The sequence below is a fragment of the Pan troglodytes genome, chromosome 20 (genome assembly GCF_028858775.2).
Source record: "Pan troglodytes isolate AG18354 chromosome 20, NHGRI_mPanTro3-v2.0_pri, whole genome shotgun sequence".
Classification (NCBI taxonomy): domain Eukaryota; kingdom Metazoa; phylum Chordata; class Mammalia; order Primates; family Hominidae; genus Pan; species Pan troglodytes.
In genome coordinates, this window is record NC_072418.2 from 24,828,745 (window position 1) to 25,405,460 (window position 576,716).

At 42.2% G+C, this 576,716-nt stretch overlaps 10 protein-coding genes, 4 long non-coding RNA genes, 1 other non-coding gene and 3 pseudogenes across 22 annotated transcripts; 10 read left to right on the forward strand and 8 right to left on the reverse strand.

Annotated features, from left to right (window-relative positions):
• The first annotated feature begins 2,992 nt into the window (after positions 1-2,992).
• LOC100614186 (zinc finger protein 429-like) lies at positions 2,993-57,863 on the forward strand. Its single transcript, XM_016935567.3, is given in 4 exon segments — positions 2,993-3,105; positions 39,832-39,927; positions 46,223-46,320; positions 46,322-57,863. Coding segments are annotated over 3 exon segments (1,770 nt in total). The 5' UTR covers positions 2,993-3,105; positions 39,832-39,893; the 3' UTR covers positions 47,960-57,863.
• Positions 31,468-147,131, reverse strand: LOC134809095 (uncharacterized). The gene is made up of 3 exons (XM_063801455.1): positions 116,291-147,131; positions 107,660-116,012; positions 31,468-31,646 (listed from the first exon to the last, which is right to left on the reverse strand). Exon 1 carries the CDS (start codon positions 146,747-146,749, stop codon positions 146,363-146,365), a length of 387 nt encoding a protein of 128 aa, XP_063657525.1. The 5' UTR covers positions 146,750-147,131; the 3' UTR covers positions 31,468-31,646; positions 107,660-116,012; positions 116,291-146,362.
• Positions 105,362-132,960, forward strand: LOC129137988 (uncharacterized). The gene is made up of 7 exons (XM_063800403.1): positions 105,362-105,581; positions 107,693-107,798; positions 107,874-108,203; positions 116,753-116,892; positions 128,400-128,641; positions 131,813-131,933; positions 132,883-132,960. The coding sequence occupies exons 1-6, from the start codon at positions 105,362-105,364 to the stop codon at positions 131,822-131,824; spliced, it is 1,050 nt and encodes a 349-aa protein (XP_063656473.1). The 3' UTR covers positions 131,825-131,933; positions 132,883-132,960.
• LOC112206466 (U6 spliceosomal RNA) lies at positions 130,285-130,391 on the forward strand. The gene has a single exon (XR_002940830.1). It is a non-coding gene; the product is annotated as a U6 spliceosomal RNA (small nuclear RNA).
• Positions 147,132-153,744: 6,613 nt separating the features above from the next.
• Positions 153,745-175,269, forward strand: LOC129137995 (uncharacterized). The gene is made up of 4 exons (XM_054672919.2): positions 153,745-153,887; positions 155,288-155,355; positions 168,590-169,794; positions 169,915-175,269. The coding sequence occupies exons 1-3, from the start codon at positions 153,745-153,747 to the stop codon at positions 169,387-169,389; spliced, it is 1,011 nt and encodes a 336-aa protein (XP_054528894.2). The 3' UTR covers positions 169,390-169,794; positions 169,915-175,269.
• A 2,692-nt stretch (positions 175,270-177,961) lies between these two features.
• LOC107969707 (uncharacterized) lies at positions 177,962-178,565 on the reverse strand. The gene is made up of 2 exons (XR_001711701.2): positions 178,362-178,565; positions 177,962-178,105 (listed from the first exon to the last, which is right to left on the reverse strand). It is a non-coding gene; the product is annotated as an uncharacterized LOC107969707 (long non-coding RNA).
• A 204-nt stretch (positions 178,566-178,769) lies between these two features.
• On the forward strand, positions 178,770-184,459 carry LOC104001146 (golgin subfamily A member 2-like). Its single transcript, XM_016935577.2, has 6 exons — positions 178,770-178,998; positions 179,863-179,979; positions 182,004-182,111; positions 182,254-182,368; positions 182,742-182,860; positions 183,934-184,459. The coding sequence occupies exons 1-6, from the start codon at positions 178,798-178,800 to the stop codon at positions 183,982-183,984; spliced, it is 711 nt and encodes a 236-aa protein (XP_016791066.2). The 5' UTR covers positions 178,770-178,797; the 3' UTR covers positions 183,985-184,459.
• LOC455902 (golgin subfamily A member 2-like) lies at positions 183,990-191,062 on the forward strand. Its single transcript, XM_016935571.2, has 9 exons — positions 183,990-184,076; positions 184,417-184,611; positions 184,866-185,084; positions 185,174-185,276; positions 185,359-185,468; positions 185,549-186,040; positions 188,418-188,519; positions 188,700-188,918; positions 190,488-191,062. The coding sequence occupies exons 1-6, from the start codon at positions 183,990-183,992 to the stop codon at positions 186,002-186,004; spliced, it is 1,170 nt and encodes a 389-aa protein (XP_016791060.2). The 3' UTR covers positions 186,005-186,040; positions 188,418-188,519; positions 188,700-188,918; positions 190,488-191,062.
• Positions 191,063-205,711: 14,649 nt separating this feature from the next.
• On the reverse strand, positions 205,712-207,849 carry LOC100610963 (uncharacterized). 2 transcript variants are annotated; one of them, XR_008540887.1, is made up of 3 exons: positions 207,657-207,849; positions 206,361-206,482; positions 205,712-205,851 (listed from the first exon to the last, which is right to left on the reverse strand). It is a non-coding gene; the product is annotated as an uncharacterized LOC100610963 (long non-coding RNA). The 2 variants fall into 2 exon arrangements; XR_008540886.1 differs by lacking the exon at positions 206,361-206,482.
• A 10,546-nt stretch (positions 207,850-218,395) lies between these two features.
• On the forward strand, positions 218,396-249,313 carry LOC107972442 (zinc finger protein 98-like). 2 transcript variants are annotated; one of them, XM_016946941.4, is made up of 4 exons: positions 218,396-218,572; positions 236,705-236,831; positions 237,323-237,418; positions 245,848-249,313. In XM_016946941.4, exons 1-4 carry the CDS (start codon positions 218,570-218,572, stop codon positions 247,230-247,232), a joined length of 1,611 nt encoding a protein of 536 aa, XP_016802430.2. In that variant the 5' UTR covers positions 218,396-218,569; the 3' UTR covers positions 247,233-249,313. The 2 variants fall into 2 exon arrangements, with proteins under 2 accessions (XP_016802430.2, XP_016802431.2); XM_016946942.4 differs by lacking the exon at positions 236,705-236,831.
• A 14,393-nt stretch (positions 249,314-263,706) lies between these two features.
• Positions 263,707-264,458, forward strand: LOC129137985 (large ribosomal subunit protein eL34-like; annotated as a pseudogene).
• Positions 264,459-307,176: 42,718 nt separating this feature from the next.
• Positions 307,177-319,428, reverse strand: LOC129137982 (zinc finger protein ENSP00000375192-like; annotated as a pseudogene).
• On the reverse strand, positions 307,177-353,187 carry ZNF99 (zinc finger protein 99). Its single transcript, XM_009435168.4, has 4 exons — positions 353,004-353,187; positions 334,859-334,985; positions 333,967-334,062; positions 307,177-325,368 (listed from the first exon to the last, which is right to left on the reverse strand). Exons 1-4 carry the CDS (start codon positions 353,004-353,006, stop codon positions 320,960-320,962), a joined length of 4,635 nt encoding a protein of 1,544 aa, XP_009433443.3. The 5' UTR covers positions 353,007-353,187; the 3' UTR covers positions 307,177-320,959.
• Positions 308,555-309,043, reverse strand: PANTROV1R-PS270 (vomeronasal 1 receptor panTroV1R-ps270 pseudogene; annotated as a pseudogene).
• A 26,864-nt stretch (positions 353,188-380,051) lies between the features above and the next one.
• On the forward strand, positions 380,052-428,961 carry ZNF723 (zinc finger protein 723). Of its 3 annotated transcripts, XM_054672874.1 has the most exons (6): positions 380,052-380,215; positions 392,104-393,023; positions 393,668-393,789; positions 416,837-416,963; positions 417,761-417,850; positions 425,680-427,474. In XM_054672874.1, the coding sequence occupies exons 3-6, from the start codon at positions 393,787-393,789 to the stop codon at positions 426,993-426,995; spliced, it is 1,536 nt and encodes a 511-aa protein (XP_054528849.1). In that variant the 5' UTR covers positions 380,052-380,215; positions 392,104-393,023; positions 393,668-393,786; the 3' UTR covers positions 426,996-427,474. The 3 variants fall into 3 exon arrangements, with proteins under 3 accessions (XP_054528849.1, XP_016802433.2, XP_016802432.2); XM_016946944.2 differs by lacking the exons at positions 380,052-380,215; positions 392,104-393,023; positions 393,668-393,789 and adding an exon at positions 400,822-400,915 and having other exon boundaries at positions 425,680-426,978; positions 427,368-428,961; XM_016946943.3 differs by lacking the exons at positions 380,052-380,215; positions 392,104-393,023; positions 393,668-393,789 and adding an exon at positions 400,822-400,915.
• Positions 428,962-464,693: 35,732 nt separating this feature from the next.
• Positions 464,694-484,336, forward strand: LOC134809097 (uncharacterized). Its single transcript, XR_010153788.1, has 3 exons — positions 464,694-464,910; positions 482,417-482,663; positions 483,656-484,336. It is a non-coding gene; the product is annotated as an uncharacterized LOC134809097 (long non-coding RNA).
• A 9,671-nt stretch (positions 484,337-494,007) lies between these two features.
• ZNF728 (zinc finger protein 728) lies at positions 494,008-524,466 on the reverse strand. The gene is given in 6 exon segments (XM_016935564.4): positions 494,008-496,638; positions 496,640-496,761; positions 496,763-498,390; positions 508,568-508,663; positions 509,584-509,710; positions 524,282-524,466. Coding segments are annotated over 6 exon segments (2,202 nt in total). The 5' UTR covers positions 524,285-524,466; the 3' UTR covers positions 494,008-496,412.
• An 11,785-nt stretch (positions 524,467-536,251) lies between these two features.
• Positions 536,252-545,470, reverse strand: LOC104003309 (uncharacterized). Of its 4 annotated transcripts, none has more exons than XR_002940674.1 (4): positions 544,543-545,470; positions 538,952-539,143; positions 537,358-537,664; positions 536,252-536,585 (listed from the first exon to the last, which is right to left on the reverse strand). It is a non-coding gene; the product is annotated as an uncharacterized LOC104003309 (long non-coding RNA). The 4 variants fall into 4 exon arrangements; XR_002940675.1 differs by lacking the exon at positions 536,252-536,585 and adding an exon at positions 536,599-536,806; XR_001711689.2 differs by lacking the exon at positions 536,252-536,585 and having other exon boundaries at positions 536,819-537,664; positions 544,543-544,695; positions 545,363-545,470.
• Positions 545,471-576,716: the final 31,246 nt, after the last annotated feature.

Below are 576,716 nucleotides of genomic sequence, written 5' to 3' on the forward strand. Positions count from 1 at the left end.
CTGCTGTAAACCAACACTTTTAGTGACCTAGTTGCAAATTATTTCTCAAATGAATGAAAAAATGTTTGTCCCTAAGTCATGGCCTTTCAGTCTTACCAATATTACCAAATTATTGTTCTTTGCAGAACCAACTTTACTATTGGTTTTGTTCCTGAATCAACCCAGTTCCATACACATTGAATGCACTCTATGTGCAAGGCACTGTGCTAGGTGCCCTGGCATTGGTGATCATTACTGTGGGGGAAGAATTTTCTGGAATAAAGGTTGCATTCCCCCAAAATTAAAAACATGCCATGAACCGAACTGGGGCTAAAATAAAAAGACCTATGGTCTCATTTAAGAGTTAGGGCTTGTTCGGGTGCAGTGGCTCAAGGCTGTAATCCCAGCACTTTGGGAGGCCGAGGCAGGTGGCTCATGAGGTCAGGAGATCGAGACCATCCTGGCTAACACGGCGAACCCCTGTCTCTACTAAAAGTATAAAAAAATTAGCCGGGTGTGGTGGCACGTGCCTGTAGTCCCAGCTACTCAGGAGGCTGAGGCAGGAGAATCGCTTGAACCAGGGAGGTGGAGGCAGCAGTGAGCTGAGATCGCGCCATTGCACTCCAGCCTGGGCAACAAGAGCAAAACTCCGTCTCAAAAAAAAAAGTTGGAATGGGGACTGTCAGAAGTTTGCACCTTATGCAAAGGACACAATGACATACCTAGTCCTGACTGGTTTGTCGCACCTTATGTAAATGAAGCACCTCTCCCGATCAGCTTGTTTATAAAATCTCTTGGGCTTTTCACTTTAAAATGGCAACCCTTTTTCCTGGGAGTCCTCTCTGTGCCGGAGAGCTTTCTTCCTTTCGCTTATTAAAATTCTGCTCTAACCTCACCTTTGGAGTGTCCGCACCCTTGATTTCATTGGCTCTGAGACCAAGAACTTCATGTGACATCCCAGATAATGAGGACAGTTTCAGTGCCTTCTCAATAGTGTCCCACCAGTGACCCTCACAGCCAAAGCACACATGGGGCAGAAACACCAATCACCTGCCTGGGACAGCCAGGTGGGCAGGAGCAAGCAGGGACTCCGTGAGAAAACCAGAATGTGTGTTCAAGGGCAGGGGCCGAGGGTTCAGCTGAGTTGGAAAATTCCGTTTCTCTTTCAGAACGTGCTCCTCTCCTGGTATCTGCTTATCTCCTAGAATCTGAGACACAACATAGAGCAACCCCCAGGCCAGCCATGACTGGAGCCTCCCAAGGTGCAGGGAAGGGCCCTGTGCTAGGCCAAGAACCTATCCTGACCAGTTCACCCACCCTGTCCACCAGGTGCAGGCAGAGGCCAGGGACCCCAACTTCAGACAGAGGTAGGCAGCAGGGTCACCGCCTCCTGCAATCCCATGCCGGGGATTACAGGGTCCCTGGGGAGACCTAGCAGTGGCTGGGTTGAGAGATTCAGGCAGGGGGATCCCAGGCGAAAAAGTAAGGGACTGGGCATGTGTGGGGACTAAGAGAGAAGTGTGTGGCTGTCCCTGGAGAAGTGACAGCAAGGCACAGACAAGCTGAGTACCCAGATGCCACACCCAACTGTCAGGTACACAAGCCCCAGAATCCCCTAAGCAGCCCCAGGAAGGGTTTTATTTAATCAAGAAAAAAGTGGTCCCACCTCCACTCACACAGGTACTGGTCCTTACATACGTTAGAGAACAGAACTTTTGCTCTACTCAAGGTCAGGGAAAGGGGGACAATGTCTCTCTACCCCGTGGGTCATAGACCTTGTCCTGCCAGAACACCCACCCTCAGCCCCAGAAAGGTACAGATGACAACCAGGCTGTACATGCCAACCACTGGTGCAACCCGAAAGGGGCTGAGTCCTGTAGGGACTTTGGGCCTGGGGAGTGCTTCCCAGTCACAGAGTCTTTCTAATTGTTTCACTCACTAGCTTTGCCCTTCAGTTTCCCCCACTGTGGCAAAAAGTCAAAATTCTATCCTGCAGGCTAGGGGACCCTGAGAGGTCACCACAGCCCATTAAATGGCTGCAGCATGTGAAAGTGGGGGGCAGTGAGAGGCCTCCCTGCCCTGGGTCTTTTGCCCTAGGACTGATTTTTATCAGGCCAAGGCCAGGCCAGCCTGCTGAGGAAGGCAATATGCCCTGCCTGGGGAACCTTGCTCCCAATTACAGGTCACTACAGTTAAGGACCTCCAATGCATTAGGGCAGGAAAAGGGTGGAATGGGGGTAGAGCAACACTTCATCATAAGGGGCTTGGGTCAACCAATTGTTTTCTTAATTGAGGAAAACAATTCAGACTCCTGTCTGAAGCTGACCACTCAAAGAGATTTCGATTTTCGGATAAGAAAAGGCCCTTGGGTCAGAAAACAAGATATTCTGGTTCTGGACTCTGCAGCTGTCTTGGGTAGGGGACTTTTGCCAGCTTTGTGCTTTCATTGAGCCTAAGGGGGTGGTGGGGGGGCACGCAGAAGGGACTCTGAAGCCAAGGGTGAGAGTCCTGCCTTCCTGTCTCCCCAGCCCACTTTCCAAAAGCAGACGTTGGGCAGCAAAGTTTCTTAACAAAGTCAGAAAAAATAATATCCAGACCAGGCAGGCTAATAAAGTTTACCAGGATTATCCGGCCTAATCATCAAAACAGCCCTGCCATATTCGTCCTCTGGGACAAGTGAGGAAACTGAGGTTGGAGGAGGACACCGGGAGCCTGGCCGGGCCACTGGCAGCCTGGAGACCCAGAGGTCCGGGCATTCACCGCCCTCCAACACCCCGCCCCCCACCCCCAACCCCCGCCCCTTCTTCCCGGCCTCAGGTGACTTCATTCCCAGCTCATTCACTTGTCAATAATTCAGGCCCGCGGGGCCACCAGCCCTCCCTCAAGCACCACCCCCGCACTCATCAGGTGACAACCTCCCTGTGTGTGGCTGCCAGGCTGGGGGTGGGGGTGTCTGTGCTTCCCTCGCCCAATCTGAGAGTGGCCTGTTCCAGGGGGCGGGCTTCCTCTTTGTTTGGCAGCCAGGAGTCTGGAGCGCAGGTGCCGGGCAGGCAGCACTGGGAGCGCTCGGCGACTTGGCTGGAGGCCGAAGGTGCCGCCCCTGGGGAACCAGAGCGCCTTTGCAAGGTGGGCTCGGCGTACACTCCCCTATCCTTCTGTGGCCCCCGGGCCCCTCCTAGAAGACCGTCCTCATCTCCGAGGACCTTGACCGCCAGCAGCCCCACACCCGCTCCCTCTGCCTGGCGTTGGGTGCGCACTTCTAGGGGCAGACGGATCTAAGGAGCCCAGCGGGCTTGACAGGCAGTGGGGCCTCCAGAGACTGTCACCGCGTTATGCTGGCCACTGCCGGGCAGGGGCTGGTCTTAGCTGACACCCTCACCACCGCCCTCCAGATTCCAGCCTCTGACTCTGGCCAATCTGGCCAGGACCTGGGGTCTGGGGCCGGGACAGTGGACGCCCCTGGGCCGGGCTCCCGGCTGGGGCCTCGCACTTGGATGGGGACCTTAAGGCTCCAGGCGCCACACACACCAGTGCGCCCTCTCTGGCCGTGAATTTCGGGGAGAGGCGGCAGCAGAGCCCGCGGGCTGGCCTGGTGGGGACGATCACCTTTTCCCACCTAGTCGCCCTTGCCAGTCCCCGCGTCGCCTGCAGGGCCGCCCCTCCTCCGCCCGCTGGTCCCTCCCCACCCGCAGCTCTCCAGTCCCGCGCGGCTCGGTGGCCAGGGCTCCAAGGCGGGGCCGCACACGACAGCCACTGGCAGGGATAGCGGGGGCAAATTTCCCAGAGCGGGAAGCCTGCCCCAGCCGGCCCTACGGCAAAGATGGCTCTGAATCCGAGCCCCCGACACCCGGCCCAACCCACCCCTACAGCGCCCTGCGTGGCTGGCTGCCAGCCCGTCGGGTACCTGCTCGGTCCCTCGAGCTGGGGGCCCCGGCAGGGCGGGCGCGATCCAAGGCCGCCGCGCGGGGCCAGAGCCCAAACCCCAATCCCAGACCGCAGGGACCCCGCCCTCCAGGTACCGGGACAGGACGGCCTGGCAGGTGGCTGGGGACCGGGGTGAGTACCTGTGGGGGGGTCAAACAACTGGTCAAAAGTGGCTTTTTGATTTCCCAAAGGTAAAGGCTCCTTCGTAATTATGTTTTTTTTTCTTATTTACTTAAAATGGATATAATCTAGATTTACCCGTAATTCTGTCAGTAAATTCGAGCACACTTTTATTAATTTTTCTCAGTTTAACTAGTTCTTTTGTTTGTTTCTATGTTAAGAATTTTAAATTCTACCTGTAATTAGTAGTGTGAATTCAAAAGTATCTGAGACAGGTCTCAATTTAGAAAGTTTATTTTGCCATGGTTAAGGACACACCTGTGACACAGCCTCAGGAGGTCCTGACAACATGTGACCAAGGTGGTTGGGGCACAGCTTGGTTTTATACATTTTAGGGAGATAGGAGACATCAATCAATATATGTAACATGTACATTGTCCAGAAAGGTGGGACAACGTGAACCTGGGTGGCAGCTTCCAGGTCATAGGTAGCTAAAGGACAAATGGCTGATTTTTGTTTTTTGTTTTTTGTTTTTTTTAGTTTCTGATTAGCCTTTCACTGAATACACAATTTACAGCGATAGTCACTTATGCGTTAGTCTGGCTTAGTGAAACAATAGGGCAAAGAAAGCAATCAGATATGCATTTGTCTCAGGTGAGCAGAGGGGTAATTTTTGAGTTCTGTCTGTCCTTTGTACACAGGGACTTTTTTTGTGGGCAAATTGTGAGGGTTGTCTGTAGCCTTTTTATCTTCATAGTTATCTTATTTGGAAATAGAATGGGAGGCAAGTTCCCAGATTGGCTTTTCCTTTTGGCCTGGTGATTTGGGGGTCCAGAGATTCATTTTCCTTTCATATTTCTTCCCTTTTCTTTTTAAAATCTTTCAGAGAAAGCATTTTAGAAAAAAATAAGTCATTGGTTTCAGATTTTGCCTGATCTCTTATGGCTAGAACAGTTTATTCCGAGAAGGGTAGGTCCCACATTATTAGGAAAGATCATTTTTAGCAGGTTGTGAAGTCTCACATCCTTCAAAGAGAAGCAGGGAAAGGAAGAAAGAAAAACAATAAAAACAAAAAAAGCAAGAATAATTTTGGAAAATCAATATAGGTCATATTACTCTGAAGTCTTTACATCAATAGGCAGGTATAAAGGTAGTTTATGTATTTAAATAAGTTGTTTTCTTTTTTTCGAAGTTTAAGTTTGTCTGGCTTCAGTTTGCAGGGCTTTAAGAAAGCACAACTTAGGTTTTAGTTATTTGAAATCAGAAAAAAAATGAAAAAAGAAATAAAAAAAGGAAAAAAAATATGTTTGAGACTTGTAGCCAGGGACATTGTAGAATTTAGTCCAAACTGTAAAAAGTAATAAAAATTGCAAAAAAATCAGTTAAGACCAGAAACTAACTACAGGTGTACTAGAGTTTATTCTGACACAGAATTTTTCTCTCTTTAGTCCCATTTTCACTAAAGACAAATCATAGGACGAACTCACTTGTAAAATAAGTTTTAGTCTTATTATACTTAGCCAGAGAATTTGAATCAAGTCAGCAAGAATAATCATTTCCCTTATAGGCTCCACTTTTTTTCTTATATTGGCCTTGCTGGAACTTTATTTTATTATGGAAGCTCAGATTCAACTTTAATGTCTTAAGCCCATCGTGTGCCTGCAAATACCTGTATTAGTGGGGTGAATATCTCACCTCATTTAAAGAATTTAAAATTGTATTAGTCTTCTTCAGGCTTCAGAAGCAATGCTAGGCTTCTGACCAATACATAAGCTCATGTGGGCTAAGCACCTACATGGAGAGTAAACACCCATCAGTCATGAGAAACTTCAAATAAGACAGGGCATATGCTATAGAACTTCTCAAAACTTGGGAATCTGACCAATTCTCTGTGTTTCAGAACATCCTGAGACACAAACTAAAAGATTAAGCATTATTGACTAAATCTTGAAGGCTGCACATTTGAATGCTAGCTGACAATGTCAGCCACTGGCCCGATAATGTAAGCTGGCAGCCTCCTACTGCTCTCTTGAAGTCTCACCTGTAGAGTAGATGCACTACCCAGGGATTCTTCTAACTGGAACTCCAGATGGCTGTTTTTTGGAACTTCCCAGCACTGCTTGATCTGGATGTAGGTATCCTCCCGAACTTGGTGAATATATATGTGTATATACGTACATATTTTCCTTTTCTCCCACTTTAGCCTTTGCTAAGTTTACCATTATACTGTTTTACTACATTAATCATTAAACTTTTCTCCTAACTGCATTTGAGTGTAATATTGTGGTTTCTCTTGCTCATGAATCGTCAAACCTATGATGAAAGTAAATCTTTCAGCAAAACACCCCCAGGTTACAAAAAACTTGGGCTCCTTGGCCTGTCAGAAAGTGGAATTCTTTACTTACCACAGGTAAGGAACCTGCACAGGAACTGTGTAGAAGAGGTGTAAGGCCAGCTTGTTCGGAGAGCTTATATTATTTCTATAAGCCAACTATGATACCTTAAAGGGGTCTGTATCTGAAAGCATGCCATTCCAGGCAATACCTTGGTAAAACAACCAGTGTCTCCAATTGTGTTCTGTTACAAAAAAAAAAAAAAAAAAAAAGATTTTTTTTTGAGACAGTGTCTTGCTTTGTCACCATGGCTGGAATGCATTGGTGCAATCTCAGCTCACTGCAACCTCTGGCTCCTGCACTCAGGTGATCCTCCCACCTCAGCTCCCAAGTAGCTGGGACTACAGGTGAGTGCCATCATGCCTGGAAAATTTTTATATATTTTTTGGTAGACAGGGGGCATCTCATAATGTTGCCCGGACTGCTCTTGAACTCCTGGGCTCAAGCAATTCACCCAACTCAGCCTTTCAAAGGGCTGGGATTTACAGTTGTGAGCCACTGCACCCGGTAAGAAAATAGATTTTTATTGCACTTAATGCAAATAACTATATTGTTATAAGTTAAGAATATTCACAACAGGGCACAGTGGCTCATGCCTGTAATTCTAGCACTTTAGGAGGCCGAGGTGGGTGGATCACAAGGTCAGGAGATTGAGACCATCCTGACCAACATGGTGAAACTCTGTCTCTACTAAAAATACAAAAATTAGCTGGGCGTGGTGGCGCATGTCTGTTATCCCAGCTACTCAGGAGGCTGAGGCAGGAGAATCGCTTGAACCAGGGAGTTGGAGGTTACAGCGAGCCAAGATTGCACCACTGCACTCCAGCCTAGTGACAGAGCAAGGCTCCACCTCAAAAAAAAAAAAAAAAAAAAAAAAAAAAGGAATACTCACAACTAGTTTTCAAATTTTGGAGAAATCAGGTGGAGAGAATTATGCTCCAAATTTTGTTTATAATAATATATTTTACTCAATCTAATTCTCTGTTCAAGTTGCCAAGAACCTGGACACCCTCCACTAGTAACACTTCCTCTATGCTGCATAACTTTTGTAGTACAGAGTTGTATATCTTTTAAATAATCTACATTATCTGACTTTTTCCATGATACATTTTGTATTTTGTATCCAGTTTGAAAAGCATTTTTATTATCTGTGCAAATAAATATATTCTCACTTATTTTCAGCTGATAACCTTAGCCACATATTTTTAAAATATTTTTTAATTATCTGTAAGATGACATAATAATCTTACTTTATATGTTCTGAGTGAACATGTAAGTATCTGGACACTATGCAATCAACTAATTTTTATAATACATTTCAAGTGCTTCTTTTATCAGACACTCTACTTATTTTAAATGCATCCTTTTAAAATACATTCTGTGAATGGATAAAGAATGACCAGATGTCATAAATATATGCGAAGGTAAATGTAGATTTTGAAATGTAGATTTCAAAATCACAGAGAATGGCCACTTTTTAACCTTTTATTGTAATTAAATAAAATAACAGATTTTCCATCTTTTTTTTTTTTTTTGAGATAGAGTTTCTCTCTGTCACCCAGGCTGGAGTGCAGTGGTGAGATCTCGGCCCACTGCAACCTCCACCTCTCAGGTTCAAGTGATTCTCCCGCCTCAGCCTCCCAAGTAGTTGGGATTATAGATGCCCACTACCATGCCCGGATAATTTTTGTATTTTTAGTAGAGACGAGGTTTCACCATGTTGGCCAGGCTGGTCTTGAACTCCTGACCTCAGGTGATCTGCCCGCCTCCGTCTCCTGAGTGCCGTGTTTACAAGCGTGAGCCACAGCAACCAGCATGTTTAGGGGTTTTAAAAAGCCCCCCGGGTGATTTTTACATGCTGGCTGGGGTAAAAACAATTGGTTCAGGGTGGGGGATGCTTTCACTGTGTGTGATTTCCATGTGTGCTGCAGAGATTTGTCCCATGGCAGCTTCTGACTTTGGGGTCTTGAAAAGCAGCTCTGGCATTTTAAAAATCAAAAGACAGGATGGGGGTGGTGGTTTATGCCTGTAATCCCAGCACTTTGGGAGGCCGAGGCGGGTGGATCACCTGAGGTTAGGAGTTTGAGATCAGCCTGACCAACATGGTGAAACCCCATCTCTACTTAAAATACAAAAATTAGCTTAGCCTCAGCTACTCGGGAGGCTGAGGTTGGAGAATCACTTGAACCCAGGAGGGGGAGGTTGCAGTGAGCCGAGATCGGGCCACTACACTCCAGCCTGGGTGACAGAGTGAGACCCTGTCTATAGTCACTTGATTTCAAGTTAAGAGGTTGTTTCAGGCAAAGTACTTTTAGTAAGTGTTGAAAATCATAAATAGCCTACAAATATCAAACCTGGTTTAACTTTTTTTTTTTTTTTTTTTTTTTGAGATGAAGTCTCACTCTGTCGCCCAGGCTGGAGTGCAGTGGCGCCATCTCAGCTCACTGCAATCTCCAGCTACTGAGTTCCAGCGATTCTCCCGCCTCAGCATCCCGAGTAGGTGGAATTACAGTCGCCCACCACCATGCCCGGCTAATTTTTTTTATATTTTTGTAGGGACGGGGTTTCACCATGTTTGTTGGTCAGGCTGCTCTGGAACTCCTGACTTCAGGTAATCCAGCCATGGCCTCCCAAAGTGCTGGGATTACAGGTGTGAACCACTGGGCCCAGCCTATTTTGAGATTTTGTTTTTGTTTTTGTTTTTGTTTTTGTTTTTGTTTTGAGACAGAGTCTCTCTCTGTCGCCCAGGCTGGAGTGCAATGGTGCGATCTGGGCTCACTGCAACCTCCGACTCCCTGGTTCAATCGATTCCCCTGCCTCAGCCTCCTAGGTAGCTGGGATTACAGGCACATGCCACCATGCCCAGCTAATTTTTGTATTTTTAGTGGAGACAGGGTTTCACCATGTTGGCCAGGATGGTCTCGATCTCCTGACCTCGTGATCCACCCGCCTCGGCCTCCCAAAGTGCTGGGATCACAGGCATGAGCCACTGCACCCAGCCCTATTTGAGCTTTTGACATAATTGCCAGGCTTCCCGAAATCAAATTTCAGCTTAAAAATTGTCTTCTTTTTGACTCTTAACTTTTGGGTGCTACAGAGCACCAACGCAGCATCTAAAACAATGATAAACAGAATTACTTGATATGTTTAATTACATGGGAAGCATTGTCAAATTAAAAACACTTTTTGGGTCAGGTGTGGTGGCTCATGCCTGTAATCCTAGCACTTTGGGAGGCTCAGGCAGGTGGATCACTTGAGGTCAGGAGTTTGAGATCAGCCTGGCCAATGCGGTGAAACCCTGTCTCTACTAAAAATACCAAAATTAGCTGGGCATGGTGGCCCGCTCCTGTAATCCCAGCTACTCAAAAGGCCGAGGCAGGAGAATCGCTTGAACTCAGTAGCTGGAGGTTGCAGTGAGCTGAGATTTTCCCACTGCACTCCAGCCTGGGTGACAGAGCTAGAGTTCCTCTAAAAAAAAAAAAAAAACCCAAGAATTAAATAAAAATGATGTTTGACCTTCAACTTATATTTTAATAAATATGTGATTATTTATATCAAAATCATATGAAATTTCAAAAATTTTATATATCTGAGTATATTATAGTAGTCATAATTGTGGTGATTTTGATAAATTATTGTAGGCCACAGATATAATCAATTTTTGTTTCTTTATAACCATTTTAAGTTATTTCCACAGTTAATGGTTTAATTCTGACGTAGTTTCTAAAAACCTCAAAAGCTTACAAAATCCTAGAGTATTATGTCTTTAAGGAGGTTCATGAAAAGTTGGAAAAGGCCCACACAAATTGAGTACAGGTTTCTGACCATTTTAGGATCATATTATTTATTCTGCGTAAGGCTTGTGAGAATTCTAATAAACAGACCAATTCTTATAAAACTGCTAACCTAGGCAAATCAAAAGTATTTGAATATTAGGAAAATACTCTGTGTAAAATAATGTGGCAGAGTATTTTAAGATATTATGCTAAAACAGCCTGTACAAAAATTTTTTAGATATACCATTTTAGTAAACTCTGTGGTCTAAGTCAAACTACCTATGATAACCCCTCAGTTATCAGAGCTATGCTCCTAAATTGGAGAAACAAACCTAGTATTTAAGAGGACATAAATTTAATGTTAAGTGTGGACTCATTAAGAACCTAGACAGCCAACAGCCACTTACTCATTCCTGAGTTCTTAAAACTTCCACTATTAACAGCTCCGCATTCCATTACTCATCACAGAAGAGATAAAATAATCTAAATTGAATATAAATTAAGTGTGTGTGTGGTGATTATTCTATAATAAATTACGAAAATAGGTTAAGACCAATGTTTTCTCATCAAACATTTAATCCTGAGAAGACAATCAAAACTTCATGTACGTTTCTGCTACCTGATGGGCCATTTAATCATGGATACAAAAATTTTATTCAATTATCATTTTTAATACATATTTTCTGGTAATATAAAAGCTTTCTTATGCAAGAAAACTGATGTTATAACAGTAGCTAAAAGGATATAAAGAAATACATTTTTCTCATGGAACATTTCTGAAAAAGCCTCCAATGTTAAAGATGTTTATTTCACTAGACAAGTTGTAAAACTGTTACATAAGGAATTACAGATACAATAGTATTGTGCAAAGCTAACTACATTGACTGGATTGCTTTTGTAATTGCAGATTGATGACAATCAGATCCACTGAGAGAGGAAAAAATATGTTGGCCTGGCGGGTGTGGTTGCTCATGACCGCAATCCCGGCACTCTGGGAGGCCAAGGTGCATGGATCAGGTTAGGAGTTCGAGCCCAGCCTGGCCAATATGGTGAAACCCCGTCTATACTAAAAATACAGAAATTAGTCGGGCATGGTGGTACGCACCTGTAGTCCCAGCTATTTGGGAGGCTGAGGCAGAACAATCGCTTGAACCCGGGAGGTGGAGGTTGCAGTGAGCCAAGATCGTGCCACTGCACTCCAGCCTGAGTGACAGAGTGAGACTGCATCTCAAAAAAAAAAAAAAAGTTGGCCCATATAATATACTCATTGGAAGGCCTATGCACCTAATAAAAGCTCATGTATCTTCTGCTACTGAAGTCCAGTGTTTTTTTTTTTTTTTTTAATTTACTTTAAGTTCTGGGATACATGTGCAGAACGTGCAGGTTTGTTACATAGGTATATGTGTGCCATGGTGGTCTGCTGCACCTATTGACCCATCTTCTAAGTTTTGCACCCTTGCCCCCCACCTCCCAACAGGCCTTGGTGTGTGTTGTTCCCTTTCCTGTGTCCATGTGTTCTCATTGTTAAACTCTCACTTATGAATGAGAACATGAGGTGTTTGGTTTTCTCTTCCTGTGTTTGTTTGCTGAGGATGAGACCTTCCAGTTTCATCCATGTCCCTGTAAAGGATATGATCTCATTCTTTTTTATAGCTATGTAGTATTCCATGGTGTATGTGTACTACATTTTCTTTATCCAGTCTATCATTGATGGGCATTTGGGTTTTCCATGAAAGTCTAATATTTCTTTTTTTTTTTTTCAGACAGAGTTTCACTCTTGTTGCCCAGGCTGAAGTGTAATGGCATAATCTCAGCTCCCTGCAACCTTGGCCTCCTGGGTTCGACCGATTCTCCTGCCTCAACCTCTCAAGTAGCTGGGATTACAGACGCCCACCACAATGCCCAGCTAATTTTTTGTATTTTTAGGAGAGATGGGGTTTCACCATGTTGGCCAGGCTGGTCTCAAACTCCTGACCTCAGGTGGTCCACCCACCTCGGCCTCCCAAAGTGCTAGGATTACAGGCGTGAGCCACTGCTCCTGGCCAGAAGTCTAATATAGCATATTTTCACCAAGTGAAGAAAGTCTTGAAGAGTCTATTGACTGAGGATAGTAGAACCCTTTATAATCTAGAATCCAGAGACTGAGTCTTACTGCCATCTACCCTGAAGCAAGACTTCAAGACCTTGAACATTGGGTTCATAGTCTCACAACTTAGAAGGGCCTATCCAAACTCTTTCAATTGTAAACTCATAGGAGGTCTTAAGCAAAGGTAAGCAGGAAAGTTTCTCCTCAAAAGAAGATAGCAATCTTGATCTAGACAGCTTTCTTTATAAGATCAAAAATCAAGGCCGGGCGCAGTGACTTACGCCTGTAATAACAGCACTTTGGGAGGCTGAGGTGGGTGGATTACGAGGTCAGGAGTTGAAGACCAGCCTGGCCAACATGGTGAAACCCTGTCTCTACTAAAAATACAAAAATTAGCAATTAGCCGGGTGTAGTGGTGTGCGCCTGTAATCCCAGCTACTCAGGAGGCTGAGGCAGGAGAATTACTTGAACCTGGGAGGCGGAGGTTGCAGTGAGCCAAGATTGCACCACTGCACTCCAGCCTGGGCAACAGAGCAAGACTCCATCTCAAAAAAAATAAAATAAAATAAAAAGTATAAAAATTAGCTGGGCATTGTGACACGTGCCTATAATCCCAGCTACTCAGGAGGCTGAGGCAGGAGAATTGCTTGAATTGGGATCAGAGAGGCAGAGTTTGCAGTGAGCGGAGATTGCACCACTGCACTCCAGCGTGGGCTACAGAGCGAGACTCCGTCTTGAAAGAAAAAATCAAGACATCTCTGCTATCATAGCAGAGTTTGTTCACAGTTTTCTAATAGCTCTACAAACAACAGAAATAAAAAAGGAATCTCTTGTATGCACTCATGGGGTATACTCATAGGTAGAGAATTTTGCTGACAACATTATATATAACAAAACTTTTGCCTTGATAGGTAAAAGATGAAGGGCTAATGTGGGTGAGAAGTTTTAATGAAACATTTGTTGCCTCATAATTTCAGAAAAAGAATATTGATCCACTGCTTTAAACTTACTTCATAAGTTAAAAATAACTTCTTCAGAATGGGTTAAAGAGCATTGCCAGCAGGCCATTAGTCTTCTGAATGGGCATCATTTGTTAGATCATTTTTTCCATGGCTTAGCATAAATGAAGCAATGGTAAGAAATTTATCCCCGAAAATAGGGCTCTATAGCAGATTCTAATGTAAAGACTATGGTTACGCAACAGGTGTTAAATGTTGTTACTAAAGTTGTGCTAAATAATAGAATTTCTTTTGATTACTTACTGGATAAACAGAGAACTACCTGTGCTGTTGCTGATACTTGTAGTTGCACATGGTAGAATACATTGGGTATTACAAAGATGCAATTGTAGGGGATTAATGAACAGGCTGCTTGGTTGAAATGAGATCATTTATCTAGCTAATTATTTAATCTATTGAATTTTAGTTGGTTGTTCATGGGGACCCTGGCTAAGAAGCATGGTTTCAACTTTTTTTTTTTTTTTTTTTTCTGAGACAAAGTCGCACTCTGTAGTCCAGGCTGGAGTGCAGTGGCATAATCTCGACTCACCGCAACCTCCACTTCCTGGGTTCAAGTGATTCTCCTGCCTCAGCCTCCCGAGTGGCTGGGATTACAGGTGCACACCACTGCACCTGGCTAATTTTTAGTATTTTTAGTAGAGACAGGGTTTCACCATGTTGGCCAGGGTGATCCTGAACTCCTGACCTCAGGTAATCTGCCCTCCTCGGCCTCTCAAATTGCTAATATTACAGGCATGAGCCACTATGCCCGGCCGGTTTCAACTCTTGGTATTATCCTCCTGAAAATCAAAATAGTAGTCTCCCTACTGCACCGTATTCTCTCAAAAGTTATAAAGGTTTGCATGCAGTCATCTCTAGAATGTCAAATGGTGTCTTTTTAATGGGAATGACAGAAACTCAAAGACATATGTGACTATGAAGACACCATAACCTGTGAATAACATTATAAGGACAAAACCCCTAAATAATGGAAATTGAGAGTGGCACTAAGGCCCTGAGTTTTGGTCACACTCTGACCTACGTAAGAACTTTACCAAAAAGGGAGAGTTTTAAAAACAAAGTTGGCTCAGCGCGGTGGCTCACACCTGTAATCCCAGCACTTTGTGGGCCGAGGAGGGCAGATCACAAGGTCAGGAGATCGAGACCATCCTGCCAAGAGGGTGAAACCCTGTCTCTAACAAAAATACAAAAATTAGCTGGGTGTGGTGGTGCGTGCCTGTAATCCCAGCTACTTGGGAGGCTGAGGCAGGAGAATGGCTTGAACCCACAAGGCAGAGGTTTCAATGAGCCGAGATCACACCACTGCACTCCAGCCTGGCGACAGAGCAAGACTCTGTCTCAAAACAAAAAGTTATTGGAGTCCATCATTGTAAACTGAGCTTGTGCACTAGTTCCAAACAGACCAAACCAAACTGAACCAAAACAAGTCACTTGTGCTAAATGTGACATAATCAAACTGAAAATTTAAGAAAATAGGTAGATCCTAAAACAGGCCAGGTTTATATTTTTCTTCTGGAAACAGCAGATTTCAACACAAGGAAGCCCCTTCTAACCTTTTAAAAATAAATAATAGGCCTGGCGCAGTGGCTTATGCCTGTAATCCCAGTACTTTGGGAGGCTGAGGCAGGCGGATCACCTGAGGTCAGGAGTTCGAGACTAGTCTGGCCAACATGGTGAAACTCTGTCTCTACCAAAAATACAAAAATTAGCCAGCAGTGGTGGCAGGCACTTGTAATCACAGCTACTTGGGAGGCCCAGGCAGGAGAATTGCCTGAAGCCAGGAGGTGGAGGTTGCAGTGAGCCGAGATCACACCATTGCACTCCAGCCTGGGTGACAGAGCGAAACTTCATCTCAAAAAATAAAAACACAAATAAAATAAAATAACCTGAATCCATGTTTCCACTTAAAAAAACCCCACAGTTCTTCTTTTTTACAGTAGGATTTGACACTAAATAAGTACATTTTTATTTTTATTTTTTGAAACAGTCTTGCTTTGTCGCCCAGGTTGGACTGCAGTGGTGCGATCTCGGCTCATTATAACCTCCGCCTCCCCAGTTCAAGTGATTCTCCTGCCGCAGCCTCCCAAGTAGCTGGGATTATAGGCACTTACCATCATGCTCGGCTAATTTTTGTATTTTTGTAGAGACAGGGTTTCACCATGTGGGCCAGCCTGGTCTTGAACGCTGACCTTAGGTGATCTGCCTGCCTCGGCCTCCCAAAGTGCTGGGATTACACACGTGAGCCACCATGCCAGGCCAATAAGTACATTTTTGATGGTGACGGAGTGATATTAATATCTAAAGTTGGTTTTTTTTTTTTTTTTTTTGAGATGGAGTTTTGCTCTTATTGCCCAGGCTGGAGTGCAATGGCGCGATCTCAGCTCACGCGCAACCTCTGCCTCCCGAGTTCAAGCAATTCTCCTGCCTCAGCCCCTCTAGTAGCTGAAATTACAGGAATGCACCACCATGCCCAGCTAATTTGTATTTTTAGTAGAGACAGGGTTTCTCCATGTTGGTTAGGCTGGTCTTGAACTCCAGCTCAAAAAAGAAAAAAAAAAAAAAAATTATGGGAGTCACCACAAAAATATTAAAGAATTTAATCAAAGAGAGTTGTTCAAAAATTATAGGGCACCCCTATGGGTTGTAGTTTGTGGTCCATTGCAGGGGCTTTAAGAAAAGACTTTTATAAGGTGCATGATGAAAAAATCCAAATTCAGTAATCAGATATAGTTACGTAGTTTCCTAATTTCCACCTTGAGCCTACAAATTTCCTGGTTATGCAATCAAAGCTTAATTGGCAGATTATAGTTGGTTAAACTTGAATTTTGTTTCCTCTAATGTAGTAATTTATAAAAAATCGAACTCATTTGAGTTCGATTTTTTTTTAAATAGGAATCCTTCTTTTCTCTTCTCTCTTCTCTTCTTTTCTTTGCTTCTCCCTCCCTTCCTTCTTTCTTTCTTTCTTTCTTTTTTTTTTTTTTTTGAGACGGAGTTTCGTATTTTTTTTTTTGTTGCCCAGGCTGGAGTGCAGTGGCGCGATCTCAGCCAACGGCAACTCCGCCCCCCGGGTTCAAGCGATTCTCCTGCCTCAGCCTCCCGAGTAGCTGGGATTACAGGCACCCGCCACCATGCTCGGCTGTTTACATGTTTTTCAAGCAGGGTCTCGAATGTACCCCCCAATAACTTTTTTTTTTTTTTTTTGAGATGGAGTCTCCGTCTGTTGTCCAGGCTGGAGTGCTATGGCTCACCGTAACCTCCGCCTCTCGGGTTCAAGCAATTCTCCTGTCTAGCCTCAGGAGTAGCTGGGATTACAGGCGCCTGCCACCACGACCGGCTAATTTTTTTTTTTTTTTTTCAGATGGAGTCTCGCTCTTGTTGCCCAGGCTGGAGTGCAACGGTGCAATCTTGGCTCACTGCAACCTCCACCTCCCGGGTTCAAGCGATTCTACTGCCTCAGCCTCCTGAGTAGCTGGGATTACAGGCATGCACCACCATGCCCGGCTAATTTTTGTATTTTTAGTAGAGAAGGAGTTTCACCATGTTGGTCAGGCTGGTCTTGAACCCCTGACCTCAGATGATCCACCCACCTCAGCCTCCCAAAGTGTTGGGATTATAGGTGTGAGCCACTGAGCCCAGCCTTTTTTTTTTTTTTTTTTTTTTTTTTGAGATGGAGTCTCTCTCTATTTCCCAGGCTAGAGTGCAGTGGCATAATCTCAGCTTTGCCTCCCGGGGTTCAAGCAATTCTCTTGCCTCAGCCTCCCCAGTAGCTGGGACTACAGGCGGGTGACACCACATCCAGCTAATTTTTTTGTTTTTGTTTTTGTGTTTTTTTTGAGTTGGAGTTTTGCTCTTGTCGCCCAGGCTGGAGTGCAATGGTGCGATCTCAGCTCACCACAACCTTCGAATCCCGGGTTCAAGGGCTTCTCCTGCCTCAGCCTCCTGAGGAGCTGGGATTACAGCCATGCACCCCTACGCCCGGCTAATTTTGTATTTTTAGTAGAGATGGGGTTTCTCCATGTTGGTCAGGCTGGTCTCGATCTCCTGACCTCAAGTAATCTGCCTACCTCGGCCTTCCAAAGTACTGGGATTATAGGCGTGAGCCATCGTGCCTGGCTTTTTTTTTTTTTTTTTTTTTTTTGTATTTTAGTAGCGATGGGTTTTCACCATGTTGGCCAGGCTGGTCTCGAACTTCTGACCTCAGGTGAATTGCCTGCCTCGGCCTCCTGTTTTTAATATTTTCATCATAAAATCTTTGTCAGTTTCTATGTCTAGAATGGTATTTCCTAGGTTATTTTCCAGGGCTTTTCTTCCTTATAATTTTAAATTTTACATTTAAGTCTTAAATTCATCTTGAGTTTATTTTTGTATATGGTGTAAGGATGGGGTGCAGTTTCAATCTTCTACATAGTATTTGCTAGTTATTTCAGCATTATTTATTAAATAGGGAATTATTCCCGCATTCCTCTTGTCAGCCTTGTCAAAAATCAGATGGTTGTAAGTGTGAGGCATTATTTCTGGGCTCTCTGTCCTGTTGCATTGGTCTATGAGTCTGCTTTTGTACTAGTACCATGCTGCTTTGGTGTCTATAGCCCTGTAATATAGTTTGAAGTTGGGTAATGTAATGCCTCTAGCTTTATTCTTTTTGCTTAGGATTACCTTGGCTGTTTGGGCTCTTTTTTGGTTCCATATGAATTTTAAAATAGTGTTTTTTAGTTCTATTAAGAATGTTGCTGGGTGCGGTGGCTCACGCCTGTAATCCCAGCACTTTGGGAGGCCGAGGTGGGTGGATCACAAGGTCAGGAGATTGAGACCGACCTGGCTAACACAGTGAAACCTTGTCTCTACTAAAAATACAAAAAATTAGCTGGGCGTGGTGGCACGCGCCTGTAGTCCCAGCTACTTGTGAGGCTGAGGTGGGAGAATCACTTGAACCCGGGAAGTGGAGGTTGCAGTGAGCCAAGACCACGACATTGTACTTCAGCCTGGGTGACAGAGTAAGATTCTGTCTCAAAAAAAAAAAAAAAGAAAAAGAAAAAAGAAAAGAATGTCTTGGTAGTTTAATAGAAATAGCACTAAATCTGTAAAAAATTTTTAGGCAGTATGGCTTTTTTTTTTTTTTTTTTTTTTGAGACTGGGTCTCACTCTGTGGTCAGGCTGGAATACAGTGGTGCCGCCTTGGCTCACGGCAACCTCTCTCTCCTGGGTTCAAGTGATTCTCCCATCTAAGCCTTCCCAGTACCTGGGACTACAGATGTGTGCCACCACATCATCTAATTTTTGTATTTTTTTGTAGAAACGGGGTTTCACCATGTTGACCAGCCTGGTCTCAAACTCCTGACCTCAGGTGATCCAGCCACCTCAGCCTTCCAGGCTATGAAACAGTTTTCCATTTGTTTGTGTCATCTCTGACTTCTTAGCAGTGCCCTGTAATTTTCGTCTTAGAGATCTTTCACCTCCGTGGTTAGCTATATTCCTAGATATTTTATTCTTTTTGTGGCAATTGTGAATGGGATTATGTTTTTGATTTGGCTTTTGGCTTGGATGTTTTTTATGTACAGGGATGCTACTGATTTCTTTACATTTATTTTTTATCCTGAAACTTTGCTGAAGTTGTCAGTTTAAGAAGATTTTCCAGGCCAGGCACAGTGTCTCACACCTGTAATCCCAGCACCTTGGGAGGCCAAGGCAGGTGGATCACCTGAGGTCAGGAGTTCGAGATCATCCTGACCAACATTGTGAAACCCCTGTCTCTGCTAAAAATACAAAAATTAGCTGGGCATGGTGGCGCATGCCTGTAATTCCAGCTACTCGGGAGGCTGAGGCAGGAGAATCGCTTGAACCCAGGAGGCGGAGGTTGCAGTGAGCTGAGATTATGCCATTGCACTCTAACCTGGGTGACAGAGCAAAACTCTGTCTCAAAAAAAAAAAAAAAAAAAAAAGAAGCTTTTCTGCAAAGATTATAGGGTTTTCTAGATATAGAATCATGCCATCTGAAAACAAGGATAATTTGATTTTTTTTTCTTTTTGGATGCCTTTTATTTCTTTCTCTTGCTTGATTTCTCTGGCCAAGACTTCCAATTCTATGTTGAATACAAGTGGTGAGAGAAGGCATCCTTGTCTTGTGCCAGTTTTCAAGAAGGAATGCTTGCAGCTTGTGTCCATTCTGTATGGTATCTACAGATTTCTCATAAATAACTCATTATTTTGAAATATGTGTTTTTAAGGCTTTTAGTTTTTTGAGGGTTTTAAACATGAAGGATGCCAGATTTTATTGAAATATTTTTCTGCATCTATTGAAATAATCTTGTGATTCTTGTCTTTAGTTCTGTTTATGTGATGAATCAGATTTATTAATTTGTGTGCACTGAACCAACCTTGCATCCCAGGACTAAAGCCTAATTGATCATAGTGCATTAGCTTTTTAATTTGCTGCTGGATTTGCTTTGCCAGTATTTTGTTGAGGATTTTTGAAGCAATGTTCGTCAATGATATTGGCGTGAAGTTTTCTTTTCTGTTTTGTTTCTGTCAGGTTTTGGTGTCAGAATGATGTTGTTCTTACATAATGAGTTAAGGGGGAGTCCCTTCTTTTCAATTTTTTAATAATAGTTATAGAAGGTATAATACCAGCTTTTCTTCGTACATCTGCTTAAATTCAGCTGTGAATCTGTCTGGTCTTTTTTTTCCCCCCTGTTTTTGGTTGGTAGGCTATTTACTACTAATTCAATTTTGGAGCTTGTTATTGGTCTATTCAGGGCTGCAATTTAGTATTTTTTTAGTCTTGGGAGAGTTTACTCGTCCAGGAATTTATTCACTTCTTTCAGATTTTCTAGTTTGTGTGCATAGTGGTGTTCATAGTAGACTTCAATAGTTATTTGTATTTTTGTGGGACTCAATGGTAATGTCCCTTTTGTCATTTCTAATTGTGTTTATTTGGATCTTCTTTCTTCACAATCTTGCTATGGTTCATCTCATTATTTTTTCCAAAAGATTTAACTCCTGGATTTCTTGATACTTTGTATAACTTTTCATGTCTAAATCTCGTTCAGTGCAGATCTGATTTTGGTTATTTCTTGTCTTCTGCTAGCTTAGGGGTTGGTCTTCTCTTGCTTCTCTCATTCTTTTATTTATGATGTTAGGTTTTAAAATTTATTTTTAACTTTTTGATTTGAGTTTTTAGTGCTATAAAGATTTTTCTTAAGACTGCCTTAGCTGTGTTGCAGAGATTCTGGTAGGTTGTATCTTCGTTGTCATTTGTTTCAAAGAACTTCTTGATTTTTGCCTTAATTTCATTATTTTCCCAAAAGTCATCCAGGTTCAGATTGTTTAATTTCCATGTAATTATATGGTTTCAGGTGGTTTCCTATATATTGAATTATATCCTTATCAAGCTGTGGTCTGTTTGTGTTTTTGGTATGATTTTGGGGAGACTGAATTTGCTGAGAATTGTTTTATTTCTGATCGTGTGGTCAATTTTAGAGTATGTGACATGTGGTGATGAGAAAAATGAATACAATGTTGGTTTTAGATGGACACTTCTATAGATGTCTAGTAGGACTATTTGATCAAGTGTTGAGTTTAGGTTTTAAAATCTTTGTTAATTTTCTGCCTAATAATCTGTCTAATAGAGTCTGTGGGGTGTTGTAGTCCCCCACTAATATTTTTTCAGAATCTAACTCTCTTCATAAGTCTCTAAGAAATTCCTTTATTCATATACACCCATGCATTTTTTAGAACACCTTTCTCTCTTCTGCATTTTTGTTTTTGAGATGGAGTCTCACTCTGTCGTCCAGGCTGGAGTGCAGTGGTGCGTTCTCGGCTCACTGCAACCTCTGCCTCCCGGGTTCAAGCGATTCTCCTGCCTTAGCCTCCTGAGTAGCTGGGACTACAGGCATGTGCCACCATGCCCAGCTAATTTTTTGTGTTTTTAGTAGAGACAAGGTATCACCGTGTTAGCTAGGATGGTCTCGATTTCCTGACCCCTTGATCGGCCTGACTCGGCCTCCCAAAGTGCTGGGATTACAGGCGTGAGCCACCACGCCCGGCTATAAGCATTCTTTCAAGTGCACGCACGATATGCCCAAGGCTGCTTCTTAGATGTCTGAATACAGTGTCTAATTAAATTCAGATGTCCAAGAGTTTAAGAACATGTCCAGAGACTTGGCTGTTGTAGGAGAAAATATAAATTAGAAATAAGAAGCTTTATTCTGTTAACTGAAAGTAAGGGAGGATATTATGTTTCTCTCTTTTCTTAAAGCATTTAGATTATATGTACATATTTTTCTCTGCTTTTAAAAAATATTTGTAAATCTTTTTTGTTGTTGTTTGTTTTGTTTTGTTTTTTGAAATGGAGTCTTGCTCTGTCGCCCAGGCTGGGGTGCAGTGGCACAATCTCAGCTCACTGCAGCCAATCTCTGTCTCCCAGGTCCAATCAATTCTCTGCTTCAGCCTCCCAGTACCTGGGATTACAGGCACCCGCCACCACGCCTGGCTAATTGTTTTGTATTTTTAGTAGAGACTGGGTTTCACCATCTTGGCCAGGTTGGTCTTGAACTCCTGACCTTGTGATCCACCAGCCTTGGCCTCCCAAAGTGCTGGGATTACAGGCGTGAGCCACTGCGCCTGGCCAATATTTGTAAATCATATTTACAGCTAGATCAATCTTGTGGGGTTTTTTGTTTGTTTTTTACTCAGAATTGTCTTAATCGAGAACCACAGAACCATTGCTTTGTTTTTGCTTTGGCAAAAGTATATACATATATATATATATATATATATATATATATATATATATATATTAGTCTTTTAAAGTAGACATAGATTTGTTTAGATTAAAGCTCATTTTAAGAGCACACAAAAATTGAACACAAAGATAGGATTACATTTAGCACTACAGAATGATAGAGATTAAAAGATGCTGAGTAAGTTTCTTTGACAGAAAATTGATAATCCAAGGTAATTATCTAATATTTGCAGGCTGAAGTACTTACACTGCAAAATCAAAAACTGTTCAGTGTATAAACTGAACAGTGGAGTCTGTAGTTGTATTTGGTTTTGATTTATTACTTCAGAACAATTAGCATAGTTATTTGTAGTGTTTGTAGACAACTTGCATTCATATAAATTATGCAGTATTTTCTACAATAGTATGAATATAAGACACAATATTTAGTAAATTTTTTTTTTTTTTTTTGAGATGGAGTCTCACTCTGTTGCCCAGGCTGGAGTGCAGTGGTGCCATTTTGGCTCACTACAACCTCTGCCTCCTCGGTTCAAGCAGTTTTCCTGCCTCAGCCTCCTGAGTAGCTGGGATTATAGGAGCAGGCCACCACGCCTGGGTAATTTTTGTATTTTTAGTAGGTACGGGGTTTCACCATGTTGGCCAGGCTGGCCTCAGACTCCTGCCTCCCAAAGTGCTGGGATTTCAGATGTGAGCCACCGTGCCTGGCCACAATATTTACTTTCAATGAGTTTCCTTTTTTTTTTTTTTGTTTTTGAAGCAGAGTCTCGCTCTGTCTCCCAAGCTGGAGTGCAGTGGCACAATCACGGCTCACTGCAACCTCTGCCTCCCAGGTACAAGCGATTCTCCTGCCTCAGCTTCCCCAGTAGCTGGGATTACAGGCGCGCACCACCATGCCCGGCTAGAATTTCTTAAATAGTTATTTTAATATTGTTATTCATACTTTTTAAATATAAAATGTTTTAACTGAATTATGGTTACAAGTAATTTTTAATAATTCTACATTATGACTAGTACATTAAAATTATTTATCCTTAGATATTTATATCTAATATCCAAAGAAAATTCACTACAAAATTGTTGTAGTAGATATGAGTCTGACATGCTTATTAGTTTATCCAATAGGGATAATTATAGGTAAGCATGATTTTAATGTCTATTATGTCACTAAATTTGAATGCTGCTATTACAGGACAAGCAAACATGACAAGTGATGTGGCCATGCCAAAATTGTAATAGCTCTTCAGTTAGCTATGCTGCAAGCTCAAATATATTCCAGTGTGTAAACAAAGCCAGATTCAAATTCTTCATCTAATGTGCTAGTGGAAATTGTCAGATGTGTTTCAGTATAGTTCCCCCATTTAATGGTTAGGAGATGAGACAGCAGCAGAGATGAAAGAGAAATCTTATAAAATTTTGCTGAGAATTTGTACCCCCTGCTTTTTTTTTTGAGACAGAGTTTTGCTCTGTTGCCCAGGCTGGAGGGCAGTGGCACGATCTCGGCTCACTGCAACCTCAGCTTCCCAGGTTCAAGCGATCCTTTTGCCTCAGCCCCCCTAGTAGCTGGGATTACAGGCACGCAACACCAGGCCTAGCCAATTTTTGTATTTTTAGTAGAGACGGGGTTTTGCCATGTTGGCCAGGCAGGTCTTGAATTCCTGTCCTCAGGTGATCCGCCCTCCTCAGCCTCCCAAAGTGCTGGGATTACAGGAGTGAGCCACCACGCCTGGCCCATCCCCTTTTTAAATAATGTTCATGTTTCTCATGCTGAGAATAGTTGTGCACTTTGGGTATTTAAAGAGAAATTTTTAACTTTTTATTTTCTCTCAATATAATCTTGCTCAGATAGAGAGCTGTTTTTTGCTCAAATCCTTTGGGTGTCTGTTTCAGGGGTCCTATTAGTATCCCATGGTGTCTGTGAATAAGGTGGGCTGTCACAGGGAGAATTCTTAGATCTATCTCTATCTGGACTCATGCTGGAAATCCAGCAGTATTTTTTTCATGTCACCATTATAAATAGAAGCTGAGGCTGAAACACTGCTCCCATTCCCATTATCGTGAAGGTGCAATTTCACCCAGGAGGCCTGCAGGCTCTCCTGCAGCTCAGGCTTCATTGATGGGATGCTGGAGTGCTGCTGTGGCAACTGGGGTTCATGTAAGATGTGAGCTGCCAGTGACAAGCTTTATGTTGTGGCCTCTGCGTCAGTGGCAGATGGTAGGCGTCAAGAGAGGACATGGCCATCAGGAGAGGGCAAGCAGGGTGCTCTAGCCCAGTGCTAAAGGAGTAAAGAGCCATTGCTTTAAAATATAAATAGCCAAAAAGATAACACCCTATTCAACCATTTCTGTAGGAGAGTGGGAGCCTACCTTCAGCAGGCACCTGGCTTCAAGTTGCAAAATTACCTCCTGTTATGAAGATGTGAAAAGTTTATTTTGTCATTGAATATAACCAATTAGCATACACGGATGGCCTTGCCAATTACCAGCTGAATTTAGGATGAACTACGTATGACATGGTGCTGTAAATTTTTCTACTTGTGGACTAACTATGGTGACTGTCTTTCTGTCTTTGCAATCTGTTGAGCAGATTGACTGTAATGCGTGTCACATTCAGGTTAAATTGTGTAATAAAACAGTTTTCTTTCTGTTCTCTCATTTTGGAGATTTTCTGGGGCTGGAGAAAATTTTTCTTTTAATTATATTTTCCATACACTGTCTAGAATTAGCAGACATGATATAAACACATGCCAACCAAGCTTTACTCTAGAGAGGATTTTTCCTCTCAGGCTTCCAGTCAGCTCATAGATTTCTACAAACTTCACAGGATGGCAATCAACCATTTCACCTCTTTCAGTGACTCTTGTATCTTCAGACCTGAAACTAATTCAGAGACCAGGGGGACCAGAAACCCAATCAGAGTAACATGTGAGTGTTGAGTAGACATGTAGACATGAGAATCTCCGCTTTCCCCTTCCTCCTATTGCTAAAATACCCACAAATATGCCAGTAACACCTGCTGCAGATCCAAATTCTGAATCTAGGTCTTGAGATTTGGGAAACAAAAAAAAACAAAAAACCTTTCATCTGAGGAATGCAAGTTCTTTTAGTTGTCAAACTCAGAGAGACATTAAAATGACAACACAGTTTTGTCTTTTTCCCATCTTTAAATTATGTGGTTTTTTTTTTTTTTTTGAGACAGAGTCTTGCTCTATGACCAAGGCTAGGGTACAGTGGCGCGATCTCTGCTCACTGCAACCGCCGCCTCCTGGGTTCAAGTGATTCTCCTGCCTCAGCTTCCCAAGTAGCTGGGATTACAGGCCTGTGCCCTGGCTAATTTTTGTATTTTTAGTAGAGACAGGGTTTCACCATGTTGGCCAGGCTGGTCTTGAACTCCTGACCTCAAGTGATCCACCTGCCTCGGCCTCCCAAACTGCTGGAAAATTACAGGCGTGAGCCACTGCGCCCGGCCCTGAATTATGTATTTATCTCTTAAAACTGTTAGCTACTGCCACCAGTAGCTATAAATTAAACTAATAATGCCACACTAGACACTATAACCATACTCTAAATTTTAACGATGTATATCCAATCAATAATCAATGTCATTTCTGTAAATTAATGAAAATTTCTGATAAACAATTTTATATCAGCCATCTCTCTGTCCTTCTCTTTTTGCCTTTTCAGATCGACTTATAACTGCTCCTAATCAAAGTGTAGATGACCTGCAACTTGAAGGTTTGCTCCCAGGTTACAATCCTCAAGCTTTGCCTCAATAAACTGTCTACTTATATTCATGTTGCCTTAGCTTTATTTCTTTTAGGTAGACATATCAGAACATGCTAAAGCAGCCTCTATAAAGGGATCCTTCCTTTGATTGTACTCTGCTTGCTGTAACACCCAAGAATGAAAAGCCAGGTTGATCCCACCTAGAATCTGTAAATAAGGTCTGGTGTGTTCCTGGAATTTATAAGATAAGGCCAGACTTTGAATTGAGAATGTAGAAAAAACCAACAAGAGACATTTTCTGCATTGTCAGATGTCAACATAGATATCTTAAAGTTCCCCTTTGAGAATGTGATTCTTTCAGCTTCTCAGATCTTGTCCGGTGACATGCTACAGTTATGTGAGGGGCATCAGGTATAAATAGAATCTGATGGCAGAATATGTAAGTGTGAACAAGCATCTTCAGAGTGAGAGATCAAGATGATAATGTATCCAGAGCCATAACCAAAACTATACCTACCTATAAAATGTGGGACTGGAGTAGAATATTCCTGTTCTTCCTCTTACCTAAGGGCTAGATAATCAGGACAGGTGATCCAGATTCTCGAGCTTCTCCAGGGCAGTTTAATTTTTTATTTAGAATTAGCCTGAGTCGGCCGAGCACAGTGGCTCACACCTGTAATCCCAGCTCTTTGGGAGGTCGAGGTGGGCAGATCACCTAAGGTCAGGAGACCAGCCTGGACAACATGGTGAAACCCTGTCCCTACTAAAAATACAAAAATTAGCCAGACATGGTGGCATGTGTCTGTAATCCCAGCTACTCAGGAGGCTGAGGCAGGAGAATCGCTTGAACTTGGGAGGTGGAGGTTGCAGTGAGCCGAGATTGTGTCACTGCACTCTAGCCTGGGAGACAGAGCGAGACTCCGTCTCAAAGCAAAAAAAAAAAAAAAAGAATTAGCTAATTAGCTTGAGTCTCTCCTGCCTGGCTTATCACTGGGCCATCAGCCCAGGGTCACTGGGAACTCTCACAATCAGCTGGGTGTCTTTGAGACATTTGAGCACGTCCGGAGCAGAATTGTGCCAGGTTAACAAAAGTGGTTAATTCTGCTTCTGTCTCAGTGTAAAAATTGAGTCATCCTGTGTTTGCTCCTTCCCTCACACAAGAGATGACTTTGGTGGGTACCCAGATGAGAGTTTCTCCAGTTTTCTGGTACTTGGGTGAAAAACAACCAGGATGTCTGGAGACTCAAACGAATAAACTAATTGCTTTTATTTCATATGGCCATTGGAAAAATAGATGAAGCAGTCATAGTTCCTACCATCCAGGAACTTTTAGTCTAGACTAGCACCTGAATAAAGGGTTGAAGTAAGTAAGCATCATATGGTTGATACAATGAACAGATGTGTGCAAAAAACCTTGGGCTTTATCTGGGCCCCTTTCTTTATCTTGTAGTGACTTCTTATGTCATCAACTAAAGGGATATTTATGAAAAGAAGAGTTGTTATTATTACATGCATTTCTATTACCTAAGAATATATATTTATCTTCTAATAATTACCCTAGAAAGCCTTACGACATTTATTTAAATTGCTTATTAGTATGCATTATATAATTGACAGGGCAGTGGCTAAAAAAAAATTATATAAACTCTGAGATATAAGTTTCTCTTAGGCAAGCTTAGGGAAACACAACTGGAAATACCCCAGTGGCACAGAGAACAGAATTCCACATAAGGTCCACTCCCTGCCCCAGTTCTGTTCAGATTCACTCTATTTGGGGGTCTTATTTAGATCTGGCCCCACTCTGGAGTCTTGCCTCACAGAACTGATTGGAAGAGATCAGAGTTTTGGCTGGTGAATCCTGCTGCCTTTCTAAAGCTGGTACTCACAATTTTCTGCACCCCAAAGGAGATAAATGGGAAAAATAAAGTATATATTTTAAGGTCTTCATTTTTAAATTTTCTATTAAATCAGTGCTTGCAGAGACATTCCATTTAGCAACTTGTTTTCTATTCCTGCAGATTCAGTAGTTGCTCCACAAGTCACAAAAAAGCAAATATAAACCACAATAAAAGTTTCTCTAAACTGCATTAAACTTTTCTGTATTCCAGTCATCTGTCTGCATTTAGCTTTTATTGTATATATTTTCTTTAAAAAACCAAGAACAGAAACAGAAGATGAAATACATATGCTGGGCCCTTAACCTAATGCTGGGAATTATTAAACACTTAGTACCAACTCCCAGTGTGTTATGAGGATTAAATCACATAATGCATTATTTCTAGCGCAGTGCTCTGCAACATACTCTTGCTTACGTAGTACCTGCTTAGTAAACATTGCATTAGTCCATGTGTACATGTTGTTTTCCAAATGCAGGCTTATTCAGGCACTGCTACCTTTTGTTGCCTCTGTAAACTTTAAAGAGCCAGCGAAGAATTTGATGCTTTAGGATGGAGATTAGTTGTCTTCATTTGTGCCAGAAGTATTTGTGTTGTGACAACAGTGCCAAGTGTAAGGGACTCTGTGCTGTGCCTGCTTTCTCTAACTAATGCTAATAATGAGCCTGGGGGAGCATCATCCGCATTGACAGGGGACTTATTTAAAACACACATTCATGTACTCTTTGAAAACCTGCAGAATCACATTACACAGAGAGAGATTAATATTACCGAGTGGTTTATAAACTCATTAAAGCTTGAGAGACAATGCTTAGCTAAGTGGTTATAAACCCAGGGTTCTATTAGTTTGGTGCAAAAGTTACTACAGTTTTTGCCATTCTAAGTAATGTGGATTACTTAGATGTGGATACTCAGATTACATGGCCAATTCACAGAAATATCTTTGCTCGTGCCCTTTCCACGGGTTCTTTTTATTGTTGGACACATCCATGTTGTTTTAATTAAGAGCCTCATGTGATTCTAAGGTGAGGCCAGAATCACGTATGAGGGGTTGAAGATACACTCATGAGAGTTCAGTTTCACCTGTTTACTACAGGGTGATCATAGGGCCTGTTCTGTTTGGTTTTGGTATGGACAGGGCAGTGTGGCCCATATTTTCATTACTGTAGCAGAGATTGTTGGTATCTGTGGCAGGGAAGGGCACCTAAGACAGGAAAGGAGAAACACATATTTCTATCATCATGGAGCAACTAATTGTTCCTGAATTTTTCATGTTATAAAGGACAGAAATGGATGGACTTTTTCAGTGGGTCTTGGTCCTTCTGCTTGTGGGTGTGGTGGTAGCAGGTAAACAAGTGGTGCTGACACCTTTAAAGGCATATTCTCAAGATGCAGGTCTAATTTGTCCAGAGAATCTCAACTGAAAAGGAATCCCAGAGAAGGAGGAGATACGGAAAAAATATGCCTTTTTTTAAGCTAAACACGTCTCAGATCAAGAGCTGTGTCCATTCTGCCTCCTGAAATTCCATGCGTTTAGTACTTGCAAACCTTTACTTCTCTTCTTGTGTTTTTCCTCCCTAATGAGTTTAACTATTTTTTAAATTTTTTATTGATAGTCAAGGGTCTCTGAAAAATATTTCTTATTTATTTATTTATTATTTTTATTTATTTATTTATTTTTTGAGACGGAGTCTCGCTCTGACACCCAGGCTGGAGTGCAGTGGCGCGATCTCGACTCACCGCAAGCTCCGCCTCCCGGGTTCACGCCATTCTCTGCCTCAGCCTCCCGAGTAGCTGGGACTACAAGCGCCTGCCACCACGACCGGCTAATTTTTGCATTTTTAGTAGAGATAGGGTTTCACTGTGCTAGCCAGGATGGTCTCGATCTCCTGACCTCGTGATCCGCCCGTCTCGGCCTCCCAAAGTGTTGGGATTACCGTCGTGAGCCACCACGACCGGCCCCTGAGAGAAGGCATTCTTGTCTTGTGCCAGTTTTCAAAAAGAAATGGTTTCAACTTGCATCTATTCGGTATATTGGCTGTGGGTTTTTCATAGATAACTCATTATTTTGAAGAATGTACCTTCAATGCCTAGTCTATTGAGGGTTATAACATAAAGGATGTTAAACTTTATTGAAAGATTTTTCTGCTTCTATTGAGATAATCTTGTGGGTTTTGTCTTTATTTCTGTTTATGCGATGAATCACTTTTATTGATTTGAAGCAACCCTGCATCCAGGGATAAAGCTTACTTGATCATAGTCGACTGACTTTTATTTTATTTATTTATTTTTTGAGATGGAGTCTCATTCTCTCGCCTAGGCTGGAGTGCAGTGGCGTGATATCAGCTCACCGCAACCTCCGCCTCCCGGGTTCATGCCATTCTCCTGCCTCAGCCTTCCAAGTTGCTGGGATTACAGGTGCCTGCCACCACACCTGCCTAATTTTTGTATTTTTAGTAGAAACGAGGTTTCACCATTTTGGCCAGGCTGGTCTCGAACTCCTGACCTCAGGTGATCCACCCACCTCGGCCTCCCAAAGTGCTGGGATTACAGGCGTGAGCCACCACACCCAACCCATAGTCGATTAACTTTTTGATGTGCTTCTGGATTTGGTTTGTCAGTATTTTGTTGGGAATTTTTTATCAATGTTTATTAAGAATATTGGCCTGAGGTTTTCTTTGTTTTGTTTTGTCTCTGCTAGGTTTTGGTATCAGAATGATGCTGTTCTTATATAACGAGTTGGGGAGAAGTTCCTTCTCAATTATTTGGAATAGTTTTAGTAGGAATAATAGCAGTTCTTTGTACATCTGGTAGAATTCAGCTGTAAGTCTGTCTGGTCCTGGGCTTTTTTTGGTTGGTAGGCTGTTTATTACTAATTAAATTTTGGAGCTTTTTATTGTTCTATTAAGGGATTCAGTTGTTGTTGTTGTTGTTGTTCAATCTTGGGAAGATGTATTTGTCCGGGAATTCATTCATTTCTTCTAGATTTTCTAGTTTGTGTGCGTAGAAATGTTCATTGTAGACTTTAATCATTATTTGTATTTTTGTTGGGTATTGTCTCTTTTATCATTTCTAATTGTTTCTTCATTAATCTAGCTAGTGGCTTATTTATTCTTCATTAATCTAGCTAGTGGTTTATATTATTAATTTTTTCAAAAAATTTACTCTTCGATTTCTCCATCTTTCTTGTAGTTTTTTATGTTTAAATCTTCTTCAGTTCAGACGTGATTTTTGTTATATCTTGTCTTCTGCTAGCTTAAGGGTTGATTTGTTCTTGCTTCTCTCATTCTTCTATTTATGACATCAGGTTGTTAAATGGAGATTTTTCTAACTTTTTGAGGTGAGCACTTAGTTTATAGCACTGCCTTAGTTGTGTTGCAGTGATTCTGCTGTGTTGTATTTTTGTTCTCACGTATTTCAAAGAACTTCTCAATTTCATTTTAGTCATTCAAGTGTAGGTTGTTTAATTTTTTATGTGTCTGGTTTCAAGTGCTTTTATTTGTATTGAATTATATTTTTATCAAGCTGCAGTCTGAGTGTGTTGCTGATATGATTTGGGGATTTTTGAATTTGCTGAGGATTGCTTTAGTTTTAAATGTGTGGTCAGTTTTAAAGTATGTGCTCTGTGGTAATGAGAACGATGTATATTATGTTGTCTTTAGATGGAGAGTTCTGTAGGGGTCTGTTAGGACAATTTGGTCAAGTGTTGAGTTCAGGTCCTAATATCTTTGTGGTTTTTTTTCCTCGGTAATCCATTTATTAGTGTCTGTGGGGTGTTGTAGTTTCCTACTATTATTGTGTCAGAGTCTGTCTTCATAAGTCACTAAGAACTTGCTTTATTTATTTGCACCCATAAATTTATATAACACATTTTTCTCTTCTGCTTTTTTCCCCATAAACACAGTGTGCCCAAGGCCATTCCACAGATGTCTGAATTCATTGTCTACTGAAATTCCGACGTCTTGACAGTTCAACATGTTCCAGGACATGGCTGTTGTAGGAAAAAATATGAATTAGAAATAAGAGGATTTATTCACATACCTTAAAATAAAGGAGAATATTTTGCTCATCTCTCTTTTCTTATAGCATTTATATTATATGTAGACAATTTTCTCTGTTTTTTTGAAATATATGTAAGTCATATTAACAGCTAAATAAACCTTTTGGCATTCTTTTTTACTCAGGATTGTCTTTATCTAGGACCTTAGATTCATTGCTTGTTTTTGCTTTGGCAAAAGTTTATGTTTTTTGTTATTAGCCTTCTAAAGTAGACACAGATTTGTTTAGATTAATGTCATTTTAAGTGCACACAAAAGTTTGGCACCAAGATAGGATTAAATTTAGCAATACAGAATGATTAAGGCCAAGAGATACTGAGTAAGTTCCTTTGACAGAAAACTGATTATCTGAGGTAATGATCTAATATTTGCAGGTTGAAGTACTTACACTGCAAAAGCAAGAATAGTTCAGTGTATAAACTGTGGAGTCTGTAGTTGTACTTTGCTTTCTATTATATACTTCAGAATAATTAGCATAGTTATGTGTACTGTTAGTAGACAACCTGCATTTATATAAATTAAACGGTATTTTCTACAATAGTATTCATACAATAGTAGGAATATAAGGGCAAAATATTTACTTTGAATGATTGTTTTAAATAATCATTTTAATATTGTTATTCATACTGTTGAAATGAAGTTTTTTAACTGAATTGTGGCTACAGATACTTTTTAAATATTTTACATACATTATGACTATTACATTAATTTATACTTATTTATATCTAATATCCAAAAAATTGCTACCAAATTGTTACAGTAAATATTTGTCTAACATGCTTATTAATTGATCCCATATGGGTAGTTACAGATAAGCATAATTTCAGTGTCTTTCATTTCACTAAATTGGAATGCTGCTATTACGGGACAAATAAACACCGGTGATGTGGGCACTGAGAAACCATAATAGCTGTTAATTTAGCTGTGTTGCAAGGTCAAATGTATTTCACTATATAAACAAAGTCAGATTTCAATTTTTCACCTACAGGGGCTTATGAAAATTGTCAGATGTATTCCATTGTAGATCTCCCATTCATTGGCTAGGAGATAAGAGAGCAGCAGAGATAAAAGAGAAACCTTATAAAATTCTGCTGAGAATATTTTTTCCTTTTTCATAATGCTCATGTTTCTCATGCTGAGAGTACCTGTGCACTTTGGGTTTTTTTGTTTGTTTGTTTTTTGAGACGGAGTCTCGCTCTGTCACCCAGGCTGGAGTGCAGTGGTGTGATCTTGGCTCACTGCAACCTCCACCTCCCAGGCTCAACTGATTCTCCTGCCTCAGCCTCCTGAGTGGCTGGGATCACAGGCACACGCCACCAAGTCCAGCTGATTTTTGTACTTTTAGTAGAGATGGGGTTTCACCATGTTGGCCAGATTGGTCTTGAACTCCCGGCCACAAGTGATCCGCCTACCTCGGCCTCCCAAAGTGCTGGGATTACAGGCATGAGCCACCACACCCAGCAGCACTTTGGGGTTTTAGAGAGAAATTCCTTTAAGGAGAATATTTTCTGGCTGATTTGATCAAGTTTATGTCTAATCAAAGTGTTGTTCTTAAGATGCCTTTAACTTTTTTTTCTCCATATAATCTTGCTCAGACTGAGAGCTGTTTTTCTCTCCAGTGCTTTGTATGACTGTTTCAGGGATCCTGTTAGTATCCCATGGTGTCTGTGAATAAGGTGGGCTGTCACAGTGAGAATTCTTAGACCTATTTCTATCTGGACTCATGCTGGAAATCCAGCAGTATTTTTTTCATGTCACCATTATAAATAGAAACTGAGGCTGAAACACTGCTTTCATTTCCATTATCATGAAGGTGCAGTTCTACCCAGGAGGCCTGCAGGCTCTCCTCCTGCTGCTCAGGCTTCACCCTCTGATGTGGCACTCAAGTGCTGCTGTGGCAACTGGGGTTCATGTAAGATATGAGCTGCCAGCTGTATGCCCTGTGCTGTAGGCTGTACCTCAGTGGCAGATGGTAGGATTCAAGAGAGGACACTAGCCATCAGGAGAGGGCAAGCAGGATTGCTATAACCCAGTGCTCAGGGAGTAGAGAGCCATTGCTTTAAAATGTAAATAGCCAAAAAGATAGCACCCTAATCAACCGTTTGTGTAGCAGAGTGAGCCGACTTTCAGCAGGCACCTGGCTTCAAGATGCAAAACTACCTCATATCATGAAGATTGGAAAAGTTTATTTTATCACTAAATATAACCAATTAGCATACATGAATGGCCTCTCCAGTTACCAGGTGAGTTCAGGATGAACTATGTATGACATGGTGCTATATATTCTTCTACTTGTGGACTAATTATGGTGACCACTAATTATGGTGACAGACTAATTCTGTCCTTGCAATCTGTTAAGCAGATTGACTGTGATGCATGACACATTCTCAATTAATTGTGTAATAAAACATCATTCTTACTGTTCTGTCATTGTGGTGTTTCTCTGGGGATGGAGAAAATTTTTCTTTTAATTATATTTTCCAAACACTGTCTAGAATTATCAGACATGATAAAAACATATAAGGTGCCAACCAGAATTTACTATAGAGAGGACTTTCCCTCTCAGGCTTCCAGTCAACTAACAAATTTGCTGCAAAGTGCCTGCTTTCTCTTAAATGTACAGGCAGAATTATGTCTCTGCCTGTTAGATACCTGTAGTTTTCTATAGTCACTTCTAGAGAGACTAGACCAGATTTCTACAGACTTGACAAGGCAACAATCAACCATTTTACCTCTTTCTATGACTCTTGTATCTTCAGTTCTGAAACTGATTCACAGACCCTGGACCCCAGGTACCCAATCAGAGTAACGTGTGCACTGAGTAGACATGTGGAAATGAGAGTCTCCACGTTCCCCTTTCTCCTCTTGCTAAAATGCCCACAAATGTGCAGGTATCACCTGCTGCTACTCTATCCATCCAGAGCCTAAATCTGCAGCTCCAAATTCTGAATCTAGGTCTTGAGATTTGGAAAATAAAAAAAAACTTTTCTCTGAGGAATGCAAGTCTTTTTAGTTGTCAAACTCAGAGAGAGATTAAAATGAGAGCACATTTATGTCCTTCTCCCCTTTTTGAATAATGTACTTATCTCTTGAAAGCATTTGCTATTGCCACCAGTAGCTATAACCTAAACTAATAATGCCACTCTGGACACTATAATTCATACTGTAAACCTTAATGATGTACATCGAATCAATAATCAATGTTATTTCTGTAAATAAATTTGTACCAGCCCCATCTCTGTCCATCTTTTTTTGGCTTTACAAATCCACTTGTAACTGTTGCTAAACAAAGTTTAGATTTTAGGCAACTTGAATCTTTGCTCCCAGGTTATAATCCTCAAGCTTGGCCCAAATAAACTGTCTACATATATTCATGTTACCTCAGCTTATTTCTTTTAGGTAGGCATATTATTTAGAATGTACTAGAGCAGCCTCTATGAGGTGATTTCTCTTTTGATTGTACTCCACTTTCTGTCACACCCGAGAATGCAAAGCCAGGTTGATCTGACATAGAATCTGCACGTAAGATCTGACCTCTGCCTGGGATTCACAAAGCAAGGTCAGGCTTTGGATTTAGAATGTACAGAAAACAAACAGGAAACATTTTCTGCATGGTGAGATGTCAACATAGATGTCTTGAAGTTCCCATTTGAGAATGTGGCTCTTTGAGTTTTTCAGGTCTTGTCTAGTGACCTGCTGCAGTTATGTGAGGGGCTCCAGGTGTAAATAGAATCTGATGGCAGAATCTATAAGTGTAAACAAGCATCTTCAGAGTAAGAAATTAAGGCCACAAAGTATCCAGAGCCTCCACCAAACTACACCTATGTGTTAAATGTGATACTGGAGTAGAGTATTCTTGTCCTTTGTTTGTTTGTTTGTTTTTAACCCAAAAGCTAGCTAATCAGGATGGGTGATTAAAGTTCTGGAGCTTCACCAGGGCAGTTCAATTTTTCATTTAGCCTGAGTGTCTCTTCCCTGACATCAATGGGCCATCAGTTCAGAAGCACTGGGAACCTCTCACAATCACCAGGACATCTACTAGAAATTTGAAAATGTCCAAAACAGAATTGTGTCGAGCTGACAAAAGTGTATAATTCTGCTTTTGTTCAGTTTAAGTAAAATAGTTTACTCTGTGTTTTCCTCCCCTCATACATGAGATATTTTTGGTTGGTACCCAGATGAGAGTTTCTCCAGTTTCCTGGTACTTGAGTGAAAAACAAGGAAGATGTCTGGAGACTCAAACAGATAAACTAATAGCTTCCATTTCATATGACCATTAGAAAAATAGATGAAACAGTTATGGCCCCTACCATCCAGGAAATTTTAGTCTAGGCCAGCAACTAGAGAAAATGGCTAATTTGAGCGTCATATGGTGGGTACAATGAATAGATGTGTGCAACGAAACTTGGGCTTTATTTGGGTCACTTTCTTTATATTGTTGCGACTTCTGATGTTATCACCTAAAGGGATATTTATGGAGAGAAGACTTATTATTTCTGTTCTTTTTACCTTGCTAGGAATACATATTTATCTTCAAATAAAATTATCCTAGAAAACTTTAAGAGATTTGTTTAAATTGCTTGTTAGTATGTGTTATAAAATTAACAGGGCAGTGGCTAAAAAAGATCAAAGTTACACAAACTCTGGGATTTAAGTTTCTCTTAGGTAAGTTTACAAAAACAGAACTCAAAATACCCAGTGTCATAGAGAACAGAATTCTACTTAGGATCCTCTCCCTGTCCCAGTTCTGTTTAGATTCACCCTCTATGAAGGCCTTACTAAGGTCTGGCCCAACCCTGGAGTTTTGCCTCACAGAACTGATAAGAAGAGATGAGAGTTTTGAATCCTTTTGCCTTTCTAGAGCTGATGCTCAAAATTTTTTAAAAATCCAAAAGCAGATGAATGGGATAAATAATGTATTTTAGGGTCTTAATTTATTATTATTATTATTATTATTATTATTATTATTATTGAGATGGAATTTCACTCTTGTCACCCAGGCTGGAGTGCAGTGGCGTGATCTTGGCTCACTGCAACCTCCACCTCCAGAGTTCAAGCGATTCTTGTGCCTCAGCCTCCAAAGTAGCTGGGATTACAGGCACCCGCCACCATGCCTGACTAATTTTTCATATTTTTAGTAGAGGTGGGGTTTCATCATGTTGCCCAGGCTGGTGTCCAACTCCTGACCTCAGGTGATCCACCCACCTCAGCCTCCCAAACTGCAGGGATTACAGGTGTGAGCCAATGTGCCTGGCCTTTTTTTATTTTTTTAAACAGTGCTAGCAGAGACAGTCCAAGTACTACTTGTTCTCTATTTCTGCAGATCCAGTAGTTGTTCCACAAGTCACAAAAAAAGTAAATATAAACACAACACAAATTCTGCTAAACTATACAAACTCTTTCTATATCCCTTTCACCTGTCTATATTTAAGTTTTATTCTACACATTTAAAAAAAGTCAATGACAGATAATCAGAAGAAGACATAAAAATGCTAGCCCCCCCTCTCTAAAATCTGGGAATTATTAAAGACAGTACCAGCTCCCAGGGTGTTATGAGGATTAAATCACAAAGTACGTTATACCCAGCACAGTGCTCTGTAACATACTCTTGAGCACATAGTACCTGCTTAATAAACATTGCATTAGTACATGTGCACATGTTGGTTTCCAAATGTAAATTTATTCAAACGTTGCTGCCTTCTGTTTGTTCTGTAAACTTTAAAGAACCAGCAAAGAATAAGGAAATTGGTTGTCTTCATTTGTCCTAGAAGTATGTGTGTTGTGACGAGGGTGTTCAGTGTAAGGGACTCTTTGCTGTGCCTGCTTTCTCTAATTACTGGTAATGATGAGCCCAGGGGAAGCAACATCAGCATTAACAGAGAACTTGTGTAAAATACCCACTCACAGACCCTTTCCAAGCCTGCAGGATTATATCACACAGAGTGGGGCCAAAGTTACCACGTGATTTTAAAGCTTATTAAAGCTTGAGGGGCAATGCTTAGCTAAATGGTTATCAGCCCATGTTTCTAGTTAGGATTACATGGTTAATTTGCCGAAATCTCTTTACTTATGCCTTTTTTATTTTACAGGTTCTATTTATTATTCTGAGTAGAAGCATCCATGTTGTTTAAATTAAGTGCCTCATGTGACTCTTAGGTGAGGCCAGAATCAAGTATGAGAGGTTCGAGATACATTTATGAAAGTTAAGTTCCACCTTCTGTTTGGATTTGGTAGTGACAGGAAAGTGTAGCTCATATTTTCATTACTGTAGCAGAAATTGATGGAGTCTGTTAAAAGGGAGGTCACCTGAGGACAGGAAAGAAGAAGCTTTTACTTTTATTTCCATGGAGCAGCTCATCATTCCTGAGTCTTTATTTTAATATAAAAAACAGAAATGGGTGGACTTTTTTTGCAGCTCTGGGTCCTTCTGCCTGTGGGCGTGGTGGTAGTAGGTGAACATGTGGTGCTGACACCTTTAAAGGCATATTCTCCAGATCCAGGTGTAATTTGTCCAGAGAATCTCATCTGAAGTGAATTTCCAGAGGAGTAGAAAGAGGAAAAAATGACTTTTTTTCAGCTAAACATGCCTCAGATAAAGAGCTGTGTCCACTCTGCCTCCTGGAATGCCATGCTTTCAGTACTTGCAAACCTTAATCTCTCTACTTGTGTTTTTTCTCCCTAATTAGTTTGTTTTAAGTATGTTTTAAATTTTTTATAGTAGTCAAAGTTCTCTGAAAAATATTTCTTTCCTATATACGAGAGCTTTCTCTACATTCTCTACATCATGGCTTCTTATATGCCATGCAAAATTCTCACCAGGAATTTATGGTCTGCAATATGAAAAATGTTCCCCTTGTGGTGTTGAACATGGGAAGGTGTGGATACTGAAGATTCCTATTGGGAAAAGCTGGGGTCCTTAGTAAAGATGAAGAACATCTAATGTTGAGATTCCATCTGAGCTCTCCCTTAGCTCTATGCAGAACACTGTTTAGAAAATGCTGATTTAAACAAGATGGCATTTATTACACAAAAACTTCTGAAAAATTTATTAGGAGATACTTGCTATTAGGGTGTTAAAGACAGACTATTTAAAATCACTACTAAAAATGACAAATTTTCGAGGTAACTTATAACTCAACATATCTTTTACATCTGAAACATATACATAACTGATTCTGTATGATGCAAGTAGAACACTGAAAAGTGTACACATTTGTGTTTATACTTTATCATCCAGAAAAGTATTATAGATACACTGGTGTTGTGGATCTTATGCCATTCTCTTTTCTCAGGATTAGAGACATTAGGAAATATTTCTGTGTAAATAAATATTTTATTGGATAATTTCAGTCACTCCTGTAAGTCAGAACCAGTTCTTTTTACTCTCTCATTTTGCCTTTAGTCAAGTTATAAATTTTGCTGGCTACCTGGTAAGTGTGTGTGTGTGTGTGTATGTGTGTGTATGTGTCTATGTGTGAGTGTTTGTGTTTTTCAGGGACTGTTGACATTTACAGATGTGGCCATAGAATTCTCTCTGATGGAGTGGCAATTCTTGGACACTGCACAGTGGAATTTATATAGGAACGTGATGTTAGAGAACTACAGGAATCTGGTCTTCCCGGGTGATGACAACTTCAACACACAATTCCAAACATACCCTAATGGTTTCATTTCTCTTTTTTGTAGAATGTGTTTTGGTAATTTATGCTTTGCATAAATGATTTTCAGATCTGTGTTTTCAAGAAAATCTTGGGGATTTGTCCATGTATAAAATAACTTTTTCAGGATGTTTCATCTTGACCTGAACTTTCCACATTCTGAGCTGATCTGTGTCCTTTACTCTAGATTAGCAGTAATTTCATTAATTTAGGGACATAAAATATTGTTGTCCATAACTTAAAATCTAATTGCCAACACCAAGTTTTGACTCAGTATTACTTGATAGTGAAATTAATAACCTACAAATTTAAAATATTTAATAAAATTCCCTGTTAGAAATCAGTATTTTGTGATTACTTTATGAAAATATTTTATCACACCCTCTTTTCTGGACACATAAGTAGGTTGGTAACTGGAGAATATGAGCAAAATTTACATTATTCATTTGTAATGAAATAGGTATTGCTGTCTCTAAGCCAGACCTGATCACCTGTCTGGAGCAAGAAAAAGAGCCCTGAAATATGAAGAGACATGAGATGGTGGATGAACACCCAGGTAGGTGAGAGTGAAGGTGAATACAATGTTTGACACAAATGAGAGGTCTAAAAATTAAGGAGTCAGCCAGTTGTTAAAATATGAGTTGGAAAGCTGTGTTTTATAGGAAATAGTTTCTGGGAAGCCTAAGGGTTTTTTGTTTGTTTGTTTTGTTTTGTTTTATCTCAAATTTGGACATCTTCTGTTTTATGCTTTTAAATTTTCTAAGGATTCTGCTTTCTTTGTAGTGGTCTTCTTTCAAGTTTTCAGTGCGAGCCACTACCCTGTTCATGGCATATAAAAAACTGCACAGTCTGACTGCTTTTACATTCTTTTTGGGAACACACAAATCTGCATAATTTTAAGAAACTCTGTGTTAAACAATTTTTTAAGTTTTCTTTTTGTATCATGTGTAAAATGTGAGTTGTAGTTTCTGTTCCTTTTTTTTGGTTCATTTTTCTGCACATTTCATCTTGTTTATATTACTATAGTCTTCAAATATAGTTTGAAGTTAAAAAGTATGATGCCCCTGTGCTTTGTTTTTATTTTTAAGATTGCTTTGACTATTCAAAGTTTATTGCAGTTTCATGGAAATTCTAAAATTGTATTTTCCATTACTTAAAAAAATTGCCACTGAAATTTTGATAGAGAGTTATCGAATCTATAGATCACTTTGGATAACATGGCACTTTAACAGTATTTATTTTTTAAATGCATAGACATGAAATATTTTTAAATTTATTTATGTCTTTTCTAATTTCTATTACTGATGTATCATTATAAAGACTTTTTACCTCCTTTGTTAAATTTGTTCTCAGAAATTTATCATTTTAATGCTATTGTAAATAAGATTGTTTTCTTCCTGTATTTTATCAGAGAGCTTGTCTTAAGTGTATGGAACCCTAACTTGTAAGTTAATTTTATATTTTCCTAATTTACTGATTGTATTTAGTAGTTTAGACAGGTTTTAATGTACTGTTTATGATTTTATATATATAGGATCATATGATCTACAACCAGCAACTTTTTACTTGTTTTCCATTTGAATGGCTCTTTTTTATTTTTCGACTAATTCTTCTGCCACATACTTTCAATGCTATGTTAAAATAGAAACATTGACAATGGGCACAATATAGTTTTGCATTGGTGTATGTGAATTTGAAGGAGCAAAGACCTCTTCAGGTTTTTTAAACTGCTTTCAGGAGGTAAAGATCATCTTTTGTTGGGCCCCCAGGGTGATGGGATGCCCTCTGGGTTGTAGTAAAGAGGGGTTGCAGCTTGGTCACCAGGCTGCTGGGTCTGCACTAGGGTCCACCTTTAGTTGGCTTGTTACAAGGGGATTTGGTAGTTGTAATTCCCATTTTATATTTTGAATAGATTGAATTTCTTCTGGTACTTTGCTCTGTAGGGCAGACACTAGTGCAGGTTTCTGCAGTCCAGTCTGCATAAGGTGGGCCTTATGTCAAAATGTGGATGAGTACAGCTTTCACTGAGTACCAGAAAGAATTTTTCCAGGTCACTGTGTGGGTTCCTAGGTAGGCAGAACTGGCCATTAACTGTGGCTCAGGGAGCTGAAACTGAGTCATTGAACTGCTTCAAGAACCATGGTAAAGGCCAAGGTCTGCAGGCCTGCCTGCGTGGCTATAAATGAATGTCTTCCTCCAGGCCTCTGGAAAGGCAGGACCTCTCTCAGATTGTGGCTGGAAGGAGTTTGAGATGGTTACACCGTAAGTTCAGAATTTTCTGTTGTGCCAAGCTAGGTAGGCCACTTCCTAGTCTGTAGTTAAGTCTGCAGTTAAGAACTTCCTAGTCTGTAGTTTACCACCTAAATAAGGACCTGCCTTCTGAAAAGAAGACTTTTCAATCTTGGGCTTTATCAGATCTTCACAACTCCCTCTCTGGATCTCAAAGCTCTCTTAAAGGCACTTATATTTGAGATGGGGTCTTGCTACACAATCCAGGCTGGTCTTGAAATCCTGGCCTGAAGCAATTCTCTAACCTGAATGTACCATGTAGCTGTCATTACAGGTTTGAGCCATGAGGGCCTGGCTCTCTCATGTAGGTATTTTTGTGAGAGATGGCTGACAAATTCTCTTGCTGTGCAGGGAGTAAGAAAATAGGGTACCCTTCCTTCTTCCATCTTACTGATTTCACTCTCTTTATACATTTTTATTCTTTATTTTCTATTACAAATTTGTAATTTTAGATTCAGAGATTTAGAACAATATTCTAGAATTTACATGTTATGCCTAAAGTAAATTAGATAATTAGTAGACACTCCATATTTACTAAAACAGTTACTTATAAACTTAAGCTTGCTGTAGGCAAAAAGGAATTATAGGATTTGCACCCACTTTTTCAGCCTATATCTAAATAATCACATAATTTTCTCCCATATATTTGTTTTAGGCTTTAACCATATTCTGCTTACATTTAGCAATGTAAGGCTATTCTTTGCTTCTAAAGTTGGGTAAGAGCAGTTTTATTTTGTGTAAGAATAGCATATATTTAAAACATAAAAATTATTTCTAGTTTTAAAAAATGTTTAAAGTTTCTCATGAGAATCTTTTATTTATGACTATACTGCAATTTCTCTGAAATTTTACAGCCATATAGTGCATGTCAATGATTTAAAATACCTGCCTTCCATGAGTACACAGTCAAATACTGTAATTATCTAGACAAATCTTTTCTTCATAGTACATCAATATTGCAAACCAGAATTTATGAATAAACATTTCTCTTATTATTGTTTTCCAGTCTATATTGGTGTTTTATAGTGTTGGTTTCTTAACAGCAGTTTATTGTGGGTTTTGATTTTACTTAGGTACAATAATATTAGACAATTTGCAATTCTATTTGTACACTTTAAGTCAATGTGGGGTTTAATTATAAATCAGCCATATGTCTATCACAATGAGATTATATACGTGTGTGTATCTATAAATATAACCCTAATTTTTGTTATGGCTTATCTTGTATACATTCTCTCTTAGCTGAATGGTTGTTTTTTCTTGTCCAAGTGAATAGTCAAGGAAATAGTCTTATTTTCACCATGTGTTTAATGATGAATATATATTTTCTTTGTGTGAGAGAGACACTTTTGTGATTTGAAGGTAATTTTTGAAAAAAATTATAATTCTGTATTTTTTCAGTTTTTCTTTGAAAAACATTGTTGTAAAAACATAAAATTTACCATCTTAAATCTATTAAAGTGTACATTTCAGGGCCAGGCATGGTGGTGGCTCACATTTGTCATCCCAGGATTTTGGGAGGTGAAGACAGAAGAATTGCTTGAGCCCAAAAGTTTGAGGGCAGCCTGGGAAACATATGGAGATTCTCTCTCTACAAAAAAATTATAAAAATAGCCAGGCATGGTGGTATGCACCTGTAGTTTCAGCTCTTTGGGAGATTGATGGTGGAGGATTACTTGAGCCTGGGAGCTTGAGGCTACAGTGCGCCTCAAGCTTGGGTGACAGTGAGACCCTGTCTCGAAAAAAGAAGCTGTACATTTCAGGATTGTTTAGTATATTCATATTATATAAAAGAATTTTGTAAATTTTTCATTTTGAGAAACTAAAACTCAATACCCATTAAGTAACAACTGCCTATTTTACCCTCTCCCCAGCCCTTGACAAACACCCTTCCATGTTTTGTTTCTATGAGTGTGACTAATTAAGATATCTCATATAAGTGAAATCATATAGTATCCATCATTTTGTTACTGGCTTATTTCAGGTAATATAGTATTATCATAGTTTATCTTAAAATATGACAGGATTTACTTAAGGCTGAGTAACATTCTACTGTGTGTGTACGTGTGTGTGTGTGTGTGTATAATGGTTTTTGATGTGTTTATAAGTCAAGGAATATCTAAGTTGCTTCAGCCTTTTAGCTTTTGTGAGCACTGGCACAAAAAACATGGATGTTCAAACTTGTCTTTCAGGTCCTGTGTTGCATATTTTGGATATAAATTCATAAATGAGATGGCTGTATTTGATGATACTTTTATTTTAATAACTTGAGGAACATTTATACATTTTGAAATAATGACTACATCCTGGTTTTCCACCCACAATCAACATGACTGTCATTTTTATTGAATCATCAACAGATTTGGTATTTCTAAAATATTGATATCTGTCATTCTATTAAGTATAAGGTGATCTTGTTTTTCAATGTAATTTTTATTCATTTCTTTACAAATGGTAATTCTGCATGTTTTTTCAAAGCGTTTTCCCATTTGTGTATTTTTTTGATAAAAATTTAGTTCAATTATTTCTAAATCAAGTTATTAAACTTCATTGTTCAGTTTTAAGAGTTGCTTATATATTTTTAATATTAATTCCTATCATATGTGATTTGCAAATACTTTCACCCACTTTCTGAAAGGCATTGTTACTCTATTGAATGTTTTCATTGACATGCAGAAATTTTGGAGTATAGTGTAGTTAAATTTTTCTTTTTTTTCTTTGTTGCTCATCCATTTAATGTCATATCTAAGAGAATGGTGCCAAGACCAATGTCATGTCTTCTCCCTATATTTTTTTCTAAGAGATTTGTTAGTTTTTTAATGTCTAAGTATTTTATTTAAAATACTTCTCATATTTGGTTCAAGGAACTGATCTAACTTTATTTTATCGGTGTTGATATCTAGTTTTCAACATTATGTTTTGAAGAGATTAGCTTCTCTCTATTGTGTGCTCATGGCAACTTTGTGGAAAATCATTTGATTATATGTGGAAGGGTTTATTTCTGGGCTCTCTATTGTCTTTCACCTGTTTATCTATGTGTTAGTACCATATTGTTTGTCTTATTTAGCTTTTAATACGTTTTGAAATCAGGAAATATAATGCTTCCTTGTTCTTTAATGGGTGTTTGGCTATAGTTTATCATTAAATTAAAAAATTTTAAACAATATGTTTGTAAAAAATTGTGCTATTCAGATTTTTATAGAGATTATAATAAATCTGTTCACCACTCTAGGTTGTATTGACATCTTTGAAGGATTAAATATTTTTACCCTCAAGCCAAGAATATGCTAAAGAGTGTGTTTTATTTTCATATATATTTGGATTTGCCAGTTTTACTTTTGCTCTTAATTTCTTGTGTTATTCAGTTCTGGTCAGAGAACACATATGATTTTGGTCTTCTTAAATTTATGTCTTGTTGTTTGAGGCGGGATCTTACTCTGTCACTCAGGCTGTAGTGCAGTGGAATAATTTTGGCTCACTGCAGCCATAACCTCCCAGGCTCAAGTGATCATTTCAGCTCAATCTCCCAAGTAGCTGACACTATAGCAATGCATTACCCTGCCTCACTAATTTTGTGATTATTTGTAAGGACAAGGTTTCACTGTGTTGCCCAGGCTGGTCTCAAATTTCTGGCTCCACATGTTTCTCCCATCTCAGTCTTCCAAAATGTTGAGATTATAGGCATGAGCCACTGCACCCAGCTGGTATTCTCAAATTTAAAAAGACTTGGTATGTGTCCTAACAGAATATACCAGGCACAAATAAGAATATTGTGTATTCTCTTGCTTTTGATTAAAAAGGTTTGTATATGCCTGTTAAGCCTGATTGGTCTGCAACATTGTTTGGATTTCCATGTTCTCCAAATCTTATGCTGCAATGTAATCCTCAGTGTTTAATGTGGAATAGGTGGGAGGTGTTTGTGTCATGGGGGCAAATTCCTCATGAATGGCTTGGCACTATCTTGTTAATCAAAGTGTTTACACTCTGTTAATTCAAAGATTGGTTCATTAAAGGAACCTGGCTTCATTACCTCACACTTGCTCTTTGTCTTACCGTCTAATATGTCCTGTTACTCTTTGCCTTTCACCTAATTGTAAGCTTCTGAGATTCTCACCAGAAGCAGATGCTGACACACACTTTTTCTACAGTCTGCCAAACTGTGAGCCAAAAAAACCTCTTTGCTTGATGAATTATCCACTCTCAGGTATTCCTCTCTGCAAAACAATTGAAGTTGGCAATTTACTTCTAGAGGCATTATGTTATATTGGGGAGCAGAAAAACCGTGTTGGGTAAATATAACAGACTTTTCTTTTTCTTCTATGAGGTTCTTTATATTGTGCTCACCTGGGACACTGCCCACACTTAACTCATTTATAAATTTTCCACAAAAGTATTTTGGTCAGTATGATTTTGTTAACTTTATATGTCTAGGAAGAAATTATGGTCTGTGGTATTGTGCTATGTCATCTTGCTTATGTAGTTTGTGTAATTTTATAGATTAGACTTAGAAAGTATATTAGAGTCTAGCAATTAAAGTAATGTGTTATTTTTATTTCTTTCAGTAATGTGTTCTCATTTCACCCAAGGCTTTTTGCCAGAGAAGAACATAGAAGAGTCTTTGCACAAAGTAACACTGAGAAGATATGAAAAATGCGGACATTAAGAAATTTCTGTTAAAAGAAGGCTATAAAAGTGTGGATGAGTGTAAGGTGCACAAAGAAGGTTATAATGAACTTAACCAATGTTTCCCAACTACCCAGAGCAAAATATTTCAATGTGATAAATATGTGAAAGTCTTTCATAAATTTTCACATTTAAAAGCACATAAGATAAGACATACTGATAAGAAACCTTTCAAATGTAAAGAATGTGGCAAATCATTTTGCATGCTGTTACACCTAATTCAACATAAAAGAATTCATGCTACAGTGAAGTTTTACAAATGTAAAGAATGTGGAAAAGTCTATAACAGATCCTCAACCTTTACTACACATAAGAGAATTCATACTGGAGAGAAACCTTACAAATGTGAAGAATGTGGCAAAGCTTTTAACCAGTCTACAAACCTTACTAGACATAAGAGAATTCATACTGCAGAGAAACCCTACAAATGTGAAGAATGTGGCAAAGCTTTTAACCATCCCTAAAACCTTACTGAACATAAGAAAATTCATATGCGAGAGAAACCCTACAAATGTGAAGAATGTGGCAAAGCTTTTAACCAGTCCTCAATACTTTCTAAACATAAGAAAACTCATACTGGAGAGAAACCCTACAAATATAAAGAATGTGGCAAAGCTTTTAATCGGTCCTCAAATCTTACTACACATAAGATAATTCATACTGGTGAGAAACCCTACAAATGTGAAGAATGTGGCAAAGCTTTTCACCAATCCTCAAAACTTGCTAAACATAAGAAAATTCATACTGGAGAGAAACCCTACAAATGTGAAGACTGTTGCAGAGCTTTTACAGACTCTGCAACCCTTACTAGACATAAGAGAATTCATACTGGAGAAAAACCATACAAATATGAAGACTGTGCCAAAGCTTTTACATATTCTACAACCCTTACTAGACATAAGATAATTCATACTGGAGAAAAACCATATAAATATAAAGACTGTGGCAAAGCTCTCAACGAATCCTCATTGCTTACTACACACAAGAAAATTCACACTGGAGAGAAACCATACAAATGTGAACAATGTGGCAAAGCTTTTACAGACTCTGCAACCCTTACTAGACGTAAGAGAATTCATACTGGAGAAAAACCATACAAATATGAAGACTGTGGCAAAGCTTTTACCGACTCTGCAATCCTTACTAGATGTAAGAGAATTCATACTGGAGAAAAACCATATAAATATGAAGACTGTGGCAAAGCTTTTACAGACTCTGCAACCCTTCCTAAACATAAGAGAATTCATACTGGAGAAAAACCATACAAATGTGAAGACTGTGGCAAAGCTTTTAACGAATCCTCAACACTTACTGCACATAAGAGAATTCATACTGGAGAGACACCTTACAAATGTGAAGAATGTGGCAAAGCTTTTAACCATTCCTCACACCTTACTACACATAAGAGAATTCATACTGGAGAGAAACCATACAAATGTGAAGAATATGGCAAAGCTTTTAGCCAATCTTCATCACTTACTAAACATAAGATAATTTATACTGGGGAGCAACCTTACAAATGTGAAGAATGTGACAAAGCTTTTAACCTATCTGCAAGCCTTATTAAGAATAAGAAAATTCATACCAGGGAGAAACTCTACAAAACCAGAAAGTGACAATGATTTTGACAACACCTCAAACCTTTTCTAAATATAAAAGAAATTGTACTGGTGACAAATCCTAGAAATGTGAAGAATGTGACAAAACCTTTAAAAGATTGTCCCACTTATTTTTAAGTAAGATAATTTTTACTGGAGAAAACACCTACAAGAGTGAACAACATTGTGAAATTTCTAATTAATAGTCACAAGTTATTGCACAGGAAAGCATTTATACTTGAGAAAAATTGTACAAATACAAATAATGTGAAATAACCATTAATATCTGCTCACATCTTACTCAACGTTAGAGAGTTGGTAAATAATAAAAGCATTATAAATGCAATTACTGTAAAAAAATGTCAGCCTTTAAAGTGAAGAAAAGGCTGGGCACAGTGGCTCATGCCTGTAATCCCAGCACTTTGGGAGTGCTCAGGTGGGTAGATCATGGGGTCAGTAGTTTGAGACCAACATGGCCATAGAAACCCCATCTCTACTAAAAATACAAAAATTTAGCCAGGCATGTTGGTACACACCTGTAATCCTAGCTACTAAAGAGGCTGAGGCAGGAGAATTCCTTGAACCTGGGAGGTGGAGATTGCAGTGAGCCGAGATCACACCACTGCACTCCAGCCTGGGTGACAGAGCAAGACTCCATCTCATAAAAAAAAGTGAGGAAGAGTATTCATCTTGAAGACAAAGATTACGAACATAAAGAGGGTTGTAGTACCCTTACTTGTATCACAGATTTTATTGCACACATTTTGTACTACAAAAATACCCTGAAGCAGTTTCTCAAACTTGGCTCAACATCAGGAAATTTATGTTGGGAAAAAAATCTTGCAAATGGTAATAAATTTGGAGAAATATTGTTTCAATAACTATTTATTAGAAAACACCAGAAGTTTCATACTAAAATATATTTTTGCAGATGCAGTAAATAGGAAACAATGTTTAATCCAAAATGAAATCAATGTAAATATCAGAAAATTCACAGTAGAAATACCTAAGGCACTGAAGCTATAGACATTACACTAAATCAGAGTGCTAAGTATAGAAAATAATCTAGAACTAAGTTGGCAAATAAATTATTTGTATGTCACTTTAAAAGAAGTAGAGAATTTTTAAAATGTTATAATTACATTACAAGTATACTTTGGTCCTTAAAATTAGATATTTTAAACAAGAATAATGATGCAATTCTACTCTCAAATTACTTCATGCTCTATTTTCCTTCCTACTGTATTCACCTGTGAAAGCATGTTACTAATTGCTGCATCAAAAATATAAGAGGTTTTTTTTTATTAGGTGGGCATTATTTATGACCTTTTCTATGGAAGAGAAAAGGCATTATAATGTAAGACGTGATGAAATTGTAAGTGGAGAGACTCTTTTTAGTTAACACGTAGTATTAAGTAATGCATGAGTTAGATGTTCAGAGTAATATTCTACATTATGGTGATAACATTTTTAATTTTAGTTAATTAAAATTTATTAGTAGTATATCATTTTACTAATAGTACTTTTATGTAATAGAATATAGTACATTATTAAATTTTTAGATTAAGTGTGAACTTATTTTTTTTTGAGACAGAGTTTCCCTCTTGTTGCCCAGGCTGGAGTACAGTGGCACGATCTTAGCTCACTGTAACCTATGCCTCCCGGGTTCAAGTAATTCTCCTGCCTCAGCCTCCTGAGTAGCTGGGATTACAGGTGCCCGCCACCATGCTCGGCTAATTTTTTGTATTTTTAGTAGAGGCAGGGTTTCCCCATGTTGGTCAGGCCGGTCTCGAACTCCTCACCTCAGGTGATCTACCTGCCTCAGCCTCCCAAAGTGCTGGGATTACAGGCATAAGCCACCGCGTCCGGCCATGTGAACTTAAATTTTTAAAGTTTGTTAAAACCATTGTGCATTCAATAAAGTGTTATTATGCCACTAACTTTAATCTATTCAACCTTACTCAAGGATGTAGGTAAAAGATGGTAACAATATACTATTTGGTAACATAATGGACTAACATTTCTAGTAATCTCTTCTGCCAGTGACTTTAAAGTGCGAAGAAGTTAAAGAATATTGTTTCCATAGGTTAAATATTTACTCGTTTTTTCTTATTTTAGCTTGTTTGTCTTAATTTTTATGAGTACATAGTATGTGTAGGTATTTATGCTATATGTAGCATATTTGGATACAGGAATAAAATAGGTAATAATCACATCAGGGTAAATTAAGTATCCATCATCTCCAGCATTTATCCTTTGTATTAGAAACCAATTCTACATTTTTCGATATTTTAAAATGTACAATTAAATTGTTATTCACTACAAGGTCATGTTTATGGTCATAATAAAAGTTATGTACAATTATAAATAAAATCCATACATTTCTGAGTCCAGAATAAACATTAAAAATTGTTACATATTTTTCTTTGAATATATGACATCTCTGCCTGCAAACACATACAGACTTTTAGTTTTGATTTACATAGAGTTAAATATACACATACATTACTCTAAAGATAAAACCTAATTTTCTTAGGTTTAAGAAAATTATGGAGTAAGTAAGCATGTTTGAATGAGTTTGTACCTATTTTCAGAAGAAAAAAGCAATATTGGAAGAAAATGAATCATTTTAATAAGGTGACTAGAAGACTAAAAACCTCAAAAATGCTAAAAGCAAATTGATACCCTCTGCTTTTTATTGAATTGATTACTGTAAAATCTTACAGCTAATGGATCAGAATCTCCTTATGCAAATTTTTTGTCTTTATTTGTCTGGTACTCATGCTAGACCCATAATTTTCTTGTTTCTCATAATTTTTCCCTTTTATAGCTTATGAGATTTTCATTATGTGAGCTGGTCAAGGATTGTATGAATGATTTTTATACAATTTAGTAGTGCACAGAAAATAATTTCTAGATGTAATTCCACAATTCGTTTATTAAGTTATATTTTATTGAGTTAGAATATTCCATTTAGTTCTTTTAACTGGAGAACCCTATAGAAGCCTACTTTTTTTTAGTTATTGTTCCTTTCACTTTTTATAATTGACAGAAGTAAAATTGACCTATTGATCCAGCCAGTTTGTTCAGGTAAGTACTAGGGAAGTTTCATAAGTCATGAGGATGTTTATATATATAAATATAGCAAACAAACATGACAGTGTAACTGATGCTCCATAGAAAGGCAGAAATATTCCCCTGAAAGTTAGTTTCAACTTCATGTAAGAAAATATTAATGGTGAACAAATAACTAATTCTTCATGTGAAGAGTCATTTTTTTTTCAGGCTGCAAAGCTGGATCTTGCTGAATTTAAAGAGGAATTTTGCTTCTTTTATATTCGAATTATCTTTAGTTTTCTTTGTCTAATTCTGTGTTTTTCAACTATGTGTGCATCACAGCCCTTCTTTGTCTTTTTCTGTTTCATGGCTACAATTTTCTCATAATCATTTTCATGCCATGTCATTTAGCATGGTAATTTGTTGGTTTTGATAAGAAAGTTGGTATTTTTAATTCACTTTAAAAAATGGTTTTAACTGGAGAGTTTGCTTATGAATATAGCTTTCAAATGAGTTAATTAAGATAAAAGGCACACACTGTTCACAGGTAAGAGAATTAAATCAGTTAGCATCATTTTTCTCTGTACACAGAAAATCTCATTAAATTCTTACAAAGTTTGGCAAGTATAAAATGTGCTAAAATATATATCTTAGAATTTAAATTTTTAAGAGCTAATAAGTGAATTGTAAATTTAATTTTCTATGATATAGAACAATGTACATTTCCATGCAGAATCTTTTATTTTTAAGTGTAATGTTAAACATTTCAAAGTAATAAAGTGACCGCTGTAGATTTGAAATTTGGAATAATATTTTTTTGCATATTGATACTACAATTTGGAGGAATTTCTCACTCTTATATCAGTTTTTTTGGTGGGTGAAGTTTACAGTTTTTATTCTTAATCACCTAATGGTAGACAACTTTTTGGTCATTTTCTCTGGAAAACATTTGGAGATCATGTCAGATTTTGGATTAAAGCTTTTTAAAATTATTTCGTATGCAAACTTGTTTACTGTGTTCTGAGTGGCCAGTCATGAGACCATAAGCAACACCTGCCCTCTTAGTGTCTTTTGTACCATCTGTAATGAATAAATGTAAATTTATTCTGTAAAACATGACATTTTGAAGTATGTATATACATTGTCAAATGCTTAATTCCGGGTAATTAATGCTTTACCTCATACAGTTATTTAACACTTTTGTGGTGAGAGCACATAATATTGTCTTAGAATTTTTTAAAAAATGCAAATACATTATTATTAACTACAGTCACTGTGCAGTAGAAGAAAATTTTTGAACTTATTTCTCCTCTCCAACTATAATTATGTATTCTTTGACAGACATCTTTCCAAACCCCCTTTTCTTCTAAATACTTTGATATCTATTGATCATAATTTTACTACCTACTTCAATGAGATTAAGTTGTTTAGAAGCCATGTATAAGTAAAATGAAATAATTATCTTTTTGTCTCTTATTTCAATTAATATGTACTCTAGGTCAATCCATGTAATTGAAAATAATAAAATTTGCTTTTTTGTGTGTGTGTGTGAGATGGAGTCTCACTCTGTTGCCCAGGCTGGAGTGCAGTGGCATGATCTAGGCTCACTGCAAGCTCCACCTCCTGGGTTCATGCCATTCTCCTGCCTCAGCCTCCCAAGTAGCTAGGACTACAGGTGTCTGCCACCATGCCCAGCTAATTTTTATTGTATTTTTAGTAGAGACGGGGTTTCACCATGTTGGCCAGGATGGTCTAGATCTCCTGACCTCATGATCCGCCCACCTCAGCCTCCCAAAGTGCTGGGATTACAGGCGTGAACCACCGCGCCCGGCCTAAAATTTGCTTTTAAAAAGATGAATAGTATTCTCTTGTGTATATACACCACATTTTTGTTTTGTTTTGTTTTGTTTTGTTTTGAGATGTAGTCTCACTCTGTCAACCAGGCTGGAGTGCAATGGTGCAATTTTGGCTCACTGCAACCTCTGCCTCCCAGGTTCAAGCGATTCTCCTGCCTCAGCCTCCTGAGAAGCTGGGATTACAGGCGTATGCCCCCACGCCTGTCTAATTTTTGTGTTTTTATTAGAAATGGGGTTTCACCAAGTTGGTCAGGTTGGTCTCAAACTCCTGACCTCATGATCTGCTCACCTCAGCCTCCCAAAGTGCTGGGATTATAGGTGAGAACCACTGCACCCAGCCTACCACATTATCTTGATGTACTCATTAGATACTGAACAATTGATTCTATATTTTGACCATTGTGAAGAGTGTTGCAAACAACACAGAAGTACAAATGTTTCCTTATTCTAATTTTATTTGTTTGAGATATATATCCAATATTGCAATTGCTGTATTGTAGTTTGATTTTAAACTTTTTCAGGTATCTGTATTTTGTTTTTCATAACGGTTGTCATTTACGTTCAACCCAGAATGCGGAAGAATTTCCTTTTCTTCCCACCTTTGCTAAGACTTTTTTCTTAATAAGAGTAATTTTAACAGGTGTGAGTTATTTCCTAGGGTTTTTTTTTTTTTTTGCTTTCCTTTCCCTGATAATAATTGATATTGAGTAATTTTTTTTTTGAGACGGAGTCTCACTCTGTCACCCAGGCTGGAGTACAATGGCACGCTTGGCTCACTGCAACCTCTGCCTCCCAGGTTCAAGTGGTTCTCCTGTCTCAGCCTTTGGAGTAGCTGGGATTACAGGCGCCTGCCACCAAGCCTGGCTAATTTTTATATTTTTAGTAGAGACGGGGTTTCACCATGTTGGCCAGGCTGGTCTCGAACTGCTGACCTTGAGATCCACCCGCCTTGGCCTCCCAAAGTGCTGGGAGTACAGGCATGAGCCACTGTGTGCGGCTGATATTGAGCATTTTTTAATATATCTCTTGGCCACATGTATGTCTTTTCTTGAAAATATTTACTTAAGACTTTTGCTCATGTTTATTTGTTTTTGTTGTATAGTCATTTGAGTTTCTTATATATTTTTGACATTAACTCCTTGTTACCTGTGTGACTTGCAAATATTATCTCCCATTTTTCAGTTGTCTAATTTTGGTGATTGTATAAGATTGTGGGCAGCATTTTAAAAATTTCAAGTAATCTAACTCATCAATTTTTGTTTGTTTGCTGGAATTTGAAGATTAAATAAAAACAGTCACTGCCTGTTATGGGGCTTTCACTCAATTTTTTTGTAGTAATTTTAGAGTTTCAAGCCTTACTTTTAAGTATCTAATTTATTTAGGGTTGATTTTTATATGTGGTATGAGATGCAGATCTTGTTTTATTGCTCTAAATGTAGCTATAAAGTTTTCTAAACACCATTTATTGAGGATACTGTCCCTAAGAAATTGTCACCTATTTATATAATCACCTATTTATATATAACTGATATAATCAGTTAGCTGTAAATACATAGATATGTTTTTGCTGTCTCCCTTTTGCTCCATTAATCTATGTGTCCACTTTTATTCAAGTACCATACGTTTTTGTTATTATAGCTGTGTAGTATATTTCAAAGTCAGCTAGGGTGATACCTTCAGCCTATTTTTTCTTGACTGTTTTGACTATTGAAGGTCTTTTTTGGTACTGTATAAATTTTAAATACGTTTTAAAAATTATATTTAGTATGTTGCTGGTATTTTTATAGAGGTTGCATTATATCTGTAGATCATTTTGTGTAATGCAGGTATTTAACATTATTAAAAATACCAATTCATGAATAATAATTTTTCATTTTGTATTAGTTTATTTTAACATTCCTCAATTTATAATGTAAGGTGTTTCAACTTTTTGTTTAAATTTAATTCAAAGTATAGTTACTATACTTTATAACTAATTCCAGGTATAGTTATTATAGATGAGATTGTTTTTTATTTTATTTTGAGATAGTTAACTGTTAGTATATTGAAATTCTACTGACTTTTGTATGTTGATTTTATATACTGACAGTTCAATAAATTGGTTTACTGGTTCTACTGGTTCTCAGTAAAGTGTTAGGCTTTTCTCTACTTAAAATTATGTCATCTGCAAACAGCTATAATTTAACTTTTTTTCCAATCTGGATGCCTTTGATTTTATTTTCTAATTTTTCTGTCTTGGACATTTAGTACCATGCTTAGTAAGACTGAAAAGCTTAAAACATTTCTGTGTTTAGTATGTTGTTAACTGTGTAATTTTTGTTATAAGCAGCATTTATTAACTTGAGGTGCATTTGTCCTATACCTAATTTTTTCAGAGATTTATCATGAGGAAATGTGACTTTTGTCAAATTTTTATTCTGCATGTATCTAAATGTTATAGATATGAAATCACAATTTATCCCACTTAAATACAAAACATCTTCGGAGACTACAATGAACATCTCTATGCATGCAAACTAGAAAATTTAGAGAAAATAAATATACTCTTGATATACAAAACTTCCCAAAATTGAATCAGGAAGAAACAAAAATCTTGGACAGAGCAAAAATGTATAATAATATTGAATTAGTGATATAAAACCCACCAACCATAAACCGCCCTGGATCAGATGAATTTACAGCCAAATTTTACTACATATAATAAAGATGAGCTGGTACTAATCCTACTAAATGTGTTCCAAAAATCAAGGTGGAAATTATTTCTAACTTATTATATGAAACCAGCATCATTCTGATAACAAAATCTAGTAAAGATACAACAAAAAAGACAACTATAGGCCAATATTGTTAGTGAACATAAAACAAAAATTCTCCATTAAATACTAGCAAGCTGAGTTCATAAGCACATCAAAAAGTTATTTTTCCACAATCATGTGAGCTTTACTTCATGACTGCAAGAATGTTTCATCATGTGCAAGTCAATTAAGTGTGATTCACCAGTAAAGATGATTAAAAGCAAAAACTTATTATCACAGTAAATGCAGAAAAAGCATTCAAGAAAATTCAATATTCATTCATAAAAATATTCTTAACAAACCAGAAATTGAAGAAACGTACCTCAAAATGAAAGCCATTTATGACAAAACTTTATTCAACATCATATTGAGCAGGCAAAAGCTGGATGCATTGTCAATAAGAAGAAAAATAAGACAAAAATATCCACTCTAAACCCTTATTTAACATAGTTCTGGAAGTCCTAGCCAGAGCAATCCAACAAAATAGTGAAATAAAAGGCATCCAAATAGGAAAATAAGTCAAATTGTCTTCACAGAAGATATAATTCTCTACCTGGAAAACTTCAAAGATTTCCCCCAAAGATTCTTAAGCCTAAAAAATGACTTCAGCAAATTCTCAAGGTACAAAATCGACATACCCAAACGAGTAACATTTCTGTATAACAGTAACATTGAAATCAAGAACACAGTTCTGTTTACAATAGCCACAATAAAAAAAAATATCTAGGACTACATTAAATCAAGGAGGTAAAATATCTCTACAAGGAGAACTACAATACACTGCTGAAAGATATCAGAAAATACAAATAAATGGAAAAGCATTCCATGCTCATGGATTTTGAAAACTCAATATAATTTAAATGTCCTAAAGCAACCTACAGATTAAATGCTATCTCTATCAAACTATCAATGCCATTTTTTATAAATTCAATAAAACTATTATAAAATTTATATTTATAACAAAAAAGCCTACATAGCTAAAGCAACATTAAAAGGAATAAACCTGGAGGTGTCACATTACCTGACTTCAAACTTTACTACAAGTTACAATAACCAATATAACCTAGTTCTGGTACAAAAATATACATATAGACAGATGAGAGATATCTGAAATAAAGCTACACTCCTGCAACCAACTTATTTTTGACAAAGTTAACAGAAATAAAAAGGAAATAAATCCCCTGGGAAAACTGGTTAGTCATATGCAGAAGAAAACTGGACCCTTACCTCTCATTATATAAAAAAAAAACAAGATAGATTAAAGACTCAACTGTGAGACTTCTAGCTATATAAATGCTGAAAAAACACTTGGTACTCTAGACACTAGAAATAATTTATAACTAACACTATAAAATGAATGCAACAAAAATAAAAATAGAAAATTGGCACCTACTTAAACTAAAGAACTGCATAGCAAAAGAAGCTATTGACAAAGTAAAGAGACATCCTACAGTATAAAATATTTGCAAATTGCAAACAACAAAGAATTAATAAATGCTATCTATCAGAATTTATTAAAAAACAAATAATATGAATAGACCTTTTTAAAAGAAAGACATAAAATCTGCCAATAAACAAGTAAACAATGCTCAACATTCCTAGTCATCAGAGAAATGCAAATCAAAATGACAATGTGATACCATCTCACACCAGTTAGAATGACATATTAAAAGTTAAAAACTGACAAATGTAAAAGTTGTGGAAAAAAGGGAATCTTTATATACCGTTGGTGGAAATGCAAATTAATTCAGCCCCTGTGGAACACAGTTTGGAGATTTCTCAAAGAACTACAAATAGAATTGCCATTTGACCCATCAATACAATTACTGAGTATATATCCAAAATAAATTATTTGACACAAAAGTCCTGCACTCACATGTTTACTGCAGCACTATTCATGATAGCAAAGACACAGAATTAAACCAGGTACCTTTGAATCTTAGATCCATGTTGCTGCAAGGAACATTTTTTTTTTTTGTGGCTGCATAGTATTGCATGGTGTATAAGTACCTCAAATACCACCTGTTCTCACTTATAAGTGGGTGCTAAACATTGGACAAATACAGAAACAAAGATGGAAATAATAAACACTGGAAGTTTTTTTTTTTAAAGGAAAGCATTGAAAAACTACTTATCAGGTATGATGTACACTACTTCGGCAATTTTTAGTAAGTGCCCAAACCTTAACATCTTGCAGTATACGTATGTTACAAATCTTTTCATGTACCCCTTGAATATAAAATAAAAATAATAAAATGTCCTGTGGTATAATGACATGTTACATTTCTCCAGTTCTGGGGTGGTAATTTATATTAGAGGTGAAAGAAACAAAATTATGCTCCCTTTGGGCATTGGGGTGAATGTTTCTCCAGGTCTGTCCACATCCTGAAAGCTAACATATCTGAAAGCTCTTGCCCTTTAACCCAAGAAGTGTTTTATTCCCAAGTGTGCAGCTAAAATAAATGACTATATCTTTATGTTTTATTTTAGGGCTATAGGGTTAACTTGTTAGTCCACTCTTTTTGGGAAAATCATGGTAAGTTATTTAATCACATGTCTTATTTTAGAATAAACCATTTTTGTAAATGTGAGGCTGTGAAAATTATGTTACATTCCTGAATTTAAAAAAAAACATTTTTCTAGTGAAAAAATGCATAAAAATCTTATGGCCATAGCCCAAGAACCATAAAACAGAGAGTGTTGGTTATTTAAGACCACACTCCTGAAACCATTTCATCACAACCATACTGGTGAGTAAAGGAATAATGGATCAGAAGGTTCTTTCAGAATACTTTTCTTATTCTATTGCAGTGCTAAATTTTTACTTGTCTTTATTATTTGCCATATAGAAGTCTGTACTTCTAAAAAAGATGCCATGAATTTCAGGTTAATATGCTCACACATATATGCTCACCAGTGCCTCTAGAAGGATTCTGGTGTGTTTGCAATCGAGGTGTGTCCTTTCTGGCCTTTCTTGTGTTGCTTTGTTTGTGTAAAATATGAAGGCAAGAAGTAAAGCAGAGTCAACCAGGACATTTCTAGTTTCCACAGCAACAGCAGCTACATTTTCATGTTAGGTCAACTAGAAATAATGATAGTATTCCAAAACAAAAAAAAACTGATACTTTATATTTTTGTTTCTTACAATTTATAGCATAAAATTTTTATAGTGTCTGAATTATAGAAGTTAAACAACTTGAACATAAAAGTGTCATCTAGATAATAGTATTATTTCAATAGCTTATTGTGAGTCACAATTGCCCCATTGGGTTTACTGGAAAACACTTTATTTATTTATTTATTTATTTATTTATTTATTTTTTGAGACTGAGTTTCGCTCTTGTTGCCCAGGCTGGAGTGCAATGGTGCGATCTCGGCTCACCGCAAACTCTGCCTCCTGAGTTCAAGCGATTCTCCTGCCTCAGCCTCTGGAGTAGCTGGAATTACAGGCATGTGCCACCACACCTGGCTAATTTTGTATTTTTAGTAGAGACGGGGTTTCTCCATGTTGGTCAAACTGGTCTGGAACTCCCGACCTCAGGTGATCTTCCTGCCTTGGCTTCCCAAAGTGCTGGGATTACAGGTGTGAGCCATCATGCCCGGCCTGGAGAGCACTTATTTATCTTCTAAGTGTAAATAAAGAATAGGTTTTCCATAATCCTAAGCATACAGATCTTTTAGGATTAGCGGCTGAGCACGGTTGCTCATGCTGTTGCAGGAAATTAAGGAACCAGAGATACTGATAGGGATGCAGGAGAGCTTTTATTTTAGGTGTACACCAGCTCAGCAGACAAGTGTCCTGAAAGTCTGATCCCTGAACAAAGAAAGCGAGCAACTTTTAAGCGTTTTGTGGTGGGAAAAACGTAAAGCAGGAAGCAGGTTTACGGAAGTGAGAACAAAAGCGGTTAATCATTCATGCCATGTCTTACAACTTAGGAGAAACATGAGTTGCAACTTTCACTTATCTATCTTGTGACCTTGCAGCTGCACAGCAAGAATAACAGGGACTTACAGAACTTACAAAATATGTGGGAAAGAGGTGTGGTTAATGTTTCACAGACCCTTAGAGGCCTTTAGAGGAGCAGTTAATATTCTTTTTATACCTTTTCTTCAGGGGGTTACTTCACGCCTATTCTAACCTAACCTAAAAGTGTAAATTTAATTTCTTTTTAATTTTCTACTTCATCCCCCCCTTTTGGTGCTCTATATAATAATAATGTTTAATAGACAGCACCACAATTATCTAGTTCTTCTTGGGTTGGTATATATTCTTCTTGGGGTGAAGCCTGATACTTAGCTAATGCCATTATTTGGGTAGTGGTGTGTGGCCATGATTGCCTCTATAGTTGACTGAACACTTCTGATAAGAAAAGGCAGGAGACAAGGGAGAATTAGGCAGGCACCTGTGATAAGGAGGAACCCACCTATTAAGATCTTGAACCCATGAAAGGTAAAAAACCATCCTCTAAACAGAGAATTTGGTGATCATCTTGACCAGGTTTGAACTGGAACATGGGCTAACATCGGCATCCTGGCCGTAATTTCCATGACAGCTCACCTATTATCATCTATTTCTAGACAGCAGTTTGTTGAGTTAAACTTTCCACATACTCCTTCTTCTGAGGCTAGGAAGTAATCTTGTTTTGATATATGGCATTCTTCATTTGTGTAGCTTGTACAGCCAGTAAATGTAAATCTCTTGATGTTTCATTGATTATTATTTTGAGCACAGCTTGGAGCCTTATGATACAGTTGAGCATGTAAACTGGGGTGCGGTACCCCCATGACTCGTCTTGTGCCCAGGTAGCAGGCCCATGGTATTTGATGATTTTTTCAGGAGGTCACTCATTATCTTCCTAGTTCCCTATGTCTACATCCTTTTGATGTTTGTGTCTATTCTTGTGATTATGCTTCCTTTAGTTCTTCCATTTTCATCATAAACTGATTATCTTAAGAGTTCCCCTTGCTTTAGAGGAATTAGAAAGAAGGTGGCTTGATTGTTCCTAATACACATGTCCCTGACCGTTTAGCCAGCAGTTGCTGATATGCCTGCACTCCACAAATCCAATATAGGCCGGAGGGTGCTTTCCAAGCATTTGGAGCCTCTAGTGGATGCCAAGAATGGCTTAGAATAGAGAATCAAGAGAAAAAGTTTGGATCTGGTAAGCAGGAGTCATTCTGGGCATTTCTCCATAGAGTCTTATTTTTAGTCTCAAGATAATACTGCTGCCCTAGGCAGGTAGCCTTATGGAAGGCTGCACCTTTGAACCTTGCTTGACCAATATTAAAGTACAAGGATAAGGTTCCTTTGTAGGTAGATGAGACCCAGGTTTTATTTAGAAGGGCTCCTTCTATTGACCCATCGTGGGTCTCAAATCTCCAGGCACAAGTTCAGGCTCATAGCATATATAAAGCTGGCCATCTCCTGAGTCACAGGATGAGTAGGTGGTTTGGTTGTAAGTACAGAATCCTAAGAGAGTCCTGGTGCATTCATAGTATGTATGGTATAATAAAGTTTTAACTACTGTGTTTCTCTCCATGTGGAATGTATGCAATGTGGATATCTTTCTTTCAATTGTATTTCTTTTTGCTTAGCCTCAAGTACCACTATTAGTAAAACAAGCAAGCAAACAAACAAACAATATTTTTATACTAGACATGGGCAGGTAAGGTTTTTCCCTAGACAGAAAGACTGGCAATAATGATAGCATGGTAACACGGCAATCGACATCACTAAGACAGCAATAAAACTTAAAATTTCTATCCACATTTACTTATCTGATGACAACTCCTTAAGCTTTGGCTGAGTGTAGACTACTCAGCTTCCGGTGTGACTAGAGCGGGGCTTGCTATTTTCTCAAGCTTCCGCTATGTGTAGACTGGTCAGCTTCCGAAGTGACCAGAGCAGGGCTGTTGTCATCTCCACTGACAATGCGATCTCGTCGCAGAATCAGCCAGGTTGGATGGTCTGGGTCCTGTTGGCTGGTCCACTGGTCCTGGGCTGCTGGTTTTAGCCAACTGTGGTGGATTTAAGGCATGATAACCTGCAACTTTAACAGCAGTGGGAGTGGACAAAATTACAGTATGGGGCCCTTCCTATATAGGTCCCAGAGTAGTTGGATTCCACTTCTTAACCTAAACAAAGTCCTCAGGTTTGAAAAAGTGTGCTGGGTCTGCCACATTTATAGGCATTTTTTTTTCTTGCACCTAACAATGAATCTTTTGCATAGCCAGCCCTAAGTCTTGCATCTGCCTTTTTAAAGTTAATTCCCTTAGTTCCTGTAGGTCACCTTTAACCTGATTCATAACTGGGGGTGGCCGACCAAACAAAATCTCATAGGGCTAATACCCAGTTTGTTTTGTGGGGCTGCACCTGACTCAGAGGAGGACCATGGGCAAGACCTGATCCGACCTTAGATGAGTTTCTTGACAAAATTTCTTCAACAGCTGCTTGAGTGTCCAGTTAATGCGCTCCACTTTTCCTGAGCTCTGCAGCTGGTGGGCTATGAGTAACTTCCACTTTATTTTTGATAGTCAAGTTAAGTCCTGAACTATTTCAGCCACAAATGCTGGTCCATTGTCTGATCCTAGAGTTAGAGGCAGTTCAAATCTGGGGATAGTGTCTCTTAACAACAATTTGGTCACCTCTTGTGCTTTCTCCATCTGGGCGGGGAAGGCCTTGACCCATCCTGAAAAGGTGCAAACGAACACCAACATGTACCAATAACCCCCCGCTTGCAGCAATTTGGGGAAGTCCATAAGCAGGTTTTCACAGGGTGTGGCTCTTGTTTCTTCAGTTCTCGGTGGCCGGGTAGGCCCTTGATGATGGTTGTTCTGAGCACAAGTCAAACACTGCTCACAAACAGTTTGAGTGATGGCAGTGAGCTATGGCACACAGAAATGAAGCTCTAATAATGTCTCTAGTGCCATCTTTCTTATGTGAGTTCCTTAGTGGAACTATTTCAAAAATCTGAGGGCTACCATCTCAGGTATGGCTAGTTTTCTATTGGAGAACTTCCACCATCCTCCTTCAATATAATTCCCGTATTCCTGGGCAAACCAATACCTTTTATTAGGAGTGTTGCTTGGGGTCTCTGGGAGGGGGATCTCCGGGAGGAGAAGCATAGCTAAAGCTTCCTCTTTAGAAGGTGGATATGTCATTGCAGCCCACTTTGCCTTTTTGTCTGCCTTTCTGGTGTTTGTTTGTTTGTTTGTTTGTTTTTGGTGTCTAATGTTCCTGCCTTCTGGTGCCCCTTGCAGTGCATTACTGCTACTTGTTTTGGGGCTCATACAGCGTCTAAGAGCTGTAGAATTTTTCCTTATATTTTATGCCTTTACTTTCAGCAGTTAAGAGTCCTCTTTCTTTGTAAATAGCCCCATGAACATTCAAAGTAGCAAAAGCATATTTGGAATCTGTGGAAATATTTGCCTTCTGGTCTTTTGCTAGCCAGAGAGCTCTTGTTAGAGCTATTAGCTTTGCCTTTTGAGCAGAAGTTCCCATAGACAAAGACTGCACCTCTACTACTGAGTCAAAAGTCACCACTGCATACCTTGCTCGGTGGACCCCCTGTAGTATGAAGCTGCTTCCATCAGTGAAATATTTAACGTCCAGGTCCCTGAGGGGCCGATCTGTCAAATTTCTCCGGCCTGAGAACACTTCATTTGTCACATCCACTCTGCAATGAAGGGGGGCCTCCTGGCACTGACTCGACGTGAAGCAAGGTAACCAGGTTTAGGGTATTCACAGTTTCTAAAGTTATGCAGGGACTTTTACATTAGAGCCCTTTGTATTGGGTTATTTTCGGATTTGATAACTAATGGTGCCCCCTTAAGTCCATTAAAATTATAACTCCCATAACCTAGTGTGGTACCCAGTTTGTTAGTTGTTGTCTTAAAGTCAGTTTATTAGCTTCCTGTGCCAGCAGGAAAGTAGTTAATTATTATTTGCAGATGATATCTTCATTTACTTACATAACAAAAGCAACTAAAAGACTGTTTTAAAAGTCTATTGAGACGGGTAGGCAAAATTCTAAGATAATCCCCAGGATTCCCAGTCTGTTGCACACCCACTGTGTAATTCTTTTTATTTGAGTGTAAAAATATGTGTGAATGTGGTAGGAAATGTCTCATAAAATTTGATTACTCGTGTTGACTTTGTGTTTATCAAAAGAGACATTGTCCTGATTGGGCTGAACTTAATCAGAGGCGTTTTTTAGAGAAAGAGACACATCATAGAAAAACGAAAAACACTCCTGCTGACCTGGAAGTGAATTCTAACTGGGCTATGTTGTAAGCTACTTATAGTGGCCACATGACAGAAAATATATTTGTATATTGTCATCATTCCTGCCTCTTGCATATTGCTTCTGGTAGAGAGGGCAGGAGGATCCCATGGCAGAGGAATAAAAGAGGTTCTTATTCATGCAAGAAATAATTACTTCTCATCTGAGATAGCTTAAGATAAACAGAGAAGATGATAACATGACTATATCAATGGCAGGAGAAAGAAAATCTGGCTGAAAGGGCTCACTGGCATTATGGAGCAATATTTAGTAAGCTATAGTGAGTGATCAGCCTCTGAGATACCAACAGTCCCCCAAGAAGGCTGAACTCATTCTTATTCTGATTAAATCAGCATGTGTGCCCTATTCTGGTTGCCCAGTTTTACCACCATTACAGAAATTACACCCATTTTTACACCCAGTTTTACCACCATTACAGAGACCAGTGGGCACCCTCCTAGAATTAACATTATCATGAAAAAGCATACCTAAATATTTGTTTTTACAGTTGAAAAATATTGAAAGCCTAATAAACTTATTAATAATGAACTTATCTTCTGATAATTTTAGAGGAATTCTCCTATACTGTAATACAATACTGAGCTTTAAACACCTATATACATATGTAGATATATTTCTTTTCTTTTCTTTTTTTTTTGGAAGTAGAGTCTCACTCTGTTGCCCAGGCTGGAGTGCAGTTGCATGATTTCAGCTCACTGCAACCTCCACCTTCTAGGTTCAAGTGATTCTCCTGCTTCAGCCTCCAGAGTGGCTGGGACTACAGGTACACACCACCACACCTGGCTAACTTGTGTATTTTTAGTAGAGATGCAGTTTTACTATGTTGGCCAGGCTAGTTTCAAACTTCTGACCTCAAGTGAGCCACCCACCTCCGCCTCCCAAAGTACTGGGATTACAGGTGTGAGCCACTGCACCTGGCTATAATATAAATGTTTCTTAACTGCATGAGCAAATATGTAGATAGTTTCCCTTAGATTAACATGATAAAGTTACAATTAGAGAAAGCATCTGAAATTAGATAAAATTAAAACCACATTTTTTCAGTGGCTTGGAATAACTGCCCTGCTTTATGAAATGGCCAGATTACTAACTAGAAGCAAAGACAAGATTTTGACTTTGCTCAATTATTAAGTCCTTGACCTTTTAAAATCTAAAATCATGACTAATGGATTTGAATGGAGTATTTTTTAGGTGTCTTCCTAGGATTTCCAAGGCAATACAAAAAGAATTTTAATAGGCAAAAAAATGCACTCAACATACACACATTGTTTTTTTCTGATTTACTTTATTATTGAAAAGTTGAAGATTGCAAATCTAGTCTATTAATTTAGAGTTAATAACAAAAGATTTTTCAGTCAAGCAAATAATTGTGTAAAACTAATGGGTAATGGATGCTCTTAGCTGCCAAATAATAGTATGACTAGATTCAGTAAGTATCTAGCCATGCAAATGACAGCCCAATTAAATTAAGACCCTAATAGGTGCATGTGGAAAGCATTGATGTGCAATATGGTGCACCTTCACTCAGCACCTTTATCCGCTTGTTTACAGAAATACCAGTTTCCCCTGAATGACTCAGGGTAAATGCTAAACCATATTGAAAACATGGTTAACACATTTCCTCTATATTATAAAGAAATTTCATGAATTTTACTCTGCCTCAGAAAGGCTTTTAGTAAAAGAGTATTCATTTATAGTACTCTTTGGATGCATTAAAAATTTCAATATTCCAGGTAAGTCAGAGACACTTAAATGTCAACAAAATTCCATAAAACGTATTTCAATGAGATCAAGTCTTCCTAGCTAAAAATTTTATTTTATCAGTAAATTTAGAGAAAAATAGAAAATCAGTACTTTGGGTCAAATAACAGTGTTTGGCATGTGAGTATCACCCAGATAAATGCTCTTAATCATTATTATCAAAGTAGCAATGGCACCACGTACTTTCCTGAGACCCGCCGGTCTGTTTTCCACTGATATAAAGTGAAGAAGGCATTGAAATAGCGAAGGGAGGTGGTATAAATTGAATACTTACATAAAATACAATTTTTAATAAAAAGCATTTAATGTTGTACAAGTATAGATGAGACTATTAGTATGAGGTCATAATATTTTTACTTCTATTGACAGAATAACTTTATTCACAAAATTCTTATTTCAAATAATATTGTTTTTTCTGCTGTATATTTGCAAGCTTTTAGTCAAATGTTATCTGAGCTCAACAGAAATCAACAAAATGAATCTTTATTTTTCCACAAGCATTTTATTCAGGCATATGCTTATTTTTCTTAAAATATGTTAGCTTTTAATGAATGATTTATACTTTTTTTCAGTGTGTTGTTTATCGCTAAGAAGTGGTTGTCCTACCAGGAAACTGCTATTCTCAGCTCTGCCTACATTGACTAATAGTGAGAGGAAGTGATGTGTGGATAAGAAGCAAATGTGTCTTCACTGCATCTCTTTTTTAATTAGTTCACTGAAGAAAGGAGGATGCTAAAAGAAAATGAAAGAAGATATAAGCCCTGAAAGATCATGAAGAAGTCCTCTTAACCAGAAAAAAAACCCACAGGGGATGGTGATGTGAGCAGAAAATATATTATTTTGCTAAGGCTCTGAAATTTCAGTAAAAAACCTGCATTGCTTTAACAAATATATTGTTTCTTCAGTTTTGATTCTTGAGGATATGATTCAATTCACTGGTGAATCAAAATTGACAGAATAACATATTTGTTAAGGTAAGTGATGTATGGAAGACCCGTTACATTAGACCAGCATCTTCTCCACCCCCAGCTGCAGACAATCATCATTCTACTCTCTGTTGCCAGGAGTTTGAAAGTTTTTAACTTTACACAGAAATGAAATCATGTGTGTGTGTGTGTTTCCTGTGCTGGCTTATTTTACTTAGCATAATATCCTTCAGGTTTATCAATGTTGTTTCAAATAACAAGATTTCCTTTTTTTTTAAGGGCTGAATAGCATTCCAATGTGTAAATATACCACATTTTCTAGAAGTGTTTTAATTTTAAACTATAAACTATGACTGTTAAATACTTTTATTTTCATGCCTTCTTTTGATTCATATTTTGGCTGATTGACAAACTATGTTTTAAAAAAATTTCTTGGATCAAGATTATTGATATGGGAGGGGGGCATGGAAGTGTTAGGTAGAGAAGGGTGGGGTCCCTGGTGAGGACTCTGCCCACAGGCCTGTGCCCACGGACCTAAGTGAGAACAGGCACTCTTGTTTTTGCATGCAAATGTTGCATTTTTCAAGACCACTCTGGCCCACCATGCCTCCATTGCTGTGCCCATATAAACCAAGACCTTAGTGGGCACACACACAAACAACTGAATGAGAGGAGTAGAAGAACACAGTGGCAGACAGCAGAAGAAAGTGGCAGAGAAAAAGGAAAGAGGCATCTGAATGTTGAGAGTTCAGCCGAGAATGGCCAAACTCCAGGGGAAGATTATCTCCTCTCCCTCCACCTTCCCACTACAGCTCCCCATCCTGCTGTAAGTCACCTCCACTGCTTAATAAAGTCTCTGCATTTATCACCTTTCAAACAGTATGTGTGACCTGATTCATCCAGAATGCCAGACAAGAATCCAAGGCGGGGTGAACACTCAGCTGTTCCTGGATGGCAAGGCTAAAAGAGCACACTGTAACACACATCCATTGGGCTCCAGCATCTGCCTGTCTGAGTGCTCCTGCTTCCCTCAGGGGTTTGAGCTGTGGGGTGACTGAACAGGTGAGCCACACCCCTGTTGCCCATCCTTCAAGGGGAATCAGGGAACTCTCTTGTTTCAGCCAAAGGCTTGTCTGGGATAATCATCAGAAGAGTGATTTACAAATGTGAAATTGTTGGATGTGCCTCTTTTGTAAGACCCTGTCACCCCTCTCTTTTCTTGGGTAAAAGCCTTTGTTTCCCTTCACAGAGGTCTAATTGGCACACGGGACTGGAGCAGAGACCTGGGGCAACTGAAGCCATCATTTGCTGGAAGACTCCGACACTGAACTTTGTCAGCCAGGACCCCCAGACTTCGCTTGGTGTCTTTTCTTTTCTCACAGTTTACAGTGGCTCTTATCACTTCCTTTATAATGTTAAGGGTTTTGCTACAGGCTGCAGCAGTGATATTAAATAAAATGAGCATTTGGCTCAGCCATCAAAGGTACAAATCAGAGCAATGTGGTTTTCATTTAGAGGTGCCATCCTTACTCTCACCCTGGTAGCCAAAGGTGCACATGGCACAGGACACCTCCTCTCTGTACCGCCTCCCCTCCCAGCTCAGGTGCCTGGTGTGTCCACTGCATGCAAAAGCTGTGCCCAACAACCATGAAGGGTGGAAGAAAACCACAGCTGCTTCTGGGACCCCACAGGGCTGGCTGGCCAGTGCTTCCTGCTCACCACACCAACAGAACTTTTTACCCTGGCCAAGGAATACAAACAGTCTGAACCAACAGAAAGATACAATGATCAAAGGGACCTATTTGCACTGTGCAAGGGCTACCTCCTCTTTTGCCCCTTAAACTCCTTTTTCTTTTCTTTTCTTTCTTTTCAAGTGAAAGCATTTCCCTCCCCAGCACTCTGCTTCTGACAGGGAAGTTAACAGAGGAGTGACCCCTGCTGGCAGATAACTGTAAATTTGGCAGGGCTCATTTGAGACAATCTAAACAGGTAGCTTCAGCCCCTCGAAATATTTTTAGTCCCAAATTTGATTCCAAGCTTCAGGTTGAGTCCCTAGAAAGAAAAATCAGATCTGAGGGACCCAAAGCCAGGCAGCAGGCACAATGTAAATGGGCAGGACAAAATTCTGCTGACTAAACCCCCGCCCCATGGAAGGAGGCCATGCCCCATGGCATAAATGAGGCCCAGGGAACTCAAAGGTTGTCAACAGCAGGGGGAGATGGAGGCATAGGTGAGGACAGATCATTCTTTTTCTTTCTTTCTTTCTTTCTTTCTTTTTTTTTTTTTTTGTGTGTGTTTGTTTGAGAGACAAAGTTTTGCTCTTGTTGTTCAGGCTGGAGTGCAATGGCACAATACTGGCTCACCCCAACCTCTGCCTCTTGGGTTCCAGTGATTCTCCTGCTTTGGCCTTCCGAGTAGCTGGGATTATAGGGATTTGCCAACACACCCAGCTTTTTTTGTATTTTATTAGTAGAGACGGGGTTTCTCCATGTTGGTCAGGCTGGTCTTGAACTCCTGACCTTAGGTAGTCTGCCTGCCTCGGCCTCCCAAAGTGCTGGGATTACAGGTGTAAGCCACTGCGCCTGGCCTCAGATCATTCTTTTTCTATGGGCCTTCCCTGCTTCATAGATGCATGCTACATTGGCATTCATGGGTGGCACCTGCCAAGGTCACCAGGACTTGGTGATAAAAAGATGAAAGAGAAAGGGAAAATGCTTGCTTTCTCTCCCCATCACACCTTGAGTTTTCACTGAAAGAAGGAAGGGAAATGAGGAATGCCTGTATTCCCTGTCTTTCAAAACAAGCAAGTAGCTCTCTTCACCACTCCTAGCTTATACTTCTTTGGAGTGTATCCTGAACCATTGCAACTGCCTTGACCCTCAGAATCTGGAGGAAAAATGCTTCATAGCCCTCTGTACACAGGTTTGGCCAAATTATGACTTACAACAAAGACTAGCTTGGCCTTAGGAATGAACCATTCATTCTGATACCATGTGGCTATTAGATCTTTTCGGCAAACATGAGAACAAGTGGTCTGAGGCCCGATATGTGCAGGCTTTCTATATTTTTCAGGGCAATCCCAACCTTTGCCATCAGCGGGATTGATCCAGCTTTCCTGTATGCCATCTCAGGAGAGGCTGCCAGGAGCAATCTCAGGGAACTAAAGAAACAAACTCCAGAGGTTCCCCCAGCAGAGAAGCCAGTTCCCTCTAGCCCTGCTCATCCAGGCCACCCTGACCTCCCAATTCAGCTTCAGCCTCTCACTTGCCCCCTCCTAGAAATTCTCACCCTAGACAAGCCCTGGTTTCACTCTTGCTCCTTCAACAGATGCCTGGTAAATTTGGCCCCAGTAAGGTCCAGATCTCCTTCTCTCTACAGGGTTTAAAACATATTAAGGGGAATCTTTGAAACTTTTCAGATGACCCTGAAAGACATATAAAGGCTTTCCAGAATTTCATCCAAATATTTGAACTCTCCTGGAGAGATATTATGTTACTTTTGAATTAGATCCTGATGGACAGGTGAGAAGCAAGCCCCTTTGCAGGCAGTAGAGAGATTTGGGGATGAGCTTTGTGTTACCTATGGCATGAGGAAAGGGGGCAACGTTATTCAACTGGAAGAGAAGCAGTACCAGTAAATGACCCTGGATGGTATTCCAATGATGAGATGGGAGACTGGATAGGGAGAGAGTTTCAGGTGTGCATAAGGAGGGCTTATGTAGGGCCAGGACCAAACATCTCAACTATACTACGTTATCCATGATGGACCAGGGATTTGATGAAAATCTCACTGCCTTCTTGCAAAGGCTAAGAGAGGCCTAGGTAAAGCACACCTCTCTATCTCCTGATTCAGCCAAGGGACAACTAATCCTAAAGGATGAATTTATTGCTCAGGCAGCCCCTGATATCAGGAGGAAGCTGCAGGAACAGGCCCTGGGACCAGACAGTATTTTAGAGAACCTCTTGAAAGTGGCCACCTCGGCCTTTTACAATAAGTCACTGGAATAGATTCTTGAATTCATTATACCCAAGTAAAGACCTGGGAATCTGATGGAGCCACCTCTGTCAACCCAGAAGAGTACCCAAAGTACCAGTGTGAAGAGATCAGAGACCTCCAGCTAAAAATCACAAAAGGTAAGTGTTAATAATTAACCTTCCATGGATTTCCTCTTTATAGTCTTGTCTATGCTTGCTGTTCTTACCTTTGTTCTGATCTATAACCACAGGGCACAATAGTGTTTTTAGAATAATTAGTATATTTCACTTTTTATTTCTGAAATCTTTGGCACTAAATTCTTTACTAGTATAATACACGTTTTACCCCTGCGTATCTAACCTTATGGAAGTTTTTTTTCTTTCTCACACCTAGAGGCCATCAAATTCCAAAAAGGCAAGCAACTGAGGTCTCGGACAATGACTCCCCTTTGCCAGGAACCCTTAGGTAGACATCTGGGACGAATCTGACTGCTGTTTTTCTCAAAACAATGCCCCCTATTGGCAGGAAGTAGCTAATACCAGTGGTCATGTATATTCTAACGGCGATTAGATGTGCCTCTTCAGAGGGGAAAATGATATGGGAGGGGACAGGGAAGTGCTTGGTAGAGAATAATAGGGTCCCTTGTTAGGGCTTCATCTTCAGGCCTGTGCTCGCAGATCTAAGTGAGAACAGGCCCTCCTGTTTTTGTACCCAAATGTTGCGTTTTCCAAGACTCCTCTGGCATGCCATGCCCCCAATTATGTGCCCATATAAACCTGAGACCTTAGTGGGCACACACACAAGTGGCTGAATGCCAAGTGGAACAGAGGAACAGAGTGGTGGAGAGTGGCAGAGTACAGCAGGGCGGCACAGCAGAAGATGGAAAGGGTGTCTGAACGTCCAGAGGAGTTCAGCCAAGAATGGCCAAACTTCAGGGGAAGATTATCTCTCCCACCTCCACCTTCCCACTCCAGCTCCACATTCTGATGGAAGCCACCTCCACTGCTCAATAAAGTCTCTGCATTCACCACCTTTCAAACAGTTCGTGTGACCTGATTTATCCAGGACGCTGGACAAGAATCTGGTGGGGTTAACACTCAGCGGTTCCTGAGCAGCAAGGCTAAAAAAGCACAGTAACACACACCCACTTAGGACCTAGCATCTGTCCATCGACATCCTCCCCCTTCTCTCAGGGGTTTGAGTTGTGGGGCGACCAAACAGGCAAGCCACGCACCTTCGCACATCCTGTGAGGGGAATCAGAGAACCATTACTTCATCATCAGCATAATTCAAGACAAAATGGTAATGAAAATCAACCTTGATTAGTGAAACAACAATTATCTAACCCCTGGTAATCATTTTCACTCCCACCCAACATGAAAGGTGCATCTCTGTGTCACCTCTCCCAGTTGTAAAAAAGAGGATTCTGATCAAATTAATCAGCATAAAGTTTTCTGACTTTTTTGGTCTGAAAATTTAACTGATCTCTTACCAAAAAAGTTGATATTTTACATTTATCATTTTACTCTATTCTATTAAATTTTTTAGAAAACCGAATCTGACAAAGCATACATTTAAAAATTAAAAATACTTACGAAACATTCTTATAGAAACTAAAACTAAAAATAATTTTACATTCTTAGAGAGCATCTCTCAAATACTTCAAATTATATGCCTTTAACCATAGATATTTATTTTTTATTTTGCTGTGATACAGTTTGGCTGTCCTTTGTGTCAAACTCCATCATCATTTCTATTCTATTTTGTTGTGTAGTATTTATGTTATGCATTTTATATATTTAAAAGTTGTAGTCCAGGCCAGGTATGGTGACTCAGGCCTGTAATCCCAGGACTTTGGGAGGCTAAGGCAGGCAGATCACTTGAGATCAGGAGTTTGAGACCAGCCTGGCCAACACAGCAAAACCACGTCTCTACTAAAAATACAAGCAAATTAGCTGGGCATGGTGGCACACGCCTGTAATCCTAGCTACTCGGGAGGTTGAGCCACAAGAATCGCTTGAGCCTGAGAGGCAGAGGTTGCAGTAAGCCAAGATTGCATCACTGCACTCCAGCCTGGGTGACAGAGTGAGACTCCATCTCAAAAAAAAGAAAAAGACTAACTTGAAAGTGAAGAAGCTTGGCAGTCACCACCTCAAGCAAGTGATCAAAGTGAGTATCATTAGAAATAGAATAAATCAAATTCTGCCCCATAGAATACAATGAGTAGAAAATGGCATCGCTTCTGTTATTCCTGCCAACGATGCATATCTGAATCTAATGGAAAGGAAACGGACAAATGCAGATCAAGACACACACTACAAAACAACTGGCCTGTCACCTCCAAACATGACATGGGTTTAAGTCACAGAAGCACCAAGGAACTCTTCCAGACTGAAGAAGACAGCAGACGCATGGCAACTAAATGCAACGCATGATTGTCAGCTGGGTTCTTTTGCTAGAAGGGACAATACTGAGACTACTGGTGAAACTTATATAGGACCTGAGGATTGCATGGCAGTAACACAACATCAATCCCCTGATTTAGTGGTTGCATTGTGGCTATGCAGGAGAATGTCCCGTTTGTAAGAACTGTACACCAAAGCTTTAGGGGTGATGGGACATCAGGTTGGCAATTGACCCTCAAATGGGTCAAGAAAAAAGTTCTTTGTACTGTACCTGCAACCATTCTCTAAGTTGATTATTGTTTTGGAATGATTTATTGTAAACATTTATTTTTAAAAATTATTTTTTAAATGACATTTTGAATTTCAAAGGATGAGAAATTCTTGACAAAACTGATGAAATCTTAAAATGCTTCTGCAAATCAGGCCTCAGAAGTCATGCTGTGTCCGGAATGGGTGGGTGTCTTGGTCTCACTGACTTCAAGAATGAAGCCGCGGACCCTCGCGGTGAGTGTTACAGCTCTTAAGATGGCGCGTCTAGAGTTTGTTCCTTCTGATGTTCAGATGTGTTCGGAGTTTCTTCCTTCTCGTGGTCTCGCTGGCTCAGGAGTGAAGCTGCAGACCTTCCCCGTGAGTGTCACAGCTCTTAAGGCGGCGTGTCTGGAGTTGTTGTTCCTCCCGGTGGGCTCGTGGGCTCGCTGGCTTCAGGAGTGAAGCTGCAGACCTTCGCAGTGAGTGTTACAGCCCATAAAAGCAGTGTGGACCCAAAGAGTGAGCAGTAGCAAGATTTATTGCAAAGAGCAAAAGAACAAAGCTTCCACAGTGTGGAAGGGGACCCGAGTGGGTTGCCACTGCTGGCTGAGGCAGCCTGCTTTTATTCTCTTCTCTGGCATCACCCACATCCTGCTGATTGGTAGAGCCCAGTGGTCTGTTCTGACAGGGCGCTGATTGGTGCGTTTACAATCCCTGAGCTAGACACAAAGGTTCTCCACGTCGCCACCAGATTAGCTAGATACAGAGTGTTGACACAAAGGTTCTCCAAGGCCCCACCAGAGTAGCTAGACACAGAGTGTCGATTGGTGCATTCACAAACCCTGAGCCAGACACATGGTGCTGATTGGTGTGTTTACAATCCCTGAGCTAGACATAAAGGTTCTCCACGTCCCACCAGACTCAGGAGCTCAGCTGGCTTCACCCAGTGGATCCCGCACCGGAGCTGCAGATGGAACTGCCTGCCAGTCCGCGCTGTGCGCCCGCACTCCTCAGCCCTTGGGTGGTCGATGGGACTGGGCGCCGTGGAGCAGGGGGTGGCGCTCGTCCAGGAGGCTTGGGCCGCACAGGAGCCCACAGAGGGGGTGGGAGGCTCAGGCATGGCGGGCTGCGGGTCCCGAGCCCTGCCCCACGGGAAGGCAGCTAAGGCTCGGTGAGAAATCGAGCACAGCGCCGATGGGCTGGCACTGCTGGGAGACCCAGTACACCCTCCTCAGCCGTTGGCCCGGGTGCTAAGCCCCTCATTGCCCGGGGCCGGCACGGCCGGCCAGCTGCTCCCAGTGCAAGGCCTGCCAAGCCCATGCCGACCCGGAACTCCAGCTGGCCCGCAAGTGCACGCGCAGCCCCGGTTCCCACTCGCGCCTCTCCCTCCACACCTCCCTGCAAGCTGAGGGAGCGGGCTACGGCCTTGGCCAGCCCAGAAAGGGGCTCCCACAGTGCAGTGGTGGGCTGAAGGGCTCCTCAAGTGCCGCCAAAGTGGGAGCCCAGGCAGAGGAGGCGCTGAGAGCGAGCGAGGGCTGTGAGGACTGCCAGCACGCTGTCACCTCTCAATACTTGATAGAAGTGACATACACTGTGTATAAAAATCTCAAACACTGATTCCTCCTTGGTTTGTTTTACAAATTAGCACTCTTCCAATTAACAACAAACTTGGTTAGCTAAAAACACTAAAAACTGAGTGTCTTGTTCCCTTTTGTGAATAAAATTCCAGCCAGAACATTTCTGCTTTTTACTAGGAAACATTAGTCCCCACTCTAAATTAAAGTACTATACGTGGCCTATGCCCGGGATCAATTATCCTTGGAAAACAAGGACCTCCCATACATACTTGCTACTAGTACTGCCAAGCACAGGCCTGCTATGCTACTGCAGAGGCTCCTGTCCCAGCCCAGATCCAACAGGACTGGCAGGAAGGTGTAGCCAGGGGGGTCACCATGAGAATGACATGATGATACCTACCTGACAAGGATCAATGAGAATTAAATGCAAGTCAGATTTTCACCTTGATACTAGCATTTGTGGAAGCATTACTCGTTTTTGTTTGTTTGTTTTGTTTTGTGTTTGTTTTGTGTTTGTTTGTTTGTTTGCTTGAGACAGAGTCTTGCTCTGTTGCCCAGGCTGGAGTGCAGTGGCACGATCTCGGCTCACTGCAACCTCCGCCTCCTGGGTTCAAGCAATTCTTCTGCCTAAGCCTCCTGATTAGCTGGGATTACAAGTGTGTGCTACCATGCTTGGCTAATTTTTGTATTTTTAGTAGAGACAGGGTTTCACCATATTGGCCAGGCTGGTCTCGAACTCCTGATCTTGTGATTTGCCTGCCTTACCTCCCAAAGTGCTGGGATTACAGGCGGAGCCACCTCGCCCAGCCGAAGCATTACTCTTATTAACTTAAATATCAGGTTTGAGGTCTAGCTCACATCATTTCTTCACTCCTTTTTGTTCTGTTCTCAGTCATTCCATGACAGTTCATGTAGTAGTAACAGGATTTCTGTCTCCTATGGGTTGACTGGCCTGGGAAATCTTTTATCTCAAGTGGTCAGAATGTGAAAATCTAGACTAAGCATATGTACAAATGAATTCTTAGAACACAGTAATCAAATCAGAAACAAAAGCCAAGGCCACCCCCCACCCACCAGCCAGCAGGAAGCCTGCAAGACCTCAAATCAGAGCACAGCATTGGTGAGAGCCGAGTGAGAAAACTCAAAAACTCTGGCTGCAAACAGAGCTGGCATGCCTGTGGCTTATGATTGCTCACTAATCAATGTTGATTGCTCATGAGTCCAGAAAATTTGATGATATCTGTTCAACTGAACATTGACATGACAGGTACTATGCCAGATACTTTGCTGACATGATGTCGCTTGAAGTTAGTTATCTTATATACAGGGTAGGTACAATTATTATACTCATTCTTCAGACAGTAAAACTGAGGACTAGAGAAGTCAGTAGCTCATTCAAGGTCACACAGCTAGCAAGTGCTAAAACCAGGGTTTACACCTCAGCAATTGGTCTCCACAGCCTACCCTCAACTGCTACTCTAAACTGCCTCTCACCAACCATAATTTGTGACTCAACGGCACCCAGTCTCTTATATCACACAGGCGACATGTTTGTCACAGCACACTTGCTTCACATTTCCACACACCTTCCTTATTTCAACAGTAACTGTGTTGCAGGGTAACATAAAGCATGGGGCCTCATTTGTGTAACACTAGTTCACAGCAAAGGCAAAAAGTCCACCTTCTGGACTTGGAGAAGCATGCTGCTACTTCTGGGTTTCTCTTTAGTTGACAAAGTAATAAGAGCTGTTACAATAAACTTCTTTGTTATTTCATTTTAAATGTTGCCTTTTTTTGCCAGGCAAAAAAAAATTTAGTATAATCATGCATGCATGCCTCTTTATGTATGGCAAGCTACTTACTTCTTTTTTCTAGAGATCATAGAGTCCAGAAAACCTGTCGATGGGTTAAATAGGGTCATTTAAAAGAGAAACTTAAGTCTACATTGGGTGGTTCTGGAGGAGTTTCCCCTTCCCTGGAGCTGCTCACCAGTTAATTTAGGAACAAAATAGTCTCCCAACCTAGCAAATCCCACCACCCTACCCAGGGGTTTTCACAAAATTATCTTGTTTTAATCATGTTTTAGCATGGAAAAATGACACAGATCTCAAAGTATACATTTTGAGGTTTTTGATATGTATATGGCTAATTTAGGAAGGAATATTTTACCACACTCCTGGTTTAGGAGATAACTCCAGTCACAGATGTCACACGCTGGTGACAAGTGTGTGCCAGCTCACCACTGCCACCATCTGCCTAGGGCCTTTCCTCTTCATTCTTCAAGCCAAAAGCACAGCTGATTTGTTGGGTAATGTTTCTTGATAGCTCTCTAGCCAAAAATATATGTGGTTCAGAAGTGTTGTTACTATAGCTCTACTCAGCTGGGTCTCATTTCTGGAAACCATATTTAGTTGTCAAACAGTATAATGTGACAGAAAGACTTTGATGACTTAAACCAATAAATTTCAAAGTTTTCAACAGTAAGGTTTCATTTAAGTGACAAGGGCAATGCTTAAGTTATGATGGAGAGAAAAACATTGCTCAATTGACTGTATTTTGTTCTTCTATAATCTTAAAATGTTCCACAACAGGCAACTGCATTAAAAATATTGTAGCATGGAACAGATCCTCTACTTTACAATGAACAAAGCACTTCTGTTACACAATTAACATGCAAGGAAAAACTAAGGTAGCCACCTGCACATGTCCAAACACTGTGACCATACCACAACCCAACCATCCAGTTTGGCCAACAGGAAAATCTACTCCTGCTATTGCAGAATGACATCTGTCTTCTGGTGTCAAGCTTGGAACCCACTTATTTGACCCATACTGCTATTATTTAAGTTTTTCTGCTCCGAGCTCCATCTTGAGCTCCAAGCTCCATCATTCCTGAGCTCCATCTTGCTCTCAGCTTTCTCTTGCTCCAACCTCCATCTCCTTCAAACTCCATCTGGTTCGGAGCTCCATTTGGCTCATAGCTCTATACGCTCTGAGCTGCATCTTGATCTGAGCTCCACCTTGCTCGGATCTCCATTTGCTCTGAGCTCCATCTGCTCTCAACTCCATTTTGATTGGAGCTCCATCATGCGCAGAGTTCCACCCTACTCTGAGCTCCATCTGCTCCAAGCTCCATCTTGTTTTGAGCTCCACCTTCTTTGGAGCTTTATCTTGCTCTGAACTCCATCTGGCTTGGAGTTCCATCTGCTTTGAGCACCATCTTGCCCCAAAATCCTTTTACTCCTTGCTCCATCTTGCTTAAAGCTTGACTTTGCTCAGAGCTCCATCTGCTCCAATCTCCATCTGTTTGAGTTCCATCTGCTCGGAGCTCCATCTTGCTAAGAATTCAGAGCTCCTGCTCTGAGCTGCATCTTGCTCGGAACTCCATCTACTCATCTTGCACAGAGCTCCATCTGCTCAGAGCTCTGACTTGCTGGGAGTTCCATCTTGCTCGGAGCTGCATCTGCTCAGAGATCCAACTTGGTTGAAGCTCCATCTGTTCAGAACTCCATCTTCCTGAGAGTTCCACCTGCTCTGAGCTCCATCTTGCCAGCAGCTCCATCTTGCTCAAAGCTCCATCTTGCCAGAGTGCCATCTGCCCAGAGCTTCATCTTGCTCTGATCCAGCTACTCTGAGCTCCATCTGCTCTGAGCTCCCTCTTGCTCTGACCTCCATCTTGTTCAGAGTTCCATCTTGCTCAGAATTCCATTTGCTCTAAACTGCATCTGCTCAGAGCTCCATCTGCTCTGAGCTCCCTCTTGCTCTGCTCTGAGTACCATCTTGCAGGAGCAGACAAGGAGTTCAAGTCTGTTTGTAGGGTAGTACCATGCTGCCAGGTTACCGCTGGGTAGTTTCCCCTGCCCTGCAGCATGAAAACCAAAAGGACATTTCCAAGGTCCATAAGATGGAATGGGTCAGAAAGAAAAACAAAGTTCTGATGAGCAGGACCTCCCACTAAGGCTGACAAATACAAGATGAACACACAGTGAGGGAGGCACCCATGCCCCCTGGGCTTGGGAGGCCAACAACAGCTGCCCACACACCCATCACAAGTCATCACCCAGCTTAGGGGTGACTTGTTTTTAATCTGAAAGGTCAATGTTCTACAGCAGAGCACAAAGCGCAGATGTTTCCACTGAACTAAGAGACAGTGTGGGGGCAGAACTTAGCACTACGACTGGCACATTGCACTCAAAAATGTTGGCAGACATGGGGGTCCTTCCCCTCTGCTCGCCTCTGTCCTCATGAGCCTTGCCACCTGGCATGGCATGTGTCTGCCTGGTGCAAGCATAGCCCATCTGGCTGGGAACCTCCTGAGGCAGGAGCACACTTTGCACATCTCTGTATTCCTAAGAACCCAAAAGCAAATGCAACAAGAACAAAAATAAGTAAATGGGACCTAATTAAACTAAAAAGCTTCCACACAGCAAAAGAGATAATCATCAGAGTAAAGACAACTCACAGAATGGGAGAAAATATTTGCAAACTTTCATCCATTAAAGTACTAATATCCAAAATCTACAAGGAACTCAAATCAGCAAGAAAAAAAAGGAATGTCATCAAAAAGTGGGCAAATGACATGAATAGGATCTGAGCCCCCTCCCAGCCCTCAGAGGTGTCATCTTTGGGAGCTCCAGGGAGAGGTCTTGGGGAAACCCTGGCCTTTGGGACAGGTGAAGTGCAAGGCCTTCTTGGGCATTGCTAGGTGGGCCTGGCTGGCCAGAGGGGTGCAGAGGACCCAGGACTAGCAGGAACCCTGGCTCGTCACTGTCCTTAATCCTCACCCCACCCTCACCCAGGACCCTCACTCAGGGCCTTTGCCTCCTCATTCACCTCTGGCCTTGCAGAGACAGATTCCTCCTACCATCTGCTGCATCATCCAGGCCTCACAGAACCATGCAGGGAGGCAGGAGAGGGAGGACCGTGCCCTTTTCACAGCATGAACATTGAAGCTCAGGAGATCAAGTGGCTTGCCCAAGGTCACAGTAGCCAGGAGGTGGCAGAGCTGTTGCTTGAAGCCAGGGCTCTAGACTCCAAGTCCAGTGCTCCTCAGTTCCACCCTTGAGCTTCCCTTCCTTTCCTCTCCCCACTGCTACCCAGGCCCCTCTCTACAACCACCTCCACTCTTTCTGTCTTTCCTCTTTTCTCTTTCTGTCTTTTGGTTCCACCAAACCCCTGTGGAGGTGAGGCAAGGAATGCCCCATGAGGAGAAAGGGAGGGGTGAGACTAGAGCAGGGAGCTGGAAAGTGGAGGTCAGGCTGCTGTGCTGCAATCCCAGCAGGTGGCCTCTGCACCATGGTTTATATGAATGGAGTTGTGCAATGCAGGGCCTGGGCAGCTGGATGCTGCAACCCTAGAGATAGGGAATGGTGCTGAGCTTTGGAGTCAGGATGAAGCAAACTCCAGGGCAGTGGGAAACTTAGAATTGAACAGGATGGGTGGGCGAGGTCCTGGCCTTGTGCTTGTTCCAGTCAACTCCTCAGGAGAATCCAAGGCTTGGACAAAGATGGCACTGGGAGAGAGCAGGCAGGCTCAGTGTGGCCAAGGAGTGGGGGAGGATCTGAACTCGGTAGGGGTCTTGTATGCAGCAGGGGCTTGGTCCCTCATAACATGGAGCCCAGGGAATGCTTGGCAGCACCTGGGAGGTGCCAACCCCCAGTGGCAGTAGAGAGGGCTGGCTCCACACTCACACTGTCTTCTGTTCTATCTGTGTCAGCATCCCTCTCTCTCCTTTCCCATGCCTGTGCCATCCTCTCCACCCCTGGATTCCTGTCCCTGCTTGGCTGCCAGCCCCCTTCTCCCCACCCACGACTGCTCCTCCTCCTGTCCCCACCTCCTCCCCAGGTGCAGGATATGCCTCTTCACACCTGACCTCGCTTTTGAAGCCACAGTGAAAAAGCGGATGCAGAAGCTCTAAGAGCCCAGTATCAAGTATGTGGATATTGTAGTCAGTGAGTTCACAGCCACCATCAGAAAGTGCAGTGAAAAGGTAGGACAGACGCCTGGGTGGGGCTGGACTTGACCATCCATCCTCGTGGCCATAGCTTCCCGTGGCCAGAACGATCTGCTGACCAGGCCTCTCAGCCACCCACAGGGACCCAGCCCTAGTGTTTCCTGCCAGCTTCTAACCCTGGGTCTATTTTTACTTGTGACCCTCCAGACCCCCATCCCTGCCCAAGGACTTTACTCCAACCCAAGTTTCCTTGGTGGCATCTTTGCATCAATAAGAATGCCAGTGATTAAGATGATGTTAAGGAGATGGCAGCTGTTTATTGAGCACCTACTATGTGCTGAGTACTGGGCTAAGCACTTGCCCTTACTATCTGACTCAGTCCTCTCAACCACCCTAAGACATGGGTAGTGTTGTTTTTCCCATCCTACAGACAGCAAAACAGAGTCTCAGAAAGGAAAAGCAGAGAGTGATTCATATTTAGGAAGGTCAGAGGAAGGGGTCTGAGGTCTGGACCTCCTGGGCACAGGGAGCTGTCTTGGTTCCTCAAAACCAATTTGCCTAAAGGCATATTAAATTACGTGTTTTACAATAATCCACGTGTGATGGGGCAGCCTCTTTTGAGTTGTCTGTAACTTTTTTTTTTGAGATGGAATCTTGCTCTGTTGCCAGGCTGGAGTGCAGTGGCACGATCTTGGCTCACTGCAACCTCCACTTCCCAGGTTCAAGTGACTCCCCTGCCTCAGCCTCCCAAGTAGCTGGGACTACAGGCACGCACCACCATGCCCAGCTAATTTTTCATCTTTTAGCAGAAACGGGGTTTCACCATGTTGGCCAGGATGGTCTCAATCTCCTGACCTTGTAATCCACCCACCTTGGCCTCCCAAGTGTCTGTGACTTTTTAGATGCCTTTTTCCTATTTGTCTGCTTTTGGGCATTTTGAGGATTTTTAACCAGGTTTTCTAAAGCACTTCTTCCCAGGGGAGTGCAAAAGAATCAACTGCCTGTAGGAGCTTCTCCAGCAGACTGCATCAGAGCTGTTGGGGCAGAGCTCAGCCTCGCCTGTATCTGAAGGAGTTCGCTATGCTGGGGGGTGGAGACACATCCTCCTTAGCTTCAAGTTTCAAGTAAGCATCAATCATCTCCTTTCTTTTTTACTGAGCAGTGTGTTGTGGAATCTTTGTATATTGCTACACAAAGATTGGTCTCATGCCCCCCACCTTTTTTTTTGAGACAGAGTCTCACTGTCTTGCCCAGGCTGGAGTGCAGTGGCATGATCTTGGCTCACTGCAACCTCTGCCTCCTGAGTTCAAGTTATGTAAAGATTGGTCTCATGAACTTGAACTTTACATTCAAGGGATTCTTCTTCCTCAGCCTCCCGTAGCTGGGATTCCAGGCACATGCCACCATGCCCGGCTAATTTTTGTATTTTTTTTTTTTTTGTAGAGATAGGGTTTCACCATGTTGGCCAGGCTGGTCTCAAACTCCTGACCTCAAATGATCCACCCGCCTCAGCATCCCAAAGTGCTAGAATTACAGGCATGAGCTACCACACCAGCTGGTCTCATGCTCATTAACTGCTGAGTTGTATTTCATATGATTCACATGTTCAATGTCCTATTGATGGACATTTAGGTTTCAACTTTTTGCTTTTTTTTTTGCCTTCACAAACAGTGCTACAGTGAACATCTTTACAGATGTATTTGTAGTACTTATCCCATTGTTTCTTTCTTTTTTAGAGACAGGGTTTTGCTGTGTCACCCAGAGTGGAGTGCAATGGCATGATCGTAGCTCACTGCAGTCTCAAACTGGGCTCAAGCAATCCTCCCGCCTCAGCCTCCCAAGGAGCTGGGACTACAAGCGTGCACCACCACACCCAGCTAATTTTTTTGTTGAGATAAGATCTTCATATATTGCCCAGGCTGCTCTGAAACTCCAGGCCTCAAGCAATCCTCCTGCTCAGCCTCCATCAGTCCCTTCTTGATAGATATTTGGGTTGTTTCCAAATTTTACCACAATTACTGCTTTCCTTTTGGAAGGCGAATTAAAGCTTTCCATGGTTTTTAAATGTTTATATCTAGTAATCAATCTTTTAGGAATCTATCCTAAGGAAATAATCCTAGAGAAAGAGAAACAAAACTCTTTATCTACAAAGATATTCATTGTTAGGTTATTTAGAATATTGAAAAATCGGAGATTATCAGAATGTCCACTAATAGGACAATGGTTAAGTAAACTTAAATAAATCTATCCAATGGGATATTATGCACCCATTAAAAGTGTTTATTTAGGCTGGGCACTGTGGCTCACGCCTGTAATCCCAACACTTTGGGAGGCTGAAGCGGGAGGATTGCTTGAGGCCAGAAGTTTGAGATTAGCTTGGGCAACACAGAAAAATCCTGTCTCTACAAAATCTTTTAAAAAAATTAGCTAGGCATGGCTGTGTGCACCTGCAGTCCTAGCTACTCAGGAGGCTGAGACAGGAGGATTACTTGAACTGAAGAGTTCAGTTAAACCACTCCACTCCAGCCTCTGCAACAGAGTGAGAGACCCTGTCTCTAAAATAAATTTTTAAAAAGTTAGAGACCAGCCTGGGCAACACAGGAAGACCCCATCTCTACAAAAAATAAAAAAGTTAGGTGGGCATGGTGGCTCATGCCTGGAGTTCCAGCTACTTGGGTGGCTGAGATGGGAGGATTGGTTGAGCCTGGGAAGTCGAGGCTGCAGTGAGCCATGATTGCGCCATTGCACCCCAGCCTGGAAGACAGAGCAAGACCCTGCTTTTAAAAATAAAACAAAAAAGGGATTCACATGTCCCTTCACAGTGTACTGTGGGAAAAAAGGGGAGTTTCAGAAAAGAATGTATGGTATTTTGGAGAAAAAATAATATTTATGAATGATAAAATCCCAAAGGCATATTCACCACAGGAAAAGTCACAAATTTTAGCCATGCTCTAATCTTTTACAGTGAGTCTGTGTGATTTTTGTGAGCAGAAAAAACTGATCAACAAAATCTTTGAAAAGAAAAGCTTTAGTCTAAAAGGAGGAAAATAATACTTTTGCCTTTTGATTTAAGGATCATAATTATTTTTTCTTTATAGGCAAAACTCACCCATCTTTGTATACACATATTTTTCCTCTCCAAGTTTCTAAGTTTAGCAAGCCACTTCTTCCAGAGGTTTGATAAGTGTTAATAAGTGAATCCTAATTAATCCTAGCCCTGCTGGGATTAGACTTGCCATCTCTGAATAAAATCTAGAGTTTAAGGCCAAGGTGGGTGGGTCACTTGAGGTCAGGAGTTCGAGACCATCCTGACCAACAGGATGAAACCCTGTCTCTACTAAAAATACAAAAATGCACCCTCAACAGAATCCTAACAAGTGAGATCTGGCCAGGCACTCACCACTTTCCCAGCCTCTGCCTTCCAAGCACAAGCTCATTGAATCCAAACAGCCTTCGGTGGTAGGTACTGCTATCAACCCTCTTCCTGAGGCCCACATGACCAAGCCACTCAGCCAAGGCCACACAGCAAGGCAGTGCTGAAGTGAGGATTCGAACCCAAGCAGACCAGCTTCAGAGCTGTGCCACGCAACCCAGAGGCATCTGGGAGTCCAAAACACGGGCCCTGGTGAGAGAGGGCTGCACAATGTGTACCCTGAACTGTGCCTCCTCACACGGCCCAGACAACCCGCAGGAGGCTGGGACTAGGCCAGAGGCAGGGGGGTCCCTAAAAGTACAAAGTCCCAGTGGCACAAGGTCCGCAGGCAGGACTGGATGTCAAGTGATACCCACCTATTAAGGGCTGGGTTTTGGGCTATCTCGTTATCATTTATTCCCCATAAAACAAAAACCCTGAGGTAGGGATTCTTTTATCCCCATGTGACAGATGAGGACACAGACTCAGAAAGGCCAAGTGACTCCCCGAAAGCCACACACTGGTTAGCAGTGGAGCCTTGATTCAAACCCAGAAGGGCAAACCCAAAGCCCCTTCTTCTCACACCTCATCCCTCCTCACCTCAAGGCCAGTTTACTGAGCAGAGGAACTCACGCTTCCAGACTCGCCCCATACATTTAACCTGCTGCGCAGCAAATGCCTGGACTTTGCCTGGCAGAAAATGATCATGAAATCCCTGGGATGGGGGCGGCCTGGGCCCTCAAGAAACATCCCAACCCACATTCCCATTGCCCTTGTTGAGGAGGTCAGTCCTGGGAAATCCTACTCCCTTGTTCCTTCCCAGGTTCCATCTGAGCTAAGTGCCTCCAGGAAGGGCAGGGAGCCCCATCTCCACACACAGCGCGGGAAGAAGGGGTGTGACACAGGCCTACATCAGAACTCACCAGCCTCAGCCCCTGCAGACCCGGTGGGACTGGGCTTTGCTTCTTGTTAGACTAAGGGAAAGGGGGCTTCAACGACAGTCTAGCTCACTAGAGGCAGAACAAACTGCCACCAGTTCCCTGCCCATTTCTTGCCTGGAGAAAACACCCCCTCCTAGGTGGTGGGTGTGAGCAGCAAATTCAGGCCCACGTGGGCCAGGTAAATTGGGCTGGCTGCCACGCCCCTCTCACCTCTCCCAGGCTCCCCGCACAAGCACGCAGGCAGGTTGCTTCAGCCCCAAATACAGCAGCAGAGGTGGTGGTGGCACAGGTGGGGCAGGAGGTGGAGGGTCAGGCTTACAGACGGGACGGACCCTCAGGCACAGTGACAGCAGCCCAGCCACTAGGGCCTGTCCACAAGCCAGGGCTGGCCAGGATCAAGCAAGGCACTCAGGGTCCTCCCAGCTCCTTCCTTCCCTCCAACACTGAAGGCTCTCAGAAGAACCAGCTCCAAAAAGGGAGCTTGAAGCCTCTTTCCAACCTCCCAGTGCCCACCTCAGAAGCAGGGCTGAGGGCAGAGATGTTTTATAAGCCAGGACCCCTCCCCAGCCATGCAAGGGTCGTATGGACCGGTGTGTGTAGGGGCAGACCTGTGACTGACATCCACCTACACCTGACCCTCATCTCTGAACTCACCCCACTTCCTTGCATACATTGAAGAGGAAATGGCCCACACTCCATGAATGCTGGGGTCTGAGGTGGGTGACGGCACCCATGAGCCCCTGCCAGAGTCTGTCCACTTCCCAACAGACTCCTTCCCCATCTTCCCATCCCCAACCATGCCAAGGCCTTCAGGGATGGAGAATGAAATCCTTCCTCCTGCCTCACCCACACCTGCAGCTTCTTTCCATACAGGACTCCGGGACACAGGGCCATCAGCTCCAGCAGCATCTAACATGAGCAGGTCCACAGCAACCTTGCTGGTAGCCTCTCTTCTGCTACTTCCTGGGTCCACACTCAGCCTAGAAGGGACCAGCCTCCCCCCTGCCAAGGTGAGGACAGGAAGAGGCATGGCTAGGGAGCTGTCGGTCATACCTCATGGTGGTAGGCAGCATTTAAAGCCAGGTGGCACCTCTCACCTGGTTACTCGTCACCCCACTCACACAGCCTGACACAGCCTCACTGCCTCCCCATACTCACAGAGAAGCAGATTCAGCTCCTGCTGCTCTGGGCTAGGAAAGGAGCAGTGGGGGTGGGACACTCAGCGGGTCAGCCTCTACCCTCTTTCTCTGAGAACCAGACCATGCCCCAGGCTGCACACTGCTGGCAGAGTCAGCCTAGCGGGTAAAAAGCTTGGGTTCTCAGCCCACTCCAGGACCAGGATGGGGCCTTTCCTCTAGGCATCTGACACCCACACACTGGGAGGTCCTGGTCCCCATGGTACTCCAGTGCCCAGCACAGAGCCTGGCACAGATCAGGTGCTCAAATATGTGTTAAATGAAAACAAAATAGGATGAGATCAGTCCCTTACTCTGACTATATGAAACTGCTTCCCCCTCCATCGTATGGAGTGTGGACCAGGAGGCCTCAGGTCCTTCCAGACCAGACAGTCTGTGACAGCCATGAGCACCTGAAGCCTGGGGTCCATGGTTCCTGAACCTGTTACAATCTCTACCAGGCGGAGAAATCACTGACCAGCTCCCAGAGTGGATAGGGACCCAGGTGTCCCTGAAACATCCCAGGTGCCAGAGCGTGACCTAGCTCTGAATGGAGACACAGGTTTCTTCTGGACTGACCCAGGACTGGCAGGAGCAGGATCAGAAGGGCCACCTTGACCTGCTCACTCCTCCTCTGTACCAGCCAAATGTCCACAGCCAGGCCAAGTGTCTAGATTTGCTCAGCCTGACCTCTCCACACATGTTAGCACAAGTGGTTTCCCACCCGTCTTTGTTGTTGTTTAGCATCTGTTGAGGGCTAAGCGCTGGGGTGAATGCCTCGCCTATATCACTCAACCTTCTCAGCCTATCTATGAAGCAGGGTTTTTGTTTGTTTGTTTGTTTTGTTTTGTTTTTTGTTTTTTTGAGATGGAGTTTTGTTCTTGTCACCCAGGCTGGAGTGCAGTGGTGCAATCTCGGCTCACTGCAACGTCCGCCTCCCAGGTTCAAGCGATTCTCCCGCCTCAGCCTCCCAAGTAGCTGAGATTACAGGCATATGCCACCACACTCAGCTAATTTTTGTATTTTTAGTAGAGATGAGGTTTCACCATGTTGGCCAGGCTGGTCTCAAACTCCTGACCTCAGGTGATCTGCCTGCCTTGGCCTCTCAAAGTGATGGGATTACAAGTGTGAGCCACTGTGCCTGGCCGAAGCAGGTATTTTATCATGACTCTGCAGACAAGGAAATAAAGGCTCAGAAAGATTATGTCATATGCCTAAGATCACACAGCAGGACAGTGATGGGACAGAATCAGAACTCGGGACTGTCAGCCTCAGGGCACACTCCCCCAGACCAGCACCCAAGTCAGACTATGCCCAGCCAACCCTGGACATCCAGGGCTCACCCATGGGGTCCACCACATCTCTGGGAAAGCTGCATGATGGGCTGCCTGGAGGCAGTGGCCAGACCAGAATATCCCATGCCAGCATTCTTCCATCTCACTCTTCCCTAGACCAGCCTCCAGCCCTGACCCTGGGGTACCCTGCTTGCTGCCTTAGCCCTTTCCCATCCTGGAATCAGCACCACCAACCCAAGGGGCAATATGTTGATTCCAGAACAGGCAGATGTGCTGATGAAGAGAGAGGCAGCTGCTAGGACTCTCCTACCTGCCACTGGGCCAGGTGTGGAAGGAGGGGCAGGTGGAAGGAGGGGCAGGAGCCAGGGGAAAGCAGAGAAGCAGGGGATTACACAACAGAGCCTTTGCAGGGGCGAGGGTCACATGTCCGGACTAGGAGCTCCCCAGAGCCCACTGTCTGTCCCATCCACCCAGGCGCTCATGCTCCCAACTTGTTAGTGCCACCTCCTGGCCATGGGACAGCAAAACCTCAGACAACATCTACTCATCCCTCAACCAACCCATGTCACCTCTTGCCTGGGCGCAGCCCAATCTCTTCTATGGCCTCCTGCCTCATCTCCTTCCCTCACCCCCTGCCATTCAGCTAACTTCCTAAAACAAAGGTGGCAATTGTGCCATTCCCTTCCTTCCAACCTACTGTGCCTATCCGTCACCTGGCTGGGCGAACCCTTCCACCTTTCTCCACCCACACGTCCACCACCCACACCTCTCCAGTCACCCCATGTCTCCAGGCTCTTGCTCTTGCAGTTTTCTTAGCCAAGTGACCCTTCCCAACAGAGCAAAATTCTACTTACATGAGAAGGCCCAGCTACCCCTTCCCCGAGGCTCCCCAGCAGACTCATGGCAGCATCCCTGAACCCACAGCTCAAAGTTCTGTGGACATCAAGCACCGTGTCTTGTTGGAGAACCACTTGTGTGGGGTTGACTTCCCAGCCTCACAGAGCTTCCTGAGGGCAGGGCTAGGTCTGATTCATCTCTGGAGTATAGGTGTATAGCAGAACCTGGCACAGAGAGGGAACCAGCACACCCTGTTTTAACTGACTGCCCAGTGAGCCTCGTCAGCAGACATTGGGTAGGCCGTAGGGCTTGTCCACTTGAGCTTTCCAGGCAAAAAAAAACTGTCAGAGCTGGGGATTCGTGCTTAGTTTGGCACGGCTCAGTATTAGAGGCTGAAGAACCCTTGACAGAACTGCCAGCCCATCCAGGTGTGGCAGCGCCACCCCACAGCATAGCAAGAGGCTACATTGGCAAGCCCTGACTCACCATAGGTTGTAAGAACAGCCAGACGCCCATGGGGTGCTAGTGATGCTGTGTTCACCTATGACTGCAGTACTCTGGACATTCTGAGCCGCTCATCTGGTTCCACTAGATCCCCAGGCCCTCTCCCAACTAGGCGGCTTGAGGTCTAAGGAAATGCCATATCCCCTGGGTATGGAGCTTGGAATCTTACCTCTTCAGCCATTCTGCTGACCCCTAACCCTGCCCTTTTAGCCCTCAAGGGCCTACAACTACAGCAGGAGAGCTGAGGGGTGGAAAGCACAGAAACAGCATGACATAAGCCCAAAGAGTGGCCAGAATCTGAATGGCTTGGGCTGACAGCACTGGCCCCAAATGGAGATGGAAAGAGGGATGACAAGAAGAGGAAGCAGCAGACCAAAGTCTGACAGAAGCTGGGAATCATAGTGGTATCATCCACTGTATTTGAAAATCCTTGAGTAGCCGTGGGCAAGGAGAACTAGACACAGACAAGTAGAAAGCCCGCAAATGGATTCCCGGGGCAGAAGTCCAGGCTAAATCTGGAAGGCGCTTCAAGCTCACAGGGGAGGGGTCTGCAGGGCCAGCTGGAGGATTTTCCTACCCTTTCCTCAGCAACCAAAACTACCCTCCCCAAAGAAGCCCTGGCCCACTAGGTCCATCCATGTGGCAGAACCCCATGGAGGCTCCTTACCATGCGGGGTTGTCCTAGTGGACAGCGATGGAGCAGAGTTTGGGGGAGATGCTGCAGCTCTGGTGAAAAGCCACCCAGTCTCACCATAGGGCTCCACATGGAACTTGTAGGGATGGGGGGTGAGCCGGCACTCACTGCCACCCCAGCCCACTGCCCTGAGTACCCGGCAAAGCCCAGCAGCATCAGCAGCAGTAACAGAGTCAGGTCCAGTAGTAACAGTAACAGGTCCGACATGGCTCTGGACCCCTGCACCGCACCCCAAGGCAGCTGCAACAGAGAAAGAAGGGAGAGGAGGCTGGTAGCCATCTCCAACAATGTGCCCACCTGACCACCAACCACTGCTGCCCCCAGCTCCTCAGCCCTGCCTTGGGTGCTTTGACCCAGGAGGTGGAGGGGCCAGAGGTGTCAGCACGTAGTGACATAGAAGAGAGCTATAAAGGATGACTGAAGCCACAAGCCTCTTTATTTCTTAATCACAGGAGGTGAAGATCTCAGAACAGCTTTACTGTCAGCTGGCAGCCCTGGTCACACCTGGGGAAACTGAGTCACAGAGGGGCACAGAAGTGAGTCATCCAGGGACATACTCCTGGCCTGGACAACTCTACCCCAAGATATGCCAGATGCCAGCCAGCCTGCCTTTCTTCCACAATACCATACTCCTGGCCTGGACAAGTCTCCCCCAATATGTGCCAGATGCCAGCCAGCCTGCCTTTCCTCCACAATACCACTTCTTTCCCACAGCAGAGCCACACTGCCAGTCCAGCCTCCTGAAGCCTCAGGGGCTACTGCCAGAGGGAGGGCAGATGAATACCGGGGTCCACACACCTATCAACAAACAGGGAAACCATAAGGAACAAAATCCCCTGGGGGGAAATGTGAGACGGGAAGAGAATTTCATAGGAAACTCTCCTTTGCTAAGTACATCTGGCCTGCAGGGACCTTGCTCTCCAGCAAGCTCACCCATCCAGAACCAGAGGGAAGACCACAGCAAAATGGCCTGAGCAGCTAGAACAGAGTTCAGCATTAAGCTTCCCGGACTTGAACCACCCACGTTAACAAGCTTCATCTCAATTTTCTACCCCGAAGAAACACTGAAGAGTGAGAGGAAAAGGTTGCCAGAAGGGGAGTCTCACAACAGGAAGCAGTAACAGTTACGCATAGAGGAAGGGAAGCTGTTCAAGAGCAGGCCCAGGAACACAACACAGAACCATTGTGTGAGCTATTCCAGGCAGGCTGCCTGGGTTTCCAGGCAGCTCGGGACCAGAGGCCTAACCCTCTTACACAGAGGCCTTGATCTGAGTTGCCTGGAGAGGGGGGAATTGTAGCCCAGAGAAGACTGTTTAAAGAGGAAGGGAAGCATGTGACCCACTGGGGGAACATTCCCACCCCAATTATTTAAAACTAATACTTAACATTTAAAAGGTTTTGAAGCTGAAAAGGCCACACTGCAGCTTTGTGGAAAACTTAGCTCTGTGGAAATATTTGTTCCCTGTAGGTTCTGGGTGTTGATTTTACATTTAAAAAAATTATTTTTGGAGTCAATGAACACACAGTATTTGCTCACAAAGAGGCAAAGTAAATTTCTTTCTCTTTTTTTTCTTTTTTTTTTTGAGATGGAGTTTTGCTCTAGTTGCCCAGGCTGGAGTGCAGTGGTGCGATCTTGGCTCACTGCAACCTCCACCTCCCTGGTTCAAGCAATTCTCATACCTCAGCCTCCTGAGCAGCTGGGACTACAGGCACTTGCCACCACACCCGGCTAATTTTTGTATTTTTCGTAGAGATGGGTTTCACCATGTTGGCCAAACTAGTCTCGAACTCCTGACCTCAGGTGATCTGCCCGCCTCAGCCTCCCAAAGTGCTGGGATTACAGGCGTGAGTCACCGGGCCCGGCAAAGGTAAAGTAAATTTCTAAACTTTTGGTGTCAGGACACGGAGGTGCTGCCCACTGGTGTCAGCCATCTGTGCTCCTACCCATCAGTATCTCTCTCTCTTTTCTGCCTGTCCTACTCATCTTGTCTCCAGTTAGTTTCATTCCTGTTGTCTTTGATGATAATGATGAGAAATCTTCCACCGAGCACTTACTATACGCCAGGCACTAAGTGTTGAAACACAGCTGCTTCATTCATCCTCAAAGCAATCCGACAGGATAGGTATGGCTAAGGGTGCAAGAGGTTAGAGGTTAAGAGACTTGCACAGGGTCACACAGGTATTAAACAGAGCCACGTGGACCAAAATGCAGGCAACATGAACCCAAACACTCAGACTCCAGGCCCCCATTTTCACTTCCTCTCTCCTCTCTGGTGACTGGCTTCCAGAAAGACTCAAGAATTTAATCTTTGTTGGACATCTCTGAGCCCAAAGCTGCAAAACTCTTAGCATCTAGGCCCCCCACTTGCCATGGGAATGACAAGCCCTTACTCTGATCTGCCATCTCAGCTGAGCACTTCCTGTCCCCTGAAGGGAACTTAGTATCCACCTTTCTCTTCTTCTCACCTCCCAAACTGTTCAGAAAGGGGAAAAATGCACCTGCAGGCCCCAGGGCTTTCGTCAGCCCGGGGAGGGGTAATGTAAATTTCCCCTGTATTCAAGAGAAAAGGGGCCGGGCACGGTGGCTCAGGACTGTAATCCCAGCACTTTGGGAGGCCAAGGCGGGCAGATCACCAGAGGTTGGGAGTTCAAAACCAGCTTGGCCAACATGGTGAAACCCGGTCTTTACTAAAAATACAAAAATTAGCCGGGTGTGCTGGCGCGCGCCTGTAATCCCAGCTACTCGGGAGGCTGAGGCAGGAGAATCGCTTGAACCCCCAGAAGGAGGAGGCTGCAGTGAGCCGAGATCTCGCCGCTGCACTCCAGCCTGGGGGACAAAGTGAGACTCCATCTCAAAAAAATAAAAAGAAAAAGAAAAAAGAAAAGGAAGACGGGCTGGGAGCTCGCCTGAAACGCCAGGCTTACGTTAGTAACTCATGGCCTCCAGTGTGGCCGGGGCGAGTGCTTCAACGACGGGAGCTGAAAGGAACAGTCACTCCGGAACAGGAAATAACCTCTGAGCCGAGCACCACGCCCTGACGCCCTTCTTCAGGGAAAGCCCCCCAGGGCCTCTGAAGCACCCTCGCCCCACTCTCAACCCCCTTGGGGGAAATCAGAAGCCAAACCTAGATTCACAGTGTCAGGGATCTTCCCTAGAGTCTGGGTCACGCCCCTCTTCCTGGAGGGCTTCAGGCACACCTGGCGCCCAGGAACTGCCGCCGACCGGCCTGCGCCCTCTCTCAAGCCTGGGTGTCCCCTCCGCTCAGAGGTCGGTGCGGGCGAGCGTCAGGGAAGGCTGTCCCCGCGGGCTTCCTGCTGCCGACCCCGTGCGCGGGGCCCGGGGGCCGGGTCCTTTAGGGTCCCCGCCGCAGGCTGAACTTCAGTGCTGGAGGTGCAGGGGCCACCGCCTCGCGCTGTCGGATTCCAGCCCCTGCTCACCCTGTCCTCGCCTGTTAACTTACAGCCTTTCTTGTCTCCCACCTCCTTGCCGAGTCCCGCACATCTGTAACTTCAGCGACGCTGAAGTTTGCAGCCCGCGTGAGAGGCGCGGCCCTGGGGGACAGGGCAGAGTTAAAACGCGACTCGGGCCTCCCTCCCCAGCTCCACTGCCCCGGGCGTGCCCTGAGCCTGCGGCCTTGGCAGTGGGCCCGGAAGGGTGGGTGCTGCCCCAAGGTCGCATCCAGGCCCTCGGACCCTGCCGGGGCCAGTAGTGGGCGAGACGAGACTCCAAGAGCGGCCGGGCCGCTGGGGTCACTGGGGATAGTCCTGAGGTCTTGCCGGGTAGGATGGGGGTCCCAGATCCACGCTCCAGCGGGGACGCCCCGACTCCAGCCAGGCCCCGGCTCCGGACCGGCCCGGTCTCCGACACCGTCCGCCACGCACGCCGATCCGCCCCCTCTCTGGCAGAACTGGGCCCTGGGTGTGGCCGTGGCCATGGGCGTGGCTCTACCCATGGCCTGAGCGCGCCGGACCCGGAGGGCTGATGCCTCCCCGCCCTGTCTCCACGGCAACGGGCGTGTGCGGGGACCCAGAGCTGGCTGGGGTGGAAACCGCGGCCTACTTTCCCGCCTCCAGCAAACTCTGCAATTGCTGAGGTTGATTTAGCAGCACCCAAGGGATCTGGGTCGGCAAGAGCACCTCAGTGACAGCCTGGCACGGGGGTCCGCAGGAGAAGGCCAGGCTGGGGCCAGGGAGCTGAGGCTGAGGAGGAGTGTTTGCACAGGCTAGGGAGACACGGCACAGCAGTATCCGCCTCAGACATTTGTACCACCGTTAGTCCTGCCACTTTCTCTCAGTGTGGCTTCGCAACAGACTTGGGAACCAAGCAAGGCATGGCTGAGGAAGCTTAAGCCCAGTCTGGGCTCGCGGAAGAAGCTGGTGGATCCAAATATCTGCTTCCTGCCTCCACCCACCCCTCCCCGCTCCGTGAGCACATTCATCCATCCAACATTTATGATCACTCCCTGCCAGGGCAATTCTAGGGGCTGGGGATACAGTGAACAAGACCAAGGCTCCGCCCTCCTGGAGTCCACATCCCAGGGACATGCCCTTCTTCCAGGCTCCTCCCTCAGTGCCCTGGTGGTGGCTGGGGGAGGCTGGTCTGCCTTTCTGTTTAGCGATAGCTTAGGTGACTCCCAGGTCAAGTGTAAGCTCCTTGATGATGGCAGGAAACTGGTGGTGGAAACAGTCAGTAATCATGGGGTGGTTCACCTTGTGGATCCCACTACTGCACTAGCAAAGAGCAGGCTGGGCACACAGGGGCAGTCATCATCCCGCTTCCTTTCTCTCTGCTTCACGTTCTTCCTTCCGCAGGCAGGGGAGATGGAACCTGGTCCACAGGGCCAAGCCTGTCCCAGCCCTCCAGGCGGACTGGCGGAATAGGTAGCTGGCCCCTCACAGGCACTGCGGTCCAGGTCAGTGCAGATCGCGGCAGTTATTTTACCTATGAACGCCCAGCACACGGTCAAACGCTCAGCTCAGGTGCCCCAGGCGGGCAGGCTATTCACTTGGGAGCATTTCCTTTGACACAAAGGGGACCATGGCACTGGCTCAGAGACTAACAGCCTCTGCCTGCAGGGTCTGCTGGTCAGTTCTCCTGCTTCTCAGGAGGTGGTCAACTTTTCCCAGGAAGCCATTGTAAGGAGGCGCCCATTCTTCATCTTGTTCTCTCTGCTCACTTCCTTTAGCGTGGTTGGGGAACTCCAGAGCCCCACATCACAGTTCAGCATGTGCCTCAGGAGCTTCAGCACCTCCTTCGTGAAAGGAGAGTCTGCCGGTGACGGGGGATGCAGGCCATCAGCCTGCCCAGCTTCATCTCAGGCCGCTTCCAACAGCGCCAAGCAAACTCCCTTGGCAAGATCCATGCAAGGTCGTGGCTGACCACCGGGAGGCAGCAGCCTACTCTGCAAGGCACTTTCTTTACCCGACCCCCCACCACCACCTTTTAACAGGTGGCCGGAAACCTGCTGGCCCAGCCATCTGCCGCACCCACCCTTCACTCCCAGTCCCATCTCCCCATAGCACAGATTTCCCTATCATGAGCCCAGACGTGACCTGCGTGTCCTCTTGCCTTCCTCTGCCCAAGGAATCCCTACAGAGATTCTTTCTCTATCTTCCTTTGTACATTTCCACGGAATTGTTTCCCCAGGGTCCCTCCCCTTGAAGAAATTAGACAGGAAGCTGGAGTAGATGGTTCCCTCTTTCCCACTTCTCACACTCCCAAGCTCTGGTTAACTCTCTGTGGGCCAGTGGCTAGATTCCCCAACACAGATGACAACTGAACAATACACATGCAGCATAAGAATGTTGTCGCTGCCAGCAGCCACTTACAGACACACCATTGTTAGGGTCCACCCAACTGAACTGTTTCCCCCTTCCATAGACTAAGCCCCAAAGGCCAAAAAGTAAAACTCCCTACCCCAAACCTGCCTATAACTGTTTGACCAGAGGCCAGCTGTCCCAGGATGCGGTTAAGACGTCTACCTTGCACAACAGAACTGGCAAGAAAAACATCTCCAGGAAGCGTTCAGACACACGGCACAAAGGACTCCTCCCTCCCCGCTTTTCTTTTTCCTTCACCCTGACCCAGTTCTATGCCCTGTAAGACCTTGCTCCAGCCTATAAGTGGGGCTGCCTCCTCTGCTTTTGTCAAGAGGTAGCCCGGCAGGACTGACAATAAATCAGTTTGCCTGAACTTGGGTCTATTGGCCTCATTCCTTTCTTGGCTGTCCTTCCAATTATCCCTTACAACCATCTCCCACCCTCTGAAGGCACTGCATCCAATCCCCAGCCATTCGCAGTCTGGTCGGCTGTCCGTGCAGGACTTGTCATGGCTGAGGCCCACGTAGCCTCAAGCCACTCTGAAGTCAGCTTGCTGTTTCCCCTGGAGCCTGGAAATACATCCCTCTTCAGGTAAACAAAAGCAGAAAAAGCCCAGTGAACCCCACTGTAACAAAGAAACTGCCAGCAATCTTCCCTCTGTTCCTGCCTGTCTCACCACCCAAGGGCTATCGCAGAGCCCACTGTGTTCTAAGATCTATTCCTTTCACTACCACCCAGCCAACCCAGTGTCCAGACCATTCCTCGATCAAATAACACTGCTTCCTGGAGTTTTAATTTTATCTTACAAAAAGTGAAATAAGGAAAACTGATAGGCAATTATACTGACTTACAATTTTTCTGTTTGTTTTTTTTTTTAAGCGACATGAAACGCCAGTAAAAATAAATATGTCACAGAAACAGCCACTTGTCCAGTCTCTGGGGCAAGAACTCCAGCCCTGCTGAGAGGAGGGAAGCCCACGATCACCCCAGCAGCTGGATCGCCAAGCCACAGATGCTCCTCAAAGCCAGGCACAGGTCCCAGGCCTCAGGGGCATCCTGAGGAAAGAAGACAGAAAACCAAAGCCAATTGCCCGGACCCTGGGGCCACCTCATCATCCCCCACTCCTCCTGGCAGCCGTCTGGCCTTAGTGGTTAATCATTTGTGGCATCTCCGCCTTTGCCCACCTGGACCCTCTTCCCCTGACCCTCTCTGAAGAGGGCACAAGGAAAAAACCTGTCTTGGGCAGGCTGGGGGGATTCTTCCAGTGAGTCCCCAGCCCACCCTGAGTAACACAACCAGCTAACAGTCATTTTACACCCAGATGCACATGAGCACAGCACACACATAACTCTCTCTCTCTCACACACACACACACACACACACACACACACACACACACAGCTGGACTGAGCTGTCTTCCAGGAAGGGTCCTGGGTCTGGTCACAGTATGAGGTCCTCTCTCTTCTGAATATCATCTCAATAGTGCTGACAGAGAGAATCCAAACCTCCCCAAGCCCCTGCACTGCAGACTCTGTAGCCGGCCTGGCTACCCCTCCCCAGCGCACTGGATTACTATGTCCAATAGACCTGCAAAAGGGAAAGGAGCACACTCAGGCCCCTGAAGAGCAAAGAAGGTGGACACTGTCTGCTCAGGACACTCTTCGTTGTAAGACTCGGGTATAAATAAAAGGCCCAGGGCCAAGCTAGTGGCACAGAACAGACATTAAGGGGGTCACCACGGAATACACAGGGCAGAAGAGAAGACTTGGCAGCAGGGAAATGGAGTCTGACGGTGACCAATGGAGAGCGCAGCATTCTCAGTGCTTGAGGTGCAGATTCCAGGGAGCAGTCAGCAGAGGGCCAGAACATCTCGTGGGGATCCTTTTGGGGAGGGATGAATTCTCTTAGGAGTTTTGGTGGGGAAGAGCCACTGAGCTCGGTGCACAGAAGGCCACGGTTTACAGGGAGACACTGGTCTTCTGAGAAATCAAAAAAGAAAGTGGGAAGCAGGAAGTTATATCCAGAACACTAGTATAAAGGAATGAAAAGCCCCCAGAGACCTTCCCCCATGGGATGAGGACTCAATTGCAAAGCAATACCAAGCTTGAATTGACTGACACAGAAGGCCTTTCTCTGCTGACAGCTTTGGGAGTGATGGTCCCACCCAGGCCGCTTAAGTTTGGCTAAGTGTTTCAACCAATCTGCACAACTTTAACCCAGCTCTTTGCTGTCTGCTCCTGGATTGGGAAATTTCATATTTAGCAGTGAATCACAAGTATACAGAGTCTCCACACACTAATTCCTAGAGAAGAGAACTCTGAATAAGGGAGGAGAACACCCCTCATATTGTCTTATGCCCAATTTCTGCCTCCAAAGAAAGAAGAAGTAAAAACTAAAAGGCAGAAATGAAATCCACAGGCAGACAGCCCAGCGCCACACCCTGGGCCTGGTAGTTAAAGATCGACCCCTGACCTAATCGGTTACTAGTGGTGCATGCAGCCCCCAGTCATGTACCCCCTCCTTGCTCAATCAATCACGACCATCTCACACGCACCCCCTTAGAGTTGTGAGCCCTTAAAAGGGACAGGAATTGCTCACTCAGGGAGCTCAGCTCTTGAGACAGGAGTCTTGCCGATGCTCCCAGCCAAATAAACCGCTTCCTTCTTTAACTCGGTGTCTGAAGGGTTTTGTCTGCGGCTTGTCCTATTACACAAGCACCAGATAGAATTATCCCTAAATCAAGAGATGATGAGATAGACGCTTAAGAAGCATAACTCAGGGCCAAGTGCAGTGGCTCACACCTGTAATCCCAGACTTTGGGAGGCCAAGGTGGGCAGATCATGAGGTCAAGAGATCAAGACCATCCTGGCCAACATGGTGAAACCCTGTCTCTACTAAAAATACAAAAATTAGCCAGGTGTGGTGGCGGGCGCCTGTAATCCCAGCTACTCAGGAGGCTGAGACAGGAGAATTGCTTGAACCTGTGGAGGTTGCAGTGAGCTGAGATCACACCACTACACTCCAGTCTGGGCGAGAGAGTGAGACTTTGTCTCTAAGAAAAAAAGCCCCAAATTCCATATGCCTGCTCTTAAAGTTATTCCCAAATTACCTCTAACCTTTAAGATATGTCTCACTTTCTCCAAGATAATAAAAGATGTGGGTGAAGGAAAAGAAAAACCCAATCAATCAAATAGGTGAAGAAGCAGACATAAACAGGCAGAAGGGAAATGGCAGCAACATAAAATAAGCCAGAGGCAAAGTATCCCCCAAACCAGAGGAGCCTCAGGGTCATGCACAGCTGGAGAGAGCAAGTCAGAAAGGGGTCTTGGCACTGCCTCACCTTCCACTTGTACAACGTGGGGAGCGCTACCCCATTGGAACGGTTAAGGTCAGACACCAGGACATTCAGAATGTCCTGAATCTACAGGAGATGAAAAGGGTAGAACAAGGGCAGGGGGAGAAAGACAGAAGTGGCTTAGAGAGAGGCAAGAGAGTCAGAGGAGGAGGAAGAGGTAGCTTTAGGGAAACGAAATGCTGAAGAAGAGCAAAGGAGATCAAGACCATGGTCTGGCCTTCAAAATGGCTGCCTGCTGCCTTGCCAGGGGCAGAAACAAATAGATGGAGAAGTCCCCTGAGCGATGCAGTCACACAGGGTGGAGTCACCTGACCGATGCCACTCTGAATACTCTCATTGGACCACTCTCCTCAGGCCCAGGATGTGGGGATGAATCTGGCAGAGCACCAGACCTCCACTTCCATTTTAAAAACCAGACTTTTGAGTAAGGGTTCACTTGAACAAAGGGGACTCCCGCAAAAAAACAAGTTTGAAACACACTGATCTTATCCAATGTCATCTTACAGAGGAGGTAACTGAGGCCCAGGGGAAGAAGTGACTTTTCTGTGGTCACCCAGCACGCTGGCGGCACAGATGAGATTAAAAGTTAGATCTTCTCCTAATCTTAGTGCCTGGGGCTCTCCTCACCACATCCTGGGGCCCTTTCGGTGACTCCAAAAAAGACAGCCTGATGGCAAGTGGCTGTTCTCATTGGCCTGGCTTCCCCTTGAGACTGGGGATGAGGAAAATGAAACAGCAACTGTCATTTCCTGGGTGCCTTGGGTGTTTACAGCAAGCCCTGTACTTGGCATTAACCTAAAAACAACAATAACAAATCTCATTTAAGCTTCACAAGTGTAAGTCAAACAATACCACCCCTATTTTACAGATGTGAAAAGAGAGGCCCAAAGAGACCAAGTAATTTGCCCTACATCATATCCTTAGCAGCTGGAGAGGTAGGATTCAAACACAGAATTCTTAACCAGGACCCAACAGTTCTTCCACAATCTAAACAACTACCCTCTACTGCCCTTGGGCCCCCTGTCCCCAGGAGCCTGGCCAGCCAAGACTCACATCCCCAGGTGAGTGGCAACCACCAGAAGTGGTTGTCTCAGGGTTACTGCCATTTTAAATTTTCTCTTTCGCTCCTCTAGGAACACCAAGGCTGTTCCTCCACTGATAGTTTCTTATCTGTGGAAAAGAAGAGCAGGAATTCTCATGAGAAGTCCCTGCAGTCGCATCTGACTTTACAGTTTTTACTGAGGCAAAAATTTAAAAATAATAATAAGTACTACGTTTATTTACTTCAAGAAAAGTAAAAGCTAAGGCCCAGAATGTGGCAAGGCAAGGGTTAAAAAAAAAAAAAGAACAAGTTTTCCTCTACCTAGCAAGCTCACTTCAAGGACAGTTATAATACTGTCCAAATAGCCAAGGCCAGAGGAATGGGCTCCAGACACCCCATCCCTTCCACAGCAAGGTTAAAAAAAAAAAAAATTATTTTACTGTTACTCTTTTCCCAGGCTTCTTAAGCATTATTATGTTTTACAAATGTCTATATTTATCCAGGTCTTGTTTTTCTTTCAATGCAGCTACAAGGTCACCAACTATACAAGGTCACAACTTATGTTATGCTATAGATTACATGACCTATGACTGTATAATTAACTGCTTTTGTTTTGCTTCTGTAAGGCTGCTTACAAAAACCCCACTCTGACTTTGTTCAATGTTCAGCTTTTTAAATATAAATCCACTGAGCCGGTGCATACCTAAAATAAACAACAATCCTCCTGTACTCCATATTGGTCTCTCCGTTCCTCAGTTTACCACATTTTTGGCAACCATGAAGGGACCGGAGACTGCAGGCTTACTGTCTCCTTTGCCTCTGGGGTCTGGAGCCCTGGGCCAGGGGAAACCTGTGACCCCAGGTGCCACCAGAAAATCTTCAGCCCGGAGGGGAAATCAGCTTTCCCCTGACCTGGTTCCCCCTACGCAGCAGCACGACAAAACCTGAAAAGAACTACAGGACAATTTCAGAAACAGAGCACTTCAGGAACCACAGTAAGGTTTTGGGGGCCCAAGGCAGGACCCGTCCCATAGGGACAGAAAGAAAGCTAATAGCCTCCCGGGGTGTGCCAAATAGTCCGACCCAGAGGGGCTGGGGGCAACAGGAGTGGCTCATCAATTCAGATAAAACTCACACCCCAGCTGACACAGGACACGAAAGTAGCTCACTAAGTCAGCTAGAAAACTGACGAGAGTGGCTTACCACCCCAACTAGAAAACTAGAGGTGGCAAAAGTGGCTCGCCACCCCAACTGCAAAACTAGAGGTAACAAAAGTGGCTTGCCACCCCAGGTACAAACATGAGAACTAAAAGTATATAAAAGTGTGTAGATGGAGGGGCCTAATTAGGCTCATCAGTCGCAAAATAAGAAATCACAAATCTCTTAACGTAAACTGTATGCTCCAAGAAAATTGTGGGGCAAACTGAGACTAATAACAATCCACATATGACTAATAGGAGCTGCCCTACAACTCCAAGTTATAATAAAAATAAAAAACTCTCCAAAGCCAAGCAGCGTCTGAAAACTCCTGTAATAGAAGACAGCATATAGTCGGCCAAAATGAGGAAAAAACTGTATAAAAGTAAATGTGCAGCATCATAACTGGGAGAAAATGGGAAAAAACTCATCAAAACCTAGTCCCTTAAAATATATATTTAAAAACTTAAAAGTTTTACAGAAAATTATAAAGTTAAGTTAACCCCCCAAAAGTTAAAAACTCTCTGTAAATTAAAATAACCCTCTTTTAGTATTAAATAGCCAACCAAAGGAACTGTAAACTAAAAAACAATTAGCCATATATTTAAGGTGGTGACAGGGGTCAGAGGACAGCCAGGGTACCCAGACCAAATTCTTTTAAATTGACTCATGGTTAAATATAATATAAACAAAACCGACATAAATCCAGCCCTGTTTAATGGCTTATTACAAAAAGCCAAAAATAAAAATAAAGACAGCTTCGCCGGCAGACACAGAGTTAAAGGAAAAGTCCCAGAAAAAGCAAAAGAAGCTAGTTTATAGGAGCCACCAGAGGGAACAAAAATTCTCCTTCCATATGTCCCAGCCTACCCTCCTTTACCGGGGCCAACAGCTCCAGCTCTCCAGAAACCAGATTCAGGAGCCAGCATGCTCCAAGTCTCACCCCAAAGGGAAAGACTGGAGCCTCAAGAGGCCAAGGAAGGAAGTCAAAATAGTCAAGCAGGCCGTCCCAAATCTGGTCGTGCTCGAGCTATACAAATGCCTCTCAGGGAGATACGAAGACCCATCTATTATAATGACCAGGGCCACATCCCAGTGTTGGTGGGGGGGGGCAACGGACTTTCTTCTATCAGCCCTTTTCAACCACTCATCTACTAAACTGAAAACACCACACACCCTCCTACACGGAGAAGCCCCAAGCTCTTATAAATCTGATACATTCCATCTTTCTGACACATAATCTAACCTGGCCAAATTGCAGGCAGCTTTTCCTAACGTTGTTTAACATTAAAGAGTGCCAGAGAATGACATAAGCAGCTCTCCGCTAGCTAGAAGCCCATGCACTAGCAGAAGCAGTGAATGCTCAAGCATATGCTCAAGGCCGGTTCCCAGAAGCAGACCCCAATCAGGACCCAGCTTCAGCGCCTGCAGAGGTACAAAGAGGTCGCTTTTACAGGGGTAAAGAGCTGGTAAAAAGAAAACAATTAATATAAGGAAAATTTCAAAAGTGCTTCAGAGAGCTAACGAGAGCCCAAGTTAGTTTTATAAAAGACTCTGTAAAACATTCTGGCTTTACACCCCATTTGACCCTAAGGCTGCCAAAAATCAGCACGTGGTGAACACAGCATTTGTCAGGCAAGCCCAGGGTAACATCAAGCGGAAGCTGCAGACATGAATGCCACCCAACTTATAAAAGTGGCCATCAAGGTATATGTTAACTGTAACCAAGGAACAAAATGGGAAAGAGCAAAAGCAACAAGCTAGGCACGCCAAGGGTTAAGTCCCTCTCCCCAGCCCAGCTCTATCTAGAAAAAGAGGGGGCGGGAACCAGCGCCAGGAGAAGAGCAAAGAAAAGAAAAAAATAAAAGTGTAAAAAAGGAAAGGAAAAAGAAAAAAAAAATTTGAAAAAAATAGAAAAAATAGAAGGCAGTGCGTAGGGGCGGCCCCGTGCTGTTGTCCGGCCCCACCAGCCAGCCGCAGGAGCAGGAGAACTCAAAAAGAAAAAGAAAAATGTAAATTAAAGGCTTAAGAAAAAGGCCAATCTGTTGGTAACAGCTCTTATAAAAGAGAAATTGACAACGTGAGAGGACGTGGACGCGGGCATAGACATGAAAGAGGTCAAGTTAAGCAAGGATTCGAGAGCCGGACAAGGTTAAAAAAAAGATCAATGTGTGAGATGCAAAAAAAAGGACACTAAAAAAAGTAAATGTCCAGAAGGTAATACAGAGAGTAGTAAAGGCTGTGGTATAAAAAAGTCACCAGCTAAAAGCTGTCACACCCTAAAAAAAAAAAAACAAATACTGATCTAATCCGGGCTGGCAGGGGCTAAAAAATATAAAGACTAGAGACAGACTGAGCACCTTCTCATTAGGCTTCCAGAAGCCCACAGTCACATTACAAGTTAAAGGCAGCAGGATTCTGCCATATCTGGATTCCAATTTCTCACTGATGGCTAAGTCACTATATGAAGTTACAAAGTGGGGGGAACCCCTCCTCTGAGAAACTAAACAGGAGAAAGAGCCATGCTTTATGAAAACTTGCTTATAAACTTCATAAAATTGCCCCATGCCAGAGGCTATCGGTACATGCTAGTGCTTATTTACACCTTTTCAGGGTGGGTTGAGGCTTTCCCCACCAGGACAAAAAAAGCACAAGAGGTGACTGAAGTACTGCTAAAAGACTTTATCCCCAAGTTTGAACTCCCTCTAACTTTAAAGTCAGACAATGGCCAGCATTTATAGCTAAAATAGTGCAAAGTTTAACAAAACTGTTAAAAATAAAATAGAAGTTACACACAGCCTATCGGCCACAAAGTTCAGGAAAAGTGGAACGCATGAACCAGACACTCAAGCAGCTACTAAAAAATTATTGCCAGGAAATTAATCTATAATAAAATCAGGTTTTACCTATGATCCTCCTCTGAGTCAGGTACACCCCCACCGAACAAACTGGGTATTTGCCCTATAAAATTTTGTTCGGTCGGCCACCCCCAAATCATAAATCAAATTAAAGGTAATCTCCAAGAACTAGGGGAATTAACCTTCAAAAAACAATTCAGGCTTTAAAAATAGCCATGCAAGAAGTCCATGACTGGGTATGGGAAAAAGTGCCTATAAGTCTAACAGCCCCAGCACACCCCTTTAAACCTAGTAACTCTGTTTCAGTTAAAAAGTAAAACCCAACTTCTCTAAGACCCATGTGGGATGGGCCCCATACAGTAATCTTGTCCACTGCCACTGCTGTTAAAGTTACAGGAATCATGCCTTGAATCCATCACAGGCAGCTAAAACCGGCAGCTCAGGACAAGTAAACCAACCAGCAGGACCCAGAACATTCAACCCGGCTAATCCTGAGACGAGACCAAGCTGCTGCTGAGGACAACAGCCCTGCTCTGGTCACTCCGGAGGCTGACCAGTCTACACACGGCTGAAGCTTGAGGAAACAAGCCCTGTTCTAATCACACACCGGAAGCTGACTAGTCTACGCACGGCCAAAGCTTGAGGACTCGTCAAGCAAGTAAATGTAATTAAAAATCTTAAAACTAATAGTTTTTCTGTAATACCATTTTCCTATCGTTCTGTCACTGTGCTCAACCTCCTCCCCCAAGTAAAGACCTCCTTTGTCCTTACTAAATATAAGTATGCTGTACATTGTTTTGCTGTTGTTACCCCCCCTTAACCATACTAAAAAAAACACCTATAGAAGGGTGTCCCCACTGTACACATACTACTTGGTCAGGGAACAGTACAACTAAAACCCTGTTATACTATATGTATTATAAATGTACAGAGACTCGCTTAGAAACTTGTACTTACAATCAGACCACCTATTCAATTAATAACCCTGGAAATGGCCAGCCTTATATATGCTATAACCCTAAGTCTTTACCTGGGACTTGGTTTAAAATTCATACCAAGTCAAAGGAAGGAAGTCTTATAAGTCAAACCCAAGCCTCTCTTCCCCAGTGGCGGGGGGGCTATATCCATATACTTTAATATTTGTCAGTTCACATCCATGAACCCAACCTATTTCACAGTCTCTGGTCCTACAGGATACTATACAAACTGCCAGTACAAAATTATATATACACCCCCTGTTTGTCCCTCCGAGGCCCTAGCAATAGTTTGCTGGAACTGCACAACGCAGTTCACTGACGGATCATCACCGAGGCCAAAGCCAATCTTGCTCATCAAAATACCAGCAAAACCAAATTGTAAGACAAGCACTTACAGTCCTATAAATCTTACTATCTTAAAGCCAGATATACCTATATGGACTACAGGTTACTCCATGACATTACGAAGCTACAGTCAAAAAGCTAAAATAGCTTTATACATTATAAAGAGGACTCAAACCAAGCAGTCAGCCCAGCAGCAATTCCGAGTCTTTACGTCATTCTTTGAACATATAAACCAGAAGTTACCAGAGCCTCCTCCTTTAACCAAAAACCTATTTGCTCAGCTGGCTGAAAACATTGCCAGCAGCCTAGGCATTTCCTCATGTTATGTTTGTAAAGGGACTAACATGGGAAACCAATGGCCTTGGGAAGCAAGAGTTAATGCCTCAAGATAACTTTAACTGACTCTTTCCCCAAACTGATGCCCACAAGTTCAAGCGTCTGGCTCTTAAAAACTTCTATTATTAAAAGATACTGTATTGCTCATTGGGGAAAAGTTTTTACAGACCCAGTAGGAGAACTAACCTGCTTAAAACAGCAATATTATAATAAAACATTAAACAAAACTTTGTAGCAGGGCAGAGATAACTACAAAACACCCCATACAAACCCATTCTCGCGCTTCTCTTCTCTAAACCACACTTAATATCCAAATACTTAGCAAGTATTTGGAAGTATTTGCAAGTATTTGGAAGCTCCAAATACTTGGCAAGCATCTGGAAGCTCCAAATACTTGGCAAGCATCCCCTGGTCTTTATTAGATCTGTGGGCCATGGGCATATCAACAGTTGCTAGCTAAATGAACAGGGGCCTGTGTGCTTGGAACAATTAGACTGTCTTTCTTCCTACTCCCACTGCAACAGAGAGAAACTTTAGGGTATCTTATCTATAATAAAGTTGAAAAAATACAGATATAAAAAGAAATATAAAAATTAAAAATTTAAAAGGCACAAATTGGCACCCTAAAAAAATAATTCAATACTATAGGCCAGCTACCTGGACACAAAATAAGTCATAAGCATACCGCAGTCCTATTTACATGCTTAACCACATCATAAGGTTGCAGGCAGTACTTAAAATCATCACTAATAAGACAGAAAATGCATTAAGTTTACTAACCCAGCAAACCACAAAAATAAAAAATGCTATCAGAACAGATTAACTTTAGACTGCCCCCTAGCCCACGAAGGAGGAGTATGTAAAAAATTCAGTCTAACTAATTGTTGCCTGAAAATCAAAAACAATAAAAAAGCAATTATAAAAATAACTACAAAAATAAAAAAATTAGCCCACGTTCCAGTTCAAACTTGGAAAGAGTAGTCTCCAGATTCTCTCTTTGGAGGCTAGTTTTCATTTTTTGGAGGGTTCAAAACTTTAATAGGAGTGGTTTTAGCCACACTGAAAAGTTTCCTAATACTCCCTTGTCTCTTACCTCTCATTGTTAGAAGTATTCAATCAACTATAGAGGCAATAGTAGCTAGACAAATCAACACTCAGCTAATAGCTCTGCGTAAATATCAACCTTTGTGTTAAAAAAAAAAAACAAAACTTGTCTCTTCAGGCAAAACTAAGTAATAGTAATGCTTTCTATTAAACTTCTTTCATAAAAATCATCAAACGGGGGAAACTGAGGCAAAAATTTAAAAATAATAATAAGTACTACATGTATTCACTCCAAGAAAAGTAAAAGCTAAGGCCCAGAATGTGGCAAGGCAGGGGTTTTAAAAAAACAAAGAAAAGAACAAGTTTTCCTCTACCTAGCAAGCCCATTTCAAGGACAGTTATAAAATAACGCTGTCCAAATAGCCAAGGCCAAAGGAATGGGCTCCAAACACCCCATCCCTTCCAGAGCAAGGTTAAAAAAACAAAAACAAACAAACAAAAAAAAACAAAAAAAAAAACCAGATTGTTTTACTGTTACTCTTTTCCCATGCGTCCTCACGGCAGAAGGCAGCCTTTCTGTTACATCTAGGAATTGAACAGAAAGAGGACAGCCCAAGCCTCATTTCAGAGAGGTCTGGTATGCTCTTAGAAATCTATGAGACGGTCATCCCTAAATCCATTAATGTTTTTTCTCTCTGAAGAGAATCAAGGGAAACTGATGCTTCAGAAAGATGCCCCATATTACCCTGTGACACTCAAAGTCCCCCAGATTGAGACATGAGGAATATTCAAGCTGTCAAGTTCAGTTTCCCAAGATCTCTTTCATGGTAAATAAGCAAATCTCACTCCAGGCAGGGTCTGGGCTGTTGAGGGGAGGGGCTGACTGACAAGACTTTGATGGGGGGAGCCCAGTGGCACTTGGGGGCCCAGCCCAGTAAGCCTCGGGAGTGGCATGAGCTCTGGCCGCAGTCCTGCCATCAGAGGGATTCTGGCGCTGGGTGGGGGAGGCCATCACCTGGCGATAGTACCTTTCTCTTTGCAGCCGCCAATTTGCTCTGTAGGGTTTCTTCAGACATTGCAGGGCGGGAAGGAATGTGGGGTTGGGGCCACATCAGCTAGATTGCGGCCTACCACTGGGGAACACGTCCTGTCGGCCACCGCGCAACTGTGCGACTGACCAGAGGCGGCGTAACCAGGGCCTACTACAGCGCAGAATAGGGGGCGTGGCCGCCATCCTCCAAGCCCATTGGTCGACGAGAAAGATGACAGACAAAGGAGGCGTGGCCAGGCAGCAGCGCGTCCAGGTGGGTGTGAGGCATCACAAGGAAAGCTGAGCAGGCAATTGCTGCCCCGCCCACTCTGGGAAGAGGGGCGGGGCCGCCGGCTCCAGGGACAATGGGGTGGGGCGGGCTTTCCCTGGGTGGGCGCAGCGGCTTCCTGGGCCCCCCTCACGCTCTGGGTCAGAGTTCCTTTACAGGCGGACCTGAGAGGCAACTCACCGACTCCTGCCCTGGACCCTCCTGCGCCACTGAACCCCCTGACCTGGGAGCCTCGGAACCTAGGGCTCAGGAGGTGGGTGAGGAACGGACTCCACAGTTTCTTTCCTGACTCCTCACAGCCCTGCCCCAGACCTTCCCTTCCCAGAAATCACCTCCAAGGACCCCTAGCCAATGTTCCAGACGCCTACCTCTCGGAACGCCCCATTCCTAGAGGGTCCCTACCCTGATTCCGGGAGCACATTTGCCCCCCTTTCCAGCTGGATCCAGTCCCGGGACTCTCCTGCTTCCCAGCTCCTCCTCCCGCACCCCACAGCACCCCTTTCCTCTCAGAGCGGCCGTGGGTCCCATCAGGCTTTCCCCTCGGATCCTCTGCAGATGAACCAGGACTTACCCGAAAGTACCAAGTGAACTTCTAGGAAAAGTCCAATTCTCAGATGCTGGATGTCTTCCAAAAATGAAGCAAATTAGTAACTTAGTAGCTGAGTCAACTAATCCTGTTAGATGGTCAACATTGATTTTTTTATTTTAATATTTTTAAGTGGCAGCTCTAGTGTGTGAGAAAATTAATGTGGCCGCTGAATTTGTAGAAAACCGCTTTGACTCTCTTGGGCCCCTTCATAAATAAGCCCTGGAACTAAATAAAAGTCTAGTGAATACAGGTAAGCTCCCTTCTTTTTCTCCATATTTACCCCTCACTTCAACCATAATTTCACAGGTCCCTTTTTCCACATTCAAGGTGGTTAATAATAAAGTGGGAATGTACAGGATTCTCTTTAATCCTGAATTAGCAATCCAAAAATTAGAATTTGTTGCATTCTTAGAACTAAGGTCAGGGTTCCTGAGCAGGTACTCAAGCAGACACAAAGACAAAACTTCCATTTTATTTCAGAAGAACCTCCATAATCCCTTGCATTAATTCCCATCATAAATCATCTCATCTCATCCATCTATCTTTCATCTATCTCTCATCTATCTGTCATCTGCTATCTATCATATAACGATAATTCATCTATCATCTATCATTCATCTGTCTATAATCCATCTATTTATCATCTATGTATCATATATCGATCATTCATCTATCATCTATCATGTATTGATCATTCATCTATCTGTCATCTATCATTCATCTATCATCTATCATTCATCTATCACCTATCATCTATCTATCATCTATCGATAATTCATCTATCATCTATCATATATCAATCATTCAGCTATCATCTATTATTCATCTGTCGATCATCTATCATTCATCTATTTATCATCTATCATATATTGATAATCTATCATCTATCATGTATCAATCATTCATCTATCATTTATTATCTATCATCTATCTCATCTATCATATATTGATCATCTATCTATCACCTATCTATCTCTATATCATCCATCTATTTATTATCTCTGTCTCTCTCTCCTCTATTAGTACTGTTTCTTTGGAGAACCCCTAGTACATATACTCTTTTTCCTGGCTCTTTGAGTATAAGGTGATTTGCTAGGATTAAGAATGTAGCCTCCTGGTAGGCTGCAGTGAGTTGAGATTGCACCACTGCACTCCAGCATGGGTGAAAGAGCGAGACTTCATAAAAAAAAAAACAAACAAAAAAAGAATGTAGCCTCCTGTAACCACTAGCTCATTCCTTATTTAAATGGATCCCCCCCCACCCTCCCAGAGCGCCACACTTTTTGTCCATTGATCATTTGTCTTGATATACTTGCCAAATGTCATTGTCATGCATGAAACACCTCCGTAGCCAATAGTATGTGTATTAAAAATAACGCTTCTTCCTCTTCCACTCAAAAGAGAATTCTAATATGATGGTTATATATAAGGAAAATTTTAAATCTGAGTTTACTTTTTAAATTATATTAAAACATTCACAAAGTGCAACACTTTATTTTTTATAACAGATTATTTGCAAGTTACCCTTACCACAAAATAGGACAGTCCATTGTGTCCTATCTAATGCAAAGATTAAAATAAAAGAAATATACTTCAGCAAAAAGAACTATAGTCAATGAATGCTGTTTGTCAGGAAGATATAAGTTCATATAAGTAAGTTTGTTTCGAATTATTTTACTCTAGGGTGTAAAAACTCCTCAACCAAAATCAGTTTGTACTGGAATACAGTCTGTCATGTTTAAGTCATAGCAGCTGAGCCAGGACTATATTCTTCACTACATCAAGTAGGATGAAGGAGCTCCAGAAATACTTTTGAAGCAGGAATTTAAAGTGCGGATAGGATGGCTACCATTTAAGTGATATTTAAGTATCTCCCTTATGAGGCTTGCAAGGCCCTTTGGAATCTGACTTCTACATCCTTCCTTTCCAACATCATTTCTCATCATTTCCCCTTTTCCCTCCTCTAACAGCCTCCATTCATCCACATCATGCACTTCAGCTATTCTGAACTTCCCTCCTGAAACCAGCCACTCACAGAGCAACACTTTTCAAATCCTGGCTCTACCTGTGTAACCTGAGGCAGGTTTCCAAATTCTGTGTGTCCCAGTTTCCTCATCCTCATTCCTAAATTTGGAACAATAACACTCAAGTCATAGGGTCACTGTAAAGATCAAATGAGATTACAACTACTCATGTGAAATTCTTAGCATAGTACCTCTCATTTAGGATATGCCCCCAAAATACTGGTTGTCGTTAACAGTGTTGATGTGTCTGCTCATAACACTCATTCCTCTCCTCACCTCCTTTTGTATACTTAGTTCCTACACATCTTTCAAACATCAGCTTAAATAGGAAACCTTCCCCAAATAACTCCTCCCTACCTAGGTGAATATTCCTCCTGTTTGTATGACCGTAATCCCTGCACATCCCATATCAAAGGACTTAATGTCACTTTCTGTCATCTCTTGTATGTTGTTCATATTTTTTCATTATACTGAAAGCTCCTTGAAGACAAGTGCTACATGTATTGGGATCCGCATTTCATCTCTATCCCCTGTCATAACACTTGCTACGTATTATGCCTTCTATGTTTGTTGAAAAAAAATGAATGAATGAAACTCAGCTGGCAAGGGAAAGTTACTTTGGCTTTCATTTAGATTTGGGGTTTTTTGTTTTATTTTCAACATAGTCATGAGCTCTTCTGCTAAAAGATAAAATCTAGACATATTCAATTTTACAGAGTTTAATTAAGCAAAGAACAATTCACTAATGGTGCAGTCCCTGAAACAGAATAGATTCAGAGAGAGTCCAGCACTAGATGGTCAAAGATTATGGACAGAAAAAAGGAAAATATGCAGAAAACAGAAGTGAAGTACAGAAACAGTAGGATTGGTTCCAGCTTGGCGTTTGCCTTACTTAAACATGGTTTTCAAAGTTGGCTGCCTTGGATTGGCTGAAACTCAGTGATTGGTACAAGAGTAGGTGACAGCCTGTTTACATGTCTACTTAACTTACATTTCACTATGTACAAAGAAACCTTTAGGCTGAACTTAAAATTGTAAAATTGTTTAGCTGTGGGCTAAACTTAATGTCACATTTCTAGATCGTGTTCAATTAGCTAACCATAGGCGTCACTTCTCTTCTACCCTCCAAAACCACTAATGCTGCTGCAAAAGAGAACTTCCAGCAGCTGTTTACCTGGGAACAAGTTGAAAATTTATTTGAAATGGAAGCCACTAGAATTGTAAACACTTCTGTCATCTTTCTCCTTTGTGTGCCTCTGCAGATAAGGCTGCTCCAGTGCCCCCACATTTGGACCTTATGCTCTGTAGTTTCCTGTTATAACCAATTTGCTATTTGCGTTACCAAAGTATATTTAGTAGATTTTATTTGAAAAAAGAAATAAAGTTAGAAAATATTGACAGTATTACATAACATAAGTTCTTTGTTTAAATTTGTCATATTTAATTTTTGAAAGCTAAATAACTAAAATCTCATTTCTACTAAATTATTCTTTTTTTCATGCTAAGGCTAAATGTGAGAGCTAACATTTTACAAAATTTTGTGTTTTTCTTTCAAAACACATGACAAAGCACAAAAGCATTTTTATCAGGATTAAAGTAATTTATGGTAATTCTAACTCTACGACTATGTAAGTGATGATCTAGTTATATTACAATATTATGTTGTTTTAATATCCATTATTATTGTGTGTTAAGTGCTTTCCTTGTCTCTATCGTACAGTTACATACATAGTAAGCAATTATAGGTATAATGCTTACAACTGTAATGATGAATAATAAATAATGACATTTGTTAAACCCCAGATATTCTTTTATTTATTCAGGCAATATTTATTATGTATCAGATACTGTGCTAAGCAATGAGTATATCATGATGAACAAAGAAATGGGACTGGACTCTTGGAATAAGATGAAAACATTACAGGAATAAGCCTAAAACACATTTATATATTTATAAATCACAATAAAACCTACAAAGAAAAAAAAGACACTAAAGGAGATCATAGCAGAGGGAATCTAATTTAGATTGGAATGCCAGGAAAGTCTTTCCAAGGATATGGTTTTGTAAATTAAGCTAAAAAGAATGAAAACCAATTCTACACAAACTATTCCAGAAAATACAAGAGGAGGGAACACTGCATGAAAATCATTCAGTAAGGCCAGCACTCTACTGACACCCAAACCAGACAAAGATACTACAAGAAAGAAAGCAAGGAAAGGAAACTCCCAATAATATTCCTCATAAAATAGGGGACATAGTATTGAAATTGATGTGAAAATCCTCAAGAAAATACGAGCAAGTTGAATTCAGGAATAAAAAGAAGATAACATGCTATGATTAAATATATCAGGAAATGTAAATCTGGTTGAACATTTTAAAATCAATAGATGTAATTTATCGTATTAACAGGTGAAAGCAGAAAACCAGATAATCATCCCACAGGATGTAGAAAAACTATTTGACAAAATTTAATATCCACTCATGATAAAATCTCTCAGCATAGAGGGATAGTGGAGAACTTCCTCAACTGGATAGTGAGCATCTCTGAAATACTTCTAGCTAACTTCTCAGTTAGTGAGGAAAGACTGGATGCTTTCTCTCTGAATGCGAGAACAAAGCAAGGATGTCCTCTCTCACAACTTATATTCAAGATTTTGCTTGAGGTCCTTGTCAGTGCAATAAAAGGAAAAAAAATTACAATAAAGGCATCCAGATTGGAATAAATGAAATAAAAACAAAATTGCTTTTATTTTTAGTTAGCATGATTGCTTGTGGAGAAAAATCTCAAAGAACTTAACAAAAACTTAGTAGAACTAATAAGCAATACTATCTAGAATGAAAGAAACAAGGTCAAGTTTATTTTGTACCCTGTATTTCTGTATTTCTATTTTATTTCTGTATGGCAGCAATGAACAGTTGGAAATTAAAATTTTAAAACAGCATCAAAAACATAAAATGCTTAGCTATAAATCTAACAAAACATATCCAGATTCTGTGCCAAAAACTGTAAATCTCTATTTAAAAAATCAAAGAAGAGCTGAATAGAGAGCTACATCATGTCTGTTGTTGGAAAATTCAATAGAATTAAGATAGAAATTTCCTCAAAGTGATCTGGATGCAACACAATTCCATTCAAATCCAAGCAGACATTTTCTTTTAAAATCCACAAGCTGTTTCTAAATTCACACGAAAATTCATAAGAATAAAAAAGCCAAAATACTTCTGAAAGACAACAAATTTAGAAGACTCCTACTATCTGACTTCAGGATTTATTATAACAGAGTGTAATTCTGGTGAAAAGACAGACATGTAGATTAATGAAATAGAATAAATAGTAGAAATACAGTAACTATACACAGGCAATTTTTCACAAAAATGCAAAATGCAATTCAATAGAGAAAGTATAGGTTTTTAACAAATGGTGCTGGAACAATTGGACATCTGTATGTAAAAAGAAGAGTTTTAATTCATACCTTGTATCATATACCAAAACTAAAATAGATCGTATTCATAAATATAAAACTATAAAACACATACAGGAGAACCTACAATAAAAATCTTTGTGACCTTAACTTAGACAAAAATTTCTTGGACATGACACCAAAAATATGATCCATAAAATTATGATAAATTAGACATTATCATAATTTAAAAGTTTTTCTCCAAAAGATACTGTTAGAATAAAAACACAAACCAGAAACTTGGAGAAAACATTTGCAAAACACAAATCTAATAAAGGGCTTGTATCCAGGTTATGTAAAGACCTCTTGAGCTCAATAATAAGGAAACAATTTCATAAAAATACATAGGCAACAGATTTGAATATAGAGTTCAACAAAGAAGATATAAGGATGGCAAAAAAGCTCATAATAAGATGTTGAACATCAGGTGTCATTGGAGAAATTAAAGCCACAATGATATACCATTACATTCTATTAAAAGAGCCTAAATTTAAAAAAAAAATTTTTTTTAATGAGAGCACTGGCCAGGCGCAGTGGCTCACACCTGTAATCCCAGCACTTTGGGAGTCCAAGGCAGGTGGATCACCTGAGGTCAGGAGTTTGAGACCAGCCTGGCCAACATGGTGAAACCCTGTCTCTACTAAAAATATAAAAATTAGCCAGGTGGGGTGGAAGACATCTGTAATCCCAGCTACTCAGGAGGCTGAGGCAGAAGAATCGCTTGAACCTGGGAGGCGGAGGTTGCAGTGAGTGGAGATTACACCACTGCACTCCAGCCTGGGCGACAAAGTGAGACTCCATCTCGAAAAAAAAAAAAAAAAAAAAAATGATGACAGCACCAAGTTCTGACCAGGATATAGTGCACCTGGAACACTCATACATTGCTGGTGGAATACAAAATGGAACAGCCATTTTGAAAAACATTTTAGCAGTTTCTTATAAAATTGTTTAGTAGTAGTAGTAGTAGTATTGGGATAGGGTCTTGCTCTGTCACACAGGCTGGAGTACAGCGGTGCGATCACAGTTGAATCCAGCCTTGACCTCCCAGGCTCAAGCTTCCTCATGCCTCAGCCTCTAGAGTAGCTGAGACTACAGGCACATGCCACCACACCCAGCTAAGTTTCTTAAAAATTAAACACACTTTAGCATAAGACACAGCAATTTTACTGCTAGGTATTTATCCCAGAGAAATGAACATATTATGTCCATATACAAACCTATAAGCAAATATATACATAATGAGTTTATTCATAATATCAAAAACTGGAAACAACTCAAATGCCTTTCAACTGGTAAACAGATAAACAAATTGTGGTGGATCTGTGCAATGAAATTATACTCAGAAATAAAAAGAACTACCAATACCCACAACAATCTGGATGAATCTCAAATGTATAATACTTAGTGAAAGAAACCAGATTCAAAAATTTATATACTTGTTTAATCACATTTACGTGTCACTCTGGAAGAGATCATTGTTTGGCAAGGGCTGGGAATGGAGTGAGGAGTTAATTAGAAATACACGGAAAGTGGCCCGGTGCGATGGCTTACGCCTGTAATCCAGCACTTTGGGAGGTCGAGGCCGGCAGATCGCTTGAGGTTAGGTGTTCAAGACAGCCTGGTTAACATGGGGAAAGCCCATCTCTACTAAAAGTACAAATAATTAGCCGGGTGTGATGGCGCACGCCTGTAGTCCCAGCTACTCGGGAGGCTGAGGCAGGAGAATCACTTGAACCCTGGAGGCGGAGGTTGCAGTGAGCCGAGATCACGCCACTGCACTCCAGCCTGGGCAACAGAGCGAGACTCTGGCTCAAAAAAAAAAATTAAAATAAAAAAATAAAAAAATTAGCCAGGTGCAATGGTGCACACCTGTGGTCCCAACTACTTGGAAGGCTGAGGTGAGAAGATCACATGAGCCCAGGATGTCGACGCTGCAGTGAGCTCTGATTGTTCCACTGCACTCTAGCCTGGGCTATAGAGCAAGACCCTGTCTTAAAGAAAAAGAGAGAGAAAGAAAGAAAGAAAGAAAAAAGATAGAAGAAAAAGAGGGAAGGAAGGGAGGGAAGGAGGGCGGGGAGGGGGAAGAGGAGAGGAGGAGGAGAGGGGAGAGGGAGCGGAGGGGAGGGGCGGAAGGAAGGGAAGGAAATGAGGCTTGGAACCAGAGCCATGGAACCCTGTTCTTGATGGCGGCATCTCCCTCAAGTCGGGGCGTCCATCCCCCTGCTGGCTTAGGAGGCTCCCACCCCAATGGAGGGCAGGACTCACCTCTGGCTTCAGTGTCAGGAACATGGTTGGCTGCGAGTAGACGGTGGGAAGATGGATAGATATTTGCTGGCCCAATGAAGGAGTGGGGGTTGTGACTAAACACGATGCCTGATCCTCTTCTGGGGCTCCAGCTGGCACCCGGAGCTGAAGAGAAAGGCTTTATGATGAAACTTCCCTTCTGCCAAAAATAACCAGTGCAAGCTGGGCATGGTGGCACAAGTCTATAGTCCCAACTACTCAGGAGGCTGAGGCAGGAGGACTGTTTAAGCCTGGGAGCTTGAAGCCAGTCTAGGCAACATAGCAAGACTCTGTCTCTAAAAAAACAATCAATTAAAAACTATTGCAGCTTCCTGAATCTTCCCCGGCAGCCTGGGGTGGGGCGCTCTGCTTTTCAGAGCTGCCGCCAGACCTTCATCCTTCCTCCTTCCCTCCTCCACCCTCCTCTTCTTGTTTCCATCACAGCCCCGCCACCCTCAAGCCACACCCCATTGATCATTTGCTGAAGATTTTAGTACCTGGCTCTGGCCTGCTTTCCACCGTCAACACTCACATCAAGGCACCTGGATCTCTTCTCCGCCGGCAATCCTGCCTTCCGCCTTCAGGTATGGATGCTGTCAGGAGAGATCTCCATCTGCTCCCAAGGCCAAGTTTCCCAACACCCTGCAGCAAGGTCTGCCCTCCCTCCTAGCATTGTAGATGGGCCTGCCAGGGCCAGGACTAGGATGAAACAGGCCAGCAAGGCACCCAGGGCATAAAGGTTAAAGAGGCACTCATCCCCAGGGTCATACCAGTAGAGAGTCGGCACCTGAGAATGAGTGCCTCCTAAATTTTACACTTGCTTGCCTTGCTGTAGTCCCAGCTCTGGGACCTACCTATGAACACAAGGCTCTGGTCCCCTCCCACTTCCTCAGGGCTGTCTCTTTTGTGGCATCCCTCCCATCAGCTGCAAACAGATCCTGTGTAAATACCACCATACAAAGCCGGCCTTGACCCACTTTGCCCTCCAGCTATTGCTCCATTCTTCTGTTCTTTTTTCTTTCTTTCTTTCCTTTTTTTTTTTTAGGGTTTTTTTTTTTTTTTTTTTTTTTTTTTTTTTAGTTTTTGACCAGGTCTTGCTCTGTCACCCGGGCTTCAGTGCAGTGGCATGATCTTGGCTCACTGCCGCCTTGACCTCCTGGGTCCAAGTGATCCTCCCACCTCAGCCTCCCAAGTAGCTGGGACTACAGGTGTGTGCCATCATGACTGGCTAATTTTTTATGTTTTGTATTTTTTTTTTTTTTTGTAGAGACGGGGGTCTCCCCATTTTGCCCAGGATGGTCCGAACTCCTGGGCTCAAGCAATCCTCCTGCCTCCACCTCCCAAAGTGCTAGGATTATAGGTGTGAACCACCATGACTGGCCCTTCTGTTCTTATTTCTAGCAAAGCTAAAGTCATCCACCTTTGACGTCCCTACTTTCTCTCTTTCCAGTCTCCCCAAGAAGTTGCTCTTGACCTCCACCCAACAGCACAGCCTGTTGTTGATTCAGTGTCTCCCATCCAACATGGCTGTGGCCCCAGCCATCCTCCCAGCTTCCTGCCTTGGTAGATACTATCTCTGCCCTTAGTTCTCATGCCCTAATTAATACCCGGGCTGTGGGTGCTAAGAGGTACCCAGCTCCTCCCAGCTCAGAATCCAGTAACAAATCTCCTTTATGTTAACAGGGCAACTTCTTCCAAATCCCTGGGCTGCTGTGTATGACTGCTGGGGTGAACGTCGCCATGTACTCCACCCCTTACTGTGCTATCGTTCAGAGGTCTTGTCATTGATGATGATTAAGGGAATCATAAAAATGTTAAACGAAGGCCAGGCATTGTGGCTCACGCCTGTAATCCCAGCACTTTGGGAGGCTGAGGCAGAAGGATCACTTGAGCCCAGAGCTCAAGATCAGCATGGGTAACATAGTGAGAACCTGTCTCTACAGATTTTTTTTCTTTTCTTTTTTTTTTTCAGCTGGGCTGGTGGTGCATGCCTGTAATTCCAGCTACTCAGGAGTCTGAGGTGGGAGGATTACCTGAGCCCAGGAAGTCAAGGCTGCAGTGAGCCATGATCCTGCCACTGCACTCCAGCCTGGGTAATAAAAACCAGCCTGTTTCAAAAACCCAAACAAATAACAAACAAAAAAAATGCAAAATGAAGAAAGAGTCATCTCAGGAGCACGTTCCTCTGTGTGTGTGAGGAAATGTTACATATATAGTATATGTAGAGCGACAGAGACTCACAGAGAGAGAGAACGAGTCTAAAGCAGAGGCTAAAAGCCCAAGGAACCAATTGCAATGAGATGCCACTAAATACCCATTAAAAATAAATCAGTCAGTCATGATGGCTCGCACCTGTAATCCTAGCAATTTGGGAGGCTCAGGCAAGAGGATCACTTGAGCCCAGGAGTTCAAGACTAGCCTGGGCAACATAATGAGATCCCATCTCTACAAAATTTTTTAAAGTGCCTGCAGTCCTAGCTACTCAGGAGGCTGAGGTGGAAGGATTCCTTTGAGCCCAGAAGTTTAAGGTTACAGTGAGCTCTGATCGTGCCACTGCACTCTAGCCTTGGCGACAGAGCCAGACCCCGATTCTAGAAAAAAACGAAAACTGAAAAAGTCAGATTTAAGGCCCACAAGAGCAAATGTTGGTGAGGATAGGAAGCATCTGGAACCCTCATAGGTGGCTGATGGGGATGCAAAAATCATACAGTCATTTTGGAAAATAGTTAGACTTTTTTTTTTTTAATTCTACTTATTTATTGACTAGTGTAGATCTTTATTTATTTGTTTGTTTTGAGACAGAGTCTGCTCTGTAGCCCAGGCTGGAGTGCAGTGGCACCATCTTGGCTCACTCCAACCTCCGCCTCCCAGGTTCAAGCAATTCTTGTGCCTCAGCCTCCCAAGAAGCTGAGATTACAGGCATGTGCCACCATCCCCAGCTAATTTTTGTATTTTTAGTAGAGACAGGGTTTTGCCATGTTGGCCAGGCTGGTCTCAAACTCCTGGTCTCAAGCTGGCTGCCTACCTCGGCCTCTCAAAGTGCTGGGACTACAGGCGTGAGCCACCCTACCTGGCCTAGTGTAGATCTTTAAATACGAGGTATTTTCTTTAAAAGTTAAACACACACTCGCCACATCACCCACCAATGGTGTCATGTGGTGAATGTCCATTCAGGTATCTAGGTATCTGCACCAAAGAAACGAAAGACTGTCTGAAAATGTTCAAGGCAGCTTTATAAAAATACCCAAAGAATGGAAATCACTCAAATGTGCATCAACTGATGGATGGAAAAAATGGGGGTATATTGGCCAGGTACAGTGGCTTACATCTATAATCCCAGAATTCTGGGAGGCTGAGGCAGGAGGATTGTTTAAGCCCAGGAGTTCAAGACCAGCCTCAGCAACATAGCAAGACCCTGTCTCTAAAGAAAAGGAAAGATGGTCTGGAATACCACTCAGCAATAAAAGAAAAGAACTACTGGGCTGAGCACGGTGGCTCATGCCTGTAATCCCAGCAATTTGGGAGGCCAGGGGGTGCGGATCACCTGAGGTCAGGAGTTCGAAACCAGCCTGGCCAACATGGCGAAACTCCATCTCTACTAAAAATACAAAAATTAGCCAGTGCGCTGGTGGGTGCCTGGAATCCCAGCTACTCTGGAGGCTAAGGCAGGAGAACTGCTTGAACCTGGGAGGTGGAGGTGGAGGTTGCAGTGAGCTGAGATCATGCCATTGCACTCCAGCCTGAGTGACAGAGTAAGAGTACACCTCAAAAAAAAAAAAAAAAGAAAGAAAAAAAGAACTGAACTACTGGTTGAATCTCAATAACATGATTGACAGAGCCAATCACAAATTATTTTATTTATATAATTAGTATTATTATATTAATTTATAATTTATATTATTTCATTTATATTCTAGAAAAGGGAAACTATAGCAACGAAAAGCAATTTGGTGGTTGCCTAGAAGTGTGGGTCAGGACAATGACTCACTGCAAAAGGGTGTGCGGGAACTTTTGGAGTGATAGAAACATTCTAAAACTTCTCGTGATGGTGTTTGCATGTCTTATACATTTACTCAAAGTGATCAAACTGTACACTTAAAATGGGTGAGTTTAGGCTGAGCATGGTGGTTCACGCCTGCCTGTAATCCCACCAGTTTGGGAGGCCAAGATGGGAGGATCGATTGATTCCAGAAGTTGGAGACCAGCTGGGCAACATAGTGAGTCTTCGTCCCTACAAAAGAAAAATTTTTTAAAGTTAGCCAGCCATGGTGGTGTGCGCCTGTGGTCCCAGCTAGTTGGGAGGCTGAAGTGAGGGATGACTTGAGTCCAGGAGGTGGAGGCTGAAGTGAGCTGTGATCGTGCCACTGCATTCCAGCCTGGGTGACAGAATAAGACTTTGTCTCAAAAAAAAGGGGGGGGTAGGGGGTAAATTTAATTGTAAGTTATTTTACCATAAAGCTGTTAAAAAATAACTATTAAGTCTAAACAGTAATCCTGGAAACCCACTTTGGGAACAGAGACATGCATGCAGCCTGTGCTCAAAAAATGCTTTCAGACTGTCGGGGAAACATTGTGCACCAGTCAGTGTCCGCTAAAAGGAAAGCCTCTTCCCTACCTCAAGTTCGAGTCAGCCCAGGCTTAATGTTATCCTTGTCTGCCACCTGGTGGCCAAAATGGGCCATGTCGGTGTCCTGGTCTTTCACCCCAAACTCCATGAGGCTCTGTGGTTGGGCTGAAAAGCCATGGATGGAAAGAAGGGGAAATTTACCCCTGGAAAACTGGTTCCCTGAGAGGCCAGTTGGTCAGAGGTACGGGCATAAGGGGATTACTAGGGGTCTATGGGACAGGAATACAGCCTCTTAATGACAGAGAAAATACTTTGGTGCAACCAAGAGGCCGATTGAACACAACTCACCACCTTTGCACACTGAGATAAAATATGGGAAGGTTTTTTGCAAAGAGGGGAAGGAGAAAAGTTTAGGGACAACAATGAGCTAAGTAGGAAAGGTAGTCATGTGGACACCGATGGTGAGTTCGGGGATGCTCAGAAGATTGACAGGTTAGCAGGGGATTCTGAAAGGCATGGATGGGACACTTCAAGATATGTTGTTTCAATTGATAAAGATGCATAAACCTAACATTGTGCTTATTGGCTACTTAAATATTGGTAACATACTGCTTCCTCAATAATAAGGATTATAGCAAACTTATAGTTTCCTAAAACCTTTTATCTGGTGGAAATTTCTATTAATTATCAAAAGGCCTTAAAATAAACTTCAATAAGCATAAACCCTTGTATTCATTTTAAATCTATCCAACCTACAAAAACAGAAGAGCATATTGGCCACAATTCAAGGCCATGTTACATTGGAAAAACATTCTCTATCATGTGGCCTGGCACAAGGGTTGGCAGCAACAGAACAGATAGAACCGAAGGAAGAAGGGCCTGAAAAACCCGCTAGTGCATTTGGGCTGGCATTTTGTTACAGGAGGTTCTGATCCAATTTTAAATTCTGTAATGCAGTCTAGTGAGGTAGCGAGAGTTCATTATCCCAACCACAACCTACAGTCTACCAGGAGGCATGCGACCCACCAGCTGGTATTTGAAACAATATAGTTTAGTGCCTAACTGCTCAAAGTGTGGTCCCTGGCTGGGTAGCATCAGCATCTCCTGGGAGGTTGCTAGAAATGCAGAATTTCAAGCCTTTCGTGGATGTTATTTGTTAGCTAGCCTACAAAACATATGATAATAATTCATAAACATGCACTAAAGTGAAAAATAAACACTCACTTACACACAGGCACATACACAAACATAGGGCTTGCTAATACTAACTGCAAAATGTTTTATCCAATAAATGATGATAACCAATTTGTTTTCAAAATAAGAATGTAGGATTTGGGTACCCATTTCTGTGTAACTAAAAATAACAAAATTCGATGGCTTAAAATAATTATTTAACATGAATCATTTCTACAGGTTAAAAATATGGAAAGGGCTTGGCTCAGTGATTCTGCATGCAGTCAAATAGTATCTGGGACTGGAATCACCTGCAGTCTCACTCACTGACATGGCCGAAGTGGCACCTGCAGCCTCTCTCTCTATCCTTATGTGATTTTTCCATATGGGCTTTCCAGCATGGAGTCCTCAGGGTAGCCAGACTTTTTATACGGCAGGGAAGGTGGTCTTCTCATTCTATCAGAAATGAAAGTGATATTTTGGGCCTCTCTCATTTCTCTTCTATTTTTCAACTTGTTTAGGACCTGGGCAGGAAATACAGCTGCTATTTGCTAGACTAGTGCCTTATAGTCTCAACACTTTACAATGACTTTTCTTTCATTCCCATGGCATCTTCCTACTTGGGGCCCTGCCTTGCTTGGTGCCCTAGTACACCCATACCCTTATCTCCCCAGCCCCTTTGGGGCGTCAGTCTGCCTACTGATTCCACCTGCCCCCCACTCCACTAGAGGACCCAACAGCAACCCTGTGGCTTCTGTCACGCCCTTGGCTATCTGCTCATCTCCTGCTAACACTCCAAATCCTGAGTATTAGGCAGCACTAGGAGATTGCTTCATTGCCTAGGACTCCAAAAGGGGAAGTCCTGGATTGATGTGGAGCAGCCTATAAAGTTTCCCAGGGGATGTGAGGTGAGAGAATCAACAAGGAGTGGTTGAGACGTAAGTATAATGAGGAGAGAAGAGCATGCCCCTCCTCATCCCCACCCACCTGCAGTTCCAAAAGAAGGAAACCTTTTTTCTTTATCTCTTGAAAGAAGACAAAGTTGTCCAATTTAATGACATCACGTATATAACAGTGAAATGTCACAATATTCTTTGTGCTGCAACAGTATCAATAACTAGTGAAGCCATATGACCAACCACCATCACATGAAGCCATCAGTGCCTTTCAAACAATGTTTTCATGCTATGCTTGAGGCCAAAGAGCAGGAACCTCGGGGAGAGATAGAGGGAGTGAAATGTATCCAAACCTGTGAAGATACTACAGCCAACCTCAGCCTAAAAACACACAGGTGATACTCTGCCTGCCAGATACCAGGTTTCTCAGAGCTGGGAGAGTAGGTGAGGGCTGTGAGACCCTTAACTCTTTGACTCAGGAGCAGAGGAATACATCTCTGGTTTTCACAGCATCAGTGACAATTTCCTGAGCAGTGGTGGGCCTGGCTGCAGAAAACGGGAGCCGCACACCTCACGCACACACAACAGTGCACAACAGTCTGCCCGGGGCAGAAGAATGCAGCGACCTGTGCTCCCAGCCACACAAATCCCTGAAGGTACTGCTGGTGCCCAGCTGTCATTCAAGGCAATAGACACACTAGCAGGGACAGAGGCAGCAAAATGAGTTTCCTAGGTGATGGTAGGGCAGGCAGCCTGAGGCATATCTCAGCCAGCTAGGCACAGAAGGAAAAAGCTGAATGACTCTAAAGAGAAATCACCCCTTTTGTACTAAAGGGAGGGAATTAGAAGGGTTACAGCTCAGAATGAATCCCATTTACAATCGCATCAAAAAGAATAAAATACTTATGAATATATTTAACCAAGTAAGTAAAAGAACTGTACGGTGAAAACTATAAAATATTAATTTTAAAAGATTTAAGAAGACAAATGGAAAGATACACTGTGTTTATGACAAAATCATGACCTTTACAGCAACATGGATGCAGTTGGGAGCCATTATCCTACATGAGTTAACACAGAAACAGAAAACCAAATATCCCACATTCTCACTTATAAGTGGGAGCTAAACATTGAGTACACATGGACATAAACATGAAAACAATAGACAATGGAGACTCCAAAAGGCTTAAGTGAGTGGGATCAAGGGTTGAAAAACTACCTGCTGGGTACTATGTTCACTATTTGAGTGATGGGATACCAAGCCCAAACCTCAACATTATACAATATATTCATGTAACAAACCTGCACATGTACCCCCTGAATCTAAACAAGCAAACAAAAACAAAACCAATAAATGGTTTATGTTAAAGAGTAAGAGAAATTCTGAGGTACAAAAAAAGAAAGGATATACTGAGTTCATGGATTGGAAGAATTAATATTGTTAAATACTAACCAAAGTGATCTACAGAGTCAATGCAATCCCTATCAAAGTTCTAATTACATTTTTCTCAGAAATGTAAAAAAATCCTAAAATTCATATGGAACCACAAAGACCCTGAATAGCTAAAACAATATTGAAAAGGAAGAACAAAGCTGGAGGCATCACACTTCCTGATTTCAAATTATAATTCAAAGCTATAGTAATCAAAACAGTGTGGCACTAGCATAAATGTAGACATATAGACCAATAGAACAAAATAGAGAGCCTGGAAATAATCCCACCTATAGTAACAAATTTTTGGCAAAGGCACCAAAAATGCCCAATAAGGAAAGGATAGTCTTTTCAATAAAAGGTGGGACAACTGGATATCCATATTCAAAGAAATGATATTGGACCTTTATGTTACGCCATACACAAAAACCAATTCAAAATGGATTAAAGACAAGTGTAAGACCTGAAACCATAAAACTTCTTGAAGAAAACATGGGAAAAACTCCATGACATTGGTCTTGGCAATGACTTGTTGGTTATCATACCAAAATCACAGGCAACAAAAGCAAAAATAAACAAATAGAACTGCATCAAACTAAAAAGTTTCTACACAGCAAAGAAAACAATCAACAAAATGAAAAGACATATGGAATGCAAGAAATATGTGCACATCCTCTATCTGATAAGTAGTTAATATCTAAACTATCTTAGGAATACAGCTCTATGGCAATAGAACAACCCAATTCAAAAATGAGCAAAGGACCTGAGTAGACATATTCCCAAAGAAGACATACAAATGGCAAACAGGTATATGAAATGATGATCAATATCACTAATCATCAGAGAAATGAAAGTCAAAACCACAATGAGATATTACCTCACACACGTTAGGTTGGCTATTACCAAAAAGTCAAAAGATAAGTGTTGGGAAGGATATGGAGAAAGGGGAGCCCTTCCACACCGTCAGTGGCAATGTAAATTGGTGTAGCCATTACAGAAAACAGCGTGAAGAAAACAGTAGTTTTCTCAGAAAACTAAAAATAGAAATACCGTAGGATCCAGCAATTCCACTATTGGGTATATATCCAAAGGAAATTAAATCAGTGTGTTGAAGAAATGTCTGCACTCCCGTGCTCATTGTAGCATTATACACAATAACCAAGATATGGAATCAACCTAAGTGTCTGGTGACAGATGAATAGGATGGTATGTATGTATACAATGGAATATTATTCCACCTTAAAAAGAAGGAGATCCTGCCAGCTGAGACAACATGGATGAACCTGAAGGACATTATGCTAAGTGAAATAGCCAGATGCAGTAAGACATGTACTGCATGAACTCACTTACGTGTGGTAAAAACAGATATTAGAATGATGGTTATTAGGGACTAGGGGTGTGGGAAATGAGAAGATGTTAGCCTAAGGGCATAAATTTTCAGTTATAAGATAAATAAGTTCTAGAGACCTAATGTACAGCATGGTTAATAGTAATGCATACTTGAAATTTGCTAAGATAGTAGATCTTAAGTATTATCAACACAAAAAGGAAGGCAAAGTTAGAATGGCGGTCATTAAAAAGTCAGAAAACAACAGATGCTGGAGAGGATGTGGAGAAATAGGAACATTTTTACACTGTTGGTGGGAGTGTAAATTAGTTCAACCATTGTGGAAGACAGTGTGGTGATTCCTCAAGGATCTAGAACTAGAAATACCATTTGACCCAGCAATCCCATTACTGGGTATATACCCGAAAGATTATAAATCATTCAACTGTAAAGACACATGCACACATATGTTTATTGCGGCACTATTCACAATAGCAAAGACTTGGAACCAACCCAAATGTCCAGCAATAATAGACTGGATAAAGAAAATGTGGCACATATACACCATGGAATACTATGCAGCCATTAAAAAAGGATAAGTTAATGTCCTTTGCAGGGACATGGATGAAGCTGGAAACCATCATTCTTAGCAAACTATCACAAGAACAGAAAACCAAACACCGCATGTTCTTACTCATAAATGGGAGTTTAACAGTGAAAACACACGGACACAGGGAGGGGAACATCACACACCAGGGCCTGTCAGGGGGTGGGGAGCTGGGGGTGGGATACCATTAGGAGAAATACCTAATGGATGTGACAGGTTGGTGGGGTTGATGGGTACAGCAAACCACCATGGCACGTGTATACCTATGTAACAAAACTGCACGTTCTGCACGTGTACCCCAGAACTTAAAGTATAATAAAAAAGGGGGGGGGACAAATATATGAGGTAATAGATATATGAATTAGCTTGATTGTGATGATTATTTCATGATGCATATGTGTATCAAACCATCACACTGTATACCATAAACATATACAATTTTTGTTTGTCAATTATTCTTCAATAGCACCTAGGGAAAAATTAAACTTTGATGCTATCAATTTTTTTCCATCTGTACCCATCAGTGGTCTTCTTGGAGAGAAAGAAGAAAACTTGGGAACATTGCCATTTTCTAACTTCTGACATAAAATGCTTTCTTCTTCTCCAAGTATTTTGGTGGATTGAGTTGCCTTAGTCTGGGTTCCACCAGAAGGCAACTCTGAGACAAGATTTATGTGCCAATAGTTTACTTGGGAGGTGCTACAGGAAAACCCTGGTAGGGTACAGAGAAAAGAGGCAAGGAAGGGAATGAAGCCAATTAAGAGGGCATGATCATGCCAGTTTCCACCATAGGCAATTGGAGCACCAGGAATTGGTATAGAACACTCACCTCAGAGTTATCACTCAAAAGGTGAGGTAGGTGGGCATTTTTCCACCAATCCACATCAGTGACTGGTTGAGAAAAATAATTTCCCTTTCCTGGAAGCAGTAATTTCCCTTTACTTTCAGCCTCCCGAGCAATCAAAGAGAATTCAGACGAAAAAAAAAAAAAAAAAAAACGAAAGGTGTAAACAGTTTGCCATCGACCTGGGTGCATAGAAATGTAACTTGTTTACTACCAAAGTCAATTTCTGTCTTTTCAGGTGACTCAGTCTTTTAACAATGCAAAGGCTCTTCCCCTAATTCCTGCAGTTCTAAATTACTGAGTGCCCCATTCTAGAATAGTGTGAGACTCAACTTGATCTTTCAGGCAAGCTTACCTGCACTGCTGCTTAGGCCTGGCCAGTCCCTCTACAGTCCTTTCCTACCCCTATTGGACTCCCTGGGGGAAATATTAATCAATGAAACAAGATAGGTCCACCAGGGAAAGAAACTATTGATGCCTTTTCAATATCATAAAGGCATAAAACATCTATTGTTTCAGTCTGACATGTTAAGGAGAGAGAGGAATAAAACTGAAAAATAAACAAAAAACAACTCTAGCATCTTTGAAGGAGAAAATAATTTCCAGTTTAGTGACACAGCCTCAAAGACCTAAGCACAAACATTAATGGAAGTACTTACCTGGAAATCACTGAAAGGGTTTTGTGGTTGTTTTTGTTATGTTTTTTCAAAGTACTCTGTAGAAAAAATCTTGAAAAGAAAGCGCTCTGAGATGTCTACATCTTAAAAGAATAGAATTTTTATAATGCTTGTGACAGCTACTTATAAAGTACATCAGCTAAAAAAAAATCTCATTGTGTTTTGCTGTAATAACCTAAAGGCTGCTTCTGAAAGTGCCCACCAGCCCAGGAAGCAGTTTGTACACTCAGAGATCACAACTAACCTGAGAAGGAGCATTGCTGTCCTCAGAGAAGGCCTGGGGATGGGGGCAGGAGGAACGCAACATAAAGGCAGGTGTTTTCTTTTTCCTGACCCAAATGTCAGGAAGTGAAAAAGTCTACAAAACAATGTTAACTCATCTGTTCCTCATAATTTGATTTGGAAAATAATTAAGTTGTTATTATTAACTCCAATAAAGCACACAGGGAGCCTCTGTGACATAACTATTATGAGATTCATTGTACTCAAACTTTGTAGGACTTTTTAACTTTGAAGTTGTAAGCTTGAGGTTGAACCAATGTAGTATTTCTCACTTTATTTTTTATAGACTTTAAAGCCGGAAAATGTACTGACCTTGGGAATAGCAAGAGAAAGTACTTCCTTTCCCTCTCCCGACACCAAGTGATCCCATCCCTGTGTTTAGGCCTAGTTCAACCTTCTAAGCTGTGCGTCGCTTCCATGCTTTGGAGCATTTTACATATATCTACCCACTTCATCCTCATGACAATACCATTAAGTATGCACGATCGTCAACTCCATTCTACAAATGAAGAAACCGGCACAGTGAAGGTAAGTAGTTTTCCCTGGTCTCATAGTTAGTAAGGGTAGAGCAAGAATTTGATTCCAGGCAGCCCTGGAGTTCATGGCTCCTAGAGATTGTCCTTACCTGGCTTGACCAACAGTCCCAGGAAACAAGTTGTGAAGGAGACGCAGTGGATTTTATTTTGTTGTGTTTTGTTTGGAGGGTTTGTTTGTTGTTTGATAACATTGATCTTCATGTCTCCTTACCCTTTCTAGAACTTCCTTAAAATCATCTAAAGTCTCCTGGCCTGTTGTCATAGGCCTGAACATTTTCTAACCAATGTTATTTAAACATTTACATGCCGTCTTCTCCAGGACACTGTCTTATTTGTCTTTGTAGCTCTCATAGGATTTAGTATCCTTGTTTATACATAGTAGGTTATATATATTTTTATGTGTGTGTAGATTTATATTTATATGTATATGTATAGTTGTATGTGCATATGGATGTATATGTGTGTATGTATACATTTAGTATATACCATGTCTTAATCAATTACACAATGTTTTGACTCTACCATTCTGCATGAGAAAACCAAGCCATTTCTCACACTCAAATTTGACCATGCAACCTCATGAATATGACAGCACTCGACATATCAGACACATTGGAAAACATTCTGACTTTCCCAAGGTCTCAGGCTATTTATCAAGCTCAATACAAAAAAGCATTTCATGTATATGTGTTTTGAAACATTTCAGCTGTTTCATATCACATGCTACTTAGAAGTAGGAAATGATTGCAGTATGGTTTTAAAAATATGGTACGCAGGTATTTCTTGTATTTCTATAAGTTTCAAAAGAAAATGACAATTCACCAATTTCTTGCTGAAGACATGCGCATAGGCACACATGGTTTTCTCACCTGCGCTTATCATGGTACCTGGTTAGTAAGAGTAAACTCTTTAGGGATAGTGAGAGAAGGAAGTAACATTTCACAAATTCGAGAAAGAAATGTAAAGCAAAATAGTTAAAATAGAGGAATGGAACTAGTAAAGAAAACTTAAGATACTCTTCCAGGAAAATTATTATTATTATTATTATTTTTTGAGATGGAGTCTCGCTCTGTCGCCTAGGCTGGAGTGCAGTAGCACAATCCTGGCTCACTGCAACCTCTGCCTCCCAGGTTAAAGCGATTCTCTTGCCTTAGCCTCCCGAGTAGCTGGGATTACAGGTGCATGCCACCATGCTGGCTAATTTTTGGTATTTTTAGTAGAGACAGGGTTTCACCATGTTGGCCAGGATGGTCTTGATCTCCTGACCTCGGGATCCACCCACCTTGGCCTCCCAAAGTGCTGGGATTGCAGGCATGAGCCACCACACCCTGCCGAAAATTCTTTACACTAAAAAATGATAACTCTTGTTACTGTAAGTTTCTTAAAATTTCAATATAGCAATTTTTAGCATTGTGCCTACATAGTTCTTAGGACAAGGAAGGCTACTTCTGATATTCTTTGAAGAATCCTTCTATGGATTTTTAGATCCTTTTTGTCAAGAAATACCTCAGGTAATCCTTGCTTAGCAATGTTTTATTAGGTAGAGAGCATGGCAGTATATTTTGGATATAATCCAAATCTACAGTGGGGTGGTACATGTGAGAAGTTTGATACAACTTAAAAAGACCTAGTCTGGTGCTCGCTTTGGCAGCACATATACTAAAATTGGAACAATACAGTGAAGATCAGCATGGCCTCTGCACAAGGATGACAAGCAAATTTGTGAACTGTTCCATATGTTTTTGAACAATGATAACACGTGGAAACAGGGAGGGGAACATCACACATTGGTGCCTGTCAGGGGATGGGAGACAAGGGGAGGGAGAGCATTAGTACAAATTCCTAATGCATACAGGACTTAAAACCTAAATGACGGGTTGATAGGTGCAGCAAACCACCATGGCACATGAATACCTAGGTAACAAACCTGCATGTTCTGTACATGTATCCCAGAACTCAAAGTAAAATTTAAAACAATGAAAAAAAATACTTTAAATTTTAAAATAAACTTAAAATTTACTTAGAAAACAAAAGGCTTAGTCTCAAATTCTAGTCCAGACTCTGCTAGGCATGACCTCCTACATTCCTATTGTCCCTCTAGAGTAATGACTTTAATCACCAAAAAGGGGTTGAGCCCGAAGCTTCTGTAGTTTCTTCCTTTTCTAGAATGCTATCAAAAGCATCTGATTTTGGCAGCTCATATTCCAAATGTGCCATTAAAGTCACAATTTATGTGTCTGACTCAAGTAGATTAATAAAGAGTACGGTCATTACCACATGTATTGGATCAAAAAAACTGTTTACTCTTATTTTCCCTCTTATTGTATTGGCAACCTACTTCCCTAAATTGACTAAAACTAATCTGTTGTTTAGAAAGTCATGTAGACATAAATTAGGTGAGGTAAAGATGGTTTTAGTTTAGATCCCTAAATAGGGATCAACAATACTCTTTTTCCTCCTAACATTCCTGGCTTAGTGACCTGACTTTATTTTGACTATATTATAAAGCAAAGGATATGGTAGTTTTAGTTAAATTGTTACTATAAGCTAGTTTGGAATAGTAGTATCATATAATGTGTGTTCAATAAAGGAAATTAGTAGACTTGAAAACAATTCTTTCTATCCTAGAGCTCGTAGTAGAATAGATTTAACTTATTATTTTAAGCACCTTCTAAATTGTTAATAAGATTTGCTGATGACACCCTACACAGTAGCAGTCAGTCCCCCACGGCTAATTTTAAACATCTGCCTTCATAATTAAATTTATTGTTTATTTCATCTTAAAATGAGAATAATACAGCACACAGCTATTCCAGAAATAGATCTATCACTCCTAAATAATTACTAGTCAGAGCATTATCCTACAGATAAAGAAAATTTATATCAATAATTCAATAAATAGATCCCAGTTTCAAGACAAATCACAATACAGACCCTGCCATAGACTAAATTGTGCTTCTTCTCCCCCCACCCCCTCACCACCACCAAATTCATAGATTGAATCCCTGATCCCCGTTGTGACTTTATTTGGAGATACAGCTGTTACTGAAGTAATGAAAGATAAATGAGGTTATAGGGTGGAGCCCTGATCAGACAGTCTTAGAGTCCTTATAAGTAGAGAGAATGAGACCAGAGCTTTCTCCTTTGCTCTCCACTCCAACAGACCAAGGAATGATCACATGAGAACACAGCAAGAAGGCATCCACCTGCACTCCAGGAAGAGAGCCCTCACCTGCAACTGAATTGGCTGACCCCTTGATCTTGGACTTCCAGCCTCCAGAACTGTAAGAAATAGATTTTGTTCTTTTCTAGTTCCTGACCTCATCTTCCATCAGCCTCACCTAGCTCCCTCTGCTCCAGCTGTAGAGCCTCCTTGCTGTTTGTTGAATATGCCAAGTAGTTCTTTGCCTTAAGATCTTTGCAGGGGCTGTTCCCTCTACTTGGATTTTTTTGTCCCTCAGGGTATCTCCCTCATCCTCTTCAGCCTTTGTTCAAAACTCAATTTCTCAATGGTGATTACCTTATTTAAAACTGTCATCTACTTCCTATAACCACCCCTCCAGCATGACTGATTTACCTGTCCTGTTCTACTTTTGTTTCCATAGCATTTAATTTACTTATTTATTACAGTTATGGTTTATTTTATTTTCCCCTAATAGAATGTAACCTTCTACATCACAAAGATTTGTGTCTGTTTTGTTAATGGTTTTGTTCATAGGACTAAAAGAGTATCTGACAAATAGTAGGTATTCAAAAATTGCTGAATGAATAATCTAATATACCATGAAGATATTAATATGTTACTAATCATCTGAATATACTAAAAATCACTTATGTCTAATCTTCTAATATAGTAATATGGTAATCTAATATAAGTTGGTAAGCATTTGAAGTGTCACAGGTTTCCATGGAAGAGACACATCCTTTTGAGTGTGCTGACTGAGCATTATTGCTAGAGGTAGGCCTCTCGCAGGCCTGGTTAGAACAGTCAGGTATTGCTAGACAAAAAAGCAATAAAAAGGAAAGAATCTTACTGGGCTTCACTGCGGAGATGACCAGCAAACCCATTTGGGGATGCAGTGGTAATAGCTTAATGATCAAATTGAGGCTGTGAATCAGAATTTTAGGTGAATAACTTAAATCAGGATCATCCAGCAAGTCTTTTGAAAAATAAATCCATTGGCCTGATAGATTATGTGATGGATCATTAATCTCTGGATGTAAAATTTCCAGAAACTGAAGCATGAGTACACAGAGGAAACTGCACTTGTCATGCTCCCCAAAAAGAAGAGTTCATAAAGTCAACATATTCATCATCATGTATGTCAATAAACATCTTTAGAGGGAGACTTTTGCTCTGACCCTGGGTGCTGCTGTACCCCTGATAACAGATGAATTTCTTTCCTTCTGCACCACCCCCAAGGCCCGCAATCTGTATGGCATGGACATATTCATATGGAAGCAACAAAATTTCTCCCACTTCTTCCCCGGACACATTGTTTATCATTTTCAACTTCTACCTAAAGTGTGGAATATATATTTTCCTTTTACCAAGACAAGGTCCTGTTCTCAACAATTTGTTTCAATGGCCCACAGGGGAGAATAGGTGTTTTTTCACATAACCACATGTGAAATGTGGATTTTTCTTTCAGCAATTTCTGACATATATTTTCTCTTTCTCTTTTCTTTGCTTTCGTGTCTTTCAAATCTCTTATGGTGACACAAAATTTTGTGAGCAAAATAAAATGTCTAGAACTCGTCAATGAAATTTATTTGAGGATAACTTTTTTCTAAACTGTAATATATATTTTCATTTCAATTAAAATGTGAATTCCCTTTGGTTTTCTTCACTTAGAGAAGTGAAGGAATTTTAATTTAAATATGGGAAAGTTCTACATTTTTTAACTATATACTGTAGTAAGTACTACATGAATGCAAATTGGAAAGGGCTATTTCCTTAAAAGTAGAAATCATGCCTGGAAAAAAAATTTTTTAAAAACTTCCAAATTCCAAGCAATAACAAAGCATATGTTAACACTTTCTCTGTTAAAAGTTTTATGTTAGTGTAGGTGGCTTATTACAAAGGACTTTCTATTGGTTTCAGTTGCTAATGACTATAAGCATTGTCACCTGGTTTTGTTATTTCAGAATGATGTTGCAGCATGTTCCCTTACATTACAACAATCTCTGGCCTTTTTTCTGAGTCAAGGTCAAGGTAGGAAACATCAAGTTTGAAAGGAAAAGGGTTACTGCCTACTCTTTTAAGCAAGAACCATCTTTATAAGGACTTAAAGAGTCTCAAAATCATCTCAAATATTATTAAAATGATAGGATATGAATAAAAATAAAGGTTGTAATCAAAAACATCAGGCAAGATGGCCTAGCTATCTAATGAAACACCAGGCTCTTCCATGAGAGCTAGTGACTAGGAAGAGCCAAGAAGAGGTTAATGGTACCTCTTTAGATCATTCAGCATGGGCTGTGTGACGTGATTCCATAGTGTCTTGCAATGGCCATCAACCTCTATAGGAAATGGCTAAGTCACACAAGAAAGATGCATAGCTTCACATGGTGTCAGGGAGCCCCATACATGACTTCAGCTGACAATGTATTTTAGTTCAGTGGTTTTCATCACTGAGCTCTAAGATATAGCTAGGCATGCCAAGAGGAACAAACTTTCAATAACTTGAAAAAAAAAGTTTTTGTGTCTTACCTTGTTGAAGGCTATGCTCAGTAGCAATCTTCTAATACCCACAGGTGTTAGAACCACTGAATCCTGAATTTGTTTGGATACTGTGTGCTCTATAGATTTTTTTTAACTTCTAACAATCTCTGAAATGCATCTAATAATAGATCTTCTGTTACTGACTCTAGAGTCAAGGAAAATTAAGCATTTCTTCCAGATTTGGTCTAGGGCAACTTCTTTTAATAAGAGGTGAAGTCAGTGAGGTTTCAATTTGACTTTCAGAGTAATTCAGGTTAATTTATTTTTAAAGAGCACACATTTGGTTGCTATGTAGGGATTTGCACACTTGCCGTTATGGGTAGGATGAAAGGAAATGGGAATCATTTCTCCCAGAATGCTTGCTTTCATGAGTTAGACTCAGAGTGATTCATTTCACCCTATTGGTAGTATTCAGCAGAGAAACAGTCATTGTACTGTTCAGTTCATCATTGATATGAATTTGGCTTTAGTTACAGAGAAAAAGATGCCCACTTAGGTATATGAAGGGATTGTGTCAGTCTCCTAAGAGACTCAGAAGGGTTAAGCACAGCTTGAGGAAAACCCCCACCATGGCATTTAGGATCTGAAAGTCCTTAGAGGTGTTGCTATGCCAAGTTCAAGTCCATAAAGCTCACAGCACTTTCCACCTGCTTGAGTCCATTCACCCTTAGTTTTCGACCACACCCAAAGGCCTCAGGAAGATGTATTTTTAACTCCTACTACACCAAGAAACTGATCTGGCTGGCTGTCATCCATTCCCAAAACTCTTTCTGCCTCCACCATTTCTCTGGCAGGAAATCCTCCAACGCTGCCTTGCTTTACCATTTAATTGTGAACTATTCATGCATGGCCCTCCCCAGTGAGTCTGAGGGCCTGTCAAGTATAAAGTCAGACCTCAGCTTATGTTGGTGGTTTTTCCCCTCCTTCCCTTCACCCCTCCCATAGTGCTTTATCCTGTGTACATTTTAAGTAAATTGCTTTACTGAATAGGACTATAATATTTTTTTAAATTATTATTATACTTTAAGTCCTGGGGTACCTGTGCAGAACGGTGAGGTTTGTTGCATAGGTACACATGTGCCGTGGTGGTTTGCTGCACCCAACAACCTGTCATCTACATTAGGTATTTCTCCTAATGCTATCCCTTCCCTAGCCTCCCACCACTCGGCAGGCCCCGGTGTGTGATGTTCCCCTCCCTGTGTCCATGTGTTCTCATTGTTCAACTCCCACTTATGAGTGAGAATATGTGGTGTTTGTTTTTCTCTTCTTGTGACAGTTTGCTGAGAATGATGGTTCCCAGCTTCATCCATGTCCCTGCCAAGGTCATGAACTCATCCTTTTTTATGGCTGTATAGTGTTCCATGGTGTATATGTGCCACACTTTCTTTATCCAGTCTATCATTGATGGGTATTTGGGTTGGTTCCAAGTCTTTGCTATTGTGAACAGTGCTGTAATAAACATATGTGTGCATGTGTCTTTATACTTGAATGATTTATAAGCTTTTGGGTATATAGCCAGTAATGGGATTGCTGGGTCAAATGGTATTTCTAGTTCTAGATCCTTAAGGAATCACTACACTGTCTTCCACAACGGTTGAACGAATTTATACTCTTAAACTAACAGTATAAAAGTGCTTCTATTTCTCCATATCCTCTCCAGCATCTGTTGTTTCCTGACTTGTTAATGATCGCCATTATAACTGACATGAGATGGTATCTCATTGTGGTTTTGATTTGCATTTCTCTAATGACCAGTGATGATAAGCATTTTTTCATATGTTTGTTGGCTGCATAAATGTCTTCTTTTGAGAAGTGTCTGTTCACATCCTTTGCCCACTTTTTGATGGGGTGGTTTATTTTTTCTTGTAAATTTGTGTAAGTTCTCCGTAGATTCTGGATATTAGCCCTTTGTCAGATGGATAGATTGCAAAAATTTTCTCCCATTCTGTAGGTTGCCTGTTCAATCTGATGATAGTTTCTTTTGCTGTTCAGAAGCTCTTCAGATTAATTAGATTCCATTTGTCTATTTTGGCTTTGGTTGCCATTGCTCTTGGTGTTTTAGTCAGGAAGTCTTCGCCCATGCCTATGTCCTGAATGGTATTGCCTATGTTTTCTTCTAGGGTTTTTATGGTTTTAGGTCTTATGTTTAAGTTCTTAATCCATCTTGAGTTAATTTTTCTATAAGGTGTAAGGAAAGGATCCAGTTTCAGCTTTCTGCATATGGCTAGCCAGTTTTTATGACACCATTTATTAAATAGGGAATCTTTTCCCCATTGCTTGTTTTTGTCAGGTTTGTCAAAGATCAGATGGTTGTAGATGGGTGGTGTTGTTTCTGAGGCCTCTATTCTGTTCCATTGGTCTATATATCTGCTTTGGTACCAGTACCATGCTGTTTTTATTACTATAGCCTTGTAGTATAGTTTGAAGTCAAGTAACATGATGCCTCCAGCTTTTTTCTTTTTGCTTAGGGTTGTCTTGGCTACGTGGGCTCTTTTTTGGTTCCATATGAAATTTAAAGTAGTTTTTTCCAATTCTGTGAAGAAAGTCAATGGTAACTTGATGGGGATAGCATTGAATCTATGAATTACTTTGGGCAGTATGGCCATTTTCACAATACTGATTCTTCCTATCCATGAGCATAGAATGTTTTTCCATTTGTTTGTGTCCTCTCTTATTTCCTTGAGCAGTGGTTTGTAGTTCTCCTTGAAGAGGTCCTTCATATCCCTTTTAAGTTGTATTCCTAGGTATTTTATTCTCTTTGTAGCAATAGTGAATGGGAGTTCACTCATGATTTGGCTCTCTGTTTGTCAGTTATTAGTGTATAGGAATGCTTGTGATTTTTGCACTTTGATTTTGTAACCTGAAACTTTGCTGAAGTTGCTTATCAGCTTAAGGAGATTTGAGGCTGAGATGATGGGGTTTCCTAAATATACAATCATGCCACCTGCCAACAGAGACCATTTGACTTCCTCTTTTACTAATTGAATACTCTTTATTTCTTTTTCTTGCCTGATTGCCCTGGCCAGAACTTCCAATACTATGTTGAATAGGAGTGGTGAGAGAGGGCACCTTGTCTTCTGCCAGTTTTCAAAGGGAATGCTTCCAATTTTTGCTAGTTCAGTGTGATATTGGCTGTGGGTTTGTCATCAATAGCTCTTAATATTTTGAGGTATGTTCCATCAATACCTAGTTTATTGAGAGTTTTTAGCATGAAGGGCTGTTGAATTTTGTCGAAGGCCTTTTCTGCATCTATTGAGATAATCATGTGGTTTTTGTCATTGGTTCTGTTTATGTGATGGATTACATTTATTGATTTGCATATGTTGAACCAGCCTTGCATCCCAGATATGAAGCCGACTTGATCGTGGTGGATAAGCTTTTTGATGTGCTGCTGGATTCAGTTTGCCAGTATTTTGCTGAGGATTTTTGCATTGATGTTCATCAGGGATATTGGTCTAAAATTTACTTTTTTTGTTGTGTCTCTGCCAGGTTTTGGTATCAGGAAAATGCTGGCCTCATAAAATGAGTTAGGGAAGATTCCCTCTTTTTCTATTGATTGGAACAGTTTCAGAAGGAATGGTACCAGCTCCTCTTTGTACCTCTGGTAGAATTCGGCTGTGAATCCATCTGGTCCTGGACTTTTTTGGTTGGTAGGCTATTAATTACTGCCTCAATTTCAGAACTTATTATTGGTCTATTCAGGGATCTGACTTCTTCCTGATTTAGACTTGGAAGGGTGCATGTGTCCAGGAATTTATCCATTTCTTCTAGATTTTCTAGTTTATTTGCATAGAGGTGTTCATAGTATTCTCTGATGGTAGTTTGTATTTCTGTGGGATCAGTGGTGATATCCCCTTTATCATTTTTTTATTGTGTCTACTTGATTCTTCTCTTTTTCTTGTTTATTAGTTTGCTAGTGGTCTATTTTGTCAATCTGTTTTAAAAAATGGGTCCTGGATTCATTGATTTTTTTGAAGGATTTTTGCCTATCTCCTTCAGTTAATCTCTGATGGTAGTTATTTCTTGTCTTCTGCTAGCTTTTGAATTTGTTTGCTCTTACTTCTCTAATGCTTTTAATTGTGATGTTTGGGTGTTGATTTTAGATCTTTCCTGCTTTCTCTTGTGGACACTTAGTGCTATAAATTTCCCTCTAAACACTGCTTTAGCTGCACCCCAGAGATTCTGCTACATTGTGTCTTTGTTCTCACTGGTTTCAAAGAAAATCTTTCTTTATGCCTTCATTTCATTATTTACCCAGTAGTCATTCAGGATCAGGTTGTTCAGTTTCCACGTAGTTGTGTGGTTTTGAGTGAGTTTCTTAATCTGAGTTCTAATTCGATTGCACTGTGGTCTGAGAGACTGTTTGTTATGATTTCTTTTCTTTCACATTTGCTGAGGATTGTTTTACTTCCAATTATGTGGTCAATTTTACAATAAGTGTGATGTGGTGCTGAGAAGAATGCATATTCTGTTGATTTGGGATGGAGAGTTCTGTAGATGTCTATTAGGTGTGCTTGGTCCAGAGCTGAGTACAAGTCCTGGATATCCTTGTTAATTTTCTGTCTCGTTGATATGTCTAGTGTTGAGAGTGGGGTGTTAAAGTCTCCCACTATTATTGTATGGGAGTCTAAGTCTCTTTGTAGGTCTCTAAGAACTTGCTTTATGAATTTGGGTGCTCCTGTATTGGGTGCATATATATTTAGGATAGTTAGCTTTTCTTGTTCCATTGATCCCTTTACCATTACACAATGGCCTTCTTTGTCTCTTTTCATCTTTGTTTGGTTAAAGTCTGTTTTATCAGAGACTAGGATTGCAACCCCTGCTTTTTTTTGCTTTCTGTTTGCTTGGTAAATATTCCTTCATGCCTTTATTTTGAGCCCATATATGTCTTTTCATGTGAGATATGTCTCCTGAATACAGCACACCGATGGGTCTTGACTCTTTATCCAATTTGCCAGTCTGTGTCTTTTAATTGGGGCATTTAGCCCATTTACCTTTATGGTTAATATTATTATGTGTGAATCTGATCCTGTCATTATGATGCTAGCTGGTTATTTTGCCCATTGGTTGATGCAGTTTCTTCATAGCGTCAATGGTCTTTACAGTTTGGTATGTTTTTTCAGTGGCTGGTACCAGTTGTTCCTTTCCACGTTTAGTGCTTCCTTCAGGGCCTCCTGTAAGGCAGGCCTGGTGGTGACAAAATCTCTCAGCATTTGCTTGTCTGTAAAGAATTTTATTTCTCCTTCGCTTATGAAGCTTAGTTTGGCTGGATATGAAATTCTGGGTTGAACATTGTTTTCTTTAAGAATGTTGAATATTGGCCCCCACTCTCTTCTGGCTTGCAGGGTTCCTGCTGAGACATCCACTGTTAGTCTGATGGGCTTCCCTTTGTGAATAACCTGACCTTTCTCTCTGGCTGCCCTTAACATTTTTTCCTTCATTTCAACCTTGATGAATCTGATGATTATGTGTCTTGGCATTGCTCTTCTCAAGGAATATCTCTGTGGTGCTCTCTGTATTTCCTGAATTTGAATGTTGGCCAGCCTTATTAGGTTGGGGAAGTTCTGCTGGATAATATCCTGAAGAGTGTTTTCCAACTTAGTTCCATTCTCCCCGTAACTTTCAGGTACACCAATCACACGTAGATTTGGCCTTTTCACATAGTCCTGTATTTCTTGGAAGCTTTCTTCATGACTTTTCACTCTTTTTTTTCTCTAATCTTGTCTTCTCGCTTTATTTCATTGAGTTGATCTTCAATCTCTGATATCCTTTATTCTTCTTGATTCATTTGGCTATTGATACTTGTGTGTGCTTCATGACATTCTCATGCTGTGTTTTTCAGCTCCATCAGGTCATTTATGTTCTTCTCTAAACAGGTTATTCTAGTTAGCAATTCATCTAACCTTTTTTCAAGGTTCTTAACTTCCTTGCATTGTGTTAGAACATGCTCCTTTAGCTCACAGGAGTTTGTTATTACCCACCTTCTGAAGCCTACTTCTGTCAATTTGTCAAACTCATTCTCTGTCCAGTTTTGTTCCCATGCTGGCAAGGAGTTGTGATCCTTTGGAGGAGAAGAGGCATTCTGGTTTTTGGAGTTTTCAGCCTTTTTACACTGGTTTCTCCCCATCTTCATGGATTTGTCTACCTTTGGTCTTTGATGTTGGTAATCTTCGGATGGGGGTCTCTGAGTGGAAGTCTTTTTTGTTGATGTTGCTACTACTCCTTTCTGTTTGTTAGTTTTCCTTCTAACAGTCAGGCCCCTCTTCTGCAGGTCTGCTGGAATTTGCTGGAGGTCCATTCCAGACCCTGTTTGCCTGAGTATCACCAGTGGAGGCTGCAGAACAGTAAGATTGCTGCCTGTTCCTTCCTCTGGAAGCTTTGTCCCAGAGCGGCACCTGCCAGATGCGAGCAAGAGTTCTCCTGTATGAGGTGTCTGTTGGCCCCTACTGGGAGGCGTCTGCCAGTCAGGACACATGAGTGTCTGGGACCCACTTGAGGAAGCAGCCTGTCCCTTATCAGAGCTTGAATGCTGTGCTGGGAGATCCACTGCTCTCTTAAGAGCTGTGAGGCAGGGATGTTTAAGTCTGCTGAAGTTGTTACCACAGTCACCCCCAGGGAGATGGGGTTTTTATCTATAAGTCCCTGGCTGGGGCTGGTGCCTTTTTAATCAGAGATGACCTGCCTAGAGAGGCAGACTGGCCTCAGCAGCCATGCTGGGCTGTGGTGGGCTCCATCCAGTTCAAACTTCCCTGCAGCTTTGTTTATACTGTGAAGGTAAAACTGCCTACTCAAACCTCAGCAATGGCATACGCCCTGCCCCCACCAAGCTTGAGCATCCCAGGTGGACCTCAGACTGCTGTGCTGGCAGTGAGAATTTCAAGCCAGTGGATCTTAGCTTGCTGGGCTCCATGGGGGTGGGACCCACCAAGCCAGGCACTGGAGGGAATCTCCTGGTCTGCTGGTTGTAAAGACCATGGGAAAATTGCTGTATCTGGGCAGGAGTTCACTGTTCCTCCCAGTACAGTCTCTCATGGCTTCCCTTGGCTCGGAACAGGAAATCCCCTGACCCCTTGTGCTTCCTGGGTGAGGTAATGCCCCACCCTGCTTCAGCTCACTCTCCGTGGGCTGGACCCACTGTCCAATCAGTCCCAATGAGATGAACTGGGTACCTCAGTTGGAAATGCAGAAATCACCTACCTTCTGCACTGATCTCACTGGGAGCTGCAGACTGGAGCTGTTCCTATTCACCCATCTTGCCAACAAGTTCCTAGGACTGTCATCTTTTATAGAAAAAATGCCTTCAGACAGATTGGTTCTGTGACTGTTTATAAGTTTATATTCTAGCCCCATAGGCAAATTTTTCAAGAAAGATCACAACTGTAATAACATTTCTCCCAAGGAGTGATTAAAAACCAAATCTGAATGGACACTACTGTCTTACTAATGGGCTGTGGAAAATGCAATAACGATGCTTGTGAAATTATTAGATTCAGGAATAATGTATTCTAGAATTGTGCTAATTCATTTCCCACTTCTGATCATTTGAAGTTTACTTCTCTCATTGAAAAGGATTAATGATATGTTTAATAAATAAAGACTAATTTTATTTTATGTTGTTTTTTTTTTTTTTGAGATGGAGTCTCGCTGTCGCCCAGGCTAGAGTGCAGTGGCGCGATCTTGGCTCACTGCAGGATCCGCCCCACGGGGTTCAAGCCATTCTCCTGCCTCAGCCTCCCGCATAGCTGGGACTACAGATGCCCGCCACCTCGCCTGGCTAATTTTTTGTATTTTAGTAGAGACGGGGTTTCACCGTGTTAGCCAGGATGGTCTCGATCTCCTGATCTCATGATCCACCTGCCTCCACCTCCCAAAGTGCTAGATTACAGGCGTGAGCCACTGTGCTCGGCCCAAAAAAGACTAATTTTAAAAGAGCTTTGCTGGCTCGACTTTATGTAAAAATAGCATGAAAGAAAAGGAGATAATACCATATTTTATGAAATACCCTCTGAGACTCTTCTTTATTAAAGAAACAATTTGTAAACTGTCCTGATGTTATAAACTCTTTGTCTTCTTAGTCTGACATGAGGGTGCCAAGCTTAGTGATTTGTAGCATGGAAAGATGAGTGCTGTAGCTGGACAGTCGTAGTCACACAAAGGTTCTGTTGGTTTGGAAGGTGAGCGTTTCATATTCTTGCCCCACAAGTAAGCCAATGTTCCACCCCAGGGACAAGTATATTTCCTGAATTATGAGAAGGAGCAAGAGAGCATGTCCATCCCATGTTCTTGAGAAGTCCTGGCTCGAGCCAATAAGGCTCATCGTTGTCTGCAAAAATGGAGATCAATTTCAGTCTGCTGTCACACAGACTCTGGCAGCCAGAGATCAACAGGATCTCATAACAGTAAACCTGGTGCTTTCCAGGGCAGAGCCCCAAGTTGCTAACAGCCTCTCAGACTTAAAAAAGTAAGTTCACACAGAACAATTGTATTCTCACAGTCAGCATTGTGATCTTCCTCTGGTTCTTCATATATTTAATAAACCTTTAAAACCAGAATCCTGAGAAATGTCCCATCCCTTCCCACACAAACACATCAGCCTCTTCTACTATGTACTCATACACACTGACCAGCATTTTCTTTTTTATCTTAGGAACTAACAGAATCAAAGATATGGAGTTTTAAGGTTATCTTTTGAAGCAGACCTTTACTTTCTGAAGATAATTATTAAAGTATATTGATACTCTGTTGAGGCATATTGCTCCAGGGGTCTTGGCATTTTGTTGGTATAATTAATTATCTGCAGCAAATACGGTATCCAAAGTTCCCAGTGTGGGGAAAAGAAAGAGAGATCAGATTGTTACTGTGTCTGTGTAGAAAGAAGTAGACATAGGAGACTCCATTTTGTTCTGTACTAAGTGTCAGGCCTCTGAGCCCAAGCCAAGCCATCGCATCCCCTGTGACTTGCACGTATACACCCAGATGGCCTGAAACAACTAAAGAATCACAAAAGAAGTAAATATGCCCTGCCCCACCTTAACTGATGACATTCCACCACAAAAGAAGTGTAAATGGCCGGTCCTTGCCTTAACTGATGACATTACCTTGTGAAAGTCCTTTTCCTGGCTCATCCTGGCTCAAAAAGCACCCCCACTGAGCACCTTGCAACTCCCACTCCTGCCCACTGAGCACCTTGCAACCCCCACTCCTACCCGCGAGAGAACAAACCCCCTTTGACTGTAATTTTCCTTTACCTCCCCAAATCCTATAAAATGGCCCCACCCTTATCTCCCTTCGCTGACTCTCTTTTCGGACTCAGCCCGCCTGCACCCAGGTGAAATAAACAACCATGTTGCTCACACAAAGCCTGTTTGGTGGTCTCTTCACATGGACGCGCATGAAATTTGGTGCTGTGACTCGGATTGGGGGACCTCCCTTGGGAGATCAATCCCCTGTCCTCCTGCTCTTTGCTCCATGAGAAACATCCACCTACGACCTCAGGTCCTCAGACCGACCAGCCCAAGAAACATCTCACCAATTTCAAATCCGGTAAGCAGCCTCTTTTTACTCTCTTCTCCAACCTCCCTCACTATCCCTCAAACTCTTTCTCCTTTCAATCTCGGCGCCACACTTCAATCTCTCCCTTCTCTTAATTTCAATTCCTTTCATTTTCTGGTAGAGACAAAAGAGACATGTTTTATCTGTGAACCCAAAACTCCGGCGCCGGTCACAGACTGGGAAGGCAGCCTTCCCTTGGTGTTTAATCATTGCAGGGACACCTCTCTGATTATACACTCACATTTCAAGGGTGTCAGACCACGCAGGGATGCCTGCCTTGGTCCTTCACCCTTAGTGGCAAGTCCCACTTTCCTGGGGCAGGGGCAAGTACCCCTCAACCCCTTCTCCTTCACCCTTAGTGGCAAGTCCCGCTTTCCTAGGGGGCAAGAAGCCCCCAATTGCTTATTTCTGCACCCCAACCTCTTATCTCTGTGCCCCAATCCCTTATTTCCGCACCCTGACCTCTTATCTCTGTGCCCCAATCCCTTATTTCCGTGCCCCAACCCCTTCTCTGCTTTTCTGGAGGGCAAGAACCCCCCGCCCCTTCTCCGTGTCTCTACTCTTTTCTCTGGGCTTGCCTCCTTCAGTATGGGTAAGCTTCCACCTTCCATTCCTCCTTCTTCTCCCTTAGCCTGTGTTCTCAAAAACTTAAAACCTCTTCAGCTCACACCTGACCTAAAACCTAAATGCCTTATTTTCTTCTGCAATGCCACTTGACCCCAATACAAACTCGACAGTAGTTCCAAATAGCCAGAAAATGGCACTTTGAATTTTTCCATCCTGCAAGATCTAAATAATTATTGTCATAAAATAGGCAAACGGTCTGAGGTGCCTGACGTCCAGGCATTCTTTTACACACTCAGTCCCTTCCTAGTCCCTGTGCCCAGTGCAACTCGTCCCAAATCTTCCTTCTTTCCCTCCCACCTGTCCCCTCAGTACCAACCCCAAGCGTCGCTGAGTCTTTCTAATCTTCCTTTTCTACAGACCCATCTGACCTCTCCCTTCCTCCCCAGGCTGCTCCTCGCCAGGCCGAGCTAGGTCCCAATTCTCCCTCAGCCTCTGCTCCTCCACCCTATAATCTTTTTATCACCTCCCCTCCTCACACCTGGTCCGGCTTACAGTTTCGTTCCGTGACTAGCCCTCCCCCACCTGCCCAGCAATTTACTCTTAAAAAGGTGGCTGGAGCCAAAGGCATAGTCAAGGTTAATGCTCCTTTTTCTTTATCCCAAATCAGATAGCGTTTAGGTTCTTTTTCATCAAATATAAAAATCCAGCCCAGTTCATGACTTGTTTGGCAGCAACCCTGAGACACTTTACAGCCCTAGACCCTAAAAGGTCAAAAGGCCGTCTTATTCTCAAAATACATTTTATTACCCAATCTGCTCCCGACATTAAATAAAACTCCAAAAATTAAATTCTGACCCTCAAACCCCATAACAGGATTTAATTAACCTCGCCTTCAAGGTGTACGATAGTAGAAAAAAGTTTCAATTCCTTGCCTCCACTGTGAGACAAACCCCAGCCACATCTCCACCACACAAGAACTTCCAAACACCTGAACTGCAGCGGCCAGGCGTTCCTCCAGAACCTCCTCCCACAGGTGCTTGCTACACGTGCCGGAAATCTGGCCACTGGGCCAAGGAATGCCCGCTGCCCGGGATTCCTCCTAAGCCGCGTCCCATCTCTGTGGGACCCCACTGAAAACTGGACTGTTCAACTCACCTGTCAGCCACTCCCAGAGCCCCTGGAACTCTGGCCCAAGGCTCTCTGACTGACTACTTCCCAGATCTTCTCAGCTTAGCGGCTGAAGACTGACACTGCCCGATCGCCTCGGAAGCCCCCTAGACCATCATGGATGCTGAGCTTCGGGTAACTCTCACAGTGGAAGGTAAGCCCGTCCCCTTCTTAATCAATACAGAGGCTACCCACTCCACATTACCTTCTTTTCAAGGGCATGTTTCCCTTGCCTCCATAACTGTTGTGGGTATTGATGGCTAGGCTTCTAAACCTCTTAAAACTCCCCAACTCTGGTGCCAACTCAGACAATACTCTTTTAAGCACTCCTTTTATTTATCCCCACCTGCCCAGTTCCCTTATTAGGCTGAGACACTTTAACTAAATTATCTGCTTCCCTGACTATTCCTGGACTACAGCTATATCTCATTGCCACCCTTCTTCCCAATCCAAAGCCTCCTTTGCGTCCTCCTCTTGTATCCTGAAAGGAGCCGGGCACATTCCTCAGCCCCGGGCTCAAAACAAACAAGCCCAGTACAAACACATCCCATCCTCCCATCCCACCACATATCGCCATATATCTCTCAAACTTCCTGAGCCCAGTACAAACACCACCAAGAAAGTCTCCGATAAGGGGACAGCCATTCAAAGTTTTACTGAAAGAGTGGGAACCAAAAGAATTCCTTTGTTCCCCTGTAACTTTCAGGCTATAAAAAGCAAACACTCGCATTTTTCAGGGCCCTCTTGTATGCTGTGGAATGGAGGGACCAGGTTCGAACTTGTAGTAAAGATCCTTGCCGCTTGGCTTTGACTCTGGACTCTGGTGGTCTTCTTTGGGGAACTAATGATCTGGGCATAACATCTGGGGGCCCGTCCGGGATTCCCCAAGCCCACCAGACCCCTGGTCAATGGATCTCCTAGGATCGATCTACTGATAGGTGAGCTGGCTCGTCTCCGTTTGTCTGTCTGTGTCTGTTCTGAATCCGAATCTGTGACTCGCGAGGTCTGAAACTGGAGCTGGCACAGTCCTGGCAGACGCGCTATAGGACGGCCAGCGGAGACCGGTGGGAGACGTCCCCTGGCTCTCATCTGATCTATATTGCAATCTGAGCTGCCCCGGTTTGGCGGGCAGCAGCTGTCTCTGATCTGAGCTGCCCCGGTTTGGCGGGCAGCAGCTGTCTCTGATCTGGGCTGCCCCAGCGCGATCGCGATCCAGGCAGCTAACTCTGACCCGGGCTTCCGGTGCGCACTTGCGATCTGAACTGCCCCGGTTTGGCAGGCAGCAGCTGTCTCTGATCTGGGCTGCCCCAGCGCGACCGCGATCCAGGCAGCTAACTCTGACCCGGGCTTCTGGTGTGCGCTTGCAATCTGAACTGCCCTGGTTTGGCGGGCAGCAGCTGTCTCTGATCTGGGCTGCCCCAGCGCGACCGCGATCCAGGCAGCTAACTCTGACCAGGGCTGCCAAAGTGCGCCTGTGATTAGATATCATTAATAAGTCAGATCAGATTTCCTTTGCAGGGATTCAAACCCACATTCCTTTACAGGAAGAGACTACAAATTATTTCAGGATGGGTAATACCCAGAGCACTCCTCTATCTCTCCTTACGAGTAATTTCAAAGTAGTTAGAGCAAGGGGCCATGATCTTGGTATAGAAATCAGGAAAGGAAAGCTAATTACTCTGTGTCGCTCCGAATGGCCTGCCTTTGATGTGGGGTGGCCGCCCGAAGGGACCTTCCGAATTGCTGTCATCACCAGGGTAAAGTCCAAGATTTTCCTACCTGGGCGTGCGGGCCACTTAGATCAAATCCCATATATGCTCATATGGCAGGACCTTGTTGAGAACCCGCCTCCTTGGCTGTCCCCTTTCCAATTAGCCTCTGAACCCTGTAAGGCACTGGTTGCTCGACCACTAAAATCCAAGCAACCAACTGCCCCCCCCCATCCTGTTCTACCTGACAGCGGGGACCCACTGTTCACAGAACCCCCTCCGTATCCCTCCGGGCCCCAGGCCCCAGCCCCCCTGGCTGAGCTGCGGGAGGGAGCAGGCGGACGGGAGGCGGCCGGCACACACGGGCCCGCTGAAAGGGAAAGTAACTTTGAAGGGCTGGCGGGGCGGATGCAAGGGCGCACTTCGCAGACTAGCCCCCCTCAGCCGCCTGACTCCACGGTGGCTTTACCCCTTCAGGAAATAGGACCCCCAGATGACACAGGAATCCCCAGGCTCCAGTACTGGCCATTCTCCACCAGTGATCTGTATAACTGGAAGACTCAGAGTGCTCGGTTTTCAGACAACCCCAAAGATTTACTGGCTTTACTGGATAGTGTCATGTTCACCCACCAGCGCACTTGGGATGATTGTCAGCAGCTCCTCCAAATCTTGTTCACCACGGAAAAGCGAGAGAGAATACACATAGAAGCTAGAAAGCTGGTCCCGGGGGACGACGGTCAACCGACTGCCAACCCCGACCTCATAAACGCAACCTTTCCTCTGACCAGGCTGGCGTGGGACTACAACACGGCAGAAGGTAGGGGACGGCTACACCTTTATCGCCAGACTCTAATGGCAGGTCTCCGGGCAGCTGCTCGCAAGCCCACTAATTTGGCTAAAGTATATTCTATTCTGCAGGGAATGACAGAGAGCCCAGCTACCTACTTAGAAAGATTAATGGAAGCTTTTAGACAGTACACCCCCATAGATCCAGAGGCTCCAGGAAGTCAGGCAGCTGTTGTAATGTCTTTCGTAAATCAGGCAGCCCCAGATATTAAGAGAAAACTCCAGAAATTAGAAGACTTGGAGGGAAAGCAGATTCAGGACCTCCTTCAGATAGCCCAGCGGGTTTACAATAACAGAGATACTCCAGAGGAAAAGCAATTTAAGGCCACTGAAAAAATGACCAAGGTCCTGGCAGCAGTGGTACAGAAAGAGCATCTACAGCCAGAATACACCCAACCTAGGCGGCTCCCCCCGGCATGATAACCTGAGCAAAGACCAATGTGCTTACTGTAAGGGGGCTGGCCACTGGGTAAGAGACTGCCCCCTTGTCTCCGAATGATTGTGGCCACGGCTCTGATGGTGCAAGATGCTGATAAACTTGTCATGGGGCAAGAATTGCGGGTCGTTACTCCACATGCCATCGAAGGTGTACTCAAACAGCCACCTAATCGATGGATGAGTAACGCCCGGCTCACCCACTACCAAGGACTACTACTAAATCCTCTCAGGATAATTTTCCTGCCCCCAATGACCTTAAACCCTGCCTCGCTGCTGCCCAACCCGGACCTGGACGCCCCACTCCATGACTGCACCGAGATACTAGCTCAGGCGCACGGAGTTCGAGAAGACCTGCAGGACCGCCCACTTCCTGACGCCGACCTCATCTGGTTCACTGATGGGAGCAGCTTCATGCATCAAGGCCAGAGGTACGCTGGGGCGGCAGTAACTTCAGAGACTGAGGTAATCTGGGCGGAACCCCTGCCCCCGGGGACCTCGGCCCAGAAGGCCGAACTGATAGCGCTCACCCAAGCTCTTACCTTAGGGGCGGGGAAAAAGCTGACAGTATATACAGACAGCCGATATGCTTTTGCAACAGCGCATATACATGGGGCCATTTACAGGGAGCGAGGGTTACTGACGGCTGAAGGAAAAGAGATAAAAAACAAGCAAGAGATCCTAGCCCTGCTAACAGCCCTATGGAGGCCAGAAAAATTAGCCATTGTACATTGCCCACGGCATCAGAAACTAACTACTCCAACTGCTCAAGGCAACTTTCTGGCAGACCAAACTGCAAGAAATGTGGCGAAGGCTCCCAGCCAACTCCTTGCACTCCAGCTCCCTGACCCGGGCCCCCGGGACTTGCCATATTTCCCTGAATATTCAGAACAAGATCTCCAGTGGATTGACAAACTTCCCCTGAAAAAAATCCAGAATGGGTGGTGGACTGATACTAATGACCAAACCATCCTACCAGGAAAATTAGGACAACAGGTGTTAGAACACATCCACCGAACCACCCACCTGGGGGCCCGGCAGATGATAGACCTGATCAGATGCTCCAAGCTCAAAATCAGACATATAGCTGAGACGGCCAGCAGTATCATGACAAGTTGCAAAGTCTGCCAGCTTAACAACGCATACCCCCAATCTCAAGCTGCAGCAGGAACAAGGCTCAGGGGAACCAGGCCCAGTATCTACTGGGAAGTAGATTTTACTGAAATAAAGCCAGGAAAGTACGGGTACCGGTACTTACTTGTCTTTGTAGATACTTTTTCAGGGTGGACTGAAGCATTCCCAACCAAAAGAGAAACTGCTCAGGTCGTAGCAAAGAAAATTCTGGAAGATATCCTCCCCAGGTATGGCTTCCCCATCCAGATAGGGTCAGATAATGGGCCCGCTTTCGTCGCTAAGGTAAGTCAGGACTTGGCTTCCATCCTTGGGGCAAATTGGAAACTACATTGCGCTTACAGGCCCCAGAGTTCAGGACAGGTAGAAAGGATGAATCGGACCTTAAAAGAGACCTTAACTAAATTGACTATAGAGACTGGCGCTAATTGGGTAGTCCTTCTCCCCTATGCTCTGTTCCAGGCCCGTAATACTCCTTACAAACTAGGCCTTACCCCTTACGAAATCATGTATGGCAGACCTCCACCCCTGGTTCCTAGCTTAAAAGATGACCTGCTTAAGTCTGAAACAGAAAATGTCTCTGAATTCTTATTTTCCTTACAAGCCTTACAGGAAATTCACCAAGAAATCTGGCCCAAGCTGAGAGAGCTATATGAGACCAGTCCCCCACCGACACCCCATCCGTACCAGCCGGGAGACTGGGTCCTGGTTAAGCGACACCGACAAAAGACCCTAAAGCCCAGGTGGAAAGGACCACTCCAAGTACTCCTGACCACACCCACCACCCTGAAGGTAGAAGGCATTGCGTGGTGGATCCACTACACCCACGTCAAGCCAGTGGACCCAACCTCCGACCTTCTGGGGCCAATCATGGCGGCGGCGGCTGAAGCACCGGACACGTGGACTGTGGACAGAGCTAAGAACAACCCCTTAAAACTCACCCTGCGCCGGCAGCATAACTCACTGCAAACATGCAGTTAGGTAGTCTAACTCTAACATTAGTCGCCCTAGTGGCCGCTGGGGAAAACATAAAGCCAGCTCCTAATCCCTTTGTCTGGAGATTCTGGCTTTATGAAAACCAAACCCACCCTGGGCAACCTCATAAGCCCAGGAAATTAGTGGCCAGTGCAGATTGCCCCTCCTCAGGGTGCAATAGCCCAATTTTACTAAATTTTACCGATTTCCCAGTAGCCAAACCAGTGGCACCAATAATATGCTTCGAGTATGATCAGACTGAATACAATTGTAAGCACTATTGGTGGCACCAAAGTGCCGGCTGCCCTTATAACTATTGTAACATCCATAAATACCAATGGTGGGGTGGAGAAGAACAGATAGATCCCAGATGGCCCTTCCATCGCAGACGAGATAGAGACCTTTCATATACATGGATAGTTAGAGACCCCTGGAACTCCCGCTGGACCACGCCTCAACACGGGGCTGTATACTACTCCTCCGCCTCCACATGGCCTAGCAGTCACCTCTATCTGTGGCGGGGTCTAGTGCAGGTACGGCCCCTGGTCCATGGAAATATCCAGCGACAAGAAAACCGCCTGACACAAGATTTACGTCCTTTTTCCTGGTTAAAATTATTGCAAGAAGGATTAGAACTTGCCAACCTTACAGGACTTCACAGCCTGTCTGGCTGCTTTCTATGTGCCACTCTAGGGCATCCACCGCTAACCGCTGTCCCCCTGCCATGGGGATCATCCACCTCTGCCCAAGCTAACAACCACCAAAACCTCTCATATGCCCCTATCCCTAACGTGCCACTATACCTAAACCCCAGTCAAGAGAAGTTTCCCTACTGTTTCTCAGGAACTAATTCCAGCCTCTGCAGCATCACTGCAATGCCCCCTAACATCACCTTAAAGGCTCCGTCAGGCATATTCTTCTGGTGTAATGGAACATTATCTAAAAACCTATCAAGCCCCTCTGTTACCAACCTACTGTGTCTTCCTGTCACATTAGTTCCCCGGTTAACTCTACTTACTGCCGGCGAGTTCCTAGGGTATACCGGTAACTGGACTAGTGCTGTTATTCACCCAGACCCTAGACCGAGACCTGCACGAGCCATATTTCTTCCCCTCATTGCAGGAATCTCCCTCACCGCATCCTTCATGGCGGCCGGACTGGCTGGGGGAGCCCTAGGTCACACCCTTATAGAAAGTAACAAGCTGTACCAACAATTTGCCGTTGCTATGGAGGAGTCAGCTGAGTCCCTTGCCTCCCTCCAGCGGCAGCTCACGTCCCTAGCACAGGTAACCTTGCAGAACCGGAAGGCCTTAGACCTACTCACTGCTGAAAAAGGGGGAACGTGTATGTTTCTAAAGGAAGACCGTTGTTTCTACATAAATGAATCAGGACTCGTGGAAGACCGAGTCCAACAGTTACGCAAGTTAAGCACAGAAGTAAGAACACGGCAGTTTGCTTCAGCTGCAGACCAATGGTGGAACTCATCTATGTTTTCTCTGTTAGCCCCCTTCCTTGGACCCCTGCTGAGTCTACTATTTCTGCTTACCGTAGGACCTTGTGTTGTTAACAGAATTTTGCGGTTCGTTAAAGAAAGGTTTAACACTGTACAACTCATAGTCCTCAGAGCCCAATACCAACCTGTAAACGCTGAAACAGAATCAGACTTATAAGACCCAAGATTGGCTCTAAAAAATACCTGAAAAGAAAGGGGGGGAATGAAGAGAGCCGTGCACATTCCTCAGCCCCGGGCTCAAAACAAACAAGCCCAGTACAAACACATCCCATCCTCCCATCCCACCACATATCACCATATATCTCTTAAACTTCCCCCGGGCTCAAAACAAACAAGCCCAGTACAAACACCACCAGGAAAGTCTCCAATAAGGGGACAGATGAGGGGACAGCCGTTCAAAGTTTTACTGAAAGAGCAGGAACCAAAAGAATTCCTTTGTTCCCCTGTAACTTTCAGGCTATAAAAAAGCAAACACTCGCATTGTTCGGGGCCCTCTTGTATGCGGTGAAATGGAGGGACCAGGTTTGAACTTGTAGTAAAGATCCTTGCCACTTGGCTTTGACTCTGGACTCTGGTGGTCTTCTTTGGGGAACAAACGGTCTGGGCATAACACTTACATTAAGGTTGGAAATAGTGAGATAAAAAGAACAGGAGGGTTTGGAAGCACGGATCTGACAGGAAAGGCTGCATATTGGGCAAGTCAGGTCTCAGAGAACAGACCTGTGTGTAAGGCCATCATTCAAGGAAAACAGTTTGAAGGATTAGTAGACACTGGACCAGATGTCCCTATCATTGCTTTAAATCAGTGGCCAAAAAATTGGCCTAAACAAAAGGTTGTTATGGGGCTTGTCAGCATAGGCACAGCCTCAGAAGTGTATCAAAGTACTAGGATTTTACGTTGTTTAGGGCCAGATAATCAAGAAAGTACTTCCCATGTTAAAAAACATTTATTATCTTGTTTTGCTGTAATGGGAGTTCCAGAAAAAATTAAAACTGACAATGGACAAGGATATTGTAGTAAAGCTTTCCAAAAATTCTTAAATCAGTGGAAAATTTCACATACAACAGGAATTCCCTATAATTCCCAAGGACAGGTCATAGTTGAAAGAACTAATAGAACACTCAAAACTCAATTAGTTAAACAAAAAGAAGGGGGAGACAGTAAGGAGTGTACCACTCCTCAGAGGCAACTTAATCTAGCACTCTATACTTTAAATTTTTTAAACATTTATAGAAATCAGACTACTACTTCTGCAGAACAACATCTTACTGGTAAAAAGAACAGCCCACATGAAGGAAAACTGATTTGGTGGAAAGATAATAAAAATAAGACATGGGAAATAGGGAAGGTGATAACGTGGGGGAGAGGTTTTGCTTGTGTTTCACGAGGAGAAAATCAGCTTCCTGTTTGGATACCCACTAGACATTTGAAGTTCTACAATGAACCCATCGGAGATGAAAAGAAAAGCGCCTCCATGGAGATGGAAACACCACTCACATGGATGGATAATCCTATTGAAGTATATGGTAATGATAGTGTATGGGTACATGGCCCCACAGATGATCGCTGCCCTGCCAAACCTGAGGAAGAAGGGATGATGATAAATATTTCCACTGGGTATCATTATCCTCCTATTTGCCTAGGGACAGCACCAGGATGCTTAATGCCTGCAGTCCAAAATTGGTTGGTAGAAGTACCTACTGTCAGTCCCATCAGTAGATTCACTTATCACACGGTAAGCGGGATGTCACTCAGGCCACGGGTAAATTATTTACAAGACTTTTCTTATCAAAGATCATTAAAATTTAGACCTAAAGGGCAACCTTGCCCTGAGGAAATTCCCAAAGGATCAAAAAATACAGAAGTTTTAGTTTGGGAAGAATGTGTGGCCAATAGTTCAGTAATATTACAAAACAATGAATTCAGAACTATTATAGATTGGACATCTGGAGGTCAATTCTACCACAATTGCTCAGGGCAAACTCAGTCGTGTCCCAGTGCACAAGTGAGTCCAGCTGTTGATAGCGACTTAACAGAAAGTTTAAACATTTCTGGTCATGAACATCCAAAATTATGGAGGCTTACTGTAGCCTCATACCACATTAGGATTTGATCTGGAAATCAAACTTTAGAAACAAGAGATCATAAGCCATTTTATACTATCGACCTAAATTCCGGTCTAATGGTTCCTTTACAAAGTTTCATAAAGCCCCCTTATATGCTAGTTGTAGGAAATATAGTTATTAAACCAGACTTTCAAACTATAACCTGTGAAAACTGTAGATTGATTACTTGCATTGATTCAACTTTTAATTGGCAGCACCGTATTCTGCTGGTGAGAGCAAGAGAAGTCGTGTGGATCCCTGTGTCCATGGACCGACCATGGGAGGCCTTGCCATCCATCCATATTTTGACTGAAGTATTAAAAGTCATTTTAAATAGATCCAAAAGATTCATTTTTACTTTAATTGCAGTGATTATGAGATTAATTGCAGTCACAGCTACGGCTGCTGTGGCAGGAGTTGCGTTGCACTCTTCTGTTCAGTCAGTAAACTTTGTTAATGATTGGCAAAAGAATTCCACAAGATTGTGGAATTCACAATCTAGTATTGATCAAAAATTGGCAAATCAAATTAGTGATTTTAGACAAACTGTCATTTGGATGGGAGACAGACTCATGAGCTTAGAACATCATTTCCAGTTATGATGTGACTGGAATATCTCAGATTTTTGTATTACACCCCAAATTTATAATGAGTCTGAGCATCACTGGGACATGGTTAGATGCCATCTACAGGGAGGAGAAGATAATCTCACTTTAGACATTTCCAAATTAAAAGAACAAATTTTCAAAACATCAAAAGCCCATTTAAATTTGGTGCCGGGAATTGAGGCAATTGCAGGAGTTGCTGCTGGCCTCGCAAATCTTAACCCTGTCACTTGGGTTAAGACCATCGGAAGTACTACGATTATAAATTTCATATTAATCCTTGTGTGGCTGTTTTGTCTGTTGTTAGTCTGCAGGTGTACCCAACAGCTCCGAAGAGACAGCGACCATCCAGAACGGGCCATGATGATGATGGCGGTTTTGTCAAAAAGAAAAGGGGGAAATGTAGGGAAAAGAAAGAGAGATCAGATTGCTACTCTGTCTGTGTAGAAAGAAGTAGACTTAGGAGACTCCATTTTGTTCTGTACTAAGAAAAATTCTTCTGCCTTGAGATGCTATTAATCTGTAACCCTACCCCCAACCCTGTGCTCCCTGAGACATGTGCTGTGTCAACTCAGGGTTAAATGGATTAAGGGCTGTGCAGGATGTGCTTTGTTAAACAGATGCTTGAAGGCAGCATGCTCCTTAAGAGTCATCACCACTCCCTAATCTCAAGTATCCAGGGACACAAACACTGCGGAAGGCCCCAGGGACCTCTGCCTAGGAAAGCCAGGTATTGTCCAAGGTTTCTCCCCATGTGATAGTCTGAAATATGGCCTCGTGGGAAGGGAAAGACCTGACCGTCCCCCAGGTCCCCCAGCCCGACACCCGTAAAGGGTCTGTGCTGAGGAGGATTAGTATAAGAGGAAGGCATGCCTCTTTGCAGTTGAGACAAGAGGAAGGCATCTGTCTCCTGCCTGTCCCTGGGCAATGGAATGTCTCAGTATAAAACCCGATTGTATGTTCCATCTACTGAGATAGGGGAAAACAGCCTTAGGGCTAGAGGTGGGACATGCGGGCAGGAATACTGCTCTTTAAGGCATTGAGATGTTTATGTATATATATATATCTAAAGCACAGCACTTAATTCTTTACCTTGTCTATGATGCAGAGACCTTTGTTCACGTGTTTACCCGCTGACCTTCTCTCCACTATTATCCTATGACCCTGCCACATCCCCCTCTCCGAGAAACACCCAATAATGATGAATAAATACTAAGGGAACTCAGAGGCTGGTGGGATCCTCCGTATGCTGAACGCTGGTCCCCTGGGCCCCCTTATTTCTTTCTCTATACTTTGTCTCTGTGTCTTTTTCTTTTCCAAGTCTCTCGTTCCACCTAACGAGAAACACCCACAGGTGTGGAGGGGCAACCCACCCCTTCATGTAATGTCCATTTAAATCCATAATAAATGGTATGCCCAGCCTGGCACGGGCTATTGATGAGTCTTTTGAGGGCTGGCATACATGCAACCCACTCACCTTACCCTTACCTCCTTTCCAACTTCCCTGTATTGCCTTATTACTCAGTCAGACTACACCCAGTCTCAGGAAAACAAGGAAAAGTGAAGGAAACATTGTCGACGACTGAGTCAGGGGTTAATTGGTCTCTTCTCATTTAAACATGAAGGAAGGAATGTGAAAGAAGAAAATGACAGACAAGTAAAATTCTCTAGACCAATCCTGGAGATAATTGTGTAGAACTTTGCCAAGTATTTACCTAGTTACAAGTGCTAATCACTTTCACGTAAAAAGCCTTAATAAACTCTACACAGCACATTATTTTGAATCCACTAAAATCTAAATCTGAACTGTGTTAGATCTCTTCTTTCTAAAAAGTTTGATATACAGACCTGTATTACATTTAATGAACACTGTGAGAAATTCAGAAATACTGAGACATTGATGAGCTGGGAACTTGGCTCAGGCTCCTATGAGACTTACGATTTCAAATTTGCTCCATCAGGCTAATTAAAGGGAGCCTGAAAAAAAAGCAAAATAGGACTAAATTGGGAAGTCTTAGGATCTATTTTAAGCTGTGTTATTTAACCATCTCTTGTTTGAAAGAAATCTAGTAATAAGAATGAAAATTGTGTAATGGATATTTTTTGGTTTTTTTTTGTAGGCATCTTGTTTTTATTGAACAGATAGACTCTATTGATTTTGATCATAAAATACATTTCTATAAGGGAAAGACTATTTTCCCTCACTGACCTCTATTATAAATCGGAGAAGTAGTCCCAGAGAAAAATAATAATACGATGGTAAGTGAGAATAGCATCTCCTTTCAAAAAAATATAACTCAAGAAGGGCCTACAACTACCTTTCTCCTAGATCATAATGTTACAGCCTAAGAGGTAGGGTTTTCTAATGTATTTCCACCATATATTACACAAGTAAAATTTAATTTGGAGCAATAGGTTCTATTCTCTGGATGAGGTAATCCTACCATTGATTTATTCAGTTAATATTTTTATAATGTCTAATAACACCGTGTACTTTAGGAAATTAAATAAATTCGGTTCCTGACAGTCTCTATATAGCAAACACACGGTGGAATGTCAAATAAACAATATTTATTAAATATATACAATATAAATTCAGTATTATTCCAAGACTGTAGGGTTGGTGGAAGAAGTACGGAGAAATAAAAGAAGATTGAGTTCTTAGATTATGAAATTAACAAACTTGAATATCATGCAGTATTTTTCGGAGGCATCATGTGCAGATTGAAGAATCCCATCAAGTGTTTAGCAAAATGAATGAAAAGTAAAGAGCATAATATAAACTAAAAGGTCAAATTTAATTATCCATATATATTATATTAATAAATAAATAGTACAGAAATCACCTATTATAACACAAAGACTCTCAGAGTGGACATAGAGTAAAATATAAGTAAATGTAGCATATGAGTCATTTACAACAAAGTGACTTATAAAGCCCTTTAGAAATTTTAAAATATGGTTCCTGAAATTAAAAAATAATAATAATACCATGGTTGGAAGATAAAGTCAAGGTACCATGATAAAATTAAAGGAAAATGAAAATGCTCAATAAATGTCCAGGCCATTGAATTAAAACACACACACACACACACAAAAGTAGGTCAAATTCAAAGGTACCAGACAACAGATATTCTAATAACAACATGGGCTGCTAAAATACAAAGAAGTGCTTTCAAAATTCCAGGAGAAAATAATTTCAATTTCAATTTCTGGAATCAAATGTGGTAGAATGAAGTATTTTGATGTCTCATAAAATCTATCTCCTATGTACCCTTTCTTAGAAAACTACTGGTAGATGTAATACAGTAAAGCAATGGCTTAAACTAAGAAAGAGGAAGACATGTTTTCCAAACATAATAGCTCCAACTACAAAGCCTAAATATGTCCTAGGATGACACCAGTGCAGCAAGGCTAGAGAGAAACCAGCACAAATTGGAGAAGGGTGGAAGATTTCAGGAAGGAGGACTTCAGGAATTGTTAAAATAGATGATATGATAAAACATTCTGATACAATTAAGGATATATGGAAAACAATAAGAGAATCAACAACAGTGATAACGGTTAATGTATATTGAACTAATTGTTAAAATAGATGATATGATTAAACATTCCAATATAATCAAGGAAATATGGAAAACAAGAGAAACAACAACAGTGATAATGGCTAACATACATTGGTAGAGAGAATTATGCAACTACAAACATTATACAAGGACTCAATTATTAAATTTAGGGAAAAAATGCTTTATAAAATGGAAAAATGATTTGGCATACACTAGTTGCACCTACCATTACCAAAATACATATAGTGATAATAAGATGAGCAATGATAGATTTAACTAAAAATACTGAGGTCACTGACTTTAGGAAGATGGTATGAAGAAAAGAATGGAATTTGAAAGAGCAATGTTTTCATTTATTGTAATAGGAAATTAATATATAATGTCCAGAATCGGTAATTCAAATAAAAGCAATGTAAGAATATTGTTTCTAAATGTTAAAACAACTACCAGAAGAAACAGTTAAGAGTTAAAGGGATTGCCACACAGAGTATGACTGTGTATCAGACTGGGTTTTTGTAAAAATTATAAAACCACCAGAGATAATTTACTTTTTAAAATTATTAAATGTACTTGGTTTATTTAAAATGTTTAGTAAAGTAAAAGGTATGCATTACAAAATAAATAAAGAACTAAGTGGTACTTTCAAAGATCTCCATTACTTAAAACACTTGCTCCAGCTGTTTTTACTCTATGACATACACTGAAGTGTGTTTCCTAATTCCTGAGGTATAAATAGTCCCATTACAGTTTATTTCAAGCTACTAAAATGACATCACAGAATGTGGAGTTGAGAAGAGATGCAAAGTAACACACCATTATTATAGTAACTTCATCATACAGATACAGTAAATGTGAATAACCTTAAGAGCACAGATAATACCAAAATATAGTAAAATTATTAGTAAATGATGAGTTTTGTGTATCTATTAACTTTATTTTTAATATAATTTATTTAAGTTTATAAAATTTAGTTTTTTAATGGTTGTATGGAAAGCATGTAAAGTTTTCAGAAATTTAACAATCGTCCCTCACAAGCCTATATGAGCCAGCTTCAGCTTACAGCTAATATTAAGATGCCCACCATATTCCTGTGGAGTGGGATGGGATATTAGCTGGCTGGCTGGCTGGATGGATGGATAAATGGATGGATGGATGGATAGATGGATGGATGGATGGATGGATGGATGGATGGATGGATGGATGGATAAATGGATGGATGGATGGAGGGAGGGAGGGAGGGAGGGATGGATGGATGGATGGATGGATGGATGATTAGTCAAAATGTAACTAACAGAAATGATTAACCACCCAATAGGCAATTCTCAGGACTGAGTTTCCTCTTCTGTGATTAATACCTTAAAATTCAAAGACAACCTACCCATAATGAGAGTCACTTTGTGTGGTGGCTTTAGTCAAGCGTTGTTCATTGTTGTTTTATAAAAAGCACAATTGGTTATTTTCTGACACTTTTGGCCACATTTACATAAAGTAAAATTTGGATGTTTCATCAAGTAGAATATCAACAAATCTAAAGAAATTATCAATAATTATCAGTTACCATAAATCTGGGCCTAGAGTGAATATTTACCTGAATTACCTGATGAAACTGTGTTAGAATTAAGTTCTTCAAGTAAATTACAAGCACTTGTGGGCAGATTTTGTGTCTGGTTTGTTTTTCTAACTTCCTTAGCACCAATACAATGTTTAAAACTAGGTTGGAATATACCACTCAATATTACAGTTATTTATATGTTTTTCTCTTCTGATAACTGTGGGATCTACTTGAAGGTGAAATTCTCATCTTGTCAAATCTATACACCAATGCCTAGTTTATATTAACCTCTCACTAAATATGAGTTCAGTTAGATTGAAGAGTGTCCAATACATATATATTGAATTAAATTAATTAGACTAGATCAGAATTTAATTTGATGTCATCTTAGCATAATCCTAAAAAAGCTATCAAACAGGCTAAGTTTTGTGTCATTAGGTAGTATAATGTGTACAAGGGTGGATTCAAATTCCAGCTCATTTCTTATGAGCTTCCAGATCTTCATCAAGTATGTAATCTCTATAAACTTCATTTTCCCCACGCTAACAAGTAGATAATATGGTTGTTATGATTAAATCCATACAAAGTACTTAGCATACCTGGCACACAGTAAGCTCTTAATAAATGTTTGCTGTTATATTGCTATGCTTTATGCTCTAGATAAATCTGAAATGTGCTTATAATATATGATTTGCCTGAAGGGTGACCTAGGTCTTTAAAACAGTGACACATTTGCAATTGACCATCACAGGGCTTCTCACAAAATTGAACTTTACAATGCCATCGGATTGTCATAGTTTCCCTTCTAGAAAGGGAACCTATGATTCACTAAGCTAAATCAAGACTAAGTATCAAGTGACTATTGCCTTTTGATTTGTTTTCTTGCCTTAGGTTTGCCTTGATGATCTGGCATGTTAATAGAAGCCACGTATTGGTCTCTGTGTTATCTCATTGGATTTCCTGCCGACCATGGAGATTGACAGGTTTTATTAGCCCTCACAGGAAAACTGATTCTCAAAGTCAAAAATCTCAAGCATAGAATACAAGATATGGACCCATCAATCCCCACTACAAAAAGCCTTTCCTAGTACAGACTACTGCCTCTCAAAGATTGCGTTTCTCATCTCACTTTTCTTACCAAGATTTCTCCCTTGAAAAATCCAGGGAAATCAATTACGTGTGTTCATTCCTGATCTTCAGTTGTTAACATAAAGTTGTATACTGAAGCAAATTTAAAACATAGCTGAAAATCCTTTGACATTGATACGGTTTGACTCTGTGTCCCCAAACAAATCTCACCTCGAATTGTAATTCCCATAATCCCACATGTCAAGGGTGGGACCAGGTGGAGGTAATTGGATCATGCGGGTGGTTTCTCCCATGCTGTTCTTGTGATAATGAGTGAGTTCTCACAAGATCTGATGGTTTTATGGGCATCTGGCATTTCCCCTGCTTGCACTCACTGACTCTGTCCTGCCACTCTGTGAAGAAGGTGCCTTGCTTCCCCTTCACCTTCTGCTATGATTGTAAGCTTCCTGAGGCCTCCCCAGCCATGCTGAACTGTGAGTCAATTATACCTTTTTCCTTTATAAATTACTCACCCCCACCTACCACCTTTTAGATAATGCTGTGGGACATAAAGACTTAGAATTCTCTCTTCAAAGGGCTTGGATATGGCTTCCAGGGTTCATGTTTCTCTCCTCCATTTCTGTCTTTCATGGTGAGCCATGTATAGAGAGTGCACAACTAGAGGCCCCGTGGGCCAATGCAAAGCTGTTTACCAGAGGTACAGTGGTAGACTGAGCTTGGACATATCCACAGAGGTACCCAAAATGTGTACACACAAGGCCTGTCATGGTGTGAGACCACATTGGGGGACCAGCTCTCCCCATGCCCTTATATTCTGGTACTGGACTTTGAGGGCCCAAGAATTCCAGCTCTAAACTTGAATTTCATTAGGAAGCTACATGTGTCAAAGTGGGAGAACAAAGCATACTTAACAGTTTGTTAACATGATTTATAACTTTTAAATATTTAAACATGTACTATATAGGTTTTTATTATTATTCTTGCCCTATGCCTTAAGAATGTTAAGTGTAAGACAATTAAATACTTTATTAGATATAAGAATACAAGCACAGATACTCAGAAACTTAAATATAAATCTCAAACTAGTCCTTACTTTTAAAATATAATGATATATTCCATTTAACATCATATTTAGAGTGGATCCATTATGGCATCATGACATCTTTGCTGGTTCAGTTACAATTGAACAAAGTATTGGGCCTGACGTCAACACTATTTCTCAAAATGCTAAAGATATAAAAGTGTGGGACAGATATGTCTTATGCTTATTTTGTAACATAACTATTCATTGCATATATCCAAACATCACTACATACTCCATAAGATTTAGTCTTATTCACAATTATTTAGTTGTTTACCTAATATTTGCTACGTAATACACACACACAGGCACACACCTACACATATGTGCACACATACACACGTGCACACATACATATTTCAAATACAAACCATAAGAAGCAGCCAGGATGAATCCAGAGGACATTATGTTAAGCAAAATAAGCTAAGAACAGAAAGTTAAATAGTGCATGTTCTCACCGTATGTGGATGCTAAAAAATAGAAGATCTCATGGAAGGAAAAAGTAGAACAGAGGATACTAGAGGCTGGAGAGGTGGGTGAGAGATGGATAAGGAGAGATTTGTTAAAAAATGCAAAATTACAGCTAGACAGGAGAAATAAGTTCTAGTGTTCTATAGCACTGTGAGATGACTGCAGTTGACAATAATATATAGCTTCAAATTGCTAGAAGTATATTGAATGTTCCCATCACAAAGAAATGATAAATGTTTGACATGATGCATATGCTAATCTCTTAACTATTCATTGTATGTATCCAAACATCACTACATACCCCATAAATATGTACAATTATTATATGTCAATTTAAAAAATAAAATAATAATTAAGAAAAAATTGCAAAAGATTAAATAACTGTAACAGTAGATTTGTGCTCTCAAATATTAAAACATTCTATTAATTTACATAGAATGGGGGTAGATATATAAAAATTAAAAATAATTGAAATGGAATCTGGGTGATAGATTGACAATACTACTCTTAATATTAAGAATAGTATAGCTGAACCAAAGTTTAACATGTTCAAATCTTTACATAAATGTATCCTCTCTAAACGATTTGAACCTGCTTCTGGATAATTAAGGTTGTAATGTTTTGGACATAAACGCCTGTTTACTTATACCAGAATATATCAGCAATTATAATTAAAATGATCTTACATATTATTTGTCATATCAGGACTTATACTATTTTTATTATGCTGAAGGTATATGGTGAATTTTTTTTTTTTTTTTTTTTTTTTTTTTTTTTTTTTTTGAGATGGAGTCTCACTTTGTTGCCAGGCTGGGGTGCAATGGCGCAATCTCGGCTCACTGCAACCTCTGCCTCTCAGGTTCAAGCAATTTTTCCTGCCTCAGCCTCCCGAGTAGCTGGGACTACAGGCGCATACCACCATGCCCAGCTAATTTTTTTGTATTTTTTTTAGTAGAGATGGGGTTTCACCATGTTGGCCAGCATGGTCTTGATCTCTTGACCTCGTGATCCGCCCACCTTGGCCTCCCAAAGTGCTGGGATTACAGGCGTGAGCCACTGCACCCGGCTGGTATATGGTGAATTTTAAGAAGTGACTGATGGATGTTTAGGTTTGGGGAAGCAAAGGTTAGAGAAAGAGCTTAAGGGTGTCTCTGATATCTTCCTTTCTCTCTGGATATGGGCTCCATAACTGCTACAGTCAAATTTAATCTAGAATACCCAAGGTCCTTTCTTCACAATCTTCCACAAGGGACTGAGAATCATAATGAGACACGTTAATGAAGCCCAGTTATCATCTGATAATACTGTCATTAACACTTATTATCACATGATTAGACTGTACATAAGCCATTTCTCAGAGCCAATGTAAAAGAAAAAATATGAGGACACATATGAGAACAAACACTGTAAGGAGTGCCTGACTAGTGACAGAGTTTCCAAGTGAATGAGACATTTTATCACCTGGCATATTAACAGTGTGAAAGGCCAGGGATCATACCAACCTCGCCCCTTCTTTTCCCTGCCCTTTACATATTAGTTACTTGTTAAGTCTTCTACCTTCTCTAACTGGAGCGATTATCTTAGCAATGACAGTTTTAGTGATGGGAGGAAATCATAATAGCTGTGGGTAACTGTTAGAATCAACACAGCTCTGAAATTTATAGGTCATGATGTCTCCGTAGCTTGTGGGTAGAGCTTCATTTTGAAATAGATAACTGTGTCTCCCTTAGCATCTACCTTTTTCCTATTTTTTTCTTGTAAGTTTACAAAGATCAGATGCCAGCATGATTGAGAATAAGAGCTTTTGTGGCTGACTTTGAAAGGTTACTTCAGAGAAAAAATCTCATGAAGCAGCAGTACCCTAAAGTGCTGTGCGGAATGTGGCTAAAATCTTATTACATCCTAATAGAGCTTGTAACCCATTGTACATACAGAGCATTGGATTCCAGAATGTGTCTGAGAGATTTAGACTCTAGTTACTAAAAGGAAATGGGCTGGGCACAGTGGCTCAGGCCTATAATCCCAGCACTTTGGGAGGCCGAGGCAGACGGATCACAAAGTCATGAGTTTGAGACCAGCCTGACCAACATGGTGAAACCCTGTCTCTACTAAAATACAAAAATTAGCCAGGTGTGGTGGTGCGCACCTGTAATCCCAGCTACTCAGGAGGCTGAGGCAGAAGAATCGCTTGGACTTGGAAGGTGGAGGTTGCAGTGAGCCAAGATTGTGCCACTGCACTCCAGCCTGGGCAACAGAGTGAGACTCCATCTCAAAAAAAAAAAAAGAAAGGAAATGAAGAGACATCTCAAAGTTAGAGCTACACTGATGAGGGATGAGGTCATGTTCATGGGCCAGCAAAGCAATGTGAAAATCAATTCTACCATCACAGCAAAACCTAAAGCACCTGTTTAATGATTTATTACAATAATAATTAAAATGCAACATAATTATGATACAGAAGGAAACGCCAGGGGCTTATTTTCTCTATTGACTACAATATCATAGTGTGTTGGGCCTTCCAAAATCTGGAAACTTTTTATTGGCTATTTGTTTCATGAAAGCAGAAATACCCTGGCATGTGTTTCTAGTAATTAAGGTAATCTTTATAATATATATTTTTTCTTTAATGCAGCTGACTATCTAAATGAGTGACTGTTTGGCAACTAATGTAAGTATCTTTATGAATGAATTCCAGATATTTTTGTGGTGAATGACTTGATGATAATTATAATTGAAACAATATGAGTCTTCCTCATTTGAGTGTAACCTAATAACACCATATCATCATTTAGAAAATATTTATTTCTTAGTGTAGCATGAACTGGTTCTAATTCTGAGGCATGCTCACACCTTAGACTACTAACATTAGAGAGTTATTAAAATTGATGACTGACTTTCTATTTTGTTAGAGTCAATTAGCATTTTTCTTTTTACTAAATTCTCCTCTGCAAGGCATTTCTGAGGTCTCCTTTCAAACTATTTGCACAAGGATTTTTGAGCAATCAAGTTTGATTTGCTTTGATTTGGACAGACAGTTCTCCAGCATTTTAAACAAATTCGGGTACATTGATTCCTCAAATATTACCTCGTTGAGGTTGAGTTCAGAAACAATATAATCCCAGTAGTCAAAATCTGTAGGAAATGGAGTTTTCTTTTTAGATAAAATAAAAAATAATTTTGAAATAGAAAAAAACACACCGAGATATCAACATTGGTTACTCTCTCTACCACGCCTGCCTGTTCCTAGGATTTGTTTCAGTCAGCTGACCTCAATTTGCTGTTAACTAGCTAAGTAATTCAGCGAATCATTTAGCATCTCATGACTGAAAGTTCATGTATGAAATAAAGGTTTAGATAAATAGAGTGGATAGGATATAACCATTTTTCTTTAAATTTATATGTGTACACAAAACACACACACAATTATAAGGACCGTGCATCAAAAATCTACTTGTGATTATCCTAGATTACTGGTGATTTTTTTTTCTTTCTTGACTACTTGCTTCTGCGTGCTTTCTAATTTTGTTTTACAGAAAACATGCATTACTTCTGGAATAAAAATCATTATAACTTCTTTTTTGGACTAAGAGGCTGTTACTTTTTAACTGTAGGAATATATGTATTGTAAAATAAAAATTTTTGCTATTGTTCTTAAATGAGTCCATGAGCTTGAAGAGTTATATTAAAGATCCATCAAATTTGTGTCTTTTTTAAAAAAGTCTTTACTGGAGTGACCTGTAGATCTCAATTTTAACTTTAACTTCTTTGATTGAAAATTGTGCACGGAAGATCATTGAGGTTCATGAGGATATTTATAACTGGCTGAGATGATTTTCTTAGCCAAGCAAAACAAACGAATCCTAGGGCAATAAAATTAGATTGGCCCAAAGGAAAAGCTCTGCATTTGGTCACCTGCCCCTCAACCCTACCACTTGGCAGGACGCCACCCCACACACAGTCACACGCCCTGTGGCTCCCTAAGACTGTTCCACCTCAGCACCTATTGTGCTTTCCTCTCCACTTCATGTATTCGCTTAGGTCATTTTTTTTTTTTTTTTTTTTGGAAGACGGAGTCTCGCTCTTGTCACCCAGGTGGGAGTGCAGTGGCACAATCTCAGCTCACTGCAACCTCCACCTCCCAGGTTCAAGCGATTCTTCTGCCTCAGCCTCCCGAGTAGCTGGGATTACAGGCACCCGCCACCACGCCCGGCTAATTTTTGTATTTTTAGTAGAGATGGGGTTTCACCACGTTGGGCGGGGTGGTCTTGAACTCCCAACCTCAAGTGTTCCACCCGCCTCGGCACTTAGGTCATTTATAAACATGTTACAACTAAATGAAAGAAATGCATTCCAAAGAATAAGGACTCCATGTTCAATGTGTATTGAAGATAGGGACTTTTAGAGTTCTGGCCTATAAATCAGGTGATCAACCACATCACCTGGAGAGGAGGAAAACACGAAATGCTTGGGCAATTTATCTATGCTCTTACAGTCTTTGGTGGCAGAGCAGTGTGTTCACTTAGAAACTGCTGTTTAAAATAGCCAGTGACAGCCGGGCGCAGTGGCTCACACCTCTAATCCCAGCACTTTGGGAGGTCGAGGTGGGCGGATCATGAGGTCAGCAGTTCAAGACCAGCCTGGCCAAGATGGTGAAACCCCGTCTCTACTAAAAATACAAAAATTAGCCGGGCGCAGTGGTGGCACCTGTAATCCCGGCTACTCAGGAGGCGGAGGCAGGAGAATTGCTAGAATACAGGAGGCGGAGGTTGCAGTGAGCCAAGATTGCATCACTGCACTCCAGCCTGGCGACAGAGTGAGACTCCATCTCAAAATAAAATGAAATAAAATAGGCAGTGACAGCAAGTCCAGCACTGCTGCTGTTCAACAGTTTCCTTCTCACACTAAAAATGAATAATGGGTGTATCCACGACTGAAATCCTACTGAGTAATAAACATGAACACACTGATTTAAGCAATAACATAAAAGGAGCTCAAAAACATTAGGCTGCTGAAACAGGAATTAAAATAAATTAAAGAATGTGTAAGTAAAAACTCAGTTGTATGTAAGAAAACCCAATTCCCCCTGAGGAAGAAAAAGAGGTGGAGTCCTTTAAAAATTAACTGTCTGTTTTTCAGCTTGTGGCTAGTGAGCCTTATCTCTCCCTTTCCCAGACATTGTGAAGACCCTGTTTCTCTAGCTGTGCAGCTGCAAGGTCACTAGGCAGATAAACTCAAGTCGTAAAACATGTTTTTCCTTGAAAAGTAAGAAATAATGTAATGCATGTCTCAGTTGAAGAACTTTGTTTCTCGCTTCTGTAATATGCTTCCCCCTGCACAGATCTTCCCCGACCCCACAAAATGCTTAAAAGGTAACCTGACTCTTTGTTTGGGGCTCAGTCTTTTTAGATGTTAATCTGACTGGGCTGATGCACCTAAATAATAATAATAATAATAATAATAATAATAATAATAAATCCTCCTCAACCCCTCGGTCTCTCTGATTCCTAAATTATCCCGCTGCATTTCGAGAAAGAAGTCAGATACAAAAGACTACCTACCGTATGATTGCAGTTACCAAAAGGCGACACGAACTTGGAGTGGTAAAAATCAGATGAGCAGCTCCCTGGGGTCAGCGGAGACTGAGGAACAGACGCATGTGGGTGCGTGGGAATTCGGGGGAAGGGGTGATGTTGATTCCAGGGACAAATACATTCGCTAAAATACACAGAACTGTGTTCCTCACAATCACGTAAGATAAGGAACTTCATCCCACAGAGCCTACTGGCACCAGACTAGAGAGATAGCCCTAGGGTATTGTACTTTTGCTGCTTTTGTTTCTATCATGGACAGGAGATGTTAGGAAATTTGGAAAGGAGTGTCCTCAGATGGATTTTGTGGCACCCTCTACATGGAGGAAGGGAGGAGGTCGCAGGCCCGCCAACCCCATAGACCGAGGGCACAGACCTTTGGGGGGAGAGGGCGGGCAGCGGGGACACTCACCCCTTAGCAGCTCCCTGGGTGACAGCCACGGCCCAGCAAATCTGAAACACTGGCTGGGTCCTTACTGCGCCAACTGCCAGTTGCAACCACGGTCAACGGCTCTGTGTCCCTCGCAGGGCGAAACGGCCTTTCCTGGGCGCTGGAAAGAGGAGGCCAGAAGGGACGGATTTGTAAAGCAGGGTCGTGCAGAGGCTCCTAAAATGCCAGCGTCGGGAGCGAACGAGGGGAGGAGCTCCTTTTCCAAAGGGGAGGCATCGGCCTCTGCAGCGCAAGTTGACAAACCCTGGGAGCGGCGCCTCCAGCTGCAGCCACAACCTGAAACTCTCTCCACAGGTCGCAAACTGGGAAGCCACTGGCCCCGCGGAGCTGCCCTGGCCGCGCTGCCCCCGCCGAGGCCGCAGCTTCGCTCACCTGCCGGGAGCCCGCGGGGCCGAGCGCCCGCTGCAAGGACACACGGGCAGGTCCCTCAGGATCCCCTCTCCTGGGGCTCGGGGACCTGCAGACCCCGCAGCCAGCGGCCCCTGCTCACTCCGCCCACCAGCGCCGGCTCTACGTTGCAGCAGGTCTCCCGGGGGGCAGCGAGAACTTTCAAGGTCCAGCTCCCTCTCCCCGCCCTGCGCCGCCCTCCCCTCCCCTCCCCTCTGGAGTAGGGACCCTTTCAACCCCGACACTTCCAGCGGTCCCGAGGCTGCCCTGGGTGTTGAGGATGAGCCTGCCGTAGGGCAGACACCTGCTGTTTCCAGGGTAGGCCCCGATCACTGTGACCGCAATTGCGGGGCCCGACTGGCCCAAGCCTGACCCTGATGCTCCAGTGCCACCCGACCCTCCCCGAGCGCGCGCTTGCACACCCAGGCTGCCCCCGGCAGGCAGCGGGAAGCTTCCAGCGATGTGTGTGTGTTTCCATAACCCGAGGCTCTGCTGTGTCGTCGTGAACACGTGGCTTCAATCTGTTGCAGCGTTCACTGGGCATCATTGATGCACTTATTCCAGCCTCTAACCTGGTCAACTCTACTCCGCCTCACAGGGTTTCTGGGTCCTCCTCTCCTGTACGCCAGGTCAGGTCTAGCTTTCCTTTCCGCATCGAAGGACTCCCAGCGTTTATTCACCCCTTGCACTCCCTTGCTCCCCGCATCCTTCCTGCTCTTCCGTGTGTGACTAAAGCGTTTTCTCCGCAGGGAGGGCGAGTCTGGCGCTCTTCTCAGTAGACCTTGCCCCAGAGTGTGGGGAGCTTGAATTGAGCGGGAGTTGGCCAAGAAGCGAAGCAAAACCGTGAGTGGGACCTTAGTACTTCTTCCATCCGTGCATCATTGGGAGCCATTGCCATTTCTGGAGGCAGAAGTTTCTGGCGAGCCCTGTGGGGAGGATCTTGGATTTGGGATGTTTTGAAGAGGTTTCAGAGAAGGAAGATAAAGAGCGTTGTATTCTGCTGGAGACAATCCCTGTGAGGACTCCCGCGTGGTCCCGCGCAGGAACACTCGGAGGCACAGAGGAGTTCTGGAAAGAGGCAACGTGCCCGCACAACCCATGAGCAAGAAGCCAAATCTTATTTCTTCCAAAGTGACTAAACCACGGTTTTCCTGCTGCGGTTTGCCAATAGGACACGGTCTGTTCAGAGTGGGAATTCCCAGTGAGCTTGGGGTGGGTTAGGGATGCCTGGAGGGGAGGTTGTGCCTAGCGTAGAGATTCTGGTGCTGGCTCCCAGGTCCTCTAGGATCACCTGTAGAAGGACCTGCAGGTTACAGTCTTGAAAGGCAGTTTCAGCTGTCCTGGCATAAAACTCTTATTAAAGAAACAACAGCAGAGGGGTATGAAAGGTGTGAGAAGCAGATCAGTGGGAGGACATTTGCAGGCAGAGCAAGAGAAATTAAAGCCAGCTTGACAGTCCATTTTTAACTCAGTTCGGGTAGCTGCACTGCCTGAAGGTCAGGTGAGCCAAGGAAGGAGATGCTGAGAGGCTGGTCTTTGAAGGTCGATTTCCACTTCTACTTCAATAAACAGAATAATGGAAAATAAACAAGCCCATTTAAGCCAATTAAACAGCGGTGTCAGTGGCTAGTGTGTTCAGGACCAATGCATGGGCCTCTGGTCAGGTGTCAGATGCCAGCTGCCTGGCAGTCAGTCCCCGCGCAGGCAGCAGAGCCTCTTGCCCTTGTCTGGGCAGTATTACTAATGAGGCTGCCTCTTCCCTGCCTCCAGGGAGAATTATTACAATTAACATAATGAGTGATCTGAACCAATACTAGTGAAATAAATAAATTACTCATTTCCATTTCCTTGGGGTATTTAGGCCTAACTCATAAATTAAATGCTCCCATAGGGCCAGAAAGATTATTGGAACTTACAAAAAGTAGTAGTTACTCTTGGCTCACCTGACTAGCTGAAATCTTGCAAAGCTCTTTGGGATTTGACTGCAGAAAACAATTTACCTATGTACAAAAGACTTCAAATAATATCTTTTTGGCTGAATGGGCCTTACTAGCAGGGCTTATAGGGTATGAGGAATGATTGAGGTAAAACATACACCTGGAATAGTTAAACGTGTCTGTTTTTATCTACTTAAAAGCCTAGAAAATCCATTCTATCCCCAGTCTGCCTCTTCACAGGGTTAAACAGAACTGACTACTTTTTTTTAAACTGAAGCCTGGAGAAGAATTAGGAAAAACTAAGTGCCATAATAGTCTAAGTGTGAGGTGACACAGTCTATCAGCTATTTTGAAAATGCTGTGGATACAGTGAACCATTTATCACTGAAAGCTCCTCACATTGGGGCACTTCAGGTGTTTAGTAAGTGCAGTGATAAGTTTATTTTATTGCTCTTTCACTATATCCTCTCACTAATACTGTATAAACAGTTTGTGGGGGTGCTTACTGGAAATAGTCATGACAAATAGAAAATCTAGTCAGTTAAATAATTTGATTTCCTTTCATACACCAATGCATTATATTATAACAAACTATCCAAATCATAAGCAAAGCCTTTAATTTTTTTTTTTTTTTTTTTTTTTTTGGAGACAGAGTCTTGCTCTGTCACCCAGGCTGGAGTGCAATGGCGCGATCTTGGCTCACTGCAACCTCTGCCTCCCAGGTTCAAGCAATTCTCCTTCCTCAGCCTCCCAAGTAGCTGGAATTACAGGCACATGCCATCACACTCAGCTAATTTTTGTATTTTTAGTAGAGATGAGGTTTCACCATGTTGGCCAGGCTGGTCTCAAACTCCTGACGTTGTGATCCACCCGCCTTGGCCTCCCAAAGTGCTGGGATTACAGGTGTGAGCCACTGCGCCTGGCCGCTTTTTTATCACTATGATTTACTCATCTACCTTTTTACAAAAAGAAAATGAGATCTCAGTAACAACTGGCAGCACTATGTTCCTCTGATGTATATGAAATATTTAAGTTCTAGGCTTCCTCAGGTATAAGCAGAGTATTCATAATGTCATCGTTTACATAAAGTATAAATGCACAACACCAGGAATACTTCAAAGACAAAAAGCAGAAATTATGCTTTAATGTATTATTACAGGAAATGTTGGTATCTTGTGCATTTGTGATTTGGAGCATTGAATGTTTATGACGTTTCACTTGCCAATTTTCTGTCTTTATTTGGTAGCAGCCATTTATTCTTGAATCTTATTAATACATTTACATTCAGTGTATTGTTTATTTCATTTCATAAACTATGACACCTGAGCGAAAATGACTGGGTATCTTAATCTGTACAAATCAGGGAGGACTTACAGGACATGGAAGCTGATTTGTACAGTATCCAAAGTATCCATTAGCAAGCAAGCTCATAGGGTTGTTGTAAGGATTAAAAGAGAAACCCTTATAGTCAATGCTACATATTATTATTATTATTATTTTTACTTTTTTTTTTTTTAGACAGAGTCTTGCTCGGTCACCAGGCTGGAGTGCAGTGGCATGCTCTCAGCTCACTGCAACCTCTGCCTCCCGGGTTCAAGCGATTCTCCTGCCTCAGCCTCCCGAGTAGCTGGGACTACAGGTGAGCGCCACCATGCCCAGCTAATTTTTGTATTTTTAGTAGAGATGGGGTTTCACCATGTTGGCCAGGATGGTCTCGATCTCTTGACCTCGTGATCCCCCCGCCTTGGCCTCCCAAAGTGCTGGGATTACAGGCATGAGCCACCGCACCCCGTCTTATCTCTTTTTTATAAACAAATATGAGCTCTTTAAACGCATACTGTCTCTAGATTCCCTTGGTTGTGCTAAGTTTGTATATTTGGTGTCCCATGTGAAGTGCTTAGAACCAGACCTGATACTAAGCAAGAGCTTAATGGGTGATATTATTATTACTGCTGTTATTATGGTTCTGAAATTGTAGTTCTCTGGGTCAGTGGCTAAAAGTGGTTGGAGGAAGTATTGTTAAAGTATAACAAAATTTACTCTCTTTCCTGTTTGCAGGAAATCTGGAAAGTATTTGCCACTGATTAGGAAAGCTTTTTTAGTATAATACTTCCATCACTGAATGGGAAAGCAGGAAGGGGATCTGCCAATGATATGTAAGAAAATACTGTGGGTTAAAAAATTATCTAGGTGTGAAATACAGAGTTTTATGCGTTAACTTTTCTCTATTAATTTAGGAAATTGTTTTCTGGAAATAAATAACATTTACAGACAATTGAAAGTATTGATAGAACCACACAGTTGTTTCAAGCTATGTATGACCATCTATTAACATTCTGGGTGATAAATTTGGTCATAATTTTTATTTGTCATTGAGGATGCACCACCCAATGAGATTACCATTTAATGATTAAATATCCAATATGACTTATTTTATGAAATGATATAGCATTTCCTATTTAGTAAGGTAACACGGAAACTTATCTAGTATAAGACAAAAATCAGGCCCAATATATAAAATAATACATAATACTTGCTGTTAAAAGCTGAGAGAATCTTTCAGTAGTGGAAGGCATTGCCTCTCTAAATTTAAGCCGAGAAATTGTTACCACAGCAACTCGCTTCTTATGTAGTTGTATTATTTTGTTCCCTTCATAAAAATTGCTATGTATTATCACTCTGTAAATAGAGACGATATGTTTAAATGCATATAATATCTACTTTTCCTTAGTTGTGGAAAAGTTTATAATTCAGGTGAGTGACCATAGCAGAGAATGTCACCCAGGAACAGGAACATAGAGTGGGTTCTTGACATTTGTCTGGGGTACATCTGACAACCTTTACAAATTCCAAATTTGAGAATACTACTGTGGCACACCATTTTTCTGGAATTTCAATGTGCACCAAGAGGGGAGGAACATAAAGCTACATGCTCATGGAGATGTTGGGTTCCTCATTGGTTGCCCTTCCTGTACCAGCCAGCATCCTATTCTGGTGGACCAGCCTTGCACAGAGTTTGTCAATCAAATTTGTATCCCAGCAACATTACACGTTACTTCGTGACATAAACCTGTGGGGTTGCTCAAGAAGAGAACTGAATCTGAGAATGCCTGAGTGACGACTAGATATGGAATTTGGCAGGGTACTGTTTAGAATGGGATCTAATCTCTGTTCTGCAGATTTAAAGTGCATTAAGGTTAAAGAATTTGACTAAGTCACAGAGTGACTCAGTTTTTTCGTCTTCATGGTGTAGACGTTAGCTGAATGGACTGTGGAGCCTGACTCCTAGCAGTGGCATTTACTAGCTATGTCAACTTGGATAAGATACTTGGCATTTCTGTGCCTCTATTTCCACCTTTAAAATGGGAATTATGGGGAAGGAAGCGAGAGGGAGAGATATGTTAAAGCAGCGATCCTCAACCTTTTTGGCACCAGGGACTGGTTTTGTGGAAGACAAATTTTCCTTGGATGGGGATGGGGATGGTTTTGGGATGAAACTGTTTCACTTCAACTCATCAGGCGTTAGTTAGATTCTCATAAAGAGCACATAACCTGGACCCCTCCTATGTGCAGTTCACAATAGGGTTCACACTCCTACAAGAATCTAAAGTTGCAGCTGATCCGACAGGAGGTAGAGCTCAGGTGGGAATGCGGGCAATGGGGAGCAGCTGTGAACATAGATGAAGCTTCACTCACTCGCCTGCCCCCTGCTCACCTCCTGCTGTGTGGCCGGTTCCTAATAGGCCATAGACAGGGACTGGTCCATGGCCAGGAGGTTGGGGATCCCTGTGTTAAAGGATACAAAATTATAGCTAGATAGGGGAAATCAGTGCTAGGGTTCTATACCACAGTAGGGTGTCTACAGTTAACAATAATATGTGTTTCAAATAGCTAGAAGGAGGATATTAAATGCTCCCAACACAGAGAAATGATGGCTGTTGGAGATGCTGGATATCCTAATTTCCCCAATCTGATCTCTATACATTGTATGTAATAAAACATTACTATGTACCCCATGAATATGTACAATTATTATTTGTCAACTTAAAAAATGTCAAAAACCATACTAAATAAATAAAATGGGAATTATAATTTTACCTTATATGGCTGTAGTGCGAACTCAACGAGTGAATGCATAATGTACTCAATAAATGTTAGCCATGATCATAATGATAAATTTTACTCTGACCTTGAAAAATTCCCAAAGCTATGGTGACATTTTTATGAACAGGTAGCAGGGGAGTGTTTGCATGTGATCAAGGGTGAGTATAAAAGTATGTCTTTGGTATATATTCATTCATTTGGTCAGTTGACATTCAAGAAGTATTTATTGAGTGTTAATTATCTGTTAGGCACTGAGAATACAACAGGAAACCAGGTATATTTAGTGCCTGTCACCAGAGAGATTATAGTTTAGAAAGGTATATCGAAAAATAAATACAAGATTATAAATAGTATGGTTAAGTTAGGGAAGGTACAGGGTGCTCCAGGAGGACAATGATATAAACACTAATGTGTTTTGAAATAAGATTTATAACTTTGCTACTCATCGTGTGTATCATGGACCAAGAGTACAGACATCACTTAGGAGCTTGTAAGGAATGCAGAATCTCAGGCTACGCCCTGCACCACTGAAATAGAATCTGCTTTTTAGCAAGATTTTTAGGTGATGTATACTGTATGCAATTAAAGTTTGAGAAGCACAGATTTTAAACAGAATGAGCAAAACCATAAGACAATTGAAGCATTTGTAAAATTACCTCAGGGCTAATTAAGAAAAAATATTTCATGAGTACCTACTATGTGCAAGGCCTTGATGCAATGTGGATAGAGTCTCAGCTGGGCAAGTGTTTGTGGATTCTCCATGGCTCAAGGCAGATATAACAGCCCTAAGGAAAATAATCCATCCTGTGTGGTTCTTAGCTCCTGGGCCTGGCTCACTGACCACACACAGCTATTTGAAAACAGTCTGGTTTTCAGAGAAGACTGTATTATGTAAAAATTAAGTCCTGTTTTAATAAACTTGAGACACTATCAAACCCTGAATTATATTCAACCTTCATGGAACGGGAGCATATAATATAACACAAGGAAGAGGCTTATATAATGAAATGTATTTAAAGTAATTGGTCTGTGGAAAGTTGCATTTGGAAACCACAAATTTAGAAGGAAGAAAGTAATACAGAAAGATATATCTTATTACTTCCAAATGGCCCTATGACTTGGATGTTATTGTTCCAAATTTAGGAATGAGGATGAGGAAACTGGGACATAGAGAGTTTGGAAACCTGCCTTGGGTTACACAAGTTGGGCCAGGATTTGAATAGTGTTGCTCTGTGAGTGGCTGGTTTCACGAGGGAAGTTCAGAATAGCTGAAGTGCATGATGTGGATGGATGAAGGTTGTCAGAGGAGGGAAGTGGGGAACTGATGAGGAATGAGGTTGGGGAACTGATGAGGAATGAGGTTGGAAAGGAAGGATGTAGAAGTCAGATTCCAAAGGGCCTTGCAAGTCTCATAAAGGAGCAGCTTGAATATGACTTAAACGGTAGCCATCCTACCCAAACTTCAAATTCCTGCTTTAAAGTATTTCTGGAGCTCCTTCATCTTGCTTGATGTAGTGAAGAATATAGTCCTGGCTCAGCTGCCATGACTTAAACATGACAAACTGTATTCCAGTAGAAACTGATTTTGGTTGAGGAAATTATTTTACCCTAGAGTAAAATAATCAGGAAAAAAAAACTTCCTTATATGAACTTGTATCTTCCTGACAAACAGCATTCATTGTCTACAGTTCTTTTTGCTGAGATATATTTATTTTATTTTAATCTTTGGGTTAGATAGGACACAATGGACTGTCCTATTTTGTGGTAAGGGTGCCTCACCAATAATCTGTTATAAAAAATAAAGTATTGCACTTTGTGAATGTTTAATATAATTTAAAAGTAAACTCAGATTCAAAATGTTCCTTATATATAACCACTATATTAGAATTCTTCTTTTTTGAGTGGAAGAGGAAGAAGAGTTATTTTTAGTATACATACTATTGTATATGGAGGTGTTTCATGCATGACAATGACATTTCTCAAGTATATCAAGGCAAATGATCAATTGACAAAAAGTGTGGTGCTCTGGGAGGGTGGGGGGACTCATTAAAGAAGGAATGAGCTAGTGGCTACAGGAGGCTACATTCTTTTTTTTTTTTTTTTTTTTTTTTTTGACAGAGTCTCCTCTTTCACCCAGGCTGGAGTGCAGTGGCGCTATCTCAGCTCGCTGCTACCTCCCAGGAGGCTACATTCTTAATCCTGGCCAATCATCTTATACTCAAAGAGCCAGGAAAAAAGAGTGTGTGTATTAGGGTTCTCCAAAGAAACAGTACCAATAGGAGACAGATAGATAGACAAGATAATTTACTAAGGGAACTGACTCACGGGATTATGGAGGTTCTTCTGAAATAAAATGGAAGTTTTGACTTTGTGTCTGCTTGAGTACCTGCTCAGGAACCCTGACCTTAGTTCTAGGAATGCAACAAATTCTAATTTTTGGATTGCTAATTCAGGGTTAAAAAGAATCCTGTACATTCCCACTTTATTATCAACCACCTTAAATGTGGTTAATTATGTGAAATTATGGTTAACGTGAGGGGTAAATATGGAGAAAAAGAAGGGGGCTTCCCTGTATTCACTAGACTTTTATTTCGTTCCAGGGCTTATGACAGAGCCCAAGAGAGTCAGAGAAGCTTTCTACAAATTCAGCTGTCGCATTCATTTTCTTACACACTAGAGTTGCCACTTAAAAATACTAAAATAAAATAAAAAATTAATGTTGACCATCTAACAGGAATACTTGACTCAGCTACTAAGTTACAAATTTGCTTCATTTTTGGAAGACATCTAGCATCTGAGAATTGGACTTTTCCCAGAAGTTCACTTGGTAACCTCGGATAAGTCCTGGTTCATCCTGGAGAGGATCCGAGGGGAAAGCCTGATGGGACCCACGGCCGCCCTGAGAAGAAAGGGATGCTGTGGGGTGCGGGAGGAGGAGGAGCTGGGAAGCAGGAGCGCCCGGGACTGGATCTAGCTGGAAAGGGGGCAGATGCTCTCCCGGAATCAGGGTAGGTACCCTCTAGGAATGGGACGTTCCGAGACGGGGGTGTGTCTGGAACATTGGCTAGGGGTCCTTAGAGGTGATTTCTGGGAAGGGAAGGTCTGGGGCAGGGCTGTGAGGAGTCAGGAAAGAAACTGTGGAGTCCGTTCCTCACCCACTTCCTGAGCCCTAGGTTCCGAGGCCCCCAGGTCAGGGGGTTCAGTGGCGCAGGAGGGTCCAGGGCAGGAGTTGGTGAGTCACCTCTCAGGTCCACCTGTAAAGGAACTCTGACTCAGAGCATGAGGGTAGCCCAAGAAGCTTCGACTTCACCCAGAGAAAGTCCGCCCACCGTTCTGCCCCTGGAGCAGGAGGCACCGCCCCTCTCTCACCCTTAGAGCCGGCGGCCCCGCCCCTTTCCTCCCACTGGAGCCTGCGGCCCCGCCCCTCGCCCGCTCCCGGAGTCAGCGGCCCCGCCCCTCTCCCCAGAGTGGGCGGGGCCGCAATTGCCTGCTCAGCTTTCCTTGTGACGCCTCACATCCCCCCGGGTGCGCTGTTGCCTGGCTGCGCTTCCTTTTTCTGTCATCTTTCGCATCGACCAATGGGCTTGGAGCATGGAGGCCACGCCCCCCCTCTGCCCTAGTTGGCCCTGGTTAAACCTCCTCTGGTCAGTCTCACAGCTGCGCGGTGGCAGACAGGACTTGTTCCACAGTGGTAACTGGGATGGAGCTGATGTGGCCCCAACCCCACCTCCCTTCCCGCCCTGCCATGTCGGAAGAAACCCGACGAGTAAATTGGCAGCAGCAAAGAAAAAGGTACAAGCGCCTGGTGGCAGCCCAGCGACCCAGCCCCAGGTGCCGTCTGATGGCAGGACCGCGGCCAGAGCTCATGCCACTCCCGAGGCTCACTGGGCTGGGCCCCCAGCTGCCTCTGGGCTCCCTCTACCAAAGTCTTGTCAGTGAGCCCCTCCCCTCAACAGCCCAGACCCTGCCTGGAGTGAGATTTGCTTATTTACCATGAAACAGATCTTGGGAAACTGAACTTGACACTTGAATCTTCCTCATATCTCAACCTAGGTGACTTTGAGTGCCACAGGGTAATATGGGGCATCTTTCTGAAGCATCAGTTTCCCTTGATTCTCTTGAGAGAGAAAAAACGTTCATGGACTTAGGGATGACAGCCCCATAGATTTCTAAGAGTATACCAAAATTCACTCTGAAAAGAGGCTTGGGTTGTCCTCTTTCTGTTCAATTCCCAGATGTAACAGAAAGGCTGCCTTCTGCCATGAGGACTCATTGATGTAAGAGTTTGAGAGGGGCTGCTGCACTTCCTACACTAACAGACATGTGATGATGTGTGACTCTAAACCACACAGTACCCAGTTCCTGCCTACTTAGTGTCTGTTTTTCTACCTCTGCCTCTGGTATTGGGCCCTGGCAGCTGCTGATCTGTGGCAAAACCCCAGAGCTTGGAGTCAGAAGACAGAGTTCAAGTTCAATTATTGCCTTTTTTAAGCCGTGGTATCAATCCCTCTCAGTCATTAAGTCATTAAGACAACACCTTGTACAGTTGTTTGTGGCAATAAATCAGATGGCATAAAAGAAAGTTCTGTAAAAACTGTAAAGGCAGATGTGACTGCAGGGACTTCTCATGAGAATTCCTGCTTTTCTTTTCCACAGTTGAGAGACTATCAGTGGAGGAACAGCCCTGGTGTTCCTACAGGAGTGAAAAAGAAAATTAAAAATTGCAGTAACCCCGAGACAACCACTTCTGGTGGTTGCCACTCACCTGGAGATGTGAGTCTTGGCTGGCCAGGCTCCTGGGGACAGGGGGCCCAAGGAAAGTAGAGGGTACTTGTTAAGATTGTGGAAGAACTGTTGGGTCCTGGTTAAGAATTCTGGGTTTGAATCCTATCTCTCCATCTGCTAGGGATATGATGTAGGGCAAATTGCTTGAGCTCTTTGGGCCTCTCTTTTCACATCTGTAAAATAAGGGTGGTATTGTTTGACTTACACTTGTGAAGCTTAAATGAGATTTGTTATTATTTTTATGTTAATGCCAAGTACAGGGTCTGCCGTAAACACCCAGGACACCCAGGAAATGGTAGTTGCTGTTTCATTTTCCTCATCCCCAGTCTCAAGGGAAAGCCAGGCTAATGGGAACAGCCACTTGCCATCAGGCTGTCTCTTTTGGAGTGACTGAAAGGGCCCAAGGGTGCGATGAGGAGAGCCCCAAGCACTAAGATTGGGAGATCTAACTTTTGAGCTCATCTTTGCCTCCAGCGTGCTGGGTGACCACAGAAAAATCACTTCTTCCCCTTGGCCTCTTTAACTCCTCTGTAAGATGACACTGGATAAGATCAGTGTCTTTCAGACTTGTTTTTTAGCTGGAGCCTCCTATGTTGAAGCGAACCCTTACTCAAAAGTCTGGTTTTTAAAATGGAGGTGGAGGTCTAGTGCTCTACCAGATTCATCCCCACATCCTGGGCCTGAGGAGAGGGGTCCAATGAGAGTATTCAGAGCAGCATTCTCAGGTGACTCCACCCTGTGTGACTGCACCATTTAGGGGACTTTTCCATCTATTTGTTTCTGCCCCTGGCAAGGCAGCAGGCAGCCGTTTGGAAGGCACAGGCCCTGGTCTTGATCTCCTCCGCTCTTCTTCAACATTTCACTTCCCTGAAGCCACCTCTTGTCCTCCCCTGAATCTCTTGCCTCTCTCTAAGCCTCTTCTGTCTTTGTCCACCTGCCCTTGTTCTACCCTTTTGGCCTCCTGTGGGTTCTCCTTCCTCCCTCTGCCAAGCATAGCCTGACACCCACAGTGCCAACTCAGAGAGGGAAGCGCCTCCTCACCCAAGCCCCTGGAGTCCAGAAGACAGGAGCTCCAGGAGGGCCCCACCCTCACACCCTACCTTTCCAGATGCTCCCTCCAGGTGTGCATGCCCCTGAGGCTCCTCTGGTTTGGGGGATACTTTGCCTCTGGCTTATTTTATGTTGCTGCCATTTCCCTTCTGCCTGTTTATGTCTGCTTCTTCACCTATTTGATTGATTGGGTTTTTTTCCTTCACCCACATCTTTTATTATCTTGGAGAAAGTGAGACATATCTTAAAGGTTAGAGGTAATTTGGGAATAACTTTAAGAGCAGGCATATGGAATTTGGGGCTTTTTTTCTTAGAGACAAAGTCTCACTCTCTCGCCCAGACTGGAGTGTAGTGGTGTGATCTCAGCTCACTGCAACATCCACTTCACAAGTTCAAGCAATTCTCCTGTCTCAGCCTCCTGAGTAGCTGGGATTACAGGTGCCCGCCACCACACCTGGCTAATTTTTGTATTTTTAGTAGAGACAGGGTTTCACCATTTTGGCCAGTCTGATCTTGAACTCCTGAACTCAGGTGGTCCACCCGCCTCAGCTTCCCAAAATGTTAACGTTACAGGCATGAGCCACCATACCCAGCCTGAGATCTTTTTAAAATTATTTAAGTTTTTATTTCTAAAGCAAAGTAACTTGACAGTAGAGATCTTTATTGACCGAGTTGTACATTGAGTCTAGCCCTAGCCCTTTTAAGGGGTACTGTGTGGAACAGCCCGGGGTCCCCAGACCTAAACTTCTCACTCTTCACCATCCAGTTTTCAAGCCAGTGTGAAGCCCCTGATGCTAACCAGCAGTTATGACAGGCCGTGGAGGAGCAGGCACAGCTGGAAGCACACCTGGGGCAGTGAGGCTTTGCAGAGGGAGGGATGTGGAAGGAAGATGACCCCAGGTGGCTAGGAGCAGGTGAGGACCAGTGACAGTCCTTCCTAACTTCTGCACCCATTCTTGCAGGTAATGGAGGCATGTAGACAAATACAACTGGAGAGAGATACATTTGCTGAGATTCTTAAAGGAGAGAGGGCCACACGGCAGCAGAGGATGAATCAGATGTCGGAGCAGGTGAGACCTGACACTTCAGCCCCCACTTTAGATCTTTCTGGGCATCTGTAAAATGGGAGGGGTGGTCATGAGTCTGGGCTTTGTGGAGGAGGGGGCAGAGAGGGAGGTGGTAGCCTGTCCAGCCAGCAGCCCCCCTCTCCAGGGCCCTTTCCCCCCGTGCTTTGTGCGGATGCACACACTGGGGGAGGAGAAGGAGTGTATTATGAATCGGTTACAGGAGCTGGAGACAAGCTTGGTGGAATTGAGAAAACAGATGAGTAAGCTGAGGCTGGGGTGACCTGGGAGGAGGGCTAACATCAGAGGGCCATGGGGGGTGGGTTAGAATGTCCTAGGGAGGTGGGTGGATGGAAGGACTTTGAGGCAGAGGAAAAGAGGTATGTGCCAGGAGATGACAAGTCTGGTAATCTCCATGAGCCTCAGTTTCCCAGTCAGCAAAGAGGGAGGAGTGCCCATTGTCAGCCACCCACACATGTCTGTATCTGCAAGTGGCTTAGAAGATTGGCTACCATCCAGGTGTGGGGAATCATTAGCAGGGAGGCCAAGTTTGTGGAGCCTGAGAGGAGCTGTGGACCAAGAGGAAGATTTTTTTTAAGATTCCAGAGGCCCTTATTGTCTGCTTTTTTTCCTCAGCTGAACTCCCAGCCCTGGCACCCCGAGCAAGGCCCTCCGAGGTGGAGCAGCAGCTACAAGAGGAGGCTGAGCACCTGAGGGAGGAGCTGGAGAGTCTGGCAGGACAGTTCCAAGCCCAGGTACAGGACAATGAGAGCTTGAGTTGCCTGAACCGGGAGCAGGAGGAGAGGCTGCTGGAGCTGGAGCGGGCAGCTGAGCTCTGGGGGAAGCAAGTGGAGGCACAGAGACAAATCCTGTAGACCATGGAGACCACACCGCTGTCAGCCGCGTGCTCTCCCAGACCTGTGAGGTCAAGGAACAGCTGGCCGAGCTACAGAGTGGCTTCATAAAGCTGGTGCACGGCCCCACCTGGGGAGCCAGCCCTCCTCCCTAGCCCTTTGGGCCTTTGTTTTCCCACCTGTCAAATGGGGCCATGTAGCCCTCATGTGAAATGGCACTTCTGAGGGCACCTGTGAGCCAGAGCCCTGCTCCAATGGCTGTGGGGAGGTGGGGATGATTTTTCTAACCTGACTTCACCCTTCCCGGTGCCATGGGAGGCAGACACCAAGTTCTGGGCTCTCCAGCTGCAATGAAGTTAGCATCTTCTTCGCAGAGGTGCCAAGGATTAAATGAGATAATACGTGGAGAGAATTAGGCATGTTGGACACTTAGCAGATGATGGCTGGCTTCTGCTTTTCCACCATTCCGTGGCCTACAGTTTAAGTGGTGGGAAGAAGAGTGTGAGATTTCATGCAGGGAAGGAGGCATGGGGCTCTAGGCAGTCACTCAGGCCTGGAGCAAGGGGCCACGGGCCTGGGCAGGAGACAGAGCCCTGCAGTGCCCTAGGTACCCTATTCATAGGCCCAGAATCTGAAAGCAGGCCACCACCTGCAGGTCTTCCTGCAGGTAGAGATGAAGAGCCAAGAGGCTCAGAGTCTGCAGCCGCAGCAAGACCAGTCCCTGGGTCCCCTGCAGCAGTACATGGCCGCTTGTCAGCAGCTGAGCTCTGAGATGGAGGCGCTGCACAGGCAGTTACTGCTGCAGACCCAGCTCATGGACCAGCTGCAGCAGCAGGAAGCTTAGGGCAAAGCGATGGCCGAGATGGCCCACCAAGAGTTGTGGGAGACCCAGGTGTGGGAGTTGCTGAGGGCAGGTCCCAAGGGGGACGACCTGGCAGCCTCTGTGCCTTCAACTCTCTTTCCCCACCCCTTAGGAGCACCTGGAAGCTGCCAGCCAGAGAACCAGCAGCTACAGGCCCAGCTGAGCCTCATGGCTCTCCCTGAGGAAGGTACGGGAGACCACTCAGAGGAAGAGGAGGGAGCCCAGGAGGAAGGGGGGACTGTTAGCAGCATAGGAGTGAGGAGTTTAGAACAGCTGGTCACTATGCCGACCGGGTTTCTGCGTTAAGTTCGGCATCAAAACGGTGACCTGGGAGTAGAGGGGCCACCAGGTTGCCTAAGGATGGGTGAACTGGCCCAAGTCAGAAATGAAGCAGGTCAGAACTCCCCTGCCGGGCAGTAGTGGAACTGAGCTTAGGCAACATAGTGCGACTTTGGTTCTCAAAAAAAAAATAAAAATAAATTACAGCTGCTCATTCCCCTCTGGGGAGGGACTGGCCCAGGGTTATACAGTGACGGTTGAGGCAGAGGTAGGCCCACCCTACTTCCCTTGTTGGGTCGCGTGAGGACCCCTCTAGCTCTGCGCCCTAGGAGGTAGACTGGATGGGGGGTGGGGGAGAAGGAGGGGAGGGGGGGAGGAGGAGGAGGAGGATGAGGAGGAGAAGGAGAAGGAGAAGAAGAAGAACAAGAAGAAGGAGGAGAAGGAGAAGGAGGAGGAGGCACCTCGGCCCATGCCGAGCATCCTGCAGGACCTGGAAAGCCAGGAGTCCATGGTGAGCCTACTCCCCCTGCCCCACCTTTGCCCCCTCCCTCTGTGGTCCCTCCCAGACCCTCTTATGCTTTTGGTTTCCTGCTTTCTTATTTCTCTGGATCCTCACCCCTTTCCTGGGAGCCAGTGGTCAGATACCATTTGACCTGTGACCAACAGGTGCACACTCTGAGGCGCCAAGCGAAGGGCTCCTCTCCACCTCCCTGCCCTGTTGGTCCTGTATATCCCCCAAGAAGAATGCACACCTCTTGCCTGCAGGTGGCATTTTTAACATCAGCTGTAGCCAGTGCAGACGGGGAGCAGGCTCGGCTCCGTGGGCAGCTGAAGGAGCAAAGGCTGCGCTGCCGGTGCCTGGCTCACCTGCTGGCCTGGGCCCAGAAGCAGCCAGAGGCAGCAGCCCCAGCCCCAGGGACTGGGATGGATTCTGTGTGTGGGGGGACCCACCAGGCCCTGCAGGGGGCCATGGAGAAACTGCAGGTGAGTGAGTCTCTCCCCTGGCATGGGCCAAGAAGGGTGCGAGCGAGGCAGTTCACTGCCGAGATGTGACCCCATTCTTTTGGCTCCAGAGCTGCTTTATGCAGCTGATGCAGGAAAAGGTGGACCTGAAAGAGCGGGTGGAGGAGCTGGAACATCGCTGCATCCAGCTGTCTGGAGAGACAGACACCATCAGTGAGGCGGAGGCCAGGGCACGGCAGGGGGAGCTGCCCAGTGGGTGAAGGGAACCCAGCGTCTGAGCCCTGTCCTCTCGCAGGAGTCTACACCGCCCTCTCTCAGCCAGGGGGCAGCGCTGAAGGAGCAGCACCGACAGGAGGAGGAGCACACCCACAGGCTAGCCCAGGACAAGGAGGAGACGAAGGCCGGGTGTGGAGCTTCTCTGCCCGGGGGGGAGCTGCGGGGAGGGTGCAGGTTCAGGCATGGCAGCTGAACACCCTCTCCTCCAGGTGAAGCTGCTGGAGCTGCAGGAGCTGGTGTTGCGGCTTGTGGGCGACAGGACCGAGGGCCATGGCAGATTCCTGGCAGCTGCCCAGAGCCCTGCTCATGAGCCAGCTCCAGGGGCCCCAGCCCCCCGGAGCTCAGGGCTGCCGACAAGCAGGGTGATGAGTAGTGCCCTCAGGCGGGTTGGGCAGGCAAGAGCAAGGGAGGCTGGCAGTGTGCTCAGAGCCCTCCTCCCTCTCTGCAAAGATCTTTGCCAGGTGACCCTCACCAGCAGCGTGGAGCCTGCACAAGGAGAGGTCGGGGAGGGTTCTCCCCTCGACAACCCCAGTGCACAGCAGATCATGCAGCTGTTTGGTGAGATGCAGAACCCTCAGGAGCGCCCAGGCTTGGGCAGCATCCCCTGCATTCTGTTTTCCTACCAGGCTGACAAAAACCACCAAGTGAAGATCACCCTCATCTGAAAGCCAGTTGCCTTCAGCAAAGCCAGGAGAAGGGGGGTAGGAGGCTCCGCCCCCCCCATGTCCCTCCCACCCCTTTGCAGTCACCCCTTTACCCTTAAAGTAAATGGATTTAGCCATACTGCTTGGCCTGGCGTATCCTGTTTCCCTCACTGGGGGTCCTGGGGTTTGTGCCACTGAATGGGGGCCCCAGAATGTCTGAGCATGTCGAGCTGGGCTGCTGGGGACCTTCCAGGCCTGTTACCTGCATACTGCCTGATGACACCTGGGGGATTCCACAGGTGGAATGGCACCCATGGGGGACAGTCCGGCCCTAATGGCCAACAGGCTCAGAAGCCTGATCTCTCGGTGGCTGGGAAGGCAGGGTGCCAGCACCGAAGGGCACTGACTTTCATCCAGCCCAGGCAACTTCAGTCCCATCCCCCTGCCTGCCTCACCTGCCTGTGCCTGGTAGCCTGTTCTGTGCCTTCCGTCCAGCCCAGGCAACTTCAGTCCCATCCCCCTGTCTACCTCACCTGCCTGTGCCTGGTGGCCTGTTGCAGCCCTCCCTCCAGAGTGCAGGTGCCCCACAGGCTCCCTCCAGGCTGAGCTCATGGCCCTGCTCCTAGTGGCCAGAGCTGGCTTCCAGGATGAGCCAGCTAAGCTCCAGGGTCTTTCCGGGAAAAGAGTTCCTTGGAAAGCATGTGAACTTTTCACCGCTTCCGACAACCATGAAAGCTCTGAGCCAGGTTTGGATGCCGTAGGATTCAAGGGGGCAGCAAGGGGTCCAGAGCTGCACACAGCTGAGGGTGACCATTGGGGTCTGCTCAGGCAAGATCCTGGAGTAGGTGACCATGTCCAAGGCAAACTGTGACTAAAAGAAAGTGCTGGGTTGGCCAGAATAGAGGAGGCTGAGTGCTGAGAATCCCCAGGGGATCTCGGAGGGGGTGTGGAAAGGGCCATAATGGGAGGGCAGAGGTGAGAACAGGGAATGATGATGTCACAGCGCTGAGCAGGGGGGCTGCGGAGGGAGTAAGTGGAGGTGGAGGGAGTAGCCTGTCTAAACCTGGAGCTCATCCCTATGAACATGAACTACTGGCAAAAAAATTTTTTTTAAAAGAAAAACTTAATAAACTTAGGGGTGAGTAGGCCCTTGATAGGGGAGAAACAAGCCTTTAAAGTGAGCGAAACCCAGGATTGAGGGTACGAGGTCTGTGCTGAATCTCCTGGATTCAGGATTATATCCCCTGAGGGCCCAGCCGGAAGGCTGGAACAGACCTGGGCACCTGGAAAGCTGACATGGGAAACAGGTAGCAGGTGAGACAAAGTGGGTCCTTGATGCCAGGAGGAGAAGTGAGTGCTGGGCCTTGCGGTCTTGGGTCCATCCTAGGAAGTGCTGGAGGTTCACACAAGAGCCCTGCCTGGCTGGGGTTTCTGGGAGCCAGAGGAGGGAAGTTAGGTCGGGAGGGAGCAGAGTGGGAAGCACAGGTACTAGCAGCCTAGAGACTTGGAGGGAGCCAGCAGTCTCGGCTTTTAGCCAGGAAGGGACTTAGGAAGTGGATAGTTTCCTGGGTGGGTCATGGTTTGGAGAAGTCTAGAGACTCGAGATGGTCGCTGACCTCCCTGAGGGATGGGGAGGGTGATCTCTTCACAGAAATTCATCAGCAGCCCTGAGGTCAGCGATCCCCATCCCATGTCCTGACAGGTGCCTCCTGCAGCCCCTCCACCGCCACTTGCCAGGTTCTGACCCTGCAAGCACATGTGTAAACACACACATATGTTCCTGCTTTCCTCTGGCAGCACCTTGCAGGGTTCTGAGCTCTTTATTCCCACTCCTCCATTTTGCTCCCTTTCCTGCCATAATTTCTCTGCCCGTGAAGCCTGCTCTTCTTCAGGAGATAGGAGGAACATGAGCTAATAGGGATATGCTGGGCCCAGGCTGCAGGATCAGTCCCCCTGCAGTCCTGCCCTGGGGAGTGGGGCTGACAGAAGGTCTCATCGGGAGATGGAAGCGCCTACTCAGCAGTGCCGTCAGTGGACATGTGGAGGGTGATGGTTCACAGGTCCTCTCTGTCCTTCCTACTCCTGGCCTCCTGGAGGGCAAAGAATGAGTCTAACCCCTCACTAGAATCCCTGGTTCTCCAGAGGGTGTGGCATGTTTGTGGAAGGAATAAATAAAGGAATGGCCGAGAGTCCTGCAGTAGGATGCCACGGGTGGGGGCACGGGTGGGTTCCAGTAGGAAAACGGCCAGCTGTGTCCTGGTCTCAGGGCCTCCTTCCTTTGATCAGCTCTCATGCACATGCTTTCCTTTCCCCGGTTCCTCTTGACAAGTGCTGTTGTGTCCTGGGCAGCCTCCTGAGTGAAGGTGAGGAATCTCCCTCCCCTGAGCTCATCCACGTCTACCAGAAATTTGACTTCAAGGCGTTCTCCTTCCAGGCACCCAGCCACGTGGTGACAGCCACCTTCCCCTACACCACCATGCTGTCCATCTGGGTGGCTGCCTGCCATATCCATTCTGCCTTGGACACCTACATCAAGGTGATGCACAGGCCTGGAGTGTGTGTGTTGGGGACAGCCAAGTCCCTTGGGTGGAGCTGAGTAGGATTGCCCAGAGTGGGAGGAAGAGGTGGTTTGGGGAGAGCAGCACTCTGGGGCCTTCATGGAACAGGTACCTGTGTAGCCAGGAAGATGGGCCGAGGTTGTTGACATCTCTTTCAGATGCCCAAGACCTTGTGGGAGCCAGAGCATCTCCCAAGAGCATGGAGAGCTTGTTCATGAACCTGGTCTGGTTGGTTTGGCTCTGGCTTTGACCAAAGACATGCTTAGTGCTAATCCCACACTCCTGGCTCAGATGGAAGGACAGTCCACTTTTCTCTTCCACTGCTAGAGGCCTGCAAAGCAAGGACCTGAGGCTCCCCATGGCTGGGCAGGCCCCAGGTAATCACGTGTTGCCCTTGGCCCTGCCTCTGCTATGCACCTGCTCCCTGAGCCCAGGGCTGGGGCAGCAATGGCAGGCCCTTCTCCTTTACTTCCTAACCTGGTCACTGGCCATGCTGGCAGCACAACCTTCCTGGAGGAAGGAGAGCCAGCCACCAGGTTGTCTGACAGAGGTCTGTGTGTCTACAGAGATTTTTTTAAAACTTGCCCTTTTATGCATCCCTCCGCCTCTAAATGTTTTGTAAACCTGGAAACCAGGGAAATGACCCATTGGGGCTTGGAAGTGACTGTTGATTCATTCATTTAACTTGTTTATTTTCTGTGTGCCAGATGCTATAATGGGCACAATGTGAATGAAACTTTGGTGCATGAAACAGGCATTTACAATGAGGTGGTGAAGACAGGTAATCAATGTCAGACAAAAATGGGACATGTGCTAGAGAAGGAGAGGGTGAGAAAAGTCAGGGAACCGACTTGAACAGAATGATCAGGGACAACCTCTCAGGGGAGATCACCTCAAGGCAGAGTCCTAGAGGAGCCTTTGGAGAAGAGGTAAGAACATTCTAGGCAGAGCTTTGGTCTAAATGCAGCAGGAAGTCACTGCAGTGTTCCAACCAGGAAAATAACACAGTTGGAGCAGCGTGTGTGCAAGGTGGGCTGTCCCATTCCCAGGCAGGAAGGGGCTGGACCACAGAACTGGGGCGAGGTAGAGGTGCTTAGGAGGCTGTCATGAATCCCTGTGTGAGTGGCAGCGGCTTGGGCAGGCCCAGTGGCCGTAGAGACGCAGACAAGGGCGGAGATTTACAGGCACTTTTGGAACAGAACTCATGGACTTCAGGTGGATTGGCTGTTGTGGGGAGAGGCAGTGAGGGAGTCACAGTGGGCTCCACTTCTCTCTGGCCTTGGCAGGTGGGCAAGCATGTAGTGATGCTTTTCACTGATGTGTGGGGAACTGAGGGAGGCCCTGGTTTTGGGGGGAAGCCAGGTTATTGGGCTATCTCAGGGGAGCTGCCTGAGAGACATCCAAGTTAGGGGTGTGGAGTGGGCAATGGGATGTGTGGTCTGGAGTTCAGAAAGGGCTGGGCTGGTGGATATGTTTGGGGACATCAGCCTGCTGGCAGTATTTGACCAGCTGCCCTGTGCCCCCTGCCTCGGTGGGGCCAGGTAGGCCATGGACAGCCTGGGGCAGCAAGGGCTGGGCAGAGGGCATGGTCAGTGCGGCTGGGGTCAGGGAACAGGACAGGAGAGTCTGTGGGAGTGGGAGCTTGGAACACTTGGAGGATCCTTGCAACTTTGTTCACCAGAGCAGGCTGGGAAAAGGGACAGGGCGATGGGAATGGAAATGGAAGCTCTCCCAAAGTGCTGGGATTACAGGCGTGAATCAGCTTGCCTGGGCTTCCCTCTGTCTTTTTCCCACTGCCCCATCAGGGCAGAAGGCAGCTGCAGTGAGCGCCCTGGGACTGGGTGGCTGCATTCTTCATGACTGTGCTGTGTGTGCTGAGCTGCCTTTTCCTGGAGGAGAAGGCGGAGTGGACCTGGCTAACCTGGGCTCCCTTTTCCTGGCCATAGGAACTGACATGATGAGTGACACGAGTTCTGGAAGCTTGGAGGTGAGCCCTGGTAGCCAGGAGACTTCATTTGCTACCGTGTCACCTGGGGAGAGCGGCCGCGGCTGGGAGGTTGGTGACACCTGCAGTGAGTGCGGCTACAGAGAGGCGCCAGCGGCTCCTCTTTTGAGGAGCTGGACCTGGAGGGTGAGGGGCCCTTGGAGGAACCACGGCTGGACCCTGAGACTGAGCCCCTGGGGGCTACCAAGTGGCCCTGAGAGCCCAGTACCCTGAGAAGGGCAAGGAGTAATCCATGACCAGCCCCCTCCTGCGGGGCAGTGCTGCGGAACCGAGCAGACTCTGCAGCCATCTTCCTCCTTCTCCTGGGGGCGAGGGGTTCCCAGGGGACCTGACTCCCCCTGCTCTAGGCCTCTTGTGAAGCCTTCTCCTCACTGTCCTTTAGGCTCCCAGGGCCAAAGCAGCCAAAGACTATATCCTGCACCAGCCCTGTGGGCCACCACTCCTGTTGTATCTCTTTTTGAGACTGTCACTGGAGCTTCCAGGACCCAGAATAAAGCCAATGACTTACTTGTTTCACCTGGATTTGGGCTGCGTATTTGTTTGACAGTTTCACCTTTGTGGGGACCCCTGTATAGACAGGCCAGGTGTAGGAAGGAGCCTCCCCTCCCCAGGACAAGGAAAGGAGGGACCATGCCAAGTACTGGGGTCGGGGAGGAGGGGTGGTGGAGATCCTCCACGTCCTGCTCTGTGACCCCCAGCGGCCAGCCGCCCTCCACTGCAGCACTTTTTCACAGAGGTGGTTATATCTCTAGGATATGTTCCTTAAAGTGGGATTGCCAGGTCTAAGGGTGTATGTGTGGCCATGAACAGGGTTAAGAACTCTCGCCAAGCTCCCCTCAGTGGAAGTGGTTCTCATGTATCCTCCCAGCACTGAGACATGAGAGCTGCAATGCTCTCGTTCCTAGCTTTGTATTATAGAAATTTTAAATTTTCATACATAGAGAGAAGTTGAAAAACAGCACCATGAGCACCCATGTACCCTGCACCTAGATTTAATGATTCAGTTTTCATAAGCCTTCTTCTTTCTCTCCCTCCCTTTCTATTATTTGAGTCATTTGTAAGTCGAAGACATCATGTCATTTTATCTCTAAGTACTTCAACATGCCTCCTTTAAAATTAAGAATATTCTGTTCTAGCCGCAATATCATTATTACACTTAGAAAAAGCTAACAATTCCATAGAATTACCTAGTATTCAGGCTGAAATTCAGACTTCCTGTTTGTCTCAGCTGTCTTTCATAGCTGTGGATTTTGTTTTGTTTTTAAATCAGAAGGAACTGCTTTTTAGCTTTATTTTCCTCTCTCTCCCACCCAGATCACTGTCTCTTACTGCAAGAAAAAGTCTGACCAGTTTTAAGAATGATGTCTTAGCGTTTTATATTCCTTATCTCATAGGATTCACTTTGGTATCATTTTACACATTGGGGGACTGCCTTGTCATGGATAGACATTTCAAATAATTTTTTTCTTTGTGACTGGAAAAGGTTGACTGGGAGATGTTGTTAGACATCAAACTAACAGAATTTCAGGGACCACAGGTCAGGAATTTTTTAATGGAATTTTCTCCTCTACCCTCCGCTCCTTGGACGTTCTGGTTCTCTGTTACCTACATTTTGTCTCCATGTTCCCAGGTATCTTCTCGTCAGTCCACAAGCAACGTCAGACAAGTTCTTCATCACCCAAAGACCCCAACCCTGCAGGGCTGCCCAGGCCCATCTCTCCCGACAGCCTGGAGATCATCAGTGAGCTTCAGCAGTGGGCAGATGTGGCTGCTGCCTGGGAATCCCATCAGAGTTCCCCAAGTACCAATGCTGCCCTGCCTGGCCCCCGGCCCACCTTGTGGACTGCACTGCTGTTCCCGGGACAGCTCTCAGAGCTGAGCCTGGACTCGGTGGTCATTGCCTCCATAGTTCCCTCTGGGTGACTGGCAGTTCTGTGGTCATAGGCACCCAGTGCTGGACTGAAGGGGCCACAAGTGGAAGTTGACCATACCATCTTCTGCCCAGGAGTCAGCCTGCTGGTGGTCCAGCAAGGGCCATCTGCCAGCCCCTGTGCAGCTGCATGAACACAGGTGTCCAGTCTCTGGAGGGTTTGCCAAGCCACCTGTCTCCTTACATCATAACCTCACCACCCCTTCACCTCCTAAGCTGGGGACAACACTCTGTTTATGGGCAGTGCCCCCTCTTACTGCCAGCTACCCAATTTGCTGGCAGGTGCCCACCTGGTGTTTCCAGTGACTACTGACCCTCTGGTGCCAGCCAGCAGGCCCTGTCCATTCCTCTTCTAAGCTACTTCGTCACTGCCAGCAGCCCCTCCTTCATGCTCAGCCCTTCTGTGCCAGGGAAACCACCCAGCTCTCCACTTCCATTCTCACAGTGACTTCTGACTGAGCTGAGGATGTTTGCACCTTTTCCTTCCCCTGTCGTGCCAAGCAACCTTTCATGGGGCATGTCTATCTACCCAGGCTACATGTCCCCATGGGCAGGCTACCCAGCTGGTGGCCTCCTTCCATTCCAGGTGCCTCTATTTCACTCTCATGAGGTTGCTGAAGTGGGGTTCAGCTCCAGTGATGATGAGAATAGGGACGATGATGTGATAGAGGTCGCCGGGAAATAGCTGGGGAGCTCCTCTGCTCTTCAATTGGGGTCCCCAGGAGGTTGCCCACCAAGCTGGAAGGCAATGATTTGGACTTCTCCAGAATAGGAAACTTGGCAGGAGAGAAAACAAAGGGGACAAAGGAGGGTGGTTGGCTATGGTGGCAGAGCTGTGTTGCTGTTTAACAAAAGAGGCAAAAAAAAAAAAAAAAAAAAAAAAGCCCAACAGGGCAGCAACAGCGGGAAATCGGAGACCCAAAGCAGGGCTGGAGAACTGCGCAGCCTCTCCCACTCCCTGCCTTGCTCATGCTGTCTGCTTGCTTGCTCGCCCATCAAAGTGCAAAAGCTCACATCCCATTTCTGTCTCTAGGATCATTCTTTCCAAAGAGACCTGCCTTACTGAGTGATTTAGCTTGGCCTGGGGAGGGGAGGGAAGGGAGGAAGAAGGAAGAGCGAGTGAGAGAAGGAGGGTGGGCAGGGGAGCAAACTGTGATCCCAGGTGAAGTTGCGTCTTTTTAGGGGGTGGAAGGAAGCTGACCAGGCTTGTGTGTTTGTGAGTCTGTGTGTGTTGATGTATGTATGTAACAGAGCAGGAGTAAAGGTGGGAGGGGAGGGAGGGAGGAACAAAGGGGGAAACTGAAATAAATTTATCTTTCTTCTAATGGAAATCAGAGTTTGGTGGTTCATGGCACCTATTAGTGTGAACATCAGGGTGAGCCCAGGTGAAGAACCATGGAAATTACAAGTTTCCTTCTGGTTGGAGGAAGAGAAGGCCCAGCTAACTCAAGTCCCTGGTTTTAAGAGCCACATTTGTTTGAGAATTTGGGGGAAATCATGAGAGAAAATGGGCATTACCAATCTGTGTCTCTTAACCCCCGTGGCTCTCTGTGAGCAGCGTGGAACGGTTGTCTGTGTGCAGAGGCTGGGAGGGGGAGGCCCTGGAGCTGTGGCTGGAAAAGACGTTTTTCACCGGTGGGACCTGAGCCCCCAGCTGCCTATCCTGGTGTCTTTCCTGTTCCTTTCCTTCCCCTTTAGAGAGCTCCATGTTAATTTATTTCTTATGGGCAATTACTTCTTACTTGGGCTTTTCATGTGTCTTGTTTGTTTGTGGGTGGGGTGCGGGGAGGTTAGGGGAAAAGAGAGTAGGAGATAGAGATGTTTTCAGATATCCCAGACTCCATAGCTACTGGTGAAAAACAATCCTGGGTGGATGGATATTGATGAGGGAAAGAGTTTGTTTGACCAAGGTTTGGATTAAACAACTATATTTTTGAGAGATTGCTTTTCAGAAAGATCGAGGAATCCTGAGACTGGATAGTTAGTGGGAGGTGAGACTCATTCCACAGAAATTGAAAGTTGGGATGAGAGTTTATAATTGGGAAGTCAGGAAGCCCAGATTTGGAGCTGTGTCCTCCTGGGATGATCTTAGAGGCTGGCTGTCTATGCTGAAGAGTGAAGCTGTGGATAGGTGGTTGCTGGGTTGAGGGACTTTTGATTTCTTGTTAGGAAATGTCTTCGGATGACCCACATGGGCCTGGTGTCTGCTGTCTCCATCTTCAAAGGACCATGGAGAAGCCCTTTCTCTGTAGGAGTCATAAGTTTGGGTTTTTTCTTAAAAGAACACATTAGTCATTCTGGGTCTCCCCTTATTGCCAATGCCAGGGAAGAGGCATCTAGTCCTTAAGTACAAACACTGGCTGTCTTCCTATTCCTATTAGCGTCCCCACCCCCTCTGTATCCCCCACTCCCCATACCCCAAGGCTTTACCAGATGGTTCTTTATGATGAAGAAAGTTAGTCTGACTTTAGAGCTTTACCACCTCACCTTGGCTCCCTCCTTACTGGGCAGATGCTGGACTTGCCTCTTCCTAGCCCAGAAAGCAGCTTAGTCAGGTCATCCCTATACTAGCTCCTGCAGCCCTCTGACCAGCCTGGTTCCATCATTGGAGGGCCATAGCAGACTCTGGGTTAAGAATCCAGAAAACCTTCTCAGCAGGGAACTGAAACCAGTCACTGGAGGCATAGACTTGTGAAATTGCCAGAGAGCAAATGGGTATTCTGAGAGGCAGCACATGGCTACTCGCTACCCATGTTCCAGAGACTGGGTCTTACTTCTCCTCAGCAGAGGCCATCATTCTGGGAGGCTCACCTGACTAGAGAAAGCTTTCTCTTATATGTGCAGTTTCTATTGTGTAGAGGGGTGGAGGTGGGATCATGGGAAATTGGAGTGCTACCAGGTCCCTGGTTTTTGCTTTTATTAAAAAAAACACTCACACACACACACACAAAAAACAAAAAATGTGGGGCCAGGTGTGGGAATGCAGAGGATCTGACTGAGGAATTTCCCCTTGCTATTGCCTTCCATGGAATTTTTTCAAGGGCCTCTCAAGCCCCATCCATCTGGTTTAGCCAAGTTCTCAGCCTGGGGAACGCAGTACTACTTAATGATTCAGGTTTGCCATTTGTAGTGATGCTTGATTTCCTTTTCTTAATATATTTGTAGATAAAAACTGAACAGGGACAAAGTAGCTATTTAAGAAAGGCAATGAACCATGGTGGGTCTTATCATTTTCTTTAGATTGGATATCTGTGAAGTCCTCACCCCTCTGAGTTATGCTTTTTTTCTTTTCTTTTCTTTCTTTCTTTTTTTTTTTTTTTTAAGAGGGAGTCTTGCTCTGTCACCAGGCTGGAGTATAGTGACAAAATCTAGGCTCACTGCAACCTCTGATTCAGGGGTTCAAGCGATTCTCCCGCCTCAGCCTCCTGAGTAACTGGTACTACAGGTGTGCCCCAGCACGCCCAGCTAATTTTTGTATTTTTTAGTAGAGACAGGGTTTCACCATGTCGGCCAGGATGGTCTTGATCTCTTGACCTCATGATCTGCACATCTCGGCCTCCCAAAGTCTGGGATTACAAGCGTAAACCACCGCACCCGGCCCTGAGTTATGCTTCTTAAGCGTCTATCTCATCATCTCTTGATTTAGGGATAATTCTGTCTGGTGCTTGGAGCCCTCTTCCCTAGGAATTAGTGGGTGGAGTCTCTATATACTTGTGATTCACAGCTAAATATGAAATTTTGCAATCCAGGAGGAGACAGCAAAGAGCTGGGGTAAAGATGTGCAGACTGGTTGAAACACTTAGCCAAACTTAAGCGGCCTGGGTGGGACCATCACTCCCAAAGCTGTCAGCAGAGAAAGGCCCTCTGTGTCAATCAATTCAAGCCTGGTATTGCTCTGAAATTGAGTCTTCATCCCATGGGGGAAGGTCTCTGGGGGCTTTTCATTCCTTTATACTAGTGTTCTGGATATAACTTCCTGCTTCCCACTTTCTTTTTTGATTTCTCAGAAGACCAGTGTCTCCCTCTGAACCGTGGCCTTCTGTGCACCGAGCTCAGTGGCTCTTTCCCCACCAAAACTCCTAAGAGAAGTCATCCCTCCCCAAAAGGATCCCCATGAGATGTTCTGGCCCTCTGCTGACTGCTCCCTCGAATCAGCACCTCAAGGACTGTTTGAGAATGCTGTGCTCTCCATTGGTCACCTTCAGACTCTGTTTCTCTGCTGCCATGTGTATTCTTCTCTTCTGCCCTGTGTATTCCATGGTTTCCCCCTTAATGTCTGTTCTGTGCCACTAGCTTGGCCCTGGGCCTTTTATGAATACCCGAGTCTTACAACGAAGAGTGTCCTGAGCAGACAGTGTCCACCTTCTTTGCTCTTCCGGGTCCTGAGTGTGCTCCTTTCCCTTTTGCAGGTCTATTGGACATAGTAATCCGGTGTGCTGGGGAGGGGTAGCCAGGCCGGCTACAGAGTCTGCAATGCAGGGGCCTGGGGAGGTTTGGGTTCTCTCTGCCACCACTACTGGGATGATATTCAGAAGAGAGAGGACCTCATACTGTGACCAGACCCAGGACCCTCCTTGGAAGAGAGCTCAGTCCAGCTGTGTGTGTGTGTGTGTGGTATGTGTGCGTGTGTGTGTGTGTGGTGTGTGTGTGTAAGAGAGAGAGAGAGAGTTATGTGTGTGCTGTGCTCATGTGCACCTGGGTGTAAAATGACTGTTAGCTGGTTGTGTTACTCAGGGTGGGCTGGGGACTCACTGGAAGAATCCCCCCAGTCTGCCCAAGACAGGTTTTTTCCTTGTGCCCTCTTCAGAGAGGTCAGGGAAAGAGGGTCCAGGTGGGCAAAGGCGGGGGTGCCACAAATGATTAATCACTAAGGCCAGACAGCTACCAGGAGGAGTGGGGGATGATAAGGTAGCCCGAGGGTCCAGGCAACTGGCTTTGGTTTTCCGTCTTCTTTCCTCAGGATGCCCCTGAGGACTGGGACCTGTGCCTGGCTTTGAGGAGCATCTGTGGCTTGGCGATCCAGCTGCTGGGGTGATCATGGGCTTCCCTCCTCTCAGCAGGGCCGGAGTTCCTGGTCCAGAGACTGAACAACTGGCTCTTTCTGTGACATATTTATTTTTACTTGTGTTTCATGTCACTTTTTTGAAAAAAAGCAAGCAGAACAATTGTTAAGTCAGTATAGCTGCCTATCGGTTTTCCTTATTTCTCTTTTTGTAAAATAAAATTAAAACTCCAGAAGGCAGTGTTGTTTGATTGAGGAATGGTCTGGACACTGGGTTGGCTGGGTGCTAGTGAAAGGAATAGATCTTAGAACACAGTGGGCTCTGCGATAGCCCTTGGGTGGTGAGACAGGCCGGAACAGAAGGAAGACTGCTGGCAGTTTCTTTGTTACAGTGGGGTTCACTGGGCTTTTTCTGCTTTTGTTTACCTGAAGAGGGATGTATTTCCAGGCTCCAGGGGAAACAACAAGCTGACTTCAGAGTGACTTGAGGCTAGCTGGTCCTCAGCCATGACAAGTCCTGCACGGACAGCCCTGACCAGACTGTGAATGGCAGGGTATTGGGTGCAGTGCCTTCAGAGGGTGGGAGATGGTTGTAAGGGATAATTGGAAGGACAGCCAAGAAAGGAATGAGGCCAATAGACCCAAGTTCAGGCAAACTGATTTATTGTCAGTCCTGCCTGGCTGCCTCTTGACAAAAGCAGAGAAGGCAGCCCCACTTATAGGCTAGAGCAAGGTTTTACAGGACATAGAACTGGGTCAGGGTGAAGGAAAAAGAAAAGGAGGGGGGTCCTTTGTGCCATGTGTCTGACCGCTTCCTGGAGATGTTTTTCTTGCCAGTTCTGTTGTGCAAAGTAGACGTCTTAACCGCATCCTGGGACAGCTGGCCTCTGGTCAAACAGTTACAGGCAGGTTTGGGGTAGCGGGTTTTACTTTTTGGCCTTTGGGGCTTAGTCTATGGGAGGGGGAAACAGTCCAGTTGGGTGGACCCTAACAATGGTGTGTCTGTAAGTGGCTGGTGGCAGCGACAACTTTCTTACGCTGCATGTGTATTGTTCAGTTGTCATCTGTGTTGGGGAATCTAGCCACTGGCCCACAAAGAGTTAACCAGAGCTTGGGAGTGTGAGAGGTGGGAAAGAGGGAACCATCTACTCCAGCTTCCTGTCTAATTTCTTCAAGGGGAGGGACCCTGGGCAAACAATTCCTTGGAAATGTACAAAGGAGGATAGAGAAAGAATCTCTGTAGGAATTCCTTGGGCAGAGGAAGGCAAGAGGACACGCAGGTCACGTCTGGGCTCATGATAGGGAAATCTGTGCTATGGGGAGATGGGACTGGGAGTGAAGGGTGGGTGCAGCAGATGGCTGGCTCAGCAGGTTTCCTGCCACCTGTTAAAAGGGGGTGGGGGTCGGGTAAAGAAAGTGCCTTGCAGAGTAGGCTGCTGCCTCCCGGTGGTCAGCTGCAGCCTTGCATGGATCTTGCCAAGGGAGTTTGCTTGGCGCTGTTGGAAGCGGCCTGAGATGAAGCTGGGCAGGCTGATGGCCTGCATCCCCCGTCACCGGCAGACTCTCCTTTCACGAAGGAGGTGCTGAAGCTCCTGAGGCACATGCTGAACTGTGATGTGGGGCTCTGGAGTTCCCCAACCACGCTAAAGGAAGTGAGCAGAGAGGACAAGATGAAGAATGGGCGCCTCCTTACAATGGCTTCCTGGGAAAAGCTCACCACTTGATGAGAAGCAGAACTGACCAGCAGGCCCTGCAGGCAGAGGCTGTCAGTCTCTGAGCCAGTGCCATGGCCCTCTTTGTGTCAAAGGAAATGCTTCCAAGTGAATAGCCTGCCTGCCTAGGGCACCTGAGCTGAGCGTTTGACCGTGTGCTGGGCATTCATAGGTAAAATAACTGCCGCGACCTGCACTGACCCGGACCGGAGTGCCTGTAAGGGGCCAGCTGCCTATTCCGCCAGTCCGCCTGGAGGGCAGGCTTGGTCCTGTGGACGAGGTTCCATCTCCCCTGCCTGCGGAAGGAAGAACGTGAAGCAGAGAGAAAGGAAGCGGGATGATGACTGCCCCTGTGTGCCCAGCCTGCTTTTTGCTAGCGCAGTAGTGGGATCCACAAGGTGAACCACCCCATGATTGCTGACTGTTTCCACCACCAGTTTCCTGGTGTTCCCATCTGCGGGATCCTCTCCCATCAGTACTGGTCAGAATACCGAAGTAGCTCTTAGCCTCGACGGTCTTGTAGCCAAGCTTATGAGCATCGTTGTCACCTTCCCCACCTCCCACCAAAAGTCTAGGACTGTCGCGAGGGGAGGGTTTTATCTCTGGGCCCCTGGCAGAGTGCTTTGTGGTTTATATGTCCTCAGAAATTTGAAGGGAAGAGTGAAGCGATCATCAAGGAGCTTACACTTGACCTGGGAGTCACCTAAGCTATCGCTAACCAGAAAGGTAGACCAGCCTCCCCCAGCCACCACCAGGGCACTGAGGGAGGAGCCTGGAAGGGGGCATGCCCCTGGGATGTGGACTCCAGGAGGGCGGAGCCTTGGTCTTATTCACTGTATCCCCAGCCCCTAGAATTGTCCTGGCAGGGAGTGATCATAAATGTTGGATGGATAAATGTGCTCACGGAGCGGGGAGGGGTGGGTGGAGGCACGAAGCAGATATTTGGATCCACCAGCTTCTTCCGTGAGCCCAGACTGGGCTTAAGCTTCCTCAGCTATGCCTTGCTTGGTTCCCAAGTCTTTTGCGAAGCCATAATGAGAGAAAGTGGCAGGACTAACGGTGGTACAAATGCCAGAGGCGGATACTGCTGTGCCGTGTCTCCCTAGCCTGTGCAAACGCTCCTCCTCAGCCTCAGCTCCCTGGCCCCAGCCTGGCCCTCTCCTGTGGACCCCTGGGCTGGGCTGTCACTGAGGTGCTCCGGCTGACCCAGATCCCCTGGGTGTTGCTAAATCAACCTCGGCAACTGTAGAGTTTGCTGAAGGCGGGAAGGTAGTCCGAGGGTTCCGCCCCAGCCGGCTCCAGGGTCAGGCGCACGCCCGTGGCCATGGAGACGGGGAGAGGAGGCCTCGGCCCTCCTGGTCCAGCGCATTCAGCCAAGGCTACGGCCACAGCCACGTCTAGCCAGAGAGGGGGCGGCGGATCCGTGTGCGCTGCGGGCAGTGGTGGAGGCGGGGCCGGGCCGGAGGCAGGGCGTCCCCACTGCAGCGTGGGTCTGGGACACCAGTCCACCCCTGCGCGACCTCAGGGCCCCCACATCCCCTCCGTGACTGCCGCGGACCGGCTGCTCTTGGCCTCTCGCCTCGCCCATCGCTGGCCCCGGCCGCGTCCCAGGGCCTGGATGCGAACTTGGGGCAGCCCTCACCCTTCTGGGCGGAGCAGGGCACGCCTGGGGCGGTGGAGCTGGGGAGGAAACCACGAGTCGCGTTTTAACTCCGCCGCGTCCACTAGGGCCGCGCCTCGCATGAGGGCTGCAAATTTCAGCGTCGCTTAAATTACAGATATGCGGGGCTCCGCCAGGAGGTGGGGGACAAGAAAGGCTGTGAGGAAACAGGCGAGGCCAGGGTGAGCAGGGGCTGGAATCCGAGAGCGCGAGGCGGTGGCCCCCGCATCCCCAGCACTGAAGTTCAGCCCGTGGCGGGGACCCTAAAGGACCCGGACACCCGGCCCTGCGCACGGGGGTGGCAGCAGGAATCCCGCGGGGACAGCCTTCCCCGACGCTCCCCCACATCGACCTCTGAGCGGAGGGGACACCCAGGCTTGTGCTAGGGTGCAGCCCAGTCAGCGGCAGTTCCTGGGCCCCAGGTGTGCCTGAAGCCCTCCAGGAAGAGGGGCGTGACCCGGGCTCTAGGGAAGATCCTTGACACGGAAGCTAGGTTTGGGTTCTGATTTCCCCATGGGGGTTGAGAGTGGGACGAGGGTGCTTCAGAGCCTCCGGGGGCCTCCCCTGAAGAGGGAAGTCAGGGCGTGGTGCTCGACTCAGAGGTTATTTCCTGGGCCGGAGTGACTGTTCCTCTCAGCTCCCGGCATTGGAGCACTCGGCCCGGGCCACACTGGAGGCCATGAGTTAACAAAGTGAGCCTGGCATTTCAGGAGAGCTCCCAGCCCTTCTTCCTTTTCTTTCTTTTTTTTTTTTTTTTTTTCTTTGAGATGGAGTCTCTGTCGCCCAGGCTGGAGTGCAGTGGTGCAATCTCAGCTCACTGCAGCCTCCGCCTTCCGGGGGTTCAAGCGATTCTCCTGCCTCAGCCTCCCAAGTAGCTGGGATTACAGGCGCGCACCAGCATGCCCGGCTAATTTTTGTATTTTCAGTAGAGACCGGGTTTCACCATGTTGGCCAGGCTGGTTTTGAACTCCTGACCTCAGGTGATCTGCCCGCCTTGGCCTCCCAAAGTGCTGGGATTACAGGCCTGAACCACCGCACCCGGCCCCTTTTCTCTTGAATATAGGGGAAATTCATGTTACCCCTCCCAGTGCTGACCAAAGCCCTGGGGCCTGCAGGTGCATTTTTTCCCCTTTCTGTGCAGTTTGGAAGGTGAGAGGAAGAGAGAGGTGGATACTAAATTCCCTTCAGGGGACAGGAAGTGCTCAGCTGAGATGGCAGATCAGAGTGAGGGCTGGTCATTCCCAAGGCAAGTGGGGGGCCTAGATGCTAAGTGTTTTGCAGCTTTGGGCTCAGAGACGTCCAACAAAGATTAAATTCTTGAGTCTTTCTGGAAGCCAGTCACTAGAGAGGAGAGAGAAAGTGGAAATGGGGTCCTGGAGTCCGAGTGTCTGGGTTCATGTTGCCTGCATTTTGGTCCACGTGGCTCTGTTTAATACCTGTGTGACCCTGTGCAAGTCTCTTAACCTCTAACCACTTGCACCCTTAGCCATACCTATCCTGTCGGATTGCTTTGAGGATGAATGAAGCAGCTGTGTTTCAACACTTAGTGCCTGGTGTATAGTAAGTGCTCGGTAGAAGATTTCTCATCATTATCATCAAAGACAACAGGAATGAAACTAACTGGAGACAAGATGAGTAGGACAGGCAGAAAAGAGAGAGAGATACTGATGGGTAGGAGCATAGGTGGCTGACACCAGTGGGCAGCACCTCCATGTCCTGACACTAAAAGTTTAGAAATTTACTTTGCCTCTGCCGGGTGCGATGGCTCACGCCTGTAATCCCAGCACTTTGGGAAGCTGAGGCGGGTGGATCACCTGAGGTCAGGAGTTCAAGACCAGCTTGGCCAACATGGTGAAACTCGTCTCTACTAAAAATACAAAAATTAGCCAGGCGTGGTGGCGGGTGCCTGTAGTCCCAGCTACTCAGGAGACTGAGGCAGGAGAATCGCTTCAACCTGGGAGGTGGAGGTTGCAGTGAGCCAAGATCGTGCCACTGCACTCCAGCCTTAGCAACTAGAGCAAAACTCCATCTCAAAAAAAAAAAAAAAAAGGCAGAAAGAAAAGAAATTTACTTTGCCTCTTTGTGAGCAAATACTGTGTGTTCATCGACTCCAAAAATAATTTTTTTAGTGTAAAATCAACACCCAGAACCCACAGGGAACAAATAATTCCACAGAGCTAAGTTTTCCACAAAGCTGCAGTGTGGCCTTTTCAGCTTCAAAACCTTTTAAATGTTAAATATTACTTTTAAATAATTGGGGTGGGAATGTTCCCCCAGTGGGTCACATGCTTCCCTTCCTCTTTAAACAGTGTTCTCTGTGCTATAATTCCCCCCTCTCCAGGCAACTCAGGTCAAGGCCTCTGTGTAAGAGGGTTAGGCCTCTGGTCCCGAGCTGCCTGGAGACCTAGGCAGTCTGCCCGGAATAGCTCACACAATGGTTCTGTGTTGTGTTCCTGGGCCCGCTCTTGAACAGCTTCCCTTCCTCTATGCGTAGCTGTTACTTCTTCCTGCTGTGAGACTCCCCTTCTGGCAACCTTTTCCTCTTACTCTTCACTGTTTCTTCTATGGGCTGGAAAATTGAGATGAAGCTTGTTAACATGGGTGGTTCAAGTCTGGGAAGCTTAATGGTGAACTTTGTTCTAGCTGCTCAGGCCATTTTGCTGTGGTCTTCCCTCTGGTTCTGGATGGGTGAGCTTGCTGGAGAGCAAGGTCCCTGCAGGTCAGATGTACTTAGCAAAGGAGAGTTTCCTAAGAAATTCTCTTTCCTACACACATTTCCCCCTGGGGGGATTTTTTTCCCTCTGGGTTCCCTGTTTGTTGATAGGTGTTTGGACCCTGGTATTCGTCTGTCCTCCCTCTGGCAGTAGTCCCTAAGGTTTCGGGAGGCTGGGCTGGCAGTGTGGCTCTGCTGTGGGAAGGAAGAGGTATTGTGGAGGAAAGGCAGGCTGGCTGGCATCTGGCACATCTTGGGGGAGACTTGTCCTGGCCAGGAGTATGGTATTGTGGAAGAAAGGCAGGCTGGCTGGCATCTGGTATATCTTGGGGGAGACTTGTCCAGGCCAGGAGTATGTCCCTGGATGACTCACTCCTGTGCCCCTCTGTGACTCAGTTTCCCCCGGTGTGACCAGGGCTGCCAGCTGACAGGTAGAGCTGTTCTGAGATCCTCACCTACTGTGTTTAAGAAATAAAGAGGCTTGTGGCTTCAGTCATCCTTTATGGCTCTCTTCTAGGTCACTGCGTGCTCTGGCCCCTCCACCTCCTGGGTCAAAGCACCCAAGGCAGGGCTGAGGAGGTTGGGCCAGAACTGGTTGGCGGGCAGGTGGGCACATTGTTGGAGATGGCTACCAGCCTCCTCTCCCTTCTTTCTCTGTTGCAGCTGCCTTGGGGTGCGGTGCAGGGGTCCAGAGCCATTTCGGACCTGTTACTACTGGGCCTCACAGGTGGCCTGACTCTGTTACTGCTCCTGACACTGCTGGCCTTTGCCGGGTACTCAGGGCTGTTGGCTGGGGTGGCAGTGAGTGCTGGCTCACCCCCCATCCCTTCAAGTTCCATGTGGAGCCTTATGGTGAGGCTGGGTGGCTTTTCACCAGAGCTGCAGCATCTCCCCCAAGCTCTGCTCCATCGCTGTCCACTAGGACAACCCCACATGGTAAGGAGCCTCCATGGGGTTCTGCCCCACGGATGGACCTAGTGGGCCAGGGCTTCTTTGGGGAGGGTAGTTTTGGTTGCTGAGGAAAGGGTGGAAAAATCCTCAAGCTGGCCCTGCAGGCCCCTCCCCTGTGAGCTTGAAGCGCCTTCCAGATTTAGCCTGGACTTCTTCTCCAGGAATCCATTTGCAGGCTTTCTACTTGCCTGGGTCTGGTTCCCCTTGACCATGGCTACTCATGGATTTTCAAATGCAGTGGATGATACCACTATGAGTCCCTAGCTTCTGCCAGGACTTCAGTCCCCTGCTGCCTCTTCTTGTCATCCCTCTTTCCGTCTCCATTTAGGGCCAGTCCTGTCAGCCCAAGCCATTCAGATTCTGGCCACTCTCTGGGGTTATGTCATGCTGTTTCTGTGCTTTCCACCCCTCAGCTCTCCTGCTGTAGTTGTGGGCTCTTGAGGGCTAAGACAGCAGGGTTGGGGGGCACCAGAATGGCTGAAGAGGTAAGATTCCAAGCCCCATACCCAAGGTATATGGCATTTCCTTAGACCTCAAGCTGCCTAGTTGGGAGAGGGCCTGGGGGTCTAGTGGAACCAGATGAGCAGGTCAGAATGTCCAGAACACTGGAGTCATAGATGAACCCAGCATCATTAGCACCCTATGGGCATCAAGCTGTTCTTACAACCTATGGTGAGTAAAGCTTGCCAATGTAGCCTCCTGCTATGTTATAGGGTAGCGTTGCCACAGCTGGATGGGGCTGGCAGTTCTGCCAAGGGTTCTTCAGCCTCTAATACTGAGCCATGCCAAACTAAGCACTAGGAATCCCCACTTCTGACTTTTTTTGCCTGGAAAGCTCAAGTGGACAAGCCCTACGGCCTACCCAATGTCTGCTGACCTGGCTCACTGGGCACTTAGTTGAAACAGGGTGTGCTGGTTCCCTCTCTGCCCCAGGTTCTGCTCTACACCTACACTTTGGAGAAGAATCAGACCTAGCCCTGCCCTCATATAATGGGATAATTTAGGAATCAGAGAGACCGAGGAGTTGAGGAGGATTTATTATTATTATTATTATTATTATTATTATTATTTAGGTGAACCGGCCCAGTCAGATTAACATCCAAAAAAGACTGAGCCCCAAACAAAGAGTCAGGTTACCTTTTAAGCATTTTGTGGGGCAGGGGGAGATCTGTGCAGAAGGAAGCATATTACAGAAGCGAGAAACAAAAACAGTTCTTTAATTGAGACATGCATTACATCATTTCTTACTTTTCAAGGAAAACATGTTTTACGACTTGAGTTGATCTGTCTAGTGACCTTGCAGCTGCACAGCTAGAGAAACAGGGTCTTCACAATGCCTGGGAAAGGGAGAGATAAGGCTCACTAGCCACAGACTGAAAAACAGACAGTTGATTTTTAAAGGAGTCCACCTCTTTCTCTTCCTCAGGGGGAATTGGGTTTTCTAACATACAACTGAGTTTTTGCTGACACATTCTTTAATTTCTTTTAATTCCTGTTCTGGTATAAGACCTAGCTGTGCCCCCAACCTCCTTGGTCACGTGTTGTCAGGACCTCCTGAGGCTGTGTCACAGGTGTGTCCTCAACTTTGGCAAAATAAACTTTCTAAATTGAGACCTGTCTCAGATACTTTTGAATTCACACTACTAATTTCAGGTAGAATTTTAAATTCTTAACATAGAAACAAATAAGGCCAGGCGTGGTGGCTCACGCCTGTAGTCCCAGCACTTTGGGAGGCCGAGGGGGGTGGATCATGAGGTCAGGAGTTTGAGATCAGCCTGGCCAACATGGTGAAACCCTGTCTCTACTAAAGATAAAAAAAAAATTAGCCGGGCGTGGTGGCACATACCTGTAATCCCAGCTACTCAGGAGACTGAGGCAGGAGAATCTCTTGAACCCGGGAGGCGGAGGTTACAGTGAGCTGAGATCGCACCATTGCACTCCAACCTGTGCGACAGGGCGATACTCCGCCTCAAAAAAAAAAAAGAAAAGAAAAAGAAAAAGAAAAAAGAAAAAAAAGCGAACTAGTTAAACTGAGAAAAATTAATAAAAGTATGCTCAAATTTACTGACAGAATTATGGGTAAATCTAATTAGATTCTATCCATTTTAAGTAAATAAGAAAAAAAATTACGAAGGAGCCTTTACCTTTGGGAAATGAAAAAACCGCTTTTGACCAGTTGTTCCCCACAGGTACACACCCCAGTTCCCAGCCAAGCCAGGACGGCCTGTCCCGGTGCCTGGAGGGCGGGGCCCCTGCGGTCTGGGGTTGGGGTTTGGGTTCTAGCTCCGCGCGGTGGTCTGGACCGCGCCCGCCCTGCCTGGGCTCCCAGCCGGAAGGACGGAGCGGGTGCGGGGCGGGCTGGCTGCGAGCCACACAGGGTGCGGGCGGGGCGGGTGGGGCTGGGGTATCGGGGGCTCGGATTCGGAGCCAGCTCTGCCGTGGGGCGGGCTGGGGCAGGCTTCCCGCTCTGGGAAATTTGCCCCTGCTCTCCCTGCCAGTTGCGGTCGTGGGCGGCCCCGCCTTGGAGCCCTGGCCACGGAGCCGCACGGGGCGGTAGAGAGGCTGGTGGGGAGGGACCAGCGGGCGGTGGAAGGGCGGCCCTGCAGGCGACGCGGGGACTGGAAAGGGCGCCTGGGTGGGAAGAGGCGCTGGCGGGTGATCGTCCCCACCGGGCCAGTCCCCGGGATCTGCTGCCGCCCCTCTCCGAAATTCACAGCCAGAGCGGGCGCACTGGTGTGTGTGGCGCCTGGAGCGCTAGGGTCCCCACCCAAGTGCGAGGCCCCCGCGGGGAGCCCGGCCCAGGGGCGCCCACAGTCCAGGCCCCAGACCCCAGGTCCTGGCCAGATTCGCCAAAGTCAGAGGCTGGAATCTGGAGGGCGGATGTGAGGGTGCCAGCTAAGCCCAGCCCCTGCCCGGCGGTGGCCAGCATAACGCGGTGACACTCTGGAGCCCCCACTGCCACCACTCTGCTGTCAAGCCCGCTGGGCTAAGGGATCCGTCTGCCCCTAGAGGTGCGCACCCAACGCCAGGCAGAGGGAGCTGGCGTGGGGCTGCTGGCGGTCAATGTCACCCGAGATGAGGAGGATCTTCTAGGAGGGGCCCCGGGGCCACAGAACGAGAGGGGAGTGTGCGCTGAGCCCACCTTGCAAAGACGCTCTGGTCCCCGAGGGGCGGCACCTTCGGCCTCCAGCCAAGTCGCCGAGCGCTCCCAGTGCTGCCTGCCCGGCACCTGCACTCCAGACTCCAGGCTGCCAACCAAAGAGGAAGCCCGCCCCCTGGGAACAGGCCACTCTCAGCTTGGGCGAGGGAAGCACAGACACCCCCATCCCTAGCCTGGCAGCCACACACAGGGAGGCCGTCACCTGACGATTGCGGGGGGCCTGAGTTATTGACAGGTGAATATGCTGGGAATGAAGCCTCCTGGGCCTGGGAGGGAGGGGCGGTGGTGTGGAGGGCGGTGAATGCCTGGACCTCTGGGTCTCCAGGCTGCCAGCGGCCTGACCAGGCTCCCGGTGTCCTCCTCCGACCTCAGTTTCCTTACCTGTCCCAGAGGAGAAATATGGCAGGGCTGTTTCGGTGATTAGGCCGGATAATCCTGGTAAAATTTATTAGCCTGCCTGGTCTGGATATTATTTTTTCTGACTTTGTTAAGAAACTTTGCTGCCCAATGTCTACTCTTGGAAAGTGAGTTGGGGAGGCAGGAAGGCAGGACTCTCACCCTTGGCTTCAGAGTCCCTTCTGCGTGCCCCCTCCCTTTAGGCTCAATGAAAGCACAGAGCTGGCAAAATTCCCTTACCCAAGACAGCTGTAGAGTCCAGAATCAGAAGATCTTGTTTTCTGACCCAAGGACCTTTTCTTACCCCAAAATCGAAATCTCTTTGAGTGGTCAGCTTCAGACAGGAGTCTGAATTTGATTGTTTTTCTCTAGGGTTAACCCAAGGCCCTTATGGTAAGCGTTGCTTCATCCCCATTCCACCCCTTTTCCTGCCCTAATGCATTGGGGGTCCTTAACCGTAGTGACCTGGAATTGGGAGCAAGTTTCCCCAGGCGGGGCATATTGGCCTCCTCAACAGGCTGGCCTGGCCTTGGCCTGATAAACATCAGTCCTGGGGCAAAAGACTCAGGACAGGGAGATCTCCCCCCCACCCCCACTTTCACATGCTGCAGTCATTTAATGGGCTGTGGTGACCTATCAGGGTCCCCTAGCCTGCAGGATGGAATTTAACTTTTTGCCATAGAGGGGGAAACTGAGGCACAAAGCTAGCGAGTGAAAAAATCAGAAAGACTCTGTGACTGGGAAACACTCCCCAGGACCAAGGTCCCTACAGGACTCAGCCCCTTTTGGGTTGTGCCAGTGGTTGGCATGTGCACCCTGGTTGTCGTCTGTACCTTTCTGGGGCTGAGGGTGGGTGTTCTGGCAGGACAAGGTCTGTGACCCACAGAATAGAGAGACATTGCCCTCTTTCCCTGGCCTTGGGCAGAGCAAGAGTTCTGTTCTCTAATGTATGTAAGGACCAGTGCCTGTGTGAGTGGAGGTGGGACTCCTTTTCTCTTGATTAAATAAAACCCTTCCTGGGGCTGCTTAGGGGATTCTGGGGCTTGTGTACCTGACAGTTGGGTGTGGCATCTGGGTACTCAGCTTGTCTGTGCCTTGCTGTCACTTCTCCAGGGACAGCCACACACTTCTCTCTTAGTCCCCACACATGCCCAGTCCCTTACTTTTTCGCCTGGGATCCCCCTGCCTGAATCTCTCAACCCAGCCACTGCTAGGTCTCCCCAGGGACCCTGTAATCCCCGGGATGGGTTTGCAGGAGGCGGTGACCCTGCTGCCTACCTCTGTCTGAAGTTAGGGTCCCTGGCCTCTGCCTGCACCTAGTGGACAGGGAGGGTGAACTGGTCAAGGATAGGCTCTTGGCCTAGCACAGGGCCTTTCTCTGCACCTCACCATATAGTGGTGGAGGCTCCAGTCATGGCTGGCCTGGGAATTGCTCTGCATTGTGTCTCAGATTGCAGGAGATAAGCAGATCCGAGGAGAGGAGCACATCCTGAAAGAGAATCTGAATTTTCCAACTCAGCTGAACCCTCGGCCCCTGCCCTTGAACACACATTCTGGTATTCTTACCGAGTCCCTGCTTGCTCCTGCCCACCTGGCCATCCCAGGCAGGTGATTGGTGTTTCTGCCCCATGTGTGCTTTGGCTGGGAGGGTCACTGGTGGGCCACCGTTCAGAAGGCAATTAAATCGGCCTCATTCTCTGGGGTGTCACACGAAGTTCTTGGTCTCACAGCCAATGAAATCAAGGGTGCAGACACTCCAAAGGTGAGGTTAGAGAAGAATTTAATAAGTGAAAGGCAGAAAGCTTTCTGGCACAGAGAGGACCCCCAGGAAAAAGAGTTGCAGTTTTAAAGTGAAAAGCCCAAGGGATTTTATAAACAAGCTGGTCGGGAGAGGTGGTTCATTTACATAACGTGTGAAAAACCAGTCAGGACTAGGTGTGTCATTGCGTCCTTTGCATAAGGTGCAAACTTCTGACAGTCCCCACTCCACACTCCAACCTTTTTTTTGTTTTGAGACGGAGTCTTGCTCTGTTGCCAAGCTGGAGTGCAGTGGTGTGATCTCAGCTTACTGCAACCTCTGCCTCCCGGGTTCAAGAGATTCTCCTGCCTTAGCCTCCCAAGTAGCTGGGACTACAGGCATGCTCCTGAGTGGCTGGGACTACAGGAGTGCTCCCGAGTAGCTGGGACTATAGGCGTGCACCACCACGCCCAGCTAATTTTTGTATTTTTAGTAGAGATGGGGTTTCACCATGTTGGCCACAGTGGTCTCGATCTCTTGACCTCGTGATCCACTGCTTTGGCCTCCCAAAGTGCTGGGATTACAGGCATGAGCCACTGCGCCCGGCCCCACTCCAACCTTTCTAGTGTGCCTGCAGGCTCCTTAGCGTGAGTTACTCCATGTTGCTTATCTCTTCCTACCGTGCGTGTGTAAGTGTGTGTGTAAAAAGAAGTGGGTGGCAGAACCCTCCAAGGTAAACGTGCCTGATTCAGAGTAGCTCTTTTTTATCAGTGCTGTTGCAGGCACTCCCCTTGTGCAAGCCTCCTTGTCTGAATATTTTCAAAAAGAGAGAAATTTGCTCACTGGGGTCCTCCGTAGGTCAGTGAAACTTGCTGATCACATAGCAGTTCCTTTCTGTGTTAGAGCTTGCCTCCATTATCTGCGTTTCCAGCCTGATCTTTTGAGCTCTCTTTGATAAAACAGAAATGACCCCTGGGATTGCTTTTCCTTATAAGAGAAGCTGCTTTTTGTTAGAAGGGAATTCTACCAAGGACTCTCACCCTATCTGTCTAGTTGATTTCTTTCTCTCCCCTCTCTAAGTACCATCTGGTGGTGGGCAGCACTGAGTCATTGTGGTCTCTCCACAGCCTGCTGGGCTCTCTGCATCTCCCCAAGGGTCACCATTATCCACTCTTGGAGGGCAGCGCAGAGCTCTGGGAGGCGCCTCTTTCTAGGTTCCGTCCATACTCTCATGTGTGTGTCAGGGTTCTCCTCTGAGAGATTGGGGTATCTCTGCAGGCAGATGGCAGTGAGGTCACCATGGGGGGGGCTACCTCCCCCCTGTCTTGGGCCCAGGTCTTGGGCCCTTCTGAGAGACGCTGGCCCAGCCACCCCATGAATCCTCATGGGGAGGAAGGCAGCTCCCATCGCAGCCTTCAGGAGGAGGAAAAACTAGTTGGGCTGTGAGGGAGGGGTGGCAGCAGTGCTAAACACCAGGAAGAAGAGGAGGCCGGGCCTGCAAAACTTCATTCTTAGTAGGTGCCCACCAGGTCCTACTAAGGTCCACTGCACAGTGGCAAAACGTCTCAGAATCTCATAAATGGACACCACCCAACTGCCTTCTAGGCTCTTGGCACTGTGGACATCTGATTTCTCCCTTCTGGTAAACTGATCCCAAGGCCTGTTCTGGCTCCTTCAACCAGCTGGGATGCCCACTGGGTCCTCCCTGCTGGGCTTGCCTTGTTGTGCCTCCTTGAGAGGGTGAGAACTTCCCTGGAAGATTCCCTCATTCCCTGAAGTCCCCCAGGCCAGGTCGAAGCACCTGGACTTCTCAGCAGCAGCAGCAGCTTGGAGGAAGCAGACAGAGGGGAGGAGACACACAGCCCAGCTCTGACAATAACCAGGATGTTGGGGGCATGGTGTTGATGCTCCTGGGAGCCTTCTTCAGCCCAGGAAAGAGACCTCAAAAGGCCAGCACTCTCCCTACACAGGAGAAGAAACTGAGGCTTGCAGGTAGACAGAAGGAGCCTTTGAAATGGGGTTGACCCAGATAGGCCTCCATCTCCCACTTCTCTTATGGCCTTCACATGCCAGGCCCCTGACTGGACTCAGACCCAGTAGATAAGAAGCTGCTGGCCAAGCCAACCACCCAACTCATTCACTTCAACTGTCCAGACACCAGCCATCCTACTTCCTCCATTTCCTGGATGAAAAACTACAAGAGGTTTCATAAAAAGCATCACATCAGGACATCAAGGTTGGCCTGGTGGCAAGGGTGTGACCCTTGGACTTGTGAGCAAGTGGTGGTGGGGTCTAAGGTAGGGGGCTCTGCAGGGCAGGACCTGTGATCCAGTCCTCTCACCTGAGCATCCACCCACAGTTGCGACATTAGCCGTGGAGCCTGGTTATGGAGAGCGTGGTGGAGAATAAGTTCGGCAGCATCCTGCAGATGGACATGATGGACATGCTGGGTGAGGGCTGCAGGCAGGCTCAGGCAGTGAAGAAGCCGGCCAGCCCTCATGTGCCCCTGCAGAGTGCTCTCCTCACTGGCCATTCTGCATACATGGCTGCTGGTCAACCAGACTGTGGTGCTGGGCGGTGAGGTGAAGCTCCGCTGTGAGGTGTGCAGGGACTTAGCATTTGGAGGCGAACAGCAGCAAGGTGGGCACCAATGTCATGCCCTCCTCACCATGCTCAAGGTGGGTGCTGCTGCCAGCTGGGTGCAAGTGGTAGGCAGGCTGTGGGGGGGCTCCACTTCACTGAAATCTACTACCATTATAGAAGTTTTAGAGTAGCCTGCAAAAGATAAATTTATGGCACACCCAGAAGACAAAATCATCTGCTGTGAGCAGTTCTGGATATGAACTTGCTGCTGGTTCATACCATCTTCTACGAACCATAGTCTAAACTTAGATGCAGTTTTTTTTTTTTTTTTTCCGAGATAGGGTCTTGATCTGTAGCCAGGCTTGTGTGCAATGGGGTGATCTTGGCTCACTGCAACCTCTGCCTCCCAGGTTCAAGCGATTCTCCTGCCTCAGCCTCCTGAGTAGCTGAGATTACAGGCACACGCTACTATGCCCGGCTAATTTTTGTATTTTCAATATAGATGGGGTTTCAGCATGTTGACCAGGCTGGTCTTGAACTCCTGACCTCAGGTGATCTACCCACCTCGGCCTCCCAAAATGCTGGGATTACAGGCGTGAGCCACCACGCCCAACCGAAGCAGTTTCTCTTAAAGTAACAATATACGTGTCAGTCAATAACAGTGGGAATGACTCCTGTGACTACTGTCTCTCATAATCCTTTCAAAAACATTTGCTTCTCCCTTTGCAACTTTATGCTCTATGAATTCACACACTGAGTAAAGAACTCTTTGGTGAGCTTATCATGAATCTCACATACTAAACAAACATAATACTGTATTAAGATCTCCTATAAAATTTGAACAAAGTCTATTTGAATAATAGTAGATCAGAAATGAAAGAATTATGTTGAGCTTTCTGGAAGATGTAGAATTAGTTATTTTGTGTTTATGAGTTCTCTATTAACCTACACTTGTTACTTAGGAATATATATATTTTATAGAATTGGGTGCGGTGGCTCATGCCTGTAATCTCAGCAATTTGGAAGGCCGAGGCAGATGGATCACTTGAGGTCAGAAGTTTGTGATCAGCATGGGCAACATGATAAAACCCCATCTCGACTAAAAATACAAACATTAGCTGAGCGTGGTGGCACATGCCTTTAATCCCAGCTATTCAGGAGGCTGAGATGTGAGAATCACTTGAACCTAAGAGGCAGAGGTTGCCCTGAGCTGAGATGCACCACTGCAGTTCAGCCTGGGCAACAGAAAGAGACTCTGTCTAAAAAGAAGAAGAAGAAAACAAAAGGTTAGGAATATATATGTTTCTTATTCTGTGACGTTTAAACTGATGCACTTGCTCAAAAAATGAATAAATTTTACTCCAAATTTTTGCATTCTTCAATGCATCTTGTCTACAGTAATTATTATTGTCATGTCCTAGTGGTGATTTTCTATTTTGCATTATCTATCTACATTGATTAGTACTTGGAATTTTTTAAAGAAGTCTCTTTTCTCCTATGTTTTTTCTTTTTAAAATTATTATTATTTTTTTGAGACAGAGTCTCACTCTGTCGCCCAGGCTGCAGTGCAGTGGCGCGATTTTCAAGCAATTCTTCTGTCTCAGCCTGACCTCCTGTTGGCCAGGCTGGTCTTGAACGCCTGACCTCAAGTGATCCACCTGCCTTGGCCTCCCAAAGTGCTGGGATTACAGGTGTGAGCCACCACGCCCGGCCATTTTGGGTAAAATTTAAAGGAGAAACAATGTATTTATGCAGACTCAAAGGATCTGCCTCCAAATATTTATAAATACCATTTTATCTTAATTTTTTATGACTGTTTAAAAAAATTATAACAGTACTGTGAGATATATAATGTACAGATGTAAAATTTATGAATAACATAAAGAATTAAAAAAGTAATTAAAACTCTCCAACAGCAAGTTCTTCACATTTTACCTTTATTAAAATAGTACAGTGTTAACTTTAAGTAGATTGTAATATGTTAAAGATGTATATGGTAATCCCTGAAGAAACCACTAAATAATGTAAAGAGGTGTCACTTAAATGTTGATAAATGAATTAAATTAAATTTCAAAAAGTATTTGTACAAGGATGTTTATAGACCTTTTAGTCATAATAGCTTAAAGCAGAAAACAACCCAAATGTCCGTATCTTGGAAGATGAATAAACAAATTGTAACTCATTCATGCAAGAGAAGACTACTCAGCCACAGAAAGAAACAAACTACTGAAGCACACACCCTGGATGAATCTCATAAACCTGCTGAGACAATCTTGAAATAAAATAATACATATTGAATGATGTCAGGCAAAATGAACCAATGGTTTTAAAAAAAAAACACACCAACAAATAGCCTTCATTGACAATAAAATCATCTGGGAAAAAAAGCATGAGGAAATTATTTGAGAATAATAATAATATTCTATCATTCTATTCTAGATTCCATCAATAGAATAAAAAAATTCTATCCATTCTTAAAAAATACGAAGACTATATATGAGTATATTTACATGTCAAAAATTTTTAGGATTTGTGCCTTTCAATGTTTGTATATTTGACCTCACAACAAACAAAAGTGAAAAAAATAATGGAGGGTGGACAATGTGTTGACCAGAAATGACTGAAGTAGAGAGCTATAGGTGAAACAAGAATGAGACATGATTATAGTTCTTGAGGCTTCATGGCAGGTCTATTGAATTTTTGTTGTTGTTGTTTTGCATATGTTTAAATTTTTATATAATAAAACACTTAAGTAAAACAAAATTGATCCACAATGTTAACTCTTAAGATTATGGTTATTGTCGGAGAAGAAAAAAGAAAGTGATTGTTGGGGCATGAATGAGGTTAGTTTTATTTTATTTTATTTTATTTATTTTGAGATAGGTTCTTGCTCTGTCAGCCAGGCTAGAGTCCAGGGGTGCAATCTCGGCTTACTGCAACCTCCACCCACACCAGGACTCAAGTAATTGTCCCACCTCAGCCTCTGCAGAGGCTGGGACCACAGGTTTGCACCACCATGCCTGGTTCTTTTTTTTTGTTTTTTTTTTTTTGGAGGGAGAATCTCACCATGTTTCCCAGGCTGATCTCCAACTCCTGAGCTCAAGCAATCCACCCACATTGGCATCCCAAAGTGCTAGAATTACAGACATGAGCCACAGCACCCAACCTAGTTTCATTTTCTGATTACAGAAGTGTATTTCTTTTTAACAATGCATTCAGCTTTACATAAATGAATGCTTTGTGCATACATTTCTGTATAAATGTTATATATCAATAAAAAATTATATAGTACTTTTTTTGTTGTTGTTTGTTTTTTGGGTTTTTTTTTTTTTTTTTTGAGACAGAGTTTTGCTCTTGTTGCCCAGGCTGGAGTACAATGGCGTGATTTCAGCTCAACGCAACCTCCGCCTCCCATGTTCAAACGATTCTCCTTGCCTCAGCCTCCCAAGTACCTGGGATTACAGGCATGCACCACCACGCCTAATTTTGTATTTTTAGCGGAGACAGGGTTTCTCCATGTTAGTCAGGGTGGTCTCGAACTCCCGACTTCAGGTGATCCGCCTGCCTCGGCCTCCCAAAGTGCTGGAATTACAGGCATGAGCCATCGCGCCTGGCCCATAGTAGATATTTGAACAAAATGCTAACTTAGTATCTCAGAATAATGGCAACATTTTTTTGTTTGTTTTATGGTGGAACACACACACTCAGGGCATAATTATACAGCTTCTAGTATTCCAAAAAGAGTATTCAAGCCCTTTTTGTTTGTTTGTTTGAGACAGAATCTCGCTCTGCTCTGTCGCCCAGGCTGGAGTGCAGTGGCACGATCTTGGCTCACTGCAACCTCCGCCTCCCGGGTTCAAGCGATTCTCCTGCCTCAGCTTCCCGAGCAGCTGGGACTACAGGTACGTGCCACCATGCCCGGCTAACTTTTTTTGTATTTTTAGTAGAGACGGGGGTTCATCGTGTTAGCCAGGATGGTCTCAATCTCCTGATCTCATGATCCGCCTGCCTTGGCCTCCCAAAGCGCTGGTATTACAGGCGTTAGGCACCGTGCCCAGCCAAGCCCTAACTCTTGAATGAGACCATATGTCTTTTTATTTTAGCCCCAATTCGGTACATGGCATGTTTTTAATTTTAGGGGAATGCAACCTTTATTCTAGAAAATTTTTCCCTCACAGTAACGATCACCAATGTCAGGGCACCTACATTGGCCAATGTCAGGGCCTTGTGTGCACTCAGTATATATACAACTGGGTTGGTTCAGGAACAAAACCAATAGCGACGTTGGTTGTGCATAGAACAATAATTTGGTAATATTGGTAAGACAAAGCCATGACTTAGCGGCAAACATTTTTTCATTCATTTGAGAAAAAATTTGCAACTAGTCACCTAAAAGTACTGGTTTACAGCACTGGCATTTGACCTTGGCTGCGCTCTGTCATCACCTAGAGATATTTACACTATTGCCCAGGTTCCATTGCAGGAATTCTGATTTAATTGGTATGTGGCAACTTGTGTTTGGGGGATTTTAAAAGACCTCCGAAGTGATTTTTACATGCAGACTCGGGTGAAAACAATTGGTTCAGGGTGAGGGATGCATTCACTGTGTGTGATTTCCAGGTGTGCTTCTGGAGCTTTGCCCCATGGCTGCTTCTGACTTTGAAATCTTCAACAGCAGCTCTGCCATTTTAAAAATCAAAATGCAGGCCAGGCAGGGTGGCTCACACCTATAATCTCAGCACTTTGGGAGGCCGAGGCGAGTGGATCACCTGAGGTTAGGAGTTTGAGACCAGCCTGGCAAACATGGCAAAACCCCGTCTCTACTAAAAATTGAAAAATCAGCCGGGCATGGTGGTGCACGCCTGTATTCTCAGCTACTGGAGAGGCTGAGACACCAGAATCGCTTGAAGCCAGGATGCTGAGGTTGCAGTGAGCTGAGATCACACCACTGCATTTCAGCGTGGGAAACAAAGTGAGACCATGTCTTAAAAAAAAAAAAAAAAATCAAAAGACAACTTCGAGATGTACTCAAATATTTTGCTAAATTGCAGCAGAATGAAATGTCTTCCGGCTGGGTGCTGTGGCTCAGGCCTGTAATCCCAGCACTTTGCGAGGCCGAAGCGGGTGGATCACCTGAAGTCAGGAGTTCGAGACCAGCCTGGCCAACATGGTGAAACCCCGTCTCTACTAAAAATACAAAAAAATTAGCCGGGCGTGGTGGCGCGTGCCTGTAATCCCAGCTATTCGGGAGGCTGAGGCAGGAGAATCGCTGGAACCCGGGAGGCAGAGGTTGCAGTGAGCCGAGATCGCGCCATTGCAATGCACTCCAGCCTGGGCGACAGAGCAAGTCTCTATCTCAACAAAAAACAAAACAAAACAAAACAAAACAAAACATAACAAAACAATCTCAGGCTGCCTGCTCAAAGGACCAGAAGTCAGGAAGGTTATAAAAGCCGAAACTTAGGCTGGGGTCGGTGGCTCACGCCTGTAATCCCAGCACTTTAGGAGGCTAAGGAGGATGGATCACCTGAGGTCAGGAGTTCAAGACCAGCCTGGGCAAAATGGCGAAACCCCGCTTCTACTAAAAATACAAAAAAATTAGCCGGGCGCGGTGGTCGCAGCGAGCTGAGATCGCGCCACCGCGCTCCAGCCTGGGCGACAGAGTTAGACTCTGTCTCACACACAAAAAAGCCTAAATTTAAAAATAATTGTTATCCTATTCTTTTCATGTGTGAGCAGCCATATAGTATATTATTTACAAATATATGAGACCTTATACACAACGTTTAAGGCAAACACCTTCTGCGGTGTGCTTGGCTCGGCTCAGGCAGGAAGCCCTGCCTCAAAAGGCTGCACCTTCGGCTGTCACTCTGTCCTCATTCAGCCCAGCGTTTGGTTACATCTTCTGTCACTCAGGGCCTGAGGGCGGGGGTGTCTTAAACGTTATCCATTCAGCGACGCTGGCCTGGGAACTGTCCAATCAGGCACGCAGCTGGAGCGGAAAGGGCGGCTTCCGGGATGTGGCGGGGTCTTTGTCTCTCGCTGCAGTCGGAGTACCTGGTCTAGTGTTCGCTGTTCTGCGTCCTCTGCTCCTAGAGGCCCATCCTCTGTGGCCCTGTGACCTGCAGGTATTGGGAGATCCACAGCTAAGACGCTAGGACCCCCTGGAAGCCTAGAAATGGTGAGAGTGCCGGGTCCGACAACCCGAGAGAGGGGAAGGGGCTGGTTGGAACCGGTGGCAAGAGGCTGTGGCGGGACTCAGGCCTCCCCGCAGTCGGCTCCACAATTTGCGCCCCAAGTTCGCCTTGCCCAGCCCAGCCTCAGTCCCCTTCAGCCATCAGATTGGCGGCTGCGCTGGCAGCCGGACCCCCGGGCGTCCTGTCTCTTCCCTGCGCAGTGACGGTGCCCTGGCCTGGAGCCCTCTCTGGGCAGCTCTGTACCCGCAGCGCCGCGTCTCTCCCAGATTGTGCAGGGACCACGGGAGGGTGGTCAGGGGAGAATCCTGACTCGGGGTGCGGGTTCACGAATGGGAAGAGCTTTGGTTTGGTTTATGGGGTTCCTAGTTCCTCTTTTCTTCTATTAAAAATTTATGGGAGTTATCGCGAAAATACTTAAAAATTTAAGCAAGGAGTGGTTCAAAAGTTATAGAGCACCCAGCTATGGGTTGTAGTTTGTGGTCGCTCCATGGGAGGATCTTGAAGGAAAGATGCAGATGAAAATACCCAAATTCAATAATCGGTTAGGTATATTTACGTAGTTTCTTAATTTTCACCTTGAGCCTACAAATTTCCTGGTTGTGTAATCAGAGCTTACTTGGCAGTTTATCGTTGGTTAAGCCTGAATTTTGTTTCCCCCAATGTAGTAATTTCTAAAGAAAAAAAATGCATTTGAGTTTGATTTTTTAAAATTAGGAATCCAAAGATTAGAGCCACGTCAGTCTATTTGCCGCCACGTGGGACTGATTTTCCCTTGCATGTTTCACATGGGTCCCAAGCAGGTTCTCAAGTCAACCCCCCACACCCCATTTCTCCAGCTTAACTCTGGCTTGCAGTAAAATACTGAATTTTCAGTTCCTTCTGAAAATCTCAAATGCCAACTTCTTTTCCCTAATTTACATTATTATTTGTCCTTTAGTGTACATTTTTCATACTGTATTTTAATTAATCACTTTTTGACAAAGCATTAGATGGCATATTTAAAAAGATATGTTTTCTGTTTGTAAATATTTCCCATGAGAAGAAAGCAAGGAATATCCCGATAGTGAATTGTAAAAAATCTCTGTGCCTCTTTTTCTTTTGTCTTCCCTAGGCATAAAGATCTTATGAGAATGTTTTGGTGTCAAGATGTTTTTATTTTGCAAACATTATGGGGTGATTTGTGCTTAGCAACCCTGTCGTTTATTCTTGGTCCTGGCTTTCAGTACTGTCTCTGAATCAACCAAGATAACCGCTATGGCTATGTCTGCTAGAGTATCTAGTGAATATCAGCTCCTAAGTCATTTTCTTTCGTAGGAAAACCTGAGGTATGGAGTGTAGCCTCTCAAGTGGATACCCTGGGGAAAAGATGAATCTCTTTTAACTTTTATTTTTGGTTCAGGGGTACACATGCAGGTTTGTTATACAGCTAAAATTGTGTCATGGGGGTTTGGTGTGCAGATTATTTTGTCACTGAGGTAATAAGCATAGCACCAAACAGGTACTTTTTCTGATCCTCTTTGTCCTCCCATTCTCCAACCTCAACTAGGCCTCAGTGTCTGTTGTTCCCTCTTTGTGTTTACGTGTTCTTATTATTCAGCTCTTACTTAAATTTTTTTTTTTTTTTGAGATGAAGTTTCGCTCTTGTTGCCCAGGCTGGAGTGCAATGGCGCGATCTTGGCTCACGGCAACCTCCGCCTCCCAGGTTCAAGTGATTCTCCTGCCTCACCCTCCCAAGTAGCTGGGATTACAGGCATGCACCACCACTTCCAGCTAATTTTGTATTTTTAGTAGAGATGGGGTTTCTCCATGTTGGTCAGGCTGGTCTTGAACTCCCAACCTCAGGTGATCTGCCTGCCTCGGCCTCCCAAAGTGCTGGGATTACAGGTGTGAGCCACCATGCCCGGGCAATTTTTTTTTTTTTTTTTTTTTGAGACGGAGTTTTGCTCTTGTTGCCCAGGCTGGAGTGCAATAGTGCCATTTCGGCTCACTGCAACCTCCGTCTCCCAGGTTCAAGGGATTCTCCTGCCTCAGCCTCCCGAGTAGCTGGGATTACAGGCATGCGCCACCTCTCCTAGCTAATTTTGTACTTTTAGTAGAGACAGTGTTTCTCCATGTTGGTCAGGCTCGTCTTGACCTCCCGACCTCAGGTGAATCCACTCACCTCAGCCTCCCAAAGTGCTGGGATTACAGGTGTGAGCCACCACACCCTGACCCCATGTTTTATTTTTATTAAACCTTTTTTTTTTTTTGAGACGGAGTCTAGCTCTGTTGCCCAGGCTGAAGTGAAGTGGTGCGGTTTGACACACTGCAATCTCTGCCTCCTGGGTTCAAGCAATTCTCCTGCCTCAGCCTCCCAAGTAGCTGGGATTACAGGCTCTTGCCACCACGCCCGGGTAATTTTTTGTGTTTTTATTTATTTATTTTTATTTTTTTAGTAGAGATGGGGTTTCACCATGTTGGTCAGGCTGGTCTCGAATTCCTGACCTTGTGATCTGCCTGTCTTGGTCTCCCAAAGTGCTGGGATTACAGGCGTGAGCCATTGCACCCGGCCTAAACCTTTTATTTTATTTTATTTTATTTTCTTTTTGAAGACAGGGTCTCACTCTGTTGTCCAGACTGGAGTGCAGTGGCATGATCTCAGCTCACTGCAGCCTCAACCTCCCAGGCTCAAGCAATGTTATTCTACTTTAGCCCCCCAAGTAGCTGGGACTACAGGCACACACCACCAGGCCTGGCTAATTTTTTTGGTATTTTTTGTAGAGACAGGGTCTTGACATGTTGCCCTGGGTGGCCTCAAACTTTTGAGCTCAGGCAATTTACCTGCCTCAGCCTCCCAAAATGCTGAGATTACAGATGTGAGCCACCATGCCCAGCCATACCATATTTTCTTTATCCAGTATACAATTGATAAGCATTTAGGTTGATTCCATGTCTTTGCTTTCATGAATGACAGGGACTGCAGTGAACATGCGTATGTCTTTATAATAGAATAATTTATATTTTACTGGTTATATGCCCAATTATGAGGTTGCTGGGTCAAAAGGTAATTCTGTTTTTAGTTCTGTGAGGAATCGTCACACTACTTTTTATAGTGGTTGAACTAATTTACACTCCCATGGGTAGTGTATAAGCATTCCCGTTTCTCTGTAACCTTGCCAGCATCTGTTATCTTTTGACTTTCTAATACTAGCCATTCTCACTGGATGAGATGATATTTCATTGTGGTTTTTCTTTGAATTTCCCTAATGATTAGTGATGAGCATTTTTTTTATGCTTGTTAACCACATGTATGTCTTTGAAAAAAACACCCTTTTCATGTTTTTTGTCTACTTTTTAGGGCTTTTTTTTTCCTGTAACTTGTTTAAGTTTCTTATAAATTATGGGTATTGGACCTTTGTCAAAAGCATAGTTTGCAAATATTTTCTTTTATTCTGTGTGTTTTTTGTTTACTGTATTGATGGTTTCCTTTGCTGTGAAGAAGCTTTTTAGCTTAATTAGCTTCAATTTGTCAATTACTGCTTTTGTTGCAATTGCTTTTGGTATCTTTATTTTAAAATTTTTGCCGGCTTCTATTTCTAGAATGGTAATTCCTAAGTTATCTCATGCATTTTTTAAAATAATTTGAAATTTTACATTTAAATCTGTAATTTATCTTGAGTTGATTTTTGTATGTGGTGTAATGAAAGGGTCCATTTTCAATCTTCTACATAGTCCTAGCTAGTTATTCCAGTACCATTTATTAAATAGGGATTTCTTTCCAGATTCCTGTTGTTAGCTTTGCCAAAGACCAGATAGTTGTAGGTGTGTTGTATTATGGGCTCTCTATTCTGTTGTATTGGTCTATGAGTTTGTTTTTGTACCAGTACCATGTTGCTTTGTTTACTGTAGCCCTGTAGTATAGTTTGAATTCAGGTAATGTAATGACTTCAGCTTTGTTCTTTTTGCTTATGATTGCCTTGGCTATTTGGGCCCTTTTTTGGTTCCATATAAGTTTTAAAATTTTTTTGTTTTGTTTTTTAGTTCTGTTAAGAAATATTTTTGGTAGTTTGATAAAAATAGCATTAAATCTGTAATGTCTTTGGCAGTATGACTATTTTAATAATATTGATCTTTTTTTGTTTGTTTGTTTGTTTGTTTGAGACGGAGTCTTGCTCTGTCGCCCAAGCTGGAGTGCAGTGGTGCGATTTCGGCTCACTGCAATCTCTGCCTCCCGGGTTCAAGCAATTCTCTCCCTCAGCCTCCCGAGTAGCTGAGATTACAGATGCCTGCCACCACGCCTGGCTAATTTTTGTATTTTTAGTAGAGATGGGGTTTCACTGTGTTGGCCAGGCTGGTCTTCAACTCCTGACCTCGTGATCCACCTGCCTCAGCCTCCCAAAGTGCTGGGACTACAGGCGTGAGCCACTGCGCCTGGCCAATATTGATCTTCTTTATCCATGAGCACAAAATGGTTTTCCATTTGTTTGTGTCATCTCTGACTTCAAGCAGTGTTTTCACAGTGTTGTCATAAAGATCTTTCACCTCCCTAGTTAGCTGTATTTCTAGATATTTTATTCTCTTTGTAGTGATTGTGAAGGGGTTCTGTTTTTGATTTGGCTTTTGGCATGCATGTTTTTGATTTACAGGGATGCTACTAATTTTTGTACATTTATTTTGTATTCTGAAATTTTACTGAAGTTTTTTGTCAGTTTGAAAAGCTTTCCTAGGCCTGGCGCGGTGGCTCACACCTGTAATCCCAGCACTTTGGGAGGCCAAGGCGGGCAGATCATCTGAGGTTGGAAGTTCGAGACCAGCCTGACCAACATGGAGAAACCCCGTCTCTACTAAAAAAACAAAATTAGCCGGGCGTGGTGGTGCATACCTTTAATCCCAGCTACTCAGGAAGGCTGAGGCAGGAGAATTGCTTGAACCTGGGAGGCGGAGGTTGCAGTGAGCCAAGATCGCGCCACCGCACCCCAGCCTGGGCAACAAGAGCAAAACTTGGTCTCAAAAAAAAAAAAAGAAAAAGAAAAGAAAAGAAAAGCTTTTCTGTGATGATTATAGGGTTTTTCAGATACAGCATTATGTCATCTGTAAAAAGAAATAAGTTTGACTTCCTTTCTTCCTGTTTGTATGCCTTTTTTTTTTTTATCTTGCCTAATTGCTCTAGCCAGGACTTCCAATTTTATGTTGAATAGGAGTGTTGAGAGGAGGCATGCTTGTCTTGTGCCTGTTTTCAAAGAAAAATGATTCCAGGTTATGTATATTCAGTATGTTGGCTGTGGGTTTGTGATAGATAACTCATTATTTTGAAGTATGCACCTTCCATCCCTAGTTTGTTGAGGCTTTTTAACATAAAAATGTTAAATTTTATTGAAAGCCTTTTCTGCATCTATTGACATACTTTTGTGCTTTCTGTCTTTAGTTCTTATTATGTGATGAATCACATTTATTAATTCACGTGTGATTTTTTTTTTTCTTTGAGATGGAGTCTCACTCTCTTGCCTAGGCTGGAGTGCAATGGCGCGATCTCAGCTCACTGCAACGTCTGCCTCCCGGGTTCAAGCGATTCTCCTGCCTCAGCCTCCCAAGCAGCTGAATTACAGGTGCTTGCTACCACGCCCGGCTAATTTTTGTATTTTTAGTAGAGACAGGGTTTCACCATGTTGGCCAGGCTGGTCTCGAACTCCTGACCTTGGGTGATCTGCCTGCTTTGGCTTGCCAAAGTGCTGGGATTACAGGCGTGAGCCACCACGCCCCACCTCATATATGTTGAATTAGCCTTGCATCCCCAAAATAAACTCTACTTGATCATAGTTGGTTAGATTTTTGATGTCCTGCTCAATTTGGTTTGCCAATATTTTGTTGAGAATTTTTGCATCAATGTTCATCAAGAATATTGGTCTAAAGTTTTCTTCTTTTGTTTTATCTCTGTCAGGTTTTGGTATCAGAATGGTGCTGTTTTTAGTTGTTTGGAATAGTTTCAGTAGAAGTGGTACCAGCTGTCCTTTGTCCATCTACTAGAATTCAGCTGTGAATCTATCTGGTCCTAGCCTATTTTGGTTGGTAGGCTATTTATTACTAATTCAGTTTTCAAGCTTGTTATTTATCTATTAAGGGCTTTGATTTATTTTTTGTTCAGTCTTGAGAGGATATATTTATTCAAGAATTTTTCCATTCTAGATTTTCAAGTTTGTGTGCATAGAGGTGTTCATAGTAGACTTCAATATATTTTTGTGGGGTCAGTGGTAATGTCTCTTTTGTCATATTTAATTGTGTTTATTTGGATCTTTTCCTTTTTCTTCATTAATCTTAATGGTGGTTGGTTTTATTTTTATGTTTTTAAAAATTTTACTCTTGTATTTGTTGATCTTTTGTATAGTTTTTCATGTCAAAATCTTCTTCCATTCAGAAATGATTTTGGTTATTTCTTCTGCTAGCTTAGGGGTTGATTTGCTCTTGCTTCTGTCAGTGTTTTATTTATGATGTCAGGTTGTTAAACTGAAGTCTTTCTAACTTTTCAATGTAAGCATTTAATGCTATAATTTTTTTCTCCTAACACTGCCTTAGCTGTGTTGCAAAAATTCAGGTATGTTGTATCTTTGTTCTCATTTTTTTCAGAGAACTTCTTGGTTCCTGCCTTAATTTCATTATTTACCCAAAAGTAATTCAAGTGCAGGTTGTTTAATTTGCATGTACTTGTATGATTCAAGTGATTTTCTTTGTATTGAATTACATTTTTATCAAGCTGTGGCCTCTGTGTGTGGTTCATATAATTTTGGAATTTTTAAATTTGCTGAGGATTGTTTTGCTTCTGACTGTGTGGTCAATTTTAGAGTATGTGCCACGTGATGATGAGAAGACTGTATACTATGTTGTTTTTAGATGGAGAGTTCTGTAGAAATCTATTAGGACTGTTTAGTCAAGTGTTGAGTTTAGGTCTTAATATCTTTGTTAATTTTCTGCCTCAATAATGTGACTATTAGTGCCCACAGGTGTTATAGTCTCCCACTATTATTGTGTCAGTATCTCATTCTCTTCATAGGTCTCTAACAACTTGATTTATTTATGTGCCCCCATCAATTTATTTATTTATTTATTTTTTATTTTTTGAGACGGAGTCTTGCTCTGTTGCCCAGGCTGGAGTGCAGTGGGGCGATCTCGGCTCACTGCAAGCTCTGCCTCCCGGGTTCACGCCATTCTCCTGCCTCAGCCTCCCGAGTAGCTAGGACTACAGGCGCCTGCCACCATGCCCGGCTAATTTTTTGTGTTTTTAGTACAGACGGGGTTTCACCGTGTTAGCCAGGATGGTCTCGATCTCCTGACCTCGTGATCCACCCGCCTCAGCCTGCCAAAGTGCTGGGATTACAGGCGTGAGCCAGCGTGCCCGGCCACGCCCCCATCAGTTTATTATAACATCTTTCTCTCTTCTGCTTTTTTACCATAAACATTCTTTCAAATTCACAATCCAGATGTCCCAGAGTTCAAGAACGTGTCCAGTGACCTGGTTGTTTTAGGAGAAAATGTAAATTAAAAATAAGAGGCTTTATTTACATACGTGAAAATAAGGGAGGATATTTTGTTCATCTCTGTTTTATTAAAGCATTTAGATTATATGTAGGTATTTTTCTCTGCTTTTTTGAAATATACATAAATTATATTAACAGCTAAATAAACCTTTTGTCTTTTTTTTTTTTTGAGATGGAGTCTCGCACTGTTGCCCAGGCTGGAGTGCAATGGCATGATCTTGGCTCACTGCAAGCTCTGCCTCCCGGGTTCACGCCATTCTGCTGCCTCAGCCTCCTGCGTAGCTGGGACTATAGGCACCCACCACCACGCCTGGCTAATTTTTTATACTTTTAGTAGAGACGGGGTTTCACCATGTTAGCCAGGATGGTCTCCATCTCCTGACCTCGTGATCCACCTGCCTTGGCCTCCTAAAGTGCTGGGAGTACAGGTGTAAGCAACCGCGCACGGCCTTTTCATTCTTTTTGACTCAGGATTGTCTCTATTTGTAACCTGAGATTCATTGCTTTGTGTTTGCTTTGGCAGAGGTTTATTTTTTTTAATTTTCAGTCATTAAAAGTACACACAGATTTATTCAGAGTAAAGCTCATTTTAAGAGCACTTGAAAGTTGGACACAAAGGTAGAATTAAATTTAGCAATACAGAATGATAAAGACTAAAAGATACAGAGTTAAGTTCCTTTGACAGAAACTTGATTATCCAAGGTACTTATTTGCAGGCTGAAGTACTTACAGTGCAAAAGCAAGGTCCGGCCGTGGTGGCTCACGCCTGTAATCCCAGTGCTTTGGGAGGCCGAGGCGGGCTGATCATTTGAGGTCAGGAGTTTGAGACCAGCCTGACCAACATAGTGAAATCTGTCTCTACTAAAAATACAACAACAACAACAAAATTAGCCAGGCATGGTGGCGCATGCCTGTAGTTCCAGCTACTCAGGAGGCTGAGGCTGGAGAATCGCTTGAACCTGGGAGGCAGAGGTTGCAGTAAGCGCACATCTCGCCACTGCACTCCAGCCTGGGCAACAGAGTGAGACTCTATCCTCAAAAAAAAAATAAATAAATAAATAAATAAGTGCAGACTCAGTCGGATATTGCTGCTTTCTGTTTTCTGTGTAAACTTTAAAAAGCCAACAAAGATTATGATACTTTAAGATGGAGATTAGTTGTCTTCAATTTGTTCCAGAAGTAATTGTGTTGTGACAAGAGTGCCAAGTATAAGGGACTCTGTGCTGTGCCTGCTTTCTCTAACTAATGCTAATAATGAGCCTAGGGGGAGCATCATCAGCATTGACAGGGGACTTATTTAAAACACCCATTCATGGACCTTTCCATACCTGCAGAATCACATTACATAGATTGAGACCAACATTACCAAGTGATTTATAAGCTCAATAAAACTTGAGAGGCAATGCTTAGTTCAGTGATTGTAAGCCCAGGCTGCTAATTACAATCACATGGCCAGTTTGCAGAACTCCCTTTACTGGTGCCCTTCCCACAGGTTCTGTTTAATGTTCTGGGTGGAAGCATTCATGTTATTTTAATTAACTGCCTCATGTGACTCTAAGTTGTGGCCAGAATCAAGTATAGGGGGTTCAAGATACGTTTATGAGAGTTAAGTTTCATCTGTGCACTAAAGGGTAGTCCTAGAGCCTCTTTTCTTTGGGTTTCATAGGGACAGGGCAGTGTGGCTCATATTTTTGTTACTGTAGCAGAAATTGCTGGCAGGGGAGGGCACCTGAAGACAGGAAAGGAGAAACTTGTATTTTTATATCTGTAGAGCAGCTCATTGTTGCTGAATCTCTTCTGTTATAAAGTACAGAAATGGGTGGAGTTTTTTCTGTTTTGGGTCTTCTGCCTGTGGGTGTGGTGGTAGCAGGTAAACATGTGGTGCTGACACTTTTCAAGGCATAGTGTCAAGATGCGGTGTAATTTGTCCAGAGAATCTTATCTGAGAAGGAATCCTAGAAAAGAAGGAGAAAGAGAAAAAATGGCATTCTTAATGATGAAATATTGAATACTTATTTTATTTTTATTTTACTTTAAGTTCCAGGATACATGTGCAGAATGTGCAGGTTTATTACATAGGTATATGTGTGCCACAGTGGTTTGCTGCACGTATTGACCCATCTTCTAGGTGCCCTCCCCTTGCCCCCCACTCCACAACAGGCCCTGGTGTGTGTTATTCCCCTCCCTGTGTCCATGTGTTCTCATTGTTCACCTACGACTTATGAGTGAGAACATGCGGTTTTTGGTTTTCTATCCCTGTGTTAGTTTGCTGAGGATGATGACTTCCAGCTTAATCCATGTTCCTACAAAGGACATGATCTCATTTCTTTGTACGGCTGCATAGTATTCCATGGTGTGTATGTACCACATTTTATCTATCCATTCTGTCATTGATGGGCATTTGGGTTGTTTCCATGTCTTTGCTGTTGTAAATAGTGCTGCAATAAACATACGTGTGCATGTGTCTTTATAATAGAATGATTTATATTCCTTTGAGTATATAATCAGTAATGGGATTGCTAGGTCAAATGGTATTTCTGGTTCTAGATCCTTGAGGAATCACCACACTGTCTTCAACGATGGTTGAACTAATACACATTCTCACCAACAGTGTAAAAGCATTCCTATTTCTTCACAGCCTCACCAGCATCTATTGTTTCTGACTTTTTAATAATCACCATTCTGACTGGTGTGAGATGGTATCTCATTGTGGTTTTGATTTGTATTTCTCTAATGATCAGTGATGTTGAGATTCTTTTCATGTGTGTTGGCTGCATAAATGCCTTCTGAGAAGTGTTTGTTCATCTTTTGCCCACTTTTTTTTTTTTGAGATGGAGTCTTGCTCTGTCTCCCAGGCTGGAGTACAGTGGCACGATCTCTGCTCACTACAGCCTACACCTCCTGGGTTCAAGTGATTCTCCTGCCCCAGCCTCCCGAGAACCTGGGACTACAGATACCCACCACCACGCCCAGCTAATTTTTGTATTTTTAGTAGAGATGGGGTTTCACCATATTGGCCAGGCTGGTCTCGAACTCCATACCTCAAACGATCCACCCACCTTGGCCTCCCAAAGTGCTGGGAGTACAGGCATGAGCCACCATACCCGGCCTTTGCTCACTTTTTGATGGAATTGTTTTTTTTCTTGTAAATTTTTAAAAGTTTCTTGTAAATTCTGAATATTAGATCTTTGTCAGATGGGTAGATTGTAAAATTTTTCTCCCATTCTGTAGGTTGCCTGTTCACTCTGCTGATAGTTTCCTTTTCTGTGCAGAAGCTCTTTAGTTTAATTAGCTCTTATTTGTCAATTTTGGGTTTAGTTGCAATTACTTTTGGCATTTTTGTCATGAAGTCTTTGCCGATGCCTATGTCCTGAATGGTATTGCCTAGATTTTCTTCTAGGGTTTTTATGGTTTTGAGTTTTACATTTAAGTCTTTAATCCATCTTGAGTAAATTTTTGTATAAGGTGTAAGGAAGAGGTCCAGTTTCAGTTTTCTGCATATGGCTAGCCAGTTTTCTCAGGACCATTTATTGAATAGAAAATCCTTTCCCCATTGCTTGTTTTTGTCACGTTTGTTGAATATCAGATGGTTGTAGACGTGTGGTGTTATTTCTGAGGTTTCTTTTCTGTTCCATTGGTCTATATGTCTGTTTTTGGACCAGTACCATGTTGTTTTGCTTACTGTAGTCTTGTAGTATAGCTTGAAGTCAGGTAGTGTGATGCCTCTATCTTTGTTCTTTTTGCTTAGGATTGTCTTGGCTATATGGGCTCTTTTTTGGTTCCATATGAAATTTAAAGTCTTTTTTTCTAATTCTGTGAAGAATGTGAATGGTAGTTTGATGGGAATAACATTGAGCCCATAAATTACTTTGAGCAGTATGGCCATTTTCATGATGTTGATTCCTTCTATCCATAAGGATGGGATGTTTTTCCATTTGATTGTGTGCTCTCTTACTTCCTTGAGGAGTGGTTTGTAGTTCTCCTTGAAGAGGTCCTTCACATTCCTTGTTAGCTGTATTTTTAGATATTTTATTCTTTTTGTAGCAGTTGTGATGTTTATTTATGATTTGGCTCTCTGATTGTCTGTTGTTGGCTTATAGGAATGCCTGTGATTTTTGCACATTGATTTTGTATCCTGAGACTTTGCTGAAGTTACTTATCAGCTTAAGGAGTTTTTGGGCTGAGATGATGGAATTTTCTAAATATAGAATAACGTCATGTGAAAACAGAGAGAATTTGACTTCCTCTTACTCTATTTGAATACTCTTTATTTCTTTCTCTTTCCTGATTGCCCTGGCCATAACTTCTAATACTATATTCAATAGGAATGGTGAGAAAGGACATCCTTGTCTTGTACTGGTTTTCAAAGAGAATGCTTCCAGCTTTTTCCCATTCAATATGATATGGGCTGTGGGTTTGTCATAAACAGCTCCTATTATTTTGAGATATGTTCCATTAACACCTAATTTATTGAGAGTTCTTAACATGAAAGAAAGTTGAATTTTACCAAAGGCCGTTTCTGCATCTATTGAGATAATCATGTGATTTTTGTCTTTAGTTCTGTTTATGTCATGAATTATGTTTATTGATTTGCATATGTTGAACCAGCCCTGAATCCCAGGGATGAAGCTGACTTGATCATGGTGAATAAGTTTTTGTTTTTGTTTTTGCTTTTTTGAGACAGAGTTTCTCTCTTGTTGCCCAGTGCAATGGTGTAATCTCGGCTCACCGCAACCTCCGCCTCCTGGGTTCAAGTGATTCTCCTGCCTCAGCCTCTTAAGTAGCTGAGATTACAGGTATGCACCACCACGCCTGGCTAATTTTTTGTACTTTTAGTAGAGACGAAGTTTCTCCATGTTGGTCAGGCTGGGCTCGAACTCCTGACCTCAGGTGATCTGCCTGCCTCGGCCTCCCAAAGTGGTGGGATTTCAGGTGTGAGCCACTGCCTCCGGCCTGGTGGATGTTTTTTGATGTGCTGCTGGATTCGGTTTGCCAGTTTTTTTTTGTTGGTTTTTTTTTTTTGGTTTTTTTTTTTTTTTTTTTTTAGACAGAGTTTCGTTCTTGTTGCCCAGGCTGGAGTGTAATGGTGCAGTCCTGGCTTACTGCAACCTCCGCCTCCTGGGTTCAAGTGATTGTCCTGCCCCAGCATCCCAAGTAGCCTAGATTACAGGTGCCCGCCACTACACCCAGCTAATTTTTTTTTTTTAATTTTTATTAGAGATGGGATTTCACCATGTTGGCCAGGCTGGTCTCGAACTCCTAACCTCAGGTGATCCCCCCCAATCTCAGCCTCCCAAAGTGCTGGGATTACAGGGGTGAGCCACCACGCCTGGCCCTATTTTGTTAATTTTTTCAAAAAACAGCTCCTGGATTCATTGATTTTTTTTTTTTTTTTTTTGAGGGTTTTTCATGTCTATCTCCTTCAGTTCTGCTCTCATCTTAGGTATATCTCGTCCTCTGCTAGCTTTTGGAATTGGATTTGTTTGCTCTTGCTTTCTGGCTCTTTTAGTTTTTTTTTTTTTTTTTTTTTTTGAGATGGAGACTCACTCTGTCACCCAGGCTGGAGTCCAGTGGCATGATCTTGGCTTACTGCAACCTCCGCCTCCTGGGTTCAAGCAATTCTCCCTGCCTCAACCTCCTGAGTAGCTGGGATTATAGGTGCCCACCACCACACCTGGCTAATTTTGCTATTTTTTAGTAGAGATGGGGTTTTGACATATTGGCCAGAGGCTGGTCTTGCTCTCCTGATTTCGGGTGATTTGCCTGCCTCGGCCTCCCAAAATGCTGGGATTACAGGCATGAGTCACCGTTCCCCGACTTAGCTCTTTTAATTGTGATGTTAGGGTGTCGATTTGAGATTTTTCTAGCTTTCTTATGTGGGCATTTGGTGCTATAAATTCCCCTTTTAACTCTGTCCCAGAGATTCTAGTATGTTGTGATTTTGTTGTCACTGGTTTCAAAGAACTTTTGATTTCTGCCTTATTATTTACCCAGGAGTCATTCAGGAGCAGGTTGTTCATTTTTTATGTAAATGTGTGCTTTTGAGTAAGTTTCCTAATCCTGAGTTCTAATTTGACTGTGTTGTGGTCTGAGAGACTGTTTGTTACCATTTCAGTCCTGTTGCATTGGCTGAGGAGAGTTTTACTTCCAATTATGTGGTTGATTTTAGAAAAGTGCCATGTGGCACTGAGAAGAATGTATATTCTGTTGATTTGGGGTGGTGAGTTCTGTAGATGCCTATTAGGTCCACTTGATCCAGAGCTGAGTTCAAGTCCTGAATATCCTAGTTAATTTTTTGTCTTGTTATCTGTCTAATATTGACAGTGAGGTGTTAAAGTCTCCCACTGTGATTGTGTGGGTGTCTAAGTCTCTTTGTAGGTCTCTAAGAACTTGCTTTATGAGTCTGAGTTCTCCTGCATTGGGTGCTTATGTATTTAGGAGAGTTAGCTCTTCTTGTTGAATTGACTCCTTTACCATTAAATAATGCCCTTCTTTGTCTTTTTTAAATCTTTGTTGGTTTAAAGTCTGTTTTGTCAGAGACTAGGATTCCATCCCCTGCTTATTTCTGCTTTCCATTTGCTTGGTAAATTTTGCTTCATCCCTATGTGTGTCTTTACACATGAGATGGGTCTCCTGAATACAGCACACTGATGGGTCTTGACTCTTTATCCGATTTGCCAGTCTGTGTCTTTTAATTGGGGCATTTAGCCCATTTACATTTAAGGTTAGTATTGTTCTGGGTGAAGTTGATCCTGTCATCATGATGGCATCTGGTTATTTTGCACACTAGTTGATGCTGTTTCTTTATAGTGTCATTGGTCTTCATGGTGTGTTTTTGCAGTGGCTGGTACCAGTTTTTCTTTTCCATATTTAGTGCTTTCTTCAGGAGCTCTTGCAAGCCAGGCCTGGTGGAGACAAAATCCCTCAGCATTTGCTTGTCTGGAAAGGATTTTATTTCTTTTTCTACTCATGCAGCTTAGTTTGGCTTGATATAAAAATCTGGGTTCAAAATTCTTTTCTTTAAGAATGTTGAATATTGGCCTCCATTGTCTTCTGGCTTGTAGGATTTCTGCTGAGAGGTCCACTGTTAGTCTGATGGACTTATTTTGTAGGTGACCTGGCCTTTCTGTCTGACTACCCTTAACATTTTTTTGTCATTTCAACCTTGGAGAATCTGATGATTATGTTTCTTGGGGTTGATCTTCTTGTGGAATATCTTAGTGGTGTTCTTGGTATTTCCTGAATTTGAATGTTAGCTTGTCTTGCTAAATTGGGGAAGTTCTCCTGGATGATATCCTGAAGTGTGTTTTCCAGCTTGTTTCCATTCTCCCCCTTTCCTTCAGGTATTCCAGTCAATTGTAGGTTTGGCCTTTTTATGTAGTCCCATATTTCTCAGAGGCTTTGTTCATTCTTGTTCAGTCTTTTTTTCTCTAATCTTGTCTGCATGCCTTATTTCAGCAAGGTGGTCTTCAAACTCTGATATTTTTTCTTCTACTTTGTCAATTTGGCTGTTGATACTTGTGTATGCTTCATGAAGTTCTCATGCTGTGTTTCTTAGCTCCGTCAGGTCATTTATGTTCCTCTCTAAACTGGTTATTCTAGTTAGCGGCTCCTCTCTCTAACTTTTTATCAAGGTTCTTAGGTTTTTTGCATTCGGTTAGAACATGCTCCTTTAGCTCAGTGGAGTTTGTTATTGCCCATCTTCTGAAGCCTGCATCTGTCAATTTGTCTATCTCGTTCTCTATCCAGTTCTGCACCCTTGCTGGAGAGGTATTGCAATCATTTGGAGAAGAAGAGGCACCCTTGCCTTTTCGGTTCTCAGTGTTTTTGTCATTGATTCTCATCTTCATGAGTTTGTCTAGTTTCGATCTTTGATGGGGTTCTTGTGGGGACTTTTTTGTTGCTGTTGTTCATTTCTGTTTGTTTTTCTTTCAATGGTCAGATCCCTCTTCTGTATGGTTGCTGTGGTTTGCTGGGGGTTCACTTCAGGCCCTATTTATCTGGTTCACTCCTGAACCTGGAGATATTAAGGAGATTGGAGAACAGCAAAGATGGGTGCCTGCTCCTTCCTCTGAGATCTCTGACCTTAAGGAACACCAATCTGATGCCAGTAGGAACACAGCTGTATAGGGTGTCTGACAACCCCAGTTGGAGTATCTCACCCAGTTGGGTGGCACGAGGAACAGAACGCATTTAATGAAGCACTTTTATTGTCCCTTGGTGGAGGGGGTATGCTTCACTGGGGTTAAACTCACTCCTCTGGGCTGCTTGGATTCCTCAGAACTGGCGGGGGGAAAAGCTAAGTCCACTGGTCCACAGAAACTGCAGTCATCTCTCCCCCTAGGGACTCAGGCCCAGGGAGATCAGAGTTCTGTCCCTGAGCCCCTGGCTGGAGTTGTTGGAGTTCCTGCAGAGTGGCCCCACACAGTGAGGAGGGATGTGTCAGGGTCAGGCCTGAAGAGGTGCTGTAGCTGCAGTCTGGCACAGCCAGTGTGTTAGGCTGTGGGGGACACCTCTTGGGACCAAGCCGTCCAGCATCCCTGGCTTCAGCAGGGGAAAAGGATGGCCAGGAGCTATAGAGATGACTGCCACCCTTCCCCTGCCCAGGGAGCCTAGTGTGTTAGGCAGCTGTCAGTCCCAGTGCTGGTTGCTGCCCCTCCCCCAGGGAGCTCAAATGGCTTAGACAGCAGGCAGCTATAGCTGTGGTGCTGGTCACCCCTCCCCTGGGAACTCAGCAGGCTTAAGCAGATTTTAGCTGAGAGGCTGTTGAGAATCTGCACAGCTCTGGGGTTGGGATCCTAGGCCCCAGTGGCATGGGTTCACGAGTGAAATCTTTCAGTCTATGGGTTGCACAGTTCCATGGAAAAGGCATGGTTTTGTCGGCTAAGTAGCACATTCATTCACCGCCTCCCTTGGCTGGGGGGTGGGGGCTCCCCTGCCCCATGTGGCTCTCAGGTGGGTTGCTGCACCACACTGCTCTTTCTTCCTCTCCGTGGGTCATGCCAGCTGCCTAGTCAGTTCTGATGAGAGAACCTGGATACCTCAGGTGCAAGTGCAGGATTCACAGGCCATTATGGTTCTTTTCGGTGGGAGTCTCTGATCGCAGCTGCTTCTAGTTGGCCATCTTTGCCCTGCCCCTAAAAAATGGCTTTTTTTTTTTTTAAGCTAAACATGTCTCAGATGAAGAACTGTGTCCACTCTGCCTCCTGGAATGCCATGTGTTCAGTACTTGCAAAGCTTTACTTTTCTACCTGTGCTTTTTCTTCCTAATGAGTTTAACTACTTTTTAGTTCTTATAATAGTCAAAGGTCTCTGAAAAATATTTCTTTCCTGCATACCAGAGTCTTCTCTACATTCTCAACATCATGGCTTCTTACATGTCATCAAGAATTCTCACCATGAATTTATGAACTGCAATATTAAGAATGTTTCCTTCGTGGCTATGGAACATGGGAAGGTGTGGATACTCAAGATTCCTATTGGGGAAAAGCTGGGGTCCTTAGTAAAGATGGAGAGCATGTAATTTTGAGGTTCCATCTCTGTTCTCCATTAGCTGTATGCAAATAAGATTAAGAAAATGCTTATTTAAATGGGATGGCATTTATTACGCAGAAAGTTTAAAAATAATAATAATAATTAGGAGATACTTGCTCTTTAGGGTGTGAAAGAAAGACTACTTAAAATCACTATTAAAATTTACAGAACATGGCAGATATTGGTATCTGGAACTTTACATAAAACCAGTGTTTCTTTATGATTAAATTCAGACTATAATTTACTTTTGGCTGGGCAATATCATAGCAGTGATGCCGTGTCCTTCTGTGTGCATCAGCACATTTGTCTTCTTGCAGTTGATGTTAATAACTCACTTGATTAATGAACTCTGTGACAGATTTTTTTTCTATAGAGTTAATTATTTTTCTCTTCATTACTGAATATCCTTATTCAGCAGATGTGCATAAACAATCACATTTAATCTGGCAGCTGACCTTTCTTAGGCTTTCTTTGCATTTATCTGTCTTTGGAAAATGAAAGCTCTCATCTTTGTTTACAGGCCAGAAAAACTGAAAAACACACAGGCTTTTCCACTTACTGGATGTTTGACAAAATAGTTTTCTTGGGCCAAAAACATTGGCATTACTGGTGAGCTTGTTAGAGATTCAGAAACTCAGATTTTTTTCCAGATTTTCTGAGAAAATAATCTGCATTAACAAGATCTCCAGCTTATTGTACACATTAATATTTGAGCAGTATTTTCTAACTGAATATGTCTTTTCCATCTGAAAAATTTACACAACTTATTCTGTATGACGTAAATATAGCACTCAAAAATGTACATGTTAGTGTTTATGCCCTCAGTTTTATACTTCATCATCCAGAAAAGTATCATCTATATATTGATGTTGTGGCTCTTACGCCACTCTTTTTTCTCAGAGTTAGAGAATACATTAGAGAATATTTCTGTGTTGAAAGTTATTTATTAAATATTTTCAGTCACTCCTCTAAGTAAGAACCAGTTCTCTTTACTCTTGTTTTACCTTGAGTCAAATTAAAAATTCTGTTCATGGCCACTTGGTAAATATGTGTATGTGTTTGTATGTTTTTCAGGGAGTGTTGACATTTAGGGATGTGGCCATAGAATTCTCTCTGGAGGAGTGGCATTGTCTGGACACTGCACAGCAGAATTTATATAGGAATGTGATGTTAGAGAACTACAGAAACCTGGTCTTCCTGGGTGAGGATAACTTCAGTACACAATTCCCTAATATACCCTGTAAAGTTTATTTCTCTTTTTTATAGAATGATTTTTGGTAATTTATGCTTTCAGATCTCTGTTTAAAAAAAAAAAAAAAACTTCAAGATTTGTCTATGTAGAAAAGAATTTCAAGATGTTTCATTTTGACCTGAACTTTCCACACTCCTGAGCTGATCTGTGTTCTTCACTCTAGATTAGTGTTAATTTTAGAAATTTAGTGGCATAACATACTGTTGCCCACATCTTAAAATCTAATTGCCACTACCAGTTTTTGATTTAGTAGTATCAGGTAGTAAAATTAAGAACTTACAAAATTAAAATATTTCCTAAATATTTAAAATTTTTTGTTGTATATTAGTATTTTGGGATTAATTTACTAGAATATTCTATTACATCCTTTTTACTGAACACACTACTAAATTGGTAATTGGAGAATATGAGCAAGATTCATGTTATTTGTAATAAAACAGGTATTGCTGCCTCTAAGCCAGACCTGATCACCTGTCTGGAGCAAGGAAAAGAACCCTGGAATGTGAAGAGACATGAGATGGTAGCTGAACCCCCAGGTAGGTGAGAGTGAAAGTGAATACAACAGATGACACAGATGAGAGCTGCAAGGTAGAAAAAAGAAAGCCAGTCCTTAAAATGATTTGAAATCTGTGTTCCAAAGAAAATAGTTTCTGGGAAGCCTGAATTTTTTAAATTTTGCTTTCACATAGAAGCATCTTCTGTCTTATATTTTTAAAATCTCTAAAGATTTTACTTTCCCTTTGGTGATCTTCAAGTTTACAGTGACAGCCAAGACAGCCCTCTTCATGGCACATAAGAGACTGTAAAATCTGACTGCTTTTTCATTGTTTTTGAAAACACATAGATAATCTGCATAATTTTGAGAAACTCTATGTTAAACTGTTTTTTAAGTTCTCTTTTAACATCATGTCTGAAATGTGTGAGAGTAGTGGTTTCTGTTCCATTGGTTTCTTTATTGCTAATTTTTCTGCACAATTATTCTGTCTTATTACAGCTTTGAAGTATAGTTTGAAATTATAAATTATGATGTTCTTCTGCTTTGTCCTTTTTTTTCAAGATTGCTTTGGCTATTCAAAGTTTATTGTAGTTTTATGTGAATTTTAGAATTATATTTTCTATTCTGTAAAAAAAACTGGAATTTTGATAGGGAGTTTATTTAATCTAGAGATCACTGTAGATAATATGGCACTTTAATAATGTTCTTTCAATCAATAGACATGAAATGTTTTTAAATTTATTTTTGTTGTCTCCAGTTTTTTGTTTGTTTGTTTGTTTTTGAGATGGAGTCTTGCTGCTCTGCCGCCCAGGCTGGAGTGCAGTGGCACGATCTTGGCTCACTGCAAGCTCTGCCTCGTGGGTTCACGCCATTCTCCTGCCTCAGCCTCCCGATTAGCTGGGACTACAGGCGCCTGCCACCATGCCTGGCTAATTTTTTGTATTTTTAGTAGGGACGGGGTTTCACCGTGTTACCCAGGATGGTCTCGATCTCCTGACCTCGTGATCCACCCACCTCGGCCTCCCAAAGTGCTGGAATTACAGGCATGAGCCACCGCGCCCGGCCCAATTTTTTTAATTGATATATATTTGATTTGAAAGATATTTAAGCTCCTTGGTTAAATTTGTTCTCAGAAATTTATTATTTTAGTGCTATTGTAAATAAGATTGCTTTCTTTCTCTGTTTTATCAGATAGTTTGTTTAAAGTGTGTGGAACCATAACTTATACTTGTATGTGAATTTTCTATTTTGCTAATTTATTGAGTATAATTATTACTTTAATTAGGTTTTAATGTACTGTTTATGGTTTTTTATATATGAGATCAAATGATCTACGAAAAGCAACTTTTTACTTGTCTTCAATTTCAATGACTTAAAAAATTTTTTTGCTAATTTTTAATTCCACATACTTCAGTGCTATGTTAAAATAGAAGCATTGAGAATGGGCATAATGTACTTTTGCATTGGTGTCTGTGAATTTGAAGGAGCAAACACCTCTTCAAGTTTTTATAAATTGGTTTCAGAAAGTAAAGATCTTTAGTTGAGACCCCAGGGTCCTGGGATGCTCTATGGGTTTGTAGTGGAGAGGGGGTGTAGCTTGGTCACAAGGCTGCTGGGTCTGCGCTAGGGTCCACCTTTAGTTGGCTTGTTACAAGGGGCTTGAGTAGTTGTAATTCCCATTTTAGTTTTGGACAGAGTGAATATACTTCAGGACTTTTCTCTGTAGGGCGGACACTAGGGCAGGTTTCTGCCCTTGGATCTGCATATGGTAGGCTTTATATTAGGATGTAAATGAGTTTGGCTTTCACTGAAAACCAGAGAGGATTTCCCAAGGTCACTGTGTGGGTTTCTACATAGGCAGAACTTGCCATGAACTGTGGCTCAGGGTGATAAAACTGAGTCATGGAACTGCTTCAGGGACCACAGTAAGGGCCAAGGTCTGCAGGCCTGCTGCGTGGCTATAAATGGGTCTTCCTCCAGGCCTCTGGAAGGGCAGGCCCTCTCCCAGACTGTGGCTGGGAGGAGTTTGGGATGATTACAGGGTAATTTCAGAATTCTCAGTGGGACTAAGTTCAGTGGGCCAGTTTCTGGTCTGTAGCCAAGAACAGAGGTCCTGTAGTTTGCCACCTGATGAAAGCCTGCCTTCTGGAAAGACAATTCCTCAATCTTGGGCATTAGCAGAGTTTCACAGCTCCCTCCCTGGATCTCAAAGTTCTTTTAAGGGCACTTATTTTGGAGATGGGGTCTTGCTACCTAACCCAGGTTGGTCTTGAAATTCTGTCCTAAAGCGGGCCGGGCGCGGTGGCTCACGCCTGTAATCCCAGCACTTTGGGAGGCCGAGGTGGGCGGATCATGAGGTCAGGAGATCGAGACCATCCTGGCTAACACGGTGAAACCCTGTCTCTACTAAAAATACAAAAAATCAGCCGGGTGCGGTGGCAGGCACTTGTAGTCCCAGCTACTCGGGAGACTGAGGCAGGAGAATGGCGTGAACCTGGGAGGCGGAGCTTGCAGTGAGCCGAGATCGTGCCACTGCCCTCCAGCCTGGGCAAAAGAGTGAGACTCCGTCTCAAAAAAAAAAAAAAAAAAGAAAGAAATTCTGTCCTAAAGCATTCTCTGACTTAAGGTACTATATAGCTGTCATTACAGGTTTGAGCCATGATTCCTGTTTCTCTCATAAAGGCATTTTTGTCAGGGATGGCTGACGAATTTTCTTGCTGTGAGAAAGTAAACAAATAGAGCACCTTTTATTTTTCCATCTTAATGATGTCACTCTCCCTGTACATTTTTACTTTCTATTTTGTCTGTAATTTTAGATTTAGACATTTAGGACAATATACTAAAATTTACATGTTATGCCTGAAGTGAATTAGATAATTAGTAGGCAGGCAAAAAGGAAATATAGGCAGGCAAAAAAAGATTACAGGATTTTTACTCACTTTCGTCACCCTATATCTAAAATATGACATAATTTGTTCCCAAATATTTGTTTTATGTATCAGAGGCTCTGACCATATTCTGCAAAATAGATAATTTTTTTCTTTATTTAGCAATGTAAGGCTATTCTTTGCTTCTAAATTTGGATTACAGCAGTTTTTTTGTGTAAGAATAGCATATATTTACAACTTAAAAATGATCTTATTTATTAAAATGCTTATTTATCAGTTTGTCATTAGAATCTTGTTTATGATTATACTACATTTTATCTGAAATTATACTGCATTACAATGGATGCCAGTGATTCAAAATAGCCACCTTCAATGAGTACACAGTTACAGTAAAATATTACAGCTATCTACACGAATTCTTTATTAATGCTACATCAATGTTGCATACCAGATTTTATGAGTAAACATTTCTTTCATTATTATTTTGTAGTTCCATTTCAGTGTGTTTTTTTCAGTGTTAGTTTCTTAATATAAGTTTATTGTGTTTTTTGGTTTTATAATTTTAGACAATTTGCAATTCTGTTTGTATACCTAAGTCAGTGTGGAGTTTAAGAGATAAATCAGCCATATTGTCTGTTAAAATCTGATTATATGTGTATGTGTTTTTAATCTATAAATATGACCCCAATTTTGGTTATGGCTAATCTTGTATATATTTTTTCTTAGCTGATTTTTAATGGTGTCTTTATCTTGTCTAAATGAGTAGTCATGGAAATAGTCTTATTTTCACCTTGTTATAATAAACATATATTTCCTTTGTGTGAGAGAAGCACTTTTGTGACTTGAAGGTAATTTTTGGAGAGATTTATAATTCTGTATCTTCTTCAGTTATTCTTTTAAAAAATAATTGTACAAACACATAACCTAAAATTTACCATCTTAAATCTATTTAAGTGTACATTTCATGGCTAGTCGTGGTGGTTCACATTTGTAATCCCCAGATTTTGGGAGGCCAAGGCAGGAAGACTACTTGAGCCCAAAAGCTTGAGAACATCCTGGGAGATATGTGGAGACCTCATCTCTATAAAACATTTTTAAAAATAGCCAGACATGGTGGTGTGGTCCTATCTACTTGGGAGATTGAGGAGGGAGGATTACTTGAACATGGAAGTTTGAGGCTGCAGTGAGCCATAATTGTGCCATGCACCCCAGCTTGGGTCACAGAGTAGGACCCTGACTCAAAAACACTGTACGTTTCAGACATGTTAAGTATATTTACATTGTTTTAGAAAAGACTTCTAGAAATTTTACAATACACATTAGACAACTACCAGTTTTTCCCATTTCCTGGCACTTTTGAAACACCATTCTGTTTTCTGTTTCTAAGAGTATAACTGCTTTATAGATCTCATACAATTTCTGTTAGTTGTTAGAATATGTCCTGCTTTTTTGCAAATTGAGTAATTCTTTGGTATTTTTATATTTCAAATTATATCTATTGAACGATTTGGTGACAGAAATTTGCATTGCTTTTACCTATTGGCTTTTAGTAACAATGCTAAAATAATTGTGGGTATGCAAATGACTCTTCATGTGACCATATATGTGAGAGTTTATATATGTGCTGCATTCTATTTTATTAGTCTACTTTTTCACCTTTATACTCATACCAAATTGTTTTAATTCTGTAGGTTTGTAATGTGTTTTGAAATCAGGAACTGTAATGCCTCCAACATTGTTTTATTTTGTTTTTAATATTTTTGGGCACTTTGTAGAGATTCTATATACTTGAGGGATTGCTGTTTTTCTTTCATCAAAAATGCAGTGAGAAATTTGAAAAACATTGCGTTAAATCTGTAGATTGCATTGAGCAGGATGGACATCTTTACAATGTTGCCTTTTTCAGCCTTTCACAAGAGCACGCTCAAGAGTATATTGTTTAATTTCCATATATGTGTTAATTTTTCAGGTTTTTTATTTTCTTAATTGTTGTATACTCATTTCATTTTGGTGATAGAAAGTAATTTATAAAATTTCAGTTTTAAAAAATTTGGTAAGATGACTTTTTTTGGCATAAGAAGTGATCTATCAAGGAAAGTGTTGTGTTAGCTATTGAGAACCATGTGTGTCCTGATGTTGAGGAGTGTTTTTTATACCTCTGTTAGGAATAATTGTTGCCTGCAAGTCCTCTATTCCCTTACTAATATTCTTATTTTATTTTTATTACAGAAAGTGCAGTATTGAAATATCCTACTATAATTATGTTGCTCTCTCTGTGTCTCTGTTATTCTGTCAATATTTGCTTTATATTTGAAGCCCTAATGTGAGATACACACACACACACACACACACGTACATATATACAAATTTGTTATAGGTTCCCAGTGAATAAATCTATTTTTTTTTTTTTTTTTTTTTTTTGAGACAGAGTCTCATTCTGTGTCCCAGGCTGGAGTGCAGTGGTATGATCTCGGCTCACTGCAACCTTTGCCTCCTGGGTTCAAGTGATTCTCCTGCCTTAGCCTCCCAAGTAGCTAGTATTATAGGTGCCCACCACCATGCCCATATAATTTTTGTATTTTTAGTAGAGATGGGGTTTCACTATGTTGGCCAGGCCAGTCTCGAACTCCTGACCTCAAGTGATCCACCTGCCTCGGCCTCCCAAAGTGCTGGGATTACAGGTGTGAGCCACCGTGCCCAGCCTAAATCTATAAGTTTTATGTCCTTTTTTGTCTCCTTGGAGTTTTGACTTCAAATACATTTTATAAAATATGACAGTTTTTGACTAAGATGTAGGTTGCATAATATTATTTTGATTTCTTCTGCTCTCATTTGATTAATACTTGCATGAAATGTATTCTTGCATTGTCCCCCTTTCAGTGGTTTTTTATCATTAGATCTCAACTGACTTTTGTAGAAAAAAAAGTTGGATCTTGGTTTTTAAAATTTTAAATCTATTTATTGAAAGTATGTCTCTTGATTTGAAAGTTAATTTTATATATATTTAAATAATTTTCTGAAAGAGACTTACTGTTTTAATTATTTTATTTGATTCTTGCATCTTTGTTTCTCATTTTCTCTGTGTCTTTTTGATTTTTGTATTGATATGCTTTTACTTATTTCTAATTCACTGTTGTGTATCTATACAGATTTTTTGTGTGTGTGTGGTGCCTTGGGGGTTACATATAACCTCTATAAGAAACAACAGTATATTTTTAATTTGGTATAAAATAAACTTCAGTTGAATAAAAAATTCTTCCTCATTACATCTGCCCTGAAATTTGTCATTGATGTTGCCAATTATGTTTTTACATTGTATATTCATTAACAGATGTTTAATTTCTGTGCTTTTATTTTTCAAATTTTAGAGAATAGATTAAAATGTTTTCTGCACCATTATGATAATGCCACAAGATTCTATTTTTGTGTATGTGCATATCTTTCCCAGAAAATAATGTATTTTTATTTGATTATGTGGTGTTTTCTCGAATTCTTTTACTTTCAGTTTAAAGAACTGCTTTCAGTGTCTTTTATATGTAGGGCATATGCAGTGCTAATAATATACTTTTTCATAATTTGGTTTTTTTTGGAAGGTTTTTTCTTTTTATTTGGTAGGGCAGATTTGTTGATGGTATTATTCTCACTTGGTAGATTTTTTTTTTTTTTTTTTTCAGGACTTAGACTGTGTCACACAGTTTCTTTCTGGCCTGCAAAATTCTTGTTGATAATTTACTGGTTATAAGACTATGTTTGTAAATGACACATTGCTTTTATCTTGCAGCTTCCAAGACTTTCTTCTTGTCTGTGATTTTTGAAAATGTGCTTATAAATGTATTTGTCATAAATATCTTTGTGTGTATCCTAATTTGTTTGTTGAACTTCCTCATTTTTACATCATTTTTTTCCTACTTTTAGGATTTTCCAGTTATTTATTTTTCTGTTTTTTTTTACCTCCAAATTAAAAAAAAAAATTGTAGATACTTTCGTTTTTATTCTCATTTTTCTGATTTTCTTTCTTTTTTTTTTTTTTTTTTTTTCGTTTGAGACAGAGTCTCGCTGTGTTGCCTAGGCTGGAGTGCAGTGGCGCGATCTTGGCTCACTGCAAGCCCCGCCTCCCAGGTTCATGCAGTTCTCCTGCCTCAGCCTCCCGAGTAGCTGGGACTACAGGCGCCTGCCACCACGCCTGGCTAATTTTTTTGTATTTTTTTTTTTTTTAATAGAGACGGGTTTTCACCGTGTTGGCCAGGATGGTCTCGATCTCCTGACCTCGTGATCCACCCACCTCAGCCTCCCAAAATGCTGGGATTACAGGTGTGAGCCACCACGCCCAGCCCATTTTTGTGATTTTCTACACTGGGCCGTGTTCCTGTTTCACTCATTGAATATTATTCAATTTATTATCAGTGTTTAAAATTAATGTGTACATCTTTTTTATGGTTTCTTTCTGAAATTTATATAATATTTTTGATGAGACTATATTGCCTTGTTTTGTATACATTGTAATCTTTGATTGAGATTTGGACATTAAAAAAAGCTACCTGTCACAGTCTTTAAAATGTAGTTTTTTCTGACATAGTCTGAAAATAATTATCTTGGCTAGAGATTCTGAGAGTCTCTCAAACATGTTCTTAGGATGTGCCTTGTCTAAAATTTTGTGTTTAGTTTTTAGTTAAAGCAGTTTATTATTCATGTTTCTTTCTTCTTCTTCTTTTTTTTTTTTTTCTGAGACACAGTTTTGCTCCTGTCACCCAGGCTGGAGGGCAGTGGCATGGTCTCAGCTCACTGCAGTCTCCACCTCCCGAGTTCAAGTGGTCCTCTTGTCTCAGCCTCCCACGTAGCTGGGATTACAGGCATTTGACCCCATGCTCAGCTAATTTTGTATTTTTAGTAGAGACAGTGTTTCACCATGTTGGCCAGGCTGGTCTCGAACTCCTGACCTCAGGTGATCCACCCACCTCGGCCTCCCAAAGTGCTAGGATTACAGGTGTGAGCCACCACGCTCAGCCTATTCATAGTTCTTCTTAATAACCAATAATCACTTGCTATAATTGTTTCCTGTCTATGATATCACAGTCTTTCTGCTGCTGTAAAACTTATCTTTCATTTCAGCAGACTCAAACTGTCATTTGAAAGAATACCTCTATTTCTTTCAGAACTTTATGTAATGAGGGACAGGAACCAGTGTCTGTAAAAGCCCCTACCATTCAGAAATAAAGATGTATAAGCCAGTATTTTACTTGTCTTTTAAAAAGGAAACCAGGAATTGGCAATTTATTTCTAAAGTCACTATGTTTTATTGGGAAACAAGAACATCTGTGTTGGGTAAATGGAACTGACTTTTCTTCTATGTGGCTGTTTGCATTGGGCTCACCTGGGGCACTGCACACTTAACTTACTTTAATTTTTCACAAATGTAATTTGGTCTGTATGTTTTTGTTACATTATATGTCTGTGAAAAAGTTAGAGCCTGTAATATTTTGCTACTTGTGATGTAGTTTGTATAATTTTATAGGTTAGATTTGTAAAGTATATTCATCTGTATCTAGTAAGTGGAGTAATTGATTATTTTTATTTCTTGCAGTTGTATGTTCTTATTTTGCCCAAGACTTTTGGCCAAAGCAGGGCATAAAAAATTGTTTCCAAAAAGTGACACTGAAAAGATATAAAAAATGTGGACATGAAAATTTACAGTTAGGAAAATACCATAAAAGCATGGATGAGTGTAAGGTGCACGAAGAATGTTACAATGGACTTAACCAGTGTTTGAGAACTACCCAGAGCAAAATATTACAATGTGACAAATATGTGAAAGTCTTTCATAAATTTTCAAATTCAAACAGATATAAGATAAGACATACTGGAAAGAAACCTTTCAAATGTAAAGAATGTGAAAAGTCATTTTGCATGCTTTCACACTTAGCTCAACATAAAAGAATTCATAGTGGAGAGAAACCCTACAAATGTAAAGAATGTGGGAAGGCGTATAATGAGGCCTCAAACCTTTCTACACATAAGAGAATTCATACTGGAAAGAAACCTTACAAATGCGAACAGTGTGGAAAATCCTTTAACCGGCTTTCACACCTTACTACACATAAGATAATTCATACTGGAAAGAAACCCTACATATGTGAGGACTGTGGCAAAGCTTTTAACCAATCTGCAAACCTTACTACACATAAGAGAATTCATACTGGAGAGAAACCGTACAAATGTGAAGAATGTGGCAAAGCTTTTAGCCAGTCCTCAACCCTTACTGCACATAAGATAATTCATGCTGGAGAGAAACCTTACAAATGTGAAGAATGTGGCAAATCTTTTAACCAATCCTCAACCCTTACTACACATAAGATAATTCATACTGGAGAGAAATTCTACAAATGTGAAGAATGTGGCAAGGCCTTTAGCCGGTTCTCACACCTTACTACACATAAGAGAATTCATTCTGGAGAGAAACCCTACAAATGTGAAGAATGTGGCAAAGCTTTTAAACAATCCTCAACCCTTACTACACATAAGAGGATTCATTCTGGAGACAAATTCTACAAATGTGAAGTATGTAGCAAAGCCTTTAGCTGGTTCTCACACCTTACTACACATAAGAGAATTCATACTGGAGAGAAACCCTACAAATGTGAAGAATGTGGCAAAGCTTTTAACCAGTCCTCAACTCTTTCTAAACATAAGGTAATTCATACTGGAGAGAAACCCTACAAATGTGGAGAATGTGGCAAAGGCTTTAACCAGTCCTCACACCTTACTACACATAAGATAATTCATACTGGAGAGAAACCCTACAAGTGTGAAGAATGTGGCAAAGCCTTTAACAACTCCTCTATTCTTAACAGACATAAGATGATTCATACTGGAGAGAAATTCTACAAACCTGAAAGTTGTGACAATGCTTGTGACAACATCTCAAACATTTCCAAACGTAAAAGAAATTGTGCTGGTGAGAAAACATAGAAATATGAATAATGTGACAAAGCCTTTAAATGGTTATCACACTTGTTTGTAGGTAAGGTAATTCATACTGGAGAAAACATCACAAGTGTGAACAGTGTGGCAAGACTTAAACAATGCTCACACCTTATTGCATAGGAAAGCCTTTATACTTGAGAACAAATGTACAAATATACAGAAAGTAAAAAAGTGATTAATATCTGCTCACATCTTAACATCAGAGAATTTATACTTAATAGCATTAAAAGTGCAATTACTGTCAAAAGACTCTTGAGAAAATGTAAGCCTTTAAAGTGCTGAAGAGGATTTATTTTGAAGACAAACATTACAAATATAAAGAGAGTTGTAGTAACTTTACTTGTAACACAGATCTTGTTGTATTCATTTTGTATTAGAGGCAAACCCTGAAGCAATTACTCAAACTTTGTTCAACATCAGTGAATTTATATTGAATAAAAACCCTGTAAATGTAATAAATTTAGAAAAAAACATTTATTCAAAAACTACAGGTTAGAAAACTCCAGAGAGTTCTTAGTAAAATATATTTTTGCAGATGCAGTAAATAGGAAAAAAAAATTTAATCCAAAATTAAGTCTATGTAAATATCAGAGAATTTACATTAGAAATATATAAGGCACTGACACTTCAGATTTTACACTAAATCAGAGTTCTGAGTTTAGAAAATAATCCAAAACTAAAGTTGGGAGAAAAATTATTTGTATATAACTTTAAAAGAGTAGAAGATTTTTTGGAGAGTTATAATTACAAGTATACTTTTTTTGGAAAGCTTACAGATTTTTTAAAAAGTAATTAACTCAAATTACTTCATGTAAATAATGTTGTAATTAACTCAAATTACTTCATGCTAAATAAATTAATTTCTTTCTTTTTTTTTTTTTCTTTTAAGACAGAGCCCCACTCTGTCACCCAGGCTGGAGTGCAGTGGCGCTTTCTCGGCTCACTGCAACCTCCGTCTCCAGCGTTCAAGTGATTCTCCTGCCTCAGCCTTCTGAGTAGCTGGGATTACAGGCACACACCACCACGCCCAGCTAAGTTTTATATTTTTAGTAGAGCCGGGGTTTTGCCATGTTGGCCAGGCTGGTCTCAAACTCGTGACCTCAGGTGGTCCGCCCAGCTTGGCCTCCCAAAGTGCTGGGATTATAGGTGTTAGCCACTGGGCCCAGCCCATGCTGTTTCTCTTTCCCTATTGTATTCATCTGTGAAAGTGTATGACCAATTGTTGCTGCATCAAAGATATGAGAGATATTTTTTTTTAGGTGAGCATTTATGACCTCTTCAATGAAAGAGTAAGGACATTAAAATGTAAGATGCATGATGAAAATCTTAAGTAAAGAGGTTCTTTGTGGTTCACTTACAGTATTGAGTGATGCATGAGGTAGGTGTTCAGAGTAATATTCTGCATTATATTGAGAGACAAATATTTTTAGTTTTAGTTAAAATTAAAATAATATATTATTTTACTAATTGTACTTTTATGAAACAAAATGCAATACATGTTAAAAATTTTATATTATGTGTGAAAATTTCTTAATTGAACATTTTTAACATTAAATATTGTGCATTCAATCAAGTCACATTATTCCACTTAATTTAACCTAGTCCACCTTACTCAAGGGTGTAGGTAAAAGATCGTAACAATACACTATTTGGTAAAATAATGGACTAACATCTCTAGTAATCTTTTTTGCCAGTGGCTTTAAACTGCAAATAAGTTAAGGAATATTGTTTCTGTAGGTAAAATTTTTATTTTTTTCCCATTTAAATTTACTTTTGTTAATTTTTGTGGGCACATAATATTTATGTTATATATGGCATATTCTGATAGGCATACAATATATAATTTATATTAATAATCACATTAGGATAAATGACGTATCCACCACCTCTAGAATTTATTTTTTGTATTACGAACAATTCAGTTCTACAGTTTTAGATAATTTCAAATGTATAATTAAATTGTTATTGACTACAGGTTTATTTTTATAATAATAAAAATTATATACAAGTATAAACAAAATTTACACATTTTTGAGTCCTGAATAAATACTTTTAAAAATTTCTTATATATTTTTCTTTGAATATGTGGCCTCTCTGCTTGCAAACACATACAGACTTTTAGTTTTGATTTACATAGAGTTAAATTTACACATCTGTTAGTCTAAATATAAACCTTAGGTGTAAGAAAATTATTTTAATAAGGTGTCTAATTTTCTTTTTGATTTTTTTTTTTGACAGAGTTTTGCCCTGTTGCCTAGGCTGGAGTGCAGTGGTGTGATATCGGCTCGCTGCAACCTCTGCTTCGCAGGGTCAAGCAATTTTCCTGTCTCAGTCTCCTGAGTAGCTAGGACTACAGGCGCAGGCCACCACACCTGGATAATTTTTGTATTTTTAGTACAGACAGGGTTTCATCATATTGGTCAGGCTAGTCTTGAACTCCTGACCTCAGGTGATCCACCCACCTCAGCCTCCGAAAGTACTAGGATTACAGGCGTGAGCCACCATGCCCGGCCAAGTGTCCAATTTTCTAGAAAACAAAAATCTTCAAAAATGTGAATGCAAATTTCTGCTCTCTGCTTTGTTCTGAATTTATTACTGTACAATCTTATGGCTTATGATTCAGAATCTTGCCATGCAAATTCTCTGTTTTTACTTGCCTGGTACTCATGCTAGACCCATAATATCTTGTTTCTTATATAAATTTTTTGTTTTATGGTTTATGAAGTTTTCATTATGTGAGCTGCTCTGTGATTATATGAATGATTTTAATGCAATTGAGTCATGGACCGGGCGCGGTGGCTCACGCCTATAATCCCAACACTTTGGGAGGCCAAGGTGGGTGGATCACTTGAGGTCAGGAGTTCAAGATCAACTTGGCCAACATGGTGAACCCTCCTCTCTACTAAAAATACAAAAATTAGCTGGGCATGGTGGCGTGCACCTGTAATCCCAGCTACTGGGAGGCTGAGGCAGGAGAATAGCTTTAACCCGGGAGACAGGTTGTAGTGAGCTGAGATTGCACCTCTGCACTCCAGCCTGGGCGACAGAGGAAGACTCCATCTCAAAAAAAAAAAAAGAAAGAACAAGAAATTTAGTCATGCACACAAAATAATTTTTACCTGTAATTCTAAAATTAGTTTGTTAAATTATATTTTATTTAGTTGGAACATTCCATTTTGTTCTTTTAATTGGAGAACCCTATATAAGCCTACTTTTCTTAAGTTACTGTTTTTTTCACTTTTTATAATGGATATAAGTAAATTTATTCATTGACTGGGCCAATTTGTTCAGGTAAGTACTAGGGAAGCTTCTTAAGTCATGAAAATGTTTTTATACCTAAATGTAGCAAACAAACATGACGGTGCTTGCTGTATAACAGATGCTCCATAATAAGGCATAAATACTCCTGTGAAACTTGCAACTTCATGTTCAGAGGTAGAAAATATCAAAGGTAAACAATTGATTCTTCATGTGGCGAGTACTTTTTTTTCAGGCTGCAAAGCTGAATTTTGCTGAATTTAAAAAGAAGTTCTGCTTCATTTATTTTCTAATTATCTTAAGTTTTGTTTGTCTTTTTATGTGTATTCCACCCATGTATGCATCATAGCCCTTCTTCTTCTGTGTTATGGCTACAGTTTTCCCACTGTTTTCTTCATGCCATGTCATTTCATACGGTGTTTTGTGGGTTTTGATGAGAACTGTGATATTTTTTAATGCACTGAAAAATTGGTTTCAACTGGAGAGTTTGCTTATCAATATAACTTTCAGATCAGTTAATTAAGGTAAAAGGCATACACTGTCCACAGGAGAGAGGATTAAATCGGTTAGCATGGTGCTTCTTTCTTTGTAAAAAGAAAAAGTATTGTTTGTAAAAAGAAAATCTTACTAGATTTTTACCCAAAGTGTGACAAATATAAAATTTGCTAGAAAATATATCATAGAAATTAAAATTTTAAGAGAGTTTATGGTAAGTAAACCATATTAAATTTAATTTTTTCTTTTTTTTTTTTTTTTAAGACAGTCTCACTCTGTCACCCAGGCTGGAGTGCGGTGGCACAATCTGGGCTCACTGCAACCTACATCTTCCAGATTCAAGCGATTCTTCCGCCTCAGCCTCCCTAGTAGCTGCCCCAAGCTTAAAATAAAGCACTAAAGTACACTGGCTCCTCCCATGCACTGTGCTGGGTTTAAAACATGCTGTCAAGCCTGGGCGCGGTGGCTCACACTTGTAATCCGAGCACTTTGGGAGGCCGAGGAGGGTGGATCACCTGAGGTCAGGAGTTCAAGACCAGCCTGGCCAAACATGGCAAAAACGCATCTCCAATGAAAATACAAAAATTAGCTGGGTGTAACGGCACACTCCTGTAATCCCAGCTACACGGGAAGCTGGGGCAGGAGAATCGCTTGCACCTGAGAGGTGGAGATTGCAGTGAGCAGAGATGGTGCCATTGTATTCCAGCCTGGGCTACAAGAGCAAAACTCTGTCTCAAAACAAACAAAAAAACCCCACAAAAACCATGCTGTCAAGTATCAAAATTCCTGTGGTTATGACTGACACATGATAAAACAGCACAAAAACTATTTTTTATACTATTCAGCCAAGTTTATGACAAAGACACAGACATTATTTGAAATACTGTTATCTTTCTATAAGGTTTTAGAAATGTATTCTCTAACTTGAAAGAGAAAATGTGTATTTATTCTGTAAAACAGCATTTTGAAGTATATACAGGTGGTCAGATGCTTATTAGCTTTATGTAATTAATGCTTTATCTCAAATAGTTAACATTTTGATGGTGAGATTATATAACATTGTCTTAGCATTTTTTCAAACATAACAAATGCAATATTATAAACTATAGTCGCAATGCCGAACAATCTTGAACTTATTCCTCCTATCCAACTATATGTATTATTTGGCAGATATCTTTCGAATTCCTCCATTTTTTAAAATACCTTGGCATCTAGTGGTCACCGTTTTGTTCTCCACATCAATGAGATTAAGTTTTTTTGAATCCATGTGTAAGTGAAATGAGATACTAATCATTTTGTAACTGGCTTATTTCAACTAATATAATGTCCTTCAGGTTAATCCATGTGATTGAAAATAGAATTTTCTTTTAAATATAAATAGTATTCCATTGTGTATATATGCCATATTGTCTTTATTTACTTATTAGATGTTGAACTGTTGATTGCATAATTTGGCTGTTGGGAAGAGTGCTGAAAGCAACATAGAAGTGTGAATATTTCTTCATTCTGATTTTGTTTTGAATACATACCCAACAGTGCAATTGCTGTATTATATAGTAGTTTGATTTTAAGTTTTTTTGAGTAATCTCTATTTTGTTATGCATAATGGCTGTCCTCATTTACATTCAAACCAACAGTGTGTAAGCATTTTCTTTTGTTGACATCCTTACCAACTAACACTTTTTTCTTTTATTTATTTATTTATTTATTTATTTTTGAGACCGTTTCACTGTGTCACCCAGGCTGGAGTGCAGTGGTGCGATCTTGGCTCACTTACAACCTCCGCTTCCCGGGTTCAAGCAATTCTCCTGCCTCAGCCTCCCAAGCAGCTGGGATTACAGGTCCCTGCCATCATGCCCGGCTAATTTTGTATTTTTAGTAGAGATGGGGTTTTGCCATGTTGGCCAGGTTGGTCTCGAACTCTTGATCTCAGGTGATCCACCTGCCTTGGCCTCCCAAAATGCTGGGATTACAGGCATGAGCCATTGCATCCGGCCCTTTTTTTTTCATTTTTAGTAAGCGTCATTCTAATGAGTGAGTTGATATCTCATAGTCTTTTTTGGCTTGCTTTCCCTAATAAGAATTGATATTCGGCTGGGCGCAGTGGCTTACACCTGTAATCTCAGCACTTTGCGAGGCCAAAGCGGGCGGATCACCTGAGGTCAGGAATTCGAGACCAGCCTGGCCAACATGGTGAAACCCTGTCTCTACTAAAAATACAACAATTAGCTGGGTATGGTGACGCACGTCTGTAATCCCAGCTACTCAGTAGGCTGAGGCAGGAGAATCGCTTGAACCCATGAGGTGGAGGTTGCAGTGAGACGAGATCGTGCCACTACACTCCAGCCTGGGTGACAGAATGAGACTCCATCTCAAAAAAAAAAAAAAAAAGACATTCAGCATTTTTAAATATATCTATTTGCTATATGTATGTATTTTCTTGAAAAATATGCTTTTTGCTTTTTTTTTTTTTTTTTTTTTTTTTTGAGATGGAGTCTTGCTCTGTTACCCAGGCTGGAGTGTAGTGGCGTGATCCCTCAGCCTCCCGAGTAGCTGGGAGTACAGGCACCTGCCACCACGCCTGGCTAATTTTTTGTTTTTTAGTAGAGATGAGGTTTCACCATGTTGGCCAGGCTGTTCTCGAACTCCTGACCTTGTGATCTGCCCGCCTGAGCCTCCCGAAGTGCTGGGATTACAGGCGTGAGCCACTGTGCCTGGCCAGCTCATTTTCAATAGTTATTTGTTTTATGTTGTATAGTCATTTAATTTTCTTATATATTTTTGATATTAATGCCTTGTCCCATTTTTTAGTTATTCTGTTGATTGTATTCTATGCAGCAGCATTTTAATTTGAAGTATTCTGACTCATTTATTTTTTTCCTTTTGTTCCCTGGGATTTTGAGTTTAAATGTTAATGGGGCCTTCTCTCTGGTTTTTTTTGTTGTTGTTGTTGTTGTTTTTTGTTTGTTTGTTTTTGTAGTAGTAATGGTAGTTTCAGAGTTTCAGGCCTTACATTTAAATATCTAATTTATTTTGAGTGGATTTTTATATGTGGTGTGAGTTAGGGCCTCCTTTTATTGCTCTGCATTTGGCCATAAAGTATTCTCAACATAATTTTCTGTCTTTTTCCTACGAAATTGTCACCTTTATTTAAAATCAGTTAGCTGTAAGTACATGGCTATATTTCTGGAATCTTTTTTTTGCTCCGTTGGCCTAGTGTCTGTTTTTATTCAAGCACCATACTGTTTTTGTTACTGTACTTTTGTAGTATATTTCAAAGTCAGGTAGGGTGATAGATTCACTTTTTTCTGTTAGATTGCTTTGGCTATTGAGGGTCTTTTGTGGTACAATATACATTGTAGATGTATTTTTTAAGAATTTTTATTAAGTATGTCACTGATATTTTCATTGAGGTTGCATTATATCTTTAGGTTATTTTGTGTAATACAAATATTTAACAATATTAATAATGGCAATTCATTAATGATTAACTTTTTAATTCATGTATTAATTTCTTGAATGTTTTTAGAGTATAATGTAAAGTGCTTCAAAATTTTGATTAAATTTATTTCAAAGTATAGTTAGTACAGTTACTGTAGATGGAATTGTTTTTTAAATTTATTTTGAGATAGTTCATAGAAATGCTACTGACATTTGGATATTGGTTTTGTGTTCCACATGTTTAATAAATTTATTAGTTTTAATAGTTTTTGGTAAAGTCTTAGGCTTTTCTTAGGATTATGTATAGGGATAAAAGATTATTTTTTATTATTTATTATTATTTTTTGAGATGGAGTTTTGCTCTTGTCACGTAGGCTAGAGTGCAATGGTGCAATCTCGGCTCACTGCAACCTCTGCCTGCCGCATTCAAGCAATTCTCCTGCCTCAGCCTCCTGTGTAGCTGGGATTACACGCATGCGCCACCACACCCAGCTAATTTTTGCATTTTCAGTAGAGATGGGTTTCACCATGTTGGCCAGGTTGGTCTCGAACTCCTGACCTTAGGTGATGCACCTGCCTCGGCCTCCCAAAGTGCTGGAATTACAGGTGTGAGCCACAGCACCCAGCCTGAGATAAAAGATTATCATACAATGATAATTTAACTCCTTTTTTTCCAATCTGGATGCCTTTGATTTTATTCTTTAATTTCTCTGTCTTGGACATTTAGTACTATGTTTAGTAAGACTGAAGAAAGTGCACATCCTTGACTTGTTTTAGCTCTTAGAGTAAAATCTTACAGCATTTCCCTATTCAGTATGTTAATACCTGTGCATTTTTTGTTATATTTGACATTTATTGCCTTGAGGTGCCTTTGTCCTGTACCTAAATTTTTCAGAGATTTATCATGAGGGAATGTTGAATTTTGTCAAGCTTTTATTCTCCATGTATTTAAACGCTAGAGATGTAAGAATCACAACTAATTCTACATAAATACAAAATATCTTCAGAGACCACTATGAACATCTCTATGCATGCAGACTAGAAAATTTAGAGAAAATAGGTAACTCCTGGATACACACAACTTTCCAAGATCAAACCATGAAGAAACAGAAGTTTTGAACAGACCAAACATGTATAAAATGTATAATAATATGAAAATTAATTTTAAAAACCTTACCAACCATAAAGAGCCCTATATCATATAAAATCATAGCCAAATTTTACCACATATAAAAAGATGATCTGGTACTAGTCTTACTGAACGTATTCCAAAATATCAAGGTGGGGTTCTGCCCTAACTCATTATATGAAACCGGTGTCATTTTGTTACCAAAATCTAGTAAAGACCCAACAAAAGAGAAAACTAGAAACCAGTATTCCTGGTGAACCACTGAAGCAAAAATCCTTCATGAAATACAAGTAAACTGAGTTTATAAGCAAATCCAAAGGTTATTTTGGCACAGTCATGTGAGGTTCATTTCATGTGTGCAAAGATGTTTTGTCATATGCAAGTAATTAAGTGCAATTCACCATGTAAAGATACTTAAAAGCAAAAAATTACATGATTAACACAACAGATGCAGAAAAAGCATTAAAGAAAATTTAACGTTAAAATATGAAAATATTCTTAACAAATGACATTGATGAAACATACCTCAAATTAATAAGAGCCATCTGTGACAAATCTTCATCCAACATACTGAACAGGCAAAAGTTGGATTTATTCTTCATAAGAATAAAAATTAGACAAGAATATAGACTTAAACAGTCTTATTCAACATAGTTCTGAACGTTTTAGCCAGAGCAGTGCAACAAGATAAAGAAATAAAAGGCATCCAAATAGGAAAAGAGGAAGTCAAATTATCTTCACTGATGATATAATTCTCTATGTAGAAAACTTTAAAGATTTCACCAAATGTCTGCTAAGCCTAAAAAATGGCTTCAGCAAAATTTCAGGATACAAAATCAAACACAAATAAGTAGCATTTCTGTCCACCAATAATATTCAAACTGAGAACAAAATCAAGAACACAGTCCTATTTACAATAGCCACATACACACAAAAATAATAGAAATACATTCAATCAAGGAAGTAAAATATTTCTACAAGAAGCGTAAAACAATGCTGAAAGAAATTAGAGACAATGCAAATAAAAAAGCATTGTGTACTCATGGACTTCAAAAAACAATATAATTAAAATGTCCATGCTACCAAAAGTAACCTACAGATTAAGTGCTATTTCTATCAAACTCTCAGTGCCATTTTTTATAGAATTAGAAAAAACTAATTTATTCTTCTTTTTTTGAGATGGAGTTTCACTCTTGTCGCCAGGCTGGAGTGCAATGGCGCAATCTCAAGCTCACTGCAACCTCCGCCTCCCGGGTTCAAGTGATTCTCCTGCCTCAGCCTCCTGAGGAGCTGGGATTACAGGTGCCCACCACTGGGCCCTGCTAATTTTGTATTTTTAGTGGAGACAGGGTTTCACCATGTTGGTCAGGCTGGTCTCGAACTCCTGACTTCAGGTGATCCACCCACCGCAGCCTCCCAAAGTGCTGGGGTTACAGGCATGAGCCACTGTGCCCAGCCCATTATTTTTCATATAGAAATCTGTATGTCAACAAAAGATGCCATGAATTTCAAGTTAACATGCTCACACATATATTCTCCCTAGAAAGGTACTCCTGTGTTTACAGTAAAGGTGTAACATTTCTGATCTTTGGGCTGCTGTGTTTGTGTGAAATAAGAAGGCAGCAAGTAAAGCAGAGTCAACCATGACTTTCTAGTTTCAACAGCCACAGCTCTGAAATTTAATGTTATGTCAACTGGAAATAATGACAGTATTTCAAAACTGAAAAAAAATTGAGAATTTTATATTTTTAGTTAATTATTTATAATTTATAAAAAGTAGTTTCTGAATTGTTATGTTAAACAACTTGAACATGCAGATACCTAGAAGTTTCATCTGGATGATAGTATTAATATTTTAATAGCTTTTAGTTGTGGATCAAATTTGCTTCTTTGTGTTTACTGGAAAGCAATTCTTTATCTTCTACATGTAAATAAAGGAAAGGCTTTCCATAATCCTAATCATACAGATCTCCTAAAATTAGCACTATGTTTAGATTTGAATAAAATTCATAGCCCCATAAGTAATGTAAATGTTAATATTTCTTTCTAATAAAAGTGAAATAGCAATAGAAATAAGTTGTTAAAATGAGTTTTAAAAAACTTCACGTTTTATTAAATAGCATTTAATGCCACTTTATAAGTGACTAAATCAGTAATTTCAATCTATTCACTGAGAGGACTTAATATTCTTATTCAATCAAAAAAAGCTATTACACTCTTTCTGAAACTTTCAGAAACTGTAGACCACTCAATATATAATAAGGTACATGGATACCACAAATATTCTATATAATAATAGGCTCATCCTTTTAATATAAAAAATTCAATATATTTCAAAAGTAAAATTGGTGGCTCTTAGAAATCATGAGAGGAAAACCATTGTTAGTATCCATTTACCAAAGTGTGTTAAGCTTAGTAATGAGTTCTTTCTTTCTTTCTTTCTTTCTTTCTTTCTTTCTTTCTTTCTTTCCTTTCTTTTCTTTCTTTCTTTCTTTTCGATGATGGAGTCTCATTTTGTTGCCCAGGCTGGAGTGCAGTGGCACAATCTCGGCTCACTGCAACCTCTGCCTCCTGGGTTCAAGTAATTCTCCTGCCTCAGCCTCCCAAGTAGCTGGGATTACAGGTGCCTGCCAACACGCTTGGCTAATTTTTGTGTTTTTAATAGAGACAGGGTTTCACCATGTTGGCCAGGCTGGTCTCGAACTCCTGACCTCAGGCTATCCACCTGCCTCGGCCTCTCAAAGTGCTGGGATTACAGGCATGAGCCACTGCACTCAGCCTAAATGTATTTTAAATAGCTTTTAGGCTTAAATATTTAGATAGCTTTTTTTCTCTAACAAGTGACAGAAATGTATTTACAAATTTAGAGAGGTTTTACTCCAAACAGTTGTTTAGAGTCTGTCTTTTAAGGTATTATATTATTTTGAACATTAAAAATCAACGTACTTTATTTCTGAGTGTTGGTTCAGACTATTCATAAAAGTTTACTAGCTTACATCACTAACTGAGCAAGCCATTAGAAATAAAATATGTATATGTTTTCTGAAATTTTAAGATGAATGTACACTTTTTTCTCCGGCCCAATTTCTTGAAGTTTCTGTCATTAATAAAAACCAGTATTAATAGTATTTTTGATTGGCAAATCAGAGTTGTATAATTCATGGGGTACAATGTGATGTTTCAATATACGCATATAATATGATTAAGTCTAGTTTAATAACATCTATCAACTTGCTTACCATTTTTTTGTGGTGATACATTTGAAATTTACTCTTAGTTATTTTTGAAATACAGTACTTGGCCAGGCGCCGTGCTGTGGCTCACGCCTATAATCCCAGCACTTTGGAAGGCCAAGGTGGGCGGGCAGATCACCTGAGGTCGGGAGTTCGAGACTCAGCCTGACCAACGTGGAGAAACCCTATCCCTACTAAAAATAAAAAATTAGCCTGGCGTGGTGTGATGGCGCATGCCTGTAATCCCAGCTACTCAGGAGGCCCAGGCAGGAGAATCGCTTGAACCCGGTAGGCGGAGGTTGCAGAGAACCGAGATCACGCCATTGCACTCCAGTCTGGGCAACAAGAGTGAAAGTCCATCTCAAAAAAAAAAAAAAAAGAAAGAAAAAAAGAAATATACAGTACTTTATAGTCGACTGTCGTCATCCTGCTATGCAATAGATCTCGAAGTCTACTTATCCTTTCTATTTAAAACCTTGTACCCTTTGATCAACAACTTCCTATTTCCTTCCCACCACACCCAGCCTCCGGTAACCATTATTCCACTTCCTACTCTTTTGAGTTAGAATTTATTAGATTCTACATATAAATGAGATCATGCAGTGTTTGTCTTCTTGTGTCAGTCTTATTTCACCTAGCATAATGTCTTCCAAATTTATCTATATTGTTTTAAAGGACTGGATTTATCGCTTTTTAAGGCTGAATAGTATTCCATTGTGTATTTATACCAATTTTTTAATTTTTAATTTTTTTTTATTTTTTGAGACGGAGTCTCACTCTGTCACCCAGGCTGTAGTGCAGTGACGCAATCTCAACTCACTGCAACCTCCGCCTCCTGGGTTCAAGCGATTCTCCTGCCTCCTCATCCCAAGTAGCTGGGACTACAGGTGCCTGCCACCTTCCCTGGCTAATTTTTGTATTTTTTAGTAGAGACGAGGTTACGCCATTTTGGCCAGGCTGGTCCCGAACTCCTGACCTCAGGTGATCCACCCGCCTTGGCCTCCCAAAGTGCCCAAAGTGCTGGCATTACAGGCGTGAGCCACTGCACCCAGCCTAACAATCATTTTTAATAAAAATTAACACATTGAATAATTGAATAATTTTCATTGTTGTATATGTGTGTAAATGTATAAAATGATACTTGAAAAAAATAAGCCAGAAAAAGTATGTTAATATTTGTAATAAAATGGGAAGGTAGTTAATTATTATTTGCAAATGATATCTTTTGTTTACTTAGATAAAAAAAAGAAACTATAAGACTATTTTAACAGTCTATTCAGGTGGGTAGACAAAATTCTAAGATGATCGCCAGGATTCCCAATCTGTTGCACACCTGCTGTGTAATCCTCTCCTTTGGCGTGTAAAGAAAACATGACTTACTGTCGTGGAAAATCACTCATGAAATTAGGTTGCTGATGTATTGACTTTGTGTTCATCAGAAGGGAGATTATCCTGAAAGGGCTAAACTTAATCAGAGGTGCTTTTAAGAGAAAGACACGGGCCGGGCATGGTGGTTCACGCCTGTAATCCCAGCACTTTGGGAGGCCGAGACGGGTGGATCACTTGAGGTCAGGAGTTCGAGACCAGCCTGATCAACGTGGTGAAACCCATCTCTACTAAAAATACAAAAATTAACCAGTTAGCCGGGCGTTGTGGCATGCGCCTGTAATCCCAGCTCCTCAGGAGGCTGAGATGGGAGAATCACTTGAACCTGGGAGGCAGAGGTTGTAGTGAGCCAAGATCACACCACTGTACTCCAGCCTGGGCGACAGAGCGAGACTCTATCCTCCCCAAAAAATAAAAAGACACATTGTAGAAAAACACCCTTGCTGGCCTGGAAGTAAGTGACTTCTAGGTGGAACAGGTTGTAAGCTGCTCTTGGTGGCCACATGGCAGGAAACACGTTTGTATATTGTCATCATTCCTGCCTTCCACATGTTGCTTCCAATAGGGAGGATCCCATGACAGAGATAAAAAGGGGGTCTTCTTCATGCAAAAATAATCACCTCTCATCTGGGATAGCTTAAGATAAAGAGAGGAGACCACAACATGAGCAAATCAATGGGAGGAAAAGGGCAACCTGGTTGAAAGGGCTCACTGGCATGATGGAGCAGCATTTACTAAGTTGTAGTGAATGATCAGCCTCTGGGATAGCAATAGTCAGCCAAGGAGGCTGAACTCATTTTTATTCTCATTAAATCAGCATATCTGCACCATTCTGGTGGCCCAGTGTTACACTACCCATTACAAAAATAACACGGAGACCAGTGGGTAACTTCCTAGAATTGAGCTTATCATGAAAAAGCATATCTCATTATTTGTTTTCACAATTGAAAAATCTCGAAAACATAATGAATTTATTAATAATGAACTTCTGCTCATTTTAGAGGATTCTGTGTTGTCATGTATTAAACTTTAAACACTTTAATAATATGTCTTGAATGCATAAACTATGCAGATAGTTTAACACGATAAAAGTAACAATTGGAAAAAAACATTTGAAATGGGATAGAATTTATCAAAATCACATCTTTTCAATGGTTTGGCATAATTGCCATGCTTTCTGAAGTGGCTAGATTATTAACAAGTAGCAAAGACAATTTTGGTTTTGTTCAATCATTAAGTTCTTGACCATTTAAAATCTAAAATTCTGGCTAAAGGATTTAAAGGCCGTATTCTTTAGTGGCTTCTTAGGGTTTCACAAGCAATACAAAAAGAATTTTGATAGGCAGAAAAATGCATTCTACATATATACACAGTGCTCTTCTCTAGTTTGCATTAACATTAAAAGATTGAAGATTTCAAATCTAGTCTGTCAGAGTAAATTGATAAAAGTTGTATTTTTCAGCTAAGCAAATAATTGAACAAAATAGGTAACAATTTGTCATTAGCTGCCAAAAAATAGTATGACCAGATTCACTAAGTATCTAGCCACGCAAACGACAGCCCAATTAAGTCAAGATCCTAACAGGTGCGTGTGGAAAGCATTTATGGGCAATGTGGTGCCCCTCCACTCAGCACCTTCTTCTGCCCCTTTACAGAGATACAATTTCCCGAGTGACTCAGGGTGAATACTAGGAGCTGAGAATGCTGTATTCAGTTTATTACCGGGAACATAATCAACAAATTTATTTCATATTATAAAAATTTTATGAATCAGTTTGGTGTGGTGGCTCACGCCTGTAATCCTAGCACTTTGGGAGTCCTAGGTGGGCGGCTCACAAGGTCAAGAGATGGAGACCATACTAGACAACAAGGTGAAACCCCGCCTCTACTAAAAATACAAAAATTAGCTGGGTATGGTGACACGTGCCCGTATTCCCAGCTACTTGGGAGACTGAGGCAAGAGAATCGGTTGAACCCGGGAGGCAGAAGTTGCAGTGAGCCGAGATCGCGCTGCTTCACTCCAGCCTGGCGACAGAGTGAGACTCTGTCCCCCCCCGCCCAAAAAAAGAAATGAATACTACTCTGCCTCACAAAGGCTTTTAGTAAAAGATTGCATGTAATACTCAATTTGGATTCATAAAAATTTCAATATTCCAGGTAAATCAGCAGCACTTAAATGTCAACCAAATTTCATAAAACATATTTCAATGAGATGAGTCTTTTTAGCTAAGAATTTTATTTTATTTGTAAATTTAGAGAAAAATAGAAAACCAGTACTTTGAGCTAAATAACAGTGTTTGGCATGAGAGCACCATCCAAACAAGTGCTCTTCATCATCGTCATTAACATAGCAATGGCACCACGTGCTCTCCTTGAGCAGGCCGGCCTGTTTCCACTGATATAAAGTGGAGACGGCATTGAAATAGTGAACGAGGGTGATATAAATGGAATATTGATATGAAATACAGTTTTTAATAAAAAGCATTTGATGTTGTACAGCTACAGATGAAATTATTAGTATGAGGCCGTAATATTTTTACTTCTACTGACAGGATAACTTGATTCACAATATTCTTATTTCAAACAATATTCCTTTTTTTGCTGTATATTTGCTAGCTATTGGTCCAAATATTACCGGAACTCAATAGAAATCAACAAAATTCATCTTTATTTTACCACAAGCATTTTATTATTGATGCATATGCTTATTTTGCTTAAAATCCATTAGCTTTTGATGAAAGATTTGTACTTTTCTTTCAGTGTGTTGTTTATTGCTGACAAGTGGCTGTCCTGCCAGGAAACTGCTATTCTCAGCTCTATCCACACTGACTAATAGTGAGTGGAAGTGAAGTGCAAGTAAGAACCAAATGTGTCTTCTCTTCATCTGTTTTTTCATCCATTGGCTGAAGAAAGAGAAAGATGCAGAAAGATGAAAGAAGATATGATCCCTGAAAGATCACATAGAAGTCCTCTTAATGAGAAAAAAATGGTTGTGTGACCATAAAATACATTATTTTGCTAAGCCTCTGAAATTTTAGTATACAACTTGCATTGCTTTCAGTCCTTCAGTTTTGATGCTTCAGGATATGACACAATTCCCTGGTGAATCAAAACTGAAAAGAATAATTTATTAAAGTAAGAGATACAGGAAAGACCTATTACCTTTGACCAATATCTCCACCCCCAGCCTTTTTTTTTTTTTTTTTTTTTTGTTGTTGTTGTTGAGAAAGAGTTTCGTTCTTGTCACCCAGGCTGGCGTACAATGGGGCGATCTCAGCCCATGGCAACTTCTGCTTCCTGGGTTCAAGCGATTCCCCTGCCTCAGCCTCCCAAGTAGCTGAAATTATAGTCACGTGCCACCACACCCGGCTAATTTTGTATTTTTAGTAGAGACTGGGTTTCTCCATGTTGGTCAGGCTGGTCTTGAACTCCCAGCCTCAGGTGATCCACCCACTTAGCCTCCCAAAGTGCTGGGATTACAGGCTTGAGCCACTGTGCCTTTTTTTTTTTTTTTTTTTTTTTTTTTTGAGACGGAGTCTCACTCTTGTCCAGGCTGGAGTGCAGTAGTGCAATCTTGGCTCACTGCAACCTCTACCTCCCAGGTTCAAGTGATTCTCCTGCCTCAGTCTCCCAAGTAGCTGGGATTACAGGCGCCCACCACCCCGCCCAGCTAATTTTTGTATTTTTAGTAGAGATGGGGTTTCACCATGTTGCCCAGGCTGTTCTCAAACTCCTGATCTCAGGTGATCCACCTGCCTCAGCCTCCCAAAGTGCTGGGATTACAGGTGAGTCACCACACCCGGCCGAGTTAGAATTTTTTTCTACTCTACCTAGACATGAGATCATGTGGCTCTTCCGAGACATTGTCTGCAGGCACTCAGAATGGTCCAGCGTTTGACATACCAATGTAGGCTTTCCTACAATACAGCCTCTAACAAAAGTAGGCTGTTCCGAACCCCTGGTAATAGAATACCTTTATACCAAGAAGGTTGGAAAAGCATCAAAATCTGCTTGTGGCGTGTGCCCAGGCAGACTTCGAGGGGTTCGTGCTGTAAGACTTAAAGTTCTTATGAAATTGTCCAAAACAAAGAAACATGTCAGCAGGGCCTATGGTGGTTCCATGCTAAATGTGTTCGTGGCAGGATCAAGCGTGCTTTCCTTATCGAGGAGCAGAAAATCGTTGTGAAAGTGTTGAAGGCACAAGCAGAGTCTTCTCACTCATTTTATTTAGCTTTGCAGCTAAATAAAAAGTGAAACTTTTTTGAGAAAGAAAAAAATGAGATCATGTGGTATGTTTTTATTTTCTTTTTTCTTTGTGCTGGCTTTTTTTTTTTTTTTTAGTATTTATTGATCATTCTTGGGTGTTTCTCACAGAGGGGGATTTGGCAGGGTCATAGGACAATAGTGGAGGGAAGGTCAGCAGATAAACAAGTGAACAAGGGTCTCTGGTTTTCCTAGGCAGAGGGCCCTGCCGCCTTCCGCAGTGTTTGTGTCCCTGGGTACTTGAGATTAGGGAGTGGTGATGACTCTTAACGAGCATGCTGCCTTCAAGCATCTGTTTAACAAAGCACATCTTGCACCGCCCTTAATCCATTTAACCCTGAGTGGACACAGCACGTGTTTCAGAGAGCACAGGGTGGGGGTAAGGTTATAGATTAACAGCATCCCAAGGCAGAAGAATTTTTCTTAGTACAGAACAAAATGGAGTCTCCTATGTCTACTTCTTTCTACACAGACACAGCAACAATCTGATTTCTCTATCTTTTCCCCACCTTTCCCCCTTTTCTATTCGACAAAACCGCCATCGTCATCATGGCCCGTTCTCAATGAGCTGTTGGGTACACCTCCCAGACGGGGTGGCAGCCAGGCAGAGGGGCTCCTCACTTCCCAGAAGGGGCGGCCGGGCAGAGGCGCCCCCCACCTCCCGGATGGGGCAGCTGGCCGGGCGGAGGCGCCCCCACCTCCCTCCTGGATGGGGCGGCTGGCCGGGTGGGGACTGGCCCCCACCTCCCTCCCGGACGGGGCGGCTGGCTGGGTGGGGGCTGCCCCCCACCTCCCGGATGGGGCGGCTGCCGGGCAGAGACGCTCCTCACTTCCCAGATGGGGTGGCTGCTGGGCGGAGGGGCTCCTCACTTCTCAGATGGGGCGGCCGGGCAGAGATGCTCCTCACCTCCCAGATGGGGTCGCGGCTAGGCAGAGGCGCTCCATACATCCCAGATGGGGCGGCGGGGCAGAGGCGCTCCCCACATCTCAGACAATGGGCGGCCGGGCGGGGACGCTCCTCACTTCCTAGATGGGATGGCGGCTGGGAAGAGGCGCTCCTCACTTCCCAGACTGGGCAGCCGGGCAGAGGGGCTCCTCACATCCCAGACGATGGGCGGCCAGGTAGAGACGCTCCTCAGTTCCCAGACGGGGTGGCGGCCGGGCAGAGGCTGCAATCTCAGCACTTTGGGAGTCCAAGGCAGGCGGCTGGGAGGTGGAGGTTGTAGCGAGCCGAGATCACGCCACTGCACTCCAGCCTGGGCAACATTGAGCACTGAGTGAGCGAGACTCCGTCTGCAATCCCGGCACCTCGGGAGGCCGAGGCTGGCAGATCACTTGAGGTTAGGTGCTGGAAACCAGCCCGGCCAACACAGTGAACCCCCGTCTCCACCAAAAAAATACGAAAACCAGTCAGGCGTGGCGGCGCGCGCCTGCAATCCCAGGCAGTCTGCAGGCTGAGGCAGGAGAATCAGGCAGGGAGGTTGCAGTGAGCTGAGATGGCGGCAGTACAGTCCAGCTTCCACTCGGCATCAGAGGAAAACCGTGGAGAGGGAGGGAGAGGGAGACCGTGGGGAGAGGGAGACCGTGGGGAGAAGGAAATGAGGGAGAGGGAGATGGAGAGCTGTGTTGGCTCTTTTTACTTAGGCTAATGTCCTACAGGTTCATCAGTATCGTTGCAGATAACAAGATTTCTTTATTTTTAAGGGCTGAATAGCATTCCATTGTGTAAATACACGAAATTTTCTTCATCCATTCACCTGTTGACACTTAGGTTAACACTTAGGTTGATTCTCTATCTTAGCTATTGTGAGTAACCTACTTCCTTCTTCATTTGTTTTCATATCTTTTTTTTTCTTTCTAAAAGTATTTTAATTTAAAATACAAATTTTGACTGTTAAATGCCTTTGTTTTTCTGCCTTCTTTTGGATAATATTTTGGCTAATTTTAAAAATAAATTTTTTAAAAAGCTCTTGGGGGCCAGGCACCGTGGCTCACGCCTGTAATCCCAGCACTTTGGGAGGCCGAGGCAGGCGGATCACGAGGTCAGGAGGTAGAGACCATCCTGGCTAACATGGTGCAACCATGTCTCTACTAAAAATACAAAAAATTAGCCAAGCGTGGTAGCACGCGCCTGTAGTCCCAGTTACTAGGGAGGCTGAGGCAGGAGAATCGCTTGAACCCGGGAGGCAGAGGTTGCAGTGAGCTGAGATCGCACCACTGCACTCCAGCCTGGGTGACAGAGTGAGACTCCATCTCAAAAAAAAAAAAAAAAAAGAAAAAGAAAAAATTTCTTGGATCAAGGTTATTACTTCATTATTAACATAATTTGAGACAAAATAGCGATAAAAATAAACATTGATTAGTGAAACAACAATTGTCTAGCCCCTGGTAATCATTTCCTCTCTCGCCCAACATGAAAGCTGTATCTTTGTGTCATCTCTCCCAGTTGTGAGAAAGACGTTTCTGATTAAATTGTTTGGCATAAAATTTTGTAAAATTTTACTCTTTTGGTGTGAAAATCAAACTGCTCTATTACTAGAAAAGTTTACCTTTTGATAAGTATAATTTTACTCTATTCTATTTAAATTCTTCAGAAAATCCTGACATAGAATGCACTTAAATTTTTTTGAAAATTAAAAGTGCTTAAACATTTTTTATACAAACTAAAAATAGTTTTAGATTCTTAGAAAACATCTTTCAAATACTTTAAGTTACCTTCCTCTGACAGTACTTTTTTTATATTGCTATAACACAGCTTTTCTGTCCTTTGTGGCCAACTCTGTCATTTCTATCCTATTTAGTTGTGCAGTATTTATGTTTTGCATTTTACATTTTTTTTTAAGGTTATAGATTAACAGCATCCCAAGGCAGAAGAATTTTTCTTAGTACAGAACAAAATGGAATCTCCCATGTCTACTTCTTTCTACACAGACACAGTAACAATCTGATCTCTCTTTCTTTTCCCCACATTTCCCCCTTTTCTATTTGACAAAACCGCCATCGTCATCATGGCCCATTCCCAATGAGCTGTCGGGTACACCTCCCAGACGGGGTGGCGGCCGGGCAGAGGGGCTCCTCACTTCCCAGATGGGGCGGCTGGGCAGAGGTGCCCCCCACCTCCCTCCGGGATGGGGCAGCTGGCTGGGTGGGGGGTGCCCCCCACCTCCCTCTGGGGCGGGGCGGCTGGCCGGGCGGGGGCTGCCCCCCACCTCCCGGACTGGGCGGCTGCCAGGCAGAGACGCTCCTCACTTCCCAGATGGGGCAGCTGCCGGGTGGAGGGGCTCCTCACTTTCCAGACAGGGCGGCTGCCGGGCGGAGGGGCTCCTTACTTCCCAGATGGGGCGGCTGCCAGGCGGAGGGGCTCCTCACTTCTCAGACAGGGCGGCCGGGCAGAGACGCTCCTCACCTCCCAGACTGGGTGGCGGTCGGGCAGAGACACTCCTCAGTTCCCAGATGGGGTCGCGGCCGGACAGAGGCGCTCCTCACATCCCAGACGGGGTGACGGGGCAGAGGCGCTCCCCACATCTCAGACGATGGGTGGCCGGGCAGAGAGGCTCCTCACTTCCCAGACGGGATGGCGGCCGAGAAGAGGCGCTCCTCACTTCCCAGACTGGGCAGCCGGGCAGAGGGGCTCCTCACATCCCAGACGATGGGCGGCCAGGCAGAGACGCTCCTCACTTCCCAGACGGGGTGGCGGCCGGGCAGAGGCTACAATCTCGGCACTTTGGGAGGCCAAGGCAGGTGGCTGGGAGGTGGAGGTTGTAGCGAGCCGAGATCACGCCACTGCACTCCAGCCTGGGCAACATTGAGCACTGAGTGAGCGAGACTCCGTCTGCAATCCCGGCACCTCGGGAGGCCGAGGCAGGCAGATCACTCGCGGTCAGGAGCTGGAGACCAGCCCGGCCAACACGGCGAAACCCAGTCTCCACCAAAAAATGCAAAAACCAGTCAGGCGTGGCGGCGCGCGCCTGCAATCCCAGGCAGTCTGCAGGCTGAGGCAGGAGAATCAGGCAGGGAGGTTGCAGTGAGCCGAGATGGCGGCAGCACAGTCCAGCCTCGGCTTTCACAACTTTGGTGGCATCAGAGGGAGACCATGGAGAGGGAAAGGGAGAGGACATTTTACATTTTAAAAGTTGTAATTCATGCAATGTAATTTTCAAACCGTTGACCAACCTTTTTTCATGTGAAACTCTGCTTAATCAGCAGTCACTTTATTTTTACTCTTCAAGGGCATTTTCATTCCCTGAAAAGCAGAGCGAAAGTTCAAGTGAGTGTGCTGAGCTGGTCCTCGCCAGTGTCAGTTTATTCACATTCACACAGGTGACCTTCTGGGGAAAGAGGGTTCACTTCAACAGCCTTATTACAGGAATGTGGAACAGATTTAATAGAGTAAAATGTAAATCACTGACTTTCAAGAAAAAAAGAAATTTTTTTTTTTATTCTTTGTATGTGAGTATGTGGTGGTCGTAAAGTTTACAATAAAGACTAAAGTTAGAGAGCACACTTTACATGAGGGGTACAGTGCAGGTCCTATGCAACCTTCTTTTTGCCAAACATGCCCTTAATGCTTTTTTCAAGTAGTATGTTGCTGTATCCATCACTTATCAGGCTCTGATGATCATTTTCTAATTTATCAATTTAAATATGCAGTCAATATCATCCAGAGTTCTGTCCTTGAGGTTTAACTGCTCAGACATAAAACTATTTAAATATTCTTCATAAAAGATGAGGTTTTATTTATTTTACTACAGAGCATTTCATGCCAGTAAGCTTAAGTTTCATGAAACTTGAAAACATGCTTTAGTTTTACCTTCGTTTGGAAAGCCAAATTTGGCCAAAAATGAATACAACAATAAACTTGAATATAAATCATTTTGAAATTGAATTCAAATTATTAAAATATTAAAATTGATAAATGTATTTGACTATGTGTCAAATTATTAAAAATTTTTGAATAAAAAGTGTAATAAAGTTGGAACTTGAGAAATATGCATGCTTTTATGATAAATCATTTTGTGATTAAAGTTTCAATTTAGCAGTTTTGACTGTTGAAAATGTGAATACTGACATATCAGAGAAGAAAATATTGATAACAAAGAATACAAAACAAAGCACAATAGTGTTGATAGCTGTGGTGAGTCCTCGGCTCTTGTCTTAGTTTCAAAAAATTTAAACAAGACAAACCACAAAGAAGATGCAGCATAATTTATTGCAAAGGAGAAAGACTATTTTAAAAGTTAGATGCAGAATACCCAGTACACCCTGAGCGAGAAGGGATTCAGGGCGGGCAGCTTACAGGAATGAGACGAAAAGACTAGAACTAGGAGCACTCCATTTATGGGAATCTTACATAATTATTCATAAGGAGGTGGGAAGAGGTGTTAACTGGTAAGCATGTTCTGGGTGGTCGTCTTGGTGCACATACACAGTGGCTGTACACGCTTGTTTATATGTCACGTGTTAGCATCTTAAATCTCAACCACGGTGTGTTTTTTACTATTTATAATAGTAATAATGAGTAAAAGGTCACTTTACGGACAGGTAAAATCAAAATGTGCATGCTCTCTACAAGGGTATTTCCCTACATGAGAGAGCTTTGCTTGAATGAGTTGAAATACGATGCAAATGCTGGGGCTTACTGGGTTGACAATATGCAATCGCCATGCATTCACCGTGGTTGCTGCATCCCGAGGACATTATCAGTATGCCAACGTGGTATACTGTAGTAGTCACTTTCTTGAATACCCATCCTGCCTCAATAGTACTTGTACTGATTTATTCCCAACGACTGACTCCAAGACTTAAGATTTAGCTATTATGTCAACATTGTCAACAGTAGGAAAATCAAAATTTTAAAATCAAATGTATTTGAGTTTGATTTGGGTACTTAGCTGTGTGCCCAGGAAAAATTATTTTACATTTCTGAAGCTTCAATCTTCATTATTAATTAAAAATATTATCTCCCTCAGGGCTGTTTTAACACATGGTAGCTATAAGTATTTTTAACTGAAAGTCTTGTGTAAATATTATAGTAAATATTTAAGAATAAATATATTTCAAAGATTATGTGAGTTGGTATATTTTGTCATGTTTAATGTATTTATCCTTTCCAGAAAATGCCACAGTAAGAATTTTTTATTTTCTCTGGAATAAAAGACTAAGGTTTTCTACATTGTGACTGTGCTGATATTTGCATAGGGTTTTTGACTGTTACTGTTGAATTTAAGTTGAATTTCAAATCCACTGTTGTTTAGCTTGTGTGGCTTCTGGTTCATTTGGGGAACCAAATATATTAGACGTGAACAGTTTGGGGTAACTTGGCATCATTTCTGCTGTCCTTCTGTTATTACATCTGGGGCTTTAGAAATGACTAGGATTCAAATAAGGTTGGTTTGGAATCAAGCAATAGAAAATCCCCCCAAATACTCAGGAAAATAGCTACTGAATAATGCCTTTCAGTGAGATTTATACATGAAACAGAGTTCAATGAAATTCAAAAATTATTGCAAGTTTTCTAAATTTAGAAACTGACTGCAAACAACATATTAGGCACTTGTAGCTTGTCTATAGCACCTGTAGCCTGGGGAAGCTGACATTACAGAAAAGCATATTGCTACTGTAATAAGATTTGGAACAAAAACTTACGTGCATGTAAACATTCCCCCTTAGTAATCCTTAAATACTTGTCATTCTGGCTCAATCTTTTTGGTGCAACTGTTTATGATTTCAGAGATTCTATCTCACCAATTTCAAGCTATGGTGTTTTCAGCTCTTAATGTTTACTTGTACCCAGTAAGCTTCATGGTTACATCATTATATTGGGGTCCCCCAGGCAATCCCTGAGCCTTAGAGCTGACCATCCTACCTCATCCTTTTTGCTTCACATGCTGTTATTGAGTCCCTTTCACTCCATATTTGAGCCTTAATGAGGCTTCCATTTAAGGAAACCAGAAGAATGGGTTGCCCATATATGTTGAGTTGAAAATCAGGATTCTCTTGAGTATAAAGACTTTATGGCCGGGCGCGGTGGCTCACACCTGTAATCCCAGCACTTTGGGAGACCAAGGCGGGTGGATCAGGAGGTCAGGAGTTTGACACCAGCCTGACCAATATGGTGAAACCCTGTCTCTACTAAAAATACTAAAATTAGCCAGGTGTGGTGGTGTGTGCCTGTAGTCCCAGCTGCTTGGGAGGCTGAGGCAGGGGAATCGCTTGAACCTGGGAGGCGGAGATTTCAGTGAGCCAAGATTGCCGCCACTGCACTCCAGCCTGGGCAACGGAGCAAGATTCCGTCAATAAATAAATAAAATAAATAGACTTTACATTTATTATTCATAGTACAAAGCAGTATTTTTTTTTTTTTTAATATGGAGTCTCACTCTGTTGCACAGGCTGGAGTGCAGTGTCATGATCTTGGCTCACTGCAACCTCCGCCTCCTGGGTTCAAGCGATTCTCCTGACTCAGCCTCCCGAGTAGCGTGGACTACAGGCGCATGCCAACACGCCTAATTTTTGCATTTTTATTAGAGACGGGTTTCACTATGTTGGCCAGGCTGGTCTTGAACTCCTGACCTCGTGATCTGCCGGCCTCAGCCTCCCAAAGTGCTGGGATTACAGGTGTGAGCCACCACACCCGGCCACAAAGCAGTGTTTTTAAGATGTGAACATGTTTTACTCAAATTAAATATAAATGATTTTATCAGTATTCCAATGTGGTGAAAATAACTGCATGAAGTTCACCAAATGTTCTGCTTCAGACTTTTTCGAAACAAAGATCAATATGTGTGCACTAGTGGATGTTAGTTATTTGGTGTTGGTTTTCATTTTTAAAGATTTTTTTCCTACTTTATGCTGATGTTAAGCTACACAAAGTGTACCAAAAGCTATAATTTACCACACTTTTTACCAAAATTTCAAATACTTAAATATTGAAAGTGACATTCTTGATTACCATTTTTTTATGTGATGTAGTCTGCATTTATTAGTACTACATTGCATTTTTTTATGTGGTGCAAGGTTATAAAAATGCCTTCCAGCTGATTTCTTAGGTAACAGTAGAATCTGTTTTCTTAGACAGTAACATGAGAATTCTTTGTATACTACCTTTGGAGGTACTAAAAGCAGCTGGTTAAATGTACTGAAATCTGTCCTTATTAATGGAAATTTAATTCAAAGACTATGCAAAGAAAAGTCATTCAGGCACCCTGAAACTAAATTGGAATCTGGTTCCTGACACTGATTAACAGATTGAGCAGATTAGAGTAGACCTACGTCCCTTTAAACAATATTGAAACACATTTTTTTTTGAGACAGCGTCTCGCTCTGTCACCCAGGCTGGAGTGCAGTGGTGCAGTCTCAGCTCACTGCAACCTCCACCTCCTGAGTTCAAGCAATTCTCTTCCTCAGACTCCTGAGTAGCTGGGATTATAGGTGCCTGCCACCATGGCCAGCTAATTTTTGTGTTTTTAGTAGAGACAGGGTTTCACCATGTTGGCCAGGCTGGTCTCGAACTCCTGACCTCAAGTGATCTGCCTGCCTCGGCCTCCCAAAGTGCTGGGATCACAGGCGTGAGCCACCGCGCCCAGCCAGATTTGATTTTTTAAATGTTTGTGAATGTGTATCACTGTAGTGAAAAATCAAATTATTTAAATCTACTTTCTAAATAATTTTGATTAAAGTATTCTGTATTTTGAGTGCCAGTATTCATATAGTATGCCAAACCACCCATTTGTTTACTATTTTGCCATTTTATAAAATAAGCCTGAATTTGTGGAGACATTTTTAAAGAAACCGATCTTTTCTACAAAAAGATTTAGACATCGAAAATGGAGAATTTAGTTTCACATTATATAGTTTGCTGAACCCTACAGTAATTTGTAAAGTTTGTTTGTGTACGCCAATCTTAGATTTTCTAAAACAAAATGAAGGGTTTTTGTCTTATGTTACATTTAATATACAAAGTCCAAAATATGCTCAGACAGACAACTTCATCAGACTCCTTCATCAACTCCGTTTCCATCGTGGCGTGAACTGTTTCTCACTGCTTTAGCATCTGCCTTTGATTTCTACTAATTTTCTTTGACTTTGATTTTTCTTGTCCATCTCTGGTGGTTGCTTTGCTGCTCCACTTTGAGGAGTTCGGGCAGCTTCACCCTCAGCCGCTCCAACAGTCCGTCCATTTGGCTCAAGCTCTAGGCAGTTTCTCCTGGTTCTTCTGTTCCTGGCGTCTGAGATTTGTCAGCAGGGCCTGATTTTCAGGAACCATGCCTGGCTATCGCCTCCTTCCGCCTGGAGGGCTGCTCCTGCGCCTCTGACCGGCGCTGGTTCCAGCCGCGGCCCAGCTGAGCACAGCAGGAACCGCAGTAGCAGCCGGAGCGCCCACGCCCGGGGTCGCCTAGCCCAGGAACGCCTTAGCTGCAACCCTGCGTCGAGGCCCAGCTCCGTGCGCAGAAAGCGGAGGCCAACCAGAGCATTTCCTGGACGAGACCTCTCGGCCTGCGGGGCCAGTTCCTCCTACCAGCTTCCTGCTGCCACCTCGGCTTCCATCAGAGGGACGCTCAGGATGGCGCAGGGGCCTGGAGACACTGTGAAGAGTCCAGGGGAATGAGGAGGGGCTGGGCCGGGCAGCCTCAGGCCCAGCGCAGGTTAGCGCTTCTCACGCTTGAGCAGAGATCAGCTACTGCCACTGCGGGGAGGACAGAAGGACCCAGGCTCCCCAGCCTCCCTCTGCACCAGGAGTGTAGGAAACTATTTTAAAATAATAATAATAATAATGATAAGTATGGAATAGAACTTGCAGATCTAACCCAACCAAGTTTTCATTCTTTTTCCTTTTCCTTTTCTTTTTTTTAATGTCTTTTTCTCTTATATTATGCTCGCCTGGCGGAAGATTTTATGTTCCATCCTCACATGGAAATTTAAATGTAATCATAATGGTCACAAATTTAGAAACTGTATTTACTATTTTGCCTAAGAATGCTGGGGTAACATTAATTTTTCAATGGTGCCTTCTGAATCTTAACGTTGATTACCTTTTATTTGAGTCTATTAACTAAACTGTAGTAAGTAATAATAATAAATTATTGATTTGCATAGGGCTTAACAGTTTACAAAGGGCATGTATTCATTCGTTTAACCGATAAATGTGCGTTGAGCTACACGTTGTGCTATATTTTTTGCTAGCCTTGGGAGATAAAATTAATAAAAGAAAGCATTGGCCGGGTGCTGTGGCTCACGCCTGTAATCCCAGCACTTTGGGAGGCCGAGGCGGGCGGATCACGAGGTCAGAAGTTCGAGACCAGCCTGGCCAACATAGTGAAACCCTGTCTCTACTAAAAATACAGAAATTAGCCGGGCATGGTGGCACGCGCCTGTAGTCCTGGCTACTCAGGAGGCTGAGTAAGGAGAATCACTTGAACTTGGGAGGCGGAGGTTGTGGTGGTGAGCCGAGATCTCACCACTGCACTCCAGCCTGGGCAACAGAGCGAGACTAAAAAAAACAACAAGAAAAAAAGAAAGTGTTGATCTCTTCTCTCAGGAAACTTTCAGTCTGGCTTCATAAAATCCTCACACACTCTCATAAAGTATATACCTCTTAAGTCTTCTATAAGCCTGCTACCCCAAAGTGACCACTATCTGAATTTTGTGTTATTCACTTTATGCAATTTTATGAACAATATACATTTTAGTGTTGCCTGTTTCTTTTTTTTGTATATATATGGTAGCATAAGTTTTCATCTGTGCCTTGCTTTTTAATTTATATGTATATTTTCCTATTTTTCCATGTTGCTTTGTATAGCAATAGTGATTTTATGTACCTTTAGAAGTAGTATTGTATGTATGTTTCCTGGGTTAGACCAGTGTCTTCCGCGGTTAGAAGAGCAGGCTCAGACTACCTGTGTAACGTTGGGCAAGTATCTTAACCTCTCTGATTCCTCTGTTACTTAGAGATAATAACATGGCAGTTAAATCCGTGTTGTTCTTTGAATGTAATAATAAAGTAGGTAAAGTTATATTGAGAACAATAAAAACATTACAAAAGACAAAAGAGAGTATTTATAGATACATTCAAGACTTAAACATAAGATAATATTTTAAACAATTTTATGTTATTAAATTTGAAAATTTAGATAAAACTACCTTTTTTTTTTCCCCAGAAAACTATGTGACAAAAACTCATTAAGGAAGAACTAAAAAAGATAAATAGAAAAATAGGCCGGGCACAGTGGCTCACACATGTAATCCCAGCACTTTGGGAAGCCAAGGGAGGTGGATCACGAGGTCAAGAAATCGAGACCATCCTGGCCAACATGGTGAAACCCTGTCTCTACTAAAAAAAATAAAAATTTAAAAAAATTAGCCGGGTTGGTGGCAGGCGCCTGTAGTCCCAGCTACTCAGGAGGCTGAAGCAGGAAAATCACTTGAACCTGGGAGGCGGAGGTTGCAGTGAGCCAAGATTGCACCACTGCACTCCAGCCTAGTGACAGAGCGAGACTCCATCTCAAAAAAAAAAGAAAAAGAAAAAGAAAAAATGTTGTTTTTAATTTTACACACCTAAAAAGTACATGTATTATAAAAGAACAGCTTGATAAATGTTTACAAAAGATATATACCATGAACCCAGCACCCAGCGGTGGAAGAGTATGAACAACCTGGACACTCCCCCTCCTTTATTCTCCTTTTTTTTTCTTTTCTTTTCTTTCTTTTTTTTTGAGACGAATTCTCGCTCTGTTGCCCCAGGCTGGAGTGCAGTGGTGTGATCTTGGCTCACTGCGACCTCTGCCTCCTAGGATCAAGCAATTCTGCCTCAGCCTCCTGAGTAGCTGGGATTACAGGTGCACACCACAACACCTGGCTAGTTTTTGTATTTTTAGTAGAGACGGGGTTTCACCATGTTGGTCAGGCTGGTCTCGAACTCCTGACCTCATGATCTGCCCGCCTCGGCCTCCCAAAGTGGTGGGATTACAGGCGTGAGCCACCACACCCAGCTATTCTCCTTTTCAATCACTGTTCTGCCAAGAGAAACTTATATCCTGGCTTTTTATACAATAAATAATATTTGTCTGTTTTTGAACTTTAAATAAATAGATTAATACAATAAGTTCTCATTTTTGGCCAGCTTCTTTTGTTCAACATTGTGAGATTAATCTCTGTTGCTGTCTGTGGTTTGCATATTTATTGATCTACCATGTGACATCAATAAATACACTACAATTTATTTATTCAACTGTTCATGAACACTTTGTTAATTTTCCAGATTTTTCAGTGCGTCTATAGACCATCTTGTGCATTTTTTTTTTTTTTTTTTTTTTTTTGGGTGGAGTTTCCCTCTTGTCGCCCAGGCTGGGGTGCAGTGGCACGATCTTGGATCACTCCAACCTCCGCCTCCCGGGTTCAAGCAATTCTCCTGCCTCAGCCTCCCGAGTAGCTGGGATTACAGGCATGTGCCACCACGCCTGGCTAATTTTGTATTTTTAGTAGAGACGGGGTTTCTCCATATTGGTCAGGCTGGTCTCGACCTCCCGATCTCAGGTAATCTGCCACCTCGGCCTCCCAAAGTGCTGGCATTACAAGCATGACCCACCACGCCCGCTTGTGTGCATTTTTAAAGATAAATTTCTGCAATTATGTAGATATTTTACCACAAATATAATTAAAATATATTTATATCTTCAGCTTGTGTAGGCATTGGCAAGCCCTCTTCCAGAATGTAGTACCAACTTATACTACCAGCACTACAGGATGGATTATATATTATCTAATTGTCTTTATTTTCTAAACCCTACAGTGTAAACTTTGTGAAGTCAAAGGCCTTTAATTTCATTCACCATAATATTTGCAATTTTTAATTAAATGAATTTTATTTGACTTTGAAGCATTTTCTTTTTTCTTTCTTTTTTTTTTTTTTTCTTTTTTGAGACAGAGTCTTGCTCTGTCACCCAGGCTGGAGTGCAGTGGCGTGATCTCGGCTCACTGCAACCTCTGCCTCCCTGGTTCAAGCAATTCTCCTGCCTCAGCCTCCTGAGTAGCTGGGATTACAGGCGCCCGCCACCATGCTTGGCTAATTTTTTGTATATTTAGTCTGGTCTCATATTCCTGACCTGGTGATCCGCTGCCTTGGCCTCCGAAAGTGCTGAGATTACAGGCATGAGCTACCACGCCTAGCTTGAAGCATTTATTTTCTTAAAAATAACTGGGGTAGGTCGGGCTCGGTGGCTCATGCCTGTAATCCCAGCACTTTGGGAGGCTGAGGCAGGCAGATCACCTGAGGTCAGGAGTTCGAGACCAGCCTGACCAACATGGTCTCTACTAAAAATACAACATTAGCCGGGTGTTGGCGGTGCATGCCTGTAATCCCAGCTACTCAGGAGACTGAGACAGGAGAATTGCTTGAACCCAGGAGGCAGAGGTTGCAGTGAGCCAAGATTGCACCGTTGCACTCCAGCCTGGGCAACAAGAGTGAAATTCTGTCTCAAATAAATAAATAAATAATACAAAATAACTGGGGCAAAATTGATTTATTTATGCTTTTCTGAACATTTTTTTCCACATCTCTGTTTCTTTACACATAAGATTTATCTGCCAAAATTTTTTTTCTTATTTTGACCATTCTCAGGGAGGGTCATTCCACCCCAGGAGATACTGTAACCAAGCAGGTGCAATTTCAGCATGGTCTTGAAGAAGGCAGGCCTTGGCTGACCAGGTGAGCTCTAAGCAATTGTAAATAACTACCTTCAAAATATGTATATTTTTTATTTATATACCATAAACGTTTATTAAGCTGTAATATTTACAATATTATTTTCTGTTCTGAGATCTACAAATATATCTACATAACACCAATGACAATATTTTAATAAACAGGAGGAATATATATATATATAGCTTTACAAAAAAAAGCCTGATGCATTTGCATCTGTATAAGATACTGTAGAATCAATTTCCAAAGCTCAAAGAACTAAAACACACACACACAGACACACACACACAAACATCCTAATACAAGATTCAACATTTCTCCTCTTTGCTGGGTCCAGGTATGAGAGTCATCACTGTGTCTGTGACCTGAGTCCAGAAATAAGACACCCACCTGTGGCAAGATCCACATATAAAAGTCACAATGCAAACTGTGAGCTATATCCACAAGTGAGACTCAGAACCTCAGCAGTGGGCTCCGTCCATGTGTGAGGGTGATAATCCTGTCACCTGGGTGTACATAGAAGAGTCACAATCTCAACTTTGTACTGGGACCTAATATGAAACTCTTGGTGAAACTAAGGGCTTTATATTATGTGCATGAGTGTAGTAATCTTCTGAGAACTTTCTGCAAGTAGAAGACTCAGGACCTTACCCATTGCCCTAAGCCCAGCTACAAGAATCAACACCTCTTCTATTGGCTAAATCCAAGTATATGAGAGTCATCATTGCATCTGTGAGCTTGATCCAGAAATAAATCATCATCTCACACATTGCTAAATTTACATATGACAGTCACAACTCTAACTGTGGACCATGTCCACATGTGAGATTCAGGACCTCACCAGTGGGTTCTGTCCATGTGTGAGAGTGACAATTCTAATTGTCCGCTGGGCGTGCCTATGGGATGCACAATCTCACCTGTGTGCTGAGTCCTGTTAGGACACTCTGTGTCACTCAAGGATGTTATAGGATATGCATGAGTGTCATCAACTTCTGTGACATTACCACAAGTAGGAAACAGAAGACCTTACCTATTCCCCTAATTCTAGCCATGAGAGTCAAAATCTTTTCTATTGGTTGGGTCCACATATGAGAGTCATCATCACGCCCGTGAACTAAGCCTAGGTATGTCATAATCCCACCTGTGGGAAGACCAGACAGGAGAGTCACATTGCTTGAATGTTGGTCTAGGAATATTTCAATAACCCCCTGTGTTCAGGGCCCTGGCAAGAAAGTTACATTATTTGAGTGCTGAGCTTAGCAATATGCCACAATGCCTCTGTGGGCAGGGCTTAGCCTAGAGAACCACATCACCCGGGTCCTGTGCAAAGCAATATTTCACAATTAACTCTGTTTACAGGGCTCAGGAAGGAGAGGAAAGTCACGTCATGTAGGTTCTGGCCTATTGGATAGATCACAATCCCTCCTTTGACAGAACTCAGGCAGCAGAGTCACATCATTTGTGTGTAGGGCCCAGTAATATGTCAAAATCCTCACTGCAGTCAGGGGCCATGATGGAAGAAAGAGTCATGTCACCTAGGTTCTGGGCAAGGAATATGTCACAATCCACCTGTGGACTCAGCTCTGGCCCCAGAGTCACATCTCCTGAGCACTAAATTCAGGAATATGTCACAGTGCCCTTTGTGGTACAGGCCAGAGCAGATGTATCACATCACCTAGGTGCTATGCCCAGCAATATGTCACTATTTATTTTATGGGCAAGGCCCAAGCAAAAGAAGAATTACATCATCTAGGTGATGAGCCCCATGATATATCACAGTGCCCCCTTTGTGTAGGGTCCAAGCAGAAGTGAAAAGTCACATCATCATTGTGTCTTGGGCCTAGGAATACATCACAATGGCTTGTGTAAGCAGTGCTTCGGCAGAAGAGTCCCATTACCTAGGTGCCGGGCCCAGAGATACGTGGAAATCTTCCTGTGGGCAGAGCACAAGCAGGTGAGGAAGGTCACATCACCTAGGTGGTAGGCCCAGAGATATGTCACAATTTCCCCTTTAGGCCAGGCCAATGCAGAAGAGTCACATCACCTGGGAGATAGTCCCCACACTATGTCACCTTGCCCCTTGTAGACAGGGCCCTGGTGGGAGCTGAAAATCGTATGACCTAAGGGCTAGTCTCAGCGATATCTTACAATTCTCTTTTAGGACAGAGTCCAGACAGGAGAGGAGAGCCACATCACCTAGGTACTGAGCCCAGTGACATGTCACCATTCTCTTTTACGGCAGGGACCAGGAGAGTCACATCACCAAGGTGCTGGGTTCAGTGATATGTCAAAATCTCCCCTATGGACAGGGGCCAGGCAGGAGAAAACACTGATATGGTTTGGCTGTGTCCCCACCCAAATCATGTTAAGAGCAAGGACAGGTAAATATAATTGAATTATGGAGGTGGTTTTATACTGTTCTTGGGGTAGTGAATAAGTCTCGTGGGATCTAATGGTTTTATAAAAGGGAGTTCCCCTGCCCTTATGCCTGCCACCAGGTAAGATGCCTTTTTGCTCTTCCTTTGTCTTTTACTATGATTGTGGGCCTCCTCAGCCATGTGGAACTGTGAGTCCATTAAACCTATTTCTTCTATAAATTACCCAGTCTTGAGGATGACTTTATTCGCAGTATGAGAACAGACTAATGTAGAAAGTCATATTTTTAGTTGATGGGCCCATACATATATCACAATGCCCTCTGTGGGCAGGGCCCATGTAGCAGAGTCAAACCACTTGAGTGCTGGGCCCAGCATTTTGTAACAATCACAGCTGTGGGTGGCACATATTCAGAAGAGGATAGCCACTTCACCCAGGTGATGGGGCCAGAGATATGTCACGATGCCCCTTTTGGGCAAAGCCCAGGTAGTAGAGGAGAGTCACCTCACCTAGGTCTGGGGCCCAGTGATATTTTCTATTTTTTTGTATGTAAGGCACAGGAAAAAAGTCACATCACATAGGTTCTGGGTTCAGTGATATGTCACAATTCTTCCTATGGGCAACACAGAGGCAGAAGAGTCACCTCACCTACATGCTGGATACAGTAATATGTCACAATTTTCCCTGAAAACAGGGCTCTGGCAGGTAAAAAGAATCCCATTACTTGGGTGATGAGCAGAAAGATGTGTCACAATGCCTTTTGTAGGTGGTCAAGGCCAGGCAGGAGAGTAACATCACCTGGGTCCTGGGCTCAGCAACATGTCACAATCTCCCCTTGGGCATTGCCGAGGCATGAAAAGAGAGTTACATCATCTAGGTGATACATCCAAATACATGTCACACACACAAAAAAACAGGGCCTAGAAAAAAATAGAGACAGATTACCTAGGTGCTGGATCCAGAGATATGTTACATTCCCTTCTGTGAGCCAGAACCAGGCAGGAGAGGAGAGTCACATCACCTAGATGATGGGTGCAGAGGTATGTCACAGTGTTCTCCATAGGTGAAGCCCAGATAGGAGAGTTAAATCATCTGGGTTCAAGGCTTATGAGTAGGGCTCACTCAGGAGAAAAGAGTCACATCATTTAGCTGTTGAACATGGTAATATGTCACAATACCCACTGTGGGTGGGTCAATAAAGGGAAGAAGCATTACATCATCTAGGTGATAAGCCCAGTGACATCTCACATTTCCCACTGTTGGGAGGGCCCAAACAGGAGAGAGTCACATTACCTACGTGCTGGGCCCAGCGATATGCAACTCTCCCCCGCTGAGCAGATTCCAGGCAGGAGAGGAAAGTGACATCATCTGCTTGCTGGGCTCAGCAATATGTTACCATTTATACTGTGGATGGGGTCCAGGTAGTAGAGGCGAAAAAAATCACCTAGCTTCTGGGTTCAGTGATATGTCATAATCCCCCCGAGGGAATGACCCAGGGATGAGAGGGGAGTCCCTTAATCTAGTTAATGTTCCCAGGGATATGTCACAATGTCCCTGTAGGAACAGGGAGGAATGTCACAATGTCCCATATTCCAGGGAGGAATGTCCTGGAGGAAAAAATCTAAATGCTGGGCTTAGCAATATGTCACAATCTTTTCCGTTTGCAGATCCCAGGCAAAAGAAGAAAGTCACAGCATTTAGGTGTTTGGCCCAGGTATATGTCACAATTCCAGTTTTGGCCTGGGCCAAGGCAGGAAAGTCAAATTACTAAGGGCCTGGGCAAAGGCATATGTCATAATCACATTTGTGGGAAGGTACAGGGATGAGATTGACAATCCTGTATATGTCCCAGCTCTAGGTATGAGATTCAACATCTGTGTGTTGGGTCCTCGTACATGAGTCACAAACTCAATGGTGGACTGGGCATGTGCATGAGACCTCAATCTCACCAGCAGACTATATCCCAGTAGGGAACTCACAGCCTCACAGGGGTGCTAAACCCAGGTCAGAGAGTCATTATCTCACTTGTGGACTGGATTCTTGTCTGAGACACAATTCCAAATTTTGACTGCCTCCAGCTATGAGATTTAGGACTTCAACAGTGTGCTGTATTCAAGTGGCAGGGTGACAATTCTTACATCACCTGGGTGCACATACAAGAGTCACAATCTCATCAGTGTGCTGGGCCCTATTATGACACACTGTACAACTTGAGGGCTTTAAAATATACACCTGAGAGCCGCAATCTGCTCTGAGACCTTCATGCTTGTATGGATCTGTGATCTTACTCATTGCCCTAGAATCAGGTATGAGATTGAACATCTCTTATTGGCTGGATCCAGGTATGAGAGTTACCACCATTCCTGTGATCTGAGTCCATAAATGAGTCACCATTGGAACTGTGGCCATATTCACATATGAATCACAATTCCAACTGTGGACTGTGTTTGCAATTCAGGCTTAGAATTTTACCAACAGGCTCTGTCCATGTGAGAGAGTGACAGTTATAACTGTGGCCTGGGTGTGCATATGAGAGTCACAATCTCTACTGTGTGCTGAGTCCTGTTATGATACTCTCTGTACCACTCAAGTGCTTTATATAGTATGTGTGAGTGATGTGATGCTTTGTGATCTTTATACAATTTAGAAACTAAGGACCTTACTGGTTGCCCTAATCTTAGCTATGAAAGTTACCATCTCTCCTATTATCTGAGTCCAGGTACAAGAGTCATCCTCATCCCTGTTAGCTGGGAGCAGGGATAAGGCGGGATCATCACATCCCGTGGGTGCTGGACCAGGAATATGTCACAGTTTCCTCTATGGGCAGGACCCAGGCAAGAGAGTCACATCGCCTCAGTGAAATGTCACAATGCCCCTGTGGGCAAGGCCCAGGAAAGAGAGTCACATTATCTGGGTGCTCAGCCCAGTGATATGGTCCAGGCTTTTCCTGTGGACAAAGCACAGGCAGAAGAAGTCACTTCATCTAGGTGATGAACCCAAAGTTATGTCAAAATGCCCCCTGTGAGCAGGGCTTAGGCAGAAGAGTCACATCACCCAGGTGCTAGACTCAGCAATATGTCATAATTCCCCCTATATGCAGGGCCCAGGCAGGAGGGAGTCACATCATCTAGGTGCTGGGTCCAGAGATATGTCACAATGCTCCCTGTGGATATTGCCCATGAAGTAAAGTCACATCACCTTAATGATGGGCACTGCATTATATTATCATGCCCCCGGTATGCAGAATCCAAACAGAAAAGGATATTTACTTCATCTGGGTGCTAGGCCCAGTGCTATGTCACAATCCCTAAAATGGGCAGGGCACAGACATGAGAAGAGAGTCATATTACCTAGGTGTTGGGTGCAGTGATATGTTATAATGCTCCCAGTGTGCAGGAACCAGGCGGAAGTAAAGAATCCCATTACTTATGTGCTGGGCCCAGAAATATTTCAAAATCTCCCTTGAGGGCAGTGCCCAGGAAGGAGAGTATGTCACCTAGATGCTTGATTTAATTAATGTCCCTGTAGGCTTGGCCTACCCAGGCAAGTGGAATTCCTCAAGCGCTCGGCAAATGTATACATAAAAATCACACCTGCAAGAAGGTCCAGTGGTTAGATTTACAATTCTGCACATGTCCCAGCTTTAAGTATGAGAGTCAACACCTCCTGTGAGTTACGCGCAAGTACAGGACTCATGATCTCAATAGTAAATTGGATCCATGCATGAGAGTCCCAGCCCCACCTAGGGGCTGTGTTCTGGTGTGAGAGTAACAGGCTCATGGGTGTGCTGAATTCTGGTCCAAGCGTCACCACCCCACCTGTGGACGGGATCTATGTATGAGAGTCACAATTTTAACTGTCAACTGTCTCTGGATGTCAGATTCAGAACCTCAAAGGTGAGCTGCGTCCATGTGGGAGAGTGGCAACTCTTATTTTTGGGTGGGTGTGCATTTAAGGATCACAATCTCCCCTGTGTGATTGGCACCATTATGACATTTTCTGTATCACCCAAAGGTTTTATATGATATGCATGAGAGTCACAATCTGCTCTGTGAGTTTTGTGCTGGTATAACCCATGATTTTACCTGTTGCCCTAAGCCCAGATATGAGAGTCAACCTCTCACTAATTTGCTGCATCCAGGAATGACAGTCATCACTGTGCCTGTCAGTTGGATTCAGAAGTGAGTCACCATCCTACCTGTGGCTGGATCCACGTATAAGTCACAATTTTAACTGCAAACTGCATTTACATGTGAGATTTGAGATCTTAACATGTGTAAGTTAATATCCTAACTGTCGGCTGGGTGTGCATGTGAGAGTCACAGTCTCATCTATGTGCTGAGCCCTGTTATGACACTCTCTGCACCAACTGAAAGCCTTATACAATATGCATGAGTATTGTAATTTTCTCTGACCTTCGTACAAGAAACACACCCAAACCTTACTCACTGCCTGAAGCCTAGCAAAGAGAATCAATATCTCTCCTATTTGCTGGGTTCAGGTATGATTGTCATCATTGCACCAGTGAGCTGAGCCCAGATGTATGTCACAATCCCGCCCATAGACAGGGACCAGGCAGAAGAGTCACATCACCTGGATGCTAGGACAGGAATATGTCAATCCTCATTATGAGCAGGATGAGGGAAGAAGAGTCATTGCTGGGTTCTGGGCCTAGTGATATGCCACAGTCCTTCATGTGGGCAGGTCCCAAGCAGACGAGAACAATAACATTACTTAGGTGATGAGCCTAGCAATATGTAACAATGCCCAATGTGGGCAGGGCCCAGGGAAGAGAGGAGAGTCACATCACCTAGTTGCTGGTTCCCATAATATGTTGCAATTCCCACTGTTCGCAGGACTTAGCAAAAGAAGTGAGTCACAAAATTTAGGTGCTGGGCCAGGCGTGGTGGCTCATGCCTGTAATCCCAGCACTTTGGGAGGCCAAGGCAGGCAGGTCACCTGAGGTCGGGAGCTCGAGACCAGCCTGACCAACATGGAGAAACCCCGTCTCTACTAAAAAAAAAATCCAAACATAGCCAGGCGTGGTGGCACATGCCTATAATTGCAGCTACTCAGGAGGCTGAGGCAGGAGAATCCCTTGAACCTGGGAGGTGGAGGTTGGAGTGAGCCGAGATTGCGCCATTGCACGCTAGCCTGGGCAACAAGAGTGAAACTCTGTCTCAAAAAAAAAAAAAAAAAATTAGGTGCTGGGTTAAGCAATAGTTCAAATAGTTCACAATCCCCACTGTTGGCAAAGATCAGGCAGCAGAGAAGACTCAAATCACCTAGGTGCTGGGTGCAGCAATATGTTACATGTTCTTCTGAAGCTGAGACCCAGGCAGGAGAGAAGAGTGTCTTCACCTAGGTGTTTGACTAAGAAATATGTCATAATGTCCCATGTGGGGAGAATTAAGTCAGAACAAGCACATCACCTAGGTGCTGGGCCCAGTGGTATGTCACAATCTTCTCTGTGATCAAAGCCTTGGCACAAGGGGAGGGTCACATTACCTAGGTGTTGAATTCAGAAATATGTAACAATCACTTCTAAGTAATGGGTTCAGGCAGATGAGGAGAGTCATGTTACCTTGGTCCTTGGCCTTGATATATGTCACAATTTCATTTGTGGGCTGAGCCCACGAAGAAAACTAAAATCACTCAGGGTATGGGCAAAAGCATACATCACAATCACACCTGCAGAAAAGTCCAGGGATGAGATACACAATCCCAAACATGTCCAGCTCTAGGGAGGACAGTCCACACCTCCTGTGTGTTCAGTCCGAGTATGCAAGTCAGAATCTAGATATCGGACTGGATTTGTGCCTGAGAGTCTCAATTCAACCTTCAGATTGTGTCCTGGTAGTAGAGTCACAGCCTCAGAGGTGTGATAAATCTTGGTCTGGAGTCATTATCTCATCTGTGGACCTGATCCATGTATGAGACTCACAATTCCAACTTTTAGCTACCTCTGAGTGTGAGATTCATGACTTCAACAGTGGGCTGTGGCTATTTAAGAGGGTGAAAATTCTTACTGTGAACTGGACGTGCATATGAGGGTCATTATCTCACCTGTGCACTGGGCCCTGTTACCACACTCTTGGTGCCACTCGAGGGCTTTCTATGGTATGCCTCAAAGTCACAATCCACAATTAGATCTACATGCTGGTATGAACTCATGATCTTACCCATTGTCCTAAGCCCAGGAATGAGAGCTAACATCTCTCTTATTGGCTAGGGTCAGATGTGAGAGTTCTCACTGTGCCTGTGAGTTGGGTGCAGAAAGAAGTCATCATCCCACCTGTGGCCAGATCCATGTATGACAATCAAAATTTCTTTTTTTTTTTTTTTTTTTTTTTGAGATGGAGTCTCGCCCGGTTGCCCAGGCTGGAGCACAGTGGCATGATCTCAGCTCACCACAACCTCCCCCTGCTGGGTTCAAGTGATTCTCCTGCCTCAGCCTCCCGAGCAGCTGGGACTACAGGTGCATGCCACCATGCCCAGCCAATTTTTGTATTTTTAGTAGAGATGGGGTTTCACTGTGTTGGCCAGGCTGGTCTCGAACTCCTGACCTCGTGATCCACCCGCCTCAGCCTCCCAAAGTGCTGGGCCACTGTGCCCGGCTGACAGTTACAATTTCAACTGTGGACGGCATCCACATGTGATACTCAGGACCTCACCGTGGTCTCTGTCCATGTGTGGGAGTGACAATCCCCACTGTTTGCTGGGTATGCCTATGAGAATCACAATTTTAACTTTGTGCTGGAATCTGTTATGACACTCTGTATCGTCGGAAGGGATCATACAATATGCATGAGTTTTGTAATCTTCTGTGACCTTCATACAAGTAGAAAGCCCAGGACCTTGCCCATTGCTTGAAGGCTACCTATGAGCATCAACATATCTCCTATTGGCTAGATCCAGGTATGCAGCTAATCACTGTGTCTCTGAGCTGGGTCCAGAAATCAGTCACTGTTCAACTTGTTTCCAGATGTACACATGACAGTCAGACTTTTCACTGTGGACTGCATCTGCGTGTGAGGTTCAGAAGCTCACCAGTGTGCTTCTTTCATGTTTGGAAGTGACAATCCCAATTGTTGGCTTGGTATGCCTGTGAGAGTCACAGTCTCACCTGTGTGCTGAGTCCTATTATTACATTCTCTGTAGCACACAAAGTATTTATAAGATATGCATAAATTTTATACATCTCTGTGACCCTTCTAAAGTAGGAAACCCAGGACTTTACCTATTGCCTAAAGTCTAACTAAGAGCGTCAAAATCATTCCTATTGTCTGGGTTCTCATATGAGTGTAATCGTAATGCCTGTGAGCTGGAAAAACTATATGTCAAAACTTAGCCTGTGTGAATAAACCAGAAAAGAGAATCGTGTCACCTGAATGCTGGACTAAAAACATGTCGCTATCCACTCTGTGGGGAGGGCCACGGCAGAGAAGTCCCATAACCTAGGTACTGGTCCCAGCAGTATGTCGCAATGCCTTCTGTGGCCAAGGTTCATGCAGGAAAGACACATTATCTTCATGCAGGGCACAGCAATATGTCACCCTGTGTACAGGGCTCAGGTAAGAGAGGAGAGTCACCATACCCAGTTGTTGGGCCTATTGATAGGTCACAATGCCTCCTTTTGGAGGAGCCAAGGCAGGAGAGTCATATCATATATGCCTACGGCTCAGTGATATATCACAACCCACACTGCGGCAAAGCCCATGCAAAAGAGTAAAGTCATATCACTTAGGTGATTGGCCCAGTTATAAGCTACAACTATCTGTGTTGGCAGGGCCCAAGCAGGAGAGGACAATTACATAACCTGGGTTATGGGCCCAAAGATATGTCACAATTTCCCCTGAGGACAAGGCCTGTGTAGGAAAGGAAAATAACTTAAATGCTTGGCTCAGGTATACATCACAATTTTATTTTTGGGCTTTACCCAGGCAGGAGAGTCAAATCACTCAGGTGCTGGGCAAATGTATATATCACAATCACACTAGCAAGAAGGTCGAGAAATGAGATTCAAAATTCCACACATTTTCTGACTTCAGGTATGAGAGTCAAGAGACCTCATTTGAGTTGGGTCCAAGTACATAAGTCACAATCTTAATGGTGGACTCAATCCCTGCAAGAGAGCCCCAATCTCAAATGCAACTATTTCTGAATCTAAGAGTCACAGCCTCACAGGTGTTCTGAATCCTAGTCTTTGAGTCACCATTCTACCTGTTAAGCAGATCCAAGTATGAGAGTCATAATTCCAACATTTGACTGCCTCCATGTGTGAGATCCACAGCCTCAACAGTGGACGGTTTCCATGTGTGACAGTGACAATGTTTACTGTTGGCTGAGTGTGCATAGGAGAGTCACAATTTCACCTGTGTTCTTGGTTGTGTTATGATACTATCTGTATTACCCATGGGCTTTATATGGTATAAGTGGCAGTTGAAATCTGCTTTGAGACCTTCATGCTGGTATGAACCAATGATTGTACCCATTGCCCTATGCCCAGGTATGAGAGTCACATCTCTCTTATTGGCCAGATACAGGTATGACAGTCATCAAAGTGTCTGTAAGCTGGCTCCAAAAATAGGTCAGCATACCAACTGTCCCAGGACCCACATATGACTGTCACAAATCTAATTTTGGAGTGTGCCCATGAGATTAAGAACCTCACCAGTGGGCTCTTCTTATGTGTGAGGGTGACAATCCTAACTGTCAGCTGGGCATGCCTATGAGAGTAACAATCTCACTTGTGTAGTGGATCCTGTTACTATACTCTCAATATTACACAAAAGCTTTATAGGATAAGCTTGAGTGTCATAATCTTTTGTGACCTTTCCTCACGTAAGAGACACATTACTTTATCCATTGCACTAAGCCTAAAATAAAAAAGGCAAAAACGCCCTTATTGGAGGGTCTGTATATCAAATTAGCCAGTAAAAAAGATACTCTCTGTCCTAGCCAGGCTGAGAGAAACAGGTCTTCTGGGTCTTCTCTTTGTACAAAGATCATAAAAAATTACCACTTCCTTCCATATTGTATAAAGAGCTTGGGTGATGCAGAGAGTGTAAAATGCAGGTGATACAGAGAGTGTATCCAGCACACAATAGAAATTTTTCTTATTTTATGTACACCCAGCCAACCATTAGCCTTGTCACCCTCACACATAAACAGAGCCCACTGGTAAGGTCCTGAATCTAACTCGTGGATGCAGTTCACAGTTGAAATTGGGACTGCATATGTGAACACCTGGCTACAGCTGGAATAGTGACTCATTTCTAAACCCACCTCATAGGCAGATGAAGACCCTCGTATCTAAACTCAGCCATTCTTAAAGATGTTCACTCTCATATCTGGGCTTAGACTCACAGGTAAAATTGTGGGTTCACACAAGCACAAAAGTTTCAGAATGGATTGCAACTCTCATGCATACTGCATAATGCCCTCAGTAAGACAGAGAGGGTCCTTACAGGGCCGGGCACACAAATGAGATTGTGACACTCATATGCACACCCAGCCAACGGTAAAGACTGTCATCCAACCACATGAACGCAGCCAGTGTTAAAGTCCTGAATCTCAGCCGGGTGCGGTGGCTCACTCCTGTAATCCCAGCACTTTGGGAGGCCAAGGTGGGCGGATCACGAGGTCAGGAGATCGAAACCATCCTGGCTAACACGGCGAAACCCTGTCTCTACTAAAAATACAAAAAATTAGCCGGGTGTGGTGGTGGGCTCCTGTAGTCCCAGCTACTCGGGAGGCTGAGGCAGGAGAATGGCATGAACCCGGGAGGCGGAGCTTGCAGTGAGCCGAGATCATGCCACTGCACTCCAGCCTGGGCAACGGAGTGAGACTCCGTCTCCAAAAAAAAAAAGTCCTGAATCTCATGCCAGGAGGCAGTCGAAAGTTGGAAAACTGATTCTCATATGTGGAGAGTCAGCAACCCACCTGACCAAGATTCAGCACACCTGTGAGGCTGTGACCCTTTGAAAATAATACAGTGCATGGGAGGGATTGTGGCTGTCATGCAAGGATCCTGTCCACTGTTGAGATTGTAACTCATGTACTGAGACCCAACGTACAGAATGTATTGACTCTTATACCTAGAACTGGGCCATGTGCGTGATTGTTCATTTTATCCCTGGACTTTTCTGCAGGTGTGATCGTGACATATTTCTTTGCCCAGTACCTGAGTGATTTGATTCTCTTGCCTGGGCCCTCTCCTTATAGGGTGTTGTGACATATTTCTGAACCCAGGACTAAGTGATTTGACTTTCTTCTGCCACTTGGGCTCTGACCAAGAAGGGATTGTGATGTATTACTGGACCCAGAACCAAGGTGATGTGACTCTTCTCTTTCATCAGGGCACTGCCAAAAAAAAATTGTGACATATCACTGGACCCTGATTCTAGATGATGTAACTGTCCTCTTTTTGCTTTGCCCCACATATTTTGGGTACCATGACACATCGCTAGGCCCAGAACCTAGGGGATGTGAGGCTCCTGCCTAAGCCCGCCCTGCAGTGAGCCTTGTGACATATGTCTGCATCCATGACCTAAGAATTGTGACTCTTTCTGCCTGAACTTTGCCAACAAGGAAAATTGTGACATATTTCTGCACCCACCAACCAGTTGATGTGTCTCTCCTGCCTGGGATTTTCCCAGAGAGAGCACTGTGACATATTGCTGGGTCCAGCAGCCAGGTGAGGTGGTTCTGTTCCTGTTGCATTGCTTTCAGGAGAAGATTTTTAAATATTCTTGGCTAAGCATGCTAATGATGTGACTCTCCAGCCTGGTCCCTGTTTTCAGAAAAGACTGTGACATATCCATGGCCTAGTGCCTAGGTGATGTGGCTCTCCTGTTCGCTCCCTACCAAGAGGTAGCATTGTGACATATATCTTGGTTCAGCTCACAGGTGCAATAATGACTATCATACCTTGTGAGTTGAACCAGGCAATAGAAGAGATACTGACTCTCACATTTAGGCTTAGAAAAATGAGTAAGACCCTGTGTCTCCTCTTTGTATGAAAGTTATAGAAAGTTACCACTCACATATCACATAAAGCATTTGGGTACTACAATGTCATCATAAATCCCAGAACATGAGTGAGATTGTGTTCTCGTGTGCACAGTTCACCAACCATTAGAATTTCCACCCTCTCACATTGACAGAGACTACAGGTGATGTTTTGAATCACACACAAATGCAGTCAGTCCACAGTTTAAACTGTGACTTTTATATCTGAACATCAAGCCACAATTAGAATGGTTACTGATTTTTAAACCCAGCTTATAGGCAGGTGAAGACTCTCCTATCTGGACACAGTCAATAAGAAAGATGTTGACTCTCACACCTGTGCTTAGGGCCATAGGTACGATCAAAGGTCTCTTCTAACATGAAGATTTCAGAGCAAATTTTGACTCTCATGCATATTGTATAAAGCCCTCGAGTGGTACAGAGAGTGTTCTAACAGGGTCCAGCATGCAAGTGCAATTGTAACTCTCATCTGCACACCCAGGCGAGAGTAAAGATTGTCATTGTCCCACATGAACACAGCTCACTGTTGAGGTTCTGAATCTCACAGCCTGAGGTGGCTAAAAGTTGCAAACTTGACTCTCATACATGAATCTGTTCCACAAGTGGGTTCATGACACTCAGATTAAGATTCAGCAAACCCGTGAGGCTGTGACTCTACTTACAAAACACAATCCCCAGAAGGAATAGGGCTGTCAAACACAGATCCTGTTGGCCAATGGGATTGTGACTTGTGTACTTAGAATGACCATACAGAAATTGACTCATACCTAGAACCAGGACATGTGTGAGATTGTTAATCTCAACCCTGGGCCTTCCTGTAGGTGTTATTGTTACATATGCCGCAGTCCAGCACCTGAGTGATTTGACTCTACTGCCTGGACCCAGCTCACATATGAGATTATAACATATAACTGGGCGCTGGGACATTTTGACAACACTGGGCCTTGCACTCGGGTGATGTCTTCTCTCATGCCTTGACGCTGCCCACGGGAGGCATTGTAACATACCACTGGGTCCTATGCCCATTTGATTTAACTCTCCTGTATAAGCCCTGCCTATACAGAAAATTGTTTCATATCCCGGGCCTGTCACCAAGTGATGTGACTATCTTCATTTGCCTGATCCTAGCTCTCAGGGGAGAATGGAACATATCACTTTGTTCAGTACTGAGCCGATGTGACTTCTCTTGCCTTCTGAGTTTTCCTCACAGGGGAGATTGTGACATAAAGCTGGGCCCAACACCGTGGTGATGTTACTCTTTTGCCTTGGCACTGTCTTCAGAAGGCCTTATGACATATTGCTGTTACCAGCACCAAGGTGAAGTGTGTCTTGTGTTTGGACCCTGCCCATAGAGTGCATTGTGACATATCTTTGGGCCCATCAACTATTTGATTTGACTATCCCCCCTTACCACATCTTTGCCCATAAGGGATATGGTGACATATATCTGGGCCTGGCACCTTGGAAATGCGATGCTCCTCTCTTGCCTGAGGTATGTTCAGAAAAGAAAGGGCGATGTATTGTTGTTTATCACCTAGGTGATATGACCTAGTACATTACTGAATGCAAATGTGGTGTGATACTTCTGCCTGGTCCTTGCCAATAGAGGTAACTGGAATATATCTCTGAGAGCATAACTTAGATGATGTGGGTCTCCTTTTGTTTCTTGAGTCTGTCCACAGTGGAAATTATGATATATTGCCAGGCCTTGCACCCAGTTTTTGTGACTCTCCTGCTTGTGTCCTTTCCACATGGGGCATTGTGATATATTTCTGAATCCAACACCAAGGTGATGTTACTCTCTTGCCTGGAATATTGTTACATCTCTCTGCACTCATCACTCAGGTGATTTGACTTCTTCCTCCTGCCTGGTCCCTGCTCACAGAGGGCATTGTGACATATCACTTGGCTCAGCACCTACATCATGTGACTCTCCACTCATGCCTCAACCATGGCTTACTAGGGTGATTGTGAAATATAACTTGGTCTATCTCATAGGCTTTGTGACTTTCTTCTTCCTGAGCCCTAACACAGAAAGCATTGGGATATACCTCTGGGCCTCTTGCCTAGGTGAGGAGACTTTTCTGCCTAGGCCCTCTTCTTAGGGGGTATTGTGACATATTGCTGGACCCAGCAACTAGATGATGATGATGTGATTCTCTTCTACTGCTTGGACTTTGCCCAAGAAGGAATTGTGATGTATCACGGAGCCAAGAACCTAGGTGTTGTGACTCTCCTCTTCTGCCGGGGCCCTGCATACATTCTATGTTGTGACATATGGCTGGGATAAAAACCTAGGTGATGCAACTCTTCAACCTGGGCCCTGCCAGCGGGGTATTATGACATCTTTTTGTTCATCACCTAGGTGTTGTGACTCTCTCCTTCTGCCTGGGTTCCGACAAAAAAGGGGATTGGGGCATGTCCCTTGACCGAGCACCTAGGTGATGTGACTGTCTTATTTGCCTGGGCCTTGCATATTTGGGGTATTGAGACATATGGCTGGGCCCTACATCAATGGGATTTAAGGCTCCTTCCTTGGTCCTGCTAACAGAAAACTTTTTACATATCCCTGAATCCATCACCTAGGATATGTGACTCTCCTCTTCTGCCGGCATTCTGCCCACAGGAAAGACTGGGACATATTGCTGGGCCCACCATTGAGATGATGTGGCATTCCTGCCTGGGTACTGCCCACAGGGAGCATTGTGACATATCACTGGGCCCAGCACCTAGGTGATGTGAGTATGCATCGTGTTCTCTGCTTTCAGGAAGGCATTGTAAAATATCCCTGACTGAGCATCCAGGGATGTGACTCTTCTAGCTGGTCTTTGTCCTCAGGGAAGAGTGTGATATATGCCTTGCCCAGCTCCCAGGTGATATGACTCTCCTGCTCACTCTCTACCTATAGGTGGGATTATGACATATCTTGGCCCAGCTCACAGGTAAGATGCTGACCCTCTTTCCTCGAACCAGTCAATATAAGAGATACTTTCATAGCTAGACTTAGTGAAATGGGTAAGATCCTGGGTCTCCTCTTTGTATTAAAGTCATAGAGAATTACCACTTTCTTGTATCTTATATAAAGTCCTCCAGTGGTAGAGAGGATGTCATCACAGGGCCCAGGACACAAGTGAGATTGTGTTTCTCATACACACATCCAGCCAACTGTTAGGATTGTCACCCTCACATCTAAACAGAGCCTACTGGTGAAATGCTGAATCTCACATGCAGACGCAGTCTGCAGTTAAAATTCTGACTGTCATATGTGAACACCTGGCCACAGTTGCGATGGTGACTCATTCCTAAACCCAGCTCATAGAGAGGTCAGGATTCTCCCATCTAGACTCAGCCAATAGGAGAGATGTTGAGTCTCATACGTGGACTTAGCGGCACAGGTACAATCATGGGTGCATAACAGCATGAAGGTCTCAGAGCAGATGTTGACTCTCATACATAACATATGCAGCCCCTGAATGGTAGAGAGACTGTCCTCACAGAGCCCAGCAAACACGTGAAGTTGTGACACTCCTTTGCATAGGTGGCCAATAGTAAAGATTGTCATCCTTCCACATGAACACAGCCCACCGTTGAGGTTCTGAATCTCCCACCCGGAGGCAGTGGAAAGTTGGAGAATTAACTCTCATACATGGATCTTGTCCCTAGGTTGGTTGGTGAATCTCAGACCAAGATTCTCCACATCTGTGAGGCTGTGACTGCACTAAGGGGAAACAGTCTTCAGAAGGAGTTAAGTCTCTTTTGTACAGATCCAGTTTATTTTTGAGATTGTGACTCATGTACTTAAACCAAACCTACAACTGGGACATGTGTGGGACTGTTAATCCTATCCCTGGACCTTCCTGTAGGTGTGATTCTGATGTATGCCCCTCCCTGGGTCTACCCTCCAATAGAGATTATGACATGTCATTTTGCCCCATACTTAGCTGATGTGATCTATTCTCCTGTCTTGGCTGTCTCCATAGAAGATATTATGATGTATTTACAGGCCCTGCACCCAGTTTACGTGATTTCTGCCTGTGGCCTGCCCACATTGGCTATTTTGACATATTGCACAGTCCAACACCCAGGTGATTTTACTCTTCTGCCTGGGCCCTTCCTACGGGGGACATTAGGAAATATTTCTGTGCCCATTGTGCGTGTGTGTGTGTGTGTGTGTGTGTGTGTGTGTTTTGAGACAGAGACTCACTCTGTCACTGAGGCTGGAGTGCAGTGGCATGATCTTGGCTCACTGCAACCTCCACCTCCCAGGTTCAAGTGATTCTTGTGCCTCAGCCTCCCAAGTAGCTGGGATTACAGGCGCCCGCCATCACGCCTGGCTAAGTTTTGCATTTTTAGTAGAGATGGGGTTTCACTATGTTGACCAGGCTGGTCTCAAACTCCTGACCTCTGGTGATCCACCTGCCTTGGCCTCCCAAAGTTCTGGGATTAAAGGCATGAGCGACCGCACCCGGCCACATCCATGTGTTTTGACTCTTCTCCCGCATGATTTCTGTTGAGGGGGGGATTGAGACATATCTCTGGTCTCAGCACCCAGCTGATGTGACTCATCTTTTTCCTATGTTTTGCTCACACAAAAGATGGTGACATATCGCTAGGCCAAACAAAGTGGCATTACTCTCTTGATTTGGTCCTCCTCTCAAAAGGCATCGTGACATATTGATGGGCCCAGCACGAAAGTGATTTAAGTCTCATGCCTAGACTCTGCTTATAGGGGCATTGTGACATATCTCTGGGCCAATCTACTATTTGATGTGACTCTCCTTTTGTACCTGGGCTTTGCCTATAGAAGACATTGTGACATATCTCTCGGCTCTGCACCCAGATGACTTGACTTGCCTCTTCTGCTTGGGCCATACCTACAGGGAACATTGATACATATCTGTGGCCCCAACATGTAGATGATGTAACTATTTTCTTTTTTCTTGGACCCGTCCACAGTGGGAATTGTGACATATCACTTGGCTTAGCATTTGTGTAGTGTGACTCTCCTCTCATACCTAGGCCTTGTCCACTGGGGTGATATATATCTGGGCGTAGCCCCTAGGTTATTTGAAGCTCCTCTTTTCCATGATCCCTACTTATAGCATGCATTGTGAAATCTCTGGTCTACTCACCTTGGTTATGTGACTTTCTTTTATTTTTATTTTTATTTATTTATTTTTGAGATGGAGTTTGGCTCTTGTTGTCCAGGCTCAAGTGCAATTGTACGATCTTGGCTAACTGCAACCTCCGCCTCCCAGTTTCAAGCGATTCTCCTGCCTCAGCCTCCTGAGTAGCTCGGATTACAGGCACACGCTACTATGCCCAGCTAATTTTTGTATTTTCAATATAGATGGGGTTTCACCATGTTGACCAGGCTGGTATTGAACTCCCAACCTCAGGTGATCTGCCTACCTCAACCTCCCAAAGTGCTGGGATTTCAGGCGTGAGCCACTGTGCCTGGCCATAACTTTCTTTTATTTGCCCTTCCATCAGGGGACATTTTGACATATTGCTGGGCCTATTATCTGGATCATGTGACTCTCCTCACCTGCCTGCATACTACCAGAAAGGGACATTGTGACATATCTCTGAACCAATTTTCTACATAATGTGCCTCTTCTCTGCTGCCCAAAACATGCATAAAGAAAATATTCTTTAGGCCCCTGTGACCTATCTCTGGACCCGGCACCCAAATGTCATGACTATCCAGTCTGGGCTCTGCCTAGAGGAAATGTTATGATATGTCACTGGGCCCTGAACACAAGTGATGTGACTCTCCTGCCTGGGCCTTGCCCATAGAGGGGATTGAGACATTCCAGGTGAAGAATCAAGGTGGTGTTACTCTTATTTCTCAGCCTTTTCCTAAGGTAAAATTGTGACATATAACTCGGCCCAGCACACAGATGAGATTTTTACTCTTGTATGCAAACTGAGCCAAAAGTTACTATTGTCACTATAACACAGGAACAAAGACCACTGTTGAGGTCCTGAGTCTTATATGTGAACACAGCCAACAGTTGGAATTGGGACTGTCATATGTTTATCTTGCCAGAAGTGAGATGGTGACTTACTCTGGATTCAGTTCACAGGAATGGTGATGACTCTCATACCTGAACCCAGCTAATAAGAGAGATGTTGACTCTGGTAGCTAGGCTTTGGGGTCTGGGTCCTTTACTTGGAGGAAGGCAACAGAAGATTATGACATCCACGTATGTTGTATAAAGCTCTTGGGAAATACTGAGTGTCATTACAGGGCCCAGTACACAGGTGTGATTGTGAGTCTCCTATACATACCTAGCCAACAGTTTGAATTGCCATGCTCATACATAGACCGAGCCTACTGGTGAGGTCCTAAATCTTACACATGAACCTATTCCACGATTGAAATTGTGGCTGTCATATGTGGATCCAGCCATAGGTTGGATGATGACAAATTTCTGAACCCAACTCACTTGCACAATAAACCCAGCCAATAGAAGATATTTTGACTCTTGTACCTAGGCTTAGGGCAACAGGTAAAGTTTTGGGTTTTCTACTTGTATAAATGTCACAGAGGATTACTGCACTCACTTATATTGTATAATGCCCCCAAGGTTGTAAAGAAAGTGTCATTACATAACTCAGCACAAAGTTGAGATTGTGAATCTCAAATGCACACTCAGCCAACAGTAAGAATTGTCATTCACACACATGGACAGAACCCACTGGTGAGGTCCTGAATTTTAGTCACAGATGCAATCCACAGTTGAAATTTTTAATGTCATGTGTGCATCTAGCCACAGGAGGGATGGTGACACATATCTGAACCCAACTAAGAGGCAGAGCAATGACTTTTATACCTGGAACCAGCCAATACGAGAGATGTTGACTCTCATACCTGGGCATGGGGCAACAGGTAAGCTCATGCGTTTATACAGCACTAATGTCTCACAGGGGATTATGAGTCTCACCCAAACAATGTACAGCCCTCTGGTGGTACAGAGAGTGTCATAAGAGGACCCAGAACACAGCTGAGTTTGTGATTCTCATATACACTTCCAGCCCACAGTAAAAATTGTCATCCTCCCACGTGAATACAGACAACTGTTAAGAGTCACATCACCTAGGTGCTGGTCCTAGAGATATGCCACAATCTATTCTGTGGGCACAGTTCAGGTAAGAGAAGAGAAGAGGAAAGTCACATTAACTAGGTGATTGGCTCAGAGCTATGTCACAATGCTCCTACAAGGCAGGGTCCAGGCAGGAGACTCAAATCACCTTGGTGCTGAGTCCAACAATATGTCACAATCTCCCCTGTAGGCAGAACCTGAGAAAAAGAGTTACAAGAATTACATGTGGGCCTATTGATAGATCATAATCTTTCCTGTGAGCAGAAACCAGGCAGTAGAAAAGGTTCATATCACCTGCGTGATTGGCACATAGATATGTGAAAATGCTCCCTACAGGCAGACCCCAGGCAGGAGGCTTACATAACGTGAATGTCAGCCCCAAAAATATGTCACAATGAACCCACACGGGCTGGGCACAGGCAGAAGAGACATATAACCTGAGTGCTAAGTGCAGGGCCTAGAAACATGTGACAATGCTCCATGTAGGCAGGGCCAAGGCAGAATAGAATAACATCACCTACGTTCTGGGTCCAGTGATATGTCACAATTTCATCTCTGGGCTGAGACTCAAATCATGCTGGGTGCTGGGCACATGACATGTCAGTCACACCTGCAGGTAGGTCCAGGGACGAGATTAACAATCCTGCACATGTCCCAGTTTTAGGTATGAGAGCCAACACTGTTGCGGGAAGTCAGGGACCCCAAACGGAGGGACCGGCTGAAGCCATGACAGAAGAACGTGGATTGCAAATATTTCATGGACACTTATCACTTCCCCAATCAATACCCTTGTGATTTCCTATGCTTGTCTTTACTTTAATCTCTTAATCCTGTTAGCCGAGAAGGATGTATATCGTCTCAGGACCCTGTAATAATTGCGTTAACTATACAAATTGTACAGCGTGTGTGTTTGAGGAATATGAAATGTGGGCACCCTGAAAAAAGAACAGGATAACAGCAATTGTTCAGGGAATAAGAGATAACCTTAAACTCTGACCGCCAGTGAGCCGGGCAGAACAGAGCCATATGTCTCTTCTTTCAAAAGCAAATGGGAGAAATATCGCTGAATTCTTTTTCTCAGCATGGGATATCGCTGAGAAAGAGAATGCACACCTAGGGGTAGGTCTCTGAACTGGCTCCCCCGGGGCATACCTGTCTCTTATGGTTGAGACTGCAGGGGTGAAATAAATTCCAGCCTCCCATAGCGCTCCCAGGCTTATTAGGAAGAGGAAATTCCCATCTAATAAATTTTGGTCAGACCGGTTGATCTCAAAACCCTGTCTCCTGATAAGATGTTATCAATGACAATGGTGCCCGAAACTTCATTAGCAATTTTAATTTCTCCTCGGTCCTGTGGCCCTCTGATCTCGCCCTGCCTCCACTTGCCTTGTGATATTCTATTACCCTGTTAAGTACTTGATGTCTGTCACCCACACCTATTTCGCACACTCCCTCCCCTTTTGAAAATCCCTAATAAAAACTTGCTGGTTTTTGTGGCTTGTGGGGCATCAGGGATCCCACCAACGTGTGATGTCTCCCCCAGATGCCCAGCTTAAAAATTTCTCTCTTTTGTACTCTGTCCCTTTATTTCTTAAGCCAGCCGACGCTTAGGAAAATAGAAAAGAACCTACGTGATTTTTGGGGCAGGTCCCCCGAAACAACACATCCTGAATGTTGGGTCCAACTACATGAGGCACATCTCATCAGTGAACCGGATCTATGCATCATAGCCTCAATTCCTATTGCAGATTGTGTTGACTTAGTGGACTCCCAGCCTCCTTGGTTGCTGAATCCTTGTCTGAGAGTCACCAAGCCACCTGTGGACCACAATTATGCACAAGAGCCTTCTTTTTTTTTTTTTAATCTTCTGACTGCCTCTGGGTGTGAGATTTAGAACTTCAACAGTGCACTGTGTTGATGTATGACTTACATCTTTACTTGACCATCCTTACTTTCAGCTGGGTTTTCATATGAGGGTCACAATCCCACCTGTCTTCTGGGCCCTGTGAAAACATTCTCTGTACCAACTGATGGCATTATACAGTGTGCATTAGTGTCACCATTCACTCTGAGACATTCATGCTGGTATGGACCAATGATTGTACCTGTGGCCCTAAGCCAAGATATGACAGTCAACATCACTCTAGTTGGCTCGGTCCAGATAGGAGAGTCCCACCTATGAGTGGATTTAGAAATGAGTTACCATTCCAAGTGTGGCCAAATCTTCACGTATGAAAGTTGTAATTCCAAGTGTAAGCTGCATTCCTGTGTGAGATTTAAAACTTCATCAGTGGGCTTTGTCATGTATGAATGTGATTAATGAAATGGTTGGCAGGGTGTGTGTATGTAACACACGATTTCACCTGTGTGCCGGGCTTTGTGTTGACACTCTCTGTACCACCCAAGGTCTTTATATGATATGCAACAAAGTGGTAACCCATTACCTTTGAACAAAGGGAAGGCCCACAATATTACCCATATTGGCTGGTTCGAGGTATAAAAGTCATCACACCTGTAAACTAAGCAAAGATAAATGTCACAACCCTACTTGTGGGTAGGGAGCAAGCAGAAGAATCACATCATCTGGGTCCTTCTCCAGGGATATGTCACAATCATTTCTGAGGGCAGGGAATTGGCAGGAAAGTCACATTATCTGTGTGCTGGGCTCAGTGATAAGTCACTCTCTATTTTGTGCAGATGGTCCAGGACAAAGCTCATAGGAGAGAACAGTTCCCATCAAAGAGTTGATGGGTCTAAAGATATGTCAAATTACCCCTTGTGGGCAGGATCCAGGCAGGAGACTCACATCACCTTGGCGCTGGGCCCAGAAATATGTCACAATGTCTTGTGATTGCAGTGTGAAGGCAAGAGTAACGTCAACATAGTGCTGGGACAAGGGACATGTTATAATCTCCTCGGTGGGCAGAAGCTAGGGAAAAGAGAAAAGCCACATCAGCTAGGTGCTAGTCTCAGAGATAAGTCACAATTTTTCCTGTAGACTGAGACCAGGCCGGAGAAGAGAGTCACATCACCTGGATAAAAGGCACAGAGATAGGTCAAATGCCCCTTGTAGAAAGGTCCCAAGCAGGAGAGTTACATCATGTGGGTGATGGGACTCAGCAATACACCTCAATGGCCTATGTGGGCAGGGAACAGGCAGGAGAGCCAAATATCCTGGGGGCAGGGCCCAGTGATATGTCACAATGCCTTCTGGGGCATCGCCAAGACAAGAGAGGAGATTCATAGCACCTGGGTACAAGGCCCAGAAATATGTCACAATGTCCTTGTGGTTAGAGACAAAGCAAAATAGTTACATCAATTAGATACTGAGTCCAATGATATCTCACAATTTACCTTTGAGCCCAGGCAGAAAACTCAAATCACTCATGTGGTGGGCAGGGGCATATGTCACACTCTCACCTGCTGGAAGGTCTAGTGATGAGATTAAGAATTTAGTTGCCGGGCGCAGTGGCTCATGCCTGTAATCCCAGCACTTTTGGAGGCCGAGGCAGGCAGATCACCTGAGGTCAGGAGTTCGAGACCAGCCTGACCAACATGACAAAACCCTGTCTCCACTAAAAATTCAAAAAATTAGCTGGTCATTGTGGCAGGTACCTATAATCCCAGCTACTCAGGAGGCTGAGGCAGGAGGATCGCTTGAACCTGGGAGGCAGAGGCTGCAGTGAGCAGAGATCATTACACTGCACTCCAGCCTGAGCAAGAGTGAGATTCTGTCTCAAAAACAAAAAAAAGAAGGAAGGAAGGAAGGAAGGAAGGAAGGAAAGAAAGAAACAAAAAGAAAGAAAGAAAGAAAAAGAGAGAGAAAGAATGAAAAGTATTTAGCGTGTGTCTTGGTTCTAGGTACAACACCTCTTGTATGTTGAGTCTAAATACAGGAGTCACAATCTCAATGGTGGACTGGAATCAATTACTTTTGTGGACTGTGTGAGCCTCAATCACTTTTGTGGACTGTGTCTCCTTAGTCACAGCCTTACAGGTGTGCTGAGTCATGGTCCAAAATTTGCCAGCCCTCCTTTTGACTGGATCCACATGTGAAAGTCCACACTTTGACTGCCTCCAGTTGTGAGATTTAGTTCCTCAACTGTGGGCTGTGTTCATGTGGAAAGATGACATCTTGACTGTTGGGTGAGTGTGCATATGAGTGTCATATTCTCATCTGCGTTCTCGGTTTTGTTAGGACACTCTGTACCACCTGAGGGCTTTACACATTATGTATGAGAGTCACAATCTGCTCTGACATATTTGTACTGATATGGACCCATGATTGTACCCATGGCCCTAAGTCCAGGTATGAGAGTCAACATCTCTTCAATTAGGAGAGTCCAGATTGGAAAGTTTTTACCTGCTTATAGGCTGGGTTTATTAAAGAGTCACTAACCCAACAATGGCCAGATGTTCACATATGACAGTCACAATTTTAACTTCGGACTGTGTCTACTTGTGAGTTTCAGGACCTCAAAATTGGACCCTGTCCATGTGTGAGGGTGACAACTTTAAAGGTTGGCAGGTTGCGCATACAAAAAACAATCTCATATTTGTGCTGTGTCCTGCGATGACTGTTTGTACCACTTGACGGCTTTATACCGTATGTGAGGGAGTGGTAATTCTCTATGACATTTATACAAAGAAAAGACGCATTATTTTACCCATTTCCCTAAGCCTAGCTATTAGAGACAGTATATCTTTTATTAACTTTTTTGGGGGGTATAAATGTCATCATCATATCAGTAATCTCCACAAATATATATATCAACATCCCTCCCATGTGTAGGGAATGAGGAGAGTTATGTCACCTTGGCACTGGCCCAGGAATATGTCACACTCTTTTCGGAGGGCAAAGACCAGGCAGGAAAGTCACATCACCTTGAGGCTTAGCGAGGAATATGTTACAATCCCCTCCTGAAAGTAGGGCACAGGTGGCAGGGTAACATCACCTGGGTGCAGGGCCTAGTGTTATATCCCAATACTTTTTGTGGGCAAGGCCCAGGCAGGAGAGGCATGTCACCTGTTTTTTGGGCCCAGTAATAGGTTACAGTCTTCCCAGTAGACAGAAGAAGAGTCACTACTTTTTGCTGATGAATGCAAAGATATGTCACAATTTCCTTGTAGGTAGGGTCCAGACATAAGCCTCTAATCTAATTCCACTAATCCACACTAATTCCAACTCTGGCTCTGCCAGCTTCTTATGACTTATTGTATACTTTTCATTTCTGTTATGCTCCAGGAATGAGTTTCTCAGTGACTTTTGAAGTAGTTTGTCCACTGCTTTGGATAAACATTGCCCTCTTGAATCCAAGGGCTGTTTTGTTGAGCATATGAAGGCTTCCCTTGAGTATTCCTCTCGCTTCCGTTCACTTTCTTCTGTAGCCTCCATTTTTCTAATTGCTTTCCTACCCTTCTCAATATGCATCAAGACCTTCAAGGTCATATATGAAAGGAGTGGGGAGGGAAGTCTAGCCTCTTTTTGGCAGTTAGCTGAAAAACGGGCTTCACAGCTACTAAAAGCATATGGGAAGTGGAAATCTGAGAAGAGAAATACTTATTTTGTTGCTAGAATGCTCTTACCGAGAGTCACTAGAGGTCAATGGAGTCGACGACATAGGCCGGACCAAGGCCACAGGTGCAAGAGACACATAAAGCAGAGATCAAAATTTGGGTGTACATAGTAAGACTTGCCCATTCCAGAACCCCAAGGATGAAGAGGGGGCCACAGTTCAATCCCATATCTCCTCCGTTCTCAAGTGGGTAACTAGTGAATCACCTACAAATAGTGATCAGCAGCTTCCCAACAATATCTCAAGAGTTGGGCAAGTGGGGGGAAGTAATGCAAGACCCCTGAAGTATGACAACATACAAAACCCCAAGTTAAAAGGTCACACCGTGCACTTGCCTTTTAAGTCACCCACTTGGCCCTCTTCTAAGTGTACTTTCCTTCCTTTTGTTTCTGTTCTGTAGCTTTCTAATAAACTTTTACTGCTACTCTAAATCTTGCCTGCTTTATGTCTCTCCTGCTTTATGCCCCTCAGTTGAGTTGTTTCTTCTGAGGAGGCAAGAATCGAGGTTCCTGATGACTCATACCCATATGAATTCACTTCCAGTAACAGGTAACAGGTAGGAGAAAAGAGTAACATCACCTAGGTGCTGGTTGAGGAATATGTCACAATACCATATTAGGGGAAGATCCAGGAAAAGAGTCATATTACCTAGGTGAAGTGCTTAGAGATGTGTCACAATGCCCCCTATGGGTAGGACTCAGGAAGAAGAGAAGAGTTAAATTACCTAGAAGCTGTGCCCAGCTATATGTCACAATCAGCCCAGTGGGAAAAGCCAAGGCATGAGGCACATCATGTAGGTGCTGGGTCAAGTGATATGTCACAACCTCCTCTGTGGACAGGTCCCAGGAAGAAAAGGAGGCACACATCATCTAGCAGAAAAGCCCAAAGTATGTAATGATGATTCCTGTGGGCAAGGATCAAGGCAGTGGAATCACATCACCTGTGTGCTGGGCCCAGTCATAAGTCACTCTTTCTTCTGTAGGCATAGCCCAGGCAGGAGAGCAGAGTTACATCAACTAAGTGCTGGACCCAGAGATATGTCACATTCTCTCCTATGGGCAAAGAGCAGGTATAATATGGTAACCACTTCAAATACTTGAGCTTCCAGAGACCATGTCACAATGGTCTCTATGGTTAGGGTTCAAGCAGGAGACTCACGTCACGTTGATTGTGGCCCCAACAATATGTCACAATGTTTTCTGAGAAGAGGGTCAAGGTAAAAAAGCAATGTCACTTTGGTATTGGGCCCAGCAATATGTCACTGTCTCCCATGTGAGCAGATATCAGGCAAGAGAAGAGAATCACATCACCTTAGTTATGAGCACAGACATGTCACAAAGCCCCAAGTAGGTAGTGCCAAGGCAGGAGAATAATGTCACATCACCTAGGTGCTGGGTCCAGTGATATGCCACAATCCCATCTGTCAGCTAGGCCCCCCCAAAGAGTCAAATCACTCAGGTGCTAGGAGAGGTGTATGTCACAATAACATCTACAGGAAGATCCAGGGGTGAGATTAACAATTCCGTACTTGTCCCAGTTTTAGGTATAAGAGTCAACATCTCCTGAATGTTGAGTCTAAGTACGTGAGTCACAATCTCAAGAGTGGACTGCATGAAAGCCTCTATTCCTCCTGTAAACTTTGTATTCTTAGTAAAGTCGCCATTTCATGGGTGTGCTGAATCATAGTGTGGGAGTCACCAACCTACCTGTGGACCAGATCTATGTTTGCAAGTCAATTTTCCAACTTTTGACTGCCTTCGGGTGTAGGATTCAGAAACTCCACAGTGGGCTGTGTGATGTCACCAGCTAAAGGCCTATTCATGCACAGAAGGGTTGTTATTGTAATCATCATGGTTTCTGTTGTTTTTATCTTGTTAAGAATACATGCGTGGCTCATAATTGTGCTAGAAAACCCTAAGGGTTTTGGTTAAATTACCTGTTGTTGTATGTTATAAAGTAGACATAAAATTGGCCAAAATAGATTAAAATTCTACAAATGTGGAGTCAAGTTTCTCTTGACTCCAAGAGAAACTTGGAGGCTTAGGAAAGACAGACCTGGAAAAAACCCAATAAAAGGCTAATCAGAAGCTCAGAAAAACTGCAACCAGCTGTCCTTTATCTACCTATGGCCTGGAAGCTCCCGCCCCACTTCATGTTGTCCCACCTTTCTGGACAATGTACATCTTACATATAGTGATGGATGTCTCCTGTCTCCCTAAAATGTATAAAACTAACACATGCCCCAACAACCTTGGGCATGCATTGTCACAGCCTCCTGACACTGTGTCACCGGTGTGTTCTTAACCTTGGCAAAATGAACTTTCTAAATTGAGACCTGTCTCAGATACTTTGGGTTCAAATTAGTAATTTCAGGTAGAAGTTAAAATTCTTCTTAAAATAGAAACAAACAAAAGGACTAAACAGAGAAAAACTAATAAAAGTGTGCTCCAGGCCGGGCATGTGCTCACACCTGTAATCCCAGCACTTTGAGAGGCTGAGGTGGATCACTCGAGGTCAGGAGTTCAAGACCAGCCTCGCCAACATGGTAAAACCCCGTCTCTACTAAAAATGCAAAAATTAGCAAAGCACAGTGGTGCATGCCTGTAATCCCAGCTACTCAGGAGGGTGAGGCAGGAGAACCACTTGCACCTGAGGGCAGGGGTTGCAATGAGCCGTGATTGCACAACTGCACTTCAGCCTGGGTGACAAGAGTGAAACTCCATCTAAAAAAAAAAAATCTAAAATTTATATGGTATGACAAAAAACTCTGAATAGCGGAAGGATTCAAGCAAAAAAGAAAGGCTAAAAGTATCATCCTACTTGACTTTGAAATATACAGCAAAGCTATAGTAATGAAAACAGTATGGTACTTGAACAAAAACAGTCACATTGGCCAATGGAGAATAAAAGAGAGACCAGAAATATATCCATGTATTTAAGGCTAACCGATTTTTTATATAGATGACAATTTCTTAGGAAAATGACAGTATCTTCAATAAATGATGTTGAGAAGACTATAGCCACACACAGAGCAATGAGTCCCTCATCTTACTCCATATATATAAATCAACTCAAAATATATTAAATACCTAAATGTAAAGCCTGAAGCTCTGAAACTACTAAAAAATATATAGACTGAAAGCTCTATAACATTGGTTTGGGCAGTGATTTTTTTTTTATTTAACCTCACAATCCCAGGGAACTAAAGGAAAAATAGATGAGTCAGATTAGTTCAAATTAAAAAGTTGCTGCACAGAATCTGATATAATCAACAAGACAACTAATAAATGGGAGAACATTTTTGCAAATCATACATGTGACAAGGGGTGAATATCAAGATTATGTAAGAAAGTAAAAAACAAATAACTACTAAAAATGAGCAAAAGGCTTAAATATTTTTCAAAAAAAGACATACATATGGCCAACAGATATTTAAAAATGCTCAATGTCACTTATTATCAGAGAAAGGCAAGCCAAAAAATCTATGAGATATAAAGTCACTCATATTAGAATGACTCTTATTAAAAAGAAAAAAAAGCATTGGTAAAGATGTGAAGAAAAGGGAATGCTTGCACACTGCTGGTTTGAGTGTAAATGAGGAAAACCATTATGAAAACTGAAATAGAGATTTCTTAATAAATTTAAAATCAAACTACCATATAATACAGCAATTTCACTATTGGATATATATATTTAAAAACAAATGAAATCAGAATGAGAAACATTTGCACTTCTATGTTGTTTGCAACACTCTTCACAATAGCCAAAATATAGAATCAACAGTTCAACATCTAATGAGTAAATATTGACAATGTAGTATATATACACAATGGAATACTATTTCTCTTTTAGAAAGAAAACTCTATTATGTTCAATCACATGGATTAACCTGGAGGACATTATATTAGTTTAAATAAGCCAGGAACAGAAACATTAAAATTTTATGATTTCACCTACACACGAATGATATAAAACTTAAATTAACTTAAGTAGAGAGTAAAATTGTAACCATCAGACACCAAGGTATTTAGAAGAAAGAGGGCTTTAGAAAGATGTTTGTCAAAGAATACATAATTATAATAGCATACAAGTAACACATTCAAAAGACTGATTGTACAGCATGGTATCTACAGTTAATAGTAATGTATTTTTGAAAAATGCTAGGATAATGTCATGTGCTCTCACCACACAAATGTTAACTGTGTGAGGTAAAGCATTAATTACCTAAAATTAAGCATTTGACAATGTATATATATACTTCAAAACATGTTTTATAGAATACATGTTTTATCTATCAAGTTGAAAAATATATATTTGAAACATTATAGAAGGATACCGATTTTTTCAAATAGTCTCTGTCTTTGTCATTAACTTGGCTAAATAGTATCCAAAATATATTTTTGTGCTGTTTTTGTCATTTAATTTTTCAGTCATAACCATAGGAGCTCTGACATTTAACAGCATGTTCTGAATGCAGTACCGTGCATAGGAGGAGCCAATGTACATTAGGGTTTTTATTTTAAGCTTGGGACAGCAGGAGTTTCTGGTGCTAATTGCAATGGTATGAAAGACATTAAAAGGGCAGGTGTTGTTTATGTTCTCAAGACTGGTCACTGTTTGAACACAGTAAACAAGTTTGCATGCAAAATAATAGGAAATGTTTTAATCTGAAAGCCATCATAACCTCATCTCCAAGATTTTTCCAGAGAAAATGACCAAAGAGTTGCCTACAGTGAGGTGACTAAAAATAAAAACTGTAGACTGAACTTCACCCACTTCAAAAATTATACAACAGTAAAAATTTTCTCCAAATTGTAATATCAGTATGAAAAATAAACACTTCAAATGTCTAATCAACAGAGTACATTTTATTATTTTTCAACATTTAACATTTACACTTAAAAATAGGAGTCTGTATAAAAATGTAACTTGTGCTGTATCATAGAAAATTAAATTTAGAATCCTTACTTAACTACTAACTCTCTTTTAAATATAACTTATAAGATATATTTTGTAACAAATTTTATGCCTGCCACACTTTGTGTAAGAATCCGATAAGATTCTTCTATTACAAACAAAGAAAAACAATGTTAACTGATTTAATTATTTCACGTGTGGACAGTGTATGTCTCTTATTTTAATTAACTAATCTGAAAGTTATATTGGCAAGCAAATTCTCCACTTAAAATCCATTTTTTAGCACATTAAAAATAGCAACTTTTGGCCAGGGGTGATGGCTCATGCCTGTAATCCCAGCACTTTGGGAGGCTTAGGAGGTGGGGATCATGCGGTCAGGAGTTCGAGACCAGTATGGCCAATATGGTGAAACCCCGTCTCTACTAAAAATACAAAAATTAGCTGGGCATGGAGGCGCATGCCTGTAGTCCCAGCTACTTGGGAGGCTGAGGCAGAAGAATCAGTTGAACCCGGGAGGCAAAGGTTGGAGTGAGCCAAGATCACACCACTGCACTCCAGCCTGGGTGACAGAATGAGACTCCATCTCAGAAAAAACAAAACAAAACAAAACAAAACAAAACCAACCAACTTTCTCATCAGAACCTACAAAATACCATGTAAAATAACATGGTAGGAAGACAACTGAGACAACTGTAGCTGTAACACAGAAAAAGAAGTAGAAGAACCGTGATGCGTACATACTTGAAATGAATATATGACAAACAAAACTGAACATAATTAAAAAATAAAGAAGCAGAATTTCTCTTTAAATTCAGCAAGAGTAAACTTTGCATCCTGGGGAAAATGTCCTCTCAACATGAGGAATCAATGTAATTTCTTCTCCATTGATATTTTCCATTCTGACTTAAAGTTACAAACTAACTCCAGGAGGAATACTTATGGCTTATTATGAAGCATCTGCTACACAGCAAGCACTGCCATGTTTGTTTGCTGCATTTATATACAAAAACATCCTCTTGACTTATGGAAGCCTTCCTAGTACTTACCTGAACAAACTTGCTCAGTAAATAAATTAACTTATGACAATTTTAAAAATAGAGAAGAACAATAACTAAGTAAAAGTGAGCTTATATAGGGTTCTCCAAGTAAAAGAAATAAATGAAATCTTCTAACAAAATATAACTTAATACACTAATTGTGGAATTACATCTAAAAATCATTTCGTGTACACTACTAAATTTCATAAAAATTATTCTTATAATCCATGACCAGCTCACATAATGTATACTTCATAAACTACAAAACAATATATATGATAAATATGATATATATGAGATATATATATGATATATATGATATCGTATATATGATATATAGAGCTATAACACTCACTGCATGGCTCAAGATTCCATTCCTTGGAATCTGTGAGGCCAAGAACCCCAGGTCAGAGAACACGAGGCTTGCTGCCATCTTGGAAGCAGCCCACCACCACCTTGGGAGCTCCAGGAGCAAAGACCCCTGGGTAACATTTTGGCAACCACCAAGGGACCTCTAAAGCAGTGAGTAATATTGGACCACTTTCACCTTGGTATTCTGTCCTGCCCTTCCTTAGAATTGGAGGAAAATACTGGGCACCTGTCAGCCAGTTAAAAACGATTAGCATGGCCGCCGGACTTAAGACTCAGGTGTGAGGCTGTCTGAGAAAGGGCTTTCCAACAACCCCCAACCCTTCTGGATTGGGAGCGTTGGTCTGCCTGGAACCAGCTTCCACTTTCAATTTTCCTGAGGAAGCCGAAGGCTGACTAGAGGCAGAAAGCTGTCGTCCTGAACTCCCAGCGTTAGCCAATTGAGATCATGGTGCAGCCAGAAGTCTCTACTCAACAGTCTCCCATGCGTGCACCCCTACCTTTCCTTCTGACCCATATCTCCTGGGTCCTGACTATGACTTTCTTGAAAGTGTAGCCCCAAAATTCTCCTTATCTCTGAATCTACTCCTCTGATCCCTGCCTCCTAGGTACTAATGGTTCAGATTTTCATTTACTCTAGCAAGTTGTATCTCCAAAGGGATGTAAGGAAGCTCTACACTGTGTCCTTAGGCCCCTAGGCTATGAACCCACAAAGTCTTGTCCCTGGTGTCCCTCCCAATTTAGACATACAGCTCTCAGCATGGGCAGTTACACAGGACCCGTTCCCCACCACCCTTGCCAGGGCCCCAAGTTTGTAAAGAGCTAGGAGAAAAGAGAAAAAGAGAGAGACAGAGGGGAGAGAAAGAGAGAGAGACAAAGAGGGAGACAGAGAGAGAGAGACAAAGAGAAAGATAGAAGTAGTAAAGAAAAAACAGTGTGCCCTATTCCTTTAGAAGCCAGGGTAAATTTAAAACCTATAATTGTTCATTGAAAGTCTTCTCTGTGACCTTATAACACTCCAATACCACTTGGCTGTCAGTGTAAACAAGGGCGTAGCCCGAAAGCACTGAGGCCACTGACAACCCATAGCCTTCCTATCAAAAATTCTTAACCCAGTAACCCATGGATGGGACAAATGCATTCAGTCAGTAGCGGCACTGCTTTGCTATAAGTAGAAAAACTTTAGAGGAAACCTCATTGTGAGCACACCTCGCCAGTTCAGAGCTATCCTAAGTCAAAAAAAAAAAAAGCAAAAAGGTAGCTTACTAACTCAAATCTTAAAGTATGGGACTATTCTGTTAGAAAAAGGTGATTTAACATTGACCACTGAAAATTCCCTTAACCCAGCAGATTTCCTAACAGGGGATTTAAATTTTAATTACCATACAAAGGTCCAACCAGACCTAGGAGGAACTCCCTCATGACAGGACCATAGATGGTTCCTCCCAGGTGATTGAGGAAAAAAAAACAAAACACAATGGGTATTCAGTAATTGAGGTAAACTCTTGTAGAAGCAGAGTTAGGAAAATTGCCTAATAACTAGTCTGCTCAAACGTGTGAGCTGTTTGCACTCAGCCAAGCCTTAAAGTACTTACAGAATCAAAAAACTCTATCTCGGTCCTGACTCAAAAGGTTACCCACACCCTCTCTGAAGTGAATTTGCATATGAACTGTTGTTTGTAGGAATGCATCTTGATGGGGCAGCTGGGTTGTTATGAAATATTCAGGAACCCAGCCTAGCTCTAGAACTCACCTATGAGCACAAAGTCAATGCTGGGCATGCTGGTAAAGGACCACTAGAATCCAGCAGCCCAGACCCCTTTCTTTGTGGTCAAGAAAGGTGGGAAAACAGGTGCAGAACTGCTACATCAGTAAACATAACTAATCCAATAAGCAGAAGTCCATGGGGTTACACACTCTGGAAAGGAATAAGCATTAGGACCATAGAGGATGCTGTAGGACTAATGCTCATCAGAAAATGACTAAGGGTACTAGAATCCTTATGGTTTTTTTTTCAGATGGGAAACATTCCCTCCAAGGCAAAAATGCCCCTAAGATGTATTCTGGAGAATTCAGCCCAGTCAGAGTATATGTACCTTTTTCCCTGTCAGACTTGAGGCAAACTGAAATAGCCCTAGGTAAATTATCAGATAACCCTGATGGCTATACTGATGTTTTACAAGGGTTAGGACAATCCTTTGATCTGACATGGAGAGATAAAATGTTACTGTTAGATCAGACACTAACCCCAAATGAGAGAAGTGCCACCATAACTGCAGCCTGAGAGTTTGGTGATCTCTGGTATGTCAGTCAGGTCAATGATAGTATGACAACAGAGGAAAGAGAACGATTCCCCACAGGCCAGCAGGTAATTCCCAGTGTAGACCCTCATTGGGACGCAGAACCAGAACGTGTAGATTGATGCTGCAGACATTTGCTAACTTGCATGCTAGAAAGACTAAGGAAAACTAGGAAGAAGCCTATTAATTATTCAATGATGTCCACTATAACACAGGAAAAGGAAGAAAATCCTACTGCCTTTCTGGAGAGACTAAGGGACGCATTAAGGAAGCATACCGCTCTGTCACCTGACTCTATTAAAGGCCAACTAATCTTAAAGGTTAAGTTTATCACTCAGTCAGTTGCAGACATTAGAAAAAAACTTCAAAAGTCTGCCTTAGGCCTGGAGCAAAACTTAGAAACCCTATTGAACTTGGCAACCTCGGTTTTTTATAATAGAGATCAGGAGGAACAGGCAGAATGAGACAAATGAGATTTAAAAAAAAAAAAAGGCTTTAGTCATGGCCCTCAGGCAAACAGACTTTGGAGGCTCTGGAACACGGAAAGCCTGGGCAAATCAAATGCCTAATAGGGCTTCCTTCCAGTGTGGTCTACAAGGACACTTTAAAAAAGATTGTCCAAATAGAAATAAGCCGCCCCCTCATCCATGCCCCTTATGTCAAGGGAATCACTGGAAGGCCCACTGCCCCAGGGGATGAAGGTCCTCTGAGTCAGAAGCCACTAACCAGATGATCCAGCAGCAGGACTGAGGGTGCCTGGGGCAAGCGCCAGCCCATGCCATCACCCTCACAGAGCCCCGGGTATGCTTAACCATTGAAGGCCAGGTGGTTAACCACCTCCTGGACACTGGCGTGTCAGTCTTACTCTCCTGTCCCGGACAACTGTCCTCCAGATCTGTCACTATCTGAGGGTTCCTAGGACAGCCAGTCACTAGATACTTCTTCCAGCCACTAAGTTGTGACTGGGGAACTTTACTCTTTTCACATGCTTTTCTAATTATGCCTGAAAGCCCCACTCGCTTTTTAGGGAGAGACATTCTAGCAAAAGCAGGGGCCATTATACACCTGAACATAGGAGAAGGAACACCTGTTTGTTGTCCCCTGCTTAAGGAATTAATCCTGAAGTCTGGACAACAGAAGGACAATATAGGCAAGCAAAGAATGCCTGTCCTGTTCAATAAAGGAGTCCACCTCCTTTCCCTACCAAAGGCAGTACCCCTTTAGACCCAAGGCCCAACAAGGACTCCAAAAGATTAAGGACCTAAAAGCCCAAGGCCTAGTAAAACCCTGCAATAGCCCCTGCAATCCTCCAATTTTAGGAGTACAGGAACCTAACAGACAGTGCAGGTTAGTGCAAGATCTCAGGATTATCAGTGAGGCCGTTGTCCCTCTATACCCAGCTGTATCTAACCCTTATACTCTACTCTGCTTTCCCAAATACCAGAGGAAGCAGAGTGTTTTACAGTCCTGGACCTTAAGGATGCCTATTTCTGCATCCCTGTACATCCTGACTCTCAATTCTTGTTTTTCTTTGAAGATCCTTCGAACCCAACATCTCAATTCACCTGGACTGTTCTACCCCAAGGGTTCAGGGGTAGCCCCCATCTATTTGGCCAGGCATTAGCCCAAGACTTGAGCCAGTTCTCATACCTGGACACTCCTGCCCTTCGGTATGTGAATAATTTACTTCTAGACGCCCATTCGGAAACCTTGTGCCATCAAGCCACCAAAGCTCTTTTAAACTTCCTCACCACTTGTGGCTACAAGGATTCCAAACCAAAGGCTCAGCTCTGCTTACAGCAGGTTAAATACTTAGGGCTAAAATTATTTAAAGGCACTAGGGCCCTCAGTGAGGAAAGTATCCAGCCTATACTGGCTTATCCTCATCCCAAAACCCTAAAAGCAACTAAGAGGGTTCCTTGGCATAACAGGCTTCTGCCAAATATGGTTTCCCAGGTACGGTGAAACAGTCAGGCCAGTATATACACTAAGTAAACTCAGAAAGCCAATACCCATTTAGTAAGATGGACACCTGAAGCAAAAGAGGCTTTCCAGGCCCTAAAGAAGGCCCTAACCCAAGCCCCAATGTTAAGTTTGCCAACAGGGCAAGGCTTCTCTTTATATGTCACAGAAAAAACAGGAATAGCTCTAGGAGTCCTTACACAGGGTTCAAGGGACCAGCTTGCAACCTGTGGCATACTTGAGTAAGAAAATTGATGTAGTGGCAAAGGGTTGGCCTCATTGTTTACAGGTAGTGACGGCAGTAGCAGTCTTAGTATCTGAAGCAGTTAAAATAATACAGGGAAGAGATCTTACTGTGTGGACATCTCATGATGTAAACGGTATACTCACTGCTAAAGGAAACTTGTGGCTGTCAGACAACCATTTGCTTAAAAATCAGGCTCTATTAATTGAAGGACTAATGCTGCGACTGCACACTTGTGCAACTCTTAACCCAGCCACATTTCTTCCAGACAATGAAGAAAAGATAGAACGTAACTGTCAACAGGTGATTGCTCAAACCTATGTCACTCAAAGGGACCTTCTAGAGATTCCCTTGACTGATCCCTACCTCAACTTGTATACTGATGAAAGTTCCTTTGTAGAAAAAGGACTTTGAAAAGCGGGGTATGCAGTGGTCAGTGATAATGGAATACTTGAAAGTAATCCCCTCACTGCAGGAACTAGCGCTCAGTTGGCAGAACTAATAGCCCTCACTCGGGCACTAGAATTAAGAAAAGGAAAAAGGGTAAATATATATACAGAATCTAAGTATGCTTACCTAGTCCTCCAAGCCCACACAGCAATATGGAGAGAAATGGAATTCCTAACTTCTGAGGGAACACCTATCAAACATCAGGAAGCCATTAGATTATTATTGGCTATACAGAAACCTAAAGAGGTGGCAGTCTTACACTGCTGGGGTCATCAAAAAGGAAAGGAAAGGGAAATAGAAGGGAACCGCCAAGCGGATATTGAAGCCAAAAGAGATGCAAGGCAGGACCCTCCATTAGAAATGCTTATAGAAGGACCCCTAGTATGGGGTAATCCCCTCCAGGAAACCAAGCCCCAGTACTCAGCAGAAGAAACAATGGGGAACCTCACGACAACATAGTTTCCTCCCCTCAGGATGGCTAGCCACTGAAGAAGGAAAAATACTTTTGCCTGCAGCTAACCAATGGAAATTACTTAAAACCCTTCACCAAACCTTTCCCTTAGGCATTAATAGCACCTATCAGATGGCCAAATTATTATTTAATGGACAAGGCCTTTTTAAAACCATCAAGCAGATAGTCAGGGCCTGTGAAGCGTGCCAAAGAAATAATCTCCTGCACTGCAGGCCATACATTTCAATTCCTGTATCTTTAACCTCCTTGTTAAGTTTGTCTCTTCCAGAATCCAAGCTGTAAAGCCACAAATCGTTCTTCAAATGGAGCCCCAGATGCAGTCCATGACTAAGATCTACCGTGGACCCCTGGACTGGCCTGCAAGCCCATGCTCTGATGTTGATGACATCAAAGGCACCCCTCCTGAGGAAATCTCAACTGCACAACCCCTACTATGCCCCAATTCAGCAGAAAGCAGTTAGAGCGGTCATCAGCCAACCTCTCCAACAGGACTTGGGTTTTCCTGTTGAGAACGGGGACTGAGAGATAGGACTAGCTGGATTTCCTAGGCCGACTAAGAATCCCTAAGCCTAGCTGGGAAGGTGACCGCATCCACCTTTAAACACAGGGCTTGCAACTTGGCTTACACCCAACCAATCAGGTAGTAAAGAGAGCTCACTAAAATGCTAATTAGGCAAAAATGGGAGGTAAAGAAATAGCCAATCATCTATCCCCTGAGAGCACAGGGGGAGGGACAATGATCAGGATATAAACCCAGGCATTTGAGCTGGCACCGGCTACCCTCTTTGGGTCCCCTCCTTTTGTATGAGAGCTCTGTTTTCATTCTATTAAATCTTGCAACTGCAAAAAAAAAAAAAAAGTCTGTAGGTATGTGTTTGCAGGCATAGTGGCCACATGTTCAAAGAAAAATAGACGACAAATTAAAAAAAATATTTACTCAGGACCCAGATATGTATAGATTTTATTTACATTCCTATATGATTTTTATTATGACCACAAAAATGATGCTATAATAAATAACAATTTCGTTTTATATTTCAAAGTAACTAAAAGTGTAGATTTGGATTGCTTGTAATTCAAGGAATAAATGTTGAAGGTGAAGAATCCCTCATTTACCCTGACGTGATTATTACATATTTTATGCTGGTATCAAAATATGCTATATATGGCAGAAATATATCTACACACTATGTACGCACAAAAGTTAAGAAAAATAAGATTAAATTTGTCAAGGCGAAAAAAAAAGAAGTTTAAATAAGATTAAAAGTATAAAAATGTAACCTACGAGAACAATATTCTTTAATTTATTTGCAGGTTAAAGCCACTGAAAAAAAGAGATTACTAGAGATGTTATTCCACTCTTACCAAATAGTAAACTGTTGCCATCTCTTACCTATACCCTTGAGTAAGGTGGGATAGGTTAAAGTGAGTGGCATAATAAGACTTCATTGAATGTACAACAGACTTAACATGTCAAAAAATGTTTAAAAAATTAAGTTTACATATAATCTAAAAATTTATGAATGTACTATATTATATAAAAGCACAATTAATACATCACTAATTTAATTTTAATTTTAACTAAAATTTTAAAATGTTTTTCTCACTATAATGCACAAAAATATATTACTCAGAACACCTACCTCATACATCACTCAATATTTTAAGTTAACCACAAAAAGCCTCTCCATTTAGATTTTTATGCATTTTATATTTTAATATCCTTTCTCTTTTATGAAAAAGGTCATAAATAATGCCCACCTAATAAAAAAGAATCTTTCATATCTCTGATGCAGCAACAATTGATCGCATGCTTTCACATGTAAATAAAGTAGGAATGAAGAGCATGAAGTAATTTGAGAGTTGAATTACATCCTTATTTGCTTTTCAAAGAGTCTGTAATTTTTTTCAATATTGCGATGTTAATTTTTTTGATATTTGAAGTATACAAAAAGTATACTTCAAATGTAATTATAATTCTCCAAAAAATCACCTCCTCTTTTTTAAGTTATATGCAAATAACTTATCTAAATTTTAGATTGAAATTATTTTTTATACTCAACACTCTGATTTAGTGTAGTCTGAAGTGCCAGTGCCTTATCATTTCTACTGTGAATTCTCTGACATTTACAGAGTTAATTTTGGATTGAATATTTTTCATATTTACTGCATCTACAAAAAAAACTTAACTCTGTTTTGTAAGCTGTAGTTTCTAAACTTTTTTTCCAAATTTATTACATTTGCAGGTTTTTTTCTCTATTATACATTTCCTGATATCGAACAAAGTTTGAGCAACTTTAGGGTTTTTCTCTAGCACAAAATATGCACAATAAGATCTGTGATACAAATATAGTACTACAACCGTCTTTATATTTGTAATGTTTGTCATCAAAAGAAATACTCTTCACCATTCTAAGGTTTATATTTTCTAAAAGATATTCTGACAGTAATTGCATTTTTAATATTTGTATTAAGTATAAACTCTGTGATGTTAAGATGTGAGCAGATATCAATGGCTTTTCCACATTCTTCATAGGTGTACATTTTTTTTCAAGTATAAATGCTTTCCTATGCGATAAGGTGTGAGTATTGGTTAAATATTTTGCCACATTCTTCATAGTTTTCTCTAGGATAAATTAGCTTATACTCAAGTGTGACAACCATTTAAAGGCTTTGTGACATGACTCACATCTAGGGCTTCTTGACACTATGATTTCTTTTATGTTTAGAAAAGTTTAAGGTGTTCTCAAGAGCACTGTCATGTCTTTTAGGTTTGTAGAGTTTCTCTCCAGTATGATTTGATAACTTATTAAAAACTTTGCCACATTCAACTGGGGGCAATGGCTCATGCTTGTAATCCCAGCACTTTGGGGCACTTTGGGAGGCCAAGGCGGGTGGATCACTTGAGGTCAGGAGTTCAAAACCAGCCTAGTCAAAATGGTGAAACCCCGTCTCTACTAAAAATACAAAAATTAGCTGGGCGTGGTGGCAGGCGCCTGTAATCCCAGCTGCTTGGGAGGTTGAGGCCAGAGAATCGCTTGAACCCAGGAGGCGGAGGTTGCAATGAGCTGAGATTGCGCCATTGCACTCCAATTTGGGCGACAGACTGAGACTCCATTTCAAAAAAAAAAAAAAAAAACTTTGCCACATTCTTCACATTTGTAGAATTTCTCTACAACATAAATTATCTTATGTGTAATAAGGGTTGAAATGTTTTTAAAGCTTTTGTCACATTCTTCATATTTATAAAATTTATCTTCTGTATGAATTATCTTATATTTATTATGAGTTGAAGACCAGTTAAAGACTTTGTTACATTCTTCACATTTGTCGGGTTTCTCTTCAGTATGAATTATCTTAATGTGTGGTAAGATGTGAGAAATGGTTACAGTCTTTGCCACGTTCTTCATATTTGTAGGGCTAGTTTCCATTATGAATTATCTTACATTCAGTAAGGTTTGAGGACGTTAAAAGCTTTGCAACATTCTTCACGTTTGTAGGGTTTCTCTTCAGTATAAATTGTTTATTAAGAATTGAAGAATTAGGCTGGGCACAGTGGCTCACGCCTTTAATCCCAGCACTTTGGGAGGCCGAGGCGGGCAGATCACCAGAGGTCGGGAGTTCGAGACCAGCTTGACCAACATGGAGAAACCCCGTCTCTACTAAAAATACAAAATTAGCTGGGCGTGGTGGCACATGCCTATAGTCCCTGCTACTCGGGAGGCTGAGGCAGGAGAATCGCTTGAAAACCCAGGAGGCGGAGGTTGCAGTGAGCCGAGATTGTGCCACTGCACTCCAGAGCCTGGGCACAAGGGCGAAACTCTGTTTCAAAAAAAAAAAAAAAAAAAATTGAAGAATGCTTATGGCATTATTCACATTTGTAGGGTTTCTCTCCCATTGAATTATGTTGTTTAGCAAGAGTTGAGGACTGGCTAAAAGCATTGCCACTTTCTTCACATTTGTAGGGTTTTTCTCCAGTATGAATTTTCTTATGTCTAATAAAGTTTAAGAACTGATTAAAAGCATTGCCACATTCTTCACATTTCTAGAGTTTGTCTTCAGTATCAACTATCTTATGTTGAGTAAGGTCTGAGAACCAGTTAAAAGCTTTGCCACAGTTTACATATTTGTAGGGTTTCTCTTCAGTATGAATTATCTTATGTTCAGTAAGGTTTGAGGACCAGTTAAAAGTTTTGCCACACTCTTCACATGAGGAGTGTTTCTCTCTAATTTATCTTATATTCAGTAAGATCTGAGAACCCGTTAGAAGCTTTGCCACATTCTTCACATTTGTAAAGTATCTCTCCAGTATGAATTCTTATGTTCAGTAAGTTTTGAGAAGCAGTTAAAAGTTTTGCCAAATTCTTTAAATTTGTAGTGTTCCTCTCCAGGATAAATTATTTTATGTTGAGTAAAGTTTGAGGACTGGTTAAAAGCTTTGCCCATTCTTCATATTTGTAGTGTTTGTCTCTACTATGAATTATCTTATGTTCAGTAAGATTTGAGGACTGATTAAAAGCTTTGCCACATTCCTCACATTTGAAGGGTTTCTCTTCGGTATGAATTATCTTACATTCAGTAAGACTTGAGGACCAGTTAAAAGCTTTGCCATATTATTCACATTTGTGGAGTTTATCTTCTTTAGGAACTCTCTCATTTTGAGTAACAGCTGAGCAATGGTTAAAAGCTTTGTCACCTTTATTATATTTGTAGGGTTTTCCTCCAGTATCAATTATTTTATGTGTATTTAAGGTGTGAGGACTAGTTAAAGGCTTTGCCACATTCTTTACATTTGTAGGGTTTCTCTCCAGCATGAATTGTTTTCTGCCTATTAAGGCTTGAGGACTGGTTAAAAGCTTTGCCACATTCTTCACATATCGAGGGTCTGTCTCTAGTATAAATTATCTTATGTGTATTAAGGTTTGTAAAATGGTTGAAAGCTTTGACACATTCTTCACATTTTTAGGGTTTCTCCCCAGTATGAATTATCTTATGTTTAGTAAGCGCTGAAAGATGGTTAAAAGCTTTGCCACATTCTTCACATTTGTAGGGTTTCCCTCCAGTATGAATTGTTTTATGTCGAGTAAGGTGTGAGGACTGGTTAAAGGCTTTGCCACATTCTTCACATTTGTAGGGTTTCTCTCCAGAATGAATTATCTTATGTTTAGTAAGGTTTGAGGACTGACTAAATGCTTTATCACACTCTTCACATTTGTAGGGTTTCTTTCCAGTATGAATTATCCTATGTTTAGTAAGGCGTGAGAAATGGCTAAAAGCTTTGCCACATTCTTCACATTTGTAGGGTTTCTCTCCAGTATGAATTGCTTTATGTTTAGTAAGGTGTGAGGATTGCTTAAAAGCTCTGCCACATTCTTCACATTTGTACGGTTTCTCCCCAGTATGAATTATCTTATGTTTCATAAGGGTTGAGAAATGGTTAAAAGCTTTGCCACATTCTTCACATTTGTACGGTTTCTCCCCAGTATGAATTATCTTATGTTTCATAAGGGTTGAGGAATTGTTAAAAGCTTTGCCACATTCTTCACATTTGTAGGGTTTCTTTCCAGTATGAATTATCTCATGTTTTCTAAGGGCTGAGAAATGCTTAAAAGCTTTGCCACATTCTTCACATTTGCAGGGTTTCTCTCCAGTATGAATTACCTTATGTTCCATAAGTTTTGAGGACCACTTAAAAGCTTTACCACATTCTTCACATTTGTATGGTTTCTCCCCAGTATGAATTATCTTATGTTTCCTAAGGGCTGAGAAATTGCTAAAAGCTTTGCCACATTCTTCACATTTGTACGATTTCTCCCTAGTATGAATTAGCTTATGTTTCTTAAGGGTTGAGGAATTGTTAAAAGCTTTTCCACATTCTCCACATTTGTAGGGCTTCTCCCCAGTATGAACTGCTTTATGTCTAGTAAGGTGTGAAGATTGCTTAAAAGCTTTGCCACATTCTTCACATTTGTATGGTTTCTTCCCAGTATGAATTATCTTATGTTTCATAAGGGTTGAGGAATTGTTAAAAGCTTTGCCACATTCTTCACATTTGTAGGGTTTCTTTCCAGTATGAATTATCTTATGTTTTCTAAGGGCTGAGAAATGTTTAAAAGCTTTGCCACATTCTTCACATTTGCAGGGTTTCTCTCCAGTATGAATTACCTTATGTAAAGTAAGTTTTGAGGACCACTGAAAAGCTTTACCACATTCTTCACATTTGTAGGGTTTCTCTCCAGTATGAATTATCTCATGTTTTCTAAGAGTTGAGGAATTGTTAAAAGCTTTGCCACATTCTTCACATTTATAGGGTTTCTTTCCAGTATGAATTATCTTATGTTTTCTAAGGGCTGAGAAATGCTTAAAAGCTTTGCCACATTCTTCACATTTGCAGGGTTTCTCTGCAGTATGAATTACCTTATGTACAGTAAGTTTTGAGGGCCACTTAAAAGCTTTACCACATTCTTCACATTTGTAGGGTTTCTCTCCAGTATGAATTATCTCATGTTTTCTAAGGGTTGAGGACTGGCTAAAAGCTTTGTCACATTCTTCACATTTGTAGGGTTTCTTTCCAGTATGAATTATCTTATGTTTCCTAAGGGCTGAGAAATGGTTAAAAGCTTTGCCACATTCTTCACATTTGTAGGGTTTCTCCCCAGTATGAATTGCTTTATGTCTAGTAAGATGTGAAGATTGCTTAAAAGCTTTGCCACATTCTTCACATTTGTATGGTTTCTTCCCAGTATGAATTATCTTATGTTTCATAAGGGTTGAGGAATTGTTAAAAGCTTTGCCACATTCTTCACATTTGTAGGGTTTCTTTCCAGTATGAATTATCTTATGTTTTCTAAGGGCTGAGAAATGTTTAAAAGCTTTGCCACATTCTTCACATTTGCAGGGTTTCTCTCCAGTATGAATTACCTTATGTAAAGTAAGTTTTGAGGACCACTGAAAAGCTTTACCACATTCTTCACATTTGTAGGGTTTCTCTCCAGTATGAATTATCTCATGTTTTCTAAGAGTTGAGGAATTGTTAAAAGCTTTGCCACATTCTTCACATTTATAGGGTTTCTTTCCAGTATGAATTATCTTATGTTTTCTAAGGGCTGAGAAATGCTTAAAAGCTTTGCCACATTCTTCACATTTGCAGGGTTTCTCTGCAGTATGAATTACCTTATGTAAAGTAAGTTTTGAGGACCACTGAAAAGCTTTACCACATTCTTCACATTTGTAGGGTTTCTCTCCAGTATGAATTATCTCATGTTTTCTAAGGGTTGAGGACTGGCTAAAAGCTTTGCCACATTCTTCACATTTATAGGGTTTCTTTCCAGTATGAATTATCTTATGTTTTCTAAGGGCTGAGAAATGCTTAAAAGCTTTGCCACATTCTTCACATTTGCAGGGTTTCTCTGCAGTATCAATTACCTTATGTACAGTAAGTTTTGAGGACCACTTAAAAGCTTTACCACATTCTTCACATTTGTAGGGTTTCTCTCCAGTATGAATTATCTCATGTTTTCTAAGGGTTGAGGACTGGCTAAAAGCTTTGTCACATTCTTCACATTTGTAGGGTTTCTTTCCAGTATGAATTATCTTATGTTTCCTAAGGGCTGAGAAATGGTTAAAAGCTTTGCCACATTCTTCACATTTGTAGGGTTTCTCTTTAGTATGAATTACTTTATGTCTAGTAAGGTGTGAGGACCACTTAAAAGCTTTACCGCATTCTTCACATTTGTAGGGTTTCTCTCCAGTATGAATTATCTCATGTTTTCTAAGGGTTGAGGACTGGCTAAAAGCTTTGCCACATTGTTCACATTTGTAGGGTTTCTTTCCAGTATGAATTACCTGATGTTTTCTAAGGGCTGAGAAATGGTTAAAAGCTTTGCCACATTCTTCACATTTGTAGGGTTTCTCCCCAGTATGAATTGCTTTATGTCTAGTAAGATGTGAAGATTGCTTAAAAGCTTTGCCACATTCTTCACATTTGTATGGTTTCTTCCCAGTATGAATTATCTTATGTTTCATAAGGGTTGAGGAATTGTTAAAAGCTTTGCCACATTCTTCACATTTGTAGGGTTTCTTTCCAGTATGAATTATCTTATGTTTTCTAAGGGCTGAGAAATGCTTAAAAGCTTTGCCACATTCTTCACATTTGCAGGGTTTCTCTTCCATATGAATTACCTTATGTACAGTAAGTTTCGAGGACCACTTAAAAGCTTTACCACATTCTTCACATTTGTAGGGTTTCTCTCCAGTATGAATTATCTCATGTTTTCTAAGGGCTGAAAAATTGCTAAAAGCTTTGCTGCATTCTTCACATTTGTAGGGTTGCTTTCCAGTATGAATTATCTTATGTTTTCTAAGGGCTGAGAAACACTTAAAAGCTTTGCCACATTCTTCACATTTGCAGGGTTTCTCTGCAGTATGAATTACCTTATGTATAGTAAGTTTTGAGGACCACTTAAAAGCTTTACCACATTCTTCACATTTGTAGGGTTTCTCTCCAGTATGAATTATCTCATGTTTTCTAAGGGCTGACAAATTGCTAAAAGCTTTGCCGCATTCTTCATATTTGTAGGGTTTCTTTCCAGTATGAATTATCTGATGTTTTCTAAGGGCTGAGAAATGCTTAAAAGCTTTGCCACATTCTTCGCATTTGTAGGGTTTCTCTCCCGTATGAATTGCTTTATGTCTAGTAAGGTGTGAGGATTGCTTAAAAGCTTTGCCACATTCTTCACATTTATACAGTTTCTTCCCGGTATGAATTATCTTATGTTTCATAAGGGTTGAGGAATTGTTAAAAACTTTGCCACATTCTTCACATTTGCAGGGTTTCTTTCCAGTATGAATTATCTTACGTTTAGTGAACATTGAAGAGATGTTAAAAGCTTTGCCACATTTCTTATATTTGTAGGGTTTGTCTTCAGTATGAATTATCTTATGTTTAATAAGGGTTGAGAACCATTTAAAGGCTTTGCCACGTTCTTCACATTTATAGATATTCTCTCTAGTATGAATTCTCTTATGTTGAATTAAGTGTGAAAGCATGAAAAATGATTTGCTACATTTCATACATTTGAAAGTTTTCTTTTTAGTGTGTCTAATCTTATGTCTATTTGAATTTGAATATTTATGAAAGACTTTCACATATTTGTTACACTGAAATATTTTTCCCTGGGTAGTTGTCCAACATTGGTTAAGTTTATTATAACCTTCTTCGTGCATCTTACCCTCATTGACACTTTCACAATCTTTTCTTAATCGTAAATTCTTATGTCCACATCTTGCATATGTTCTCAATATTATTTCTTGGAAAGAATATTTTATGCTCTGATCTGGCCAAAAGTCTTGTGTAAAATGAGAACTAATAACTGGAAGAAATGAAAATAATAAATTATGTCACTTGCTAGACTCAGATGAATATACTTTACAAATCTAACCTACAAAATTATACAAACTGCTTAAGCAAGATGGCACAGCAAAATAAGACAGGCCCTAATTTCTTCATAGACATATAAATGTAATAAAAACATACTGACCAAAATATATTTGTTGAAAATTTATAAATAAGTGTGTAGAGTGCCCCAAGTAAGTACAATGCAAACAGCCACATAAAAGGAAAGAGAAGTCTGTTACAGTTTCCCAACTCAGCTCTTCCTGCTCCCCAAAATGACATAGTGTCTTTAGAAGTAAATTGCTGGCTGGGAATGGCAGCTCACACCTGTAATCCCAGCACTTTTGGAGGCCGAGGCAAGTGGATTACCTGAGATCAAGAGTTCAAGACCAGCCTGGCCAAAATGGAAAAACTCCATCTCTACTAAAAATTCAAAAATTAGCCAGGCATGATGGCACACGTCTATAGTCTCAGCTACTTGGGAAGCTGAGGCAATCACTTGAACTTGGGATGTAGAGATTGCAGTGAGATGAGATTATGCTATTGTACTCCAGCCAGCGTGACACAGTGAGACTCTGTCTCAAAACAAAAAAAGTAAATTGCCATCTCCTGGTTTCATTTCTAAAGACATATAAAACAGTGGCACATACATATTTATTTCTGGCTTCTAGGGGCCTTTCCAGACTGGTTTATGTTTCTCATGACACAAAGTACTGAAAGAAATGGTGGCATACTTTAAAATGACAGCTGGAGGCCGGGCACGGTGGCTCAGGCCTGTAATCCCAGCACCTTGAGAGGCCTAGGTGGGCAGATCACGAGGTCAGGAGATTGAGACCATTCTGGCTAACACGGTGAAACCGCGTCTCTACTAAAAATAAAAACTATTCGCCGGGTGTGGTGGCGGGCATCTGTAGTCCCAGCTACTCAGGAGGCTGAAGCAGGAAAATGGCGTGAACCCGGGAGGCAGAGCTTGCAGTGAGCCGAGATCATGCCACTGCACTCCAGCCTGGGCGACAGAGACTCCGTCTCAAAAAAATATAAATGAATAAAATAAAATGGCAGCTTGAATCTGCTGAAACCAAAGTTAAATATTACAGCAGCAGAGAATGTAGTACCACCCACAAAAAATAGATTACTATTGAGAAGAAACATGAGTAACATTCTTTATCTAAAAAAAAAAAAAAAAAAATTTCAAACAAGATGCATTCTAAGAACATGTTTGACATACTCCCAGAATCTCTAGCCAAGACAATTGGTTTCAGATTTCCAGGACAAGGCTACATTATGAAGACTGTAACAGGTAGCTTTTTTGATGTACAAATTTTAATTATTATAATGTATATGGAATATTAGGGCAACATGGCCCAATCAAAAAAAGTATAAAATTTTTGGAAAACAACCATAAAACAATGAAGATTAATAAATTAATTTTTAAATTTTCAAATAAATTAAATAATACTGAATAAGAGACATAGGAACACAGACCACTGTAAAAAATTTTAAAAATGAGGATACCTCTTCCCCTAATGGCGTGAGGTAATTCATGAAAATGGCTTGCTATTCACCTAAGCCAGAGAACCCCACAATATCATGCTAAACAAGAGGTTCATAAGAGCTAATCTTATATAAGACAAAATAAACTTTAAAGCAACAGCAGTTAAAAAAAACAAAGAGGGACATTATACAATGGTAAAAGGTCTTGTACAACAGGAACATATCACAATCCTAAACATATATGCACCTAACACTGAAGCTCCCAAATTTATAAAACGATTACTAGTAGACTTAATAAATGAGATAGACACCAACACAATAATAGTGAGGACTTCAATACTCCACTGACAGCACTAGATAGGTCATCAAGACAGAAAGTCAACAAATAAAAAATGGATTTAACTATACCTTGGAGCAAATGCACTTAACAGATATATACAGAACATTCCATCCAATAACTGCAGAATATACATTCTACTCAACAGCGCACGAAACTTTCTCCAAATAGACCGTATGATAGGCCACAAAATGAGCCTCAATAAATTTAAGAAAATGAAATTATATCAAACACTCTCTCAGACCACAGTGGAATAAAAGTGGAATTCAACTACAAAAGGAACCTTCAAAACCATGCAAATACATGTAAATTAAAAAACCTGCTCCTGAATAATCATTGGGTCAAACATGAAATCAAAATGGAAATTTAAAAATTCTTCAAACTCAACAACAAAAGTGATACAACCTATCAAAACCTCTAGGATACAGCAAAGGAGATGCTAAAAGGAAAGTTCATAGTCCTAAACACCTACATCAAAAAGTCTGAAAGAACACAAAATGACACTCTTGTTCACACCTCAAGAAACTAGAGAAACAAGGACAAACCAAACCCAAACCCAGAAGAAGAAAAAAAAAAATCACAGTCAGAGCAGAATGAAATGAAATTGAAACAAACAAACGAATACCAAAAGATAAATAAAACAAAAACCTGGCTCTTTAAAAAGATAAATACAACTGATAGACCATAGCAAGATTAACCAAGAAAAAAAGAAAATCCAAATAACCTCAATAAGAAATGAAACGGGAGATATTACAACTGACAACACAGAAATACAAAAGATCATTCAAGGCTACTATGAACACCTTTAAGTGCACTAACTAGAAAACCTAAAAGAAATGAATAAATTTCTGCAAAAATGCAACCCACCCAGCTTAAATCAGGAAGAATTAGATACCCTGAACAGACCAATAATGAGCAGCGAGATTGAAATGGTAATTTAAAAATTACCAAGAAAAAAATGTCTAGGACCAGACAGTATGCAGCAGAATTCTACCAGACATTCAAAGAAGAATTGATACCAATTCTATTGACACTATTCCATAAGATAGAGAAAGAGGGAGCCCTTCCTAATTCATTCTGTGAAGCCAGCATCACCCTAATACCAAAACCAGAAAAGGGCATTAATCAAAAAAGAAAACCACAGACTGATGTCCCTGATGAAAATAGATGCTAAAATCCTTAACAAAATACTAGCTAACTGAATCCAACAACATATCAAAAACAGAATCCATGATCAAGTGGGTTTCATACCAGTGATGCAGGGATGGTTTAACAAATGCAAGTCAATAAATGTGATACACCACATAAAAAGAAATAAAAACAAAAGTCACATGATCATCTCAATAGATGCAGAAAAAGCATTCAACAAAATCCAGCAATGCTTTATGATTAAAACTCTTAGCGACACTGGCATACAAGGGACATACATCAAGGTAATAAAAGCCATCTACGACAAACCCAGAGCCAACATAATACTGAATGAGGAGAAGTTGAAAGCATTCCCTCTGAGGACTGGAACAAGACAAGGATGCCCACTTTCACCACACTTCTTCAACATAGTACTGGAAGTCTTATCCAGAGCAAGCAGATAAGAGAAAAAAATAAAGGGCATCAAAATTGGTAAAGAGGAAGTAAAGCTGTCACTGTTTGCTGATGATATGATTGTTTACTTTGAAAACCCTAGACTTTTCAAGAAAGCTCCTAGAAGTGATAAAATAATTCAGCAAAGTTTTCAGATACAAAATTAATGCATACAAATCAGTAGCTCTTCTATACACCAACAGCGACGAAGCAGAGAGTCAAATCAAAACGCAACCTCTTTTACAATAGCTGTGAGAAAAAAAAAAAAATTAGGAATATACCTAACCAAGGAGGTAAAAGACCTCTACAAGGAAAACTACAAAACACTGCTGAAAGAAATCATAGATGACACAAACAAATGGAAACACAGTCCATGTTCATGGATAGGTAGAATCAATATTGTGAAAATGACCATACTGCCAAAAGCAATCTACAAATTAAATGCAATTTCCATCAAAATACCACCGTCATTCTTCACAGAATTAGAAAAAATTATTCTAAAATTCATATGGAACAAAAAAAGAGCCTGCATAGCCAAAGCAAGACTAAGCAAAAAGAACAAATCTGAAGGCATCACACTACCTGACTTCAAACTATACTATAAAGCCATAGTCACAAAAACAGCATGGTACTGGTATAAAAATAGGCACATAAACCAATGGAACAGAATAGAGAACCCAGAAATAAACCCAAATATTACAGCCAGCTGAACTTTGACAAAGCAAACAAAAACATAAAGTAGGGAAAGGATACTCTTTTCTTTTTTTTCTTTCTTTTTTTTTTTGAGATGGAGTCTTGTTCTGTCGCCCAGGCTGGAGTGCAGTGGTGTGATCTTGGCTCACCACAACTTCTGCCTCCTGGGTTCAAGCAATTCTCCTGCCTCAGCCTCCCAAGTAGCTGGGATTACAGGTGCCTGCCACTGCACCTGGCTAATTTTTGTATTTTTAGTAGAGATGGGGTTTCACCACATTGGCCAGGCTGGTCTTGAACTCCTGACCTCATGATCCACCCGTCTCAGCCTCCCAAAGTGCTGGGATTACAGGCATAAGCCACCACGCCTGGCCAGGGACTCTTTTCAACAAATGATGCTGGGATAATTGGCTAGCCACATGTAGGAGAATAAAACTGGATCCTCATATTTTACTTTATACAAAAATCAACACAAGATGGATTAAGGACTTAAATCTAAGACCTGAAAGTATAAAAATTCTAGAACATTGGAAAAACCCTTTTAGACATTGGCTTAGACAAGGATTTCATAATCAAGAACCCAAAAGCAAATGCAATTAAAACAAACATAAATTAGGGAGGGTTTTCTCTTTATCTTGTGGAATAGTGTCAAAACAGGGACCTAATTAAACTAAAGAGCTTTTGCATGGCAAAAGGAACACCAGAGTGAACAGACAACCCACAGAGTAGGAGAAAATCTTCACAATCTATACACCTGACAAAGAAGTAATATCTTGAATCTACAATGCACTCAAACAAATCAGCAAGAAAAAAAAAAATCCCATCAAAACTGAGCTAAGGACACAAATAGACAATTTTCAACAGAAGATATACAAATGGCCAAGAAACATATGAAAAAATGCTCAACATTGCTAATGGCCAGGGAAATGCAAATCAAAACCACCAAAGGATACCACCTTACTCATGCAAGAATGGCCATAATAAAAAATAAATAAATAAAAAAACAGATGTTGGTGTGGATGTGGTGATCAGGGAACACTTCTACACTGCTAGTGGGAATGTAAACTAGTACAACCACTATGGAAAACAGTGTGGAGATTCCTAAAGAACTAAAAGTTGTACTACCATTTGATCCAACAATCCCACTACTGGGAACCTACTCAGAGGAAAAGAAGTCATTATATGAAAAAGATACTTACACACACATTTATAGCAGCGCAATTCACAACAGCAAAATCATGGAACGAACCCAAATGCCCATTAACCAATAAGTGGATAAAGAAACTGTGAGATATATATATAATGGAACACTACTCTGCCATAAAATGGAATAAATTAATGGCATTCACAGCAACATAGATAAGATTAGAGGCTATCCTTCTAAGTGAAGTAAATCAGAAATGGAAAACCAAACATCGTATGTTCTCACTGATATGTGGGAATTAAGCTATGAGGATGCAAAGGCATAAGAATGATACCGTGGACTTTGGGGACTTGGGGGGAAGAGTGGGAGGAAAACGAGGGATAAAAGACCACAAATAGAGTGCAGTGTATACAGCTAGGGTGATGAGTGCACAAAAATCCCACAAATCACTAAAGAACTTACCCATGTAACCAAACACCGCTTGTACCCCAATAACTTAGGAAAAAATAAAATAAATAAATAAAAATAAAGTAGTACACAGGTTACTTGAAGATGAAAAAAAAAGAGCTTTCCAAATTTTGATGTAATAAAAAAAATTCTTAATCCATAATACTTGATAAGAAATTATTTTACTTTAAAAAACAATAAAAAATAAAGACTTTCCAAAATGAAAGGTAAGGGTGTTCATCACCACTAGCACAGTTTAAAAAAAAAAGCTACATGGTGGCCAGGCACAGTGGCTCATGCCTGTAATCCTACACCTTTAGAAGGCCAAGGTAGTCAGAAAACTTGAGACCAGGAGTTCAAGATCAGCCCCAAAACAGAGTGAGACTGTGCATATATAAAAAGAGAAATGCTAAAATGAGTCTTTTATGTTGAAAAATAAAATGATGCTAGACAGCATCAAAAAACCATATATAAATATATAGCTTTCTATTAAATGTAAATATACAGACACATATAAAATGTCTTACTATAATAATAGGCATAATACCCTTAAAATTCTTCTATAGAATATAAAAACAAAATATAAATCTGCATAAATCTGAATACACAATATAAAATAATTTGTAATATTAATAACAAACTTGAAAATATAGAAATATAGTTTTTGTATTCAATTAAGTTGTTATGAGATTAAAACACATTGATTTAATCTTAAGATGTTTTACGTAATGTCCATTTTTCAACATAACTACAAAAATTTTATAGAAACTACGCAAAACAAAATAAAAAAAATAAGCAAAGTGCGCCACTACAAAATTAAACAAAAAATAGTTAAGAAATGAGAAAAAATATGTAAACAAAAAAAAAAAACATAACACATAACAATGAAACTGGTATATAACTTTATTTCTTTTCTTTTCTTTTTTTTTGAGATGGAGTCTCGCTCTATTGCCCGGGGTGGAGTGCAGTGGCACGATCTCAGCTCACCACAACCTACACCTCCGGGTTCAAGTGATTCTCCTGCCTCAGCCTCCCAAGCAGCTAGGACTACAGGCACATGCCACCATGCCTGGATAATTTTTGTATTTTCAGTAGAGACGGGGTTTCATTATGTTGGCCAGGCTAGTCTCAAACTCCTGACCTCGTGATCCACCCACTTCGGTCTCCCAAAGTGCTGGGATTACAGGCATGAGCCACCGCGCCCGGCGTAACTTTATTTCTTATTTCTTTTTTTTTTTTTTGAGTCGGAGTTTCACTGTTGTTGTCCAGGCTGGAGTGCAATGGCGCAATCTCGGCTTACCACAACCTCCGCCTCCTGGGTTCAAGCAATTCTCCTGCATCAGCCTCCTGAATAGCTGGGATTACAGGCATGCACCACCATGCCCGGCTAATTTTATATTTTTAGCAGACATAGGATTTCTCCATGTTGGTCAGGCTGGTCTCGAACTCCCAACCTCAGGTGATCCACCCACCTTGGCCTCCCAAAGTGCTGGAATTACAGGCGTGAGACACCATGCCTGGCGTAACTTTATTTCTTTAAGAAATCATTTTAAATATAAATTTATCAAACTACTTAATAAAAAGAAATGTAATTCCAGGACTTTCGGAGTCCAAAGTGGGCTGATAACTTGATTCCAGGAGTTTGAGAACAGCCTGAGCAACAAAGCAAAATCCTGTCTCTACCAAAAAAAAAAACAAAACAAAACCAAAAAACTAGCTGGGTTTAATGGCATGGGCCTGTAACCTAGCTACCTAAGAGGTTGAAACTAGAGGATTATCTGAGTTTGAGAGGCTGAGGCTGCAGTTCCCTGCCATGATTACACCATTGCAAACCAGCCTGGTTGACGAAGTGAGACCCTATTTCATTAATTAATTAATTAAAAGGAAAAGAAAGAAGATGCCTGAGTGGCTTAAGAAAAGAAGCATACAATATGTTCTCCACAAGAGACCAATTTTAGCACTGAGTCAAATAGTCTGTAAGTAACAGAATTTTAAAAAATCTATATTTCATGCAAATAGTAGCCACAATTGGATGAGGTAGTCGTAATTATATTGGGCACAATATGCTTTAAGTCAAGTACTAGTACGAGACAAAGATTGATATTATATAATAGTAAAATGGGTCAATTTACCAGGAATCTATAACTATTATATTTATATGTACAGGTAGGTATAACAACAGGCCTCCAAAATATATAAATATTGACAAAGGTGAAGCAAGAAGTACATAGCAACATAACAGTTGCAGACACTGAGACCCCATTTTCAATAATAGAAAATTCATATAAAAGATTAAGAAAATAGAAAATGTAGATAACATTATAGACTGTAATATTTTACATACAGAGAAATATCTGAGAGTAAATAATTTATAACAGAAAAAAGTTTATTTGGCTCACAGTTCAACAGACTGTACAAGAAGTATATGCCGGTATCTGTTTCTGGTGTGTTCTCAGGAAGCTTACGATCATAGTGGAAAGCGAAGAGAAACTGGACATATCACATGGTAAGAGATAGAGCAAGTGTGAGGTAAAAGAGCCAGGTTTTTTAAAAATAGTTTCTCAAAACTATACAGATATTTGTGTGTCCCCAATATGGAAAAGCAGTCAGATTGTGCAGTCCCTTATATGCCATGAACACGACTTTGGCTCTCATTGTAAACTTGAAGGGAAATTACCAAAACGAAAATAGAATCCTCAGAGAATTTTAAAGCATAAGACAGAAGATGCCTCTATGTGAGAGCAAAATTTAAAAAAATCTCAGTCTTCCCAGAAACTACTTCCTTTGGAGCACAGCTTCTCAGGTCACATTTTGAGAACTGGCTTTCTCCTGGACCTCTGGACCTCTCATCTGTGTTGTCTGTTGTATTCACTCTCACATACCTGGGGGTTTAGTTACCATCTCATGTCTCTTCATATTCCAAGGCTCTTTCCCTTGCTTCAGACAAGTTATCAAGTCTGGCTTAGAGACAGCAATACCTGTTTTATTAAAAATAAATAACATAAATATTGCTCGTATTCCCCAAATAATGTGCTCATTAAAGAGAATGTAATAGAATATTCTAGTAAATTGATCCCTCAATACTAATTTATAACATAAATTTCTAAATATTTAGAAAATATTTTCAATTTCTACAGTCCCTTAATTTTACTACCTGGTACTACTGAATCAAATATTGGTGGTGGCAATGAGATTTTAAGGTGTGGCAACTACGTTTTATGCCACTAAATTTCTTCAATTTTCACTAATCTAGAGTGAAAAATGCAGATCTGCTTAGAAATGTGGAAAGTTCGGGTAAAAATGAAACATCTTTAAAAAATTCCTTTCTGGCCGGGCATGGTGGCTCACACCTATAATCCCAGCACTTTGAGAGGCCGAGGCAGGTGGATCACCTGAGGTCAGGAGTTCAAGACCAGCCTCAACATGGAGAAACCCCGTCTCTGCTAAAAATACAAAATTAGCCGGGTGTGGTGGTGCATGCCTGTAATCCCAGCTACTCAGGAGGCTGAGGCAGAAGAATTGCTTGAACCTGGGAGGCGGAGGTTGTGGTGAGCCGAGATCGCACCATTGCACTCCAGCCTGGGCAACAAGAGCGAAACTCTGTTTCAAAAAAAAAAAAAAAATTCTTTTCTACACTTTCGAATCCCTGTTTTCAGAAAACGGGTATCTGAAACTTATTTATGCTAAGCATAAATCACCAAAACACATCCTACAGAAAAGAGAAATGAAACCTATAGAATATAATAGGAATTGCTTAATTAAAATCATCCTCACCCAGGAAGACCAGGTTTCTGTAGTTCTCTAACATAACATTCCTATATAAATTCTGCTGAGCCGTGTCCAGGCATTGCCACTCCTCCAGAGAGAATTCTATGGTCACATCCCGAAATGTCAACGATCCCTGAAAAACACAACAAAGACACATATAGATTTCCCAATTGGCCATGGACAGAATTTTTAATTTGACTCAAGGTGAAATGAGAGAGTAAAGAGAACAGGTTCTAACTTACAGGGATGACTGAACGTATTCAGTAAAATAATTTTCACACAGAAATAGTCTCGGCCGGGCGCAGTGGCTCATGCCTGTAATCCCAGCACTTTGGGAGGCCAAGGTGGGAAGATCACGAAGTCAGGAGATCGAGACCATCCTGGCTAACACGGTGAAACCCCGTCTCTACTAAAAATACGAAAAATTAGCCGGGCATGGTGGTGGGTGCCTGTAGCCCCAGCTACTTGGGAGGCTGAGGCAGGAGAATGGCATGAACCCAGGAGGCGGAGCTTGCAGTGAGCTGAGATTGCTGCACTCCAGCCTGGGCGACAGAGCTAGACTCCGTCTCAAAAAAAAAAAAAAAAAAAGAAAAAAGAAAAAAAGAAATATTCTCTAATGTATTCTCAAACTCTGAGAAAAAAAGAATGGCAGAAGATCCACAACACCAGCATAGACAAGATACTTTTCTGGATAATAAAGTATAAAATTAAGGGCATGATAACAAGCATGTACATTTTTGAGTGCTATTTTTAAATCATACAGAATAAGTCTTGTACATTTTTCAGACCAAAAAGACATGTTGAGTTAGAAGACACCTCTCAAATTTTAATGTGTACAATTAACTGGAGATCTTGTTAAGCATATTTATTTTATAAGATCTGGAATAAAGTCTGAGTTTCTGAATTTGACAAGCTCACCAGTAATGCCTGTTTTTGGCCCCAAAAGAATATTTTGTTAAACATTCAGCAAGTGGAGGAGCCTGTATTTTTCCCAGTTTTTCTGGCCTATAAACAAAGACGAGAGCCCTCATTTTCCAAAGATAGATATATGCAGAGAAAATCTAAGAAAGGCAGGTGCCAGATTAAATGTGATCATTGGTGCACATCAGCTACATAAAGATACTTAATAACGAGAAGAAAAATAGTTAACTCTATACTGAAAAAACCTGTCAGACAGCTTTTTTTTTTTTTTTTTACACAGTTTCTCTCTTGTCACCAAGGCTGGAGTGCAGTGGCGCGATCTCGACTCACTGCAACCTTCGCCTCCTGGGTTCAAGCGATTCTCCTGCCTCAGCCTCCCAGGTAGCTGGGACTACAGGCGTGTGCCACCACGCCCAGCTAATGTTTGTATTTTTAGTAGAGACAGGGTTTCACCATCTTGGCCAGGCTGGTTTCAAACTCCTGACCTTGTGATCCACCCACCTCGGCCTCCCAAAGTGCTGGGATTACAGGCATAAGCCACCGCGCCCAGCTCAGACAGCACTTTAATCAAGTCAATCATTAACATCAACTGCAGTAGGACAAATTTTTATGATGTGCTGATGCACACAGAAGGGGACACAGAAGGACACAGCATTACTGCTGTGATATTGCTCCCCCAAAGTAAATTATAATCTGAATTTAACCATAAAGAAACATCAGTTTATGCAAATGTCAAGACACAGATAACTCCCATTTTTTGTAACTTTTAATAGCCATTTTAAGCAGACTTTCTTTAGCACACTAGAGAGCAGGTATCTCCTAACCATTTTTTTCAGAACTTTTTTTTTTTTTTGAGATGGAGTCTCACTCTGTTGCCCAGGCGGGAGTGCAATGGTGCGATCTCAGCTCACTGCAACCTCCACCTCCCGGGTTCAAGCGATTCTCCTGCCTCAGCCTCCCGAGAAGCTGAGATTACAGGTGCCCCACACCACGCCTAGATATTTTTTGTATTTTTAGTACAGACGGGGTTTCACCGTGCTGGCCAGGCTGGTCTCGAACTCCTAATCTCCGGTGATCCACCCGCCTTAAAGTGCTGGGGTTACAGGTGTGAGCCACTGCAACTTGCCTTTAAAAAGCATTTTCTTTTTTTTTTTTTTTTTTTTTTTTGAGGCAGAGTCTTGCTCTGTCACCCAGGCTGGAGTGTAGCGGCCTGATCTCCGCTCACTGCAAGCTCGGCCTCACGGATTCACGCCATTCTCCTACCTCAGCCTCCCGAGTAGCTGGGACTACAGGCGCCCGCCACCACGCCCGGCTAATTTTTTGTATTTTTAGTAGAGACAGGGTTTCACCGTGTTAGCCAGGATGGTCTCGATCTCCTGACCTTGTGATCCGCCTGCCTTGGCCTCCCAAAGTGCTGGGATTACAGGCGTGAGCCACCGCACCCAGCTAAAAAGCATTTTCTTAAAGCTGTTCTGCATAGAGCTAATGGAGAACACAGATGGAGCCTCAACATTACATGTTCTACTTTTTCCGTAAGGACCCCAGCTTTTCCCCAATAGGAATCTTGAGTATCCACACCTTCCCATATTCAACAACCACAAGTGAAACTTTTTTTTTTTTTTTGAGACGGAGTCTTGCTCTGTCACCCAGGCTGGAGTGCAATGGCACCATCTAGGCTCACTGCAACCTCTGCCTCCCGGGTTCAAGCGATTCTCCTGCCTCAGCCTCCTGAGTAGCTGGGATTACAGGCGTGTGCCACCACGCCCGGCTAATTTTTGTATTTTTAGTAGAGACGGGGTTTCCCCATGTTGGTCAGACTGGTCTCAAACTCCTGATCTGCCTGCCTCGGTCTCCCAAAGTGCTGGGATTAAAGGTATGAGCCACCACGCCTGGCCACAAGTGGCACATTTTTAATGTTGCAGATCATAAATTCATCATTAGAGTCCTGCATGGCATATAAAAAAAAACCATGATGTAGAGAATGTAGAGAAGTCTCTGGTATATAGGAAAGAAGTTATCTTTCAGAGATTCTTGACTATCATAAGAATTTTTAAAAGTAGTTAAAACAAACTCATTAGGGATGAAAAGCACAAGTAGAGAAGTAAAGTTTTGCAAGGACTAAACGCATGGCATTCCAGGAGGCAGAGTGGACACGACTCTTCATTTGAAAAATGTTTAGCTGAAAAAAAAGCCATTTTTTTAATCTTTCTCCTCTTTCTCTTGGATTCCTTCTCAGATAAGATTCTCTGGACAAATTATACACCTGCGTCTTGAGAATATGCCTTTAAAGGTGTCACCACTACCTTCTTACCTGCTACCACCACACCCACAGGCAGAAGGACCAAGACCATCCATCTTTCCTTTATAAGAGAAGAGATTCCAGAACAATGAGCTGCCCTATAGAGTTAAAAATGTTTCTCCTTTCCTGTCCTCAGGTGCCCTCCCGTCACAGACATGAGCAATTTTTGCTACATAAATGGAAATATGGGCCACGCTGTCCTGTCCCTACCAAACCCAAACAGAACAGGCCCAGTGACCACCCTTTAGTGTAGTGAAAAGGTGGAACTTAACTCCCACTAACATATTTTAAATGTCTCATACTTGATTCTGGCCTCACCTTCGAGTCACAGGAGGCCCTTAATTAAAACAACATGGATGCTTCCAGGACAATAAATAGAACCTGTGGGGAGGGCACAACTGGAGATTTCTGCAAATAGACCATGTAATTTTAATTAGAAGCCTGGGCTCATAACCACTTAGCTAAGCATTGCCTCTGAAACTTTAACAAGCTTATAAATCACTTGGTAATTTTGGCCCCACTCTATGTAATGTGATTCTGCACGTTTTGAAAGGGTCCATAAATGAGTGTTTTAAACAAGTTCCCTGTCAATGCTGATGTTGCACACTCTGGGCTCAACACTAGCATTAGTTAGAGAAAGCAGGCACAGCTCACAGTCCCTTACACTCAGCACTCTTGTCACAACACAAATACTTCTGGTACAAATAAAGACAACCAATCTCCATCATAAAGTATTATATTTTTTCCTGGCTCTTTAAAGTTTACAAACTAAACAGAAGGCAGCAATGTCTGAATAGATTTGCATTTGGAAAACAACATGTACACTTGCACTGTGCAATGTTTACTAAGTAGGTACTATGTGCTCAAGAGTATGTTACAGAGCACTGTGCTGGGAATAACACATCATGTGACTTAATCCTCGTAACACCCTGGGAGTTGGTACTAAGTGTTTAATAATTCCTAGGATTTAGATACAGGGTCCAACAGTTTTATTTCTTCTTCTGTTTCTCTGTCATTGATTTTTTAAAAATGTATAGAATAAAAGCTAAATGTAGAGAGATGAGAGGAATACAGAAGAGTTTAATATAATTTTTTAAAAATTCTAACTTTGTTTATATTTACTTATTTGTGACTTGCAGAGAAACTACTGGATCTGCAGGAATAGAAAACAAGTTACTAAATGGAATGTCTCTGCAAACACTGGTTTTAATAAAAAATTTAAAAATTAGAACCCTAAAAAACGTACTTTATCTTTTCCATTTACCTTTTTAGTTTCAGAAAATTGTGAGCACCAGCTCTAGAAAGGCAGCAGGATTCACCAGCCAAAACTCCAATCTCTTTTAATCAGTTCTGTGAGGCAAGACTCCACGGTGGGACCTGACCTAAATAAGGCCTCCAAAAATGGTGGATCTAAACAGAAGTGAGCCAGGAAGTGGACCCTATGTAGAATTCTGTTCTCTATGCTACTAGGTGTACTTCCAGTTCTGTTTTTCCTAAGCTTACCTAAGAGAAATTTAAATCCCAGAGTTTGGGTAATTTAAATTTTTTTTAGCTACTGTCCTGTCAATTTTATGACATGTACTAATAAGCAATTTAAACAAGTTCCTAGGGTAATTTTATTAAAATATATGTATTCTACCAAGGTAAAAGAAATAACAATTCCTCTGTTCATAAACATCCCTTCAGGTGATGACAGAAGTCACAAGAATATAAAGAAAGTAGTCCAAATAAAGGCCAAGTGTTTCTGCACACATCTGTTTATTGTACCAACCATATGATGATGTTTAATTCAACCATGTATCCAGTTGCTAGTCTAGACTATAAGTTCCTGGGTGGTAGGGACCATAACTGCTTCATCTATTTTTTTAATGGCCATATGAAATGGAAGCTATTAGTTTATCTGTTTGAGTCTCAGGACCTCTTTCTTGTTTTTCACCCAAGTACCAAGAAACTGGAGAAACTCTCATCTGGGTACCAACCAAAGATATCTCTTGTATGAGGGTAGGAACAAACACAGGATGACTTATTTCTCTTACACTGAGACAAAAGTAGAATTAACTACTCATGTCAGCCTAACACAGTTCTGCTCTGGACATCCTCAAATGTCTCAAAGATGCCTGGGTGATTGTGAGAGGGTTTCCAGTGACTCTGGGCTAATGACCCAATGATGAGCCAGGCAGAAGAGACTCAGGTTGATTATAAATAGAAAATGGAACCACCCTGGTTAAGCTCCAGAATCTAGATCACCTCTCCTGATTTGTTAGCTCTTGGGTAAGAGAAATAACAATACTCTACTCCAGTATCACAATTTACAGATAGGTATAGCTGTGGTCATGGATCTGGATACTCTGTGGCCTTGATCTCTCACTCTAAGATGCCTGTTTATATTTACAGATTCTGTCATCAGATTTTATTTATACCTGGAGTCTCTCACATACCTGTAACAGGTCACTGGAGAAGATCTGAAAAGCTCAAAGAGCCACACTCTCAAAGGAAAGATTTAAGATGTCTACATTGACATCTCACAATACAGAAAATGTCTTCTGTTGACTTTCTGTACATTCTCAATTCAAAGTCTGGCCCTGTCTCATAAATCTTAGGCACAGGCTAGACCTTATGTGCGGATTCCAGGTGGGATCAACATGGCTCTGCATCCTTGGGTGTTAGAGCAAGCAGAGATCCCCTCATAGAGGCCACTCTGACACATTCTTTTTTTTTTGAGACAGAGTCTGGCTCTGTCTCCCAGGCTGGAGTGCAGTGGCCCAATCTCAGCTCACTACAACCTCCGCCTCCTGGGTTCAAGTGATTCTCCTGCCTCGGCCTCCCAAGTAGCTAGGACTACAGGCGTCCGCCACCACGCCCAGCTAATTTTTGTATTTTTAGTGGAGACAGGGTTTCACCATATTGGCCAGGCTGGTCTCGAACTCCTGACCTTGTGATCCGCCCGCCTCGGCCTCCCAAAGTGCTGGGATCACAGGCGTGAGCCACCGCGCCCAGCCTGCTCTGGCACATTCTAAATAATATGTCTACCTAGGAAAAATCTGAGGAAACATAGATATAAGTTGACCGTTTATTTGGGCCAAGCTTGAGGACTGTAACCTGGGAGCAAATATTCAAGTTGCCTGAAATATATACTTGATTAGCAGTGTGATTACAAGTTGATTTGTAAAGGCTAAAAAAGATGGACAGAGAGTGAGTTGATACAAAGTTGTCTGTCAGAAATTTTTATTTATTTACAGGAATAACATTGATTATTGATTGGATATACACCATTAGTTTTAAGGTACAAGTTATAGTGTCCAGTGTGGCATTATTAATATATAGCTACTTGTGGCAATAGTGAACAGCTTCAAAAGATGAATACATAGTGCAAAAAACAAAAAGAGGGTCGGGTGCGGTGGCTTGCACCTGTAATCCCAGCACTTTGGGAGGCGGGCAGATCACCTGAGGTTGGGAACTCAAGATCTGCCTGACAAACATGGAGAAACCCTATCTCTATTAAAATACAAAATTAGCCTGGCATGGTGGGGGATGCCTGTAATCCCAGCTATTCGGGAGGCTGAGGCAGGAGAATCACCTGAACCCGGGAGGCAGGGGTTGCGGTGAGCCGAGTTGGCGCCATTGCACTCCAGCCTGGGCAACAAGAACAAAATTCTGTCTCAAAAAAAAAAAAAAAGACAGAGAGAGAGAAAGAGAATTCTACTCTCATTTTAGTGTCTCTATAAGTTTGACAACTAAAAGGACTTGCATCTCTCAGAAAGAAAGTTTTTCTTTTTTCTCAAATCTGAAAACCTGGATTCAGAATTTGAAGTTGCAGTTTTAGGTCCTGAATGGATGGAGTAGCAGCAGGTGTTCCCTGCACATTTGTGGGCATTTTAACAAGAGGAAGAAAAAGGAAGTAGAGATTCTCATGTGTACATATCTACTCAATGCACACATGTTACTGTGACTGGGTTTCTGGGCCCCATGGTCTGTGAGTCAGTTTCAGATCTGAAGATACAAGAGTCACTGAAAAAGGTAAAACGGTTGTTTGCTGCCCTGTGAAGTTTGTAGAATTCTGATCTAGCCTCTCTAAAAGTTACTGTGGAGGACTATAGATACCAAATTGGCAGAGAAACAATTCTGCCTGCATATTTAGGGGACAGCATGCACTTTGCAGCACAATTGTGAGTTGAATGATAGCCTGAGAGGGAAAGTTTCCTCTAGCTTAAAGCTTGGGTGGCACCTTATATTTTTGTAACATGTCTGATAATTCTAGAGTTTTTGTGAAACATAAAAGACAAATTTTCTTCAGCCCCGGAGAAACTCCACAATAATAGAACAGACATAAAACTGTTGTATTACACAATTAAACCTGAACGTGACATGCATCACAGTCAGTCTGCTTAAGAGACTGCAAAGACAAAAGGATGGTCACCTTAATTAGTTAACAAGTAGAAAAATTTATAGCACCATGTCATACATAGTTCTTCCTAAATTCACCTGGTAATTGAAAAGGCTAGCCATGTAGGCTAATCAGTTATGTTCAATGACAAAATAAACTTTTCATATCTTCATGAAAGGAGGTAATTTTGCAACTTGAAGCCAGGTGCCTGCTGAAGGTAGGCTCTCAATCTCCTACAAAAATGGTTGAATAGGGTGCTATCTTTTTGGCTATTTATATTTTAAAGCAATGGCTCTCTATTCCCTGAGCACTGGGGCTATTCCTCTCCCACTTGCACTCTCCTGTTAGCTGGTGTCCTCTCTTGACCCCTACCATCTGCCATTGAGGCAGAGCTCACAGCTGAAAGCTCACATCTTACATAAACCACAACTGCCACAGCAGCACTCCAGTGTCACCTCAGAGAGGGAAGCCTGAGCTGCAGGAGAAAAGCCTGCAGGCCTCCTGGGGAGAACTGCACCTTCACATTAATGGAAATTGGAACAGTAATTCAGCCTCAGTTTTTATTTACAATGGTGACAAGGAAAAACCACTGCTGGATTTCCAACATGAGTCCAGACAGAGATAGCTCCAAAAGTTCTCACTGTGACAGCCCACCTCTTTTACAGACACCAGGGAATACTTACAATGCAGACACCCAAAGCATTGGACAGAAAAACAGCTCTCAGTCTGAGCAAGATTATGCTGAGAGGAAAAAAGAAGTTAAAACCATCTTAGGTAAAAACTCAGTTTAGACATAAGATTGATCAAGTCAGCCAGAAAATACTATCTTAAAAAGAATTTCTCTCTCAACAAGCAAAATACACAACTACTCTCAGCACGAGAAACATGAGCATTATGAAGAAAAGGGGCATATTCTCAGCAGAATTTTAGAAGGTTTCTCTTCCATCTCTGCTGCTCTCTCATCTCCTAGCCATTGAATGGGGGTTCCATACTGAAATACATCTCACAATTTCCACCAGCACTTTTTGATGAAGATTTATAATCTGACTTTGTTCATATACTGGAATATATTTAAGCTTGCCACATAGCTAACTAAAGAGCTATTATGGTTTTTGGGTGGCCACATCATCTGTGTTTATTTGTCCTGTAATAGCAGCATTCCGATTTAGTGAAATGAAAGACACTATTAACAGGCCAGGCACGGTGGCTCACATCTGTAATCCCAGCACTTTGGGAGGCCGAGGTGGGTAGATCATTTGAGGTCAGGAGTTGGAGACCAGCCTGGCCAACATGGTGAAACTCCATCTCTACTAAAAATACAAAAATGAGCTGGGCATGGTGGTGGGCACCTGTAATCTCAGCTATTCAGGAGGCTGAGGCAGGAGAATCGCTTGAACCCAGAAGACAGAGGTTGCAGTGAGCCGAGATTGTGCCATTGCACTCCAGCCTGGGCGACAGAGCAAGGATCTGACTCAAAATAAAAAGAAAAAAAAAAGAAAAAGAAAACAAAAGTCAGAGATAACACAAATAAATGGAAAACCATTTTATGCTCATAGGTAGAAAAGATCAAAATCATTAAAATGGCCATACTACCCAAAAACAGAACAGATTTAATGCTATTCTTATCAAACTACCAAAAACATTTTTAACAGAACTATAAAAAACTATTTTAAAATTCATATGGAACCATAAAAGAGCCTGAGTAGCCAAGGCAATCCTAAGCAAATAGAACAAAGCTGGAGGCATTACATTACCTGACTTCAAACTATGCAACAGGGCTACAGTAACCAAAGCCACATAATACTGGTACAAGAAACAGACTTATAGAACAATGCAACAGAATAGAGAGCCCAGAAATAATGCCACAGACCTAAAACCATCTGATCTTTGACAAAACTAATAAGAGGAATGTGGGAAGAAATCCCTATTTAATAAATGGTACTGGGAAACCACCTAGCAGTATGTAGAAAATTGAAACTGGACCCCTTCCTTACATCATATACAAAAATCAACTCAAGATGAATTAAAGCCTTAAATGTAAAACTTGAAATTATAAGAAACCCTTGAAGATAACCTAGAAAATACCATTTTACACATGGGAACTAACTAAGATTTTATGATGAAATTACCAAAAGCAATTGCAACAGAAGTAAAAACTGACAAATGGGACCTAATTATATTAAATATCTTCTTCACAGCAAGGAAATCATCAACAGAGTAAACACACAACCTACAGAATAAAAGAAAATATTTGCAAACTATGCTTTTGACAAAGGTCTAGTATCTAGAATCCATAAAAAACTGAAGTTTACAAGAAACAAACGACCTCCTTAAAAAGTAAACAAAACGCAGCCAGGCGCGGTGGCTCATGCCTGTAATCCCAGCACTCTGGGAGGCTGAGGCGGGTGGATCACCTGAGGTCAGGAGTTCGAGACCAGCCTGGCCAACAGGGTGAAACTCAGTCTTTACTAAAAACACAATTAGCTGGGCATGGTGGTGGGCACCTGTAATCTCAGCTTCTCGAGAGGCTGAGGTAGGAGAATCTCTTGAACCCGGGAGGCGGAGGTTGCAGTGTGCCGAGATTGTGCCACTGCACTCGAGCCTAGGCAACAAGAGTGAAACTCCACCTCAAAAACAAAACAAAACATAACAAAAACCTAGTAGACAAAAGGCTAAGAGTAAGATTAAAGGCTCACGCCTGTAATCCCAGCATCTTGGGAGGCCAAGGAGGGAAGATCACTTGAGATCAGGAGTTTGAGACCAGCCTGGCCAACATGGTTAAACCTCATCTCTACTAAAAATAAAAAAATTAGCTGGGTGTGGTGGCGGGCGCCTGTAATTCCATCCACTCAGGAAGCTGAGGCAGGAGAATCACTTGAACCCAGGAGGCGAAGGTTGTAGTGTGCTGAGATTATGCCACTGCGCTTTAGCTTGGGTGAGAGTGTGGCTTCGTCTCAATTAAAAAAAAAAAAAAAAAAGTAAACAAAAAACATGAGCAAACTTTTTCCAAAATAAGATATATATATGGCTAACAAGCCTATGAAAAAAATACTCATCACTACAGAAAAGCAAAGAAAAACCACAATGATATACCATCTCATATCAGTCAAAATGGCTATTACTACAAAGTCAAAAAATAACAGATGCTGGCAGTTGCAGAGAAAAGCGTAGGCGCTGCTGCTAGGAGTGTAAATTAGTTCAACCATTGTGAAAAGCAGTGTGGCGATTCCTCAGAGAACTAAAAGCAGAATTACCATTTGACCCAGCAACCTCATAATTGGGTATATACCCAAAGAAATAAAAATTATTCTGTCATAAAGACACATGCACATGCATGTTCACTGAAGCACTATTCACAATAGCAAAGACATGGAATCAACCTAAATGCCTATCAATGGTAAACTGGATAAAGAAAATATGGTACAGGTAAGGTTTGGTGGCTCATGCCTGTAGTTCCAGCACTCTGGGAGGCTGAGGCAGGTAAATTGCCTGAGCTCAGGAGTTCAAGACCACCCTAAACAACATGGCAAAACCCTATCTCAACAAAAAATACAGGAAGAAAAATTAGCTGGGCTTGGTGGCACACACCTGTAGTCCCAGCTAGTTAGGGGGCTGAGGTAGAAGAACTGCTTGAGCCTGGGAATTTGAGGCTGCAATAAGCCGAGATCATGTCACTGTACTCCAGCCTGGGTGACAGAGACCCATTTTCAAAAAATAAAATGAAGTATTTAGTAAAAACAAAACATGGTATATAAACATCATGGAATACTGCATTGCCATAAAAAGTGAACAAGACTATGTCATTTGCAGCAACACAGATGGAGCTGGAGACCATTATCCTTAGAAAACTAATGCAGAAAGAGAAAACCAAATGCATGCTCTCATTTATTAGTAAGAGCTAAATAATGAGAACACAAAGAGGGGAACAACACACACCCTTCTAGTTAAGGGTGGAGGACAAAGAGGATCAGAAAAATAATACCTGTGTGGTGCTGTGCTTAATACCTCAGTGACAAAATAATCTGCACACCAACCCCCCGACACAATTTCCTCTATGTAACAAACCTGCACATGTACTCCTGAATCAAAAATAAAAGTTAAAACAAAAAAACTCTATGGGTGAAAGAGAGTGCAATGCAGGTGGAAGGACTGGTTTGTGCTACAGATAGTGGCCCAGGTACGGCTCTACTCTGATTAATTTTTGGGTTCATGCTGGCAGATGATATTATGAACAGGTTGTCCAGAACCTCATGTTGGTGGAAAAAACATGTTGCTGCTGCAGATTCAGTGTCTGGGGTTGGGATATGCCAGGAGACTTGTAGACACTTGAGTGAGATTTGGCAGGAAACACTAGGATCAAAAATGCTGTAGTGAAATTCCTGAGGGTGGTACCTAGTTCTAAGAGGGGTGTGGATAAGCCAGTGTCCAGTGGATATGCTTGTAAGAAGGTGGGAATCCTGTGATGGCAGCAGTGGAAAAAGGCGGTCTGTTCGCATATTCTCACTCATAGGTGGGAATTGAATAATGGGAACACTTGGACACAGGGTGGGGAACATCACACACCAGGGCCTGTCGTGGGGTGGGGGGAGCGGGGAGGGATAGCATTAGGAGAAATACCTAACGTAAATGATGAGTTAATGGGTGCAGCACACCAACATGGCACATGTATACATATGTAGCAAACCTGCATGTTGTGCACATGTATCCTAGAACTTAAATAAAAAAAAAAAAGAAAAAGGCAGTCTGTTATTAGAACTTTTTTCCTCTTTTTTATCCTCTCTCACCCTGGGAGGAGACCTGAAATCACAGGGTAATGGGCAGTGTGATGGCCTGTGTACAGAAAAGCAGAGCCTCCCATTCCTAGACACCCAGAGATCCATTCCAGACCAGGCCTCTGTGATATCTCTCAGCTGGAACCAAATTTGTAGAGTTTGCTAAACACCAAGCAATTCTCCAACACCAACTCACTGTCTGACATCTGAATTCTGACACCACCCAGAGTCAGCACACACCCTGATTCAGGGCTCAGTCTCACAACATTGTTCTTACTGAAAAAGCCAGTCACAAACCCCATGGGCCCATCTTTGCTTCTGAGCTACTGTTTAAAAACTGGGGACTCTCATAACATTCCTCAAATTCAATAATTTTATAGAGCTAGTCACAGAACTCAGGAAAACACTGTAGTTACATTTATCAGTTTATTAGAAAAGATACAATCCAGGAAAAGTCAAATGGAAGAAATGTATAGGACAAAGAAAAGATGTGGGGAGGCTGAGCACGGTGGCTCACACCTGTAATCCCAGCACTTTGGGAGGCCAAGGTGGGCGATCACCTGAGGTTGTGAGTTCAAGACCGGCCTGAACAACATGAAGAAACCTCGTCTCTACTAAAAATACAAAAAAATTAGCTGGGCGTGGTGGTGCATGCCTGTAATCCCAGCTACTCAGGAGGCTGAGGCAGGAGAATCGCTCCAACCCAGGAAGTGGAGATTGTGGTGAGCCAAGATTGTGCCATTGCACTCAAGCCTAGGCAACAAGAGCAAAACTCTATCTCAAAAAAAAAAGAAAGAAAGAAAAGAGGTGGGGAAAGATAAAGCATATAGATAATCCTGGTAAATAGCTGTGATTAATAAAATTCGCTATGCTTTGTGTGCTCCAGGAACAGTTTCTGGAAAGAAACACCCTTCCCATTATGACTTCGATGGTGCTCTCTTTTCTTACCTATCACATAGCCAGACACAGACTCTGCACATTGTCTCCTTTTTCTCATTAAAAAATAAATAAATAAATCGGGCCGGGCGCGGTAGCTCACGCGTGTAATCCTAGCACTTTGGGAGGCTGAGGCAGGCGGATCAAAAGGTCAGGAGTTCGAGACCAGCCTGGCCAATATGGTGAAACACGCTCTCTACTAAAAACACAAAAATTAGCCAGGCATGATGGCAGATGCCTGCAGTCCCAGCTCCTCAGGAGGCTAAGGCAGGAGAATAGCTTGAACCCGGGAGGCGGAGGTTGCAGTTGAGTCAAGATCACACCACTGCACTCCAGCCTCGGCAACAGAGTGAGACTCTGTCTCAAAAAATAATAATAAAAAAAATAAATAAATAAATCAGCTGAATTTGTTTTCAGTGGTCAACCTAAAATATTTCTTAATCAAACATTACTTATTTCAACAGGCTTCTGAACTTTGAGCTACCCTCAGTCTGAGTCAACATACAACCTTATTTTTATGTAGTTCCTAAGTACATGATGACTTCACGGTAAAACATTCTCTGATCTAAAATCTCCTTCTTTCACCCTCCATTCGCCATCCCCTCCGACCTCCTCTCTAATATTGTTTGCTCTTCATATGAAACAAGGCCCTTGTCTGCCTAAACTTAGCAATCCTTAAAGATCTTATAGTTGGTACTTCCTCCTGTTGCAATACCCTTTTGGAATTCAATTCTTTTTTCGACATAAATCTAACTTCATTTTATTTTACAAAGTCTAGAAACTATCTCAAAACAATAAAAATTTCATCTTCGGTAAGACCCTCCCAATCCCCTTTCATCTTAACCTTAACTGCGTCTGCCTGTGGGTCCCTGGCTTTCCAGGGCTCTGTGGCTTCCCTCAGGATAAAGTCTCCTTCCATGACTGGGGTGAGCAGGCTGGGATATCTGCAGAGAAGACACCCCAGAAAAAACTAACTGATCCTTTAATAACCTCCTTTTGCAGGCTCAGTATTAGCCTTAGCTTAGAGTCACTGGGCTCAGGCTTTAATTTTCATGTCAGAGTTATTCCCTTGGTTTTTGAAAGTAAGTGTTCGAAAAATTCAGCGCAATTACTCTAACACAGTGTTCATATAAGGGAAGGAAATTTTAAGGTGCTTACACTTTATATCTCAATAAGAGAAACAAAAGTATCTATTCTTTTCAGACAATAAATGTATTATTTTACTATTTCCATTAAAAATCATGTAGTAGGCCAGGCGTGGTGGCTCACGCCTGTAATCCCAGCACTTTGGGAGGCTGAGGCGGGCAGATCACCTGAGGTTGGGAGTTCAAGACCAGTATGGCCAACATGGAGAAACCCCCATCTCTACTAAAAATACAAAATTAGCGGCGTGGCGGCACATATCTGTAATCCCAGCTACTCGGGAGGCTGAGGCAGGAGAATCACTTGAACCCGGGAGGCAGAGGTTACAGTGAGCCGAGATCGTGCCATTGCACTCCAGCCTGGGCAACAAGAATGAAACTCTGTTTCAAAAAAAAAAAAAATCATGTAGCAAACAATTAGTCATATGGAAACATTTCTAGAAGGTACAAAGTTTCAGCATGAAACTCAGAGAGCAATGTAATAGGATACAGAATAGAGATAGTCACTGTTACAAATTTACCCTGCAAAAGGAGGAACTGATGTTTTCATGGATCTAAGGAACTCACCAATTACCACCTTTTCTTGTGGAAATATGTGCATTTTCTGAAGCCAAAATGGAAGAGAGATTTTCCCTATTTTTCTTCCTTGGTAGCATTCGAAAAGTCAAGCCTTGTAATTCTGTTTAAAATCACCCAACCATAAAAAACACACCAGAAAAAATTCCTAAAGTCATTCTGGGAAAAAGGTAAATGAAAATTTTTAACAAATGGAATATACAATTCAATATTAATTTTATTCTGAAACCCATCTCTTTTTTGCCCTTGGTTAAGTATTTTCTTACCTTTCAATCCCTACTAACAAAATGCAATTTACAGTTAAAAAACTGAGGTCAAAATAAGTGAACAAATCTTTTCAAGGTACAGATGTGTCTGATTCATGTGTCAAGTCAGGCCATACAATCACTTAAGAGATTCTCCCACCCCATTCTCCTCACTTAAGTGCCCAATAACCCCTTCTCAGGAGACTCTGAATTATGCCCCAGTGAGTGTCCCAGGTAAGAACTTTTCAAGTTCTTACACCATCTCATTGGGGTCACTTTTTTGTTGTTGTTGTTGTTTGGGACACTATTTTTGATTTCACAGATTCTCACTATTTTTCTTTCACTATTTTTTCATTATATTTCACTATTGTTCTGCTCCCTTAAAGAATGCAGGGGGCAGAAATTATTTCAGTGTTTTCCCCGCAATACCAGCATCTGATTGGCTGACCAGCAATGTGTCTTCAAAAAATGGAAGCTGGGTTGGGTGAAGACAATCTTAATGTCTCAAGGGTTAGCTTTTCAAAGGAAGAATATACCAGGAGAGACCTTTCAACCCCAGGGCATCCGCCTGCTTCGTTGAAAGGCTACACTCCATACCTCAGGTTGTCCTACAGGAGAAAATGACCAGGAGCTGAGAGTCACTAGACCTCTAGCAGACATAGCCATGGGGAGTATTTTAGCTAATTCCCAGACAGTACTGAAACCCAGGACCAGGGAAAAAACTGAAGAATGGCTGAAAACACATCATAAAGTTTCCAAAGGAAAACCTTTACCCCAAAACATTCTGCTAAAATCTGTGGAGCAAGGAGGAAAAAAAAAAGCGGCACAAAGATTTTTTACAACACAGTGTAAGGGGATTATTTTTTGCTTTCTTCTCATAGGAAATATTCACAAACAGAAAACAAATATTATGAAAAGTGCCATCCAATGCTTTGTTAAAAAATAATTAAAATACAGTATCAAAATGTACACTAAGGACAAATAGTAATGTGAATCAGAGAGGGAAAATTGACATTATGAACTGGAAGTTTAGTATTTTATTGCAAGCCAGAGTTAGGCCGCAGGAATTGGGGTTTGGGAGTAGACATAATACTCTGCTTGAGATACCTGTAAAAAATGGAGGGGAAAATCAGTCATCTGAGGAGTGTGAAAATAATTAAAAATAATTAAGTGGCAGGCAAATACACTGAGGTGGCTCTAATGCCTGATATCTACTTTTTTTTTTTTCTTTTTTTTTTTAAGACAGTTTCGGTCTTGTTGCCCAGAATGGAGTGCAATGGCGCGATCTCGGCTCACCGCAACCTCCGTCTCCCGGGTTCAAGCAATTCTCCTGCCTCAGCCCCACGAGTAGCTAGGATTACAGGTACAGGCATGTGCCACCACACCTGGCTAATTTTTGTATTTTTAGTAGAGATGGGGTTTCTCCATGTTGGTCAGGCTGGTCTTGAACTCCCGACCTCAGGTGATCCGCCTGCCTCGGCCTCCCAAAGTGCTGGGATTACAGGCATGAGCCACCGCACCTGGCCTTTTTTTTTTTTTTTTTTTTTTTAATATGAGAGGGAGTCTCCCTCTGTTGCCCAGGCTGGTGTGCAGTGGCGCAATCTCGGCTCACAGCAACCTCTGCCTCCCGGGTTCAAGCGATTATCTGCCTCAGCCTCCCGAGAAGCTGGGATTACAGGCATCTGCCACACTCCCGGCTAATTTTTGTATTTTTATTAGAGACGGAGTTTTACCATGTTGGCCAGGCTGGTCTAGAACTCCTGACTTCGTGATTCACCCGCCTCGGCCTCCCAAAGTGCTGGGATTACAGGTGTAAGCCACTGAGCCAGGCCTGATAATCTACTTTTTAAAAAACCTAATTCGGCCGGACGCGGTGGCTCATGTCTGTGATCCCAGCACTTTGGGAGGCGGAGGAGGGCAGATCACCTGACGTCGGGAGTTCGAGACCAGCCTGACCAAAACGGAGAAACCTCGTCTCTACTAAAAACACAAAAGTTAGCCGGGTGTGGTGGCGGATGCCTGTAATCCCAGCTACTCAGAAGGCTGAGGCAGGAGAATCGCTTGAACCTGGGAGGCGGAGGTTGCGTTGAGCCGAGATCGCGCCACTGCACTCCAGCCTGGGCAACAAGAACAAAACTCCGTCTCAAAAAAAGAAAGAAAAAAATATTAATAATTCAAGTGCTTTTTTTTGTAAATTACTACATTGGGGGAAACAAAATTCAGGCTTAACCAACTATAAACTACAATTAACCTCTGATTATATAAACGGGAAATTTCCATTTTGATTGTACAAATTAAGAATCTACGTAACTGTACATAACCCGTTACTGAATTTGGTTTTCTTCATTATGCACCTTATAAAACTCTTTCCGTCAAATCCCTTCCATAGACCATAAACTACAAACCACAGCTGGGTGCTCTGCCATTTTTGAATCACTCTTTGATTAAATTCTTTATTACTTTAGTGATGACTACCATCAATTTTTAATAGGAGAAAAGAGGGACTGGAAACCTCACTGGACCAAAGCTCTTCCCATTCATGAACCGGCACCCGGAGCCAGGATTCTCCCCTGACGCCCCTCCCGTGGTCCCTGCACAATCTGTGAGAGAGGAGGCGCTGCGGATGCAGAGCGGCCCAGAGAGGGCTCCAGGCCAGGGCATAGTCACAGTGCAGGAAGGAGACAGGTCGCCCGGGGTCCCGCAGTCAGCGCAGCCGCCATCTTATGGCTGAAGGAGACTGAGGCCGAGCTGGGCAAGAGCTCGGGGCGCAGACTGTGGAGCTCACTGCGGGGAGGCCTGAGTCCCGCCACAGCCACTTCCCACCGGTTCCAGTCAGCCCCTTCCCCTTCTCAGGATGTCGGACCCGGCACTCTCACCATTTCTAGGCTTCCAGGGGGTCCTGGCGTCCTAGCTGTGGAGCTCCAAATACCTACAGGTCACAGGGCCACAGAGGCTAAGGACACAGAGCAGTGAAAACGAGATCCGGAGCTCCAGCTGGAACCAGAAACAACGGCCCCGCCACATCCCACAAGCCGCCCTTTCCGCTCCAGCTGAGTGCCTGATTGGACGGTTCCCAGCCCAGAGTCCCTGATTGGATAATGTTTAAATCCCCGCCTCCTCAGGCCCTGAGTGACAGAAGATGTGATCTGATGCTGAGCTGAATGAAGAGTGACGGGCCGGGCGCGGTGGCTCACGCGTGTAATCCCAGCACTTTGGGTGGCCGAGGCGGGTGGATCACCAGAGGTCAGGAGTTGGAGACCAGCCTGGCCAACATGGCAAAACCCGGTCTCTACTAAAAATAAAAATTAGGCTGGCATGGTGGCGGGCGCCTGTAATCCCAGCTACTCCGGAGGCTGAGGCACGAGAATTGCTTAAACTCAGGAGGTGGAGGTTGCAGTGAGCCGAGATCGCGCCACTGCACTCCAGCCTGGATGACAGAGCGAGATTCTGTCACGAAAAAAAGAAAAGAAAAGAAAGAAAAGGATGACAGTCTAGGCTGCAGCCTTTTCAGGCAGGGCTTCCTTCCTGAGCTGAGCCAGGCCAACCCCAGAGGGTATTTGCATTTAACCTTTTGTATAAGGTCACATTCTTTTATAAATAATATATTATATGGTTATTCACAAATGAAAAGAATATAACAATTATCTAAAATTTTCAGAGTTTATGACCTTCCTGGCTTCTGGTTTTTTTATCAGATTGCCTGAGGTTTTAAAAAGAAGGCAATCCTCTGAAATAAAATTGTATTTTAAATTTTCTAGTAGCCAAACTTTAAAAATTTAAAAAAAAAACAGGTGGAATTTATTGTAGCAATTCAATTAACGCAATATATCCAAAATATCATTTTAATACGTAAGCAAAATGTAAATTATAAATGAAGTGTAGATATTTTTTGGAACTTCATCTTTGAAACTAACTCTGTATTTTACCTTTCCAGCACATCACAGTTCAGACCAGCCACATTCCAGGCACTCAGTCGCCACACATGGCCAGTAGCTGCCACATTGAAGTGCAGCTCTGACGTTAGGAGAGGGAAGGGCCTGAACAAACCTTTTCTGCCAAAGATGGAAAAAGAGCCTTTCCCTACCAACATCTCTCTTCAGCTCTGAGGGAGGAACAGATAGTAGCCATAAATAAAGCACAGGACAGCAGGAAAAAACAACCACAGGTAGACTACTGCTGGCCACCTGTTGCCTACCTTTATTCCAGAGATCAGAAGGTGAACTAAGGATGGTAAGGCCACAGGAGAAGAAATCTCTGTGTCTTCAAATCTGTGCACAGTCTTGACCTCCAATGTTTAGATATGAAGAAAATAGATTAAACGAAAACTTACTTTTCTATTTGTCCTTGGCCCTAATGGTCAGGCTGTGGTTATCTGTTTTCTCCTGTGGTATGGGGGACTGTGTGAGTATAGGCACCAATTACATGCATACATGTCCACATACATTTCTGCATTACCCAGCATTCTCTTACGAGGCCTCTAACTTTAAATCAGGGGAAAAATCAGTACCTATAGGGTGCCCACTGTTAGAAGAGTACTAGTAATCAACTTGTCAGTGAATCCTGACATACTATCTGCACTGGGTGCATGTATTAATTAGCTATTGCAGCATAACAAATCATTCAAAACTTATTTGCTCATAATTGAGATGGTCAGCTGTTTAGGCTGGGCTCAGTGAGGCTGTTCTTTTTGTCTCAGCTGAGCTCCTCCAGACATGTATCTTCAGCTGTTTGTTGAATAGGCAGCTGTGCTTCTGGGGATGAGCTTCTGCTTCTGGGGCTGTCAACAGGGGCACCTTGCTTCTCCTCCCCGTGGTATCTTATCTTCCAGCTGGCTAACATGGGCTTTATTCATGGAGATGGCAGCATTCTGAAAGAAAAACAGAAGGATTCAAGACCTTTTGAGCCTACGCCCCAAACTAGTACATTGTCATGTTCACAGGTTTCTACTGCCCTGAGTGAATAAGGCCAGCAAAATCTAGGGTTTCAAAAGCATTCTGGATCTTGATGGGAACAGCTTTAAAAGCACCTACAATGGGCATGGATACAGGAAAAACTAGAAATTGCTACCATTTTTGAAGTCAGTATCATTCTGCCTTTGTTTGTTTGTTTGTTTTGCATATGTGGTTTATAGAACTCTTTCACATCAAGAATCTTGTCCAAAGACACACAGCTACTAAGTGGCTGGGCTGAGACTCAGGATCAACTCTGTCAGACTCCAAAGCCCATGCACCTCCATAGATGACACTACTAAAGTAGCTGCCCTAGACCCTTGAAGTGTCCTGGAGGGTGACACTTCCACAGTAGAAGCCAGATTCCTTTTATTTTATTTTTTATTAATCTATTTCACTTCTTTTGAGACAGGGTCTCGCTCTGTCACCCAGGCTGGAATGCAGTAGTGCAATCTCGGCTCACTGTAACATCCTCCTCCCAAGTTCAAGTAATTCTCCTGCTGCAGCCTTTCAAGTAGCTGGGATTTCAGGTGCTTGCCACCACACCTGACTCATTTTTGTATTTGTAGTAGAGACGGGGTTTCAGCATGTTGGCCAGGCTGGTTTCAAGCTCCTGACCTTAAGTAATCTGCCTGCCTTGGTCTCCCAAGGTTCTGGGATTACTAACATGAGCCACTGCGCCCAGCCTACATTCCTTTTACATTTGTGCCAATATAGTACTGTTTATCATTGGGAATAATCCTCTCAAGAATTTGCAGAAGTGCACAGTGGCTCACACCTGTAATCCTAGCATTTTGGGAGGCTAATGTGGAAGAATTACATGAGCTCAAGAGTTCAAGTGCAGCCTGGGTAACATAGTAAGAACCTGTCTTCACAAAAAAAAATTTAAAAATTAGCCGGACATGGTGGTACATGCCTGTAGCCCCAGCTACTCAGGTGGCAGAGGCAGAAGGATCGCTTCACCCTGGAAGGTCAAGCTACAGGGAGCCATGTTTGGATACACCACTGCACTCCAGCCTGGGTGATAGAGTAAGACGTTGTCTCAAAAAAAAAAAAAAAAAAAAGAATTTGCCGAAGCATTTTAAAAAGACATAGGATACTGGCCGGGCATGGTGACTCAAGCCTGTAATCCCTGCACTTTGGGAGGCCGAGGTGGATGGATCACCTGAGGTCAGGAATTCAAGACCAACCTGGCCAACATGATGAAACCCTGTCTCTACTAAAAACACAAAAAATTAGCCAGGCGTGGTGGTGGGCGCCTGTAATCCAGCTCCTCAGGAGGCTGAGGCAGAAGAATCGCTTGAACCCAGGAGGCGGAGGTTGCAGTGAGCCGAGATTGCGCCATTGCACTCCAGCCCGGGCAACAAGAGCGAAACTGCATCTCAAAAAATAAAAAAAAAGACAGAATACTTTGTGTTTGTAGCTGATGGATAAGTTTAGAAAATCAAAGCCCAACAACAGATTATTTTTCATCATAGAAAAATTTTGAAAACTTTTAAAAGAAAAATACTTTAGAAAAATTAAATTTAAAAGAGTTTAAATGGGCAAAGAATGATTTGCAAATTGGGCAGCCTGTGGAGCCAGAGTAGGCTCAGAGAGACTGCAGCATAGCCACATAGTGGAAAAAGATTTATGGACAGAAAAAGCAAAGTGACATACAGAAAATGGGGATGAGATACAGAAACAGCCAGATTGATTACAGCTTGAGATTTGCCTTACTCGAACATGGTTTAAACAGCTGATGTTGTTTTATTGCCAAAAACACAGTAGTTGGTAGAAGAGTGGGTCACAGTCTATTTACATATCCAGTTAGGTTTCAGTTTACTATGTACAGAAAACCTATTGACAAAAATTAAACAGAAAAGACGGCAGCTTTAGGCTATAACTGATTTAACAATTTCTCCCTTTTGGTCATCTTCTCAATTTTGAGAGATAGACCAAAACTTTAGACATTGATATTACTCTGTCACCATCAAAAGTGTACTTATTTAGTCTCAAATCCCACTGTGAAATAGCAGAACTGTGGGTTTTGTAAAGCGAAAACAAGGACTTCAGGTTATTATTATTACTATTATTATTGTTGTTATTTTTTTTGAGACAGAGTTTTGCTCTTGTTGCTCAGGCTAGAGTGCAATGGCATGATCTTGGCTCACCGCAACCTCTGCCTCCCAGGTTCAAGCGATTCTCCTGCCTCAGCCTCCTGAGTAGCTGAGATTACAGGCATGCACCACCATGGCCGGCTAATTTTGTATTTTCAGTAGAGACCAGGTTTCTCCATGATGGTCAGGCTAGTCTTGAACTCCCAACCTCAGGTGATCCGCCCGCCTTGGCCTCCCAAAGTGCTAGGATTACAGGTGTGAGCCACCGTGCTTGGCCCTATTTTTTTTAAAAAAGGAATTACAGTAGAGGGAAACTCCTTGTGTTAAAATCTGCTGTTTACAGAAGAAAGCAAAGCCTGGACTGCTTTAGGATCTACTTATTTCCTTACATTTTTAGTGTGATTATGTCATATTTAGCATGAGTGACTCCATACAATAATGGATTTTTAAAAAATTCTCAGATAATTTCCTTATGCTTTTTTCCAGATAATTTTATTCTTCATCACAGGCCATTTTTTGGTTGTTTTTCTTTTTCTTTTTTTAATTTTTTTAATTATTTTTTTAACCATTGGTTCAGTTTGCCTGACATCATACAATACGTATTATTTTATTTCAAGCTTGTCTTATCTGGCAGATTTATGAGATACATCCAGAGTGTGTGATTTAGTAGTTCATTTTTTTCTATGGCTGGATGGTATTCTCTTGTATGAATGAGATACAATTTGTTCATCTATTTTTATAGAGATGGATATTTAGTTTGTTCCCTGCTGTAAGCTATATGACCAAAAACGCCTATAAACATTCTTGTACAAATACTTTTTGGTATATAACTAAATTCCCTTATTAGCATTTAAGTGACACCTCTTTACATTTCTTAGTGGTTTCTCCAGGGATTACTATATGCATCTGTAACATATCACGATCTACCTAGAGTTTATACTGTACTATTTTAATAAATGTAAAATATGAAAACCTTGCTGTTGAAGAGTTTCAATTACCTCTTTTTATTCATATATTTTACATCTACACATCATTATATCTCACAATACTGTGTTATAACTTTTCCTTAAATAGTCATAAGTCTTATAGAGAAATTGACAGTAAATAGTATTTATAAATATTTGGAGGCAGGTACTTTGGGGCTATGTAAATACACTATTTATCCTTTAAATCTTACCCACAATTTTTGCATCTTAAAGTACATCTTGTCTACAGTAATTATTACTGTGGTGTCTTAGTGGTGATTTTCTATTTTGCATTATGTGTCTGCATTGATTAGTACTTGGAATTTTGTAAAAAACATTTTTTCTCTTTCTTTTTTTATTTATTTATTTTTCTATCTGTAGGGATTCATGAATTTTTTTATTCTCTAGGTTTTAATCCAATGCTATTAATATATATTGTGTTTTTCACATTTTTCCACCTTGGACTCCTGAGAAGTCTTTCAGGTTGATTTTCTCTGACATGGCTGCTTCTGCTGTTTATAAACCACTTTTAAACTTTCTGACTTCACAATACTCTACCTTAATTTGGATTTTCCACTCCAGTGCTAGAGTTATCTATTATTACAAGTAGTCTTGCTTTTTTTAATTGAAGAATAGTACTTAGAAACCGTGATATAGAGCTAGGTGTGCCCATTAATACTGGGGTGTCACTGCTTCTGCAACCTCTCAGCAAACAGAGTTTGGAAAGGTACATATTAATATTGACTCCTGTATGAACACATCTCTCTCTTTCTCTCTCTCAATGGATATGTTATGATACATGCATTTATCCAAATATTCTCAACTCGTCTAGAATTATCTTTTTTTTTCAACTTTAGTTAGAAGCAGGCACTAATTATGTTACATATATATACTAACATATAGAGTGCTTTTAAAAATTGCTAATCTAGGCCAGGTGCAGTGGCTCACGCCTGTAATCCCAGCACTTTGGGAGGCTGAGGCAGGAGGATCTCGAGGTCAGGAGATCGAGACCATCCTGGCCAACATGGTGAAACCCTGTCTCTACTAAAAGTGCAAAAATTAGCTTGGCGTGGTGGCATGTGTCTGTAATCCCAGCTACTTGGGGGCTGAGGCAGGAGAATCGCTTGAACCAGGGAGTCAGAGGTTGCAGTGAGCTGAGATAGCACCACTGCACTCCAGCCTGGTAACAGAGTGACACTCCATCTAAAAAATAAATAAATAAATAAATAAATAAATGCTAATCTATATGCTTATAGACAAGCAATACCTACCAGAACACAATGTTTGTGTTCAGTTCTTGAGTCTTGCAGTATTTAATCAAAATACTGTTATTCAAAGTGACTTACACCAAGTCCTTTTATTCCAACGTTTTTCATTAGGGTTAGGTGATACATTTCTAGTAAGGTTAAACTCTTCTTTTTACTACCTGCATTTTACCTGAATTTTCCCCAAATCCTTGCTTTTTATAATTTGCAGAGAGGAAAAATTTATTCTTTGTGATGTACAGTTCCGTAAGTTTTGAAAACTGTCTAGAGTCACATAGCCATCTTCACAGTACCACACAGAACTGCTTCATTGCCCCCAAAATTATCTGATGCTTCCTATTTACAGTTAACTCTACCCTCATCTATTCTTTGGCAATCAGTGATTATTTTCTTTTTATTCTTCTTTTGTAGGGAAGTCTTTCTATGTTGCCCAGGCTGGTCTCAAAATCCTGGGCTCAAACAATCCTCTCAGCTCAGCCTCCCAAAGTGCTGAGATTATATGCTTGAGCCATCAAGTGTGGCCTAATTATTATCAATCCCTACAACTTTATTTTTCTACAATGCCATATAATTGGATTATATAATTTGTACCCTATCGATGTTACTTTCTTCACTTAAAGAAATGCATTTGTGACTCATCTATACTGTGATGTCGATCAATGGTTTTTGTTTGTTTGTTTGTTTGTTTATTGACAACTGGGATTCTATTGTATGGATGCCCCAGTTTGTTTATTCATTCACCTGTTGAGAAGCATCTGGTTTACATCTAGCTTTTTGCAATTACAAATGAAGTGAGCAATAGACATCTACAAAAAGATTTCATTTCTACATTAGTTTTCAGTTTGCTTTAGTAATGACCTAGCAGTGGGATGTCGTGGTAACATAATAAGTGTATGTTCAACTTTGTACTAAGCCACTAAAGTGTTTTCCAAAGTTATATCATTTCATATTTCTAGTTCTAGTTAACCCAAATTTTCATCCACACTCTGAAATTTTTCTTTTTACGATTGCCATTATCATATTTGTGTGCGATCTCATTGTTATTCATGCTTTATTTTTTTCCATTTCTCTTGGGAAACCCAAATTATATAATCAGTGCAGAAAGAAATGTATAAAATGCTTAGGCATTAGCCTTGGATTCTGGAAACTGACTTCCAGAAATCTGCTATGCAATTAGAGCTTTACAAACATTAAAAATAATATAGTTTATTATCTGTGGTTTTCTTTTTCTTTTCTTTTCTTTTCTTCTCTTTCTTTTTCTGAGACAAAGTCTTGCTCTGCTGCCCAGGCTGGAGTGCAGTGGTGCAGTCTCAGCTCACTGCAACATCCCCCTTTACAAGTTCAAGCGATTCTCATGCCTCAGCCTACCGAGAACCTGAGATTACAGACAAATGCCACCATGCCCAGCTAATTTTTGTATTTTTAGCAGAAACAGGGTTTTTCGTGTTGGCAAGCCTTGTCTCAAACTCCTAACCTCAAGTGATCCGCCTGACTTGAATTTCATTCTCTTTCTTTCTTTTGAGACAGATTCTGTCTCACCCAGGCAGGAATGCAGTGGCATGACTGCAGCTCACTGCAGCCTCAACCATCTGGGCCCAAGCAGTTTTTCTCTTCTGAGTAGCTGGGACCACACTCATGTGCCACCATGCTCAGCTAATTTATTATTATTATTTTTAGAGGTGAGGTCACACTATATAACCCAGGCTGGTCTCAAACTCCTGAGCTAAAAGAATCCTCCCACCTCAGCCTCCCAAAGTGCTAGAATTACAGGCAGGAGTCATCACATCCACATTGAGGTTTTATTTTTTATATCAAAATATGAAAAATAGCATTGATGTCCATTAATAGAATTCAAGAAAATGTTATGCATATTAAAAAAGTAATTTCGCCGGGCGCGGTGGCTCACGCCTGTAATCCCAACACTTTGGGAGGCTGAGGTGGGCAGATCACGAGGTCAAGAGATCAAGACCATCCTGGCCAACATGGCAAAACCCTGTCTCTACTAAAAATGCAAAAAGTAGCTGGGCGTGGTGGCTTGCGCCTGTAGTCCCATCTACTCGGGAGGCTGAGGCAGGAGAATCACTTGAACCCGGGAGGCAGAGGTTGCAGTGAGCCGAGATCCCACCACTGCACTCTAACCTGAAGACAGAACAAGACTGTCTCAAAAGAAAAAAATAATAATAATTTCAAAAGCAAATACTAAAATTCAAAACAAATTGAAATAAAAATAACTAAATATTATATAGATAATATGACCAGAAAGAGAGACGTTTAGTTTTCTTGACTTTATTTATTTAATTTCTTTTATTTATTTATTTATTTATTTTTGAGATGGAGTTTCACTCTTGTTGCCCAGGCTGGAGTGCAATGGCGCGATCTTGGCTCACTGCAACCTCCACCTCCTGGGTTCAAGTGATACTCCTGCCTCAGCCTCCCCAGTAGCTGGGATAACAGGCACGCGCCACCATGCCCAGCTAATTTTGTATTTTTTGTAGAGGCGGGGTTTTTCCATGTTGGTCAGGCTGGTCTCGAACTCCCGACCTCAGATGATCTGCCCACCTCGGCCTCCCAAAGTGCTGGGATTACAGGTGTGAGCCACCACACCCAGCCTGACTTTATTTATTTATTTACATTTTATTTTGCTTTAAGTTCCGAGATACATGTGCAGAACCTGCAGTTTGTTACATAGGTAAATGTGTACCATGGTGGTTTGCTGCACCTATTTACCAATCACCTCAGTATTAAGCCCCACATTAATTAGCTATTTGTCCTGATGCTGTCCCTCCCCTTGCCCCTCTGACAGGCCCGGGTGAGCGTTGCTCCTCTTTCTGTGTCCATGTGTTCTCATTGTTCAGCTCTCACATCTGAGTCAGTAATGCAATGTTTGGTTTTCTTTTCCTGTGTTAGTTTGCTGAGGATGATGGCTTCCAGCTTCATCCATCTTCCTGCAAAGGACATGATCTCATTCTTTTTTATGGCTGCATAGTACTCCATGGTATACATGTACTAAATTTTCTTTATCCAGCCTATCATTGATGGGCATTTGGGTTGGTTCCATGTCTTTGCTATTGTGAATAGTGCTGTAATAAACATAAGTGTGCATGTATCTTTGTAATAGAATGATTTATATTCCTTTGAGTATATACCCAGTAATAGGATTGCTGGGTCAAATGACATTTCTGGTTCTAGATCCTTGAGGTATTGCCACACTGTCTTCCACAATGGTTTAACTAATTTACACTCCCACCAACAGTGTAAAAGCATTCCTATTTCTCCACAGCCTCACCAGCATCTGCTGTTTCTTCACTTTTTAATAATCACCTTTCTGACTGACATGAGATGGTATCTCATTGTAGTTTTGATTTGCATTTCTCTTATGATCACTAATGTTGAGCTTTTTTTCATATGTTTGTTGGCTGAATGAATGTCTTCTTTAGAGAAGTGTCTATTCATGTCTTTTGCCCACTTTTTGACAGGGTTGTTTTTTTCTTGTAAATTTGTTTAAGTTTCCTGTAAATTCTGGATATTAGACCATTGTCAAATGTGTAGATTGCAAAAATTTTCTCCCATTCCGTAGATTGCCTGTTCGCTCTGATGATAGTTTCTTTTGCTGTGCAGAAGCTTTTTTGTTTAACTAGATCTCTTTGTAAATTTTTGCTTTTGTTGCAATCGCTTTCAGCCATTTCATTATAAAATCTTCACCCATGCTTATGTCTTCAATGGTATTGCCTAGATTTTCTTCTAGAGTTTTTATGGTTTGGGGTTTTACATTTAAGCCTTTAATTTATCTTGAGTTAATTTTTGTATAAGGTATAGGAGAGGGGTCCAGTTTCAGTTCTCTGCACATGGCTAGCCAGTTTTTCCAGCATCATTTATTAAATAGGGAATATTTTCCCCATTGCTTGTTTCTGTCAGGTTTCTCAAATATCAGATGGTTGTAGATGTGTGTTCTTATTTCTGAGGTCTCTATTCTGTTTCATTGGTCAATGTGTCAGTACCATGCTGTTTTGGTTACTGTAGCCTTGTATAGTTTGAGGTCAAGTAGCATGATGCCTTCAGCTTTGTTCTTTTCACTTAGAATTTTCTTGGCCACGCAGGCTCTTTTTTGGTTCCATATGAATTTTAAAGTAGTTTTTTCTAGTTCTGTGAAGAATCTCAATGGTAGTTTGATGGGAATACCATTGAATGTATAAATTACTTTGGGCAGTATGGCCATTTTCATGATATTGATTCTTCCTATCCATGAGGATGAAATGTTTTTCCATTTGTTTGTATCCTCTCTTATTTCTTTGAGCAGTGGTGTGTAGTTCTTTTTTTTTTCTTCTTCTTCTTGAGATGGAGTTTCGCTCTTGTTGCCCAGGCTGGAATGCAGTGGCGCAATCTCAGCTCACCACAACCTCCACCTCCCAGGTTCAAGCGATTTTCCTGCCTCAGTCTCTCGAGTAGCTGGGATTACAGGCCTGCACCACCACACCCGGCTAGTTTTGTATTTTTAGTAGAGACGGGGTTTCTCCATGTTGGTCAGGCTGGTCTTGAACTCCTGACCTCAGGTGATCTGCCCACCTCGGCTTCCCAAAGTGCTGGGATTACAGGCATGAGACACCATGACCAGCCTGGTGTATAGTTCTTTTTGAGGAGGTCCTTCACATCCCTTGTTAGCTGTATTCCTAGGTATTTTATTCTCTTGTAGCAATTGTGAATGAAAATTCATGCATGATTTCAAAATCTGCTTGTTTATTATTGGTGTATGAAAATACTTGTAATTTTTGCACATTGATTTTGTATCCAGAGACTTTGCTGAAGTTGCTTATCAGCTTAAGGAGTTTTTGGGCTAAGACAATGGGATTTTCTAGATACAGCATCACATCATCTACAGAGACTATTTGACTTCCTCTCTTCCTATTTGAACACCCTTTATTTCTTTCTCTTGCCTGATTTTCCTGGCCAGAACTTCAAATACTATGTTGAATAGGAGTGGTGAGAGAGGGCATTTTGTCTTGTGCTGATTTTCCAGAATGCTTCCAGGTTTTGCCTATTCAATATGATATTGACTGTGGATTTGTCATAAATACATCTTATTATGTTGAGGTATGGTTTTTCAATACCTAGTTTATTGAGAGTTATTAACATGAAGGGGTGTTGAATTTTGTTTTTTATTTGTTTGTTTTTTTGAGACAGAGTCTCACTCTGTTGCCCAGGCTGGAGTGTAGTGGCACAGTCTCGGCTCACTGCAACCTCTGCTTTTCGGGTTCAAGGGATTCTCCTGCCTCAGCCTCCCCAGTAGCTGGGATTACAGGCACCCGTCACCACGCCTGGCTAATATTTGTATTTTTAGTAGAGATGGGGTTTCACCATGTTGATCACACTGGTCTCAAACTCCTGACCTCATGATCCACCTGCCTCAGCCTCCCAAAGTGCTAGGATTACAGGCGTGAGCCACCATGCCTGGCCAAGGAATGTTGAATTCTATTGAAGACTTTATTATTATTATTATTATTATTTGAGAGAGAGTCTCACTCTGTCACCCAGGCTGGAGGGCAGTGGCATAATCTCAGCTCACCACAATCTCCACTTCCCGGGTTCAAGCAATTCTCCTGCCTCAGCCTCCCGAGTAGCTGGGATTACAGGCGTGTACCACCATGCCCGGGTAATTTTTGCATTTTTAGTAGAGACGAGGCTTCGCCGTATTGGTCAGGCTGGTCTCAAACTCCTGACCTCCTGATTCGCCCACCTCAGCCTCCCAAAGTGGTGGGATTACAGGTGTGTCACCAGCCAGCCGTTATTGAAGAATTTTACTGCACCTATTGAGATAATCATGTGGTTTTTGTCATTGTTTCTGTTTATGTGATAGATTACATTTATTGATTTGCATATGTTAAGTAAGCTTTGCATCCCAGTGATGAAGGTGACTTGTTTGTGGTGGATAACTTCTTGATGCGCTGCTGGATTCAGTTTGCCAGTATTTTATTGAGGATATTCACATTAATGTTCTTCAGAGATATTAGCCTGAAGTTTTCTTTTTTTGTTGTTGTGTCTCTGCCAGGTTTCGGTGTCAGGATGATGCTGGTGTCATAAAATGAGTAGGGAGGAGTCTCTTCTTTTCAATTATTTGGAATAGTTTCAGAAGAAATGGTACCAGTAGTATAGGAATTATTAAGAAATTATTTTAGGCAGTTAGCAAGGGTAAAAAAAGTTCTCAGTGAATTTTTTCTTTAATAGAAAGCAGCCGAAAACCATTTCTTTTCTAACATAAAGCAGCCTGAAAAGTCAAGCTGCAAGCATAAATAAGCAAGCTGGAAGTTTGCATAGATGAATGTGGGCAGCTATACTAAAAGCCAGGACCACTCAGTATGGCAATTCCCCCTTCCTTTTCTTTGTCCCCACGTGTGCAGTTGTCGTGGAGCTGGCCAGGTAGAGGCCACATTTGCATAATAAAAGATTGGGATGGGAGGGCCAGTTTTTTGCAGGCTATGTAAATAGTACACTTGGTCAAACCAATCCTTCGAGCCCTATGTAAGTCAATCACCCCCTCCTCAAGCCTTTCTAAAAAATCAATTGCATCCTGTTCCAAACCTGGAAAAACTTCTTGGGAGCCCGTTTTCTCTGCATAAGGAAGCTGTCTTTCTCCTGCTCTTCTTTCTTTCATCTGTTAAACTTCCTGCTCTTAAAATCCCCTCCAAGGATTGTGTGTCCGTGTCATTAATATTCTCAGCATGAGATAATCAAACCTGGGTATTTACCCCGGACAACGATGCTGCTTCACCAGCTCCTCTTTTTACCTCTGGTAGAATTCGGCTGTTAGTCCATCTGGTCCTGGGCTTTTGTTGTTGTTGTTTTGGTTGGTAGGCTATTTATTACTGCCTAAATTTTGGAACTTGATTGGTCTGTTCAAGGATTCGACTTCTTCCTGGTTTAGGTTTGGGAGGGTGTATGTGTCCAGAAATTGATCCATTTCTTCTAGATTTTTTAGTGTATTTGAGTAGAGGTGTTTATAATAGTCTCTGTTAGTTTGTACTTTTGTGGGATCACCGGTGATATCCCATTTGTCATTTTTTATTGTGTCTATTTGATTCTTCTCTCTTTTCTTTTTTATTACTCTAGCTAGTGATGTTGTAGCAGGACAACCCGCAGACAAAACCCCTCAGACACCAAGTTAAAGAAGGAAGGGCTTTATTCGGCTGGGAGTTTCAGCAAGACTCACGTCTCCAACAACTGAGCTCCCCAGGTGAGCAATTCCTGTTCCTTTTGAGGGCTTACAACTCTAAGGGAGTCCGCCTGAGAGGGTCATGATCGGTTGAGCCAGCAGGGGGTACATGACTGGGGGCTACATGCACAGGTAGTCAGAACGGAACAGAACAGGACAGGGATTTTCACAATGCTTTTCCATACGATGTCTGGAATCTATGGCTAACATAACTGGTTAGGTCAGGGGTCGATCTTTAACCAAGCCCAGGGCACGGCGCTGGGCTGTCTGCCTGTGGATTTCATTTCTGCCTTTAGTTTTTACTTCTTCTTTCTTTAGAGGCAGAAATTGGGCATAGGACAATATGAGGGGTGGTCACCTCCTTTAGTGTATGTATTTTATTAATTTCTTTAAAAAAAAAAAAACAGATTCTGGGCCAGGCACGGTGGCTCACGCCTGTAATCCCAGCACTTTTGGAGGCCAAGGTGGGTGGATCATGAGGTCAGGAGTTTGAGACCAGCCTGACCAACATGGAGAAACCTCATCTCTACTGAAAACCCAAAATAAGCCAGGAGTGGTGGCACATGCCTGTAATCCCAGCTACTCGGGAGGCTGAATGAGGAGAATCGCTTGAACCTGGGAAGCGGAGGTTGTGGTGAGCCAAGATCACGCCATTGCACTCCAGCCTGGGCAACAAGAACAAAATCCATCTCAAAAAAAAAAAAAAAAAAAAAAAGACCAAGCATGGTGGCACACTCCTGTAATTCCAGCTACTCGGGAGGCTGAGGCAGGAGAATTGATTAAACCTGGGAGGCAGAGGTTGCAGTGAGTCGAGATCTCGCCATTGCACTCCAGCCTGGGCAACAAGAGTGAGACTCCATCCCAAAACAAAAACAAAAACAAAACAAACAAACAAACAAAAAGCTCCTGAATTTATTGATTTTTTGAAGAATTTTTCGTGTCTCTATCTCCTTCAGTTTTGCTCTGATCTTAATTATTTCTTGTCTTCTGCTCTTGCATCTCTAGCTCTTTTAGTTGTAACGTTAGGGTGTTGATTTGAGATCTTTCTAGCTTTTCAATGTAAGCATTTACTGCTATATATTTACCCCTTAACACTGCTGTAGCTGCATCCCAGAGATTCTAGTACATTGTCTTTTTGTTCTCATTGACTTCAAAGAACTTCTTGATTTCTGCCTTAATTTCATCATTTACCCAGAAGTCATTCAGAAGCAGGTTGTCCAATTTCCATGTAGTTGTGTGGTTTTGAGTGAGTTTCTTAATCTTGAGTTTTAATTTGACTGCACTGTGGTCTGAGAGACAGTATGATATAATTTTAGTTCTTTCGCATTTGCTGAAGAGTGTTTTACTTCCAATTATACTATTAATTTTAGAGTAAGTTCCATGTGGCACTGAGAAGAATGTATATTCTGTTGTTTTGGGGTGGAGAGTTCTGTAAATATCTATCAGTTTCACTTGGTCCGGAGCTGAGTTCCCGTACTGAATATCTTTTTTGTTTTGTTTTGTTTTGTTTTGTTTTGAGACGGAGCCTTGCTCTGTCACCCAGGCTGGAGTGCAGTGGTGCAATCTTGGCTCACTGCAACCTCCGCTTCCAGGATTCAAGCAATTATCCTGCCTGAGCCTTCTGAGTAGCTGGGATTACAGGTGCACGCCACTATGCCTGGCTAATTTTTGTATTTTTAGTAGAGACGGGGTTTCACCATGTTGATCAGGCTGGTCTTGAACTCCTGACCTCGTGATCCATCTGCCTCGGCCTCTCAAAGTGCTGGGATTACAGGTGTGAGCCACCACGCCCGTCCCTTGAATATCTTTATTAATTTTCTTTCTCATTGATCTGTCTAATATTGATAGTGGTGTGGTAATGTCTCCCAGTATTATTGTGTGGAAGTCTAAGTTTTTTTGTAGGTCTCCAAGAAATTGTTTTATGAATCTGGGTACTCCTGTATTGAGTGCATATATATTTAGGATAGTTAGGACTTCTTGTTCAATTGATTCCCTTACCATTATGTAATGCCCTTCTTTGCTTTTTTTGATCTTTGTTGGCTTAAAGCCTGTTTTGTAGGAAACTAGGATTGCAACCACTGCTTTTTTTCTGCTTTCCATTTGCTTGGTAAATTTTTCTTCATCTTTTTAATTTTGAGCATAAGTGTGTCTTTGCATGTGAAATGAGTCTAGGCCTTGTGGTGATGAATTCTCTCAGCATTTGCTTGTCTGAAAAGGATTTCATTACTCCTTTGCGTATGAGGCTTAGTTTGGCTGGATAAAAATTCTGGGTTGAAAATTATTTTATTCCAGAATGTTGAATATTGGCCCCCACTTTCTTCTGCTTGTAGCGTTTCTGCTGAGAGATCTGCTTTTAGTCTGATGGGCTTCCCTTTGTAAATGACCTGACCTTTCTCTCTGGCTGCCCTTAACATTTCTTTCTTCATTTCAACCTTGGAGAATCTGATGATTATGCGTCTTGGGGTTGATCTTCTCATAAAGTATCTTACTGAGGTTCTCTGTATTTTCTGAATTTGAATGTTGGCCTGTCTTGCTAGGTTGGGGAATTTCTGCTGGATGACCTCCTGAAGTGTGTTTTCCAACTTGGTTTCATTCTCCTTGTCTCTTTCAGGAACTCCAATCAGTCATAGGTTTATATTTTTTTTTTCTTTTGTAGATGGAGTTTCACTCTTGTTGCCCAGGCTGGAGTGCAATAGCGCAATCTCAGCTCACTGCAACCTCTGCCTCCCGGGTTCAAGTGATTCTCCTGCCTCAGCCTCCCGAGTAGCTGGGACTACAGGCATGTATCACCACACCCAGCTATTTTTTTTTTTTTTTTTTTGTATTTTTAGTAGAGACAGGGTTTCACCATGTTGGTCAGGCTGGTCTCGAACTCCCAACCTTAGGTGATCTACCCGCCTCAGCCTCCGAAAGTGCTGGTATTACAGTCATGAGCCACTGCGCCCAGCCGGTTTGGTCTTTTTACATAGTCCCACAGTTCTCAAAGGTTTTGTTCATTACTTTTTATTCTTTTTTCTCTAATCTTGTCTGCCTGCCTTATTTCAGCAAGATAGTCTTTAAGCTCTGATATTCTTTCTTCTGCTTGATTGCTTTGGCTACTGATACCTGTGTATGCTTCACAAATTTCTCATGCTGTGTTTTCACCTCCATTAGGTTATTTATGTTTCTCTCTAAACTGGTTATTGTAGTTAGCAACTCCTGTAATCTTTTACCATGGTTCTTAGCTTCTTTGCATTGGGTTAGAACATGCTTCTTTACCTCCTTGAAGTTTGTTATTACCCACCTTCTGAAGCCTACTTCTGTCAATTCATCAATCTTTTTCTCTGTTCAGATTTGTGCCCTTTCTGGAGAGGTGGTGTGATCATTTGGAGAAGAGGCACTTTGGCCTTTTGTGTGTTCAGCATTTTTTGGTTGATTCTTTCTCATCTTCATGAGTTTGTCCGGTTTTGATCTTTGAGGCTGCTGACCCTTGGATGAAGTTTTTGTCAGGACTTTTTTTGTTGATGTTGCTGTTACCTTCTGTTTGTTTTTCTTTCAATAGTCAGGTTCCTCTTCTGTAAGGCTGCTGTGGCTTGTTGGGGGTTCACTTCAGGCCTATTTATCCAGGTCACTCCTGCATCTGGAGATGCCCACAGAGGAGGCTGGAGAACAGCAAAGATAGGTGCCTCCTCCTTCCTTTGGGATTTCTGATCTCGAGGGACAGTGACCTAATGTCTGTAGGAACGCTCCTGTATAAAGTATCTGGAGACTCCTATTGGGGGTCTCACACAGTTGAGGGCATGGGAACCAGGAACCATTTAAGGAAGAATTTTGGCTGTCCCTTGGTGGAGGGGGTGTGCCGTGCTGGAGGGAAACCCATTTGTCTGGGCTGCCTGGATTCTGCAGAGCTAGCAAGAGGAAAGACTAAGTTTGCTGGTCATTGGAGGCTATGGAAACCTCTCCCCCAGGGGGTCAGGCCCAGGAAGATCAGGGTTCTGTTCCTGAGCTCCTAGCTGGATTTGTTGGAGCTTCTGCAGGGAGGCCCCACTCAGTGAGAAGGGATGGATCAGGGTCTGGCCTAAAGAGGCAGTCTGGCCATTGTCTGCAAATTGGGACCAAGTTGTCTAGCCTCCCTGGCTCCAACAGGGAAATAGCATGGCCTGGAGCTATAGTGATGGCTGCCACCCTCCCCTACACCCCAGGGGCTTAGTGCCTTTGGTAGTTAGCAGCTGCAGGGATAGCTGCTGCCCCTCCACCAGGGAGTTCAGATGGCTTAGACAGCAGGCAGCCACAGTATGCAGCCCAGTCTGGTCTCAAACTCCTGGGCTTACGTAATCCTCCCACCTCAGCCTCCCAAAATGCTGGAATTACAGGCATGAGCCATCACATCCACAGTGAGGTTTTATTTTTTATATCAAAATATAAAAAAGAACACTGACATTCATTAATAGAATCCAAGAGAATATTATGCAAATTTAAAAAGTAATTTCAAAAGCAAATACTAAAATCGAAAGCAAATTAAAATAAATAAAAAATAACTAAATATTGTATAGATAATATGACCAGAAAGAGAAACATTTAGTTTTCATGACTTCGAAGTGAAGTTTACCAATGGGATATTTTTAGTGGAGAAGATTCTATTTCCATAAGAAATTCAAAATGAGATAATTTCCAGGTTTTAGAAACTGATGCAAAACATATAAATATAGAAAGCCTCTAAGGTATGTAGTACTACTTGACATGAAAACTGGGCAAACTCAGCAAAAGGAAATTTTTTTTTTTTGAGATGGAGTTTTGCTCTCGTCCCCCAGGCTGGAGTGCAGTGGAATGATCTTGGCTCACTGCAACTTCCGCCTCCCGGGTTCAAGCAATTCTCCTGCCTCAGCCTCCCAAGTAGCTAGGATTACAGGTGCCCGCCACCACGCCCAGCTAATTTTTTGTATTTTTAGTAGAGATGGGATTTCACCGTGTTAGCCAGGATGGTCTCAAACTCCTGACCTCAGGTTATCCGCCTGCCTCAGCCTCCCAAAGTGCTGGGATTACAGGCATGAGTCACCACGCCCGGCAGCAAAAAGAAATTTAAAGTTAATCTCAAGTGTCAGAATAGATACAGAAGTTCTAATAATATAATATTAAATGGAATCCAGAGTTTTATTAAAAAATAATATGTTGTATATTTATGTATTGTGTTATTAAACTGTAAATGTAATTAAAAATAGAAAATCTTTTTTTATTTAATTATGTAAAAGGTTAAAAAGTGAGCAGGGCGTGGTGGCTCACACCTGTAATCCCAGCACTTTGGGAGGCCAAGGCAGGCGGATCACCTGAGGTCAAGAGTTCAAGATCAGCTTGGCCAACATCGTGAAACCCAGTCTCTACTAAAAATACAAAATTAGCTGGGCATGGTGGTGCATGCCTGTAATCACAGCTCCTCGGGAGGCTGAGGCAGGAGAATCACTTGAACCCGGGAGGCAGAGGTTGCAGTGAGCCGAGATCGTGCCATTGCACTCTCGCGTGGGTGACAAGAGCAAGACTGTATCAAAAAAAAAAAAAAAAAAGTGGCTGGGCACGGTGGCTCACGCCTGTAATCCCAGCACTTTGGGAGGCCAAGGCGGGCGGATCTTGAGGTCAGGAGATCGAGACCATCCTGGCTAACACGGCGAAACCCAGTCTCTACTAAAAATACAAAAAATTAGCCTGGCATGGCGGCGTGTGCCTGTAGTCCCAGCTGCTGGGGAGGCTGAGGCCCGAGAATGGCGTGAACCTGGGAGGCGGAGCTTGCAGTGAGCCGAGATTGCGGCACTGCACTCCAGCCTGGGTTGCGGCACTGCACTCCAGCCTGGGTGACAGAGCGAGACTCCATCTCAAAAAAAAAAAAAAAAAAAAAAAAAAGTGGCCATTCTCAGTAATTTTGAAAGCAGCATTGTCTAAACAGATGTGAATTTGCATCTACATTTATCTACACATAGATTTACGTAGTATCTGTCTATGTGTTCTTCATCCATCCATTTATAGAATGTATAAAAAGGATGGATTTAAAATAGAGAGTGATTTAAAAAAGCATTTGAAATGTATTATCAAAGTTAATTACATTGTCTAGATATTTATATGTTCACTCACAAAATATAAAATGAGATTATTTTATCAACCCTTCCAGATAATTTTTTTCATTTATTTTATTTATTATTTTTTTTTTAGATGGAGTCTCGCTCTGTCGCCCAGGCTGGAGTGCAGTGGTGGGATCTCGGCTCACTGCAAGCTCCGCCTCCCAGGTTCATGCCATTCTCGGGCCTCAGCCTCCCAAGTAGCTGGGACTACAGGCGCCCACCACCACGCCCAGCTACCAGATAATTTAATAAAATATTTTAAAACTATGTGACTAAGATTATTAGCTGAAAATAGGAAAGAATATATTTATTTGCACAAATAATAAAAATGCTACTTAAACTAAATGTAAAATATAAAAATATCCCTGAAAAAGGCAAATAATGTACACTATTTAAAAAATAACTGTGCTACAAGAGTTATGCAGCATACAGGAATCATACATAAATATCAACTATTTATATCTATTTTTTGAGACAGGATCTCAATGTATCACCCAGGCTGGAATTCTGTGGTTGATGGTGCCATGAGTAACCACACCTTACCTAACTATAGACATTTTAAATAATTTCAGTGTGAAATACTAAACATAATTCAAAACGTATTTTCCTTATATGTAATGAGGCGAACAGTTTCAAGATCTAAATGATGAGTGAAAAAGAATTCCAACAACCTGTGGCATGATAATGCAAATAGCTCACGTGTACAGCGCTCTCGCTGTGCCAGCCCATGTTTAGAAGCATATAAGATATTTTTGCGCATTAAATTATCATCAGAAATAACTCTTTCAGGTAAGTTTAATTATTCCCCATGTCGCAGACAAGGTGACTGAACGGAAAAATATTCAGGGACTTATCCAAGGTCACCCAGATAGAGAGTGGGTGAGCTAAGGTGTGCTCTGACCTCCTCTCTGCTTCCCTGGCACAGACAGTCCCATTGTTCATTGATTAAACAGCTCTCATTGAGCACCTGCCATGGGCCGAGCACTGTGCCTGGTACTGGGAACATAGTGGTGAACTAGACACAACTCCCAGGAGCAAACACTAAAGAAGTAAACAACAAACAGCAAGATTATTGCAGAGAATGACAAGTTGCTAAGACATGCTGCTGCTGTAAAAGATGGACGTGCATAGGGCTATTGGGGGTGGGTTCTAGTTGGAAGGAGGAGGGTGGAGCAAACTTCCCCAAGGAAGAGCTAAGCCCAGCCTGGAGGCTCCTGTCAGTGTGAGGATGTGGTTAGAGTCTGTCTCAGTTTCTTTCCATGCAGCCCCTAAAATCTTTGGAATGTCTGAAATGAGAAGTGTCTTTTCCATGTAGGCACTGATCCTCACATACATTAGAGAACAGAACTCTTGCTGTGCCCACGGCCAGGGAAAGGGGAACAATATCTCTCTACCTTGTGGATCCTAGAGCACCTTGTCCTGCCGGGACGCTCACCCTCACCCCCACAAGGTACAGATGGCAACCAGGGTGCCGCATACCACCCACTGGCTCGCCCAAAGGATGCTGAGTCCTGTAGGGACCGTGGGCCTGAATAATGTTTCCTAGTCATAGAGTCTTTCTGATTTTCTCACTCACTAGCCCTGTGCCTCAGTTTCCCTCACTGTGGCACAAAATCAACATCCCATTCCGCAGGCTAGGTGACCCAGAGAGGTCACCACAGCCCATTAAATGACTATAGCATGTGAAAGTGGGAAGTGAGAGTCCCTCCCTGCTCTGAGTCTTTTGCCCCAGGACAGATGTTTATCAGGCCCGCTACCTGGGGAGGGCCACACCTCCTGCCTTGGGAACATTGTTTCCAAATGGAGGTCACTACAGTTAAGGACTCCCAATGCATTGGGGTAGGCACAGAGGTGGGATGGGGTAAAGCAACTTCGCATTACAAGAGCCTTGGATCAACCCTGGAGAGCGAGAATCAAATTTAGACTCCTGTCTGAAGCTGACCACCCTGAATAATTAGGATTTGGGGATAAGACAAGGCTCTTGGTTCAGGAAACAAGATCTTCTGGTTCTGGACTCTGTAGCTGTCCTGGGGACTTGTTTCTAACTATGTGCTTTAATTGAACCTAAGGTGGGGCACTCGGAAGGAACTCTTAAGCCAAGGGTGAGAGGCCTGCCTTCTGCCTCCCAAACTTCCTCCCCAGTGGTGGACATTGGGCGGCAAAATTTCTTTACAAAGAAAAAAAAAAAATCCAGAGACCAGGAAGGCTAATAAATGCTTACCAGGATTATCCAGCCTAATCATCACAACAGTCCTGCCGTATTCGTCCTCTGGGACAGGTGAGGAAACTGAGGTTGGAGGAGGACACCGGGAGCCTGGTCGGGCCACTGGAAGCCTGGAGCCCCAGAGTTCCCGGCATTCACCGCCCTCCAACCCCCTCTCTCCCTCCCGGCCCCGGGAGGCTTCATTCCCAGCTCATTCACTTGTCAATCACTCAGACTCGCTGGGCCTCCAGCCCTCCCTGAAGCCCTCGCACTCATCAGGTGACGGCCTCCCTGTGTGTGGCTGCCAGGCTGGGGATGGGGGTGTCTGTGCTTCCCTTGCCCAAGCTGAGAGTGGCCTGTTCCCAGGGGGCGGGCTTCCTCCTTGGTTGGCAGCCAGGAGTCTGGAGCGCAGGTGCCGGGCAGGCAGCACTGGGAGCGCTCGGCGACTTAGCTGGAGGCCTAAGGAGCCACCCCTCAGGGACCAGAGCGCCTTTGCAAGGTGGGCTCGCCGCACACTCTGCTCCTCTTCTGTGGCCCCGGGGCCCCTCCTAGAAGACCCTCCTCATCTCGGGGGACCTTGACCGCCAGCAGCCCCACACGTGCTACCTCTGCCTGGCGTTGGGTGCGCACCTCTAGGGACAGATGGATCCCTTAGCCCAGCGGGCTTGACAGCAGGGTGGGGGCAGTGGGGGCTCCAGAGAGTGTCACCGCCTTATGCTGGCCACCGCCGGGCAGGGGCTGGGCTCAGCTGACACCCTACATCCGCCCTCCAGATTCCAGTGTCTGACTTCGGCGAATCTGGACCGGACCCGTGGTCTGGGGTCTGGACTGTGGACGCCCATGGGCCGGGCTCCCCGCGGGGACCTCGCACTTGGGTGGGGACCCTGCGGCTCCAGGCGCCACACACATCAGTGCGCCCGCTCTGGCTGTGAATTTCGGGGAGGGGCGGCAGCAGAGCACGTGGGCTGGCTGGGTGGGGACGATCACCCGCCAGCGCCTTTTCCCACCCGGGCGCCCTTTCCAGTCACCGCGTCGCCTGCAGGGCCGCCCCTCCTCCGCCCGCTGGTTCCTCCCCACTCGCCGCTCTCCAGCCCCGCGCGGCTCCGTGGCCCGGGCTCCAAGGCGGGGGCCGCCCACGACGGCCACTGGCAGGGACAGCGGGGGCAAATTTCCCAGAGCGGTAAGCCGGCCCCAGCCAGCCCCACGGCAGGGATGGCTTCGAATCCGAGCCCCCGACACCACGGCCCCGTCCGCCCAGCCCGCACCCTGCGTGGCTCGCTGCCCGCCCGCCCCGCACCCGCTCGGTCACTCGGGCTGGGGCCCCCTGCAGGGTGGGCGCGACCCAGCGCCGCCGCACGGAGCCTGAGCCCAAACCCCAAACCCGGACCGCAGGATCCCCGCCCTCTAGGAACCAGGGTGGGCCCTCCTAGCGGGTAGTTGGGGACCTGGGTGTATATCTGTGGAAACAATTGGTCAAAAGTGGCTTTTTGTTTTCCCAAAGGTAAAGGCTCCTTTGTAATTATGTATTTTCTTCTTATTTACTTAAAACTGATAGAATCTCATCATTTAGATGAACCCGTAATTGTGTCAGTGAATTTGAGTACACTTTTTAAAGTTTTTCTCAGTTTAATTAGTCCTTTTTTTTGTTTCTAGTTTAAGAAGAATTTTAAATTCTACCTAAAATTAGTAAAGTGAACTCCAAAATATCTGAGATAGGTCTCAATTTAGAAAATTTATTTTGCCAAGATTAAGGACACACCTGTGACACAGCCTCAGGAGGTGGTGACAATGCGTGCCCAAGGTGATTGGGGCACAGCTTGATTTTATGCTTTTTTTTTTTTTTTTTTGAGACGGAGTTTCGCCCTTGTTGCCCAGGCTGGAGTGCAGTGGCGCAATCTCCGCTCACCGCAACATTTGCCTCCTGGGTTCAAGCAATTCTCCTGCCTCAGCCTCCTGGGTAGCTGGGACTACAGGCGCCCGCCACCACGCCCAGCTAATTTTTTGTATTTTTAGTAGAGACAGGGTTTCACTGTGTTAGCCAGGAGGGTCTCGATCTCCTGACCTCGTGATCTGCCTGCCTCGGCCTCCCAAAGTGCTGGGATTACAAGCGTGAGCCACCGTGCCCAGCCCTGATTTTATACATTTTAGGAGACAGGAAACATCAATCAATATATGGAAGATGTACATCGTCCAAGAAGGTGGGAGAACTCGAAGCAGCGCGGGAGCTTCCAGGTCATAGGTAGATAAAGGACTAATGGTTGGTTGCAATTTTTCTGAGATTCTGATTAGCCTTTTACAGGGGTATTTCCAGGTCTGTCTCTCCTAAGCTTGCCCAAGAGAAACTTGACACCAAGGTTGTATAATTTTAATCTATTTTTGCCAAATTTTTGTCTATTTCATAACATACAATAACAGGTAATTTAACCAAAACCCTTATGGTTTTCTAGCACAATTATATTATAAGCTACATATATATTCTTAGCAAGGTAAAAGCAATAGAAATGATGATGATAAAATAACAACTTTTCTGTGCATGAATAGCCCTTCAGCTGGTGACATCACACAGCCCACTGTTGAGGTTCCGAGTCCTACACCCACATGCAATCAAAAGATGGAAAATCGACTTGCACACATGGATCTGGTTTACAGGCTGGTTGTTGACTCTTTTCAGCAAACCTGTAAGGCTGTGACTTTACTAAGAAGACAAAGTTTGCAGGAGGAATAGAGGCTTTGATGCAGTCCACTGCTGAGATTGTGACTTATGTACTTAGACTCGACATTCAGGAGGTGTTGACTCTTATACCTAGAACTGGGACATGTGTGAAATTATTATTATTTTCCTTTTTTTTTTTTTGAGATGGAGTCTTGCTCTGTCAACCAGGCTGGAGTGCAGTGGCATGATCTTGGCTCACTTCAATCTTCACCTCCTGGGTTCAAGCGATTCTCCTTTCTCAGCCTCCACAGTAACTGGGATTACAGGCATGCATCACAACGTCCAGCTAATTTTTGTATTTTTAGTGGAGACAAGGTTTCATCATGTTGGCCAGGCTGGTCTTGAACTCTTGACTTCAGGTGATCTGCCTGCCTCAGCCTCCACAAGTGCTGGGATTACGGGTGTGAGCCACTGCGCTTGGCCATGTGTGGAATTATTAGCCTCACCCCTGGATCTTACTGCAGATGTTATTGTGACATATGCCTCTCCCAGCACCTGAGTGATTTGACTCTCTTGTGAGGTCTTAGCTGACAGATTGGATTGTGGCATATCACCTAGGTGATATGACACTATTCACCTGCCTTGGCACTACCTACTTGGGGCTTTGTGACATATGTCTGTGCTCATAACTAAGATGATGTGATTCTCTTCTCTTACCTGGTCTCTGCTCACATGGGAGATAATGACATATTGCTGGGACCAATACCAAAGTGACATTACTCTTTTACCTTGACCTTCTTCTCAGAAAACATTGGGACATGTTGTTGGGCCCACCACCAACATGATGTGAGTCTCCTGCGTGGTCTCTGACCACAGAGATCATCGTGACATATCTCTGAAAGTTCAAAACTATTTGAAGCGATTATCTTGTTATGCCTGCTCTTTGCCCATAGGAGAGAATGTAACATTTCTGTGGGCCCAGCACCTAGTTGATATAAGTGTGCCTGGCCCATGCCTACAAAAGAAAGACTGACTTATCCATGGGTCCAGCACACAGGTGATTCCATTCTACTGCCTTGATTATTGCCCACAAGAATCACTGTTACATATTTTTGGGCTCTCCTCCTAGGTGATGTGAGACTCTTTTCCTTCCCCGGTCCCGTCCACAAAGGAGATTGTGACATATCACTTGACCCAGCACCTACGTGATCTGTCTCTCATCTGATGCCTTGGCCCTTCCCACTGGGCTGATCGTGACATATAGCTGGGCACAGCTACTAGGTTATGTGACTCTTCTCTTCCTGAGTCCTGCCCACAGGGAGCATTGTGACCTATCTCTAAACACTTCACCTAGATAATGGGACTCTTTCATCTGGGCCCTCCCCAAAGAGGCTATTGTGACATGTTTGGATCAAGCACCTAGGAAATGTTACTGTTCTCTCCTACCTGTTACCTGTTACTGGCAGTGAATCCGTATGGGTACAGGTCTGCAGCAACCTCAATTCTTGCCTCCTCAGAAGAAAAAAACTCAACTGAGGGGCATAAGGCAGAAGGAGAGACCAAGGCAAGTAATAGAGCAGGAGTGAAAGTGTATTAGAACAGGAACAAAAGGAAAAAATGTACACTTGGAAGAGGACCAAGTGGATGACTTAAAAGGCAAGTGCACAGTTTGAACTTTGGAGCTGGGGTTTTGTATGTTGGCATACTTCTGGAGTCTTGCATTACTTCTCCCCATTCACCCAGCTCCTGAGATCTTATTGGGAAGCTGCTGATCACCAGTTTCAGCTGTTTTCTATCTATTAAGAGACTGCCTTTCACTAGTGCCAGCTGTGCTGTAACCAATTATTACTTTAGAGGGACAGCTAACAACTGCCTCACCTTACCATCACCTGATCATTGACTGACTCTCCTGGTGTGTGTGTGGGGCCCTCACTTGCCCTGTTCATACCTGACTAGCTACCTACTGTAACGCTGCATGCATTGTATATTGTGACATATAACAGGGCCCAATATCTAGGTGAGGTGACTCTACTGCAAGGGCCCTGCCCAACAGGGGTATTATGATATATTTTTACATTCATGATTTAGGTGATTTGCCTTTCTCTTTCTGCCAGACCCCTGCCAAAATATGGATGGTGACATATCACTGGGCCTAATGCCTAGGTAATGTGACTCCTGTCTTTTGAATGGGCCCCACATATTCTGAGTACCATGACATATCACTGGGCCAAACATCTAGAAGATGGGAGGTGCCGACCTGTGTATTGTAAACAGAACTTTAGCCCTACCACTCTCAAGAGCCTCGTGACATATCTCTGCATTTGTCACCTAGGAGATGTGACTCTCCCCTGCTGCCTTCACCCTGCCCACAGGGAAGGTTGTGATATAACATTGACCCAGCAACAGGATGATGTGTTTCCTTTTCCTAGGCCTTGCTCACAGGGACCATTGTGACATATCACTGGGCCCAGCACCCAGGTGCTGTGACTGTGCTGCCTGTGCCCTGCCTGTGTCCTGCTTTCAGAATAGGATTGTAACATAGACCTGGCTGAGTACCCAGGTGATGTGACTCTTCTCTCTGCTTCCTGCCGTCAGAGAAGATTGCGATATATCCCTGGCCTAGCATCAAAATGATGTGACTCTCCTGTCACTCTCTATCCACAGGTAGGATTGTGAAGTATATCTTCGTTCAACTCATCAGTGAGATAATAACTTTCATACCTCAAACCAACCAATAGGAGAGACACTATCTTTTGAAGCTAGGCTTTGGGAAATAGATAAGATCCCATTTCTCCTCTCTGTATGAAGATCACAGTGGATGTCTGCTGTCTTATATATCACATCAGCCCCTCGTGTGTTACAGAGGGTGTCATCACAGGGCCCAGCACACAGGTGACATGGCATTTCTTTTTTTTTGAGACGGAGTCCCTCTCTGTCCCCCAGGCTGGAGTGCAGTGGCACAATCTTGGTGCTCACTACAACCTCCGCCTCCCGGATTCAAGCAGTTCTCTTGTCTCAGCCTTCCCAATAGCTGAGACTACAGGTGCCCGCCACCACGCTTGGCTAATTTTTGTATTTTTAGTAGAGACGGAGTTTCACCGTGTTAGCCAGAATGGTCTCGATCCCTGACCTCGTGATCCACCTGCCTCAGCCTCCTAAAGTGCTGGGATTACAGGTGTGAGCCACCTCGCCCGGCCAACATGACATTTCTTGTGTGCACACCCTGTCATCCATCAGGGTTGTCACCCTCACACATGAACAGAGCCTACTGGTAAGGTCTTGAATCTCACACGTGAATGCAGTCTGCAGTTGAAATTGTGATTGTCATATGTGAACATCCAGCTGCAGTTGGCATGGTGATTTTCAACCTAGCTCCTAGGCAGGTGAGGACTCTTTTATCTGGAACCAGCCCATTATAGAGATGTTGACTCTCATAACTGAGCTTAGTTCCACAGGTATAATCATGGGTCCATACCATCGTGAAGGTCATAGAGCAGTTTGTAACTCTCACTAATACTGCAGAAAGCTCTCGGGTGGTACTGGGTCTTAAAAAACCTAGCACACAGGTGAGATTGTGACACTCATATGCAAACCCAGTCAACAGTAAAAATTGTCGTCTTTTGACATGAACACAGCCCACTGTTGAGGTCCCAAGTCTCCCTCATGAAAACAGTTTAAAGGTACGAAATTGACTCTTATATGTAGATTCAGTTCACAGGTGGGTTGGTGATGCTCAGACCAATATTCAGCACACCTGTGAGTCTGTGACTCCAGTAAGCATCCACAGTCTGTAGGAGAAACTGAGGCCCTCGTAAACGAATCAAGTGCACCATTGAGACTGTGACTCTTGTACTTAGACTCAACATATAGAAGGTGTTTTTTGTTTGTTTGTTTGTTTTTGTTTTGTTTTGTTTTTGTGACACAGTCTCACTTTGTCACCCAGGCTGGAGTACGGTGTCATGATCTTGGCTGACTGCAACCTCCACCTCCTGGGTTCAAGCGATTCTCTTGCCTCAGCCTCCCAAGTAGCTGGGATTACCGGCACCCGCCACCATGCCTGGCTAGTTTTTGTATTTTTAGTAGAGACGGAGTTTCACCATGTTGGCCAGACTGGTGGAGGTGTTGACTCTCAAATTTAGAAATGGGACATGTGTAAGATTGTTAATCTAATCTCTAAATTGTCTTGCAGGTGTTATTGTGACATACGCCTCTGCTTAGTACTTGAGTGATTTGACTCTCCTGCCTGGGCCCAGTCCATAGATGCAAGTGTGACACATGGCAGAACCCAGCACTTAGGAGATGTGACTCCATACTCCTGCTTTTGTGCTGCCCCTCGGGTTGGAGTGGGGAGGATTGCAACTTATCACTGGGCCTTGCATCCAAGTAATGAAAGTCTTTCTTTTCTTGGCAATGCCTACAGGGGACACTGATATATTCCTGGGTCCCAAACCCAGTTTATGTTATTCTCCTATTTGTTCCCTGCCCACATGGGCCATTTCTACTAAAAATACACAAATTAGTCAGGCATTGTGGCAGGTGTCTGTAATCACAGCTGCTTGGGAGGCTGAGGCAGGAGATTTACTTGAATCCAGGAGGTGGGTGTTGCAGTGAGCCAAGATTGAGCCACTGCACTCCCGCCTGGATGACAGAGTGAGACTCCGTCTCAAAAACAAACAAACAAACAAAAAAAGTGACTATCATATGTGAGCATCTGGTCAAATTTGGGGCAGCAAAACTTTTTTGTTTTTTTTTTTTTTGAGATGGAGTGTTGCTCTGTTGCTCATGCTGGAGTGCAGTGGCTTGGTCTTGGCTCACCACAACCTCCACATCCCAGGTTCAAGCGATTCTGCTACCTCAGCCTCCCAAGTAGCTGGGACTACAGGCATGTGCCACCAAGCCCGGCTAATTTTTGTATTTTTAGTAGAGATGGGGTTTCACTATGTTGGCCAGTCTGGTCTTGTGATCTTATGATCTTATGATCCGCCCACCTCGGCCTCCCAAAGTGCTGGGATTATAGGTGTAAGCCACCACGCCCGGCCAGCAAAACATTTTTAAATGAAGCTCATAGGAAGATGAAGGCTCTTCTATCTGGTTTCAGAAAATTGAAAAGATGTTGACTCATACCTGGGCTTAATTACCTTAGATGCACTCATAGGTTTATACCAGCATGAAAGTCTCAGACTCGATTGTAACTCTCATTCAAACTGTATAAAGCCCTAGGATAGTACAAAGAGTGACATAATAGGGCCAAGCACACAGGTGAGATTATCACACTCATGTGCACACCCTGCCAACAGTAAAGACTGTCATTCTCCCATATGAACATGGCCCACTGTTGAGACTTTGAACCTCACACCCAAAGACAGCTGAAAGTTGGAAAATTGAATTACATATGTGGTTCTGGTCCACAGATGTTTTGTTGACTCTCAAAGCAAGATTCAGGACACCTGTGAGCCTCTGACTCCACTAGGGGAACACAATTCACAGGAGAGATTGAGGCTTTCAAATACAGATCCAGACCACCTTTGAGATGGTGACTCATGTAATTAGACACAACATACAGCAGGTATTGACTCTCATACCTAGGACCAGGACATGTGTGGGATTCTTAATCTCATCCCTAGACCTTCTTGCACATGTGATTGTGACATATGCCTCTTCCCAGCACCTGAGTGATTTAACCTTTCTGCCTGGGCCCTACAGATGGAATTGTGGCATATCACTGAACTCATACCTAGGTGACGTGAGCCTATGCTTTTGCCTTAGCACTTTTCACAGAGAGCATAGTGACATATCACTGGCCCTAGAACCCAGGTGAATTGACTTTCCTCTATTGCTTGGTCTCTACCCAAGAACAGATTGTGATATGTCACTGGGCCTATCACCTAGGTGATGTGATTTTTCTCTCCTACCTGGACCCAACACTTTCATAATGCAAATCTCCTGCTTGGGCTCGCCTACAGAGGTATTATAATATATCTGTTCATTTATCACCTAGGTGATGTGACTCTCCTCTTCTGCCTGAACCCTGCTGAAAGGGAGAATTCTGACATATCACTGGGCCCAGAATCTAGGTTATGCTACTTTTCTGTTTTTCCTGGGCCCCACATATTTTAGGTATTGTTACATATTGCTAGGTGTCCTTCCTTTGGGCTGGGATGCTCTGGCTTGCCCACAAGGGGCCTTGTAAAATATTTCTGTATCTGACACCTAAGATATGTGAGTTTCCTCTTTTGCCTGCATCCTGTCCACAGAAAATGTTGTGATATATCACTGGACCCAGGCACCAGGTGATGTGTCTCTCCTGCCAAGGCTGTGCCCAGAGGGAGCATTGTGACATATCACTGAGTTCAGCACCCAGGTGATATGGCTTTGCTGCCTGTGCTCTGCTTTCAGGAGGGGATTGTACTGTATCTGTGGCTGAGTACCTAGGTGATATGACTCCCGCGTGGTTTCTGCCCTCAGGGAAGATTTTGACATACCCTTGCCAAAAACCTACTTGATGTGACTCTCCTGGTTGCTCCCTAGCCACAGGTAGAATTGTGACATATATTTTGGCCAGCTACCAGGTTCATTGGTTACCTCATACCTCAAACCAGCTAATAGAAGAGATACTACCTCCGATAGCTAGACTTAGGAAAATGAGTAAGATCATGGGTCTCCTCTTTGTGTAAAGGCCATAAAGGATTACTGTTCTTTTACATATCATATAAAGCCCTTGAGGGGTACAGAAAATGTCATCACAGGGCACAATAAAAGGTGAGATTGTGTTTCTTGTATGCAAATCCCATCAACTGTTAAGACTGTCACCCTGACACAAGGACAGAGCCCATTGGAGAGGTCCTGAATTTCACACGTTGACACAGCCCACAGTTCAGATTGTGACTGTCATATGTGAACACCCAGCTACAATTGGGATGGTGATGTGTTTCTAATTCTGGCAGGTTAGATCTCTTCTATCTGGACATATCCAACTGGAGAGATGTTGACTCTCATTACTGGGCTTGGGGCCACAGGTAGGATCATGGATCTACATGAGCACAAATGTCTCAGAGCATATTGTGACTTTAATGTATATTGTAGAAAGCCCTTTGGTGGTACAGAGGGTGTCCTAACAGAGCACAGCATGCAGGTAAGATTGTGACACTCATATATACACCAAGCTGACAGTAAATATTGTCATTCTTCCGGATAAACACAGGCCACTGTTTAGGTTCTGAATCTCACACCCAAAGTAAGTTGAAATTGAAAAATTGATGCATAAATGGATTCAGTTCACAGATGGGTTGGTGACTCTCAGACCAAGATCCAGCATATCTGTGAGGCATTGACTTCACTAAAGGGACACTGTCTGCAGGAGGGATTAAGGCTTTTATGAACAGATTCAGTAAACTGTTGAGATTGTGGGTTATAAACTTAGACCCAACATACAGGAGGTGGCGCCTCTTATACCTAAAACCAAGAAGTGCAGGATTGTTAATCTCTTCTCTGGACCTTCCTGCAGCTGTGATTGTGACGTATACCTCAGCCTAGCACTTGAGCAGATTTACTGTCCTGCCTGGGCTCAGCCCACAGATTGGATAGTGACATCTTGCTGCATCCAGCATTTAGTCAATGCGAATCTACACTCTTGTCTTGGTTCTGACCATAGAGAGAATTTTGACATATCACTGCTCCTTGCACGTAGGCTATGTGACTCTCCTGCCTGTGTTTTGCCCACATGGGCCATTGTAACATATTGCTGAGTCCAGCACCCAGGTGATATGATCCTCCAGCCTTTCCTGTGCCTACACAAGACAGTGTGACATATCTCTGGGTCCCTCACATGGGTGATATGACTCTCCTGCCTCACCCTTGTTTCAAGGGATATTGTGACATAACTGCTGTAACCAGCACCTAGGTGATGCGGCTATTTTCCACTGCTTGGGCTGTGCCCAGTGAGGAATTGTGAAGTGTCTCTCTGCCCAGTACCTAGGTAATTTGACTCTCCTCTTTTTCCTGGGCACTGCATACATTGTGTATTTGAAAATATGGCTGAATCCAACAGCTACGTGATGCAACTATCTTACAAAGGCCCTGCCTAGAGATGTATTACGATGCATTTTTTATTTATTACTTAGGTGGTGTGACTATCTTCTTCTGCCTTGGCCCTGCCTAATTTGAGAATTGTGAAATATCACTGGACCCGGTACCTAAGTTATGTAATTCTCTTCTATTGCCTGGGCCCTACATATTTTGGGTATTGTGGCATATCACTGCACCAAACACCAAAGAGATAAGAAGCTCCTGCCTAGGCTATGCCTACAGCGGCCCTTGTGACATATTTCTGAATTCATTATGTATGAGATGTGACTCTCCTCTTCCGCTTGCACTCTTTCTATAGAAAGATTATGACATATCACTGGGCCCAGCAATTAGGTGAGGTGTCTGTCCTGCTTGGACCTTGCCCACTGGGAGCACTGTGACATATTGCTGGGCCCAGCACTGAGGTGATGTGACTCCTTTCTGGACCCTGCCTTTAGGAAGAATTGTGACATATCGCTAGCCCACAACCAAAGTGATGAAACTTTCTTGCTTACTCTATAACCACAGGTAGGATTGTGACATGTATCTTTGCCCAGCTCATAGGTATGATTATGATTGATACCTTGAATTAGCCAATAGAAGAAATGCTATCTCTCACAGAAAGGCTTAAGGGAAATGAATAAATCCTTAGGTCTCTTCTTTATACAAAGGTTGTAGGTGAGTACCACTGTCTCACATGTCATATAACGCCTTTGGGTGGCATACAGTGTCATCACAGGGCCCAGCACACAGGTGAGATTGTGTTTTTCATGTGCACACTGTGCCAACCATTAGGATTGATACTCTCATGAATAAACAGAGCACACTTCTGAGGTCCTGAATCTCACACACAGATGCAGTTCAAAGTTGGAATTGTGACGGTCATATGTAAATATCCAGCCACAGTTGAGATGGTTATTCATTTCTAAACCTAGCTAATAGGCAGGGGAGAACTCTTCTATGTAAACCCAGTTACTTGGAGAGATGATGACTCTCATACCTGGGCTTAATCTCACAGGTACAGTCATTGGTCCATAGCAGCATAAAGGTCTCAGAGTGAAATGCCACTCTTAGGTATATCATATAAATTCATCAGGTGGTACACAGATTGCTCTAACAAGGCCCAGCACGCAGGTGAAATTGTGACACACATATTCACACACAGATGACACTAAAAATTGTCATCCTTCCACATGAATACAGCCCTTAGTTGAGGTTCTAAACCTCACACCCAGAAGAACTCACAAATTGAATAATTGACTCTCATACATGGATCCAGTCCACAGGTGTGTTGATGACTAAGACCAAGATAGACACACCTTAGAGGCTGCAACTTCACCAAGGGGACACAGTTGGCAGGAGGGATTGAGTCCCCCATGCAAGGGTCCAGTCTACAATTGAGATTGTGACTCATGTACTTTTATCTGACATACAGGAGATGTTGATTCTCATATCTAAATCCAGGACATTTGGGAGACTGTTAGTCATATCTATGGACTTTCTTGCAGGTGTAATTGTGGCATATGTTTCTGCCCAGTACCTGAGTGATTTTACTTTCCTGTATGACCCAAGCCCACAGATGTGATTGTTACATATCAGTGGACCCAGCACCTAGGTGATGCAATTATATTTTTCTCCCTTGGCGCTGTTTGCAGTGGGGCTTTGTGATGTAACACTGAACCCAGCACCCAGGTTATGAGACTCTTCTGCCTGTGCCCTGCCCAGATATGCCACTGTGCTATATTGCTGCATCCAACACTATGGTCATGTAACCCTCTTGCCTGGGCTCTGCCTACAGAGGGAATTGTGACTTATCTCTGCACCTATTACTCAGGTGATGTGACTCTTCTCCTGCATAGTCCCTGCTCATCAGAGGGATTTTGACTAATTCTTAGGCACAGAACCTAGCTGATATGATTCTTCTTTCTAGGTCCTGCCTGTAGGGGAGATAGTGACATATCACTGGGCTCAACACCAAGATGATGTTTTTCTTCGGCTTTGGCCCTGCCCTCGAAAGCCATTGTGATGTATTGCTGAGTCCAGCACCAAAGTGATGCCCAGTTCTTGCCTGAATCCTGCCCACAGGAGGCAATGTGACTTATCTCTGGGTCCATCAACAATTTGATGTAACTTTACTCTTTTGCCTGGGCTTTTAGCATAGGAGAGATTGTGATATATCTCCATGACCCAGGTTACATGACTGTCCTCTTCTGCCTGGGCCATGCCCACAAAAGGGAGAGTGACTTTTCACTGGGCCCAGCACATAGGTGATGTAATTCTTCCTCCTGGTCACTGCTCACAGGGTTTATTATGACATATCTTTAGGCCCATCACCTAGGTGATATGACTATAGTTTTCTTCCTAGGACCTTTTGACAGAGAGGACTGTGATATGTCACTTGGCCCAGCACCTATGTGATGTGACTCCTCTCATAACTGACCCCTGCCATCTAGGGTGATTTTGACATACAGCTGATCCCAGTTTTTAAATTATGGCACTCTTTTTTACTTTGTGAGTCATGACCACAGAAAGCATTGCAACATATCTCTTGGCCTCTGACATACAATATGTAACTATCCTGCCTAAAACCTATCTTCAGGGGGTGTTGTAACATATTGCTGGACCCACCATCTAGGTGATGTGACTGTCCCATACTGGATGGGCTCTGAGCAAAATGGGACTGTGATGTATCACTAGGGTCAGCACCTAAGTGAAGTGATTCTCCTCTTTTTCCCAGGCCCTGCATACATTGTGTATTGTGACATATGTGTGGGTCAAACACCTAGGTGATTCGACTCTTCTGCCTGGAGCTTTCATACAGCATACTATGACATGCCTTTTCATTTATTACCTGTGTTATGTGACTCTCCTTTTCTGCCTGGGCCATGCCAAAAGGGGGGATTGTAACATATCACTGGACCAAGCACCTAGGCGATGTGACTCTCCTATTTTATCCGGCCCCCACAAATTTTTAGTATTCTGATACATGGCTGGGCCCAACACCTAGGGGTTGGAAATCTCCTTTCTCTGCCATGCTCACAGTGGACCTCGTGACATATCTCTGCACGTGTCACTTAAAAGATGTGACCCTTTTCTGCCTGCACGCTGCCCATAGGAAAAATTGTGAAATACTCATGGGCCCCCAAACCAGGTGGTGTGTCTCTCCTGCCTAGGCCTTGTTCACAGGGAGAATTGTGACATATCACTGGACTCAGCACCCAAGTGATTTGACTCTGCTGCCTGTGCCCTGCTTTCATTAGAGGATATTCACATATCCCTGGCAGAAAACCAGATGATGTGACTCTTCTTCCGGGTCCCTTCTCTCAGAGAATATTATAATATATTCCTGACTCAAGACCCAGGTAATGTGACTCTCCTGCTTCCTTCCTATCCACAGGTGGGATTGTGACATATGTCTTTGTTCAGATCATAGATGCAATAATGACTCTAATACCTCAAACCATCCAATAAGAGATATACTGTCTCTTCTAGCTAGGTTTAGAGAAACAGGTAAGATCCTGGGTCTCCTGTTTGCATAAAAATAATATCAAATTACCACTCTCTTGCTTATGGTATAAAGCAGTTGGATGGTACAGAAAGTGTCATCATATGGTCCAGCACGGCACACAAGTGATACGGTGTTTCTCATATGCACACCCTGTGAACCATTAGAATTGTCACCCTCACATATGAACAGAGCCCACTTTTGAGAACACAGGTAAAACTGTGACTCTCCTATGCACACTCAGCCAACAGTAAACATTGTCACCCTCCTAAATGGAAACCATCCACTGTTGAGGCTGTGAATCTCCCACGTGGAGGTAGTCAAAAGTTGGAATTGTGACTCTCATACATGGATCTCGTCCATAGGTAGAATGGTAACTCAATGAACAGGATTCAGCACAGCTGTGAGGCTGTGATTCAGATATTGAGACTCAGTTTGCATTTGAAATTGTGTCTTCACGCAGGAATACAGTCCACCATTAAGATTGTGACTCATGTACTTGGACCAAACATAAAGAAGGTCTTGACTTTCATACCTGGAGCCAGAAAATGTATGGAATTTTGAATCTCATTTCTGGACCTGCTTGCAGGCGTGATTGTGACATATACCTTGGTCCAGCACCTGAGTGATTTGACTATCCTGCCTGGGTAAAGCCTCAAAATGGAATTGTGACACATGCCTGGTGCAAGCATCTAAGGTATTTTACTCTCCCGCGTAGACCCTGTCCTCAGGGAGAATTGTGACATCTTGCTGGACCCATCGCCTGGGTTATATATTCTCTCCTGCCTGGGCCCTTTACACAGGGTGGATTGTGACATATTGCTGTGTCCTGCATGCAGATAATGTGACTTTCCTGCCTGAACCCTGCCCACAGAAGGCACTGTGAAATACTCCTGGGCCCAGTACCCAGGTTATGTGACTTTACTGCCACAGCCCTGCCCACAGAGTGGACATTGGCATATTTTTGGTCCAGCATTCAGGTGATCTGAATCTCTTGCCTGCTCCATTTACACAGCTTAAATTTAGACATATGTATTTTCAAGCTCTTAGACATTATAGTCAAGCTTATATGGGAACCCAGCCAATAAGAGTAATTTTGACTCTCTTAGCTAGATTTTGGACAGTGGGTAGAGTCCTGGATCACCTACGTTTAGAAAGGTCACAGAGGTTTATAAAATTTATGCATAACTGGCCAGGTGCAGTGGCTCATGCCTGTAATCCCAGTCCTCTGGGGGGCCAAGGCGGGTGGATCACCTGAGGTCAGGAGTTCAAGACCAGCCTGCCCAATATGGTGAAACCCCATCTCTACTAAAAGTACAAAAAATTAGCCAGTTGTGGTGGTGTGCGTCTGTAATCCCAGCTACTCAGGAGGCTGAGGCAGGAGAATCACTTGAACCCGGGTGGCAGAGGTTGCAGTGAGCTGATATCATGCCATTGTACTCCAGCCTGGGTGACAAGAGCGAGACTCCATCTCAAAAAAAATTATGCATACTTTAGAAATACTTTGTGTGCTACAGAGAATGTAATAATAGGGTCTACCACACAGGTAAGATTGTGACTTCTCACAGGCATACCAAGCCAACAATTAGGATTGTCACTTCCAAACATGAAAGAAGCACACTGGTGATGTCCTGAACCTCACATGCAGGTGCAGTTCACAGTTAAAATTCTGACTGTCATATGTAAATCTGGGAACAGGTTGAACAGTGACTGATTTCTGGACCCAGCTCAGAGGCACAGTGATTAGTTGCATTACCTGGACCTAGCCAATAGGAGATATGTTGACTCTTATAGGTAGCCTTCAAGCAATGGGCAAGGTCCTGGGCTTTCTACTTGTATGAAGGTCACAGAAGATTGTAAAACTCATGCATGTTGTATGATCCTTTCCAATGGTACAGAGAGTGTCATAACAGTTTCCAGCACACAGTTAAAATTGTGATTCTCAGCTGGGGGCAGTGGCGCACGCCTGTAATTCCATCAGTTTGGGAGGCCGAGGCAGGCGGATCACGAGGTCAGGAGATTGAGACCATTCTGGCTAACATGGTGAAACCCTGTCACTACTAAAAATACAAAAAATTAGCTGGGTGTGGTGGTGGGTGCCTGTAGTCCCAGCTACTCAGGAGGCTGAGGCAGGAGAATTGCGTGAACCCGGGAGGCGAAGCTTGCAGTGAGCTGAGATCGCGCCACTGCACTCCAGCCTGGACAACAGAGCGAGACTCCATCTCAAAAAAGAAAAAAATTGTGATTCTCATAGGCTTACCCTGCTAACAATGAGGGCTGTCATTCTCACAAATGGAAAAAGACTTCTGGTTTGGTCCTAAATATCACATGTGGATGCAGTCCACAGTTGAAATTGTGACTGTTATATTTGGATCTGGCCACAGGTAAAATGGTGACTCACTTCTGTACCCAACTCACAGGCACAGTGAGAACTCTCACACCTGGATCTAGCCAATAAGAGAGATGTTAGCTCTCATTCCTGGGCTTAGGACAATGGGTAAGATTATGAGTTTATACCAGCACATAGATCCAAGAGTGGGTTGTGGCTCTCAGGCATACCGTATAAAGCCCTCATGTGTCACCAAGAGTGTGGTAACAGGGCCCAGTGCACAGGTGAGATAGTGACTCTGGTATGCACGCCCAGTTCACAGTAAGAATTTTCACCTTCTTAAATAGCCACAGTCCACTGTTGAGGTTCTGAATCTCAAACTCAAAGGAGCTGAAAGTTAGAATTGTGACTCTCATATGAGGATCAGGTCCACAGACGAGACAGTGAATCTTGGACCAATATTCAACACACCAGTGAGGCTGTGACTCTTCTACCAGGACACAGTCTAAGAATTGAGGCTGTCATGCACAAATCCAGTCTACTATTGAGATTCTGACTCGCATACTTAGACCAAACACTCAGAAGATCTTGACTATGATCTCTAGAGCTGGAAGTGTTTGGGATTGTTTATCTCATCCCTGAATCTTTCTGCAGGTGTGATTGTGGCATATGTCTTTGCCCATACCCTGAGTGATTTTAGTTTCCTGCCTGAGCCCAGCCCATAGATGGAATTGTGACATATACCAAGGCCAAGCACCAAGGTAATATGACTCTTCTCATCTGCCTGAACCTGTCACTTAGAAGTAATTGTGACATATCTCTGAATCCAGCACGTAGGTGACGTGACTCTCCTCTTGTGCCTAGGCCTTGCCTACAAGAAAGATTGTGTCATATCACTGAGCCCAGCACCTATGTGATGTGCTTCTTCTGCCATAGTTCTCCCCACATAAGACATTGTGACATATTTCTGGGCCAATTACATAAGTTAAATGAGTCTTTGCTTATGCCTGGATCTCACCCTCAGAAGAACTTATGACATGTTGCTGGACCCAGCACCTAGGTAATTTGAGTCTTCTCTGCTGCCTGGCCCCTGCCAACGGAAGGGATTTTAAACTATTGCTTAAACTAGCACAAAAATTTTGTGACTCACTTCTTTTGCTAAGCCCTGCTAACCGTGGGAATTACAACATATTGCTGAAACCAGGATAATGCAACAATCATCTCTTGCCTGGGCCTTGCCCACAGTGGGCATTGTTACATATTACTGGGCCCATCTTCTAAGTAATGTGACTGTCCTATTCTGCTTGGGACCTGCAACATGAAAGACTGTGGAATATCGCTAGGCCCAGAACCCAGTTGGTGTGACTCTCTTCTTTCTTGATCCTGCTCATAGTGCAGATTGAGATATTCCTGTCCTAGCATCCAAGTGATGTGACTCTTCTTCCTGGTTCCTAGCTACAGGTGGGATTGTGACATACGCCTGGGACGTGGTCACTGGTACAATGATGACAGTCATACTTCAACCCACAAACCAGGAGAAATATTGATTCTGTCTGCTAGGCTTTGGGCAACAGGTAAAGTCTTCGTCTGTTACTTGCATGAAAGGTCAGAGAAAATTACAATACTCATGCAAATTGTATAAAGCTTTCAGCTGGTGCAGAGAGTGTCATAACAAAGCCCAGCACACAGGTGAAATTTTGACTCTCAAATGCACACCCAGCCAATAGTTAGAATTTTTACCCACACATATGTTTTTAGCCTACAGTTAAGGTCCCAAATCTCACATGTAAATGCTGTTCACAGTTGGAATTGTGACTGGTATATGTGGATCTAGCCACAGGTAGGATGGTAATTAACTTCTGAACCCAGCTGACAGGTGTAATGATGACTCTAATACCTGGATGCAGCAAATTAGAGAGAGGTTGACTCTAATACCTGTGCTTAGGGCAAGGGTACAATCATGGGTCATAACAGCACAAGAGTCTCAGAGCAGATTGTGACTCTCAGGAATATTATACAAAGCCTTTGAGTGGTACATGGAATGTCATAGCAGTACCAATCACGGAGGTGACATTGTGATTCTTATATGCACACCCACCCAAATGTAAAAGTTGTCACCCTCCCACAGGGACACTGATCACCTTGAGGTTCTGAATCTGACACTAAGAGGCAATCGAAAGTTAAAATTGTGACTCTCATATGTGGATCCCATCCACAGGTGGAGTAGTGACTCTTGAGAAAGAATTCAACATGCCCGTGAGCCTGTGACTTTCATACCAGGACACCGTCCTTGGGTGGGATTGGGACTCTCATTCACAGATCCGATATATCATTGAAATGGTGAGTCCTGTACTTGCACATAACTCACAGGAGGTGTTGACTCTCATAACTAAAGCTGAGACATGTGCAGAATTATGAATCTAACCACAGAAGCTTCATGAATGTGTGATTTTTACAGACCTATTTGCCTAGCATTTGAGTAATTCCACTCGTCTGTGTAGGCCAAGCCCTTAGATGGTGTTGTGACATGAATTGAGTCAAGAATCTAGGTGATGTAACTTTCTTTCCTGGGTGCTGCCCTCAAAGGAGATTTTGACATATTGCTGGGCCCAGCACATTAGTGATGTGATTCTTTTCTCCTGCCTGGTTCCTACAAACTGGGAGCATTGTAGCATATCACTGAGCCCAACACCTAGGTGATATGACTCTCCTCCCATGTCTGGGCCCTGCTCACATTAGGGATTGTGACATATCACTGGGCCCAGCACCCAGGTGAAGTGAATATCCTCTCCTGTTTGGCTTCTGCATACAGGGGGCATGGTGACATACTGCAGTGCCCAACATTATGATAATGTGATTTTACTGCATGGGCAGTGTTCACAGGATGGTATTGTGACATGTAAGTGGACCCAGCACCTAGATAATGTGACTCTCCTCTCCTGCCCAGGCCCTGCTTATAGAGCAAATTACGACATACTGCTGAGTCTAGCACCTGGGTGATGTGACTCTCCTGCCTTAGCCTTGCTCACAGGGGACATTTTGATATATCTTTGGATTCATCACCTAGATGATGTGACTCTCTTCTTCTGCCTGTGCTTTACCCACAGGAAAGCTTGGATCATATCACTGGGCTGAGCATCCAGGTAATCTGATTCTGTTTTTGAGCCTTACCCACAGGGGGCATTGTGACATTTCACTAGGCCCAGCATTTAGGTGATGTGACTCTCTTGCCTGGGTCCTGCCCATAGGGGAACTGTGACATATTTCTGGTCCAGTGCCCAGGGGATGTGATGCTCTAGCCTGGTCTCTGCTCCCAGGTGGAATTGTGACATATACCTATGCCCGGCTAACAGGGATGAAGATGACTCTTGTACCTGGACTCAGCTAATAGGAGAGATTGTAACTTTCATAGCCAACATTAGGGCAACCAGTAATGTCCTGGGTTTCCTAATTGTATGAATATCAAAAAGGATTACATCACTTACTCATATTACATAAAGCAGTCGAGTGTACAGAGAGTATTATAACAGGGCTCAGCACAGAGGTGAGATTGTGACTTTCATATGCACACCCAGGCAATAGTTATAACTGTCACTCTCTCACATGGACACAGCCCACTGGTAAAATCCTGAATCTGACTCATGAACACAGTCCACAGTTGGAATTGTGACTATCATATGTGGATACAGCCACCAGTCAAATGCGGACTCGTGTATGAACTCAGCTCACAGGAATGGTGATAACTGCCATACCTGGATCCAGCCAATAAGGGTTCATTCACAGTTTTCTAATGGCTCTACGAACAACAGAAATAAAAAAGGTATCTCTTTATGGGGTATACTTATATGTAGAGAATTTTGCTGCCAACTTATATATAACAAAACTTTCACCTTGATAGGTAAAAGATGAAGGGCTAATGTGAGTGAGAAGTTTTAAAGAAACATTTGTTGCCTCATAATATCAGAAACAGAATATTGATCCACTGCTTTTAACCTACTTCATAAGTCAAAAATAACTTCTTCAGAATAGGTTAAAGAGCATTGCCAGCAGGCCATTACTCTTCTGAATGGGCATCATTTGTTAGATCATTTTTTCCATGGCTTAGCATAAATGAAGCAATGGTTAGGAATTTATCCCCCAAAATAGGGCTGTATAGCAGATTCTAATGTAAAGGCTGTGGTTACACAATAGGTATTAAATGTTCTAACTAAAGTTGTGCTAAATAATAGAATTTCTTTTGATTACTTACTGGGTAAACAGAGAACTACTTGTGTAATTGCTAATACTTGTAATTGCACATGGTAGAATACATTGTGTATTACAGAGATGCAGTTGTAGGGGATTAATGAACAGGCTGCTTGGTTGAAATGAGTAGATCATTATCTAGCTAATTGTTTAATCTATTGGATTTTAGTTGGTTGTTCATGGGGACCTTGGCTAAGAAGCATGGTTTCAACTATTTTTTTTTTTTTTTTTGGTTTTTTGTTTGTTTGTTTGTTTGAGACAAAGTCTTGCTCTGTAGCTCAGGCTGGAGAGCAGTGGCATGATCTTGGCTTACCACAACCTCCACCTCCCGGGTTCAAGTGATTCTCCTGCCTCAGCCTCCAGAGTGGCTGGGATTATAGGTACGCATTACTGCACATGGTTAATTTTTAGTATTTTTAGTAGAGACAGAATTTCACCATGTTGGCCAGGCTGGTCTTGAACTCCTGACCTCAGGTAATCTGCCTGCCTCGGCCTCCCAAAGTGTTAGGAAACAGGCCACCGTGCCTGGCCTGTTTCAACTTTTGGCATTATTCTCCTGCTAGTCAAAATAGTAATCTCCCAGGCCGGGCGTGGTGGCTCACACCTGTAATCCTAGCACTTTGGGAGGTTGAGGTGGGTGGATCACCTGAGGTCGCAAGTTCGAGACCAGCCTGACCAAAATGGAGAAACCCCATCTCTACTAAAAATACAAAAATAAAATTAGCTGGGTGTGGTGGCACATGCCTGTAATCTCAGCTACTCGGGAGGCTGAGGCAGGAGAATCACTTGAACCCGGGAGGTGGATGTTGCAGTGAGCTGAGATTGTGACTTTGCACTCCAGCCAGGGCAACAAGAGTGAAACTCCATCTAAAATAAATAAATAAATAAAATTGTAGTATCCCTACTGCACCGTATTCTCTCAAAAATTATAAATGTTTGCATGCAGTCATCTCTAGAATGTTAAATAGTCTCTCGTTGACTGGCCTGACAGAAACTCAAAGACATATGTGACTATGAAGACACCATAACCTGTGAATAACATTATAAGGACAAAAACCCGAAATAATGGAAATTGAGAGTGGCACTAAGGCCTAGAGTTTTGGTCACACTCTGACCTACGTAAGAACTTCACCAAAAAGCCAGGGTTTTAAAAAACAAAGTTGGCGGGGGGTGGTGGCTCACATCTGTAATCCCAGAACTTTGGGACGCCGGGGCGGGCAGATCACAAGTTCAGGAGATGGAGACCATCATGGCCAACAAGGTGAAACCCCATGTCTACTAAAAATACAAAAATTAGCTGGGTTTGGTGGCGCGTGCCTGTAATCCCAGCTACTCAGGGGGCTGTGGCAAGAGAATCGCTTGAACCCAGGAGGCAGAGGTTGCTGTGAGCTGAGATTGCGCTATTCCACTCCAGCCTGGTGACAGAGCGAGACTCCCTCTCAAAAAAACAAAACAAAACAAAGTTATTGGAGGCCATCGTTCTAAACTGAGCTTGTACACTAGTTCCAAACAGACCAAACCAAACCAAAATGAGTCACCTGTGCTAAATGTGACATAATCCAACTGAAAATTGAAGAAAATAGGTAGATCCTAAAACAGGCCAGGTTTATATTTTTCTTCTGGAAACAGCAGATTTCAACACAAGGAAGCCCCTTCTAACCCTTTAAAAAATAAATAATAGGCCAGACACGGTGGCTCACACCTGTAATACTAACACTTTGGGAGGCTGAGGTGGGTGGATCACTTGAGGTCAGGAGTTCAAGACCAGTCTGGCCAACATGGTGAAACTCCATCGCTACTAAAAATACAAAAATTAGCCAGGCATGGTGGCAGGCACCTGTAATCACAGCTACTTGGGAGGCTAAGGCAGGAGAATCGTTTGAACCTGGGAGGAAGAGGTTGCAGTGAGCTGAGATTGCGCCCTTGCACTCCAGCCTGGGTGACAGAGTGAAACTTCATCTCAGTAATAAACAAACAAACAAACATAATAAAATAACCGGAAGCCCATGTTTCTACTTAAAAAAAAAAAACACAGTTCTGCTATTTTACAGTAGGATTTGACACTACATAAGTACTCTTTTTTTTTTTTTTTGAGATGCCGTCTTGCTCTGTGGCCCAGACTGGAGTGCAGTGGCGAGATTTCCGTGCACTACAACATCTGCCTCCTGGGTTCAAGTGATTATCCTGCCTCAGCTTCTGGCGTAGCTGGGATTACAGGCACCTGCTATCGTGCCCGGCTAATTTTTGTATTTTTGTAGAGACAGAGTTTTACCATGTTGGCCAGGCTGGTCTTGAACTCCTGACCTCAGGTGATCTGTCTGCTTCAGCCTTCCAAAGTGCTGGGATTACAGGCGTGAACAACCACGCCTGGCCAATAAGTACATTTTTGATGACAACAGAGTGATATCAATATCTAAAGTTTTGATATATCTCTCAAAATTGAGAAGATGACCAAAAGGGAGAAATTGTTAAATTAATTATATTCTAATGCTGCCACTTTCATGTTTAATTTTTTTAGGTTTTTTTTTCATACTAAACTGAAACCTAACTTGATAAATAAATAGACTGTACCCATTCTTGTACCAGCCACATTGTATTGGCAAATATAAGAATGTCAACTGTTCAAATCATGTTCAAATAAGGCAAATTCTAAGCTGTAATCAATCTGGCTCTTTCTGTACATCCTTGCATTTTCTGTATGCCACTTTGCTTTTTCCACCATGTAGCTATGCTGGAGTATCTCTGAGCCTACTCTGGATCCACAGGGTATCTGATTTGCAAATCATTTTTTGCTCAGTTTAAGCCTGTTAAATTTAATTTCTCTAAAGTTTTTTTTTTCTTTTACAAGTTTTGAAATTATGTCTATGATGAAAAATAAATAATATTCTTGGGCTTTGACTTTTTAAGCTTATCTCTCAGCTTTTCTTTCAAATTATCCTATGTCTGTTCAAAATGCTCCTGCAATTTTTTTTGAGACAGTGTCTCACTCTTTTATCCTGGCTAGAGTGTGGTGGTGTAACCAATTATTTCTCATTGTAGCCTTAATTGTCTTGGCTCACACAATCCTGCTGGTTCAGCAACCTGGGACTACAGGCAGGCAACATCATGCCTGGCTAATTTTTAAAAATTGTTTTCATAGACATAGGATCTTACTATGTTGCCCAGGCTGTACTTGAACTCCTGAACCCAAGTGATTCTTTTAACTCAGCCTCCCAAAGTGCTAGGATTACAAGTGTGAGGCACCGTGTGCTTCTGCAGTTTCTTGACAGGACTATTCTCAATAATAAAGAGTACTACACAGGCACAAATCTAAAAAAAAAAATCCAGCTTCTAGTGTAAAAGTATAATTCTCCAGTATTTCATGGGTCTGCAGAAGCCCCATCTATGGGGGAGCATAGATCAACAAATTCAGTTTATTCTGAGTTTCAGCCCAGCCACTTAGTAGGTGTGGGTCTTTGGACAAGTTTCTTGATGTAAAAGAGTTGTATAAACCACATATGCAAAAAAGGCAGAATAATATTGATTGTAAAAATTGCAGCAATTTTTCTTTTTTTCTTTTTCTTTTTGAGATGGAGTCTCATTCTGTCGCCTAGGCTGGAGTGCAGTGGTGCGATCTTGGTTCACTGCAACCTCTGCCTCCTGGGTTGAAGCAATTCTCCTGCCTCAGCCTCCTGAGTAGCTGGGATTATAGGTGCGCACCACCATGTCCAGCTAATTTTTGTATTTTTCTTAGAGACAGGGTTTCGCCACGTTGGCCAGGCTGGTCTTGAACTCCTGACCTCAGGTGATTCACCTACCTCGGCCTCCCAGAGTGCTGGGATTACAGGCGTGAGCCACTATGCCCAGCCATAGCAATTTTTCACCCCTCCTATATCCATGCCCATTGCCAGATGCTTTTACAGCTGCTCCCATTGAGATACAGAATCTGTTTTACAAAGCTTAAATCTGGCTGACCTTGTTTGCTCAGGACAGTAGAAACCTGAGAACTGACAGTGTGCTAGTTTGGTGAAGGGCTGAAATGGTCTTGAATACTACCTTTTTCTTTTTAAAGTTTGGCAATGGCCGGGTGCAGTGACTCACTCCTGCAATCCCAGTATTTTGGGAGGCCGAGGCGGGCGGATCACCTGAGGTCAGGAGTTCGAGACCAGCGTGCCCAACATGGTGAAACCTTGTCTCTAATAAGAATATAAAAATTAGCTGGGTGTGGTGGCGGGTGCCTGTAATCCAAGCTACTCAGGAGGCTGAGGCAGGAGAATCACTTGAGACTGGGAGGCGGAGGTTGCAGTGAACCAAGATCGCACCACTGCACTCCAGCCTAGGCGACAGAGCGAGACTCCGTATCAAAAAAAAAAAAAAAAAAAATTAAAATTCACATGTGGCTCACATTTTATTTCAGAAGATTGCCTTTTAAAAAAAAATCTTGGCCGGGCGCGATGGCTCACGCCTGTAATCCCAGCACTTTGGGAAGCCGAGGCGGGCGGATCACCTGTCAGGAGTTTGAGACCAGTCTGGCCAACAGGGTGAAACCCTGTCTCTACTAAAAGTCCAAAAATTAGCCGGGCATGGTGGCAGGCGCCTGTAATCCCAGCTACTCAGGAGGCTGAGGCAGAAGAATCGCTTGAACCCGGAAGGCAGAGGTTGCAGTGAGCCGAGATTGTGCCACGGCACTCCATCCTAGGCGACAAGAGCGAGACTCTGTCTCAAAAATAAATAAATAAATAAATAAATAAATAAATAAATAAAATCTTAGGCTGCCTCTTTAAAGAACTGAAGCCAGGAAGGTCATAAAAGCCGAAATTTTAAAATAGCTGTTATTATATTCTTTTCCTTTGTGAATAGCCATATAGTATATTATTTATAAATGCATATGACCTTATACACAAAGTTAATGGCAGATCCCCTCTGGGGTGGGCCTGGCTCATTTCAGGGAGGAAGCCCTGCCTGAAAACGCCACAGCTTAGGCTGTCACTCTTTCTTCATTGAACCCAGCATCTGATCACGTCTTCTGTCACTCCAGGCCTGAATGGGCGGGGCCTTAAACGGCATCCAATCAGGGATGCTTGACTAAGAGCCGTCCAATCAGACCCGCAGCTAGAGCGGACAGGGCGGCTTCCGGGATTTGGCGCGGCCTTTTGAGTTCCTGGTCTCTGTGGCCTGCTGACCTACATGCATTGGGAGATCCACAGCTAAGACGCCAGGACTCCCTGGAAGCCTAGAAATGGTGAGAGTACCGGGTCCGACATCCCGAGAGAGGGGAAGGGCTGGCTGGAACCGGTGGGAAGTGGCTGTGGCGGGACTCAGGCCTCCCCTGCAGTCAGCCCCACAATCTGCGCTCGGAGTTCTAGCCTGGCTCGGCCTCAGACACCTTCAGCGATAAGATGGCGGCTGTACTGACAGCCGGGCCCGAGCGTCTTGTCTCTTCCCTGGCAGTGACCGTGCCCTGGCCTGGAGCCCTCTCTGGGCAGCTCTGCACCCGCAGCGCCGAGTCTCTCCCAGATTGTGCAGGGACCAGGGGAGGGTCGTCAGGGGAGAATCCTGACTCGGGTGAGGAGTTCCTGAATGGGAACAGCTTTGGTCCGTGGGGTTCCTAGTTCATCTTTTCTCTGAAATATTTATGGGAGTCATCGCAAAAATATTAAAGAATTTAAAGAGTTGTTCAAAAATTATAGAGCACCCCTATGGGTTGTAGTTTGTGTTCCATTAGAGGGGCTTGAAGAAAAGACTTTTATAAGATGCATGATGAAAAAACCCAAATTCTGTAATCAGGCACAGTTACGTAGTTTCCTAATTTCCACCTTGAGCCTACAAATTTCCTGATTATGTAATCAGAGCTTAATTAGCTGTTTATATTTGGTTAAGACTGAATTTCGTTTCCTCTAATGTAGTAATTTTTTAAAAATAAATAAATGCATTTGAGTTAGATTTTTTTTTAAGTAGAAATCCTGAGAGTAGATTTCCACCTCAGCCTAATTCCATATCACTTAACTATTTTCTTTTTTTTCTTTTTTTTTTTTTTGAGACGGAGTTTCACTCTTTCGCCCAGACTGGAGTGCAGTGGCGCAATCTCGGCTCACTGCAGTCTCCGCCTTCCTGTTTCAAGCGATTCTCCTGTCTCAGCTTCTTGAGTAGCTGGGATTACAGGCGCCTGCCACCACGCCCGGCTAATTTTTGTATTTTTGGTAGAGACGGGGTTTCACCATGTTGGCCAGGATGGTTTCAAACTCCTGACCTCGTGATCCGCCCGCCTCGGCCTCCCAAAGTGCTGGGAGTACAGGCGTGAGCCACCGCTTCTGGCTATGCCCTGCATTTTTTACATGTTTTTCAAGAAGGATCTCAAATGTACCCCCCAATCCTCCTTTACTCTAGCCTAACTGTGGCTTAAAGTAAAATACTAAATTTCCAGCTCCTTCTGACAATTCTAAACGCTAACTTTTCCTCCGTAATTCAGATTATTAACTTTTTTTTTTTTTTGAAACGGAGTCTCACTCTGTTGCCCAGGCTGGAGTGCAATGGCATGATCTCGGCTCACTGCAACCTCCACCTCCCGGGTTCAAGCGATTCTCCTGCCTCAGCCTCCCGAGTAGCTGGATTATAGGCGCGTGCCACCACGCCTGGCTATTTTTTGTAGAGACGGGGTTTTGTAGAGACCATGTTGGGCAGGCTGGTCTTGAACTCCTGACCTCAGGTGATCCACCCGCCTCGGCCTCCCAAAGTGCTGGGATTACAGGCGTGAGACACCGCGCCTGGCCGCTATTTGTTTTTTAGCGTACTTCTTTTTTTTTTTTTTATTTCGAGTCTCCTTCTGTTGCTCAGGCTGGAGTACTGTGGCTCACCGCAACCTCCGCCTCCCAGGCTCAAGTGATTTTCCTGCCTCAGCCTCCCAGGTAGCTGGGATTAAAAGCATACACCACCACGCCCGGCTAATTTTTGTATTTTTAGTGGAGACGGGGTTTCGCCATGTTGGCCAGGCTGGTATCGAACACCTGACTTCAGGTGATCTGCCCGCCTTAGCCTCCCAAAGTGCTGGGATTGCAGGCATGAGCCACTGCGCCCAGCCTGGTGTACATTCTTGATAACGTATTTTAATTCATCTTTTTTTTTTTTTTTTTACAGCGCATTGGATGGAACATTTAAAGAGATTCGTTTTCTATTTTTAAGTCTTTTCCTTTAGAAGAATGCAAAGAATAATCCCCTTGCAATGTATTGTAAATAAATCTTTGTGTGTCTTTCTCTTTATCTTCCCTAGGCACAGAGATCTTATGAGAACGTTTTGGGGTAATTTTTTTTTTTGGAAACTTTATGGGGTTTTGTGTCCGCAGTCACCATTTAGTGTTTTTCTCCTCCTGGATTTTAGTACTCTCTGTGAATAAACGAAGATACCGTGTCTATGTCTGCTAGAGTGTCTAGGTAATATCAGCTCCTGGGTCGTTTTCTGCCATAGAACAACCTGAGGTATGGAGTGTAGCCTCTCCAGGGAGGAGGTTGATGCCCTGGGGCTGAGAGGCATCTCCTGGCATATTCTTCCTTTGAAAAGCTGACATTTAGACATTAAGATTTTCTTCACCTAACCCATCTTCCATTTCTTGGAGACACATTGCTGGTCAGCCAATCAGATGCTGGTACTGAGAGCAAAACAGAAATAATTTCTGCCACCTGGATTCTCTAAGATTTGTGAAAAAAAATAGTATCCCCAAAGACAGGAAAAAAACCTGACCCCAGTGAGAAAGTGCAAGAATTTGCAAAGTAAATTGCACTTGAGGCACTCACTGGGGCATAGTGCAGTGTCTCCTCAGAGGGGGTTATTGAGCATTTAACTGAGCAGGGTGGGGTGGGAGAATCTAAGTGATTGGATGACCTGACTTGACACATGACTGAGACACATCTGTGTGTGTGGTTTTTTTTTGTTTGTTGGTTGTTTTTTTTTTTTTTTGAGATGGAGTTTCTCTCTTGTCACCCAGGCTGGAGTGCAATGGCAAGATCTCGGCTTACTGTATCCTCTGCCTTCCGGGTTCAAGCAGTTATCCTTTCTAAGCCTCCGGAGTAGTTGGGATTACAGGCGCCTGCCACCACACCCAGCTAATTTTTGTATTTTTTAGCAGAGACGGGGTTTCACCACGTTGGCCAGGCTGGTCCTGAACTCCTGACCTCAGGTAATCCACCCGCTTCAGCCTCCCAAAGTGTTGGGATTACAGGCGTGAGCCACCACGCCTGTAATCCCTGGGTTTGCCACCTTGAAAAGATTTGTTCGCTTATATTGACTTCAGTTTCTTAACTGAAAATTGCATTTTATTAGTAGAGCTTGAAAGGTTAAAAAGAAAATGTTTACAAAGGGCATAAAAGAGGTGAGTTTCAAAATATATTCCATTTGTTAAGAGTTCGCATTTACCGTTTTTTGTTTGTTTGTTTGTTTTTGTTTGTTTTTCCCAGAATGAGTTTAGGAAACTTCTCAGGTGTGTTTTTATGGGTAATTTCAAACAGAATTCCAAGGCTTAGATTTTGTAATGCTATCAAGGCAAATAATAGGGAAATCTCTCTTTTATTTTGGCTGTAGAAAATAAATACATTTCCACAAGAAAATGTGGTAGATAATTGGTGAGTTGCATAGATTCATGAAAACAACAGTTTTTCTTTCTGTATGGTAAATTTCTGACAGTGAATATTTTTGTTCTATAGCCTGTGATCTTGATTTCTGATTTTAATGCTAAATATTACAAGATGAAACTTGGTACCTCTTAGGAATGTTCCCATATGACTAATTGTTTACTACATAATTTTTAATGCAAATAATAAAATAATACATTTATTGTCTGAAAGGAATAGATACTTTGGGTTTTCTTGTTGAGGTATGAAATGTAAGCACCTTAACATTTTTTTCCTTCATATGAACACTGTGTTTCAGTAATTTTGCTAGATGTTTAGTTTTAAAAACTGAGTAAATAACTCTGACATAAAAATTGAAGCTTGAGCCCAGGGACTCCAAGCTAAGGCTAATATTGAGCCTGCAAAAGGAGGTTATTAAAGGCACCGTTAGTTCTTCCTGGGGAGCCTCCGCTGCAGATTTCCCAGCCTGCTCACCCTAGCCATGGAAGAAGCTTTTATTCCGAGAGAAGCTACACAGCCCTGGAAAGCTGGGGACCCTCAGGCAGACGCAGTTAAGGTTAAGATGGAATGGGACTGAAAGGATCTCACTGAAGATAAAGTTATTCTTGCTTTGAGGCAGTTTCTAGACTTTTATAAATAAAACAAAGTCAGATTTATGTAAAAAAAATTAAATTCTAAAGGAGTATTGCAGCAGGAGGAAGTACCAACCATAAGATATTTAAGGATTGCAAAGGATAGGCAGACAAGGGCTTTCTTTCATAGGAAGGAGCAAATAAGATTAGAAAGAAGGTGGTAGGGGAATGGCAAATGGAGGGTGAAAAATCAGATTCTAGATCAGAGAATATTTTATCCTGAAGTCAGCATGTTCTTAGAAGGGACATAAAATTGGGTTTATGTTGGCTCAGACTGAGCATAGCTCAAAGTTCAGGAGCTGTGGGAAGATAAACTTAAGTGAAGTTTGATTAACAAGTATTCTATTTTGACCACTGAAGACAAATTCAGCCAATTTTTCTATGAGAAAAAGATTTGCAGAGTCTATGTCTGGCTGTGATAGGTAAGCACAAAAAGGATAGAGAATTTTATTTATTATAGCTATTTACCAGGATTATCTTTATGCTTCATCTTTCTTCCATTTGACATTTCCTGGGTTGTATCTTTTATTATAAACTGGTCAGCATAACTACAGTGTTTTGCTGAGGTCTGTGAGTAGCTCTATCAAGTTATTGAACTTGAGGGAGATTATGGAAGTCCCCAATTTTTAAACAGTAGCTCAGAAACACAGATGGGGATGGCACGATTGCTCATGCCTGTAATCCCAGCATTTTGGGAGGCTGAGGTGGGCAGATCCCTTGAAGTCAGGAATTCAAGACGAGCCTGGCCAACATGGTGAAACCCTGTCTCTACTAAAAATACAAAAATTAGCTGGGCGTGGTGGTGTGTGGCTGTAATCCCAGCTACTTGGGAAGCTGAGGCAGGAGAATCACTTGAACCCTGGAGGCAGAGGTTGCAGTGAGCCGAGATTGCGCCACTGCACTCCAGCCTGGGCTACAGAGCGAGACTCTGGCTTAAAAAAAAAAAAAAAAGAAAGAAAGAAAAAAGAAAAGAAAGGAAGGAAGAAATGTAGATGGGCCCATGGAGTTTGTGACTGGCATCTGCAATAAGGACAATATTGTGGGACTGAGCCCTGAACCAAGGTCTGTGCTGACTCTGGGTGGTTTCAGAATTCAAATGTTAGACAGTGAGTTGGTGTTGAAGAATTGTTTGGTGTTAACAAACAATTTGGTGCCAGAAAAAATATCATGGAGGCCTGGCCTGGAATAAAACTCTGGGCGTGTGGGAAGGAGAGGCTCTGCTTTCCTGTACACAGGCCGTCACACTGCTCATTGTTCTGTGATTCCAGATCTCCTCTTAGGGTGAGAGAGGACTGAAAACTTAGAGAAAAGGAGTTCTGATGACAGACCCCATTTTTCCACAGCTGCCACCGCAGGATTCCCACCCACTCACCGTCATGCCCACTGGACATTGACATGTGCACAGCCCTTCCAGGACTAGGCACCACCCTCAAAAATTTAACCACGGCATTTTTGATCCTAGTGTTTTTTGCCAAAATCCCACAAAATTGTCTACAAATATTTGGCATATCCCTACCCCCAGACACTGAATCTGCAGCAGCAACCTCTTTTCTCCACCACCTTGGGGTTCTGGGCCACCTGTTCATAATCTCACCTGCCTGCATGGACCCAGAAATAAGTAGCACAAGCCAGTCCTGCCTACACTGCACTCTTCTCCACCCATTGAGTTCCTTTCTCTTAACTCTTATTTTTGTTTTAGGGGTACACGTGCAGGTTTACTATATAGGTAAAATTGTGTCATGGAAGTTTGATGTAAATTATTTTGTCACTGAGGTACTAAGCATAACACCAAACAGATTTTTGTTTTTTAATCTTCTTTGTTCTCCCACTCTCCACCCCCAGGTAGGCCTCAGTGTCTGTTGTTTTCCCCTTTGTGTCCATGTGTTCTTATTATTTAGCTCTTACTTAGAAATGAGAACATGGAGCCGGGCACGGTGGCTCACACTTGTAATCCCAGCACTTTGGGAGGCCGAGGCGAGTGGATCACGAGGTCAGGAGTTCGAGACCAGCCTGACCAACATGGTGAAACCCCGTCTCTACTAAAAACACAAAAATTAGCCGGGCGTGGTGGCACACGCCTGTAATCCCAGCTACTCAGGAGGCTGAGGCAGGAGAATTGCTTGGACCCGGGAGGCGGAGGTTGCGGTGAGCTGAGATCTAGCCATTGCATTCCAGCCCGGTCGACAAAGCTAGACTCTGTCTCAAAAAAAAAAAAAAAAGAACATGCATTTGCTTTTCTCTTTCAGCATTAGTTTTCTAAGGATAATGGGTCACAGTTTCATCCATGTTGCTGCAAAAAACATGATCTTGTTCTTTTTTATGGCCACACAGTATTCCATGATATTTATATACTATATTTTTCTTTTTATATAAATATTCTACTTTATTTTCTTCTTATTTTATTATTATTATTTTTTGAGATGGAGTTTCACTCTTGTTGCCCAAGCTGGAGTGCAATGGCATGATCTCTGCTCACCGCAACCTCTGCCTCCTGGGTTCAAGTGATTCTCTTGCCTCAGCCTCCTGAGTAGCTGGGCTTACAGGCATGCGCCACTATGCCTGGCTAATTTTGTATTTTTAGTAGAGATAGGGTTTCTCCATTTTGGCCAGGCTGGTCTCGAACTCCTTACCTTAGGTGATCTGTCCTCCTCGGCCTCCCAAAATGCTGGGATTACAGGCATGAGCCACCACGCCCAGCCTTCTAGAAATGAGGTTTCTTCATGTTGCCTTGGCTGTTCACAAACTCTTGAACTCAGGCAGTCTGCCTGCCTCGGCCTCTTAAATTGCTGTGATTACAGGCATGAGCCACTGCCCTTCTGTATTATATTTTCTTTATCCAGTTTACCATTGATAAGGATTCAGGTTGATTCCATGTCTTTGCTATTGTGAATAGTTCTGCAGTGACCATGAATGTGCATGTGTTTTTATGGCAGAATAACTTATATTTCTTTGGGCATATACCCATTTATGAGGGTGCTGGGTCAAATGCTAATTCTGTTTTTAGTTCTCTGAGGAATCACCAAACTGCTTTTCACAATGGCTGAACTAATTTACACTCCCACCAACAGCGTATAAGTACTCCTTTATCTCCACAACCTTGCCAGCATCTGTTTTTTTTTTGTTTTTTTTTGTTTTTTTTTTTTTTGAGACAGAGTCTCACTCTGTTGCCCAGGCTGGAGTGCAGTGGCACGATCTCAGCTGATTGCAGTCTCCACCTCCTGCTTCCCAGGTTCAAGCGATTCTCATGTCTCAGCCTCCTGAACAGCTGGGATTACAGGCATTTGCCACCATGCCCAGCTAATATTTTTTATTTTTAGTAGAGATGGGGTTTCACCATGTTGGCCAGGCTGCTCTCGAACTCCTGGCCTCAAGTGATCCACCCATCTCGGCCGCCTCCCAAAGTGCTAGGATTACAGGCATGAGCCACCGCGCTTGGCCCTGCATCTGTAATTTTTTGATGTTTTAATTATAGCCATTTTGGCTTGTGTGAGAAGGTATCTCATTGTGTATTTTCTTTGCATTTCTCTAATTAATGATGAGTATTTTTTTCATATGCTTGTTAGCCACATGTATGCCTCCTTTTGAAAAGCATCCGTTCATCTTCTTTGCTTCCTTTTTAATAAGGTTGTTTGTTTTTCCTTGTAAATTTAAGTATTTTATGGATTGTGGATATTAGTTGTTTGTCAGCAGCATAGTTTGCAAACATATTATTCTATTCTGTAGGTTGTCTGTTTACTCTGTTGATAGTTTCCTTTGCTGTGAAGAAGCTCTTTGGTTTAGTTAGGTCTCATTTGTCAGTTTTTGCTTTTGTTGGCAATTGTTTTTAATATTTTCTTTTTTCTTTTTTTTTGAGACGGAGTTTCGCTCGTTGCCCAGGCTGGAGTGCAATGGCATGATCTGGGCTCACTGCAATCTCTGCCTCCTGGGTTCAAGTGATTCTCCTGCCTCAGCCTCCCAAGAAGCTGGGATAACAGGCATGCGCCACCATGCCTAGCTAATTTTGTATTTTTAGTATAGGCAGGGTTTCACCATGTTGGTCAGACTGGTCTCGAACTCCTAACCTCAGGTGATCCACCTGCCTCAGCATCCCAAAGTGCTGGGATTACAGGTATGAGCCACTACACCTGGCCTGTCCCGTTTCTTTATAACGCTCATGTTTCTCACGCTGAGAATAGTTGTGCACTTTGGGTATTTAAAGAGAAATTTTTTTTTTAGAGGAATATTTTCTGGTGGACTTGATCAATATTATATCTAATCTGAGTTTTGTTTTTAAAGATGCTTTTTTTATTTTCTCTTGATATAATCTTGCTCAGATGGAGAGCTGTTTTTTGCGCGAATCCTTTGGGTTTCTGTTTCAGAAGCCTTATTAGTATCCCATGATATCTGTGAATGAGGTGGGCTGTCACAGGGAGAACTTAGACCTATCTCTATCCGGACTCATGCTGGAAATCCAGCAGTATTTTTTTCATGTCGCCATTTTAAATAGAAGCTGAGGCTGAAACACTGCTCCCATTCCCATTATCGTGAAGGTGCAATTTCACCCAGGAGGCCTGCAGGCTCTCCTCCTGCAGCTCAGGCTTCATTGTCTGATGTGACACTGGAGTGCTGCTGTGGCAATTAGGGTTCATGTAAGATGTGAGCTGCCAGCTATGAGCTTTGTGTTGTGGGCTGTGTGTCAATGGCAGATAGTAGGCGTCAAGAGAGGACATGGCCATCAGGAGAGGGCAAGCAGGGTGCTCTAGCCCAGTGCTAAAGGAGTAAAGAGCCATTGCTTTAAAATATAAATAGCCAAAAAGATAACACCCTATTCAACCATTTCTGTAGGAGAGTGGGAGCCTACCTTCAGCAGGCACCTGGCTTCATGTTGCAGAATTAACCTCCTGTTATGAAGATGTGAAAAGTTTATTTTGTCATTGAATATAACCAATAAGCTTTACACCGATGGCCTTGCCAATTGCCAGGTGAATTTAGGATGAACTACATATGACATGGTGCTGTAAATTTTTCCACTTGTGGACTAACTGTGGTGACTGTCTTTCTGTCTTGACGATCTCTTGAGCAGATTTGACTGTGATGCATGTCATATTCAGGTTAAATTGTGTAATAAAACAGTTTTCTTTCTGTTCTATCATTTTGGAGTTTTTCTGGGGCTGGAGAAAATTTTTCTTTTAATTATATTTTCCACACACTGTCTAGAATTACCAGACATTATATAAACTCATAAGATGCCAACCAAGCTTTACTCTAGAGGAGACTTCCTCTCAGGCTTCCAGTCAGCTCATAGATTTCTACAAACTTCACAGGGTAGCAATCAACCATTTCACCTCTTTCAGTGACTGTTGTGTCTTCAGACCTGAAACTGATTCAGAGACCAGGGGGACCAGAAACCCAATCAGAGTAACATGTGAGTGTTGAGTAGACATGTAGACATGAGAATCTCCGCTTTCCCCTTCCTCCTATTGCTAAAATACCCACAAATATGCAAGTAACACCTGCTGCAGATCCAAATTCTGAATCTAGGTCTTCAGATCTGGGAACCAAAAAAAAAAAAAAAAACAAACCTTTCATCTGAGGAATGCAAGTCCTTTTAGTTGTCAAACTCAGAGAGACACTAAAATGAGAACACAATTTTGTCTTTCTCCCACCTTTGAACTATGTTTTTTGTTGTTGTTGTTGTTGTTTTGAGACAGAGTCTTGCTCTGTCCCCAAGGCCGGAGTGCAGTGACGCAATCTTTGCTTACTGGGACCTCCACCTCCTGGGTTCAAGCGATTCTCCTGCCTCAGCTTCCCAAGTAGCTGGGATTACAGGCATGTGCCATAACAGCTGGCTAATTTTTGTATTTTTAGTAAAGAAGGGGTTTCACCGTGTTGGCCAGGCTGGTGTTGAACTCCTGACCTCAGGTGATCGACCCGCCTCGGCCTTCCAAAGTGCTGGAAAATTACAGGCATGAGCCACTGCGCCTGGTCCTGAACTAAGAGTTTTTTTAAATCTCTTAAAACTGTTAACTGTTGCCACTAGTAGCTATAAATTAATAATGCCACACTGGACACTATAACCCATACTCTAAATTTTAATGATGTATATCCAATCAATAATCAATGTCATTTCTGTAAATATAATAAAAATTTCTGGTAAACAACTTTGTATCAGCCATCTCTCTCTCCCTCTCTTTTTGCCTTTTCAGATCAACTTGTAACTGCTCCTAATCAAAGTATAGATGACAGGCAACTTGAAGGTTTGCTCCCAGGTTGCAATCCTCAAGCTTTGCCCAAATAAACGGTCTACTTACATTCATGTTGCCTTAGCTTTTTTTCTTTTAGGTAGACATATCTTTCAGAATGTGCTAAAGCAGCCTCTATAAGGGGATCTTTCCTTTGATTGTACTCTGCTTGCTGTAACACCCAAGAATGAAGAGCCAGGTTGATCCCACCTAGAATCTGCAAATAAGGTCTGTTCTCTTCCTGGAATTTACAAGATAAGGCCAGACTTTGAATTGAGAATGTAGAGAAAACTAACAAGAGACATTTTCTGCATTGTCAGATGTCAACATAGACATCTTAAAGTTCCTGTTTGAGAATGTGATTCTTTCAGCTTCTCAGATCTTGTCCAGTGACCTGCTACAGTTATGTGAGGGGCACCAGGTATAAATAGAATCTGATGGCAGAATACGTAAGTGTGAACAAGCATCTTCAGAGTTATAGAAAGGTGATAATGTATCCAGAGCCATAACCACAACTACACCTGTCTCTAAAATGTGAGACTGGAGTAGAATATTCCTGTTCTTCCTCTTACCTAAGAGCTGGATAATCAGGACAGGTGATTCAGGTTCTGGAGCTTCTCCAGGGCAGTTTAATTTTTTATTTAGAATTAGCCTGAGTCTCTCCTGTCTGTTTTATCATTGGGCCATCAGCCCAGGGTCACTGGGAACTCTCACAATCAGCTGGGTGTCTTTGAGACATTTGAGGATGTCCAGAGCAGAATTGTGCCAGGGTAACAAAAGTGGTTAATTCTGCTTCTATCTCAGTGTAAAAAATTGAGTCATCTTGTGTTTGCTCCTCCCCTCACACAAGAAATGACTTCGGTGGGTACCCAGATGAATGTTTCTCCAGTTTTCAGATACTTGGGTGAAAAACAACCGGGATGTCTGGAGACTCAAACAAATAAACAAATTGCTTTTATTTTATATGGCGATTAGAAAAATAGATGAAGCAGTCATCCAGGAACCATCCAGGAACTTTTAGACTAGACTAGCAACTGAATAAAGGGTTGAATTAAGCATCATATGGTTGATTCATTGAACAGATGTGTGCAAAAAAATTTGCCTTTATTTGGGCCCCTTTCTTTATATTGTAGTGACTTCTTATGTCATCACCTGAAGGGATATTTATGAACAGAAGAGTTGATATTATTATATGCGTTTCTATTACCTGCTAAGAATACATGTTTATCTTCTAATAATTACCCTAGAGAACCTTAAGACATTTATTTAAATTGCTTATTAGTATGCATTATATAATGGACAGGGCAGTGGCTAAAAAAAATTATACAAACTCTGAGATTTAAGTTTCTCTTAGGCAAGTTTAGGAAAGCAGAACTGGAAATACCCCAGTGGCACAGAGAACAGAATTCTACATAAGGTCCACTTCCTGCCCCAGTTCTGTTCAGATTCACTCTATTTGGGGTCTTGTTTAGATCTGGCCCCACTCTGGAGTCTTGCCTCACAGAACTGATTGGAAGAGATGAGAGTTTTGGCTGGTGAATCCTGCTGCCTTTCTAAAGCTGTTGCTTACAATTTTCTGAACCCCAAAGGAGATAAAGGGAAAAATAAAGTATGTATTTTAATGTCTTAATTTTTAAATTTTCTATTAAATCAGTGCTTACAGATTCCATTTAGCATCTTGTTTTCTATTCCTGCAGATTCAGTAGTTGCTCCACTAGTCACAAAAATATATATAAACAATAAAAGTTTCTCTAAACTGCGTTAAACTTTTCTCTATTCAGGTAATTTGTCTACATTTAGCTTTTATTGTATACATTTTCTTTAAAAAACCAAGAACAGAAACAGAAGATGAAATACATGTGCTGGGCCCTTAACCTAATGCTGGGAATTATTAAATACTTAGTACCAAATTGCAGTGTGTTATGAGGATTAAATCACATAATGTATTATTTGTATTAGTGCTCTGCAACATACTCTTGAGCACATAGTACCTGCTTAAACATTGCATTAGTACATGTGTATATGTTGTTTTCCAAATGTAGGCTTATTCAGGCACTCCTACCTTTTATTGCCTCTGTAAACTTTAAAGAACCAGCAAAGAATCTGATGCTTTAGGATGGAGATTAGTTATCTTCATTTGTGCCAGAAGTAATTGTGTTGTGACAAGAGTACGGAGTTTAAGGGACTCTGTGCTGTACCTGCTTTCTCTAATGCTAATAATGAGCCCAGGGGGAGCATCATCAGCATTGACAGGGGACTTAGTTAAAACACACATTCATGGCCGGGCGTGGTGGCTCATGCCTGTAATCCCATTTGGGAGGCCGAGGCGGGTGGATCATGAGGTCAGGAGATCGAGACCATCCTGGCTAACACGGTGAAACCCCATCTCTACTAAAAATAGAAAAAAAATTAGCCGGGCATGGTGGCAGGCGCCTGTAGTCTCAGCTACTTGGGAGGCTGAGGCAGGAGAATGGCATGAACCGGGGAGGCGGAGGTTGCAGTGAGCCGAGATCACGCCACTGCACTCCAGCCTGGGTGACAGAGCAAGACTCTGTCTCAAAAACAAAACAAAACAAAAACACTCATGTACCCTTTGAAAACCTGCAGAATCACATTACATAAAGAGGGACTAAAATTACTGAGTGGTTTATAAGCTCGTTAAAGCTTGAGAGACAATGCTTAGCTAAGTAGTTATAAACCCAGGGTTCTATTAGTTTGGTGCAAAAGTTACTACAGTTTCTGCCATTGTAATTAATGTGGATTACTTAGATGTGGATACTCAGATTACATGGCCAATTCACAGAAATATCTTTGCTTGTGCCCTTTCCACGGGTTCTTTTTATTGTTGGACATATCCATGTTGTTTTAATTAAGAGCCTCATGTGATTCTAAGGTGAGGCCAGAATCACTTATGAGGGATTGAAGATACACTCATGAGAGTTCAGCTTCACCTGTTTACTACAGGGTGATTATAGGGCCTGTTCTGTTTGGGTTTGGTATGGACAGGGCAGTGTGGCCCATATTTTTATTACTGTAGCAGAGATTGTTGGTGTCTGTGGCAGGGGAGGGCACCTAAAGAGAGGAAAGGAGAAACTTTTATTTCTTCTTCATGGGGAAACTCATTGTTCCTGAATTTTTCATGTTATAAAGGACAGAAATGGGTGGACTTTTTCAGCGGGTCTTGGTACTTCTGCCTGTGGGTGTGGTGGTAGCAGGTAAACAGGTGGTGCTGACACCTTTAAAGGCATATTCTCAAGATGCAGGTGTAATTTGTCCAGAGAATCTCAACTGAAAAGGAATCCCAGAGAAGGAGGAGATAGGGAAAAAAATATGCCTTTTTTTTTTTTTTTTTAGCTAAACACATCTCAGATCAAGAACTGCGTCCACTCTGCCTCGTGGATTTCCATGCATTTAGTACTTGCAAACCTTTACTTCTCTTGCGTTTTTCCTCCCTAATGAGTTTGTTTTAACTACTTTTGAAAATTTTATTGATAGTCAAGGGTCTCTGAACAATATTTCTTTTTAGAGCCTTTTCTAAGTTCTCCACATCATGGCTTTTTATATGCCATGGAGGATTCTCACCATTAATTTATGATCTGCAGTATTAAAAATGTTTCCTCTGTGGCTGTTGAACATGGGAGGGTGGGGATACTCAAGATTCCTGTTGGGGAAAAGCTGGAATCCTTAGTAAAGATGGAGAACAGGTACTGTTGAGGCTCCATTTGTGTTCCCCATTAGCACTATGCAGAACGGGATTAAGGAAATGCTTACTTAAACAAGATGAGGGCTGGGTGCCGTGGCTCCCACCTATAATCCCAGCAGTTTGGGAGGCTGAGCAGTTGGATCACCTGAGGTCAGGAGTTCAAGAGCAGCCTGGCCAACATGGCGAAACCTCATCTCTACTAAAAATACAAAAATTAGCCAGGCATGGTGGCGCATGCCTGTAATCCCAGCTACTCGATAGGCTGAGGCAGGAGAATCGCTTGAACCCGGGAGGCGGAGGTTGCACTGAGGCAAGATTGCACCACTGCCCTCCAGCCTGGGTGACACAATGAGACTCTGTCTCAAGAAAAAACGATGAGATTTATTACCCAGAAAGTTTGAAAGATAATTATCAGGAGATAACTGCTCTCTAGGGTGCTCAAAAAAGACTCCTTAAAATCACTACTAAAAATTACAGAAAATGGGAAATATCTGTATCTTGAATTTTGCATAAAACTGATGTTTCTGTATGGTGGCATTCAGCCTTTTTTTTTTTTTTTTTTGAGATGGAGTTTTGCTCTTGATGCCGTGCTGGGATTACAGGCATGAGCCACTGCCCCCAGCCAGCCTATAATTTACTTTTTGGGAACAATATTTCAGCAGTGATACTGTGTTATGTGTGTATCAGCACATCATAAAAATTTTTCCTACTGCTGTTGATGTTTCTGATTCACTTGGATAAGCACTGTCTGACAGATTTTTTTTTTTTACTATAGAATTAATTTTTTTTCTTTGTTATTTTATTTTATTATTGTTTTTGAGACAGGGCCTCACTCTGTTGCCCAGCTTGGAATGTAGTGGCGTGATCTCGACTCACTGCAACCTCCGCCTCCTAGGTTCAAGCAATTCTCCTGCCTCAGCCTTGCAAGTTGCTGGGACTACAGGTGCCCACCGCCATGCCAGACTAATTTTTGTAAAGGCCTTTTTTTTTTTTTAATTAAGTATCTTTATGCAGTTGATGTGTGTAAACTATCAAATTTAATTTGGCAGCTGCTCTTTCTTAGAGTTTCTTTGCATATATCTGTCCTTGGAAAATGAAGAGTTTCATCTTTTATAGTCCAGAAAAACTGGAAAAAACACAGGTTCTTCCATATACTGGATGTTTGATAAAATATTCTTCATAGGCCAAAATTATTGGCATTATTGGTGAGCTTGTTAGAAATTCAGAAACTCAGACTTTATTCCAGATGTTCTGGAAAAACAAAAATCTCCATTACAAGATCTCCAGTTTATTGTACACATTAAAATTTGCTAGGTACCTTCTAACTCAACATGTCTTTTCCATCTCAAAAATACACAGAACTCATTCTCTATGATGTTAATATAGCACTCAAAAATATACATGCTTGTGTTAATGCCTTTAATTTTATACTTTATTATCCAGAAAAGTATCATATATACACTGATGTTGTGGATCTTATTCCACTCTTTTTTTCAGAGTTAGAGAATACATAAGAGAATATTTCTGTGTTGAAAATTATTTTCGGCCAGGCGTGGTGTCTCACACCTGTAATCCCAGCACTTTGGGAGGCCAAGGTGGATGGATCATCCGAGGTCAGGAGTTCGAGACCAGCCTGGCCAATATGATGAAACCCCGTCTCTACTAAAAATACAAAAATTAGCTGGGCGTGGTGGCGGGTGTCTTGTAATCCCAGCTACTTGGGAGACTGAGGCAAGAGAATCACTTGAACCCAGGAGGCAGAGGTTGCAGTGAGCCGAAATCTCACCATTGTACTCCAGCCTGGGCAAAAAGTGCAAGACTCTGTCTTAAAAAAAAAAAAAAAAAATTATTGGAGGATTTCAGTCATTCCTATAAGTCAGAACCTGTTCCCTTTACTCTCTCATTTCACCTTCAGTCAAATTAAAAATTCTGCCGTTGGCCACCCGGTAAATGTGTGTGTATGTGTGTGTGTGTGTTTTTTTCAGGGACCATTGACATTCACAGATGTGGCAATAAAATTTTCTCTGGAGGAGTGGCAATTCCTGGACACTGCACAGCAGAATTTATATAGGGATGTGATGTTAGAGAACTACAGAAACCTGGTCTTCCTGGGTGAGAATAACTTCAATACACAATCCTCAGATACTGTAAATGTTTCTTTTTTTGGTGTTGTAGAATGTTTTTTGGTAATTGATGCTTTGCATAAATGAGTTTCACATGACTGTTTTGAAGAAAATCTTGGGAATTTGTCAGTGTAGAAAAGAATTTCTTCAAGATAAACATCTTGAAGTTCACCTTGATCTGAACTTTCCACATTCCTGAGCAGACCTGTAGTTTTTACTCACCATTAGCGATCATTTCAAAATTTAGTGACATAAAATATTGTTGCCCACACCTTAACATCTAAGTGTCACCACCAGCTTTTGATTCAGTGGTACTGGGTAGAGAAATTATTTTATTTATTTATTTATTTATTATTTATTTATGAGATGGAATGTTGCTGTTGCCCAGGCTGGAGTACAATGGTGCAATTTTGGCTCACTGCAATCCTCACCTCCCAGGTTCAAGAGATTCTCCAGCCTCAGCTTTCTGAGTCGCTGGGAGTAGAGGCATGTGCCACCAAGCCCAGCTAATTTTTGTATTTTTAGTAGAGATGGGGTTTCACCATGTTGGCCAGGCTGGTCTCAAACTTCTGACCTCAAGTGATCCACCCTCCTTGGCCTCCCAAAGTGCTGGGATTACAGGCATGAGTCACTGCACCCAGCCCATTTTCTAAATATTTAGAAATTACTGTTATAAATTAGTGTTTTGGGATGAATATACTAGAATATTCTATTATGTTCTCTTTACTGAGCACATTATTTGAAGAATATGAGGAACATTCATGTTATTTATTTTTAATAAAACAGGTGTTGGTGTCTCCAAGCCAGATTTAATCACCTGTCTGGAGCAAGGAGAAGAGCCCTGGAAGAGACACAAGATGGTATCCAAGCCCCCAGGTAGGTGAGAGTGAACACAATGGACAACACAGATAAGACGTCCAAAGGTCAAGGAGAAAGCCAGTCCTTAAAATAGATTTTTGGGAAGCTGTTTTCCAAAGAAAATAGTTTCAGGAAAGCCTGAGAGTTTAAAAAATTTTACTCTCACATAGGGGCATCTTCTGCATTGTGCTATTAAATTTTCTAAGGATTCTACTTTCCCTTTTGTGATCTTCCTTGAAGTTTACAGGGACTGCCAAAGTCTTCTTCATGGCATATAAGAGACTGCACAATCTACTTTTTCATATTTTCAAGGGAACCATAAATATCTGCATAATTTCATAAAACTCTGTTAGGCTGGGCAAATGTCTCACGCCAGTAAACCCAGCACTTTGGGAGGCCGAGGCGGGTGGATCACCTGAGGTCAGGAGTTCGAGACCAGCCTGGCCAACATGGTGAAACCCCTTCTCTACCAAAAATACAAAAATTTGTTGCTCGTGGTGGCGCACTTCTGTAATCCCAGCTATTTGGGAGGCTGAGTCAGGAGAATCGCTTGAATTAAGGAAGCAGAGGTTGTAGTGAGCTGATGTGCCATTGCACTCCAGCTTGTGTGAGAAGAGTGAAAGTCCGTCTCAAAAGTAAAAAAAAAACAAAAACCTATGTTAAACTGTTTTTCGTGTTTTCTTGTTTTATCGTGTTTAAAATATGTGAGAGTAGTGGTTTCTGTTCCTTTTGTTTTTTCATTTTTCTGCATAATTCATCCTGTTTTTATTACTATAGTCTTGAAATACAGTTTGGAATTATTATATTAAGTATGACATCCTCCTGGTTTGTTTTTTTTTGTCAAGATTGCTTTGGCTATTCAAAGTTTATTGAAGTTTTATGTAAATTTTAGGATTGTGTTTTACATTACTATATAAAAGATAGCACTGGAGGCTTTTTTTGAGATGGAGTTTTGCTCTTGTTGCCCAGGCTGGAGTGTAATGGCACCCTCTTGGCTCACTGTAACCTCCACCTCCCGGATTCAAGTGATTCTGCTGCCTCAGCCTCCCGAGTAGCTGGGATTACAGGCACGTGCCACCATGCCAGCTAATTTTTGTATTTTTAGTAGAGACGGGGTTTCACCATGTAGGCCAGGCTAGTCTCAAACTCCTGACATCAGGTGATCGGCCCACCTCAGCCTCCCAAAGTGCTGGGATCACAGGTGCTCGGTCTTTTTTTTTTTCTTTTCACTGAGATGGAGTTTTGCACTTGCCGCCCAGGCTGGAGTGCAATGGCACGACCTTGGCTCACTGCAACCTCCGCCTCCTGGGTTCAAGTGATTCTCCTGTCTCAGCTTCCCCAGTAGCTGGGATTATAGGCATGAGCCACCGTGCCCAGCTACATTTCTTTTTATTAAATTGTTTAATTTATATTTAAAATAATTGCTTAAAGATATGAAGTTACTATTAAGAGTTTATTATTTTTTTAGATACGTTTTTTCTCATTTCCTGTTTTACTGCCTTAATTTTTGTTTAATTTTGTTGTGACATGCCTTGCTTATTTTTTATTCTGTTTCACATGCTTTCTACAAATGCAACGCAGTCATCCTGAAATATAATGTGATCATGTTGAAAAATGGAGATTACATAAAACATCTTAAAGTTAAAACAATACATTTTAATATCATAACTTCGATTGAATACAAAACCTATATCTTTATATTTTCCAGTTTGTTATTGATATTATAAATATTATCTTGTGTATCTATTAATAAATGTAGGCAGATTTAAGTCTTGTTTTTTCTATTTACAGAAGAAGTGTAAGGGTTTTATGCACCATCATTATAATAGAATTCTATATGTGTCTCTATATTTACATTTAACAGAGAGCTATTTATTTATTTATTTATTTTATTACTATTTTTTTTGAGATGGAGTCTTGCTCTGTTGCCTAGGCTGGAGCGCGGTGGCACGATCTTGGCTCACTGCAACCACCGCCTCATGGGTTCAAGCAATTCTCCTGCCTCAGCCTCTTGAGTAGCTGAGATTACAGGCACGAGCAACCACACCCAACTAATTTTTCTATTTTTAGTAGAGACGGGGTTTCAGCATGTTGGTGAGGTTGGTCTTGAATTCCTGATGTCAGGTGATCTGCCTGCCTTGACCTCCTAAAGTGCTGGGATTACAGGCGTGAGCCACCGCGCCCAGCCTATATACATTTTCATGATGCTGTCCAGCATGATTTTATTTTTCAACATAATGGACTCATTTTAGGATTTCTTTTTATTTATGTGCAGTCTCACTGTATTGCTCAGACTAATCTTGAACTCCTGGTCTCAAGTGATCTGACTGTCTTTGCCTCCTAATGCTATCGGATTACAGGCATGAGCCACTGTGCCTGGCCACCATGTAGCATTTGTTATAGGACTGTGTTAGTGGTGATGAACTCCCTCACTTTTCATTTGGGAAAGTCTTTATTTTTGTCTTGTTTTTGAAGTAAAATAATTTTGAATAAAGTATTACTTGTTAGAACTTTTTTTTGAGACGGAGTTTTGCTCTTGTTGCCCAGGCTGGAGGGCAATGGTGCGATCTGGGCTCACCGCTACTTCCGCCTCCTGGGTTGAAGCGATTCTCCTGCCTCAGCCTCCGGAGTAGCTGGGATTACAGGCATGTGCCACCACGCCTGGCTAATTTTTTTGTATTTTTAGTAGAGACGGGGTTTCTGCATGTTGGTCAGACTGGTCTCAAACTCCCAACCTCAGGTGATCTGCCCCCTTCGGCCTCCCAAAGTGCTGGGATTACAGGTGTGAGCCACTGCGCCCAGCTAGAATTTTTTTTATAAAATCAAAATTGGTAAAGTTCTCAGTTTTTGTTTCTTCAAGTAATCTCTGTATTACTTTTTCTTTTATAGTCTTCTTTTAAGATTTCTTTCATAAATATATTGATCTACTTTATAGTGTCCAATAAGCTTTACATTGCATGTTTAGTGTTTTACAATTTTGTTTCTGTGTTATATATTTTAGAATATGCCACCTCATAGCAGTTAATTGTGTTTTGATGTTTTAGTTTATATTATCATTTTATATGACAATATTAAAGTCTGTACAATTTAAGAATGGATAGAGCAAAATCAAATATTAGTCTTTCATTCATATATCTATTTCCAATATAGTTATGTTTGTTTCCCCGTATAAATATTATCTCTGTATCTTTTATGACTGTATATTTTTTGTGTAGGTTTGTTGTGAATGGTTGTTTAATCTTTTCTAGGTAAGCAGTCATAAACATTTTACTAGTTTTAGCATCTATTTGTGAATCTATATTATTTTTGTGTGGGGAAAAATTTTGGACTTGACAATAATTTAAAAACTTATCAGAACTTTATTAGGTATTATTGTTCATTTTTACTTGTCAAAAACACATAATCTTTACAGTCAAATGTTTTTAAATATTTGGTTTAGTCATATTAATGGTATTGACAATGCTATGCAACATATCCCTAGAATGTTTTTATCTCACAAAGCTAAATCTCGACACATTGAACAGCTACCAGTTTTTTTCATTTCTTGGTGCTTTTCAAATGCCACTATGTTTTGTTTTTAACAGTGTAACTGCTACATATATCTCATTCTATCTCTGACTTTTTGTGACTGGCTCGTTTCATTTTGCATAATATCATCAAGCTTTATCTTTATAGTTGTTAAGAATATTTTCTGCTTATAAATCCTGAGTGATATTCCAGTATTTTTATATTTCAAATTATTTCTACTGAGTGATTTGGTGACAGAAATTTGCATTGCTTTTAGTTATTGGCTTTCAGTAAAAACAGTGTAATAATTATAGATATGCAAATAGCTCTTTATATAACTATATATATGACAGTTTATATATGTGCTGCATTCTCTTTTATTATTCTACTTTTTAACTTTTATATTCATAGTAAATTGTTTTAATCGTAATGTGTTTTGAAATCAGGAAATGTAATGCCTTCAACATTGTTTCTTTTTTTGAAGATTGTTGAGTATTTTATTTTCTCTTGAGATTCCATATACTTTTGGTATTGCTGTTTACATTTTTTCAACAATGCAGTTAGAAATTTAGTTAAATATCATTAAATCTGTAGATTACATTGAGCAGCATGGACATCTTCAAAATATTAATTATTTCAGTTTTTGAATAGATGCATTCTCCAGAGTGTGCTGTTTAATTTTTATATATTTATAAATTTTTCAGGTTTTTTTCTATTATTGTTTTATACCCTCATTCCATTTTGGTCATACAAAGTAATGCATAAAAATTTTGTTTTACGAAATTTGTTAAGACTTTTTTCAAGGAGAATCTTGTAAGATTGTGTGAGTATTTATTTATTTATTTATTTGAGACGGAGCCTTGCTCTGTCACCCAGGCTGGAGTGCAATGGCCTGATCTTGGCTCAGTGCAACCTCCTCCTCCCAGGTGAACCTGCCTCAGCCTTCCAAGTAGCTGGAATTACAGGCACCTGAACCATGCCCAGCTAATTTTTGTATTTTTAGTAGAGACAGGGTTTCACCATGTTGGCCAGGATGGTCTCAAACTCCTAACCTCAGGTGATCCGCCTGCCTTGGCCTCCCAAAGTGCTAGGATTATAGGCTTGAGTCATCGCAACCGGCCATATGAGTTATTGAGAAGGGTGTGTATCCTGATGTTGTTGAGGAGTGTTCTCTATACTTCTTTTAGAAATAAATGTTTTATACTCTCTTCAAATTTTCTCTTTCCTTATTAATATTCTATCTTGCTTTATTTTTATTACAGAAAGTGGCGTTTTAAAATATCCTACTATAATTATATTGCTCTCTATGTGTTTCTTTAATTCTGTCAATATTTGCTTTATATATTTGAAAGCCAAATGTGAGATACACACACACACACACACACACACATTTGTTATGTTTACAGTAAATGACTCTATTATTGTTAATTTCCTTCTTTGTCTCCATATAGTTTTGACTTAGAATACATTTTATAAAATATGACACTTTTTGACTTCAGATATAGCTTATATAATATTATTTTGATCTCTTCTCTCATTTGGTTAATATCTGCATAGAATGTCTATGTCCGTCTTGCCACTTTCCGTCTTTTTTTATCATTAAATCTCAGCTGACTCTTGCAGGAAAGTAGGTTGGATTTTGGGTTTTAAGATTTTTTAAATAAATCCTTTTATTGAAAAATATGTCTCTTGATTGGAAAATTAATTGTATATATATTTAAATAATTTTCTGAAACAAAAACTTAATAATGTTTTATTGTTTTATTTGATTCTTGTATCTTTGGCCCTCATTTTCTCTCTTTCTGCCCTCTTTTGTGTCTGTTTCACTTTTGTATTAATATGCTTTTACTTCTTGTTTTGTTCATCTAAACATATATTCTTTGTGGTACCTTGGGGATTACACAAAACCTCTAAAAGATATGAGAATATATTTTAATCTAGTAAAAAGTGAACTTCAGCTGAATACGAAAATGTTTCTTTGGCTGTGCTTGGTGGTTTACACCTGTAATCCCATCACTTTGGGAGGCTGAGGTGGGCAGATCACTTGAGGTCGGGAGTTCGAGTCCAGCCTGACCAACATGGAGAAACCCTGTCTCTACTAAAAATATGAAAGTTCCCAGGCGTGGTGGCACATGCCTGTAATCCCAGCTACTCTGTAAGCTGAGGCAAGAGAATCACTTGAACCCAGAAGGCGGAAGTCACAGTGAGCTGAGATTGTGCCATTGCACTCCAGCCTGGGCAACAAGATTGAAACTCCATCTCAAAAAAAAAAAATTCTTCCTCAAATTTTTTATTTTTATATTCTCTAGAATTCTTTAAATTTTATAGAATAATTACAAATGTTTTCCGCACCATTATAACAATGGTAGGAAATTTCATTTTTATGTAAGTATGTGCATATCTTTCCTAGAAAATAATGTATTTTTATATGATTATGTGTTTTCTTTTTTTTTTTTTTTTTTTTTGAGATGGAGTCTCTCTCTGTCACCCAGGCTGGAGTACGGTGGTGCAGTCTTGGCTCACTGCAACCTCCACCTCCCGGGTTCAAGTGATTCTGCTTCCTCAGACTCCTGAATAGCTGGGATTATAGACACACACCACCACACATGTCTAATTTTTGCATTTTTAGTGGAGATGGGGTTTTGCCATGTTGGCCAGGCTGATCTTGAACTCCTGACCTAAGGTGATCCATCTGCCGTGGCCTCCCAAAGTGCTGGTACTACAGGTGTGAGTCACCACACCTGGCCTATCATTTTCTTGAATCATATTATTTTCAATGGAAGAAACTGCTTTCAGTATCTTTTATGCATAGGGCACATGCAGTGCCAATATACTTTTTCAGAATTTGATAACTTCGGAAGGTTTTTTTATTTTTGGCAGGACAGATTTGCTGATGGTATTATTCTCACTTGATAGGTATTTTTCCAGGACTTTGACTATATCACACAGTTCCCTTCTGGCCTCCATAATTTTTGTTGACAGTTCAGTGGTTATCTGAAAGCCTGCTTGTGATACATCACTTTTTTCTTGCAGTTTCCAAGATTCTCTTTTTGTCTGTGACTTTTAAAAGTGTGCTTATATATATGTTTGTTTTAAGTATCTATTTTTGTGTGTTTCCTAGTTTGTTTGTTGAGCTTCTTCATTTTTATTTTATCTTTCTTTTAGAATTTGTTTGTTTGTTTGTTTTTGTTTTTTGAGACAGAGTCTTGCTCTTGTCTCCCAGGCTGGAGTGCAATGGCGTGGTCTTGGCTCACTGCAACTTCCACCTCCCAGGTTCAAGCAATTCTCCTGCCTCAGCCTCCTGAGTAGCTGGGACTACAGGTGCTTGCCACCACACCCAGCTAATTTTTTGTATTTTTAGTAGAGATGAGGTTTCACCATGTTAGCCAGTATGGTCTTTATCTCCTAAGCTCATGATCTGCCCACCTTGGCCTCCCGAAGTGCTGGGATTATAGACATGAGCCACTGTGCCTGGCCAGAATTTTTTAGTTATAATTTCTTTTTGTATTTTTTACCTCCACAATTTCTGTTTTTTTGATATTTCATACTTTTGTTACCCTCATTTTTCTGTTTTTCTGTAGTTGTCTGTGTTTCCATTTCACTCATTGAGTATTATTCAATTTAGGACATTATTAAAAGCTACCTGTTACATAATTTATGGCATAGTCTGAAAACAATTGTCTTGGTTAGAGATTTTGGGAGTCTATCAAATAGGTTCTTATGATGTGTCTTGTCTGAATTTAGTTTTTACTTTCTAGTTAAAGGAGTTTATTCTTGTTTCTTTATATTCATCACTTGCTACACCTGTTCCCTGCCTGTGGTACTGCAGTTTCTCTGCTGCTGTAACATTTACGTTTAGTCTCAGCAAACTCAAAGTGTCACTTCAAAGTATATGACCAGTTCTTTTAGCACTTTATGTCATTGGAAACAGAAACCAAGTGTCTGGAAAAGCCCCTCAAAGACAGAAATAAAGATGTATGTGCCAGTATTTTACTTGTCTTTTAAAAAAGAATTCAGGAGCTTACAATTTACTTGTAAAGGCTCTTTGCTATATTGGGGAGCAGAAAGAGCTGTTTTGGGTAGATGCAATAAACTTTTCTCTTCATTCTATGAGGCTCTTTGTGGCACTGCACATACTTAACTCATTTATACATTTTCCACAAATGTATTTTGGTCTGTATGTTTTTGTTACATTTATGTCTATGAAGTAATTATGGCCTATGGTATTTTGCTATGCCATCTTGCTTATGTAGTTTGTATAATTTTATAGCTTAGATGTGTAAAGTATATCCATCTGAGTCTAGTGAGATGAAGTAATTTGTTATTTCTATTTTTTTCAGTTGTGTGTTCTCATTTTGCCCAAGACCTTTGGCCAGAGCAGGGCATAAAAGATTCTTTCCAAAAAGTAATACTGAGAAGCTATGGAAAATATGGACATGACAATTTACAATTAAGAAAAGGCTGTGAAAGTGTGGATGAGTGTAAGATGCACAAAAGAGGTTATGATGAACTTAAGCAATGTTTGACAACTACCCCGAGCAAAATATTTCAATGTGATAAATATGTAAAAGTCTTTCATAAATTTTCAAGTTCAAATAGCCATAAGATAAGACATACTGGAAATAATTCTTTCAAATGTAAAGAATGTGGCAAATCATTTTGCATGCTTTCACACCTAACCAAACATGAAAGAAATCATACTAGAGTGAGTTGTTACAAATGTGAAGAATGTGGCAAAGCCTTTAATGTGCCCTCAAAGCTTAATAATCATAAGAGAATTCATACTGGAGAGAAACCCTACAAATGTGAAGAATGTGGCAAAGCCTTTAATGTGTCCTCAAGCCTTAATAATCATAAGAGAATTCATACTGGAGAGAAACCCTACAAATGTGAAGAATGTGGCAAAACCTTTAATATGTTCTCAAGCCTTAATAATCATAAGAGAATTCATACTGGAGAGAAACCCTACAAATGTAAAGAATGTGGCAAAGCCTTTAATGTGTTCTCAAGCCTTAATAATCATAAGAGAATTCATACTGGAGAGAAACCCTACAAATGTGAAGAATGTGGCAAAGCCTTTAACCAGCCCTCACACCTTGCTACACATAAGAGAATTCATACTGGAGAGAAACTCTACAAATGTGAAGAATGTGGCAAAGCATTCAGCCAGTCCTCACACATTACTACACATAAGAGAATTCACACTGGAGAGAAACCCTACAAATGTGAAGAATGTGGCAAAGCTTTTAAAGTATCTGTACACCTTACTACACATAAGAGAATTCATACTGGAGAGAAACCCTACAAATGTGAAGAATGTGGCAAAGCCTTTAACCAATCCTCAGCCCTTACTACACATAAGATAATTCATACTGGAGAAAGACCTTACAAATGTAAACAATGTGGTAAAGGTTTTAGCCAATCCTCAACCCTTACTAAACATAAGATAATTCATACTAAAGAGAAACCCTACAAATGTGAAGAATGTGGCAAAGCTTTTAACCAATATTCAACCCTTAATAAACATAAGATAATTCATGCTAGAGAGAAGCCTTACAAATGTGAAGAATGTGGCAAAGCCTTTAACAAGTCCTCAATTCTTAACAGACATAAGATAATTCATACTAAAGAGAAATCACAAACCTTAAAGATGTGACAATGCTTTTTATGAAATCCCAAACTTTTTTAAACATAAAAGAAATGCTGGTGGCCAGGCACAGTGGCTTACGCCTGTAATCCCAGCACTTTGGGAGCCCGAGGTGGGCAGATCACCTGAGATCAGGAGTTCGAGACCAACCTAACATGGTGAAACAACGTCTCTACTAAAAATACAAAAAAAATTAGCCGGGTGTAGTGGTGGGCGCCTGTAATCCCAGCTACTTGGGAGGCTGAGGCAGGAGAATCGCTTGAACCCGGGAGGTGGAGGTTGCAGTGATCCGAGATCACGCCATTGCAGTCCAGCCTGGGCAACAGGACGAGACTGTGTCAAAAAAAACAAAAACAAAAAAAAGTGCTGGTGAGAACTCGTAGAAGTGTGAAGAATATGAGAAAGCCTTTAAATGGTTGTCTCACTTGATTGTAGGTAAGATACTTTATACTGGAGAAAACTCCTACAAGTGTGAAGAATGTGGCAAAACTTTTGACTAATGCTCACACCGTGGTGCACAGGAAATAATTTATATTTTAGACAACTTGTACAAGTATAAAGAATGTGACGAAGCCATTAATAACTGCTCACATTTTAACATCAGAGAGCTAATACAAGCATTAAAGGTGCAATTACTGTCAAAAGATCTTCCAGAAAATATAAGCCTTTAAAATGTATTAAATTTATTGCTGTAAATTCTTATGTCTTACAGTTCAGAATCTCTTCATGCAAATTCTGTTTTTACTTTTCTAGTACTTATACTAGACCCATAATTTTCTTGATTCTTATTTCGTTTTGTTTTATAGGTTATGAAGTATTCATTATATTAGCTGGTCAGTGATTATAGTAATTGTTTTTATGAAATTTAGTAGTGCACACAAAATAATTTTCAAAGGTAATTCCATTAGTGTATTTATTTAGTGTTAGAACATTCCATTTTGTTCTTTTAAGTGCAGAAACTTTTATAAGCCTACTTTTTTTTTTTTTTTTTTAAGATGGATTTTCACTCTTATCACCCAGGCTGGAGTGCAATGGTGCAATCTTGGCTCATTGCAGCCTCCACCTCCTGGGTTCAAGTGATTCTCCTCCCTCAGCCTCCTGAGTAGCTGGGATTACAGGCATCTGTCACCACGCCTGGCTAATTTTTTTATTTTTAGTAGAGACAGGGTTTCATCATGTTGGCAAGGCTGGTCTCGAGCTCCTGACCTCAAATGATCTGCCCACCTCGGCCTCCCAAAGTGCTGGGATTATAGGCGTGAGTCACCGCACCCAGCCAAGCCAACCTTTATTTAGTTATTTAAAAAAAATTTTTTTTTTAATTGACATAAGTACATTTATTTATTGAGTCAATTTGTTCAGGTAAGTACTAGGGAAGCTTCATAAGTTTTGAGGATATTTTTATACAAAAATATATCAAACATGAGAGTGCTTGCTGTATAACAGATGCTCCGTAATGCAGAAATATTTGTGTTAAAATTAGTTTGTAACTTTGATTCGGAAATAAATAAATAAATAAATAAATAAATATCAGAGTTCCTATGGTCATGGCTGACAAACTAAGTGACAAAAACTATTTTTGATACTATTCAGCTGTTTATGACAAAGACAGTATTTGAAACATTGTTATATGTGTGTGTGTGTATATATATATACATATATATATATAACATATACATATATATAATTTTTAGACAGGAGTCCTGCTCTGTCACCCAGGTTGAAGTGCAGTGGCATAGTCTCAGCTTACTAAAACTTCCACATTTCAGGTTCAAGCAATTCTCATGCCTCAACCTCTCGAGTAGTGGGATTACAGGTTGGTGGCACCATGCCTGGCTACTTTTTCTATTTTTCATAGAGATGGGGTTTCTTCATGTTGGCCAGGCTGGTCTTGAACTCTTGATCTCAAGCGATTCACCCACCTTGGCCTCCCAAATTGCTGGAATTATAGGTGTGAGCCACTGCACCCATTTAATTATATATCTATAAAATATATATATTATATATATATAATATATATATAATATATAATATATAATATATAAATATATTATATATAATATATGTAAAATATATATAATATATATAATATATAATATATATGTAAAATATATATTATATATATTATATATATAATATATATTTTATATATATATTTTTTTCGAGATGATTTCAATCTGTCCCCCAGGCTGGAGTGCAGTGCAGCCTCCACCTCCTAGGTTTAAGTGATTCTCCTGCCTCAGTCTTCTGAGTAGCTGGGACTACAGGCATGCACCAACACTCCTTGCTAATTTTTTGTATTTTTGGTAGAGACAGTTTCACCCGGTTAGCCAGGCTGCTCTTGAACTCCTGACCTCAAGTGATCTGCCCACTTTCGCCTCTCAAAGCACTGGGATTACAGGCATGAGTCACCATGCCAAGCTAAAAATATATTTTTCCAGTTGACAGATAAAATGTGTATTCTGCAATACAATATTTTTAAGTACATATACATTGTCACATGCTTAATTCTAGGTAATTAATGCTTTACCTCATGTAGTTAACATTTTTGTTGTGAGATCACATAGCATTGTCTTAACATTTTTCAAAAGTAGAAATACATTATAATGAACTATAGTCACTGTGCTGTACAATAAATCTTCTGGACTTATTCCTCCTATTCAAGTATAATTATATATTTTCTTTCCAACTCCCCATTTCTTCTAAACACGTTGGCATCTGGTATTCACCATTTTATTCTCTACAGCAATGAGATTGTTTTTTAGAATTCTTGTGTGAGGCTGGGCATTGTGTCTCACGCTTGTAATCCCAGCACACTGGGAAGCCGAGGCAGGTGAATCACTTGAGGACAGGAGTTTGACACCAGCCTGGCCAACATGGTGAAACCCTGTCTCTACTAAAAATACAAAAAAATTAGCCAGGCATGGTGGTGGGCGCCTATAATCCCAGCTACTTGGGAGGCTGAGGCAGGAGAATTGCTTGAACCCAGCAGGTGGAGGTTGCAGTGAGCCGAGATCACACCATTGCAATCCAGCCTGGGAAACGAGCAAAACTCTGTCTTTAAAAAAAAAAAGAATTAATGTGTAAGTGATATCATAAGATAGTATTCATTCTGTGCCTGGCTTATTTAATATAATGTTCTCCAGGTTAATCCATGTCACTGAAAGTAATAGAATTTTCTTTTTTAAAAGATGAATAGTATTCAATTGTGTATGCATACCACATTATTTTTATTTACTCATTAGATGTCAAACTGTTGACTCTATTTTGGCTATTGTGAGGAGTGCTACAAACAACATAGAAGTGCAAATGTTTCTTCATCCTGATTTTATTTGTTGTGGATATATGTCCAGTATTGAAATTCTTGTATTGTATAATAGTTTTGATCTTATTTTTTTTGTGAGATCTCTTTTGTTTTTCATAATGGCTGTCCTCATTTACATTAAAACCAACAGTGTGCAAGCATCGCCTTTTCTTCACTTCTATGCCAACACTTTATTTATTTATTTATTTTTTGAGACGGAGCCTCGCACTTGTTGCCCAGGCTGGAGTGCAATGGCACAATCTTGGCTCACCGCAAGCTCCGCCTGCCAGGTTCAAGTGATTGTCCTGCCTCAGCCTCCCGAGTAGCTGGGATTACAGGCATGCGCCACCACACCTGGCTAATTTTGTATTTTTAGTAGAGACAGGGTTTCTCCATGTTGGTCAGGCTGGTCTTGAACTCCTGACCTTAGGTGATCCACCCGCCTCGGCCTCCCAAAGTGTTGGGATTACAGGCATGAGCCACTGCGCTTGGTCACTTTTATTTTTAATAAAAATCATTTTAACAGTAGTGAGCTGATATCTTGTAGTTTTTTTTTTTTTTTTTTGGCATGGCTTTCTCTGATAACAATTGACATTGAGCATTTTTTAATATATTTGTTGGACATGTATATGTCTTGAAATATATTTAAGGTTTTTGCTCATTTTTAGTAGTTATTTGTTTTTGTTGTATAGTTACTTGAGGTTTTTTTTTGGGGGGGGGATGGAGTCTTGCTCTGTTGCCAGGCTGGAGTGCAGTGGCGCGATCTCGGCTTACTGCAACCTCTGACGCCCTAGTTTAAGCGATTCTCCTGCCTCAGCCTCCCAAGTAGCTGGGATTACAGGCATGCACCACCATGCCCAGCTAATTTTTGTATATTTAGTAGAGACAGGGTTTCGCCATGTCCTCGGCCTCGGCCTCAGCCTCTCAAAGTGCTGGGATTACAGGCATGAGCCACTGTGCCTGGTCTTGAGTTTCTTATATATTTTTTATATTAAGCTCTTGTCGTGTATGATTTGCAAATATTTCGTCTGTTTTTTAGTTGTTTCATTCTGTTTTATCAGATTCTGTGCAGCAGCTTTTTAATTAAAAGTAATCTGAGTAATCCATTTTTCCTTTGGTTATCTGGGATTTTGATGTTAAATAAAAAAATTCACTGCCCAAATCAATGTTATTATGCTTTCACTCTATATTTTTTGTACTAATTTTAGAGTTTCAGGCCTTACATTTAAGAACCTAATTTATTTTGAGTTGATTTTTATATATGGTGTGAGATTAGGGTCTCATTGCTCTGTATGTGGGTGTAAAGTTTCCTTAACCATTTATTGAAAATACTGTTCTTTCCCTAAGAAATTGTCACCCTTACATTTGTGTAAAATGTATTTCGTTTCTTCCTTTAATGTTCTTTAGATTATAATGTACAGGTCTTTCAACTTTTTGGTTAAATGTATTTCAAAGTATAGTTACTAGATTATTTGTAGATGGGATTGTTTTTAAATTTCATTTTGATATATTTATTACTGTATAGAAATGCTACTGAATTTTAGATATTGCTTTTGTATTCTGTGAGTTTAATGAATTTGTTTATTATAATAGCTTTTGGTAAAGTCTTAGGCTTTTCTATACTTAAGATTATGTATAGAAATAAAAGGTTATTAAACAGGGATAATTTAACTTACTTTTTCCAATTTGGATGCCTTTGGTTTTATTCCCTTCTCTGTTATATTTAGTAAGACTAAAAAAAGTGCACATTCTTGCCTTGTTCTAGCTCTTAGAATAAAATCTTAAACTTTTTTTGTTTATTTAGTATGTTGTTAGCTGTGCATTTTTTTGTTACATATAGCATTTATCAGCTTGAGGTGCAATGCTGCTATACCTAATTTTTTCAGAGATGTATTATGAGGGAATGTTGAATTTTGTCAAACTTTTATTCTGCATCTATTAGTAGAGTTGTGAAATCACAACTAATTCTACATAAATACCAAACATTCTCAGAGACTTGTACGAACATCTCTGTGCATTCAAAGTACAAAATTTAGAGAAAATAGATAAACTGAATACATACAACTTCCAAGTTTGAATCAGGAATAAACAGAAGTCTTGAGAGCAAAAATGCATAAAATTGTATAATGAATTAGTAATTTAAAAAAACCCTACCAACCACAAAAAGCCCTGGATCAGATGAATCCGCAGGAAATTTTACCATGTATGCAAAGATGAGCTGGTCCTAATCATACTGATTGTATTCCAAAAAAAATCATGGTGGGATTCCACCCTAACTTATTACATAAAATTAGTATCATGTTGCTCTCAAAATCTAGTGAAGACAGAACAACAAAAACAACTACAGGCCTATGTTCCTGGTGAACATAGAAACAAAAATCCTCCATGAAATACTAGGAAGCTGAGTTCATAAGGAAATAAAGTTACTTTGCCACAGTCATATGAGCTTTATTCTATGGATGCAATAATGTTTCGTAATATGCAAGTCAATAAGTGTAATTCACCATGTGAAGGTAATTTTAAGCAAAAAAGTATATATCACAATATATGCAGAAATAGCATTCAAGAAAATTAAATATTGACTCATGAACATATTCGCAAAAAACCAGGCATTCAAGAAACATACCTCAAAATAATAAGAGGCATCTATGACAAATCCTCAGCCAACATCATACCGAACCGGAAAAAGCTGGACGCATTCTCTCTAAAAATAAAAATAATACAAGAATATTCACTCTAAACCGTCCTATTCAACATGATTCTGGAAGTCCTAGCAAGAGCAATCCAAAAAAGAAAGAAAAGGAATCCAAATTTTCTGCACTGATGATATAATTCTTTTTCTAGAACCTTTAAAGATTAGACCAGAAGACCCCTCTGCCTAAAAAAAGACTAAAGCAAAGTCTTAGGATACAAAATTAATATACAGAAATGAGTAGCATTTCTGTACACCAGTAACATTCAAGCTGAGAAAAAAAAATCAAGAAGAGTTCCATTTACAGTAGCCACAAAGAAAAAACAATATACATAGAAATGCATTAAAGAAGTAAAATATCTCTACAAGGAGAACGTAAAACACTGCTGAAAAAAAGAGACAAAGCAAATAAATGGAAAAGCATTTCATGCTCATGAATTTGAAGAATCAACACTTAAAATGTTCATGCTGCATAAAGCAAGCTACAGATTAAGTGCTTTTTCTATCAAACTATCAATGACTTTTTTAAAATAGAATTAAGAAAAGAAGGCTGCATGCAGTGGCTCACGCCTGTAATCCCAGCACTTTGGGAGGCTGAGGTTGGCGGATCACTTGAGGTAGGAATTTGAGACCAGCCTGGCCAACATGGTGAAACCCTATCTCTAAGAGTTACAAAAAAAAAAAAAAAAAAAAAAAAAAAAAGACAGGTATGGTGGTGCATGCCTGTAATCCTAGCTACTCGGGAGGCTGATGGGAGGATTACTTGAACCCAGGAGACGGAGGTTGCAATAAGCTGACAATGCCACTGCACACTCCAGACTGGATGACAGAGTGAGACTCCTTCTAAAAAAAAAAAAATTAAAATATATATGGAAGAATAAAAGAATTCAAATAGTCAAAGCAACTTTAGATAAAAAGGACAAACCTGGAGACCTTACATTACTTATCTTTAAACTGTACTATAAGCAACAGTAATCAGTATAACATGGTTCTGGTACAAAAATATACATATAGAGCAATGGAAAAGATGAGAGAGCCCTGAAATAAAGCTACGCTACTCCAACTTATTATTGAAAAAGTGTACAGAAAGAAAGGAAAAATAACTTCATATGCAATAAATGGTAGTGGGAAAACTGGCTAGTCATATGCAGAAGAAAATTGAATCCCTACCTCATATCATAAGAAATAAGATAGATTAATAACTGTGAGTCTTCAAGCGAGTCTTCAAGCTACAAAAATCCTAGAAGAACATCTAGAAAGTACATTTCTAGACACTGGCCTCTAGAAATAATTTATGACTAACACCTTAAAAGTGAACGCAACAAAAATAAAAATTTTTAAATGGCACCTAAGTAAACTAAGGAGCTTTTGCACAGTAAAAAGCTATCAACAAAGTAAACATAGAGCCTACAGTGTGGAATAAATTATTTGTATACTGCATACCACAAAGGATTAATACATGGAATGTATAAGAAATTTAATAAGAAAGTAGACAAGTGATGTAAATACTTCTCAAAGGAAGACGTAAAAGCTGCCAATAAACATGCAGAAAATTGCACAAGATCTCTAATCAGAGAGATGGAAAATTTTGGAGAGAAGAAAATCTTTATAAACTGTTGGTGAAAATGCAAATTCAGCCCCTGTGAAAGTTTCTAGATTTTTCAGCCATTTGACCCATTAACCCGTTTTTTGGGTATCTACCCAAAGGAAAATATTTTACTAAAATGACACCTGTACTTACATGTTGATTGCAGCACTATTTACAGTGGCAAAAACCTTGAAAAACTATAGGGTATGATGTACACTATGTGGGCAATGGAATTATTAAATGTGCAAGCCTCAACATCCTGATGTATACAGGTTACAAATCTGCACATGTACCACCTGAATCTAAGATAAAAATAATAAAATGTTTTGTGGTATAATGGCATGTTACATTTCTCCAGTTCTGAATTAGTAGTTGGAATTAGGGGTGAGAGAATTATTTGCCCCTTAGGGCATAAGGGTAAATGTTTTTATACCAGGTCTCCCCACACTCTATAAGCTAGCCTCTCTGAAAGCTCTTGGGCTATAGCTCAAGAAGTGTTTTATTCCCAAGTATGCAGATAAAATAAAAGACCCTACATCTTTATTTTTTATGTATCAACTGTACATTAGACTATAGAGTTAATTTGTTAGTCTACTCTTTTGGGGGAAAAATGGTAAGTGGTTTAATCACATTAAAAATTTTTTTAGAAAATGTGAGGTTGTGAAAATCATGGTTAATTCCTTAATTAGGAAAATTAAACATTTTTCTAAAAAAATGCATAAAAGTCTAATGTCCATAGCCTAAGAATAATGAAACAGAGACTGTGGTTTAAGACCACACTGCTGCAAATGCTTATTCCATCACAAGAAATAGAAATAATGGGTCAGAAGATGTTTTCAGAGTACTTTTCTTAATCTATTGCAGTGTTTAAAGTTTTGTCTTTATTATCTCCTATATAAGTCTGTACTTAAAAAGCCATGAATTTTATGTTAATATGCTCACACAAATATTTTTCCTAGAAAAGTACTAGTGTGTTTGCAATGAATGTGTAGCATTTCTGGCCTACCTTGTGCTGCTGTGTTTGTGTGAAATTAGAAGACAGGAAATAAAGCAGAGTTGACCATGACATTTCTAGTTTCTACATCCACACCATCTGAAATGTAGTGTTATGTCAACAATAAATAATGACAGTATTTCAAAATATAGAAACAAATTGATACTTTATATATTTAGTTTTTTATAGTTTATAAAAATTTGTAGTTTCTGAATTATTATAAATTAAACAACTTGAACATGAAGATACCTAAAAGTTTTATCTAAATGATAGTATTAAAATTGTAATAGCTTATGATTGTGAGTCACAATTGCCCTATTGGGTTTACTGGAAAGTAGTTATTTATCTTCTAATAGTAGATAGAGAATACGTTTTTATAATCCTAAGGATACAGATTTTTTTTTTTTTTGAGACAAAGTTTCATTCTTGTTACCCAAGTTGGAGTGCAATGAAACAAATCTTGGCTCACTGCAACCTCTACCTCCCAGCTTCAAGCGATTCTCCTACCTCAGCCTCCCAAGCAGCTGGGATTACAGGCATGTGCCACCACACCCAGATAATTTTTGTATTTTTACTAGAGACAGGGTTTCACCATGTTGGCCAGGCTGGTCTCAAACTCCTGACCTCAGGTAATCTGCCCACCTTGGCCTCCCAAAGTGCTGGGATGACAGGTGTGAGCCACCGTGCCCAGCCCAGATCTTTTAAAATTAGTACTGCTTAGATTTGTACAAAATTCATAGGCTTGCAGTAGCAGAAATTTTAATATTTTTTTCTAATAGAAGAGAAAAAGTGGCTGGGCATGATGGCTCACGCCTGTAATTCCAGCACTTTGGGAGGCCGAGGCAGGTGGATCCCCTGAGGTCAGGAGTTCGAGACCAGCCTGACTAACATAGTGAAACCCTGTCTCTACTAGCAATACAAAAATTAGCCGGATGTAGTGGCGGGTGCCTGTAATCCCAGCTACTTAGGAGGCTGAGGCAGGAGAATCGCTGGAACCCAGGAGGCGGAGGTTGAGCCGAGATTGTGCCATTGCACTCCAGCCTGGGTGAAAGAGCAAGACTCAGTCTCAAAAAAGAAAAGAAAAAAAAAAAAAAGAAAAAAAATTAATTTTTAAAAATAAGTTTAAAAGAAACTTCACATTTGTTCATTAAATAAGATTTAAAACCACATTTTAAGTGACTGATCAGTAATTCCAATCTATTTCATTTTAGTCACTGAAAAAACCCTAATATCCTTTAATTATTCAAAAAATATTCAAAAAAAGTATTCTTATATTTGTGTTTCTGAAACTTTCAGAAACTGTGGACCACTTAATGGATGATGACGTACATGGAGACAACAAGTTTTCTATATGATAATAGGCTCATCCTAGCTTTTATTTTTATTTTTTTTAAATTTTTTTGAGACAGAGTTTTGCTTTTATTGCCCAGGCTGGAGTGCAATGGCGCGATCTTGGCTCACTGCAAACTCCACCTCCCGGGTTCAGGCAATTCTTCTGCCTCAGCCTCCTGAGTAGCTGGGATTGCAGGCATGTGCCACCATGCCTGGCTAATTTGTATTTTTAGTAGAGATGAGGTTTCTCCATGTTGGTCAGGCTGGTCTTGAACTCCCAACCTTAGGTGATCTGCTCACCTTGGCCTCCCAATGTGTTGGGATTACAGGCGTGGGCCACCTCACCCAGCCTCATCCTAGCTTTTAATTTAAAAATTCAAATTATTTCAAAAGTAAAATTAATGGCTCTTTTAAGTCATGAGAGGGATAGATATCATTGTTAGAATCCATTTACCAAAGTGTCTATCTTAGGCTTCGTAATGAGTACTTTAAACCAAAAATCAAGTTCTACATACTATCTAAGTGTAAAAAGAAGTGGTTTGTAAATTCCTCTTTATTTCTACTAAGTTAGAAAATTCAAAGCCAAAATGTTAAGTTAGGAATAAAAACAAGCATTGGATAAGAGTGTGTTGGGTATAATGATTAAGAGTCAAACTCGACATCAAGTGGTTCCTGATTGCATCTCAGTTCTGCTATTTATGGGCTGTACGACCTGAATACAGTTTCTTCACCGCTATGTGCTTGGTTCTTCAGCTGTACAGTGAGAATAATGGTGCCTAAATCCTAAGGTTTTGTTAAAATTAGAGCAAGTGATACAAATAATGTCCCAGAAGAGCATCCAACATATAGCAAGTTTACAGAAATTTTAGCTCTTATTTGTCAATTCTGTTAGATTGTGATCAATGTTAAGCCTAAAAACCAGGTGACCACATCAGTGGACTGTAACCTATGTTCATTCTACTCAGTCTGAGGCTATATAGTAGTCGAATGTTTCTAATACTATCCTTGGCAAATTCTTATATATTCACATATGTGTGTGTATGTGTTTCCTGAAAATTTTAAGATGAACAAGCACTTTCTTCTCTGGCCGAATTTCTTAAAGCTTTTTTCTCTCTTTGGTTTTAAAAAAGTGTTAATATTTTTGATTGGCAAATCAGAGTTGTATACGTTTATGGGGAACAATATGAAGTTTTATATATGTATATAATATGGAATCAAAAAGTCGAGTTAAATAACATATCAACTCAACTATCATTTTTGTGGTGAGATATTTGAAATTTAGTCATTTTGAAATATACAATACATTATAGTTTACTATAGTCACACTGCTGTACAATAGATCTCAAAAGCTATTTAACCTGCTGTCTATTTGAAACTTTGTGCCCTTTGATCAACTCCCTCTTTCCTTCCTTCCTTCCTTTCTTTCTCTTTCTTTTCTTTTCTTCTTTCCTTCTTTCTTTCTTTCCTTCTTTCTTTTTTTCTTCCTTTCTTTTCTTTTTTTTTTTTTGAGATGGATTCTTGCTCTGTTGCCCAGGCTGGAGTGCATTGGTGCAATCTCGGCTCACTGCAACCTCCCTCTTCCGTGTTCAACTGATTATCCTGCCCCAGCCTCCCAGATAGCTGGGATTATAAGCATGCACCACCAAGCCTGGCCAACGACTCCCTATTTTCTTCCCACCACACCACTGGAACAACTGGTAACCGTTGTTCCACTTTCTACTTTTGTGAGTTAAAATTTATTAGATTCTACATATAAATGAGGTCATGCAGTATTATTCTTTCTGTATCAGGTTTCTTCCATCTAGCATAATGTCTTCTGAATTTATATGTTTTTGAAGAATAGGATTTTCCTCTTTTTTTTTTTTTTTTTTTTGAGTCAAAGTCTCACTTTGTCACCCAGGCTGGAGTGCAGTGGCATGGTCTTGGCTCACGGCAACCTCCACCTCCTGGGTTCAAGCAATTCCCCTGCCTTGGCGTCCCAAGTAGCTGGGATTTACAGGTGCCCACCACCATGCCCGGCTAATTTTTTGTATTTTTTGTAGAGACGGCGTTTCACCATGTTGGCCGGGCTGGTCTTAAACTCCTGACCTCATGATCCGCCTGCCTCGGCCTCCCGAAGTGCTAGAATTACAGGCATGAGCCACCACACCTGGCCAGGATTTTCCTATCTTTAAGGCTGGATAGTATTCCATTGTGTATCTATGTCAAATTTTTTAAAAAATTAATTTAAATATATATTTATTATTGGTTGAAAAACTTGTGTTATGAAAGGATATTTCTGTGTTAAGCATGTATTAATGTAATTCAGCACTAAATATTAATAATAGCTGGTTTGTACTGAGCACTAACCATAACACTATATCCGTATTAATGAGTTAAATTCTCCCGGTAACTTAATACCATAGGTATTATAATTATTCTCATTTTACAGAGGAACAAAAAGAGCCACTGAGAAAAACAACTTGCTGACAATAGCCCAGGCTGGAGTTTAGTGGTTTGATCTTGGGTCACTGCAACCTCTACCTCCCGGGTTCAAACTATTCTCATGCCTCAGCCTCCCAAATATCTGGGATGACAGACGTGGAACACCATGCCTGGCTAATTTTTGTATTTTTAGTAGAAATGGAGTTTTTACATTTTTGCCAGGCTGGTCACAAACTCCTGACTTTATGTGATCCTCCCACCTTGGCCTCCCAAATAGCTGAGATTACAGGCGCGAGCCACCATGCCCAGCCTAATATGAATGTTTCTTGAATCCAGAAAAGTTATGCAGGTAGTTTCTTGTAGGTTAACATAAAAGAACAATTAGCAAAAACATATGAAATGGGGTAAAATTAATCAAAACCACATCTTTCCAATAAGTGGTAATAATTGCTGTGCTTTTTTAAATGGCTAGATTACTAACAATATGCAAACACAAGATTTTGGCTTTGCTCAATTATTAAGTTTTTGAACATTTTGATATCTGAAATCTTGGCTAAAGTTCTTTTTTTTTTTTTTTTTTTTTTTTTTTTTTTGAGATGGAGTTTCGCTCTTGTTGCCCAGGCTGGAGTGCAATGGTGTGATCTTGGCTCACCGCAACCTCTGCCTCCTGGGTTCAAGCGATTCTCCTGCCTCAGCCTCCTGAGTAGCTGGGATTACGAGCATGTGCCACTATGCCTGGCTAATTTTTTGTATTTTTAGTAGAGATGGAGTTTCTCCATGTTGGTCAGGCTTGTCTCGAACTCTCAACCTCAGGTGATCCGCCCGCCTCGGCCTCCCAAACTGCTGGGATTACAGGCGTGAGCCACTGCGCCTGGCCAAAGATTTTAAAAAGAATATTTTTGAGGTGGCTTTTTAGGGTTGCCACGGTAATACAAGAAGAATTTTAATAGGCAGGAAAATGCATTCTACATACACACATTGCACTTCTCTGATTTGCTTTAACATTGAAAGATTAAAGATTGCAAATCTAGTTTCTCAATTTAGAGTAAATTAACAAAAGATTTATTTTTCAGCTGGCAAATAATTGTATAAAACTAATGGATAATAGATGCCATTAGCTGTCAAAAAATAGCATGACTAGATTCAGTAAGTATCTAGCCATGCAAATGACAATCCAATAAAATTAAAACCCTAATTGGTTCATGTGGAAAGCATTGATGTGCAGTGTCGTGCACCTCCACTCAGCACCTCCTTGGGCCTGTTTACAGAGATACCAATTTCTCCTTCGTGACTAAGGGTGAATACTGGAAACAGAGTGCTGTGTTCAGAGTTATTACTGGGAACATGGTTAACACATTTCTTTCATATTATAAAGACATTTTATGAATGTTACTCTGCATCACAAAACCTTTTAGTAAAAGATTGTTTATTTAAAGTACTTAATTTGGATTTATAAAAAATGTCAATATTCTGGGTAAGTCACAAACACTTAAATCTCAATCAAATTTTATAAAACATATTTGAATAAGATAAAGTTTTCTTAGACAAGAATTGTATTTTATTACTAAATGTAGAGACAAATAGAAAACCAGTACTTTGGGCCAAATAACAGTGTTTGGCACAGAAGTACTCCCAAACAAGTGCTCTTTATCATCACCATTAGAGTAGCAATGGCACCACATGCTTTCCTGAAACCAGCTGGACTGTTTTCCACTGATAAAAAGTGGAGAGGACATTGAAATAATGAAGGAAGCTGATATAAATGGAATACTTATATAAAATAAAAGTAAATACAAGTGAAATACTTATATGAAATACTTTTAAAATAAAAAGTAGCATTTGATGTTGTATGACTGTAGATGAAACTATTAGTATGAGATCCTCATATTTTTACTTCTCCTGACAGGATAACTTGATTCACAATGTTCTTATTTCAAATAATATTTTTTCTGCTAGATATTTGCAAGCTTTCAGTCACATAGTACCTGAGCTGAATAGAAATCAACAAAAGAAATATTTTACCACAAGCATTTTATTATTGATGCACATGCTTATTTTACTTAAAATACACTAGCTTTTGGTGAAAGATTTATACTTTTTTTTCAGTGTGTTTTTTATTGTCCTTCCAGGAAACTGCTATTCTCAGCTCTACCTGCATTGACTAATAGTGAGTAAAAGTTATGTTTGGGTAAGAAGCAAATGTGTCTTGTCTGCATCTCTTTTTTCATTTGTTGGCTGAAGAAAGTATAATGCAGATAGAAGATTAAAGAAAATAAAATCCCTGAAAGATTATTTAGAAGTCCTCTTAACCGGAAAAAAAAAAAACCCTCAAGGAATTGTGATATGAGCAGAAAATATATTATCTTGCTAAGCCTCTAAAATTTCAGCATAAAAGGCCAGGCACAGTGGCTCACACCTGTAATCCTAGCACTTTGGGAGGCTGAGGCGGGTGAATCATGAGGTCAGGAGATCAAGACCATCCTGGCTAACATGGTGAAACCCCGTCTCTACTAAAAATATAAAAAGTTAGTCGGGTGTGGTGGCGGGCGCCTGTAGTCCCAGCTACTCGGGAGGCTGAGGCAAGAGAATGGTGTGAACCTGGGAGGCAGAGGTTGCAGTGAGCAGAGATCTCTCCACTGCACTCCAGCCTGGGTGACACAGCAAGACTCCGTCTCAAAAAAAAAAAAAAAATTTTCAGTGTAAAACCTGTATTGCTTTAACAAATATATTATTCCTTCAGTTTTTATTTTTCAGAATATGATTCAATTTCTTGGTGAATCAAAACTGAGAGGAGAATAACTTATTTGTTAAGGTAAAAAATGTAGGGAATACTCACTGCTTATGGCCAACATCTTCTCCACCCCCAGGCCCAGGCAATCATCATTCTATGCTCTGCTGTTATTGATACAGGAGCACAAAAGAAATTATTTAGGCAAATTGTGAGGATAAGAGAGCCCTTGGCAAAGTTTCCCTTTTAACAAGAAGCAGCCCCCAATTGATTTTTTTTCAACAAAGAGCAGCCTGTAAAATCCAGCTGCAAACATAGATAAGCAAACTAGAAGCTGGCATGGGTGAATGTCAGCAGCTGTGCCAATGGGAAAAGGCTACCTGAGGCCAAGCATTTTCAACATGGAGGCACCATATTCCCTTTTTTTGTGAATCACGTGTATAAAGGAACAGGAAACATGGCACTGGCCAGGTAAAACACCCATCTGTATAGTAGAAAATTAAAGTGGGGTGGCCAGCTTCTTCATGCACTATGTAAATGGTACACCTTGTCTGACCAATCTTTTGGGCCCTATGTATATCAAACATCACCTCCTCAAGCTCATCTGTAAAACTCCATGCATTTCACCACAGAACTGGAAGACCTGCTCGAGAGCCCCTCTCTCTCTGCAGGAGACAGAGGTTTTATTTTTCTTTTGCCTATTAAACCTCTGCTCTTAAACTCACTCCTCATGTGTTTGCATTCTTAATTTTATTGCTGTGAGGCAATGAACCTCAGGTATTACCCCAGGTGAATGACACTGCTTCATTGTGGGGGCTTGTCCAGGATTATAGGAAGGGTAAGTATAAAAGCAAATGCTGGCCAGCTGCACTGGCTCACACCTGTAATTTCAGCACTTTAGGAGGCCAAGGTGGGCGGATCTCTTGAGGTCAGGAGTTTGAGACTAGCCTGGCCAACATGGTGAAACCCTGTCTCTACTAAAAATACTAAATAGCCAAGCATGGTGGTGCATGCCTGTAATCCTAGCTACCCAGGAGGCTGAGGCAGGAGAATTGCTTGAACCCAGGAGGCGGAGGTTGCAGTGAGCCAAGATCACACCATTGCACTCCAGCCTGGGCAATGGAGCAAGACTCTGTCTAAAAGCAAAACAAAACACAACAAAAAAACAAAAAAAAAAACCAGACCCCAACTCTGTCCTTTTATTTTGAGGCTCTCACACTCCATTTTAAAACCAAATAAAACCAGAAATACCAGGTGTCCTATGGCCAGCTGAATACCTTTAGGGTGAGCTGCCATTCTCAAGTCTCACATGACAGACTTGCTGGGGAGAACATAATGAATTCCCCAGTGCCCTCAGGTTGCTGCGAATGTTGGCTATTTTTCAAACTGCTTTTCATTTATGGAGGACCTAGCCATCACATGGGGCTGGAAGAGGTCCTAAAGTAATTGAGGATTTCTTTTCTGGGCCACACCCTGGTTTTACCTGAAGGCTTCTGGACCGATCCCAGCCTCTGACTGCTCGACTGGATGTTGGCAACAGGATTTCCAAGCTTTCCCTATCACAATTTTTCTCCCTTTCCTATCTGTGACCACCATGTCTTCTAGCCTCTTTTCGTACGTAATGCCACAGGAATTTTTACAGTTCAAGAAAGTAATCCTGTTAGGCAAGATCAGAAAATACCAATAGTAACTGGAAATATAGCTCATGGGGTTGCTGGTTTTGTGAATTTTTTAGGAGCAGAGCGTCCCACCACAGTCAAAACCACTGTCTTTCTCTCCACCTTGGGCCACTTCAAGGGAAAGGAAGGAGACTAAAAGGATGCCTTTCTCTCACTTTTCTTTCTAGGTGGGTAACAAGCCATCTTTGGTCTGCACTCCTCTTGAGTGCATTTCAGAAGCATTGGCACTCCTGTAACCCCATGAGTTTGGGAAAAAAAAAAAAAAGTGGCTTATTGCACAAGGGCCTGACATTTTTACTAGACCTTTGCAAGCACTGCAAAATCAACCCAGCTCTATTAGCAGTCATATCAAGCAGGTCTATAGGAATGATTCTCCAAAATTAGAGAAGAAACTTCCAGGAGAACCATCTGAGGATCCCCCTTATTCAGGATCCACTCAAGTTCCCATGTCATGACAGAACCTTAGTCAAAAAAGAAAATAGTGAATGAAAAAATAGGAGAAACATTATTCTCAATTGAAAGAGAGACAGTACCTCTTGAGAATCCTGATTGGAACCCCAATGATGCCACAGATAAATGGAAAATCAAACACTTTTTAATGTGCGTATTGAAGGGCCTATGGAGAACTAAGGCCAATCCTCTTAGTTACTCTAAACTGTCCATGATAGACCAGAAGCTAGATGAGAATCCTGCAGCCTTTATGAAAAGGCTGAGAGAGGCTCTAATAAAACACACCTCCTTATCCCCTGATTCAGTTAAGGGACAGCTAATCCTAAAGAACAAGTTTATTACTTGTCGTTAGATATTAGAAGAAATTAATATTAGATTAATTTCCTGATATTAGAAGAAAACTGCAGAAGCAGGCTATAGGAGCAGATAGCACCTTGGAGAACCTCCTGAGGGTGGCCAACTTAGTCTTTTATAATAGAGACCAGAAGGAGGCCCCCTAAAAAGAAAGAGAACACAAAAGAAGGATAAACCTTTAGTAGCTGCTTTGCATGCTTGCAAAGTCCAGGATCCCGAAGGTGCCTTCACTAATTGCTACCAACGTGGCAAGCCAGGGCACTTTGAGAAGGGCTGCCCAGGCACCAAGAGGAATCCACCTCAACCCTGTCGAGCCTGTGGCATGGTCCACTGGAATCAAACTGCCCCCAGAGGTGGAGGTCATCAGCTTCAGAACCAGTCTCACAGATGGTCCAGAAGGACTTATGGGTCCTGGGGCTCAAACTCCTGGCTCCAGTGGCTCAAACTGCCATTACAGCACAGGATCCCCAGGTGATTCTGAAAATTGAAAGAAGGAAGGTAGACCTCCTTCAGGAAACTGGAGTCAGCCTCTCTCTTCTTCACTCTATTCTTCTACCCTTTTCCCATAGCATGACTCTCAGGAAAAAGTCTAATCCAATATTTTTCTCAAGCCCTTAGTTGCAGTTAAAAGGACCTATTATTTACACACGGCTTTTAAATCATGCCTGAAAGTTACACTCCTTTATTAGGTAGAGACATTCTATCTCACATGGGGACCAGCATCCTTATAGGCCCAGGACAAATTCTTTGTCTCTATCTGGTAGAAGATAATATTAATCCAGAAGTGTGGGCAATTCAAAGGAGAATAGGTCAAGCTGTAAACATGAGACCAGTCTGGATCCAACTTAAGGATTCCACTTTCTTTTTTTCTTTTTTTTGATAGAGTTTTCACTCTTGTTGCCCAGGCTGGAGTGCAATGGTGCGATCTGGGCTCACTGCAACCTCCGCCTCTGGGGTTCAAGCAATTCTCCTGCCTCAGCCTCCCACCCAAGTAGCTGGAATTACAGACAGGCACCGCCATGCCTGTGTAATTTTTTTTTTTTTTTTTTTTTTTTAAGTAGAGACAGGGTTTCACCATGTTGGCCAGGCTGGTTTCAAACTCCTGACCTCAAGTGATCTGCTCACCTCAGTCTTCCAAAGTGCTGGGATTACAGGTGTAAGCCACCTCGACTGGTGGATTCCACTTTCTTTTCTAATCAGAAAAAATATCTCCTAAAGCCAAAGGATAAAAAAGGGCTAGAAGCCATTATTAGTAACCTAAAAATCTAGGCCCTCCTCAAACCCTGTAACACCCCAATATTAGGAGTGCAAAAATCCAATGTGAAATGAAAACCATCAAAAAATTAACAGGTTATTATCCTCAGTTTTCCTTCTACAAAACGTAGCAGAAATGCACTCTAAGGAATATAAAAAGAAAACAGGAAGTAGCCGAAGGAAATAGTTTAGCTGATCAGGCAGTTAAATCGGCAGAAAGGAAGCTTCAGGGCATCAACACACTTCATACCCCTCTAATTTGGTAAGGCTCTATAAGAAAAATTAGGCCTCAGTACTCTCCTGCAGAGATAAAATGGGTCATTACTCAAGGGTACACTTTCCAGCCCTCAGAATAGCTACAGTCAAAGGATGGCAAACTCCACTTGCCAGCCTCCAGCCAATGGAAAGTCCTTAAAAAGCTTCACCAAGTTTTCACCTGGGAAAGGATAAAACTTTTCAATATGCCCAGAGATTGTTTTCAGGAGAGAACTTATTCAAAACAGTCAAACAGGTTGTTAAGGTTTATGAAGTCTACCTTAAAGATAATCTCCTCAACAGACAGCTTCTTCCTCTTTGAACCCAAAGGGTGGGAAGCTATGCAAGGGAGATCTGGCAGACAAACTTCACCCACATGTCAAAACCAAAGGGCATCCAATGCCTTCTGGTATGGGTGGATACTTTAAGAGTCTTTCTTTTCATGGGCTATGTAATTGGCACACTTAGTCAAACCAATCCCCTGTAAATCAATCATCACCTATGTAAATCGATCACTGCCTCCTCAAGCCACTGTAAAAAATCAATCATGTTCTGCCGCAAATCAAAGACCCTCTCTTGGGCAACGCACATTCTCAGAATGAGGAAGCTTTTCTTCTCTCTCTTCTTTCTATTAAACTTTCTGCTTCTAAACCCACTGCTTGTGTGTGTTTGTGTCCTGAATTCTTTCTCAGTGCAAGACAAAGAACCATGGGTAGATGCCCAGACAATAAAGACATTTCATTTGGGGGTTCTCATCTGGGATCAGGATCAGAACAGAAGATAGAAACATCAGATTGGTGAGTATGGAGTGAACCTCAAATCTGTCTTTTAATCTCAAGGCTTCCTTCAAACCAGTTTTATTCACAGAGGTCCTAACCATCATGTGAGGCTGGGAGAAGTCTGATGCAACTGAGGATTACTGTCCAGGGCACACCGTGGCATTATTCAAAGGCTTCTGGACTGAACCCAGCCTCTGACAGCCTGTCTGAGTGTTGGTAAAGGATCTTCAGCTATCCTGTCATAAAATTTTCCTTTCTTTCTATCTGGTGTCACTATGTGTCCTATTCTCTCTGTGTGTGCAATGTGCAGGAAGTTTTACAGTTCAGAGAAACACTTCTGTTAGGAAAGATTGGCAAACACCTCAGGCAGTAACTCAATAAACATCTCTAACTTTCCTCTAGCGAGCACATGGTATTTCTAAGCCAACAGTGCCACCTAGTGAAAAATAGAAATTCTCTTCGTGAGACACATTGTCAGTCCTTTACCATAACACTGCAGTTTCCTAATTTTTGTGCTGCTAGAAAAGCCCCTTCTGTGAATGCGAGAGCTCTACCTTCAACAATTAGGAGTAAAACATTCTCCATAGCCAAATTTTAGTTCTGATACTGTCCCATTAGCAGGAAAAATCATCGTTAGGTCCCTACCTTCATTTAAGGCACCTAGTCTGTCTCCAATTAGAACAGTACTTAATTAGTAAGGAGAATTTTAAGTTTATAAGTTAACCAGAAACACTTTTCTAAGGGTGAATGTTTTATCATGAGCCATAATAGCAGGCAATCTAGCAATTTTTTTTGTTAACGAAACCTTGCCCAAAGGCCGACTATTACAGTCTCTGCGAAGATTCATTTTTTGGGGAGCCAGGAAGATCACACAAGTTTAGAAAGTCAAAGGGGATCACAGGTGGATAAGTCAAGGTTGCATTGCTAAAGCATGGTTAATCCCATCACTTAGTTCATCTGGTTCCATGGTTTGGAAAGACACACCTACAACCATGGGCAGCACATTTAACATGATGCCGGGACCCAGGAAACAAGAAAAGAGAATGGTTGGGGAGACACTCACACTGTCTTCCCCTCCAACCTGGGTCACAATGAAAGCAGGAAAACTAAAAAGATGTTTTTATCCTCACTTTTTCTAGATGAGCAACAGACCATCTTCAGCTTGCACCCCTCTGGAGTGCACTGTGAAACACTAGAATTTCTTTAACCTCAGGACTTTGAAGAGAAAAGCAATTCATTTTCTTTTGCACTAGGGCATGGCATTTTTACTGAACCTTTGCAAGCATTGTAAAATCAACCCCGCTATTTTAACAGGCATATCAGGCAGGACTATAGAGAACAATCCTCCAGAATTAGAAAAGCAACTTCCAGGGGAACCATCTGAGAACTCCCCTTATTTGGGGCCACGTCAAGTTCTCTTCTTATTACGAGACCCTAGAGAAGTAAAGGAAGACTTAGGCCAATTTTCTGACAACTCCAATAGGTTTATAGAAGGTTTTCAGAATTTAACTCAAGTGTATCACCTCACATGAAAGGATGTTATGCTGCTTCTAAACCAAACCCCAACCACAGCTGAAAAGCAGGCAGTTCTGCAGGCAGCAGAGATTTTCAGAAATGAGCAACAAATCTCCTATAATACATCAAAAGGGAAGAAAGGAGATAGGGAATGTGAAGAAATAGCAGAAACACCATTTCAAATAGGAAGTGAAGCAGTTCCTCTTGACAACCCTGATTGGAACTCCAGTAGCTCTGCGGGTGAATGGAAAAGGAAACACTTTTTAATATGCATTTTAGAAGGTCTGGAAAGAACTAAGGCCAAATTTCTTAATTGTTCTAAACTATCTATGGTAGACCAAAAGCCAGATGAGAATCCTGCAGCATTTATGGAAAGGCTGAGAGAGGCACTAATAGAGCAAACCTCCTTATCCCCAGATTCGGTCGAGAAACAGCTTATTCTAAAGGACAAGTTTGTTACACAGTCAGCTTCCGATATTAGAAGAAAACTACAGAAGCAAGCTATAGGACCAAATAGCACCTTAAAGAACCTCCTGAAGGTGGCCACTTTGGTCTTTTATAATAGAAACCAAGAGGAGGACCTGTAGTCCCAGCTACTCAGGAGGCTGAGACAGGAGAATCTCTTGAACCTGGGAGGCGGAGGTTGCAGTGAGCTGAGATTGCACCACTGCACTCCAGCCTGGGCCACAGAGTGAGATTCCATCTCAAAAAAAAAAAAAAAAATTTGTGAATTCAATTTTTTTGGTATTCTTGGTATGTTTTTGTGGTGATTCTTGATGCAGAAGTTTATAATGTGAGTATCTACATGCTATTCTGTCTATCAAAGTGGGAGCTGCAAGTTAGTCTTGCCTTCTAGTCACCACTTTCCGTCTCTCTCAAAGGTGGTCTTTTAACTTAGCTACTGTTTCTTAGCTATAATTTCTGAGTTCGAGGTGGAGCCCATTAAGAAATATTCTATATGCCTGGACTCAGTAATATATATATTTTTTTACCTTCAATGTGGGATAATGACTAAGAAAAAGGTTGGCAGATTGATTTAATTTTTAGTAAGCATTTAGTCTTTTATTTACCTTTTATGAAGATTATCCTTTAAAAAACAATAAATATATTAAAAATATATTAAAAATATTAAAATCTTTTTAGAAGCTGCTGCACATCAGCAGTCAAGCCTAGATGAGGCTAACTAGGGAGACTTCCTTTTCAAATGCATGTACTAAAGTGCAGTGTTGTTTATTTGGAATACCCCATTGTAATTTTAAATTACCTTTAGTAAAAATTTCCCATTTCTGTGTTTGCTGCTACAAGGGCCTAATACATATGCATGTAAATGTAGGCATACCTGGAAGATAAATTACTCAGTTCTTAAAAAATTAAGCATTCCATTCTTATCTTGAACCTTTCTTTGGCTGATATCATTCTCATAAACTTAGCCAATGATTCTTTTCTGCCTAAAAAAACACAAGAATAAGAAACCAAGGGGATAAAACACAACAATATCTGCCAATTTACAGATGTCAAAGTTTACACTCCTTGCATTATTGCCATTTACTACTGATTTCTACCTGACCCAGCGAGATGTCATAGACCTCTAACTGAATCCAAGCCAGTTAATTATCAGATCCAATCTGATCCTGGATCCAGTCCAGTTTCTGTCCTGTCTTCTTAATCCAATTTGAATTCTAAATTCGCTAAAACTCAAGAGAGTTCAAAACACAAATCCATGACACTTTGGAATCCAAGAAAGAACTTAGCATGCCCCCTAGTTGCTGCAAGACAGCAACGAACACAATAAGCCATTGTTTGGTCACTTGGTGTTCCTGGGGGTTGCTAGAGGCTACTTCAGATTTTGCTTCTAGTTCAATCTGTTAAAAAAGCCTTAAACAGAATATATATATATATATATTTGAGATGGAGTTTCATTCTTGTCCTCCAGGCTGGAGTGCAATGATGCATTCTTGGCTCACTGCAACCTTCGCCTCTCGGGTTCAAGCAATTCTCCTACCTTAGTCTCCCAAGTAGCTGGGATTACAGGCACCCACCACCACGCCTGGCTATTTGTGTGTGTTTGTGTATTTTTAGTAGACACAGGGTTTCACCATGTTGGCCAGGCTGGTCTCGAACTCTTGACCTCAGGTGGTCCACCCGCCTTGGCCTCCCAAAGTGCTGTGATTACAGGCGTGAGCTACCGTGCCCAGCCAAACAAAATAAATTTAACAGAGTTTAATCAAGCAAAAAATTATTCACTAATTTGCAGTCTGGTGAGCCAGAGTAGGCTCAGAGAAATTCCCAAGCAGTCACACTGTTGGAGGCATTTAAACTAGAACAATTTCACTATGAATAGGGGATGGATAAAATAACGCTGAGACCTGTTGGGCTGCATTCAGAAAAAGTTAGGCATTCTTAGTCATAGGATGAGATAGGAGTTCAATAGGATTGGTATCACAAAATACAGGTTATAAAGACCCAATTGATAAAACAGAATGCAATAAAAAAGCCAGACAAAATCCATCAAATTCAAGATGGTAATGAAAGTGACCTGTGGTCATCCTCACTGCTGATTATACATTGATTGTAATGCATTAGCATGTTAGAAGAAACTCCCACTGGTGCCATGATAGTTTACAAATGCCATGGAAATGTCCAGAAGTTAAACTACATAGTCTAAAAGGGTGAAGAACTGTCAGTTCTGGAAATTGCTCACTCCAGTCATGGAAAACTCATAAATATTTCACCCCTTGTTTAGCATATAATCAATAAATAACTATAAGTATACTCAATCAAGCAGCCCATGCCATTTTTCTATCTGTAGGTAGCCATTCTTTTACTTCTTCACTTTCTCAATAAACTTGCTTTTACTTTATAGACTCACCCTAAATTCTTTTTGTTTGTTTGTTTTTTTTTTAGATGGAGTCTTGCTCTGTCACCCAGGCTGGAGTGCAGTGGCACAATCTCGGCTCACTACAACCTCTGCCTCCCGGGTTCAAGTGATTCTCCTGCCTCAGCCTCCTGAGTCACTGGGACTACAGGCGTGCACCACCATGCCCAGCTAATTTTTGTATTTTTTAGTAGAGATGGGGTTTCTCCATGTTGGCCAGGATAGTCTCAATCTCTTGACCTTGTGATCCACCTGCCTCAACCTCCCAAAGTGCTGGGATTACAGGCGTGAGCCACTGCTCCTGGCTGACTCACCCTAAATTATTTTATGTGTGAGATTCAAGAACCCTCTCTTGAGGTTTGGATTGTGATCCTGTTGCGGGATGCAGAGGACTAGAGAGACTAGTATGGGTGAATAAAGGAGGATATTTATTTTAAGGTACGCACTGGCTCAGTGGATTCACATCTAAAAAGCTGAGACTTGAACAAAGACAGAGTGGGGTTTTTATAAGTGGGCTTACAAAAGCAAAACAAAAGCAGTTAATCATATAGTGCATAACCTGTGGCCTTGCATAGCTGGTGGCCTTGTAGCTGCATCAAAAGAAAAACAAGAACTGGCTAAATACAGACATTTATAAAACATAGTCATGCTTAAGAGGCAAAGCAAAGGAGTAACAATAAATGAATTTGTCTTTTTGTTTTTCTTCAACCTTGCTCTGGAGTGGGGGAGTTTCTGGAGTCTATTCCTTGGCCTTGGCTTTTTGGATAGCGTTATCTTATAACCGTCCTTGAAGTGAGCTGCTAAGCAGAGGAAAACTAGTTTCTTTTTCTTTTTAACCCTTACTACAATCCCTTTCTGGGATTGTAGTGGAAGACAACATAATGGAAGAATATTTATGCACAGATAAAAAACCTGAAGTACAGGAAAGAAAAGTGAGTTACAGAAAGAGCTGGATTAATTAGAGCTTGGCATTTGCTTTATTTAGACATGAATTAAAGAGTTGGCCTCTTTTGATTGGCCAAAATTTGATAACTGACACAAAACTAAGTTACACTTTATTTACACTTTCAGTTGGGTTTCAGTTTACCATCTATGGAGAAACCCTCAGGCTCAATTCAAAACACATAAAAAGGCAGCTTTAGGTTAAACTTTATTTAACAAAACAGATTTAATATGTCTGCAAATGCTTTTCATCTCTTTTTGATATTTGGAGGCTATTCATGATTTTCAACACTGACTAAAACTACTGTGCCTGAAACAAACTCTAACCTTGATATCAAGTGACTTATAGATAAATCTGCCAAAAAGATATTTTATTCTGCTGAAATTTAGAAAAATAGCTGAGTACATCTTGAAGTTGTCTTTTGAGTTTTAAAGGAGCAGAGCTGCTTTTTAATATTCTAAAGTCAGAAGCAGCCATGAGGCAATTCTCAGCAGCACACATGAAAATCACACACAGTGAATGCATCTTTCACTCTGAACCAATTGTTTTCTCCCCAGTCTGCGTGTAAAAATCACCTGGGGGAGGCGCTCTAAAAATCTTCCCAATTCAAATTGACACACCCCAATTAAATCAGAATTCCTGGAGTGGAACCTGGGCAACAGTGTTGTTTAAATATCTCAAGGTGACGACAGAGTACAGCCAAGCTCAAAGCCACTGCTTTAAACCAACACTTTTTAGATTACCTACTTGCCAATTAATTCTCAAATAAATAAAAAATTGTTTGCCACTAAGTCACGGTCTTTCAGTCTTACCGGTATTATCAAATTACAACTTTTTTCAGAACCAACCTTGCTATTGGTTCTGTTCGTGATTCAAACTGGTTCCATCGATACTGCACACTATGTGCAGGGCACTGTGCTAGGTGCCCTGGCCTTGGTGATTATTACTGTGAGAAAAACATTTTCTTAAATTTAAAAAAGTTGCATTTCCCCAAAACAAAAATTACATGTACCCAAATTAAGAAAAAAATAAAAATACCTATGAGTCACCCAAAGGTTAGAGCTTTTTTTTTTTGAGACGGAGTCTCGTTCTGTCCCCCAGGCTGGAGTGCAGTGGCACGATCTCGGCTCACTACAAGCTCCACCTCCCGGGTTCACGCCATTCTCCTGCCTCAGCCTCCCGAGTAGCTGGGACTACAGGTGCCTGCCACCACGCCTGGCTAATTTTTTGTATTTTTTAGTAGAGATGGGGTTTCACCGTGTTAGCCAGGATGGTCTCGATCTCCTGACCTCGTGATCCGCCCGCCTCAGCCTCCCAAAGTGCTGGGATTACAGGCTTGAGCCACCGCACCCGGCCGGTTAGAGCTTTAATACTCCCTCTGAATATTAACATCTGTATGATTATGTCCTGAGTGAGTGTGTTCCACCAGAAAACAAATAAACAAAAAACAAAATCCGGCCGTTATTCTGAGATACTCAGTTAGCATTTATGTACAAATATGTACTATTTAATTTTTTTATTAATATGTAACATGCATACAGAAATACATGCACAAAGCATTTATTCATGCAAAACTCAATAAATTGTTACAAAAAATACACTTGTGTAATAAAAAAATAACACTAGGCCTGGTGCAGTGTGTCACTCCTGTAATCTTTGTATTTTGGAAGGCCGAGGCCTGCAGATCGCTTGAACTCAGGAGTTTAAGACCAGCCTGGGCACCGTGGTGACACCCTGTCTCTTCTAAAATAAAATACCAAAAAACAACCAGGCATGGTTGTGCACATTTACGGTCCTAGCTCCTCGGGAAGCTGAGGTGGGAGGATCATTTGAACCTGAGGGGTGGGGGTTGCAGTGAGCCAAGATCACACCCCTGCACTTTATCCTGGGTGAAAGAGTGAGACCCTGTCTCAAAATAAAATAAAACTAGCCTCATCCATGCCCCAACAATTGCTTTATCTTTTCTTCTCCAACAATAGCCATAATCAGAGCTAACATTATAGATTAATTGTTATTATTATAGAAAATTTTTAACATGTGCAAAACAAACAAAACACATATTGTTGAGGCTTGTCAATAGACTTGTCATGAAGCCTCAACAACAACTAATCTTGTGCCATTCTGGTGTCATCCACACTTCTCTACTTCAGTCAGCCCTGGTCAACCCATTGGCCACCCTCCATTATTTTCTTTCTTTTTTTTTTTTTTTTTTTTTTTGTGAGGTCGAGTGTACATACATTGAAAGGCACAAATCCTAACTGAAACATTTTGACAGATAAATACACTCATATAACCTTTATATCTTTTAAGAATGAACTGAATATTGTTCTATTCTAGTGATAGAGCATAAAATAGAATGATGAATTAGTTTTCATTCTCAGATAATTCCTTCAGGCCTTTCTTTCAGACAATTTTGTTGTCACAAGAGGCTATTTTCTTGGTGATTTTTTTTTTTTTTTTACCATTGGTTCATTTTGCCTGACATCATACAATATGTACTATTTTTTTTAAAGCTTGTCTCATTTAGCAGGTTTATGGGATTCATCCAGGATGTTTGCTTCAGTAGTTTGTTTCTTTCTATGACTGTTCCCTTGTGTGAATGAGTTACAATTTTTCCATCCATTTCCTAGAGATGGACATTTGGGTTTTTTCCTGCTTTAAGCTATTATGACTAAAAGGTTTATAAACATTATCGTACAAATACTTTTTACTATATAATTTTATTCCTTTATTAGCATTTAAGTGACACCTCTTTACTTTTTTTAATGGTTTCTCCAGGTATTACAATATGCATCTTTAACATATCACAATCTACTTAGAGTTAATACTGTACTATTTTAATAAATGTAAAATATGAAGGCCCTGCTGTTAAAAAGCTTGAAGGACCTCCTTCTATTTTTTGTGCTATTTATAAATTTTATGTCTATGCATTATATATGTCACAATACTGGTTTATAACATTTGTTAAGTAGTCATAAGTCTTATAAAGAAATTAAGAGAAAATGATGTTCATAAATATTTAGAGGCAAATATTTTGAGGCTATGTAAATACACTGTTTCTCTTTTAAATTTACCCACAATTTTTGCATTCTTCAGTACGTGGTGTCTACAGTAATTATTATTGTGGTGTCCTAGTTGTGATTTTCTATTTTGCGTTATCCATCTACATTAATTAGTACTTGGAATTCTATAAAAAAGATTTTCTTTCTATCTCTATTTATTTCTATTTATTTTTTCTAGATCTGTATGGACTTATGAATATTTCTTTTATTCTCAGGTTTATAATCCAATCCTATTATTATTTATTTTGTTTCTCATGTTGTTCCAGCTTGGGCTGCTTGAAAGTCTTTCAGGTTCACTTCCTCTGACATGTCTTTTTCTGTTGTTCATAAAGCACTTTTTTAACTTTCTGGCTTCACAAGATACTCTACCCTAACTTGAATGTTCCACTCCACTGCTAGAATTATCTAATTTTATAAACAGTCTTGCTTCCTTTTATTAAAGAATAGTGCTTAGAGGCCGGGCATGGTGGCTCACGCCTGTAATCCCAGCACTTTGGGAGGCCGAGGCAGGCGGATCACAAGGTCAGGAGATCGAGGCCATCCTGGCTAACACGGTGAAACCCCGTCTCTACTAAAAATACAAAAAATTAGCCGGGCGCGGTGGCGGGCGCCTGTAGTCCCAGCTACTCAGAAGGCCGAGGCAGAATGGCGTGAACCCGGGAGGCAGAGCTTGCAGTGAGCCAAGATCGTGCCACTGCACCCCAGCCCGGGTGACAGAGTGAGACTCTGTCTCAAAAAAAAAAAAAAAATTAAAAAAAAAAAAAGAATAGTGCTTAGAAACCATGATATGAGAGCTAGGTGTGCTCATTAATACTGGGATGTCACTGCTTCTGAAACCTCTCAGCAAACAGAGTTTGAAAATTTACATATTAATATAGATTCATGTAGGAACACCTCTCCTTTCTCTCTCTCTCTCTGTCTCAATTGATATATTATGAGACATGCATTTGTCTAAATATTCCCAAATCTGGTCCAGCACCACAGGGTTTGTTCTAGAATTCTCCCCCGCTTTTTTTTTTAACTTCAGAGGAAAGCAGGCAGTAATGACCTTATGTATAGTGTGTGTTTACACACACACAAAGACACATATACACACACACTAACAGAAAGAGTAGTTTTAAAAATTGCTAATCTTTATTCTTATAAACAAACAGTACTAACCAGAATACAGTGTTTGTGTTCAGTTCTTCAGTCTTGCAGTATTCAATTAAAACACTGTTTTTCATTTTATTATTATTATTATTATACTTTAAGTTTTAGGGTACATGTGCACAATGTGCAGGTTAGTTACATATGTATACATATGCCATGCTGGTGTGCTGCACCCATTAACTTGTCATTTAGCATTAGGTATATCCCCTAAAACACTGTTTTTCAAAGTGATATACATCAAGACCTTTCATTCCAATCTTCTGAAATAGTGTTAGGTTAGATAATACATTTTTAGTAAGGCTAAATTCTATTTTTTACTGCCTGCATTTTATCAGAATTTCCTCAAAATCACAGTTTCTTTTTTAATTTGCTGAAAGGAAAATTTATTCTTATTGATGTACAGTTCCACGAAGTTTGACAACCGTCTAGAGTCATGTCCTTGTCTCCACAGTACCACACAGAACTCTTTATTACCCTCAAAATCATCTAATGCTTCCCATTCGTAGTTAACTTCTACCCTCATCTATTCTTTGGCAACCAGTGATTATGGTTTAGCTGTTGTTGTCTTCCTCGTCCTCTCCCTCCTCCCCCCTCCCCCTCCCCCCTCCTCCTCCTCTTCCTCCTCCTCCTCTTCCTTCCTTCCTTCTTCCTTCTTTCTTTGTCTCCTCCTCCTCCTCCTGTAGGGAGGTCTTGCTATGTTTCCAGGCTGGTCTCAAAATCCTGGGCTCAAACAATCCTCTCACCTCAGCCCCACAAAGTGCTGAGATGACAGACTTGAGCCATCAAGACTGCACTGATTATCAATGCCTTTAATTTCTTTTTCTACAACGCCATAAAATTGAATCATATAATATGTAGCCTTTTGGATCATCCTTTCTTCACTTAAAGAAATGCATTTCTGACTCCTTCATACTGTGATGTGAATCAATAGTTTCTTTCTGTTGACAGCTGGGATTCTATTGTATGGATAACCCACAGTTTGTTTAATCATTCACCTGCAGAAAAGTATCTGGTTTACATCTAGCTTTTTGCAATTACAAATAAAGTAGACAATAAACATCCACAAAAAGGTTTTCACTTTAACATTAGTTTTCTCTTTGCTTTAGTAATGACCTAGGAGTGGGATATTTTGGTAACCTAATAAGTGTATGTTTAACTTTATAATAAACCACTGAACCGTTTTTCAAAGTTATTGCAGGAGTTTATATTTCTAGTTCTAGTTGCTCCAAGTCCTCGCCAGGACTAAGTCTTTGTAATTTTTCTCTGCATGGTTGTCATTCTCATGATTGTGTGCTATTTCATTGTGACTTATGCTTTATTTTTTTCCATTAATATTGGGAAGCCCAAAAGATATAATCAATGTAGGAAGAAATGTATAGAATAACCTGGTATAAGCCTTGGATTCTGGAAACTGACTTCTAGAAATCTGCTATGCAATTAGCGCTTTGCAAACATTAAACAAATCCTTTATAGTTTATTCTCTGTGGTTCTCTCTCTCTTTCTTTTTTTTTTTTTTTTTCTGTGAGAGAGTTTCTTTCTATCACCCAGGCTGGAGTGCAGTGGCATAATCGCAGCTTATTGCAGCCTCGACAACCCGTGCTCAAGCTATTCTCTTACCTCAGCCTTCTGAGTAACTGGGAGCTTTCCGCGGGCAGAGTGGCAGGTGCCGCGCCGGGGGTGGTCATGGTGGAGTGGGCGTCCCTGCTCGGCGTCCTGCCTCTCTGGTTACCGCCTCCTTCCCGCACTCCTCCGGGGGCTAGTCCCCGGCAGGTGTTTGGGGAGGGTGGTGGGGTTTGCTGAGTCGCGGGCGTCGGACGGTTGTGGCCCGGCGGCCCCTCTTCCAGGGGTGGCCGCGCGGACTTGGTGGTGGCCGTCCTGTCCGCGGCGGGAGGTGGGCGGGGCAGGCCTGGCGCCCTTCCTCCTCTTTCTGCCGCCCGGGAGACCAGCCGACCGCGGGGGAGAGGTGAGAAGGAAGGTCAGTGGACTCAGACTCAGGCTGCAAGCGCTACACTTGGCCTCTTCCCGCGGTGGCCACGTTGACCAGATGTTGGCCTCGAACCGACAGCCTGAAAGGTTTAAGGTCGACCAGGTGGCTCTAGCCCGCAGCAGCACCGCATGTGTCCAGCAGAGGGTGAGATCCCGGCTAACTGCAGCCTCCACTTTCCAGGCTCGCCCAGGTGATCCTCCCATCTCGGCCTCCCAAGTACCTGGGACTACAGGGATCTTCTTCCTCTGTTTTTTGTTAATTTGCTTGTTTTTTTGACGGTTTCCATTTCGTTTCCACAGTACTTTGAGTTGCTGTTTTATTTTTTGTTGTTGTTATTTTCTCTCTCTTTTTAAAATTTCTTATGCTCCTTGCACAGTGAAGTTGCTATTGTTTTAGATTTACTTTTTTTTTTTTTTTTTTTTTTTTTTTGGAGTCAGGTCTTCTCACTCTGTCACCCAGACTGGAGGGCAGGTTCGTGATCACTGCTCACTGCAGCTTTTACCTCTCTAATTGGGACTTACAGAGATTGCCATCCAGCCTGGGTGATGGAGACCCTGTCTGAAAAAGAGAAACAGGGACAGAGACCAGTTAAAAACACTCACATACACACACATTTTTAAAAAATTAAGTACAATTAATTGTTATCTTGATTACCTTTTACTTCTGTTCACTCCCACTTATTTTATTGTTATTATTGTTTGGAATAATTTTTGTTATTGTTTGTTATTGTTATTGTTTATTTATTTATTTAATTATTATTATTATTTTGAAACAGGGCCTCATTCTGTCACCTAGGCTGCAGTACAGTGGTACAATCTTGGCCCACTGTGGCCTTAAACTTTTGGGCTCAAGCCTTCTTCCCGGCTTAGCCTTCCTGCAAGTAGCAGGAACTACAGGCATGTGCCACCACGCCTGGCTAATTTGTGTTTTATTTATTTATTTATTTATTTATTTATTGTAGAAATGAGGTTCCACCATGTTGCCCAGGCTGGTCTAGGCTAGTCTCAAAGTCCTGAACTCAAGTGATCCATCCACCTTGGCCTCCCGAAGTGCTGGGATTACAAACATGAACCACCATGCCTCGCTATCCATCTATCCATCTATCTATCTATGTATCATCTATCTATCTATCTATCTATCATCTATCTATCTATCATCTATCTGTCTTTTTAGTAGACATGTGGTCTCCCTATGTTGTTCAGGCTCTGGTCAAATATATTTTTTAACTTTAATTATTATTATTATTTTTTTTTTTTAATAGAGATGTTGTCTCACCAAGCTGCCCAGGAGAATCTCAAACTCCTGGGCTCAAGCTATCCTCCCACCTTGGCCTCCCAAAGTGCTGGGATATAGCCATGAACCACCACACTCTGCTCTATCTACCTATCTATTCCTTTAGCAGAGACACGGTCTCACTATGTTGTCCAGGCTCTGGTTATATATATTTCTTTTTAAATTTCAATTATTATTATTATTTTAATAGAGATGGGGTCTCGCCACCTATCCCAGTATGGTCTCGAACTCATGGGCTCAAGTGATCTTCCCCCCTTGGTCTCCCAAACTCCTGGGATTACAAGCGTGAGCCACTTGGTTATATTTTTGATGTGTTGATTCTTTGCAGTTTGTGTTCCAGTCCAGATGCATAGTGATAGTACAGGGATTGAAAACAAAAATTTTGACACAGATCAATCTCACGAACTTACCTTCCTTTCTAGTAGCACAAGTCTCATCAAGTGAAGTGCTCCTAATCTCTGGTGGTTTTCAATATTGTAGGAAGCATTGCCCTATTTTACTCTGTGCACTGAAGATTTTTTCTAGTTCTGGAATACAGATAAATCTAGACGTCTGTTCTTGATCAATCACAAGAAAATCAATAAACCTTTTTCCTTATTCTACTTCCCTTTCTTGAAAGGGAGGGCCTTGATTTGCGTTGCTGCCTGTAGACAGCTATTTGTCTAATTTTTGTTTAAATTGGGAGAAGACTGAGCCTGACGAGGCTGCAGGGCTGTGAGGCCCTGCCCCTCAACTAAAAAAAATATTTAGGGGTACATATGCTTGTTTGTTAAATGAGCATACTGCATTCTGCTGGGGAGTGGGTTCCAGTGCATCCAGTACCCACATAGCAAATGTTGTATCTGATAGGTGATTTTTCATCCCTCATCCCCCTCCCACCCTCCTCCCTTTTGGAGTCCCTGAGTGTGTATGCGCTGTTTAGCTCCGACTAATAAGTGAGAACATGAAGTATTTGCTTTTCTACTTTGGAGTTAGTTCACTGAGTGTAATGGCCTCCAGCTCCATCCATGTTGCTGTAAAAGACACGAAATCATTCCTTATGGCTGCACCACTGGATAATTTTAGCTTTGTTATTGGTCTCCCTTCCTTCCTTCCTTCCTTCCCTCCCTCCCTCCTTCTTTCTTTCCTTCCTTCCTTCCTCCCTCCCTCTCTCTTTCTCTCTCTACTTTCTTTCTTCTTTCCTTCATTTTTCTTTTCTTTTGTTTGTTTGTTTTTTTATCTCAGATTACACACACCAAAATTTATTTTTTTGAGACAGGATCTTACTCTGTCACCCTGGCTGCAGTGCAGTGGGCATGATACTAGCTCACTACAACCTCAAACCTCCTGCCTCAGCCTCCCCAGCCTCCTAAGTTGGGGCCCAGCGTGACGTGTGGGTCACCACCTTGCCAAATCTTTTTTTTTTTTTTTTTTTTAAGGAGGTGGATTCACGCTCCCCATGTTGCTCAGGCTGGTTCTCAAACTCCTGGACTATTTTAACATTTTTTTTTTTGGTGGGGCAGAGTGGGGCAACTGCTGCATAGCTGTTCTACATAGGGAAAATCTATTTTTATGGGAAAGGAGGAAGGAGATACTTCTTGAAACTTTCCTCTTCAAATCCAGCTTCTGGTTGTTTAAATGAGCATCCGTTGTGAAATAGAAAATATTGAAAAATAAGAACAAAGATAAAAAGCACAAAATAAAGTTTCTCTTGTCATCACCAAGGGTGTCCCTTTGACCAGAAAGGGAAGTTTTAGTACTAAATCATTCCTCTCCCTGAAACCACCATTGCAATATTATAACCAAGACAGTGAAAAATATCTGACCTAACAAACTCCATTTTGCTTCTAACCTTCAAGCTGCCCTTGCTCATTCCTGGGAATAGGCTGAACTAACTTTGGAAAGAACTTAGTTTATAGATTATAGTTTAAAACAAAGATGATAACAACCCTTTCCCAAAACAAACCTCCTTCTTGCCTGGGGACTAGACTGCCTTCGTAGGACTAACAAATTAGTCACAAGATTAAAAATTATGGTTTAGGAGTCATGCACCTGGAGGCTACAAGATTCTGACCCTCTCTAAACTGCTCCTAAGATCAGTGCTTGAGGTATTTTGCAGACCCTGCACTTGATGGATCAGCTGCCACTACTCAGATTGATAAACTGGTTCATATGGTCTTGTGGCCTCCACCCAGGAACTGAATCAGTACAAGAAGACAGCTTAGACTCTATGATTTCACTTCTGACCTGACCAATCAGCATTCTCGACTCACTGGCCTTCCCCACCCACCAAATTATTCTTAAAATCTGTGATCCCCAAATGCTCAGGGGGACAGATTTGAGCAATAATAAAATTCCAGTCTCCCACACAGCCCACTCTGCATGAATTACTTTCTTTGTTGCAATTCCCCTATCTTGATAAATTCACTCTGTCTAGGCAGTGGGCCAGGTTGGGTGATTACAATACTAGAGGTGTACAGAATTCCATTGAGAGGAAAAAAATTTATCTAGATATCTAGTGACCTCGGCCTAGGGAAACTGCCTTACGCTTATTATAAAACGTAATGTGGGGGCAAAGGGCCCTCTGAAGTTTCACTGAGAAATCAACTCATCAAAGGCAGATGAATAGGAGAAAAGGCAGACACACGTTTCTGTGCACAGAGCCTTCAGAACGAAGACCCCAAGACAGTGGGGAAATTGTGTTTAGGTTTTATTTATTTATTTAAGACAGAGTCTTGTTCTGTCACCCAGGCTGGAGTGCAGTGGCATCATCTTGGGTCACTGCAACCTCTGCCTCCTGGGTTCAAGCAGTTCTCCAGCCTCAGCCTCCCAAGTAGCTGAGATTACAAGCTCGTGCCACCACACCCGGCTAATTTTTGTGTTTCTTAGTAGAGACGGGGTTTCGCCATGTTGCCCAAGCTGGTCTCGAACTCCTGACCTCAGGTGATCCACCCACCTGTTATGGCATCAACAGCATTATATAATAAGTGTAGTTATTTTTTGAGTACCCCCCTTCCTTCTCTCTCTCTCTGTCTCTCTTTAAAATAAGCTCAGGCAGATCTAATCCATTTCCAAAGCCTGAATTCTTTTTTTTGTTTGTTTGTTTGTTTTGAGACAGAGTCTCACTCTGTTGCCCAGGCTGGAGTGCAGTCACACGATCTCAGCTCACTGCAAACTCCACCTCCCAGGTTCAAGCGATTCTCCTGTCTCAGCCTCCCAAGTAGCTTGGATTACAGGTGTGTGCCACCACGCCCAGCTAATTTTTGTAGTTTTAGTAGAGGTAGGATTTTACCATGTTGGCCAGGCTGGTCTTGAACTCCTAACCTCAGGTGATCTGCCTGCCTCGGCCTCCCACAGTGCTGGGATTACAGGCATGAGCCACCGTGCCCCAAAGCCTGAATTCTTAATCCAACATTGGATCTCTATCCCAAATCCTGTAGAGAACCAGTAAGTTGATTTCTGGACTTGGACGCCTCATAGACATTACATATTAATAATGACCCAACCCTAAAACTGGGTTTGCTTCTTCCTCATTCAACTCAGCTGTGACCCAGACTTACTGGCTCAATAAATTGTACCACTGTTCACCTAGGATACTGGGAGAGTTTACTCAATCTGTATCTACCCATGTCCTAAACAACCTGTGACCAAGTCCTGTCCATTCTTCCTCCAATATGTATCTCCAAAAACTTCTCTCCATTTCCACAACTACCCATAGCCCTTTGTGGAGCCACTGGCTCTTTGAAGGACATCGGAGAATTTGTTTCAGGTTTGCAGGTATGAGGCCAAAGCCTGCTAACATTCCTGCCCCAGATTTTGTGTAAACAAAAGTATCTCTGCTGGGGGCATTGAGACCATACATACTTCTAGGTTTGGATGACTCTCTTGAAGGATGCATGGGACCCCACAAAACTGACACCTCCAACAAGGTCAGACATCTGCTACTGCATGGTCCAAGGCCTCCACCATAGATCACCACCTTTGTGAGCCTAAACTGCCAAGGGCACCAACTCCAGGGAGACTGTTGGGAAGCCAGCCTTCCTCTGCTAAAGTTGAAAGTCACAGGAACCTCCACCCACAAGGTCCCCACTGCACTCTGAAGATGTGGAGAATGAGTGGGTCAGAGAGAAGGCATGGAGGGGAGACTTCCTGGCCAGAATGAGTTTCCTAGGCTCTGGCCACCCACCCATGTCTCAGCCCACGAGACACCACTCTCTCTCCTCCTCTTCTGTCCACAAGCCCCTGAAGCCCACACACTGCAGGTGAGAAAACCACACAGTGTGAATAGAATAGAGCCTGACACCCTTCTCATGTGAGTGTGTCCTGAGCACATAGACGGGAGGTTTGTTTGACGGTGGCATCATTGTTTATCTGCAGCTGTATCCTAGGGAAGCAATTCTCCTATTTTCTTTTTTTGTTTTTTTTTTTTGAGATGGAGTCTCGCTCTGTCGGCCAGGCTGGAGTGCAGTGGTGCAATCTCGGCTCACCACAACCTCTGCCTCCTGGGTTCAAGCGATTCTCCTGCTTCAGCCTCCCGAGTAGCTGGGTCTACAGGCACGAGCCACCATGCCCGACTAATTTTTGTATTTTTAGTAGAGAAGGGGTTTCACTATGTTGGCCAGGCTGGTCTCGAACTCCTGACCTTGTTATCTGCCTGCCTCCGCCTCCCAAAGTGCTGAGATTACAGGCATGAGGCATCGTGCCAGGCAATTCTCCTATTTTGATTGAAGGGAGCAAGAGCTAATTTAAGGGGGAGTCTATGGAAAGCCCGATTCTCCCATAGGCTGCAGACTAGAAATGAATATGGCTTCTTGGGCAGTGGGGATTCAAATGAATATGGCTTTTTGGACGGAGGGAATTCCTTTGGCCTTCACGTTTTCGGGAGCATCTCTCAAACCCTCCCTTGAGGCTACAGAATAGATTCCCCCGACATTTCCTCAAGTGCCCTATGTATCCTGTCAAGCGACCCAAGGACGACACATTGAGTTAAAAACCCCCGTTGGTTATAACTGGAGATTTTAGATTCAGGCCACACCTCACTCTACGTCATAGAATGCGCTTTTCCAGAAGCTAAGCAGAGGAGCTGGGCTCCAGAGAGAGGAAAGGGCTGAGAAAAGCACAGGCGGAGAAAAGACGATTTTTCTTACAGGGCTAAAATGCAGGGGACTTCCTTATCCTGCCGACTCAGGGAAGCCCGGCCCCTTGTGATCCATTGCTGAAAGCCACCTCATGTTTGAAAAACGGATCCGCTCCCAACTTCAGTGGAAGGACACGACATGTAGCACGAGGTATTCTGTTCCTTCTGATGTGGTCTGCTCGGTGGGGCCTAAGGCTGGAGCTCGCGCACACCAATGGCTCCCTCTGCATGGGGTTCCATCATCTCTACCCTAGAACATGGGCCTTGGCGAATTCTGGCTCTTAAGTCGCTGTCCAAAACCCCATCCCATGCTCAGGCGACCCGAATGACCTTCGCTTTCACCTTTCCAGAAACGTTTCAAATCTATCCTCCATGCATGGCCACCTAAAAATGCAGAAGCACAGAACACTCGGTCGCCATTCACCTCACTGCTTTCAGGAGAGAATGCTCAAGGTTTCTTGCTGACTTTTTTTTTTTTTAACGGAGTTTCGCTCTTGTCGCCCAGGCTGGAGTGCAGTGGCGCGATCTCGGCTCACTGCAACCTCCGCCTCCTGGGTTCAAGCGATTCTCCTGCCTCAGCCTCCCAAGTAGCTGGGATACAGGCGCCCGCCACCACGCCCGGCTAATTTTTGTATTTTTAGTAGAGACGGGGTTTCGCCAAGTTGGTCAGGCTAGTCTCGAACTCCTGACCTCGGGTAATCCACCCGCCTCAGCCTGCCAAAGTGCTGGGATTACAGGCGTGAGCCACTGCTCCCAGTCTCTTTCTGAATCTTGACTCTGTGGGCACCGCCCGTTAGGGAGGCTGGCATCCCTGCCCACGGGCCTTCATTAACCGAAGGGGACGTGCCACGCTGGGGGTGTTCGAGGTGTGGGAGGCCTCCTCTGCTGGCGTCCCACCTCTCCGTTTACCGCCTTCTCCCATCACTCCGCTGGGGGCTCATCCCCTGAGACGGGGTCCGGGAGCGTGGTGGAAATGATCGAGGTGTAGAGGTTGGAGGGTCGTGGCCCAGCGGCTTCTGTCCCAGGGGGTGGCGGCGCGGGCCCGGGGGTGGCCATCTGGGTCCCAGCCCTTCCTTCCCTGTAGCGGGGGCGGACGAGGTGCATCCTGTTCCACCCCTGCGCCCTTCTCCTCCCCGCCCCCCTCCGGGTGGACCAGCAGGTGGGCGGGCTTATGCCACCAGCCGCCCCCACTGCGCCGCCCACGTCTAAGGCTCCAGCTGGGCGGAACAGTCTCAGGTCGGGAGCGCCACACTTGGCTGTAGGGTGGACCCGGTGCGCCACTGCCCACGGCCACCGGCTGGCTTCTCAGTCGGGCCACTGGGTCGACCAGATGTGGGCTGCGAGCCGCGAACATTGCTCTTGGCCACCAGCTCGAAATACTAAAGGTCAACCTAAATATTTAATATCAAACATTTAAATATTTACGCACGGCAGTGCCTCCTAGGTCCAGCGGAGGGGTGTGATCAGGCCTCGCTGTGGCCTTGAACCCACGCCCCTACTCTCGGGCTCGCCCAAGTGGCCATCCCATTTCTGTCTTCAGAGGAGCCGGGATTCCAGGGATCTTCCTGTGATTTTTTGTTCTAGTTCCACTTCCATTTTCTTTCCTCAGTACTTTGAGTTGTTGTTTTTCCTTGTTCTCTGTCTCTTAACACTCCTTCCTGCACATTAAAGTTGCTGTTTTGATTTCTTTCTTTCGTCTTCTTTTTCTTTCTTTTTTCTGAGTGAAGTCTTCTCACTCTGTCACGCAGGTTAGAGTACAGTTGGGTGATCACGGCTCCCTGCAGCCTCGACCTCCCTGGGCTCAGGGGTTGCTCCTGTCTCAGCCTCCCAAGTGGCTGAAACTACAGGGATCGCTTCAGCCTGGGAGGTCGAGGCTGCAGTGAGCCATGATTGCGCCATTGCCCTGCAGCCTGGGTAACAGAAGAACCCTGCCAGAAAGAGAGAGAGGGGGTAAAATTAATTGGGATCTTATTTACCTTTTGCCTTCGTTCACTCCATTTTTAAAAAAATTTAATATTGTTTGTTCTTTCTTTGTCACTTGTTATTGTTTGTTTTTATTATTATTATTTATTTTTATTTTTAGACAGGGTCTCACTTTGTCACCCAGGCTGCAGTATAATGGCGTGATCTTGACTCACAGCAGCCTCAACTTCCCAGGTTCAAGCAATCCTCTCATTTCAGCGCCCCCAACTCCCTAGTAGCTGAGACTACAAGCACACACCACCTGCTGGCTAACCTTATTTTGTGCTTTGTACATTTTATTTTTGTAGAGACAGGGTTCCACCATGTTTTCTGTGCACGAGCAATCTGCCCACCTTGGCCTCCCAAAGTGCTGGAATTACAGGCGTGAGCCACTGCGCCTGGCTTGCTCTATCTATCTATCTATCTATCTATCATCTATCTATCTATCTATCTATCATCTATCTATCTACCTTTGTAGCAGAGATGTGTTCTCACTATGGTGTCCAGGGTCTGCTCATATGTATTTCTTTTTTAACGTTATTATTATTTCATGAGATGGAGTCTCATTGTGTTGCCCAGGCTGGAGTGCAGTGGTGGGATCTTGGCTCACTGCAACCTCTGCCTCCTGGGTCTAAGCAATTCTCCCACTTCAGCCTCCCAAGTAGCTGGGACTACAGGTGCGTACCACTATGCCTGGCTAATTTTTGTATTTTTAGTAGAGATAGGGTTTCTCTGTGTTGGCCAAGCTGGTCTTGAACTTCTGACGTCAAATGATCCACTCACCTCGGCCTCCCAAAGTGCTGGGATTACAGGCATGAGCCACCGTGTCCATCCCGGTCATATTTTTTATGTGTTGATTTTTTTCGGTTTGTGTTTCAGTCCGAGTGCGTAGTGATAGTACCGGGATAGAAAACAAAAATGTCGAGACAGATCAATCTCAGGAACCTGTTTTTTTTTTTTGGTTGGTTGTTTGTTTTTAGGGGCACAAGCCCCATTGAGTGAAGTGCTCCTAATCTCTGGTGGTTTTGAATATTGTAGAAAGCATTGCAGTATTTAACTCTGTGCACTGAAGATTTTTTCTAGTTCTAGAATACAGATAAATCTAGATGTATGGTTCTCGACCAATCACAAAAGATCAATAGCCTTTTTCCTTATTCTACTTCTCTTTCTTGAAGGGAAGGACCTTGATTCAGATTTGCTGCCTACAGACAGCAATTTGTCTACATTATTTTCTCTTCTTTTTCTTATTGGGAGGGAACTGAGCCCGAGAAAACTGCAGGGCCATGAGCTGTTAGATTACTTCCAATGAGAGGAAAGGAAGTGTGTGTGACAACACATTCGGAGAGAAATCAGGGGAGGTGGCAGAGCAGGAAGCACCAGGAATCTGTGTCCCCACGTACGCCAAAGGGAAGCTGGCAGAATCTATCTGATAGAGCGATTTGGCAACTCTGGAGTCTATGGGAGGCCTGCTGCTGCCAGGGGGAAGCCTGGAAGATACATTGTAATCAATGCCAGTTCCCGTTAGCTCTTTGTTTCCCACCCCCACACTCTCTGTGCCCACCTCAGGCCAGAGTCACAGCGGTGGAAAGGCTTCTAAGGAGAGGTATGTGGGAAGGTTCTCCTACAAGTCAGGTTCTTTAAGCTGAGCTTATTTTATTTCTGGTCTCATGTTCACCAGAATAAAGAAGATATTCCTTAATGACTCGATGGCCTTAGTTTATTTTCTGCTCACAGGTTTGAGCTATAAAAACCAATTTTTCTTCATATGCAATACATGAAAACTATGTATGTCAGAACATGCTTCTCTTAGTGTACTCTTGGGGATATAGTTTAAACAGCAAGTAAAATTTGGCATGTATGGAAGTTTCTTTTTATATTATCAAGAGTACAAATATCTATCAAAATCTTTACCTCTTATGTCTCTAATCTGTATGAATACAAAGAGCATGATAGTTAGATCTGCATATAGATATTTGTAGGTAGATAAACACAAACATAATATTATGAGTTTGTCTATGTAAATATTTATGCATACAAAATAAGTTCAAGAGAAAATAAGTTCAAGAGACATTCTCCTCCAGCGAAAACTGATGTTGCAGACATAGACTTAGGTTCACCTATATGGCTCTATACCATCTCAGGCTGGAACCCAGCTATACAATGTTATGTATAAAAATCAACAAAGATTAGCATTGAGGGACACAGCCTAGGAAGTAAGCGTCCAGTACTGTTATGTAAGGTTTCATGGAAAGCTTGGAATTTGAAGGCCCTGCTTTTTTCTTTTCACTGTATACCTCTGTTATTTATATCCACCATTTGGGGCCTTTCTTGATGCTTCTGCTTCCCCAAATTAGCTAATTGTCTGATTATATTTGCCTGGGCTGAGCTAAATGGCTGATTGAAATCACCTGAGCTTAGCTAATTGGCTTATTGAATTCACCTGGTCTGGATGGGTAGGAAAGGAAAATGAACTTTGATCTTCTTCTCTTCTGAGGATTTTTTTTTTTTAACCAGGCATAAGCACAAATGGACTCTAGCTAGATACAACTATGTGAACCATTCTGGGTGTATATGTTTCACTATTCACATATCTTATATCGATAAATACATATACAAAGCAAAGCAAAACGAAGCTAGGTAAGAGGTCATTTTTATTTTCATTCTTTCCAGACCAGGTGAATCAAATCAGCCTATTAGCTCAGTGGTGATTTACCCAATCCAAGCCACATATTGCATCACATTCTTTTTTTTTTTTTTTTTTTTTTGACAGAGTCTTGCTCCAGGCTGGAGTGCAATGGCATGAGCTGGGATCACAGGCGTGTGCCACAAAGCCTGGCTAATTTTTGTATTTTTAGTAGAGATGGGGTTTCACCGTGTTGGCCAGGCTGGTCTTGAACTCCTGCCCTCTTGATCCACCCACCTTGGCCTCCAAAACTGTTGGGATAACAGGCGTGAGCCACTGCGCCCGGCCATATTATTCTTATAAATGTGTAAATGTTCTTGTTACCTGGCACTCGAGTGTTTTTAATTCAGGATCTAATTAAATCCGCTGAGTGGAATTCTAACCATACAGCTAGGACAAGTCTGAGGTGCCTGACACTGGGAACCCTAGCCTTTCTCACATAGAAGCCTTAGCCTGGAGAATAAGAGCCAGCATTGACATTTCAGCACATGTTCACTATCACCTGGTTGAAATATGGCCAGGATCCAGCTTTCCATGGTAATGAATGACTCCCCTGGCCTTAGTGCATTTTTATTTCCTAGAAGAAAGAAACTAGAAACAATGCTTTCTTCATATATGTTAAATGCAGCAGGTTGTATTTAAAAACATCCTTCCATATGTGTGATTCTGGATATAGTTTATAAGACAGTTAAGATTATGCATATGTATAAAAGTATTTTTTATACCACTATTAGAATCAATACCTATCAGTACTTCCATTTTCCACATTTTTATTCTGTGTGAATATACATACAAAGCTAAATATATTTGCATATAGATATACATAGGTAGAAAGGTAAACAAAAACCCATGCAGGATTATATGAGTATGTTTATGTGAACAGTTATGTATATAAAGCATGTTCTGAAAAGGCATTTTAAATGCTCTAGTATATACTAAGAACACAAATGTATAGTAACTTCGGTACTCTATGGCACAATAACATCTCATAATGAAACAGAGCCAAGCAATGTTGTTTGTATAAGTGTAAAGAAAGCTTCAGGTTCACGGAATAAATCTAGAAAGTAAGCTGACAATACAGCTATGTAATGCTATATTTCTAGGCTAGCATTTCAGGCTATTGCTTTGTTTCTCACTGTATCAACATGCTATTTGCATTCACTATGTTAGGCCTGACTTGATGAATCTGCAGTCCCTATTGAGAAAATTGCATAATTGGATCCACCTGAGTCAAGCTAACTAGCTTATTAAAGTCACCTGGACTGAGCTAATTGGCTGATTGGATTCACCTGAGCTGAGCTCATTGACTGATTGGATTCACTGTTTCTAAAGAGAATGTGTAGAAAAATGACCTCTGATTTACTTTTATTTTGGGGCTGTTTTAGAAAAAAATACAGATTGACATTACCTAGACATATTTACATAACCCTGTGTGTTTGTATATGTTTATCTATCTATATATCTCATATTTATATCAAAATCTACAGAGAAATGTGTCCAATAAAACTAACTTTTTTTTCAGTATTGAAGTAAATGCTCAAGTTACAGCCCTTGGCTTTTATTCTCTTACCCTAAAAGTCACTACTTCAGCAAAGAAAACAAAAATACAAGGTTTTATTCCTATGACATATTTAAAATGATTATTTGAATTTATGAAAGCTTTAAAGACAATTATTCAGCACTTTCACATTTGAGTGAGAGCCTTTAAACTGAGGCTATTTTATTTCTGGTCCTATGTTTACCAGAAAGAGAAGGGTCACCCTTGACCTGGCAATGAATATTTCATAACCTTAGTGCATTTTTGTCTTTCAGAAGTGAGCAACAAGGAATGATGCTTCCTTTGTATCTGTTAAAAGCAGAAAGATGTATATAAGAGCATAGTTCCATTTTTGCACTATTTTTTGTATAGTTTATGGGAAAGTTAAGTTTATACATCTATAAAAGCATCTTTTTATGTCACTGTCATTATCAATATCTGTCAATATTTCCACTTTATACAACACTATTCTTATTTTTTACTGAGACAGGGTCTCACTCTGTCACCCAGGCTGGAGAGCAGTGGCACCATGTAGGTTCACTACAACCTCTGTACCCTGGATTCAAGTGATCCTCCCACCTCAGCCTCCCAAATAGCTGGGACCACAGGCACATACTACCACATCTGGCTCTTTAAGACCCTTGAGCTCAAGCAATCCACCCCCCTCAACCTCCTGAAGTGCTAAAATTACAGGTGTGAACCACCGCACCTGGCTATACATCATTATTTTTTATAAATACAGATACAAAGATGGATGCATCTGAATATAGACATACGTAGATAAACATACACACAAATACAGGATTATATGACTACATCTGTGTAAATATTAATGTATAGACATTATGTTGGCCAAAAGACATTTTCAATACCCTAGTATATATTATAAAGATGTAGAATTACTTCTCTACTCTGACACAATAGTATTCCAGAATGAAACATAGACATACAATGTTGTTTGTTTAAATGTAAACAAAGCTTCCCCTACATGAGAGATTTGGGAAGATGACAGTACACTAATGTAATAGTTTATGTTCAGATTAGCATTTTATGGCCCTGCTTTTGTTTTCAATATATGAATGTGCTACTCCCGTCAATCATTGTAATTCTGCCTTGAGGAATTCACTGTTGATGTTTTGATAATTGACTGATTGGGTCTATCTTTGCTAACTGGCTGATTGGAGTCACCTGACCTAAGCTAATTGGCTGATTTTATTCACCTGGGCTGAGCTAATTGGCTAATTGGATTACCTGGGTTGAGCTAATGAATGATTGAAATCACCTGGGGTGACCTAATCAGCTGAATGAATTAAACTGTCTTGAGGGAAATGGGTAGTAAAATAATGTCTTAGTTTTGAGGCTTCTTTATGAGACACAATCACAAATGGAAATTACATAGACGTATCTGCATAACCCTATGATTTGTATATATTAATTCATCTACATATTTTATATCTGTATCTAAATCTACAAAAAAACTATCCAAAGAAAACTTAAATTTCCTTTCAGAATAGCAGACTAATTTTTAGTCACAGACTTTAATTTTTTTTCTCTACCTAAAAAGTTACTTCTCTAGCCAACAAAATAAAACAAAAAAATCCCCAAATTATCATGCTATGTCATATATTCATACAAAAGATCCCCTGAATTTCTGGAATTTTAAAGAAAATTATTCGGCATTTGCAAATTTGGGGCAAAGCTGGGGCTAATGTATCTCTTGTCTCAGTTCACTAGAATGAAAAGGGTCATTCTTGACTTGGCAGTGAATGACTCTCATGGCCTTAGTACATTTTCTGTTTACAGATGTGAGCAACAAGGGCCAATTCTTTCTTCATATACATTAAATGCAGCAGAATGTATGTCAGAGAATACCTCCATTTGTGTACTCTTGCGGATGTAGTTTAAAAGGCAAATAGGATTTTATGTGTATGGAAGTTTTTTTAATTGCTATCAGTAGAAATACCTATCAATACTTTCACCTTCTCTATCTTTATTCTGTATGAATATGTATAGAATGATAGATAAATCTGGATATAGTTATGCATAAGGAGATAAACACACATACAGAATTATATGTTTGTCTACATAAATGTTCATGTATGCAGAAGACTTTTTTGAGAGGCATTTTTAATATCCCATTCTGTCTGGAAGATGAAGACCTAGACTTACTCTCACCTATATGGCTCCATACCATCACAGACTGAAATACAGACATATAATGTTCTGTATAAGTATCAACAAAACTTTATGTTAAGGGGCAAAGCCTGAGAAGGAAGCTTCCATTCCTGCCAAATAAGACTTTATGTTGACCTTAAAATTTTAGGGCCCTGCTTTTCTACTCACTCTATGACTGTGTTGTAGGCCATTTTGTGCCTGCCTTGATGCTTTCGTTTTTCACATTTAGCTAATGGGCTATTCACACTATCTCCACTGAGTGGATTGGCCAACTGAATTTGCCTGGCTGAGCTAATTGGTTTCTTGAATTCACCTGGTTTGCAGGAGTTGTGAAGGGAAATGACCTCTGACATGCTTTTTTCTTGAGGCTTTTTAACCAGATATATGGATACATGGACTTTGCATGAACATACACAGGGGACCCATTCTGTGTGTGTATGTTTATCTATTCACTAATCTTATATTTTTATCTATATGTACAAGAAAAGCCCCGAAGAAAAAAATAGGTCAGAAATACTTTGAATTTTCTTTCCCTCCAGGCCAGATGAATCCAAACAGTCAATTAACTCAGTGAAGATTGATCCAATCCAAGCCACACACATCACATTATTCTTATAAATGTAAAAATGTCCTTGTCACCTGGCACCCGGTTGTTTGTAATATAGTGTCTCATCAAACCAGCTTAGTGTGGTTGTAATAATCCATTTATGAAGAGCCAGAGATGCCTGAAAACATTGAGCCTGACCTTTCTCACAAAAAAGCTTTGACATCACCAAAAAAATTTACCTTTGGCATTTTGCACACGTTCACTATTGTCTGGTTGAAATTTGGCCAGGTACCATATATCAAGATATTTGTGTTCAATATCACAGTCTATCTTCTGAAAACAGGCCTAATTTTTTTATTACCATAAAAGTTATATTACAGCCACAAAGAAAAAAATACAAAAGTGTATTTTTACATCACATGCTCAGAGTTAAGAACAAGAGCCCTTTTCCTGATGAAAGCCTTAATAGGAAGAAATAAGCATTCTCAAATTTGAGTTATAGCCTTGAAATGGGGCTAATTTATCACTGGAATAAAAAGATCGTTCTTGACCTGGCAATGAATGACTTGCATGACCTTGGGGCTTTTCTAACTCCCAGAATTGAGCAATAAGGATCACTGCTAAATATACATATATACACACACACATATATATACACATTAAATCTAACAGGAGGTATTTCACAGTCTATCTTTATTTGCGTACTATTCTAGACATAATTTACAGGGCAGATAAGTCTATATATATATATTGAAGTTTTTATATTACTTTCTGTATCAATACCTCCCAATACATCTATCTTCTATGTCTTTATTCTATATGAATATAGGTACCAAGATGAATACATCTGAATATAGACATACATGGGTAGATTTTAAAAAACACAGAAACAGAATTATGTGAGTATGTTAATGAGGTAACTGGCTGACTGTAACCACCTGGGCTTAGCTAAATGGCTATTTGGAACCACATTGGTTTAGATAACTGGCTGATTGTATTCACCTGGGCTGAGTTAACTGGCTTATTGGAATCACATGTTTTGAGCTAATTGGCCAAATGAATTTACATGGGCTAGGCTAAATGACTTATTGAAATCACCTTGTCTTAGCTAGTTGGCTTTTAGAATCACCCAGGCTAAGCTAATTGACTGATTAGATTCACCTGGACTGAGCTATTTGGCTCTTTAGAATCACATAAGCTGGGCTAATTGGCTGATTGTTTTCACCTGAGTTGAGGTAATTTGCTGATTGGAATCACCTGCCTTGAGCTAATTGTCTGATTGGATTCACCTGTCATGAGAGAGATTGGTAGGAAATTAATCACTGAGTCCCATTTATTTTGGGGCTTTTTTACAAGACATACTCATAGATGAACATTACATAGACATATTTATACAACCCTGTGTGTTTTATATGTTTATTTACCTACATGTCTTATATCTGTATCTAAGTCTACAGAGAAAAACATCCAAGAAACTCTGAAATTTGCTTTAAGCATTGTAGTCTATCTTCAAGTAATAACGCCTAGATTTTCTTGCCTTACTCAAAAACTCACTTCTTCAGCCAGTAAAAGAAATACAATACAGATAATTATATCTTCATTTCCCATGGGAAAAAAAATCCTCTACATTGATGGAAGCTGTAAAGAGAATATTTTAGCACTTTCAAATTTGAAGGAGGGATTTTAAGCTGAGGCTACTTTATCTCTAGTCCTGCGTTCATCAGAAAAAAAGGGTCACTTTGACCTAGCAATTAATGTTTTACATGGCCTTATTGTATTTTTATCTCCTAGAAGTTAGAAACAAAGACCAAGTCTTCCTTCTTATATGTTAAGTTCAGAGAGATGCGCAAAGAGCATACCTACATTTGTGTACTAATTTAGATATAGGGCAGATAAGTTTATACATCTATGAAAGTATCTTTGTATATTACTATTATATTGTAAATAGTATGATTAATAGTAAACTATTGTATATTACTATTATCTTTGTATATTACTATCAGTATATAGTATACACTTCTACTCTCTACATATCTGTTCTTTTTTTTTTTTTTGAGGTGGAGTCTTGCTTTGTTGCCCAGACTGCAGTGCAGTGGTGTGATATTGGCTCACTGCAACCTCCGCCTCCTGGGTTCAAGCAATTTTTCTGCCTCAGTCTCCCAAGTAGCTGGGACTACAGGTGCACGCCACCACATGCAGCAAATTTTTGCATTTTTAGTAGAGACAGAGTTTTACCATATTGGCCAGGCTGGTCTCAAACTCCTGACCTCGTGATCTGCCCGCCTTGGCCTCCCAAAGTGCTGGGATTACAGGCGTGAGCCACCACGCCCAGCAACATATCTGTACTTTACCAATATTGAGACAAAGATAAATACATCTGGACATAAATTTGCATAGGTAGTTAGATAAATGAACACACACATACTAGATTATATGAGTACATCTATGTAAATATGTATATACAGGATGTTCACCAACAGATATTTTAGTACCCCACTACATACTAAAAATGCAGATGTGGACTTACTACCTAATCTCTGGCACAATAGCAATTTAGAATGGAACACAGCCATACAATGTTTGTATAAACAGTTTCAAAGCTTCGTCTCTAAAGGCAAGGACTGGAAGGTGAGCTAACCATAAAGCTATGTAAATCTTTATGTCCAGGTTAGCATTTCAGAGTCCTCCTTTGCTTCTCAGTGTATGAACGTGCTAATCTCGTTCACCATTTTGGGCCTGCCTTGAAGTATCCATCGTCACCATTTTGATAATTTGCTGATTGGGTCTAACTGGCCTATGCTAATTGGCTGATTGGAATTACCTGAACTCAGCTACTTGGACAATTGAGTTCACCTGAGCTAAACTAACTGATTAAAAATCACCTGGGCTTAAGGCTGGGTGCAGTGACTCATGCCTGTAATCCCACCACTTTAGGAGGCCGAGGCAGGTGGATCTTTTTGAGTGCAGAAATTAGAGACAAAAAAAAGAAGAAGTTCAAGACCAGGAGACCAGCCTAGGTAACATGGGATAACCCCATCTCTACAAGAAATACAAAAATTAGTCACACATGGTGGCACATGCCTGTGGTCTCAGCTACTCAGGAGGCTGAGGCTGGAGATCGCTAGAACCTGGGAGGCAGACATTGCAGTGAGCCAAGATCGCACAACTGCACTCCAGCCTGGGGGACAGAGTGAGACCCTGTCTCAGAAAAAGTTCACCTAGGCTGAGTTAATTGGCTGACTGAAATGACCAGGGCTTAGCTAATTGGCTAATTAGAATCAACTGGTGTGTCATAATTGACTGATAAGACTCACCCAGGCTCAGCTAATTAATAGATTGACATCACCTTTGCTGAGCTAATTAATTGACTGATTAGAATCATTTTGGCTGACCTAATCAGCTAATATGAATCACCTGGGCTGAGCTAATTGGCTGATTGTATTCACGCGTGTTGAGAAGCATGAGTAGGGTAATGACTTCTGACATACTTTTATTTTTTTCCAAGACATACTCATAAATGGTCATTGCATACACATATTTATATAACCCTGCATGTTATATAACCTACAGAAGAAAGTGTCCAAGGAAAACTAAAATTCACTGTCAGTACAGCAGTGTATCTTCAAGTTACAGACCTCGACTATTCATTCCCTACCAAATAAAGTTGCTTCTCCAGCCAACAAAACAAAAGACAAGAATTTACTTTTTTTTGTCATATGTTCAAAAAAAAAAAAAAAAAAGAATCACCTGAATTGGTGGAAGCTTTAAAGAAAAGTTTTCAGCATTTGCACATTTGCGTTAGGGCTTTTCAGCAGAGGCTAGTTTATTTTTGGTTCTGTGTTCACTAGAATAAAAAGGGTTATCCTTGATTTGGCGTGAATGACTCTCATGGCCTTAGTGAATTTTCAACTCCCAGAAGTCAGCAACAAGGACTAATGCTTACTTTGTATAAGTTAAATGCAGATGGATGGACGTTATAGCATACCTCCATTTGTGTGCTACTCTCTAGACAGAGTTTATAGGCCAGAACGTTGTATACATCTATGGAATTATCTTTATATATCACTATCAATATCAATACCTTCAACCCTTCCACCTTCTACATCTTTAATTTTTATGAATAAAAATACAAAATAAATATATCTGGATATAGATATTCATAGGTAGATAAACACACATACTGAATTATATAAGTACATCTATGTAAATATTTAGGTGTACACAGGATGTTCACAAAAAGACATTTTCAATACCTTAGTATATAATCAGGATGTGGATACGAACTTACTACCCTACTCTATGCCACAATACAAACCCAGAATTGTACATTGTCATACAATGTTGTTTACATAAACATAAAGCTTCACTTTCAAAGGTGAGGTCTTTGAAGTAAGCTGACAGCATAGCAATTTAATGCTTTATGACCAGATTAGCATTTCAGGAACCTGCCTACCTTCTCAGTGTAGGAATGTGCTGTCACGTCCACTATTTTGGGCCTGACTTGATGAATCTGCAGTCGCTATTTAGATAATTGTTTGATTGAATCCAAGTTTGCTGAGCTAATTGGCTGATTCTTTTGCCTGGGCCCTGCCTGCAGAAGTCATTTTGACATATCTATGGTCCCATCAGAGATGTGACTGTCCTCTTATGCCCAGACCCTGTTCACAGTGAAGATTTCAACATATGGCTTGGCTCAGCACCTAAGTGATGTGACTCTCCTATTATGCCTGGGCCCTGCCTACAGGGGTTATTGTGACATAAAGCTGAGCCCAGCTCCTATGTTATGTGACTCTCTTCTTCTTCCTGAGCCCAACCTACAGGGGGAGTGTTTACGTATCTCTGGGCTAAACATATCTCTCTGCCAGTTAAACAGTTTTCTTCTGTTCACCTCTAATGGAAGTTTGTAAATGGCACTACTTAGTGAATGGAATAGCTTTCTAAAAGCTCAGGTGCTACTGAGAAGCTGACACAGGATTTCAGTGCACTTAATTCTAATCAAGCAACAGGACTCAACCTAGGAAGAAACAGCTGGGGAAAAGAACCTGGGCAATGTGACACTCCATCCTGGGCACTCCCATTAGGGGGGATTGTGACATATCTTTAAACCTATCAACTATTTGATGTGACTCTCCTGTCTCACCTGGGCTTTGCCCATGGGCAAGATTGTGACATTGTATTGGGCCATAACCCAGGTGTTGTGACTCATTTCTCCTGCCTGATAACTGCTCCCAGAGTGGATTGTGGCATATGGTTGGGTTCAACACCAAGTTGGTGTTGCTCTTTTGCCTTGGCCCTGCACTCAGGAGGCACTGTGCCATTTTACTGGGCTCAGCACCGAGGTGATGTGAATCTCCTGCCTTGACTCTGTTCAAGGGGGACATTGTGACATATCTCAGGGCTCAACAACTTACAACATATTTGAGATGACTCTTTTATGTGATGTGGGCTTTGCCCATTAAAGTATTGTGACATATCTCTGGGCCCAGCACCTAGGTGACATGACTCTACTCTCCTGCCTGGGCTTTGTCCACAGAAGGGAGAGTGATTATCACTGAGCCCAGCACACAGGTCATTTAATACTTCTGCGTTGGCCCTGTCCACATGTTCATTGTGATATAACTCTGGGCCCATGCCCTAGGCAATGTCACTCTCCTCTTTCGCCTGGGCCCTCTCCTTAGTGGGGATTGTGACGTATTGCTTCTCCCAGAACCTAGGCGATGGAACTTCGTCTCATGCCCGGGCCCTGCCTATGTGAGTGACTGAATAGATAGCTAGACGCAGCCTCTATATTATGCCACTCTCTTCTTCCTGAGCTCTACCCACAAAGTTATTGTAACATCTCTGAGCCCCTCTCCTAGGTGATTTGATGCTTCTTTCTGAACCCTTTCCTCGGGGGGTATTGTGACCTATTACTAAACACAGCACCTAGGTGATCTGACTTTTCTACACTGCTTGGGTTCTGCCCACAATATAGATTTTAATTTATAGCTGAGAGCAGCACCTAGGTGATGTTACTCTCCTATCCTGCCTGATCCCTGGATACATTGTGTATTGTGACATATCACTGGGTCCAACAGTTAGGTGATGTGACCCTCCTGCATGGGCCCTGACACCAGGAGTATTATGGGATATCTTTGATTCATCACCTTGGTGACGTGACCTTCCTCTTCTGCCTGGGACATGCTAAAAACGGGGATTGTGACACATCCCTGTACCAGCACCTAGGCGATGTGACCGTTCTTTTGCCCGGGCCCCATATACTTTGAGTATTTTAACATATTGCTGGGCTCAACATCCATAGGATAGTACACTCCTGCCTGGGCCTTGCCCACAGGGAGACTTGTGACATATCTCTGCATGCATCACCTAGATGTTGTGACTCTTCTTTTCTACCTGCACCCTGCCAACAGGAAGGATTGTGACATATCGCTGGGCTTAGCAACTAGGTAATGTGTCTCTCCTGCATGGCCTTTTCCACAGGGGTCATTGTGACCTATCGCTGGGCCCAGCACCCAGGTAATGTGATTCTTATTGCCTGTGCCCTGCTCACAGAGTAAACTGGGACATATCACTGTGCCCAACACCCAGGTGACATGACTCTGCTGCTTGTGCCCTGCTTTCAGGAGAAGATTGTGACATATCTTTGGCCAAGCACCCAAGTGTTGTGACTTTTTTTTTCCTGCCTGCGTCCTGCCACAGTGAAAATTGTGACGTATCACTGGACCAACACTCGGGTTTTGACGTCCCTTCTCACTCTCTATGCACAGGTGGTGTTGTGACGTATAGTTTGGCCTAGTTCACAGGTGTGATGATTACTCTCGTACTTTGAACCAGTTAGTAGGAGAGATACTGTCTTTTGTAGCTTGACTTAGCAAAACAAGAGTCTGGGTTATTTCCTTTCACAAAAATCACAGGGGATTATCATGCTCTTGACTATCACATAAAGCCCTTGGGTGGTACAGAGTGTCATAAAGGGGCCCAGCATAGAGGTGAGATTGTGTCTCTCATATGCAAACTTTGCCAACCATTAAGATAGTCTCCCTTGCATGTGGACAGAGGCCACTCATGAGGTCCTAAATCTCAAGAAAAGATGCAGTCCATGGTTAGAATTGTGAGAGTCACATGCGAATATCCAGATAGAATTGGGATGGTGACTCATTTCTAAACTAAGCTTATAGGTTCATTGAGCACTCTCACATCTGGACCCAGCCAATTGGAGAGATGTTGACCTGGGCTTATGGCCACAGGTAAGATCATGGGCCCATACCAGCCTGAAGGTATCAGAGCAGATCATGACTCTCACACATACCATAAAAAGCCCTCAACTGGTACAGAGAGTATCTTAACAGGACCCAGCACACAGGTGAGATTGCGCCTGCTGTACGCACACCCAGATGACAGTAAAGATTGTCATCCATTAACACTAACACAGCCCATTGCTGAGGTCCTGAATCTCACACCCAGAAGCAGTTGAAAGTTGGAAAATTGACTCTCATATGTGAATCTGGTCCACAGGTGGGTTGGTGACTCTCAGACCAAGACTCAGCACACTCGTGAGGCTGTGACTCCGCTAAGGAGACAGTCTGCAGGACGGATTGAGGCTTTCATGCATGGCTCCAGTCCACTGTTGAGACTGTGAATCACGTACTTAGACTCAACATACAGGAAGTGTTTCCTCTCATACCTGTAATTGAGAAATGTGCAGGATTGTTAATCTCATCCCTGGCCTTTCATGCAGGTGTGATTGTGCCCTCAAAAGGCATTGTGAAATATTGGTGGGCCCAGCTCAAAGGTGATATGAAATATGCCTCTCCAGCATTTGAGTTATTTTACTTTTCTGTGAGAGCCCAGTCCACAGATGGGATTGTGACATTGCTAGACCCAACAACTAGGTAATGTGACTCTATTCTCCTGCATTGGCATTGTCCAAAGAAGGCAAATAACACATTACTTGTCTTCGCACTCAGGTGATGACTCTTCTCCTGCCTTGGCACTGTGCACAGGGGGCTTGTGACATATCACTGGGCTCTACACCCAGGTTATGTAACTTCCATGCCTGGGCCCTGTGCACAGTGGCCATTGTGACATATTTCTTGCTCTACAACTCAGATGGTAACTCTTCTGCCTTGCCCCCTGCCTGCAAAGGGCACTGTGACACACCTCTGTGAACATCACAAAGGTGATGTGACTCTCTTCCAAAATGGGATTGTGGCCAGGTGCAGTGGCTCATGCCTGTAATCCCAGCACTTTGGGAGGCTGAGTCGAGGGGATCATCTGACGTCAGGAGTTCGAGGCCAGCCTGGCCAACATGGTGAAGTCCCGTCTCTATTAAAAATACAAAAATTAGCCAGGTGTGGTGGTGCACACTTGTAATCCCAGCTACTTGGGAGGCTGAGGCAGGAGAATCACTTGAACCCTTGAGGCAGAGGTTGCAGTGAGCTGAGATCACGCCATTGCACTCCAGCCTGGGCAACGAGAGTGAAACTCTGTCTCAAAAAACAAAAAACAAAAAAAGCTCCAAAAAACCAAAATGAGATTGTGACATATCACTGGACCGAGCACCTTGGTGATGTGACTATCCTCTCTTGCTTGAGTTTCACATATTATTGTTACTGTGACATACCTCTGTGACAAACAGCTATGGGTAGGAAAACTTCTGCCTGGACTCAGCCCAAGGCGGCCTCATGACTTTTTTAAAAGATATGTGACTTTAAAAATGTGACTGTCATTTTCTGCCTATGCTTTGCCCTCAGGAAAGATTGTGGCATATTACTGAACTAAGCAACCTAGTGACGTGTCTCTTCTGACTGGGGCTTGCCCACAGAGACAACTGTGACATAGCACTGAGCCCAGGACCCAGGTGATGTGACTCTGCTGCCTGTTTCCAACATTCATGAGAGGATGGCAACTATCCCTTGCCAAGAACTCAGGTGATTTGACTCTCCTGCCTTGTCCCTGCCCTCAGAGAAGATTGTGATATATCTTCAGCCCCAAACCCAGGTAATGTGACTTCCCTGCTTACTCCCTATTCAGAGGAGAAATTATTACATATAACCTGGCCCAGCTCACAGGTTTGATGACAATTCTCATACCTCAAACAAGCCAATAGAAGAGATACTGTCTCTCTCAGCGAGGCTTAGGAAAACTGGTAAAATACCTGTGTCTCCTCTTTGTATGAAGGTCATAGAGAACTACCACGTGCTTTGTATATGGCATAAAGCTCTTGAGTGGTACAGTGGTACAGAGAGTGTCCACATGTCCTAAAACAAAGGGGATATTGTGTTTCTTGTATACACACCCAGACACCTGTTAGGATTGTCACCCTAACACCTGGATACAGACCATTGGTGAGGTCTTGTGTCTCACATGCAGATGCAATCCACAGTTTGATTCCTGACTGTCAAATGTAAACACCTGTCCAAAGTTGGGATGGTGACTCATTTCTAAACCCAGCTCATAGACAAGTGAGGACTCTTCTGTCTGGCCCAGTTAATCCGAGAAATATTAACTTTTCTACCTGGGCTTAGGGAGCAGCATAAAGGTCTCGGGGCAAATTGTGCCTCTCATTCCTAGTCTACAATGATCTTGGGTAGTATAGAGAATGTCCTAATGGGGTTCAGCATACAGGTGAGATTGTGACAGTGATATCCACACCCAACTGACAGTAAAAATTGCCATCTTTCCTCATGAATACAGCCCACTGTTGAGGTGTTGAATCTCATAACCAAAGGCAGTTGAAAATTAAAACATTGTCTCTCATTGGTAGACCCAGTCCACAGTGGGGTTGGTGACTCTCAGACCAAAATTCAGCACAGTTATGAGGCCATCACTCCACTAAGAAAACGGAATTCACAGAACAAATTGAGACTGTCATGTACAAATTCAGCCCACCACTGAGATTGTGACTCATTTACTTAGACCCAACATATAGGAAGTGTTGACTCTTATACCTAGAATTGGGACATGTGTAAGATTGTTCATCTTTTCCTTAGACTTTCCTGCAGGAGTGATGCTGACATGTTCCTCTATTTGGCATCTGAGTGATATGACTCTTGCCATGGTCTAGCCCACAGATGGAATTGTGATGTGTTGCTGTACCCAGCACCTAGGTGATGTGACTCCATTTTTCTGCCTTGGCATTGCTCACAAAAGGTATTCTGACATATCTCTGGGGTATGTACCCAGGTTTCATGACTCTCTTGCCTGTGCCCTGTCCACAAATTGTCATGAAATATTGCTGGGTCCAACACCCAGGGATGTAACTCTCATGCCTAGGCCCTGCCAACAGGGGGAATTGTGACAAATCTCTGTGTCAACCCAGGTTATGTGACTCTCTTTTTTTGCCTGGTCCCTGCTCACAGGGGGCATTATGACATATTGCTGAACTCAGCACCTAACTGATGTGATTCTCCTTTCTAGTTTTTGCCCACAGGGGAGATTGTGACATATCACTGGGCCTCATACTAAGGTGATGTTACACTTTCGTTTTTGAACTGTACTCAGAAGGCATCGTGACATATTCCTGGGCCCAGCACCAAGGTGATCTGAGTCTCCTGCCTGCACTTTGTCCACAAATGGCATTGTAACATATCTTCAGACCTATCAACTACTTGATATGACTTATTTTTTTAAAGTGAAAGCAAGTTTATTAGGGAAGTAAATAAACAAAAGAATGGCTACTCCATAGACAGAGAAGCCCTGAGGGCTGCTCATTGGCTCTTTTCATGGTTATTTCTTGATTACATACTAAACAAGGGATGGATTATTTGTGAGTTTTCCAGGGAAGGGATGGGCAATTTCCAGAACTCAGGGTGCCTTCCCTTTTTAGACCATATAGGATACCTTCCTAACATTGCCATGACATTTGTAAAGTGTCGTGGTGCTGTTGGGAGTGTCTTTCAGCATACTGATGCATTACATTTAGTGTATAATGAGCAGTGAGGACTACCAGAGGTCACTTTTATTCCCATTTTTCTTTCAGTGGGTTTTTGCTGTCTTTTGTACTGCATCCTCTTTTATCAGCAAGGTGTTTGTGAATGGTACCCTGTGCTGACCTCTTGTCTTATCCTGTGACATAGAATGCCTAATCTTCTGAGAGCACAGGAATTGGGTTAATTCCTTTCTTTTTGAGGTCTCCAGATAACTTGGGGCTCTTGGGCCTGTCAGAAAGTGACACTCCTTACTTGCACAGGTCAGGAACCCTGCACAGGGACTGTGTAGACAAGGAAGAAGGCCAATTTTCCCAAAGGGCTTCTACTGGCTCTACAAATCAAGTATGATTTCTCAAAGACCATGATTCCAGTCAAAGCCTTGGTAAAATAACCTGTGTCTCCCATTGTGTCCTGTTGCAAATGAAAACATGCTTATTGTACTTATGCGAATAACTATATTGCCATAAATTAAGAATATTCACCAATATCTGTGCACATTGTGGGCAAATCAGGGAGAGAGAAACAAAATACTCCAAATTATGTTTACAGGAGTATATGTTACTCAATTGTTAAAAGCTGTAAATAACTCAAAAGTGCTCTTGACTCTGAAAAACAAAGGATCCACAACATTTTAAGCAAAAAGCCAAAAAATATTATTTCCATCTTTTATTAGTTCAGTTCATGCAGTAAACTCTTGTTCTGCTTGATATTTATTAATATTTCAGCTTTCCATGAGAGTCTTGAAAGTTTTTCCCCTGTTCTAATTTTGCAGTCTTCAAAGTTATCAGAAATTTGCATTTGAAAACACCCATCAATGTTCCAGGGCAGACTATAAATTATTTTTTGAAAAGGATTAAAACAAGACAACAATTGTCTGTGGGTGACAAAAAAAGTCCTAAGACAGCCATTATTAAAGACACAGTTAACTAGAAATATTTACTCTTGTGGAATAAACAATTTTACATAACGATTATAACTATTAACAACATACTATACTCTAAGTTATATCAGACTTACAGGAGTTTTCCATAATTTCAGAACACTCACCAATGACATATTTATACAAATACAACCCCAAGAAAGCCAAATACCGTTTCATAGTTGACAATACATTCTGTATAATTTTATACCAAATAAATCGAATATATTATTTTTGGACTTTAGGTGACCTAATAGCTAAAAGATTAATTAGGTCAGAAAAGATGAAATTTAAAATTTAATTTTGGAAAGTTTTTCAAATAACAAAGGTTTAAAACATTTTACATTATAAAATCAAATCCCAGGTCACCCTATGTCATTCATTTAGCCAAAACAGTAACTTTTCTTTTTAAAAATTTTTTAAAAGCCAAAAACTTTTACTTATTAATAAAGGAAAGACATAGCTTTCCAAATAGTCTGTCTCTTGTCTTTTTTCCTGTACTTTATTCAAAAGACAAACAAAATTCTTTCATTTTTTAAATACAACATGAAAATCTTGTTCAAGAGTGGAAGCCTATATTTCACCTTTGTGTTAGTATAATAATGATACCAAAGTTCTTAATAAAATCTTATATACAACATATCAAATCTTAGTTTGACTAAAAGGTAAGATTCTCAGAAATCTTTTACAACCCTTTAAAATTTTTGTTAAACGGCAAATCTGTGCTCTAAAAAAAACCTGTTGCACTTTTATTCCAATGTTCAATTTATGGAAAAACTGAATAATATCTATTTAACTTTAGCCAGTATGCTCACACACAGGATTTTTTTATGAGATTAAATTTTTAAAAACCTTCCACAACTTGCTCAAACCTTCAGGTTTATTCTAACTTAAAACAACCCTTTAGATCTCTAACCGAGGCCCCAATATTAACATTCTTAGGACTTTTTATAATCTTATACTGAAAGCACATTCTATTTTTCTTACACACCTTGCATGTAAAACCATTTTTATTTCCCAAAGATTACTTATGTCACATGAACTAAAAGGCATTCACACATGGACACAGTGCACTGGTGAGGTCTTCAACCTCATATGCGGATGCAGTTCAGTTGGAATTGTGACTGTCATATGTGAACATCCAGCCACAATTGGGATGGTGACTCATTTCTAAACCCAGCGCATAGACAGTTGAGAAACTTCTATCTGGACCAAATTTACTGAAGAGATGTTGACTCTCATGAATGAGCTTAGGGTCACAGGTACAATCAAGGGTGCATGCTGGCACGAAGGTCTCAGAGCAGATTTTGACTCTCATGCATACCATAAAAATCCCTTGAATGGTAGAGAGAGTGTCCCCACAAGGCCCAACACACAGGTAACATTGTGATTATCCCATGCACAGGTGGCTAATAGTAAAGACTGTCATTCTTCCACATGAATACAGCCCACTGTTGAGGTTCTGAATCTCCCACCCAGAGGCAGTGGAAGGTTGGCGAATTAACTCTCATACATGGATCTGATCCATAGACGAGTTGGTGACTCTCAGACTAAGACTCCCAACAACAGTGAGGTTGTGACTTCACTAAGGGAACACAGGTTTCAGGAGAGATTTAGTCTCTTGTGTACAAATTCAGTCCCCTGTTGAGATTGTGACTCACATGCTTAGCCCAAAACTACAGGTGTTGACTCTCATACCTGGAACTGGAAAGTGTGTGGGATTAATCTCATCCCTGGACCTTCCTATAGGTGTGAATCTGATATATGCCTCTGCGCAGAATCTGAGTGATTCTCCTGCCTGGGTCCAGCCTTCAGCAGAGATCATGACATATCACTTGGTCCAGCACTTAGCTGATGTAACCTATTCTCCTGCCTTGGCTCTGCCCATAGAAGGCATTGTGATGTATTGCCAGGCCCTGCACCCAGGTTATGTGATATCTGCCTGTGCCCTGACCACATTGGCTATTTTGACATATTGCACTGTCCAACACCAGGTGATGTTACTTTTCCACCTGCGCCCTTCCAACAGCGGACATTATAAACTATCTCTGTGCCCATCACTTATGTGTTCTGACTTTCTTCTCCTGCATGGTTTCTGCTCACAGGAGGAATTGGGACATATCCCAGGGCTCAGCACCCAGTTGATGTGACTCTTCTTTTTTTTCTATGTTCTGCTTACACAAAAGATATTGACCTATTGCTGGGCCCAACACCAAGGTGATATTACTCTTTCACTTTAGCCCTACCCTCAGAAGGCATGGTGACATATTGCTGGGCCCAACGCAAAAGAGATTCAAGTCCTTTGCCTGGACCTTGCTTACGGGGCATTGTGATATATCTCTGGGGCCATCGACTATTTGATCTGAATCTCCTCTCTTTCCTGGGCTTTACCTATAGTAGACACTGTGATGTATCTCTGGGCTCTGCACCCAGCTAATTTGACTTGCCTCTTCTGTCTGGGCCATGACTACAGATAAGAGTGACTTATCAGGACCCAGCACACAAGTGATGTGGTTCTTCTGCCTGCTCTCTGCCCATAGGCATCATTGATACATATCTGTGGTCCCAAAATGTAGATAATGTGACTGTTTTTTTGGGTGGGAAGGGACATGTCCACAGTGGGGATTTTGACATATTGCTTGGCACAGCATTTATGTTATTTGACTCTCCTCTCATGCTTAGGCTCTACCCACTGGGGTAATTGTGACATATATCTGGGTGCAGCCCCTGGGTTTTATGGCTATCCTCTTTTCCATGATCCCTACTCATAGCATACATTGTGACATATCTCTGATTTTCTCACCTAGGTTATGTGACTTTCTTGTCTTTGCCCTTCCATCAGAGGGTATTGTGACATATTGCTAGGTCCATTATGTAGGTGATGTGACTCTTCACCTGTCCCTTCACCCAAAAGGTGAAGAGAGACAAAGTGAAACATCTCTGAGCCAATTTCTTACATAATGTGCCTCTTCTCTGCTGCCTGAGAAATGCCCCCAAAGGGGATTGTGACATATATCTGGGCCCAGCACCTGAATGTTGTGACTCTCCTGCCTGGACTCTACCTAGAGAAAATATTATGATATGTCACTCGGCCCTGCACACAAATGATGTTACTCTCCTGCCTGGGCCTTACTTATAGAGGGGATTGAGATATTTTCCAGGTGAAGAATTCAGGTGATGTCACTCTCATTTCTCAGCCTTTCTCACAGGTAAGATTGTGAGATATTACTCAGCCCAGCACAAAGATGAAATTTTTCCTCTTGTATGCAAACCCAGCCAACAGTTGCTATTGTCACCATAACACATGAATAAAGACCACTGTTGAGGTCCTGAATCTTATATGTGAACACATCAACAGTTGGAATTGTGACTGTCTTATGTATTTCTCACCAGAAGTGGGATAGTGACTCATTTCTGGATTCAGCTCACAGGAATGGTGATAACTCTCATACCTGGACGAAGCCAGTAAGAGAGATGTTGGCTCTGGTAGCTATGCTTAGGGGTCTGGGTCTTTTACTTGTAAGAAGGTAACAGAAGATTATGACACTTGCACATATGGTATAAAGCTTTTGGGCAATACAGAGTGCCATTACAGGGCCCAGTCCACAGGTGAGATTGTAACTCTCCTATACACACCTAGCCAACAGTTTGAATTGCCACCCTCACACATAGACCGAGCCCATTGGTGAGGTCCTGAATCTCACACATGAACCTATTCCACCATTGAAATTATACTGTCATATATGGATTCAGCCACAGGTTGAATGGTGACAAATTTCTGAACTCAACTCACTTGCACAATGAACCCAGCCAATAGAAGGTGTGTTGACTCTTAGGCTTAGGGCAAGAGGCAAGGTTTTGGGTTTCTCACTTGTTTGAAGGTCACAGAAAATTATCAAACTCACTCATATTGTATAATGCCCTCACATTGTACAGAGAGTGTCATTACGTAACTCAGCACAAAGAGGAGATTGTGACTCTCAAATGCACGCCCAGCCAAGAATAAGAATTGTGATCCACACACACAGACAGAACCCACTGGTGAGGTCTTGAATCTCACTCTCAGATGAGTCCACAGTTTGAATTTTTAATGTCATGTGTGGATCCAGCCACAGGTAAGAGGGTGACTCATTTCTGAACCCAACTAAGAGGCACAGTCATGATTTTCATACCTGGACCCAGACAATATGAGAGGTGTTGACTCTCATACCTGGGCTTAGGAAAAGAGGTAAGATTGTGAGTTTATACAGCACTAATGTCTCAGAGGGGATTGTGACTCTCACCCAAACAATGTAAAGCCCTATGGAGTTAAAGAGAGTGTCATAAGAGGACTCAGAACACAACTGAAATTGTGATTCTTATATGCACTTCCAGCCCACAGTAAAAAGTGTCACCCTCCCCCATGAATACAGACCACTGATGAGCTTCTGAATTTTACATCTGGATGCCGTTGAAAAGTGGAATTGTGATTCTCATTTGTGGATTTTGTCCACAGGTAGATGATGACACTAGGATCAGGGTTCATCACACCGGTGAGGCTTTGACTCTGATACCAGGACATGGTCTGCAGGTGGAACTGGGACTCTCATGCATGGATTCAGTCCATCATTGAGATTGTGACTCATGTACTTGCATGCAACGCACAGGAGGTGTTGACTCTCCTACCTGAAGCTGGGACACGTGTGGAATTGTGCATCTTAGCCCTGGACCTTCCACAAGTGTTGTTGTGACATATACTTTTGCTTAGCACCTGAGTAATTTTACTCCCCTGCCTGGGCCCAGCCCTCAGAGGGGATTGTGACAGATACCTGTGTCAAACACCTAGGTGATGTGACTCTCATGCTTGAGCCCTACCCACAGAGGGTGCTGTAGAATATCACTGGGCTCAGCACTTAGGTCATGTGACTCTTATTTTCAGCCAGGGCCCTGCCCACAGAGCCATTGTGAGATATCACTGAGCCCAGCACCTCCGTGATGTGACTGTATGGCCTGTGCCCTGCCCACAGTAGGTATTGTGACATACCTCTGAACTCATTACCTAGGTGATGTAACTCTCCCCTCTTGCCTGCATTCTGCCCCCTCAAAATGGACTGTGACATACCACTTAGGTGATATGATTCTATTCTTCTGCCTGGGACCTGGCCATAGGGGAGATTGACTCATTTTACTGAGCCCAGAGTGCAGGTCATGTGACCCTCTATCCTAGGCCCTGCCCACAGGAGGTATCGTGATTTATCTCTGTGGCCATAATTTAGGTGTTGTGACTCTTCTATTCTCTCTAGGCCATGCCAGTTGAGGGGGATTGTGACTTTTCTATTCTCTCTAGGTCATGCCGATTGAGGGGGATTTGGACCAGCATAAGGGTAATTAAAAACTCCTGCCTAGGCCATTCCCATAGAAGGCATTGTGACATATCACTGGTCACAGCACACAGGTAATTTAACTCTCCTTCCTGGGCCCTGCCCATAGGGGATACTGTAACATATCTTTAGCCCAGCACTTAAAATATGTGACTCTCAAATGGTATTTCTAGTTCTAGATCCCTGAGGAATCACCACACTGACTTCCACGATGGTTGAACTAGTTTACAGTCCCACCAACAGTGTAAAAGTGTTCCTATTTCTCCACATCCTCTCCAGCACCTGTTGTTTCCTGACTTTTTAATGATCACCATTCTAACTGGTGTGAGATGGTGTCTCATTGTGGTTTTGATTTGCATTTCTCTGATGGCCAGTAAAGGATTATAAATCATGCTGCTATAAAGACACATGCACACGTATGTTTATTGTGGCATTATTCACAATAGCAAAGACTTGGAACCAACCCAAATGTCCAACAATGATAGACTGGATTAAGAAAATGTGGCATATACACACCATGGAATACTATGCAGCCATTAAAAATGATGAGTTCATGTCCTTTGTAGGGACATGGATGAAGCTGGAAACATCATTCTCAGCAAACTATCGCAAGGACAAAAAACCAAACACTGCATGTTCTCACTCATAGGTGGGAACTGAACAATGAGAACACATGGACACAGGAAGGGGAACATCACACACCGGGGACTGTTGTGGGGTGGGAGGAGGGGGGAGGGATAGCATTAGAAGATACACCTAATGCTAAATGACGAGTTAATGGGTGCAGCACACCAACATGGCACATGTATACATATGTAACAAACCTGCACATTGTGCACATGTACCCTAAAACTTAAAGTATAATAATAATAATTTTAAAAATGTGACTCTCCTAGCTGGTTTCTTTTCCACAGGTGAGAATTTCACATATAACTACACCCAGCACACAGGGGAAATTGTGACTTTTGTATGCTCATCCAGCCAACAGTTATGAGTGTCATTGTCTCATATGGACAGAGAACTCTGGTGAGGTCCTGAATCTTGTACACAGACATAGTCCACAGTTGGAATTTTGACTGTCATGTGTAGATCCAGCCACAGGTGTGATGTTGACCTGTTTATGGAGTTAGCTCACAGGCACAGTGAGAACTCTCATATCTTGACCCAACCAATAAAAGAGATGCTGACTCTTATAGCTAGGCTTAAGGAAACTAATAGGGTCCTGGGTCTCCTACCTGTATGAAAGTCACAGAAGATTATGACACTCATGCATATTGTATAAATCCCTCTGGTGGTACAGAGATTCATTATAGGGCCCAGCACACAGGTGAGATTGTGACTTTGTTATGCAGACACCGCTGACAGTACCATCACCCTCACATATAAACAGAGCCCACTGGTGAGGTCCTAAATTTCACAAACTGACACAGTTCACAGTTGGGATTGTGACTGTGATATTTAAATCTGATCACAGGTGAGATGATGACTCACTTCTGGATCCAGCTTAGAAAACAGTGATGGCTCTTTCACCTGGACTCAGCTAAATGGAGAGATGTTGACTCTGTTAACTAGGCTTAGGGCAGCACATAATGTTCTGGGTCTCCTGCTTGCATAAAGGTAGCAGAGGATTATGACACTATACATATTGTACAAAGTCCCCCATTGGTCCTGAGAGGGTCATAACAGGGTCTGGCACACAGGTGAGACTGTGACTCTGATATGCACACAGGCAGAGTAAGGATTGTCAGCCTCCTACATGGACACAGCCCACTGTTGAGATTCTGAATCTCACAACCAGAAGCAGTCAGAAGTTGGAATTGTGACTCTCATAGGTGGATGTGGTCCACAGCTGAGATGATGACCTCAGACCAGGAGGCAGCACACCTGGAGGCTGCGACTCCTCTACCGAGATGCAGTCTGCAGGTGTGACTGTGGCTGTCATGCACAAATCCAGTCCACCTTTGACATTGTGACACCCTTACTGAGACCCAGTTCACAGGAGGAGTTCACTCTGATACATAGAGCTGGGACATGTGTGGGATTGTAAATCTTATCACTTAACCTTTCTGCAGGTGTGATTGTGATATATATCTATTACACACTGAGCACTGTCATGTTTGTTTGCTACATTTATATATTAAAGCATCCACATGACTTATGAAGCTTCCCTAGTACTTACTGAAACAAATTGACTCAATAAATAAAATTTACTTATGTCACTTATAAAAAGGGAACAATAACTTAAGAAAAGTAAGCTTATATAGGGTTCTCCCATAGAAGCTAATGGAATGTTTTAACTAAATAAAATGTAACGATACACAAATTGTGGAATTATATCTAAAAATAATTTTGTGTGCATGATTAAATTTTATAAAAAAATATTCTTATAACTCAAATCAGCTCAGATAAATATTTCATAAACTATAAAGCAAAAAAATAAGAAACAAAAAGATTGTGGGTCTAGGCCGGGTGTGGTGGCTCACGCCTGTAATCCCAGCACTTTGGGAGGCTGAGATGGGTGGATCACCTGAGGTCAGGAGTTCGAGACCAACCTGGCCAACATAGTGAAACCCCATCTCTATTAAAAATGCAAAAATTAGCTGGGTGTGGTGGCACATGCCTGTAATCCCAGTTACTCAGGAGGCTGAGGCAGGAGAATTGCTTGAGCCCAGGAGGCGGAGGTTGCAGTGAGCCGAGACCACGCTATTGCACTTGAGCCTGGGCAACAAGAACGAAACTTGGTCTCAAAAAAAAAAAAAAGATTATGGGTCTAGCATGAGTATCATGCAACTAAAAGAAAATTTGCATGGAAAGATTCTAAATGATAAGCTGTAAGATAGTGTAATAAACTGAATACAAAGCAGAGTATATACATTTGCTTTTAGCATTTTTGAGGATTTTTGTTTTCTAGTAAATTAGACATCTTATTAAAATGCTTTGGTTTCAATATTGCTCTTTTCTTCTGAAAACAGTTACAAACTTATATTCAAACACCCTTACTCCTTAAACCTGTTATATCTTTAGACTAATAGATGTGTACATTTAACTCTATGTAAGTCAAAACTAAAACTCTATTGTGTGCTCTCAGGCAGAGGCCATGTGTTCAAAAAAATACATAAAAAATTTTTGAAAATTATTCAGGACTCAGAAATATATTGATTTTATTTACGCTTGTATATAATTTTTATGATGACCATAAAAATAACCATGTAGCCAATAATAATTTAACTGTACAACTTAGAATAACTAAGACTGTAGAATTGAATTGTTTGTAATACAAAACATAAAAGCCAGAGGTTATAGCTACCTTATTTATCACAATGTGATCATTATATATTGTATGACTGTATTAAAATACGCCATATATGGCATAAATATATACACATATTATGTAAACACAAAAACTAAGAAAAATAAATTTAAATGTAAAAAAAATTTAACCTACAGGAACCATATTCTTTAACTTATTTGTAGTTTAAAGCCACTAAAAAAGAAGAATACTAGAGACGTTAGTCTATTATGTTACCAAATAGTGTATTGTAACCATCTTTTAAATATACCCTTGAGTAAGGTGGAATAGGTTAAAATTAGTAGCATAATAACTTTATTGAATGTATAACAGTATTTAACATTATAAATGTTGAATTGAAAAATTAACACAATCCAAAACTTTAAAAAAAAGTTTTATCACATAAAAGTACAATTAGTAAAATGACATACTAATTATTTTGATTTAATTTTAACTATAAGAATGATTTTCTCTCATAATAACGCATTAGAATATTACTTAGGGCTGGGCACAGTGGTTCACACCTATAATCACAGCACTTTGAGAAGCCAAGGCAGGCAGATCACTTGAGGTCAAGAGTTCAAGAACAGCCTGGCCAACATGGTGAAACCTTGTTTTACTAAAATAGAAATATTAGCTGGATGTGGTCAGGGGCAACTGTAATCTCAGCTACTTGGGAGGTGGAGACAGGAGCATAGCTTGAACCTGGGAGGAGGAGCTTATAGTGAACCGAGATTATGCCACTGCACTCCAGCCTGGGCAACAGAGTGAGATTCCCTCTCAAAAAAAAAAAAAAAAAAAAAAAAGAATATTACTCGGAATGCCCTACATCACTCAATTCTGTAAGTTAACCACAAACAGCCTTTCTACTTAAATTTTCATCATGCATCTTACATTTCAATGTCCTTAGTCATCCATAAGGTAATAAATAACGACCGCCTAATAGTCTCCCAAATCTTTGATGCAGAATTGATCACATTTTTTTTACATGTGAATACAACAGAAATGAAGAAATAGCATGAAGTAATTTAAGAGTTGAATTCCATCATTATTCAGTTTCCAAATAAGCTGCTTTTTTTTTTTTTTCTTTTGAGACAGAGTCTTGCTCTGTCACCCAGGCTGCAATGCAGTAGCAACATCTCAGCTTACTGCAACCTCTGGCTCCCAGGTTCAAGTGATTCTCATGCCTCAGCCTCCCAAGTAGCTGGGACTACAGATGTGCACCACCATGCTTCGCTAATTTTTTTTATTTCGTTTTAGTAGACATGGGGTTTCACCAAGTTGGCCAGGCTGGTCTTGAACTCAGGTGATCTACCCACCTCAGCATCCCAAAGTGTTGGCCTTATAGATGTAAGCCACTGTGTCTGACAAAAAAAATCTGTATTTTCAAGACAAAAGTGTACTTTAAATGAAATTATAACTCTTCAAAGATCTACTTCTTTTAAAGTTACATATAAAAAATTTTTCTTTTTACCAACTTTAGTTTTGGATTTTTTCCTATACTCAGCAATCTGATGAAGTGTAATGTCTGAAGTTTGAGACAGATATTTCTATTGTGAATTCTCTGATATTTACTTAATTTTGGATTAAAATTTTTTAATATTTACTTCATCTGCAAACATATATTTTAGTATAAACTTTCGTGTTTTATAATCTGTAGTTTTTGAAAAAATGTTTTTCCAAATTCATTAAATTTGCAGGGTTATTCTTCAATATAAATTCCCTGATGTTGAGCAAAGTTGGAACAACTACCTCAGGGTTTTCCTGTAGTACAAAATGTGTACAATAAAACCTGTGATACACGTAAAGGTACTACAACCCTCTTTATATTTATAACGTGTTTCCTCAAAATAAATATTCTTCTGTACTTTAAGGGCTTATATTTTCTGAAAGATCTATTGACAGCAATTGCACTTTTAATGCTTTTATTTAGTATGAACTCTCTGATGCTGAATAAGATGTGAGAAGATATTAATGACATTCACATTTTTTCCCCCAGACAGTCTCCCTCTGTTGCCCAGGCTAGTGTAAATGCTTTCCTTTGCAATTAGGCATGAGCATTGGTTAAATGTTTTGCCACATTGTTTATTCTAGTAGTTTTCTCCAGTATGAGTTATCTTACCTACAATCAAGTGTGACAGCCATTTAAAGGCTTTGTCACATTCTTCACATTTCTAGGATTTCTCACCAGTATGATTTCTTTTATATTCAGAAAAGTTTCAGGTGTTGCCAAAAGCATTGTCACATCTTTCAGGTTTGCAGTTTCTCTCTAGTATGAATTAGCTTATGTCTGTTAAGAATTGAGGATCTGTTAGAGGCTTTCCCACATTCTTCACACATGCATGGTTTCTCTCCAGTATGAGTTGTCTTATATGTAGTAAGCCTTAAGGACTGGTTAAAGGCTTTGCCACATTCCACACAATTGTAGGAATTCCCTCCAGTATGAATTACCTTATGTTTAGTAAGGATTGAGGAAGTTAAAAAATTTGCCACATTCTTCACATTTGTAGGGTTTCCCTCCTGTATAAATACCCTTATGTTCAGTAAGGGTTGAGAACTAATTGAAAGCTTTGCCACATTTTTCACATTTGTAGGGTTTTTCCTCCAGTATGAATTCTCTTATGAGTAGTAAGGTGTGAGGATTGGTTGAAGTCTTTACCACATTCTTCACATTTGTAGAATTTCTTTCCAGCATGAATTTTCTTATGTTTGTTAAGGACTGAGACCCAGCTAAAGGCTTTGCCACATTCTTCACATTTGTAGGGTTTCTCTCCAGTATGAATTCTCTTATGTTCACTAAGTCTTGAGGACCAGATGAAGGCTTTGCCACATTCTTCACATTTGTATTGTTTTTCTCCAGTATGAATTACCTTATGTTTAGTAAGGTTTGCAACCTTACTGAAGGCTTTGCCACATTCTTCACATTTGTAGGGTTTCTCTCCAGTATGAATTCTCTTATGTTCCATAAGGTTTGAGGACCACTTAAAGGCTTTGCCACATTCTTCACATTTGTAGAGTTTCTCTCCAGCATGAATTGCCTTATGTGTAGTAAGGCTTGAGGACCAGCTGAAGACTTTGCCACATTCTTCACATTTGTAGTGTTTCTCTCCAGTATGAATTACTTTATGTTTAGTAAGGCTTGAAAATGTAGTAAAGGCTTTGCCACACTCTTCACATTTGTAGGGTTTCTCTCCAGTATGAATTATCTTATGTTTAGTAAGTGTTGAGGACCACTTAAAGGTTTTCCCACATTCTTCACATTTGTAAGGTTTGTCTCCAGCATGAATTCTCTTGTGTTCGGTAAGGCTTGAGGGCCAGCTGAAGGCTTTGCCACATTCTTCACATTTGTAGGGTTTCTCTCCAGTATGAATTACCTTATGTTTAGTAAGGGTTGAGAAGTTACCAAAGGCTTTGCCACATTCTTCACATTTGCAGGGCTTCTCTCCAGTATGAATTCTCTTATGTTCCGTAAGGTTTGAGGACCGGTTGAAAGCTTTGCCACATTCTTCACATTTATAGGGTTTCTCTCCAGCATGAATTGTCTTATGTGCAGTAAGGGTTGAGGCCTTACTAAAGGCTTTGCCACATTCTTCACATTTGTAGGGTTTCTCTCCAGCATGACTTCTCTTATGTTCAATAAGGCTTGAGGACCGGGTGAAGGCTTTGCCACATTCTTCACATTTGTAATGTTTCTCTCCAGTATGAATTGCCTTATGCTTAGTAAGGATTGAGAACTTACTAAAGGCTTTGCCACATTCTTCACATTTGTAGGGTTTCTCTCCAGTATGAATTCTCTTATAATAAGTAAGGGCTGAGGACCAGTTAAAGGCTTTGCCATGTTCTTCACTTTTGTAGGAATTCTCTCTAGTATAAATTCTTTTATGTTGAGATAGGTGTGAAAGCATGCAAAATGATCTGACATATTCTTTACATTTCAAAAGTTTCTTTCCAGTATGCCTTATCTTATGTCTTTTTGAATTTGAACATTTATGAAAGATGTTTGCATATTTGCCACACTGAAATACTTTGCTTTGTGTAGTTGTCAAACTCTGGTTAAGCTTATTATAACCTTTTTTGTGCACCTTACACTCATCCACATTGGTACAACCAATTTTTAACTGTAAATTCTCATGTCCACATTTTTCATATCTTCTCAATATCACTTTTTGGAAAGAATCTTCTCTGCCCTGCTCTGGCCAAAGGTCTTGAGCAAAATGAGAACATATAACTGAAAAGAAATAAAAATAACAAATTAGTCCACTTATTAGATAAATATAGTTTCCAAATTTAACCTATAAAATTATTCAAACTACATAAGCAAGATGACACTGCAGTATGACACAGGCCCTAATTCTTCACAGACATATAAATGTAATAAAAGCATACAGACCAAAATACATATGTGGATAATTTATACATGAGTTAAGTGTGTACAGTGTCTGAATTAAGCCCAATGCAAAGAGCCACATAGAAAAAAAGAAAAGTTTGTTAAATTTACCCAATCAACTCTTTCTGCTCCTCAATATTACCTAGTCCCTTCAGAAGTAAATTGTCAACTTCTGTTTTTTTTTCTAAAGGCAAGTAAAATATGGGCACATACAATTTAATTTCTGTCTTCTACGGGCCTTTCCACACACTGGTTTCTGTCTCCCATGACATAAAGTGCTGAAAGATATGGTGGTATACTTAGAAATGACAGTTTGAGTGTGTTGAGACCAAAGATAAATACAATGCAGCAGAGCACTGCAGTGCTGCAAAGAGAGAAAAGGTGTACCAAGTAACTACTTTTCAGAAGAAACATAATCTCTTTTAACTAAAGGTAAGCACAAAATTTCAGACAAGACAAATCTGAAGATGTTTGAGAGACCCACATAATCTCTAGCCAAGACCATTGTTTTCTGACTACACCAGGACAAAGCTATATTATAAATTTTTAAATGTCCAAATCTCAAAGATTACAATCTATACAAAATAGGGCAATATAATCCCATCAAAAATATTATAAAATTTTCAGAAAGAAACCATTAAAAATGTATATACTAATTTTAAAGATTGAATAATACTCTGAGTGAAATAGGAACACAAAAGACTATAGAAAATCAGAAAAATGAGGATAAGAACAAAAATATCTACATTGTGGTGATAAAAAATACAAAAAGAAATAACTGATTCTAAAATTAAGATAAAATAATGTAAAAATAAAAAACAAGATCGAAAAGCAAATTAGGATACACACAAATACATTTATAACAAAAACATATTTATAATCACAATTTGAACAGTTACAGACAAAAAGAGAATCTTAGGAGCTGTAAGATAAAAGTGATTTGCAAACATAGTCTTATGAGATAACCAGTGAATTGTCAACAAAAGATTTATAGGCCAGAAGAGAACTGTGAGATAGTCAAAGTCCTAAAAAAAAAAAAAATAGCTATCAAGTGAGAATAATACCAAATCAGCAAATCTGTCCTAATAGGAAAAAAACCTTTCAAAATAATCAAATTCACAAAAAGTATATTGGCACTGCATATGTCTTCCATAGGAAAGATGCTGAAAGCAGTTCTTACCACTGAAAATAACGTAACGTAAAAAAACAACACCTAGCGTTTGAGCTTTGCTAAGGGTCAGACTGCCACCTCAAGTGGGTCCCTGACACCCATGTCTCCTAATTGGGAGACACCTCCCAGTAGAAGCTGACAGACACCTCATACAGGAGAGCTCTGGCTGGCATCTGGCGGGTGGCCTGTGGGACGAAGCTTCCAGAGGAATGAATGGGCAGCAATCTTTGCTGTTCTGTAGCCTCAGCTGGTGATACCCAGGAAAACAGGGTCTGGAGTGGACCTCCAGCAAGCTCCAGCACATCTGCAGCAGAGGGGCCTGACTGTTAAAAGAAAAACTAACAAACAGAAAGGAACAGAAGCAATATCTACAAAAAGGATGTTTACTCAGAGACCCCATCTGAAGGTCATCAACATCAAAGACCAAAGGTAGATAAATCCATAAAGATGGGGAGAAGCCAGTGTAAAAAGGCTGAAAATTCCAAAAACCAGAATGCCTTTTCTCCTACAAAGGATCACAACTCCTCACCAGCAAACAAACAAAACTGAACAGAGAATGAGTTTGACAAATTGACAGAAGTAGTCTTCAGAGGTGGGTGGGTAATAACAAACTCCTCCGAGCTAAAGGAGCATGCTCTAACCCAATGCCAGGAAGCTAAGAACCTTGAAAAAAGGTTAGACGAATTGCTAACAGGAAGAACCAGTTTAGAGAAGAACATAAATGACCTGATGGAGATGAAAAACACAGCATGAGAACTTCGTGATACATGCACAAGTATCAATAGCTGAATCGATAAAGTGGAAGAAAGGATATCAGAGACTGAAGATCAACTTAATAAAATAAAGCAAGAAGACAAGATTAGAGAAAAAAAGAATAAAAAGAAATGAACAAAGCCTCCAAGAAATATGGGACTATGTGAAAAGACCAAATCTACGTTTGATCGGGGTATCTGAAAGTGATGGGGAGAATGGAACCAAGTTGGAAAACACTCTTCAGGATATCATCCAGGAGAACATCCCCAACCTAGCAAGACAGGCCAACATTCAAAGTCAGGAAATACAGAGAACACCACAAAGATACTACTCGAGAAGAGCAACCCCAAGACACATAATTGTCAGATTCACCAAGGTTGAAATGAAGAAAAATGTTGAGGGCAGCCAGAGAGAAAGGTCGAGATACCCACAAATGGAAGCCCATCAGACTAAAAGTGGATCTCTCTGCAGAAACCCTACAAGCCAGAAGAGACTGGGAGCCAATATTCAACATTCTTAAAGAAAGGAATTTCAACTCAGAATTTAATATCCAGCCAAACTAAGCTTCATAAGTGAAGGAGAAATAAAATCCTTTACAGACAAGCAAATGCTGAGATTTTGTCACCAGCAGGCCTGCCTTACAAGAGCTCCTGAAGGAAGCACTAAACATACAAAGGAACGACTGGTACCAGCCACTGCAAAAACATACCAAATTGTAAAGACCATCAACACTATGAAGAAACTGCATCAACTAATGGGCAAAATAACCAGCTAGCATCATAATGACAGGATGAAATTCACACATAACAACATTAACCTTAAATGTAAATAGGCTAAATGCCCCCAATTAAAAGACACAGACTGGCAAATTGAACAGAGTCAAGATCCATCTAAGTGCTGTATTCAAGAGACCCATCTCATGTGCAAACACATACATAGACTCAAAATAAATGGATGGAGGAATAGTTACCAAGCAAATGGAAAGCAAAAAAAAAAAAAGAAACAAACAAACAAAAAAACAGGGGTTGCAATCCTAGTCTCTGATAAAACAGACTTTAAACCAACAAAGATCAAAAGAGACAAAGATGGGCATTACATAATGGTAAAGGGGTCAATGCAACAAGAAGAGCTAACTATCCTAAATATGTATGCACCCAATACAGGAGCACCTAGAATCATAAAGCAAGTTCTTAGGGATCTACAAAGAGACTTAGATTCCCACACTATAATAGTGGGAGACTTTAACACCCCACTGTCAATATTAGCCCCATCAATGAGACAGAACACTAACAAGGATATTCAGGATGTGAACTCAGCTCTGGACCAAGCAGACCTAACAGACATCTACAGAACTCTTTACCCCAAATCAACAGAATATACATTCTTCTCAACACCACATTGCACTTATTCTAAAACTGACCACATAATTGGAAGTAAAACACTCCCAATGTAAAAGAATGGAAATCATAACAGTCTCTCAGACCACAGTGCAATCAAATTAGAACTCAGGATTAAGAAACTCACCCAAAACCACACAACATGGAAACTGAACAACCTGCTCCTGAATGACTACAGGGTAAATAACAAAATGAAAGCAGAAATAAAAAAGTTCTTTGAAACCAATGAGAACAAAGACACAACATACCAGAATCTCTGGGACACAGACAAAGCAGTGTCTAGAGGAAAATTCATAGCACTAAATGCCCACGAGAGAAAGCAGGAAAGATCTAAAATAGACATGCTAAAATCACAATTAAAAGAACTGGAGAAGCAAGAACAAATAAATTCAAACCCTAGCAGAAGATAACAAATAACTAAGAACAGAGCAGAACAGAAGGAGAGAGAGACACAAAATACCCTTCAAAAAAAAAAAAATTCAATGAATCCAGGGGCTGATTTTTTGAAAAGATCAACAAATAGATAGACTGCTAGCCAGTCTAATAAAGAAGAAAGGAGAGAATCAAATAGATGCAATCAAAAATAATAAAGGGGACATCAGCACTGATTCCACAGAAATACAAACTACCATCAGAGAATACTATAAACATCTCTAAGCAAATAAACTAGAAAATCTAGAAGAAATGAATAAATTCCTGGACACATGCACTCTTCCAAGTCTAAATCAGGAAGAAGTCAGATCCCTGAATAGGCCAATAACAAGTTCTAAAATTGAGGCAGTAATTATTAGCCCATCAATAAAAAATGTCCAGGACCTGATGGATTCACAGCTGAATTCTACCAGAGGTACAAAGAAGAGCTGATCCTATTCTTTCTGCAACTATTCCAAACAATACAAAAGGAGGGAAGCCTCTCTAACTTTGTATCAGGCCAGCATCATCCTGATACAAAAACCTGGCAGAGACACAACAACAACAGAAAAATTTCAGTCCAATATCCCTGATGAACATGGATGCAAAAATCCTCAATAAAATACTTGCAAACTGAATCCAGCAGCACATCAAAAAGCTTATCCACCACGATCAAGTTGGCTTCATCCCTGGGATGCAAGGCTGGTTCAACATATGCAAATCAATAAACGTAATCCATCACATAAACAGGAACCAATGATAAAAACCACATGATTATCTCAATAGATGCAGAAAAGGCCTTCAACAAAATTCAATACCCCTTCATGCTAAAAACTCTCAATAAACTAGGTATTGATGGAACGTATCTCAAAATAATAAGAGCTATTTATGACAAACCCACAGACAATGTCATACTGAATGGGCAAAAACCAGAAGCACTCCCTTTGAAAACCGGCACAAGACAAGGATGCCCTCCCTCACCACTCCCATTCAACATAGTATTGGAAGTTCTGGTGAGGGCAATCAGGCAAGAAAAAGAAATAAAAGGTATTCAAATAGGAAAAGAGGAAGTCAAATTTTCTCTATCTGCAGATGACATGATTTAGAAAACCCCATTGTCTCAGCCCAAAATCTCTTTAAGCTGATAAGCAACTTCAGCAAAGTCTCAGGACACAAAATCAATGTGCAAAAATCACAAGCATTCCTATACACCAATAATAGAGAGAGAGCCAAATCATGACTGAGCTCCCATTCACAATTGCTACAAAGAGAATAAAATACCTAGGAATACAACTTCCAAGGGATGTGAAGGACCTCTTCAAGGAGAACTACAAACCACTGCTCAAGAAAATAAGAGAGGACACAAACAAATGGAAGAACATTCCATGCTCATGGATAGGAAGAATCAATATTGTGAAAATGGCCATACGGCCCAAAGTAATTTATAGATTCAACACTATTCCATCAAGCTACCATTAACTTTCTTTACAGATTTTGAAAAAACTAAATTTAATATGGAACCAAAAAAAAAGCTCATATAGCCAATCCTAAGCAAAAAGAACAAAGCTAGAGGCATCACGCTACGTGACTTGTAGTATCGAACTATACTACAAGGCTACAGTAACAAAAACAGTACGGTACTGGTATCAAAACAGATATATAGACCAATGGAACAGAACAGAGGCCTCAGAAATAACAACACAGATCTACAGCCATCTGATCTTTGAGAAATCTGAAAAAAACAAGCAATGGGGAAAAGATTCCCTATTTAATAAATGGTGTTGAAAAAACTGGCTAGCCATACTCAGAAAACTGAACTGGACCCCTTCCTTACACCTTATATAAAAATTAACTCAAGATGGATTACAGACTTAAATGTAACACCCCAAACCATAAAAACCCTAGAAGAAAACCTAGACAATGCCATTCAGGACACAGGCATGGGCAAAGACTTCATGACTAAATCACCAACAGCAATGGCAGCAAAAGCCAAATTGACAAACGGGACCTAATTAAACTAAAGAGCTTCTGCACAGCAAAACAAACTATCATCAGAGTGAACAGGCAACCTACAGGATGGGAGAAAAATTTTGCAATCTATCCATCTGACAAAGGGCAATATCCAGGATCTATAAAGAACTTAAACAAATTTACAAGAAAAAAAAAAACACCCCATCAAAAAGTGGGCAAAGGATATGAACAGATACTTCTCAAAAAAAGACATTTATGTGGCAACAAACATGAAAAAAAGCTCATCATCACTGGTCATTAGAGAAATGCAAATGAAAACCACAATGAGTACCATTTCATGCCAGTTAGAATGGTGATCATTAAAAAGTCAGGTAACAACAGATGCTGGAGAAGATGTGGAGAAGTAGGAATGCTTTTACACTGTTGGTGGGAGTGTAAATTAGTTCAGCCATTGTGGAAGACAATGTGGCGATTCCTCAAGGATCTAGAACTAGAAATACCATTTGATCCAGCAATCCCATTACTGGGTATATACGCCCAAAATTATAAATCATTCTACTATAAAGACACATGCATGCATATGTTTATTGCAGCACTATTCACAATAGCAAAGATTTGGAACCAACCCAAATGCCCATCAGTAATAGACTGGATAAAGAAAATGTGGCACATATATACCACGGAATAGTATGCAGCCATAAAAAAGGATGAGTCCATGTCCTTTGCAGAGACATGGATAAAGCTGGAAACCATCATTCTCAGCAAAGTAACACAAGAACAGAAAATCAAACTAGCATGTTGTCACTCATAAGTGGGAGTTGAACAATGACAACACAGGGACACAGGAAGGGGAACATCACACACCAGGGCCTGTCGGGGAGTGGGAGGCTAGGGGATGAATAACATTAGGGGAAATACCTAATGTAGATAACAGGTTGATGGGTACAGCAAACCACCATGGCACGTGCATACCTACGTAACAAACCTGCACGTTCTGCACGTGTACCCCAGAATTTAAAGTATAATAAAAAAAATCAAAACAGAATATTAACAAGGAAACGGACTACTTAAAGGTGGTATAAAACAACTATTTCTGACAGAGGTATAGACAGCACTCCTCAACATCGGGATATACACCCTTCTCAATAGCTCATGCAACATATTTCTTGATAGACCACCTCTTAGGCCAAAAAAGAAGTCTTACCAAATTTTTTAAAACTGAAATTTTATGAATTATTTTCTATGACTAAACTCAAATGCAAGTATACAACAATAATAGAAAAAAATTGAAAAAAAAATATGCCAGGCATGGGTGGCTCACGCCTATAATCCCAGCACTTTGGGAGGCCGAGGTGGGTGGATCACCTGAGGTCAGGAGATAGAGACCATTCTGGCCAACATAGTGAAACCCTGTCTCTACTAAAATGTGAAAAACTAGCCAGGCTTGGTGGCATGCACCTGTAGTCCCAGCTACTCAGGAGGCTGAGGCAAAGGAATCGCTTGAACCCGGGAGGCAGAGGTTGCAGTGAGCCAAGATTGTGCCGCTGCACTCCAGCCTGGAGATACAGCGACACTCCATCTCAAAATACACACACACACACACACACACACACACACACACACATACACACACATAGGAATTTAACAAAACACTCAAGCATGCTCTTATGCAAAGGTTGTAATAGTTAACATTGTAAAGATGTTCATCCTGGTCAATGTAATCTACAAATTTAATGAAATGTTTTTCAAATTTCTCATTGCATTTTTGAAGAAATAGAAACAGTAACCCCAAAAGTATATAGAATTTCAAAAGACAATAAAGTTCCCAACAATCTTAAAATAATAATAATAATAATAATAAAGCAATGTTGCAGGCATTAAAGTTCCTGATTTCAAAAGACATTCCAAGCTACAGAATTAAAACAATCTGGTATAAGGATGAAAAATTAGACTAATGAAATAGAATGCAACACATATATATACTTTAACATGTATGGTCATATAAGGAGTCATTTACATAGCAATAATTATTACTGTAAGCTAATAGGTAAAGGCAATGCAAATTTCTGTCACCAAATCATTCAGTAAATATAATCTGAAATATAAAAATACTGGAATATCACTCAGTTTTCAAAAAGCAGAAAATGTTCTACCAATTATAAAGATAAATCTTGATAACATTACGCAAAATGAAATGAGTCAGCTGCAAAAAGACAAAGATTATATGAGATATATAGCTATAAAGCATTTACACTCTTAGAAGCAGATAAAAAGAAAAAGGTGCCCTATTTGCTTAACCCCCAACAGCAAGAAAGTCTGTCAGTCATCCATGACAAAAATGTCTTAATGAGAGAACCAGGCATCATGGATAATATCTGTAATGACAGCTACATGGTACAGTAAGGTTGAAGAATTGCTTCAGGCCAAAATTTTAAGACCAACCTGGGTTATGCAGTGAGACCCCATCTCAAAAATAAGTGCCTTTAAGAGAGCTTTGAGATCCAAGGAGGCAATTGTGAAACTTTGCTAAAGCCCAAGATTGAGGAGCACCCTTTTCAGAAGGCAAGCTTTCATTCAGGTGGCAAACTACAGGACCCCTGCTCTTGACTACAGACCAGAAAATGTCCCACCCAACTTGGTCCCACTGAGAATTTTGAACTTACTCTGTAATCATCCCAAACTCCTCCCAGCCACAGTCTGTGAGAGGTCTTGGGTCTTCCAGAGGCTTGGAGAGTGATACCCATTTAGAGCAATGCTGGCAGGCCTGCAGACCTTGGTCCCAATAGCAGTTCCAAGACTCAGTTCCAGCTTCCTAAGCCACAGTTCATGGCCAGTTCTGCCTATGTAGAAATCCACAGTGACCTCAGAAATCCTCTCTGGTACTCAGTGAAAGCCATACTAATCCACATCCTAATATAAAGCCCACCATATGCAGACCTGACTGCAGAAACCTGCCCTAGCGTCTACCCTACTGAGCAAAGTCCTGAAGGATATTTACTCTGTCCAAAAATAAAATGGGAATTACAACTACCCAAGCCCCTTGTAATAAGCCAACCCTAGTGCAGAGCCAGCAGCCTTGTGACCAAGCTACAATCCCACTCTACTACAAACCCAGAGGGCATTCTATCACGCTGGAGGCCCAACAAAAGATTTTTACCCTCTGAAACCAGTTTATAAAAACTTTAAGAGGTGTTTGCGCCTTCAAATTGAGACACCAATGGAAAAGTATATTGTGCCCATTGTCAATGCTTCTATTTTAACACAGCACTTGACGTATGTGGAAGAAAAATTAGTCAAAAAAAATTTAAAGTCATTGAAATTGAAGACAAATAAGTAAAACATTGCTGCTTGTAGATCATGCAATGTTCTCTATTAAAAAACCATAAACAGTACATTAAAACCTTTTAAAATACACTCAGTAAATTAGCAAAATATAAAATTAACATACAAGTTATGATTCCATACACTTAAACTATCTGATAAAATAGAGGAAGAAAACAATCTTATTTACAATAGCACTAAAATAATAAATATCCGAGAACAAATTTAACCGAGGAGCTGAAAAACTTTTCAAGTGAAAGATTTATCAATGAAAAATGAGAGAACACAAATAAATTGAAATATATTTTGTCTATCGATTCAAAGAATAAATGTTAAAATGCCATATTATCCAAAGTGGTCTCTAGATTCAATAAACTCTCTATCAATATTCCAGTGGTTTTTTTTCACAGTAATGAAAAATACAATCATAAAATTTACATGAAACTACAAGAAACTGTGAATAGCCAAGGAAATCTTGAGGAAAAAGAAAAAAGCATGACAACATACTTTATAATTTCAAACTATATTTCAAGACTATAGTAATAAAAACAGGATGAAATGTACAGAAAAATGAACAAAAAACACCCAATGATACAGAAACCACTACTCTCACATATTTCAGAGATGACGGAAAAAGAGAACTTAAAAGATAGTATAACATGGAGTACCTTAAAATTATGGAAATAGCTGTGTCCACAAAAACAAAAACAAAAAAACTCAGATTGTGCACTCTCTTGTATGCCATGAACAGTACTTTGGCTGTCACTGTAAACTTGAAGGAAGATTACTGAAGGGAAAAAATAATTCTTAGAAATTTTAAAAGCATAAGACAGAAGATGCCACTGTGTGAGAGAAAATTAAAAAATAAAAATAAAAATTAGGCTTTCCAGAAACTATTTCTTTTGGAACACAGCTTCCCATATCACTTTAAGGACTGGCTTTCTCCTTGACTTTGGACCTCTCATCCATGTTGTCTGTATTCATTCTCACCTACCTGGCGGTTCTTTCACCAACTCATGTCTCTTCATATTCCAGGGCTCTTTTCCTTGCTCCAGAAAAATGATCAGGTCTGGCTTAGGGGCAGCAATACCTGTTTTATTAAAAATGAGTAACATGCATCTTGCTCATATTCTCCAATTAACAACTTAGTAATGTGCTCAGTAAAGAGGATGTAATAGAATATTCTAATACATTTATCCCAAAATACTAAATTACAACAGAAATTTCTAAACATTTAGAAAACACTCTAATTTTGTAAGTTCTTAATTTTATCACCTGGTACTACTGAATTAAAAATTGGTGGTGGAAATTAGATTTTAAGGTGTGAGCACCAGTATTTTATGCCAGTAAAATTTTGAAATTACCATTAATCTAAAGTGAAGGACAGAGATCAGCTCAAGAATGTGGTAAGTTAAGGTCAAGTTGAAACATCTTGAAATTTTTTTCTCTATGGAAAAATCCCTATGATTTTCTTGAAAACAGAAATCTGAAAGCATAAATTACCAAAAAGAAATTATACAAAAGAGAAACGATGTTGGGAGCCGAAAGGCTGAGGGTTGTGACCAACTCAGCATTCCACTGGAGGCTATATGATCAAACAGCAAACTGTTTATCATGAATGCAGAATGTGGGCAAATTCGCTTCTGCTCCTGCCGCCACAAGGTACACTAAGGACAGTCACCCCCTGGCGCCATGCTTCTTGAGGTTATCTACTGGAACATCTGCAGAGTACTGTTTAAAGAATACAGTCATGCAGGGTTGTACTAAGTCAAGCAGCTGACCACAACCTCCCCCTTCTCCCTATCTCCTTTACTCAATAAATATGAAGGGCTATAGAAGCTCAGGGCCCTTGTTCACTAGAAGCAAAGAGCCCCCGGTGCCGTCTTCCAAATATACTCTTTTGTCTGTCTTTATTCCTGCATTCATCCTCCTTTGTCCAGGCCAATAAAGTCCACAGCAAAATGAAACCTATAGTGTATACTAGGAATTGCGTATTAAAGTTATTCTCACCCAGGAAGACCAGGTTTCTGTAGTTCTCTAACATCACATTCCTATATAAATTCTGCTGTGCAGTGTCCAGGCATTGCCACTCCTCCAGAGAGAATTGTATGGCCACATCCCAAAATGTCAACGATCCCTGGAAAACACACACAAACACACATACTTACCAAGTGGTCATGGGCAGAATTTTTAATTTGACTCAAGGTAAAATGGAAAGAGTAAAAAGAGCTCATTCTGACTTACAAGAGTGACTGAAATCATTCAATAAAATAGTTTTCAACACAACAATATTCTCTAATGTATTCTCTAACTCTGAGAAAAGAAAGTGGTATAAGATCCATAACATCAGTGTATATATAGTATTTTTCTAGATAATAAAGTATAAACTTGAGGGCATAAACACTAACATGTACAATTTTGAGTGCTATATTTACATCAAACAGAATTAATTGTGTGCCAGGCGTGGTGGCTCACGTCTGTAATCCCAGCACTTTGGGAGGCCAAGGCGGGCAGATCACCTGAGGTCGGGAGTTTTAGACCAGCCTGACCAACATGGAGAAACCACGTCTCTACTAAAAATACAAAATTAGCTGGGTGTGGTGGTGTGTACTTGTAATTCTAGCTACTTGGGAGGCTGAGGCAGGAGAATTGCTTGAACCCAGGAGGTGGACGTTGCGGTGAGCCGAGATCATGCCATTGCCCTCCAGCCTGGGCAACAAGAGCGAAACTCCATCTCAAAAAAAAAAAAAGAACTAATTGTTTGTATTTTTCAGATGGAAAAGACATAGTTGTGTATATTGTTCAGATGGAATAGACATGTTGAGTTAGAAGGTATCACTCAAATTTTAATGTGTACAATAAGCTGGAGATCCCGTTAATGCAGATTATTATTTTTTTTTTTTCAGAACATCAGGGATAAAGTCTGAGTTGCTGAATTTTTAAAAAGCTCATCAGTATGCCAATGGTTTTGGCCCAAAAAGACTATTTTGTCAAATATCCAGTAATTGAATGAGCCTGTGTTTTTGTCAGTTTTTCTGGTTTGTAAACAAAGATTCTCATCTTCATTTCCCAAAAACAGACAAATGCAAAGGAAACCTAAGAAAGAAGGGCAGCTGCCAGATTAAATGTGTTGGTTTGTTCACATCAGCTGCATAAAGATACTCAACGATGAAGAGAAAAATAATTCTATAGTGAAAAAATGTGTCGGAGAGCTTATCAACCAAGTGATTTATTAACATCAACTACACTAGAACAAATTTTTATAATGTCCTGATGCACCCAGAAGGATACAGCATTACTACTGAGATATTACCCCCCAAAAGGTAAATTATAGTCTGAATTTAACCATAAGGAAACATTAGTTTAATGGAAAGTTCAAGATACAGATATCTCCCATGTTCTGTAATTTTTAATAGTGATTTTAAATAGTCTTTCTTCAGCACTGTAGAGAGCAGTTATCTCCTATAAATTTTTTTAGAATTTCCTGGGTAATAAATACTATACTGCTTCAATGAGTGGTTTCTTAATCCTGTACTGCATAGACATAATAAGGAACACAGACAAAACCTCAACATTACATGTTCTCTGCCTTCACTAAAAACCCCAGGTTTTCCCCAATAGGAATTTTGAGTATCTACACCTTCCCATGTTCAACAGCCACAAAGGGACATTTTAAATATTGCAGATTATAAAATCATAGTGAGATTTCTGCACGGCATATAAGAAGCCATAATGTAGAGAAGGCTCTGGTATATAGAAAAAAATATATTTTTCAGAGACTTTGACTATTGTAAGAATTTTTTAAAGTAGTTAAGACAAACTCATTAGGGAAGAAAAACACAAGTAGAGAAGTAAAGGTTTGCAAGTACTAAATGTATGTTTCCTGGAGGAAGCAGAGTGGACACAGATCTTGATCTGAGACACATTTAGCTGAAAAAAAAAGGCCATTTTTTTCTCTTTCTCCTCCTTTTCTAGGATTCTTTCTCAGATAAAATTCTCTGGACAAATTACACCTGCATCTTGAGAAGATGCCTTTAAAAGAGTCAGCACCACAGGTCTACCTGCTGTCACCACATCCAAAGGCAGAAGGACCAAGACAGAAAAACTCCACCCAATTCTGTCCTTTATAGCAGAAGAGATGAAGAAACAATGAGTAGCTCCAGAGATAAAAATATGCTTTTCTTTATTTTGTCCTCGGGAGCCATCCCCTGACACAGGCACCAGCAATTTCTGCCACAGTAATGGAAATATGGGCCACGCTGTCCTGCCCCTACCAAATCCAAACAGAACAGGTTCTTGGACCACCCTTTAATGCAAAGATGGAACTTAACTCTCATGAATGTATTATGAATTCCTCATACTTGATTCTGGCCTCACCTTAGAGTCACATGAGCCACTTAATTAAAACAACATGGATGCTTCCACAAGAACAATAAACAGAATCCATGGAAAGGGCACAAGTAAAAAGAGTTCTGCAAAATGGCCAGGTGATACTATTTAGTGGCCTGGGCTGATAACCCCTTAACTAAGACTAAGCATTTCCTCTCAAGCTCTAACGAGCTTATAAATCACTTGGTAATTTTCTCCCCACTCTATGAAATGTAAGTCTGCAGGTATGGAAAGGGTCCACGAATGGGTCTTTTAAACAAGTGCCCTGTCAATAATGATGTTGCTCCCACTGGGCTTATTATTACCATTAGTTAGAAAAATGAGGCACAACACAGAGTCCCTTACACCCAGCACTCTTGTCACAACACAAATACTTCTGGTACAAATGAAGACAAACATTCTTCATCCTGAAGTATTATATTCTTTGCTGACTAAAGTTTACAGAGAAAACAGAAAGCAGCAACTTCTGAGTAAGTCTGCATTTGGAAAACAACATGTGCACATGTACTAATGTAATTTTTATTAAGCAGGTATTATGTGATGTTACAGAGTGCTGTGATAGCACATTATGTGATTTAATCCTAATAACACCCTGTGAGTTGATACTAAGTGTTCAGTAATTCCAACACTTTAAAGGACCCAGCATTTTTATTTCTATTTCTGTTTATCTGTCACTGATTTTTTCAAAAAATGCATAGAAAAGGTAAATATAGACAGATGAAAGGGATACAGATGCAAAGAGTTTAATGCAATTTAGATAAATTTTTATTGTGTTTATATTTACTTTCTTGTGACTTGTGAATCAACTACTAGATCTGCAGGAACAGAAAACAGTTGCTAAATAATGTTTCTGCAAGCACTGGTTTTAATAAAAAATTTGAAAAGATCCTACAATACATACTTTATATTTCCCGTTATCTGCTTTTGGGTTTCAGAAAATGTTGAGCACCAGCTCTAAAAAGGCAACAGGATTCATGACTCAAAACTCTGATTTCCTCTAATCAGTTCTGTGAGGCAAGACTCCGGGGTAGAGCCAGACATAAATAAGGCCTCCAAAAAGGGTGAATATGAACAGGGCTGGGGCAGAGCGTACAGCCAATGTACAATTCTGTTCTCTATGCCACTGGGGGGTATTATCAGTTCTTTTTGTTAAAGCTTACTTAAGTAAACTTAAATCTGAGTTTGTATAATTTTAATCTTTTTTATCACTGTCCTGTGAATTTTATATTATATGCTAATAAGCAATTTAAAAAATCCCTTAAGGTTTTCTAGAATAATTTTTTAGAAGAAAAATAAGTATTCTTAGCAGGGTAAAATAAATACAAATAACAATGACGACTCTTCTAAGTTCAGTTGTAGACATCAGAAGCCACAATATAAAGTGGCCCAAATAAAGCCCAAGTTTTTGCACACATCTATTTATTGTACCCACCATATGATGTATAATTCAACCATATTTCCAGTTGCTAGTCTAGACTAAAACTGCCAGGATGGTAGGAACCATGACTGCTTCATCTATTTTTCTTTTATTTTTCCTTTTTTTTGAGACTGAGTCTCACTTTGTTGCCCAGGCTGGAGTGTAATGGTGTGATCTTGGCTCACTGCAGCCTCCGCTTCCCAGGTTCAAGCGATTCTCCTGCCTCAGCCTCCCAAGTAACCAGGACTATAGGCATGAGCCACCACACCTGGCTAATTTTTGTATTTTTAGTAGAGACGGGATTTCACTATGTTGGCCAGGCTGGTCTCGAACTCCTGACCTCAGGTGATCCACCCACCTTGGCTTCCCAAAGTGCTGGGATTACAGGTATGAGCCACTGCACCCCACCTGCTTCATCTATTTTTTTTTTATGACTATATGAAATGGAAGCAATTAGTTTATCTGTTTGAGCCCAATTAGTTTATCTGTCTGAGCCTCGAGACCTCCTGATTTTTTACCCAAGTACAGGGAACTTGAAAAACTCTCTTCTGGGTACCAACCAAAGATACTTCTTGTATAAGGGGAGAAACAAACACAAGATGACTCATTTCTCTCACAATGGGACAGAAGCAGAATTTGTCACTCTTATCAGCCTGACACAATTCTGTTCTGGACATTCTCAAATGTCTCAAAGATTCAGAGGTGATTGTGAGAGGGTTCCCCATGACCCTGGGCTGATGGTCCACTGATAAGCCAGGCAGAGAAGACTCGGGATGATTCTAAATAAAAAATGGAACTGCCTTGGTTGAACTCCCGAACCTGGGTCATCCATCCTGATTTGCTAGCTGTCCTGATTTGCTAGCTGGTGGGTAAGTAGAAGGACAAGAATACTTTACTCCAGTATCACATTTTACAGGTAGGTATAGTTGTGGTCATGGCTCTGGATACTTTGTGGCCTTAAGATGCTTGTTTACACTTACAGATTCTGCCATCAGATTCTATTTACTCCTGGAGCCTCTCACATACCTGTGGCAGATTAATGAAGAAGATGTGAAAAGGTCAAAAAGCCACACTCTCAAAAGAGGAATTTAAAATGCCTATGTTGATATCTCACAATGCAGAAAATGCCTCCTGTTGGTTTTCTGTAAATTCTCAATCCAAAGTCTGGCCCTGCCTTGTAAATCCCAGCAGAGGCCAGACCTTATTTGCAGATTCTAGGTGAAATCAACCTCACTCTGCATTTTTGGGTGTTACAGCAAGTAGAGTGAAACCAAAGGAGAGATTCCCTCATAGAGGCTGCTCTAGAACATTCTAAATAATATTTTACCTTAAAAAAGCTGACACAACATGAACATAAGCAGACAGTTTATTTGGGTCAAGCTTAAGGATTTTAACTTGAGACCAAATATTCAAGTTGTCTGGAATCTACACTTTGATTAGCAGCACTTACAAGTGGATTTGTGAAGGCAAAAAAAAAAAGGAACAGTGAGTGAGCTGATACAAAATTGGTTGCGAGAAATTCTTATTTATGTAAAGAAATAACTTTAATAATTAATTGGATATACATCGTTAAGGTTAAGGATATGGAATACAGTGTCCAGTGTGGAATTATTAGTTAATTTATAGCTACTTGTGGCAATAGTGAACAGTTTCAAGAGATACATAGCTGAAAAAAAGGGAGAAAAACATGATTGTGTTCTCATTTTAATGGCTCTCTGACTTTGATAACTAAAAGGACGTGCATTCCTCAGACAAAAACTTTTTTTTTCTTCTCAATTCTCAAGACCTAGATTTAGAATTTGGAGCTGCAAATTCAGGTCCTGCATGGGTAAAGTAGCAGCAAGTGTTACCTGAACATTTGTGGGCATTTTAGCATGAGGAGGGAGGGAGAAGTGGATTCTCATGTCTACAGGTCTGCTCAATGCACATATTTTACTCTGACTGGGCCCCATGGTCACTGAATCAGTTTCAGGTCTGAGGACACAAGAGTCACTGAAAGAGGTAAAACGGTTAATATCTGACCAATGAAGTTTGTAGAAATCTGGTCTAGCCTCTCTAAAAGTGACTCTAGACATGATAGATACCAAGTAGGCAGACGCACAATTCCACCTGCATATTTAGGGGACAGCATGCACTTCGCAGCACAATTGTGAACTGACTGGAAGCCGAAAAGGTCCATCTAGAGTAAAGCTTAGTTGGCACCTTATGTGTTTACATTATGTCTGGTAATTCTAGACAGGATTTGGAAAACATAATTAAAAGCAAAATTTTCTTCAGCCCCAGAGGAACTGCACAGTAACAGAACAGAAAGAAAACTGTTTTATTACACAATTACATGTGAATGTGACATGCATTACAGTCAATTTGCTCAAGAGATTGCAAAGACAGAAAGACAGTGACCATAATTAGTCTACAAGTAGAATTTACAGCACCATGTCATACATAGTTCATCCTAAATTCATCTGGTAGTTGGGAAGGCCATCCATGTATGCTAATTGGTTATAATCAATGACAAAATAAACTTTTCACATCTTCATGACTGGAGGTAGTTTTGCAACTTGAACCCCAGTGCCTGCTGAAGGTAGGCTTTGACTCTCCTACAAAAATTGTTGATTCGGGTGCTATCTTTTTGGCTCTTTACGTTTTAAAGCAATAGGTCTCTACTCCCTGAGCACTGGGCTTGAGTACTCCTGTTTCCCTCTCCCGGTGGCTAGTGTACTCTCTTGACCTCTACCATCTGCCACTGAGGCACAGCCCACAGCACAGGGCTCACAGCTGGAAACTCACATCTTAGGTGAACCCCAATTGCCACAGCAGCACTCCAGTGCCACATGACGGTGAAGCCTGAGCAGCAGGAGGAGAGCCTGCAGGCCTCCTGGGTAGAATTGCACCTTCACAATAATAGAAAAGGGAGCACTGTTTCAGCCTCAGTTTTTATTTATAATGGCGGCATGAAAAAAATACTGCTGGGTTTTGGCATGAGTCCACACAGAGATAGCTCTGAGAGTTCTTACTGTGACAGCCCACGTCTTTCACAGACACCACGGGACTAATAGGGTTTCTGAAACAGACACACAATGCATTTGAGAGAAAAACAGCTCTCATTCTGAGAAAGATTATATTGAAAGAAAAAAGTTAAAAGTGTCTTAAGAAAAAGCTGAGATTGGATATAAGATTGATCAAGTCAGCCAGAAAATATCTCCCTAAGAAGAATTTCTCTCCAAACACCCAAGTGCATAGCTACTCTCAGCAAGAGAAACAGGAGCATTATTGAATAAAGGGGGCATATTCTCAGCAGAATTTTTTTTTTTTTTTTGAGATGGAGTTTCATTCTTGTTGCCTAGGCTGGAGTGCAATGGCGTGATCTTGGCTCACTGCAACCTCTGCCTCCTGGGTTCAAGTGATTCTCCTGTCTGAGCCTCACAAATAGCTGGGACTATAGGCACGCGCCACCACACCCAGCTAATTTTTTATTTTCTGTAGAGACAAGGTTTCACTATGTTGTCCAGGCTGGTCTCAGACTCCTGACCTCAGGTGATCCACCCACCTTGGCCTCCCAAAGTCCTGGGATTAGAGGCATGAGCCACTGCACCCAGCTCTCAGCAGAATTTTAAAAGATTTATCTTCCATCTCTGCTGCTCTCTTATTTCCTAACCATTGAACGTGAGATCTATATTGGAATATATCTGACAACTTCCAGTAGCACCTTTTTATAAAAAATTGAAATCTGTGTTAATATAGTAGAATATATTAGAGCTGGCAACATAGCTAACTGGAGAGCTATTATGGTTTTTGGGTAGCCATATCATCTGTCTTTATTTGTCCTGTAATAGCAGCATACCAATTTGGTAAAATATAAGACACTAAAATTATGCTTACCTATAATTATTCCCACTGGATAAATTAATAGCATGTCAGACTAATATCTACTGTAATGATTTAATGGTAAATTTTTTTGGATATCAGATATAAATATGTAAGTATGAATAATTTTATGTACTAGTCATAAGGTATGTAATATTTTAAAAAATTATCTGAACTGTAATTCCGTTGAAACACTGTATTTCAAAAGTATGAATAACAATATTAAAATAACTAAGGAATTCAATCAAAGTAAATATTGTGGCCTTATATTCATACTATTGTAGAAAATACTGTTTAATTTATATGAATGCAAGTTGTCTACAAACACTACACATAACTATACTAACTGTACTGAAGTAACCCAAGTACAACAGACTCCACTGTTCAGTTTATACACTGAACTGTTCTGGCTTTTGCAGTGTAAGTATGTCAGCCTGAAAATAATCACCTTGGATAATCAGGTTTCTGCCAAAGAACTTACTCAGTATCTTTTAGTCTATATTATTCTGCATTGCTAAATTTATTCCGATCTTTGTGCTCAACTTTTTTATGCTCTTGAAATGAAATTTACTCTGAACAAATCTGTGTCTAGTTTAAAGACTAAAGAAAGATAAAAAAATATAACCTTTTGCCAAGACAAAAAGAAAGCAATGAATCTCAGGTCCCAGATAACGACAATTCTGAGTCAAAAAGAATGACAAAAGGTTTGTTTCATTGTTAATATGATTTACATATACTTCAAAAAGCAGAAGAAATATATACATATAATCTAAACTTTTTTAAAAAAATTAACAAGTTATCCTCCCTTATTTTCACATATGAGAATAAAGCCTCTTATTGCTAATTTATATTTTCTCTTACAACAGCCAGGTCTCTGGACAAGTTCTTGAACTCTTGGATCTCTGAATTTTGCACAGTGTGTGCACTTGAAAGGATGTTTATGGGGGGAAAAGCAGAAGAGAGAAAGATGTTATTAAGAAACCCCATGGGTTCATATGAATAAAGCAAGTTCTTAGAGACCTATGAAGAGACTTAGAATCTGACACAGTAATAATCAGAGACTACATCTGACAAGCACTAATGGACAGATCATTGAAGAAGAAAATTAACAACAATATTAGGACCTGAACTCAACACTTGACCAAATAGTCCTAATACACATCTACAGAACTCTTCATCTAAAAATATCATAATATACATTCTTCTCATCACCATGTGGCACATACTCTAAAATTGACCACACAATCAGAAATAAAACAATTCTCAGCAAATTCAAAAATCCCCAAATGACACAAACCACACACACGGACTACAGCTTAAGAAAAACATAATTCAATACCAATAAAACAACTGGAAACCATACAATTAAATAAAAATTAAACGGCCTACACCTACACTTGAATAACTTTTTGGTAAATAATGAAATTAAAGCAGAAACCAAGAAGTGTTTTGAAACAAATAAGAACAAAAATACAAAATACCAGAATCCCTGCAATACAGCTAAGGCAGTGTTAAAAGAAAAATTCATAGCATTAAATCCTCACATCAGAAAGTTAGATCTCAGTTTAACAACCTGATATCATAAATAAAAGACTGAGAGCAGTAAAAGCAAATCAGCCCCTAAGCTAGCAAAGGCAAGAAGTAACCAAAATCGGATCTGAACTGAAGGAGATTTAGACATGAAAAACTACAAAATATCAAGAAATCCTGGCATTAAATCTATTAAAAAAAAAAAGGAAATAAACTACTAGCTAGATTAATGAAGATACGAATAAACACAATTAGAAATGAGAAAAAGAGACATTACCACTAACCTCACAAAAATATACTGAAGTCTGCTATGCACATAAAAAAAAATCTAGAAGAAATGAAAAAATTCTTCAAAGGAGACAAATGTGGCTAACAAGCATATAAAAAAATGCTCATCACTGATCATTAGAGAAATGCAAAAGAAAAACCACAAGAAATCATCTCAAACCAGTGAGAATGGCCATTATTATAATTCAACCATTGTGAAAAGCAGTGTAGTGATTCCTCACTAAACTAAAAACAAAATTACCATTTGACCCAGTAACCTCACAATTGGGTATATACCTAAAAATATATAAATTATTCTATCATAAAGACACATGCACAATCACATTCATTGCAGCACTATTCACAACAGCAAAGACATGGAATCAACCTAAATGCCTATCAATGGTAGACTGGATAAAGAAAATATGGTATGGTTGGGCATGATGGCACATGCCTGTAATCCAGCACTTTGGGGGCCGAGCCAGGTGGATTGCCTGAGCTCAGGAGTTTGAGACTGGCATGGACAACATGGCAAAATCCCATCTATAAAAAAAAAAAAAAAATACATAAAGAAAAATTAGCTAGGCATGGTGGCACAAGCCTTTAGTCTTAGCTACTTGGGAAGCTTAAGTAGAAGAGGATTGCTTGAGCCTGAGAGGTTGAGAGTCAGCACAGACCCTGATTCAGGGCTCAGTCCCACAACATTGTCCTCACTGCAGATGCCAGTCACAAACTTCATGGGCTCATCTATGCTTCTGACCTACTGTTTAAAAATTGGGGACTCCCATAACCTTTCTGAAATTCAATAATCTGATAGAGCTACTCACAGAACTCAGCAGAACACTGTAGTTATATTTACAGGTTTCAAATAAAATATACAACCCCCAAAAAGTCAAATGGAAGAAAAGTATAGAACCAAGAAAAGAGGTGGGAAAAGATGAAGCATATAGATAATAAATAGCTGTGATTAATAAAATTCTCTATCCTCTGTGTTCTCCAGTAACACTTTATGAAAAGAAACACCCTTCCCATTATGACTTAGATGGTACTCTCTTTACTTACGTAATACACAGCCAGGAAAACACTCTGCATATTTTCTTCTTTTTCTCATTAAAAAAGCAGCTGAGTTTGTCTTCAGTGGTCAACATAAAATACTTCTTAATCAAAATTCACTTGTTTATTTTCTTCCCACAGGCTCCTGAACTCTGAGCTATGCTCAGTCTGAGCCACCATACAACCTCATTTTATGTCCCTCCTAAGAACACACGGACTTTAGGGTAAAACATTGTCTGATCTAAAATCTGATGATTTCACCCTTCATTTAAACATTCCCCTCACCTTTTTTCTAATCTTATTTGCTTTTCCCTAGGAAAAAAAGCCCTTTTCTACCTAATCTTTGCAATCCTTAAAGATCTTATAGTTGGTACTTCCTCCTGTTGCAATACTCCTTTGGAATTCTTTTTTTTTTTTATATATATACATCTAACTGGTTTATTTTAAAACCTCTCAAAACTGCCTCAAAAAAGTAACAATTTTATCTTCAGTAAGACACTCCCAAACCCCTTCTATCTTAACCTTAACTGCATCTGCCTGTGGGGCCCCAGCTTTCCAAGGCTCTGTAGCTTCTCTCACTATAGAGGCTTCTTCCATGGCTGGGGTAAGCAGGCTGGGACATCTGCAGGAAAGGCTTTCCAGAAGGAACTAACTGGGCCTTTAATAACCTCCTTTTGCCGGCTCAAAATTAACCTTCACTCGCAGTCATTGGGCTCAAGCTTTAATTACCATGTCAGAGTCATTCACTTAGTTTTTGAAAATAAGTGTTTGAAAAATCCAGCAAAATGATTCAAAAACATATAAGAAAATTTTAAGGTGCTTACATTTTGTACCTCAGTAAGAGAAGCAAATGTATTTATTTCTTTTGGACAATAAAGTATTATTTTATTGTTTGTATTAAAAATCATGTGGTAAACAGTTACATGGGAACACTTCTAGGAGGTACCAAGTTTCATCACATAAAATTTAGCATTAAACTCAGAAATTGAAATAACAGGATATAGAACAAAGATATTTACTTTAGCAAGTTTACCCTGCAAAAAAAGAAACTGATGTTTTCATGAATCTATGTAACTCACCAATTATCTACCACATTTTCTTGTGGAAATACATTAATTCTCTACAGCTGAAATGGAAGAAAAATTTTTCTTATTTTTTTTTCTTGGTAGCTAACATTCTAAAAGCTAGATGGAATTCTGTTTGAAATCATTCAGCCATAAAAAACACACCTGAAGGCCAGGCATGGTGGCTTACGCCTGTCATCCCAGCACTTTGTGGGGCCAAGGCAGGTGGATCATGAGGTCAGGAGATCAAGACCACCCTGGCTAACATGGCTAACATGGCGAAACCCGGTCTCTACTAAAAATACAAAAAAAATTAGCTGGGTGTGGTGGCGGGCGCCTGCAGTCCCAGCTACTCGGGAGACTGAAGCAGGAGAATGGCGTAAACCCTGGAGACAGAGCTTGCAGTGAGCTGAGATCCCACCATTGCACTCCAGCCTGGGTGACAGAGCAAGACTCTGCCTCAAAAAAAAAAAAAAAAAACCCACCAGAGAAAACTCCTAAATTCACTCTGAGAAAGAAAAAGGTGAATGAGAATTTTCAACAAATAAAATATACAGATATTATTTTCTGAAACTCACCTTTTTATGCTCTTTGTAAATATTTTCTTACCTTTCAAGCCCTACTAATAAAATGCAATTTACAGTTAAAAAACTGAGGTCAGCCGGGCATCACACCTGCAATCCCAGCACTTTGGGAGGCCAAGGTGGGCAGATTACTTGAGGTCAGAATTTTGAGCTCAAACAGCCTGGTCAACATGGCAAACCCCCATCTCTACTAAAAATACAAAAAGTAGCCAGGTGTGGTGGGCACCTGTAGTCCCACCTACTTGGGAGGCTGAGGCATGAGAATCACTTGAACTCGTGATGCAGAGGTTGCAGTGAGCCAAGATTGCACCACTGCACTACAGCCTGGGCGACAGAGGAAAACACTGTCAAAAAAAAAAAAAAAAAAAAAACCCTGAGGTCAAAATAAGTGAAAAATGCATTTAATCATGTCAAGGTACAGATATGTCTGACTCATGTGTCAAGTCAGGCCATCCAATTACTTGAGAGATTCTCCCACCCCATCCTGTTCACTTAAGTGCTCAATAATCATTCTCTCAGGAGACTCTGAACTATGCCCCAGTGAGTGCCCCAGGTATATTTTACTTTGCGAGTTTTTGCACCATCTCACTGGGGTCAGTTTTTTTTTGTCTTTGGAGTGCTATTTTATTTCACAAACCTTTTACCATTTTTATTTCACTATTTTTCTGTCCCCTAAGAGAATGCAGGGGCAAAAATTATTTTGGTTTCCCCTTCAATACCAGCATCTGATTGTCTGAACAGCAATGTGTCTCCAAGAAATGGAAGCTGGGTTGGGTAAAGACAATATTAATATCTCAAGGGGGTAGCTTTCCAAAAAAACAGCACACCAGAAGATGACTCAGCCACAGTGCATTCACCTGCTCTCTTGAGAGGCTACGCTTCATATCTCAGGTTGTCTTATGGGAGAGGAGAGGCTACACTCCATATCTCAGGTTGTCTTATGGGAGATGAGAGGCTACACTCCATACCTCAGGTTGTCTTATGGGAGAAAATGACCCAGGAGCTGATATTCACTAGACACTCTCACAGACATAGCCATGGCAGGTATCTTGGTTTTTCCCCATACAGTAGTGAATCTCAAGTCCAAGAAAAAACTGAAGGGTGGCTGAGGACACATCTCCCTATAAAGTTTCCAAAGGGAAACCTTGACCTAAAAACATTCTGATATCTGTGTCTACGGAAAACAGAAGAAAAAATATTTACAAACAGAAAACAAATCTTTTTAAATGTGCCATCAAATGCTTTGTCAAAAAATGATTAAAATAGGTATCAAAATGTACACTAAACTATTTGTTGATAATATGAGTAAGGGAGGGGAAATTGGCATTTGGGAATGTCAGAAGGAAGTGAAAATCAAGTATTTTACTGCAAGCCAGAGTCAGGCCGGAGAAATAGGGGATGGGGGATGGACTTGAGGCCCTACTTGGGACACATGTGAAAAATGCAAGGAAACAGCAGTTCCCTGTGGGGTGTGAAAATAATTAAGTGGCTGGCAGTTAGACTGAGGAGGCTGTAGTTCCTAATTTCTACTTTTAAAAAATCTAATTCGGCCAGGCGCGGTGGCTTACACTTGTAATCCCAGCACTTTGGGAGGCCGAGGCGGGTGGATCACTTGAAATCAGGAGTTCGAGACCAGCCTGACCAACATGGTGAAACCCCGTCGCTATTAAAAATACAAAGTTAACGGGGCGTGGTGGCGCATGCCCGCAATCCCAGCTACCTGGGAGGCTAAGGCAGGAGAATCGCTTGAACCCGGGAGGCGGAGATTGCAGTGAGCCCAGACGGCGCCATTGCACTCCAGCCAGGGCGACAGAGTGAGACTTTGTCTCAAAAAAACTAATTCAAATGCATTTTTTGTAAATTACTATATTGGGGAAAAAAATTCAGGCTTAACAAACTATAAACTGCCAATTAACCTCTGATTACATAACCAAGAAATTTCCATCTTGATAGTACGAATTAAGAAACTACGTAACTGTACCTAACCAATTATCGAATTTGGTTTTCTTCATTAGGCACCTTATAAAACTCTTCCGTCAAACCCCTTCAATAGACCATAAACTACAACCCATAGCTGGGTGCTCTACAATTTTGGAATCACTCTTTGGTTAAATTATTTAATATTTGTGCGGTGACTTCCGCAAATTTTTAATAGGAGAAAACGGGCTGGGAACCTCACGGACCAAAGCTCTTTCCATTCTTGAACCCACACGCCGAGTCAGGATTCTCCTGTGACGACCCTCCCATGCTCCCTGCACATCTGAGAGAGACTCCGCGCTGCGGGTGCAGAGCGGCCCCAAGAGGGCTCCAGGCCAGGGCACAATCACAGCGCAGGGAAAAGACAGGACGCCCGGGGACCGGATGTCAGCGCAGCCTCCATCTTATGGCTGAAGCGGACTGAGGTCGAGCTAGGCAAGGAGAACTCGGGGCACAGATTGTGGAGCTGACTGAGAGGAGGCCTGAGTCCCGCCACAGCCACTTCCCACCGGTTCCAACCAGCGGCGGCCACTCTCTTGGGATGTCGGACCCGGCTGACTCACCATTTCTAGGCTTCCGGGGGTCCTGGCGACTTAGTTGTGAATCTCCCAATACCTGCAGGTCACAGGGCCATAGAAGCTGGGCCTTTAGGAGCGGACGACGCACACCAGTAAGGACGACACCTGGACCTCCGCGTGCAGCGAGAGCCAACGGTCCTACCACATCCCGGAAGCCGCCCTGTCCGCTCCAGCTGCGTGCCTGATTGGACGGTCCCAGTCCAGCGTCCCTGATTGGATAATGTTTAATGCCCCGCCCCTTCAGGCCCTGAGTGACGGAAGATGTTATCAGACGCTGGGCTGACTGAAGAAAGAGTGCCAGCCCAGTCTGCCGCAAAGGCCGGGCGTGATGGCTTACGCCTTTAATCCCATCAGTTTGGGAGGCGGAGGCGGGGGGATCACCTGAGGTCAGAAGTTCAAGACTAGCCTGGTTGACCTGGTGAAACTCCTTCTCTACTAAAAATACAAAAATTAGTCGGGCGTGGTGGTGGGCGCCTGTAATCCCAGCTACTCAGGAGGCTGAAGCAGGAGAATCATTTGAACCCAGGAGGTGGAGGTTGCAGTGAGCCGAGATCGGGCCATTGCACTCCAGCCTGGGCAACAAGAGTGAAACGCCATCTCAAAAAACAAAAGAAAAAACCCTAATTTTAGTAAAATCTTATAAATAAATCCATCAAATTTGTCATTTTTGAATGCTCTAGATTTTCATATATATTTTATAATCTCTTTTTTTTTATTTGTTTATCTTTTTGAGACAGTCTCCCTCTGCTGCCCAGGCTGGAGTGCAGTGGCAGGATCTCGGCTAACTGAAAGCTCTGCCTCCCGGGTGCAAGTAATTCTCCTCCCTCAGCCTCCCCAGAAGCTGGGATTACAGGCGCCCGCCACCACGCCCGGCTAATTTTTGTTTTTTTAGTAGAGACAGGGTTTCACCACGTTGAGGCCAGACTGGTCTGAAACTACTGACCTCAGGCAATCCGCCCACCTTGGCCTCCCAAAGTGCTGGGATTACAGGCGTGAGCCACGGCGCCCGGCCTTATAAACGCTTATAATTTTTTAACTCTTTCGATTTTATTTTATTAGACTTTTTTTTTAACTTGAAACAACCTTTATTTTATTTTATTTGAGACAGTCTTGCTCTGCTGGCCAGGCTACAGTGCAATGGCATGATCTCAGCTCACTGCAACCTCCCCCTCTTGGGTTCAAGCGATTCTCCTGCCTCAGCCTCCCGAGTAGCTGGATTACAGGCGCCTGCCACCACACCCAGCTAATTTAGCATGGTGGCCTGAACCTGTAGTAGCAGCGATTCAGGGGCTGAAGTAGGAGGATTGCCTGAGCCCAGGAGGTTGTGGCTGCAGTGAGCCCTGATCAAGCCACTGCACTCCATTCTGGGTGACAGAGTGAGACCCTTTCTAAAAAAAAAAAAAAAAAAAAAAGCCAAAGCATATAAACTTAAACTTCTGAGAGTTTGGGGGTTTTTATTTTTGTCTTAAATTATTATATTTCAATAGTTTTGGGGTACAGGTAGTATTTGGTTACATGGATAAGTTCTTTTGTGGTGATTTCTGAGATTTCGGTGCACCAATCTCCCAAGTAGAGTGCGCTGTACCCAATGTGTACTCTTTCATCCCTCATCCCCTCTCCCACCCTTCCCACTGAGTGCCCAGAGTCCATTATGTAATTCTTTTTAATTTTTAATTTTTTTTTTTTTTTTGAGACAGAGTTTCACTTGCCTCGGCCTCCCAAAGTGCTGAGATTACAAGCGTGAGCCACCGCGCCTGGCCCCATTTTGTAATTTTTATGCCTTTGCATCTTCATAGCTTAGCTCCCACTTATAAGTGAGGACATACAATATTTGGGGTTTTATCTCTTTTTTCTTTTCTTTTCTTTTTTTTTGAGACGGAGTTTGCTGTAATTACAGGCATGAGCCACCATGCCTGGCCTAGTTTTTGATGGTTTGATTATGGTCTTTTCTGTTTGTTTGTTTGTTTGTTTTTGATGGAGTCTCGCTCTGTCGATCTCGGCTCACTGCAACCTCCGCCTCCTGGGTTCAAGCGATTCTCCAGCCTCAGCCTCCCGAGTAGCAGGGATTACAGACACATGCCATCGTGCCCTGCTAATTTTTGTATTTTTAGTAGAGGTGGGGTTTTACCATTTTGGCCAAGCTGGTCTGGAACTCCTGACCTCAGGTGATCCACCAGTCTCGGTCTCCCAAAGTGCTGGGATTACAGGCATGAGCCACCATGACCAGCCAATTATGGTCATTCTTGCAAGAGTAAGGTGGTATCACATTGTGGTTTTGATTTGCATTTCCCTGATTATGAATCATTACTGATATTCAGCATTTTTTTTCTATGTTTGTTGGCCATTTGTATATCTTCTTTTGAGAATTGTTTAAGTCCCATCTGTCTTTGTTTTTGTTGCATTTGCTTTGGGGTTCTTGTTCGTGCACTCTTTGCCCAAGTCAATGTCTGGAAGAGTTTTTCCAATGCTTTAGAATTCGGGTAGTTTCAGGTCTTAGATTAAAGTATTTGATCCATCTTGAGTTGATTTTTTTATAAGGTGAGAGATGAAGATTCTTTTTTTTTTTTTTGAGACGGAGTCTCACTCTGTTCCCAGGCTGGGGTGCAGTGGCACGATCTCTGCCTCCCGGGTTCAAGCAATTATCTGCCTCAGCCTCCCAAGTAGCTGGGATTACAGGCACCCCCCACCACACCCGGCTAAATTTTTTTTGTATTTTTAGTAGAGACGGGGTTTCACCATCTTGGCCAGGCTGGTCTTGAACTCCTGACCTCGTGATCCACCCACCTCGACCTCCCTAAGTGCTGGGATAACAGGTATGAGCCACTGTGCCCAGCTGAAGATCCAGTTTTATTCTTCAATATGTGGCTTCCCAATTATGCCAGCATTTATTGAATAGGGTGTTCTTTCCCCACTTTGTATCTTTGTTTACTTTGTCAAAGATCAGTTGGCTGTAAACATTTGGGTTCATTTCTGGTTTTGCTATTCTGTTTCATTGGTCTACATGTCTATTTTTATACCCATACAATGCTGTTTTGGTAACTATAGCCTTGTAGTATAGTTTGAAGTCATATAATGTAATGCCTTCAGATTTGTGTGTGTGTGTTTTTGGTTTTGTTGGTTTTTTTTTTTTTTTTTTCTTAGTCTTGCTTTGACTTTGGAAGCTCTCTTTTTATTTTACATAAATTTTAGGATTTTTTTTAGTTCCGTGAAGAATGATAATGTTATTTTAATGGAAATTACATTGAATTTGTAGATTGTTTTTGGTAGGTTGATCATTGTCACAGTAGGATTGCTACCCATCCATAAGCATGAAATATGTTTCCATTTGTTTTTGTTGTCTATGATTTCTTTTAGCAACGTTTTGTAGTTTTTCTCATAGAGATCTTTCACCACTTTGGTTAGACATGTTCCTAATTATTTTTTTTTTTTGCAGCTATTTTAAAATGAGTTGAGTTCTTAATTTAATTCTTAGTTTGGTCACTGTTAGAGTACACCAGTGCCACTAACTTGTGCACATTGATTTTGTATCCTGAAATTTTACTGAATTTATGTATCAGATCGAAAAGCTTTTTTTTCTTTTTTCTTTTTGAGACAAGGTCTTACTCTGTTGCCCAGGCTGGAGTGCAGTAGCATGATCTCAGCTCACTGCAACCTCTGCCTCCTGGGTTTAAGTGATTCTCCTGTCTCAGCTTCCCTAGTAGCTGGAATTACAGCCTCTTGCCACTGCGCCTGGCTAATTTTTGTATTCTTAGTAGAGACAGAGTTTTACCATGTTGGCTAGGCTGGTCTTGAACTCCTGACCTCAGATGATCCACCTGCCTCCACCTCCCCAAGTGCTGGGATTACAGGCTTGAGCCACTGCACCTGGCCCTAAAAGCTTTTTAGATGAGTATTTAGGGTTTCCCAGCTATACAATTATATCATTGGTAAACAGTGACAATTTGACTTCCTCTTTACCAATTTAGATGCTGTTTATTTTTTGCTTTACTCTGATTGCTCTGGCTAAGACTTCCATTACTATGTTGAATAGAAGCAGTGAGAGTGGGCATTATTGTCTTGTTCCAGTTCTCAGAAAAAATCCTTTCCACTTTTTCCCGTTCAGTGTAATGTTGGCTGTTTATCATAGACAGCTTTTTTTTTCTTTTTTCTTTTTTCTTTTTCAGACGGAGTCTTGCTCTGTCGCCCAGGCTGGAGTGCACTGGCACGATCTCCACTCGCTGCAATTTCTGCCTCCCGGACTCAAGCGATTCTCCCGCCTCAGCCTCCCCAGTAACTGGGACAACAGGCACCCACCATCATGCCTGGCTAACTTTTGTAGTTTTGTACAGAGCAGGTTTCACCATGTTGGCCAGGCTGATCTCAAACTCCTGACCTCAGGTGATTTGCCCACCTCGGCCTCCCAAAGTGCTGGGATTACAGGCATAAGCCACCGCGCCCAGCCTGTCATAGATGGCTTTTATGACCTTAAAATATGTTCCCTCTATCCCGATTTTGCTGAGGATTTTAATCGTAAAGGGATGCTGGATTTTGCCAAATGATTTTTCTGTGTATTTTGAGATAATCATATAATTTTTGGTTTTAATTCTGTTTATTTGATGTATAACATGTATTGACTTACCTATGTTAAATCATCTCTGCATCCCTGGCATAAAATGTTCTCGATTATGGTGTACTATCTTATTAATATGCTGCTGTGTTGGGTTAGCTAATATTTTATCGAAGATTTTTGCATTCATCAGGAACATTGGTGTGTAGTTTTCTTTTATTATGTCTTTTCCTGATCTTGGTATTAGAGTGATATTGGCTTCACAGAATGATTTAGGAAGGATTGCATTTTTCTCTCTCTTTTGGAATAGTTTCAGTAGGACTGGTCCCAATTCTTTAAATGTCGGATAGAATTGAGCTACGAATCCACCTTGTCCTGGACATTTTTTGTTGGCAGTTTTTTTTTTGTTTTTTTTTTTTCTTGAGTCTTGCTCTGTCACCCAGGCTGGAATGTAATGGTGCAATCTTGACTCACTGCAACCTCTAACTTCTGGGTTCAAGTGATTCTCCTGACTCAGCCTCCCAAGTAGCTGGGATTACAGGCCAGCTTGTGACCTGGCTAATTTTTGTATTTTAAGTAGAGATGGGTTTTGCCATGTTGATCAGGCTGATCTCAAACCCCTGACCTCAAGTGATCCACCCACCTCATCCTACCAAAGTGCTAGGATTACAGGCATGAGCCACTGCACCCAGCCAGCAATTTTTTATTATTAGTTTAATCTTGCTACTTGTTATTGGTCTCTTCAGGGTTTTTATTTCTTCCTGGTTTAATTTAGGAGGGTTGTATATTTCCAGGAATTTATCGAACTCCTCTAGGTTTTCTAGTTTGAGCATGTAAAGGTATTCATAGTAGCTTTGAATGATCTTTTATTTCTAATTGAGCAAATTTGGACCTTCTGCTTTTCTGGGTTAATCTCACTAATAGTCTATCAGTTTGGTTTATCTTTTCAAATGACTAGCTTATTGTTTTATCTTTTATTTTTTTAAATTTCAATTTTATTTAGTTCTGCTCTGATCTTTGTTATTTTTTTTTTTTTCTGCTGGGTTTGGTTTGTTCTTGTTTCTCTTGTTCCTTGAGGTGTAATCTTAGGTTGTTTATTGTGGTTTTTTGCACTCTTTGATGTATGTATTTCATACTATGAACTTTCCTCTTAGTACTGCTTTTGCTGTATCCCAGCAGTTTTAATATGTTGTGTCACTATTATTCAGTTTAGAGAATTATTTAATTTCCATCTTGATTTCATTGTGGACCCAATAATCATTCAGGAGCAGTTTATTTAATTTTCATGTATTTGTATGGTTTTGAGTGTTCCTATTGGAATTGATTTCTAATTTTATTCCACTGTGGCCTAAGACAGTACTTGATAAAATTTTGATATTCTTAAATTTATTCAGGGGCTGGGCATGGTGGCTCACGCTTTAATCCCAGTACTTGGGAGGCCAAGGCAGGCAGATAACCTGAGGTCAGAAGTTCAAAACCAGCCTAGCCAACATGGTGAAACCCCATCTCTACTAAAAATACAAAAATTAGGGACGCATGGTGGCACATGCGTGTAATCCCAGCTACCCAGAAGGCTTAGGCAGGAGAATCCCTTGAACCTGGGAGGCAGAGGTTGCTGTGAGCTAAAATTGCACCATTGCACTCCAGCCTTGGTGACAGAGCAAGACTCTGTCACACACACACACACAAAAAAAATTCAGACTTGTCTTGTGACTTATCATATGGTCTATCTTGAAGAATGTTTTGTGTGCTGATGAAAAGAATGTATATTCTGCAGTTGCTGGGTGGAATATTCTGTAACTATCTGTTAAGTCCATTTGTTCTAAGGTATAGTTTAAGCCCATTAATTTTTGTTTGTTTGACTTTCTCTCCTGATGGCCTGTCTAATGCTGTAAGTAAAGTATAAGTCTCCCACTGTTTTTGTGTTGTTGTCTATCTCATTGCATTTCTTAAGGGACAACTTAGGTGAAACAAGAAAATTTGTATTTCTGAAGCATAGAGTTAATATTTTAGGCTAAAATATATTTTTTTCTTTGAGACAGAGTCTTGCTCTGTCGCCCAAGCTGGAATGCAGTGGCATAATCTTGGCTCACTGCAACTTCTGCCTCCCAGGTTCAAGTGATTCTCCTGCCTCAGACTCTTGAGTAGCTAGGACTGTAGGCACCCACCACCATGCATGGCTAATTGTTCTGTTTTTAGTAGAAACAAGGTTTTACCATATTGGCCAGGCTGGTTTCGAACTCCTGAGCTCAGGTGATCTGCCCTCCTTGGCCTCCCAGAGTGTTGGGATTACGGGTGTGAGCCACTGCGCCTGGCCTTAAATGTACCATTTATGGTTTTTTTAATATATAATATTATATGATCTGCAAACAGCAACTCTTTACTTACTTGTCATCAATTTCAGTGGCTTTAAACAATTTTTTTTTTTTGCCTAACTCTTCTGCTACATACTTCCAGGGTTATGTTAAAATGGAAGCATTGACAATGGGGACAATATAGTTTTGCATTGCATTGGTTTTTGTAAATTTCATTGAACGAAAACCTCTTCAAGTTTATATAAAGTGGTTACAAGAGGTAAAGATCCCATATTTATAGGATGCCCTCTTCATTTGTAATAGACTGAGGTGGTAGGTTGGTCACAAGGCTGCTGGTTCTACATAGGGTTTACCTTTAGTTGGCTTGTTAAAAAAGGCTTGGGTAGTTGTAATTCCCATTTTATTACTGGACAGACTGAATATCCTTCAGGACTTTCATCTGTAGAGCAGACACTAGGGGAAGTTGTTGCAGTCAGGTCTGCATATGGTGGGGCTTACATCAGGATGTGGATGAGGATTCCTTTCACTGAGTACTAGAGAGGGTCTTCCCAGGTCACTGTGTGGGATTCTACCAAGGCAGAATTGGCCAAGAACTGTGGCTTGGAACTAGAAGTAAAACATTAAACTGTATGGCTACAAATGGGAGTCTTCCTCCAGGTCTCTGGAAGAGCAGGAGCTCTCCCAGGCTGTGGCTGGGAGGAGTTTGGAATGGTTATAAGGTAAGTTCAGAATTCTCAGTGGTAGCAAGTTGGGTTGGCTATTTTTTGGTCTGTAGCCAAGAAGAGATGTCCTGTAGTTTGCCACCTTAATAGAAGCCTGTCTCCTGAAAAGAACATACCTCAATCTTGGGCTTTAGGAGAGTTTCACAACTCCATCCCTGGATCTCAACTTACCTTTTACCTTAGAAGGAATATCTTGACAGGCCCTAGACCACTGGACCCCTAGAAATTTTACTGAGGTAGAAGGTCCCTAAATTTTAGTCAGTTTTATTTTCCATCCTCTAGAATGTAAATGTCTCATAAATAAGTCCAGTGTGTTTGCTATTTCTTGCTCATTGGATTCAATCAGCATAATGTCATCAATGTAATGGACCACTGTAATATTTGCAAAAGCAAAAAGCGACAGAGGTCTCTTTGAATAAGATTATGACACAAAGCCAGAGAGTTGATATATCCTTGAGGTAGAACAGTAAAGGTATATTGCTGACTTTGCCAGCTGAAAGCAAATTGCTTCTGGTGGGCCTTATGGACAGCAATGGAGAAAAGGGCAATTGCTAAGTCAATGTCTGCATACCAGGTACGAGGAGATGCGTTAATTTGCTCAAGCAACGAAACCATATCTGGTACAGCAGCTGCAACTGGAGTCATCACTTGGTTAAGCTTACAATAATCCACTGTCATTCTCTAAAATCCATCTGTCTTCTGTACAGGCCAAATGAAAGAGTTGAACGGGGATGTGGTAGGAATCACCACCTCTGCATCTTTTAAGTCCGTGATGGTGGCACTAATCTCTGCACTCCCTCCATGGGCACAATATTGGTTTTGATTTACTATTTTCCTAGGCAGAGGCAGATCTAATGGCTTCCATTTGGCTTTTCCCACCATAATAGCCCTCACCCTACTAGTCAGCAAGCCAATTTGGGAATTCTGCCATCTGCTAAGTATGTCTATGCCAATTATGCATTCGGGCACTGGGGAAATGACCACAAAATGAGTCTTGGGACTCACTGGACCAACTCTAAGTTGGACCTGTGCTAAATCTCTATCAAGTACCTGACCTCCATAAGCCCCTATTTTAACTGGAGGACCACAGTGATGTTTTGGGTCCCCAGGAATCAATGTCAGCTCAGAGCCAGTGTTTAGTAGTCCCCAAAATATCCAATCATTTCCCTTTTCCCAGTGCACAGTTACCCCCATAAAAGGCCAGAGATCTACTTGGGGAAAGATGGGAGAAAGATTCACTGGATAAATTGTCAGTAGTGTAGTGGGCTCGCTCTTCAAGAGAATCCAGCCTCCCCTTTATTCAAGGGGTTCTGGGTCTGTAAACTGGCTCAAGTCTGGAAATTGATTGAGGGGCCATGATTCTCTGTTTTTATATTTCAAATTAGTCTTCTGCCCATTCAACCTAGAATTTTTCTGCTTGTATAAATTAAGTAGGAATGCAGTAGGTTTCCTATCAATTTTACTTCTAGGAACATCGTGATGAATCAGCCAATGCCAGAACTCTACACAAGTCAGACTATTCTGATTGCCATTTTGCCTCTGCTGTCCATTACAGTAGCTGTGCCCACCTTGCCTTTGATGGCTGAGTGCCACCACTTGGCCCCTGCCACCTCGGGATCCAATTATTCCCATTGTATTTACATTTTTTAGGTGAGTGACTGCGGTTCCCATTGTTGGACCTGACATGCAGAGAAGAGCAATTACAGGGCTCTTCAAAGATTCAGGTGCTGCCCTCACAAATCTATTTTGCAAGGCAATGGTCAAGGGTATATATTTTGGACCTTTCCTGCTGGAATTAGTAGGTCTAAAGTGACTAATCCACTCCAGTATTGCAATCTCCCTAAGCCTTTTGATCCCTCCCTCTACATTAAACCAAGGGACATCAGGCATTTCCAGCTCACTCACAGTGGGCTATCATTTTTTTTTTTTTTTTTTTTTTGAGACAGAGTTTTGCTCTTGTTGCCCAGGCTGGAGTGCAATGGCACAATCTCGGCTCACTGCAACCTCCACCTCCTAGGTTCAAGCGATTCTCCTGCCTCAGCCTCCCGAGTAGCTGGGATTACAGGCATGCACCACCACACCCGGCTAATTTTGTATTTTTAGTAGAGACAGGGTTTCTCCATGTTGGTCAGGCTGGTCTCGAACTCCTGACCTCAAGTGATCCACCTGCCTCAGCCTCCCAAAGTGCTGGGATTACAGGCATGAGCCACCACACCCGGCCAGTGGGCCATCTTTTAATCCATATTTCAGCTAACCAAGCAAAGAAACTATTAGAAACTTGTTTAACTCCCCAACCTGCAACATTAAATGCAGTGTTCCTATTTAGTGGGCCCTAGTAAATAAATTCTGCCTGATTCAACCCTATGTTCCTTCCACCATTATCCCACACCCTTAACATTCATCTCCAAGCCTGTTCTCCAAATTTCTATTTGTATAAATTAGAAAACTCAAGCAGTTCTTTTTGAGTGTAGTACACCTTCTCATGGGGCACACTCTCAACCTCACCTCTGAAGGTCCACTGGAACTTTAGTCTACTTATATGCCAAGAAGCAAACATGGGTGTTGAGGTTGGCTCCTGAGAAGAATCAACATTATTTTGCCTGGGAACTGCCTCAGGGAAGGCCATCACTGTTGCCTCAGGCAGTGCAGGGTTTATTTCCAAGGTGGAAAGGCAGCAGGGATCAGAAAGGGGATGTTACCACTACTGGGGATGGGGAAGCTGTTTCTTCTAACAGAAAAGGTTCATTGGAGTTTGCAAACTCAGTCACCCTGGCTTCATCAGGGTCCTTCCACACATCCCCATTCCAAGTGGCAGGGTCCCATTCTTTTCCAATAAATGCCCTCACTTTAATAGTAGACACCTGGTGAGGTTGCCCATACACCTTTTGTTGCAGATCAGCCACTAGCACAATAACAGTTTGTGTCTGTTATTCTATCATCTCTCTGTCCACTGAACTTAGGACAACCAGCTTCATTATGTTCCTTTGTTCTCCACATATGGTCAAAGGTTGTTTTTGTTTTTGTTTTGTTTTGTTTTGTTTTGAGATAGACTCTCGCTCTGTCACCAAGGCTGGAGGGCAGTGGTGCGATCTCAGTTCACTGCAACCTCCGCCTCCCGGGTTCAAGCAATTCTCTGCCTCAGCCTCCAGAGTAGCTGGGATTACAGGTGCCTGCCACCACACCCGGCTAATTTTTGTATTTTTAGTAGAGATGGGGTTTCACCATTTTGGCCAGGCTGGTCTTGAACACCTGACCTTTTGATCCACCTGCCTCGGCCTCCCAAAGTGCTGGGATTATAGGTGTGAGCCACTGCGCCCGGCTGGTCAAAGGTATTATGTATAGAGTCACTAAACTCCTTGCCTCCCATGAGTGATGAGTGTCATATGCATTTATTTTACATAACTTCTTAAACTGTTCATCCCAGGGGCTATCAGTGTTCTCCATACTATTAGAAGTAGAGTCTTTAGCGTTTTGGGGTCTAATCATATTTAGCAGCCAACTCCAGAAACCCCAGAATCAAAAAAGAACTCTATCCTTAACATTCTTTTCCTCTAGAATCACTCCTGGTACCAAAATCTGTATTAGTCAGGGTTCTCTAGAGGGACATAAGTATTAACTCACACAATCACAAGATCCCACAACAGACTGTCTGCAGGCTGAGAATCAAGGAGAGCCACTCCGAGTCCCAAAAATGAAGAACTTGGAATCTGGTGTTCAAGGGCAGGAAGCATCCAGCACAGGAGAAAGATGTAGGCTGGGAGACTAGGCCATCTCTCTTTTCACATTTTTCTGCCTGCTTATATTCTAGCCATGCTGGCAGCTGATTAGATTGTGCCCATCCAGATTAAGGGTGGGTCTGCCTTTTCCAGCCCACTGACTCAGTTGTTAATCTCCTTTGGCAACACCCTCACAGACACACCCAAGATTGATACATCGTATCCTTCAATCCAATCAAATTGACACTCAGTATTAACCATCACAACTAGTTAAAAGAGTCAACCAACATCCCTCCATTTGGCTGAGTCCAGGTGAAACAGTCATCACCATTTTTCTAAGCTGAATCCAGAAATGAGTCAGCATTCCACCTATGGGCAGACTCACATATCACAGTCACAATTCCAATGGTGAATTTTTTTGATGTGTGAGATTTAGAACCTTACCAGTGGGCTCTGTTTATATGTGAAGGTGACAATACTGTTAGCTTTGTTTGTGTATTAAAGGGTCAATCTCACCTGTGTGCTGGGCCTGTGATAAAACTTTGTACTGCCAGAGGGCTTCACGTAATTTCCATTAACTGTAATAATCTTCTGTGAGTCTCATACAGGTAGGAGACCAAGGACCCTACCAGTTTCCTCAAGCCTAGCTATAATAGTCAACATATCTTTTATTGGCTGGATCCAGGTATGAGAGTTATCAATGTGCCTGTGAGCTAACTTTATAAATAGGTCAACATCACACTTTTGGCTGGATCCAGGTATGAGAGTTATCAATGTGCCTGTGAGCTAACTTTATAAATAGGTCAACATCACACCTTTGGCTGGATCTACATATGACATTCCAACTGTGGACTGTGTCCATGTACAAGATTCAAGACCTAACCAGAGGTCTCTGTCCATGTGTGAGGGTGACACTCATAACTTTTGGCAGGATGAGCATACAAGATGCTTCACCCGTGTGCTGGGTGCAGTTATATGTCAAAATCCCACCTGTGGAAAAGAAACAAGAGAGTCACATATTTTAAATTCTAGGCTAAAGATATGTTAAAATATGCCTTGCAGGCGGGGCTCAGGAAAGAGAGTTACATCACCTGAGTGCTGTGACTGGTGATATGTCACAATGCCTTCTATGGGCATGGCTCAGGCAGGAGTTTTACATTAGTTTTGTGTTGGCCCTATGATATGTAACAATCCCCCTCCATTTGCATGACCTAGAGAAAATAGAAGAGTCACAGCACCTAAATTATGACCATAGAGATCTATCATGATACCTCCTGTGGGCAGAGCCTAAGATAGAGGGTCACATCACCTGCAATCTGGGCTCAGTACAATGTTTCAATCTCCCCTGAGGCCAGAGCCCAGGCAGAAGAGGAGAGTTATATCACCTAAGTGCTTGGGCCTGTGGTATGTCACAGTTCATTTTTGGGGGGTAGCAGAATGCAGGCAAAGGAGGAGTGTTACATCACCTAGGTAATGAGTTCAGAAGTATTTCACAATAGCTACTGTGGGCAGGGCCCAGGCAGTACAGTCACATCATGGAGATGCTGGGCTCAGTGATATCTCACAAAGACTTTGTGGACAGGGCCCAGGCTGAAAATAAGAGTCACATGACCTAAGTGCTGGGCCCAGTGAAATTTCACAATAGCCTCTGTGGGTAGGGCTTAAGCAAGAGAGTCACATCACAATCTTTTCTGAGAGCTGGGCCCAGGCAGGGAAGTAAAATCACTCAGGTGCTAGGCAAAAGTATATGTCACAATCATACCTGTGGGAAGATCTAGGGCTAAGATTCACAATTCCACACATGTCCCAGCTTCAGGTAAAAGCGTCAACACCTCCTGTGAGTTGCATCCAAGTACATGAGTCACAGTATCAATGATGAACTGGATCCATGCATGAGAGTCCCAATTCCACCTGTAGACTGTGTATTATGTTGGCTTTATGATATGTCAAAATCCGCCTCCATTTGCATGACCTAGAGAAAATAGAAGACTCACAGAGCCTTCTGTGACTGGTATCAGAGTCAAAGCCTTCTAAGTGTGTTGAATCCTGGTCTTAGAGTCACCATCCACCTGTAGACAAAATCCACGTAAAACAATTACAATCCCAACTTTCGACTGTGTCCAGGTGTGAGATTCAGAAGCTCAACAGTTTTCTGTATCCATGCAGGAGGGTGACAATTTTTACTAGGCGCTGGAAGTGCATATGAGAATTAAAATCTCCGCTTGTTCTGGGTCCTCTTATGACACTCTCTGTACCACCCGAGGGCTTTACATTGTTTGGGTGAGAGTCACCATCCGCTGTGAGACATTAGTACTGGTATAAATTCATGATCTTGCCTATTGCCCTAAGCTTAGGTATGAGAGTCAACATCTCTCCTATTGTCTGGGTCCAGGTATGAAAGTCATTGCTGTGCCTCAGTTGGGTTTTATGAGTCACCCTCCCACCTGTGGTTGGATCCACACATGACATTAAAAATTCCAACTGTGGACTGCATCTGTAAGTGAGTTTCAGGACTTCACAAGTGGGTTCTGTCCATGTATGTGGGGGACAATTCTTACTGTTTGCTGGGTGTGCATTTGAGAGTGACAATCTCAAATTTTGCTGAGTTATGTAATGACACTTTTTGTACAACCTGAGGGCATTATACAATATCAGTGAGTGTAGTAATCCTCTGTGACATTTATACAAGTAGAAAACCCAAAACCTTACCTGTTGCCCTAAGCCTAAGTATAAGCATCAACATATCTTTTATTGGCTGGGTTTATTGTGCAAGTGAGTTGGGTTCAGAAATTTGCCACCATCCAACCGGTGGAATAGGTTCATGTGTGAGGTTCAGGACCTCATCAGTAAACTCAGTCTACATGTGAGGGTGGCAATTCAAACTGTTGGCTAGGTGTGTATAGGAAAGTCACAATCTCACCTGTGTGCTCAGTCTTGTAATGACACTCTGTATTGCCCAAAAGCTTTATACAATATGTGTGAGTGTCATAATCTTCTGTTACCTTCCTACAAGTAAAAAACCTAGACCCCTAAGCCTAGCTACCAGAGTCAACATCTCTCTTATTGGCTGGGCCCATGTTTGAGAGTCATCACCATTTCTGTGAGCTGAATCCAGAAATGAGTCACCATCCCACTTATGTCAAGATATACATATGACAGTCACAATTCCAGCTGTTGACTGCATTCACTCATGAGACTCAGGACCTCAACAGCAGTCTTTGTCCATGTGTTATAGTGACAATAGTAACTGTTGTCTGGGATTGCATACAAGAATAAAAATCTCATCTGTGTCCTGGACCACGTCATATTTCACAATCTTATCTGTGGGAAAGGTTAAAAAATGAGAGTAACATCACCTGAATTCTTCACCTGGAATATGTCTCAATCTCCTCTATGGGCAAGGCCCAGACTGGAGAATTGGATCACTTGCATGCAGGGTCCAGTGACATATTATAATATTTTCTCTAGGCACAGCTCAGGCAGGAGAGTCACAACATTTGGGTGCTGGGCTCAGAGATATGCCACAATCCCTTTTTTGGGCATGTCTCCTGCAACAGAGAAGAGGCACATTATGTAGAAAATTGGTTCAGAGATTTGTCACAATGTCCCCTTTTGGTGGTGCACAGGCAGGTGAGGAGAGTCACATCACCCAGATAATGGGCCTAGCAATATATCACAATGCCCCCTGATGGAAGGGCAAAGACAAGAAAGTCACATAACCTAGGTGAGAAAACCTGACATAGGTCACAATGCATGTTATGAGTAGGGATCATGGAAAAGAGGAGAGTCATATAACCTGGAGGCTGCACTCAGATAAATGTCATAATCATCCCAGTGGGCAGGGCCTAGGCATGAGAGGAGAGTCACATCACATAAATGCTAGGCCTAGTGATATGTCGTAATCCCCACTGTGTACAAGTCCCAGAATAAAGTAAAGAGTCACACCTTCTACATGTTGGGACCAAAGATATGTAGCAATTACACCTGTGGGCAGGGGTCAGGCAGAAGAGCCACAGCACCTGTGTGCTGGACCCTGTGATAAGTTTTTTTTTTTATTTATCTGTTGGCATGGCCCAGTCAGAAGAGGCAAATCAAACCACCTGGGTTCTGGGCCCAGTGATATGTCACAATGTCTTCCATAGGCAAAGCCCAGGTAACAGAGGAGACTCACATCAAATAGTTGATGGACCCAGAGATATTTCACAATGCCCGCTGTGAGCAAGGGCCAGGCAAGAGGCTCACATCACTTTTGTGCTGGGCCACTATCTTTTGTGTGAGCAGAACATAGGAAAAAGAGAAGCATTGGCCGGGCGCGGTGGCTCATGCCTGTAATCTCAGCAGTTTGCAGGGCTGAGGAGGGTGGATCACCTGAGATCAGGAGTTTGAGACCAGCCTGACCAATAAGGTGAAGCCCCGTCTCTACTAAAAATACAAAATACACCAAGTGTGATGGCAGGTGCCTGTAGTCCCAGCTGCTCAGGAGGCTGAGACAGAAGAATTGCTTGAACCCAGGAGGCAGATATTGCAGTGAGCCAAGATCGTGCCACTGCACTCCAGCCTGGGTGATGGAGCAAGACTCCATCTCAAAAAAAAAAAAAAAAAGAGAGAGAGAAGCATCACATCAGCAGACTGCTGAGCCCAGATATGTCCCAATCCCCCTGTGAGCAGAATGCATGCAGAAGAGAGTCAACATACATGGATGATGGGCACAGAGATATTTCATAATGTCCACTGCAGGAAGGGCACAGGAAGAAGTGTAACATCACTTGAGTGTTGGACAGTGCAATATGTCAAAATAGCCAGTGTGGTCAGGGCACAGGCAGAAATCACATAACCTGGGTGCAGGGCCTGACAGTGCATCACAGTGTCCTCTATGGGCAGAGCCAAGGCAGGAGAATAGGTCACATCAGCTAAGTGCTTGGCCAAGTGATATGTCATAATCCCTACTGGGGGCTGGACCGAGGCTGGGAAGTCAGATCGCTCAGATTCTGGGCAGAAGCATACATCAGAATCACACCAGCAGGAAGGTCCTGAAATGAAATTAACAATCCCACACATGTCCCAGTTTCAGGTATGAGAGTCAACACCTTCTGTAGGTTTGGTTTAAGTACCTGAGTCACAGTTTCAACAATGGACTGAATTTGTACACAAAAGACCCAATCCCTTCTGAAGACTGTGTCCCCTTATTGAAGCCACAGCCTCACAGCTGTGGGGAATCTTGGTCTGAGAGTAACCAACCCACCTATGGATCAGATCCACATATAAGAGTTAATTATTCAACTTCCCATTGCCTCTGGTTGGGAGATTCAGAGCCTCAACAGTGGGCTGTGCTCATGTGAAAGGATGACAATATTTGCTATTGGCTACCTGTGCATAAGAGTGTCACAATATTACCTGTGTGCTGGGTGCTGTAAGGACACTTTCTCTACCATTCAAGGGCTGTATATGCTATGCATGAGAGTTAGAATTTGCTCTGAGACCTCCATGCTAGTATGAACCCATGATTGTCACCCGTGGCCCTACGCTCATGTATGAGACTCAACATCTCTTTAATTGACTTGGTCCAGATAGGAGATTCCTCAACTGCCTATGAGATGGCTTTAGAAATGAGTCGCCATCTCAATTGTGGTTGGATGTTTACATATGACAGTCACAATTCCAACTGTAAACTGCATCCATGTATGAAGTTCAAGAACTCACCAGTAAACCGTGTCCTTGCATGAATGCAATAATCCTAATAATTGGTGGGGTGTACACACAATATAAACAATCTCACCTGTGTGTTGGGCCCTGTGAAGACACTCTCTGTATCACCTGAGGGCTTTATACAGTATGTGAGGGAGTGGAAATTCTCTATGACCTTTCTACAAAAAGGAGACTCAGGATCTTACCCATTTCTCTAAGCTTAGCTACAAGAGACAGTATCTCTTCTGGTGACTGTTATGAGAGTTATTATTGCACCTGTCAGCCAGGCCAAGATGTATGTAACAATCCCATTTGTCAGTAGAGAGTGAGCAGGATGGTCACATCACATGAGTGCTGGGAAAGGGTTATGTCACAGTCATTTTTGAGGCCAGGGACCAGGGATAAAAGAAATATCACCTTAGTGCTAGGCCAAGGGCTATGTTCCACTGTTTTCTGTGGGCAAGGTGCAGGCAAAACAAACTCATCACCTTGTTGCTGGGCCCAGTGATATGTCACAATTTTCCCTGAGGGCAAAGTGGAGGCTAAAAACAAGGGTCATATCTCTTAGGTCATGATGCAGAGATATATCACAAGGCCTCCCGTGGGCAGGCCACAGGTAGAAATAACCAATTTCCTAGGTGTTGGAGCCTGTGATATGTCAAAATACACAATGTATGCAGGGCCCATGCAGGAGAGAAGAGTCACATAACTTAGGTACTGAGCCTAGCAATACATCCCAATTTCTTCTTGGACAGAGCCCAAGAGATAGAAGAGTCTTATTACCCAGGTGTTGGGTCTAGCTATATGTCAAAATATTCCCTGAAGGGAGAGATCAGGGAGGAGTGTAACCTCACCTATGTGAGAAGCCCAGAGATGTAGCCGATTCTGTGTAAGGCTCAGGAAAAAGAGAAGAGTCAGGTATCCTAGAAACTAGGCTAGATTATATGTTGCAATTACCCAAGTGGGAGGGTTCTCATGAGAAGAGGGTCACAACATGTAGCTGCTGAGCTAAACGATGCATCACAATTCCCACTGTGTATTGGTCCCAGAAAGAAGAAGAGAGTCCCATTATCTAGGTGATGCGCCCAGAAATATGGCATATGCATCCTGTGGGCAAGCAACAGGCAGAAGTATCTCAGCATGTCTGTAGTAGGCCCGGTATTAAGTTACTCTCCCTTGTATGGGCATGATCCAGGCAGAAGAAGTCACATCACCTAGGTGCTGGGCCCAGAGATATATCACAATCTCTTTTGTGGGAAAAGACAAGGTAAAAGAAGAGACATCAAATAGTTGATGGGTCTAGAGATATGTTACAATCTTTCTGTAGGCAGAGTCTAGGCAGGAGACTCAGTCACTGTGGTCCTGGGCACAGCACTATGTAAAAATGCTTTATTTTGGAAGAGCCAAGGCAGAAGAATATCACCTGTCTGTTAGCCCAGCGACATGTCACAATATCCCCTGCAAACTGAACCTTGAAAGAAGATTAATGTCAGCTAGGTGCTGGTCCCAACTATTTGTCAAAATCCTTCTTTTGAAAAGAAATTGGTAGAAGAGGATTATCAAAACACAAACTTGATTGGTGCATAGATATGTCACAAAATTCCTTGTAGGCAGGGCCAGGCAGGAGAGTTACATCACCTGGGTGTTGGACCCAGCAGCATGTCAAAATTGCCCATATGGGCAGGGCACAGGCAGGGGACTCACATAACCTGAATGTGGTGCCAAGTGATATATGACAGTGCCCCCTGTGGGCAGCATGAAGGCAGAAGAGACTCACATCACCTGGATGCAAGGCCAAGCAATATGTCACAATGTTCCCTTTTGGCAACGCTAAGGCAGGAGTATGCAGCTGCATCACCTAATTGTTGGTTTTGGTGAAATTTTATAATTTCAGCTGTGGGCTGGGCCCAGGGAGTAGAGTTAAATCACTCAGGTGATGGGCAGAATCTATGTCACAATCATATCTGCAGGAATATCCAGGTATGTGATTAACAATCCCATATATGTCTAGGTTCTAGGTGTAAGATTCAATAGCCGGCCAGGCACGGTGGCTCACGCCTGTAATCCCAGCACTTTGGGAGGCCAAGGCAGACAGATCACCTGAGGTCAAGATTTTGACCTCAGATGGCCAACGAGGTGAAACTCCGTCTCTACTAAAAATACAAAAATTAGCCAGGTGTGGTGCCAGGTGTCTGTAATCCCAGCTACTCTACTCAGGAGGCTGAGGCAGGAGAATTGCTTGAATCCAGGAGGTGGAGGTTGCAGTGAGCCAAGATCTGCCACTGCACTCCAGCCTGGGGAAAAAGAGTCAGGCTCCATCTAAAAAAAAAAAAATTCAGTAGCTCATGTATGTTGGACCTAAGTAAAGGAGTCACAATCTAAGTGGTAGAATAATCTGTCCATGAGACCCTTAATCCCTCCTGTGACCTGCTTCTCCTTAGTGAAGTCACAGCCTCAGACTTGTGTTGAATCTGAGACTCACCATCCCACCTGTGAATGGGATCCAGGTATGACAGTCAATTTTCTAACTTTTGACTGCCTTCGAGTCTGAGATTCAGAAGCTCAATCATTGGCTGTTTTCATGAGACAGAATGACAATCTTTACTGTTGACTGGGTGTGCATATGAGTGGCACAATCTCACCTGTGTGCTGGGCTCTGTTGGAACACATTCTGCACCGCCTGAGGGCTTTATGCAGTGTGCATAAAAGTCACAGTCTGCTCTGAGACCTTTCTGCTTTTATAGACCCATGGTCATACCTGTGACCCTAAGTTCAGGTGTGAGCATAGTTGGCAGGGTTCAAATTAGAGAGTCCTCACTCTCTAGTCAGCAGGGTCTAGACTGGAGAGTCATCACCTGCCTGCACACTGGATTTATTAATGAGTCACCACCTTAATTGTTGCCAGATGTTAATATATGACAGTAACAATTCCAACTTTGAACCATATCCACCTGTAAGACTCAGGACCTCAACAGTTGGCTGTTGCCATGTGTGAGGGTGACAATCATAACAGTTGGCAGTTTGTGCATTGTAGAAACAATCTCACCTGTGTGCTAAGCCCTGTGAAGATACTCTTTGTGGCACCCAAAAGTTTATAGAACACACTAAAGATTGGTAATTTATTATGACATTCATACAAAGAGAAGGCCCAGGATCTTGTTTCCTAATCTACACTACAAGAGACACTATCTCCCCTATTGGCTGATTCCAGGTATCATCATGGCACCTATGAGTTGGGCCAGGATATTTGTCACAATCTCACCTGTAAGTAGAAAATGAGCAGAAGAGTCACATCACCTGGATGCTGTATGAGGGATGTCACAATATTTTCTGGAAGCAGGGCACAGGCAGAAGAGTCACATAACCTGGTGGCTGAGCCCAGTGATGTTTCACAGTGCTCCCTGTGGGAAAAGACCTGCCAGAAAAGACACATCACCTGGTTACTGGGCAAAGCGATATGTCACAATCTTCTCTATGTGCAGGCTGCAGGCAGAAAAAGAGTCACATCACTTAGGCGATAGATGCAGACATATGTCACAAGGCCGCCTATGGGCAGGGCTTATTCAGTAGCCTCTGATCCAATCCTGTAGGTGTTGGGTCCAGCAACATGTCACAATACCAAAAATATGCATGGCTCAGCAAAAGAAAAGATTTACATCATCTAGGTACTGGATCCAGTGATATGTCACAATCTTCTTTTTTGGCATAGCTCAGGAAGAAGTAGAGAGTCACATCACCAAGGCGTTGGACCAAGCCATATGGCACCATACACAATAAATGCAGGGCTCATGAAAAGAGGAGAGTCAAATCTCTTAGGTGTGGAACAGTGGTACATCACAATTTCTCCTTTGTCAGAGCCACATCACCTAGGTGGCTGGCCCAGTAATATGTCACAATTCCCTTGAGAGGCGAGCCCAGGCAGGAGAGTCACATCATTTCATGAGAACCCCACAGATGTGTCACTATTTTCCCTGTGAATAGGGCTCAGGAAGAAAATGACAGTCACATCATTTAAATGATGGGCCCAGAGATAGATTACAATGGCTCCTGGGTACAAAAACCAGGCAGAAGAATTACATCACCTGTGTGCTGGGCCCAGTGATAAGTCACTTTCCCTTGTGTGGGCATGGCTTCAGCAGGAGAGAAGAGTCACATCACTAAGGTTCTGGTTCCAGAGATATGTCACAATCTCTCCTATTGACAAAGCATGGGTAGGAGAGGAGAGTCAAATGAAGCAGTTGATGGGCCCAGAGATATGTCACAATGCCTCCCCCACCCCCGTAGGCAGAGTACAAGCAGGTACCTCCCAGTTCTTTAGATGTTGTGGCCAGGGACATGTCACAATACTTAAAAAATGCAGGACACAGGCGATAAAACAAAGTCACATCACCTAGGTGCTAGGTTCAGCGATATGTCACAATCTCTAATTCAAGAGGGGAGATAAAAAGATTCACATAACCAAGGTGTTAAATGTAAAGATATGTCATAATATTCCTGTGGGCAGAGACCATTCAGGAGAGTCACATTACCTTAATGTTGGACCCAGCCATATGTCACAATACACAGCATATCCAGAGTTCAAGCAGGGAAGAAAAATCACATCATCTAGTTGCTGGGTTTGATAATATGTCACAATCACTTGTTTTTGTAGAACCCAGACAGAAAAGAAGAGTTACATCTCCTGGTTGATGGATGCAGAGATAAGCCAAAAGACTCCTTGTGGCCAGGACCCAGGTGGGAGGCTCTCACGCCCTAGGTGTTTGTCTCAGCCATACGTCATATTACCAAATATATGCAGGGCCCAGGCAAACAAGGAGAGTCATAACACCTTGGTGCTAAGTTTAGTGATATGTTACGATCTCCACTTTTGGCAGGGCCGGGACACACACACACACAAAGTCACATCACCTAGGCAGTATAAAGAAAGATATGTCATAATACCCCTGTAGACAGGGTCCATTCAGAAGAGTCTCATCACCTAGGTTTTAGACTCAGTTATTTGTCACAATACACAATTTATGCAAGACTCAGTCAAAAGAGGAAAGTTACGTCACCTAGGTGCTGGGTCCAGTGATACATTACAATCTCTCCTTGGGTAAAGTCCAAGCACTAGAAAAGAGTTACATTACCTAGGTACTTGGTCCAGGAATATGTCACAATACCTCCTGAGGAAAGAGCCCAGGAAGGGGAGTCACATCACCTAATCGTGGGGTCCAAAGATATTTCCCAGTGCTTCTTGTAGGTAGAGCTGAGGATAAGCAAAAGAGTCACATAACCTAGGGGCTGGGCCCAGCTATATGTCACAACTACCCCAGGTGGCAAGTCTCTGGTAGGAAAGGAGAATCACATCACATAGATACTGGGCAAAGCAATATGTCACAATCTCCACTGTAGGAAGGTCCCAGGAAAAGAGAAGAGTCACATTATCTGGGTGATGGGCACAGGAACATATCATAATTACCCTAGGCATAAGTGTTACTGTCATGCGCAACCGCATGAAGAGACCACCAAACAGGCTTTGTGTGAGCAATAAAGCTTTTTAATCACCTGGGTGCAAGCGGGCTGAGTCCGAAAAAAGAGTCAGCGAAGGGAGATAGGGGTGGGGCCGTTTTAAAGGATTTGGGTGGGTAGTGGAAAATTACAGTCAAAGGGGGTTTTTCTCTTGCAGGCAGGGGTGGGGGTCACAAGGTGCTCAGTGAGGGAGGTTCTGAGCCAGGAGAAGGAATTTCACAACATTAATGGCTCAGTTAAGGTGGGGCAGGAACAAATCACAATGGTGGAATGTCATCAGTTAAGGCAGGAACCGGAAATTTTCACTTCTTTTGTGATTCTTCACTTGCTTCAGGCCATCCGGATGTATTCCTGCAGGTCACAGGGGATATCATGGCTTAGCCTGGGCTCAGAGGCCTGACAGTTACGTCACCTGTGTGTGAGGCCCAGTGATAAGCCACTCTTCCTTTTGTGCACACGGTCCAAACAAAAGATGAAAAGTCACATCACCTAGGTGCTGGGCTTACAGAATTGTCTCAATCTCTCCTATGGTCAAAGCCAATTTAAGAGACATAAATCATATTAGCTGCTCTGCCTATGGAGCAGCCATCCTTTTGTTTCTTTACTTCTCTAATAAACTTGGTTTCACTTTACTGCATGGACTCACCTTGACTTCTTTCTTTCTTGCATGAGATCCAAGAACCCTTTCTTGGGGTGTGAATCAAAAGCCCTTTCCAGAACAGCTTTTTGGCAAACTATAAAGGGACTATACTGATGAGAAACCTGACCCAAAGGAAATAACTACAGCACCAATTAGCCCACTTTGGGTAACTAGTGGGGTACATTTTTTTCACATGCGTCCATGTGAAGAGACCACCAAAGAGGCTTCGTGTGAGCAATAAAGCTTTTTAATCACCTGGGTGCAGGTGGGCTGAGTCTGAAAAGAAAGTCAGTGAAGGGAGATAGGGGTAGGGCCATTTTATAGGATTCGGGTAGGTAATGGAAAATTACAGTCAAAGGGGGTTGTTCTCTGGTTGGCAGGGGTCGGGGGGTCACAAGGTGCTCAGTGGGGGAGCTTTTGAGCCAGGATGAGGCAGGAGAAGGAATTTCACAAAGTAATGTCATCAGTTAAGGCAGGAACTGGCCATTTTCACTTCTTTTGTGATTCTTCACTTGCTTCAGGCCATCTGGATGAATACGTGCAGGCATGGGCTCAGAGGCCTGACATTTATTAATATTTTCTTATATTAATAAGAAAAATAAAATAGTGTTGAAGTGTTGGGGCAGTGAAAATTTTGGGGAGTGGTATGGAGAGATAATGGGCGATGTTTCTCAGGGCTGCTTTGAGCGGGATTAGGGGCAGTGTGGGAACCTAGAGTGGGAGAGATTATGCTGAAGGAAGATTTTGTGGTAAGGGGTGACATTGTGGGGTTGTTAGAAGGAGCATTTGTCATATCGAATGATTGATGATGGCCTGGATGCAGTTTTGTATGAATTGAAAAACTAAACAGAAGACACAAGGTCTGAATAAGAGAAGGAGAAAAACAGGTATTAAAGGACTAAGAATTGGGAGGACCCAGGACATCCAATTAGAGAGTGTCCAAGGGGGTTCAGCATAATTACTTGCTTTGCTGGCAAGTTTTTGGGCTCTATCCTTGACAGAGTCCTCCTTTTTAAGTTGGAGGCTGAGTTTGCTGAGGTGTGTTTTTAAAAAACATTAGTCTGTTCTACCTTTCCTGAAGATTGAGGATGGTAAGGGGTATGAAGGTTCCACTGAATACCAAGAGCCTGAAAAACTGCTTGGGTGATTTGACTAATAAAGGCCAGTCCGTTATTGGACTGTATAGAGGTGGGAAGGCCAAACCAAGGAATTATGTCTTACAGAAGGGAAGAAATGACCATGGTGGCCTTTTCAGACCCTGTGGGAAAGGCCTCTACCCAACCAGTGAAAGTGTCTACCCAGACCAAGAGGTATTTTAGTTTCCTGACTCGAGACATGTAAGTAAAGTCAATTTGCCAGTCCTGGGCAGGGGTAAATCCCTGAGCCTGATGTGTATGGAAGGGAGGGGACCTGAAAAATCCCTGAGGAGTAGTAGAATAGCAGATGGAACACTGAGAGGTGATTTCCTTGAGGACAGATTTCCACAATGGAAAGGAAATGAGAGGTTCTAAGAGGTGGGCTAGTGGCTTGTAACCTACAGGGAAGAGGTTATGAAATGATGATGGAATAGAATAGGCCTGTGAGGCTGGAAGGACATGGACATATTTTCCTTGGTCTAAGAACCATTTGCCTTGTGTGGGAAGAGATTCATAGGTGGAAGTTTCAGTGGGGGAGTAGGTGGGAGTGACCGATGAGAAGGAGAAAAACTGGCCATGAGGGACAGAAGTTGAAATGCTAGCTGCTTCTTTAGCTACCTCAGCAGCATAAGCGTTGTCCTGAGCTATGAGATCTGACGTCTTCTGATGGCCCTTGCACTGAATGACTCCAGCTTCCTTTGGAAGTAAAGCGGCCTTGAGAAGAGTTTTTATTAAAGAGGCATTAAAGATGGAGGACCCTTGCATAGCGAGGAAACCTTTTTCAGCCCATATAACAACATGGTGGTGCAGGATATGGAAGGCATATTTAGAGTCAGTATGAATATTGACACATCATCAATATTTGTGAGAGTGAGGGTTCAAGTTAAGGCAATGAGTTCGACTTGCTGAGAGCTAGTGGAGGGGGAAGAGTGGTAGCCTCAATGATAGATGTGGAAGATACTATAGCATAGCCTGCCTTTGCTGATGAGTGGTGAGTAGGCCTGGTGGAACTGCCATCGATAAACCAAGTGTGATTAGAGTGAGGAACAAGAAAGAAGGAAATATGGGGAAATGGAGTGAATGTCAGGTGGATCAGAGAGATATAGTCATGGGGGTCAGGTGTGGTATCTGGAATAACGTGGGAGCCTGGATTGAAGTCTGGGCCAGGAACAATGGTAATTGTGGGAGGCTCAACAAAGAGTGAGTATAGCTGAAGGAGCTAGGGAGCAGAAAGTATATGTGTTAGCTGTGAGGAAGAAAATAGATTTTGGAAGTTATGAGAACTGTAGAGAGTGAGTTGAGCATAGTTTGTGATTTTGAGGGCCTCTAAAATATTAAAGCAGCGGCAGCCACAGCACACAGACATGAGGGCTAGGCTAAAACAGTAAGGTCAAGTTGTTTGGACAGAAAGACTACAGGGCGCAGTCCCAGCTCTTCTGTAAGAACTCTGACCACACAGCCCTGCACTTCAGCTGTGTGTAATGAAAAGGGAGTGATGAGTTAGGCAGAGCTAGTGTGGGAGCTGTTTTTCAAGGAATGGAAAGGGGAGTGGGGAAAGGATTTAGGATCTATGGGGTAAGCTAGGTTTGCTTTTCTGAGTTTATATAATCGTTTAGTCAGGATGGTAAAACAAGGTATCCAAAGGCAGAAGTAACTAACCATGCCTAAGAAGGAAAGGAGTTGTTGTTTTATAGAAGGGGTTGGGGTTCAGGAGATTAGCCAGACATGATTAGCAGGGAGAGCTTGTGTGTTTTCATGAAGAATTATGCTGAGACAGGTAACAGATGAGGAATAAATTTGGGCTTGACTTAAGTCATGGGGGCTGTCCATGAAGCCTTGCGGCAGTACAGCCCAGGTAATTTGCTGAGCACAATGGGTGTCCGGGTCAGTCCAAATGAAAGCGAAGAGAGGCTGGGATGAAGGGTGCAAAGGAATAGTAAAGAAAGCATGTTTGAGATCCAGAACAGAATAACGGGTTGTGGAGGGGTTGTGGAGGGAGGTATTGAGGATAGGAGAGTATATGGGTTTGGCTCCATGGAGTGGATAGGCAAAACAATTTGGTTGATAAGGTGCAGATCCTGAACTAACTTGTAAGACTTGCCCAGTTTTTGGACAGGTAAAATGGGGGAATTGTAAGAAGAGTTTATAGGCTTTAAAAGACTATGCTGTAACAGGCGAGTGATAACAGGCTTTAATCCTTTTAAAGAGTGCTGTGGGATGGGATATTGGCATTCAGTGGCATAAGGGTGGTTAGGTTTTAACGGAATGGTAAGGAGTGCATGATCGGTTGCCAAGGAAGGAGTAGAGGTGTCCTATACTTGTGGATTAAGGTGGGGAGAAACAAGGGGAGGAGGCAAAGGAGGCTTTGAACTGGGGAAAAGGGTGGCAATGAGGTGTGGCTGTAGCCTAGGAATAGTCAGGGAAGCAAATAATTTAGTTAAAATGCCTAGACCTGATAAGGGAACTGGGCAGGTGGGGATAACTAAAATGGAGTGCATAAAAGAATATTGTCCAAGTAGGCACCAGAGTTGGGGAGTTTTAAGAGGTTTAGAAGCCTGGCCATCAATACCCACAACAGTTATGGAGGCAAGGGAAACAGGCCCTTGAAAAGAAGGTAATATGGAATGGGCAGCCTCCGTATTGATTAAGAAGGGGAAGGACTTACCCTCCACTGTAAGAGTTACTCAAAGTGTCTATGATGGTCCAGGAGGCTTCCGAGGTGATCAGAGCAGCATCAGTCTTCAGCTGCTAAGCTGAGAAGATATGGGAAAGAGTCAGTCAGAGCCTTGGGCCAATTGGACAGTACAATTTCCAGTGGGGTCCCGCACAGATGGGACATAGCTTAGGAGGAATCCCGGTCTGTGGGCATTCTTTGGCCCAGTGGCCAGATTTCCAGCACTTGAAGTAAGATCCTGGGGGAGGAAGTCCTGAAGGAACACCTGACTGCTGTGGCTTAGGCGTTTTGAAGTTCTTGTGTGCTGGAGATGTGGCTGGGGTTTCTCTCACAGCAGAGGCAAGTAATTGCAACTCTTCTCTATTATTGTACACCTTGAAGGTGAGGTTAATTAAGTCCTGTTGTGGGGTTTGAGGGCCAGAATATAATTTTTGGAGTTTTATTTAATGTTGGGAGCAGATTGGGTAATAAAATGCATATTGAGAATAAGATGGCCTTCTGACACTTCAGGGTCTAGGGCTGTAAAGTGTCTAAGGGCTGTTGCCAAACAGGCCATTAACTGGGCTGTGTTTTTACATTTGATGTAAAAGAGCCTAAACGCTAACTGATTTGGGAGAGGTCAGATAAAGAAAAAGGAGCATTAACCTTGACTATGCCTTTAGCTCCAGCCACCTTTTTAAGAGGAAATTGCTGGGCAGGTGGGGGAGAGCTAGTCACGAAACAAAACTGTAAGCCAGACCAGGTGTGAGGAGGGGAGGTGATAAAGGATTATAGGGTCGGGGAAGAGAGGCTGAGGAAGAATCAGGACCTGACTCGGCCTGGCAATGAGCAGTCTGGGGAGGAGAGGTCAGATGGGTCTGTAGAAAAGGATTCAAAAGACTCAGTGACACTTGGGGTTGGGACTGAAGGGACAGGTGGGAGGGAAAGAAGGAGGATTTGGGATGAGTTGCATTGGGAACGGAGACTAGGGAGGGACCAATGTGTAAAAGAATGCCTGGACATCAGGCACCTCAGATCATTTGCCCATTTTTCAACAAAAATCATCCAGGTCTTGTAAAATGGAGAAATCAAAAGTACCATTTTCTGGCTATTTAGAACCATTATCGAGTTTGTATTGGGGCCAAACAGTGTTGCAGAAGAAAATAAAATGCTTAGGTTTTAGGTCAGGTGAGAATTGAAGAGGTTTTAAGTTTTTGAGAACATAGGATAAGGGAGAAGAAGGGGGAATGGAGGGTGGAAGGTTGCCCATAGTGAAGGAGGCAAGCCCAGAGAAAAGAGAGGGTAGAGACACAGAGAAGGGGTGGGTAGTGAGCAGCCCTGGGCTGCAATGTGGGTGAGCAGCCAAAGCAGGCATCCCCACAATTGACTTGCCACTAAGGAAATGTGGGTGAATGACCAAGGCAGGCATCTCAGTGGTGATCAGACACAAATGGAGTGTGGGTGAATAATTAGGCAGGCATCCCAGCAGTGATTAAACACCAAGGGAAGACTGTCTTCCCGAGTCTGTGACCGGTGCTGGAGTTTTGGGTCCACAGATAAAAGTGTCTCCTTTGTCTCTACTAGCGAGGAAAAAGAACTGGAATTGGAAGGACAGGGAGATTGAAGGGTAGCAAGAGAGGCTGGAGAAGAGAGTGAAAAGACAGCTTACCCAATTTGAAATTGGTGAGATGTTGCTTGGGCTGGTTGGTCTGAGGACCCGAGGTTGTAGGTGGATCTCCTTATGGAGTGAGGGCGAGGACAGGGGACTGGTCTCCCAAAGGAGTCCTCCTATCCTGGGTCTTCGGCACCAAACGTCACATGCATCTGTGTAAAGAGACCACCAAACAGTCTTTGTGTGAGCAACAAGGCTGTTTATTTCACCTGGGAACAGGCGGGCTGAGTCCAAAAAGAGAGTCAGTGAAGGGAGATGGGGTGGGGCTGTTTTATAGGATTTGGGTAAGTAATGGAAAATTACAGTCAAAGGGGTTGTTCTCTGGCGGTCAGGGGTGGGGGTCACAAGGTGCTCAATGGGGGAGGTTCTGAGCCAGGAGAAGGAATTTCACAAGGTAATGTCATCAGTTAAGGCAGGAACAGGCCATTTTCACTTCTTTTGTGATTCTTCTCTTGCTTCAGGCCATCTGGATATATACGTGCAGGTCACAGGGGATATGATGGCTTAGCTTGGGCTCAGAGGCATGACAAAAATCAAGAAAAATACTTCAGTCAACTGAGAAAAAACCTTTTTCCAACAAAACAACATCCAAGAAAGAAAAACATTAAGGCCTTTTTTTTTTTTTGAGACAGAGTCTCACTGTGTCACCCAGGCTGGAGTGCAGTGGCACAATCTTGGCTCACTGCAACCTCTGCCTCCTGGATTCAAGTAATTCTCCTATCTCAGCCTCCTGAGTAGCTGGGACTACAGGTGCATGCTACCACACCCGGCTAATTTTTTGTATTTTTAGTAGAGACAGTGTTTCACCATATTGGTCAGGCTGGTCTCAAACTCCTGACCTCAGGTGACCTCATCCGCAGGCCTTTTAAATATACTTATAACTTGGATGTCCACTTTTAATTAAGCTGATCGCTCTTTAAGAAAATTCTTTTAACTCCCTTATTACTTAACTTTAGCCATGCCAAGCAGCCATTATTTCTGGCTTCCAAATTTTATTAAAGGTTCAGAGAAAGGAGAATCGAAGGCAGTTCATAAAGGAAAAAAGAATTAGCAAAAAGCAAAAGTCACACAGACATCAAACCAGAAAGAACTCATTTTCTAAGCCAGGATTAAACCCCAGACAACCATTGTAAAATTGCAAAGGCTAGAACAAAACATTATCATCGTCAGGCCTCTGAGCCCAAGCTAAGCCATCATATCTCCTGTGACCTGCACATACACATCCAGATGGCCTGAAGCAAGTGAAGAATCATAAAAGAAATGAAAATGGACAGTTCCTGCCTTAATTGATGACATTACCTTGTGAAATTCCTTCTCCTGGCTCAGAAGCTCCCCCACTGAGCACCTTGTGACCACCGCCCCTGCCCGCCAGAGAACAACCCCCTTTGACTGTAACTTTCCACTACCTACCCAAATCCTATAAAGAGGCCCCACACCTATGTCCCTTCACTGACTCTCTTTTCGGACTCAGCCCGCTTGCACCCAGGTGATTAAAGCGCTTTATTGCTCACACAAAGCCTGTTTGGTGGTCTCTTCACACAGACGTGCGTGACAACCATGTGGTGGTTGTGACTTAAAACCGGATGGAGGCCTGCAGCAAAGTTTGCTACAGACCGTACAGCACACAAAGCACACCAGATTGGCTACTTAAGATCAAGCTCACAAATTTTTCCTACAATAAAAACTCTACAGAAGATATAAACAGTGATGTTCATCATTCCTGGATCAACAGAATGTCCTCCAAAGCGAAAAAAAAGAAAACACGCTTAAAAGTCAACTGCTGGCTATGTGGGTGGCTCATGCCTGTAATCCCAGCACTTTGGGAAGCCAAGTTGGGTGGCTCACCTGAGGTCAGGAGTTTGAGACCAGCCTGGCCAACATGGCAAAACCCTGTCTGTCTGTACTAAAAATACAAAAATTAGCCAGGCGTGGTGATGCACGCCTGTATTCCAGCTACTCATGGAGGCTGAGGCAGGAGAATCACTTGAACTCGGGAAGCAGAAGTTGCAGTGAGCCAAGATCACACCACTGCACTCCAGCCTAGGTGACATAAGTGAAACTCTATCTCAAAAAAAAAAAAAAAAAGAAAAGTCAACCCTGACAAGGTAGGAAAAAAAGAAAAGATGCCTGGGGAAGAAAGTCTTATTCTTATGCAAATGGGCTTCTCTACCAGAGAGAGAAACTTCATTGCTCTCTAATAAAGTGGGATCTTTTGGCTGGGGGAGGGGAAGCCTCTATGGATGCATGGCAGGGAGTGCTGGCCAGCCTGGCATCGGGCACCCTGTAACCATGCACTCCAGTCCTAGTTGGGAGTGGTGTGGGGAAGCTGCCATTCCCTGGTCCATCCTCCACATACCTGCAGCCATTGGGGTGGGGTGGTGTGCACTCTCAAAGGAGGTCTGAAGAGAAAAAGCCTTAGAAGTAAAAGGAAAGAAGGTTTTTGAGTTTGTATGGTACTCACCCTTCCTCAAGCCCCACGTCTGGAAACCAAAACTGTTATAGGAAAAAAAACAGTTTCTTGTACAATTACCAGGAAATATTAGGTTCACAGACACATAGAGGGGCGAGGAGCAGAATTTATTAGGCAAAAAGGAAAAAGAAAAAACAACTCAATAAAATGAGATGGGGTTCTGCTAACAAGCTCTCCACCTCACCGATTGAATTCCAGGTCCCCATACAGGAACAGGAGAGGCCAGGCACCTCCTCCTGCAGACGGTGTGAACTTCCTGAGGCTCTGCCCCATCCTCCCAGTGCATAGGCCGATTTGAGATTCTCTGAGGACTCATTTTTACTTGGCTGTCTCAATACATAGGCATTAGCCTTGGCAACTGACTTCTAGAAATCTGCTATGCAATTAGAGCTTTACAAACATTAAACAAATATTTTATCATTTAATCTCTGTGGTTTTCTTTTCTTTTTTTTTTTCCTTTTTCTTGACAGAGCCTATCTCTGTCACTCAGGGTGGAGCTTAGTGGCGTGATCACAGCTCATTGCAGCCTCAACAATCTAGGCTCAAGCACTTTTGCTACCTCAGCCTCTGAGCAGCAGAGACGCCAGGCATGTGCCACCATGCTCAGCTAATCTCCCATTTTTCTTTTTGTAGAGATAAGGTCTCCCTATGTAGCATAGGCTGGTCTCGCATGTCATTCACATAGCCCGTGAAAAAGCTGGCCCTCCTACTCTAGCCTTTTAATATGCAAAGGCAGGGCGCCGTGGATGTTCTACACACGTGGAGATATGTGGGGGTGGCCATGTTGCCAGGAACATTTGGTGCAAGGGCAAGAAGGCCACGAGGGAATCATCAAATTGGGTGGACCAAGTTTCTAAGGGCCTGCATTTGTATATCAAATGTTGCCAGCCTGGCTCTAAGAGCCGGGGCTTTAAAAGAAACTTTTCCAGAGATACTTTAAAAAATGAAATCTTCCCAAGGACCTATTTTCCTCTAATCCACGTAAAATAATTTCTTAATAACTCCTACCACACAGGGCTAGGATTACAGGCATGAGCCACTACATGCAGACAGAGGTTTTATTTTTATATCAAAATATAAAAATAACATTAGCCAGGCACGGAGGCTCAAGCCTGTAATCCCAGCACTTTGGGAGCCCAAGGCAGGCAGTTCATGAGGTCAGGAGTTCAAGACCAGCCTGACCAATATGGTGAAATCCCGTCTCTCCTAAAAATACAAAATTAGCCAGGCATGGTGGCACACACCTGTAATCTCAGCTACTCAGGAGGGTGAGGCAGGAGAATTGCTTGAACCTGGGAGGCAGAAATTGCAGTGAGCCAAAATTGTGCCACTGCACTCCAGCCTGGGTGACAGAGCAAGACTCCATCTCAAAAAAAAAAAAAAAAGGAAAAAAAAAAAGAAAAAATTAGCTGGGTGTGGTGACACATGCCTGTAATCCCAGCTACTCTGGAGGCTGAGGCAGGAGAATCACTTGAACCTGGAAGGCGGAGGTTTCGGTGAGCCAAGATTGCACCATTGTACTCTAGTCTGGGTAACAAGAGCGAAACTCCATCTCAAAAAACAAAACACAACAACAAAAAAAGAAAGCAAATTCAAATAAATAAAAATAACAAAATATCATATAGTATAGATAATATGACCAGAAAGAAAAAAAAAAAAGCTTAGCTTTCCTGACTTTAAGCTGCATTAGTACTACAGTACTAATAGAATATCCTTAGTGAAGACTATTCTATTTCCATAAAAAATTCAACATAAGATAATTTTCAGGTTTTAGAAATTGATGAATAACATAATATAGAAAGGCAGCTATGTGTTCCCATGATGTAGTATTGTTGTGGGACAATCAGAGATGGGAGAGACCGAACAGAGTTCAGGAAAGCCTTTATTAAGGTGATCACCTGGCTCAGTAGGACTAGAGTCCAGGAAAGTGAGCCCCAGACAAAGGAAGCAGCCACCTTTTAAGCAGTCAGCAGCCGGGAGCTACGTGATGCAGGAAGCATACTTACAGAAGCGAGAACAGAGGCAGTTGATCAGTCTTTTACATTTATCTATACTATGTGTTCCACATCCTTGGGAAACCGTGTTTCTGTAACATATGCTTACCAACCTTGTAACTGCAGCTGCACTAGGGAGGTGAAGCAGAAACTCACTGAGCCTCAAGGAATGTGAAACTGGTGAGTACAGATAAGGCTCTCTGAGCACAGAAGGAAAAACAGGCAGTTAGTATTCTTCTCTAACTTAGACTTTGTGGGGGGGGTACACTACACTTAGCTTTTGAAGGAAAAAATAAAAATTTCTTGGTTGTCTTTGATTACACTTGTAAAATTCATGATTCCTTCTTCAGTATTACTTGAAATAAAAACTGAGCAAATACAGCAAAATACATTTTAAAGTTAATCTCATGTCAAAATAGGTACAGAAGTTCTAATAAAATAACAAATGGAATCCAGAAACGTATTAAAAATAATATGTTGTATATATATGTATTGTATTAGAATGTCAATGCAATTAAAGATGGAAAATGTGTTGTTTAATTACATGAAAAGTTTAAAAAGTGACCATTCTCTATGATTCTGAAAGCAGGAATTGTCTCAACAGATGTGTTTTCGCATCTACATTTACCTACACATATTTTATATGACGTCTATCTATTCTTTATCCATTCATAGAATGTATAAAAAAAGAATGGATTTAAAATGAATAGCATCTGATAAAAGAAGCACTTAAATGTGTTATGAAAGTTACTTTATTACATAGTGTCCAGATACTTATATGTTCCCTCAGAAATTATAAAATAAGATTGTATCAACTCTTCCAGATAATTTAAGAAAATATTTTAAAAATATGTGGATAAGGTTATTAGCTAAAAATAAGAGAGAATACATTCATTTGCACAGATAAAGAAAACACTTTTTAAATACAAAAAGTATCACTTAAAAATGCAGATAATGTACATTATCTAAAAAATACTAAATCTAAAAAACAACTCAGTGCTATAAGATTTATACAGCATAGAGAAATTATATATAAATATCAACTGTTTATATTTACTTTTTTGAGACAGGGTCTCACTCCATTACCCAGGCTGGAGTGCAGTGGCTTGATCATGGCTCACTGCAGCCTCAACCCCCTGGGCTCAGGTGATTCTCCCATCCCAGCCTCTTAATTAGCTGACACTACAGGTGTATGATACCACACCCAGCTAATTTTATGTACTTTTTTGTAGAAATGAGGTTTCGCCATGTTTCCCAGGCTGAGCTCGAACTCCTGAGCTCAAGCAACCCGCCTGCCTAGGCTTCCCAAAGTGCTGAAACTACAGGCATTAGCAACCATGCCCTGCCTAAATATGGATATTTTAAATAACTTCAGTGTGAAATACTAAACACAGTTCAAAATGTATTTTACTTATATGCAATGAGTTGAACAAACATTCAAGAGCTAAATGATGAGTAAAAATAAGGCCCAGCAACCAGGAGCATGATAATGCAAACAGCTTATGTGTGGAGCACTCTTGCTTTGCCAGCCTGTGTTTCAAAGCATTTTAAATAGTTTTGCTCATTAAATCCTCATCAGCAAAAACTCTGTAAGTTTAATTATTCCCCATGTCACAGACAAGTGACTGAAGGAAAAAAAATTCAGGGACTTGTCCAAGGCCACCCATATAGGGAGCGGTTGAGCTAAGGTGTGCTCTGACCTACTCCTCTCTGCTTCTCTTGAATAGAGAGTGCTATAATTCATTGATTAAAAAAATTACTCTTGGCCGGGCACAGTGGCACATGCCTATAATCCTAGCACTTTGGGAGGCTGAGGCAGGTGGATCACAAGGTCAGGAGATCAAGATCATCCTGACCAACACGGTGAAACCCTGTCTCTACTAAAAATACAAAAATTAGCTGGGTGTGGTGGCACATGCCTGTAGTCTCAGCTACTTGGGAGGCTGAGGCAGAAGAATTGCTTGAACCCAGGAGGTGGAGGTTGCAGTGAGCCAAGATCGTGCCACTGCACTCCAGCTGGGTGATGGAGCAAGACTCTGTCAAAAACAAAAACAAAAAAACTACTCTTTGAGCACCTGCCATGGACCAAGCACTGTGATTGGCACTAGGAACATAGTGGTAAACTAGACACAGCTCCCAGGAGCAAAGACATAAAGAAGTAAACAACAAACCTCAAGATCATTTCAGAGAATGTGAAGTGCCAGGACATGCTGCTGCTATAAAGAATGTGTGTGCACAGGGCTAACGGGGGTGAGCTCTAGTTAAAATGAGGTGAGTAGAACAAAGCTTCCCAGGGAGAGCCAGAGCTGAGCCAGGCCTGGAGGCTCCTATCAGTGTGAGAATGTGGTTATATTCTGTCTCAGTTTTTTTGTATGCAGCCCTTAAAATCTTTGGAATGTCTGATATGAGAAATGTCTTTTGCATGCTAATGAGATTACTGCTTTCCAGGGGCTTCTGGACAGCCTCAGAATGGGGATTGGTTGCCAGAAAAACCAATCCTGTAATAGAGAGTTAAAACTTTCAGCTTAACCCCTTATCTCCTGGGATGTTAGAGGAGCTATCTTGCCTTTGTAAAAGTAAAAATAGTACCTTATACCATTTAAATGAATAGATAAATTGTTCAAAAAAGGGGCATATCATTAAAAAGCTCCTCCGCCCCAGCCTGACTACTTAAAGTACCCATTAGGGGAAGTTTTTTTGGTATCCTTCTGAAATTGCTTTCTGTCTTTCCATGCATACCATCCTTAGGAAAGGGCACACTCTTTTTTTTGAGACGGAGTCTTGCTCTGTCTCCCAGGCTGGAGTGCAGTGGCCCAATCTCGGCTGACTACAACCTCCACCTCCCGAATTCCAGTGATTCTCCCACCTCAGCCTCCCAAGTAGTTGGGATTATAGGCACCCGCCACCACTCCCAGCTAATTTTTTTGTATTTTTAGTAGAGATGGGGTTTCACCATGTCAGCCAGGCTGGTCTTGAACTCCTGACCTCAACTGATCTGCCCATCTCTCCCAAAGTGCTGGGATTACAGGCATGAGCCACCATGCTCGGCCTGGGCACACTCTTAAACCAATCTGTAATCTCTGTTCCTGAGGTTTTAGTAACCTGATATTTCTCTCCTGTTGGAGACAACCCTGAAGATGAGTTTTCACCTCAGAGAACAGACCAACAAAAGGTCAGGTGTGCTTAAAAAAGCTGGTGGGGGGATTTGGGTCCAGAAAGGGCAGGCTGGCCATACATTCAGGGGCATCAGTGTGACTGTCTTTGCAATTAGGAGCCAGGCCCCACAGAGCTTCCCACTGCATGTGTGTTTGACCTATGCTGGGCCCTGATGTTGATTCGTTTCCTTTACTGAGCAGGTGGCTCATGGTTGGGCTATTATACCCAGGAGAATGTTCCAGGCCAGCCCCTAGTTAACTTAAAATAATCAAAAAGTTCAGAATCAAATTTGAAACAAATTTATTCAAGGTCGCATATTGAGGATCACCTCCATAAGGATAGATTTAAATTGCCCTGAATATATATTCTGATTAGCAGCCATTACAAGCAGGTATTTCTATGAAAATGAGAAGGCAGTTCTAAAGTGGTTTACCAAAAATTTACATTAAAATACATAAGCTATTGATTAGCTATTTTTCTTTATTTTACAAATTTCAGAAAAAAGAAATAATGGGTGAGACAGCCAGTCAGAAACACAATGTAAGGTCCTCTGAACAGGCTACACCATGGTGGAGCCATTGTGACCTCTGTGACCCACATGTACAGGCCTCCTGGAGTCACAAAGCCTGTAGCAACAGGAGAACCACTAAAGAAGAAGAAACAGCTAGTTCCTGCCTTAACTGATTAACCAACCTTGCAACATTCCACCATTGTGATATGTTGCTGCCCTACCCTAACTAATCAATCGACTTTGTGATATCGTGCCTTGTAACCTCCCCCTACCTCGTGACTATGCACCTTGTGACATTCTTCCCCTGCCTGAAAAAACTGCCCTAACTGTAACTTTCCACTACCTACCCCAAACCTATAAAACCAGTTCCACTAACACCACCCTTTGCTGACTCCCTTTTTGGACTCAGCTCATTCGCACCTGAGTGAATAAACAGCCTTGTTGCTCACAGTAAGCCTGCTCAGGTGGTCTCTTATACAGACGCACATAACACATAACATCTTTTTTTTTTTTTTTTGAGACGGAGTCTTACTCTGTCACCAGGCTGGAGTGCAGTGGCACTTTTTCAGCTCACTGCAACCTCTGCCTCCCGGGTTCATGCCATTCTCCTGCCTCAGCCTCCTGAGTAGCTGGGACTACAGGCACCTGCCACCACACCTGGCTAATTTTTGTATTTTTAGTAGAGATGGGGTTTCACCCTGTTGGCCAGGATGGTCTCGATCTCTTGACCTCATGATCCACCTGGCTCAGCCTCCCAAAGTGCTGGGATTACAGGCATGAACCACTGTGCCCAGCAACACATAATAGCTTTAAACCATTGACCCTGGGCACAGGTGTGGAGTGACACTGAAGTCCTAGAGTCTCATCTCTCTGGGCTTGATGAATTGTGCAGAACTCACAGAGCTGAGACTGCCATGAGCTATTTTTCTTCTCTCACCCCCTTGCTCAGGTCACATGAACTATAAAGAGGAAACAAATTCAAATTAGAGACTTGTCAACCCACAAAAATAATGCCTGAAGATGCCTTCCAGGAATCTGGCTCCTACCTCCTTTCCCCACCCTGCCATCAACCATCAACTCCCCTTACACACACACACCCTGGATCACAAGAAAGACAAAACCATTTCACCAGCCACTGAGAGAGGAGCCACAGAAGGACCGAGAACCCCTGCATGGCCACCTTGGACAAGCCTAGAATGTACTGACAGCCATTGTTAGCATCCAGGAGCTGTTTATTCCCATCTTCACACTACAGTAAAGAATTTTTTTTTTTTGAGACAGAGTCTCACTCTGCCCGGACTGGTGTTCAGTGGCTTGATCTCAGTTCATTGCAACCTCTGCCTCCAAGATTCGAGAGATTCTCCTGCCTCAGCCCCCCTTGTAGCTGGGATTACAGGCACCTGCCACCATGCCTAATTTTTGTATTTTTTTTTTTTAGTAGAGACAGGATATCGCCATGTTGGCCAGGCTGATCTCGAACTCCTGACCTCAGGTGATCTGCCCACCTTGGCCTCCCAAAGTGCTGGGATTACAGGTGTGAGCTGCTCGAAACCAGCCTGGCCAACATTGCGAAACCCCATCTCTACTAAAAATACAAAAATTAGCCGGGTATGGTGGTGCGTGCCTGTAATCCCAGCTACTAGGGGTTTGAGGCAGGAGGATCACTTGAACTCGCGAGGTGGAGGTTGCAGTGACCCGAGATCCTGCCACTGCACTCCAGCCTGGGCAACAGAGCGAGACTCTGTCTCAAAAACGACAACAACAACAACAACAAAACTTTAAACCGTCACAAGGAAGATTGTCTAGACTGTCTAGATTCCCTAGACTAGCTGGAAGCTGGTGCTTGCAACATCCCATATCCCCCAGGAGCTCACTGCTGCAGTCTCAGGTACACACCTGCCCACGTGCCATTCAAATGAAACAACTGTTATCAAGGAACCAGAGTTCCTGCAATGGTTGTGCTTCAGTCTGGGGTGCATTAGTGACCAGCTAGCAGGGTCTTGCCCGTGTAAACCAAAAGTTATCTGAGACAGGTCTCAATGTAGAAAGCTTATTTTCCCAAAGTTAAGAATGAGCCCATGACACAGCCTCAGGAGGTCCTGGTGACATGTACCCAAGGTGGTCGGGATATAGCTTGCTTTTATACATTTTAAGAAGACAAATTAGCTGGACTTGGTGGCATATGCCTGTAGTCCCAGCTGCTCAGAGGCTGAAACAGGAAAATCGCTTGAACCCGGGAGGTGGAGGCTGCAGTGAGCCAAGATCACACCACTGCACTCCAGCCTGGGTGACAGAGTGAGGCTGTTTCAAAAAAAAAAAAAAAAGAAGACATAAGACATCAATGTATAAGATGTACATTGGTTTTGCCTGTTAAGGGGGGTCAGCTTGAGATTGGGGCTGCCAGGTCGTAAGTAAATAAAAGACAAAAGGATAAATTCTTTTGAGTCCTTGATCAGCCTTCCACTGAATACAAAATTTAGTCTGGCTCAGTGAATCTGCATTTCTAAATTAACAATAGGGGCCAGGCACAGTGGCTCACATCTGTAATCCCAGCACTTTGGGAGGCTGAGGTGGGTGGATCACTTGAGGTCAGGAGTTCAAGACCAGCCTGGCCAACATGGTGAAACCCTGTCTCCTCTAAAAACACAAAAATTAGCTGGGCATGATGGTGGGCACCTGTAATCCCAGCTACTTGGGGGCTGAGACAGGAGAATCACTTGAACCTGAGAGGTGGAGGTTGCAGTGAGGTGAGATCATGCCACTGCACTCCAGCCTGGATGATAGAGCGAGACTCTGTCTCAAAAATGTAAAATAAATTAGCAATAGGGCAGGGGAGGCAATCAGATATTCATATGTCTCAGGCAAGTCTCAGAGGGATGACTTTGAGTTCTGTCTGTCATTTGTTCACACAAGAAATGTCTGTGGGCAAATTGTGAAGAAGGTATGTAGCTTTTATTTATCTTTGTAGCTATCTTATTTAGAAATAAAATGGAAGGCAGATTTGCCTGACATAGTTCTCAGATTGACTTTTCCAGTGGCTTAGTAATTTTCACGTCACGAGATTTATTTTCCTTTCACAGCAGGGACCCCTTTTATTATCAAGTGTATCTGTTTAAACTAGACAGACTAAAACAAGATGTCTATTCATAAGTTACAAATGGAGGTTAATAGAAAACTCATAAACACAAATATAACTATTCCTACATCTTTCAAAATAGCCCATCCTAATCCTTCCATTTCTTATTCACTATAATTCATGTAGATTTTTTTCATAATTTTATAGTGGATCTCAATATCAGAGGTGTTCAAACCAGAGCAACTCCATCTCAAAAAGTAGCTGGGTAAAATGAGGCTGAGACCTACTGGGCTGCATCCCCAGGTTAGGCATTCACAGTTACAGGATGAGATAGGAGATCAGCACAAGATACACTGCACTTAGCAATATGTCACAATCTTCCCTGTGAGCAGGGCACAGGCAGAATAGAGGAGTCACATATTTAGGTCATGGATGCAGAGATTTGTCACAAAGGCCCTGTGGGTGGGGTCAAGAAAGGAGCTTCCCATCCCCTAGGTGTTGGGCCCAGCAATATATCACAATACCCAATACACAGAAAAAAGGTAGAGTCATATCAGCTAGGTGCTCAGTCCAGTGATATTTCACAACTGTTCTTTGTGGCAGGTTCTAGTCAAAAAAGGAGAGTCACAACACTTAAGTGATGAAAAAATAATATGTCATAACACCTTTCTGAACAGAGACCATGCAGGAGACTCATACTACCTAGGTGTTGGACCCAGCCATATTTCACAATACACAATGTGTGCAGAGACCAGGCACAAAAAAAAACAAAAACAAAAATAAGTCACACCAGACGTGGTGGCTCACGCCTGTAATCCCAGCACTTTGGGAGGCTGAGGTGGGCAGATCATGAGGTCAGGAGATTGAGACCATCCTGGCCAACATGGTGAAACCCCGTCTCTACTAAAAATACAAAAATTAGGCCAGGTGCGGTGGCTCACGCCTGTAATCCCTACACTTTGGGAGGCCGAGGTGGGTGGATCACCTTAGGTCAGGAGTCCGAGACCAGCATGACCAACATGGTGAAACCCCATCTCTAGTAAAAATACAAAAATTAGCCAGGCATGGTGGTGTGTGCCTGTAATCCCAGCTACTCGGGAGGCTGAGGCAGGAGAATCACTTTAATCCAGGAGGCGGAGGTTTCAGTGAGCAGAGACATGCCATTGCACTCTAGCCTGTGCAACACAGTGAGACTCCATCTAAAAAAAAAAAAAAGGTCACATTTTGTGCAGAGCCCAAACAGTAGAAGAGAGTCATATCACCTAAGTTCTGGGTCCAGAAATGTCACAGTACCCTCTGAGGGAAGACCCCTGGCAGAAAAGTCACATCATCTAGGTAAGAAGCGCAGAGATATGTCACAATGCCCCCTGTGGGTAGGGCTCAGGAAGAAGAGAAAGATCACATAACCTAAGAGCTGGACCCAGCTACATATCACAACCACCCAGTGGGCAGGACCAAAGCATGAGAAAAGAGTCGCATCACATAGGTGCTAAACCAAGTGATACATCACAATCCCCACTGTGGACAGGTCCCGGGAAGAAGAGGAGTCACATCATCTAGGTAATGGGCCCAGAGACATGTAACAAGAACCCCTTTGAACAGGAACCAGGCAGAAGTATTACATTCCCTGTGTGCTGATCCCAGGGATAAGTCGCTCTCTTTTATGGGAGCATGGCAATAGCAGCAAAAAAGAGTCACATAATCTAGGTGTTGGGCCCAGAGATATGTCACAATCTCTCCTATAGGAAAAACCTAAGTAAAAGAGTCACATCACATAGATAATGGGTTCACAGATATGTCACTATGCCTGCTGTGGGCAGAGTTCAGGAAGAAGGCTCATATCACCTCGGTTCTGAGCCTGACAATATGTCACAATGCATGATGAGGAAAGGGCCAAGGCAAAAATGTAACATCACCTTGGTGTTTGGCCCAGCAGTATGTCACAATCTACATTGTGAGCAGAACCTAGGTAGAAGGGAAGAGGCATATCAGCTAGGTGCCAGGCCCAGTGATAGGTAACAATCCTTTCTGTGAGCAGGGACCTGGTAGAAAGAGAGAGTCACATTACCTGGGTAATGGGTACACAGATAGGTCATAATGCTTCCTGTAGGCAGGACCCAGCAAGGAGAGTTACATCACCTGGATGTTGGACATAGCAATATGTCACAATGGCCCATGAAGGCAGGGCACAGGCAGGAGAGTCACATAATCAAGTTGTAGGGCCCAGCAATATGTCACAATGCCCTCTATGGGCAATACCGAGGCAAAAATATGGATCACACAGCCTAGGTGTTGGATTCAGCAATGTGTCACAATCCAATTTGTGGCCTGCAAACCAGGCAGGTGAGTCAAATCACTCAGGTGCTGGGCAGAGGTGTATGTCACAATTACAGTTGCAGAACAATGTAGAGACAAAATTAACAATCCCACACATGTCCCATTTCTAGGTATTAGAGTCAACACTTTTTTTTTTTTTGAGATGGGGTCTTGCTCTGTCACCGAGGCTGGAGTACAAGTGGCGCGATCTTGGCTCACTGCAACCTCCACCTCCTGGGTTTAAGTGATTCTCCTGCCTCGGTCTCCTGAATAGCTGGGACTACAGGCACGCACCACCACGCCTGGCTAATTTTTGTATTTTTAGTAGAGATGGGGTTTCACCATGTTGGCCAGGCTGGTCTCGAACTCCTGACCTTGTGATCCACCTGCCTTGGCCTCCCAAAGTGTTGGGATTACAGGTGTGAGCCACCGCGCCTGGTGAGTCAACACCTTTTATTATGTTCAGTCTGAGTACACGAGTCACAGTCTCAATGGTTGACTGGATACACTGATGAGAGCCTCAATTGTTGCTGGGGACTGTGTCCCCTTAGTGGGGTCAAAGCTGCACACATATGCTGAATCTGGGTCTGAGAGTCACCAACCCACATTTCAACAAAATCCGTGTATGAGAGTCAATTTTCCAACTTTTGGCTATGTCCAGGTGTGATATTCAGTACTTCAATAGCTGTGTTCATGTGGAAAGATGACAATCTTTATTGTTGGCTGGGTGTGCATAGGAGTGTCACAATGTCACTTGTGCACTGGGCCCTGTTACAGAACTCTCTGTACTAACTGAGAGCTTTATACAATATGCATGATAGTCACAAGTTGTTCTGAGACCTTTATTGTAGTATGGACTCAATTGTACCTGTGGACCTAAGCCCATGTATTAGAATCAACATCTCTCCAATTGGCTGGGTCCAGAGAGAAGAGTCCTCACCTGCCTATGAGCTGGGTTTAGAAATGAGACACTAACTTAACTGTGGTCACATAATCACATGTGACAGTCACAATTTTTACTGTGGACTGCATTCACATGTGAAATTAAGGATCTCTTCAGTGGGCTCTGTCCATGTGTGAGGGCTACAAGTTATGAAAGTCAACATTGTTTGGATGTTGGGTGTAACTACACAAGTCACAATCTCAATGTGCATGGATCCATGCATAAGAGCCTCAATCTCTCTGCAAACTCTCTCTCACTAAATTATATCCTCACAGGTGTGCTGAATCTTGGTCTGTGAGTCACCAACCCCCCTGTGGACCAGGTTCACATATGAGAGTAAATTTTGCAACTTTCCATGTGGTAGGTTATGCATGAGAGAAACACAGTCTCACCTGTGTGTCTGGTTCTGTTATGACGCTCTTTGTACCATGCAAAGACATTGCACAATATATGAAAGAATGACCATCCTTTATGACGTTCTTACTACAGAAGACTCAGGAGTTTATTCATTTCTGTAAGTCTAGCTACAAGTGGCAGTATCTCTCCTATTGGCTGTTTTGTGGCATAAGTGTCATCATCACAACTATGAGCTGTGCTAAAGTGTATGTCACAATCCAACCTGTGAGTAGAAAGCAAACAGGAGAGTATCATCACATGGGTGCTGGGTTAGGAATATGTCACAATTTTTCCAAGGCAGGGACCAGGCAGGAGAGTCAAATCACCTGGTTGCCTGGCCAGGGTTATGTCACAATTCCCTCCTGAAAGCAAGACACAGACAGCAAAGTCACACCACTCTGGTGCTGGGCCTAGCTGTGTCAGAATTCTCTCTGTAGGAAAGGTCTGGGCACAAGGGACACACCACCTTGTTGATGAACCCAGAGATATGTCACAATCTTCTGTGTGGACATAGTGCAGATAGAAGAGGAGTCACATCTCCAAAGTAATGGATGCACAGATATGTCACAAGACCTCCTATGGGCAGGACCCAGGCAAGAGTCTTTCACCCATTTGGTTTGACCCAGGGATATGTCATAATACCCAAAATACAAGGAACCCAGGTGAAAAAGGAGAGTGATATCACCTAGATGCCAGGTCCAGTGATATCTCACAATCCCCCCTTTTTATAGGGTTCAGGTAGAAAAGGAGAGTTACATCACTTAGGTGATAAACAAAAAGATATGTCCTAATTCCCCTATTAACAGGGCCCATGCAAGAGAGTCACATCACCTGGGTGTTGAACCCAATCATATTTCAATATACACAATTTTCTTTTCTTTTCTTTTCCTTTTTTTTTTTTGAGATGGAGTTTTTGCTCTTGTTGCCCAGGCTGGAGTGCAATGGCATGATCTTGGCTCACTGCAACCTCCGCCTCCAGGGTTCAAGCGATTCTCCTGCCTCAGCCTCCTGAGTAGCTGGAATTACAGGCATGTGCCACCAAGCCTGGCTAATTTTGTATTTTTAATAGAGATGGGGTTTCTCCATGTTGGTCAGGCTGGTCTCGAACTCCTGACCTCAGGTGATCTGCCCGCCTCGGCCTCCCAAAATGCTGGGATTACAGGCATGAGCTACTGCGCCTGGCCAATATACACAATTTTCAACATACACAATATAAAATTTGTAAATTTAAATATGGCTGGGTCCAACATCTAAGTGATGTGATCCCCCTGCATGGGCCCTGCTAAGGGAATTAGGGCGTATCATTTTGTTTGTCACCTAAGTGATGTGACTCTTCCTTTCTACCTGAACCCTGTAGCAGGAGAAGAGAGTCACATCACTAAGGTGCTGGCCCCAGTGATACCTTACAATTCCTCCATTGGCTGAACCCAAGCAGTAGAAGAGAGTCACATCACCTTGCTGCTAGGTCAAAAAATATAGCACAATATTCCCTGAAGAAAAGAAAAAATGAGCCCATGAAGCAGAGTCACATCATCTAAGAGAGGGCTCCAGAGATATGTGAAAATGCCCCATGTGGGTAAGGCTCATGAAGAAGAGAGGAGTCACATAACCTAGGAATTGGGACTAGTTAAATGTCACAATCACCCCAGTGGGGGGACCCAGGTATGAGATGAAAGTCACATTATGAAGATGCTGAGTCAAGTGACATGTCACAATCCCCACTGTGGACAGGTCTCAGAGACAAAAGGAGAGGCACAGCATCTAGTTTATGGACCCAGGGACATGTCACAATGTCCCCTGTGGATAGGGACCAGGCAGAAAAATTACATCATCTGTGTGCTGAATCCAGTGATAAGTCACTCTCCTTTCTGTGGTCAGGGCCCAGGCAAGAGAGAAGAGAAACATCACATAGGTGCTTGGCCCAGATAGGTTATAATGTCTCCTAGAGAAAAGCTCTTGTAAAAGTAGAGAGTAACATCAAATAGATGATAGGTCAAGGAATATGGCAAAATTCCCCCTGTAGGCAAGGTCTAGGTAGGAGATTCACATCACCTGAGTGTTAGACCCAGCAATATGTTACAATAGCCCATGTGGGTAGGGCACAGAAAGGACAAACACATTATCAGGGTGCAGGGACCAGTGACATGTCACAATGCCCTCTGTGGCAGCACCAAGAAAAAAGTACAGATCCACATTATCTACATGCTGGGTTCAATGATGTGTCACAATCCCACAATCCCATCTGTGTGCTGGGCCCAGGCAGGAGAGTCAAATCACTCTGTTTCTGAGAAGCATGTGTCAAAATCACACCTGCAGAAAGGCCCAGGGATGAGAAGAACAATTCCTCACATGTCCCTGCTCTAGTTATGAAAGTCAACACTGTTTGGATGTTGGGTGTAACCACACAAGTCACAATCTCAATGTGCATGGATCCATGCATAAGAGCCTCAATCTCTCTGCAAACTCTCTCTCCTCAATAAATTACAGCCTCACAGGTGTGCGGAATCTTGGTCTGTGAGTCACCAACCCCCCTGTGGAACAGGTCCACATATGAGAGTCAATTTTGCAACTTTCCACTGCCTCCGGGTGTGAGATTCAGAACTTCAGAATCTTCAGAACTTCAGAAGTGGGTTGTGTTTATGTAAAAGGGTTGTGTTTATGTAATATTTACTGTTGGCTGTTGTGCATACGGGTGTCAGAATGTCACCTGTGTGCTGGGCCATGTAAGGTTACTCAATCTGAGGACTTTATACAATATGCATGAGAGTCACAATCCACTCTGAGACCTTTGTGGTACTACAGACCCATGATTATACCTGTGGCTCTAAGCTAAGGAATGAGAGGCAACTTCTGTCCAATTGGTTGATCCATATAGGAGAGTCCTCAACTGCCTATGAACTAGGTTTAGAAATTAGTCATCATTTCTTTTCTGGCTGGATGTTTGCATATCACAGTCACAATTTCAACCGTGGACTGCATCTGCATGTGAGATTCAGAACCTCACCAGGGGGCTCTGTCCATATTGAGGTAACAATCATAATGGTTGGCAGGGTGTTCACTTAAGAAACATGATCTCAGCTATGTTTTCGGCCTGTCATGATGCTCTGTGCCACCTGAGAACTTTTTACAATATTTAAAAGTGGTGGGCCAGGTGCAGTGGCTCATGCCTGTAATCCTAGCACTTTGGGAGGCCCAGGCAGGCAGATCATGAGTTCAGGAGTTTGAGACCAGCCTGGCCAACATGGCGAAACTCTGTCTCTACTAAAAACACAAAAAATTAGCCAGGTGTGGTGGCAGGCACCTGTGATCCTGGCTACTCAGGAGGCTGAGGCAGGAGAATCACTTGAACCAGGAGGTGGAGGTTGCAGCGAGCTGAGGTGACGCCACTGCATGCTAGCCTGGGCGACAGTGTGAGACTCCATCTTAAAAAAAAAAAAAAAAGAAAAGAAAAAAGAAAAAAAAAAGAGTGGTGACTCTCTATGACCTTTGCAAATAGAGGAGACTCGGGATTATGTTTGTTTTTCTAAGGCTAGCTAAGAGAGGGTGTATCTCTTTTATTATCTGGTTCGAGGTATGAGAATTATTATAGCAACTGTAAGCGGGGACAAGACATATGTCACAATTACATCTCTGGGTAGGGAGGGGGCAAGAGAGTCACACCTGGGGCTAGTTCAGAGATATGTCACAATATTTTTTAAGGGCAAGGACCAAGCAGGAGAGTCGTATCACCTAGGTGCTTGGCGAGGGATGCATTAAAATCTCTGCCTGTAAGATGGGCGCAGGCAGCAAGTCACATCACCTGGGTGCTGGGCCTAGTGATATGTTACAATGTTTTCTTTGGGCATGATGCATATAGATGAGGAGAGTCACATTTCATAGGTGACAAATGCCAAAATATGTCACAAGACCCCCTGTGGGCAGCACCCAGACAGGAGCCTCCCATTTCCTAATGTCAAACCCAGTGATATGTAACAATACGCAAAATATGTGAGATCCAGGCAAAAGATGAAAGTTACATCATCTAGGTGCTAGGTCCAGTGATACATCATAACCCTTTTTTTGGCAGGTTGCAGGCTAAAGAAGAGTCACATCACTTAGGTGATGAATGAAAAGATAGGTCATCTACTCTTGTGGTCAAGGCTTATGTAGAAGACTCACATCACTGGGCTGACAGACCCGGCTATATGTCACAATACAAAATCTATGCAGAACCCAGACAAGAGAAAAGAGTCCCGTCATGTAGGTGCTGGGCCCAGTGATACATCACAATCCCTTTTTGGTCAAAGTCCAAGTAGTAGAGGAAGAGTCGCATCACCTAAATGCTGCATCCAGCAACATGTCACAATACCCCCTGAGAGGAGAGTCCAGGCAGAAAAGTCACATCACTAAGGTCAAAGGCCCAGAGATATTTCATAATGTTATCTGTTTGTAGGGCTCCAGAAAAATATAGGAGTCAGATAACATAGGAGCTGGGCAACCTATATAGCACAATCACCCCAGTGGGTAGAGCCTAGGCATGAGAGAAGAGTCACATCACATAGGTGCTCGACCAAGTGATATGTTACATTTCCCACTGTGGACAGATTCAGAAAAAAGAAAAAAAGAGAGGTCTATCATTAGGTAATCAGATTCAGAAAAAAAAGGAGAAATCTATCATCTAGGTAATCGGCCCAGAGATATGTCACAATGACCACTTGGGCAAGGACCAAGCAAAAGAATCACATCCCCTGTGTGCTGAACCCAGCAATAAGTCACTCTTCCTTCTGTTAGCATGACCCAGGCCCAAAGATATATTACAATCTAACCTATGGGCAAAGCCCAGATAAAAGAGGAGAGTCACATAAAATAGCTGATGGGCTCAGAGATGTGTCAAAATATTTTCAGTAAGTGGGGTGGGTCCAGGCAGAAAACTCACATCATCTAGGTGTAGGGCCCAGCAATACGTCACAATGTCTTACATGGGCAGGACCAAGAAAAAAAAAGAGTAATATCCATTTGGTGCTAGGTTCAGCAATATTCCACAGTCTGTTTTTCAGGAAAAACTAAGAAATAAAAGAAGAGTCACATCAGCTATGTGCTGTGAAAGGTCAAAATCCTTCCTGTGAGCAGAGAGCAGGTAACAGAAGAGTCACATCACCTGTGTGATTGATGCAAAGTCATTCCAAAATGCCCCCTGTAGGCAAGGTGCAGGCATAAAAGTTACATCACCTCATTGTTAGACCCAGCAATATCTCACACTGGCCCAAGTGGGCAAACCGCAGACAGAAGAGTCACATAATGTCAGTGCAGAGTCGGGCAATATGTCACAATATCCTCTGCAGGCAAAACCAAGAAAAAGATTAGAGTAACATCAGCTAAGTACTGGGCATAGCAATATGCTACAATTTCCCTGTAAGCAAAGACCAGGCAGAAGAAGAGAATCACATCACCTGGATGCTGGGCCCAGTCATATTTCAACAATCTTTCCTGTAATAAAGACCCAGGCAGGAGAAACACATCATCTGGTTGCTGACCACAGCAATATGCTACAATTTTTCCTGTAGGCAGTGTGCAGGCAGAAGAGGAGAGTCACATCTCCTAGGTGATGAGTGCAGAAATATGTCACAATGCCCCCTATAGGAAGTGCCCAGGTAAGAGATTCCCATCCCTTAGGTGTTGAGCCTAGCACTATGTCACAATACCCAAATATGTGTGGCCTAAGAAAAAGAGGAGACTTACATCACCTAGATAGGCCAGTGATGTTTCACAATTTCTCTGAGCAGAGACCAGGGAGGAGAAGAGAGTAACATCACCATGGTGATAGGCATTCAGTTATGTCACAAAGATGCCTCCTGGCAGGGCCCAGGAAGATAATGTTACATCACCTGGGTGTTGGACCCAGCAATATGTAACAATGTCTAATTGTTTTTGCCAAAATATGGCACAAAATACAGGGCACAGGTGGCAGAGTCACATAACAGGGGTGCAGGATCCAGCAATATCTGACAATACCCAAAATTTGTGGGGTCCCAAAAATAGAGGAGAGTCACATCACCTAGGGGCTGGCTCCAGTGATATATCACAATCTCACCTTTGGGCTATGACCAGGTAGAAAAGTCAAGTCACTCAGGTTCTGATTAGAAGTGTATGTCACAATCACACCTGCAGGAAGGTCCAGTGATGAATTAACAGTCCTGCACAGGTCCCAGTTCCAGGTATGACAGTCCCCACATTCTCTATGTTGGGTCTAAGTATGATAGTGACAATATCACCAATAAAGTGGATCCATGTATGAGATTCTACATACCTCCTGTGAACTGTATTCGCTGTGGCCTTAAGCCCAGGTATGGGAGTCAACATGTCCCCCAGCCAACTGGGGACATGTTGACTCTCATACCTGGGCTTAGATAGATAGAATACTCACGGGTTCAGATAGAAGAAGTCTCACCTGCCTATGAACTGGATTTAGAAATGAGTCGTCATGCCAGGCTCCGTGGCTCATGCCTGTAATCCCAGCACTTTGGGACGCTGATGCAGGTGGGTCACCTGAGGTCAGGAGCTTGAGACCAGCCTGGCCAACATGATGAAACCCCATCTCTACTAAAAATACAAAAAATTAGCCGGGCATGGTGGTGGGCGCCTGAAATCCCAGCTACTTCGGAGGCTGAGGCAGGAGAATCGCCTTAACCCAGGAGATGGAGGTTGCAGTGAGCCAAGATAATGCCATTGCACTCCAGCCTGGGCAACAAGAATGAAACTGCATCCCCCAAAAAAGAAAGAAAAAAGTCATAATTCCAACTCTGGCCGGATGTTCATGTATGACAGTCACAATTTCAACTGTGGACTGTGTTCGTGTGTGAGATTCGAGACCTCACCAGTGGGCTCTGGCCATGTGTGAGGGTGACAATTTTAATAGTTGCTGGGGTGTGCATATGAGAAACACAATCTCACCTGTGTTCTGAACCCTAGAATGGCACTCTCTGTACAATTAGAGATTTATATAGTATTCAAGAAAGTGGATATTCTCTATAACCTTTGTAAAAGAAGGAGAGCCAGCATTTTACTCATTATTTTAAGCCTAGCAATAAGAAACAGCATCTCTCCTACTGACTGGTTTGAGGTATGAAAGCCACCGCACTCAGCATGATAAATCATTTCTAAATCCAGTTCATAGCCAGGTGAGAATTCTTCTATCTGAACCCGTGAGGTATGAGGTATGAGAGTCATCATCACACCTGTGAGCTGGGCCAAATTATTTTAAAATCTCACCTGTGAATATGGAGAGACAAGAGTCACAACACCTGGGTTTTGGGCCAGGAATACATCTCAATCTTTTCTTACAGCAGGGACCACACAGGAGTGTCACATCAACTGAATACTCAGCCAGGAATATGTTACGACTTTCTCCTGAAAGCAGGACACTGACAGTAGAGTCATATCACCTGGGTGCTGAGCCCAGCAATAGGTAACAATGCTCTCTGTAGTCAAGGACCAGGTAGGAGAGACACCTGGTACCTGGGCCTAGTGACAATTCACAATTTTTCCTGTGGGCAGAGTGCAGGCAAAAATGGAGAGTCACATCTCCTAGGTGATTGATGAAGAGATATGTCACAAGGCTCTCTCTAGACAGGGCCCAGGCAGGAGCCTCTGATTTTATAGGTGTTCAGCCTAGTAACATGTCCTAACATGTGAAATATTCAGGGCACAGGCAAAAGAGACGAGTCACATAACCTGAGTGCAGGGCTTAGCAGTATGTCATAATCCACCCTGTGGGCAGCACCAAGGCTTGAAGAGAAAGTCATATCTTCAAGGTGCAGAGTCAAGCGATATGTCACAATCTTATCTGTGGACTGGGTCAAGGCAGGAGACTCAAATCACTAAGGTGCTTAGCAGATGCGTACAATCACACCTGCAGGAAAGTCCAGGAATGAGATTAGAAATTCCATACATGTCCAGGTTCTAGGTATGAGAGTCAACACCTCCTGGATGTTGGATCTATTTATTTATTTTGTTTTTGCTTTTGTTTTTTTGAGATGAAGTCTCACTCTTGTCCCCCAGGCTGGGGTGCAATGGTGTGATCTCGGCTCACTGCAACCTCTGCCTCCCGGGTTCAAGCGATTCTCCTGTGTCAGCCTCCCGAGTAGCTGGGATTACAGGTGCCTGCCACCACGCGCGGCTAATTTTTGTATTTTTAGTAGAGATGGGGGTTTCACCATGTTGGCCAGGATGGTCTTGAACTCCTGACCTCCGGTGATCCGCCTGCGTTGGCCTTTCAAAGTGCTGGGATTACAGGCGTGAGCCACTGCGCCCAGCCTTGGATGTTGGATCTAAGTGTGTGAGTCACAGTCTCAATGGTTGACAGAATTTTTGCAAGACAGCCACAGTTTATTCTGCAGACTTGTCCTTTCAGTGCAGTTACAGCCTCACATGTGTGCTGAATCTTGGTCTGAGAGTCACTAGCCCACCTGTGGAGCAGATCCACATATGAGAGTCAATTCTCTAACTTTTGACAGCTTCCATGTGTGATACTCAGAACCTCGACAGTGGGATGTATTTATGTGGAGAATGACAATCTTTACTGTTGCCTGGGTGTACATTTGAGAAACACTATCTCACCTGTGTGCTGTGTTCTCTTATGACACTCTCTGTGTCACCTGAAGGCTTTATACAATATGCAAGAATGGTGATCCTCTGTGACCTTCATACAGGAAGGAGATCCAGAGTCTTCCCTGTGGTTCTACGTCCAGATATGACAGTCAACATCTCTCCAATTGGTTGAGTCCAGATAGGAGAGTCCTCACCTTCCTACAAGCTGGGTTTAGAAATGAGTCACCATCCCAACTGTGGCCAGATGTTCACTTATGACAGTGAAAATTCCAACTGTGAATGGCATTCACGTGTGATTCAGGACCTCACCAGTGGGCTCTGTCCATGTGTGAGGATAACAATTCTGAAGGTTAGTGGGGTCTGCATAGGACAAACA

Coding starts and splice junctions, on each gene's coding strand:
- ZNF99 (XM_009435168.4), bottom strand. Junction 334,063..334,858: donor CAGAAACCTGGTCTTCCTGG/GTGAGGATGATT, acceptor TTAATAAAACAG/GTATTGCTGTCTCTAAGCCA. Junction 325,369..333,966: donor GATGGTAACTAAACCCCCAG/GTATGTGAGAGT, acceptor CATTTCTTCCAG/TTATTAGTTCTCATTTTACA.
- ZNF723 (XM_016946944.2), top strand. Junction 416,964..417,760: donor CAGAAACCTGGTCTTCCTGG/GTGAGAATAACT, acceptor TTAATAAAACAG/GTGTTGGTGTCTCCAAGCCA. Junction 426,979..427,367: donor TCATACTAAAGAGAAATCAC/AAACCTTAAAGA, acceptor GTGAGAACTCGT/AGAAGTGTGAAGAATATGAG.
- LOC107972442 (XM_016946941.4), top strand. Junction 236,832..237,322: donor CAGAAACCTGGTCTTCCTGG/GTGAGGATAACT, acceptor GTAATAAAACAG/GTATTGCTGCCTCTAAGCCA. Junction 237,419..245,847: donor GATGGTAGCTGAACCCCCAG/GTAGGTGAGAGT, acceptor TATTTCTTGCAG/TTGTATGTTCTTATTTTGCC.
- LOC129137988 (XM_063800403.1), top strand. CDS start 105,362: ATGACATTACGAAGCTACAGTCAAAAAGCTAAAATAGCTTTATACATT. Junction 107,799..107,873: donor CTGTCGGCCACCGCGCAACT/GTGCGACTGACC, acceptor CCATCCTCCAAG/CCCATTGGTCGACGAGAAAG. Junction 116,893..128,399: donor ATCCTGCCTTCCGCCTTCAG/GTATGGATGCTG, acceptor TATTTTTTATAG/ACTTTAAAGCCGGAAAATGT.
- LOC129137995 (XM_054672919.2), top strand. CDS start 153,745: ATGGAGATGGAAACACCACTCACATGGATGGATAATCCTATTGAAGTA. Junction 153,888..155,287: donor ATGATAAATATTTCCACTGG/GTATCATTATCC, acceptor GTCTGTTGTTAG/TCTGCAGGTGTACCCAACAG. Junction 155,356..168,589: donor GGGCCATGATGATGATGGCG/GTTTTGTCAAAA, acceptor TATCATGGACAG/GAGATGTTAGGAAATTTGGA.
- LOC455902 (XM_016935571.2), top strand. CDS start 183,990: ATGGCTCTCCCTGAGGAAGGTACGGGAGACCACTCAGAGGAAGAGGAG. Junction 184,612..184,865: donor TGGAAAGCCAGGAGTCCATG/GTGAGCCTACTC, acceptor TCTTGCCTGCAG/GTGGCATTTTTAACATCAGC. Junction 185,469..185,548: donor AAGGAGGAGACGAAGGCCGG/GTGTGGAGCTTC, acceptor CCTCTCCTCCAG/GTGAAGCTGCTGGAGCTGCA.
- LOC134809095 (XM_063801455.1), bottom strand. CDS start 146,749: ATGAGAGCCAGGGGACGTCTCCCACCGGTCTCCGCTGGCCGTCCTATA.
- LOC104001146 (XM_016935577.2), top strand. CDS start 178,798: ATGGAGGCCACGCCCCCCCTCTGCCCTAGTTGGCCCTGGTTAAACCTC. Junction 182,112..182,253: donor TGAATCAGATGTCGGAGCAG/GTGAGACCTGAC, acceptor CCCCCTCTCCAG/GGCCCTTTCCCCCCGTGCTT. Junction 182,369..182,741: donor GGAATTGAGAAAACAGATGA/GTAAGCTGAGGC, acceptor TTTTTTCCTCAG/CTGAACTCCCAGCCCTGGCA.